General features: G+C 39.2%; 2 protein-coding genes across 2 annotated transcripts; one reads left to right on the top strand and one right to left on the bottom strand.

Annotated features, from left to right (window-relative positions):
- Positions 1-21,817: 21,817 nt before the first annotated feature.
- COL9A1 (collagen type IX alpha 1 chain) lies at positions 21,818-105,744 on the top strand (the record flags this gene model as incomplete). The annotated part of the gene is made up of 38 exons (XM_079716709.1): positions 21,818-21,831; positions 22,301-22,374; positions 23,589-23,666; positions 23,802-23,934; positions 29,604-30,000; positions 43,674-43,757; positions 44,465-44,485; positions 45,819-45,893; positions 46,154-46,189; positions 46,325-46,387; positions 52,457-52,510; positions 52,775-52,810; positions 55,143-55,166; positions 55,533-55,586; positions 56,906-56,959; positions 57,604-57,636; positions 58,396-58,452; positions 59,859-59,912; positions 64,237-64,290; positions 65,616-65,669; positions 68,263-68,316; positions 70,086-70,139; positions 70,260-70,313; positions 70,440-70,493; positions 71,300-71,353; positions 72,380-72,424; positions 73,495-73,548; positions 73,653-73,706; positions 82,074-82,127; positions 82,735-82,806; positions 83,315-83,350; positions 84,248-84,292; positions 85,820-85,852; positions 88,932-89,078; positions 89,292-89,346; positions 90,995-91,183; positions 97,131-97,208; positions 105,548-105,744. 38 exons carry the CDS (start codon positions 21,818-21,820, stop codon positions 105,742-105,744), a joined length of 2,778 nt encoding a protein of 925 aa, XP_079572835.1.
- Positions 105,745-114,931: 9,187 nt separating this feature from the next.
- COL19A1 (collagen type XIX alpha 1 chain) lies at positions 114,932-466,722 on the bottom strand (the record flags this gene model as incomplete). Its single annotated transcript, XM_079716663.1, has 50 exons — positions 114,932-115,059; positions 115,238-115,315; positions 123,530-123,658; positions 133,228-133,294; positions 134,988-135,158; positions 137,787-137,831; positions 137,967-138,002; positions 142,608-142,670; positions 142,774-142,818; positions 145,933-145,977; positions 151,061-151,114; positions 154,167-154,193; positions 154,653-154,697; positions 154,783-154,833; positions 157,796-157,840; positions 160,029-160,082; positions 161,475-161,528; positions 166,288-166,341; positions 166,589-166,642; positions 166,724-166,828; positions 170,667-170,708; positions 171,765-171,818; positions 171,919-171,972; positions 172,085-172,120; positions 173,687-173,764; positions 173,871-173,915; positions 174,686-174,775; positions 175,474-175,527; positions 180,517-180,570; positions 181,252-181,305; positions 181,402-181,437; positions 182,352-182,387; positions 187,217-187,279; positions 192,844-192,888; positions 205,408-205,461; positions 223,723-223,776; positions 270,301-270,354; positions 310,200-310,235; positions 312,197-312,250; positions 329,038-329,091; positions 380,883-380,927; positions 383,547-383,591; positions 412,807-412,869; positions 413,931-414,056; positions 417,761-417,841; positions 422,121-422,396; positions 424,663-424,786; positions 454,323-454,422; positions 455,270-455,344; positions 466,632-466,722. The coding sequence occupies 50 exons, from the start codon at positions 466,720-466,722 to the stop codon at positions 114,932-114,934; spliced, it is 3,423 nt and encodes a 1,140-aa protein (XP_079572789.1).
- Positions 466,723-542,593: the final 75,871 nt, after the last annotated feature.

A 542,593-nucleotide genomic window follows, 5' to 3' on the forward strand; every position in this document is an offset into this window, starting at 1 on the left:
TGCGCCACGGCTGGCCGGGAGGGAGTCCGGGAAAAGTCTGGAGCTGCCGAAGAGGCAAGAGACTTTTTCTTCCCTCTTGGTTTCCTGGTGCGGGAGGAGAGGGGATTAAGAGCGCTGCTTAAAGGGGCTCCAGAGACGGGCGTGGGCCGCGGCTAACAGCGCGGACCCCAGAGACGGGCACGAGATGCTAAGGCTGCTGCTGCTGCCACCAAGAAGCCTGTGTGCGAGCACAGGTCACTATCCCCACCCCGCTCCTGGGAGCCTGTGCAGCCTGCCACTGCCAGGGTCCCGGGAACCAGGGACAACTTCCCCGGGAGAACGCACGGTGCGCCTCGGGCTGGTGCAATGTCACGCCGGTCTCTGCGGCCGCACGCTCGCCCCGCCTCCGTGCCCCTCCCTCCCCCGCGGCCTGAGTGAGCCAGAGCCCCCGAATCAGCTGCTTCTTTAACCCCGTCCCGTCTGAGCGAAGAACAGACACCCTCAGGCGACCTACACGCAGAGGCGGGGCCAAATCCAAAGCTGAGCCCCAGGAGCTGTGAGAACAGAGAAGAGAAAGGGAAATCTCTCCCAGCTGCCTCAGAAGCAGCGGATTAATCTCCACAATCAACTAGATGTACCCTGCATGTGTGGAATACCTGAATAGACAACGAATCATCCCAAATTGAGGAGGTGGACTTTGGGAGCAAGGATATATATATATATATATATATATATATATATTTTTTTTTTTTTTCCTTTTTCTCTTTTTCCGTCTGGATGACAGGGTCTTGGTGCTCCAGCCGGGTGTCAGGCCTGAGCCTCTGAGGTGGGAGAGCCGAGTTCAGGACATCGGTCCACCAGAGACCTCCTAGCTACATGTAATGTCAAAGGGCAAGAGCTCTCCCAGAGATCCCCATCTCAATGCTAAGACCCAGCTCCACTCAATGACCAGCAAGCTACAGTGCAGGACACCCTATGCCAAACAGCTAGCAAGACAGGAACACAACCCCACCCATTAGCAGAGAGGCTGCCTAAAATCATAATAAGGCCACAGACACCCCAAAACACACCACCGGACACGGAACTGCCCACCAGAAAGACAAGATCCAGCCTCATCCACCAGAACACAGGCACTAGTCCCCTCCACCAGGAAGCCTAAACAACCCACTGAACCAACCTTAGCCAGTGGGGACAGACACCAAAAACAATGGGAACTACGAACCTGCAGCCTGTGAAAAGGAGACCACCAAACACAGTAAGATAAGCAAAATGAGAAGACAGAAATACACAGCAGATGAAGGAGCAAGGTAAAAACCCACCAGACCTAACAAATGAAGAGGAAATAGGCAGCTACCTGAAAAAGAATTCAGAATAATGACAGTAAAGATGATCCAAAATCTTGGAAATAGAATGGAGAAAAAACAAGAAAAGTTTAACAAGGACCCAGAAGAACTAAAGAGCAAACAAACAATGATGAACAACACAATAAATGAAATTAAAACTTCTCTGGAAGGAATCAATAGCAGAATAACTGAGGCAGAAGAACGGATAAGTGAACTGGAAGATAAAATACTGGAAACAACTACCTCAGAGGAGAATAAAAAAAAAAAGAATGAAAACAATTGAGGACAGTCTCAGAGACCTCTGGGACAACCTTAAATGCACAAACATTTGAATTATAGGGGTCACAGAGGAAGAAGAGAAAAAGAAAGGGACTGAGAAAATATTTGAAGAGATTTTAGTCGAAAAGTTCCCTAGTACGGGAAAGGAAATATTAATCAAGTCCAGGAAGCACAGAGTCCCATAGAGGATAAATCCAAGGAGAAACCTGCCAAGACACTTATTAATCAAATTATCAAAATTTAAATACAAAGAAAAAATAGTAAAAGCAGCAAGGGAAAAGCAACAAATAACATACAAGGGAATCCCCATAAGGTTAACAGCTGATCTTTCAGCAGAAACTCTGCAAGCCAGAAGGGAGTGGCAGGACATATTTAAAGTGATGAAAGGGAAAAACCTGCAACCAAGATTACTCTACCCAGCAAGGATTTCTTTCAGATTCGATGGAGAAATTAAAATCTTTACAGACAAGCAAAATGTAAGAGAATTCAGCACCACCAAACGAGCTTTACAACAAATGCTAAAGGAACTTGTCTAGGCAGGAAACACAAGAGAAGGAAAAGACCTAAAATAACAAACCAAAAACAATTAAGAAAATGGTAATAGGAACATACATATTGATAATTACCTTAAATGTAAATAGATTAAATGCTCCAACCAAAAGACATAGATTGGCTGAATGGATACAAAAACAAGACCCATATATATGCTGTCTACAAGAGACCCACTTCACACCTAGGGACACATACAGACTGAAAGCAAGGGAATGGAAAAAGAGATTCCATGCAAATGGAAATCAAAAGACAGCTGGTATAGCAATTCTAATATCAGACAAAATAGACTTTAAAACAAAGACTATTACAAGAGACAAAGAAGGACACTACATAATGATCAAGGGATCAATCCAAGAAGAAGATTGTAAATATTTATGCACCCAACATAGGAGCACCTCAATACATAAGGCAAATGATAACAGCCATAAAAGGGGAAACCAACAGTAACACAACCATCGTAGTGGACTTTAACACCCCACTTTCAACAATGGACAGATCATCCAAAATGAAAATAAATGAGGAAACACAAGTTTTAAATGACACATTAAACAAGGTGGACTTAATTAATATTTATAGGACACTCCATATAAAAACAACAGAATACACTTTCTTCTCAAGTGCTCATGGAACAATCTCCAGGATAGATCATATCTTGGGTCACAAATCAAGCCTTGGTAAATTTAAGAAAATTGAAATTGTATCAAGTATCTTTTCCGACCACAATGCTATGAGACTAGATATCAATTACAGGAAAAAAATCTGTAAAAATTACAAACACATGGAGGCTAAACAATACACTACTTAATAACCAAGAGATCACTGAAGAAATCAAAGAGGAAATAAAGAAATACCTAGAAGCAAATGACAATAAAAACAGGATGACCCAAAACCTGTGGGATGCAGCAAAAGCAGTTCTAAGAGGGAAGTTTATAGCAATACAATCCTACCTTAAGAAACAAGAAACATCTCAAATAAACAACCTAAGCTTGCACCTAAAGCAATTAGAGAAAGAAGAACAAAAAACCCCCCAAAGTTAGCAGAAGGAAAGAAATCATAAAAATCAGATCAGAAATAAATGAAAATGAAGAGAAGGAAACGAGAGCAAAGATCAATAAAACTAAAAGCTGGTTCTTTGAGAAGATAAACAAAATTGATAAATCATGAGCCAGACTCATCAAGAAAAAAAGAAAGGAGACTCATATCAATAGAATTAGTAATAAAAAGGAAGAAGTAACAACTGACACTGCAGAAATACAAAGGAGCATGTGAGATTACTATATGCCAGCAAAATGGACAACCTGGAAGAAATGGACACATTCTTAGAAAAGCACAACCTGCCGAGACTGAAACAGGAAGAAATAGAAAATATAAACAGACAAATCACAAGCACTGAAATGGAAACTTTGATTAAAAGTCTTCCAACAAACAGAGGCCCAGCATCAGATGGCTTCACAGGCGAATTCTATCAAACATTTAGAGAAGATCTAACACCGATCCTTCTCAAACGTTTCCAAAGTATAACAGAGAGAGGAACACTCCCGAACTCATTCAACGAGGCCACCACCACCCTGATACCAAAACCAGGCAAAGATGTCACAAAGAAAGAAAACTACAGGCCAATATCACTGATGAACATAGATGCAAAAATCCTCAACAAAATACTAGCAAACAGAATCCAACAGCACATTAAAAGGATCATACACCATGATCAAGTGGGGTTTATTCCAGGAATGCAAGGATTCTTCAATATACGCAAATCAATCAATGTGATACACCATATTAACAAATTGAAGGAGAAAAACCATATGATCATCTCAATAGATGCAGAGAAAGCTTTGACAAAATACAACACCAATTTATGATTAAAAACCCTCCAGAAAGTAGGCATAGAGGAATCTTACCTCAATATGATAAAGGCCATATACGACAAGCCCACAGCCAACGTCATCCTCAATGGTGAAAAACTGAAACCATTTCCACTAGGATCAGGAACAAGACAAGTTTGCCCACTCTCACCACTAATATTCAACATTGTTTTGGAAGTTTTAGCCACGGCAGTTAGAGAAGAAAAAGAAATAAAAGGAATCCACATGGGAAAAGAAGAAGTAAAGCTGTCACTGTTTGCAGATGACATGATACTATACATAGAGAATTCTAAAGTTGCTACCAGAAGACTACTAGAGTAATCAGTGAATTTGGTTAAGTAGCAGGATACAAAATTAATGCACAGAAATCTCTTGCATTCCTATACACTAATGATGAAAAATCTGAAAGAGAAATTAAGGAAACACTCCCATTTACCATTGCAACAAAAGGAATAAAATACCTAGGAATAAACCTACGTAAGGAGACAAACAAGCTGTATGCAGAAAACTATGAGACATTGATGAAAGAAATTAAAGATGATACAAACAGATGGAGAGAAATACCATGCTCTTGGGTCGGAAGAATCAACATTGTGAAAATGACTCTACTACCCAAAGCAATCTACAGATTCAATGCAATCCCTATCAAACTACCACTGGCATTTTTCACAGAACTAGAACAAAAAATTTCACAATTTGTTTGGAAACACAAAAGACCCTGAATAGCCAGAGCAATCTTGAGAAAGAAAAACGGAGCTGTAGGAATCAGGCTCCTGGACTTCAGACTATAGTACAAAGGTACAGTAATTAAGACAGTATGGTACTGGCACAAAAACAGAAATATTGATCAATGGAACAGGGTAGAAAGCCCAGAGATCAACCCAGACACATATGGTCACCTTATCTTTGATAAAGGAGACAAGAATATACAGTGGAGAAAGGACAGCCTCTTCAATAAGTGGTGCTGGGAAAACTGGACAGCTACATGTAAAAGAATGAAATTAGAACACTCCCTAACACCATATACAATAGTAAACTGAAAATGGATTAAAGAGCTAACTGTAAGGCCAGAAACTATCAAACTCTTAGAGGAAAACATATGGCAGAACACTCTATGACATGAATCACAGCAAGATCCTTTTTGACCCACCTCCTACAGAAATGGAAATACAAACAAAAATAAACAAATGGGACCTAATGAAACTTCAAAGCTTTTGCACAGCAAAGGAAACCATAAACAAGATGAAAAGACAGCCCCCAGAATGGGAGAAAATATTTGCAAATGAAGCAACTGACAAAGGATTAATCTCCAAAATTTACAAGCAGCTCATGCAGCTCAATATCAAAAAAACAAACAACCCAATCCAAAAATGGGCAGAAGACCTAAATAGACATTTCTCCAAAGAAGATATACAGGTTGCCAACAAACACATGAAAGAATGCTCAACATCATTAATCATTAGAGAAATGCAAATCAAAACTACAATGAGATATGGTCTCACACCAGTCAAAATGGCCATCATCAAAAAATCTACAAACAATAAATGCTGGAGAGGGTGTGGAGAAAAGGGAACCCTCTTGCACTGTTGGTGGGAATGTGAATTGGTACAGCCACTATGGAGAACAGTATGGAGGTTCCTTAAAAAACTAAAATAGAACTACCATACAACCCAGCAGTCCCACTCCTGGGCATATACCCTGAGAAAAGCATAATTCAAAAAGATTCATGTACCACAATGTTCATTGCAGCTCTATTTACAATAGCCAGGATGTGGAAGCAACCTACGAGTCCATTGACAGATGAATGGATAAAGAAGATGTGGCACATGTATACAATGGAATATTGCTCAGCCATAAAAACAAACGAAATTGAGTTATTTGTAGCGAGGTGGACGAACCTAGAGTCTGTCCTACAGAATGAAGTAAGTCAGAAAGAGAAAAACAAATACCATATGCTAACACATATATATATGGAATCTAAAAAATATATATGACGAACCTAGGGGCAGGACAGCAATAAAGACGCAGACCTACTAGAGAATGGACTTGAGGACACATTGAGGGGAAAGGGTAAGTTGGAACAATGTGAGAGAGTGGCATGGACATATATACACTACCAAATGTAGAATAGATAGCTAGTGGGAAGTAGCCGCATAGCACAGGGAGATCAGCTCTGTTTTTTGTGACCACCTAGAGGTGTGGGATAGGGAGGGTGGGAGGGAGGGATACGCAAGAGGGAAGAGATATGGGGATATATGTACATGTATAGCAGATTCACTTTTTTATAAAGCAGAAACTAACACACCATTGTAAAGCAATTATACTCCAATAAAGATTTTTAAAAAAAAGATAAGAATACAAAACCCTCAAAAAAAAATATAAAAGAATGCAGAACACCTGGCTTGAGATCCAGGGTGGGAGGAGCTTTGTGGAGGAGTTGGGGCTTGCAGAGAAGGGCTGGGAAGGGTGTCGTAGAAGGGCGCTCAGAGGAAGGCTATAGTCCCCGAAGGGAAAAGTCTTGTATTAAGATTCCTTTCACTATTTCTCATTTGAGAAAACAGTGGTACTTAGGCTTGGCAGGAAACATTTATTTTTAAAGGAAACGCATGCATGGCAAGTATACAAGTTACAGCTGAATTTGTTGCCAGTGTGACTCTGGACACAGAACGATAGAAATGAGTATGGTGGGCTTTGTGGGCAACACAGCAAAACCCTGAGGCTTTTTATATCTTTCAACTTCTTTAAAAAAAAAACCCCTCTTTTTACGGTTATTTATAGTCCAGTGAGGGTCACCTAACTTCATGGATTTTCTTTTAAAATAACGTCTCACAGTAACACACCAAGGATCTATCATTTAGCCTCTGGATATAACAATAAAGTTATTTATTTCTTGCCATCTATGTTTATAGTGTGTATTTATGGACAACTTTATTATGGTACAAATCTGTAGCCAAATGACGTTTCCCAGTATTGTACCAAGAGACAGATTCCTGTGATTCTTGAATAATGTTTTACACGTTCTTCTGGCTTTCAACAGTATCCTGTCAGATGACAAAGCTTATAAGAGCATCTACAGTGAAGAAAGCCTGGTGGGGCTGCAGTTTCTCCATATCTGCTCCTGAAACCAATGCTCTGTAGCAAATTCTGCTTGGAGAGGCCAATAATTCTGGGTCATTTATTCTTTTGTTGCTTCTTTACTATTTTGTTCTACTTGACTGAATAGGTTTTAGGAAATCCGCCATGGGCATGCTGATTTCCATTTGGGTTGCTCTGGCTGCACTCTGCCTTTTCCCCGTCTCCCGTTTGAGCTTCACTCCAGAGCTTATTTCATCATTCAGAGCAACTTCAATTTCAGATCTTTTCCCTGCACACAGCACATCTCCCGTTCTTGGCTGTGTGCCTTCACTCTTGCAGGCTGAAACCATCGCTTAGTATGTACCCAGGATTCTCTTGGACTGTTATTTTTTAAAGTAATGTAGATCTTTATTTACTGATTTGCTTTCCCCCAAGGAAATGAAAGCATTGCAAACTGGTTATGCCATCCACCCTTCCTAGCCCCTGACTTAAGGCAGGCTTCATAGCCTAATACTGATAGTAAAGGGAAAAAATAAGTTGTAATTTAAGTGGTAGCAAATAAGTTGTGTGTCCTAGTGAAGACATCGTCCCTCCTTTACCCTTGCTCCTGGCATCAGGCACCTGATATGCCTTTTGTCTTGATGAAATTCTCAAACTGAGAAGCCTTTGCAGACAACACAAAGTTTCTTCTGGAACGGTGCCACCCTACCATTGAAACTCTTACTTCTACTTTTCCATGACAGCATATAGATTGCTGATTTGTTTTCCAGTGACAAAATAGGAGTGTGATAGGCAGCTTAACAGAAGACAGTAATAAACATTGTTAGAGCCCTTATTCATTTATTTATTTACCAAGTGTGGTTTAATGACTAGTTTTCTCAACCCCTGGGTTCATAATGACACACAAATAATATTTTCAAAAAGTGAAGTCATGCCTTTGACATAATTAAATACATGCCTCACATCGTGATGCCTCTGAGGTTTTGTTCTCCTTATTCCAATTGCCTTGTCACCCTTTCTGCCCGTAAAATCTGATTCGTTCCTCAAGGTCATGTTAAAATGTCACTTCCTCTGTGAAATGCTCTTGAATCTTTCTAGAAAGTATCAGTTAGTTTTACCTTTCTGTCTCCAGAACACTTTGTGGTTCTACTTATTTTCATTCAGGGGTCCTTTTAGGCCAAAGCGTGCTTCACAGCTTTGGGGGGTGTGTGTGTGTGTGTGTGTGTGTGTGTGTGTGTGTGTGTGTGTCCTTCTTCCTCGAGGGCAGATAAAGTGTTATTTGGCTCTGAAAATTTCCTTAGTACCCAGCACTGTGCTTTAAATATGCTGTTGCTTGAAGTTCTGAGTGCTGAAGTATATACGAACGCTGGCTGCTGTAGGTCATAAAGGAAGAGAGATTATAAATAATCGAGGTCCCTAACCTGTAAGAGTTTAAAATTTGAGACAAATTTTGATATGAATAGAACCACATGAAAATATAGAAAAGACCTTTACTACTACTTTTTGTAGTTTTTAGCAAAGCACCAGTGATGTAAACCTTTGGACGCAGGTCACTCAATTAGGGCACCAAGTTGTTGACCTGTACAAGGGCAAATTGTATCAGCTCTTGAAGGAGTTCTTAGCTTGGGGTTTATTTATTCATTTTTAAAATTTCCAGTATAGAGTATATTTCTACTTTTTAAGATGTGGACAAATGAGGGAAACAGGGAAATAATTATACTACCCTGTAAACTTGGGGGTTTATGAAGAAAGGAAAATAATCGTGAAGGATTAGATGCACAGTGAGATGGAAAAGGTACTTAAGCTTACTGTGCATGTGTGTGAGTGTGTGTGTGTGTGTGTGTGTGTGTGTGTGTGTGTGGACTCAGAAACAACAAATTATAGGAAGAACATTGACTTTGGTGTCAGATAAACCAAACAACTTAGGTTTGGCATGCCATCTGTGTCCCTTAGCAAGTTTTCTAACATCTTTGAGCCTCACTCACCTCCCTTATAAAATGGCAGTGAGTCGTGTAGATTGAAGGGGATGACGTCTTTTTAAAGCATGAAGCAGTTCCTGGCATGGTAGAGGGATCCCTTCTCCAATATCCTCCTTATTTTGCACTTCTAGAAAAAGCCCCGGAAGCCTGGGAGAAGCCCTTGGTCCAGACAGACTGGGATGACACCAGTGGCTCCGATCCTGAACCGCTGTCAGCATCTCTGTACTCCCTGCCCACCTGTCCACTCCTGCTGGTCCATTCTGGACAGACGGCTGCCTGGAATCACTGTGCTAATGCTAGAGCCCTTTCAGCTTGCGGGGGCTCTGAGGTCAGCCCTTAAGGACAAAGACTCTTTATCACCTGCCCATGTGTCAGTTGCCATTGCTATTCCTGGCATCAGTCATGGCTTCAGGAATATTTGAAATGCAGGAATGCCAGGACGCATGGCTCCCCTGCGGTGGCCCAGCTGCCTCTGGAATGCCAGCCACACCTCTGCTGCTTTGTGGTTAGTCAGTTGGTTGTGAGTTTATGGTCCCACATGGCTTTGGGTGAGAAAAGGAATGTCTTTCAAAAATCATGAGCTGCTGGAAGAATCTGCCCCAGTTACTCAATGGTCCTTTCTGTACAGTTGTTCTTTAGAGGTTACAGCAGTTAGAATTAAAAGGTGTAATCTTGACTTCAGGGCTAAGTTCTTACACCCGGACTTTGCTTTCTATTCTGTACATACCACATCATTGCATTTAAATTTGGGGAAAGAAAATGCTATGCTCTTCGTGACGTGTATTTACAGAGGTTGTGGAACTATGTAGAATATGATCACGACTTGCGCATAGAAAAGGAACTGGAAAAAATATCCTAAAATGGTAATAGCGAGTTGTCTCACTGAGTGATTTTTTTCTTTTTTCTTTCTCTATGTCTATATTTTCTACTTTTCTATAATGGTTACACTATGACTTCTAAAATGAAGAAACCGATTATATACAGATATAGATATATATGTATATAGTAAGCAACAGTTTCATTGTTGTATCTGTTCCAGATTCAGCCAATAGACTTGGGTAACTCTGTTGTCACCATGAACTTAGGCAGCTGTCTTCCATCTTCACCAGGAAAACAGGATGGTCACATCTATCTTGTTGGCTTGTTGTGAGATACAAAGGAGATTATGATGATAGATGTTCTTGAAGAACCACACAGCATTATGAAAGAGAAGGTTTTATTGATGCTGAACTGAGTTTACAGGGCTTAGTAAGGGCAGTTTTGTAGGAGGAAGAATCATAGAAGTGTAGCAAAGAGCCAATGACGTGAGTATGGCAGGGAGGAGGGGGCTTCCGATTGGTTTACCTTGATAGCTGTAGGTGGGTTTTCCAGTATTTGTATATTGCCTGGGAGTTTTCAGCTTCTAGCACAACTGTACAACCCACACAGGGAAAGCTTTTCTAAGGAGATTTCAATTAGCCACCACTTGCCCCAGCAGAGTGGGACTGAGTGGGAGAATTATGTTTAGGAGAGTGAGTTACAGTAACAAAAACATTTGTAGCTGAAATTTATTGAGTTCCAGGCACCATGTTAAACTCCGGTTTAACCCTTAAAATATGCCTCTAAGGTGGATGCTTTTATTATTCATATCGACACATGAGGAAACTGAGTCACAGGGAGATTAGCGAGCTCTTCGGGGTTTCCCAGCTAGAAGGGGGTAGTGCTGAGTTGAACCTAGCTAGTTTGGTTTCAGAGCCCATACTCTTAACCTTGGGGATGGCCTGCTTAGTTGTAAGGCTCAGTTTGATGGTGGTGAGGGGGACAGAGTGGATGGCTCACCTCTTGGGGCAGAGTTAGATTTAATTGTTCATTTAATGTCTTTCTCCTTCAAAAGACTTTCTGAACAATCAGAGTGCATTGTATTTGCACATTTATTCTGAGGGCAGCCCCAAAATGGAATCAATTATAATAATCCAATATATACATATGGAGAATAACCATGAATGGAATATTTGCATAAAATCAAAGTTGTCTACTTAAAGACTGGAAGTCAGATTGTAGTCCAATGCCTTAGCTTAGGTTTCAAATTTCAGGATTACACTGCCATCTAGTGCAGACAAAACATTTTCCCAGAGTGTGGAAGCTAGTGAATCCATATAAAGTTTCTTGGGAGGCAACATTAAACAATGTTTATTTAAGGCTTCTTTCATAAAAGAGAAAGAACAATTCAGAATCAAGGATCTTTCTATATATATTGATAAAGGGTAACATGGAATTCAGGAATGCACTTTCTAGTTTTTGGTTGATAGTTGATAATAGTACAGAAGGGAAGGCTTGGTTTCCTGTACTTCATTTAATTTCAAGTACATTTCTTTAATACATATCCAGTAAGGAAGTTAGTACAGTTGTTGGTTTTTTTTTTTCATGATCATGAAAGTACCTGTAGGTCTTATGAGTTCAACTGATAATTATTTTAAAAATTTATCCTGAAAACACTTATTAAATGCTACAGTCAATATCAGCTATAAAAAGGAGGGGTAGCTTAATGGAGCTGAAACCATTACTTTTACGAGCAGCCTTTCTTGACCAGTAGAACCAATGGCACCGTGGAACTTGCTAGAAATGTAAATTCTCAGGCCCACCTGAAATCTTCTGAATCAGAAACTCTGGTGGGTGGAGCCCTTGATGTGTTTTTAACAAGCCATCCAGGTGGTTCTGGTGTAGCTTTGGGAACAACTGTTAGAAAAGGAGAGTACAGTATGTGGAAAAACATGCTGAGGTACCAGAATGTGAAGTTTCTTGGAAGTAGAAAAAGAGGCTCAGGACATGTATCAGCTGCTACAAACTGAAGATCCACGAGGCAGCAGATGTAGCAATATGTGTTGGAAGCCCACATGTGGTGGAGGAGAATTGATTTTTCTCTTTCTTGGGGAAAGGGAAATTCTCATGCTTTAGAGGAAACAAAAGTAACACACTGAAAGGCTTGGGGTAGGGATGGGGTTTATGTTAAATAGCACATTGTTGTATTAATGGTCTATGGCAAGGACATATTTATCTGTGAGTGATTTCAGAGAGAAATGGCTGTCATCATGGGGCTCTATTTGCTTGCTATATGTGATTAGGCTACAATTACAAGTATAGAACCAAAATAAGCAGATTCAAAATAGAGCTTTGATTCTGGTGAAATTTCTTTACAGTAAAAACTGAACCCAATGCAAAACTGTGGGAGTCCTAGTTTTAGCAACTCTCTGATTGTTAATCAGCCTCTCAGCCAGATTTCTATAATAAATTTCAGGCCCTTGCTGTATCTGATTTGTGGCGTCCTCTCACAACTGACATGTGCCCTTAGGCATTTTGGGTCTTTTGTTTTTAAAGACAAGAGAGACGGAAGAAAACTTAAGCCTAGATACTATTAGGAAGCTAGTTTTTAAAGTGCCTCTTCTTTGTTTTACTCTATAATGTAATTAATAATGGGAGTCGTGGCATCTTTAATTAATGCTATAAGTTAACGGGAACTTCAAAAGAATACTTTCTAAAAAATATAGTCGTGTTAAAAGCAAGGAACTTGTTCTACCATTCATGAATTTTATGGGGCATCCCAACTATTGTGCCCTCTACTGGGAAATAAGAAGAAAGCTACCTCTTGGCATTTCTAGTGCAGCTATATTCTAACCCAATGTTTTTCAAACCACGGGTTGCAATGCATTAGGTGGTCCTGAAATCAATTTACTGAGTTGATCATATCACTAAAAAATGTAATAGAATAAAACAGAAAATAGAGTGCACCATACTTAAATGGGTAAGTACTATTTTCTGAAACTTTTGTTTCAGTTGTATGTATGCATATTTATCAAATTCATTCAATCCATCTTTCCAGAAATGCCAGAACCATCTTTCTGAAGACACATCTGAAAAGTCATTCTTGGCCTCAAACTCTTCACTCATTTTCTTAACAGCCAGAATGAAGTCCAAACTCTTTCAAAGATTTTCAAGATCCCCTACTCATCTCCTCCCTCATGGTCCTTCTAACTGTCATTTTAAAAGAATCACCATCTACTCAGCTACTCAAACTTCTACTTCCCCACCCAGTCCTTTTCTAATGTTCCACCCAGCAGTCTTACCTCCTCATTCTCATCTTGTCTGAGTTAAAATTTACCATCTCAGATAAGCCTTCTCTGACAGCTCAGGCTAGATCAGCCTCTAAACCCACCCTTCCCTTCCTCTAGCACACTTTACCCTTTTTTGTATTTTTTAAAAATAATAGTTCCAACTGAAATTATCCTGTTTCTTCTTATAAACTTATATAGTATCTGTCTCCCCAGAAGCATGTAAGTTCCATGGGGCAGGGACCTGGTCTTGCTCTGCCATATTTATGAGCTGAGATCCATTCAGGGCTCATGGTAGAAAAGTCACTGATAAGTATTTACCAAGTGAAAGAGTTCCAGAACTAAACTTATGGTTCCTGAAGTATACTCCTCTACCTTTTTGTCATGGTATCTGTTGTTTCTTCTGCCCCAAATGCACTGTACCTGTTTTTTCTCTTGGTAGGCATCTATTCATCCTTTAAGATTTCACCTCCTTGAGAGTTCCTGGTTCAAGATGGTGGCGTAGGGAGATCCTGAGTTCACCTCGTCCATTGGACACAACAAATCAACAACTATACGTGGAATAGTTTCCCCTGAAAAAGACCTGAAGACTGGATGAACAGAACCTCCACTATAAGGGATAAAAGGGCAGCATTGAGAAGGGTAGGAGGATCAGAGACACAGTCTCTCACACACACAAAACGCCACTCCAGGAACAGTGATCCCAAATTGAGAGGTATTTAAGAAAACGTGGACTTTTCCAATAAGGAGTGAGGGCTTTGTGTTCCACATCAGGAACCCCAACCCTTAGGTCCTGTACAGGAGAGATGAAGCGCCCAAATGCCTGGGTTTGAAGAACAATGGGGATTATGTCCAGGAAAACCATAGTATTGTAGGGGAAGAAGAATCCACTCTTTTTTTTTTTTTTTTTTTTTTTTTTTGCGGTACGCGGGCCTCTCACTGTTGTGGCCTCTCCCGTTGCGGAGCACAGGCTCCGGACACGCAGCCTCAGCGGCCATGGCTCACAGGCCCAGCCGCTCCGCGGCATGTGGGATCTTCCCGGACCAGGGCACGAACCCGTGTCCCCTGCATCGGCAGGCAGACTCTCAACCACAGCGCCACCAGGGAAGCCCAGAAGAATCCACTCTTAAAGGGCTCCTGCGCAGACTCAGTCATCCTGGGTTCCAGAGCAGAAAACACCAGTTTGAAAACTGCCTGGACCATATGTGAGGGAGACCCACTTACTAATCTTAAGGTATGAGCTGGAGAGGCAGGGACCTGCTGGGACTCTTCCTGGGGCAGACACACAGGTGAGTACCATTCTGTGATCTTATTCTACTTTACTAACGCCAATGCTGGTGGGAGCCACTTTGTAACTCTCCCTCTAATGTGCTAGTGCTGGGAGGTGCACCCTGCTGAGAGCCCCACCCATCCCCATGACACAGCTGCATGTCACAGCTGAGCTAGATGACAGCACCCCCCCATACCCATGCCACAGTAAGTGGGCATGCCCAGAACACACTGGCAATGCCCCTTGAGCACCCAGCTCTGGTGGCCAGGGGAGACTGTGCTTCTGGGTCCCATGGGACATCTCCTACCCAGGCCCACTCCTTCAAGATTGGGAGAAGTAGCTGATTTGCCGAATACATAAAAACAAGCACAGAGAGTCAGGCAAAATGAGGAGACAGAGGAATAATTTTTGAATGAAAGAACAAGACAAAACCTCAGAAAAAGATCTTAATAACATGGAGATCAGCAATCCACCTGATAAAGAGTTCAAAGTATTGGTCATAGGGATACTCACTGAACTTGGGAGAAGAATCGATGATCATAGTGAGAATTTCAACAAAGAGACAGAAAATATAAGAAAGTACCAAACAGCAGTTACAGAACAGAAGAATACAAAAACTGAACTGAAAAATACACTAGAGGGATTCAATAACAGACTGAATAAAGCAGAAGAATGGACCAGTGAGCTGTAAGACAAAGTAATGGAACTCATTTAGAGCAGCAAAAAGAAAAAAAGAATTTTAAAAAGTAAAGATACCTTAAGGGAACTTTGGGACAACATCAAACAGAAATAGCATTCACATTTTAGTGGTCCCAAATGGGAAAGAGAAAGAGGGCCATAAAACTTCCTTCAAGAAAAAATGGCTGAAAACCTCCCTAATCTTGGGAAGGAACCAGACATCAAGGTCCAGGAACCCCAGAGACTTTCAAACAAGTTGAACCCACAGAGATCCACACTAGACACATTATAATGAAAATGATATAAGTTAAATAGAGAATCTTAAAAGCAGCAAAAGAAAAATACCTTGTTATGTACAAGGGACACCCCATAAGACTATTAACAGCAGATTTTCAGCAGAAATTTTGAAGGCCAAAATGGAGTGGCATGACATATTCAAAGTGTCCAAAGGAAAAAAAACCTTTAACCAAGAATTCTCTACCTGGCAAGTTATCATTCAGAATTAAAGGAGAGATTAAAAGTTTTCCAGATAAGCAAAAGCTAAAGAAGTTCATCACCACTAAACCGGTCTTACGAAAAATGTTAAAGAGACTTCTTTGAACTAAAAAGAAATGGCACTAATTAATAACAAAGAAACATACCAAAGTAAAAGTTTCACTAGAAAAAGTAATTATACAGTAAAGGTAATGGATCAATCACTTATAAAACAAGTATGAAGGTTAAGAGGCAAAAGTAGTAAAATAAACTGAAACTACAATACTTAGCTAAGGATGCATTAAATGAAAACATATAAAAGGTGATGTCAAAAATATAAAACGTGGTGAGGGAAGTAAAAACATAAAGTTATGGAATGTGTTCAAATTTAAGTTGTTATCAACTTAAAACCATTATATGCATAGAATATTATAGATGAACCCCACGGTAACAACAAATCAAAAAGGTATAGTAAATACACACACAAAAAATGAGAAAGGAACCTAAACATTACACTAAAAAAGTCATCAAACCCCAAGGGAAGAAAGAAAAAGAAGAAAAGAACAGAGAAGAACTACAAAAATGGCCAGAAAAAATTAACAAGATGGCAGTAAATACATACCTATCAATAATTACTTAAAATGTAAATGGACTAAATTCTCCAATCAAAAAACATAAAGTGGCTAAATGGATAAAAACCCAAGGCTCATTTATATGTTGCCTATGACAGACTCACTTCAAAAGTAAGGACACACTCAACTGAAAGTGAAGAGATGGACAAAGATATTCCATGACAATGGAAAGGAAAAAAAAGCTGACATAGATATATTCATATCAGACAAAATAGACTTTAAAACAAAGACTGTAATAAAAGACAAAGAAGGGCATTACATATTGATAAAGGGGCAATTCAGCAAGAAGATATAACATTTGTACATATATATGCACCCAACATAGGAACACCAAAATATATAAAATGAAAATTAATGAACCTAAAGGAAGAAATTGAAAGCACTACAAAAATATTAGGGGACTTTAACACCCCACTTACATCAATGAATAGAGATCATCTAGATGGAAAATCAATGAGGAAACTTTTGCCTTAAACAACACATTAAACCAGATGGACTTAATAGATATACGCAGAACATTCCATCCCAAAGCAGCAGAATACACATTCTTCTCAAGTACATATGGACCATTTTCCAGGACGGATCACAAGTTAGGTCACAAAAGAAGTCTCAAGAAATTCAAGAAAATTGATCAAGCATCTCTTCTGACCACTATGGTATAAAACTAGAAATCAATTACAAGAAGAAAACTGGGGGAAAAATGTGGAGATTAAACATGTTACTGAATAACCAATGGGTCATTGAAGAAATCAAAGGAGAAATTAAAAAATACATAGAGGAAAATGAAAACAGAAATATGACATACCAAAATCTATTGGATGCAGCGTAAGTGGTTCTAAGAGGGAAGTTCATAGCAATGCAGGTTTATCTCAGGAAACAAGAAAAGATCCCATATAAACAATCTAACCTTACACTTAAAGCATCTAGAAAAAGAACAAATGAAGCCCAAAGTTAGTGGAAGGAAGGAAATAATAAAGATCACAGCAGAAGTACATGAAATAGAGACTAAAAAGACAGTAGAAAAGGTCAATAAAGCTAAAAGCTGGTTCTTTGAGATGATAAACAAAATTGGTAAACCTTTAGCTAGACAAATTAATAAAAAAGAGAGACTCCTCAAATAAAATCAGAAGTGAAAGATGAGAAGTTACAACTGATACCACAGAAATAGAAAGGAACATAAGAGACTACTATAAACAATTATAAGGCAAAAAATTGGACAATCTAGAAGAAATGGATAAATTCCTAGAAATATATAATCTGTCAAGATTTCATCATGAAGAAAAAGAAATTGGAATAAACTTATTACTAAGTAAGTACATTGAATCAGTAATCAAAAATCTTCCAGTAAACCAAAGTCCAGGACCGAATGTCTTCACTGGTGAATTCTACCAAACATTCAAAGAAGACTTGATCCCTATCCTTCTCAAATTCTTCCAAAAAATTGAAGAGGAGAGAATGCTTCCAAACTCATTTTATGAGGTCAGCATTACCCTGATACCAAAACCAGACAAGGGTACCACAAAAAAAGAAAATTACAGGCTAATATCCTTGATGAATATAGATGCACATATTGTCGACAAAATATTAGCAAGTCAAATTCAACAATACACAAAAAGGATCACACATGATGATCAAGTGGCATGCAAAGATGGTCCAACATTTGCAAATCAGTCAACATGACATACCATATTAACAAAGCAAGGGATAAAAATCATACTATCATCTCAGTAGATGCAAAAAAAACATTTGTCATAATCGCAGTGGTTGAGAGTCCGCCTGCCGATGCAGGGGACACGGGTTCGTGCCCCGGTCCGGGAAGATCCCACATGCCGCGGAGCGGCTGGGCCCGTGAGCCATGGCCGCTGAGCCTGCGCGTCCGGAGACTGTGCTCCGCAACAGGAGGGGCCACAGCAGTGAGAGGCCAAAGTACCACAAAAAAACCAAAACAAAACAAACAAAAATGTATATATATATATATATATATATATATATATATACCCCTATGTTTGTTGCAGCATTATTTACAATAGTCAAGATATGAAGATAACCCATGTCCATCAATGGATGTATGGATAAAGAAGATGTGATACATATATTCCATTGTGTATATATATATATATATATATACACACACACACACACACACACACACACACACAGAAGGAAAAAGACAAATACTGTACAATTTCACTCATGTGTAGAATCTAAAACAAACAAAGAAACAAACAAGTGAACAAAGAAAACAGAACAAAAACGAACTCGTTGATCCAGAGACCAAATTAGTGGTTACCAATGGGGTAGGGGGTTCGGGGGTCAGCCAAGTGGGTGAAGGATCAATTGTGTGGTGATGGACGGTAACTAGACCTTCAGTGTTGATCATTTTGTAGTGTATACAGATGCCAAATTATAAAGCTGTGCACCTGAAACTTCTATGATGTTACATGCCAATTTTACTTCAATTAAAAAAAAAAGGGTTTTTTAAATGAAAAATTTCCCAGTGCTCCTGGACTGAGTTCATACTTGTTTTCAGTGATGCTGCAGCCTCTTTCACTCGCTATTTTGCTGTCATTTTTGTATTGGATTCCCCACTGGGCCATGGGCTTCCTCAGGGCAGGGTTGTGTTTATTCATCCTTTTGTCTCTTCAACTCCTAGCCCTCGGTAGCAGTGGCGTATGCTCAGGATACATAGTGATTCAAGAAGTGTTTGTTGAATGACTGAGTAAACTGAGTAAAAGAAAGCAGATGATCGAGGCAGATGATTATTTGTGATGATGTTCCCTGATTTAAACTGTAAATAAATAAAATTCTGGGTTTATAGAAAGGAAAATAGTAGTGCATATGTATGTTGTGTAGAGGACAGTGTGTCTGGGTGGGGAGGGAGTAAAGAAGGGTAAAAACACAGTTATTCTGTATCAAATACTCTTATTTACAAAATGGATCATTTAAAATATCAAGCTGTCAATGCATTTACAGTCTGATATGACTGACCAGATTTCATTTCCACATGGTTTTTCAGGATCAGAACTGTTAAGTAAGGTGAGGGAACAGAGTTAATGATAAAAAATCTTGTGTGCCTATGATTTTAGGATGCAACCTGACCCAGACAGGAATAGCTTGGGGTTGGCACTGTTCCCTGTGAGACTCTAATGTCATAATGGGAAATATGATTAAGAGAAAATGGGGGTGGGAGGAGCAGAAAAACTGTCCTAAATATGTGTGTGAGATGAAAATATCTTGTCTTCTCTGGATTTACATTCTTCCTTAATAGGGTTGTTGCTTGCTCTTCACCATCTTAAATAAAACTGCCAAGCTGGAAAGGAGCCAAACTACTTATAAACAAACCCATTTTCTTCTCTATTCTTTTATTTTTTATTTTTATTTTATTTTTTTGCAGTACGCGGGCCTCTCACTGTTGTGGCCTCTCCCGTTGCGGAGCACAGGTTACGGACGCGCAGGCCCAGCGGCCATGGCTCACGGGCCCAGCCGCTCCGCGGCATGTGGGATCTTCCCGGACCGGGGCACGAACCCGTGTCCCCTGCATCGGCAGGCGGACTCTCAACCACTGCGCCACCAGGGAAGCCCTATTCTTTTATCTTTTATTAAAGTCTCCCCCTCACTTGTCTTCAGATCCTAGCTGTAGAGGATTCTTCAAAGTGTGGGGGGGAGGCAAAAGCAGAGGTGAGATCTCTAAAACACTTAACAAAAGGATTTCTCGAACACCTAACTCCATAGGGAAATCTGCTCTTCTTTCCCAGAGTAATAATATTAGAGGATCTGTATTGCAAATAGAGAACTTCAGTGCAGAGCGTCCCTTTGGAAAAGGCCCTTTCCCCCGTGGAGCTAGGGCTGGCTTACGCTGTGTGATTTCAGGATGTCAGGAGGTCCCCAGCTGCACAATTTCTCCTCTGATGTCCTACAAGTAGGGGGTCAGTTCTTTGGGCTAATAAACTGCTCCATTTATGTAAGATAAGCCCTGGCTGACTTATAAGAATAAGCAAAGACCCTCTGTAATTCTGTGACTCAGCCAAAACGGCTGCCCTAGGAAGCTGCAACTTTGATAGATGGAAGAAGAATGACATGGCCGTGTGGAAAGCTCCAGACCACGTGAGGAAATGGATGTCCCAACGCTGGGGGGAGACAGGAGTCCAACAGATAGGTCATGAGTAGAAAAGTGATAGGGGGGCAAATGGACAGTGGAGTTTGCCTAGCTCTCAAGTTGTCAGGCAAAACCCTCCAGCGAGCTGAGAGAGGCAGAAGAGGAAAGGACTTTTTTTGGGGGCGGGGGACCAAACAAAACATAAGAAGCAACACTGCTTATTTTGCAGTGAGGTAGAAAGTTTAATTACTTTAAAAATTAAACAAATGTCAAGGAAGCAAAACAACTTCATGCTAGATACCATGGACTTATTAGGATCATTGGATCCTCCGACCCTGAAAGTCCTTGATTTTGGGCTGGACCATCCTGAGTGGGTGGCATGGGGACTTGCTCTCAAGCTGCTCAGGTTCTGGGAGAGGGTGGGTATGAGGGACACGGGGCTGATACAACCCTCTTTCTCCAGGTCTGTGCTCCTTGTAACTGGAACTCAGCTTGTTTTTAGAGCATAATATGTTGCTGATTTCCAAGGATATTCTGCTCAGCTCTGCTGCTGTAACTATAGAGTTTAAGAAGAAATAAGACCTGGGCTTGATGTTACATTTTATCAAGATTTCCAGCCATCAAGTACAGAGGGCTTGCGTGTATTGAGTAAATTAGCTGTGCAACTTTGAAGTTACAAGTTACTTCATTTTCTGTGCCCCAGTTGCCTCATTTCTAGAATAGAGATAATTTTAGTTTTACCTTACAGTGAAATGAGAATTAAATGTTATCAGGCATCAAGTATTTTCAATAGAGGGGCACACATGGTGAAGTGTTAGCTACAACGACAATGATTACGGGGAATAATGTTGGTTTTCAAAAGCCAAGTGTGAGGCTCTGCTATTTTGTTTAATTCTTTAACAATTGTTTGGGGTAACTGTTCAACTTGTATTGCAGTTAAGGCAACTAAGTTACAGACAGATGAACTACTTTGCCTGAGGACAACAACTGAAGAGCTTCAGAACAAACCGGGATTCAAACCTAGGTTGGCTGGGCACCAGGGCCCCTGTGAATTCCCACATCCCTGCCTTCCAGGGAGCCCCTCTTTACCCCAGTCCTCCAAAAGCTTGCAGTGTATTCCTAGAGCAGTTCTCAAAGCTTCCACTGTATTCCTATAGCAGCTTGCCTGGATTTTTTCTGGTGAATTTCTCCACATCCTGATTTTTTTTTTTCTTTTCAGCAAACGTTCCCTTTGCTAGTCCCTCCTTCAGTGTAACCTTGTTAGCTTTGGGGACACACCCCTGGCTAGGCCTGGCCTTACAGGGCGGCCTCTTCCCACCCCTTCCCTCTGCTTTGGCTTAAAGTGTCACCAGATGCCTCTGGTTCACTCCCTTTGCTTTAAGCCCTCACAGGGGCAGGAGGGACCAAGGCTGGCCTGGGGTGGCACTGAAGGGGTCTTGGGGGAGCACTGACTCCCCACAACCCCTCCTTCATTGGGACTGTTGGCAACAAAGGAAAACCAGTTGGGAAAATGAAGAACTTCTGGTAAGACCTTGACGCAGAAAAGAGTGGTGGGGAGACTGGGCTGGGGACCCTTGGAACCCAAGGTGTGTGTTTTTGCAGTGGTGGTAGGAGGGGAGGGGGGAGAGCAGAGAGACAGAGAGATAGATGACGGAGTGAGACAGAAAAGAGCAAAAACGAGAGACAGGAGAGAGACAGAGAAAGAGGGGGAGAGAGAGCCACCCAAATGGAGACGCAGAAAAAGGAAGATAATCGAAGACAGAGACAAGAATATGGGTGTAGAAGTAGTGAGACAGGGAGGTATGGAGACAGTGAGACCGAAGTGTGAGAGCTCATTCAATCTCTTAATCGGATTTAATAAGGAAAATGGAAAAAGTAAACTAGACTGAGGGCCGGTCACCTGCATTCATCAGGTGTGCCATATTTAAAATAGTGAAGTAGTCCCCATATGCAGGGGCTCTTGTTTGAGTCATTTTTCTTCTCTTCTCTTCAGGAAAATCCCAGTTCTCTTCTTTGTATGCAGCTTTGTGGGACCTTGGGCATCCGCGACTGTCAAGCGTCGCCCAAGTAAGGGCCACAGTTTCTAGATTTCAAAATGTTACTCGTTCTGGAAAGGATCAAGCAGGGTTGTGGCTGAGTGAGGCATCCAGGGCCCTTCACACTCTCCTTCGTCAACCTGCCTTGGCCGTGGGTGTGTTCTGTAGCTTGTTTTCCGTGTTCAGTGTTGCATATGGAAAAGTCCTGGCTGTGATCACAGCTGGGCAGGAAACCTAATCTGTGTGCTCCAGTGCCTCACCCAGCGCCTACCTGGTTCAGATGGTGATTGGTAATGATGGATGGATAGATGGATGGAAGCCAATAATCTGGGGTCAGGGGACATATAAAGAGGATGTCTGATGTACTGAAATGGCCAGGCCAAAGCTGTGTAACTGGAAAATGCTTTTTCTGAAATCTAGGACGTGTCTGTCACCAGGTGAGGCTCAGCAGGGCACCGGGGTTGGACAGTTACAAGAAGCTTCTGTGTTGTTGAAAAAACTGTCCCCCCCCACAACATTTCACTTGTGTAAGGAGCACCCAATTTCATTCCAGGATTTCTCATCCTTCTTGTGATTGAGGGTTTAATTCTCACAATTCTTTTCTTCTTGTTACTCTTCCTTATTCTAAGATGCTGGTAATAGTCTAGTTGGAATGCTTATTTGATCTCTTAGAATAAATTTATGAAATTAAGTGCATCCTCTATATTTTGTTTAGGGTTAATGAATCCTAAGACATCCTCAACTCCTTTCTCAACTTGACAAAGATTCTTAAGAACTTCACTTTTCAAAAAAAAAATAGAACTTCACTTTTCAGAAGTCCCATTGAACTGGCTCTGGATTCTCTTAGGATTTCTAAAATTTGTGGTGTTAAAGGAATATCTTCTAGCCCAAACCACCAGAAGTTTTCCAAACAGTTTTCTGACACTGTGCCATTCGGAACATCATGCAGTTCTGGTTCCAAAAAGAACAAAATCTGAACTTCCCCAAAGGGAACATGTTCCCAACACAAATTATTAAAACAACTTTGTGCCTTGCCTCACTTCCAGGAGGGGTTGAAGATGAATAAATTATAATCATAGAGTCATAGAGTTAAACCCAAATATACTACTTGTAAGTAAATATAGCATAGTTTAGTATGTTTAGTATAACTTTGTACTTTAAACAGTTGCTCAGCTCATTATTATTGATACATCTCCATGATCCCTGTAGGGGTTGAGGTAGGATGACATGTTATCTCTTTTGCAGGGTTCCCTGTTAATTCAAATTCTAATGGTGAAAATGAACTCTGTCCAAAGGTCAGGATTGGACAAGATGATTTACCAGGTGAGTATCAGTGTATCATATTGACAATGCACGTTTTCTATAAACCTACCTGATACATCTTTTATTTGGGAAAGTTGTGGAAAGGAATGAAACCAATCTAATTTTACACTTTTATTTTGTGTTCTCTTTCTGTAGGGTTTGACTTGATTTCTCAGTTCCAGATAGATAAAGCAGCATCCAGAAGAGCTATCCAGAGGGTAGCGGGATCAACTGCATTACAAGTGGCTTACAAACTGGGAAATAAGGTAGACTTCAAGATTCCAACCAGGTAATGTAAAAAAAAATACTTGATCTAATTACCTGCCTCAAGCACAACTTAAAAAATGAAAATCTAATCAGTGTTGAGAGTCTTCTCCTGCTCAGTGTTTCTTGGATCACGATTTTATTTAAAGATGAAGGAATTTATTTACCTACCTACCTTTAGTACCTGAATATGTGAATGCCCTTCATGTTTTCAGTGTGTAATTTACTTTCCATTCCAGGAAAAAAGGATCACTGAGACTATTATACATTGATTCAGGACATGTTCTTATTACTTTGCTCTCTGTTTTTCTAAAAATTGTCTGGTTTTGCCTGAAATGACTCTCTGTGAAAAGTGCCAGAGGTTAAGCATAAATTTTTTTAACATCGTTATTGGAGTATAATTGCCTTAGAATGGTGTGTTAGTTTCTGCTTTATAACAAAGTGAATCAGCTATACATATACATATATCCCCATATCTCCTCGCTCTTGCAGCTCCCCATAAATTTAACTAGAAACCGCTGAGCAGTTAGAAGGCTCACGATGGCGCTGTTCAAGCATCCTGGTGCTGAAATAGATCCACACATCTAGTGCTTGGCTCCTGGCAGGAACCAAACAAAAGCAAAACTAGAATAATGATAACAGAAACAATGGTAGCGATAATACTTTAAAAATCCTGCATCTCCTTCTCTGGAACTAAGCCTTTTCTTCTTTAAATTATTATAACTGAGGTGGTTTAGTGCATGTCTAAGTTTTGAATCATGCCATTTTTAGGAATGAGCTTCAGGGTTTTCAGTTTTATATCACCTAAAAACCTTAAACGTGATGATGATGATGATGATTGAATGTTTTAGGGCACTGTAAAAAATGTAATTAAGATTCCTTTGGTATATGAATGAGAAAATTAGGGCTTTGATAGAAATTAAGATGTAAAGGTAAAGAATGATTTATAAGAGCAGTAAAAGGATATTATGAAATTCTAAATGTTTATAATAATGAAAATTTTGTTAAAATTAGAATATTCTGATATAGTGCCAGATTGCAGATAGAAATTCATGTTTTGAACATACTATATTTTATAAAACAACATAGTGTACTGTATAAGCTCTTTTTATAGATTTACTAATTAACATCTTCATTACAATTTTGTGGTGGGGAAATTATTATCCACATTTCATGGAGGAGAAAACTGAGGCCAGAAAGTTTGTTACTTGCATAAGGCCACAGGGTTAGGAGGTGCTGTGCTGGGAGGATTGAAACCCAGGCAGAATCATTTCAGAAGCTGTGCTTCTAACCACTATCCCATACTGACCCTGGAAACCAGTCACATTTGGAAAGATTAAAGACATGATAGCAGCCATTGACTTTTTTCTTATATTTTCTTTTCATGTGCTAGATGTGTTCTTAAATAAGCTTGAGAATACTTTGGTTTTTCTTTCTTCAATAAAATAATTAAACATGACACAAGACCCTCAATGTTGACCTTTCTTATCTATAATTTAAGGTACAATCTGGACTGTCATTAACTCTAAGTTCAGAGGTTGATAAACTTGAGGCCATGAAGCCTTCCTACCTCCTGCTCACCTTTGTTGTTGTTTTTCTCTAAGCGCCTAGAGTGATCACGAAATATTTTTCACAGGTAAAAATGTCACAGGACATTTTCACCAATGTCCCATATTTTCTGTCTCCTTGACTCCTTGCTCCCACAAAGACTAAAGGCTCTTGTTTTACTGGCAAGGCTTATTAAGATATGAAGAAAGAAGGAGGAAGGAATATAAGAAGAGAGTAGCAGAAAGAAATAAAAAGGGAAGAAGGAGAGCCAGAGGGCCGAGATAGGTGGAGTTCCTTGGGCAAGTTGCTTAGACTGTCTTTGATTCTGTTCCCTCAGTTTAAAACTAGGAATAATAATAATGATGCCATTGGGTTTCCATGAAGAGAAAATGTTAATACACGGAGATGATGAATAGAACCTGGTACATGGGTATTGGTGAAATGTTTATTGTAAGTGGTGGAGAGCACTAGAAGAGAGAGGTGCAGATGGGGGTGTTTTCACCTTAGTGGATTCTTTCTTTTCGAGCTGCCCTCCAAGTCCTATTCACTCAAGAAAGGCAGGGACCAGAACTACTCTCAAACCATGCATGCAGTAGACTGTCTTGGTTTTTAAGGGAATCTGTGCAGGATAATATAGACTCCGAAGGAGTGAAAGAAACTATTAGCAGGATCTTTTTGGGAGGGAGAGTATGGCATATGGAGTTAATGTGAAAGAGTCATGATTCATCCTTAGTTATGTTTTCAATTTTTTAAAAATATTAGGAGCCACATAATTTTGGTGCTTTTTCTTCTTTTTTTGTTTTAGGCATAAGAGTGTCACAATCTCAACTTGTACTTCAAATATATTATGTTTGTTTGCAGTAACAATCCTTAGCTTTTCTTTGGGTTAGGTCATAAACAAATGTTCCAAGGTTCAAAGATTTCTTATCTTTTATTCAAACCCTATGGTTCTCCTTTTAAGGTATTCTGTGCAGATTGTAACATAATGAAATAAATCATTTATAGATTCAGCTTCTTTTAAATTATGTATCCTGTCAAGTTTACTTATCGATGTGTAGAGCATAGTTGCCAGAAAAGAATCTCAGTTGTTCAAAAAAGAAAATAGGACTGACTGTTCTATAACTTAAACTTATGAGGACTTTTAAATGGCCTTAGGTGTACACAGATAAACACACACACACACACACATATATATTTTATTAACTTGAACACTAAAAGGAATTTTCTCTTTTCACCATGTTTTTCCTCTTACCATTCTCCTCTTCCCTCTTACTGCATTAACCTAGTTCGAAAGATTAATAGCATGATAATCCTGATGACATTTGTGTAGACACACAAACACACATATTATACTCGTATATATGGAGAAAGAGAGATGGGTGCTCTTGACTTAGCCACATGTTTATTATGAATTATTCTTCCAGGAACCTCAACCACCTCCCATTTTAAAAAAGTTTTTGGCATTACGTGACCAAATCAGAAGTAAATGAAGACGTTTTGTCATATCCTACCTTCAACACAATCACTTTGTTCACTTAGCAGGAGAGATTGGATGAAGCAGAGAGAGATCCCTCTGTTAACCTCATAATGTCTTTGCAAAGGAGTCATGAGAAGTTACTGTGACTTCTAGGATCAAAACACCTAGACTTGTTTTTCCTAGAGACTGATGAAATTCTACAGCCTTGCTCAGTACATCTTTAAACAAATATATAGGTGACACAGATAAGTTTTTTATTTTTTTATATTTATTATTATTATTATTTTTTACACAGATAAGTTTTTAAAGGCCTAGAAAATTAATGCTTTAAGGAAGAGAAGATAAAATATTAGGATTATCTTCCTTCTTGGAAAAACTCACACCTCAACAATAACTATCTTGGGCTCCCCCTAAAACTCTTTAAGTAGCTAGTTAAATTCAGGTCATTGATTGGAAAGAATAATAAAAAAAATTTATAATTTAAATGGACACTTGCCAAATTTCACCATTGAATAAGACTTTTAAGTTATCTCCTAGCTCCAAATTAATCAAGGTTGGTTAAATGAGATGTATAAACTTCCATAGGCTTTACAATTACACAGTAGGCAATATCTTTTTTCACTGTTTACAATTACTATTTTATTGAACATTTACATTATTTCCAATTTTTTGTTATTACAAATGATGCAATACATGTTTTGTACATAAAACTGTTTCACCATTTTGTGATTACTTTCTTAAGTTTCCAAAATGAAAAGTATTGGATCAAAGGGCATGAATATTTTAAGGATATGTGTATGGATCTAGTATTATCAATATTAACATATCAATATTAATTTAAAGTAGGCAATGTCTTATACTGTCATTAGTGAACCTTAGTTTCTTCTCTAGAAGATTCTGGAATAGGTGTAATCTGAGAAATCTAAAGTCAAAGGAAATATGACAAACAGAATCTATATTAAAAACAAATATCAAAATAGATATGTTAGACATCCTTTTTCTGGAAAAATAGGATAGTAAATAGTTCTTGCATACGTTTTTTTCTTCTTTAGTTCCAAACTGAATCTTCTAAAATGTACATATTTAAACCTCCTGTGCACTTGACAGACATAAAATATATTTAGCAAATTGAAAGCTTTGCAATAAGAATAATAAACATCACCAGTAATCAATTAAAATATGAACTGAAAATTGAATTCACCCAGTGTTATAAATAAAAACTAAAGTCATATTAGAAAATAATGGCTAAAGAAGTACTTGGATGATAAAAGAATACTCAGATGAAGCTTTCACATTTTTGTTATTTTTATAAAACTAACAAAGCAATGATATCTGTTGACATAGTTGACAGCTAACTATGACAGCTAAACATTTGGGACTGAGGAAAATTTTGGTTTAGAACTTTTTGACCCCAACAATATATTTTAATGTAACGGGCACAGTGCAAATGCTAATACAATGAATTTTTATGTTATTCATATTAGTTTGTAACAAATTAAACCAGTATCCACTTAGTTGTTTCTTCTTGCCTTTTCTTCTTTACACAAGAAGAGGACTGTAAAACAGGAGTTTGACCTGAAGGAAGGTTATTTGGGACTTTGGATCCTGGTCCATAACTGTTCAAACAAAATTAATTGGCATCTAGTTTTCCTAGGATTTCTCCTTTGCTTAGGAATTTTTCTATGCTTATAAGGAGGAAGGTAGAAGGAAACAACCTTCAAGCCCTTGAAGGTAAAGATATAACGGTGATGTTTACATTTACTATGTCCTGATTTTTTAAAGTTCAGTCTTCAGCTTTTAGCCGCTTGGCTTCAACAGAAGACCCAGGTAGCTGGTGCAGCTCCAGATGGCTACCTCCACAGGGATGGGGGATGCAGGAGGGACAATGAAATCTTATGCAGCCATTTAGAGCAGTAAAGGAAGTTGCCATGATACAGATTTAACTGGCAGATTGGGGAACAACTGGGTTGGAGTAGAGAATTAATAACTGGTCACCTTTCCCTTGTCACATGTCCAGTGACAAGCAACCAGCTGCTACTTTAACACACTCTGAAGTCCTTGGAAAAGACAGACACACTCAGTGTGAAGGGGCTTCTCATGTCTGCAAGTGACCGATTCTCAAAATACTTATGAGTCTAGGTTATACTTGGGGAGGGGAAAGTCCAAGCAATTATGGAAATAACAAAAAATCCTAACATATTACGTTAAAATAAAATGTCAAGAACCCGCTTTAATGAAAGGGTGTCCTAAACTGGTAGAGCTGCTTTGGATTCCAAATGATCTCTTCTCTCATTTGTGGAAGAATGTTGCCCAGAACTTTGCAAGAATGTGTTTTTGGCGGAATGTGTTTTTTGAGGTGGAATTGCTGAATAGTAGCTCTTTAGGTAGCATAAATAGTAATACTGTTGGGATTATGTAACATTTGGGAACACTCCTTAGCTATGAGGGAGGGTTTTTTTAATGTGTATTTTAAGATGAAACGTTAATGTACACGAATGAACTTCAGTGAAGGTCTTTATGAACAGTCATGAAAGAACAACTTGTACATGGTTTCTCACACTGGAGCCTTTTGTAGGTCTAGAATCTAAAACAGCATAATTAGGAAATATGGTAATATGCTTGGGTACAGAAAACAAGGTTTATATTTGCTGTCTTAAAATTTTACTCAGGCAATTATATCCCAGTGGGCTGCCTGAAGAATACTCCTTTCTAACCACTTTTCGGATGACTGGAAGCACACTTGAAAAGAACTGGAGCATCTGGCAGATTCAGGATTCCTCAGGGAAGGAGCAAGTTGGCATGAAGATTAATGGTGGAACAAAATCTGTTGCGTTTTCATACAAGGGACTGGACGGAAGTCTCCAAACTGTGACCTTTTCGAATTTGCCCTCCTTGTTTGATTCCCATTGGCATAAGATCATGATTGGCGTGGAAAGGAGCAGTGCGACTCTTTTTGTTGACTGCAACAGGATCGAGTCCTTACCTATAAAGCCAAGAGGCCAAATCGATGTCGATGGCTTTGCTGTACTGGGAAAACTTGTGGATAATCCTCAAGTTTCTGTTCCGGTAAGTATACAACCGTACACTGTGGGAGATGAAAACAAACCCAGATTGGTGAAAATGAATACCTCAGACATCTTTAAAAATCATCCGAATATCTTAAACAATGGACAGTTATTCATCTTTAAAAGTCATTCAAGCAGTTTTGCAAAATGCCTTCAGTGCCTCTTTTGAGCAGAACACTTGCCAGATGGAATGGGGAATCAGAGCAAGTTGAGTAGATGTTTCCTCATCCTGAGGAGCTTGAGGTCTACTTGGGAGATGCTACATGCCCACCTGGAGCACCCAGAATCCTTTGAGGCAACTTGAAAGAAACCCATACCTGTGTGGTACATATTGCTTATAAATAACCAATGAGCATATTCAAAGCAAGGTTAAGATGAGTGGCAGATCCAGTTAGTCAAGAATCCCATGCTTCTCAGAAGCAATGAAACCTTGAAATGGAAGGATTTGAATTGGTAAAAAGAGGAGAAAGTATATTCTAGCTGAGAGAAAAGGAAAAAGGAAAGGAAAAAGAAGTAAGAGAGTAAGTAGGCACATTCAAAGATCTGGAGCCTGGCTGGTTTGGATGAAATGTATATGTGAAAATGTGAGTGAGTGTGTGTGAAGGGGGGTGGTGAGGGCAGGTGAGAGGCAAGGTTAGGAGGCTGTATGGTATCTGACCCACAAGAATGAAAATCATGTAGACGGCACAATATTTCTTTATTTAGAAGTAGGTCTCTCATGACATATTATGAAAGTAAAGGATTTTAGGGCTCTGCTTGCGATTTTGCTGTAGAGACCCATGGATATAAAGGTAAGGAATTGTATGATGACACAATAATTGTGCCAACTAGTACCATATAGTTCTATCATTTTGAATCGTTAAGCTTTCACTGATCTATCCTTTAAAAGGATATTTCATAATATTGTTACGGAAATTTAAAAACTATATCTTACAGGGCAAGTGATCTGTTGGAAAAAACAAAAGAATTTAGAGCTCAATAAATAAACTATTGATTCCCTCCCCCACTTCTGTCTCTCATACAGAGCTGTTAAATTGTAGTCACAGAACTCATATCATGGAGTGTAGCAGAGGTGACACAATGATTGTGAATGGTTCCCGTGCACTTGTCCAAAGAAAGAAAAGTTATCGGGCATCTCAGTAATGGAATTGTTCAAATAACTTATTTTCAAGGGAAGAATTGTGATTAGTGTGAAAGATAGTGTGAAATTTCTATATTCTGTGATGGACAGGAAGCAATTTTTAGCTGCCACATTACTGCTCTGACTCGTAGACACTTGAGAAACTATTGCTCCAAATAAAGAGTTATCACACCTCAAGTGGCTGGGTTGGAAAGCCAATGGGACCATCATTGTGCCATCTTGAAATTTTGTGCAGCAAGATCTTTGCAATGGCACTGGGGTGGCTTTCAGACAACACAACCTCTGCCATGTCTGTGTCACTTCTGGACCATAGGTGAGGGAAGGAGACCTTAGGGTATGTCCTCACTGGGATGGATATCAGTCAAGTACTTGTATAATTGATTTACTAATTCATTGCTCCTGAAAAATATTTCAAGTCATTATAATTCTGAAGTCTGCATGCTAGGATGCTATTAAGTTGACTGATGGCCAGAACAGTAAAGTCTCAGTATTACTTTGTTATATTATAGTCTAGCCAATCATGTTACAGCTGACTGTAGGTTGTCTGCCAAGTGTAGTCTCACATCACAGTGGAGACCAGTTGGGACCAGTTATCTTCGATTTTATTCTGCCATGTGCAGGAATGCAACTAAGATGCTGGCAGCTGGTGATACATTTCACTTTTGTTCCACCAAGGAGCTTTTCAAAATCAGCACACTGTCCATATTAAAAGTATTTGGAACAGGCGTGAACGATTTTTTTGTTTTGTACTGAATTCTGACTCTACCACAAGGAAACACAAAAGAGACTTGAGTCTAACGTGTCATTAAAGTTCTGTATTTGATGATGTGGTTGGTGGTGGTAACAATAACTAAAATGGATCAAGGTTATAGGTCCAAAAATATCCTACTTACGTCCAAGGACAGACTGTGACAATGTCAAACTCAAACTTGTCACCAAAACATATTCCTCAATTTTTACCCTGTATAAGACAAAGAAGTAGAAAACTCTATGTAATTAAATCCCATTTATGCTTTTTTAACATCTTAATACCCCTAATATACCAGTGTAAAAGTTTAAAAAATACTTTTATTCCCATTAACTTACTTTATCCTTTCAACAATTTCATAAGAGAGCAAACACAGATTGGATTCTCTCTATTTTTCAGTTGAAGACATGGCTTCATGTAGGTTTCTTGGCTTGTAAGAAACAGTGTTAGGCATAAAATTTCTAATCTACCTTATTTTGTCTATGCCAACTAACTTTCCTTTGAGAAAAATAGAAACATGTAATAACCACATATCTTTTCTTATAAAGGATCTCATCATTCTCATTTTGGAAGGTATTTGTGATTTGCGTAGATTTTTCAGAATTTACTTTGCAGGACAAAATAAAATAATTTTTTTTAAAAGAAGGAAAACTGTGCAGTATAAAACATGTCCTCAGACATTGATCCTACTTGTTATTCATTTAGTGAGCTTTTGTTTTTGTTTTTTATTTACTTTTTGGCTGCACCGCAGGGCATGTGAGATCTTAGTTCCCCAGCCAGGGATCAAACCCATGCCCCCTGCATTGGGAGGGCAGAGTCTTAACTACCAGACCGCCAGGGAAGTCCCTAGTGAGCTTTCAGTTTTTGCCTCTATACTGGGTCTACAGAATTAAACAAGTCACAGGTCTTGTTCTCCCAGTTCCTGGGAGGGTGAGTGGTTGAGATAAGTAAACAACGACAATATAACAGATAAGGACCAGGAAAGTGGAGGGAGGCACAGGGAAAAGGCTCCTCACTCAGACAGGGGCAGGGAGGGAAGGGAGTGAAGCCCAAGGAGGTTTCTTGTGAGAGGTGGCCTTTGAGAGGAATCCTAGAGGGAGAGGAGGGTTACCCAGGAGAAGATAAAGTCCAGTGTTCTAGGAAAATGAACTCTCATGTGGGAATTCCCATGTCTGTGAATTCTTCCCTTTTCTAGCTTTGTTTTCTGACACTGCTCCTTACTTTCCTAGACTAAGAATAGTCAAGTACTCATACAAGTCCCCAGACAAACCCAAGTGTCCATGAGTTGTCCCTACGCCCTTGTTTTTATTTTGTGGCCTATGATCTCACTTTGGCTGAAATCTCAATTTGCCATCAACTACTGAAGTGACTGTCTCTTGGAAGACTTACAGAGTGGTGAACAGTGGAATCTGTGTATTCTGAGTGGTAGAAGACGTATACTGATAGGTCACTTTTCTCTTGATTTGGAGACAGCAAGTATTCAGTATTACTTGTGAGAAAATTTAGATTAAAATGAAATGTGCTGCTAGCATGAAAGCAATAAGTAACAGTGTATTTTTCTATTTTTCTTCATGAAATCAGATTCATTCTAATCTTTGACACTCTACATTAATTAAATGCTTTTTTCAGGATCAGCCCTTGCTTTCCTTTAGTAAAGCAAACACCCCTTTTAAAGGTATTAGCAGATGTCAAAAGGTAACCCTAGGAACTGCATAATAAAAATGCAGTGAAAAAAAACATTTGATGGAGCACTAACACTAAGAGACTCATTTATATTGTGCTTGTTTGTGATTTCTCCCGATCTAGCCCATCTTTTATCTCTTTCCTTTTTCTAAATTGGAAAAGGAAACCAATTTCAAGAGGTTTACATAAGACTTGCAGAACAGCTGCTCCCATGCTGTACAATTCAAACACCTTCGCATCATTCGTGGTTATTTAGTGGGCTCAGAGTATTTATATTTCCCCCAAAGTACTGCTATAATACATAGTTTGACTTCAAAGCAATAAATTCCATATTTTCTATTTGCCTTTGTGCCCATATTTTAGGCTGGTGCCATTTATTCCACGGCAAACCTCAGTTTCTTGGCAGTATACCATAAAAATGTTATTTTATGGCAGGTTCTTTATTGTTTGTTGGCAACGTGGTTGCCCAGGAGAGTTATTTGGTACAGCTCCAATAGAAAACAAAGTTAGGCTTTCTACCTTTTCAGGGATGTACATTAGGGGTTTGGGCTTGTTTGAGGGAGGATGAAAGCATATATGGCTTTACAAATACATGATTCAAACCCTTTATCTTTTTTTTTTACATTTGAATTTTATTTTATTTTATTTTTTTATACAGCATGTTCTTATTAGTTATCCATTTTATGCGTATTAGTGTATACATGTCAATCCCAATCTCCCAATTCATCCCACTACCACCACCCCCGCTTTCCCCCCTTGGTGTCCATATGTTTGTTCTTTACATCTGTGTCTCTATTTCTGCCTTGCAAACTGGTTCATCTGTACCATTTTTCTAGATTCTACATATATGCGTTAATATACGATATTTGTTTTTCTCTTTCTGACTTACTTCACTCTGTATGACAGTCTCTAGGTCCATCCATGTCTCTACAAATGAAACAATTTTGTTCCTCTTTATGGCTAGTAATATTCCATTGTATATAGGTACCACATCTTTTTTATCCATTTGTCTGTCGATTAGCATTTAGTTTGCTTCCATGTCCTGGCTATTATAAACAGTGCTGCAACGAACATTGGGGTGCATGTGCCTTTTGAATTATGGTTTTCTCTGGGTATATGCCCAGTAGTGGGATTGCTGGGTCATACAGTAATTCTATTTTTAGTTTTCTAAGGGACCTCCATACTGTTCTCCACAGTGGCTGTATCAATTTACATTCCCACCAACAGTGCAAGAGGAAAACCCTTTATCTTTTTACCTATGCATATTCTGAATAAACCAAGGCAGAACATGATTAATCAGACAGATATAATGCTTTTAAAAATTATATTTCAACTGTGTTGCTCTATGTTATTTTTGTTAAATTCAGAGAAAATATGAGAGCAAATATTATAGAAAGAACCAGCAAAACCCAGGACGGAGAAGCTATGTCTTTCTCTCTATCCCACAGAATTAAGTCATACTAACTTCCCAGTGTACAAAGAAAGTTTCATGAATGATAACATGGGAAAGATAAATTATGAGGTTGTGATTAATATTATTTCTGGTATTTGAGAAATATTATAGGAAAGTTATGTTTTCAGTGATTTAAGGAATGCATATCTACTGTGCAAAATATCTAAACTATTGTTTGCTTATTACGTTGCTTATGACAAGTGCTTTTTACAAATACTCTTTCACTTGGAAGTATTAAATAAATATGAAAGAAATGGTAGTGTTATCTGTACATATCCATAGAAAATACTTTTTATAATACTTTGGTGTGATTTCATCAGGTTATTTTTGAATGTTGACTGTCAGGCTTTCAAAGATAAAACCTAGCTTGCTACATCCGCTGGATCTTGCACTAGGTGGCAATAAAACAAGAAGAGCACAGAAAATAGAGCTGCTATCACAGGAGGAGCCATGATGGGGGAAGGTGCTAAGGACAACCAGAGTGAAAACTAAATGATGGTGAAACTTGCTTTTAATGGAAAATAGAAAGTACGACAACTTTTATTGGTCTCAGCTGTGCCCAGACTGTTGCAATGAAAAAAAAAATCATTGTTATTAATATTCTATTTTTCTAAAATGCATACAGACTAAGATCATAAAGAATCTTTGTTATGTAGACTGGGTGACTAGAAAGCAAGAGATTCATTCAATGACATTTTTCCTTCTCTTCACGTTAATTTCTGTATGGTTAGTTTCTTTGGTTACAACATGGTGTCCATAGAATCATGGGCTTTCAGAGCTATAGGAAACTAAGTCTATGTAGTTCCAACCTCTCAGTTTATACATGAAGAAATTAAAACCCAGACAGGGGAAGGGGCTTGCCCTAAGTTGTAATCAAACAAGAAGGCAAATACTATCAATACTTTCTTCATTATATTTCTTATCCATTTCTAGTATTCATTTGTTAACACTCAGTAGCTATTTACTAAACATCTGCTAAGTTATAGACAGAAATTAAAGCTGCAATCGGGCTTACATTCCTTCTAGGGAGAGGCGATGAACACAGATGAGTAAATGAATATGTTTATAGTATGCCAGGTGGTCATAACTGCTGTAGAGAAAAAAGAAGACAGTTGGAGTGCCTGGAGAGAGAGCCTCCTTGAGAAAAAGAAAAACAAAAAACATGAAGGAGTCGGGGGAATTAGCACATATATACTATCTGAGGGAGGAGGATTCCACAAAGAGAGAGTGAGTTAAAGAGACTGCGTTAGTGTTGTCGGCTGTCTTTGAGGAAAGCATGGAGACCAGTGTAGCTGGGATGAGATGGAGAGAAGCAGGCTCTGAGGCTGGAGACGGACCATGATGTGAAGGTGAGAGACACTGTCAGCACCCTGGCTTTCCTGCCATGTGTGAGATAGAAAGCTCTCAGATAGTTGGGCTAGATAAACAACATGTTCTCTTCTTTTTAAAGCATCTCTTTGGCTGAGTTTTGACAGTATATTGAAGAGGGAGATAAGGACAGAGCATTTAGGAGCATCTTAAGAGGAGATATCTTTTTTTTTTTGAAGTATAGTTGATTTGCAATATTGCATTAATTTCAGGTGTACAGCATAATGATGATTCAGTCTTTTTTCAGATTATATTCCATTATAGGTTATTGTAAGATATTGGGTATAGTTCCCTGTGCTATACAGTAAATCCTTGTTGCTTATCTATTTTATGTATAGTAGTTTGTATCTGTTAATCCCATACTCCTAATTTGTGCCTCCTTTCCTCCTTCTCCCCTTTGGTAATCATAAGTTTGTTTTCTATGTCTTTGAGTCTGTTTCTATTTTGTATATAGCTTCATTTGTATTATTTTTTAGATTCCACAGAAGAGTTGTGCCATATAATATATATTTGTCTGTCTCTGTCTGGCTAACTTCAGTTAGTATGACAATCTCTAGGTCCATCCATGTTGCTGCATATGGCAAAATTTCATTTTTTTAAAGACTGAGTGATATTCCATTGTATATATGTACCATATCTTCTTTGTCTAGTCATCTGTTGATGGGCATTTAGGTTGCTTCCATGTCTTGGCTATTGTAAATAGTGCTGCTAGGAACATTGAGGTGCATGTGTTTTTTCAAATTAGGGTTTTCATTTTTTTCTGGATATATACCCAGGAGTGGGATTGCTGGATCATTCTGTAGGTTTTATTTTTGTTTTTTAAAGGAACCTCCATACTGTTTTCCTTAGTGGCTGCATCGGTTTACATTCCCACCAACAGTGTAGGAGGGTTCCCTTTTCTCCACACCTCTCCAGCATATATTACTTGTAGACTTTTTGATGGTAGCCATTCTGATCACTGTGAGGTGATAGCTCATTGTAGTTTTGATTTGCATTTCCTCTAATAATTAGTGATATTGAGCTTCTTTTCATGTGCTTATTGGCCATCTGTATGTCTTCTTTGTAAAAATGCCTATTTAGGTCTTCTGCCCATTTTTCAATTGCATTGTTTGTTTTTCCATACTGTATTAAGTTGTATGAACTGTTTGTTTTGGATATTTTGGATATCAATCCCTTGTCAGTTGCATTCTTTGACAATGTTCTTTCCCATTCTGTAGGTTGTCTTTTCGTTTTGTTGAGGGTTTCCTTTGTTGTGCAAAAGGTTTTAAGTTTGATTAGGTCCCATTTGTTTACTTTTGCTTTTATTTCTTTTGCCTTGGGAGACTGTTCTAAGAAAATACTGTTATGATTTATGTCAAAGAATGCTTTGCCTATGTTCTCTTCTAGGAGCTTCATGGTATCATGCCTTATATTTAGGTCTTTAAGCCATTCTGAGTCTATTTTTGTGTATGGTGTGAGGGTGTGTTCTAATTTCACTGATTTACATGTAGCTGTCCAGCTTCCCCAGCACCACTTGTTGAAGAGACTGTCTTTTCTCCACTGTATATTCTTGCTTTCCTTGTCATAGATTAATTGACCATTAATTGGTTTATTTCTGGGCTCTCTATTCTGTTCCATTGATCTATGTGTCTGTTTTTGTGCTGATACTGTACCACACTGTTTTGATTACTGTAGCTTTGTAAGATAGTCTGAAGTCTGGAAGGGTTATATCTCCAACTTTGTTCTTTTTTCTCAAGACTGACTTGGCAATTCTGTGTCTTTTATGGTTCCATATAAATTTTAGGATTATTTGTTTTAGTGCTGGGAAAAATGTGATGGGTATTTTGATAGGGATTGCATTAAATATGTAGATTGCTTTGGGTATTATGGCCATCTTAACAATATTAATTCTCCCAATCCAAGAGCATGGGATGTCTTTCCATTTCTTTGTATCATCTTCAATTTCCTTCATCGATGTTTTATAGTTTTCAGAGTATAGATCTTTCACCTTCTTGGTTAAGTTTATTCTTAGGTATTTTATTATTTTGATGCAATTTTAAACAGGATTTTTTTTCTCTTTCTGATATTTCATTATTAGTGTAAAGAAACACAACAGATTTCTGTATATTAACCTTGTATCCTGCTACATTGCTGAATTCATTAGTTCTAATAGTTTTGTGTAGAGACTTTACGGTTCCCTATACAGAGTATCATGTCCTCCGCAAATAGTGACAGTTTTACCTCTTCCCTTCCAAATTAGATACGCTTTCTTTCTTTTTCTTGTTTGATTGCTGTGGCTAGGGCTTACAATACTATGTTGAATAAAAGTGGTGAGAGTGGACATCCTTGTCTTGCTCCTGAATTTAGCAGGAAGGCTTTCAGCTTTTCACTGTTGAGTACTATGTTGGCTGTGGTTTGTCATAAATGGCCTTTATTATGTTGAGATATGGTCCCTCTATACCCAGCTTGGTGAGCATTTTTATCATGAATGGCTGCTGAATTTTGTCAAATGCTTTTTCTGCGTCTGTTGAGATGATCATGTGATTTTTATCCTTTGTTTTCTTAATGTAGTGTATCACATTGATTGATTTGTGTATGTTGAACCATCCTTGTGGCCCTGGAATGACTCCAACTTTATCATGGTGTCTGATTCTTTCTATGTATTATTGGATTTGGTTTGTTAATATTTTGTTGAGGATTTTTGCATCTATATTCATCAAAGATATTGGCCTGTAATTTTCTTTTTTCGTAGTGTCTTTGTCTGGTTTTGGTATCAGGGTGATGGTGGCCTCATAGAATGAATTTGAGAGTGTTCCCTCCTCTTCAATTTTTGGGAATAGTTTGAGAAAGATAGGTATAAGTTCTTCTTTGTATGTTTGGTAGAATTCCCCAGTGAAGACATCAGGTCCTGGACTTTTGTTTGTAAGGAATTTTTAAAAAAATGACAGATTCTATTTCACTTCTAGTGATTGGTTTGTTCTAATTATCTGTTTCTTCTTGACCTGGTCTTGTCAGTCTGTATGTTTCTGGAAACTTGTCCATTTATTCTAGGTTCAATTTGTTGGTGTTATTGTCACCTCCTCTCTTCAGAACTCTATCCTTCAACCTCCCCATCTCTGCTTATGAAAACCTTAAATGCCTTCAGGTCCCTCCTTATGTATTCCATGTTATATGATCCCCTTATTGATGACCTTAGCCAGAAATATATCTTTCTCATCCCAACTGCTGTCGTATTTATTTTCAAAAACATTTTTCAGCTTAGATATTGTCCTACACACTAAACATTTTTGTGTCTCCCCTACTATCTTTCTTGAAGCACATGAATGTGCTATATAAAGATACGCTGACTTAAAAAATGAGTCAAAGACTAGTTGCCAGTCTGCTAACTCCAAGTCCACTGCTTTCCCCTTTCGCCATTCTGCCTCTGCCTTTGGTGTGATTTGGATGAGTGTTGCCCACTCATATTTAACCACATTCTTAGCACTAAGTCTGGAACTGCACAGCCTAGTCTACACAGAGTTAGGGGAATTTCTGATTTTGTCGCAGCTCAGAGCCTCATGCTCAGCAACCAGGAAGCTTCACCTAGAGGAGGCCCCTTATGATGGTAGAAAACAACATATCATCATAAACTGAAAAGAAGCATGAGATCTGTGAATTCAAGTATTTCTTTAAATCTTTGTTGCTACTGACTAGACAAAAAGCATAAAGAATCACCTCTCCTATTAAAGAATTTATCTTTGAAGGGCTAGTTTTTAGGCAATGTATATAAAATTTAATCATAATTCAGTTTTCAAAAAATTAAGCCTTGTGCCATTCTGCTTAATATAGAGTCAAGTTCCATAGTTTGTCACTAAAATTCTCTCTCGGAGGAAAAGGTAGTTGTCTGCTATTAGTTTTTATTTAGTTCTTCTGAATGGCTTAAGTACCTTATTAATATCTGTCAATAACCTAGCAAAGTAAGTAGAAATCTCTAGCCCTATTAAAAGAGTAGAGAGTTGGGGCCAAAATTCCTTGGTTTAATGTGTTGTCACCTGGACCCTACTCTAGCTTAGCAGATAGAATTATACCTCAGAGTCCTACTGAAAAGAATTGGATAATGATGAATCTAGGCAGATGTAAGACACCTTACACTCACACAACTCAGTTTGCCTTGAAACAATGCAGAGGTATTTTATGTTGAGAAATATGGATTGTCCTAGGGCCTTTCATGTTCTGCTTAACAGACTAAAAGAAACTTTTTACTTTTTATTTCTCTACTTGTATTTTTTTTTTTCGTGTCACATACTGTAAGCCCACTATGGGGAGGAGAATATCTGGTTCCTGTAGAATATTTCCTTAGTGCTTGGCTTATACTGGGACTTGAAAAATGTTTGCTGATGGACTAAATTAAAACATTAGTCACATATGTTTTGTCCATGGGTATTCAAAGTGAAGAATGATTCCAGGTATGAAAATGAGAGATGTGTGGAAATCAGCATTTTAGATGTATAATGAGAGTGACTTTTACCAGGGAACTCTGCCAATCTTCCTTCAAAATAATTAGCATGGAAATTGGAATTCATATTGTATGCCCCCAAACGGGTGTTGTATAGATGATTATTAGTGCATAGGTGGTGTTTATGTGGAAGTACAGATGTGTTCAGAAACCTCTGATCTGGGTGACACTCTGTCACAACCCAGCCTGTATTCACAGGTGAATTCCATTCCATTCCCCCTTATCCTGCACCACAACTGCATCGCGCGTACTTACACAGGTGTACCCATTTATCCAGACAGAATTACAGTTTTGAGAAAACAGCTTAATGAATTACTTTGCATTTGCAATAAGTAACTTTAATGAACTATCTAAACAAAGGATATAGGTTTTCTGGTTAGCCATATAATTAAAACTTCTCAAGGCGGTTAAGGTATGAATTATTTTTGAGAATCAAAGAATCACCCACATACAATGCATGCCTAGTTTGATACCAATTCACAAAGGACTTAGTGAATAACATTGTATGAGTGGTCTCTTTTATTTTGAGAGTCAGGGAGGGGGAGACACCTTTTCTTATTCTGGTGAAACTTTTATCTGGTCATTGAGGAAAAAAATCACATTTCCTATGTGATATTTTGTCATACACATGAATATGTAACTGCATATAGAAAAGGCTGCCAGTTTTAGGAGGAACAGTAGAAATTTTGCTTCTGGATCTGTTTCTGTAACATTCATGCAAGTAGGGTAAGTTTTGAATTCTTATGAAAATTTATTAGTCTAGTTCTGAAGTTTTCTAGTACATGTAGGGAATAAGTTTATGCAGTTTTAATTTCTAGGTCTGTCTTCTTTTCTATTCATCTTTAATACAAATGTTCAATCACCACATGCGTGGGTTACCTACTTAGAAAATCATGATTCGTTCTGGAGAGATGTTGCATTCTCCAAGGAGGCTGACTGGGATAGCAGAGAAAGTCCTTATTTTAGAGTCAGGAACATATGGAATGCCAGCTCTGACGTTTACGAGCTGTGTGACCTGGCAAATGATTTAACCCCTCTGAGCCCCTTTACCCATGTGCGACTGGCCTCCAAGAGATGTTGGGGGCAGGCCAGGTATTTAGTAGTCCTGAAGGAAAAGGTTGTTCCATTCTTTCATCTTCCTTTTACAGTTTCCTCTGCAGGTTGGAACAGAACCAAGATAAAATCCCTCCCAAGCAAACAAGACTATTCTGATGAAAAACAAAGTGTTTGATTAAAGTGATTTCCTTAGCTGCAAGCTATTGTGTGGTTTGGAAAGCAGTTCTTTTGTAGGATGTCAATATGCAATTGTTAAATAATTCACACCAAGAACACACAGGTCAGCATAGTTTTCATACAATTTGTAGATAACTTTCCATCCTAAAATATGTCTTGATCTAGCTGCTCATTTTCTTTTCATCTCACTTAATTTGTTTATCCAGTGTCCACACTTTCTGGAGAAAAGGCATAGTAAGGTTGAGGGAAACAAGAAAAATGGAGGAAGAGGAGAATTCCAGGGCAGTTAGCATCATGTGAGATGGGGCACCAATGCAGCAATGTCAAGGCTTGATGTCTTATTTTCACCCCTTTATAAAATTTTGGTTAACTTTCCCTTCCTCTGTGGGGACAAGGAAAGGACTTCATCTTTCATTCCTTCCAACTCTGATCTTCCATCCAGTTACTTCAACTCTGGATGCTTCTGTAACAATGGGAAAAATGTGTCTAACTTAATTCTAGATCCAGTAGATGGAGTCATTTTGGCAGGAGGGATGGAGTGCAAATCACCATTGGATGAAAGAAAAGAGATGACCTTACATTAAGTTACTTTACATTTAGATGACATTATGTTTAGATTTGGGAACTGGACATTTTCAGAATGCCAGGAGAATCAACTGACCAAGAAACATGGATCCAAATAGAAATGCCTGACAAGGAACTTCCTCATTGAAGAGGGTCCAGAGTGGCACGTGGTGTCAGGCTTCTTGTGTGGTACATCTTTTTTTTTTTTTTACCTTCTCACCTGAGGCTTCAGATTCAGACCTGGCCACTCTTCCTTTGTTCTGTTTCTCTCCTGTTCTGTCCTTCTTTCTCCCTTAACACCTGCTAAAAGGTAAGAAGTTGTCAAGACACACCTGACTTTCAATTGTCTAGGAATTTTATATCTCTTCAACCAATGAATTAGTTAAACTGAAGTCTTTTTTATTATCTTGTTTTTTCCTGAGTCCTGAATTTCTCTCATCCCCTCCACTCCCAGACCTTCCCATTTCCATTTTAAGCTGTGACACTCCGTGGCAAATGTCTAGCACGCATATTCTCCCAGGACCCAATTTTCCTTTCTCTACTTTATTCCTGGTGCCGCCTCTGTTTCTAATCTTTTCCCGTGTGAAGTGTTAGTGCATATGTCCTCTGGGATCCCATCCAGACTCTGACACTTATTGGCTTGTGCCTAGGACAGTTTCCTGTTCTCTCTGAGACTCATTTTAACCCAATCTACCTCTTGGACGTTGCGGTGAGGACAGAAATAGAAAGTCAGTGCCAGTGGTGGGTTTCCTGCCTAGGGCTGTGCTCGGGCAATGCAGAGCTAAAGTCATCTACATCCAATGACAGGAGAAAAGTGGGAAGGGTTTGCAGCCCATTTCCATTGGAAAAATGGTATTCAGGAACAAGAGTCCTGGTCCGCTGAGATGAACCAGTTAAGTTGGTGATCAGACACTTAACAATTGGGCCACACTTACAAACTCACCTCCTTTTTAAACGACCTGCTTCTGTGCTCCAAAAAGACCCGAACTGACTGGCTGCTCTTTCCCCAGTTTGAACTTCAGTGGATGCTGATCCATTGTGACCCACTGCGACCCAGGAGAGAAACTTGCCACGAGCTGCCAACCAGGGTAACAGTGAGTCCCTGGACCACCTGCAAAGACCACTTCCACCCAGCGTAGCTCTCGCCACCTCCTCAAAATCCCCCCTCCCCACTCTCTTTCTCTAAAGAATCCAGGCTTTGCAGCACAGACCAGATAGACTGTAAGGAAGCACCGGTCCCACCCACAGCTGGGCGGGTAGAAACCACCTTGGGGCGGGGGGTGTCTGTTTCTACCTTGCGTGGCTTACGACCCTCCCTCCTCCCCTCGCAAACATCTCCGCAAGAACACTGCCGGTCGCAGCCCTCAGTGGCACGCAGGCCATCGCCTTGGCTCCTAGGACGGCGGGACGCTGCCCTGGGGCGGGAGGGGCGCGGGCGGAACCGGCCTGAGCGGCCGCGGGGAAGGGGTTAAAAGGGACTGTTGTCATTCTATCCGTCCTCCCGGCCCCGCGAGCTCTCCTCCAATCCCCAGGACCCTCTCGGGGGCCACTCACAAACAGGAGGAACTCAGGCCTCCCTGTCTGGGGGCGCTCTTTGTGGGGACAAGCGCCACTGTGCGCGCGTGGAGGGCGGGCCCGGGGACTGGCGACGCGCGGCGGGGATGGCCTGGACGGCGCGGGACCGCGGGGCCCTCGGGCTGGGACTGCTGCTGTCGGGGCTCTGCCTGTGCGCGGCTCAAGTAAGTTGCGCGCGGCTTTAGGGGGACGCCTTCCCACTGTCTCTCCATCTTTTCTTCTCCAGCCCAGCCAGACCACCGACCTGGTAAGCCAGGGGGCGCAGCCGTCGGGGGAGCCGCGGGGAAGGTGCCGAGCATCCCGTGGGCTGCCGGGCCCCGCGCATCCTGCGGCGAGCACGGTGGGAGGCGGGGGCCCTAGGTGACCCCTACGGTCCCGGAAAGGGCGCCCCCTCGCCAACCGGGCCCCCGTACTGCAGGCTCAGGCCGTGGAGGCCGGCGGAGGCTGGAGGCCGGGGTTTAATTTTCAGCCTGACTGCTCCTCCCCCTCCCCCTCCCCCTCCCCTCCCCTCCCCCCCTCCCCTCCCCCTCCTGCCGCGGTCCAGAGCAGCCCGGCGGGAGTGGGCGGGGCTCCAGCGAACTCTGCATCCCGCCCGCTGTGCCCGCCGGTCGGTGGGGGTGGACCCGAGGCCCCGACTCGCCTCGAAATTTCAGCAGCTTCCCGAAGGCTGGGCGTCTCCTCCCTCCGCCCAGGACAGGACCCGGCGGGGCAGGGGCGCCAGCGCCGTTTGAGGTTTCACTTACAAAGACCCCATTGTAACCTGTCTGGTCCCCGGAGTTTAGAAAAACCAAGTTTTCCTTGATGAAAGAAGCTTTTTTCTTTCTTTCTTTCTTTCAATTTAGAAGAGAGAGAGAGAGAAAGAAAAATCTCACATTCCTAAGCAACGTGTGCAAACTATTTCAGAGGCCAGCTTCCCCTCTAACACCATCAAAGCTGAGCTGTTTGCAGCCGATAAAAGGGGTCACACCCTAGGGTCAGCCTGAAATTTGGGGTGTTTTTGAAGCGAGGTGCCCAGACCTCCTGCAAGAGAATCGCTGCAGGCGGATCTGAAAGGAGGCCAGGCGCTCGCTGGGTTTCACCGCTTCCCCACCCCATCCTCCCTTGTCTTTCCCTGAGAGGATTCCCCCAGCTTTCTCCTGAGCACAGGAAGGTCTACAGAATATGACACCGTAGTTGATCTGGGCTGGAGCGCCTCCGCTTTGGCCAAAACACTGACCCGCAGTCACCGATTAAATCGAGGTGTTCAGCGACCACCATCTTCAAGGTCGAATCCCCTGAGGCAGAGGCCTCCTCTCCCTCACAAGCCCCCTTCGGTTGAATGCTCTGTAGACGTGAGGCCTCCACCCTGGGGGCCTGGATTGTGCTCTAACCTCACTGTCAGCCTCATTGAGAACCTTGAGGAAGGGAAGAAGTTCCCTTGGAAGTTCGATCCCCGCGTGTTATGTTGGGTTCAAACCCCGGCCTCTGCAGGGCAGTGTCTTTACTGGGACGCGCGGCGGGGGGCGGGCCTCGGGCCCTGGTGCCCAGTTCCGCGTCGTTGCCCCACGTGCTCCACTAACCCGTGTGCGCTCTCTTGTCAGAGGGGCCCCCCGGGTGAGCAGGGTCCTCCGGGGCCGCCGGGCCCCCCTGGAGTCCCGGGCATCGACGGCATCGACGTAAGTGTCACCTTCCCCCAGCGGCTCGGGTGGGTTCTTGGAGAGCGCCCGGAGCCCCCACCCAAAGGCGGGATGGGACGTGGGTGAGCCTGGAAGCCTGGGAATTTCGGAGGGAGGAGGTCACGTGTCCTCTGGCCCCGGTTGGTCATGGACCAGCACCCTTTAGCCCGTCCCCGTCCCCGATTTGTGAGGGATTCTCCCGGAGGGGTCCCCAGCGCCCCCCTCTCACGGACTGCTCTCCCTTTCCTCCTGTCCTCCAGGGTGACCGAGGTCCGAAGGGTCCCCCGGGCCCCCCGGTAAGTGGATCAGCGCCTTGGCCCTCCACTTCCTTCCTTCCGACGTGGTCTGTAGCCACGTGCGTCAGAAGAGTCTCAACTTTGCCCCCTTTTCTCTCCTTTTTTCTCTCCCTGCCTCGCGGCTTCCCTGCCCAGGGCCCCGCGGGAGAGCCGGGAAAGCCGGGAGCTCCGGGGAAGCCTGGAACGCCGGGAGCAGACGTGAGTTGTGGGAACTGGGGGCGGGCAGCCGGGCCCAAGGCGTGTGTGCGTGCGTGCGTGCGTGCGTGTGTGCGTGCGTGCGTGTAGAGAGGCGCAGGCTGCAGGCATGGGGCTGACCGTGGTCCCAGCTTAAGCAGGCCTGTGGCCCTGAACTTGGCCTTGCGCGCGGGCGTGGCATGGACGTGGCCGTTTTTGCGCATGGGTCTGCGAGGGTGGAGGCTCCGCGCAGCTCCCTGGGGAGAGCACGCAGCGCTGGAGTTTCCTGCTCTCGGAAAACATAGGTGGGTACCGGTTCCTGCCTCTAACCGTCCACTGCCCTGCTCACCCGGTGCCAGGGAGGAGGGATCCGACTGGCCTCTGCAGGGGGCTTCCCAGCAAGCCGTCTCTGCCCTTGCCTTCCGGCACCGCCTAAATGCATTTAGAAAAAAGAACCTGCAGGGGAAGGTTCTTGGGGTTCTCCTAAATCCCAAGGAAAAGAGAAGAGAAAGATGCTCTTGAGGGGAGGGTCTGAAGTGAGTGCGGGTGGGTGGGAGCAGCCCTGGGGCAGGGAACTGGTCAGTACGCGTGGAAGAGGAAATTCAAAACTAGTCTTCTCTCTTTCCACGGGTGTTTTCTTGGCTGACATCACTGACAGAAATAAGCTGACTAGGGTTGCCTGAAGACCGGGAGGCAGCAGCCTCTCCCCAGCCTACCCACCAGCACACCTGCCTCCCCCCCATCGGAGGGACGCTCAGATGCTGAGCTGTGTGATAAACCTAACACTAAGTAACATTTCTTCAGAGTAAAAGGACTTCAGGCCTCTCGGCTTCTCTGTCCGTACACTGGACTAATATTTATTGAGGCCTCACTGCAGGCCACTCCTTGACTTTGCTGCTGGATACGAAGTGAAGTAAGATCTGGCACCTGCTCTCAGAGAACAGACAAGGCTGGGTCCATCAAGTTATCCTTCAAGTTACCATTTCATGTGGTTTCCCCGAACTAAGGACTTTTCTAAATCAAAGAAAGCACCCGAAAACCTATGATTATAGACTCCGAGAAGTTTTGACTGGAGTTTAAGACAGAGCCTTCATTTTGAGAAAAAGAAAAACCACACAGCTAGATGTTAGTGGTTATTAAGATGTGTTTCTTTATCAAGATTAGCATAATGAAAATATTTGTGCTATTCATTGCCTTAGGAGATATTGACTTTGTTTTATGCTTCAAAGGCCCTAGTTTGAACTTTCTATGTATGCAAAGTGGCAGTGCATGAGGTTCCCAGAGACTAATATTTGTATAATACGAAGTGAATATTAGCCTGATATTAGTATAATACAAACGGAAATTATATAACTTGTTGGCTATCAAGCTTTTCTTGGAAACTCCGTGAATACTTATGACACATTATAACAAAAAAAGTCTGATAAATACGAGGCCACTAAGTAAACCAGTAGCCCAATATAGGTTGGATTTATTTCTGCATTCCTTTGAAATGTGGACCTTGTTTTATGTGAAAAGAAAATTGATGATTAAATGACTATCATTATTACTGATTTTTGTGGTGGTTGAAGCATAAAACAATGGCCTGAAGTCTTGTCTCACTACTGAGTTGCCATAATTTCAGACAGAGGAATTATCTGTGTCCTAATTTCGTGGTGCTTTTGTAGCAGGCACAACAAATTCTTCTTTACCTATAAAGAAGAATAAAGACAATGCCTTGTTTTGCTTTATAAAGTAATTTCCACACTTAAACAGAAACTTGGGATAAATAACTGAAAGGTCTTCAAAATCTTTAGAAGTACAATGTAAATAACACTTACAAATTGTTTTTTTTTTCTTTGTCTATAGTTGCAGTACCACAGTGCAGATTTCCAAATCAGATTTCCAAAGTTAAAAAGTGTAAAATAGTAAGGTTTCTTATATCATAGAACTTTGACCCTGGAAGGTCCTCAGGGAGACACTGATGAGGGCATTGAATCAATCTTCTGGGACTGCAAAGGAAAGCAAGAGAAAAAGAAAAAGAGAAAGGAAGGAGAGATAAAGCAAGAGCTTCGTGTATGTGCCAGTATTTTGGGCATTTTAGAACTGAGCAAAAAATTAACCATACTAATTTGCATTTGAGTAGAACTTTTTTTTCAAATGCAGTCACAAACATTATTTCCTTTAACTTTACAATAAGCTGGAAAGTAGGTTTGGCTAATATTATTCTTCACAGATAAGGACACTGAACAATTATGAGGACAAGTAGTTCCCCCAGGGGCCCAGAGTTATTCAGTGGCTAAGATGGTGAAAGAAACCAGATTTCTTGATTTTTAGAGTCACTTTCTTTCCAGATAGCTTTGCCTCATGCAGATATGAATGAGGTTCTTAAATAGATGAATATTTGGAGAAAATAGGGAGAAAAAGAATGATAGTGAATTCTTGTTATCTGAATTACCAACCAAGAAATATTATATTAAAAATTCAATGGATAATACAAATATTTTAATTGATATTTTATAATTACTTGTAAATATTGGTATAAATTTCATGTTCACCGAATTTTGAAATGGAGCCCCATGCAACTTACAAGATCCTGACCTGAAAAGTTTTTTTATTCCACTCTTTGACACATTTGACATTTTAAATAGACCTTTTACCCTAAATTGAGAAAAGACCTTGAGACTAACGAAATACCAGAAACCGGATCAGAGTTTGCTGTTTGTCTCTGGGCTTGAGAGCTAAGTAAGTGGGAAAGCGTAAGTTATCTTTCTTGGTAGGTGAACCTAAGTGTAGTGGGGGGACCTGCACCCTCCAACCTTGGTTCATTGCAAAGTTGTATTTTTTGGTAATGTTAGCAAATGGTTAATCAGATGGTGTTTAGAAGAATCTGAAAGGAACATGGCTTAAAGGTAATTATCCTGAATCAAGTGGATTTTTGAAAGAAAATGTAAACGAGTCATGGCAGCTAGTCTTGTAGGATTATGTGTTGGGTCTCTTGAGCGGAGTGGTTGGAATGTTGGAAGGAAATGATTGTTGATGGCTGGTGTGCTCTGCCAGCAGCAGCAGGAAATTTCAGAACACAGTTGCCTTTAATATCCTCCCATATAGAACTTTATCTTCATTAGCATTCATATGAAAGCAATTCTTTCTGCCACTGGCAATATTTTCCTCTAGTCATTTCTTGGACAAATAAGAATGATTGCAAATTGGAGTTGTATGCATGCATCTGTAAATGTAAATTGTAGGAGATTTATGTACATACATATAAAATCCCTCCTTTCCTGCTAAGACTTTAGCAAGTTGATTCTTCTCCCTTATAGACATGAAATATTAAAGAGGTCAGAGCTTGGTTGTAAACTCTGCTCCCAAAGGACAGCTGTGCTGTTATGATTCATAACTTCTATTCTTATAGGCACTTTTGCTGTGGCATGCTTAGTGAGCTCTGTAAAGTAGTATTTTTTTTTCATTCGTATAGCATCCATCTCAGATACACAGAAGAGGAATTAGAATGGAATTAGGAATTATAGTTAAGTCATGCTACTTTTTACAGGAAAGAGGTTAGAACATCCTCTAAATGTATACAACTATCATCCCTGATAGATGTTATATGATTAGGATAGTGAGTAATAAAGAAACTACTCTGAAAGGTCAGTGTAAGTGGAAATAGTCAGGCAGCAAAAAAAAAAAAAAAAAAAAAAAAAAATGTGAGGGGGGGCTGTGAAGCACAGTGCCCGTGGTTCATACCTAGATGTTTTTGCTTGTTTATTTGCAGAACTCCTTCTGAATGAGGTTTTAAGCTCCCAGAGGGCCGGAAACATCACTTCATGTGAACTCTTCATCAGCATCTAGTGTAGTCTGACCACACAATAATGATGATAATAAGAACAGCTAACGTTAACTCAGTGTCCGCTCTGCCAGGCACTGTTGTAAACACTCTGTGTGTAATATCCCAATGAATGTTCAAAATCACCATGTGAGGTAGATATAAACATTATATCTATTTTACAGATTAGGAAACTGAAGCTACATACAGTTGAGCAACTTGCCCATGGTTGCACAGGAATTAAGTGCCAGAGTTGGGATTTGAACCAAAAGTAAAGATGATGTGGAAGGACAGGTGTGAAATCCCTCCACCCACAGGCTAACCCAAATTAATTTATTCAGTAGTCGTGTACTGAGTGGGTGTTAGATGTCAGGACAATGCGCTAGGATTGTAATGGATGCAGTCCTGTCCTCATGGGGCTTATGCTTTTCTACATGGCTATTTCATGAAAGAGTTCACTGGATCATCAGACACCAGGATATATTTTCATTAACTCAAAGAGCCTCCTAGTGATTAGACATAGTTTATCATGTCTTAAGGAAGACAGTATAAATAAGAAGTGACTGGAAGCAGCCTCCAGGGTATCCAGCCATTCTGATTCCTTATTATGGAGCTGAAGGTCTACCATATACAGTAGCTACTGTCCTCCAACCTTGTCAGTTATTTCAATCACTGAGTGAAGATGGTTAGCTGGCTGTGTGTGTGGGAATTGACCAGGATTGGTCTTGGAGGGTATATGCATAGAGTGGACAGTAGACGTCCCATTCGTCAGACATGCCCTGAGGTTTATAAAACCCATGTGCCCTATGTGTTACCAGAGTGCCCCTGAAGGAATGGTTTGTTTGCTGAAATACAAAAGCCAACGTTCCATGACCATAGGTGCTCAGCAACTAAGATGCTGGGACCTGTTCCCAAGTTACAGCGTTACAGTTATACTGGGGAGATTGAAAATCTCAGTCTGTCAAAAACTCTTCTGTGTGTGTTTAATAACTTTATTCTTTGGTAAATTTCCAGTAATTAACATTTTCAACTCATTCTTTTCTACTTCCTTTGATTCACTCTTTGGAGTCATGAGGGAAATTAATTGATGTAGAGAAACGTAAAAGTGGTGATCAGTGAAATAGTTTTCTATATAAGCTACATGAATGCATTTTATTGATATTTATGCAGACTATGACAGATTAAATATGGATTTTGGTGATTATTTTTAAGTAGGGCTTTCATATTTTCAAGGAATCCATCCCTCAATTAATATCATTTTAGTCTTTTTCAAAATCTTGATAATGTATAGGTTTTATAAGGTATTTATATTGTATATGCATGCATATATGTATATGTACATATATGTATATATATATATCTATAGATACACATACACATATTTGTCTTTAGCAAGGTGTTCCCTTCAAGATTACATGATAAATGACAACATATAAAAGTAAAGAAAAAATTAAAAAGATAAAAATGCACCTTTACCTGATGTGGAAATTTGGATGTACATGTAGTGTTATCATGCTTTGATATCTAATAAGTCAATTACTGTGAAACACATTTATAACCATCATATGTAAAGCTAAAGCAGTTATTAAAGCATCACTTCCAAACATTGTCATTTTCCCTACTAATTTTCAGTAACTGACTTAAATTCTACATACTGAGTGGCACACATGAAAATGTATACTTAATAATAGCTGTTTTACTAAGGGAGATAACCTAGAAACATACATGCTCTCAAGTGATTCAAATTGAAAAGTTAATGTATTCCATAAGCAGTCGTCATTGCTAAGATGACTAGAGAGCTTTAGATGGCTCTAAGGCAATAATGAGATTGATTAGTTTTAATTACTATTGAAGGAACATTTTAACTCTCAAGACGTTATTCAAAAGCTACAGAGACATACAGTATTTTTGTTTTATAAACGAAGTAAAGGAGGTACATAAATGTGGCTAAATGGCAGAGCCAAGACCTGTTGTCCTATCAGACTTACCTATTAGAACACTGTAACTATTATTTTGCATATTTCAAAGCAGAGACAAAAATGCTAAATTATTGAACCCTGTGATAAACAATGCATTTAGCAGGAAGTTAGGAATAGGATAGAATTTATCAACAGAAAGTAACTAACAGGCAGATCATAAGCATTAGCTTTGAGAAAGAATATGCAAAGGTATTTCTTTACAAATATTTGTAACCATCCTGTATATAATTAACAAATTAAGTAAAATTATCCACTTAGTGGTTTGCCTAAGGATGCTGTATTGGTTCTAACATCACCTTGCTTTATCAGGGATTAACGGGACCTAATGGATCTCCTGGCTCTGTTGGACCGAGAGGACAGAAAGTAAGTTAGCCACCTGGTATTAATTGCTGGTATTAATTAAGTGTGGAAGCATAATTTCATTGTGGTGTTTCCAAATCAACTAACAGATTAGTTGTGAAGTAGCTGAAATACACTTGTTCAACTAAAATCGTGTTTCAGTTGAATTAAATTACATCCAAAACACCAGGATGGAGTGTTGTAATGATCTCAATATTTACGCAGTTCGCCTACTTACATATTCATTCTACTGAAAGCTAAGTACAATGGAGCTATTTTTATTTTTAGGGAGAACCTGGCGTGCCGGGACCTCGTGGATTTCCAGTAAGTAAATGTAAAGTGATGTGGTTGATAATCTCCTATCTTTAGGTAAAATTCTGCCACTGTGAAATTTTTCAATGTAGTTTGCTACATAATACACATCACAAAGGAGTTTATGACTTATCTGCTGTGATAAGCATTCTGACTATGAGTAGAGAAATTTTAGAGCAATTTGAATGTATGGTGTAAAATACATACATCTGTTTGCAGGTGGAGTTTCCCAATAGACATCCCCCTCTCTGTCCCCACTGATGGAAAATGTTTCTTGCATTACAACAGCAAATCTAAGTATTCAGTGTTTAGATCTGGGCATCACACCACTTTCTTCACAACTGGTTTTATCTCTAATGAAATATTGGCTGTCAGATATGTCAGATATTATCAGCCACCTGGTTCCCTGGCAAGTCTTTTTCTACATTGCACAATCTGGCAGACTTGTGTTATTTCAGTCTACAAGAGAACTGGGTTCTCAGCCTGCTATCTTTTTTTCTGTTTTGCTCTTCATTCCTCTTTTTTTCTTGTCATGAATCTGTATTTTTCCTCCTTGTTTTCTATTCTCACTGTTTTCTTTGCCTTATTTCAGTGTCTGTCAACTTTTCCATTATAAGTCTATTTGCAGAAGTGAATATCTTGCTGGCTTTTCTCCCATATTTTCAGCTAAGAGCTCAACATCTTATAGAGATGCCTTTTTTTTTTTTTTAGATTTAGTGAAATTTATCAAAGCTCTAGGTCTCTGATAATGAAATAACTTATTGATTACTTTGGTATTGCCAAGCAGAACATTTATTGCCTAAATTGATCCACATATTAAAATGTTCAAATAGAATTAATTTTTCAAAGAATGGCTTAAAAAATTCTCACTTATCATTAAAACACACTGCTCATGTGAAATTCATGCTTGTTGTGGCTGCCTAAATAATTAGAAATAATAATATCATTATCAGAGGATGTACACTGATTCCACTGGGTGTTTCATATAAGGATATTTTAGAAAAGGAAGTCTGGAGGTATAAGCTATCAGGAATATGGTATCAGAGACAGTTATGAATACAAGGGATTCAAGCCAACAGAGGAGAGGAAACCCAAGGCTGGGAGACTGACCCTGGAAAGCACAGAGAGAATAGGGGCTCTAGGTAGCTGATGCTCAGTTTTATTAAGTTCAACAAGTGTAAAATTAGAGCTTCTTATGTACTAGGCCCTGTGCTTGGAATTGAGGCTGCGAGGCTGCGGAAGGCGTGGTTTCAACCCTTGATTACACGCAGTTCAGTGTTGCTCAAGAGATAGAAAATGTAAAGGAGTGTGAGTTGGGGTGACCAGCTCTAAAATAAAATTCAGCATACTAAATTAGGATCCATTGGAGGTTATTTCATGAGTGACACCATTTCATTTTCAGTATCTACTGGATTTGGTGTCTGGACATATAGCCCTACCTGTCGAAGGGTGTGTTTCTAAACCCTTTTCTTCTCCCCCGCCTCTCTGTGCTAAAGGGAGAGAACTTTAGGAAGTTCTCTCCTAAACTAGGGAGAGGAAGTTTGGGGAACTTCCAAATATCACATGATAAACTTTAAAGCAGTATTGTATTGCTTTTAATGTAGGTTTCTTATAAAACATGACAAGTGATATCACTTATATGCAGAATTTAAAACATGATACAAGTGAACTCATTTACAAAACAGAAATAGGCCCACAGACATAGAAAACAAACTTATGGTTACTAAAGGGGGAAGTGGGGGAGGGATAAATTAGGAGTTTGGGATTAGCAGATACAAACTACTACATACAAAATAGAAAACCAACAAGGACCTACTGTATAGCACAGGGAACTATATGCAGCATCTTGTAATAACCTACAATGAAAAAAAATATGAAAAAGTCTGGTTGTGCCTGTTTGTGAGTAATGGTATTTTGGTTTTCTTTAAACAGAAAGTTTGGAAAAAATATTACTGGTTAGCTTAGACATCAAAAGAATATTTGAGGAACTGAAGCAAATTTCTTCCTTTAGAAGTGGAGCCGTGTTTGCTTTTCTTTACCCAGTCCTTTCTGTAGAATGAACATCTTATGTTTATTTATTGATAAACTTTATTGTTTATTTATTTATTTATTTATTTTTGCTGCCTTGGGTCTTAGTTGCAGCACATGGGCTCTTCGTTGCGGCACTCAGGCTTCTCTAGTTGTGGCATGCGGGCTCTCTAATTGTGGCGCGTGGGCTTAGTTGCCCTGTGGCATGCGGGATCTTAGTTCCCTATTGTTTATTTTTGAGCTGAGTTATTTCTGTGTCTGTATTTACACTAAGTATGGGTCACGTACCGTAACAACTTTTATTTTAATGTTTTAGGGCCGTGGTATTCCTGGACCTCCTGTAAGTATTATCTCTTGGTTTGTTTTACATAGTCTACAAAAATGGCCCATTTCTCAGATCCCAACCCTACTCTCCAACTAACACTGTACCCAGTGGCGTTTATAGTGTCCTACCTGAATGATCTTAGGGGGCTACTATGACAGCACCCCTATTCTGCTAAAAGTATTTTATTAATTTAAGGAATTTCTGTTAATTTAATTAATTTCTATATAAGTAATTAAAATTTGGTCAAATGAGTCATCTCATTGGAAACCAAAGCTAGCACAGATACGTAATTTGAAGTCAGTTTATCGTATTTGATATCACTTGTCATAGATTGTAAAAACATCCGTAAATCACCGTGTCCCTTTAATTTGTTGACTGCAGGGTCCTCCTGGGGGAGCAGGACTCCCCGGAGAGCTTGGCCGTGTTGGACCAATTGTGAGTACACACACAGTGCATTGATAGACATTTGCTGATTTAACTGAAGATGTTACTAGGGAAGGCACATTGCCCTAACTGTATGCTTCCCCCTGCAAATCCAAGAAATGGCAGATGAATTTCATTCCAGTTTATGAGATTGATGAGGACCAGGGTAATAATAATGCTCCCTCGTTTTTGTAGAGTGATTTAAATTTTTTCCCCGAAGTTTTCAGCTAAACTTTTCTTCCCAACTTCTAGAATTAGTGATCAAGTAGAGAAGTGTCACCTTCGTTGTACAGACTCTCAGCCAGGATTGGGGTCCAGTGTCTTTTTTATTAGTCTCTCTGCAGGAAATGAAGTGAATAGTCTAAAATTACTACCATGTACACTTATGTTAGGATCATGAAATCATAATCGAACTGGCAGAACTTAACTTTAGTCAGTAAAGAGCTGAACTTCATGGAAGAAATCGCTGGTAATGTGTTTGATGCTAATATTCAATAAATATTCCAAAAAAGTTGAATCATTGACGTTCTCTGAACGATAGATAATAGTAAATCCACTGAGAGTCTGTAGGTGCTACTGTTTGACAAATTTATTTAGTGAATGATGAATGAATATGAAATGATTGTAAAATTGATCGTCAGATGCTTTTGACTTCTTATGATAGAACATTAGGAAGGAAAAGATGTGCCAGCAGTGAACTCTGGATATCAAGTCTAACCGGACTCCATTTTCATCTGAATGGCTTATTTGAACTTAGCCATCTTGATCTTCTGTCGCAATTGCAAGAGCGTGCAGTGACAGACCGAGTGATAGCTTCTGGGTGAAGAGCCCCAGGGGTGGCTGGTCCTGCAGAGGTGACGACCTTCCCTGCTGCAGCTTCAGGCAGGCACAAGCCTTCCTTGCTGCTGTTAGCTGGACAGCACTAACAGTATTGGCTGTTCTGGTCCCCCTGAAAATCAACTAGAGAAATATGTAGTGTTTCCAGTTTGTTGGCTGTTCTGGTTCCCCTGAAAATCAACTAGAAAAATACGTAGTGTTTCCAGTTTGTTTGCAGAGTAGATAAAGTGGTCATCCCATAGAGAAGAACTGGCTTTTTCCCCCAAGTCTCCCTCTGCCTTGTCTTATTACTTTGGTGAGACCGGAACTCCTTTATTCTTCTGGTTTTGTGGAGGTAGTTGGATTGTGGGTCCCCCATCGATTTTGGTGGCAGGTCCATGCAGGCTGAGCTCTGCAGGGTTTCTAGGAATGTTAGTTTCTCATGCCTCACCAGTTTTATGCACTATGTTTTGACATGTGTATAACCACTGTGTCACAATTTTCAAATAACTTAGGGTGACCCTGGGAGAAGAGGACCACCGGGCCCCCCTGGTCCCCCGGGACCCAGCGTAAGTTATTTGCAGCTTGAATTTCTCTGCGTCTGAGAGTTGGGATTAAAGAAACCTAAGAACCAAAAATGGAAGTACCTTTAAATAAAGTCATTGTCCTAAAATTCCAGAATGGTTATGATTTTTTCACTCATTCAGAGCATGGTCTTTTTAGGCCAGAATAGTAGAGAAATCACAATAATTTAAAAGATGGTTTTCACAGGGAATGGTTTACTCATTGTATTTGAAGTGCTTTGCGGCTCGTGATTTCTCAAATGTTCAAAACTTGGACATATAAAGGGAACATTTTCAAAGGAACTAGTTTTTACAAAGGATTTACACAGTTAAGTACTTTTAAAAATGCAGTTAATTAGGAGATTATCCTTATTTTTAATTTACGATTTAGAGTTCTCCATATTTTCTGTTCTCTCATTTTATTTCCCTTCAATCCCCTGAAAGAAATAATCTACTGCAATTTAGTTTTCTCCAAACAGAATAGGCCAAGTCAAGTTTTTAGAATGTTAGCCTATTATATGCTATTTATTCCGTATAGGTTATTGAACAAATACATTGATTGTATTTTTGTCCAATGAACTTTCTGTTATTAGTAGTTTGAATTAAAATATTTCACTATATTCTTAACTTTAGTATTTTCTTTACTTTAGGGAACAATTGGCTTTCATGATGGAGATCCATTGGTAAGATGTTTTCCTTTGAACAAAGTACAGTTTAGGTCAAAGACCAGGAATTCTGTTTAAAAGGTGAATTCTCTTTAAAATGACCTCACTGGAATATGTTGTATTTCTGTCTTTTACTTTACTCAGATAGCAGAGCAGTCGGCTGGACTGGTGAACTGGTCACTTGTGTACACTCAGAAAAACCGTTTTTCATTATAGAAATATCTTTTTTTCCATAATCTTTTTACTTTATGACTAAGACATGCTTTTTCACCAGAGCACCCCAATGTTAGAAGATAGAAGTCAAACAATCCCCTCTGAGACTTGTTTTACTTATAGACTAATATTCAAATGATGTAGGAAAACTGCATTAAATGCAATTTTGGTCCATTTGTTGGGAGGACGTGACCCTCAGGACAGAGCAGTTTGGAGTGGGGGGCAGATGGGAGGGGACAAAGGTCAGGTCCTGGGACAGTGGCCTGTCTGCAATCATTTTATTTCTTTAGCAAGTTAAATCTGAAGTAAATATGGCAAAATAGTAACATTCATTAAATCCGGGTGGCGGATACGTGGGGAAAGGGTTTGTTATGTTCTCAGTACTTTTGTGTAAGCTAGGAATATTTCCGAGTTTGAAAATAAAAGAAGAAAAAGGAAAGGCGGTAGTCAGAGTTATTTAATGAATATAATTGAATTGGGGTTCTGTAGCTGGAATCCTAAAGGATGTACCATTTTGTCATAAAGTAGAAGCTCTGGTTTACTGTCTTTCTGTCTCTCTGGCAGTGTCCCAATTCCTGTCCACCGGGTCGCTCTGGATATCCAGGCCTGCCAGGCATGAGGGTAAGAGAATAATTTCCATGCTGTATTCGGTTTTCTGTTTTCAAGAGTATTATCCACAGGGAAAGTAGAGCCTTTCCTTGAAGCACTGGTCTTTCTGGTGCAGAGTGCCCACTTTGATGGATTAGGCAAGTCTGTGTCGCTTATTCTGTGGTTCTTATACAGTCCTGGAGGTTCCCGCTGGTACCCTGACAGACACAGATGCTTGATTATTCAGTGCTGTTCAGGGAAGAAATACCAGTGAAATGTTTTGGATGGAGGGACCCTCCAACACCAAATGAAGGTTCAGAAGTTTGCTCCAGTGATGAGAGATGCGGGCCAGGGATGGTACACATGATGTATGTGAAACTGTTTTAGTTAAAAAGAATTGGAAAAACTGTGCAAACTAGAGAAGAAAGGAGACTTTCCAGAAGTGTTTTTCTCTCACTCTGCCATCATAACTACTTCAAAATTGCCCATAAAAATAAGAGAATAAATACCAAAAGCTGGGGTTAAATGGCTTTCTCTCTCTAGTCCAGACCAGGGAAGTTCTGCCAAAGATCTGAAAGGCTCCGAGGCCCTGGGTTTCCCACTGTGATTTTCGTGGAGGTTAGCTTTGGTGGGTTCCCATAACTGCAGAAGACTTGGGCCTGGCTCGCTGTCTTGTTTTTCACAGAGACTTGCACCTTTGGTACAAGAAAGGTTCTGAGGAAGGAAGCTCTGACAGACTTAATTTCAGAATGTTTATTTCACATTTGCCCCATGTCCCTGACCCGAAGCACACATATGCTTAGAACAGGTGGCTTGACAGTGAAAGATGAGGATTTCTGCTCATGCTCTGCAACCTTCATGGGCTGCTGCTTATAGCTTGTCACCTGCACTTAAACTGTGTACAAGAAGAGGCAGAAAGTCGTGTGTCTGGGGAAGCCCTTCTGCTTCCAGGAAGGAGACGGGCACAGAGGAAGCAGAGGGTTTTCAGGGGAGCCTCCAGACAGCAGGGAGTAGCCCGTTGGGTGGGTCAGCCATCACCTCTGGAGAGTGAGTTACTGATGCTGGAGAAGACTCCATGCCCTTCGCCCAACTGTGGGAGGGAGCTGAGGGGGGAGGGTTAGGGACCAGCGGGCAGTGAGTCATTGCCCAGTGGCTGAACTAGGTAACGGGGTGTTTGCTATTCTCGAACAGAGTTTGCCTATTAACTGAAACTGATATTTATTATATACTGTGGTCATGTAGCCCACATGGTGTTATTAAGGTCTTCTAAGGCTGTCATTTCTCTGAAGTAACCTTTCTCTTAGCAGCATATGGACATAGATTTGGGGGCAGCAAGGTCACTTTATGAGCCTTCTGACCACTTTCTGTGCCAAACTCAACACGTTTGTTTGCTTGTCTATTTATTTATTTCTGTACTTACGTACTTTTGCATTTGTTAGGGTCATAAAGGGGCTAAAGGAGAGATCGGTGAACCTGGAAGACAAGGTCACAAGGTAAGGACAATGAATATTTAGTGGGAAAATTGTGATTAGGAGGTCGTGATCACTTTCATTATAAAGAATTATAAGGGGGCTTCCCTGGTGGCGCAGTGGTTGAGAGTCTGCCTGCCGATGCAGGGGACACGGGTTCGTGCCCCGGTCCGGGAAGATCCCACATGCTGCGGAGCGGCTGGGCCCGTGAGCCATGGCCGCTGAGCCTGCACGTCCGGAGCCTGTGCTCCGCAACGGGAGAGGCCACAACAGTGAGGGGCCCGCGTACTGCGGAAAAAAAAAAAAAAAAAAAAGAATGATAAGGGATAATAAAAGCATACTATTTTACACTTCCTTTTCCAGTGATGATTAACAAGTTCTCAGTAGATGCATCAACATTCTGATGAAGCATCATATTCTAACATTGTTCAGTTACAAAAAAAAGAACAAAGAAAGCACCATACCCTTTCATTCTTTCCCGTATTGCTACCCCTTGCTTTCCTTTTCAAGTCAGTCACGCTCAGCTCTTTTCCTCGATGGTTTTGATAGTCAAATGTTATTCTAGCTGCTTGTTCCACTCCACTAAACAAAATTTTATGACAGGAGTATAATTTTATGACAAGTGTTGCTGAGACTAGCAAACAGGGAAGTTGGTAATTGGCTCATAGCTTCTCATCTTAAGTTCTGAAATAATTTATCTGTTTGTTTCTGACCTAATTTCAGTGTAACTTAGATTTTGAGTAATCTGGAAGTTAGCATTTGGCACTTATATTATATCCTGGGTAGAAACTGAAATCCACAGCACAACTTGCATTGGGGCTGGCATGTCCTGCAGAAAATCCAAGGCTGAAATTTAAAGCAAGGTGACCTATTTGCCTTTTCTTTTCATCCACTAGGATGAAATCGCTTCAGAGTAACTCAGAATTTGACTTCTTGTACGGTAGAATTTTAGTTCTGGTTAATTCCATAATATTTTACAAAGTCAAACTGTTCTTATCAATGCGGGTCTTCCAGACTTTGTTCAATATGTCCTTCTACACCTTTATTGGGTGGCAGAAGTCTTTTTCTTTAGAAGTTAAGAGCTTCAGAGGCAATTTATTAGTACCTTCAGGCAGGCATTAATATTCCTTTTTTTTGGCCGTGCCGCAGGGCTTGCAGGATCTTATTGCCCCGGGCAGGGATCGAACCTGGGCCCTCGGCAGTGAAAGCATGGAGTCCTAACCACTGGACCGCCAGGGAGTTCCCAGGCATTAATATTCTTGAACTCCTTAGGTAAAGCTGTTGAACAATCTCAGATAATGAGGATAAATAAGCCAATTTCCTGTACCTTATTACAGTATGAACATTCATTTAAAAAGTCTTTTATTACTTAGGCTCTGAATAGTGAAGGCATTTTATTTATCTGGCATATAACAGCTGGGTTCTTGATGTCAAATTGGAGAAAATAGAAAAAAAAAATCAAGTACTTTGAATTTCTCTGTGTGCTCATTCCTCCATTGAATTTTTCAATTTGTAATTTAAAAAAACCAACAAATATTTATTACGTACCCACTATGTGCCAGGGTTTATTCTAAGCGCTAAGGGCGCAGAAATGAAAAAATGTCCAATATGGCTAAATTAAGTATGATATATCCATATAATAGAATATCATCTAACCTCAAAAACAAGTGTGTAGGAATATTAAATCACACCAAATATTCAGGAGGTAATATGTATAATAAAGCAGATTTAGTAGACTTCTGCTATTTTTGATGCCCTGCATCCCTTTCTCTTTTTTTGGGTGACCTCTTTTCTTTGGGGAACTTCCACTTCCCCATCCCATGGGATTTGGGAATGGACCTGTCAGTCAGGGTATCTCTCCACTCTCCCATGAAACTAGCATTTTTGAGACCTATACAAGTTAGTTATCTGGACTTTCAAATTTGGTTTGGTCTTCATTGGGGAACCCACAATTTTTTTGGTGTGTTAGGTAACTGGCCAAAATTTTCATTAAAATTGTTGAAAATTCCTTTAATTTATTTCACATGTTTATGTCACTTAAAACTTTCAGTGGTGTCTTTGAAAATCGGCCTATGAAGATAAGATAGCTCCTTGAACAATGAAACTTGAAAGGGCTAATAGATGCTTTTAACTGTAAACTGAAAGCAGAAAGATGAAGAATTATGAGACTATGGGCCTGAAGTTTGCTTTCAGATTCACAGTTCTGCCTTGAGTTTAATCTACAAATTAATGAAGATTTTAAAAATTGTTTATAAAGATAATGAGTAGTCAAAAATCTTTCAGTAAAATGGTAATAAATTGCTATTCCTAAATTTGTTATTTAGCTTTGTGGTTATTGATTAGTTTTTGTGTGCTATTCATCTGCTGGTGAAAAATTTCAGTCAAATACATTACTCCAAGGTTTATCAAGAATCTATGGGAAAATACTCCAAAAATCTGCTAATGAAAAATTACAATCACTGTTGATTATCCGCTCCATAAACTAGCTTATTCACTGGCTTTCCGATTAGGACCATCTCCCTCCACTGTCAATCTTATGTTCTGATGGAATGTAATCTGAATATAATTATGAGACAAAGATCCACTATGTAAGACTCTCAGAGTTCATTCAAAAATCAAGTGTAAATTATTTAGGTATAGCCTAGTTCTTTGCATTAGATGCCCAAATGTTCTATATTAACACTGCTACTAAATTTTTTGTATTTCTTTGTGTATGTGTGTGTATGTGTGTGTTTGTGTGCAAAAATCTCTATGTATAAAGTATAGCATGTGGAGTAAGAAAATGGGTGAATTGAAACGTAATAAACAATAGAACTGGATTTTAATCTACCATTATGAACAGATATCAAAAACTAAGAATGTTTCTCATGATGAACTTCACAATTTAAGTTATTCATTACCATAGAAAATGTAGAACAGTATATCTAATTGTGAAGAGTAAAACCTTTGTCAGAGAGAAAATAACTTTTTTCCCAGAGTCCATAAAGTAATCTTTCTGTAAGAAACAGTAGTTGGATTTCTGTTTAGAATATCCTAACATTTTAAAGTATATCAGAGATTATAAAATTAGTATCAAAAAGTTAAACCAATAATTAGTTAAAAAACATAATGGAAGAAGATTCCATTGGCAATAACCACCAGGTAGTCAAAATACTTTAGAACAAACTTAAGGAGTATTCAACAAAATGAAAAGAACAAAACTTTATTGGTGGAAAGAAAAAGAAAACGTTTTGACTAACTATGAAGATACACTGAGTTCCAAGATGGAAAGACTCAGTATTGTGAAGATTCTAACTCTCTCTATATAATCTATTAATTTAATGAAGTCCTAATACAAAGCAAGCAGTGTTTTTGTGAAGATCCGCCCAACAATTCCAAAGCTCATGTGGAAGGGTAAACATTTAAGAAAATCTGAAAATAAGAGTAACTAGAAATGAAAAATAAAGGTAAAGGAATTCTCCCAACCTGAGATTAAAGTGTATTATAGAATTTCAATAATTAAAATGTTGTGGTATTGACACCATTATACAGCAGACCAGTACAGCTGAATAGGAAGGAAGTCCAGAAACAAGTATATTTATCAATTTAACATACATTAAAGATGAATTTTTCAGCCTGGGTGGAGAGAATCTATTATTCAATAAATGATATTGGATAGAGTGCCAGTCATCAGGGAAAAAAAAGATTTCTACTGTATATTTACATAAAAATATATTACTGATAATTAAAAATTTCTATGTAAGAAATTAACTATAAAGTTACTAGAAGAAAAATATAGATGAATATTTATATATTTGGGGGGTGTCAGAGAAGGCTTTTCTGAGCACCATCAAAGGTAGAAGCCATGGCAGGAAAGACAGATTTAGATTTAAGTACAATTTAAAAAAAACTACATGGTACAAAAACTATAATGAAAAAGTTAAAATGAAATTCATAATTTAAAATATTATAGTTTAAGGAAAAGTTTGCATAGTGTGATCACACTTTCTTAATAATACACCCACAACACACATACTTAGAACATGAATGCATACACTCCCTCTCTCTCTCTCCCCCTCTTCCTCTTTCCCTCCCCTCCTCTCTCTCTCTTTAGAAAAGCTTTGAAAGGATGTTACTGGTGTTTATAGTGGAAAGGTGGGATTTGGGTGACTTTATTTTTATACATCTGTGTATTTTCTGAATGTTCTGCAATTAATATGGACTACTCATATAAAATAATTTAAGAAAGTATAGTAGACTAATTTAGGAGATGCCAGATGAACTTACCACGTGCCAAGTTAGACCGAGCCCATTTCAGTGTCCATTTGCTGGATTAACATTTGGTGCCCTTCTCTCTGTGGTTTTTCAGGGTGAAGAAGGAGAGCAGGGTGGACTAGGACAGGTTGGAGCTCAAGGACCTCCGGTGAAGTATTTTTAGAAACATATTTAACTATGTTGCCGGACCCTGGTTGTCTTTGGAGGATATCATTACTGCTTGCTGAGCTTCTGGGGTTTGGGAGAAGATATGCCAAAATATTTCTGTAAAATTCACAGTTTTTCATTTTTTAAATATACAGCATCTGTCAAAGAATGCAGGATTTGTAAAAAGTATGCTTTTTGGAACACTTATGCACGAGCTCGGGAGACAACACATGTCATTCTCACGTCTCTGCTATTGACCCAAATATTTCTGGAATTCTTTTTGAATTACCTTCAGAGTCAGAAAATAAGCCTCACAAGAATGAGCAGCTTTATTCTGATTTGGCCAGATCTCACTTTGTGTCCTGAGCTGGATCACCCTGTCCATGTGTATTTCAGGCCATTCCTAACTGATCTACAGAGAACTGGGACTGACCTGGATGTAAAACAAACAGTTGGCCATGGAGATGCCCCCTTTTCTCCAGTGAGGGCACAGGGAAATGACTGGCCTAGAGCTACTTTATCCTAAGCCATTGTGGACAGTTAGCAAGTTGCCCGGAAGTGGCTACCCTGCTTTCCTGATGGGGCGTCTGCCTGCTGCTTCTCCCCAGGGAGCATCTCTCCAGCATCTGTTTCTGGAGCCCTGCTGCTGTGGGTCCAGACAGTCAAGAATGACAACATTCAGTGTTGAAGGGGACCCCAGGATCGACACCCTGCACCCTCATTTTGAGGATTACCCACTCCTGTGCCCGAGAAGGGCGGAGATGGGTTCCTCCTGCCCCCAATTGGAATTCAGAACGCCTTTTATCGTAGAAACGGTGTAACGTAGAGTGATGTTAAGTGAATGATGGAGACCCAGCTCCACCTATAGGAAGAAGCTTCTGTGGGCTGCCTGGGGACCCGTTGCCTTGGACGGCACACGCTGGTGGGGAAAAATTAGTCCAAGGTTTAAAATCACGATCATGTGACCCGTAACCAAGTTACAAACCATGAAGGAGGCAAAAGTGGCCGTGTATTCTGTGTGAGCTAAAAGGCAAATGCTTTGTCATGATTCTTTGACGCTAATGATACTTACTTTTTGCCACCAGTCATTGTTTCGATTCCAGATTTGTGTAAGTCTTCAGAATTTTTAAAAAGGGTTTTACCATCAGAAGAATTCCTTTTGGATTTTTCTTCTAAACCAGGAAAGTTTGTCTGCAATATAATGTCACTTTTTCTCAGTGTTACCTTTGGTTATGATAACATCCTTCTCTGGATCAGCTTTTGTGATGACCTCAAAGAATGTGTGCTTCAGCTCAAAGAATTTCCTTCTCTTTTTTACATTTCCAGGGAGCTCAAGGTTTGAGAGGCATCACTGGCATAACTGGGGCCAAAGGAGAAAAAGTAAGATGATGACGGTGATGATACACTACCAAAATGCATAAATGCTTAAGTTTGGGGCCATTTCAAATATCTTCTTATCTTTAACAACATCAATTTTTATTTCTTATTTGGTGCTTTGTAGATGTTTGGTTGGGTTCTTACTTTCTGTTATCAACGTAGATGATAGAAATGAGTTATACACAGGCTACTTGTTATTATTATATATTTTAAATTATTTTGGGTAAATAGGAGTAAGCAGGGCTGTTCTGTTTAATCTCTTTTCTTTACCAGTAGTTGATACTGATAACACTGACACAGTACCTGGAGTGCCTGGCAAAAGCAGAGGAGGATGGAGAGCTGGAGCAGGAGGATGAGGCGTTGCCCTTGGTGGGGAGGGCAGGGCAGGGATCGCTTGTCTGAGTGAATAGAAGAAGCAATAACAGCGCAAGCTTGAACGTTCATGATGAGCTCAGAAATATTTGTCTTGCTGTGTGCGTGCGTGTGTGTGTGTGTGTGTTTATGTGTATGTATGAGTGGAGGGGGCGTGTCTAGCTTCTCTCAGATGTTAAGGAAATGGTCAGCACTTTGTAGAAAGTTTGTTAGGAAAGCCCATTTGTAGGCTCCAGAAAATTAAAAGCGGGGCTCTTTGCCCACTAGCCCTCCTGACCCTCACCTCACCCTCTGCAGAACCTCTGAGGCTAATTCATGTTGTTCTGCACAGAAGCACAGAGTAGTTCATTAGCAACCAGACAGGGATAACGGGCACATTGTAGGTGCTCAGTAAATGAGATTCAACCTTTTTAAAAAAGAGGTGCACATTTTTGTGGATCGAAGGAATCGCTTCATGAATAATTCCATCAATTTCATTTTTTCAGCCGCTCTCTCTGTCTCTCTAGGTTTTCTCATTGTGCCTGTCTCCTTCTTCTGTTTCCTATAGAATGCTGTTTCTTTTCTAAAAACACTGTATTTTTAAAAACATATTTTGCCTTTCTGTATTCATGTTTCCTTAAGTAACATTCTGTGTGTACTCTTCTGTTATTAAAAAATAAATCCCATTTATTTTGAAGTTGCTGATACCCAGGCCTTTGCTTTTTCTGGGTTTAAATCACTTCCTAAAATATGTGACCCTCACTTTGAAACCAATTACTGTTCTTGATGTGCTCTTTATTTGAGGTATTTTGCTACTTGGTAGTTTTCAAAATTTCTCATTTCCTCTGATTTTTGTCAAATTGCTTTCAATAAAAAGAAAAAAGCTCTTCTGGTGAATTCAGACCTGCGGAGTGGTTATCTAGTAACAGCAGTTTGGGTCTGAGCTGGTGCTAAACAGCAATGAGAGAGAGAGAGAGAGAGGGAGAGAGAGAAAGGGAGAGAGACGGGCAGCATCCAAGCCATTTCTGTAACTCGAAGGCTGGCTCTGCTTCCACCAGGCAACGTGAGTGAGGAATTCAGGGGCTTTTTCATGTCTCCCAAACCTCTTTTTCACTGGTGGATGGAGAATGCCTTCTGCTGTATTCTAGTTTTAGGGATCAGAGACTTTCAAGGCTCTGTGGTGCCTCTGCTTCTTTCTTTGATTCTACCCACGTCTGAACCTTCTAGCAAAGGTTTTCTAATTTTTAATTCTTACTGCAGACACCGTCCACCTGGTTTTCTTGGCCTGACATCTACCCAATACCCTTTTGACTGTTTTCCATTTCTTGTATCATCTCCTCCTCTCAAGCCTGTTCGTTAGGAGACGGCTTGTTCACTTCAGGTGCCCATCTGCCTTCTCGTTCCCCCGGTAGATGAGAAAAAGTTTTAAACAGGGGGGTGTGTCTTGTTATGCAGCATATGTAGAGAGCACGAAAAACCCCATATTTTTGTTTTCAAATCACATTTTGATTCTTATAATGAAAATAGGGAGGCGGTATGTACAACAGATAACAAAGACAGAGATAGTTTCATGATGATTCGATTTATAAAGCTCTGTAGTTCTTAGCCATCATCACTCAGCAGGGTAAATCTGTTGTGGAGAAAATAGATCAATTACTTTACACATACTGAACCTACCATCTATCCAGGATGGAAGAGGGGATGCTTAAATCCTTATTACAATTCGTTCCTCTGAATCACATAGCTGGACTCCTGATTCTAGGTCTGGGTGGGGATCTCGAGTCCCAGAAATCCCTTCCACTGGTGTGGTGGCTGCAGAGTCCACAGCAGCTACTATTTGGGTGGCCCCTTTGTCTTCACCATCAATGCATTCCTGTAGGGATCCTGAGAACCCCGGAGTGTGATGACCAAACCTTTTCCACTAGGCTTGCCAAGTTCTCTAAACAGGTAGCTCATATCAGCAATCAGGAATGGACACAGTGTTTGTTAACTTAAAATATTCAGGGTGGTATCAAAGATTGGGTGTAGGTACTTCTGGTGGGATGAGAGAATGTAAACCAGTGTTTTATTTAGCATCTGAGGTTTCTGATTAAATACTCCTCGGGGTCACTGATGAATAGAGTATATATTACAAAACACAAAATCTCCTTTTTATCTGGCTATTAAAGTTCTTCAGCAAGACTGGTGTGCCCTTTAGCGTACATGGCTGATCTCAAGTTCATTTCTTTGTCTCGTTTATTTCCAGGGCGCTCGGGGCTTAGATGGAGAACTGGGACCACAAGGTCTCCCTGGTGCACCTGTGAGTAGTTTTCCTTTGATGGGATCCACTGATAGATTTTTTAGCAATGATCAATGATAGATTTTTTGGCTATATGTATGTGTGTGTGTGCAAGTGTCTTTACATGTGAGTAAGGAGGAAGAATGGGCAATTGTTTCTATATTTATTTAAAAATTTAAAATTAAGACAAGCATCTCTTTTTTGTACAGAGAAATGTTCTTCTGACTTGATATGGGTTTTGTTTTTCTCATAAGTACAGTCATATTGTTAAGTTTTTATGCTTGCTGTGTTTTCCTATTGCTTCAGTTGCTAGGATGCTTGAGTCACAGAGACTCTCTCACTTTAAGTTCTTGGGTAGTTCTGTCCTTTTTCTCCCCTGTGATTTCTGATCTCGTTATTTGATGTTCTGACGGCCGTGTGCACACGTGTCCTTATTGTGGACTGCCTCACACCTGTCTTGGAAGTAAAGAAACCAAAAAGCTGTTCATTAATATCTCTCATACCACATTGAAAAGAAGAAAAGGTATAAGTAAAGTAGAATTTCCAACTATCAAGGTTCTGTGGGAAGCATAAGATTTTAAGATCAAGCTCCAGAACATGTGGTGGAGGTAAAGCACCAAGCGGGCCTGAGAGGAAGGAGGGCCTGCAAAGCCGTGCTGGGGGGGGAAGGGGAGGGAGCACAGGCGGGGAAGGCAGCGAGTACATGGGGGGAGGGCAGGGAGCACAGGACGGGGGGGCAGTGAGCACAGGACGGGAGGGCAGGGAGCACAGGACGGGGGGGCAGTGAGCACAGGACGGGAGGGCAGGGAGCACAGGCGGGGAGGGCAGGGAGCACAGGCGGGGAGGGCAGTGAACACGGTGGGGGGAGGGCAGGGGGCACAGGCGGGGAGGGCAGTGAACACAGGCGGGGAGGGCAGGGAACACAGCGGGGGAGTGCAGGGGGCACAGGCGGGAGGGCAGGGAGCACGGTGGGGGGAGGGCAGCGAGCATGGGTGGGGAGGGCAGGGAGCACGGGGGGGGAGGGCAGGGAGCACAGTGGGGGAGGGCCGGGAGCACAGGAGGGGAGGACAGCGAACACAGGCAGGGAGAAGCCCTGTTGGGGTGATGGGGGTGTGTACTGCCTTAGGGCTGGCACAGGCTGGGTGGAGAGCTCCTTTTGAGAAGATGAACTTGAATAGATAAGGTAGAAGCACATGATGGAGAGTGTTTAATGCCAATCCGGGCAATCCGAAGTGATCCAGTAGCAACAGGAAGCCATTTGAGGTTCCAGAGCAGTTAAGCAATTCAACAAAAGCTATATTTTAGGAAGACACCTCTTCTCATCTATCACTGCCTGTACCATATACCAACCTTAGCTGGGTAATTGTGACAGAAAGCATTATTACTGACTGGGGGAGTAAGTAATATGGAGAAAAGGTTGGCAACTCGTCCAAACCTCAACCCACCACGATAGTCAATGAGGCTAGAGGATGTGTACATATAGTTACTGATGTCAAGGTTACCTGCAGTGTGGACCTTAATTTTATTACACTTATTCATCCAAAGAGCACAGAAGCATTATGCCTTTACAATGAAATCAATAGACATGGAAGCCTCAATTATCTTTATGGTAATATCAATTTTTAGGACAATATAATTTTTATAAAAATATTTCTTGAGGCATCCACGATAGAGCAAAGCCATGGGGATGAAAGAGCAATAGTAAGGTAACATAGATGGTGTTTTATAATTTCAAAAGTCTATCAAAAAGTTACTTTTGCTTACTTAAACGCAATTTTATTTTCATACAGGGTGATCAAGGACGGCGAGGACCTCTAGGAGAAACAGGTCCCAAGGGAGACAGAGTGAGTTCGAATTCACGTTCATCGCTGAGAGCATGGAGGTTGTTCTGATCTCTTTGATGTGACCTAAGTACACGTGGTAATTGATTGTGTCTTGTCTGTCTTCTCCCTTCTACCCTGCAGGGGGCTCAAGGTTCTCGAGGAATTCCTGGTCTCCCTGGGCCCAAGGGCGACACGGTAAGTCCTGAGCTGTAGTCATCAAGCCCATTTTTCAAAGTGATTATTTTAATAAAACTTTGGAAAGTGATGAAGGGAAGAAGAATGTGTTTCTAAGAGACAGTGTGTTTCTTTGTGCGTCTTTAGGGCTTGCCAGGTGTGGATGGCCGGGACGGGATACCTGGAATGCCGGGAGCAAAGGTAGCTGTGTGATTTAGTCTACAGGTGGTGGAGTCGTCCCTGCCAGGGGCCCGCCAGGCACAGGGTTTCCATTACTACGTCACTGGGACTTTTATTGAGCTGGTTTTGGCTTTTATCCTCCTTCTAATTTTTTAATCAAGTGTCAGTTCAAGATACTTATTAGAAGTCAGAAAGAGAAAGACAAATACCATATGATATCAATTACAAGTGGAGTCCAAAACATGGCACAAATGAAACTATCTGCAAAACACAAAACAGACTCACAGACATAGAGAACAGACTTGTGGTTGCCAAGGGGAAGGAGTTTGGGGAGGGACGGACTGGGAGGTTGGGATTAGCAAATGCAAACTAGTATATATAGGATGGATAAACAACAAGGTCCTACTGTATAGCACAGGGAACTATATCCAGTGTCCTGGGATAAACCATAATGGAAAAGAATAATGAAAAGAATGTATCTATGTGTATAACTGAGTCACTTTGCTGTACAGCAGAAATTAACACAACATTCTAAATCAACCACACTTCAATAAAAAAAAATTATTAGAATAGAATGTTTGTTTGCTTGGTTTCAGAAAGTCAGTAAAATTGCCCCATTGATGAAAGAAGGCAGAAGGAAATTACGTATTTTGATTGCATTTCTGTCCTAAGTCCTATCCCATCTCCCCGCCCTGAACTGGGTCATGCTATAAAAGTGCACGTAAGGTCAGCTGTGTGGTTAGTCCTTTTACTTAGAAGGTCTTGGTCTTTCCTTTTCTTAAAAGAAGGACAGCAGTTCATAAAGATTCAACAAAAATGTTTTTCAGGGTGAACTAGGGAAACCTGGACCTCCTGGTGAAGCAGGGTTGCAGGGGTTACCTGTAAGTATTTGAGTATTTAAATGTTGATTGGTTTATATACATATTTTGAAGATATGCACTTGGGGGAGAAACATGTTACGTATGTAATTTGATAAGTTCTGGAGAAGAAATGATGCTTTAATTTTATATTTTTACAGTTTTACATTTACATTTTTGTACTTTTTCTCTGAATAACTAGTTATTTCTCTGGTAACCACACTAAGCTTTAACTTTATATTTTGCATCCCTCCTCTCTCTTTATTTCAGGAAACCTTCCTTATATCGTTTCACTAACCCTGAGCTGTGGTCCAGGCTTTATACTTCCTCCTACTTTCAACCAGTTCTGAAGCTCTTATACCAGGGTTGAGCCATAAGAGGTTGAGAGTATGTTCAGGGAACAATGTGAGATAATAAGATTTCATTTTTTGATCGTGTGCTATTTTGAATTATTCAAATTGGTGTTTTCCTGCATTAATGTGGCTGGGAGTTCATGTGGGTTATACCACGTGTATTCTTGGCTCTTTGGAGGCAATTATTTCAAGTTAAAAGGGACACTTGGTAATGATGAGGACTGCCCTCGGTTTATTATGATATCTGACACTTTAAAAGAATCAGAGAAATCAGGCCTCCCAGGAGCACCAAGTCTTAGACCCAGCATTCTTCTGCCATTCTCTTGTTCTATTTAAGGCTTAGAGTTTTTGATAGGTCCTTGCTTTGTATTCCACACATGAAATCATGCCAGGAAGAGCTCCTGTTGATCTGAAAATAGGATTCTAATTTGGAAGTTCATCCTTGAAAAGTAACTTTAGTTTAGAGCTAGAATTTGCTGTAAGGGTATTCAGACATAACAAGCCAGTTACAGTAAAGTTGCCTTTTACACTGTGGGTAGGTCTATAACTGTTCAACTGGGGAACTAGGAAGAATCTCCCTCTAAAGCTTTGAGGTTGTCACGATGCCCCCAGCCCCTCGGCAGTATGCAGTGGGCTTGGCATCTCACGGACTCTCAGAGGAGGTGATTAAACCTAAGTTCTGTGTGCACTCTTTCAGGGTATACCTGGAATTCCTGGTGCAAAGGGTGTTGCCGGTGAAAAGGTAAAAGATGAAAACTCTGTAATTAATATTTTCTCTATTTCTTTATTCTTTTACTAATATTTTTTATTTATCATTTTATATATTTCCAACCTGCCTTTTATTTTATGTTTGACCTTAAGGAGAAATCAAAAAGGCCTTAAGGCTTCAGAAGCTAATCTCTTTCCCAGCTGCAGAAATAGTACTTTGACAAAGAGTTGCTGATCAGAGTACCTTCTTGAAAGAGTCATCCTTTGCCAGTGTAAAACAGAGAAAGTTTTATTGCTCTTTATGATTTACTATGAGGATGATATTAAGCCATAGAAATTGTCAGTGCATATTATTAAGATGGTTTATCTTAAACTAAAAGATATTAAGCATTTTGTTCACATAATGATCAGTTTTACGTGCTTATATTCTAGCACTTAAGAACAACAGTTGAAAGAAAAAGTTAAAGGGATAAAATATAGCTTCACTTTAAATAAAATAGTTAAACTGTGAATAACGTAGAAATTGATTACTATTGGATTCCATGGCTCCAGCCCTCCCATCTTAGTGGCTCATGGAGTCTTGAGCAGAGATGTGCCCTAGTAAGTGGACCATGAGCAACTGATGGTGGGGTGGGATCCCAGACACCTGCTTTCCCTGGAGCTTGCTGGCACATCCCTTATTTCCTCACGTTGGCATGATCTTTTACAATTTTAATGGTGTCAATGTCAGGTATGAAGAAAAAGGCTCCAAGAACTGTATTAGAGGTGGAAATGATGAAGAAAGACATATATAATTAATATTGTAAAGAAAGAAAAATCCTCTCTTATTCTTGTCTGTCTAAAGACCTTCATTTTTTGACATCTGACCTTTGCTTTTAAACATTTTTGACATCTTTATTATGCCTTTGGAAGTGACAAAACAGTATTCTAACCTAAATCTAAAAAACTTTGATGTACCCACCAAGAAAGAGAGTTTACATCTCAATGTAAAATCAGGAAAGTAATGCTATTTAAGTGTAATAAATACCCAGTCTGGGTAAGACAGGTTGATTATTATGCTTATTTACTGCCTGAATTACTCTAAATATTGTATTTTACCTTCAGGGTAACACAGGTGCTCCAGGGAAGCCTGGTCAACTGGGGAATTCAGGCAAACCGGTAGGTGGCCATAGGTTACCTTTTCATACCTTGTAACCTGTTGTAATCACTAAGCAAAGGATTAGGGAGTTTAACTTTTTCTTTACCCGCCTTCCTCATAACAGGGCCGCCAGGGACCACCAGGAGAGGTGGGACCCCGAGGACCTCGGGGCCTCCCTGTGAGTATTCCTTTTCTGTAGACCCCTCCCAGAGTGCCTTCCCCGGGCTTTGCTGGGTCTTCCTTCCCTCCTCTCCCTCCCTCCCTCCCTCCCTCCCTCCCTTCCTTCCTTTATTCATTCATCCATTAACTCATCCAGGAATGCCTTCTGACATTTTAACATGTGATAATCCAGATCAACAATGGAACAGGAATGCTACTTAGATATACAATATTCTTTTTTTCCCCTAGAAAGTAGAAACAAAAATGAAGTATTTAAAAAAAACCATGCTTACCCTTTCTGCTCTCATCCTATGATGAAGGAAATATTTTAGTGTGATTAAAAAAAACAATTTTATTGAGGTATATTTCACATACTATACAATTCACCCATTTAAAGTATACAATCCACTAGTTTTAGTCCATTTGCAGAATTGTGCAGCCATCACCACAGTCCACTTTAAAACATTTTCATCACCTCAAAAAGAAACTCTAGATCAACTTGCAATTCAACATTTCCTGCCCCCCAGTCCTCTCAAACCTAGGAAACCACTCATCCACTTTCTATAGATATGCCCATTCTGGAAATTTCATATAAATGGAGTCCTGCAGTATGTGGGTTTTTTAACGATTGGCTTCTCTCACTTAGCATAATGTTTCAAGGTTCTTCTATGCTGTACCATGTATCAGTACTTCATTGCTTTTTATTGCCAAATGGTATTCAATTGTATGGACGTACCACATTTTATTCATCCATTCATGCATCGATGGGCATGGGGGTTTCCACTTTTTGGCCATTATGATTAACGCTGCTGTGGACATTTTTCTACAAGTTTTTGTGTTGACTTGTTTCATTTCTCTTGAGTACATACCTACAAGGGGAATTGCTGGGTCATGTGATAACTCTATTTTAATCTTTTAAGAACCTGCCAGACTTCTTCTGGTGTGAATTTGTAAATGTGTCTATTTTGCAGCAAATATAGCTATGTATATTTTCTCACTAGATACATTTTAACCCTTAGAGAGAAACTGATTTGGAAATGAAACATGATGCACTCAAATTTAACTTTAAAAAATTCTCCCTGGTCTTGATTTTAAGTTCTTATCTTCAAAGCCCGCTGGGTAACACAAAGAACTCCAAGTGAGAACACAGAAACGTTCCCCAATCTCATTGTTACTTTTTAAAGAGCATCTCTTGCGTATGTTGAGTGAGGATTTTCACGCTTCAGAAAAGTGAAATATCCCAGGTGTCTTGCGATATGAGAGTGGAGTTTTCCCACTTCTCACCGCTGTTCGTCAGCTGACCTGTACCAGGCCGTGTCCAGACGTTTCTCTGCAGCCAGTGAAACTAGCTGCTGCTCATGCCTCATTTATCCTTTTCTCCTCTCTGGCTGGGGGTCTGTGAATTTCTCATTAAAATTCTTTCCCTTGATTGACTGTCAGAGCAGTGAGGTCATAGCTGGATCATATTTCTAAAGCAACAGAAAGACTGAACGGTGTGGAGGAAGGGTGCTGGAGCTTTGAGAAAATTGACTATTTCATCTCTCGTGCTCACGTTATAGAGCAGAAAGCAGTACAGTTGTAGGTCCCCCTGCTGATGGCGGGACCAGGCACGGAGCGCAAGCCGCACGGGTGCAGTGGGCTCGGCCCATCCCCAGCTCAGGACTCGAGGCCGGCCTTCGGAAGCGATGGCGTGTGGTGGAGGCGGTGTTGACTTCGCTCACGGGAGGGCGGCGGATCCGAGGAAGTTATGCCTGCGCAGGGTTTTGAGCCTGCTTCTGGTCTTGCTTGTTCAGTTTCTCTAAGCGTCCGCATTCTTCCCACTGCTGCTGTCACCGAGGCTCAAAGCCTTGGTGTCCCTCGTCCTGCAGGTCCAGGAGGACCTGCTCATCCTACCACCTCCTCTTTAAAGCCTCTTGTCTGACTCTTCTTTCTAAGCCCACTTCCACCCCCTGGCTCAGGTGGTTCACTGCTGCTTGATTGTTGCAGTCATGTCCTGATTTGCCTTCCCTGCTCCCATCTTTCCTTCTACTGCGGCTCGCAACAGGGTACTTCTGGTATTCTGGCTGGGACAGCTCTCCGTTCTCCAGGACTCTTGCACATCGCAGGGTGTCTTGCATCTAGAACTCCAGCCGTGTCCCCGCAGTCCTGGTGACAAACGTGAATGCCTGGGGAACGGTAGGGCTCCAAGTCTGCACGTGCCTCCATGTTGGTCTTTGCAAAGTACAGCATCCAGCATCATTTCTCTTCTTCATTTAAAAATCTTCAGTGGATTTCCACTGACAATAAAGGAAAGCCTGAAATCCTAAACTGTCTGTTTATTCCCTAGCTTTACTTCCCATTTCTGCCTTGCTCAGAGCCTGTGGTCCAGCCAAGCTAGACTTCATGCTACTTCCCAAACACTCCCTGCACTTCTCAGCCTGCCTGTTTTCTTTGTGATGCCCTGCAACTGAGATGGCTTTTTCCTCTATTTCTCTGACTGGACATCCCATGTGCCCTCCTAGATACAATTGAAGAGTTAATTCTGCAATGGAACCATCTCTGAGGACGCCCTACCCCCCAGATAGAAGTGATCTCTCCTTATTCTGAACCTGTAACCCTTGGTCCCTTTCTGCCCTGTGGTGTGGAAACTGCAGGAAGTCAGGAACATGTCTGATTCACATCTGTGTCCCCTACATCTCTTTCCTCGGGGCCTGCCGTAAGGTCGTGCTCAATAAATACTCCTTGAAATGCATTGGGTGGGAGGTACAGTAAATCTTGCTGTGCTGCTTTTGTTCATAATTGACTTCTCACTTACTGCCGTAAGGTCGTGCTCAATAAATATTCCTTGAAATGCATTGGGTGGGAGGTACAGTAAATCTTGCTATGCTGCTTCTGTTCATAATTGACTTCTCACCTACTATAAATTTTTCAGAAAGAGTATCATGTGTGGTTATAAATATTATAGTTCTGGGTCAGAGTTTTTACACCAAAGGTACTTACTGAAAGATACATTTGTTCTTCCATTTTACATCATTAAATTCATTTTCTTGGTAAATTCACACATTGACGCCTATTCCCCACAAGTTTGATCGGTTCTTCCTGCAAATCTTAAATTGAGAAGCTGAGTAGAAGGAATGGAACCTATTTCTGATGTGTCCTGTGAAAGAATCAAGGTTAACTGTAGCCTGTCTTTGAAATTAAACTGTTCTTCTCCCCTTTCCTCACCATTGTTGCATCAACGTTCGCCAGTGCCACGGCAAAAAATATTGGACTTTTGGCATCTCTAGAGGTTACGTATGCGCACGTATCTTCACCACTTGGCTTGTGCTTCCAGCTTTCTCTGTCACATTCCCGTGTTTACACATGCGTCTGGGTGACTCCTGGTTTAGAGCCAGCAGGTGGCTGGGGCCTCTGATTTGGTCCTATCGTGTAGTCGTTTCGGTCTGTCTTCCTCTTCCAGGCCTCCCAGAACTTGCCAGGGCTTTTGTTGAGTGGGTTGTGTTTGCTCCGCTCTCGTGATTTCGACTGGGATGAGTGCCACACCGATCTACCCCCAGTTTTCTGAAGACTCTACACTCGTGGAATGTGGAAGCCTGTCTCCTCTCTCTTAACGTCTTCTACCCTGACCCCCTCACCAACAGCTTCACCACAGAGGTCCCATATGATGTGCTGTTGAGTGACCTAAGCTGCCTTCCTACCCCATCAGACTCTGGAATATTCTCCCAGTCAACACTTCGTGAAGCAGCTGTGATGGTTATAGTGTAAACAGATTGTCATCTGCTTCTGTGTGAGGGGATATTTAAACCTACACTGGAGAGAAATACAAAATACACAATGTGGTAAAATTGAATAAATCTTAAAAAATATTTCCGTGGGGTTTCCTGGTGGTGCAGTGGTTGAGAGTCCGCCTGCCGATGCAGGGGACATGGGTTCGTGCCCCGATCCGGGAAGACCCCACGTGCCGCGGAGCGGCTAGGCCCGTGAGCCATGGCCGCTGAGCCTGCGCGTCCGGAGCCTGTGCTCCGCAATGGGAGAGGCTGCAACAGTGAGAGGCCCGCGTACCCCATAAAAAAAAAAAATTTCTGTGGCAAGCCTAAAAATTATCCCTGTAGTAGGACTGACATGATCTGCCAATGTTAATATGAAAACGGGTTTGTAAAAGCAACAATCCTTAGCAGTCATAACTCATCTTCTGGGTTGAGCATCCTTTTTTCCAGAAAGAGGCGTTTAGTGTATACTGCAGACTGAGTGTAGTGATTTATCATTTCCCAGCTCTGAAACTGGCAAGGTACTAAGGGTAATGTTTGTTCTTCAGCTACTTAGCATTTTGGGTTATCAGGCAAATACAACAACCATCACAATCTAGAGCACAGTGGAGTAAAATTCATTTTTTTGGTAAAATAATTATGACAACCCACGTATAATAAAATGCATTTTTCGGTGGTATTTTAGAAGTCTAATAGTTCCATTTTTTTTTTGCGGTATGCGGGCCTCTCACCGCTGTGGCCTCTCCCATAGCACAGGCTCCGGACGCGCAGGCTCAGCGGCCATGGCTTATGGGCCCAGCCACTCCGTGGCATGTGGGATCTTCCCAGACCAGGGCTCGAACCCATGTCCCCTGCATCGGCAGGCGGACTCTCAACCACTGCACCACCAGGGAAGCCCTAATAGTTCCATTTTGAAAGGGAGACTTCCATATTGAAGTATTTGTATTTATTAAAATGAGTTTTACAAAATAGCTCCTAGAATTTGTTTATAAAAAAGGCGCCTTCTTAGTGATCTGACAGAAACTTGAGAAATGAGGACTAGAGATTTGGTTTTTCCAAGCATAACTCATGCTTTTAAAGAAATTTGGAAGATTTGAAGCGAAAATAACATTTAATGGAACATTTGATTGAAAACCATCATTTTGACTGATGTCTTTATTCCTTGGATAAACATAATAACTAACATGTCTGCCATGCTTACTATGAGCTGGACATTGTTCTAAGTACTTCATGTATCTATTCAATCCTCCCGAAAGCCCATTTTACAGATGAGGAGACCGAGGCACAGAGGGGTTGAGTTGCCTGCCTGGAGTCAGCTGGTGCATGGCAGAGCCGAACTTCAGACCTGGCCTTGGGGCTCAGTGTCCAGGTCCCCATCTCCACCCTCTAATGCCTCCAAAGTCAAGGTTCTGCTGGATGTTTTTATTTGAAGTTAGCTTGGCAAATTCTAACGGCACAAAACACATTTAGCAAATTTTAGTACTTATGGAGCTTTCGCAGTGAGCATTTAACAAGAATCTAACTAAAGCTGGTGAAGACAAACGAACAGAACATAAGCCCCAGCAATTTCCTGGGTCTTACCCCAGACCTACAGAATCAGGACCTGGGGGAGAGGGGTGGAATGCGGAGGGGAAACGGGAGGTGGGTTGGTGAAGACACCAGTGAAATATATTTCTAGAACCTCCTCAGGGGATTCTGATGCACAGCCAGGGTTCGGAATCATTGGTAGAGGGTCTGCATCTTTTTTTTCTTTAAGCCTTGATTGGCTTCTTAGATAGGGATGAATTGGAAGATGCGTCTTAACATGTTAGAGATAAATATGGTGGCACAGTGCACCCAAGAGAAAAAATGGAGCATTTTCTTATGGTCTTCACATTTTCAGTGGTAGGATGTTGCCTTTTTACCTGGTTCCTTCCAATTCTCTTGTTAAAACCCATAACTTTTGTCAAGAAGTTTGTAAATATCAGCCATGGGACAGAAGAGCCATTTCCCCACCAGCCTCCCTGGCCCACATCTGAGAATGTGGTTTCACCATAGCTGTTGAAACAGAAGAGATTTATCATTTTTTTAGCACTCTTATTGTTACCAGTTTAGGGTGAATTGCTCCCTGCAGGATGTATTTAGTTTAACCTGTGTTTTTTTAGAGATTACTATTTATATCTCAATTGCTCATGTTCATCTTAGTTACAGGTGAAATTAAAGAACTTAGAGGAAGAATATGCATGTTTTTAGAACACATAGAAATCATAAGAATGGCCATGAGAAAATCTTGCCCTAACTTTTTTTTTTTTTTTTTTGGTAGCTGTTTGGTCATTGTGAAAGTAAACATTACCTTTTTGCACAGTGGGATGATTTCTATAGAAATACCTAAGTTCAGAATAGCCAAGGATTTATAAGCTAGACATGAAATGAAAACGAGGAACCACACGCTGTCTATTTGTGCAGGAACAGAAAAGTGAATGCCCGTAATTTCACCCATCCCTCCCCTGGTCCTACGTGTGTTGCCCTGTCATGGCTATAGGTCAGCAGAGCAGGCTGCCTAGACTGGGTTCTGAGCCGTTCGTAGGTATTACCAAGGGCTGCCGGGGCTTGGAAAAGACTTCTGAACTGAATAATAAGAGCTCATGAAAGACAGAGAAAATAAGATTCTAGCAGAGAAAATCTTTGTCTTTGACTGAAAAGCTAATTAATCTCTCCAAAAGTAAATGAAAAATTATACAGTCCTTTATTTTCATTTAGCCTTTTGGTTTGTGGAAGAGGAAAAGAGCATTTTTTTTTTTTTTTTTTTTTGTGGTATGTGGGCCTCGCGCTGTTGTGGCCTCTCCCGTTGCGGAGCACAGGCTCTGGATGCGCAGGCTCAACGGCCATGGCTCACGGGCCCAGCCGCTCTGTGGCATGTGGGATCTTCCCGGACCAGGGCACGAACCCGTGTCCCCTGCATCGGCAGGCGGGCTCCCAACCACTGTGCCACCAGGGAAGCCCGGAAAAGAGCATATTAATCATCTTTGTTTTGGATAAGATGGCATCATGGTTCATTTATTTAGAAATGAATGCTTGAGGTTGTATCGAGAACTTTGCTTTCCCTTTCTGGCACGATTAATTATGTTTCCCACCAATGACTGTTAATCGTTCTGTGAATTAAAGTCATTTTATCTCAGTGACATTTAGGATCTCAGTCAGGATGCAGTTCAGAAATAATTTGAAAATGCCAGCAGAGCGGATGTACTGAAGAAAATCTATCTTGAGCTTTGAAGTACTGGGTCATATTAATGTAGTGAAACCCAATCTTTATGTGTAGAGACACATAGAAGAATCTATCTTAAGGGCTGGTTTTCACCTGACTTATCAATATATCCTTCTAACATCCATCCACATGGGGCACTGCTTCTGGCTTCCAAGCTACTCACAAGGGTTACGTACCAATGTATTATTCAAACTCATGCATTAGACAGAACATTTATATAAAAGTGTTTGAAAATCATTTAAGAGTATTTTGTTTAAATCACCTGGAAGTCATATGAAACAACCACCATGAAATTATAGCTAGAGACTTGTAATTTGGCATACATTTCTCAGTCCTCTAGAGCAACTGAAAATGCAGGTTTATAGATCTTGATATTTTGTTCTTTTTATAGATGAATGAATAACATATGGGTCAGATCAGCATAGTCTTATCAGAAGCACTTATAAATATTAAACATTAATATGAAGTTGTCATGTCATTTTAAAGAAAAACAAACTCAAAAGACTACCTTCATTTTGTGTACACCATCCAGGAAATGTGATTATTTATCCAGCAACCTCAGTGTTCAGCTTAGTTGAACTTGCATTAGAAATGAAACAAGCTTTTGTCAGACTGCATAAAAGTGTATGAAGTTCTCAGAGAAAGAAACTGAAGAGTTCATGGTGTTACCTTTTCTCAAAGGGCTTAGAGTTTCCAATAAATTGATACTGGCTCACAACATGAAATGAGTGTGTTGCTTTTGGTGTATCTGCATTATAAATTGTACTTTCCAAAGTCTATTTAACCTTTTAAGACATGTTTAGAAGGAGTAGAACAAAGAATCTTACAGAAACTTTATACATTTCTACTATTTATGTCTTTTTGAAGTTACAGTAGTAATTTGAAGGTGAACATCTCCGTCCTGTGTCTTTTTCACCCTTTCGAGGTTCAAGATCATTTGCCAGATACTGCTTTAAAATGTACTGTAGACCTGAAATTTACTCTGTGTTTTACACATTTATGTGGAATTCAAAATTTTACTCTACCTATACCTCAAGAACATGTAGTCTAAACGAGAGGATAAAGCATGTACACAAATCACCATAATCTAACTTGGATGGTGAAGTAGAGGCTGAACATTCCTAATTGCCATTTCTTGTAGACGTATCAGGTGTGATGTCCATTGAACAGTCTGCATTCAAAACGAACAGCATTAGGACTGTTAGAGCTCAGGATGAACACCGACGAGGCTGCAGGCATTTCATATAAAGGTCTCTGCCTTCAGTTGAAGATGGGGAGAATACTTTGGTGACCTTTAAACAAAAACCTAGGTAGCATGTTACTTCGTTGAAATAGTGATTAAACATTTGCGTTTCGGCAAACTGTCTGGTTGACCACCATGTTTGTGTGTTTCTAGGGCAGTAGAGGTGAAGAAGGGCCAGTAGGAGCCCCAGGACTACCAGGTAAACTGGTAAGTAAGAGTTCTAGTCCCTGGCAGTTTATTTGCTTCATACGAAACACAATACATTTTTTAAGAGAAGCAAGGAGAGAAAAATAATTTACAAGGGGTAATTGCATCATCCTTACTTGATTTCTATTCCTATGTGAATGTGTGAAAATGTAAATGAGGAATTTCAAATTAAATCTAGGAGACCCTTAAAGGGTATTTTAATCAGTGTGGTTTGGAGCATTTATTTGAAAACGGGGAGAGATACAAAGTGCTACATTTAGCTCCTGCTTGTTCTTGGACTTGGAAAGCAAGTGTGGGAATGCTGCCGTTTACTTCTCCAGCCGTGCTTGTTTACACAGCCAGCGAGGCGGGGACTCAGCTCAAACAGGCCACTGTTGGGAAGGGGTGCTAGCCCTGGAACTGGGGACCTCAGAGGTGGGATGGAGTGGGGGGGGAGCTGGCTCTCTTCTCCTGGGAGTTGGGAGAGTGACAAATTTTAGAAGCAGAGTTGAACCAACACAGCACATTTATTCTAGACAGGACTCCACACACCCAAGGTTGCGTCTGGCTTATGTGCTTTCAATGTTGCGGTAGCAGTGGTTCTGGGGACTCTGTGTTTGTCTTTCAGGGTTCTCTCGGCAGCCCTGGCCTCCCTGGCTTGCCTGGCCCCCCTGGATTTCCTGGAATGAAAGGTGACAGGGTAAGATACCTAGCTGTCCAGAAAGTTCCTTATTTGGAAGGGTGATTTCTACTATGTTGAGAAACCAAGGTCGCTTTTGGCCCAATGGAGAATTTTTCTAGAAATTACCATAGAGAGCTATCAAGAAAGATATCTTAAATTACTGAGAGTTGAGATTAAGAAACAAAAAAAATCTATTAATATAGTAATTTATCAGAAGGGAAAAATAAAAGCTGAGTAAAGTAAAAATTTCAGCTGTAATCACACATCCTATTCAGTTCTAAACTTCCAGTCCTACTAGTTACATTTCACACGGATGTGCTCAGGGGACACTTCGGGTTGCCAGTCACTTTTCTGGACAACTGTCAGTTTCTCCAGGTCTGACCTGACTCTTGCTAGGTGGTGGTGAGGCGATGGGGATTATTCATACTTGTTCCTATTCACCAGCCCAATAAGGGGAGTTGGTTCGTTTGAAATTATATAGTTAAAAACCTCAAAACACTGAAAAAGTATATTTTATTCATTGCAGGGTGTAGTTGGTGAACCTGGTCCAAAGGGTGAACAGGTAGGTGCCATGTGTGGAATGCAGCGCTTAACATGCATTAATGTGCTTTACCAGCAGGGGGCGCTGGCTGATCTGCGGTGTGGGTAAAATGTGGAGGCTCAATGTACTTCTTAGTGAGTGAAACGCAGGGTTTAATTTGGTCTGTAGCCTTATCTACCTTTTTTTTTTTTTTTTGGCGGTACGCGGGCCTCTCACTGCTATGGCCTCTCCCGTTGCGGAGCACAGACTCCGGATGCGCAGGCTCAGCGGCCACGGCTCACGGGCCCAGCCGCTCCGCGGCATGTGGGATCTTCCCGGATCGGGGCACGAACCCGCGTCCCCTACATCGGCAGGTGGACTCTCAACCACTGCGCCACCAGGGAAGCCCCTTATCTACCATTTTAATAAGCCGGAGCGCATGATGGCTCTGCCTTCAAGAACACACATTGTCCTTCCTTTGAAAAGAGTGGCCCTGTCTCTCTTACTCAACAGATTGGTTTACTCCAGTCTGATGAGGCCTTCCATAGGCGCATCATAACGTTTTGTTTTTTCTTTACCAAGACCTTATCAAATAAACAATGCATGTGAATTAGAGTTAGTCCTTGTCCTGGTGTTTTTTTTTTTTTTTTCTTCAACTGTAAGAGCCCTTTTAAAGTATTACCTAATTATAAAATTGCTAGATATAGTCATTAATCCTTACCTTTAGCAGTAACTCAACTTCACCTTCTGGCTTTTCTCTGGGCTGTTTTCTGGGTTGGACAAGCCCCTGACAGCTAGATAGGAAAACCACTGAGATCATTTCATATTTCTGCATGATCTTGGGGGCACTGCAGGGACTTTTGAATGCTTCTCAACGTTGACTGGTTAAAATTGAGCCAAGGAACTAAGAATTTTTAAAAAGTGACTTTTAATGTTTAGGGTGCCTCTGGTGAAGAGGGAGAACTGGGAGAAAGGGGTGAACTGGTAAGACACTTTTTTTTTCTGGTTATTGATGGAGATTCACTGATGTTGAACTGTATTAGAAACATGCGTACTTTTTCTTTTCTCTGACCTTGCTATCCTTGCTGACTTCTTTAAAGGTAATATGTTTCTACGTAAGCTAAAAAACAACCCCTGAGAATCGCACCCAAGATCAAGTAAAGTGGAGGGGAAACATGCCAACATTGATAGACGTGGCCTTAACTGTTGGGAGGACAAAACGTTCCCTTTGGAGGGCATGTTTTCTGTGGTTTTCCATGTAGACATTCAAGGTGATTCTTATATGGCTGTAGACAAGTCTATGAATAGTGTCCATCATGGAAACAAAATTAAAGCTTTATTATAGTTTGTATTATAGATTATTGTAGTTAGAGAGTTGAGGCTCCCAAGTTTGACCGTGGGTACTCTCCACGGCCTTTTGGAGTCTAAGACCCTCCAAAGAAGTGATTCCAGGTCCAGGGGCGCCTTCTGCTAAATCCCCAGGAAGGTGGGGAGGAGAGCAAGTCATCACCTCCACAGCACTGCTAGGTCTGCTGGCGCATCCTTTATGGTTATGACACAATCTAACAGGACCTCGTGTGGAAACATATGCTTGGTCCTTTGGGGTGTGTGTGTGTGACAGAATTCTCAGAAAATAGTTTCAGAGAGCTTTTAGGACAGGAGAAAATGCTGATAGTGTTTTATTCAGAGTTTTAGGATTTCAGTTAACATCTGAATGAGGCAAAGCTTCCTAACTATTAAGTAAATTAGAAAAAGGGTGATTTCAATTTTATTTTCTGTTGAAACTGTTCATTTTATTAGCTAAGAGGATGTTTTATTCTTTAATTTATTTATTTAAAAATTTTTGTTTATTTATTTTTGGCTGCACTGTGCAGCCTCTGGGATCTTAGCTCCCCTACAAGGGATCGAACCCGTGCCCCCTGCATTGGAAGCGTGGAGTCTTAACCACTGGACCTCCAGGGAGGTCCTTAAGGGGATGTTTTAAGTCATCTTGTTTTGTAGTGGACATGCTGCTAAGATGAGCTGAATTCATACCTAGAACTAGTGGTGGGAGATAGTCAAGGGTTTTTTTTTAAGCATAAGAGCATGCATATTTGGTTTGATACACTTTTGGGGATGAGTTTAAAAATATTGTTAGAGTTTCAGAAATGAAGTCATCTGGTTTAAATGTCTATTATGTTTTATAACAGCATGCTAGCTTAATGTCTTTTGACTTGCACATTTCAGTTCTCCACACCTAGCCTTTTAAATCTGAATGCAGCCTTGGAGAGCTGTGATTCAACCCTATTATTTAACAGACAAGTTAGCCAAAGGCTGGGAGGTTGCAAAGTTTACACTGGGTCCTGAAGTAAGTAGCAGAGCTGGGACCAGAATCCAAATTGTGAATCTAATTTTTTTCTGTGGTGTCATGGTTCTTCTGTTCATGGTTTTTTGTTGAGTTTGGCAGCATGATAACCTTTTTAGAGTTTTTAGTAAACATTGTTCTAATATAATTTTGTTTTATTGATTTAGGGAGATATAGGATTACCTGGCCCAAAGGGATCTGTAAGTATAATGAACAGTAACGGTATAAAAAATAAAAATATGAATAAAGCTATAGAAAATGCAATGCTGTGCTTTCTGAAATCATTCTAGAAAATTCAATTCTAAAAGGACTTACCTTTAAGGAAATTAACACCTAAATTTATTCTCTAAGTAGTGGGTTAGTCCAAAGAAAAAACCTCACAACAGTGTAAGTGGATCTGCCTTTTGACCTAATTACTCTAAAGGAAGTTTTTTTTTTTTCATATTAAAGTGGCTCACTGAATATACATCGTAATTTCTTCCACAAATGGTTTATTTTATAAGAACCAACCTGTGCTTTGCAGTGACAAGAACATAAGTGAATTTCATTGTCAGTCATAGCATTGCAAATATTTCAGCAATTTTCTTAATCTTCTGTGTGTTCTCGTTGGGGAAGTAAGATATAGGTACGATACCTAAGAAAATACAGATAATTATTAGAGCGAGAAAATAACCATCTCATTTAATTTATCATTTTACAGAAACTAAACTGATGTCCTTAGAGATTAGATGTATTCAGAATTATAGAATCAATTAATAGCAAATCTAGAATGGCTTGCTAATTTGAAAGGAACGCACATCTAATAAAATAAGAAATTTAAGATAATACAAGCAGAAAGCAGGAAGCTCAGACTTCAATCTCAAGTGCATCTATCACCAGTTTCCATTAATCTCCAAGTCTTCTTGTTTCTGGAACCCCGCCCCCGACTTCTCTCTGTCCTGGTCCAACGTGTCATCCTCGTGACAGCCAGTGTCATCTAGATGAAAAGATAAAGCCCACTATCTATTCCTCCTCTGCTTAAAACCCTTTAAGAATAACATTTTATAGAATAATTCAGACTCTTAGCAAATGTATACAAAGCCTTCAGTGAAGTGGTCTGAGCCTCACCAGCCTCACCTCCGACCTCTCTGGAACGCCATCTGTCTATGGTTCTTTTTACTTGGCACATGCTGTTCAATGCCTTGTGCTCTTCTTCTAGTCCAGGACACTCTTTCTCTTTCCTTAGAATAGTACCTCCTACCTAAGCTTTTAGCCGCATCCTCAGCTCAGCTTTCTCCGGGAGGACCCGCCCAGGCTTGGTTACAGTGCCCTGCCCTGGGCTCTTCACACAGCCCTGAGATGGAAATGATTACATTATATTATCTTACCTGTTTACATACTGCCTCTAAACCCCATGTGACAGTCTCAAGCTTCAAATAACATCTTTATGCCTAAGAATCTTTGACAGAAATCGTTTAGGATTGAGAACAATGTGAAGAGTAAACCTTGATAGAATTTGGTAATGGAAATCCTCCTTCACTGCCTAGAAATAATCAGTAATGTTCAAAGGTGAGAATTCAAGTTATAAAGGAAAAAAGTGGATGAACAAAGCATGTGTGAAAATGAGTTAATTTCATTTCAATTTGGATGTAATACTAGGAATTAGCTCTTGATTCATCACCTCCCTTCCTACCCCTGTCTTTCCTGACATGACCCAAGTAATACAGATGAAAGTGAAGTGCACCGTCCCAGAATCAGGGCAAAGAGTTACTAACAGAAAAGCTTTTCCTTTTCTCAGTGATTTCAGCAAGACAAAGCTGGTAAGTGGGTGTGAGGTCTGCACGCTGGTTTCTACATCAGCATATCCCTCCTCAAGTGAGGAATTCTTTCCCAAAGACCCAGGGCCCTTGTGACGTCCTGGTCATGTTGGCCCTTGATCTCTTCATCAAAAATGCCCTGCTGCTTGTTCTAGCAAAATTTCAGATGTTGCCAGCAAGGTAATACACTCTGAGTTGGCCTCCTTTGTTTTCCACCAGCTCTTTAGCGCATTCTGAATTCATTCTGGCTTCTCCTCCGGGTTTTTCTAGAAGTTGCTATGGTATTGCATACCAGTCACCCGACAGTTCCCCAGGCTTCGTTCCATAACACATGCTTAGCTTTCCCCCTTGACCCTGACTCTGGAAATCGTTTAAGCCATAATTTCTTCATAGAGGCAATTTTGACAGGTTGACTAAGATGAATATCAATTTTTTTTTTGTATAAAGCACACTCCGTGAGCTTTCTTTAGATGTGCCTAGTGAAAGCCTTGCTTCATCACCTTTATTTCTTCAGTTTAAAACATTTGAGCTTTTGAACAAGTTGGCTTTTCCTAGATAAATGTTGCATATGAAAAAGAAGCAGGATTGAGCTGCTTTATGAACATTCAGATCTTGAGCAGTGTTGTTCCCTCAATGTCTCCTGCGCTTTTATCTTCTCGTTTTTATTCTGAAAACTACAGTCCACTGAAACTACTTTGCCACAAATTCCACCAGAGGTAGTTTAAGAAAAAAATGAATTAATTTAGTCTCTCTTTAAAGCAGTTTTTGTAGATGAGGACTTTAAAGATGCTTTTAGTGGTCTGCTTTCAGAAGAAAAATTTAATTGGTATATGCTTTTGTGCCAAGAAAATAATTGGTTTATTTTTAACATCTTTAATGTTTAGATTTTTAACTTCCTCAATACTTAGATAAACTATGGACTCACTCTTTTTGTTCTGGCATTTTAAATGCATTGATTTAGTTTTATGTTAGTATTTGATAATTCCTGGATACATCTGGCTTCTTCAAATTCTTCTCCAAAGAATGTTATAAAGGCTAAATAACTTATGTTCTTGGAAATATCTTTATTTTATGCTTTCTATATTGGTGATATAGAATGTGACATGTCTTGTGAACTCAGTGGCCTTTCTGTGGCCAGAAAAAGTTAACACGTTTTATTAAAAATTAACGTGCTCTTAGAAGTGACTTAAAGTGTGAAGAATGTGGTTTTAAAATATATTCTTCCCATTAACATTTTGAAATAATAACTATACCCCAAAGAAAGACCTTTAAAACGTTTACTTGAGCTGGAATTCTAAGAGATTGGAGAGCTGCTGTGTGGCATTACGTGTGTTTACCTTGAGGGTTTGTAAGCTCTGAGCAAATGCGGCTTGGGAGACAGAGTGTAAGTAAACCCACAATTTCATGGCAGCGCTTGTATTAACATGAAGCAGACACATTCCTTGTGTCTAGCCTGGACTTACAGTGTGCCCTTGTGTTCCAGGCAGGTAGCCCCGGGGAGCCTGGCTTGAGGGGACCGGAAGGAAGCCGGGGGCTTCCTGGGGAGGAAGGACCACAGGGACCCCCTGGCCCGCGAGGCGTGCAGGGAGAACAGGGCGCCACCGGCCTGCCTGGGATCCAGGGCCCTCCGGTGAGTGCTGGGCAGCCCCTGGGGTTTCCCTGTGGGGACTCCATGCCCCGGCAGGGAGCGCGGGGGTAGGACCAGACCTCGCTCCTCAGCAGCATGGGGCCAGCTCTTCTGGTTCCAGCCACCTGGTTCCTTGCCCAGCCTGTCGGTTTACCATTAAACAATGTCCTCTTTGTGGTTCCGTATACAAACTGGCTTTTGTCTTTTCTGTCCCAGGGCAGAGCACCGACCGACCAGCATATTAAGCAGGTTTGCATGAGAGTCATACGAGGTAATAAATCGTCACCGCTTGGCTTTTTGTGTGCTTTAAAGGCGGGGGATTTTGAATAAGAGTAATTTCACGTCTGTTCCATACAATTTGTCGCCATGTGCAATAGCTTATAGCCTCAAGGAAAAATATTACCTTTCTGGGCTCGCCAGGATTTTTTTTTTTTTTTTTTTTTTTTACCAATGGGGTTAATTTACAAGAAAGCATGCACACACACACACACACACACAGATACAGACATTTTTTTTTTTTTGCGGTACGCAGGCCTCTCACTGTTGTGGCCTCTCCCGTTGCGGAGCACAGGCTCTGGATGCGCAGGCTCAGCGGCCATGGCTCACGGGCCCAGCCGCTCCGCGGCACGTGGGATCTTCCCGGACCGGGGCACGAACCCGTGTCCCCTGCATCGGCAGGTGGACTCCCAACCACTGCGCCATCAGGGAAGCCCGATACAGACACTTTTTCCCCGCCTTTGGAACACAAATTCTCAGGCTCTTTCCCCTCTTAATATTCTACCACTTGGTGTGTACCTGGCACTGACCTAGGCTCTCTCTATAGATTATATGAGAAGTAACTGGCAGAATTCTGCCCATAAGAAGCCTATGGAGATTGCTATTTATTATTTGATTCTGGTTGGAACCAATTCTTTCATGAAGAAACACTCATCTTTTGTGTGTTCAGGAGATAGTATAATTTGTCTAGTAGAATCATAGAGTTTTTCAGAATGAAATGGTCCCCTCTATATTTGAAAACCAGTATCGCAGACATCTTATCTTGAAAGGGTATTTCCAGTTTAAACATTAAGTGTTGAGAAAATTATGACTTTATGTTAACTCTTACTTAAATAAGGCCAACTTAGAATACCTGCATTTGAACAATTTAAAAATCTTGTTGAGAAATGTGTTTCCAATTCATTTTCTCCTTCACACCCTAAATTAAAAAAAAATTACACTAAAATATTTCCCCTATTTTAATGGGAAAATGTTCTTGTTCTCCATGGTTTTAGTGGATGTTTCTTAATCTATTTAATGCTTCCTGAAAGAACCTACACAGTTATGAAGTTTTAAGACAGGCAGTGACCATTCCTAAGAAGCAGGCTTTCTTTAATGTCTGGTGTCTCTTCCAAGCATGAAAAAACTTTTGAGAAGGAGAATTAATAGAAAGTCATGAATCCTCAGGGTATTTCATATAACTTAATATCTTCAAGCTAAAAACGTGAGCCTAGGTCTCAAATGGTATCTCAGTACTAATTCTGGACAATGTCCTTGCATCTGAGAAGCTTCTGGATGTCCACTTCTTCCTGTGTTGAGAAGCTCCCTTTCTTTTCGTCCTGGGTTTTCAGGTAACCAGCCAGGTTCAGGTGACACACTCCTCTCTTTGGACACCGCTCAGCCCTGAAGTTTAAGGTCTTTTATCCCCTTGTCTCAGAGCAGCAGGACCAGATCCATCCAGGGAGGGCTGAACAAAGCAGCACCAGTGAAACTTCCTGGCACAAAGCCCGTGGAAAATGACCCAGCTTTATTCAGGCCTCACCAGCAGTTCTGAAGCTCTGGTGACACATTTAGAAAAAAGGCACTTGAAATAGTTCTTTTTTCCGTTCGAATCCCTTTCATATTTCTGACTTCCCTGGACTGTTTTGTTTATTATCTTTTAGAGCATTTTGCTGAAATGGCTGCAAGTCTCAAGCGTCCAGACTCTGGAGCCTCGGGCCTCCCCGGGCGGCCTGGCCCCCCTGGTCCCCCAGGCCCCCCTGGAGAGAACGGTTTCCCAGGCCAGATGGGACTTCGAGGCCTCCCGGGCATGAAGGGCCCCCCCGGGGCTCTTGGTTTGAGGGGAGCGAAAGGTAAGGTGTTTTGTCCACGTGGAACCAGGAACACGCACTGGCTTTTTTCAGACGAATTCACTTGTCCTAAACTGCCAGGTGTCTATGAGACAAGAAGATGGATTGTTCTCTTTTGCTGTGGTGATGGTAAAGATTAGAAAACTATCGTTTGATATTTTCTTGACCTTGGCGTGTGACGACAGTAGACCCAATACCGGAATTAAGGTCCCTTGACTTCTGGTACTGATTTTTTACAGTTACACTGCTTTAATCATAGTTCCAGATAAACTTTACAGGATCTGGTAAAGGATCTTTGAAGTTTTGGGTTTTTTTTTTTTTTTTTTGAGACCTTAATATCATTGTAGAACTCTTCTAAGATGGCAACTGGCCCTTGAATGTTATCTGTTACTTCAAGCAACAAAATTTGTCAGCAGGACATCAGAAAAATCATAGCACGAGTCAAAGCCGCCTCCCTCTCCTTTTAAAGAGTGACATCGGATATCAGTTTTGCTGGTTTTTTTTTTTTTCTGGCTCTGAGGTACAACTTTATTCCTTATTTAACATGTGAGAGGGTGTGAGGGAGTTTGTTTCTTCTCCTTTTATTTAAAGCAAGTTAAGCCCTGGAAACCAGTATTTTGTAGGAAAGCAGGATTGTGAGCGTGTTAGGTATTCTGCAGGATTTGCAGAAGGACTGGCTGCCTCTGACGGTGTTTGCTAGGTGAGGTGAGTATGTCAGCACGGGGGCCGGTGGGCCTGGGATAATCGACAGAAGGGACTAAAAGTGCAGAGTTTCTGCATTGTGTTGAGTGACTGACAGCTCTCTGCGGGAACTTCAGAAAAACGTGGCGTCAAAAACAAGAGAGGGACTTCTGTTTTTTAGGCAGTGGTGCTCCAATTAGGGATAAATATTATGGTGTTAATGGTCAGAGGTCAAGCAAGATGCCTTTCGGGATCTGTAGATGAATGGCTGATGTGTTTGGCTCAGGACACCCTCAGCTGGAACAGTGTTGTTAATTATGTGTGTTTTTTTTTTTTTTTTTTTTTTTTGGCATGTGCAGAGCTGCGTGTTAAAAAAAAAAAAAAAAAAAAGAGCCCTAATTGGGGCCTCCTGTAAACCTGGCACAATTTCCATGTTTTTGGAGGCTGGACAAAATCATATGGAGAGAGCTCCGAGTTCACCTTAAAGAGGACTGGGCCTCTTCTCTGAAAGAACCCCTTAGCCATTCATTCATCTTGGCCCTGCTTTGAGCTTGCGTTCAGGAATCCATAGTGGAGGTGCTCTCCCTGTGGTCGGGCCCCGTTCACTCTGTAAACCATTCTAGGGAAATGAATGCTGTGGGCGGACTGCAGGCTGAGCTCATCCTGTTGTGCCCCAGCCCACGGATGACTCCTCTGCCTTGGGGAGTTCACTAAAGTGAACTAAAGTACAACGGTTCCGAAAAGGTGGTCCCTGCAGCATCAGCATCACCAGCGACCCCCTGAATCAGCAACTCTGGAGAGGGGCTCGCAGTGGAAATGCACAAGTGTAGGGTGGTCCTTACCCTACAGGCAAGGTCTCGCCTTCCCAGGGAAGGACCACCTTGTAGGGCTAAGAGGATCTCAGCCCTGTTTTCTCTGGCCAAAAGGAAGTCTCCATATTTGGGGCCGATCTTAACTTTGAGTTAGTAAGAGCCGGCTCCTGAAGTCCCATCTGATTTCCTAAGACAGGAAAGTGTCTGTGTACTTGCTCCCCCAGGAGAGCCTGCCGAGGGCTGCCTTCTCCAGCCTGGGCTCCACGCGGGACTGACCCACGGAGCTTTAAACACTGCTCATGTCTGGGTCCCGTGCCCAGAGATTTTGATTGACTTGGTCTAGGCCCCAGGCTTTGAAAATATTCCCCAGGTTATCTGAACGAGCAATCAGGGCTGAGAAGCTCTGGAAACAAAGGTGACATGATCTGGACACTTTCCGGGAAGCTGGGAATCGCAGTGTGGAATTGTGTCTGGGTTGCACCGGGTTGACTCCAGCAGTGAACCTTAGTTTGAAAGGAAGAAAAATATATTTCTATATTTGGAACCTGGGAAATGTCTCTGGCACTAAGTTCATTCATCAAGCAGAGTTCGATGTTATAAGGGACTTCCTCCTATTTTTACTGTGGTGTTTATGACATAGCCTATAATCTAGAAGTGAGATAGTTCTCTTCTTTTTTCTAAAGAGCTTTCTCGCCCTGCCCTCCTCCATACTTTTCTTGGCATTGGGTTCCTTTAAAGCAGCATCTCCTCTGAATTCTACTTCTTAAGATTTGGGGTGAGGGCAGAAAGGAATAATCAGATTTTCTATTTCAGTTGATGCTGTCATACATTTGGAGATGTATGGTTTTAGGTAATTGGACTTGACCTTTCTTGTCCACCACATAGATTAGCAGTCCTACTTAGTAGAAAGCACACAGTGTTCTACTACCCAAAGGTAGTAAAACAAATTTTCCTTGAGAATAAATACTCCACTGTTTGAAACTTAACTGTTCCACCAATCAGAGAAGAGACGTGTTTCATTGTCACCTGTTGCTTTTTTGTTTTCGTGATTAACAAAGAAGGGATGGTGGAAGTCTTGGTTTGCCATAGAGTTGCTTTGAGGGTCTTTTTCCAGAGAAATTCCTATGTAGATAAGTTTTATTAAAACAAATAAGTTTTACTAAAGCTTTTAACAGTTCAGGCTATGTCTTAATCAAATCACTGTTTTCTTCCTAAAAAGTTACTTTGAAAAACACAGTGGAACATTTTTAACAGGAGCTAGTAGAAAAAAGCCTCAGGCCATACTGAAAGCTTCCATCATGTTTGTGTATTTTTTGGTTTTCACCGACATGTTTTGCATACTTTTACACAAATGCATTAGAGCTGTGTGTTCATTTCATGTGATGCTTGAGCAGAAACACGAAAGGCACCTGACTGGCCCTGGGTCCGCTTTACTTAGGATTAAGTCAGTCTTTCATGTCATAAATACTCTTTTTAAATGTTCATGGTTTGTTAATTTTAAGTCCCTTTGAGGAAGGCTGTGTGTATTTTTAGATCTTCTAGTGGGGGTCAAGCAGACGTGTCCCTGTGTTAACGAAGGCTGGGGAAAGTACACCGGACGTATCTGAGACTCACCTTTTCCAGTACTAATCTGCTCACCTGGAGGTAGAGCATCAATTATAGCTTCCAAGTAGATGAAATCGAGAGCATTTTGGAGCAATGAGAATTTCTCTAGTTTCCCCAACTCTGTTTGTAAAGAACTATTTGTTGATTCAAACTGCCTATTCCCGTCATACCTTATCCAAAGCTTATTTTACAAGCTTTTTATATGTCTTTTCTGACAGTAGGCTAACAAAGGTGGACTTTGGTTCCCTGAGCCAGGTTTCCTATGTCTTGAAGGAAGACGTGACCAGTGTTTGAAGAAGTAGGTTAACCCTGGGGGTGGCAGAGCTGACACACGACGGCTGCTGCAGGTTGCAGTGTGGCTCTGTCCCGGGGCTCGTGGAAAATGTGTTTTCCCGTGACTGATCACCAAACACCAGTTTCAAAGCTAAGACGGGGTCTTTTTTTTTTTAATTTGGAGAAAATGTTATTTTGTATATCATACAGTGCTATTTATTATTGTCACCATGCTGTCTGTATTCCTTTTATTCTGTAGTATCCAAATATGCTGGCCATCCCATCCAATGAATTTTTACTTTCAGATCTTGTATTTTTCAGTTCTAGAATTACCATTTTTTTCCTTAAGAGTTTTCATATCTCTCCGGAAATTTCACATCACTTCGCCCATTATTTCCACCTTTTCCTATAAGTTTGCTAACATATATTGATATATAAAATAGTCCTTTTAAAGAGACCTTGGTCTTATTCCTTGCAAACAACATTTTGAAGTTGGTGTGGCTTCATGCTAGAGCATGCTGAACTGTCACTATCGCTGTGAAAGTTGCATTTTAATTTATAATCTTCACCTCGTGTCTTCAGAAAATGTTGCACATTCTCACTGCCAGCCTCAAAAATTATGAGGTGACATATTTAAATTTCTAAGTTAACAAGAGCGCTTAAGCTGTTAGTTTTAAAAATGCTAATTGTCATATCTTCCTAATACAGTAAGGCCATATTGACGATGAGTGTAAGAAGCAACTAGTTTATGTATGAGTTCAAGCTGAGCTGTACATCCTTTCACAGTATTTATAAAATTTAAATTGTTTTCAAAATGTAGTTGATTCACCATAAAAATGTTCACACAAGGACATTCACAGCTAAAGTTAAAGTATGGTAACTTTTAAACATTCAAGTCACAATTAGAGATTTTTGACTATTTGACAAATGCACAGATGGTTGTACAGATATTCTTCCTATTTTTGTTGTGCACTTGTGACTTTGTTTTGTAAATTGTAACAAACCTGTCGATCGATATTCAATGAGGTTGGGCGAATATTTGGAAAAAGTGATTATGTATAGAATTTGTTGCAAAATGCTATTGCATCTTGTAACAATGTAGTAAAATAATAATATACTACTGTACTAATGGGATAGTAGAACTGGTCTTGTACCAGGAGCAGCATACGTCATTTAGGACCAGTTAACTAAGGTATTAGGTCATCGTGTTAATGAGGCCAAGTTTCTAAGTTTGGTCTCTGCAGGGCCAGGATAATTCAGGTAACTTTGTTCTGTGGCTGCCGAATCCTCGAATTCAATCAACTGTCTTGCAAACACACATGGTTGGTTGCAATCCAAAGTACATTCCCTATAAATAATGAGAAGTGAAGTGGAGGCACTGATGACAATACACTTTAAATTTTGAGACTTCATTAATTTATTTTTGGTGATACTAAATTTACATCGTTCAAGAAATTAAAAAGTCTAAAAAGATATTTAGTGAAGAGTGTCTCTCCCACCCCTGTCTCCCATCTGTCTGGTTTCCTTTATCCTTCTCATTAGGGAATCGCTACTATTAGTTTCCTACATACCCTTACCAGTGATGCTATAAAGGATCTATGAATATATTTATTTTCCCTACATCCTTTTAACAACAAATCATGCTGTCCTTTAGTAAGTGATCTGGGCCTTGCTTTTTTCACTTACCAATGTTTTGGGGATCATTTCAAAAACCTTTCTGGGTCTTCTTCACCTGTGCATAGTATTCTGCTCTGTGGAAGTACCATGGTGTATTTAACCCTTTAATGGATATTTAGATTGTTTTCAATCTTCTGTTCAATTTTTTTTCATGTTGGATTTGCATATTTCTGATTAAACTTATTCCTAGTTATTTAGTAAGTTAGTTGCTATTACAAATGGGATCTGTTTTCATGTTGGATCTGCATATTTCTGATTAAACTCATTTTCCTAGTTATTTGATAATTTAGTTGCTATTACAAGTGGGATCTTTGTTCACTACATCTTACCACTGACTGTTGTTTGTATATATGAAAATGATTGATTTCCATGTATTTTGTACCTTGCTACTTTACTGAATTCTCTGACTGCTTTTAGTAGATTTTGAGTTGATTTTCTAGGGTTTAAGATAAGCAGTCATATCATCTGAAACTAGGGATGGCTCAAACCAAATAATAAATAATAATGATCAAGTGGGCATCTTTGTAATGTTCTGGCTATAATGAAGCTGCTCTTTCTGTTTCTCATTAAGCATTATGCCAGCTTCAGGGCTGAGATAGATATACTTTATCATGTTAAGGAAATAGTCTGAGTCTTATTTTATTGACTGTTGTATCAGGGATGCATGTTTAATTGTCAAATATCTTTCCAGCATCTACAGATATGATCATTTGATTTTTTCCCCCTTAGATCTCTTAATATAATTAACTTGATTTTTGCCTTGCTACATACTTACTACGACCTACATTGTGGCAACTTCCTACTTTTTGGTTTCTGAATGTAGGCTTTGCTTTAAGTTTAAAAATATGGAACTTTATTTTTATAGACATATAGAAAAATAACATTTCTCTTATGAAACGCAGGTGACATGGGGGAAAGAGGTGAACGTGGCCCCCCAGGAAGAGGTCCCAAAGGTTTGCCCGGGACTTCAGGTCTCCCAGGTAAGAATAAACAGGATGAGGGGGGAACTTGGTAGCCAGTGGGTGGTCTGAATCGGATCACATTTTAAAGAACGGCTTTGTTTACCTCTGCTTATCATGTGTTGTGCAATAATGGCTGGCATGGATCTTTCAGGACCAACTTTAGTGAAGATTTAAATAGTCGGTAAATCACGTCTGTATTCTTTGAGAGAAAATACATGTCAGGGCTTGAAATATTACTTTCTTTCTTTTTTTTTCTTACATCTTTATTGGAGTATAATTGCTTTACAATGGTGTGTTAGTTTGTGCTTTATAACAAAGTGAATCAGTTATACTTATACATATGTTCCCATATCTCTTCCCTCTTGCATCTCCCTCCCTGAAATATTACTTTCTTGAATATATACTTTAAAAAATAGTGTCAAGGTCCAACCACAATGCACTCGTTATAAAATTCTGAATGAATGGGGTCCTGTCCACTTCTAGCCCAGTTGAGAGTTCCCTCTTCTTTTCTTTTAAACCAAAAAGTCAGAGCAGCAGGAAAACGAGTCCACGCCTTCAGCTATTCGTGACGCATGGGGAGTAACTGACATCTTATTCGAAAAGCTTCTCCTTCAAACATCCAGACCCTCCAGAGGCCCACATCCCAAAATAAATAAACCTGAAACATTCCTACTCACGGAAGTCATGCCCAAGGACGCATGCCAGCTGGGTCGACCAAGGTGACAAAGTGGCCTCTGTGTGAGAGCCCGGGTCCTCTCACTGGCCGTCTGTTCTCTTTACACACTGGTTACTCTGTGGCCGGAGTCCAGGCTGCTGCACGTTGGGAATGACTGCCAGGTCCAACCACAGAAGCAGCCTCGTGGGCTGAAAGCCAGTTCAGTTGAAGAGCATGAATGGCCTGCAGTCTCCCAGCAAACGCTGTGATCACTGCTGGGCCAGGGCTCAGGAAGGGCCCCAAAGCTCTGGGGAGACCAGTCCGGGGAGGGGGGCTTGTGCAGAGGGGTGCCCCACACTCCCACAGTGGATTTGGAAAACTTGGTTGAGGGAAATGTAGCAAAAGAAATGATCGTTTTCTAATTCTGCTGGAGGCTTACATAGCCGATTGTGGCTATCATTGCAGCCTGAAGCATCATTGCTTTCTAATTATCCATTGCATTGCTCCTGGGTTTGGCTTTCTCATTTAAAAGAATTTTTAAAAAATACGAATACATTTGGAGATAGCTCAAACACTGCCTTTCTAAAACGGTGATTCGCGGGCTGTTTTGTGATTGGAAAAGGAGAGAAAACCTGGTGGAGTTGAATGGGACCCAGACAAGAAGATTTTAGTAAACAAAGTCTGGATTCATTGATGGATGTTTAGAAGAGAGAAGAGGAAAATAGAATTTACCGAGTTCTCTTCTCCTTTATCAACGGTAGGAATAGGAGGTTTGAAAGCTGATAAAATATCATCTTTGCCATTTACTTAGTTATCTATGTATTTACAGGAGAGACTGACGATTTCTCCTTTGCGCATTTGGTTGACAAATAACAGTTCTTGGATCAGCAACTTGCGCTATTAGCACGATTTTCCTTTAACAAAAATACATGATCATTTCTGGTGACTCTTATTTTAAAAAAATCTGTTGATAAACCCCATTTTGAGTTTAAAAAATGGGAAGATCGAGAAAGACCAGCTTGGATTTGTGCAGTGTCCCGGGCTGCCACGAGGGGGCGCATTATGCCTCACCTCGGGCTTGCCTGGTGCTCCTGGGCCCTTGCTCTGCCCCAGGGGGCTCCACGGGTTTGCTTTTTAGCACACCTGTCATCTGTGCGGGCGAGTGGTAAGGTAGGGCAAGGCACCTCTGGCATCTCTGCCTGGCCCTATTGCATTTCCCTTATGACAATGGTTCAATTTGTTGCAGCTGGTCTTGGAATTAAGACTTAAATCTGATTTCTTAAAAAGCTTCGTGGGCTCCCCAGTTCAGGACCCTGAAACCTGCCCTTTTCCGTTTCCTTTCTGCCGTTTGCCAGCCCTTGCCCCTCCCTTCCTGGTACCACTTGGAAATCTGGTCTTCCTTTTTCTGTGCTTTTGTTACATTTTCATTGAGAGGATATTTGACATTATTTAGTGAAAAATCGGAGTTACAGATTATTCTTGAAGAAATCAAGGCTAGCTTTCTGAAGCGTGCAGTTTCCTCAGTGCTTTACCACACAGGCTCAAAGGGTCCATATTTATCAGCCTCCTTGAGGCACCAGCTGAGCTGGGGCTTTGGTTCGGGGTCAGCTCACATGCCCTTGTCTACACCTAAATGTACTCAGATGACAGTTTCCCAAATCCATCAAGTCCCTGAACAAGAGCTTTTAGGGCCATTCCGCCTCTAAAGGGAGTCCTCTGAAAGTGGACCCTTGGGAGTGTGGATCCCATAAATCAGACATCTGGGCTCAGATCCTCACTGTCACTTACTAGCTTTATGACATCGCGCAAGTTCTTGACTGCCCAGCGCCTGTTTCCCCACTTACAAAAGAGTGATAATACTCAATAATCACATCTCCCGGAGAGGCTAATCCTGAGAATTAAAGAAAAATCAATCCATGTAGAGTGCTTAGGACAGGTTCTGGCTATAGTGGGTGCTCAAGAAATGTTAGTTATTGGTACTATTATTAACGTACCAAATGCACTTTTGCGTTTTGAGGTAGATGAAGGTGAGAGGTGGACCCTAGTTCAGTCCCTGTGGCTTTCCCCCTGGCTCTCAGGAAGAAGATGCTACTCGTCTGTCAGCCGGCACCACCTCTGACATCTCAGACCTTCCCTCCGTGAAATCTACTTCAACTCCAAATCACAAATGCAAAGTGCCGGGTCACAGTAAATCATGTCATTAGTTCATTATCCACTGAGAGGCTGGGCCATTTTTCATTTCCCCCGTAGAGCTTGGAATGTGATTAGGAATATGATTTCTGGTCTCTCACAAACATGACCTTACGAGGACTTCAGGACCTGGGGGGGACCTTCACCAGGGCTGTGTTCAGGAACTTGTCTGAAACCTTCTAGGTAAATATACGTCTTATGTAAAGGAAGGAGCCTGCAGAGCAGGATATTCTGTGACCCCCTTTGTTGTCCCGATTGTTGGATTTGGGACTCGAATCGTCCTGAGTGGAAAGAAAATCCTTTGGTCATTTATCCTTGGAAAAAGGTAACTAATACCTTCATGATCTGTCAGTTGTCAGGCCTGCTTTATTCTTTCTGGACTGTTTCAGTTCTTGGTCTCCCGTCCTTCTCTCAGCTTGTTCAGTGTTAAGTATCACGTGCCCTTTGGGTTTGTGATGGTACATCGCCTAATATGGACCACGGGTTATTATTATGACCATGACATGGACTGTCATTTGGGCTGTAGTGATCTGTTGTCTAAACGTAGACCTAAATCATCTCGCTTGCTTCTCGCCTGCAGCCGGAAGCCGGCAGGGCAGATGCGTAAGAAGGATGGGCTCCGTAATGAGGCTGCCCTGGGGTAGCTTCTGCCGTGTCACTCATTCTCAGCTCCGCCACCTCTGTGTACTCAGCTCCTCCCCCGCACATTGGGGGGTTATACCCCTACCTGCCCTGCGGACTCATCTAGGAGGGTCTGTGGATGTGTTAATACATGGAAAGCACTTAGGTTAGTGCCTGGCTTATGGCAAACATTCTGCAATTTTAGCTCATTACCATTATTATTATTTTTCTTCCTTTTGTATCTGAAGAAATACAGAGTTACAAAGGTCACAGGCCCTGACAAAGGTCTCCCAGGTAGTAAGTGACAGAGGCCAGTGTTCACACGTCCAGGTTCACGTCGTGGACAAAATGATGGCCTGGTGGTCTGGACGTATGCTGAGTCTATCTCGCCGTCCTGGCATCTGACTTCAGCATGACCCCCTTTTTGCCTCTCTCGTGGAGCTGTGGGGACCACATCGAGCAAGGCCCCTGGGACCTTAGACCCCATCCCTGCCCCTACCTCCTGTCTCCTACAAGAGGCCTTCGGTGGGTTGTTTGATGGCTGTCTCATCACCAGGAACTGTTTGCCTGCCTGGTCCACTGGGGACTAGTTCCTTGGCACCCTGGGGATTTGAAGGAAAAATATTTGAGGGTGGGTCTTGACTTCCTCTTTGCGCATCTAAACGCACTGGGGGAAGGAGAAAGTTAAATGACGGTCGTGTGTGAATGTGACCGGGACGTTAGAGCTGACTTGTGCTCATCGTGCCAGGTTTCTTGTGCAAGATTTGCAGATAGGTGAGATTCACTTGTGAACACTGGGTGGAAAAAGTCCCCAAGCGCAAGGGGCACACCCGTTTTAGGCGTATGTATAGCAGTAGTCATTTGTCCTCTGTTTCTACTGCTGTCCTGTTTCCACTATTTTATTCGGTCGTGGGCATCTTATGTAAACAGGCCACTTTATACACCACATCCTTAAACATATGTGCCTTGTCAAGCACCACGAGAGTTAGCTCGGTACAAGGTGAGAAATGTAAGAAATTCCCTATTTAATGCTGAAAATTATTTCCAGGTTTTGTTTTGTTTTTAAAGCCTGCCATGTACAGCCCCTTTTACTTCGTAGCAGGTATTATTTATTAGCTCCCAAAGAATGTTCCGGCCAGGATTCACCTCTGTCGGTGTAACTCGACTGCCCTCTCCTGTCAGCTCAGAGAATGGCACAGACATTCATTAAAAAAAAAAAATCATGAAAAGTTTGGCAATAACATTTTACAGGTCCTTGAAATTTCAGAAAACTGTGTAATCATGAGGCAGTTAGTGTAGCTAACACACCCATGAGGTAGGCAAAGCATAGTGAGAACAGTTCAGATCCGTGCTTTCTCTTCCTCATAAGGGTTGAAAAGTGGTTTATAAGGGCTTCCCTGGTGGCGCAGTGGTTGAGAGTCCGCCTGCCGATGCAGGGGACACGGGTTCGTGCCCCGGTCCGGAAGGATCCCACATGCCGCAGAGCGGCTGGGCCCGTGAGCCATGGCCGCTGAGCCTGTGCGTCCGGAGCCTGTGCTCCGCAACGGGAGAGGCCACAACAGTGAGAGGCCCGCGGACCGCAAAAAAAAAAAAACAAAAAAAAGAAAAGTGGTTTATAAATATTTGCTAATGCGGCTGCTGGACTTCCTGAAGGACTTGGTGTCACCCCCAAATTTGGCTCCCACATAATATTCTTAGAGTGCCTTGGAGGGTAAATGCCCAGGGTTAGGGCTCACCAGAAACTCATAAGCTGTTATGGGAAGGCTGGTTTTTTTCTCTGGCTATTTTTACAGGGTGAAACCTCAGAAAAATACCTTTAGTCACTTGTGATAGTTAGAGTTGCAGAAGGATCGTTAGTAATGCTTGGCTACCGTGTCTCTTTCTGCCTCTCAGTCAATCCAGGCTCAATGAATGAAACCACACACACACACACACACACACACACACACGCACGCACTCATGGATGCACCTTGTCAGAGTTAGCAAATCAGTAGGTGTGGAGGCACAGTTCAGATGGAGTGGGGGTCCAGGGCCCTCATTTCTAACTCCAGCGCTTTCTAGCCATGTGACTGTGTGACTCTGGACAGTGATGTCACCTTCATGCTCTCAGTTTACACACCAGGAAAGTGGGATCGCCAGTGAGTGGCACAGGGTAGAGAGAATGCTGGTGGGACGATGATGACTTACCCAGCGCTCCAAAGAGCAACTTGCTGTGTTTGCCAGAGGAAGACTTGGACTCGCTGTGCTTTTCTTAGAATAAGTCCAGGGGAGACAGGACGGTTTCATCAACTCTCCTTGGAGGATAAGCAGGAATCTGGAATAAACTGTCATTGAAAACACCCTCTCCTGGATTGTGTTAAAATGGGGGAGCTCAACTTGAAAAAAAAGTTTTCCTCCTGCTTTTTCATATTGCTTGTGTAGTAGAAAATAAACTCCCTGAAATTTTAGGTCTTAGGCAGGAGGCTGGCGTTACACATGTTAAAAAAGTAAATTAGTGGCTAAAGACGGAGAGCTATTTATTTAAAAACTCAGCTTCTGAGTTGCCCTTGAAACGACCAGAGGTCTGGCAGCCCTGGCCCGTGTTCGCCATGGAATCGGGGACATGCTGGCATCCACTCTCCAGGTCACCGCATGCCTCAGCCCCTCCTGCTGTCTCCATAACCCTGATGTGTTACAGCTTCCATTACGTCTGTGGTCTCCCGTGAAGACAGAGGGCGAATTTCTTAATCCAGGGCAGTTTCTTCACTACATCAGGAGTCAGTGAACTTTTTGGGTAAAGGACCATATTCTTTGAGCTCTGCAGGCCAGGTGGCTTCTGTTGCCGCCCACACCTGTGCCCTTGTAGTGCCAAAGCAGCTGGGGCAACATGGAAACTAATGGTCATGCTGTGTTCTGATGACACTGGTTACAACACAGGAGCTGCCCATCCCAACCTACACTCCCTGCCCCTGTGGTCACTGCGTGTGCCACCTCGCCTTTGGGCATTTTCTCCCCCTAATCTTGATTTGATTTTTGTTAAGGCACCCTGGTATATCTCAGCAGGAGCTCTGCTGATAGGGTGCATGAAAATCAGCTTTTAAATGCATTTATATCTGACCTATCTTTTTAATCCTTAAAAGATCAACTTAACCTTCAACCGTCCCGGTGCCAGGAGATCTGAACAGGCTCTGCTAAAGGCACGGTTCTGCTGAAGCCTTGTTGATGGGTGCTGTGGATTAGAGAGACTTTCTCAGGTGCCTTGTCTTGAGAGGGAAACACAGAATCATCTGCTTCATCGCAACTTATTATAGTAAAATGAAAGCTCATGGGATAAATGAAGGGAAATTACTTACATCTGCTTGTCTACAGCCTTGAGATGTATAGAATCAAAGATAATTATTCTCTGAAAACTTAGTACTGTTTTGTCCTGTAATGTTGCTTTGTGTGGATCTAATTGTAAATAAAGCAGGAAAAATGAGGGGTTATATCTAAAGCAGGATCTCTAACCTAGTTCCCTTCTAAAAGTATGTGGGCTGTGTAATAAGACAGCTTAATCAGACCAGATCACTGTAATGAGACCAACAAAAAACACATGTAATAAGACCACTAACATAGGAAAAGAAAACTAAAAACCATCAAGAAAGAAGGAAAGGAAGTCAACCTAAGTAAATATATAGTTGAACATAATAGATTTGGTTTTCAACTTTTTGGTTGAACAGCCAAGTTAAAACAGTTGACACGAATGAGGATGTGTGCAAGACTGTATTATCCTGGCACAGACGATTCCTTTTACACGGCTGTCTTATTGCCACCTTTGCAGTAATAGTATGACAGCGCTGCTGGTGAGATGAAGTAAACGTTCACAGAAATGTCTCTCGGTTACGGGAGCCGTGCCACCGTGCCTCACTGGTTCGTGGGTGAACCAAACCACCTCTGGACTTGACAAAAGAAAGGGACGCCCCCAAGAAACCTGGGACACCGTGTAGTTCCAGTTGGGGTAAAGCCCCTGATGAGAGGAATTTCCGGCAGCTTTGCAGGGTGCATTGCACAGTCTTCTAAGAGACGTGAATCAGTAGCATTCTAATAGTCATTTATCGGGTGCATTCAGGCTTGGAATTTAATGATCAGGCAGGCATCATCCGTCCTGTAGAGGAAGAGACGGGGAGGTGAGTGCCTTGCTGATGTCACCTGACTCATAAATGGCAGAGCTAGAACTTCCAGCCACCTGTCTGCATCTTCCCACCACCGAGCTGTACATCTCCCTGCCCGGAAATTGAGGACCCACTAGAAATAAGGGCAGATGCTAGCAGAGTGCTATTCAAAGAAACCCAACATGAGCCACATGAGTTGAGTGTATAATTTTAAATCTGCTAGTAGCCACGTTAGAAAAGTCCAAAGAATCAGGTGAAATTCATTTTAATAATATTTAATATGTATATTTATAGTATGATTTAATAATTATTTAACCCAGTGTCCAAAATATTATAATTTCATCATGTAATAAGTACCAAAGTTATTAATGATTTATTAAAAAATCGAAGCCCAGATGTGTTTATCACTTACGGTTCACCCCCGATTTGACATGGCCACGTTCCCAGGCTTGATAGGTGTCTGTGTAGAGAGGCTACCATACCGTGCAGTTCAGCTCCTCTGATGGAAGGAGGGGTGAGAGATGTGAGGTCTCCTAACACTTTTAATTTTGAAGCAACACAACTTCAATGAAGGAATTTTATTATATCATTATCTTTATCATCATCATCTGCTTTAATCATCCTCTGTCATTTCTAAAAGCATTTGTTAAGGGGCTCTGTACACGCTGTCGGGCAGTGGGCAGGGTGGAGGGTCTAGTGCCTTCTGCGTCTCTAGCCATGAGGGGACTCCTGCTCACATGTGCATCTTCTGTGTCTTTCAGGTGACCCAGGTCCTGCCAGCTACGGGAGGAATGGCCGGGATGGTGACCGAGGCCCCCCAGGGGTGGCAGGCATCCCTGGTGTACCCGGTCCCCCGGGACCTCCTGGCCCTCCTGGTTTCTGCGAGCCAGCCTCCTGCACCTTACAGGCTGGGCAGCGGGCATTTAATAGCAAAGGTCCAGATCAATCAAAGGCTTAGTGCAGCACGGCTGTCTGCACAAACCATGCCTGGCGAAGGGGTTGGAGGAGAAACACCCGCAGAAGCCAGGGCACAGGTGATGGTGCATTACCTTCAATGTTATTCTATTGATAGAAGCCCCACCTGACCATCAGATTTAGAACAATGGTGCTATTCAATAAATCCTCTTTCCTTTTCACTTGGAGAGGAGCCACAGAGTCATCAATCAAACAAACAAAACCTTCCCTTGAAGTGAACTGATAGTCCTGTCCCCAGGATCTTGAACTTCCGTGTGCTATCTGTGTGTGTCATGTCGTGGGCCACTGAGCCAATAAACAAAAACAGCTGTTTGGTTTACCTCAGTTGCAGCAGTTATTTTCATTTTTTATTGAGGGCTTGTTCTCAGATGATAGTTTCAACTCTGTGATTACCAGACTGGTTATGAAGAAGCCCCACCACTGTCAATAGAACTGGTGCTCAAAACGCCCATCACTGTGCTCTCGGGAGGGCCAGGGATGCTGTGCCGCTTGCAGCGGTTTACATGCTGCATGTGTGGGTTCTCGGCATCAGCTTGAATTTTTGTTGAACTGTACTGTATCCCAAACCCGCTAATATTTTGGGCTCTTCTGTGTGAAAGCAAAGAAGGAATTTTAATATCCTGCCATTCGTAAGTTTTATTGATGAGGTTATTTATTTTAAAGGTTTGAGGTAACGTCTCTGGTTGTACCAAAGAAGCAATAAATACGGTTTCTTGATCTCTTGCCATGTTTTCTTATAGTCATGTTCAATGAAAAAAAGTCACTGAGATTATTTAGATACTTAAAACTTTCCTCATTTCTGTAGGCTTATGTTTATAATGTTAGTGATTTATTCTACAGAGAAATTCAAACGCACTTACTGTTCCCCAGAGGGTGTTGTTTTGTGACACAGTTCTTGGTATGTATGTGTTTGTGGGGGGACTGGGGGGAGATGGGGAGGCTTCATGGACCTTTCTGAAATGAAATGAAAACTATGAACCCATACCCCAGAAGAATGCACAAATGCATGTACGCAAATCTGCTTGCATGCTATGTCAGAGATTTCACGGGGCCCCTAAGCTTAACCGTGCTTGGTTTCTAGGAGTGGAACCACTGACTTCATTTCAATGGTGCATTAGCGCCCTCCTATTTAGAACTTCACCGATGCAAAAATGATTTGTGTTTTGCCGTTTTTCTTATAAAGGCAGCTCAGCTGAAGCACTGTATTCTTATCAATAAGATAGGTATTGCCTGACCACTCAAGCACTTTATTACTACTTACATAATCACATTGGCCTGCTGTTTTATCAACAACATCTATGTTAACTATCGTTCAGACTTAATATATTCACTTTATGTCACAGTGCATACGACTGACTTGTCCCAGGCCATAGCACTGCGCTCCAAACAGCCAACATCTTTTTAGTTTATGGCACTCAATTCTCTCACGTCAAGGGGAGTGAGCCTCAATAGGATCTTTGATGCCATGTTTTTTCCTCAGGTGTACTTTCTCTACATTTAAAAACTTTAGCCTGATTCGTTTGGTGAAATCAATCATTATATAGTCTGTACTTGGGATTCTTTAAAACTGCTCACGGCATCTAGTTCTGTGCTTCTGGTATGGATTGTGTTTAAGGGAAATAATTCCAACTTGGCTGCAATAGATTAGGGCCATTTACACTCTGGGAAGGATGGTCTTCCTGCTTGGGGAAGAGAGAATCTTGGGAAGCAGAGACATCTGTCATAACTACTTAAAATTGTCTTCATATGAATGGCAAACCTTTTCAGGTACTGTGGCATAGAGTCAAATAAATGCAAAGAAATTGCCTTGTCTTTTCACCAAGGTGGTTTTATTTTAACTGGAGTAACATAGTCAAATACAACAAAAGAAAAATTAGATAACCAAATAAATATGTTTCTCAGTTCTATACTTTCAGATTCATAAGAAAATTAAAAAAAATAAAATTTCAAAGAAAAGTTGAATCAACTGTTTTCCAAACTTGATATACAAAAGGCAGTACAGCAAGCTTCACAGATACAGCAAGACTGGAAACAACCACTTACAGAAAGATTGGGCAAAATGAGCACATTCCAATAGTGGGAACAAATTCCAAATAGTGGGAACAATCCCCTGTAAATCCAGTTCGGTCAAATAGTTTACAGAAGCATACTTGACTGAGAAATTGCAAAGAAAAGCATCTCACAGATCCTCTCCATGAAAGAGAGTTGATGAATACTGAATTAGACCAAATCTCTCTCTCTAGCAAAACAGAAATCTTCAAAACCTTTGGGATATTTTTCGAAGTTGGATGAAGTGTCAGAGTTGCTGAGAAGAGTGTGTGAATAATTACAGGTGGTTAGAAACGGGCATGTCACTTGCCCAAGGGCAAATGATTTACTTCCTGTCAGTGCTTCTATGGCATCGTGATCTGATTTTCATCCCAAAGATCTGACAGGTTGGTTAAAAACTATGGACATCACTTCCCAGGGTGACTGAGCACATCAGTTGCCTGGCATAGTTTGAGATAATTGACTTTGTCAGGCCGAAGCGTATGAATGAGTAGTCACATCAGTTTCATGACTGATTTGATTATTCATGGACACTTAATGCTTCAAGCTGACTAAACGAATATTGCTATTCTTAAACATCATAAATAAAATCTGATTTACTTGCAGCCTGAAATAAGCTGAATGTAAATCCCTGTTTTAGAAGATCACCTCTGATTGTAGGGTTTAATTTTTTGGCTATTACAGTCTCTCTGATATCCAACATCTCTGGGTTTAAAAATAGACCAATATAGGGGGAAGATCACTAGAAATACATAAAATCACACCAAATATCAAGAAAATTGCTTTTAAACATTTTCTGGGAGCCCTGGCAAAAGCTGTGAAAAAGCAATATTAAGAAAAAAAATACTAGCCAACTAGGAATCCTGCTGTTTACAAACAGGGAATGGACATAAATTATTTAAAATATCTTTTCAGAAGAAGAAGATTTGTGTTCAATAAATATAGGTCAAGTCTCTCTGTTTTTTTCCTAGAGTAAAATAGATACTTTTCAGTGGTGTACTGAGTCTTTGTTAGTGAGCTTGTGATCTAGGACATGGCAGTATTAATGCATATGGCTCGGTAAATATTAAATCAAAATTGGTTTACCATAAGAATATGTGACTATAAATACACATGCCCAAATGCTCTTTAAATGATTAACTAGAGGAACTGTAATGTATTTGTTAGATCTGGTTATCAGAAAGAGGATGCTGACTGATCCTATTTTTAATCATAATAAGTGGGAATCCATGCTAACTTTCCCCTTAGCAATGCCTTCACATCTTGCTCTTGATGCCAAGTTTTCTAAGAATACCTAGAGAAAGAACAAATGATGGAAACTGGCTCCAAGAAACTAACTTTTTTAAAGATTTATTTGAAATTTTCTCTGACCTCTAAGTTGAAAATTCTTGTATGAAAAGATTTGAAAGTATCTTAGAGATATCTTAGAGACCACATGGTCAATTTATATACTATGTCATAAGGGGACCTGAGGGTGAGGACAGTTAAGAACTACAAAAATCGTTTCCCAGTCTAAGCGGACATCTAAATCCACTGGGATGTTTTCATGTGATTCATCTCAGTTAAGGAAACATGCTGTGTATTTAACCTTTCGTCGCCTATTGGCCTGTCACTCATGATGGAAGAGCTTATGTTTATGAGAAAAGTTAACTGTGACATTTCTTGTCTTGCTCAAGCCCACGTGATTTAGTGAGGAGACCACTTTGTGGGACAAAAGTCACAAAGGCCTTGCTACTCTCTGACCTTTATTTCTGCTTTTAATTCTCATCTGACATCATTAGACCAAGCTTTTTATGAGCTGCCCTGGAGATGGGCTATAAACTTATTATGACCTAAGCATTGATTCATGTGACAAACATAAGTGTAATTACCAGCAGAGCCAAACCCTGCAACAGGCCCATTTGCTGGTTCCTCGGGTATCCGTGTGGCTCACGCGGGGCATGTGAGTGCTTCTGCAGCTGCCCTGTGGTTGAGACCCATCAGAATGACGGAAATGTGAGCCTTCAGCCAAAGAAGAGATGCTGTTAACAATGGCACCTCGGAATTCCCCGATTTAGGGTCAAATCCTTTATTGCTGAGATAAGGGACAAGCTCATTATGCATCATGAACATACAGGAATCTAGGCCTCAAAGCATTATATCCACGTGGGATCTAGCAAAAAACTAGTGCCATTCCACTTCACATCAGTATGTTGAGTTAAAGAGCTTGATGAGGTAAGATAGAGAACAAACAAAATGGGCAAAAAATGCATCCTAAATCTTATCTTAAAAATAAATAGTTATAAAATATGCCATAAAACAATCTGAATTTAAATACATTAATACACCAAAAAATATTTTTCCCTAAAATGTACTTTAAATAATAAAGCCAGACAAAAAGTTGTCATGTAATTAGCATCTTTATACCCATATGCTTATAATCGTCAAGCGACACACCCTTCTGATAAACTCAGAGCTTATTGAACTACCCCCAAGTTTAGTGAAATCTCCTACTTTATTAGTATTCTCTTTTGACAAATTCATGAAGCAAGTAGGTAACTCTTTTAGTTGTAACCTGTATCACTCACTGCTGGCTCTGAACACGACATTTTTTCCATTTAGATTTTCTTAGACTTAGCTTGGTTTTTTAAGCCTGCCTTATCTTCGAGGTAAATTTTTGCTATTCTGGGTCTGCTTCTCTGGATGAGTTCTCTGTGCTCATCTGGTTCTTCAATTCAATATAACGAGCTTGACCAGTTACCCTGGCATGATTTTGCTGAGTGAAATGTTTGGGTTACAGCTCCAGCTATACCGCACAATAAAACTGAAGCTATCAATTTGTCTTGTTTCCTGAGACAATGTCATTAATGCTACCTTTACCAGGCAACTAATGAATGAATACAATTCAATGGACTAAGTTGCTTTGAAGTAATAGGCATAAAATACCCAAATTCAATTCTGTCTGCACCTCCCCCTCTTGGAAGGCCGTGTAACCTGTGAGAGAGAGAGGGGTATAAAAAGGGGTCTGATCCTCCACACTAGAGTATTGGGAAAGAACACGGGAAGCAGTGACAATAAACACTTGTGTGTCTTAAGAATGTGGACACGGACAAATGTGAAAAATAATTTAAAAACGAGAGCAATGAACAAACCCGCAAAACTGTTCTGAGACTTCATTGGAAAAAACTTAAGCATATAACTTAACCTGGAGGTTCTCAGTATCAGGATATTATTACCAGTGTTAGGAAAATTTAAATGGTATTTTGAAAAATAGTGTTCCTTATCTTACTTTTGTAAATAGTGATACATTTCTAGAAAAATATAATTATACAAATCTAATTGTAAAATTTTAAGTACTTTGAACAATATGGAGATTTGGACATTGTCTAATTCTGTAAATGGTCTACTTCTTGTGATAAGCCAAGTTCTTTTTATTTGCCAAAAGAGACTTTCTATTCTGTTTAGAAGGTAAGATGGTTCCTCAAGGGTTTTCATGTTAATCACTGAAATATGAGGGTAGCGTACAAACTAAAGTTACAAATAGTAAATTTGCAAGTTAACTAGGCATATAACTCCCCTGATGAAATAAAATTGAAACAGCCAACAAATCAAGGGTTATTGTGCCTGCTTCATAAAGATACTTAAAATGAAGAAAAATATAAATTAACAAAACAAGATAACAAAACATAAATTAACAAGAAATTATTTACAAAAGTAAAAAAGTGTAAGTGCAAAAGCAAAGGTTCTGATTGAGTTGTTGTCCACTAAACTGTTTCTAGGTTTGTATTTCTGCAAGTCTGTTCAGTTCTTCTGATACAAACTGCTTTAAACACCATCTTGTGGACAAAAGGAGGTATATCACAGGTTCTCAACAGATGAGAAAGACTGCAGAAAAGCTAAATCTTATTTAACTCCTAAAACATACTCATAAAAAATTATTTTATAACCCCAAATCAAATGGCATCTTTTACAGATAACACACCTTAAGATAATTACTGAAGTTCTATAATAAAAATGACTACAATTTTAAAGTTTCAACAATGTCATGAAACATAGAAATAAGCATATGGGATTATCAATACTTTAAAGTCATTAATTAAATTACTTTGATCATGAGGTGAAAAATTTCAAAGGTTAAGACTGGCTGTGTTTCTGTTATGGTTATGAAAAAATGGCTAATGTCTTCAGTAGGAAAGAACAATGAACAAACTCATGAATTATTCTTCCTTTTTCCTGTAGGCTCCAAAGGCCATAAATATTAATTGACGTCATATCTTGTTCTTTGCATAGAAGGATTTCTATCTGACAGTGTTAACTGATCTTGGTATAAAATGTTAGACTGGAAATCAAACATACTTATATAGGGTAAACACAATTTTAATTTTTAATAGCCATCATGGCCAAAATTATTTTGTATTTGAACACTTATGTTGTCTGGAGTCCAAACAAGAGATAATTCAGGAAATGTGGTCATTCTTCTTCCCTGCTGTGGACATTACTGACGTCTGTGTGAAAGTAAACAAAGGTTTTGGAATGGAAAAAACAAAAACAATACAAGAGAATTGGCAACCACCAAGCCAGTTAGGGGAAATTTTCACACCCGACTTTGGGGCCTTAATTATCCGCTTTCTTTTTGTTAAAATAATAAGGCAACTGCCAACTCTCTGCTTTATTTGGTGTTGTGTTAGCTGGACTCAGGCTTTCTTGCTGCTTTTGGCCGCATCTTGTGTACAGAGATGAGACGGTGGACACACAGGCGGCTGAGCAGAGGCTCGCTCCACATGACACAGCCTGTCCCCCTGGTTACGCCCCAAGTAGATTGAGTCACGTGTGTCGGGTGTTAAAAAACAGCCTGTGTCATTGTGACAGCTCTACTTTGTAATATTCAAACCAGCTGAATAAATCCAGATTCTTGAAACAGGAATAAACCAGCCCAGCCTTAATGGAATTTAGAACAAGAAAGGTTCCTAAATATACCATTTGTAAGAAAGGATACATGACATATTCTCTGGAATTAAAATAAGCAGAATTTATAAAACAAGAAAGTGAACTGAGTCTTCTTATGCCTGTGAAGGGATCGACTCAAAGAAAACAAGAATACATCGATCACCATTAGCAAAAAAGTTCTTGAAAACAGTAAAATGCTAAAATAAATCCTTCCGGATTAGCAAAGAGGCAAAAGGATAACCAAGCTATTAACTAATTTGAAAAAATAACCTTTGAAAACATATAAAATGTTGAGCTTTATGACAAGTTCAAGTAAATTAATGAGTGGCAGAGGAGTTGTAAAGCTTTCAGAAAATTCAACAAATTAAAGTTCCACAAATTAAAACTCAAGATATACACATAGCACCAGATTTTAGATCTCTGTACATTTTTTTGGGGGGGATAAATGATCATTTTACTAAGAAAATGTGTTTGTATATTCTGATTGTGTTACGTCGAAAACACAGCACCATTGTAGGTATTGCACAAGAAAGCAAATGAAGAAGAAAATCAATTTAAAGTTAACAACACTTGAAATAAATAAAATGACCTTGGAAAAGAAAATAAATAAACTTGGAAGTGAAATATACAGCATCATTCAACATGAAATAATGAAAAGGTTGCAGGTATGCACAGCCATGTAGACAGTACCTGACCAGCAGTTCATCCGTCTACAGTGAAACCCAGTTCAAACCCTGGGTGCATCTGAACAAAGCCGCCTTCATGTAGCAACGCTCCCCACAAGACCCTGCTCACAGCTTTCCCCAACTTGCCCCGACGGCCTTGGGATGGGATGTCTGCAGCGGGAGGGCTCCGGGTGCCCCCTCTCAGCATCCCTGGGACCCACCACTTATGCTCAGTGTCCTAGGAAATCCATTGTTTTCAACCAACAGTTTCTCAAAATAATGTAGAGCCAGGCAATAGAAGAATGGTTTAGCCATGTGGTTGGCAATCACATATTTTTGCTCCTGGCCAGAGGATGTGGTCTGGGCAGTGCCTGTTTCCCTGAAGTGCTTGGACTCTTTGGTCTCGGTGCTGGTTGCATGTTGGGTCTCGTGGCTTTCCTTCTCTGCCCTGCACCTCTCGCTGCAGCTTCTGAGAAACATCATTCTCCATCAGAGCTTCTGGGCTTGGCAGTATGCATCTGCTGACACCACACATTCATCTTCTAGGTCAAGGGGGTTTCTTTTCCAGTTGCTACAAGTCCCATCCTTTGTTCTGATGGCTGGTTCTTAAACTCTGAGAGTGATGAGGTCAGAAGGATAATGGATACAGGGGCCCAAAGACCTTGCGAGGCCCTTTAAGCTTCGAAAGTACCAAAGACAGCTTGGTGCCTTCACCACCAGATACCTCCTAGGGAAAACAGCTTTCTGTTTCCCAAATGAGAAACTCAGTGAAGGGGCCACAGTGCTGGGCTTTGACTTCTTTCCTCCCTTCTTATGCAGGACAAACTCATGCCGGTGGGACTGCTTTGAATGGAGCTCATTACACAGAATCGACAAAATCATTTCAGCAGTTGGCTATGGTAGGGTTTTGGGCTCCCTGATAAAACAGCCGCCTGGGTTTTTTTCCAAAATATAAGTTATGAAGTGAAGGCCTTATTGCCTATCTAGTTCTCTGAATAAGTAGAATGGATACAGGATGTTATAAGACTTCTTAAGCTATAAAAAGTAGTCAAAAAACATTCAGCAGGAACAATGCACTATATCAAAAAAGGTGATGAGATTTTTAGCAATGCTAGTAAATTTAAACACCAAGAAAACTTTCAGGTAAGTCTGAAACTGTAAAACTCAGAAATCAAAGGCCAAATACAAGTTGATGAGATTACAAAACGTACATCACCATCAGTCTGCTAAATCATAAGGTGTCACTTCCTCTTGAAGAAGAACTAATGATATGATTTGCTTGCATATTTCATAGAAAACTCTGAATAAAAATCATAATAATGGTGAAACAAGACATATGGAATGAATTTGGAAAAATTCTAAAAAGGCTGATATCACCATTACTATAGGAATAGGATTCCAATTTTTGCTTTTAATGTCTGGCCTACATCAAAAAAAAAAGTCACCCATGGATCATGAGGGTCGGACAGTACTAAGAAAGCTCCAATAGCAAGGAGGGACGGCTGGGAATCAAGTCTTCCTCAGGTATGGTTATTTCCCACCTGTCTGCTGACGGGCGTGAGAGACGGGATACAGGCAGTCTCCTGGGTTACATCTTCCACTGGGTCCTGGGGGGCCCTGAGGCCCTGGGGCACCTGGTGAGCCTGGCAGGCCCAGAGCTAATGAAATAAAAGACCCCATCAGAATGCAGGTCAACATATGGCTTTTCCTCCCTCCCTCCAACCAACGTGGGGTCATTCAGTGTCACCTGCAGCGATACCTAAGGGCCATCGGGGAGCAGGCATGGCTCCTATTTTGGGAGGTTTGCTCATGTTGTAAAGATAATATCACTATTACCTGAGGTCCCAGGAAGCCCTGGGCTCCCTGGAAGCCCCATTCCCGGTTCCCCTCTTTCTCCCTTCTGTCCTCGGTAGCCTAAATGAGGGATATACAAAAAGAGAGACAAAAAAGTAAGCGTGTTCTCTGGCAACAGACTGATATACACTCAGGAAATATTCTGAGGTGTATATTGAAAATCCACCCAGTGGAATATCTTCACACATTTATATCTGAAAACTATGTTACAGAGATTCAGTACAATCCTAGATCCTAGAGAGAACAGTGGAGTGAACACTAAATAGATACATATTCAAGTTTAAAATATCACCAGGATTTCTTTTATATAAGTGACCTTCATTTAACACACGTGAACAGTAAGGAGAAATGTTTGGACTTAGGGTCATTTGAAAGCACGCTTCCAAATCTATATTTAAACATTTCTGCAGTAAAATAACATTTACCACCTGAGGTATATTTAATAGTTCAACCCAGCTCCTGCTATTACAGACACCTCGTTAAGGGGGCTCTCAAGTCATCTCAGTGAGGGCTTAAGATCATAGGCTAAAAAAATGAGGAAGAAAGAAAAATAAGTGAAGATACATGAGCAAGAGGGTTAACAACACTGAACACAATTCCAAATGAACAACGTAGGTGCTAAAAGCTACATATTTAAACTCAGTTCTCAGATTTCAATATAATGCAAAATATATGATTCCATATGGATTTCAGTGCATATGATATCACAAAACAAGAAACAATAATTTGTGTATTTGTATAATAAGGTAACATTTACACATCTCCTGTCAAATGTAACAACTTGTATGTACAAATCTCTCACATCATTAGGTTAATATGGACCCACTATTAACAGATAAAGATGTTGAACTGCACAAAGCACGTGAGAACTTTCTACTCTTAACTTTCCTAATAAGGTCCCAAGCTCATTCCTTACGAAGGCTCCCCAAAGCCTTAGGGTCTTATTTATTATTTATTTATTTATTTATTTATTTATTTTTGGCTGTGTTGGGTCTTTGTTGCTGCACGCAGGAAATGTGGAAAATGTTGCTTTCTCTAGTTGCGGCAAGCAGGGTCTACCCTTCGTTGCGGTGTGCGGGCTTCTCATTGTGGTGGCTTCTCTTGTTGTGGAGCATGGGCTCTAGGCACGCGGGCTTCAGTAGTTGCAGCGCATGCGCTTAGCTGCTCCGTGGCATGTGGGATCTTCCTGCACCAGAGATCAAACCCGTGTCCCCTGCACTGGCAGGTGGATTCTTTACCACTGCGCCACCAGGGAAGTCCAGGGTCTTATTATTATTATTTTTAACATCTTTATTGGAATATAATTGCTTTACAATGGTGTGTTAGTTTCTGCTTTATAACAAAGTGAATCAGCTCTACATAATTTTTTCACAACACTTCAGATAAGAATGCTAATAAGGTCAATAACAACATCCCCATTTTCTAGAATTAAGCTTTTCACCCTTTAGGGTAGGCCTCTCTTGAAATTTGGAAAAGACTAAAAGGCTGGTCTATCTGCAAACAGACATGTGTTTTCTCGGCCCCTAGGTGCAGGATGAGAGTTTCATATCAGTGTAGCTTATGTAGGAAAAAATATAAAACAACAGCAGTACCCTAATCCAAAGCATCTAGAGATTCTCATCATTGAAGAACTGTGCTTGCTGGAGTTTTTAAGGTGTTAGACTTTATTTCCATTTCAACACAAGGGATTTACTTCTAAAGTTGTAAATCAGTGCCTTTACATGCATGCTGGAAAAAAGAGGTCAGAAAAAGAGCATTACTGGCATTTGGGAGGAGGACTCTTCCTGTGGGACCTTACAAGCTGTCTGCAAGCCTTCCACATTGTCTGGCCTGCTTGTTCTGGCCCGCTAATTGGCCACTGAACCCGTCACCATACTGACACACATATGCCTCCCATTTCTTAAGGCCCCTACTGCTAACAGATCTGAAGGGTCAAATCTATATATCAGTCACGTCAACTACTCTATGGGCCACTGGCTTATACATAACAGGTGGTTTCTTTCATTACAACCCAATAACAGCTGAACTTCAGAAGTTCAAAAGTAAGAACCATCATTCCCAATACCACCCCTCCAAAATTGACGTGGGATAGAACGGCTGGATCCGTTTTCTCCTAGTAACCCCACATCCACTTGGGGTGCAGGGTTCTTTCTAAAATGGATAAAGCTTTCAAGTATGGTACCTATTCTTGAGGATTTTCACAGAGGTGGAAAATCAGCATGTGTTTGGAAGAAGTTTAAATCAAGTTCTTTCAAGGTTCCTGATCAAGGTGAACTAGAAAACCCTGAGCTCACCTCTTCCCACGGACACATCAGAACTACAACTACAAATGAAACAACTATCTCTGAGAATGACCTGAAGATAGCAGAACAGATTTTCCACAATGGAACATATAAAGAAAAGGCTACATCAAGATGGGTAGGAGGGGCAGAGAAGTGGTCTAGTTAGAACCTACTCCCCTGCCATGCTGACCCACAGGGGGAGGGATATCACAACTGTGCAGGTCCCCCCGAGGAGCGAGGGGTCCAAGAGAGCCCATGTCAGGCTCACCAGCCTGGGGGACCTGCACTGGGAAGACAAGTCCCCATACATCTGGCTTTGAAAACCAGCAGGACTTACATCCAGGAGAGCCAGAGGGCTGTGGGAAACCAAGACCCCACTCTTGAGGGGCTCACATGCAAACTCACTTGCATTGAGTCCCAGCACAGAGGCAGCATCTTGAAAAGCACCTGGGTTGTCTGAGAAAAGTGATTCATTGACTAATTTTAGAGCATGTGCCAGAGGGGCAGGATCTAGCGGAAACTTCTCCGAGCACAGAAGTGCTGGTGGATGCCATTTTTTCTCTCCTTTCACCTACTTGGCCAGGTGCTCATGGGCAGCATTCTGTCACTGTCCATCCATTTAGCTAACACGGTGCACCCCACCCCAGCATGCCTCTGGGGAATTGCCCTGTCCAACCTGCCTACCCTGGCCAGCACCTCCAGAGTTGCTCCTGTCCCACCCAGTGGGCAGCCCTGGATGGTGCTGGTGTCCCCCAAAGCAACTCCCACTCTTGGGGGCTGGGGATGAAGGACACCAAGGAAAGCACTCCTCCCACAGCACAGTGGGAAGGCAATAATCAGAAACCCAAAGGATGGTTAAAATCTAAAACTGTTTGGAAATGTTTTTGAATTTAAAAAAAGGCATCAACCATTGCCCTTTGGGGAATTTAGGAAAAACGCAAACGAGGTGACCCAACTCAGAATCATACTGGCATCTATTCTCCCTGCAAGAAGATCAGGTGCTGAAAGAGGGTCCACATGTTTCATCATCAGAATCTTGGTAGGCGCAGTACCTCCCCTTTTCAAGTTGGATTGTTAACTTCTAATATAGGCATACCTGGTTTCATTGCACTTCACAGATACTGGATTTTTTTTTACAAATTGAAGGTTTGTAGCAACCCTGTGTCAGGCAAGTCTATTGGTGCCATATTTCAAATTTTTTCATGATTATTATATTTGTTAGGGTTCTACGAATGGAACAACAAAGGCTGCATGACAGCACATCTGTTTACAACATGGTTTACTGAACATTTCAAGCCCACTGCTGAGATCTATTGCGCAGGAAAAAAGATTCCTTCCAAACTATTACTGCTCATTGACAATGTACCTAGTCCCCCAAGAGATCTGACAGAAATGTTCAATAAGACTCATGTTGTTTTCATGCCTGCTAACACTACATCCATTCTGCAGCCCATGGATCAAGGAGTCATTTTGACTTTCAAGTCTTATTATTTAGAAGATACATTCTGTAAGACTATAGCAGCACTAGGTAGTGATTCATCTGCTGGATCTAGGAAGAGTCTACTGAAAACCTTCCAGAAAGGATTCACTATGCTAGATGCCAATAAGAACATTCATGATTCATGGGAAGAGGTCAAAATATCAACATTAACAGGAGTTTGGAAGAAGTTGATTCCAACCCTCATGGATGACTTGGAGGGGTTCAGACTTCAGTGGAGGAAAGTTTTTCCCCATGTGGTGGAAACAGCAGGAGAACTAGAACTCGAAGTGGAGGCTAAAGATGTGACTGAACTGCTGCAATCTCATGATAAAACTTTTAACAGATGAGGAGTTGCTTCTTATGGCTGAGCAGGGAAAGTGGTTTCTGGAGATGGAATCCACTCCTGGGGAAGATGCTGTGAAGATTGTTGAAATGACAACAGAGGATTTAGAATATGACATAAACTTAGATTAAAAAGCAGCAGCAGGATTTGAGAGGACTGACTCCAACTTTGAAAGAAATTCTACTATGGGTAAAAAGCTATCGAACAGCATTGAGTGCTACAGAGAAACTGTTTGTGAAAGGAAGAGTCAGTCGGTGCAGCAAACTTCTTTGTTGTCTTATTTTAAGAAATTGCTACAGGCACCCAGCCTTCAGTAGCCACCACCCTGATGAGTCAGCAGCCCTCAGCATGGAGGCAAGACCTGCAAAAATATCACGACACACTGAAGGCTCAGACGATGGTTAGCAGTTTTCAGTGATGAAGTCATTCTTAATTACATTGTTCTTTTTAGACATAAAACTATTGCATGCTTAACAGACTACAGAACAGCGTAGGCATAACTTTCATATGCACTGAGAAACCAGAAAATTCTCCTGACTCGCTTTACTGCCATGTTTGCTTCATGGCGGTGGCCTGGGACCAACCCCGCAATATCTCCGAGGTGTGCCTGTAGTCTCACGTCAATTTCTCATTGCTCTCTACATGTCTCCTGCTTCCCAGGTAGGCGTAGGAATCTTTATGAAACCCCTTTAAACTTGTGTCCTTTCCTAAAGATACTAAGATAATAAAGGGCTCATTCCATAGTGCATGTTTCAAACCAAACCACTTCATTTCAAATGAAAATGGATTTCTTTCCTGAAAAACACTGGAAAAAAAAAGTCCCTTTTAGAAATTTCTGAAGGGCCACCATCAAACAGAATTTGTGAGTGGCCAGAACACACGGCATTAAGTTCAGGGCCCACATTCCGTTTCCCTTTCTGTGCTGGGCTTCTCACTGCAGGCTTTCCTCGAACTCAGTCACGCTGTGTCAGGTAGAGGACTAATTCAGCCGACAGCACCTAAGGTTTCATGGTCACTAGGGTAGCAGCATGTTTTTAATCATCCCTCATGGAAAGGGTAACAGTTTTATATGCATATCTTTTCCTTTTTGAGAAAACTTTTAAATCGAGCAGAGCAAAGTTTTGAAGTTACATGCATAACTGCATCTTCTGAGCACTTCATATCTGTCTGTCTACCAGAGGAAAACCTTTCAGTTCCTGTCAACTGCTAGCGAGGCACCAAAAATCGACCAGCAGGCCTTTTCTTTTCTACAGTAAGATTTCCTGGTGTCTTTAGACAGGACTGTCAATACAGCATGACTACAGGCAAATATTTCTTAAAAGCAAATCCCATATTTCACGAGTTTTATTTTTTGGCTGCATTTCTGGCATGTAACAAATCCTGAAAAGGAGATATGCAAACGTTGAGGAGACACCTGAGTTATAATCAAGATATGTCTGTTGTCAGAACCCTCTGGTGGGACAAGAGTTTTGTTAATTTTACTAAACGTTCTTTTTAAAAACGTTGGAGGGCTTCCCTGGTGGCGCAGTGGTTGAGAGTCCGCCTGCCGATGCAGGGGACACGGGTTCGTGCCCCGGTCCGGGAAGATCCCACATGCCGCAGAGTGGCTGGGCCCGTGAGCCATGGCTGCTGAGCCTGCACGTCCGGAGCCTGTGCTCCACGATGGGAGAGGCCACAACAGTGAAAGGCCCGCGTACCGCAAAAAAAAAAAAAACCCAAAAAACGTTGGAAATCATATGGGGAAGTCTTTCAAATTATATATACAATGGAATGTTACTCAGCCATGGAAAAGAATGAAATAATGCCATTTGCAGCAACATGGTTAGACCTAGAGATTATCATACTAAGTGAAGTAAGTGAGACAGAGAAAGACAAATACCATATGATACCACTTATTTGTGGAATCTAAAAAAAATGATACAAATGAACTTATTTACAAAACAGAAATAGACTCACAGACATAGAAAACAAACCTATGGTTACCAAAGGGGAAAGGCTGGGGGAGGGATAAATCAGGAGCTTGGGATGAACAAACACACACTACTACATACAAGATAGATGACCATCAAGGTCCTACTGTACAGCACAGGGAACTCTACTCAATATTCTGTGATAACCTATATGAGAAGGTTTGCTGTGTACTCACTTTGTACACTCAGGTGTACTTACTTTGCTGTACACCTGAAACTAACACAACATTGTAAATCAACTATACTTCAACGTAAAAGAAGAGAGAAAAAAACCCTTAAAAAAAGAACTGGATCCGAAGCCCCATCAGGAGTGGAAACAGTAGATAAGGTCTCCTCGCAGCACAGCAGATAAAACCCATAGAAATCTTTTGCGGAAGTGAAGGTCAATGAGTGGTGAACAGAGGTCTTGTTTCCAAAAGCTGCACGAACACTGCTGACCTGGCACAGCCTCTGCCCAAGAGCCTTCCAGGTGGTCCTTCCCTGCATGGGAGGGAGCCCGAGACAGGGGTTTGTGTGGACAGGTGACTCTAGCTCCAGAAGGGTTTTCCTTGCTATCCTGACCATGCATTGCTCTTGTCCCCTTAGATGTCCACTGTGTGAAGCATCTGTCCAAGATCTTTCTCCTATTGGTGTTAACAGTCCTGGTTCTTTACATGGTTTGAGGCAGCAAACATCTTCAGATGGGCTATCAAGGTCTTCCTGTCTCCTATACTCTGAATTCACAACAGACCCAACTAGCAGAAGATGGTAATTAACCACCCTTTACACAATGGTACACACACAAGGCTACATCTGATTCTACACTTGCTTCCAATTCCCTGCCAAAACTCTCTGTGACCTAAGAGAAACCAGGTAGAAAAGACAGTTCAGGTAAACTAGAGTGATTCACTGCCGTTGTTTTACACTGTGCTAGCTAAACCAGAAGGCTTGTCAGTCTCAGTGGGAAGTTAGGATCCTAACAAACCCCACGACCGGGGAAAGCTGTGCCTCTTTCAGGGGAGGGAGGACATGGCGATCACCTTCGGGCCCTTCTTACAGAAAATAGAGAAGCTGTAGGAAGGAAAGTGAACTAGTGAAAGGGAAATAACTCTCCGCATATATAGTATTTTGAGCTGTATTCCTAGGTGATATTGGTGTTAACTTTCTCTTTTCTCCTTTATCCATTCATCTGTTGATGGGCACTTAGGTTGCTTTCATGTCTTGGCTACTGTAAATAGAGCTGCAGTGAACACTGGGGTGCACGTATCTTTCCAAATTAGCATCTTTGTCTTTCTCCTTTACACAAGCTTTTGATTATTCCAAGGACAGCCCTTGAGTTCCTCTATAATAACACATGAAAAGCAGTGTCTCTGGCCTTACCTCTCAAAGTACGTACTCATTGGATCTAATGCTTCCTTGTCAGAACTGTGAATCTTCTAAATCAGGGTCCCCTTGGCCCCTCTGCTGGTTGCCAATCACATTTCTAGAAAATGCTCTTGCCAGCTGAATTTAGCCAAGCTACATTTAAGATCATGTCTCTTGTCAAGTTATCATCAGTGGAGCAAATTTTTTTTTGCCAATTTAAGTCTTGCTTTGAAAAATTTAGAAACAGCATGAGAAATTTTTTTCTTTTTTTTAATTCAGAAGTTACCATCCACAACTTTTGCAGAAGAAAAAGGATTCTAAAATTTCTCAAAAATATATTTCAGACCCAAACCACTAGTTATAGTAGCAGGTCTTAAGACTTTTTCCTCAGTTTCCTTAAGATACTAAGATACTAAGATTCTTGTTGTCTACTTACATTAACAGCGAGGCATAAACAACTAGAAATTTGCAGATAATAATGATAAATAAACACATTATTGCTGTCATTATCATAATAAGTATTGTTATTAAATACATTTAGATTAGCAGATAATTATCAGTCAGGTTTAAACTGGAATGAATAATAGTTAAAATTTTATTTCTAGAATATCAAATATTAACAAGATATCCTATATTAAATCATTATATATGCATATGTATATATAAATTTATAAAATACATACAAGTATATATACTACATATTATATATAATCTAATATACATACTTTTAATGTATATTAATATATATTTGTAATGTATATTAATATATATAATTTTTGCCTTAACTGTGATTAGCATGTTATAAATACTGAGAGTTAAATAGTTGGTAAACAAATATTGTCCTCAAAGACGTACCTTGGGGCCCAGGGTCTCCTGGTGGCCCAGGTAACCCATCCTTTCCTGGTGGACCAGGCCTCCCATGAGCCTGAGCAGCCAGCATTGCTGCTGGTAGCTTGAGCTGGGACAGGAACACAGCCATTCTCTCTTCATTAATGAAAGGGAAAATAATATGCATGTTATGGAAATACTTTTTATGTCAAAAGTTTTCAAATATTTTTACATAAAATTCAACAAAAAGTTACTTGGTTTTCAATTTAAGCACATCTAATTTACCAACTGGTCTGATCGTGGAGAGATTTTTTTGATTGTTCAAGTAAAATAGATTGTACAAAGTTGTTTGAATATGGATGCAGGTGAGTTGTGTTGATCAGAGGATTGAGAACCTTCAGTGTTTCAGAGATGTCGCCAATCTAGCAGACAATACCCTAGAGCAGGGGTCCATGGCCCGTTAGGAACCGGGCACACAGCAGGAGGTGAGCGGCAGACAAGCGGACCGAAGCTGTGTCTGTATTTACAGCCGCTCCCCATCGCTCGCATTACCGCCTGAGCTCCGCCTCTTGTCAGATCAGTGGCGGCATGAGATTCTCATAGGAGCACAAACCCTACTGTGAACTGTGCATGTGAGGGATCTAGGTTGCATGGTCCTTATGAGAATCTAATGCCTGATGATCTGAGGTGGAGCTGAGGCGGTGATGATAGCACTGGGGAGTGGCTGCAAATACAGATTATCCTTAGCAGAGGTTTGACTGCACACAGACCATAATAAATCAATTGCTTGCAGACTCATATCAAAACCCTATCAGTGAGTGGCAAGTGACAATTAAGCTGCATCTTACGGAGTAGACTGGACATAAGCAACACACGTCGGGTGTCACTATCTTCCATCACCCCCAGATGGGACCATCTAGTTGCAGGAAAACAAGCTCAGGGCTCCCACTGATTCTGCATTATGGTGAGTTGTATAATTATTTCATTATGTATTACAGTGTAATACTAATAGAAATAAAGTGCACAATAGATGTAATGTGCTTGAATCATCCCCAAACCACCCCCGTCCCTGGTCTGTGGAAAAACTGTCTTCCACGAAACCGGTCCCTGGTGCCAAAAAGGTTGGGGACCACTGTCCTAGAGCCTAATTAACCTCTGGTAATAACTTGTGGAGAGAATTCAGGTTCATATTAAAAAATGGTTGTTAGAATACATTTAAGCCACTTTCCAGCAGTGTTGTGAATGTGCGTGTGGTGGTTTAAAATATGGTGACAAGGTCTTTGACACTCCCTTCCAAATGGAATTAGGTGGAGCCTAATCCCCCTATTCTGGAGCGTGGGCGGAACTTCCTTTCACTTCTAATGAATAGAAAAAAGGCAAGTGGGGACACTAAGTCATAAAAGCCTCGTGGCTTCCTGGTTGCTTTCTCTCTTAGATTCTCATTCTGGGGGAAGCCAGCTGCCACGTCGTGAGGGCATGAAGAGCTCACCCACATGGGGTGAGCTGAAGCCACCTGCCAACAGCCACGTGAGTGAGCCCGGAGGTGGATCTTCCCGCCCCAGCTGAGCCCTCAGAGGACGTCAGCTCTGGCTGACACCCTGAGAGCAACTTCATGACAGACGCCGAGACAGAACCACACAAATAAGGGACCCTTTAAGTCCCTGACCCACAGAAAACGCACGATAATAAACACTGTTGTTTTAAGCCACTAAAGTTTTGAGATATTTTCTTATGCAGCAAGAGATAACTCATATGGTATGTGACACTTTATATCCTTGAACAAAACTGCATTATTGATAGAGAGGTTTATTTATTGAAAAGATGGGTCACTAGCTTCATATTCATTATGATTTCATGGCACTGTTTAATTTCTATACTGGGCTAATACTTTACTTTGTCAATAACTTATGCTTTTTAAAGAAAATGTTCTATTATACACCCTCAATATTATTCTTTTTTTCTTTCTTTTTTTTTTTTTTTTTGGTTTGAGTTCCAGTTAGTTCCATCATTCAGCCAAGGTTTTAGTAGGAAGGATGTCTCATTTGGCCAAAGGGACAAACGCAGCATTGCTGCCGAGGAGCACGCACCCAGGGAATGCCAACTGCAGACCGCGTGAAAGCAGCAAAGTCTCTGTACATTTCTGTGAACCTCAAGAAAACGCTGAAACTAAGAACACACAAGTTACAGGAAGTTGACAAACTATCCAGAACATTTAAAAATCTTTTGTCAGTGTTGAGTGATGTGACCTTTATGAACTGAATGCGTCCTAAATCTTCTCAAGGACACATCACTGTCATCTGTCCTTTGTTCATCCACCAGGCTGCCTGGAGCCCAACCCTGTTCATCTGGGTCCTAAAGAGAAAGTCCAGGGAGGGGAGGCAGGACTGTGTAAGAGTGCTACCTCCGGTGAGCTCTGCTGTCTGGCCGTGAGCGTGTCCTACAGGGTACATCAAATGTCAGTGCTTAGGGTCAACAAAAAAGTGACTCTACATTGTAGGACGTTGGTGCATTAATAACTCATAACATTTAAAGGGTCTGGAAAATGAACACCAAAAAATGTAAATATGAAAATATAAATAAAAATTTTCACACTAAAATTCCTAAACAAGTCATATTATTAACTAAATTAAACATTCTCTATAAGCAGGGATTTGCTTTGGGCCTTTAACATTTTCTGCATTAAGTGCTCTTGTTCAGAAATCATGGAGAATTACTCAGCCAAAAAAGAAACAAAATTGAGTTATTTGTAGTGAGGTGGATGGACCTAGAGTCTGTCATACAGAGTGAAGTAAGTCAGAAAGAGAAAAACAAATACCGTATGCTAACACATATATATGGAATCTAAAAAAAAAAATGGTTCTGGAGAACCTAGGGGCAGGACAAGAATAAAGAGGCAGATGTAGAGAATGGACTTGAGGACAGGGGGAAGGGGAAAGGTAAGCTGGGACGAAGTGAGAGAGTGGCATGGACTTATATATACTACCAAATGTAAAGCAGATAGCTAGTGGGAAGCAGCCGCATAGCACAGGGAGATCAGCTCGGTGCTTTGTGTCCACCTAGAGGGGTGGGATAAGGAGGGTGGGAGGGAGATGCAAGAGGGAGGGGATATGGGGATATATGTATACGTATAGCTGATTCACTTCGTTATAAAGCAGAAACTAACACACCACTGTAGAGCAATTATACTCCAATAAAGATGTTAAAAAAAAAAAAAAAGAAATCACGGAGAGAGCAGAGAGAGATGATCATTTGAATATTCAATAAGAACTATTATCCATGTTTTTATAAGTGCCGTGCACTATAAAGATTAACTGCCAATAAGCTTTATTTTATGACTAGAAATCTGTTATATAATTATTCTCAGAATTACTTTTTTGAATAATCAAATCCGCAGTTACACTAGAATTCTTGGTTATTAATCCCACATAGACTATTGTTCAGTTAAATTTCATCTCAAAAGCATTTTCAATATTTTGCCACTATATGGATAATTTTGGTAGTCATTAATGCAAATTCACCCAAAGTCCATGATAAATACAATGTATCATTGGATTCTGTATTTAAACTTGCTTGTTTTGTTTATATTTTACATAGCTCATATTTAACAAATCTAATATATACGTAACTAGATTTAAAATAGAAAACTGGAGGAAGGCATATCCTTGCCATGACAAAAAAAAGTAACCATATTTTTTTCTTTTCACATATTTTCTTTAAAAAGCAAATTCAAATGGTTTCACTTGTGAAACTAACAATTTTTCAAAGATATAGCTAGTAAGTAGTAAGAAATGACCCTTTCATGTGAAAAATTCAGCATAGGTTTGGTGCAGACAAATCTTCTAGAAAAATGTTTTACTGATTAAATTAGTGTCTATTCTGCAACTAAGAACCAAATGACAGTAACATATTAGCATCTATAGCTGCCAGTTAGAAAAAACAAGGGCCAAATCATATAGACCTTGTAAAGAATTACCTCAATTTTCTCCAGTCTCTTCGCTCAGTTTCATTCATTTAGTACAACTTTTTTTTTTTTTTTTTTTTTTTTTTGCGGTACGCCAATGCAGGGGACACGGGTTCGTGCCCCGGTCCGGGAGGATCCCACATGCCGCGGAGCGGCTGGGCCCGTGAGCCATGGCCGCTGAGCCTGCGTGTCCGGAACCCGTGCTCCGCCACAGGAGAGGTCGCAACAGTGAGAGGCCCGTGTACCGCAAAAAAAAAAAAAAAAAAAAAAAAAAGATAGATATTTCAGTACAATTTTTCTTAATTTGAAACATACCTCTTTGAATATCTTTAATGCCTAAACACAAATATTCATAGCACTAGTTTTTCCTCTTTAATGTAGGAATTGAATTTGTAAGTAACTTGCTTTGGGTGCTTTTAAATATTTTTAGCAAAACAGAGAGTTCTTTTAAATAATTACTTCTAGCTGTAAATTATCTAGCTTTAAGATACACTCAAAAACAGTTATTTAGCACAGGGTAATTACCTCCTCTGAACCATACTCCAATGCTCTATAATTTTAAATAATATGTTTCTGAGCTGGTAAATAAATTGTAAAGACTTGTATTCTTAATTGCGTTTCCTTTGTTTTCAGGGATCTTTGGTCAATTAAACTGTTTTTGGCTATGCTTTCTAATGAGGCAGGAAACTGAAGAGTTTGGATAGGAGCTTGCATAAACCAAACTCACACAGGCCATCTGCCAAGGCAAACCCATAGCAGTCATTCTAACAAATGACACCAATGGCTGGCCTTGGAGAATGGGCTTGTTAATATCATGCAGACATTAATATTAATGTGATAATAAAGTACATTATATGGAGAAGGAAGGATGTCATCTGGCCCACGTCTACCTTCTATTTCACAGAATTTGTAAATATTTTCAAAGAGAGAAATTCACTTTTTTCTCCTTATGCCCATTCAAATGTTTAATTGCCCATTTTCTTGTTTCTTATTTCCTTTTGTTACCCCCTTATGGAAAACAGAGAGTAGTTAATAAGTATTTCCCTTGGGAAATCAGTCATCTACTTGATAATATTGTTACCTCTTAGCCTTGAGGTTAAATAACTTTTACTCATAGGCTTGGTAATCTGTTCTGTAAATCACTTTTTGGTTCCAATGTTCTGGGGTTTTTCCATACATCTCTTAAATGTGGGAGCAAAAATTAGATACAGTTATCTCTTAATGGGCAAAAATATCAGAAGAGTAATTTCCTTTCATGTCTTGAGAATGATTTTCTAGTTTCATTCTAACTGTTAATTCAACAGCATCTTTGGTGGCTTCATATTCATTTTGTGGCCCATCACGGTCCAAGGGTTGTTATTGCTACATTTAACTCTGGCTCAATTCTTTGTCACCTTTGTTGCTTTGAAATGTTATTATGAGTAAAGATGGTAGACTGAACACACGCATCTGCTTTAACTCTTTCCTGAATCACTGCAAAACAATGGTAAGTTACCTTTAAAGGCATAAAACCACAAGAATGGGAGGATGTGAAAGGAGACAACATTAACTTTGGAAGCTGAGAACCAGATGGCGGCGTGAGGATGACTCAGCAGCCTCAAGAGAACCAAACCTTTACACCAGGAGCTGAGAAGCAGCCCGTGTTAAATCACAAAATCCTTAAAACGTTCGGGAGTTACATCTGGAAGTGGGGCTAAAGGAGGGGAACTAAAATGAGGGGGACTGGATGAAAGCCCGTTTAAGAAATGATCTTAGAAATCCCTTTCTCTGCTCTGCGCAGCTGGCTATTCGCCCCTTCCTAATCCCGGCAAAAGGCGGCAGGTTTATCATCTGAAAAGTGTAAATAGACCATCTCTGCACTGGGGACCCCAGACTGTGTTGAGACTCAGGCTTCCCTACTGAAAACAAGGAGAAGAAAGGGGCATTGCCTTCTTGGAGCTGAGGCCACCACTGCCCTAGCCTCCTACCTTGCTCCCCAAATGCTGGCAACCCGGCAGGAAATGCAAGTGTTTCCTTTGGGGAACCTGACCAGAATACAAGGAAAGACTTCAAGACAGTGAAGTTGAGGGTCCCTTAATTAAAAAAAAAAACAAACAAAAAACACCAAAAAACCAGCCAGATTACCCTACAGTAAAGCTCGTGGTTGACAAGGCCACCATTCACTCCTAACTTTCCAGCAGTTTTTTAGAACCCATGCTTTTGTCTGAGCACATGGCCAAGGACGACTGGCACTGAGGAAACCCTCTAAGCTGAATGATCGACCCAAACAAACAGAAAGAAGCAGATTGGAAGAGACAGAGACTATGATGTGGAAACTATTTTTAAAAACGATCTATGTCTCCAATTATGTGCATCTAAGAGAAGACTGTACATATACAAATATGTGTATACAAATACATATATAAATTAATACCTTCATTGTAGAGATGTTTCAGCCTGGAAACAAGAGGACAGGATAATACATATTCATACATGTTCACACATATGTGGATGAAATTATGTATGAAAAATGGAGAAAACATAGGTGAGGGGCTTTCCCGGCCCTGGCAATCTAGAGGCAGAAGCATTGCTCAGGGACACAGCCCCAACCCTCCTGTCCTCCCACAGATGTGGGTATGGCCTTGTCACTTCCAAGTTTGTCTCGAGAACCCAGAGGGCCAGACGTTTGTCCACATGCCTGCCCAGGTTGGTAAATCCTGCCTGCAGGGTGATATAAATCCCCAAATATAATAGGGTGGTGGGTGTCATAGCAAGAATTAAGCTTCTCAGATCTGGCAAGACCCTCATTTGTAAGGGCAGCTCCAGTGGCAGCTGCAGAGCCCTCATAAAACAAAAAGGGGCTAAGCTGGGACACACAGCTTCTGTCCCCTTTCTGTGTGGCCACCTTGCGTGCACAAGGATTTGAGCTCCTGGCCAATCAAATCAAGAATCTAACACAACTTTAGATTGGGTGTATGTCTGTGCATTGTATCTGCCAGAAACCCAGACCTGGGATGGGTGGAGAACCATCTTTCTTCCACCATGCTGGGTTTGGGACGGGGCATCAGGATGTTGAAAGAGGGCTCGGTGGCCTGGGAGACAGTCCAAAGTGTGAGATCTGTAGGAGTGCTATGTCAGCGGGGTCACCTGTGAATCCCCAAAGGGGTTGGAAACCTCCATGAGGAGAGCCTGAGAGTTGGGGCCTGGTCTAGGGCTTTGCTATGGTCTGGATGATGACGCGGGAGAGCGGGACTCCCCTGGGCCCCGCAGATGACCCATGGCTGCTGAGCAGAGAGAATCTCTCTCGAGGCTGAGCACTTGCAGGGGTGAGTGGAGCAGAGGTGATCGGCTGCCACGGACACAGCTCTCTGTGAAGTGGTTCAGCCAGAGAGAGGCAGACAGGGGCTGCTGCACTGGAGCCCTCAACTGTTTTAACATGGGAGAATTCATCTTGGCTTTTACGGAGAAAGCTTTCTGAAAAGGAGAACTGTGACCTTGGAGCTCTAAGATTTGTGAAAATGGAGGATTTTGTGTTTCTCTTTTATAAATGGTGTTCAGAGGCAATGGAAAAGGTGACTTTGAAGTGGAAGATGACATGGACTGAACTGAAATAATCTTGGGACAACTGAACTAAAGTGCCAAATAACTAAATTCTGGGTTCCAGGTACAACTTTGTTTGGGAGAAGACAGTTGTGTAGGGCTGGGGCCAACAGAGATAAAAAGAGAGTGGGGACTCCATTTGGAGCCTCAGAGTCTGGAAGTCTCAGGAAAAAATGTGCTTTGGGGCCACTTGAGAATATTGTCTTGACGCCAAGACATCTGGGGCCTCTGCGGGGGGCACTGACCACTCTACTGGGCCTCACCAGGCTGGGAGAGACTGGGAGAGACTGGGAGAGGGTGTGGGACAGATGGGTGGCGAGTGGCCCAGCTTCCGTGACCTCCGTCCTCAGGAGGCCGACAGCCCTTCCTGGGAGGACCCTCCCGTTGGCCTGAGAGGGCTGTGTGGAGCCTCCCCTGCAGAGGTGGCCACATCTCCTCCCCTGCTGGGCAGGCCCCCAGGGCTCTGACTTTATCCAGTGTCCCCGGGACTTGCAACATGGACACCTCCTGTATCTCCGCATGTCACGTTTTTCTGAGAGTGCTTGGCTATATTTTCTGACCTCCTTAACCAGCCTTTAAAAACTTAGACTAATTAACTAAGGAACTATTTACTCTGTGTTTTTATGTAAAGTATTTTAAGAAATTGAAGCTCTATGTTAAAGCTGCCTGAGATAAGAGATCAGGGACGTAGAAAAGGAGATTCTAAAATGTAAGGGCAAAATTAAAATTACAAAGAGAAAACTGGTAGCTCAAAAAAAAAAAAAAAGAGCAGACAGTTGTATTAATAAACTATCACATCAGAGCAAGGAAAAGATACTTTGCAGAGATCAATGTGAAGTGAAATCCACAGCATGAATTCATGACCTTTGAAAAAACATTTTTTTCTATTTTGTCACTGAAGCTACCAAAAGTCCCTGGGCTAATCTGTTCTCTCTCTAGTGCTCACGTGAAATAAGATAATGTGCCCTCAAGCACCGAGAGATTTTGGTCTCTAAATCTAACTACTGCTTAAAATATTCAGGGCTTCCTGGAGAGAGGCTAACTCCATGTTGGCAGTGAAAGATTTAAGAGGAAATTAGGGCATCTTGTAATCTTACTGTTTGCAGAATTCAACAACGCATTTTTAGCTTAGCCAAGGAAATATGCTTTGCAAAAGAAGCGGGAACCACGAGCCAATGTAGATTTATTTTGTCAAGACAAATATTTCCCACCTTATAACCTCACAGTTGAGGGACGTGATCTTGAGTTTAGCAAATCATCTGATTAAATCATGTAATATCCTTGTGACTAAATAAAGAAATGTAGAGTGGATTTTAAGACAACTATATGGATTCAGAACTCGCTAATACCATAGATTAATAGATGATTCACGAATGAGCAGGAGGAATGCAATGGCATTTAGACCTAACCCTCCTTAGTCAACATTTCTAGCAACAATTAGAATGATGACGTGCCTAGGAAATTTAGACATGACACAAAGTTATGAGGGTCAGCCAACCTGCCCTATGAGACAAGATTACAAAAGATATTTTCAAGTGAGAATGAGGTTTGAACACCAATCACTTGAAATTGAATAAGAAGAAACATAAAACCACACACTTAACGTTGTAAAAATGAACGCAGCGCATAATGAGAAACCCCTGATTTTTAAAAGTTCGTATAAGGAACATAGAGGGTTGTTAGTTAATTGAAAACTCAAAATGAATCAACAGTGTGATATGGAGACTTTTTTTTTTAAGGAATGCTATCTTAGGCTGCATTATTAAAGTATCTACATCAGGCGTCAGAAAACTTTCTCTGCGAAGGGTCACATAGTACATATTTAAGGATTTACATGCTATACGGTCCCTGTCACATACTCAATCCTCCTGTCTAGCATGAAAGTAACCAGAGAAAATACATAAAGAAAGGAGTAGGACTGCACTCCAACGAAACTTTATTTGTGGACACGGATTTGAATTTCTGATCATTTCACGTCAGGCAATATTATTTTGATTTTAAAAAACCATTTAGAAATGTATCCTCTCCCCCACACCTTGCCCCCACCCCCCAAAAGGAAAAATGATTCTTAGCTTGCTGCAGCTGCACTGCCATCTTTGGAGAACGTTGCTGGTGGGACTCCCTACAGCTGAGGGGAGGGGGAAGGGGGGGAAGACTTCAGAAATGTGTATGAAGCAAATCTCACCTTCAAAAATCCTCAGAACCTCTTGATTAATATACTTCTTTATTTCTTCAAATGAAACCACATCAGCCTAAAGAGGGAAAAAAGGTCTGTTAATGCAGAACCTAGCACAAGTGAATAAAGAACAGAAATGTTGGGTTGGCGTGCATGCTTGAAACATCTGCAGAGATCCATCAATCAAGCAAAATACTTTTGGCAATTGACCCCATTAGGCAATAAATATCTTTTGTTTTGAGCAAATGCTGGGAAGAAGTGCATAACTATAGTGCTTTAAAAGCTGTGAGCCGGCACCATAACCACCGATATGAACATACTTCCTATTAGATTTCACACGATTAGGAAAGACATTTCCTATTACTTCATTTTCTGAAGTAATTTGAACCAGTGTTATGATGGGACCATCCCAGGCACATTTTTAACCTGTAACGAATCCTTGGACACTGGTAAAGTCAATATCTAACTGATTTTATTATGTGTCTTCAAAGGAAGAGAACTCCAAGTACACTGAATGATTCTTTAACATGTTTTGTTCATGGGATAAAACTTACTAAGTTTTACCCATTTCATGGTTAAGTTTATTTGTAATCTGCGCATTGTAAGCATACTTGTAGTAAGCAATTTTCTTTCCTTAATAGAAAATGCTGCAGGATCTGGTAAAGCGTAGTAGGTAAATGACACCAGTTGAATTTTTAACCTCTTGACAAATAAATCTACACGAATTCGACAAAGAACCTAACATTTATAATGGTATCTCACATTTATAACAGTAACGCTTTACTATAATACCTCGACATTTTGAAAAGGGAGCTATTATTTTTCATGATGGTTAGGGTTTCACAGTATGTTGTTACTCTTCTTTGTATTCGGTGGTTACTATCCAGGGGTATATGTGTAGCATTAAAGACAATATCATGGGCTCATAAAGTGATGACTTCTGTGGGGCAGAACACTTCCAATTTCAATATTTTATTTTCACTGTTTATGGGGCAAATGATCTTGAATGAATGCATCTAATACCACGTACTGACACAGCACTGAGAGTTCATTGTATAGGCTTTATTCAAGCAGAGTGTTGGAAGAGTGGGTAAACTAAAGAATATGGTGGGAATGCCCCATTCGGCCCAATCTCTGGAATTGGCTGATTACCTGAGGACAGCATGTCCTTAACCCCCGGGCCTCACGCTAGGACTCCCCTTTCTTCCTGATGTGGATATTTTCAGATTCAGTTCTCTGTGGAATGGCCATCCACCAGCCCCCTGAGGATGCTCATAAAGACATGGGCTTCCTTAGCCAAATACTCTTTCTTGGCCTAACAGGTTTCCACTTCAAAGCACCATACAGGGTGGATTTGTTGTTCTGATAGTCAACGAAATGGAGTGTTAACACGAAGCAGACGTATGTTTTCTGTGTAGTGTAAGGGGACCTATGGATAATATTGAAGAGTGTGGGCTTGGAGTCGGTCAGGCCTGGGTCTGACCCACTAGATAACTGTGACGTTGGACAGGTCGGCACTCGGCTTCTGCATTCGTCAAGGTGGATGGACAGGTCACCTGTCCTCCCAGGTTAGTTGTGAGGATCTAAGGACGGATGTTTAGTGAGTACTAAGGGGGGAGCCCACACATAACTGGAAATACATGACAGCTATTGCCACCCTTGCAGAAGCCAGCTTAGGTTCATTATATTAATCTTGAAAGGTTTATGACCGCTCTTGTTGTAAAAGGGACACGTGGTCAGTCCCAGTCAAGAGTTCCTCACCCACTTACCGGGGAGCCGGGGAGGCCTGGGTGGCCTGGAAGGCCTTGGTGCCCCGGGGATCCCGGGGAGCCCTTATTTCCTGGGGGCCCCATAGGACCTATGGCCCCCTTTATGCCTGGAAGGCCTGGTTTTCCACGTTCACCTTGTGGGCCTCGGTCTCCTGGAATTCCCTGATCACCCTGTGAAGGAAAAAAATGAATAAGAATGATCTCTTCTAGAACCACGGTAGCTGTGGTTCAAAGCAGAGGTTCTGGATTCATACTGGCACGTACTAGCTGTGAGGCCTGAGGTAAGTGAATCGAACTCGCTCCAACCCTGCTTCCTCTCCCTAAAGTGGGGTTATTAAGAGTATTCGCTGAATAGGCGATGCTGAGAAGTGAGTTAACTCAGGTAGAGTGCCTAGAACAAGCCGACACGTGGAAAAAGCACTCAGTACAAAGTTAGTGACGATGTTACTTGTACCCGGGTGCCAGTCTAGAACGATGACACTTTTGAAAGTCAACAGCGGCTGTCACTTCAGGTTTGGGTCTCCTTTTCAATAAGGAAGGAAGATAGTTAAGAAGATTTCATCACTGAAAGTTTTCACTTAGAAAAGCTTCAGGACACTCAAAATCTCTCCTAAATCATGTGTTTTTCCTTTTTTCTGCTTTTTCCCGTATGCTTGGTCTTTTATAGTTTCCATGGGTTGGTTTCTGTGCTCGTGTTTTACATGCACACACGTATATGTGTGTGTGTGAATGTGTGCGTGTGTCTTAAAGGCTCAGGAAGGTGATAAAGGGAGCCTTTGGGAAGGTTCAAAGTAGGTGACTGGTGTGGAGAGTCATCACTGAGGTCATTCATTCAATAATGTAAATAAACTATAAGAGAATTCACTGATTAAGATGCCATAATAAATTAGATGTGCCTGAATCTGAGAAGTTTCTTTAATGTAGAGTTTGATCCTGCAAGGTATCTACTACTGTATGTGTTTGTGCATGAGAGTATGAAAGAGGGAGGGGGTGAGAGAGAGAGAGAGAGAGAGAGAGAGAGAGAGAGAGGGAGAATATGAGTGAAAGAATACGTGTGTGTGACTTAGCAGGTGTTTCAGTACCATATTTCAATATTCAGTTCCACAGTTCCAGGAGGTGATGATCACACTGAATATGAAACAATGGTGCATTCACCTGCCCGGTGTTTCACTGTATTATTCTTTTATTTGTGACTCTTCTGCAGAAGTACAAATTCTATTTCTCCTGATTTAAAAAATAATAAAAATGAATGAACAATTACAAAGATCTATTTGATCATAAATGAAGAGATATAGGAAGAAGCCATATAGAAAGAAGAAAAACAGTTGGACCTAATTTCAATTCTACTGTCTTGGTTATAAAAATATGTCTCATACAAGTATATCAACCCAGCTTGCATTTGGAGAAATATCGGAGATGACTAAGATTAAAAAAAAAAGAAATAAAAGAACTACTATCACACTTTGAGCATGCACAAAATAAACACGATTAAAATTATTTATAGTTTAGGCACACGGATGTTCATTATAGTAAGGTTTTTATCATGAAAATTAGAAAGAACCTAAATACCCAGGAAAAGGGGGCAGGGTATTTTCCAAATACCTTGGAAAAGGTATATCCAAACAGTGGAATAACATATAGCCACTAAAATGTCCATGTGGATCTAGATTTACTGACATGGAAAGATGGTCGTCATATATTAGGTGAAAGAATTCACTTACGAAACAGTATGAACCGATTTTTTGAAAAGTATATATTCACTTGCACTGATGCATTAAGCAAACGTGTATATGATGTATAACAGTGAGATGGAAATATGTCCAAAATATCAATAGTGCTTATCTCTGTGTAGTGCTTATCTTTGTGTAGGCTTCTTTTACTTTTTTCTTTATATTATCTCTATTTTTGTGTTTCCTTCAGTTAGCATGGATTATTTGGGTAATAATAAGTAAACTAGACACCAGTACACAAGAACGTGTGTGCACGTGTGTGTGCACACACACACACACGCAAGCCCTCGCTAGGACCCCTCTGAATAACAATGCTCAAGGAGCCTGTTGCCACGGAATGAATCCATTTCTAGCAGAAAATGCTAAGGTTCCTTAGAGAACAGAATGGGACGCTGCAACAACGACATCAACAACAAAAACAATGAACATAAAAGCGAACGCCGTAACTGGCATTACTAGTAGCTCTATATGCTCATTTCCCCTTTGTCTTTCTCTTCCTCCTCACCAGCCCCCCTTACTCAGCCTAGTATTATTCCCCCAGCTCAGGGGGTCTTGACAACTCCTCTGTTCCCAGGGAGGCATTTGGAGTTGCAAGGAGACATTTTTGGAGGGAGGTGGGTTGTACAGTGTCTAGTGGGTAGAGGCCAGGGATGCTGCTAAACATCCTACAAAGCACAGGACAGGCACCTGTGACAAAGAATTATCTGCCCCAGATAGTAACAGTGCTGAGGTGGAGAAACTCTGCTTCAGGTAAAGAACACACGGGTGATAGTTACAGTAGGGACATGTGTCTGAGACAGGAGGCTGATAGAAGCCTTCCAAACTGGAACAGCAAGCCAGACTTAGTTGTGAATAAAGGCAAACCAGGTAGGGGTATCTGCCGTACGCCCTGCTGCTGTTTCCCTGAATGGTCCCATTTTATGCCTGGCAGAGACCTTGGATCACATACACCCTAGCCTTTTCATATGCGGAGATTTCGAGGGGGTCTACGACCATAACTGTGTAACTCAAACGTGGGGGCAGTTGTGGAGACAGACTTAAATAACAATCACAGTAGGAATGTACATACCCGTTCTCCTTTGGGACCTCTCTCTCCAGGCTTACCCATGATGCCCTGAAAAACAAATGTCAGCACTAAAAATCACTGTGTGCCAAGATTTCTCATCAAGCTGCTGGGTCAGGAACTCTGGCAGGTAATCTGGATGTAGTTTTGCATTAGAACATTTATTTTCAATAGTATTTTCCATACCTGCACACCTGGTAATCCATCTTTCCCATTTATTCCCTGTAAAGACAAAAAATGATCAATATTTCTCATTCTGCATTAACAGACATAATGAAATGCAACAAAAGGGTAAAGTTTCAAGGACTTTATCGTATTTCTACTGAGATTTTGGTGAGGCAGTGTGGTGAAATGGAAAACAAAATCGATAGAGTCAGCCCCAAGTTTAAATTCTGACTCTGTCACTTGCAAGTTCCATTTACTTCAGGCAATTTACTTAACCTTAACAGCGTCAGCTTCTCCACTTATAAAGTCAGGATAAAATAATGGCCTTAAAACTAAGGATTTAAGGAAATAACAGAAAATGCCTAGCTCACTGTAAATAGTCAACAGGGTTACTTTCCTTACTTATTCCATTAGGTACATTCTGAGAAATAAAAAGGTTCCCCATGGCACTGATTGGCTGGTGTATGGCATTTATTGTTCCCTTCTAACAATTTTCCTAGCAAAGGGAGTCATTCTCAGTAAATGGTCTCCATTGCTGCTTGAGAAATCTCATAACATGGCCAGAGCCAGATGCCACTATGAAATAAACTGTCAGCTAGAGAACGATTGTTATTTTTCAGTTAGAAAATATGAAAGGACAGTGAGAAATCTGTAATCATGTTTTCTGAGAGTATTAAATAGTGGCTTTTGCTTAGTAAACCGGAAGTTTCCCAAACTTTACATGGCAGTTCTGGAGGTGGTAATAAAGCCCAGTCCTCATTGCAGATTTATAAGCTTGGGAGAACCACTGACTGGGAGGTGTTAAGAAGGGAAAGCACCTGGGGTCACATCAAATACTGAGAGTGAGACAGCAGGTACGTTTCTGAGATTTGATTTGAAGAGGGAGATCAAGGTGAGGAAATGATTTCTTGGCCAGCAGGCAGGTGCATGGACTTTCTCCTCTGAAAAGCCTGGGAGACTCTGATTGTGCTGGAGTGCAGTCTGCCAGGATGCACCTGCAGAAAAGTCTGTGTTTTCACTGCTGTAAATCACACTAACACCTGCCACAGTTGGGAACCCAACCAGAGTCCCTCGGCCTTCCTGAGCAGCCTGGGAATTACCAAGAGCACTTTAACTAAGACCACGTTGCCCAAAGCATCAGGTTCAAAGGATTTATGTCATCCAGAAACCCAAGCAAAAAAGGATAAAGCTGATGAAGGAGAGGATGTGAAAGACACAACTGTGTTAATTGAATGAAAGAAGATAAATCTGGTATAAAAATATAATTCATGTTTTTGGTAACAATACAAGAGAATGAATAAACCTATATATAATTTTTTGCCTCTTGTAATTCATCAGTGACTCTCATGTGTGTTCTCTTTTCTGTGAAGGTGTTACTAACTTGTCCTCCATGGCGCGGGGGTGAGTTCTGCTTTCAGAAATTTTTACAAAAACCTCAGTGGAGGGCTTCCCTGGTGGCGCAGTGGTTGATAGTCCGCCTGCCGATGCAGGGGACGCGGGTTTGTGCCCCGGTCCGGGAAGATCCCACATGCCGCGGAGCGGCTGGGCCTGTGAGCCATGGCCGCTGAGCCGGCGCGTCCGGAGCCTGTGCTCCACAACGGGAGAGGCCGCAGCAGTGAGAGGCCCGCGTACCACACACACACACAAAAACAAAAAACAAAAAAACAAAAGCCTCAGTGGATTTACCTCTATCCCCCTCGTCTCACTTACCTGCAAGAACCCTATTCTTTTTTCTAACTCAGAAAGTATAACCAGCTTTCCCTCCGCTGCACACCTGCGTCTGAGCAGCTGACTGTGGGTGAAGAAGAAGGGTTACCCTCGCTCAGGTGTTCTGATCTACACGTATGGCAGCAGCTCCCAGGCAGCCCCTCTGCATCACCAGCCATCCTTCTGCATTTCCTGCCTTGACTCCTTTCCAGAAGTACTTGCACATATTTTCCTGTCTCACGAAACCTCCAGCATCACCACCCCACTCCTCACGGTCAACTGATGACTTCCGTCCTTCACTGAGAAAATGACAGCAGAGGACCCGCTCACATCCCCGCAACCAGAGCCACGCACCTGTGCGCATGTGTACTCGGACTTCCGCCCGCCCCCTCCCCGTGAGAAGGAGGCTCTGCCCTGTTCCTTGTAAACACCAGTTTCCACTTGGGAGTCTTCTCTCCTTACTCTTAAGGCCACTCTTTTGTATCTTCAAATGTCCCCTCTCAACGGGGTCATTCTTATCAAGATCCTACCGTGCTGTACTCTCCCCAGAATGAGGTGCACATTTCCAAACGTGGGGGAGAACCGTCAGCTCCTTTGTTACTTTTCTGTATGTTTTCCTCTCGTTTCTCTTAAACACTTACCTCCCTCCACATCCAGGAAACCGCCTTCGCCTGGTTTTCTTCACATCGCACTGCCTGCACCTTCTCAGTCTTTCTGCCATTTCCTCTCCTAACAGCCCTGTTCGCTTCCCAATCCGCAGTGACCCCACCTCATCCAGGCTCAGGTTGAAATACCCAAATCAGTCTCTCCAGTCCTGGCCTCTCCATTAATCGCAGATGCACATATACACTGCTTACTTGACTAGAAATCCACTTGGATGCCTACTAGTGCTTCAACATGAAGTTTTACAACAGAGAACTCAGTTTTTCCTGCCAAACCCACCCATCTCACCAAACATACCACCCTGACCCGGTTGCTCAGACCCCACACCACAGCTTGGACGGGTCTCTTCCTCACACTCTGCCTCTGTCTGATCCATCAGCAAGTGTTGCTGGCTCTGCCTTCAGAGCACATCCTAAATCTCCTCTTCCCACCATCTGTGTTTCTCACGGGGATTATGGCGATGCTTCAGAGTTCTGTTCCCTACGGTCTGCCCTCCGCACAGAACTCAGAGTACTCCTTGAAATGCAGTCCAGTCATTTTCCTTCCCTGCTACAGATGCTCCAGTGGGCCTCCATCAGACTTCACGTGAAACCCACCCTCCATTCCTGGCTTGGAAGTCCCTCGTGGTCCGCCACTGGCTGCCTCTCCCTCCGTATCTTTGCCACTCTCTCCTTTAGCTCAGCTCACGCTTGCCTTCAGGGCTTCTTCCCTTCCTTCAACACAGCGGGCTTTACTAGCCATTCCTTTTTCTTGGAACAAGGTCCCCCTGCCCCCCCGCCCTCCTGACCTCCCCATGGCTTAGGCTCTCCCATCATGCAGGGTTTGCTCAAGTGGTGGGCCTTTACTGACTGCCCTGTTTAAATCCTACTCTAGGGCTTCACCCTGCTCAGATCATCTTCTCCCTGAAATTGTGTGTGTCTATTTGTTTGTTGTCTGTGTCCCTGTACTAGAACGTAAATCCGATGAGCTGAGACCTCCCAGTGCTTGGCATGTAGCAGGCGCTCAAGAAGTATTTGCTGAGTGAACAGATTCCTTTTTGCATAATCCCCTGGGAACTGGATGGCAAGCATTTGTGAGTGGCTTATGGGGACTGGGGTGGGGAGCTGGTAAAAAGGAGGGAGGGGAGGGAGGGAATGAGACTAATATTAATGGGGCGTCTCCCACGGCAGGCATTGGACGTCTTACCATATGTCACGTTGCTTAAGTGACTCACAAACCCTTTGAGTCATAACTCAAACCCAGCTCTTCCTGACTCTAAATTGCACACACTTTCCGTGCGCTCATGTTGCCTTCTCTGGGGAGGCTGTGGCGCAGTGGTTGAGAGTCCGCCTGCCGATGCAGGGGACACGGGTTCGTGCCCCGGTCCGGGAGGATCCCACATGCTGTGGAGCGGCTGGGCCTGTGAGCCATGGCCGCTGGACATGTGCGTCCGGAGCCTGTGCTCCGCAGCGGGAGAGGCCACAACAGTGAGAGGCCCGCGTACCGCAAAAAACAAAACAAAACAAAACAAAACAAAAAAAATGCCCTACCCTGTGGTCTCACAGATTCTGAGCAGCCTCCTGAACTCTGCGCTGCATGGTCACCTTCAGCCCCCCTTCTCCTAACAGCATCCCCTTCCCACCCACCCCACGGCGCAGAAGCAAGCAAAGGGAGCAGGGACTTCTACAAAAAGTGCACCCGAGAGTGAGGTATGTCTATTCCGCTTTATATCCCCTCCCCCGGGGCCCAGCACATCCTTAGCAAACGGCAGGGATGAGCTGACAATATGTGGAATTGAGTCGAATTAGTAGGAATGGTTGTTACAATGTCACATCGATATTACATATCAGTAGCCAAGAGCTCTTTTAGGACAGGAGGGGATGATGTATTTGACAGCAGTGATTTATGAACGTGTAAGACCAAGGCCCACAGGTAATGGAGGGAATCTGATACAAGAGCTTCTTTCCTCTCTAGCTTAACACACAGGTGTTACATCTGCGAGTCTTCATATTTCAGGACATGGCAGGCCATTTCATGTTTTAGCTCTGCTGAGGACATTAGACCTGAGAGATAATGAGTCTAATTTCCTGACATTTAAAACAAAAGACCTCACTGTTCTCACTGTGGTTTAAGACATAGAGATACAGGGAACTGGGCACTCAGTGAGAACCACACCCCCCAAAAGCCATTTGCAGACCCGCTCTTACTAACTTGGAAACTACTTATTCCAATCTCAGACTTTCTGAAGAGAGAGGTAAAGAGGCAATGCTTAGAACATTTCTTAAACTGGCAAATAATAGATAAAGGACTTACGGGCTTTCCTGAGGGTCCTTCTGGTCCAGGGAAACCTATGTCTCCAACAGGCCCTCTCTCACCCTGTAGACGTGACCACAGACAAACATTAGCTGCCAAGAAGGGCTTTAAAAGTGCATGCGGTACAACACAGGGACAACGGCTAAGTCAGGAATTGGCAACTGACCGGTTCTCCTGGAACTCCTGGAGGGCCTGGGGCTCCTGGTTTCCCCTGGGAAATGAAGCCAAGGGGAAATGTTAGGAGCCAAGTTACTGAGTAAGGCCATGCGCTTCCCTCCCCCACCTGTGCGTTTACCACCTGTGCTGCAGGTGTGGCTCTACACGGACCTGGCATCCCTACCAGCCAGAGTCCCGGGAACTACACTACACTGGGCAGACGGCAGGGCAGTCCCTCAGTGCACATATGGGTGTGTGGTACGGGAGGAAGGATAAGCACTTTGAAAATATGAAGCCAGTGTATCCTCATTTCTGGAAACCCCTCTTGACGGGCAGATCTTTACTTTAGGAGGAAGGAGGGCACAGTGGGTCAAAGAAGTCTTTCCTAGATTTTGATTTTCACAAGACGCTTTTTCAGTTCATAGTGAGATAGCCTGGAAAGAAACATGGTTGATTTGAAAGGCCGCTTTGTTGAAAGGAGAGGACCCAGCCTACCACAGCCTGGAAAACTGAGGACGGAGAAACCGTGGGCTAGAGAGACCACAGGAGGGATGAGAGAGGAAGACAGGCCAGCAGAGATGGCAGCGGACACGAGCCCAAGCGTCCAGGCCAGGCCTAAGGATCCTGCCTTTGAGAAGGAGCCGCCGCCTGCACCTTGAACCTCATGTGGTTGGAGATGCAGGTGTGGGACGGAGACCATGGCAATCCCAGTAGGTTGCAAGGGAATGGAGAGGGAGGCCCTTTTCTGCACTTGCTGTATGGAACTCTGGGAGCACACCGCCTGGCAGGTCAGCTACAGCTGAGTACCGAAGCGAGGCAGACACAAGGCCCGAGATGGCGTCTGGGCTCCCATCACCCGCCTGCAGCAGGAGCGCCTGGAATCCCACGGACCTGAGTTGGGGGATGTGTTAGGGCTGAAAAAGCCAGGGTCTCAAAGGGTCTTGGCATGGACTCAGGGGTGCAGGGTGCTTGGGCCTGGAGCTCTAGATGAAGATCCCAAAGGCCGGGTAGTGCTGGCAGGGACCTCGGAGGCCCTGGGGAGGGCATGCTGCCCCCTCTGCCCACACGCCGTCCTGGGAGGGAGGGGAGGAAGAGCCCTGGGGAGGGCCGTGGAGGGCCTGAGTACACTAGGAGGAAACAGACAGCTCTGTTCCAGGAAGAGCAGGACCGGGCCGCTTGGCTCTCAGCAGAGGGCTGTGATGTGCTGAGCAGGTAGACACATCCCTGCTTCAACCAGAACCATCACCTTAAAAGTCTTTTATTGTGGTGAAATATACATAACATGAAATCTACCATTTTAACCATTTTATGTGTACAATTCAGTGGTATTAAGTACATTCACACTGTTGTGTAACTGTCACTATTTCCAGAATCTTTGAACTATTTCATTTTCCGAGCCACAGTAAGGTCCAGTTATGAGAGTTGCACTTTTAACTGCCCAGTTGTATGTTTGCAGCGTGCGAAATTCTTACCCTTCCCCATTTCTGTCATTGTCAGTTAATCTTCTTAATGGTGAGATAGGAAAGCTGCATTTTAGGTAAATGTATTACATCTTAGACATCCCAACAAGTGGCAGGCTAGCCTCTAATTTCAATCATGCTGCATCCTTCAAAATATCCGTGGAATTCTTCATTTGGATCGTCTTTCGATCCTGTCACTTATTTTTTCAATACTTTCAATGGTTGCTAGTATGTTTTCTTTGAAGGTAGACTCAGTTTAGGGTAACAGCTGAGAGTAATTTATAGTCCCACCTGAGTGAGCGCTGTGGAGCATTACACTTCATTATACCAGGTGGAAACAAAAACAGGCTGTGAAGGCACCCTGAGAGGCGGGTTGTAGGGGACTCAGGGCAATTCCACAAACAGCTGCGAATATGTTGCTAGGAGTGGTAGTGAGCAGGGGAAGGCATGGAGGAGGGGGATAGTGTGAGCCAGTTGTCGAGAATAATGCTTTCGGGGCTTCCCTGGTGGCCCAGTGGTTGGGAGTCCGCCTGCCGATGCAGGGGACACGGGTTCGTGCCCCGGTCCGGGAGGATCCCACATGCCGCAGAGCGGCTGGGCCCGTGAGCCATGGCCGCTGAACCTGCGCGTCCGTGAGCCTGTGCTCTGCAACGGGAGAGGCCACAACAGTGAGAGGCCCGTGTACCACACACACAAAAAAAAAGAATAATGATTTCGTGTACCAAAAATTCTGCAGTGCTTGCTAAAGAAAATATTTTCATGTTACTTTTACAATCACACTAATACTTCACTTGGTCTAAAGCAGCTAAGTAAGGGGATGTTATCCTTCATATAGGATGCTTTGCTACGGAGTGTGGATGGGTTTTTATTTTTTTGTCGTTAGATTTAGCAACTAAGTAAAGTAGAGTGGCTACCCTCCTTTTGAAGGATGGGGGTGCTGGGGGGGTGGTAGGAGGGTCTGGATGGTGCTGGGTGGAGATGGTAGGGCCCTTTCTTATCTTCCTCATGTTCCTGTGACTGAAGCACATGGTTTCCGTTGACTTTCCTACCCTGGCCCACCCTGCAGGGGCACCTATTCATCAAGCCTGACCACAAAGTTTTAGTTAGAGCCTCATGAATGAAGATCAGAATGATCCCTAGGGCTCAGAGAAATGATTTTAAACTTTCCTGGAGCACTTCCTATTCATCTGGAAAGACCTTGATGAGATTAAAACATTGGACACATTAAACCATTGGACACAGAGAGCAACAAAAATGATTGAGAGGCTGGAAGGGCTAGTTTACGAGGAAACATTAGCAGCAGTAAAGCTCTGCTAATAACACCTGGCTGAGGGAAAACTCAGGCAGATGGCAGCTTAATAAGAAGATCCTGAAGCACATGCCTGAGGATGAGAACTTTGCCTTTTGAGGATCAAGAAACCTTGAACTATGACAGGAATAGAGAAACCCAACAAGTTTCTCAGAGCTGTGCTATCTTAATGCATTGACACAGGTAACTGGGCTTCCCCTTCCCATGTGAAAGTGAGTTGGGGAGAAAACAAAAAACAAAGAAAAAATTTTAAAGATGAAAATAAAGAAAGGAGCATTCTTGAGGTGGGAGAGGGACGGATGTTTCTGCTTTTTAAACCGGAGGTTTAAGGAGTCACCGCGTGCTCCCAGCCCTTCTGACAGTCGGGGCCCGTGAAACCAACGTGAGAATCTGGACTCACCGAGATTCCTGCCACTCCAGGGGGACCTGCCGGGCCTCGATCTCCCTGGAAAAAATGTACTATTTATAATGATATCTATAAAATCTCCACCGATGAAATTAATGCTCAAATAATAATTTGGATTTGGCAAAGCTTCTCTTTGGAACTTATAAATGTTATCTGTATCAGCTGGGTGAAGCTAGAGGCCAGATGGGAAAAGAACAAAATGAAAACTGTAGCCAATGGAACCTACTAAAGTTATCTCTTTCTCTTTTTTTCCCCCATAAAACCAAAGCAAATAATAATCTTAATGAAAACGAGCATTCATGGTATCATTTCTGTGACCTATTCTTTTAAACAGAACCCCATACATACTTACAGGTAGAATCAGTCAACAGTTTTATTCCACATATTCAAAAGTAATTCATTACTAATACTTAAAAGCTAAGCACACTGAATGTCTTCTAAAAAGCTTTTGCTGTACTTGTCTCATTGGATGTAGATTAGAATAAATGTGTTTAGAACTGGGGATTTTGTAGCTTCTCCTCTTCAGGACAATAAGAAGAGCCCTGGAATTGCTCTGAACAGTGGACTGGCTCAACCCTTTTTCCAAAGGCAATGTGGTATTTTAGATAAAGCCGACAAGGCTAAAAATACTTCTGATTATATATGGGGTAATAAAATGGCAATTTTTGTTGAGCAGAATCTACATTAAAAACTTCCTAAGTTCCCTAAGGGACGTAAAAGAAGACTTGATTAAATGGAGAGAGATGTTTTGTTCTTGGAGGGCATGACAGTGCTATAAAGGTGTCATTGCCACCCAGACTAATTTATAAATTAATGCAGTTTTTACAAATTGCGGCTTGATTAAATGATATTAAAGTTCACTTGGGATAATAAATATATTCGAGGATAAGAGAAAAATAAAAGAAGAATAATAAAGAGGTTAGCAATATCGTATTTCAACATACAATAAAGCTATAATAATTGAAATAATGGAATACTGGCCCAAGATTAAGCAGTATATCAATGCAATATAACAGAAACCTCAGAAACAAACCAACATTTATAATAACATTTTAGTAAAGAAAGAGCTGTATTATTCAACAAATAGTGCTAATAACTGAATAATTTCTTTGAAAAAATCTGATTCCCTTCTTTGCATTATACTCCATTAAATTCCACGTAAGGTATATAAAAATAAAATGAATTAATAAGAACTAGAAGAAAATCAAGTCATATTATCTGATTTTGCTTGAGAATGAGAACGAAAGTCATTTAGTGCATAAAGGCAAAATAAGAAATCATAAAGGAAAACAGTTTTACATTTGACCACATAAAAGTTATATTTACATATAGAATAAGATTAAACATAAAAATGAGAGGCAAGGACCAACCAGGATAAAGCCTCTACCATATAAGATAGAAGTAGTATCTTTAATATATAAAGCATAGCTACAGTCAAAAAAAACAACTAGTAGAAAAATGGGTGAAGGATGTAAACAGGGAATCCTTGTCAGTTCCACTGTGCACTTTTTAAAGTACAGGATTTTTACCCTGGAAATGAATATACTGGAGCTTTTCATTCAATGGAAGCATTTGCATATCGGATAAAGGTGAATGTTAAGAGGGCTCGTCTCTTATAAGATGGTTCTTCCAACAATCGGGTCTCACACTTTGAACCACTCTCCCCTAATGGTGTGGCCTCTTATTTCCATAGTTATACCGGAGACCTTGTCAAAAACAATAACCATATCCCTCCATAACCTCCACTGCATGCATTCCAACCTTGGACCACCATCTTCCATCATTCTACATCACCCCCTTGAGTACCTTGAGCCCCCAAAACTTTTGATGTCACCAAGATCTCTAATCCATCTATGATACAAATTTTTCATTATCCTTCATTGCCTAGATGGCCCCTCCTCCTGATTTATCTAGTTTAAATTCCACAGTCACTTGTTATAATCCCTCCCTTGTGTATACTGTTGGCTTCCTGGCCCATTCTTGCTTCTTGCACTCACTTGTCAAAACCGGAGCCTTGTTTACAGCCAGCTCCCCTCCTGGTCTGTGCCTTTGCCTGAGCGGATGTACGTGGTACAGCATCTCACTTCAGTTCATGACCATGAACCTCTAGGGCAACGGTCCCCAGCCTTTTTGGCACCTGGGACCGGTTTTGTGGAAGACAATTTTTCCACAGACTGGGGTGGTGGAGGGGGGACGGTTTTGGGATGATTTGAGCGCATTACATTTATTGTGCACTTTATTTTTATGATTATTACATTGTAATATATAGTGAAATAATTAGACAGCTCACCCTAATGCAGACAGGAGGCGGAGCTCAGGCGGAGCGGCTGTAAATACAGACGAAGCTTTGCTCGTTCGCCTGCCTGCCGCTCACCTCCTGCTGTGCGGCCGGGTTACTAACAGGCCACGGACAAGCCGAGGCCCGGGGGTTGGAGACCCCTGCTCTAGGGGGTTCTGCTCAGCCATCATACTCTGTGGTCCCTGGATTTTCCCTCTCTCTGAGAAGACCTTCTCCTTAAATCTCCAACCTCTTCTCCCTACCACACTCTCAGATGATGAGCTGGACTCCTCCATCTCTGAGAATACTGAAGCAATCAGAAAAGAACCTCTACAGATGCCAACCAATTCATGTGCCCACATACCAGCATCTGTACCCCTGTTCTCTGATTTCCCAATGGTTACCACAGATGAACTATCCATGTTTCTCTCTGAAGCCAAACCCTGCATTTATGCTCTAGGTCCCCTTTCCTCTTCCCTATTTAAGGATGTCATTCCAGCAATTCTCCCGTCTCCTCCTATCTCATCATCCCCCTCCCCTTTCTTCAGCACAGTAACAGTCTGCTACTTCTGTGGTCTTAAAGTTCATTTTAGCAAACCTTGCCCTATCTCCTCCAGCAGCTGCCAGCCCATTTCTTTACTTCCCTTTGCAGCAAAACTCCTTAAGCACTGTTTAAACTGTATTTGCTGTCTCTAAATCTTTTTTTGTCATTCTCTCTTACACCCATTCAAGTCCAGCAATTGGTCCCACCAACACAGTGAAACGGTAATCATTCCTCTGGTGCTACGTGACCTCTATATTGCTGAATCCAGTGTCAGTACTTCGCCGTCCTATGCGACCCCATCCTACTTGACCTATCTGTAGGACTTGAGGCAGATTTTCACTCTCTCTTCTTGCTACGTGATCTTTGCTTGATTTCCAGGAAGCCAACATTTTCTCCTACTTTCCTGGTCAATCCTCCTCAGTCTCCCTTGCTCGTTCCCCCTTTTCTTCCTGATCTTAATGTTGGAGGGCCTCGGGGCTCAGTCCTTGACCCTCTTCCATTTTTTTGAGTGAATAAACAACATTCTTTATGTTTTTAATTTTTTGTCTTTTAAATTAATTTTTATTGGAGTATAGTTGACTGATCCTCTTCTCTTTTAAAAAAATCTACTGTCATTCTCTTGGTGATCTTATCCAGCCTTCTGACTTTCAGACAGTATCTGTATGCTTAGACAAGCAATCTGTATCTCCACGTAGACTCTTTATTATTATTATTATTTTTTATTTTTTGGCTGCACCACGCAGCATGTGGGATTTTAGTTCCCCGACCAGGGATCGAACCCATGCCCTCTGCAGTGGAAGTGTGGATTCTTAACCACTGGACTGCCAGGGAATTCCCTTAGACTCTTTTTTAAACTCCATACCTTTATATTGTACTGCCTACTCAATACCCCCACTTTGCTATCTAATAGATACTTCCGAACTCAGTCCCATGTCCAAAATTCTACTCTGGATCATTGTCTATCTGTAGCTTTCCTCATTTCTGTTGATGACGCCCTGCCATGCCAGTTGCTCAGGTCAACACCATGGAGCCGTCCTTGACTCTTCTCTCAGACCCACATCCCATCGATCCTGTCACTCTGCCTTCACAGCACGTCCATAACCTATCTGCTCCTCAGGACCGCCACCGTTTCTGCTCTTATCTGAGCCGACATCACTCCCCCGTCTACAGGAACAGTGTCTTCCCTGCCCCATCCTCACTCTCCAGCTGTGGGCCCGATCACTCTACTACACAGAAACCACCGCTGGCTCTGTATTCCCTCAGAGTGAAGGATAAAGTCCTTACAATGGCTGGTGAGCCTCTTTATTAATTAGTGCTTCTCAAACTACCTGTGGTGAAGGAGCAGTTTACTTACTTATTTTCTAATGCATCATGATCCAAGGTGAGTCTACTGGTCACATGTTTGGATATCATGGCAACGTCAAAAGTCAAGTTGCCAGACAAGTTGCTTAAATGCTTTCTCTCCATCTCTGTACTCACCTTGCCCCAGAATCCATAACAAGTCTGCAGACTGGCACTGGCCCTGCACTGGTCAGTGAGTAGCACTGACCGCAACATGGCGGGGCTGCTCCTAACTGCCACCCCACCTCTCTGACCTCATCTCCTACCATACCCCCTCGCTCACTCCCCAGGTCTCCTTGGATGCACCAGGAATGCTCTGTCTCAGGGCATTTAGACCTGCTGTCTTTTCTTCTTTAAAAAAATTTTTTTAGTTGTATATATTTAAGGTGTACAACATGATGATTTGATATACGTATACATTGTGAGATGATCACCACAATCAAACTAATTCACATCCCCATCACCTCACACAGGTCACTGTGTGTGTGTGTGCATGTGTGTGTGGTGAAAACGCTTAGCAGGTTTCAAGCGTACAGTTTAGCACGGTTACCTAGTGTCACCTTGTTATACACTACATCTCTAGAACTTACTCATCTTGCCTGGAACATTCTTCATTCTGGCTTGAGGGGGCTTGGCTAACTGCCCCCTACCTCTTCCAAGTCTTTGCTCTGTTTTTGCTTTCTCAGACCACCCGATTTAAAATGATACCCTTTCCTTCCGCACTCCTGATGCCCTTAACCTGCCTCTACTTTTTCTTTCCACAGCACTTACCAACAATATTATTTAGTTATTTGTGTTTATTCTTTTAGTTTCTGTATCCCCTTCTTAGAACATAATTTTTGTCTCTTTTGTTCCCTTATACATCCCCAAACCTAAAACAGTTCCTGGTCCAGCAGTAGGTGCTCCATAAACATTTTTGAATGTTGAATCAGTGATCACACATCTAACCCTGCACTTACCTTTATACCAGGAAATCCTTCTAATCCTGGCAACCCCATCGCACCAGGTTCTCCCTGTTAGATATGAACATAAGAACACAGAAGCAATGGTCAAAAGATTTTTTAAGCATTGATTTCAAAAGCAAAGATAGTTTTTGCCTAAAAAATACTCCCTCAAACATCAATTGGTAATTTAGCAAGTAAATAGTATGCTCTATTTTCAAGCATCTGTATTCTTGCACTTGATATTTGGAAACAGTTTGAAAATAATGCTATTCCCTGGAGAAGTATGAGTATCTTTTCTAATTAATTGTTTTTATCCTGATGAAGAATCTGCTCTGAATAAATCCCTCTAGTCAGTGCTAACTCCAATTTCAATAAGAATTAGAAGGAAAGACTGGGCTTTAATAAACTTTGCCAATTTCTAAGGTACCTAAGCCTTCTAGATTATCAGAAAACAGGACTAAAGTCTTTAAGAGTGGATGAAGATGGAGCTCTCAAAGTTTATCATCCCTCAATATTTCCTGGAGCTGGACATGAATTGTGGATGCTTCAGAGGACAGCCCAGGAGCAGTTATTTATGATGGCTGACTGAGAGGAGACAGGTAAGCATTTCTGCTAAAAAAAAAAAAAAAAAAATCTGTTACATATGCTGGTGTCTGGTCCCAGATGACTGGAACCTGTAGGTCCTCAAGGAACCCATTTAGAAAGGTCAGGGTGAAGGAAGCTGCCAACTTTGAACAATAAACATTAGGGGTTTTAAATTAAGAGAGATAAAGTGGATAGTTTGATACCTCCTTGTTAATGAATTAATGTTAACTGCAAATATTTTCTTAAGACACTGGATGTTTTCAACATAATCACATAGAAAAGGTAGCTTCCCAAGGCCATTCTCTGTAAATGTATTTTTGCATGCCTAATTCTAATCTGCTTCAAAAATATTACCAACACTCTAACTTCCATTATGATTTATGATATTGTCCTTATCACGGGATGCTTAATGAGGAAGCATATCATTTGATCCTTTCTTTGCTTCAAAAGCCTTTTTAAACAACTACCAATATGTAACCTGTCAATCAGAAAAAAAAGATGTTCAGATTCTATTCTGCATGAAGCTGTGTAATAGATGCTCTGGGTTATTGATAAAGGAAATAAGCTCTTTGATTTTCTTTGCTTATATTCTCAATTATCCTTAGGACAGAGGAATTGGTTGGACAGTGCTCAACCAATCAAGCAATGTTTGTTTGAAAGTAGCTAATAATAAATATTTAATTGAAAGCCAATTATAAATTGAATACCAAGGGAATGAAATGGAGTGCCTCAGAAGATAATAAATTCAATTAAGGGTAATTTTTATCTGTAAAGGTTCACTGAGAAGATTAGAAACAGTGGTACAGATCTGGTGTCCTGGGATTTGAAGGTTGCTGGAAGAGTATATCTCCCCACACTTACCCCAATGGGACTCTTCCATTTTCTGCTCTGTGACTTGTGACTCCACCATTCCTGGCTTATCTATCTCTATGCTATGAGGTAGTCTTTCTCTATTCGGGGCAACTGGTCGGAAATGAGTTGCCCGGTGGTGATGACATGGAGTCCAAAGGAATATTCTAAAGTTTTATCTAAGATAAACCTGAAGGTTTACTCGGTAGTTAATTTCATGATTCCACATTTCTGTTTTTGTGCTTCACCCACTTAATTCACATCTCTAAAAGCAAGGAACGTCGTCCACTTAGTTTTTATTCTTTATTCTTTGTTGCAGCTAAAAAATTTTGAAGCCTAATCTCTTCAAATTCTACTCCACGCTGTCTACATTTTTGTTGCCACGCACTTTCGAATCCAAGTGAATTATAATTTATCCTTTATTATAATACTTTTTAAAAAGGTTTCTCACCTTAATCTACAGTTACTAATTTAAAAACTTGGGTGTTCCAGAAAAGTCAGCGAGAAGCCTACGTGTCCCTGGATGATTCAGAGGGGATGCTTGTGTGTGTGAGTATGAGAAGGAAAGACCAGGAGGAAATTTTTATCAATAAGATGAAAGAAGATTCAAATTGGAATGAAGGATATGCGGGGGGAGGTGAAAGCATTAAAAAACGTTACAGATGAAGAAAGCACAGCATGAGTAATGAAACAACGGAAACTTCTAAATGACATATTTGGGGTTTGGAAAATGCTACAAACTGGGCATTTCATAGGGGAAAACAAATTGGCTTTTAATATATATTGCCCAATAACAAAAAATAAGCTCTTTCATGCATCTCCTTTGAAAATCTATTTAGATGTAAAAAGATTGCTTTTTATGGCTCTTCTTTTGCTTGTTTAAAATTTATTCATCTAGTTTTACCAAACTCCACTGCAATGAAAGGGCCTGCAATTTCTTCCCACGGCAATGGAAAGTGGTTTGAAAGTTTATTTCAGTTTCAGATACATCTGAGTTTCAAGTATATACCCAAAGGTTAAAGGACATAGAAATGAAATATGAAGGACAGGACACATGCCTGAAAAGGACATGACAGGAAAATCTGCCAAGGAATAAAGGGAATCGAATTGCATTTGGCAGAACTTTTACAGTGCCACTCCATGGCTGAGAAGGATGCTTAACAATCATTATCCTTCGGAAGGCTGGAGCACAGGATCTCTTCCCAGGTGGAGGGGTGACCTGAAACATCGCTCCTAATAAGCAGGATTCTGACAGCGCACCACATCACCTCCAGAACAACTGCCTAAGACAGTCAAAGCAAATGAACAGTCCCTGTCTTGTTGTAGTGTCAGTGGGGGAGATTACAGACCTATTAAGCAATTTCTTTCCAATAAATAGTTTTCTCCCATGATCTACTTAACATGGAATCAATCATCAAAATAGTCCTATCAGAAGACAGTGTCCTATTTCTCAGGAGCTTTATATGCATCTTCCTCCAGCCCAGGGTGATTTTCAAAATCACACTGATGGAAGAGCGTCAAGGGCAGGGACACATCAGGACCGAGGCATCCTGAAACGAGGAGGTGCCCGCTTCCTCCATGTAACCAAAGGACATCTCAGAAGGCAGGCATCTCTCCTGAAGGTCTTCTTTCAAACTCGAATAAAGATTTATTTTCTAAATGACACAAAACATGGGAATAAACATACCACTGGGCCAGGATCACCTTTGGGGCCCTATAAGAAAAATATGAGAAGTTATCTTGAAAATAAGGACCGAAGCAAACTTACAAACTATGAAGAATTTTTATCCAATTTGCTTTAATACACATAAAAATATCTGCAAGTTTTGTTTTGCTATGGTTTGGATTTGAAGCATAATAAGATGAGGAAATATAACTTGATGGAACTCCCATGACGGTGATTGCTTGGACATTGATTTAGTTCTCAGATTTCCAAAAAGTGGCACCACTACGCAGAAGGCTGTTTTCCTTTATTTTGACTGTGTACATTTTCCCAATGTTATTATAATTGGATTCATTTATTTCCTCCTGCAGAAAATTTTCTTTATATTTGTAACACATACTTTTCAGTGAACTTAGGAGGTCTTTGTGTGTGTGTGTGTGTGTGTGTGTGTGTGTGTGTGTGTGAGGCTGCTCAGCTAAAATATTCTTGGTGATAAACAACTGTACTCACAGGGGGGCCAGGTGGCCCTGGAAAACTGGGAGCATTCACACCTCCCTTCAAAAGAAAAAGACAAAGGTGAGAAGAATTTGTAGTAACCCATAGCCGGAACGTGATTTTATGTAATTAGAAAAGTAAATACCTGGATTTTATATAAACTGCTCATTCCATTTCCTTCATTGAATGGTACACCCTTAGAAGAGAAATGAAACATGGAGTTATCCTTTGAAGCTAATAGTGAGCATCTCTACCTTTTGTTGTTTCACCAAATGATATTTTTCCTACTCTATTTTAGAAACTGAGTTTAATGTTATCGGTAAAAATTATAATGCTCCCATTTTTGGTTCTTCTAAAGCAAATGTAGAAGAAAAAACCAGAAGGCATGTGAACTCCACCTGGAGCACGCGCACACACTTTGGGTGGAGCTGTGATGAACGTGCCGGCTTGACAGATGAGACACTAATGCATTCAGAGGAAAATATTTGCTCATTAAAATTCAGTTTCTGAATTGCAATTTATGCTAACTGTTTACAGCCTGCTGACCTGCAGGCCCTAACACAGGAGTGCTGATGAAGATGTGAATAGGGAACAATTTGGCTACTGAAAGGTAATTTTTTTCCACACTCTCTTCATACTAAATAGAAAATTAAGGGAAATGGGGGAGATGATGTTACTCACAACCCTGCATGGATGTTTCTACAAAAACATATTCTTTAGAACAATAGGGAACAGGAACTTCCTAATAAATTGACCTGTGAAGGCAAAGTCCCAGAGTAACTAACACTTAAAGAGAACGAATCTGAGAGGCTTTCAAAATCATACATTTTGGCATTCAGGAAACATTTTCATATGAAAATTTTAGCTAGGATCTTCTAGCCTTCTTTTTAAAAATTCCCACAGAATCATAACCTGCGTTTTCCTTTGCTGTGATTTCCACGCTTCAGCTGCAAAACTGAAGAGCCATCATTGCCGTTTTGGGACCATGGTGGTCAGTGGTGCTCAGGGCGCATGATTTGCATGCATCTTCCAAACACTCGTGAAGGAAGGAAAAATGCTCTGTTCATTTATTCCTTCAGTATTTCACTCGTTCATTGGACAACTGCTGAATGTCTACTGTATTTAGTCCTGGAGGGGGAAGGATACTTTTGTCTGAGATTTCCAGGGCCGCAGGGGGGTGGTTCACAGAAAAGACAACATTTAATTTGTTTTGAAGAATAGTTTCGGAGAATCGGGGTGGGGGGCTAGGGAGATTTCTTAAGTCCATCGTAAAATAGAGGTCCCTTTTGGGAGCTCATGTTGTATTTTGCTGTTCTGTCCACAGGGGAGGGAGGGTATTTTAGTGTTTGAGCCTCAAATGCTGCCTGCCTTGCTTCCTTGTCAAGGGAGAAGGTAAGTCAAACAAAAATGAAGAGCATGTTTAGGGAAACAGAGCGCCAGTGTATTCACTGACGTGCGCAAACGTGCGATTGCATGCAGACTAGCGATGTATCTTTGTTGTCTTCAGCATCTCAAGAAACTCTTATCAGTGGAGAAAGCTGAGACGTGAAACTGCACGGCAGCCATACCCTTCCTGTCTCTTGTTTTTAGATGAGGATGGTACTTAAGGTGAGGACTTGGGCCATTTCAGGGCGTTACTCAGTTTTCCTGGATGTCTCCCTTGCATATAGGAAGCACACATGTTATTAAACTTCTGATTTTTTTTCTCCAAAAAAAAAACAAAGTCATGGATGAATTTTGCCCCTTCTGGGGGAGTCTGGCTTCTTCACCTCTCCCTCTGAGGCAGGTGGGAAAGAACGCTTGGCCGGACGGACGCTGTGATGCTGTTTGAGCGAGACCCCACTTGAGGGCAGACTTGCTCCGGAGAGAGGCCCCTGTCCTCCCCAGCCTCCCGACAATGTGCACGTCTGTCTCAATCCCTAGCACGAAAGCAACGGTGGCCCTTGTACATTTCATTCACTAGGCGCCATATAAATAGAATCTCCTTGCATCTCGGGCATCATGGATGGTAATGAACACACACAGCACACCACAATTTTTCTACCAACTCACACTGCCGGAAGGGATGTCTTTTTACAGCCCCTGTCTTTTCTGTGAATGAGGCTCGTTGAGGTTAAATGACTTTCCCAGGGTCCCCCAGGCAGGAAGTGGAGAGTAGGGGTGCACAGTCACTTGAACTGAGTCCACAGCAGGGAGGCCCCCAGCCTGCAAATCCGAGCAGTGTGCCTCAGGGCTGAGCTAATGCGGGAATCAGGGCTCCCCTAAGCCACCCTGGCTGTCATTCACATTTATACATAAAACTCAGATGACTTTTATCCTTGAGAATATCTAAATGTAGTCTGACCTCTGAGTCCTAAAAGCCTTTTTTTGATTTCAACTATAGGACATTCTGAAAAAGGCAGAAGTATAGAGATAGTAAAAAGACCAACAGTTTCTAGCGGCTTGACGGACAGGGAGGTGAGCAATGAACAAGTGTAGCACAGGACGTTTTCAGGGCAGTGAAACTGTTCTGTCTGGTACTGTAACGGTGGATACATGAGATTATGCACTTATCAAAACTAATGGACCATACAACCGAAAAAGTAAACCCCGAGGTCAACTATAGAGTTTAGTTAATACTAATGTATCAGTATCAGTTCCTCAACTGTAAAAAATTCTACTCTAAGAAAGAAATTATATTACCTGGATAGTTAATGTGACAAATAATATTTCTCAACATATAATTCATAATAATAATTTTGTTATACACGCCACTGAAAAATCATTATATCAGAGTTAGAAGGATCTTTATACATATGTTTTTGGTTTTTAAGCCGAGGTAAAATTCACATACCATAAAGTTTATACTTTTAAAGAGTACAATTCCACACGAATGTAAGATATTAATGATAAGGGAAACTGCGTGTGTGTGGCAGGACCATATGGGAACTCTTTGTATTTTCTGTGAAATTTTCCTGCAAACATAAACAATCATCCCCCAAAAAAAAGTCTATTTAAAAAAACAACAAAAAAAGTAAAATCCTTTTTTTTTTTCTTTTCCATTATGGTTTATTACAGGATATGGAATATAATTCCCTGTGCTATACAATAGGACCTTGTTGTTTATATAAGCCTGAAGTAGATGCATGAATTTATGTTTTAAACCTGAAACAACTCACAGGTGGTCCAGGTGGTCCGGGTCTCCCAGGGGGTCCCTCGCTGCCCTGCAAGGGGGTACACAGACCAACATCAACGGCTTAGACATTTCTACTCCAGGTTTATGAACCCGACTGTGCTTGCTCAGAGAGCCACATTCTGAAGTCAATATGACTTGTCATTTTGTTCACCCTTGCAAAGTCTTATTCAGCGGGGCTTTTCCCTTCACCTGGAGAATTAACATTACTAGACCACGGGAAAGGTAAATGCCTTTTCCCACAGGCATTCGGATCCTCACGGTGTGAGCGCCAGGGATGAAGCTTATTTTTAGATGGAGCCAGACAAGCAGGTGACCAGGTCTTGGACTTCGAGTGCAGCTGGGGGAACTCTCCCCACATGGGGGGGTGGGCAGAGCACACTTCCTGAAGGCTGGGGCAGCTCAGGGACACGGCTCTTTGGGTCAGACCCTTGCTCCTAGCCTCACCTCCACCACCTTCATCTTTTGGGAACCAGAGAGGGCATCCACATGCTTTGACTGAAGTGGAAAATCACAACCTGTGTGTGTGTGCAGGAGGAAAACCTTCTTTCACATCCTAAGTGAATATCAGGCATGTCCCACTGAGCAGAAGTGACCATGGTACAACGCTGTATAAGGGAAATGTTCTTTACAATGTAAACAGCCTCAGACATTCTGCTTCCAGGCAAAGCAGACTGAAAATGAAATGTGTGAGAAATGCATTCAAGTTGAAACTTGAGAAATGGGATTTCATCTATATTTTGATAAAACATAGGATGCTTATTGGTCCATGATAAACAGAGGTATGATACTCCTTTTGGTGCCTTTAACTAGTTTTTCCTGTAACTGCTTTTTTTTTTGGAATAATAGCCTCATAAAATCTTTTGAGTCCCTCAATATCAGGGGCGATGGCAAGAAATGGTTAATTAAAAAAGAATCCAGAGAGAGTAAAATTCCTACTTTAAAATGCCCAAGAATTCTGAGGGATTTTAGTCTATTTTCATAAATTTGATGAAAGATTTCATTCCAATCTCCCCATTTTTTCAGTAACCAAAGAATCCTAGAAACCTTTTGATTGTACCTTTATCAAGAAAAACCAACTGTAAAGTTTTTCCTGCAATGCATCTGCCTGAGAAGGAGTGACCATGAGTATACTGTATCTTTTCCCAAACTGCTCTGATGGAGGCTCTCTCTCTAAGACACATGGGGCTCTGCTGGCAGTGTCTTTCAGAGAATCATGTCACGGTTCTCATGAACTGTGAGAGGACAACAAACAAGGAAAATATGCGCCTATTGAAAGGACTTCTTTTTCCCGGCACAATTAATAGTCATATGTTCATTCTGTGCCCCAAAGCTCATCTCAGTGTGGAATTCTCATTAACTTCAGAAGGCAAATCTCTGACTGAATAATTTCCATCAAGAACAGATCAAAAAGGCTGGTGGAGGTGAGCAGGCTCCCTGGGATGCTATCAGAGAAACTGTGCTGAGGCTGTCCAGAAGAAGCACGTTGTTGCCTTTCAGTCTGGGGGGATTCCTTTGCTCCTTGATGCCATTATGCCCTACTGTGGTCATTTTGGGGTAGAAGCCACTTGAGTGGCTCACATGGGCTCCGGATTCTTAAATTTCTCTCATCCAAAGAGTTAGTCTGTGTGACTCATGTGCTGGCTCTATCACACTGTGGGTGACACTTTAGATCCTAAATTGGGTAACTGTGTGATCTTCCTGCTGACCACAGCAACCCATCTGTCCTGTCAACCGGACTCCCCAGGAAGCAAGTTGTGTGGGTTCTTTTGCGGATCTCCCCTACGACCCTCTAAGGACAGAACTTGTAGATTTTCTCAGCAAGCACATCATTTACTGGAATCCTGGTTCTGAGAGCTAGCCTCCTGTCGGGAGCCTTGGCCCCTGCGGCTGGACTTCCAGATACAAACTACCTTCCTGCGCCTCATCAGGAGGCGGCCCTCACCCCATCCTTCCCCACGGTGGATACCCAGGACACTGAGTCCAGCTTGGACGTTTGCTGTGTGGCACCTATGTGCTATTCATCCTCTTCCCTGGGAACATATCTCTTGTCTTCAGACCAATTTTGGGACCTATGTCTTTCCAAGCCCACTGCCCTGACATCACTCCTATAGTACCTTGAGGCTTTGCTTGATTTTATGGATTTCTCTGTAAGTAGGCTCACCTTGCCTCCATCCCAAGCCCCAATTTGGACAGTAAGTGAGGCTTTCCCTCTGTACCTTGTCACCCTTTGTTCCCGAGGGGCCAGGATGTCCCGTTCTTCCCAACAAGCCCTGTAAAACACAAAACTAAGTTTGTTACAGAAACAACAACTAAATGGCCAAGGGTATTGGAAGTTGGTTGCTCAAACTGATACATTTTGAAGGTCATTTGATCCTAATTAAATTAGTCCTATAAGCTTATATTTCTTCAGGCTGATACAGCAGCTGTATCCTGCTGATAAGCCCTTGGAAGGATAAAATTTGTATTTGTGGTTGCTTTTTCACCTTTGCCAACCACATTTAATGACCTTAATTGGAATTTTTTAAAACATTTAAGAATTTAGCCTTGCTGTTTAAATGGCAATTTACATAGCATTATGCCTTCCTAAATGAGCTATAATTTTGGTGGTGATCAACATTTTAAGTACTTCACAGAGCAGAATTAACAAGGTGAGTTATGCGATCTGCATTTTATCAATGGAAAATAAAATTGTTTAAATTCTTCTTTGAGAATAGAGTTAGCTATCATTTCCATGGCTCCTTTCACAACTCTTTCTCTTAACTTTTAATTTTAGTGTACAATTTAGAGCCAGGTTTGTTCTATATAACTGTGGTGAAAGCATAAAAGGTAAAATTTTCATTATGGCAAACCCATGTTTCAAAACTTGAAAGAACATGATTACATGCTTACATACCATTTGCCTAGTCACTCTAAGAAGGAAAGAGTTGGAAAAATTGAGGCTTGAGTAGGGTTGCTAGAGTTAGCAAATAAAAATACAATATTTGGGACAAACATGCTATGAAAGTATTTATTTACATGAAATTCAAATTGTACCTCGTGTCCTGTATTTTAACTGGCAACCCTAGATTTGAGCTCTGCTTTAATGATAGACTGGGTTTAGCAGGTGGGAAAGGAAAAAAGATTGTTTTAAGCAAACAGGGTAACTGAAGACAAAAAGGCCCTGATGCTGTGTTTGAGAGAGACAGCGGAAAAAAGTGCCAACTAAAGTAGAGCGTATTTTAAGTCAGAAACAGGAATAAAAGTAAATTGAATCTGATAATCCTTGACCCATTTTTTTTCTGTCTAGAGAATAAATTCTTAGTTTATGGCGCTTAAAAATGTAAGGGTGTAACCATCTGAATATCTGTCCCTAAGGTTGATGCCAGAAAAATTATAGCTAAAAAAGATAACGCTCCTCTACATCCAACGTCTATTCAAATAGACTTGCATCATTACAGTCTGCTTTCTGGTCTGGTAGAATTTTCATGACAAGTCTCCACAATCCCGAGCAGCCTTAAGGAATACTAACAAAAATCTGAGATGTTGGATGCTACTTTCCCCAGCAATAGCTGCATAATCCACACAGAGGAACAGAGAATAAAAAGCAATAAAGAATGTTAGTTCACTTTGCATCATACCAGCAGATATGGACTGTGAGTGAAACCATTTTAGCAAATACTTACAGGGGGTCCAGTTGGGCCAGGAGCACCTGGAAGGCCCGGAACGCCTTGAAGACCCTAAAAGAGATAGTTCCTACCATAAAATCTGTTATATCATTGGAAACAAAGCATTTTAGTTCATCAAATATATATATATATTTTTACGGTACGCAGGCCTCTCACTGTTGTGGCCTCTCCCATTGCAGAGCACAGGCTCTGGATGCGCAGGCTCAGCGGCCATGGCTCACGGGCCCAGCCGCTCCGCGGCATGTGGGATCTTCCCAGACCAGGGCACGAACCCGAGTCTCCTGCATCGGCAGGCGGACTCTCAACCACTGTGCCACCGGGGAAGCCCTAGTTCATCAAATATTTTGACGATTGAAAACTACCCATCTTTGTTGGCTAATCAAGAAACATTTGTCATCTGCAAGCACCTGTTTTCTAAGAGTAAGGATGGCGAGCTAAAATTCCACGACATGGAATTTGTTACAAACATAATTTAATGTGTTGGTGATTCATAGAACATTTCTGATCTCCCAGAGCCCCTCCATTGACAATAGCATCTTTGAGAAACCGGCACTGCTGAAGCATGAAAATACAAATTTCAAACGAGCAGAATGCCATCAAAGAAATACATGGTTACACTATGCTTTTTTCAGCTGATGGAACAACAGACTCTGTTTTATGATACAGTATTTAGTTTAGCCGGCCAGTTCATTATAAGAAATACAGCTCATCGGCGAATTTAAATTTAGAACCCTTTAATGGCTTAAGGGTAAAAGTGAAGAGATAGCTTCTTAGGCCCTGCCTAAGATTTGCAGCATCATGCTAATTATACTGGATACATTTATATATTCAAGGAAGAATTGGTAAGATTAACTGATAACTCGTGTAATTAATTTGTTCCTTTACCAAGTAAGTCAACAAAAGAATATTAGTTAAATAAGTTACATAAAATCCGTAATATGAAATGCTTTGCAACTGTTAAAATCATGTTTCAAAAGCTATTGAATAACAAAGAAAAGGAAACGTTATAAAGCGTTACATAGAGTAAGGTCCAAATTATTAAAAAATTAGAAATGCACTTCATAAAATATGAGACTGATAGAGGCTCATAATGCCTTATCTGGAAACTTTAGTGTCAGGTGTGTTTCAGGGTTCTGAATTTTCAGAGTTGTTTCAAAGGAAACACAGTGCTCATACTGGATATTACATAACACTCCCATGGCACCTGAGGCAGCACCTGCTAATAAACACACAAATATTTCTATAGCAAAACATATGATAGTCTCACCAAGTGGGATAAACAGACTAGCTCCATATGGCTTCAGGTCAGATTTTGCTGCCAAATAAATTCGCTGTAAACTTGGGAAAAATTTCCTGGGTTTTCAGAGGCATTTGAACTTTGGAATTGTGGATGAGGGGTTGTGGACAATAATATGACTTTTACCAACAGTCGGAGAAGTACAAATAGGAATAAGTTTTGTCTTTTTAGTGCTTTTGTGTATTTCTTGAATTTTCTATAAGGAACTCAGATGACTTCTACAATGGGAAAAATATACTTTTAAATACCCTTTATTATTTCAGATAACCATATGACGTGTCAATTTCTATTTTGAACGGTTCCACTTTTTCAGGATTGAATTTTCTTTACTGAGTAATCCTAAAAGGATTCATTCATTGTTATAATAAATTCCTTTACCCTTTACTGTGATGAAATATGCATTTCATACATATTATAAATACCAGGTGAAGTGACCATGGTAAAATTGCTACATAGTTATATATGGGAGCTCTAGAGGAACAAAGTTCTACAGGATCAAGGTTCTTTGCATCAATGGGATTAAGGACCAAGCTCTGCCAGGTCTGTCCATCTAATGCCTAATGGGATCATATATTCCTTCAGGTTTTTCCACGTAATGGGAGGTGAAGAAATGCTGGAAAGGCTCTCCTTGAACGTGCTGAAATTCCCCATGTAACGAGAGTCTTGGGTAAAATGTTATGTATACTTGTGTTAATGTGGACATATACTTTCTTCAAGATGGTATCATCCTCACTGGTAACGCTCAGTGTGTGTGTGTGTGTGTGTGCGCGCACACGCACGCATGTGCACGCATGTGCCCATGTGCATTTGTGGGCGGTACACATTGGCATGTTGTATTGACTCTTTTCATTCCCCCACCATTAACTTGTATATGGGGTTATAAGTGGAAAGGAAACAAATTTCCTTTGGGAATAGGTCTCTAAATGTCTGGAGATTATAAATGCTATGCCACAAATTGCTTTATCTCAAAACACCCACATTTCCATAAAATTCTCTCTGTATGTACGTGTATAAGATATGTGTGTTCATATGTATTCTTTTTTTTTTTTTTTGCTACTTTTAGTCTCAACACTGAATCAGTCTAGAGATGCTGAGTGAGTCTTTAGGTAGTCCAGTTTATAAGCTTGGAACTCACTAACCTTTGATGACCACATTAAACTTTAAAGTAAACCTCAGTCCATAAATAAAAAAAAAATCATTCTCAGCCATCTTTCTCTGAACAAGCTGAAATTCTGTAGTAAGGGTAAAAGTTACTATGGATGTATAAAGGGCAAGCGGGTAATTTTACAAGACAAGAAAGGTCATTAAAGAAGACAAATACCTATTAAAGAGTAGGACAGTCAATTTAGCATATTGTACCAAACTAAAATACAAATTAAAATTTACTGCATAGTCAAGGATCATTAGAGCTAAGTTCTTTCCCTATTCTGATATTTTGATTTTGCAAGCCCTACCTCAGTTGCTACCAAGAATATTTATTTTTCCATTGCTACAACTTATGGCTGACAATATTCTTCATGTCCTATCTATCAATTATTATTCTAAAATATTGTAGAAAGACCTGGATTCCAAGCAAGAGTTCCCTCTGACTATGAGAGGTAAGTCTGTGTTCTATCAGCATCGCTAATTTGCTACCTTGCATTGTGAAACAACATCTGTAAAAACCGTTGAGGGTAATGTCACTTTTGTAAGAGCAATAAACCGAAAGGCAATTCCTCTCTTTAAGTTCCCAAATGGGTTAAATCGACCATTGGATAATTATTAAATAATAATTGGGAATTCCTCAAAGAGACAGGGTGTCCTTCTGTATCTTTTCCACTAAGGGTAGAAAAGACATCTTAGATTTTGTATGATTAGATATTATATGCATATTAAAATAGTATAGTTTATTGGCCAGCTGGAAATACATATGTTCTTGGGCAAAGTTTCATTCACTTAAATAAATCAACAAATTAAAATTTCAGGGAGTATCTGAGTCCAAGTAGAAGATAAGATAATATTCAATATTTCCCACCTGCCTGAGAGGGACAAGCTGCATTGCCCCATTACCCCCCAAAGGCCCAACTGAGCTAGTATGTTACTTCAGGTTTATTCATACTATTCATGTGATGTGAAGAAACAGTGAAGGATCTCCTCCTGAACTAGCTGGAATTGTCTATCTAAGTGCCTTGTGCAAAGTCTGTGTATGCTGTGTTAAAGAGTCAACAAGCTGTACTTAAGGAAAAGCAGACTAAAATAGTGAAGGAATTAGGGAGGGATTTCAGTTCACCAGCAGTTCTAAGGATTCTGAAGAATCAATAAAAGTTAACTTCTAATAAATTTAATTTAGAGTCACTTATGAAAAAACCTGAATTCCAATTATTTCCTGATCCTTTTGTTATTACATTCTCAATTGCCTTTAAAGCCTACTTCTTGAGTCTAGGCAGTTAAAAGCTGTTAGACTATTAAAATCAGACACTGTGCTTGTACTTTAGTGCAACTTTCTGTGGAGCATGAAGATGCAAAAGCTCAATAACTCTTCCTTATTTAGAAAATAAAATGCCTTTACTGTTCTATTTACAGATGAAAATAAATGTTGTATTTCTTTGCTCTTCAATTTTTAACTTGGAAAAAAAACAAGCCAATCCTCACAGTTTTCTTGAATAGAATCCATGTTAAATTAAAAACAATAACAATGATGATAATTTATAATGTGAAATATATAACTCCAACTCAAAAAAAAGATCTACTTTATATCATTTTGATCTTCTGCACTAACATTAAGGTTACTATATGCCAGATGGCTTACTTACTTTCATTAAGAATTATTAGTATCAAAACTGTTTAACAATAATTCATCATCCTAATTGGTTTTTCTAAGAGTTAATGTGAATTATGCAGGAAAGAATGCTATCCTGAGCATCAGTGTGGCTGAGAGTCAGAAAATTATGCCACCATCTCAAGAGCACATTTGACTTTGAACCTTAGTGGGAGGGTGGGCAGCTGATTTAAACCAGTCCAAGCAGACCCATTTGATAGTTTTTTTTTCTTCCTCCCAAGAGCTTGAAAGTTGAGCAGAGATACAAACAAACCAAGGTCATTGAAACTGAGTCACGTTACAGCAGCGGCCCAGGGAAGTTCTGCTGAGTTCTGGAGCTGCCCTATCCCTAGGCTGGTTGCTAACTATCCCTTCAATTCTATGAGCTACTTTGGGATTCTTTTCAGTAAATCTCCTTTTCCTCTTTCTTCTTGCTTTTATCTTGAGAGAGCTGGAAGTGTTACCTGCTATGAGAAAACAGAAACGTAGTAACTGATATGTTAACTTTGTGTTTGAATTCCCTTGTCTCAAAAACTGGATCACTGAGAATAAGCATCAACGTATTATTTAAAATGTGTTAACATTTGGAAAAAAACCTTTCTTTGTTTCTATTTGTTTAGCATCAAACATGAGGTATAGGAAAATTGATGTCCTTTTGTTGTGTCACATGGAAAGAATCAACAGTAGGGCTGCATGATCAGAGAAGAGCCTTTTACCTCATTGCCTTTCTCCCCACGTATCCCGGGGTAGCCTCGCTCTCCTTTGCTCCCCTAGAGACACAATACATTTAGTTAGTACACTCAGTCATTTTGTCATCTTTTGGGAAAATGAACATATCTCTTCTCAGGACACTTGGGGCATGTCATTTGGACAGAATCAGGGAAAAAAGTAAATGACATCTGTAAATGGCTTTTACACCACTTTTCCAAAATATTTTTAGAAAAAGGACTGTATTTTAAACTGTATTTCTTTTTTTTACCTGGAATTAAAGGTTGCACAGAGGAGAGACTTCCTTACCTTTGGTCCCTCTCTGCCTGGGACTCCTGGAGGACCTCGTGGTCCTACATCGCCCTAGAGGACAGAGCAGTCACAGCTGAGAGAAGGCACCATGTGTCACCTCAAGGGTCCACCAACACTTAGCCCCCTTCTTACCTTCTGGGCTACAGAATCAAACTGTCCAGGCTCACCAGTGCCTGTTTCTTCTCCTTTGTTGCTTTTCAGCCCAGGGACACTGGCTTGGCAGTTGCCACAGAAGTTCTAATGAAGATAGAGATAAGGTCACTGGAGATTCATTATTCATTGATTGGATTTGAACTTTTGTGAGAGTTGAGTGATAGCCTTTGCTATGTCACTCTACTTTCAGAAACTTAATTTATTCAATTTGAAAGACTAGTTTTGGGGAGGCAAAAACTATTTTAAAAGATAAACTCATAAGTCAAGAACACAGAGTTTCAATTGCTTGGCCGCATGTTTAAAAAGGGAGGTGGGAATAAAGTTTGGAATAACCAGCAAGATTACAGAGCTCATAAAGCCAATAGCATAAATCATAAGTAAGAAAGAAAGAAAGAAAGAAAGAAAGAAAGGAAGGAAGAAAGAAAGAAAGAAAGAAAGAAAGAAAGAAAGAAAGAAAGAAAGAATGAAAGCTGTGAAGAAAGGATTTCCCCTTTTGAGAGCCCAATCAGTTGGAGAACCCTCAACACAGCTTACAAATCTTTTATTTGTTAGGGGAAACACTCATGTGGGAAACAATTATTTGAGTTACTGGGACTTGACTTCTAAGTTAAATCCAAGTGCAGATAGGAAATAAAGTGGAGTCACCTTTCCATCGCCTTCTCTGTAATCTTTAGCTGATATGCAAAGGCTTCAATTTAGGTATCTGAGCCCACAAGATAAACTTCTTATCACATAAAGCCTACAGAGGCTTATTTTAAAATAAACTATTATAAAAATATGATCAGGAAAGGCATAAAATAGGGACTACTGAGTGGGGGAGACAGCTTAAATTTAACAATTGACCAAAGGTAGGACAATCTAAGCTTCAATTCTTCCATCCTTTTAACCAAAGGGCAGAATCCTTAAACATGAAGAGGGAACGGAAGCTTGCCATTGAAGCTGGCAAGAAAGCTCATGAAGTTCAATATTTTTGACCCAGTGTATATCAGCACAAGTTTGATTTCCAAACATATGCTCCATGGAAGATGAATTTTGTATGATATTGAAAAGGTTCTGAGGCAATTTGCCTAAAAAATGCTGGGTCAGAACAATTCTCTTTATGGTTGTCCTTCTTAGAGCTGGAATACATGAGAAGGATTGGAATGTGCAAAGTTTCCCAAACTAATTTTACCACTAGGATCATTTCACTGAGCTAATGTACTGGTACAGGAGTTAAGAAACGCATACATAATTGTAGAACCACCCCTACTAAATCTGAAAAACTGTGAAGGTAGAGACGCTTGAGGACTTCAGAGAACCAAAAAGCTTTCCATATTTCAAAAAGTATAAAGAATGTCTACTGTATCTGTAGACATTATAACATGGCATATCAATATATAGTAACATTTTAGAATGGATTATTCAACTGATTTTTTTTTATTGAAGTATAGTTGACTCACAATGTTGTGTTAATTTCAGGTAAATGGCAAAGTGATTCAGTTATACATACATATATATCTTTTTTTTCAGATTCTTTTCCCTTATAGGTTATTGCAAAATATTGAGCATAGTTCCCTGTGCTACAGTAGGTCTTTGTTGGTTATCTATTGCACACAGCAGTGTTCATATGTTAATCCCAAACTCCTAATTTATCCCTTCCCCCGTTTCCCCTTTTGTAACCATAAGTTTGTTTTCCATGTCTATGGGTCTATTTCTACTTTGTATATAAGTAACATTTTAGGGTGGATTATTCAATTGATTTTTATTGAAGTATAGTTGATTTACAATGTTGTGGTGGTTTCATGATTGTTTTAATAAAACATAAAAAATGGAAATAATTACAAGTCAACTGGATTTTCTAGAGTCATTTCAAACTGACCTCATCTTCTTTAGGGTAGGGTTACTAGAATGGTAAATGAAGGAAAAGTGGATTTCATTAAGGTTCTTGAAAAATACCTTTTAAGATTTTTCTCACAGAGAGGATAAAGATGTATCAGTTATTAGCTAATGCACAAGCTCGTTCAAAGAAGGACTGATACACAGATTAACCTGGAGGAAGGTCTTTGAAGGTATACATCATTTGGGCTGGGAAATACGTCAGTGCTTTTCAACACTTGATCCAAACACAGTTTTTGAAAACAGAAAGCAGGACGATCAAGTCCACTAAAGGCTTTAAGACAGAGTGGGACAGTTAATGTATTGGGTGACAGGATTAGGATTAAAATTCCCATATGCTTTGGGGAACTACATGCTTCTCTTCTACTGAATACAGCTTGCTGGGACTGTCAGTCAAGGGTCCTGCCCACCTCTTGCCAACTGGCTCCCATGAGACTCAGAACCTCCATGAGGTGATGCTGGGTCTGGACTCCGGCAAGGGCATTTCTTAAGGGGATGCTGCCCTGGTGAAACTGTTGACTACTTCCATGTCTGAGGCCATCGGAGCCCTGGTTCTTTTCCCTGTCAGAGCCTGTTTGCAGTCTTTTTGTCTGTAGTGGGAGCTGCCCCACATCCTTTCAGGATAGTCAAGAATTTTTTTGATCCTTAAAGAACCCTAACTGTTCCGGAATGATGTAACTCCTACAATCCTGCCATTTCCAACATCACTGCCCTTGTAAAGAACATGAGACTGACTGTCTGAGGACCTGCACTCCTGTGTTAATGTCGCACTTACTGGCTATGTGATTCTGAGCAAGGTACTTAAATGAACTCCTCAGAATTTAGTTCTCTCGTATACAGAATGGGAAACTCCACAGCCTGAACTCATAGGATTCTTGTGCAGATTAAGTGAGATGATATAAGTAAGGCAGTGTGTTGCCTGGCATGTAATCATAACTCAACGAACACAAGATCCTCCTGTAGCCCCATAAATACTATTTTCTGACTTATGAGAAAATGTTGGCTTTTGAAAGTCTTAAACCCCCCCCCATATATTTATATTTATATCTACATTTACATTTGTATTCATATACTATTCTCAAAACCTTTATCACCTGACAAATATATTTACTAGAATTCTAGTCTTGTGAATTCAATTCAACAAATATTCCTGCCTGCCTACTACTGAGTAAGTCGTTGCAGGAACCATTGGGCTAAATGCTGGGAATACAAAATAGATCCCATATACACACACATAGCTCATGTGTGTGTGTGTACAAATATACTGTCCATTCATACATTGACAGATATGACACATGAGGTTTGAGTTGAATATAAAGGGACAGACTTTCATTTGGGTTCAGTCTTAGCATTCCACAAAGAAACATGCAAATACACAACCTCCAGGTGCCCCATGATCAACCTCCCCCCATCTGTTTTACAAATAAAATAGAGGAAAGTATCAGAGAAAAAAAATGGTAACAAGATTAATTCCCTGTGAGGTGGATGATAGGTAGAGATCATTTTTATTTAACAGAGTCACAGGTGTTAGGGCAATTGTCAGCTATGGAATTTTGTAACTCACTTTGTAAAATCCCATGACATAAAAACTCAGCCTTGCAAGCTAGCTGTTTATTGAGCAGCATTGCTTTCCATCCTGGACTGGCCAGGGCAGAGACCGTGAGAAGGACTGGGTTTCACAGTGATGAGCCTGGGTGGGTAAACACCGTTAAGAGAAGGCTATTGCTGCAGAGAGAGAACATCCACTCAAGGGTGCTAATGACACCGTTCCTCTCCTGAAGCTCATCTCAGAACTACCACCTCCTCCCCTGCCCCCCTGCTCCTCCACACCCAAAATGAGAGGCTGGTAAAGAAGAGAGTGGGGAATTGGTATCAGTGCCACTAGACACATACAGATACGTGTTCCTTTTTCTATCTGAAAGATGTCCTGCCATTAAGAAACTGAATTTTAATTCAGGCTAAGCAATCAACTCAAATTCTCGTAAAGATTTCCTTTCTGATTTTTCCCCGAAATTAACACATAATTTCTTACATAGCCACAGAGTACCTTGAACAAGGCCCCAATGTCTCCCAAGAGAGGAAGTGCAATCTGTGGATAAGGAGAAAAAAACCCCAAATACATGTAATTATACATATACAGGCCCACGATACAATACAAACATAATGAATGTAGATATTTTCCCTCAAAACACCAGGCCAGCTGAGATTTGTCACCATGGTGACAAATGGTAGGGCTTAGAAGAGTCTCACCATCAGGATGGTTGGCCAACATGATGTTTCCCATCCAGAAACAGACACAGGACTCGGGCAGTGCTTTGGCCTCGTGTCTTAAAGCGTCCTTTCAGAGAGACACCGTAAACCCCAGGAATGATTTAAAGGTTCCCAGTCAATGCACATACACACATGATTCACTCAGCGAGGGAGTTAAAGGCCACGATACGCCTCTGCATGTAACTTATAATGGCACGTGAGGCTCAAACGGTGTAGGAGGATTTGTGAGACAGAAACGAGAGGCCAGATTTGGGTTTTATTGTACAAAACTCTTAATACAATGTCATATACCATATGGCTTCGTAAATTATAACTGCCAATTTGGAGGCTATTTAAAGGGATTTCACTGTCACTCAAAGCAAGGTTTAACCTAAAATAAAACTTTGGAACACCCATTTAGTGCCTAAACCTGTTCTGAAAAGCCTACTCAAGCCAGTTTTGTAATTTAACCATTTCAGCATTCTTAAACCCACCGAATCAATAGATATGTACCATATTGTGGGAAACTTACTTGCAAACTTTCATTTAGAAAAATGAAATTCATTTAGTCACTAGCATTAGAAAGAATAGAACCTGTGGCTATGTATTTTAACTCAATTTTCCATGGGATTGAGACATTATACACCAGGGTTCAGCTTGGGGCAAAAACTGTACAGCTGAATTATACCCTCAGGAAATAAGTATTCGTCACACACACAAAAATGCTGAAGTAGCTTGAATTTTTCTCCCCTCTACAAAAAAAATGGGGATAAACAAAATCACTAAGCAGTCACTGAGCATTCTAATTAGTTTGGACAGCAAAACTTGCTTGGTAGGCTGTTTGGCTTCTGGGTGCATTAAAGATACATAAATCAGGCACAGTCTGTCAACATACCGGGTCACCTGGGGGGCCTGGCAGACCTGGCTTTCCATCCCTCCCAGGAGCTCCCTGAAAACAGAAGCAGCATGTTCAAATCTTTGCACCTCGGCACAGGTTCAGATTAAAACAGGTGTGGGGGAGAGGGAAAGTAGGTAAAAACTGTCCTTACATCATTCCCTGGGGTCCCTGGAGCTCCTGGCAACCCAGGGAGACCTCGAGGACCCTGGAAAAGGGGGAAAATAGTTACTTATAAGGATAGTCTTTTAGTAATTGCCCCCCCACCCCAGTCAGCAAGATGGATTTGCTGTGCCAGATCACTTGGTTAAGTAGCTTACCTGAATCCCTGGCTCTCCAGCTGGGCCTTGGGAGCCCTGAATAGAAGGAGATTCAGTGATGAGAATTCTGCCGGGAATGTCCATAGATTACCCAAGTGGGATAAAGGGCCAAGTACTGTAATTTACATAGTGGACAACAGGGCTTGCCACCCTGCACACTCTGAAAACTCACTGCAAAGCTGGCCAAGAGTTCTGGGTGGCAGGTGAACACCTGACCAGATGAAGTGCTGGAAGCACCACCGTAACTGGTTCAGATGCCTGGGCTGCCCCCGAGCCCGCCATTGGTCCCTGCCCACTCATGGGCGCACAAACAACATGCCCAAGCTCTGTCTGCTAGACACTGGCCGGCCACAGGGTAACTGGCTTGGGGCTTCCTTTCCTTCCTGCTTTTTACTGGGAGTCATTTCTCTGAAGAAATTGCCAGAACCAGTGTTCAGTGACGGGAACTGGAAATAAAACTTCAGTTATTCTTTTCTATGTTAGAAAACTGGAATTTGGGGTAACTAAAATGAGGCTGGGAGATTATCAGTGAACCTAATGATGACAGATCCATCCCCATCTCATGACCATGGACCCCTGGATGAGGAACTGACTGATCACTTGGGTGAGTAAAGAGCTGGGATCTCAGCACCTGACTTCACTACCTGCTCATTGCCTTTTCCCTTCTTACTTTTAAATAAATATTCATATTGTCAAAGCTACCTTTTGCTCCCTTTCTATTTATACTGTGTGCTTAAGTTATTTTTCGTTTGTTGGTTTATTTTTTGCTTCAACCTCCTTCACTCCCCTAATAATTTCCTGACCTACTTTTTTACTTTGTTTAATCTCCCATCTCCAGTGGTCTTTATATTCTCACCCTGGAAAATCAAACACCAGCCACACACAATATAAGCATTCACTATTTACATCTTCTTTTACCTCTCACGATAATTTCATTTCAAGGCCAATCCCCAAATTAATGTCTTTAGGATAACCATCTATTTCACTTTTCTTGTCCCAAAATCTTTTATCTTTTTTCATAGTAAATAAAAAGTTTTATCTCTTACTGCTATTTAGTCCACAAGTATGCATACAATGGTCATTATTATCATTATTACCCTTATAGCTAAAACACATCAAAAAACTTTCTATTATTTGTCTTAACTATCAAAAACTATCTCTATTCTCTCTTCTCTAAGATATTACATAGAGATTTTTTATATCATCTCATTTATAGGCACTCCATTCACTTTAAAAGTAACTTTTCATTTTATTCTAATTAAAAACAAACAGTAATATATAATAACCTAATATTGGGCATTCTCATAATCTTACACTCATTTGTACTTTTAAATATATAGAAGGGAGGAATAAAGTGTTAAATAACTTCCTCTAATTCAAAATCAGTGTATGTGTGATTAGCATCTGTAAGTCAATAAACAGTGGGTACCTTCTGTGCTTAGGATATAACCACAATGCCCATTAATTCTTGCTCTCTGACTAGGATTTTTTGTATATCCTCTGACCATTTCACTCTTTTCTCCATATGCAAATTTGTTGCTGGATTTTATTTCACAACATTGGGTCAACATGGTTTCAAAAACTTGATTGAATTTCACTTACAGTTCGGCCAGGAATTCCTATCCCTGGGGGGCCTATGTCACCTGGGGAGCCGTGGATACCTGGCAGTCCTCTTTCTCCCTGTGCAATTAGATGCTTCTGTTAGTGTGAGGCTCAAGGGACATGGATTTTCCAGTTATATTTCATTAATTATTAATTCTTTAAAAATTATCTATGATATTTTTACCTTTGGCCCTCGTGGACCAGGTGCTCCAGGATTTCCATCTAATCCCTAAAAGAAAAAGAAGAGAAAAGGAAGTGAATACATTTATTTTCCTAAAAAGTTTAATTACATCTTAGAAGTCATAACTCAAAAATATTTCATTGCTCTTCATCTTTTTTGAATAAACCTTTTCTGTAAAATAGTAAAGAAGAGGGAACACAAATTTCACTAGGCTACAGATTTTGTATAGTTACTTTAAAATATAAGATGTTTTCATCTTTAAAATGAGGCATCTGATATTGGGAAGTATTTATTACTATTGATATAAAAGGTCAAAGGGGATGAGAAAAAAAGGCAGATGAAACAGGCATATGGGTTGGATTCTCCAGCTATCCAGTTTTCTATGTCCTGGGATTAGCCCAGGACACATGGACATTTTTTAAAGATGACCACCTATGGCTATATATGCAGAGCCTCTAGAAGGGAAATTTCAGGCAGTTCTTCTGTTTTAAGATATTGTCCAAGGAAGATTTATGGTTTAAAACTAGCATAACTTACTAGGCTTCACAGGTTCCTAAATAGTCCCTGCAGAAGCTTCAGGGGCGCCTATGAATCTCCCAAAATTGTATGAAAAATGGTGCATGTATGTGCATTTTCTTCAGATGAGAGCCCTTTGCTTGCATCAAATTTCCAAAAAGATTAGACCTCTGATCTAAAGAATGAATACTTCTTTTTCTGCAGACCTAAACATTCCTATGCCTGTGATCTGGAACTGGGAACACACAAACAGTAATTAATCAAGTTTCAAAGGAAATGTTAGTAAAAGGATTGGTACTTACTGGTTCCCCTGGCAGGCTTTTTCCTGGAGGACCAGCCTCACCTTTTGGACCTGGAAGTCCAGGAGGGCCTATAATCCCACCTGGGTCTCCCTGAGGAAACAAGGTAAGATTCTCACTTCATCACTCAGGTTCATGTTGGGACGTGTAGAGGCAGCAGTTTCCACAGTATTAAGTTGTCATCATAGCCAGTCACACTGCATTCTCTCACCCATTCACTCACTCATTCCACTGTATGTACTGAGTGTCCAATCCACGCGGACACTGTTCTGTTATCTTAAGTGCACCTAGATCTTGTGGTGAGCTATGTTACAGTAGGTTTATAGTGTCATGAAATGTATGTATGTGTATAAATAGATATGCAAAAAATATAAAAATCTATTCATACAGTTCTTTAGATGACCTTTATGTTTTCTTTAAGTTATTCCCAAGTAATAGTTCAGTACTAAAATACTATTTACATGTAGACATCAAGAAACAGGTCCTGAGAGATTGAGACTTCTTAGGTCTATACCTGAGTTGTTAGCTGAGCCTGAAACAGGTTTTTTGAGTCCTGAGATCTTCAACTCTAAGGCCGTTCATTTTGTCACATTGCATTTTCAGTGCCAGAACCCGGGCTGCCACAGTGTCCAGGGATGACACTCACGCCATAGTTTATGCTAACATCTATCTCCTGCACAATCCCAGCTGCCCTCTCCTGTCCTTTCACTCCCTCAGTGTGCTTATGACCCTCTGTCTCTTCCTCCTACCCAGCTCCTTAATACATAAAGTGAGTGAAACGGAAGCTATACCTTTTCTCCCTTAATGCCTTGTTTTCCTGGGATACCGTGCTCTCCTGGCAATCCCTAGAAAATTCAGAATAAAAGGGAGAGAGCAATTAGAAAATCTCTTATTGTAATAACATTTCTATCTGTGAGTCTCTGTCAGGAGAACAGAATTTTAACATGTAAACTACATGGGAATGTGTTGATTTTGGTCTGCTGCAGAGATAAAAACCTTAATGAAAATATGTGGCTTGTTGTTTCAAGTGAGATAACCTGAATGTAATGAGAAAAAAACTAAATAAAGGAGACCTGAACTAAATGCCCTATCCATATTACTGCCAAAAGGCATGGAAGAATGGCTGTTGGTGGCATCACACTATGACTCAGAAAGACAATGGAGTAAATAGAAAGTATGCTTTTACTATGATTTGGCAAGAAAGTATCTTTTATTTTAGTCTCTATTTTAGCTTTAGCCACTATCACTTAACGTCATTTCTTGGGCATCTTGTGGCTCCACCTGTGCCATCAGCATTTTGTTTCTTTTTGTAAGATGTCTCCATTAGGTACACCTGCAATGGTTCACTAAATGGCTTGGGGGTGCAGCAAAAAGATTTGCTTCATGAAGTGAATGTTCAAAGTACCAAGTGACCAAATGTGCTGAAAGATGAACCCCTGGAGGCTCAGTCAGGGAGCATGGAGAACAGAGCAAGATGTCATGGGGCTGCTCCCAAGGTGAAGGGAAAAGGAGAGATTCTAACACTTGCATGGAGGGTACTCAAATCATGGCCAGATAGAGATCAGTGTCAAGAAGTGATGGTCAAGCATTTTTCTCGTTTTGCTCAAGTGAGGATTGATAGTGAGGTTTTGGCTCCCAAGATATCAGAAGGCTAGAGAGATTGTCCAAGGGACACAAAGCTGACATGGGGGAATGGATAGGAAAGTGCATTTATTCAATCAAAAAACAGAAGAATACACATTCTTTTCAAGTGCACATGGAACGTTCTCCAGGATAGATCACATGCTAGGCCACAAAACAAGTCTCAACAAATATAAGAGAACAGAAATTATATTAAGCATTTTTTCCAACCAAAATAGTATGAAACTAGAAATCAATTACAGGAAATAAAATGGGATAAACACAAAATTGTGGAGACTAAACAACATGTTACTAAAAAACCAATGTGTAAATGAAGAAATCAAGAGGAAATCAGAAAACACCTCAAGACAAATGAAAATGGAAACACAACTTTCCAAAATCTATGGGATACAGCAAAAGCAGTTCTAAGTTTATGGTGGTATAGGCCTAACTCAACAAACAAGAAAAAATCTCAAATAAACAACCTAACTTCCCACATAAAGGAATTAGAAAAAGAAGAACAAACAAAACTGAAAGTTTGAAGAAGGAAGGAAATGACAAAGATCAGAGAGGAAATATTAACTAAAATAAAGATCCCAAAACCCCCAAACAATAGATAAGATCAATGAAACAAAGAGCTATGTTTTTTGAAAAGATAAACAAAATTGATAAGCCTTTAGTGAGAGCTCATCAAGAAAAAAAGAGAGGACACACATAAGCCAAATAAGAAACGAAAGAGGAAAAATGACAACCATTACCAAAGAGATGCAAAAAATCATAAAAGAATACTAGTTATATGCCAAAAAATTGGACAACATAGAAGAAGTGGACAAATTTCTAGAAGCATAAAACCTTCCAACATTGAATTAGAAAGTAATAGACAATCTGAACAGGCTGGTCACTAGTAGTGAAATTGAATTTGCAATAAAAAAAAAAAACCCTACAGCAAGCATAAGTCCAGGACTGGAGAGCTTCACAGGTAAATTCTACCAAACATATAGTGAAGAGCTAATGCCTTTCCTCCTCAAACTATTCCAAAAAGTTGAAGAGGAGGGAACACTCCCAAATTCATTCTATAGGACCACTATTACTCTGATACCAAAACCAGACAAAAACATTACAAAAAAAGAAAATTACAAGCCTATATGAATATAGATGCAAAAATCCTCAACAAAATGTTAGCAAACTGAATTCAAGAATCCTCAACAAAATGTTAGCAAACTGAATTCAAGAGTTTATAAAAGGGATCATACACCATAATCAAGTGGTATTTATTCCAGGGATGTAAGGATGGTTCAATACCTGCAAATCAATCTATGTGATGCACCACATTTACAAAAGGAAGGGTAAAAATTATGATAATCTCAAAACATGCAGAAAAAGCAATTCACAAACTTAAACATCCACTCATGATAAATGCTCAACCAAGTTGGTACAGAGGGAACATATCTCAACATTATAAACACCATTTATGACAAACTCAAAGCTAACATCATACTCAGTGGTAAAAAGCTGAAAGCCTTTCCTCTAAAATCAGGAAGAAAACGTGTATGCCCACTCTCACCAGTTCTATTTAACATAGTATTGGAAGTCCTAGCCACAGCAACCAGACAAGAGAAGGAAATAAAAGGCATCCAAATTGGAAGGAAAGCAGTAAAACTGTCACTATTTGCAGATGCCATGATACTATACATAGAAAGCTGTAAAGTCTCCACCAAAAAACTATTAGATGTAACAAATGAATTCAGTAAAGTTGCAGGGTATGAGATTAATATATAGAAATCTGTTGCTTTTCTATACACTAATAATGAAACTATCCAAAAGAGAAAGCAAGAAAATAATCCCATACAAAATCGAATGAAAAAGAATAAAATACCTAGGAGTAAACTTAACCAATGAGGTGAAAAATCTATAGTCTAAAAACTATATAAAACACTGATGAAGGAAATTGAAGAAGATATAAAGAAATGGAAAGACCCTGTGCTCATGGATTGAAAGGATTAATACTGTTAAAATGTCATTACAACCCAAAGCAATCTACAGATTTAATGCATTGCCCAATGCATTTTTCACAGAACTAGGATAAATAATCCTAAAATTTATATGGGACCACAAAAGACATCACATTGCCAAAGCAATCTTGAGAAAGAAGAACAAAGCTGGAGATATGACACTCTCGGACTTCAGAGTATATTACAAAGCTACAGTAATCAAAACAGTATGGTACTGGCACAAAAACAGACACATAGCTCAATGGAACCATAGATAGCTCAGAAATAAACCAATTATTGGTCAATTAACCTATGGCAAAGAAAGCAAGAATATACAGTGGAGAAAAGACAATCTCTTCAATAAGTGGTGCTGGGAAAACTAGACAGCTACATGTAAAACAATAAGTTAGAACATTTTCTCACACCATATACAAAAATAAACTCAAACTGAATTAAAGACCTAAAGGTAAGACCTGAAACCATAAAACTCCTAAAAGAAAAAATAGGCAGAACACTCTTTGACATAAATTGTAGCAATATATTTGGATCTGTTTCCTAAGGCAAAGGGAACAAAAGCAAAAATAAACAAATGGGGCCTAACTAAACTTAAAAGCTTTTGCACAGCAAGGGAAACCATTGACAAAATGAAAAGACAATCTACTGAATAGGAGGAAATATTTGCAAATGATATGACTGATAAAGAATTAATATCAAAAACATATAAACAGCTCATAAAACTCAATATTAAGAAAAACAAACAACCTGATTTAAGAAATGGACAGAAGACCTGAAGAGACATTTTTCCAAAGAAGACATACAGATGGCCAACAAGCACATGAAAAGATGCTCAACATTGTTAATCATCAGGGAAATGCAAATCGAAACCACAATGAGGTATCACCTCACACCTGTCAGAATGGCTACTATCAAAAATTCTACAAATAACAAGTGTTGGAAAGGATGTGGCAAAAAAGGAACCCTAGCGCACTATTGGTGGGAATGTAAACCGGTGCAGCCACTAGAGAAATCATTATGGAGGTTCCTCAAAAAACTAAAAATAGAGTTACCTAGTGATCCAGCAATCCCATGCTTGGTTATATATTCGAAGGAAATGAAAACAGTAATTCAAAAAGATACATGCACCCCAATGTTCTTAGCAGCATTATTTATAGTTGCCAAGATATGGAAGCAACCTAAGTGTCCATCAATAGATTAATGGATAAAGAAGATGTCATATATATACACAATGGAATGCTACTCAGCCATAAGAAAGAATGAAATTCTGCCATTTGCAACAGTGTGGCTGGACCTAGAGGGTACTGTGCTTTATGAAATATGTCAGATGGAGAAAGACAAATATTGTATGTTATCACATATATGTGGAATCTAAAAAATAAAACAAATGATTGAACATAACAATATATAACAGACACACAGAAATAGAGAACAAACTAGTGGTTACCAGTGGGGGAAAGGGAAGGGGGAAGGAGATAGGGGTAAGGGAATTAAGAGGTGCAAACTACTGTGTATAGAATAAATAAGCAAGTAGGATACATTGTACAACACAGGAAAAATAGCCATTATTTTGTAATAACTTTAAATGGTATATAATCTATAAAAATATTGAATTACCATAATGTACACCTGAAACTAATATAATATTGTAAATCAACTACTTCAATTAAAAAAAGAAAAAAAGTACATTTAAATGGTGTGAGGGTGTGTATGTGTTTGTGTGTGTGTGTGTGTGTGAGAGAGAGAGAGAGAGAGAAACAGAATTGTGAGCCCAGTAAAGCTAGGTTTAATGCAACCGGAGGACCTTTCTCCAGGTGCATTATATAAGTATTTTCAGCCAAAAGACTTGCCCTTTTTGGAGAATGTTGCAAGAAGACAACAACAGAAGCTTTGGAAGTATCTTACTTGGATGGAGAATTGAACCAAAAGCCATGTATAATGATGTATAATGGAAATGCTAACTTGGGTTTCAAAGACTGATTTGTTAGGCTAATATTCAAAAGGACCTCGTATGACTATATGAAGATACTAATGTTCTCAGTAGCCTCTGACATTAGGTGTGCTCAGTTTTATTGGTAGAGATAACCCATGCCTTTGGAAAATGTAGTATAACTCAGTCACATGAACAGATGTTGATGTTCTTTAAAACATGCTTTAGTCTCAATTCAATTTCCAAATATCAAAGATACATGCATCTACTATACATACAGTATCTCCTGGTGGTCCTCTGGGTCCCATAGGGCCTGCGGGTCCTTGTGGACCCTAAATAGAAGGTGATATGTACTTTAATTTGATAAAAATTAGATTGTACCTGAATATATGTAAAACATGGTGTGACCTTTATCTATAGAAAGATCGACTTTCCACCATCCAGCCTCCTCTATATAACACTGAAATGTGCTTTGGGCCTACAAAGATATTTTCAAGATGTTGTCATTTAAATGAGTCTGTTCTCACCAGTAGGTGAGGCCTGGATAACTTGCCTTACCCACTGGTGGGGGCATAACACACGAATCTCTCCAGCACCTCCCAACAGCTGGTCTTCTTTGGGACGCTCCTGTAGAGTCCTGCATGGGCAACTCAAACACTTCTGGGCTGCATAATTTTGGCTTAGGAAATTGAATCCTGAATCCTGTTCTCTTTGAGAATACAGCTCAGGGTCATAGATATGGCTCACACTGTTTACTCTTAAAGCTTTTAGGATGCTATTGTGAATATGGTCTAAAAAGAGCTTAAAAATCCCATTGTGATCCATAAGGCACAGTTACCATGTATGTAATAAATGCGGCCAATGTGGGGATGGGGAGATCACCATGGAAACATGATAAAGTCTCTGAGAACATTTGTGACGAAAATGAGTGGTCCATCAGAGTTCCTTGTTTTACAGAAATGGCTATAACTTCAAAATAATATCCTCATTCATCTCAGTTATTTCTTATGTACCTTTAGTCCTGAGCTTCCTATTACACCAGGGGGACTAGGATCTCCAGGCTCGCCCTAAACATATGGGTGGGAAGGAAAGTGAAATGGTTACTTTAACTTTTCACAATCTCATTATGTTGGAGATGCAAGAGAAGGGTGTCAGGGGATTACCTTTATTCCCTGTGATCCTTTTATTCCAGGTTCTCCCTGTAAATGAAATAAGGACCATACATGTAATGTTTAAATATGGATGGAGAAAAGCATCTCTAATGCTGCAATTCATCTACTTCCCCACTAGCTGACATACAATAAAGGGGAAAATTATGGAAGACATGATGAAGTCAAGGAGGGTTCATTCTAAAATATGATTTAAAATAATTATTGCTAATACATAAACAATAATTTCCTATTTTTCTTTCTCCTCTGTAACAGTTTTTTTCCCCAATGTCACTTTTGACACTTTAACCATCATGGCCCATTAGTGGTCACTGAGTTTCCTATTTAGCTGACATTGTTATAATTTGCCACCAGTTCATCTTGTATCTCAAGAGAACTAAAACTGCAGATGAGGGCGAAAAAGAAAGAGTAGAGTTTAAATTGATATGTCATGGAGATTCTACTTTCAGGTGTACGTATTTAATGGAACAAAAAAACACACAAAATTAAGGTTACACAAAAGAGGACAATATTGGCTATAATGAGTTTGCTTTTCTTATATTCCATGACTTATCATTGATCCTTTCTTGTTTGAGAAATCCAATTTGTATCATTAACAAAATTTTTGAAAAAAATCTGTATCTTACATATTAATTTTGTATTTTAAATATCCTTAGTGTATACCTTTCATCACGTTCATGTCCAGTCACAAATAGTAATGGGTTAAAGAAAATATACACTACCCAAAGCCAATGTTGAAGTGTCATCACATGATAACACTTAACAAGGTTTAAAATTTCTCATTTATCAAAATAAAAGAGTCAAAATTCACAGAGGAAAAAGTAAAATGCTCAGGGAGCTGACCTTATCAAATGTATTAGACTCCAAAGTAAACGTACTAGAAATCAGAGAGAAAGAAATCAATGGAGCAGAAAACCCAAGACAGTGATAAAACATCTACTTACTCTATCTCCCTTTTCGCCTTTTGTAAAGGGTTCCCCCTAGGAAAATGGGTGGAAAACAGAATCATTTATAAACACTTTTAGAAATAATCTCTCCAAACCCGGATGTGGGTAAATCCTGCAGGCCAAACTCAGACTCCATTGCAAACACGCAGTGATCCAGAATGTCACATTGTCTGCCTATGCAGCTTAGAAGGACCATATGAAAATGAATTTAAAAACCTTTTCATATTTCCAAATGAACAGTAAGTTAATCATTTCAATGTTATTTTGAGAATCCTGAGTGGTTGACAAATTACAATGCTGTCCAAGGCCAAAGCTTCCTCTTGCATGGTTCACATAGAAGATGGTCACACACACAGACACACAGACACACACACACACATCCAATCAGAGGCAGAATGAATGTGAAGTTGCCAGAGTGATCAGTGGAAGGACATTCATTTGAATTTTCCCAGTTACTTAAGCTGGTGCTTAAAAATACAGAGTTTAAATTAGTGTTTAAAAATGTAAAATCATTATTTTAAAAATACTTTACTAATTTTCATTTTTCTTTTAATGAAAATGGCTTGAAGCAGTTAATTACTGGGTGAATAACAGTACAAGTCCGTGGAACTGATACTAGTTCTTTTTTTTTTGCGGTACGCAGGCCTCTCACTGTTGTGGCCTCTCCCTTTGAGGAGCACAGGTTCTGGACGCGCAGGCTCAGCGGCCATGGCTCACGGGCCCAGCCGCTCCGTGGCATGTGGTATCCTCCCGGACCGGGGCACGAACCCGTGTCCCCTGCATCAGCAGGCGGACTCTCAACCACTGTGCCACCAGGGAAGCCCGATACTAGTTCTTGTTGGGTCTAGGTATGAAGGTTCTGGGGAGAGACAGAAGCTTTGAAGGAATGTCCCTTATTAAGTAACACTCTCCCTGTTGTCACTGTGTTACTAACACCACAACCCATCCTTAACACACACACACACACACACACACACACACACACACACACACACACGGGGAGGCTTCCCCTTATTAACTTCTGTTCTTGAAGGTATGTATCATGATGTCATTTAACCTTCACTACAGGGCTGTGAGGGAGATATTGACCCATTTCAGGAATGAGGAAAGAGACTCAGAAAGTTTCTAACTGAGTTACTTCCCCTACAACAGCATTCATCCACTGTATGTTCCCTTGTTTATCTCGCCTATAAACTTTGTGAATGTAGAGACATAATTCATCTTGACTATCATAGCATCTCTGGGGTACACTACTGGTGTTGAACAAAAGTTTATTAAATTAGGGAATTTAAAGTTTTACAGATATAACAATAATAGCTGACATTTATTGAATAAAACACTCACACCTGTTTTAATCACTTTCTATACACTAACACAGCTAACCTCTTGTGTCAACAGGGTAGGTATGATGAGTACACTCATTTACAGAGGGAGAATCTGAGGCCCAGAGAAGTTAAGTCATTTCCTCAAGGTCACATAATCAGTAAGAGGTCATTGATGATTTAAACCCAGGCAGCCTGGCTTCAATCCCAGGCTTTGCTTGCTCAGTCTGTTTGATTTGATTTGAAATGTAATTGATTTATTATTTGAATGGAGTGAATGGACAATAAGATGGATACCACACATTTTTAGTAATTTAGTAATTTTAGTGATTTTCTTTTGCATCTGAAAGTCAAAGGCAAGTGTGAGAACCACTATGGCAGGTAGTGCTGCTCTCAAAGGTCCTCTTAGGGGCTTGACCTTCAGGTCACTATCGGGAGGGGCGTGGTTACTGAACAAGCCTCGTGTCCCATGACCTGGGGACTGTGGGCCCCCATCTTCTCCTTGACGTTTCCAAGCTCCCTGCAGTTATGTGAGGACAGGCAGCTAGTTCTGACCCTGAAATGTGTGCAGAAGTGATGCGTGCCGCTTGAAGGAGCCCATTCATCATCCTCCAGTCCTGCTTCCCTGGCAGTGGCAGCTGAGAAGCTTGCACCTATTGGATGGCGTAGCTCCTGGGTGCTAATCAGCCTGGTGACTGGTCACTAAGGGTCGTGTGCAGCAGGACACCCACTCCTCCCGACCACGCTGGGCAGGTAGCACGAGCAAGAGAAAACCTTTCTTGGGCTAAAACCATAGATATTTCAGGGCTAATTTGTTACTAGGCATAACCTACCTACTCTGACTACTATGACCCATATCTATCCAACATCATTACATCTCTTATTATTGGATACTTTCTATATATTAGATTAGGGCTTTATATTTTTGCTTTTCAGTCTTAATTCTAAAAATCGATTTGATTTTTAAGATAGGAGACAAAGTTAATTAGATGTGAGCAATGGGCAACATTGCTTTTGTAACTGCTTGTTTCTGACTATAGCACATTGCTTATCTAGAACCTCTGTCCAGCCACACTGACTAAAGCAACTGCTTGTAAAAGAGAAAAGAACCAGAATCAGGAGCCTGGTTATCTAGAGACCTGATATTTTGTCCTAGTTCCAAAGGCTACCATCTGGGGCAAGTCATTTACATTTTAGAGCCTCTTTTTCCTTATCTATAAAATCCTGGGGTTCAACTAGATGATATTTTAGCTCTGATGTCTAACCTAGTCATGTTCTAAATTTCCTGTAACGGGGAACAAACTGCCATTTTAAAGTACCATTCAGGCTCCAAATTCAGATTTGGATGAAGACTGTTCTTCTGTTTGGGCCTTCTGATTATTCTGTAAAGTTAAGTCCAGATCCTGTTCTGTATTAAAGAGGTTGAGATCACAAAGAACTAAACTGCTCTGCTCATAATGTAAAATTTGTTTTTTCCTGTGGGGGGGTGAGGAGAAAGGCAGGCAAAGATGTGTAAGGGGTGTGGGATAATTCAGGGGTTAAGAGGGAACTGACAAGGAGAAGAACTGAGAGGAAAAGAAGCTGGTTTCTCCTGGGTAAGGTAGATGGGGCTAAAGGTAGTCTCAGGGGGTTGGGTCTTGGTGGCAGGATGGAGAACCACAGGGAAAACCTTAGGAACTGTGACATCCTCCAGTGCTTGCTACTCAAAGCATGGTCTAGGGACCCACAGCAGGAGCATGGCCTGGGACTTTGAGAAATACAGCCACTCAGGCTGAAAGCAGCTCTTTTGTCCCTTTCCTCTTTGCCCATTTCTGTTCCCTTCTAAACTTAAAAGAACCTAAATATAAAAATGAGATCACTAAGCAATTGAAACTAACTCCTGACTTGTGCTCTCCTGAATGCACCCCATGCCTTGTCTAACCTGTTGATTCTTTTCCTAGATGAAAAGAAGAATGAAGAATTAAGCAGTTAAAAAATGACTAACTCTCCTGCAGGCAGATCACGCAGGCAAGAAAACATCTGAAGAAAGAGTCAGCCAGTCTGCATGCAATGGAGAAAGGTGCAGAACCCAACCTCCTGCCTCAATGATTCACTGAGATTCTTCCCCCATTTTTCCCTCTAAAAACTGTCATGGCTGAGCAGAATCTTTGGAGTTGGTCTCTCGACACAAGTCCACCATCTTCCCAGATGGCTGGCTTTTCTGATTAAAGCATCTTTCCTTTCTACTGACATTTGCCTCTCGAATTATTGGCTTATGAGCTGTCAGCAGCTGAACGTGGGTTCAGTAAAAAGCCCCAGCCAGACCTGCTGAACTAGGATCAGCATTTCAAAATGATCTTCAGGTAATTTAAGTTCACACTTAGTATGAGAAGCCCTGCTCTAACCCATTCAGATTTCTCTCTTCTGCTCTACAAGTCCCAGCTATCCCAGAAGAACTGTAGTAAATCTTAGGGACTGGTCTGTTACGGGTCACGTGGAAATTAGGAGAAGGTGAGTGTCAGTGTTCCAGCGTGGAGGGGAGACAGTGGGGACCCAGAGAGGTAGGTAAGAGGTGGGAGACGTGCCCACAAGTGTGGAGTATCAGGAGTGAGCAGGCAGATGGACGGGGCAGCAGACACCGGGCTGGATTCGTGGGACACGTGAGATTTCCCATAGAGTCCCAGGAAGGGCTGTTACTGGCCTGGATGGAATACGAAGTGCAAGCATGATTCCTGAAGTAGGAGAACTTCGGGGTATCTGAGTGACAGCACTGATTCTAAAGCTGCCTGAAAAATGACTGTCATTGCCAAAGATGCTTCATTTTTAAAAAAATTAATTTATTTTTGGCTGCCATTCGGTCTTCGTTGCTGCACGCGGGCTTCCTCTAGTTGTGGCGAGCGCGGGCTACTCTTCGTTGCGGTGCACGGGCCTCTCATTGCAGTGGCCTCTCCTGTTGCGGAGCACGGGCTCTAGGCACACGAGCTCAGTAGTTGTGGCATGGGGGCTTCAGTAGTTGTGGTTCACGGGCTCTAGAGTGCAGGCTCAGTAGTTGTGGCTCATGGGCTTAGTTGCTCCGCGGCATGTGGGATCTTCCTGGACCAGGGCTCGAGCCCGTGTCCCCTGCATTGGCAGGTGGATTCTTAACCACTGTGCCACCGGGGAAGCCCAAAGGTGCTTTTATTATTCATTTTAGCTATTATGTTTAGTTATAGCATGGCAGCTTAATGATTTTTAAACCCTGGGTTCTGGAATCTGCCTACCTAGGAGTGATTCATGGTTTCAATACTTCCTAGCTGTGTGAACTTACAGAAGTTACTTAGCCTCTCTGTGCCTCAGTTTCCTCATCTGAAGAATGGGGGTGATTTTTAAAAAAATGAACTAAGTGAGGTAATACATGTAAAAAACTTAGTACCTTGACTAGAGTACATGCTCAAATATCTGATCTATTGTTCCCTATGGCAGGGGCAACCAAGGTGCATGGAACTGGGGCTGATTAAGAAATACATTTTTAATTCTATCTTTTGGATATTCTTCCTCTGCTCTCAAAGCTAAAATACTTACAGATTCTCCTTTTTCACCTTTAGGGCCAATAGAGCCTGGAAATCCTGGTGGTCCAATTTCACCCTTTCAAGAAAAAGCAGAAGAAAGTTTTTGCAGGAGGCCAGGTGACTCCTGTTGTGACTGTCAGGGTCAGAGCATTGTCTGTGCCCTTTCTAACCACGGAAATTATCTATTATCCCCCAAGAGGCAATGTGAAGTTCTGAATCCAGTTAGGCTATTCGCATAATAATGTATTTGTCAGTGCTCCATGATGCCTTTAGGTCTTTTAGAAATCCATAATATTCATTAGGATCTTTAAAATTAATGTGAAACAAAAGTCAATTATTTTTCAAGGAAAGAACATTTAGAGGGAAAAATTTATAATTTCGCTCTGCTGTATTTTGTTTTTGCAAAAAAAAAAAAGAATTTTTGTGGTTTTAAAGACATGAGATAATTTAACTGACACAATAATCCAGACCCATTTTATTTCAGACACTTCTTTCTTTTTTCAGGTTGGGGGAGGTGGAGGGGTGAGGAGTCAGAGGAAGAAAAACACATCTCTCCACTGTTTCCAGCACTTAAATGTTCGGCTGTGGACAAAGAAGGCATTCTTGTTGATGTGGGGACAGTAGCAACTTAGAAATGCCTAAGAGGTTCTGGTCAAAAATCTTGAGAAGGGATTTGTATGTGACATATAAAGGGAATTTTGAGAAAATAAAATTTTAGAAATAATACCTGTGGCAAGGAAATGTATTGTTAATTAGACTTCAGGGATGTCCCAGCATTGTGCTTCCCTTTAAGTGTTAACCAACATTCCCGAATACCAGACAGTTGTTAAATTAAATGCAGCCACTAGAAGTTATGTATTGTTGGTTATTTTCCAATCTCAGGAGCATTTTTGCAAAACAGTGCTCACCATTGTACTTCCAAGTATATGTTTTTTTGCCCATCTTGTCTTTTTTTTTTATTTTGAAAAAAATACAAAACACATAAAGTTGAATATGTCAAACCTCCATGGACCACACACCCAAGATGGAAGAAAGAAAAAAAATTTATAATCGAAGAAGTTTCAAATTCTCTCTCTTTTCCTGTCCCAGAGAGAGCTACTGTCATGAATTTAGTACTTATGTTTTCAGTTTACATTTTTGCACTTTTACTGCATATATGGAAACATAAATAATGTTATTTTGGGTATTTAAAACAAATTCTATAGAAGCCATTGTTTGATCTTGTATATAATATTCTGTGACTTTTTTCCCCACTCAATGTGGTTTTTAATATCCATCCTCTATTAATAGATATATTTAGATCTAGCTCATTCATTGAACCCTCAGATAGCGTTCTATTGTGTTAATGTATCGGGGTTCATCATGATGGGTATTTGGTTGCCTCTAGCTTTTCTCTGTTATAAACCAGGCTGCAATGAACATCTTTACACCTGCCCTCTGTGTGGATATGTTTATGTGTTTACTTTTTTTTTTTTTTCTTTTGCGGTACGCGGGCCTCTCACTGCTGTGGCCTCTCCCGTTGCAGAGCACAGGTTCCGGACACGCAGGCTCAGCAGTCATGGCTCATGGGCCCAGCCGCTCCACGGCATGTGGGATCTTCCCAGAACGGGGCACGAACCCGTGTCCCCTGCATCGGCTGGTGGACTCTCAACCACTGCGTCACCAGGGAAGCCCTATGTGTTTATTTTGAATCCTCAAACAACAATCTACCCAAAGTATTTCAAGTACTAGTTTATTACAGCCCTAAAACATTGTTTTATTTCTATATTTCTATCCTAATCAGTATCTTGTGATTTTAGACTAGAGGAAGAGGGAGACTGTCATATATAATGGACAGACAAAGCCATGTTTTTATTAAGGCGGTGTCTAGATTTGTGGAATATATTTTGTAAATGTAATCTTGATTTTATTAATACAAGTATTTTCCTTTATAGTGTACCATCCAAACATATAATGTACCATCAGTTTTGCACTTACCATATTGTAGGAGAAGCCATTTTTTTTTCTACAGATATTGAATTCTATCCATAGTACAAAGAGTAAGAAATTGGTGGAGACATTTAAGGGGCTGACTGCTGTTGGTTTGAAAGAATAAATAAACAATTGGCCTTGTACAAGTGTCAGGCTGTACAGAGTGACCTTCCTACTACCCATTTGATAGGTGCTAAAAGCCCCAGTGCATAGGTGTGATAGAAAAACTTATGCCTAGTAAGTTGCATAAAGTAAATGTAGAAATCAAGGAAAGGGTCTAGAAATTACTATAAAAGTCACATCTGCTCAATACCAAAGGTAAGGGGAATATACTTGGAGGAAGAGTAACTATGTTCACAGCTGCTACGTATTTGAAGCAATGTATACAGGTCTCCACTGAAATGCAGAGGAAGGACCCAACAGAGGCTTTGGTCCATCTCTGATTGGTACAAAGGGGTGTCCGGGCTTGGAGGAAATCTTAGGGTTCTGTTCCCTTATATAAAACTCTACAAACAAAAGCATTTCACACCTGAAGCACAGACACGTATGCTGTTTTTCATAGTTAGAATGGCTGTTCAGTGATTTATCACTGTGGCTATGAGGTGAAAGACAAGTGATGAATTTACTTAGCTTCAGGAAAGGCTGTCATTTAATTTGACACCTTGGATGCTATCTGAAAGGTCTGGTGGTGTTGAGCCTCCATCTTTTCCCTCTGACAACTGCCCTAAAAGACACCACTAATTTCTCAGGAGTCCTTAGATATCCTGTCACCTATTCCACCATCTCTATAAAGGAGCAGTTCTCCCCGACTGACCTGCAAACACAGCATCATCCCCTCACCAGATCCCTTCAGTCTCAGGTCGTCATTTCAGTCCTGGTAGACTGGTTACTTGGATATCATGGTCTCCATCACCATTTACCATTAAAAGCCGGTAGTGTTCCTTGGTGTTTCTTCCTGTATCCCAGTGTTCTGATACAGGATTTGGCTGCTAACCTAGGAGTGATTTGTGTGTTCATCCTACTGCCGTTTGCATCTGTCCTGGTGCTTCACTGGAAGGCTGGGTTCCAAATGGTAGGCTGGTTTTGTGATTCTACTCTGCCAGCCAGTGCATTGAGAAGTGATGTGTGATACAGCAGTAAGTCACTTATGGGTTGAAATTGTACTTCTGGTTCAATCTTTTATTCTACAAGATAAACTGAGCCTCAACATTATGGCGGGAGAAGCAAATGAGTAGACTGGGTGTTAAGGAGGGTAACAACTAACTATTAATATCAAACAGAGATAGACGATACCTTATGAGAAGGAAGAAAGTTTGGAGTGGATGGATAGGAAGGAGTGAAGCATTAGTGAGGGCTTCATATGTGCCAGGTATTGTGCTTTGGGCAAGTTCATCTCATCCCATTTGATTTCAATCCTGTCATCAATTCTCTGTGTAGATGTGATTGTGTCCATTTCACAAATGAGGAAACTGACTCTCAGAGAAATGAAGTGTCTTTCCCAAGGAGACAGAGTTGTTAATGGCACAATCAACTTTTGATACCAAAGCCCAGGATCTTTTTAGCACTCAATGGTTCTCCATCCTGGCTGCGAGGTAGAATCACCTGAAGCTCTTTTAAATAATAGCAATATGGACCACCCCCCACCCCAACTCTGCTGCCACCCCAGGTCAACCATATACATGGGCTCTGCCTCACATCAGAGTCTCTGGAGATGGAACCTGAGCACGGGTACTTTCTAAAAGCCCTCAGGGGATTCCAACGTGCAGTTGGAGTACTGAACCACCAGAGTCCACCACAGGTTCAAGCAAAGATCTGAAAGAGCAGCTCGAAGGAGCTTTAAATTCTCACTACAGTGACCCATGAGCAGCTTTATAATTTTAAGAACAAAAGTATAGATTCAGCCCAGGTACTAAGTGAGTGTGTATAGGTAGAAGTGATTCTACTCTTCTAGCAGATGTGATGTTTATGTTTTTGAGTTTATCCTATGCATTATTTACTGGCAGAGTCTTTCTCCTTTTAATTAGAATTCTTACAAATCATTTCATACGGGCATTTATAACAGGTTCTCTGTAGACTCTTCTGGGTTATTTCTTTGGACAGGAAGAGGGAACAGTCATGCCACTGGCTTTTTCTAATTCCACTTAAGATTCTGAAGCAATTAGAAAAGATTTTGAGCCATAGAAAGGGTCCTTAGAGTTTGAAATACACCTGTTTGACAGAATCAAATTTCTCATCATTGAGGTCTTAAGAATTCCTAAGTAACATATGTTTCCTAATGAACATAGCAAAACTGGGGCCAGCTGTTTTGTTTCAAGAAATGAATCATCATTTAAATACTTTAAAAGTGCCACAACTCTCTTGCTCAGCTGTCCTAAGTGACAAGCTTTGTGGCCTTCTTTTTTTTTTTTCTCCTAAGTCTGCATGCGTCCAGCAGTAATTGCTTAAAATATAATGTGTTCCTTATGGTGGTGTAGGAATTCCGTAAGCTATTTGGTTACAGGAAATAATGCTAATGTACTAGCAGTACAATCCAAGACACATAAATGACCTTATTGCTGTATAATCAATTTCTGGGATGCCTTTTTAAGAATGTCAAGGTTTTATTTGTTTACTTATTTGCAGGAAATTTCATTTTCAATGGTCAATCTATAAGAAGCCCCTACTTTCTGTTAAGACTATCTTTTAGCAGTTTTTTTCTGGTGACGGAGGTATGATCTTGTGAATAGATTGGCTGCACTGATTTATAAGGCATAGAAGTCATATTTTCTTGGATTCAGGTCGAAATATCCTGCCCTCAATCATGAGAATTTTTACTGGGTGAATGAATGAAGAGAGAACCCCCAGGCCATGTTCCCACAGAGTATTTCCAACCTACTTGCCTCTGTCTATGGATTTAATGTGCATTTCCCCCCCCCCCCTTTTTAAATTGAAGTATAGCTGATTTACAATGTTGTGTTAGTTTCAGGTGTACAGCAAAGTGATTCCATTTTACATACATATATATCTATTTTTTTCCGATTCTTTTCCCTTATAGGTTATTACAAAACTGAGTATCGTTCCTGCATTTTTGTTTTCTTGACAATGGCACATTCCCACTGAATCCAAGGTCATCCCAACTGCAGGATCGAACAGGAGTGAAACATCTTTTTGACCAGGCAAGGGCGTTTGTCATCTTCACAGCTAATATAATTAAACCTGTGAATGATGATGATGAGAAGGCAGTGCGAATTCATCAGTATTTTAATTGTAAAGCTGTTTTGAAATAATTATTTGGCTAAACCGAGACTGTACATGATAAAACCCCACCCAAAAATGCTCCCATGACAGCTTATGTTTGGACACTTAAGAAAACACAAAAATAGCGAGCCTCAGGCATCGTGTCAAAGGGCCTTTCAGATTGTTTTTGTCGTCTACATGGATCCATGAAACATCTAATTAAAAACCGAAACGTGTGTCCTAATTTCATTTACCTGTGACAGCTATTTCCCCTCGATGTGGATGTGTTTGTTCCCTTCCTGCAGTCAGCTACTCAGGGCCTTCTTGGAGGCCAGGGAGGCTCGTGCCCACTGCAGGCTGACTTGGAGCCTGCGGGGCAGCGGGATTGCCCTGACGTGTGAATGGGTGTGAGTTGGTGTAAGATGTTTTTACTCACTTTGCAAACTTGATTACCTTCTCTCCTTTTGGGCCACCAGCTCCATGCTCACCAAGGTTTCCCTAGGTAAACATAAAACAAATAAAAAGACAAAAATCCATTTATTTTTAATACATTCAGTCCCTAATTAAACATAGAAATAGTGAGATAACAGCGCAGTAACAGCTTTTTATAGATATCATTTTAATCCCGTTTGCCTCTCTCATGTTCTGTCAAATATTCCTGAAAAGCTCTAACTATTGAGACCCTACCTATCCTTGCTGTGACATCCCCCCAGGAGGTGACACTGGAGAAATATACGACTCCAGGGGTGAATTAGCAATACTTCAAATTAACGCCCGGCAGCCTCACTCGGTGCCCATCCACTCCACTGATAGGACTGTCTAACGCTAGTAGTGATATCCTTGTTGCTCAGTGTAATGGACATTCCATTCACTGCCCTCTTGGCTGCACTTGGCATGTCGTGACTTGTATCCCACATGTTCTCCTGCTTCCTCCTGTCTCTCTGACCTCTCCTCTCACACCATCTCCTAACTGGTCAAAGTTGGACCTCCTCAGGACTGGGTCCAGCTCTCTTGTTGTGACTCAACATTTGGTCCCAGATACTCTTATCTACCCCACAGCTTAGGCATCATCTACACCAAGAAAGACAAATTTGTAAACCCAGCACACGTCTCCCTTCCGGGTTTTGACCCCTATATCTAATTTTCTACTTGACCTATCACTCATAAATTCTAGAAGAGCTTTATATTTGATAAGTTCAAAACTGAATTAAAAAACACAACAAATACAGGCAATATAAGTGAGAAAGATGAGAATATCACATTGTTAACATTTGTTAGTCCAGAAGGGGGAGAATGATAATTAACTTCCTAATATATCTCTGCAGTCTGACTTGTTAAAATGAGTGGTAACTTCATTTTATAATTGAAAAAAAATCAAGGAAAGAAAGTCTGAATTCATCCTCTCCCGTCTGTAGAGTTCTTTCTTCTTCCATCTGGGTGTGGTTATTAACTCTGCCCTCCTCCGTTCCTCGAGGACAATGTCATCCGGTCTGGTTGCCTCTGTCCCCAAATCTCCTCTCCATTCTAATCGCCTTCACTGGGAAGGCCACCATCACATCTCGCCAGGATCATTGCAATGGCTCCCTCATTGGCCCTATAATCCACTCTTGCTCCCCTCCCCACCACACATTCTCTATAGAAGGTCAGAGAGGGATCTTTAGACGACATTCTGACCTCCTTCCTCCAAAACCTTAGCAGAGTCGTATTAAGGTCTTCTCTCAGCTCTTCAAATGGACTGAGATCCTTCCCATCCCTCCCTGTAGTTCCCACCCTGTCCTCACCTCTTTGTCTGGTTAGCAACCTCTCAACCCTCAGGGCTCAACTATTGAGATAAAATGCTTCCTGTGGGTCTCCAGACGGGTTCCTCTCACAGGTTCCCATTGGACATGGTGTTTCTCCTTCATAATACTTCATTGAAAATGTTGTGTTTGTTTAAAAAATTCTTGCACCTCTTGCATTGGAATGGAAGGTCCGTGATGGCCTGGAACTGAATGGCCGCCCCATGCCTAGTGCCCTACCTAATGTATAGGAAGCATTCAGAAAGTATTTGTTGAATACATATGCCAATGATTCTGACTTACATGTTTTTTTCCCCATTAACGTTTTTTTTCTAAATTAAAAATACATATACTGGTAGAGAAAATTCAAAGTACAGAAATGTTTAAACAACAAAAATACACAGAGGCACTGGTTCAGATCACTGTTGCTACAGTTTAACGTTTTAAATGTGCCTCCATGTTACTCATGCTACTCAAATGAAAAATAGATAGTTTATAACTGCTGTTATTACTGGTCTTGTGATAATCTCTCATTTTTCCTACTTAACTTTGATCCGAGATGTCTAAATTGAAAATAAAAATGGTCGTCTCAAAATCCTGAGCTATACATTATTACAGGGACATATTTGAAAATGAGGTATAACACGCCAAGACTGCTCATTGCAAGAATGAGCAGTTAGAAAATGGTAGGTTGTTTGAAAGCAATCTGCACAGAAACACAGGAACTCTAGGAATTTCCTGAAAATACTACCACTGGGGCCTGGAGCCAATGACTATGCACAACCCATCAGAGCCTCTGCCTAGCTCTGCTTATGCTGTGACATGTGGGGAAGGTGGAACATGCCTGGTCTAAGACACAAGTTTTCCAGAGGTGGTCTTTGGATTGGGAGGCCCCATGCTCTTGGCTTGCAGAGCAGAAGAGCACCCAAAGTACATTTGCTGAGAGCATCTCGCAGTGTAGCACCTTGGTTTAGGTTCCCCTCCTCCTCTGAACCCCGGCAACCTAAAGGGCATCGGAGATGCTTCAGGGATGAAGAAATGCCTCTGCAGCACCAAGTCATATTATTCTATCCATACGCTGTATTGTTCTAAAATCTTGACTTTTCTGGAGGCTTTCCTATCCAGAGAAACAACATGGTATTTACTGCCTAGCAGAGTGCCATATGTTTGCTTCACTCCATAGCTAGGTCAGGAAACTCATCTAATCAAGGGCCCACAGTGGCCACAGTGGGCCTCTGGCCCACTCTTGGGCTAACAGCACTCAAGGCAGAGGCAAACTGGAACTTCAGTTGCATTTATTTGTTGACAAGTGAGATTCTCCTCTCCGCTTTCTCCAAGTTAATTGTACCAGATAATTACTTGGCTCTACAGAAATAATGAGACATCATCCTTGTGTTTCTGGAACCCACAGTTCTGCCTCAGATGTTATTCTAATTTTACGGGGTCATATTGTGCCTTGCTGCCATGTTATTTGAATGGTTCTCATAAACCTTTTGAGTAGCTATAATAGCTGTACCCTCTTGAGTGTGTTTGTTGAAAAGTTTCTATGGTGCAGTGGTGAAGGTTGTTGTGTGTGCTACTCAGCCTGCACATTTCAGGAATTCTGGGGAGATCAAGGTGGCAAAGTAGGAGGATGCTGAGCTCACCTCCCCCCACGAACACACTGGTAATACATCCACATGTGGAGCAACTCTCACTGAAAACAAACTGGAGACTGACAGAGAGACTCTTATACAATCGAGACTGTAAGAAGGATCCACACAAAATCTGGTAGGACGGGAAGAGAAGTGATCAGGTTGGGACTTGCGCCCATAGTGGGGGACACAGAAGAGAAGGGGGATCACATGGCCTCAGAGATCCTCCCTGGGAAGCAAGTGGTTTGAACCACATTTTGGGTGCTCCAGCCCTGGGGTCCGACATCAGGAGGATGAGTCCCCTTAGCTGGTTTGCAAACCAGTGGCCCTGACAGCGGGGCTGTAAGAAACCTAGAGTCTGCTTGTGAAGCATGTGCGCACACTCGCTTACTCCCAAAACAAGGCGGAGGAAGCAGATGAAAACTACCCAGGACTCTGGCTGGTTACCTGCGGCCATGCCTGCAGGCTCCCCAGCCCAAGTTGAGCACCTGGACCAGCCCGCTGGCTCTGTGGTGCAGCTCCACACTACAGCAAGGACTGCCACGGCCAAGGGGGGTGCGCAGTTGTGGGGTGATGGAGCTGCCTTAGACCTGGCACAACATCTGAGTGGGGGGACAGTGGTCATTGCTGTCACCCCTGGGGGCAGCAGATTGGGGGCTTCCCAGAACTCTAACAGTGCCAGGAACATCACAGCCTGCACCTTGACCCACACTGAGCAACCACTCCAGGCCCTGTTGCTCCAACACTGCTCCCCTCTGGGGCAAGGGTGGTGGTGGTGGGAGAGGGGAAAGCACACTCTTAGAGGGAACAGAGCCATCTCAGACCTGACCCTCGTGGCTTCTACTCCAGCAACCAGGAAACTGCCCCCACTCCCCAGTGGGGCAGTGATGGTCACTCAGCAGAGGAGAAGCCCCGAATCACACCTGACTCCAGCTCTAGCACCTCCATCTCCAGCCCCACTTCCTACCAAGGTGAGAGCGGCCAGCACAGCCTGGAGGAAGACGTGCCTCAGGCTCAGGTTGGATCCAGCTCTCCCCGCAGAGCCACTGGGCACATGCAGACTGCAGAGGGAAGCTCCCACAAAAGGACACCCCTTCAAGACCATATATGTAACTGGTCCACCTAACAATGAAAGTTAGCAAAATGAGAAGACAGAGGAATTTGGTTCAAATGAAACAAAAGAAAACCCCTGAAAAGACAAGTAATTAAATAGAAATAAGTAATTTATCAGATAAAGAGTTCAAAGCATTAGTAATAAGAATAATAACTGAATTAGAGAAAAGAATAGATGAACACAGTGAGAATTTTAACAAGGAACTAGAAAATATAAAAAAGAATGAGTCAGAACTGAAGAATACAATAAATGAGTAAAAAAGAAACACACTAGAAAGAATGAACAGCAGACTAGGTGAAACAGAACAACATATAAGTAATCTGGAAGATAGACTATGAAAATCATCTAATCAGAGCAGCAAAAAGAAAAATAAATTCTAAAAAGTGAGAACAGTTTAAGGGACCTCTGAGACAACATTAAGCATACCAACATTCATATTATAGGGAACACAGAAGGAGAAGAGAGAGAGAAAGTAGTAAAAAAATGTATTTGATGAAATTATGGCTGAAAAATTCCCAAACCTGAAGAAGGAAAAAATATCCAGATACAGGAAGCATAGAGGGTCCCAAACAGGATGAACCCAAATAGACACACACCAAGACATATCATAATTAAAATGGCAAAAGTTAAAGAGAGAATTCTAAAGGTAGCAAGAGAAAAACAAAGAATCATATACAAGGCAATCCCCATAAGGCTATCAACTGATTTTACTGCAGAAACTTTGCAGGCCAAAAGGGAAAGTGCTGAAAGTGAAAAACCTATAATCTAGAATAATCTACCCAGCAAGCTTATAATTTAGAATTGAAGGAGAGATAAAGAACTTCTCAGACAAGAAAAAAACTAAAAAAGTTCATCAATACTAAACTTACCCTAAAAGAAGTGTTAAAGGGTCATCTCTAGGTGGAAAAGAAAAGGCTACAGTAAGAAGGAAGAATCTACAGGAAAGGAAAAATCCCACCAGTAAAGGTAAATATATAGTAATGGCTGTGAATCAACAACTTAAATAAGCTAGTACAAAGATTAAAAGAAAAGAATTGTAAAATCAACTACAATAAACGTGAAAGGATCAACATGAAGATGGAAAATATGACCTTAAAAACACAAAATGTGGGGGGAGAATAAAAAATCTAGATCTTTTAGAATGTGATTGAACTTAAATGACTATCAGTTTAAAACAAGTAGAAATAGTTATAGGTCAACATATATGTAACAACAAATCAAAAACCTAAAATAGATACACAAAAAAACTAGAGAGAAAGGAACACAAGCATACCACTAAAGAAAATCATCAAACCACAAGGGAAGAAACTACAATAACAAAAGAACAGAGAAGAATTACAAAAACAACCAGAAAACAAGTAACAAAACAGCAGTAAGCACATACCTGTTAGTTCACTTTAAATGTCAATGGACTAAATGTTCCAGTAAGAAGAAACAGGGTGGCTGATTGGATAAACAAAACAAGACCCATCTATATGATGCTTACAAGAGACTCACTTCAAACTGAAAGTGAGGGGATGGAAAAAGATATTTCATGCAAATAGAAGTGACAAGAAAGTGGGGGTAGCAGTACTCATACTAGACAAAATAGACTTTAAAACAAAGACAAAAGACAAAGAAGGGCATTATATAATGATGAATGGATCAATGCAAGAAGAGGATACTATACTCGTTAACATATATGCACCCAATACAGAAGCACCTAAATATATAAAGCAAATATTAACAGATAGGAAGGGAGAAATTGACAGTACAGTAAGTCCCCTACATATGAACGAGTTCTGTTCCAAGAGCATATTGGTAAATCCAGTTTGTTCGTAAGTCCGACAAAGTTAGCCTAGGTACCCAGCTAGCACAATTGGCTATATACCGCTGCTTTTACACTTGCTTCCGGACATGCTGGGCTTGAAATAAAGATACTGTACTATTGTACCCTATACAGTACTGAACAGTAAAGTACACAAAAGCTCAACCACTCGTAGAGGATGCATGCACATGACAACGTATGCCAGACAAGTGAACTAACTTACCTGATCGGACATGCAAAGGCACGTTTGCATCTTTGAAAGTGCACAACTTGAAGGTTCGTATATAGGGGACTTGCTGTACAATAATAGCAGGGAACTTTAACACCCCACTTACTTTAATGGACAGATCATCCAGAAAGGAAATCAATAAGAAAACAGTAGTCTTAAATGACACACTAGACTAGTTGGACTTAATAGATATCTATAAGACATTCCATCCAAAAAGAGCAAAAGAAACATTCTTTTCAAGTGCACATGGAATGTTCTTTGGGATAGATCACATGCTAGGCTACAAAACAAGTCTGAATAAATTTAACAGGATAGAAAATATATCAAGCATTTATTCCAACCACAATGGTATGAGACTAGAAATCAATTACAGGAAGAAAAATGGGAAAAACACACACACGTGGAGACTAAACAACATGCTACTAAAAATCAATGCATCAATGCCAAAATCACAGAGGAAATCAGAAAATTCCTTGAGACAAAAAATAAATAAAATAAAAACACAACTTTCCAAAATCTATAGGATGTAGTAAAAGCAGTCCTAAGAGGGAAGTTCATAGTGATACAAGCCTACCTCAAGAAATAAACAAACAAAAAACCTTCAAATAAAAAACCTAACTTCTCATCTAAAGGAATAATTAAAAGAAAAACAGCAGAAGGGAGGAAATAATAAATATCATAGAGGAAATAAATAAAATAGAGACAAAAAATAGAAAAGATCAATGAAACCAAGAGCTGGTTGTTTTAAAAGATAAACAAAGTTGATAGGCCTTTAGTGAGGCTCATCAAGAAAAAAAGAGAGAGGACCCAAATAAAATAAGAAATGAAAGAGAAGAAATAAAAACTGATACCACAGAGATACAAAACATTTTAAGATAATACTACAAACAGTTATAGGCCAACAAATTGGACAACCTAGAAGAGATGGACAAATTTCTAGTAAAATACAATCTTCCAAGGCTGAATAAGGAAGAAATAAACTAACTGAACAGATCAATCACTAGTAGCAAAATTAAATTTGTAATTAAAAAAAAAAGCTCCAAGCAAACAAAGTCCAGGACCAGATAGATTCACAGAGGAATTCTACCAAACATATTAAGAAGAGCTAATACCTATCTTTCTCAAACTATTCCAAAAATTTGAAGAGGAGGGGACACTCCCAAATTCATTCTACAAGGCCACCATTACTCTGATGCCAAAACCAGATGAAGAAACTACAAAGAAAGAAAATATCTCTGATGGATATAGATGCAAAAATCCTTAACAAAATATTAGTAAACTGAATTCAACAATATATAAAAGGGATCACACACTATGATCAAGTGGGATTTATTCCAGGGATGTAAGGATGGTTCAATACCCACAAATCAACCAATGTGATACACCACATTAACAAAGGGAAGGATAAAAATCACAGGGTAATCTCAACAGACACAGAAAAAGCATTTATCAAAATTCAACATCCATTCATGATAAAAATTCTCGTCAAAGTTGGTGTAGAGGAAACATATCTTGACATAATAAATGACATTTATGACAAAACTATAGCTAACATCTTAGTCATCTGTGAAAACCTGAAAGCCTTTCCTCTAAAATCAGGAAGAAAACATGCATGCCCGTTTTTGCACTTCTATTTAATATAGTATTGGAAGTCCTAGCCACAGTAATCAGACATGAAAAAAGAAATAAAAGGCACCCAAGTGGGAAGGAAAGAAATAAAACTGTCACTTTTGGCAGATGACTTGATACTATATATAGAAAACCTCAAAGTCTCCATCAAAAAACTATTAGAACTAATAAACAAATTCAGTAAAGTTGCAGGATGTGAGATAAACATACAAAAATCTGTTGCTTTTCTATACACTAATAATGACCTAGCTGAAAGAGAAAGCAAGAAAAAAAATCCCATTTAAAATCAAATCAAAAAGAATAAAATACCTAGGTATAAACTTAACTGAGAAGGTGAAAATGCTCTGAAAACTCTAAAACAATATTCAGTAAATGAAGATGATACAAAGAAATGGAAAGATATCCCATATTCATGGACTGGAAGAATTAATATTGTTAAAATGGCCATATGACCCAAAGCAATCTACAGATTTAATGCAATCTTTATCAAAATATCGATTACAGTTTTTCACAGAACTAGAACAGGTAATCCTAAAATTTATATGGAACCATAAAAGACTCTGAATAGCCAAAGTCATTTTGAGAAAGAAGAACAAAGCTGGAGGTACGACAAGCCAAGGAGCCACCAGGAGCTGGGAGTGAGGCCTGAAACACACCTCTCCTGGAAGCTCCAGAGACAGCGTGGCCCTGTCAACACCTCTGGAGCTGTGAGATAACACATTTCTGGGGGTTAAGCCACTCAATTTGCTTCATTACAGTAGCCCTAGTAAGTTAAGTAGAACATGTGGCCTAAGAGGGCTGTGCTCACTTGGAAAGAAGGCCCAAGGCTGGCACCAAGTCCAGCTTCTCAGGTGCTCACAGGAACGCATTTCACCAGCTCCGAGTGTGGTGGGCCACACAGGGGAGGGGCCGGGCCCAGGTGAGTTTCAGGTTTCTCTGTAATACTGCTAAAATCCAAAAATCCATATGTCTGTGCCTAAATCCATGATGTTTTCCAAAGCTAGTGGATCCTGGGGCACTGGGAGGGGAAGACAGGAAGTTAGGACTTAAATTTTATTTCTAAATCTTCCAGGCCCAGAAGGGTTGCCTCCAGTGCTTCCAAGGAGGCCTTCACTTTCTGTGCTATCTTTGGGTTTAACTCACCGCTTGGAAAGACCTTGAGTATTTGATTCTGGAGAAATGTTTTCTGTCCTTTCTAGTCTGTGCATATGAAAATGAAGCTGTGGTTTGATACTTGAAAGGAAAAAGGATTATTTTGCTAGCAAATTGGTCTTTTTGGATCAACAATTTGGAGAAGTGAACACTGGAACTTGTTGCAGGGAGACACAGCATCAATCTCCAACAGATGAGACTGATTCTCTGCAAATTGCACTGAGGGTGGTGATGTTAAGATAACCAACTACACATTTTCCATGTGGATCTTTAAAAACCAATATGGAATGTAAAACCTGCAAGTACCTGGCCTCCACAGAGAATGCTTTTTTTTTTTTTTTCCTTTCCCATCTAGATTGGTGTAAGGAGCTCTGGATCTGATGGCTTTAGCAGTTGACAGAACCTATCAAATTTTTATTAAAATCCCCAGAGCTGGAGACAATGCAGAGCAGTTTGCTGGATTGTGAGCAGATTTTCCTTGAGGGGAAGAATATGCTCAGCATTGTTGCTTCTTTGCAACCAGTCTTGCAGAATGGGAGCAGCTGTTCTGAAAATTATTTTTGTGATGGAGAGGGGAATCTACCTTTCATTCTTTGCATCCTCAAGTGGGCATGCAAAATACATAGAAACATACTTATATAACTGTCTTGACCTCCCTCCTTAGTCTCTCTTTTCCTCACTTCCTTTTTTGTCTTCCCCAATTCTCTTTTTGATTTGTGCTGTGAGAGGAGAGGGCTTCTTATGCCTGAGCTTCTTCCTCTGATGACAAGGAAAAGTGTAGGGGAAAATGATCAACTCTTGTACAGGGGCCAAAGGCAATTCCTTTGCTTTGAGGATTCCTGGGATGAGGGAATGAGCCAGGAGCTCCTTCAGGAGAGGAAGGGGAGGGGAGGTGTATGAGGGGTCTGCCACTCATTCTCCCAGGGGCAGCTGCTTCCACAGAATCCAGGCTGCAGGACGGCTGAGCTGCTGCGAGCTGAGGTGCCGAGGCCCAGGACTCAAGTGCAGACATTGCATAAATCAATGCCAATTTAAACGGGAAGATTATTTTAACCTTGGAATGTCACTTTATATGTTTCAATACATGGTCCATTATTTACTCTCCAGGAAAGTTTCACTCAGGGCCCCCCTTCTCTCTGTGCTTATTTGCAACAGCCAGACCATCAGGCATGCGATGAACTGCAAATTGAAACAAGCTCAGCATCCCAAACCGGTGGGGGTGACCTGCTGGGGACACGGCCAAGTGAAAACAGGCATCTCATTCACCATGGCACACTTGGCCCTTTCTTTTGTGAAGCCGAGGGTGAAGAGGTGGCGGTTACAACCCAGAAAGGTGCTCAGTGTAGGTGCTGAGAAGGTGGGCCCTACCCCCTCCATCCATCCTGGTGAGACCTCCATGGAACAGCCCTAACTATTCTCAGAAGGAAACAGAGTCAAGTATTTGGAAAGTTACCTTCCATTAATTCCCAGGTGGGTCTAAAGCCTTCTGATGTTATCTGGCAACGGTGTTTCATTGGGGGAAGAGAAGCTATGGTCTCCCCTCTTTACCCAGCTGTGCTCCAATTCTGAGGTCACCTTCTGAGCACAGGTGGACTAAACACCTGTGAGCCTCAATCCTGCGGTAACAATGGTAGTAACAATAGCTGGAGTTCTTTTAGGTGAGTCAACAGCTAAATTCAGAGAACTGGTTCACTGTTAGCAAGACTCTCCACTCACCTTCTCCGGTCAGCCTCATTTTGGGGGAAACATAACCTTAAAGTAAAAATTTATGTTCTCAACTTGAGATTCTAAAATATAAATGCACTATATATCTTCATTTAAGGGAAAACTGACTCCTTGGCAAGATAAACTATATAAAGAAGTAATGTTGAGAGACTTGTAAAGAGATGAGCATTAAAAGTTTTGCAAAGGATGGCAAATATCTAAGTAGCTGAGTAGCAACTTGGTAAATTTTATACCAAGGGTGGTAGTAATATGCAATAGTCTTTAAGTTTTTCTTAGCTGACACTGTTATATCAGAGCCCACTCATTCTCATTATTTTGAAGCATTTATAGTAAATCCTATTTTATACCAGTAGATGTCATTACAGAAATGCAGTGTATTGTAATTGAGTAATTTTAGATATGCTTCTCTTACTTTTTTTTATGTGGGCCAAGCCTTATGGTTGTGAAAAAGCTAGTACAGAGAGATCTCTACAGAAAATGTTTACTAAAGGATCATAAAATATACCTCATACATTCCTCCTAATACAATATTCCCTGGAAAATCTATGGAAATGAGAAAAGTTAAGATAGGATCATGCAGGAAGTGGAAGAGACTTTCCACACTTTTGATTTTAAATTTATCAGCCACAAACGATCCATGTCTTCATGTTGAACTTAATCTGATGGAAGAATTGGGATTTTGAACTAATTAGCTTGTCATTTTCTGTGCACCTGCTGCCTTCCAGGCCTCTGCTGGCACAGAGTGCTTCTTTGGGTTTTTAAACAGAGGAACAACAGTAGCCAGAGGAATCTAAAGAAAGGGAGAACAAGAACACAGGACAGACATAAAGGGGAGTTTCTCCAAGTTTGCAGCTTATCAGTGATAAACTATGACGTAATAAGGGATCCGAGTCAGCGGCCAGAATGCCTCCCACAAAGCGATCAGACCCCAAACATGTGCTGAATGGTGAGCAAACCAATGGTCTCACTTAGGACCCTGAGTCACACTCAGGTCCCTGAGTCACACTCGGTTGCCCACACCCATTCTTCTCCATCTGCTGTGCTTCCTTGTAGAATTGGGGGCAAAACTGTCTTGCCTTTTGGCCGTCAGATCCTTTCATGTCATATTCCATCCAAACCAATGGTAATTAAAAATCTTGGTGAAGTTAAAGTGGCTCCTTCCTGAGAGGTGGGAGACTTCAGTCTTGACCCAGAGTATGTAAACCTTTGCTTGAGATTTTAGTGTAGCATCTGTTAGTTTGGTAAGAAATCTATCACCTGTTGCACTATCCAGAGCTCTAAGGTAGCAAATCATCTCTTTCTGCCCTCAGGGAAACCACAGATATGACGCTATCAATGGTGAAACGTTTTTTACATTAATTTTTTGTATGAGATTTTGCAAACTTTGAAATAAACTTATTAAAAGTAAAGATAGGGACTTCCCTGGTGGCTCAGTGCTTAAGCATCCACCTGCCAATGCAGGGGACATGGGTTCGAGCCGTGGTCCGGGAGGATCCCACATGCCATGGAGCAACTAAGCCCGTGCACCACAACTACTGAAGTCTGCATGCCTGGAGCCCGTGAACCACAACTACTGAAGCCTGCACGGGCCTAGAGCCCGTGCTCCGCCACAAGAGAAGCCACCACAATGAGAAGCCTGCGCACCTCAAAGAAGAGAAGGCCCTGCTTGCCGCAGCTAGAGAAAGCCTGTGCGCAGCAACGAAGACCCAACCCAGACAAAAATAAATAAATTAATAAAAAATAAATAACTAAATAAAGGTAAAATCCTGGTTTTGTAAAAAGATGCTGATCAAAATACTTTTTCGGAAACATTTTCATTATGGAAAGACGTTAAGTATATGTGATTATGTTTCAAAGTCTGAGCAGTTAGAAATTAAGTTTATTTTATTTTTCAAAAATACCATCACATAAAATCTCTGTATACATGATGTGAGTGAAAGAAGCCATACCTTGTGATTATATGCATCAAGAGTCTGTTGCATTCCCTGTATTCCAGGAGGTCCCTGTATTAGAAACAAATCAAAGACATACGTAAACATTTACCAAAACAATGTGTATTTAAATAATGTATCTAAGAACTCTTAAAATCTCACAGGTAAGAAGAAGGAAGTGTCTGTTCAGTCAAGTATTCTAATTAATAGAGAATCACATGGACATTAGCTTATCTGGTTCTTAAACATATTTCTAGGTTAAATCCTGCGTGAATCCAAAGAAAGGTCCTAACTGGGAACATGTAACATTTTACTAAAAGGTCAGCCATCAGCATATTCCTTATTAAAAGGAATCTTACCCATAAAACTCCTCAAGGGAAGAGGCTGAAGAGCTTCAGTTTATGTTTGACACTTCTTATAGGGCTTTTATCAATGAATTATGGAAGTGTATGCCCACGTGTTATTACCTTAAAAAATAAGGGAAAAATATTTTTTTGCTATTGCTTTACTTATTCGAATTAGTTGGGTGAAAATGGGCTTCCCACGGACTTTCAGGCCAGAAAAAGATATCTGCTATATAACCTTGGGCTTAAGACATTTAAATACATGTAGTTTTCAGATGATGTGGAAATATTCAGGAAGCACTGTGCTGAGCTTTGGGTGGATAGGAAGGAAGTAAAGACATTTGTCTGTCCCTAAAACTTCCAGGAAGAGAGGAAGAGAAGTGTTCTCTGAGTTTTTCAGGGATTAAATTTTGGGGAAAGGGGTGTAAGAAAATGCAAAGATTAACATGATTTTAATTTAGGTAGTTCAGCCAAAATAGATTCAGCTATCTCAGAAAAGAGACTGCATATTTCATCTACACCTCAAAAGCTCCTAGGAAGAGAGAAAATGTTACAGAAGCAAAGTTCTCAGAAGATAAGACACCAAAAGATCATGATTCAGCCAACCAAAGTCACTATTATACAAAGATTATTATTTTAAAAAGGGAACGAAAGATTTGGAAAGTGAAGAAACATTTTAAGGAACATCTGCTAGCTGCACTCACTGATATAGGTAACACCTTAGGTTATCTTGAAAAGATTAATGTTGGTCAACATTTATGACAGGTGTTTCTCAGGAACGGCCTGTGACAGAAGATTTAACATGAAGGCTTTACTTTGTGCCATTAAATGTTGAGGACAGCAAGACGCAGTGATGGATGATAGAAGGAGGCTGATAGAACTCGTGAGAAAATAATAGGCCTTGAGAGGAACGGAGCTGACTGTGGTTGGAAAGACAAACGACGCTGTTACCTTGCTGGAATCAAAACAGAGCTAATGTCAGAAAAGAATTCTCAAGGCGCTATGTACTTTTCAGGTTCTTTTTCCATCAGCCAGCTTTGTGTGACATATTCCAGGTCAGGAAGTTGAAGCGAAGAGGAAAGCAATTACTAAGTTGGGGGTTGTTTCACAAAGTTTCCGGCCAAGAAGGTACAAGTTAGGAACTTATTCTTGAAACTCAGGAGACATGAGACTCCATACACATTGACCCTTCTGCAACTAATTTTAACAAGGCAAGGAGAAATCTTAGATACCGTATGTAGTAGCATCAAAGGTAGCTTAGGGGTTATCTGCATAGCAGGCATTGGGTGAATGGTGAATGTGTATTGATCATATGGTCAATTAGATCAAAGACTAGTGATGTGGTAGGTGCATTTAGCTTCAGACACATTCGTCTTAGCTAAAAGGGAAAGGCTTAACAAGTGGGCTCCTGAATACAGCAGATCAATTAATAACGTCTGTCAACTAGAGCAGAAGAACCTATCAAATAATAATGGCACACATTTACGTAGTGTGTATTGTGCGCCAGACATTACACCAAGGGTTTCAAATAGACTAACTCATTTCATCTCTACAATGACACCATGAGGTATGTACCATCATTATTTCCAATTCAAAGATACAGAAAAATGAGCGTTTGAAATAGTTAACTGGCCCAAGGTCACACCCCTGGTACATGGCAGGGCTAATATTTAATGGAGGCAGCCTGGCCCCAAACTCACTTCTTAGTTGCTCAACTCTTGTAACTTAAAAGCAGATTCTCAGGCTAAAATAATTTTTGCAGGAATTTTTAAATTATGCTTATGGAAAGGAAAACTGTCCCAGTATCCTGCTCCTGTAGTGACCTGCAGCAGCCATACAGATATCACGGCTTTGCTCTATTTGTGTTGGGCTGGGAGACACAGGACGCCCGAGTTAATCGGATAAGTAGACAATTACACAACAGCTTTAAAATGCTCATGAGCTCTGGGGAGACACACCTGTTCATAACCCAACTGTGCTTGCGTGTAATTACCGGAGCGGTCCATCAGCCTGGTGTGGGGAGAGACCCTGATGTTGTTTCCTACTGCAAAGAACCATGCCTGGTGTGATGAAGAGAATTAAAGAGACATTCAACTTGGGAACATATATGCTCGGTAATAGTTTAAAGCATTTAAAAAGGGTTTTTTTTTTGTTGTTGTTGTTGGGTTTCTTTTTGGCTAAAATCTTGCTAGAGGTGGAAGACAGAGAAATATCCTGTCTGCCACCAGCGTCATCAGATGCTAGAGTGAAAATGATCAACTGTTTGCATTATCAGCTCCTTAGATTTCAGTTTGGGTTACAGATTCTGGACGTTTAAAGGATGGGAAGAGTTCCGTGTTAAGGCTTCTTCGGTCCTGGTCTTGGCCGCACTTTCACTTTCCAGCCAGTTCATGCACTATGCCGAGCTCGAAGAACCCACTTTTGCCTTTTTTCCCTTCCCTGGTCTTTGCTGCGAGCTCCCTGACCCCATCAAGGCTGGGCCTTTGGGTCAGCTTTAGCGCATCCTGATGTTCTGAATCAAGGTCTCCGTGGCCCCTCAGCCACTCTGCTCCCTCTCTGGCCCTCCCTCCTGAACTGTCTTCCTGCCTCCCTCTTCTCTGAAAGCATCCTTCAGCTCACCATAACTGCTGACTGAACCTCCGTGCGCCATCTGGGTACCACTCATCTCCACGCACCAGCTCTCTTCATTAGGAGCTCTCTCATTAGGGGCTCCTTTCAGGATTCACAAATACATATTTTCAGGTTGTACACAACTGCCTTCTGGCCCCGTGGGTTTCCAATTAACTTTGCTAACAACCTTTGAAATACCAAAAACCTCTATGTAGAAAGTTGCATTAATCAACTTTTTTCAAAGCATGCTAAAAAGCAGCTTTGCTATAAGAAGAGATAGAAAGTTTGTTATTGAAAAGTCATTTGGGCTAATTTTCAAGAAATATTTCTAACTTTCTAATGGCTAGTAGAAAAGGCAAAGACCAGTAATTATTTTTCTTATATTAAAAAAATTATTAGGAAGCCTAACCTCATTCATAGGAATGGTAAGATGAGGCATGTTTCAATAATACAGTAATTGCTGGGAAGGTTACTGTCAGAATGATTTTTTCTCTTATATATATATTCCATCTATAACATTATATATAACTTAGTGAAGCACATTTATACTGCTTTATGGTGGTTTTTTTTTTTTTTTTGTGGTACGCGGACCTCTCACTGTTGTGGCCTCTCCCGTTGCGGAGCACAGGCTCCGGATGCGGAGGCTCAGTGGCCATGGCTCACGGGCCCAGTTGCTCCGCGGCATGTGGGATCTTCCTGGACTGGGGCACGAACCCGTGTCCCCTGCATCGGCAGGCAAACTCTCAACCACTGCGCCACCAGAGAAGCCCTGATTTATGGTGGTTTAAGTACATGTCTATCTTTCCAGTTGGAATGAAAACTCCTTGAAGACAGGAGTGTCAATTTTTTTGATCTTATCATAACATATAGTACCCCTATCCCAGTATTTGCTGAATTTTTCAATAGAATCTTTTGCAAGAAAAATTTTGAGGGTATAGCCAATTTCTTGCTTGTTCATTTTGATTTCAGTTAGGAATGGCAGCAAACTGAGCAGGGGTCTTGCTGCTTCCAAACTCACAGAATACAGGGCCAACAGATGCAGATTAATCTAAGAATCTGGCTAAATAACTGAAAACAAAGCTGCAGTGAGCTCCAGTTAGTAGAAAAGAGCTTATGGATGGATTTTTGACCAGAATTACAACATGGAAAGTTGTCTCCAATTCTGAGAGAAAAACCAATATTAGTCTTTAGAAAATATTTGGGAAACCAATTTCTTTTTCTTTTAAACACAGATCCTTTTATTTATCTTAAATATTTGTTCTAAATGAGTTTTTTCATTGTCTCTTGGGATTTAATTAGCTTAAACAGTTGTAATTTTAGAATAGATTGTTTTTCAGAGAATGTTTCTGCTACAAAGTTTTAGTGGCTAAGGAGACACCAGCACTCCAACCCCTCCCCCCCAAAATTGCTGAAAACTCTCAAATTGCAAAATATGATTTCTGAAGCAAGGAGGGGATTCACTGAGTGTTTATACTATGGTTATATTTCAACACAGAGACCTCAAGTTCTCCTTTACGGGATTACAGTGGGGATGTGGGCCAGAGAGCACGTATTAGGTGAAACTTAAGGCTCCTGGGAAGGGGCACTTATCTCTGAAAATGTCTCACCCACCTTCTGGTGTGTGCCTGCCTAAAACTTCATAAAGAAAGACTGGTTTATTTGGTGTTGGGTTTTATCACCAGCTCGAATGCAAGTGTTCTTGGGAGATGTAATACTAATGTTTCATATTCATACAGCTCAGCATAATTCTAAATATATTTTCACGTATATTTTCTTAGATGGCAGGGTAATGTGACTGCAAAAACACATCATCTTATTTGATTCTCATAAAGACAGGGAAAAACTGATAGATTTACCTCCAAATCATGCAATAAACAAATGGTAGAAGCAAGGATAAGAGTTGTTCCACTTGAATATATTCTTATGGATCATTCAGTAAGTATTTCCTGAGAGCAAGTTGGATGGGACAAAAAAGGAAGGGGTAACGGGATGCTATGTGGCAGGTGGGACAGGAGAAGACAGCACCGAGGGAGGAGAGCGTACAGAAAAGGGGGGGGTGCGGGTCCTGAAGACTGAGGCTTCGCAGCCCCCCAGGCCTTTGGCACTCACTTTCTGGCATGAGGCTCTGAGAAATGTAGTTAAGTCTTAAGACGAATTTTGATTGTGAAAAGTGGGACTCCGAGGAAAAAGCTAGAGGAGGAGGATAATCAAAGAACTTGGAAAGGTATCAACACTTTTGCTTTAGAAATGGGAGGTCCTGGATTAAATCCTGGGAAAGAAAGTAAAACATAATGAGCAGATAGAAGAGAATGATAAAATGGGATAATGATAAGAATATTAATAAATAACAATAGTAACCCTTGGAAAGTAATAACTGTGTGGCAGGTACCTATGCTATTGCATTTTACTTTTACAGCAATCCAATGAGGTAGGCATTATCCTTATTTTACTTATAACAAGAAGTTTACTATCTTACCCAAGGTCATACAACTAGCAGACAACAGCTAGATTTCAACCCAAGTTGGCCTGATGCTATATCTTTGATATTTTAACTCTTTGCTTTATCTGCCTCCCAGTGAGAGGGATGACAGATAGAGAAAAAAAAAATCAATCATCTTAAAGCTGGTTAAAAACATCACGTAGGGAATTCAAGGGTAAAAGATTGCAGATCTATTAATGAGAGACAGAATCTACAAGGGCCAAGCACAGGGAGCTCTGGGATGCATTGTAGATGTACCTTTTCAAAGACTGGACAAGAAGAGATCAAGAGGAAAGTGACCAGAATGGGAGGAAGGTGAGGATAAGAGAGAGGAACCACAGGCAGATACAAGAAATGGTAAAATCAAGGAGGGCTTGGATTAGAGAGAGGTGAGAGGGAGACTTCTGAGAGGGAAAAGGAAAGAAGTTGGCAATCTTGATCAGCATCTTAAGTAACTTTAGAGGTTCAAACGATACCAAATGAGGGGTAGACTCTTGGCATTTATGAGATGGTAGAAGAAAAACAAACACACAAATGGTCAGAGTTGGTGGGAAAAAGACTAGAAACAAGAGAGTAAGATTGCTTAGGGATCATTTTGATAGGCTGGAATTCCTATGAGCATGAAATTGCAGTGGATGCACAGTCATGGGAAAGTAGTCACACTTAGTAAGAAGATGAAATACCCTTCAAACAAAACTACAATTGTGCCATTGTGTTCTTGTGGAAGAGAGATTTGTGTACTGTCATGTGGGATCTGAAGTATTTAAGTGATACAGCAATACACTGGTTCAAGCATTGGTCAAGGGCATCTTCTGGGGACTTCCCCTAAAAAAGGTAAGAGCAGTTTTTGTTAGAAGCCAGCAGCCAATGTTTATTCTTGGTGAAGCTCTGGAAATTCTGAGCAGCAGTGATCATCCCTTGTCTCAGCCAGGTCCTCCTTGCCCCACCCCAGTGGCATACACCTGCACTCTACTTTGAAAGCTCAGTAGCTCCTAAGTATCTCCGTATGAGATATTGCCAGCAATCCTGGTTCAGAAGTTCAGAAGCAGCGCAATTAACAGGTGAAGGATTGCCGCGAAGACAGCTTCTGGGTCTTGAATGAGAAGTTCACATCTGCCACTTTGGACATTTTTCAAACGCATCCCTCTGTGTATTCCAGAAGTGCTCACTTGAGCTGGGTTTGTCTCTTCTGGCCTGCACACTGAGCTGTGTAATTGAGGGAACTCAAGCAGAGGCAGTTTATGGTTGTATGGATAAGCAAAATACTCAATATGTGACCTGATTGTTTTCCAAAATTACACAGCCGCTGGTTTCACTTGTCATTTTGGAACAGGAGTGGGAGGATGAAGCTGTGACAGTGAATGCATTCAATGGGTGTAATTAATCCATTTCATAAAAGCAGATTTTCTGCATTATGCTGTGAGGCTCAGAAGTTTTTAACACTTTACTTTAAAAAAATCATTTTTTAAAGGAGTTTATTTTCCCTGATACCATGAAACAAATCCATCTAATTGGTTATAAAGCCCGTTGCATTCTTGATAGAGTGCCTTGCTGGGACATTGATGACTGATTTCCATGGCATGACAGTTAGAGGAAAATGATTCCTCCCCTAATGCTGCGATTTTGCTTATCCATCCATAAAATGTTTCATACTCATTTCCCTTCAGTATTTCCTGCAAAAGCAAAAACATTACGTGTCAGCTTCCTGTAATATAAGGGGCAGCAGCAGTCTCAAGAGGGGCCTTGCCCCCCCACCGAAGCCACATCACTGACCCTGCATGAGGTGATTAAAGCCACCGGGGCATGAGAACTAGTAAGGATGGAGATTGCGAAACAAATGAGCTGTATCCAGTGGCATCGCCTAAAGTTCACCATCAACAGAAACCATACCTGGGGAACAGCTGAGCTTGCACTCCCCTGTCTGACCTCAGGAATCTCTCAATACACCTCTCAAATCTGAAGGGAGGTTGGCTTACAAAGCCTGCACCTATCAGTGCTTTGAGATTCCACTTATGTAACTGATAATATTCACTCTCTTTAAAAGTGTTGGTACATGTCAATCCCAAACTCCCTAACTATCCCTTCCCCTCACCATTTCCGCCGCCCACCCCTGTAACCGTAAGTTCTTCTCTATGCCGTGCTCAATAGTATGTAACAACCTAAATGGGAAAAGAATCTGAAAAAGAATAGATGCATGTATATGTATAACTGAATCACTTTGCTGTACACCTGAAACTAACACAACATTGTTAATCAACTATGCTCCAGTATAAAATAAAAAAGTTTAGAAAAACAAGTGTTGGTAGGATGACAGTGCTTCTTAGGCAGAGAAAACGTGATTCCCAGGCGAACCACATAGACTTGAGATAGCCAGGCTGATGGCACTGGCTTACATGCTGCCAAGTTACGTAGAGGCCAAGGGCATGTACACAACTCAAATGGTTGGGGACATTCTGGACAGAAGCAAAGTGAGGTTTTACTTTGTGGTGATTGGAGCCTCCACTTTCAACTCAAATGTCTGACATCAAGGTTTCTTTCTGATCTGTAGGTCATACTCATGATAAATATGCAAATGACATGTCTTGACTCAACTGAACCGCACGGTTCCAGAGGGTACACTCAGGGAAGTTCTAGGAAAAAATACTGAATGATTTCATTTTTAAAACACTTTGCCCCATTCTACAAAGGATTTCAGGCAAAAGAGAAGATACTGACACTCTAGGCCAGTGAAGAAGTAATTAGTGATATTAACCTCAGTCCATCCCACAGTATGCTTTTCCTGTTTTGTCAAAGAAATTTGGAATATTTCAAGCATGTTGAAAAGTATAGAATATAATATGATAAATCCCCATGAATCCACAATCCAATGTTGTCAGGTCCTAACCATCTGCCATATTTACTTTAGATCTCTTTACCTTTTAATGAAATTACAGATATAACTGAAGCTCCTTCCAGGCTTACTTTCTACAGAATTTCCTCTCATGTTTCACGTCCCCTGGATAATGCTGAAAACTTGTTGCTTCTCTACTCACATAACTTCTTTTAGTCTCTCCTTTGATGGAAACAATTTCCTACCAGGTTGTAGCTGCTGTGAAGAGAAAACTGACTGAATAGATTTAGCTAAGCCCCTTACTTCTGGAGGCCCAGACTTTTCTTACTGTTAAAATGGAGATAATCTTTTCTTGCCTGTTTCACAGAGTTATACAGCAGTAAAAATTAAATGCTGTATGGAGATACTTTTGTAAACTATATCAGCAAATACAAATTGTAAGATTATTTAGGAAACAAGTCTCCCTTTTTGAATATTTCTCAAAGGCCAATCAGATTTATTAAAACCTTACTGTTAGGGGCTTCCCTGGTGGCGCAGTGGTTGAGAGTCCGCCTGCCGATGCAGGGGACACGGGTTCGTGCCCCGGTCCAGGAGGATCCCACATGCCACGGAGCGGCTGGGCCCGTGAGCCATGGCCGCTGAGCCTGCGCGTCCGGAGCCTATGCTCCGCAACGGGAAAGGCCACAACCGTGAGAGGCCCGCGTACCGCAAAAACAAAAACAAAAACAAAAAAAACCTTACTGTTTACCTCCTACAAAGAAACAGTATTTGATCTATGCACTGGCCCCATAACAAGTTTGGTGACCAGGTATCAAGGATTTCAAATATTCTGTCCCATCATTGCTATACACAACGTCTGTCATTCAGAAGTCTTAATAGTTGGTTTCAATAACATGACCCAAAGTGAAGAAAAGGAGTCAGTGGCTGTAAGAACATAAAATCCTTTTCTTCTCAAGTGTATCTATAATTAGTAAAAAACTCAGGCAGTCAGAAAGTGGCTAATAATGTCTCACTGCTGCTGCTCTTGGGAGAAAAAAAGAGAAGTAATTAGGGAGTGGAACCCAAGTGGTGGTTTTCACATTCCCCACCTGAGACCCCAGCTGCCTCACATGCATGTCTATGGATTCTGTGGCCACACAAGGTGACACTGGAATGTTAATAATGTTGGCAGCAGCTGTTTTGTCTGGGACCATGGCCCCAGTGGGGGACAAGGGGCAATAAAAATGATTAACTGGCCATGCCTCCATTTTATAGGTCTTAGGTATCTTTATTTTTAACTCTGAGGAAGTCATCTTATTTTTATTATGAATAAAATTACTATTCCCATTGACACAGATAAAATGGTTAGGTTCTTCTCCTCCGAAGATATCAGTACAGTACATGGCCTTTATCCGTTAATAGACCAAAGAGACTAAAGTACTTTGCTGAAAGGAAAACTGAGAAACAGAAAATCCTGATCAGTTCAAGGCTTGTAGATGGATGTTCAGACTATGAACTGGATTCCCACTGAGACATGATGGCCCTCAAAATGCATATAGTCACACAGTATTTTAGCAAGAAGTCAAATGTTTTAATCGGACATTTTTGTCATCCACTTTATTGAGCAGTCCAAAATGTGCCCTGGGGACTAACTTCCCTTAGGGGTGGGCCTTGCTAACGTTAACTTTGCACTGTGGGTCCTCAGTGCACAGGAAATAAGGCTGGAGATGAAGACGGAAAAGGTGGGGATAATAAAGGATAACGGGGCACAGATGCGGGAAAGCATTAGTTCCACGGTGTTTCCAGAGCATAGACTTTCATAGTTATAACTGCTCATCTCAACCTGCAGCCCATCAGAAAGGAAGCCTCAGGTGTAGCTGTGGGGAAGAGAGAATGAGACTTGTATGTGATGAGATTCTCTATCTCCAAGGAAAAACATGGTGTCCCCTGGATTCAGGCTGGGCTGAAGTGAAATGGGCAACTGTCAAAGCTTTGTCTGTTTCCTTGTTTTCTCAGCAAACAAGTCTGTTCCCGGTCCATGCAAAGACTAAAAACGATATGCTACAATGATGTTGCCTTTAGAATTATCATTAGGAATAATAATTTCATCACATCAAAATAAAAATCTAACCACCTGAGATAAAAACACAAAGACCTAGAAAAGGGAGATGTGACCAGTTGATTACTTTCCTTGCCACTTATTCGCCCCCCGACCCCACTCCCCGATTCCACTCTCATAAGGCTAAACCACTTAGCTCCAAAGCCTCCTCTGGCACTGTTCTTCACCTAGCTCCTTTCTGTTTACTGAATCCAGCAACCTCTCTCCCACCTCAGGCCCTTTGCACTTCCTGATCTTTGTGGTTGGAAAGTTCTTGTTCTGGGCCTCACACGGCTGGCTCCTTCTCAAGTAATGTCACCGAGATGCTCAGAGATGCCACCTGGACCACCTTAACTAGGGCAACAACTCTTCCTCCCAAACCACTCCCAAGCTACCCAGTTTATTCCCCTGCGGCTTCGCATATTGAGCTGAAATTGTTTTGTCTACCTACGGAATTGCCTCTTCACCATCGGTCCCTCACCCCCACACACACACATGATAGAGTGTAAGTTACTGAAGGTAGAGACCTTAGCTTTATTATTATTTATTTATTTATTTATTTATTTTATGGTACGCGGGCCTCTCACTGTTGTGGCCTCTCCCGTTGCGGAGCACAGGCTCCGGACGCGCAGGCTCAGCAGCCATGGCTCACGGGCCTAGCCGCTCCACGGCATGTGGGATCTTCCCGGACCAGGGCGCGAACCTGTGTCCCCTGCATCGGCAGGTGGACTCTCAATCACTGCACCACCAGGGAAGCCCGAGACCTTAGCTTTAATTTGTCTGTTTGTTGTGTTTTTTTTTTTTTATAAACCACTGTATACTCAAGGTTTGTAACAGTCATTAACACATGCTAGGTGATCGAGGTAAGTATGTGTTGGATAAGTGAATTCAGTTTCACATCCTAAATTCACTCTTTTAACCATGTACCCTGCTCTGTAACCATAGCCTTCAGGACTGAGCAATGACTCATGCATTAAAGGTGAAAGAAGTTCTACACTGAAATTTAAATGAAAATGGAAACAACACGGTTGTATATGTTTTCAATCTTATGGTTCCTTTAGAAAAGAAGCGTAAATTCCATGCATCAGCTCCCACAAAAACTCACGCTGTAGAGTTTTATCAGCGTGTTACAATAAGTCAGCATTTTAGAGAAAGCTAAGGGCTTTCACTTCTAGAGGGCATCCAGTTGACATTGAAAATGACTGTTGATGAGCTAGCATTTGTATTTAAAATACAGGATAAGCATAATATGCAACAAAGTCCTGGAAATAAACTTTGAAAATCATGTAGATTTATAATTAAGCCTCGAACACTGAACAATCTCCAGACCCTGGACAGCCTCCCGAGGGCTCAACAGTGTCATTCTTCTAAAGCTTTTCCAGTGGAAACAGTAGAGGGCGCTCCTGGTCCACATTACAAATTATGTGAATTGCTGTGACACACGTGAGCCCCACTGCTCAATTCTCTTACTGCAATAATGAAACAATGCACAAAAACAATGCCAGAGGAAAAAAAAGAAAGGAAATCAAGGGCCCTGCCTGCAACAGAAAGGAATAATAACACATTTTCCAATTAATGTGGTTTTTAATAAACACGTTTACAGGGATGATGAATGAGAAGTGATGGAAGTGTCAAACGGGTGGGCTAAGACATGCCGCCTTTAATGGCTCATTAGTTAAACTCTTCTGTTCCGCCTCATTGCCAGCTGGTCTGCTCTCCCTTCTAAAGGAATGAAAACCTGGAATACTCTGAAATGAACTGAGGCATTTCAAGTCTCGAGAGGCTCGAAGCCTCATCATCCTAACACGAGGCCACTATTTTCCATTCCTTTATGCTACTCTGATAACTGCAAGGCTTGAAAGACAAAGACATTTTTACTGGAGAGTGAGTGAGAGAATAAAGGTGGGTTTAGCGGTCCATTCCTGGGTCTCAAGTCTACAACCCCTACTTATACTTGTGTGATCCTGGGCAAGTAACTCGATGTTTCTAAGCATCCTTTACCCCATTATAAAATGAGCATCATTTCTACTTCTCGTGATAGTTGTGAGGATTACACAATGTGCTGGCAGTGGAGCACCGAACACAGAGCTAGTGCTGTAATCATCTCTCCCGGTCCATTTCTCTCTCTTTGGTGGAATATGTTTCCTCAGGAGTTACTGCTATTTCCTTCCCCAGGGAGAGGCTTAATGCTCTCGTGCTTCCTCTCTGAAAACTGCTCTCAATCATAATCTTAGGGGCTTCCCTGGTGGCGCAGTGGTTAAGAATCCGCCTGCCACTGCAGGGGACACAGGTTTGAGCCCTGCTCCGGGAAGAGCCCACATGCCGCGGAGCAACTAGCCCGTGTGCCGCAACTACTGAGCCTGCGCTCTAGAGACCACGAGCCACAACTGCTGAGCCCACGCGCCTAGAGCCCATGCTCCGCAACAAGAGAAGCCATTGAAATGAGAAGCCCACGCACCACAACGAAGAGGAGCCCCCACTCGCCACAACTAGAGAAAGCCCGTGCGTAGCAACAAAGACCCAATGCAGCCAAAAATAAATAAATAATTAAAAAAATCATAATCTTAGTGTATTTGCAGGTATCATCAGTCCAAGACATTGCTACTTAATGGTTTTCCTTCAATGAAGAATATTCATTAAAAACAAGATGACAGAAGTTACTTGGGGGAATTTGGGAGCTTTTCCCTTTGTATAGGTAAGATCAGCTCTGCTTATTAACAGGAAATTGGACCAATACTTTATAAAAAGTGCGTTCATCATGAAGGGTTGTGGCCAGCTCTGTGAACCAGTTAGTTGCCCCTCAATTACCAGCATCTCAATAAGAATAATTTTATGTATGCAGATTACATGTGTCTAAGTTTCAACTAAACCTTCCTCAAAGAGAGGAAAAATTGCTATTAAATATGGGAAGCTAAATTGGAGTAACATATATGACTTTGATGAAACAATAATTCATAAAGAAAATCTAATAACATTCGTTCAAAGATCTACTTTTAGTAAATATTCCTTTATTAGATTCTTTCCCCTAGAGAATGTACTCTCTCAGGGTGAAAAAGATTGTCCTTCCACAGATACAAAGTTGTGGGAAATTATTCTTTGTAAACAACTAATCTTTTTGGTACCAATGTTTCTTAAGAAAGTGTGAAAATACAAATTTGGCTTCAGAACAATCACAAATAGAATGGTTGGTTAAAATGTTTTAATTATTTGAGTTGCTTCAGGCCATTAGAGATTTCTTTCTTCTATTTTTTTAAAATCTTCGTTGACACTCCCCAGAATAACAACACTACCTTTGATGTAGGGAACATCTCTAAAGTCCTGGAGGGGAGAACATTTTCTTGAAGAAATTGAGCCAAGTATGCTGTTATCAAAGGATCCATGCCTCCTAAAAATTCCTATTCCTTGGTTGTTTTCAGACAATCCCACTGGTCAGAGTAAATCAATAAAAAATTTTCCCTTAACTTTTCTGAAGGCTAATTGCTCAAACATATATAGAAAAATTATATACTATACTATTCACTCATTTAAGGGACATCATGAATTATTTGATTATTGCTTGATAAGAGAGAATATTCATATTTTTTTATAGTTCACATTGTCATAAGACATTCTAACACATGCTTTAGGAATCTCAGATGCCAGTCCTTAGGGTGAGTCAGACACCATCTCCCCATCTCAGTCGGAAGGATCTTGGTGCCTACCAACATTTCCTTCTTTCTCTTGTTACCTTCCTTCCTGTTGTGAAGTGGGGAGGGCTCATCTCACATAAGGTACAAAGTGGAAGAAGAGAAATAAATGAAAAACAGCAACATTTTGATCTAAAGATGCCCACAAGTAAAGGGGGACGTCTCTTAAGCTCTATGTCAGTTGTAATAAAATACAAATGACTAGTAAATACTATGACAGCTGCAATGGATCCCACTCTCTCTCAGCAATCCAACTACTGTGCCACTAGAGAGACCCATCAGGAAATCTGGCCCTGGGAATCTCCACTCAGAGCTCTTCACAGATTGTCCTGGCTTCTCGGGACATGTGGAGCTCACAGCAGTTCTGCCAGGACGCTGCCTGGGCTGGACCCGACCTGTCAGGGCTGTGGTCAGAGCTGCCTGGCTGCTGCCTGCCCCACTCCCTGGGGCTCAGCACTCGTGCTTTTGTTCAGGCTGCTTTCCTCTGTCAGCAGCTCCTAGTTTGCTCTCTCCTTCCCCTCTATTTGCTTTACTGGACAGACCTTCTCAACTTTTATAGAAACAGCTTTATTGAGGTATAAGTGAGACAGAAAGAATTGCACATATTTAATGTGTACAATGTGATGAGTTTGGACAGATGCAAACACCTGTGATCTCATCACCAAGGTAACTGACATACCCAGCACCTCCCAGACTTCCCTTGTGTCCCTTAGTGTGTGCGTGTGTGTGGTAAGAACACCTAACATGAAATCTATCCTCTTAACAAGTTTTGAAATGCACAATACTGCATGGCTACCTATAGGCACTGTGTCGTAGGGCAGATCTCTGGGATGTAATCATCCTGCATAACTGAAACTTTATACCTGTTGAATAACACTCCCCAGTACTCCCGCCCCTATGTGTGCTCTGCTTCCATAAGTGTGACTATTTTAGAAATCTCAAAAAGTGGAGCCATGCAGTCTTTGTCTTTCCGTGAACTGGCTTATTTCACTCAGCATAACGTCCTCTGGGCTCATCCATGTGTCATGATGAACAGGAATTCCTCCTTGTTTTTAAGGCTCAAGCTTTATGCTTCAGTTGTCAATTCCAGAAGAAAACCACCCTGGCATTATCTTTTCTAAGTTTTCTTCCTCTATTCACATTTCTGTGAGTTAAACTTAAATACTTGAAGGGTAAGGACCACATCGTATTCATTTTTGCAAGCCTAGCTCCCAACAGTGTTAGGCACATAGTAGGTCTTAAATAAATGCTTAATAGTTTGTGAAACTATTAAATGATGTGATGTGTATTAAATGAATTAGGTTGATTTTTATATAAGCTCATTTTCTTAAAATGTTAGTTAATATATCTTGAAAGGACTGATTTTGAAGAACTCTGTTCATTCCTAACCATTTGGGAAATACCAGTCCTCTTGCTAAAGTACATTATGTTTAGGGAAATTAAACATGAAGGTGGCGTAGAAGAATGTGGGGAGCCAGGTATTTCACCTTTCTTTTCAATGCTTCCCTTAACTAATTCCTGTAAGAATGACAGGGTGCTTCATAGGACTTTTTGCAGTATGGTGGTATGCATGTCATCTATTATGTGAATAACTTAAAAAAATACAAAAGCTGATGAAAAATGTACCCCAAAATAGAGTTTTGATAATACTTGTATCAGACAAAGGACATTTAATCCACTAGAGGAGTTATCCCACAATCAAAAAGACAAAGAGTTTCCATAAACCACAATTCTTATACAAAAATGAGCTGATGATATAGTCTAATAATTCTTTTTAAACAAGAGCTGATCTATGAATAAAAACCTTTTCTTTTTTGCATAGAATTTCTCCCTTTTCTTGGTAGCCTAATGAATTGGTATTTTATTATATTACAAAAGATAATAAACCACTTTTCTTTTAAATACCGTGTACTCAGGATTTAATGAACACTGTGTGTCAGACCCATAGCTGAGTTTAAATTCTAAATCTAATACTTGAAATAAAATAAGTACCTCTCTCTCCCAAACACTCTGGCAATCAGAATCTGTGGAATTGAATATTATAAACTCTTTCATACGGTCGCATATTTCTTAATCTTCTAAATTCTTCAGTAAACTCATTTGATCTACAGCTGAGGACTCATTCCAGGATGTGGTGTAATCCTCTTCTCTCCTAGACATTTGGCAAGCCTGTCATAAAGGCCTTCATCGTTCAAATTCCTCCTCTGAGACAACAATTATCTTGTCTTGAAAGCAGCATCATGCATTTAGAAAACTATGGGAAAGTCTAATCTTGCCTGTTAGCTTGTACCAGCTTTTCTTGTTTATAGCATGAAACAATTACTGAAAATCCTACAATGAGTTCTCTCTTTTGCCAGAAAATTTGGGATAAAAATCAACAGAGCTGATTCCTTTAAAGACTGGATTCCAGGATGCCCAATTTATGCCATTTTCCCCCCAGTTGTTTCATAACCAGTATCAACTGACACCAGTATATTTCTAAGAGAACAATTTACTTGAACGGCTAAATGGATGAAATGAAATCATTGACAGAGCAGCAATCTTGTTCACCTTTGGCATGTGGTCACACCCTAAGTGACTCCTAAGGAGCTCAGTCTAGAGTCCTCTAGTGGTGGTGCAGGTGGTTCTAGCCTTTAAAAAGTCACTTATTTTCCCGTCTTCATTTTCTCATCTATGAAGTATATTCATTTGTTGACTCATTCATTAAATAATTAATAATTACATGCTACATGCCAGAAACTGTGCTAGACAATGATGATAAAATAGAGGTTCAAAAAATATTCACAGGGCAGTGGTCAGAAAGACAAGGAAAATAGGAGTCACAAAACAACGTGCTCTGTCTGCAGGAGGCATAAGCTCATAGGATTGCGGAGGATGATACCTCTCGTGCTGTGCTGAGAGCACTGGCGAGGCTTCATGGGAGAGCTGGGGTCTGAGCTGAGTCCTGCAGGTGGGGAGGCTCACCTGGGCCCTGGGGAGAACATTTGCAACGTGCAGCATATTGAGATCATAAAGGAAGATGACACTACGGGATGCAAAAGAAGAAAGGGCACAGAGGAGGACAGACAAAGATAGGAAAAGGACAAACTTTGAAGGGACTAGAATGGCTGTAGAAGATATGGAATCCACCTGGAAGGAAAGGGAAGTTATTAAAGAGTTTTCAGCCAAAGAGCTACGTGATCAGAGTTATGATTTAGAAATATTACCCCACTTGTAGAAGGTAGAGGCAATGAGACAGCTGGGAGAAGGCTACAAAAATATAGATACAAATTGACAAGGGCCTAAATAAGGCAGTGGCATGAGGAATGAGAGCTAATGGGAAGTAGGATTGACATGATTTAGGAACTATTTGGATGTGGAGGATGAGAGAGAGAAAAAAAATCTAGGGTCATTTTTAGAGTTTAGTTTTGGACAGGTTATGTTTGTAGTACACAGGAGACCTCCAAGTGGAGATACTGAGCAGGCCATGGGGTGTAGGAGCCTGGAACTCAGGAGGAATGTCTGGGTGGACATAGAAGACTGGGATTCTTTAAACCCTACAACATATAAATAAGGGAAGGGGGAACAGCTTTACGGAAGGAGACAAAAAGGATGGCCTCAAAGGTAGGAGAAAACGATCAGCGCCAATGAACCAAGAGAATAGAGAGTTTCAAGGACAGAACCGTCAACAGCGTCAGTTCCTATACAGCAGTGAAATAAGGTGAAGCCTGAAAGGCACTCAGGGAATCTTGTGACCGAGAGATATTGGTGATCATGGAGAATGCAGGGCCAGCGGAGTAGCTTGGACATAAACCAGACTCTAGTGGGTTGAAGAGTTAGCAGAACCACCAGAAATGGCACACTTCCTCTAGAAGCTTGGGATAAAGGATGAGATCAGCTAATTGGCTACACGATCTTTATGGCTCTCTTTAGCAACAATATTCTATGAAATTCTACTAGCAAAATAGCTGTGTCAAGAAAAGTAGGCACGCTTCCCCAGATGTCTGACTGGCCACCAGCCTGGATGTTAAGAAATTGAGGAGATGGGGCTCAGGTGGGTTCAGCACAGGACTTGTTGACCTGGAACTCAGCTTGGGGCACCCATGCAGGCAGTACACTTGCTACTGGCCAGGAATGAAGTGGGCAGGAGGGGCGGCCGGCCACCAGCCTCCCTGATCTCTTGGTTGGTGGTGGTGGGAGGTGTAGGGAGCACAACCATGTTAGACAGTGGAAAGATGGAAATTATTATCTACAGGGGATTAAGGTAACCTTTAGATGAACACACAGCAGTACAGAGGGACTCATGAAATACCCTACTGTTTACTCACAGGTGGTCCTGGAGGCCCTGGTTTTCCTGGAGGACCTGGTTTTCCTCGTCTTCCCTAGAAACCAGAGAAACAGACAATAGCAACTGTGATTCCATTTTATTTTAAGATGAGACAATATTAAATGGAAATTTTAAAGACTAAAAATTAACTAAAAGTTAAAAAAACAATTCCAAGTCCACATGACCTTTAAAGACCTGTGAAATCTAAAAGCTATGAGACAATTTTTAACAGCCAAGATGAGAAAAACAGTGCCTGGAATGAATAAACTGTGACTCTTATTAGCAGCCCTTTAAAGGCTGTCTACTTTGGTACTCTAACAAAGTAATATAAAGTATCTGAAAGATGGGCTAAGATGGGCATTTTATCTGATAATTCAGTGGGTTCAGGTGCAATAATAAATGCATTTATCATCTTAAATTGGTATTTCTCAAAGAGTGATCTGAATTCCAGTTTTATAGGAGTTTCCTGAGAGTGCTTTCAGGTATTAAAAATACATTTTTCTGGGCTCCATCCTGGACTTACTGGTTTAGAATCTCTGGGGAAGGGATCCATGAGTATGCATTTAAAAAACCCCTTCAGGTAATACTCATACTCACTAAAGTTTGAAAAGCACTTCCGTAAGCCATATTATAATTATATATGTTGTGAAAAGCACATTAACTAGCTCTTTTCTTCCCTTTGGATGATTAAGCTGTCTTATAAGTGAAATAAAATGTTCACTCCTTGTTTATTAATCTTCATTATTGTAAGTGAATGTTAACTCCCCAAGTTCACAACTAGCTAAATTCCAATTGCAAGAGCCAGAATGACATTTCTAAGTACCTGTGTATCTATATCATTTAAAAGACATTTATTTATTATACATTTATTTTCTTAATTATTATTTTTTCCTTTATCATAGAAGGAAGCAAGCCTAGGTATGGATAGCACACATTTTGAATGAGAAGCATTTCTGAGCAGGTTTTCTAATTCTATTTCATTGTTACTAATAACTTTATTTTATTACCATATTGGTAGTATGTTAATACATATTAAGGCTTGTTGTTACTTAAAAGGTAAACGTATTAGGCTGATCTTTCAACTCTTTTTGGGGAGAATTGTAAGCATAAACATGGAAAGGCCCATTTCACTGACGGATTTTCTTGCTCTGAAAGAGTCAGGCAATTTTCGCTTGATCTTTCTGGCCTTCATCTAGGCTTGGAGTGGGGTAGGAAATGCAATACTCACTGAAGCAGCAGAGTAAGGTTTGGAAGGTAGGTAAGCAAATGCGACACTGTGATTGGGTGGTAAATGCTTCCATTAATTGCTGAAGGCAAGTTAAGTACCTACTGTCAAGGACCCTATATAAAAATAGTAGCTGTATTCATAAAAAATCCTGGCTAACAACTACAGAACAGATTTTTTAAAAATTTCATTAAAACCAGAAATATAATGAGTAGTTATTTTCATGTACCTTCTGTTTTAGAGATCTGAACCTTGGATTTCCTTTGGGGGGTTGTACGATTGGAATGAATATATAATTTAATATTCTGTATACTGAATAAAAGTTACACACATGGACATAATTTTCTTGTTTTGCAGTTTACACATTCTGAAAATCAATATATTGGGTCTTTTAGTAAATGCAAGTAAATCAGCCCCTGAGGATTAATCAATGATAAAACGTTTGCTTGGAAAGTGGAAGCACCGTAATTTATTCATTTACAAGAGCACAAAAAAACAAAATCAGTGACATTGGAGTAGGTGATTGGTTCTTTCTTTTAGGTTGAGGTAAGTTAAAACCATAGGATAAACTTTGTGTGCAGTCTCCTTTCCTTAAAGGAGACATATATATTGATTTGGGTAGGAAGTGGAGAAAATGAGGTTATTGATCAACTTTTATCACAGAGTTAATGTTTAAGATAAACCAAGTCTCAGATATTGTAACATAACATTATCATGTCTTAACATGAGGAGTAGAAGCATTCATGATTCAGTATGGTACGGGCAAGCTTCCAAACTCTTGCACATCACTGCTGATTTACATCATCGTTCAAAGCCTTGCGACTGTCAAGAGTGTGTGGATGTGCCTCTGGAAGAGCACAGGGGAACGCTGATTGTCTTTATGCCTCCTTGCTAACAGTAGACATGCAGGTAAGATGTTTTTGAGTATCGTCAAATTATTGGAACATACTGTACACAGATAACTTCAGCCAGCACGTATTTTCAGTTTAAATGTGGTTTCTAGGCTTGAATTTCTAGTAACATCCTGAAGCAGATCTGAATACTTTTTTCTTTTTCAGCTTTATTGAGATATAATTGGCATGGAACATTGTGTAAGTTTCATGTGTACAAGTGATACCTTCATACACTTATATGTTAGGAATAAAGTTAGTGAATACCTCTGTCAGCCTACATAATTACCATTTGTGTGTGTGTGTTGAGAACATTTAAACTCTACTCTCTCAGCAACTTTCAAGTATAAACACAATATTGTTAACTATAGTCACCATGCTGTACATTAGATCCCCAAACTTATTCATCTTCTAACTGGAAGTCTGGGCACTTTGACTGGCATCTCCTCATTTCCCCCTTCCTCAGCCTTTGGCAGCCAACATTGTCTCTGCTTCGATGAATTAGGCTTTTTTAGATTCCATACTCTGGGGCTAGGGCTGTGCCTGGGAGGGCCAGGGAATACCCTCCTGACGTCGATAGAGGAACTGTTTTTGCGTGTTTGTTTCCACTTCTGTCGCCTCTTATCTCAGGCCCTTCATTCTAGACCCACTGTAAAGTGAGACAAAAAGTGGGCACTCGGATGTGGGTTGGGATGAAAATCCCAGCAAATAACAGATAAATGCTGAGCTGGGTGCGGCCTTCCTGGCTAGGATGCCTGGTCCCAGGTGGCCATTTGTTCAGAAGCAATTGATCAGTTGGAGTGTGGTTCAATCTCCAAATGGATGGTTTCAGCAGCATTACAATTGGGCTAATCCAATACTTTTCTGAAAATTGGGAGTATGAAGCATAAAATGCAGATTTACCATATCAGGTTGCCCTGGAAACCTCAAAGTGCTCAACATGTACGTTTCCTGTTTGGCAACAGTGTAAAGGTTATCAGACAGCAGTTTAAGTATTTGTCTAATGATTTAAGCCCAGTGGTGCTCTAACCCAATCACACATCAGCATCCTCGGGAGACCTAGCTGAAACAGATTGCTCTCCCCACTTCCAGAGTTTCTGACTCAGCGGGTCTGGGGTGGGACCTGAGAACTCACATTTATAACAAGTTCCCAGTAGTACTGATGCTACTGGCCTTGAGACCACACAGTGAGAACTCCTGTTCTAAACCTCAACCTCTTACTTCATATTTAAAGTCAGGCAAACTTGTATAGCCCTTAATCTTGTAAACCTTATAGCTCAGAACAAAAGAGCTGGGTTGGTTTTGTGACTGCGTGGAACTTTAAGAATAAAAACCCCATTGTCAACTTCAGGACCACCTGGATTGTAATCCCAGCCTTTTCTTTTATGGAAGGTTCTTGTGTCAAGATGTCCTTGCTGTAAAATTGGCACTTACACATTGAAGCCTGTTGGTTAAGAATTAAAAAAGAGATAATGTGTAAAATTCCTACCACGCACACACCCATTAGGATGGCTAGTTTCAAAAAACAAAATAAGCGTTGGTGAGGGTCTGGAGAAACTGGAATGCTTGCACACTGCTGGCGAGAATGTAAAATGGAGCAACTGCTATGGAGAACACTGCGCAGATTTTTAAAATAATGAAAAGTAGAATGACCAAGTGATCCAGAAATCCCACTTCTGGGTCTATATCCAAAGGAATTGAAAACAGGGTCTTGAAGAAATATCTGCACACCTATGTTCGTAAGCAGCACTATTCAGAATAGCCAAGAGGTAGAACCAATCCAAACGTCCACTAACAGATGAGTGGATAAACAAAATGTGGTACATACAATGGAACATTATTCAATTTTGAAAAGGAAGGACATTCTGATACATGCTACAACATGGATAAACCTCGATGACATCATGCTAGTTGAAATAGGCACAGTGAAATAAGTCAGTAGAAGACAAATACCATATGATTTCACTTATATGAGGTACTTAGAGTAGCCAAATTTATAGAAGCGGAAGGTAGAATGGTGGTGGCCAGGGGCTGGGGGTCGGAGGATAGGGGAAGTTATTTAATGGGAGCAGAGTTTTAGTTTTACAAGGTGAAAAAGTTCTGGAGACCTTTTCACAACAATGCGACTATCCTTTTCACAACAATGCGACTATACTTAACACTAATGAACTGTACACTTGAAAATGGTTAAGATGGTAAATTTTATGCTATGTGTTTTTCTCCACAATTAACAACAACAACAACAACAACACTCCTACTATAATATCTGACACAGTGGGAATAATAAATGTTAGTTCCTTTTCTCCCTGCCCTTCTACCATCCTTTATCCAATTATCCATTTTTTTTTCCATTTAAAAATGTTGATAATATATCAAGAAAACCTTCTAAAATCTGTGCTGTGCATCAGTTAAAAAACGTAACCAACTGTCAACCTTGCATAGGGGATTTTTTTCATCTAAAAGAACAATCAAGATGCCCATTAAGAGTAGAAATAGAAAAAGTAAATTGTAGATTATTCATACAGTGGAATACTATATAACAATGGAAATGAATGGAATACAACTATATGCAACAATATGGTTAAATTGTGTAAGCACAATGTTGATCAATTTATATAAGGAATACAAGCAGGCAATACTAAGCTAAGCTGTTAGAAGTTGCAATACGTCACCGATGTGGGAGTGGGGAGTGACTGAGATCATCAGACTAAGATATTGATGTTCTGTTTCTTGAACTGTGTGCAGGTTACAAGCGTGTTCTTGATTTGTGAAAAATCAACAAGTGGTCTCCTTAGGATACATACATTTTTCTGAATGTTTGTTATACTTCAATAAAAATTTTTTTAAAAAATGAAACCAGGAGATTTCCACGATGGAATGATTTTATTTGAATTATCAAATGACTTCATCCATCTGCATTTGCTGTGTACATGACCACAGAGGGTCAATACTGTCAGGAAGGAAAAAAGAAACCCAGGCCTATTTAAATAAATGACATCTACAAATTTTCAACAGTAAATATAACCTGATGCTTCCAGGATGACTTGCAGTATGAGAGCACATGTATCTTAAATTAGCCACTTGATTTATAAACACTTGACCATCCAGGAGCATTAAGAAGGGAAGAATGCAAATAATGGACGACTGGTACTTATCTGACAGATGGTTTTTGTTGCTGATGAGGATGATGAGGAGGAGGACAAGTTACAGTGGTAATCGTACTGAAATAAAGGGTGGTATGCAGACCTCAAGCCCACAGAGGAGACACGTGTGTAAGTAATCTCTCTAAATTGTCAGGTCTTCTAATGCAGCTGGCTCCTCTCCAGAATTCCCCTGTTCTCATGTGTGTATTTAGCACAGTCACAGGCATCAACTCAGCCTGAACAAGGTACCAAGGAAATGTCGAGGAACAGGAGACAGGGCCTTGACTGGCACCCACAACTGTGAAGTAGGTGTTAATTACACAGGAAAACATTACAGACCATCTGGGAAGTTTAGTTTTCTTTTTTTACAATGTGAACGGAAATAAGATTAATGACTGATGTAAAAAGTTAGCACATTTTGAAATCAACGATATGTGAAAAAATGTGAACGGAATACTTACATGAGGAATGCATAACGTCTTAAGTGAATTTTATTTCTTAACATCTTTAAAAATACATCTAAGACAGCAATGAGGCTAGTCATAATGGTCTCCTTATTTCAGGGATCAGACAAGTGGCTCTTGTAAGGACACAGGAAGAGGATGTAATTCAGCATGAACAAAGAATCTGAAATAGTTTAGAGCTAAGGAAAGATGAATCCATATTGTGATGCTTTCCCGATATTGCTTTTCTCATTTAGGTTGGGATCTTAAAATTTCTAAATCATGTCAAAATTTCCCCATCTCTCTGTTCCCTTCCTTTTTTTTTTTTTTTTGTGGTACGCGGGCTTCTCACTGTTGTAGCCTCTCCCGTTGTGGAGCACAGGCTCCGGACGCGCAGGCTCAGCGGCCACGGCGCACAGGCCCAGCCACTCCGCGGCATGTGGGATCTTCCCAGACTGGGGCACGAACCCGTGTCCCCTGCATCGGCAGGCGGACTCTCAACCACTGCGCCACCAGGGAAGCCCTGTTCCCTTCCTTTTTTTCCCTTTGGATGGACTCTACCAGTAACTAATGTGGCTTTTCAAAACAAGTTAGAAATGTGACAATATTAACTAAACCCCCTCAGCTATAACTGAATAAATGATAATCTGAATAAACGATAACATTTCATCGAAACATTGGACTGGGCCAAATGGTCTGGTCTGTGGTCAGCATGGTCTACAGTCACTGTTTAGCATTCCTATGAAGTTATCATGGTGGTACCAATTTGGTCATGAAGATAAGTATAATTAAGGTCTGACCTCTTAAGTCCCTTCTGACTGGATGAACCCCAAATCAACTTTTCCTTGTGTGCCCCAAGCTGTGAATATAAAAGTCTAAGACAAATGATTATTAAAATGGTTACCATTGATCAAATGCTTGCCATGGGCCAAGCACTGAGTGCTAAGCATGGACTTAACACTATTTCATTTAATCTGCTCAAAACTACTGTGGGTGAGTGATACATTTTACAGAGAACGAAAGATTAAACATCTAGCTCCAAATCACTCTGCTCTTAATTGGTGGGGCTAAAATTTAACCCCAAGTGTGTCTGATCTTAAAACCCGTAATCCTCAGGATTAAGGTGTCCTTGCCGGGGGGCATATCCTGGTCATTCACGATTTCAGTTACTTTGCTGCTCTAATTGTTGAGTTTCTCTTGTTTTCTCACCACCAAGCCAGATTTTTAAATGTCCCATCGTCTTACGACTTTGCCCTTGGGAATTCAGGTCTTCCTAGTTCTCACCTGCTCCCCTGATGGCTGCTTGCCTTTGCCTTGTGCCAGTAGGACAACCACAACCTTCCACTTAGACTGGACTCCCGACTGTCTTGCCAAACCACCAACTCTCTCTGTCCCAATCGCGGGCTCTGTTTTCTATGCCTGCCATTGCCGATCTCAGCCGATGCACTTGGTTCATCTCGGCTCATGGGTGGGGCACGGTAGGGCATGGCTTAGCTGCTTCCTCACCATCTGTGATACATTTTAACATCTTTGTGAGGCAGTGAGAGGGTGGATGCTCCCTCCGTATTTGGAAGTTCGCAGGGGGATGCTTGCAGGCTGGAGGAGGAGAATCGGGCTTGGACTCTGCCTTCCTTGTCCGAGAACTATGCCCATGCCCTGGGGTCCCCATCTCCAAGCACTCATAAGGCCTCAAGCATCTTTCATTTTTATTAAGGAAACTGTTACATTTTTAGACTTAGAGAGTAGATGAAATCAACACGTAGAGGGAAAAATAATGCACATAAACTGCTAGTGTCTTATTTAAAAGAAATGTTAACATGAAAACAATGTGATGAGGTTCCTCAACAAATTTCAGACGGGTCAGAGCTTGAGCCAGTGTATAAGAAAGAATTCAGCCTTACCAGTCAGCACTGGAACAAAGAAATCATTAATGACATTTTATATCTTGATTTCAATGAAGGTAAATTTATAGAAGTGCATTTTCAGTATTTTTGAGTCATGTACTTTAACATATGAAATGTACCCTCAGGGGGTGGAATTTTAGAACTGCAGTTTCAATGAGAAGGACTGAATTGAGCAGCACTAAATAAATTCATAGGAATACATTTTGCAGCTATTCAATAACAGCCCGTAAACAGAGAGAATTCCCAAGGATCCGTAAGATGCAAGTATGAAGGTCACCCAATTTTGATACAGAAGAATTTTCAGTGCATAACTCTCAATCCATCAACTTAAATTTAATGGATTAAATTGCATTTGGATATTTAAATGCCCACTTCAATCTCACTATCAAAAAAATGAGTAAATTTATTCAGCAGAAATGTACTGTCTGTGCTTTACATACTGTTCTAGGGGAAAATATATGAATGACTAAGGCCTGGATCTTGCTTTCAGGGTAGAAGAGGAGGGACGGCTCTTCACAACAGCTATTTGGAGAGTGTTGCTCATTTGGCTGTAGGTATACTCAGGAGTTCCGGGGAGGGAAGGTGAGAATTAAGTTGCTTCCCAAACCTTTCAGTAACTCTCTCAGCCTTTCGTTTGACAGGGGAAGTGGCGGAGAGTTGGTCACCGGGATGGGATGGGAGGGAAATGCGGGTGGAGGGAGCCATCTGCGCCCCCTTGGCAATGAGATGGGGTGCTAGACCCTGAAGAGTCCCCTCAAACAAGGACAGCCTCCCTGGACACTTGTGCCCCCATACAGATGTGTGTCCTCTTTGGTCCTTTTGTCCTCTGGTACTTATTGCCAACCTTTCAAGCAACTGGGCTTGGAAGGCATTTCCCAGCCCGCCACTCCTTGTGCTTTCATGATGGACTTAAGTATTGGGACTCTGTATTGATGACCTTCAAAAACTGAATGCTTGTGGACATGCCATTATGTAAATACTGGGTATGTTTTTTCTTGACTTGAATACTCTTTTCATTTCCTTAAACCTGACACCCAAGGTCACTTGCCAGTGTGACTGGGTAAGAGGAACCCTGAGTCTGACCTCTGCCAGCTGCTTTCCCACAGTCTCTTTCTCCTTCAGCTCCGACCTTTTCCCAGAATAAGGTTAGGGTGTCTTGGGAAAGCTGGTACCTCAGCTGGCCCTGCCAGCCCCAGCTGTGGGTCATTTGCTGGATTCTTTTTATGTTCTCCTTTGACTTCTCAGTCCCCTTTAGAGAAGTATCCTTCAGGCAGAAACCGCAGCTACATCTTATCCCTAGTGTCCTGCTACACAGGACGTACATCCATCCATCCCTATACAGACATCCATAAAGCCTAACCAACACCTACTCACAGGACTGACCTTCCTACGTACTTGTCCCAGGCCTCAGCGAGTGACTGTCCTTGTCAAAGGGGTGGTGAGGGGCCTGTGTCCCTCTGCTGGTTTCCCTGGTAACCGATGAGCCCACCTGACGTCAACTCCCCTATAACTGGCAATCGCTCCAGGACCTTGCTTCAGACGTGTAAGCGCCCCCATCCGTGAAACCACTGATGTCTCTGTTGCTGACTCTGGGCTCTTTCTTTGGTCTTAAAGCTGGGCAAATGCAGGCCTTCTAGGCCTGCAGCCCAACAACCTACTACCTTTTCACTGTGTTTTTCTAGAACATATTTCCCATTCTCAGCGGCATGTGCCCACATTCCTTCATTAATTCAATCAACAAACATTTAATGAGTCCTTACTGTGGGCCAGATCCTTCTCTGTGCTCTGGAAATACCTTGAATCCATTCTGTCCTCACAGAGCTTATATTCTAGTGAGGACAATGATAGTAATAGATAGCACCTGGTCCTTTCTCTCTGCCAGACACCGTTCAAAGCAATTTATATCTACGTGTTCATTATATCTTCAAACTCCTCCTAATATCTTTGAGGCATCTCTGTTTTACAGATGAGGCAACTGAGTGATGGAGCAGCTTGCCTGAGGTCACACGTCCAGTTAAGCAGCAGAGCTGGGACTTGAATTCAGGTAACCTGGCTGTGTCATCCCTGATCATCCCCACCCTGTTATACTGACTGCGTATCTGATAACGACACGAGTAGAGATATAAGTTCTGGATAGCAACAAGAATCATAAAAAGTAAAGCAGGGTAAAGGGATACAGAGTTAGATAGGGTGGTGTGCCGTTTCAGATAGAAAAATCAGGGCAGGGCTCAGCAGACACCTGGACCAAGCGAGTCCGTGGGCCGTGCAAGGGCTGAGAAATGGCATCCAGTGAGGGAACAGTGAGAACAAAGCCCTGGGTGGCTGGAGAAGAGCAAGCCGTGGATGGGTGGCAGGCAGGGCACATTAGCTGAGCCTTGAAGAGACTGTGGTGAGGGCTTTGTGTTTTCTTCCTTTGATTGTGTTGGGAAACCACTGGGAGTTGTCGTAACGGGGCCACATCATGAGGTTGACCTAAACACTTGCCTGGGTAGATTAACAGCCACTAGGGTAAAACTGCTACAGACCGATCATGTAATTCACAGGCTCAACAGAACTGACTGTAGCTTATCTGATTTAGGTCACTTGCGGGAACATTTCCTTCCATTTGTGCAGATAATCAGGAGTTGATTATCTGTATAGCATTTTGTGATGGTTAAGTTTATGTGGTGCCCAGATAATTGGCCAAACATTTTTCTGAATGTTTCTGTAAAGGTGGTTTTTGCATGAGATTAGCATTTAGATGGTGCACTCTGAGCAAAGCAGGCTGCCCTCCATAAGGTGTGTAGGTCTCACCAATTGGTCCAAGGCCTGAATGGAACAAAGACTGACCTCCCCAAGGCAAAAAGGAACTCTGCCAGCAGACGGCCTTTGGACTTGAACTGCAACTCGTCACTGGGTCTCCAGCCTGCCAGATTACTCTACAGATTTTGGATTTACCAAGACTCTACAACTGTGTGAGCCAATTCTCTCTGTCTCTGTCTCTCTGTATACACATCCTGATGCTTTCATTTCATTTTTCTGGAGAACCCTGACTAATACCCATTTCCATTTATAAGTACGAAGTATTTTTTTACCTTCCTTTAACATCTTACGTTACTGAACATAATATCTATTATTCTCTGATATTTACCCAGTCCATTGTTTTTGACTGAAGAAAAGATATAAGGAAATGAGATCTATTTTATCCTTCAGTGTGAACAACGGTTTTCAAATAGAGAACGCTGCATTGTTTAAGTAATCCTGCAAGACTTATATAAAGATATTAATAATTTAATGAACTTGTACTCAAGGGAAAAATATGTTCTTGAAACATGTCAGGATGAATTTTCAAGGGAAAGACCTAATTAGCAGTGTCTGAAGTGTATATCCTCACATTTAGAAAACAAGGACTAGTCCCTGTAGACAGAATGGTGAGTTAGACTTTAAAGCTTTAACTACTCCTGTTAATATGTATGATTAATGAGCAGTCTGTCAGTTGGTTGGCCTCACTAAAGCAAAAGACCTTGCAGGGGGAAAAAAAGGATGTTTAAATTAATGTACACAGAAATATGCTAATGCAGTTTATAATCTTTTTTATATTATGATTAATTAATAACTTTAGAGTCTTTACTGCGAAAGGATGCCATAGCTTGAACATCTTTTAAAATATAGAATCAAAGCTCTAAAGATGTCTGAAAGTAACAGATGGCCACAGGTCCCAGTGACTTTACAAATGAGAACTCTGGGAAGCTAATGAAAGCAAAAAAACTCTCAATGTTAGATCATGGCTGAGAAATCAAAAGCTGGGGAAAAAAGTATAAATCGAAGTAGTTATGCCATTATCTTTTCCTTACATATAATAAAGTATTTTTACCTGATGATTATTTGGAGAAAATCATATTGAAGAAACAAGAGTTAAGTCCATTTAAAGGAGAGAACATAGGAGGTGGGGTTTATTTGATGTCAAGATCTTCAGAGGCAAAGAGAAAATCCAAACATGTGTGTAAATGATTCTAAACATAAAATTATTTGGTAACAGTTGCACGTTCATTTGTATGTTTGGGTTTCTGAAGACAGAACCTTAATTTAAATCCTTCAGAAACACTGATAACTAAAATTACAAGAGCTAATGTTGAAAGCAATCAAAATTACAGATCTGTTTGGTACCAAAATGAGAAATCGACTTCCAGAAGAACATAAATGAGTGGGAAATTCAGTAAACAGATAACCTTGCGTCAATGATAAGCATTGCTGCATTTATTAAGTGCTTACTATATGAATGTTGGAGATTAAAGAGAAAATTAGACACAGATCCTACCTTTGAAGGTTTGGGGGGCTTTTAGTCTAGTATTAATTTCTCTTCTTTCCTGACTGCCAGATTTTCTCCACACAAAAAATTAAGGCTGCTTAAAGACATTCAAGAAAAGAGAACAGTAGCTCATAACTATTTTCAAGAGCTGGAGGTTGCATTAAACTTGGCCAAAACTGATATTTCTATTTTGGCGTACTTTAATTATGTGGTGCACTTGCCCATGGTCATGCTTTTCCTATACAAAGGTAGAGGTGAATATAGATTTTAACATATATTTATGACAAAATAATTTATCATTGATTAACAATAAAAACAGAATGGAAAAGTGCGCTGTACTAAGAAGGGAGAGACCTGGCCATTAGTACCGTCTCTTGTATTTATCAGCTAAGCAAACCTGAGCCAGTTATATCATCTCTCACACTTAACTGTTTATTTATTTATTTATTTAAAAAAAGGACTAAAAACATACCTGCCTAAAAACAATGGGCTGGAATATATGAGCACCTGAGAAATATTTACTTTAAGAGAAATACCAAAGTGTGAAAAGAGCTTTCTATAATCTTTCCCCATAAACTTTCTTGAAGGCAGAGGGATGGTGCCTGGCATCAAGCAAGTTCTCCATCGATGCCCACCCATCCTTCTGGACAGAAGGTTCCAAGCTTTCCGGGAGAGGTTACACTGTATGGGGACACGGGGAAGGTGGTCCAGCACATTCAGATATAGAGCTAGTGGATCAATTACATTTTTGGCAAATACCAAGGAAAAATATATCCCAAATACTCATTTTGAAATTTAGTACTTTGAGGCTACCCTCCTGGCCTAAACCACAACTTTACGTAGAATGTGCTGTCTGACACTAGTATTTCAGCCTGGCTGACTCATGGGTAAGATATGTCTGCAGAAATGTCTTTCAAATAGTAATAATATTCAGCCATCAGCTAGCCTGTTCTCTTCTCTGGACACTGGTCAGAATTGGCAGGATGGCCAGTAGGGTTAGAACTGAAAATTTCAAATGTCAATAATATTTTGCCTAAAAATGTGGTATCCATAACTTTGGCCTCAGTCTTGGAATGAAATTAATATTCTAGATTTTACAAAGGACAAACTAGGCCCCTTACTAAGAGCAGAAGCCCAGCTCCTCGCCATGGCCTGCAGGGCTCTGCTCTGCATCCGCTGCCCTCACACCCATCCAGCCACACAGCTTCCTGCAGCTCCTTGAACTTTCCACCTCAGGCCTTGGCACTGTCTGTTTCCCCCAGGTTTCCACAGAGCTGGTCCCTCACCTCTTAGATCTTTGCTCCCAGGTCATCCTTGCAACATGGCTTTCTCTGACCTCCTCACAACACTCCCTAACCCCTTCCCCTGCTTTCTTATTCTCAGTTGCATGTATCACCACCAACCATTCTAAGACATTTATTTTGTTACTGTCTGTCTTTGTAATAGATTGCAAGCTCCATGAGGGTAGAGATTTCTGTCTATTGCAGGGGTTGGCCAAGTTTTCCTGTAAAGGGTAAGAGAGTAAATATTTCAGTCTGGCACAGTACTCTGTTGTTGTAGAATAGTCACAGACAATATGTAAGCAAATGAGCATGGATGTGTTCCAATAAAACTTTATTTACAAAAACACATGGACCAGATTTGGCCTAAGGGCCATCGTTTGCTGAGTCCCAGTCTATTGTTTTCATTGGCTATCTCCAGTGGCTACAATAATGCCTGGCAAATCGTAGGTGCTCAAGAAATATTTGTTCTAATTTTTGGCCTGAGCTAACAATTAAAATGGAATTAAGTGTAATGCTTTGAAAAGGTACCAGGCAAATGAAGAGCCTGTACTAATGAGGAAAACAGTGTGATCTCATTCATTACTGTATTTTTAGACAAGGATCAACACCCAAACTGTGGGATTAATTATGTCTCAAAAGTTCTTTAGGATCTGGTGATTTTTTTTTTTGTGTGTGTGTGTGTGGTATGCAGGCCTCTCACTGTTGTGGCCTCTCCTGTTGCGGAGCACAGGCTCCGGACGTGCAGGCTCAGTGGCCATGGCTCACGGGCCAAGCCGCTCCGCGGCATGTGGGATCTTCCCAGACCGGGGCACAAACCCATGTCCCCTGCATTGGCAGGCGGACTCTCAAACACTGCGCCACCAGGGAAGCCCTGGTGATGTTTTTAATCATTAGTTTTGTTAGTGTTGTTGTAGAGAACACAAGAAAAAAATTTCATTAGTACTTTGAAATTATTTTGCTGAAAAATTTTTTAAAATGCAGGTCTATAAAAAGAGTAACATAACAAATGATTATTTTCCCACAGTGCAGAATTAACAACTGGTAGTATTTTGCAATATTTTCTTCAAGTCTTTTTTAAAATAAATAAAATGTTACAGATTAAATGGGAGTCCTTTCTTGTAGTCTTGTTTCCCTCACTCCTCCTGAAGTGTAACTACTCTCACGAATTGGATGTCACCCTTCTGGTTCATGTACTCAATAAACACACACACACACACACATACACATACACATATATACATATATATTTATATATATGAATAACTAAGTAGTGCCCAGTATTTTGAAAGTTGTAAAAATTATTTTTTGTATGTATCCTTTAACAAATTTTTTTGTACTCAATATTATGTTTTTAAGATCTATCCTTGTCGGGAATGTTTGAGAGAGAGAGAGAGAGAGAGAGCGTGTGTGTGTGTGTGTGTAGATAACATTCCCAAATAAAAATATTTCCAAAGTAGCAAAATACAGAAGTACAAAAAATGTAATGCTATTTATTTTATTATAAGGCACTCTCCATTGCTTTTCTCAGGTTTTCTGTATTGGAGTTTAGTGTTGCTCAAGTCTTTCACCCAAGAAAAGAACCAATGGCCCAAGGAATCCAGGAATTTAGCACCATTTCATTTTTCTCTCGTGGAAAACCTTTATCCTCTAAAATGTCAATTCAGTTATTAACATATGATCAGTGTTTCAAGAGCATAACTCACTTCCAGTATTTCAATTTATGCAGCTAAATTTTAAAACACCTAGTTGGGGATAAAAGACTTCCGGTTACACAAAACACTAGTGGTCTCTGTAACAGCACGATAATGAAAAATATTTTTAAATGGAGTTTAAAATGTAAACTGAGCAAGCCGAAATTAAATCTGGGTCTACTGACCCCAAGTATCAGTTTCTTAGAGCTTTGAAATAGAGTATCCATTTTCAATAAGCTAGATATATGGTGGCCTTAAAAAAGCCTTCTGTCATATTTCATAACATCAAGGAATGGGAGGATAAAGAATGAAGAATCCTTTTGAAACATCTGCAGTCCATAAAACACTTCAAAAACTACTCTGTTGACCTATGTTATAAATAGTTTAGCTCTGATGTGCTGCTTGATAGTATGGCGTCTGTATAACAAAGAACCTCTCACAACTGTTCTAGAATACCAAATATCTGGGGGGACCCATTACAGTGAAAATATATTCATCTAGCACTTTATTAACTGGAAAAGTCCATTGAATGGCACTTCTAGCTCCTACACACTAGTGCTGACTTTGATGACCCAGAAGATGGGCCATCAGTGGCGGATCCAGTGCTTTGGTGAAAATGAGAAAAAGGCACCCTTCCTCCTGGTGGCTGCAGCCCTACACTGGACACACAGTTGGTTAGTGGGTCACAGGCTGGATTTCAGCCCCTGAACACCTGGTGACTGGCTCCTTTCTTCAGGGCAAAACTATGCTAGGTGACAAATCCACAAAAGTCTCTGGGATTCTAAAAGAACCACTAAATGGTTTCCGTGGCTTTAGTGCTAGTGGATTTTGTTATGCTCAAAGACTTGGAAATTACTTTTGTAAGTATGATATCATAAATAGTGGTCATTGAGCCCTTGTTGTGTGATAGGCCTGGAACTGGTTGTTTACACATATATTTTTCTAATCATCCTTTTGGGATAGGCATCATTAGCATCATTTCCATTGTATAACTGAAGAGACAGAGGCTCAGAGAAGGTGGGGAGCATTGCCTGGGTCACAGAGCCAGGGTTTACCCAGGAATCTGCATCACTCCAGAACTTGTGACCTCCAAGGGTTTTCACTGAGGAGGTGATGCAGAGTTTAACATTTTATTAATACAAAGTTCAAGGAACCAGATTCCCATATGAGACATTATTAACCAATCAAATGATAAATGGCCCTCCTTCCACTGGCTGTGTTTGTGGGTGGCCTTGACTACCACCACCCAGGCCACTCTACAGCAGGAGAAGCATCTCCCCAACCAGATAACATTCACGTGCACGAGTTGTAGTCAGGGAGAACAGGAAAGGTGAAGGGTTTGGGAGGGAGTGAATCAAGGCAGCCGCAGACTGAGGAGGGCTGGGTGGAGAAAACAGGCAGAATAGCTTCTGACACCACCCATTTTCCTCAAGATTGGTTAAACTGTTTTGTATATTCTGTGGTATTTGTCTAATTCTTAAAAAAAAAAACTGATTGTGATCCATTAAGCCAATTTCTGACCTGCTAATGGATCATGACACAAAGTCTGAAAAACGGCTATTGTGGGACCAGGGTTTGGCAACAGACTTCTGTTAGAACCTGACTCTAAAAATTTCTTGCTCTGTGATCCTGAACAAATCATTTTAACTTCTTTAAGCCTTACGTCCTCATCTGAAAAGTAGAGAGAATAATCCTTGTACAGGAGGATGTTGTGAGTAAACAGGGTAATACATAATTACCATACATATTATTTTTATTGCTACAATAGTGCATATATTATTGTTATCACTATAATATAGCACCAACAATTGATGAGATGGTCCCAAATCTGGCAGTTTTGTGATCAAGTCAGCTTTAGCCATGTCAAAATTAGTCATCATCTTACCCAAAGAAAGCTGGTCAGCATGAGTCTAAGCTGGGCATGAAAGTTAGTTCTCTTCACAGACCCTTACTGGGCTACCTTCAACTGTATCTTGCCTATCTATACACCTATATCCATCATATTGTGTAAAATGGATGTTCAGATCTTAAAAAGGTAAGTCAGACTATTGGTCACACTTTACCCATTAACTTCCATTTTATCTTCTTCCTGGGGAGAAAACCAAGAGTGACAGAGGAAGGCACTTTCCTCTTAGAATGGTTTCTCAGAGACTCCGTTTACAAAAAGACTCCATTTACAAAGTCACTTTTAGCCCCACTAGTTGTCTTGACCTGCACAGAGATTCCAGGAGAACTAATTTAGGCATCAGGAATAAAGCAGAGCAGGCGGTAAAACACATTACCCTTCCGTACTTTATATACAATACAGCTGCTAGCATAACTGCATAGCTGAGAACTCATTGCATATTTTCATAGTTAATTCCAAGAGTTGACCTGGCTAAATGCACATTTCTCGCAATTATTACAAGGCTAAACTATTTTTACAAGCTTAATTAGCATTACTTAAATAAAATAAATTCTCTCTGCTGGTAATAAAGTGTTTGTTATTATAGTTTTTGCCTGTAGTCAATGAAACTCACTAAGTCAGTGGTTCTCTAACTCCGTGCTGGAGGACTGGTTTTTAAATTTTCAATTTGTTGTAGACTGGTACTTTTATAAACTACAATAAAACTGAATTACTAGGAAAAAAGAGATAAGAACATACAGAGTATAAGTCCTAATGTTTACTATTGAATTCAATAGACATAAAATTACACTTTAATAAATATCAAACTAACAATGGAGGGGAAAAGGAACAAAGTACAAAACTGTACAAACTGTTGAAAGTGAGTATATATGCTGATAAAAAAAAGATTCACTGTTATGCTTGGAACTTTTTGTTGTTTTGCAGTTATAATAAAACAAAAAGTTATGAGCGAAATAGTGATTCCTCATATTAAATGTCTATATACACTCTCTGAACAAATAAACACTATTATATCAGTATTTAAAGTTTTTAATGTAAAGAAATGAGCTTGCATCTTGTTTGTTAACATATCTAACCTAGGTTGAATTGACAGCAATGCTACTTATGTAAATAACCCCTTTTCCCACAGGATCTTTGACATTGAGGAATTGTAATAGGGAAGGGCAAATCTGACTCCATATTGGCTTTGTCTCTTTTTCTTTAACCTTTGTATTCTATTGCTTTTGCTACAAATTAAGAATGTTGCCTATAGCCTGAAATGTACAGGAGAACCCATTCTCAAGGCTCTGACCTTTAAAGGTTGCAGATCAGAGAGTAACATTTGCCTTGTTGGAGGTTTATGGGAATACTATGACCAGACTTATGTGGACAGCTACAAGAACAAAGAATTCTTGCACCAAGAAGTTTACAGCAACCAACCATACCTCTCCACCCCTTTTGTTATGAAAAAAAGCCTGAATTCTAACTTGGGGAAGATGGTTCTTTGGGACATTAGTCCACCATCCTCTCGGTCTGCTGGCTTTCCAAATAAAGTTGCTATTCTTTGCTCCAACAACTAGTCTCTCGATTTACTGGCCTGTTGTGTGGCGAGCAGTGTGGGCTTGGGCTCAGTAACACTTTTAGTGCACAACTTTATCTACACTGCTTCATTTTTTGTTTGAATAACCTTCAGTATAGAAATCAGTTTAACACAGGTATGTCAAAAGGAATGGACTAAGACCTTTCAATCTGGCTTCAGCAAACTCAGAAGAAAATCAAAATCATAACTTCTTTGGTAATTGTTGTGAAACTATGGGAATATATTGTAACAATCTGTAGAAACTTCAGTTTTTACTCTTCAAATTGTTTTGGCCATTGGAAAACAAATTGCATTCTTTCTTTACATGGAAGTATTGATATTATTAAAAATACTGAAGATATGAGACAAAAAGCACATCTGTATGTCAAATTGTCCAAATTACATTTTTAAAAATGTGAGAAGAAACTGGTTTCTTTTTGTTTTTTTTCTTCTCCCAATTTCCCCCATCTCACAGTCCCTGGTAATCACCATTCTAGTCTCTGTTTCTATGAGTGTGGCTGTTTTAAATTCCACATATAAGTGATATATGGCATTTGTCTTTTTCTCCCTGACTTATTTCACTTATCACAATGCCCTTAAGCCCAACCATGTTGTCCCAAACAGCAGAATTTCCTTCTTTCTCAAGGCTGAATAATATTCCATTGTATGTGTGATATATCTATATCTATAAAATATCTTCTTTATGCATTAATTCATTGAAGGACACTTGGATTATTACCACATCTTGGCTATTGTGAATAGTGCTGCAGTGAACATGGGGTGCTTATATCTCTTTGAGATCCTGTTTTCATTTCCTTTGGATATATACCCAGAAGTGGAATTGCTGGATCATAGGGCACTTTTACTTTTAATTCTTTTTGAGGAACCTCCATTCTGTTCTCCGTAGCGGCTGCACCACTTTACATTCCTGCCACAAGTGAACCAGGGTTTCCATTTCTCCACATCCCCTTCAACACTTGTTATCCCTTGTCTTTTGATAATAGCCATTCTAACAGGTGTGATGTGATATATCATTTCGGTTTTAGTTTTGATTTGCATTTCTCTGGTAACTAGTGATTAGTTTTTTTTTTTTTTTTTTTTTTTTTTTTTGCGGTACGTGGTCCTCTCACTGTTGTGGCCTCTCCCGTTGTGGAGCACAGGCTCTGGACGCGCAGGCTCAGCGGCCATGGCTCACAGGCCTAGCCGCTCCGCGGCATGTGGGATCTTCCCGGACTGGGGCACAAACCCGACACAGGTGTCCCCTGCATCGTCAGGCAGACTCTCAACCACTGCGCCACCAGGGAAGCCCTAGTTTCTTAACTTGCAGAAACAGTGATTTGATTCCCTAATTTTAACATTCCTAAGTTTTTTGCCTTGATAACCATCAAAGTACCTCACTATGCAATAATCGTTGTTTTGACCGTTTTCCACATTATCTCAAAAATTTTAAATCTCACATTTGGCATATTAATCTTTACAAATTCACAATTTTTACCATGTCCTTAAGCCTATTGTGTAGTTCAGCTGACATTCCTTTGCTAGCAAGACTTTCTCAGTGAAGGAAGCAGAGTGCTGGTTTACATTCTGGTGTAAGCTCCCTAATCTGGAAAACTGCTCCAGAATAGTTCCCTACCATTGCAGCTTCACCATCAGAACATATTCCTGTACAAAAATTGAACTCCAAACCATGTTTGTTGATAATGTTTTTGCATAGTTCAATGACTATGTTCATAGGTTTTTTTTTTTTTTTTTTTTTTTTTTTTTAAACAGCTCACAGTTAGCTATATTTGTGGGCAAAGAAGCAGAAGAAAAAAATTCTTCCTAATATTACTATCATCTATAATTGCACATTTACCAAAACAATTGCAACATGGGCATTACCTGTGCATTTGTCAAGATGCAGCAAAAATGTTTTGCTAGTTTTGTTTGCTCTCTGAGTTGGTATTAGCTTGTTTTTTAAAATATGTTAAGCAATGGAATCATTGTCACATATTCATTCAATATTTCTAAGCAAGTATCTTTGATGTCATCTTTCACTAGTGCCTTCACAATTGCATGTTTATTTTCTAGCCTCAGAAATCTGAAGTACTACTTTAAAAGACATCTCCAAAACATTAAGGTTTAAATATGAGTTACTGAACTTTGCTTCCATTGTCTTTTAAGTCAGTGTTCATGCTTTCAAAATTGTTTTGGTTTTGAATTTATTTTTGTTTCCTGTGTAAATGTTGCTTAGGTCTTGATGATTTCACTGCTTCATTAGCCAGTCCACTTCTGCACAGAACATGCAATGATTTAATACTTCACCTTCAATTAGCTGAACTCAGTATATGAGTGATCATACTTCCTAGTAAAACTATTATCAATAATTTTGGTCTTCGTTTATTTGCAATCACTTCCATGGACATCAGGTAGTTTGTTTCTACTGAAGACATATGTCCAAAAAAACCCATGAAGCTTGTTTTGCCATTAGTTCATTAGGGTTAAAAATGAATAATATAAATTTTAGTTCCCTAACTTAATTTAAAGTTAAAATAATAAAAACTTATAATAGAAAGTAAATGATTTGGGTTTCTCAGATTTTTGTGGATTATAATTGACGAGCTAACCTTAAAACGCCTCGTGTTGTAGTGTGACCCTACTGTTCATGACTTGTAGGCAGCTAGCACCCTTATGACTCTGTGTGTTTGTTCAACACACCAACTCATCCATAGCCTGCTCTACTGGATAAGTCCAACAATCACATGCTTGTTAAGTTGTTATAAAAGTTTCTAAACATATATTTTCAATTTCTGTGCTTATCATGGTCCAGTAACACTTTGAGCACCACATTTGAGTAGCATCGTATTACACAGCATCCATGGTTTATTAATGCTTATCTCTTTTATAAGGACAAGTTTTTCAATTCTTCTCCTTTCTTTTAGGTCCTTTTAACTAGGTGGACAGTAGTGTATGCTTTAAAAGAAAGCAAACAGAAGGCCAGTTTTGAGGAAAATACAGATAAGGTAGGGTCTATTTTATCTAACTTTGTCTCCTTTCCTCTTTCTCTATCACACAGGTCTCCCAGGGATGCTGTAGGCACATGGTCCATGACAGTCTTTGTTTTATTGGCTGACTCTTCCCCACCTAATTAATCACCTGTCTTAGTGTTGGTTTAGCTCATTACAAAGTCTCTAGAAAGTGATAATGCTGACATTTTTGTAACAGAATCAAATTGAGGTTGATTAAGTAAAACAATTCTAAGTCACAGAATATTTTCTAAGAGTGTTCTAATTTGGTTTTTCAGGGGAAGACTTTCAAAATCTGAACATGAATGGTAATAAGATCTGAGAAAGTTTCATAGATTTGTTCAACTTTGTAATTATGTTATTCCTAGAAAATGTGTCTAATTGTTGGAAATGATGTGGCAGAAAAAGAAAGCAAATAAATTGTTTTTGAGAAAACTCATTATAGGTAATTAGATTTACAATTGAATAGCAAGATATAAAGAAGGAGTATGGAGGTGGAGCATAAGGCAGATAATTAGGAATGCTGTAAGTCTTAAGAAGAAAATATTTAAAATAAAGCCTCATCCCACTAAATACTGTGGGGGAATTCACCTTTTTCATTTTTTTTTTTGTTTGTTTTAGTTTTTCATATATAGACATTATCTAATAAAAGTATATTAGACACACTCCTGTCATGCGATTTTGACAAAATAAAAGAGAAAGGGAGTAGGGCACCATTTTCAATATTAAATTAGAAGCATACCTTCTTTTGAATTAGTAATTTTTATGCCATCTCTTGTTTTACCTTGGAGACGTTTTATCGCTATGGCAACAACTGCAGAGAAATACACCATATTCATTTCCATCAGCTCCCGATGAAAAAGATTTTAAGCCCATAGAAGGTTAGCAGGATAGTCTACAAAAATTTATAGGTATAACCACAAGGATTTATTGATAAAAAGGCACAGGCAGAGCTACTTATATGGTAAACCATACCCTTGACATTTCGTAGATTGGGAATTATACTTAATTAGCATGCTTCAGAAATTTTATATCATTTGCAAAAAAAAAAAAAATGACAGTTTCCAGGATGTGTACAGAGATATAAAAAGTGAAAATTGCCAAAAGCAATAAAAATAAGAACAATTTAATTTTGGCGATATTTTACTCTGACATCATTTACCTTATATCAATAAAACAAAGTTTTCCAAGAAGTTAGGATTGTATTCTAGCAAAATGGATTTATAAAACAAAATAAATGAATTCAGACAAATGGCTGATAACAGAAATGTTCTCTTAAGATACCACTGGTAATTTACAAAGGAAAAGAGGCATGGATAGGAGTAAAACGAGGTGCCTGCATTTCACCAGCTGCTTGAGGAATCCTGCAAAACTCTGAAATTACAATAGACCTTTTTTCTCCTAATGCCCTGCCCACCTGACATCTATTTTAGTTCGGCTTCCTCTAACTTCTATATTTCTCTCTGCTTTTACTTGATTGAATTGGGCTTGCTGTTCGTGGAAGAAGGAAGTAGTAGGTGTAAATCTCTGTGGCCTGAAAACAATGAACAGTCTAGAGACCCTTGGCTCTTATACACAGCAGAAGTCTCATGAAATTATATCTACACTGGAAAATCCTTTCTGTAAGAGACACATAATGCCTTGATTCCTACTTGTCCCACAAAGTGAGTGTCCACGCCCCTCCTCTCTTCCCATATGTTCTCATCTTGTGTCTTATCTTTCAACCTCCTCTAGTACTTCTGGATTGCTTACTACTATATGTAATAATCTATGTTGCTTGCAACTTCAGTTTCCCCCTATTTATTGACTTCCTTGCCTAAGTTTGCAAATGTATTCAATTAAAAAAAATCTTTTTTTGACCTCTCCAAATGTGATCTTACGCCATCTCTCTTTACAGCTCACCTTCTGAAAAGAATAGTCCGTAATCCTGTGGACAAAGAATGTCATCTCTATTGCAATAAACAACAAATGTTGCCCTCCATCAAGCCATCAGCCACTATAGCCCTGAGGGGAATTCAGGATAGAGAAAAACAGGAAATATTCTGTATTGGATACTGGCCGTAGGTAGTTACGATGCATACCTTAGGAGTAATTTCAATGAGCCCAGATTTTTGCATCTTCCCATAAACAGAAAAGCTCTAAAATCATTAGCTTGAGATGTCTGTTTTTTGTAATTAGCAGTAATCTTTTGATGTTGGACTACATTATTTTTTTCAGCAAAAACTCCTATATATCTTGATTCCTCCCTTACCTCTTTGGAGCAGTTCCTCAGAGCTATCTGAGAGGCTGTCTCCCAGGCTGTAGTCCTTAGTAAGGTCACCCCAAAAAACATAACTTGCAAGTTTTAGGTTGTGAGTTTATTTTCAGTCGACACCTCCCCACGCTGACTTTCTCAATACCTACTACACTCCCAAGACCTATGAAAAGTCATGCTTGTGTCTTCACAGCACAGCCAGTCTTAGAAACCAGCCTCATCCAAGGGCATCAATGGCTTTTCCTCAGCCCTCATCCGCCCTGATGCATTGGAAGCACTTCCCATCAGGTGATCATCTCGTCTCCTTCAAAACTTTCCTCTAGTTCTATCTCTCTTATACTTTTGACTCTCTCATTCACCTAACCACCCGTTCTTACATATAGGCTCACCCTAATTTCAAAGTCTACCTTCAGTTCTTTCCTCCCTACAGTCCCCCCCTTGGTCTTCCTACCCACTCTGATGGCTTCATTTATCACCCACACATTGAGGACTTTCTAACAGTAAACTCTGTCCTTTTTCTTATGATCTTGATTCAAGTTTTAAGAGGCTGGTGCATTTCCATTTTCAGAGCCTTTCCACAGCTCTAATGCTTTAGGCTTCAAACTGACTCATCTCCAAAAGAATGTTTTCCTCCAGCGTTTTCTACTTTGGTCTACCACCATTTCAGATTTGGTATTTCAGTAAACACTGATGCATAAATCCATTGCCTTGTTTCTGCTCATTCTCTCTCCTTGATGTCTGTCCCACCTGGTCATATCACTTGTTTTCACAAGCATGATCTGAGTTTAGCTTTTTATTACTTATTGATTAGACTAAAAGAATAGTTCTATCCTCTTCTCAGAATTGCTGGTTTTGATATTATGTTTATGTGCAGATGATTTCCTACCTATATTTTATGTTTGCTTTTACTGGTGAGCTTTTCCATTTGTAATTTTCTTGTTTCTAGTAGTGGCCTTTTCTTTTCTTTTCTTTCCATAAAGGAACTTAGAGAAGTTCCTTTAGCATTTGCTGCAAAGCTGGTCTGGTGGTGCTGAATTCTCTTAGTTTTTGCTTGTCTGAAAAGCTTTGGATTTCTCCATCAAATCTGAATGAGAGCCTTGCTGGGTAGAGTATTCTTGGTTGTAGGTTCTTCCCTTTCACCACTTTAAATATATCATGCCACTCCCTTCTGGCCTGCAGTTTCTGCTGAGAAATCAGCTGATAATCTTATGGGAGTTCCCTTGTATGTTAGAGTTAAATTTAGGGTTAGGGCTAGGGCTAGGGTTAGGGTTAGGGTTGTTACTTTTCCCTTGTTGCTTTTAGTAATTTTTGTCTTTAATTTTTGTCAGTTTAATTACTATGTGTCTCGGCATGTTCCTCCTTGGGTTTATCCTGCCTAGGACTCTCAGTGCTTTCTGGACTTGGGTGACGGTATCCTTTCCCATGTTAGGTAAGTTTTCAGCTACTACCTCTTCAAATATTTTCTCAAATATTTTCCTTTCTCTCTCTCTTCTCCTTCTGGGACCCCTATAATGCAAATGTTGTTGTTTAATGTTGTCCCAGAGGTCTCTTAGACTGTCTTCATTTCTTTTCATTCTTTTTTTCTTTATTTGGTTCCACAGCAGTGATTTCCACCATTCTGTCTTCCAGGTCACTTATCCGTTCTTCTGCTTAGTGACTCTGCTATTGATTCCTTCTAGTGTATTTTTTATTTCAGCTATTGTATTGTTCATCTCTGTTCATTTGATCTTTAGTTCTTCTAGGTCTTTGCTAAACATTTCTTGCATCTTCTTGATCTGTGCCTCCATTCTTTTTCTGAGATCTTGGATCATCTTCACTATCATTATTCTGAATTCTTTTTCAGGTAGGTTGCCTATCTCCACTTCACTTAGTTGTTCTTCTGGGGTTTTATCTTGTTCCTTCATTTGGAACACATTCCTCTGCCGTCTCATTTTGTCTAACTTTCTGTGATTGCAGTTTTCATTCCGCAGGCTGCAGGATTGTAGTTCTTGCTTCTGCTGTCTGCCCTCTGGTGGGTGAGGCTATCTAAGAGGCTTGTGCAGGCTTCCTGGTTGGAGGGATGTGTTCCTGCACACTGGTGGGTGGAGCTGGGTATTGTCGCTGTGGTGGGCAGGGCCATGCTCAGGAAGACTTTAAGTAGCCTGTCTGCTGGTGGGTGGGCTGTGTTTCTGTCCTGTTGGTTGTCTGGCCCGAGGCATCCCAGCACTGGAACCTACAGGCTGTAGGGTGGGGCCACATCTTGTGGAGGAAATGGTGGCCTCCAGGAGGGCTCATGCCAATGAGTGCTCCCCAGAATTACCACCACGTGTCTTTGTCCCCACAGTGAGCCACAGCCACCCCTGTCTCTGCAGGAGACCCTCCAATACTAAGTCTGGCCTGGTCTCTTATAAGGTCACTGCTCTTTTCGCTGGGTCCTGGTACACACAGGACCTTGTGTGCACCCTCCAAGAGTAGAGTTTCTTTTTCCCCCATCCTGTGGAATTCCTGCAATCAAACCCAGCTGGCCTTCAAAGCCAGATTCTCTGGGGGCTCCTCCTCCCATTGCTAGACTCCCAGGCTGGGAAGCCTGACGTGGGACTCAGAACTTTCACTCCTGTGGGAGAACTTCTGTGGTATAATTATTTTCCAGTTTGTGGGTTGCCCACTGGCGGGTATGGGATTTTATTTTATCGTGGGTGTGCCCCTCCTACTGTCTCACTGTGGCTTCTTCTTTGTCTTTAGATGCAGGGTATCTTTTTTGGTTGGTTCCAGTGTGGGGTTTTTTTGCTGATGGTTGTTCAGAGGTTAGTTGTGATTTTGGTGTTTTTGTAAGAAGGGGTGAGCTCATATCCTTCTACTCTGCCATCTTGCTAGCCAATCCCAAGACAGTTCTTTATGAAACATTAGGCATGTCCTTTTTTGCCCCTTTTCCTTCGTGCTTCAACTAGTTTCATTTGCTCTTAAGGTGTAGCCTAGAGGCCTTGCACCTGGTGCTTCAGACCAGAGTTCCTAGTGCAAAATGGTGGTGCCTGGCACCTCAGCTCAGCCTAAAGGAATAGTTCTATCATCTGTTTCAACATAAAACACACACTCTCTCTCTGTCTCCAGGTCTCTGTCTCTCTCACTCTCATGGCGAGGTCACTATTATCAAAGTTTTCATCATGTCTTCATTTCTGCTCGAAAGCCCTTGAGGATTCTGCACTTGTGATGAGTATGGTCTTTTATTTCACCTCTGGTGCAGGTGCTGTTGGTGCCAGGCTTGGTGTCCAGCTGCCATGGGTGTCAGCTGCTAATGGCTTCTGCCTGTGCCTTTCCTAGAGGTTTGCTTCACTCTATAGGAGCTGACTTGCCTGAAGATACCTGAGAAGTTATTGCACATTTCCCCACCTTGTGTGGTTGGTGGGTACCAAAACGTGGCCCCTAACCCCAGCATAGGACAGATTCTGTGGTGCTCCAGAGTGCCTCATGAGATAATGCTGAGACTAGACTTGTGAAACCACATTTTTGCCTGCACTCTTCCTTTTCCTGCTTTCCTCACTCTCTTATAGATTTCTCCTGAAAATCACATGCACAGGAATCCCATCTTAGATGCTGCTTTTGGGGAAACCTGATCTAAGCCACCTTCCATGGTACCTCAACACAAAACAGGTGCTCATTTCTTGAATAAATAAATAGACTCTCAGATCTCTCAGGTTTTTGTTCAAATGTAGTTGCTTCCCTCAATATAGGTCTTTCCCCTTATTTTCATCTTTTTCCTAGTTTTTATTAATTATCTCTTGTCTTCTCCTCTTAGTGTACAGATTTTGGTTTGATTTGATTTATAAGACCCTCAAATTCTTCTGAAGATAATCTATGAACACAATTGAATAAATGCACAGTTGAAATGTTTAATTTAAATTTAAACACAATTTAAATGTATGTTATTGAAACGTTTCTGTGAAAAATTTGGAACATTGTAGAAACACATGGCCAATGGAGAGTTGAAGTGACAGCCTTCAGCATGGCAGAAAAGTGTAAATGTTTCCTTCAATGGTATTTAGCTCTTTTCATTATATTTCTAGGGTTAATTTTATTAAGACATTATTACTATTGAATAAAAATATATTATCATTATTATTGAATGTGTATAAATTATATGTGTTTACAATATCAAATTGTATATACAATCAAGGCACTAAATATATTTTTAGATATTCTTTTTCATTATCTCATAGACACACTGTAAACATCTCTGATGATACAAATACAAATAACAATCCTTGTTCAAGGTGTGCACTGCTTAGTGATTTTAGAACCACAAGTCACAAAGAACACAGTATAGTGGTCCCAGCATATGTTGTATGTAGTTATGAATTTGAAAAGTACAATGATAACACCTACATAGATATATACACATACATGTATGTATATGTTTGTGCTGAACATATTAAAAGTGTCAAATGTATCTATAACAATTCATGAAAAAATCCAATCAAAAGTTTACTGCTTTTAAAGGAAAATGAGGAAAAGTAGGGTCTAAGCTATTTCTGCAGAGTTCAAGAGGTACTCTGAATACAACTGTTTCAAGAAATTTAGAAATGAGTACTGTGTGGTATACTTACATCCCATAAAAGAGAAATTTCCAACTTTTCTTAGGACTGTTACACCACATTTATTTTGCTATATCTCTGCTCTCCCCTGAGAATTGAAATATAACATATTGAAAAAAACTAAAGTGCCATAAAGTTAAAGTTACTTTGAGAATTCCGTACTATCATCTAAGGTAATTGAAAATACTATGGAATTTTACAAAGATGAGGTCTTGTATTATTTATTAGGAACATAATTTGCTGACTTTCAAGTCATTAGGCCATAAAAATGTTTCATGTTCCAAATGTTTTGCATTTTTGAAAACGTGTAAGTTTGTATTTCCCAAATTGATTAATAACTTGTGATTAATTCTTGGTTTTGGCCGCCACCACATATATATTCACTGTGTCTCAAATGGATAATTTGCTTTGTACTTGACATTTCCAATGGTAAACGTACCAAATAGCTGCTAAGGGGTTCAGTGTGATGTTCTGAAGAAAGATACTGATGCGGGAGCATTAGCATGTCGCCACCCTGGCAGAAAGTGCTTCCTCCTTTTCCATTCTCTTTGAGTGTTTCTGTGGCTGAGCAGGTAATACTTATAAGACTCTTTCAGAGAACACTGGTTGCCAGAGTCCACTCAAAGTGCTTCTGGCTTAATCCCATAATATAACTGAGGGCTAAATTGTGATGAAACAGATTAGAATCTTGAGTGATTTGCCTGCAGTCACAAATTAATCTGACCCTGCAGCTGGATAAGAGCAGCTCTGACTTCACTGACCAGGCAGTGCAGGTTCCCCATTCCTGCTGCAAGATAATCAGGACTCAGGGCCAGAATGTGCAGGTTTTACAACGTGTGGAGACCACGAAAGGACCAACTATACCTATCTACATTTGTCCCTCATTATGTGTGGCCTTAATTAGAGAACTAAAGTGGCTTTGGTTAAATTCTCAACATGCAAATCTGGATTTTGGCATGAGGCCACCAAACAGACAGTGGGCGCTTCTTACACAGAATAGTTGAAGAGGATAATAGCCGTCCAGACTTGGAGAACTGCTAAATATTTCTGACCCTCAGTTTCCTTAATTGGTGGACTGGAATGACACAACAGCTTCCTTTCGGCTCTAAAATGTGACAATTTGATGTCCCTGAAATGGGCCCGCCCCCCAGACCCATTCATCTGAAGTGGCTCCCAGTCTCTCTGGGACTCAGTTTCTGAGTGCCTCCAGTTTGGAGAAGTCCCCATGAGATGGTGATCTTCTTCCACAGCAGAGACCAGCTCTTGGGTGTAATCGTATAAATAAATAAGCCTTTTAGAGCAGGATCCTATTTGGAACATATAAAACATTTCCTCTTTACTAATCCAAATAACAGAGATAGCTTATAAAGCCGTGTTGCTACAATACAAATAGTGTCATTTGACCCTTCATTTAAATGAATAAGAACCTCAGCTCGTTGTGGTTTAATGATCTATGTATGTATTACTGGAACAAAACCACTGGTTACAATCTCGTTCTTGCTGCAGGCTCCCCAGGGCACTCTGTGTCTTCTGCTTCAAGGGCACTGCAGAGACTCCCTAAATAGAGTGAAGTTCACCACAGTGGACCACAGGTTCACTGTCATTAACCAGCTGTGATATTTAACTTTATCTAAGGGGTGGCCTGGTCTCACTAAGACAGGGTTACATCTCTACTGTGTCTCTTTTTTACCTGATTCTAATTAGACTGAGCTACAAGTTGTCTCCCAACAGCTTGTTCCGCTGATTTATCTTTTCTACCAGTCCTAGTGTGAGGCAAAAGTGGGGGATTCTTTTCCTGGCCACACAACTATTCCCTTGGAGACATCTGTTTGACATTAATATATATTAGCCTCCTTTCCTTCTTCCTGCCTACTCCATTGCTGCAGCAACTGTATTTGAGGCAGTTTTGGAGACACCCAGCTAGAGTGGGCAGGAGTACCTGGGTGGCAGGATACTAGGAGAAAACAGTGAAGTACAAATTTTCAGATAAAACAGGCCAATGTCATTCTTAAAAGCTTTTTCAAAGTTCTCTGAAATTCTGATGCTGTATCTTGAAGAACATCTAACAGACAAGAACTCCAAAATGTTATTAAGAAATCTCACAAATGTTAAGTCACACCTTATTATGTGAAGGAGTTGATGGTGAAGTCATGTGCTTAATAAGAAATCACATGCTCTTTGGGGCCTCATCAGTTACGACAAGCACAAGAAGTTAATATGCAAAGTATTGAATGATATACTATTGCTCTGAGAAATGTATCACATGACAAAGGGATGAAGACTATGCAATTTTTACATTCTATGCTGATTTCTCACTTAATCTCTGAAATAGGGACTAATGTGATGGAAGACATAAATGACTTTATATTTACTTATTTATACACATATACAACATATAGTACCTGGAGCACATAAAAAAAGAACTGAATAAAGTCAGATGACAAATGCACGTAATTCAAATATGTGATATATAATATCACATACACTTAACAATGTTTGAAAGCTTTATATTCCTAGTAGAAATGGTACCTAATATGACGAGAGTAAGAATGCAAAATAAACTGTCACTGGGGAGGAGATCAAGATGGCAGAGTAGGAAGACATGGAACTCACTTCCCCCGACAGACACATCAAAAATACATCTACATGCGGAATAATTCTCTCTGAAAACTAACTGGAAACTGGCAGAAAGACTCTCGTACAACCAAGGCTGTGAGAAAGAGCCACACAGAATTGGTTAGGAATGGAAGAGAAGTGATCAGGTCGGGATCTGTGCCCAGAGGGGTGACACAGAAGAGGACGGGGATTACACAGATGGAGACCCTCCCTGGGGAATGAGTGGCGAGAGCTGTAGACCGACTGCCTCAGTCTTGGTGTCCCACGAAGGGGAGACAAGTCCCCTTGGCTGGCTGGAGGGCCAGTGGGACTGAAAGGAGGGCAGTGGGAAGCCTGGACTCTGCTCAGGAGGAGTGCGTACATGCTTGCTTGCTCCCGAAGCAGGGTGCAGAGGGTGAATTGAAAATGCATGGGTGGCTGCCCAGTTTCCTATGACTGCCCAGCTTGCATGCCCAGACGGAGCCAAGTGAAAGCTCCAGCCCCGCGTGCTTCATGACACAGATCCACACTGGTGTGAGGGCTTGGCTGTGAGGCACAGAAGTGGCTCAGACCCGAAGCGACCTCTGAGCGGGACAGAGGTCACCATCATCAGCACCTGCACCAGTAGGGCATCAGGAGTAGTCTGGGTCTCTGACCACAGGGGGACCACCACGGACCCCACCGCAACCCATGCTGAGTGCCCACCCCAGGCCCTCTTGCTCCAACACAACAGCTCCCCTCTGGGGTGGGGATGCCAGTGCAGGGGCGGGAGAGCACACGCTTGAAGGGAACAGAGCCAACTCACACCCAAACCTCAGGGCTTCTGCTCCAGCAACTTGAGACCAGACCAGCCCCTGTTGGGCAGTGATGGCCACTGAGCAGAGTGGAAGCACAGGCTCAAACCTGGTTCTGGCTCCAGTCCCTCCAGCTCTAGTGCCTCCTCCTACCAATCTGATGGCTGTCAGCAGGCCCTCAGGAAAGATGTGACTTCTGTTCACATCAATCCAGCAATCCCACCAAAGCCACAAAGTACATGCAGACTGTGTAGGGACACTCCCACATAAGGGCATCCCTTCAAGACCACCATAGGTAACTGTTTCATCTAATTTCATAGAGACAGACAAAGTTAAGCAAAATGAGAAGATGGAGGAATTTGTCTCAATTGAACGAGGAAGAGAAGACCCCTAAAAAAAAAGAAATAACAAAACAGAAATAAAAAACTTACCAGATAAAGAATTCAAAGAATTAGTAGCAAAAATGCTAACTGAATTAGAGAAAATAAGGGGTGAACACAGTTAAAATTTTAACAAGGAACTAGAAAATATAATAAAGAATCAGACAGAAGCAAATCATTCAATAACTGAAATGAAAAACACACTAGAAGGAATGAATAGCAGATTAGGTGATATGGATGAGCACATAAGTGACCTAGAAGACAGAATAACAAACATCACCCAAATAGAAGAGCAAAAAGAAACAAGAATTTTAAAAAGAACAGTTTAAGAGAGCTATGGGACAATATCAAGCATACTAATATTCACATTATAGGGGTCCCAGAAGAAGAGAGAGAGAAAAGGGGGTCAAAAATATATTTGCTGACATGATAGCTGAAAACTTCCCAAAGCTGAAGAAGGAAAGAGATTTTTAGGCACGGGAAGCACAGAGAGGCCCTAACAAGATGAATCCAGAGACCCACACCAAGCCATATAATTAAAATGGCAAAAGTTAAAGATACAGAGAATTTTAAAGGCAGCAAGAAAGAAACAAAGAGTCACAGGGAACAACCATAAGGCTATCAGTTGATTTTTCTGCAGAAACTTTTCAGACAAGAAGGGAGTTTCATGATATATTTAAAGTTCTGAAACAGAAAAACCTACAAACTAGGATACCCTACCCGGCAAGGTTATTATTCAGAATTAAATGAGAGATAAAGAACTTCTCAGATGTGCAAAAAAACTAAAAAAGTTCATCAATACTAAACTGACCCTACAAGAAATGTTAAAGGGTCTGCTCTAAGTGGAAAAGAAAAGACTACAACAAAAAGTGAGAATTTAGAAGAAAGGAAAAATCTCACTAGTAAAGACAAATATATGGTAAAGGCTATGGATCAACCACTTAAATAAACAAGTATGAAGACTGAAAGACAAAAATTGTAAAATCAATTGTAGCTAACAAACAGTTAAGGGATAGACACTAAGATGTAAAATATGACATAGAAAACACAAAACATGGGAAAGAGGAGTAAAAAATGTAAAACATGGGAAAGAGGAGTAAAAAATGTCATTAGAATGTGTTTAAACTTAAATGTGTATCAGTTTAAAATAAGTAGATTCAGTTATAGGTCAACATATGTGAACCACATGGTGACAACAAATCAAGAACCTACAACATATAATTTCAAGATATTCTATGGAATTATATAGTATAGGCAATACTTAAAAATACTTGAAATAGTAATTAGGGTAATTTTTGTAAAATGAACCTTTAGCAGTTTATTGCACAACTATATGCATGCAAATTGTCAGAATCAGAAGTGTGTCTACAGTCTTATCATTAAATTTTTTTCATGCCTCCAATAGTCCATTTTGTAAGCGTGTTAATACTGGGTATGTTGTGGCGTATGTTAAATAATGTTGATATATAAATTAATAAAGGAAAAAGCTTATAATTAAAAAAAAAAAGAACCTACAACAGACCCATGCCCTGAGCCCTGCACCCTGTGTCCTGTGCCAGGCCCAAGCCCCCCACCTGCCACCATTTCTTTGTACCCACTGCAGCTCTGGGGAGGCAAACCCCAGATTCCCAGAGAACCTGCCGTCCCACCCTCATATCCTAACAAGGACTGGGATGGGGAGGAAGGTGCAAGGGAAACCCTCGTCATCTCTACCCTGGGTGAGAAATCCTTTGAAACCAGCTAGGAGGAGCTGCCCACAGCTAAGTTAAGTTAAGGGAGCATCCTCTCTGCCCTCCTTGATCTCCAGCCCTCCAGGGAAGACCCAGGGTGAGGAAGCCCTGGGGAAAACACTGAAAGGCGCTGCCTACAGCAACTGAACTTTGGGAAGGACCATCTCTACTCTCCCTTTTCCTCCAGGGAAAGACTGAGGGTTAAAAATCCCATGAAACAAACAAACAAACAAAGGGACCTACAATAGATACACAAAAACTAGAAAGAAAGGAATGCAAGCATACCACTAAAGAAAATTATCAAACTACAAGAGAAAAAACTAAAAGAAGAAGAAAAGAACAGAGAGAACTACAAAAACAATGAGAAAATAAATAGCAGAATGGCAATAAGTACATACCTATCAATAGGCACTTTAAATGTCAACGCACTAAATGATCCAGTAAAGTCATAGGGTGGCTGGTTAGATGAAAAACAAGACCCATCTATATGGTGCTTACAAGAGACTTACTTCAGAGCTAAGAACATACAGACTGAAAATGAGGGGATGGAAAAAGATATTTCATGAAAATGGAAATGACAAGAAAGTGAGGATAGCAATACTCATATCAGATAAAATAGACTTTAAAGTGAAGTCTATAATAAAAGACAACAAGGATATTATATAATGATAAAGGGATCAATACAAGAAGAGGATATCACACTTGTTAATGTATAGGCAACCAAAATAGGAGCACTTAAATATATAAAGCAAATATTAACTGACATAAAGGGAGACATTGACAAAAATACGATAATAATAGAGGACTTTAATACCCTACTTATATCAATGGACAGATCATCCAGACAGAAAGTCAATAAGGCAGCCATGGTCCACAACAGACCAAATGGATTTACAGATATCTAGAGGACATTCTGTCCAAAAGCAGAAGAGTACACATTCTTCTCAAGTGCACATGAAACTTCTCTAGGATAGATCACATGCTAGCCTACAAAACAAACCTAAATACATTTAAAGGACAGAAATTATAACAAGCATATTTTTGTGAACACAATGGTATGAAACTAGAAATCAATTACAGGAAGAAAAATTGGAGAAACACAAACAAGTGGAGACTAAACAACATGCTACTAAGAAAAACCAGTGGGTCAATGAAGAAATCAAAAAGGAAATCAGAAAATACCTCAAGGCAAATGAAAATGGAAACAGAACACTCCAAAATCTATGGGATGAAATACAGGCCTACCTCAAGAAATAAGAAAAGTCTCAAATGAACAACCTAATCCACCATCTAAAGGAATTAGAAAAAGAAGAACACACTTCTTCCCAAAGTCAGAAGAAGGATGGAAATAATAAAGGTCAAACAGGAAATAAATAAAATAGAGACCAACAATCAATAGAAAAGATCTAAGAGACAAGAGCTGCTTTTCTTCTTTTAAATAATCAAAATTAATAAAACTTTAACCAGACTCATCAAAAAGAAAGAGAGAAGACTCAAATAAATGAAATAAGAAATAAAAGAAGAGAAATAACAACTGATATCATAGAGACACAAAACATCTTGAGAATACTACAAATAGTTATGTGCCAACAAACTGGACAACCTAGAAGAAATGGACAAACTTCTAGAAACATACAACCTTCAAAGACTGAATAAGGAAGAAATAGACAATATGAACAGACTGATCACTAGTAGTGAGATTGAATTTGTAATAATAAAATCTCCCAGCAAACAAAAGTCCAGGACTGGATGGCTTCACATGGGAATTCTACCAAACATACAAAGAAGAGCTAATACCTATCTTTCTCCAACTATTGCAAAAAACTGAAGAGGAGGGAACACTCCCATATTCATTCTATGAGCCCACCATTACTCTGATATCAAAACCAGACAAAGACACTACAAAAAAAGAAAATAACACGCCAATATCTGTGATGACTATAGATGCAAAAATCTTGAACAAAATATTAGCAAACCAATTCCACAATATATAAAAAGAATCACTATGAATACTATACACTATGCTCAAGTGTGATTTATTCCAAGGGAGCAAGGATAGTTCAATACCCACAAATCAATGTGATACACCATATTAACAAACTGAAGAATAAAAATCACATGTTGGTTTCAATAGATGCAGAAAAAGATACCAAGAAATGGAAAGATATTCCATGTTCTTTAACTGGAACAATTAATATTGTTTAAATGTCCATACTACCCAAAACAATCTACAGATTTAATGTAATCCCTATCAAAATATCTGTGACATTTTTCACAGAATTAGAACAAATAATCCTAAAATTTATATGGACCCACAAAAGACCCCTAATTGACAAAGCAATTTTGAGGAAAAAGAACAAAGCTGGAGGTACCACACTCCCTGACTTCACATCCTACTATAAAGCTACAGTCATCAAAACAGTATGGTACTGGCACAAAAACAAACACATAGATCAATGGAACAGAATAGAGAGCCCAGAAATAAACCCACACACTTATGGTCAATTAATCAATGACTATGGAGGCAAGACTATGCAATGGATAAAAGACTGTCTTTCCAATAAGTGTTGCTGGGAAAACTGGACAGCTAAACGTAAAAGAATGACATCAGAACATTTTCTCATACCATACACAAAATTAAGCTCAAAATGTATTAAAGACCTAAATGTAAGCCTGGAGACCATAAAACTTCTGGAAGAGAACAGCAGAATACTCTTTTGACATAAATTATAGCAATATTTTTTGGATCTATCTCCTAAGGCAAAGGAAACAAAAGCAAAAATAAACAAATTGGACCTAATTAAACTTAAAAGCTTTTGCACATCAAATAAAACCATCGACAAAACAAAAAGACAACCTACTGAAGGGGAGAAAATATTTGCAAATGATATGACTGATAAGGGGTTAATATCCAAAATATAAATACAGCTCATACAACTAAATATCAAAAAAGTCCAAACAACTCAATTAAAAAATGGGCAGAAGACCTGAATAGATATTTTTCTAAACAAGGCATATGGATGGCCAACAGGCACATGAAAAGATGCTCAACATTATAGTCACTGGAGAAATGCAAATCAAATAAATATCATCTCACACCTGTGAGAATAGCTATCATCTAGAAGATCACAAATAAATGTTGGTGAGGATGTGGAGAAAAGGGAGCCCTTGTACACTGTTGGTGGAAATTTAAATTGGTGCAGCCACTGTGGAAAACAGTATGGTAGTTCCTCAAAAAACCAAAAATAGAACTACCATATGATCCTACAATTCCATCTGGGTATACATCCAAAGAAAATAAAAACACTAATTTGAAGAGATACATGCACCCCAATGTTCATAGCAGCATTATCTACAATAACCAAGATATGGAAGCAACCTAAGTGTCCATCAACACTAAGTGTCATCAACAAGATGAACAGATAAAGAAGGTGTGTTATATATATACATTGGAATTACCAAGGAATAAAAATGAATGAAATTCTGCCATTTGCAGCAACATAGATGGGCCTAGAGATTATTATGCTTAGTGAAATAAGTCGGACAGAGAAAGACAAATATTGTATGTTACCACTCATATGTGGAATCTAAAAAATAAAACAAACGAATGAATATAACAAAACAGAAATAGACTCACAGGTATAGAGAACAAACTAGTGGTTACCAGTGGGGAGAGGGATGGGGGGACCACAAGATTGGGGTAGGGGATTAAGTGGTACAAACTATAATGTATAAAATAATAAGCAACAAGGATATGTTGTACAGCACAGGGGAATATAGCCATATTTTGTAATAACTTAAATGGAGTACAATCTATAAAAATATCAAATCACTATATCGTACACCTGAAACTGATATAATATTGTGAATCAACTACACTTCAATAAAAAAATAAACCAACATATGATTATATCATAGAAATTATACCACAGTATACTTTTCTCACTAAGTGGTTAATTTAACTCAGTATTTTCTCAATTATGTAATATTGACATTTTATAAGTGTTATTTTTAATAGTCTTATAGATAAACTGTGAATAACTAGATAATCCTAAATGATAAGTGAGTTTTTAGAAAGAAAGCCAAATAAAGGCAAAGCTGGCAATATCAGGTACTGAAATAATAGTAACAGTTCCCCAAAGTCAGGTACAGAACTCTGCATACAGGAGTCAGGTATGGAGATTTAATGATTTCTGTCCTCTGAGTCTCATGTTGGTTTTGCACATTCATGAAAGGAGTTGTGGGAAAGCAGCATAGCTCTCTGGACCTGAACAGGGTACACACTTTCCGAGTTCCCCATCTAAATGGCAGATGGCGTCAAAGATGGATGGTATCTCTCCGAAACTCTCTAATCCTTAAGAAGAAATCCTCAGGAAATATCACAGGAAGTAAGTGGAAAAAGATGTCATCTGAATGCCAGGGAGTTTAAGACGTGCAATAAACACAAACCACTAGTTATAGGACGCAAAACCTCTAAGTTGCTATTTACAACATGTGTGTTTACATATTTATACATGGATCCCAAGCAAAAAAGATGCTTTCCCTCCATATTTATGTTCTACATGGGACCAGGGTTAAAAGTATTATTTAAAATAATGTGCTGACTTTTTTCCCTTAGCAATACTAATCCTTGGTACAAGGATACCAGGCACTGATTTGGGGACTGAGCAGAATTATTGGACACACTCAATATGCATTCTAAAGGGCACTGTTGGTTTCAACACATAAAGATAAGAAGACAGTCTTATATTCTCCCTCACCTTAACGTGCAACTAACCAAATTACTTCCTGAAACTGAAAGTTCATCACTATCCATTCTTTATAAGTCTCCTCTTCCATGTTCAAGCACATGTAAAACAGTGGAATTACAACTGCAGAAAATCAGAGTGGTTTCTACCAGGCCCTGAACTCACTTCATTGAAACTCTCAGGTCTTTCTACAGCTCTGAAGTCAGCACCCTCCTAAGTAAGAAGAGATGCTTGTGTTTACCACACTGCGAGACAGTTCTGACCTGCTTTACTGGCTTTGTGTGTGTTCTGTTTAAGCTGCCACTGGTCATGGCGAGGCCACAATGGCATAATTTCACTTGAAAAATACGTCAAGCTCCATAAAAACAATTCAGCTTAAGGAACATTTTACTTGGATGAGTCCTGTGGTGTGCGTCGATTTCACAGAAGCAGTGATTTTGACGTCCTTTTCCTAAGGAGATGGATATAACTAATTATGAGAACATAATTATGGTACTTGTGTTGCCTTAGGTAATGCATGTAAGCCAGCTCAGAAACAAACAAGCCGAAAGAAGAACAAGTTGTTTTTCCATGAATGCCTTAGTGAATTTATACATGATCAGCACAAATTTGTTCACAAAACAAACATTAAGGTCTCAGCTACTCCACAATGAGGACACTCATCTCTGCTTCTTCAAGGAAAACGACTTAATCTACTCGACATTTCCAAACTTGTTAATATACTTAAGTTTATTGTGAAACCGGATAAAAACTGGGCTTCATAAAGCTTCTGGGGCATTAGAACATGAGCATGGACAACCAGATAAAGTAAGAATTCAAGTAATTAAATAAAATGAGTTCAACAGAGTGGTAGTTAAAGCAGTCATTTTACTTTCAGTAGTTTTTCTTGACCAATTAGACATTCTCATTAATCAAGTCCTAATACTCTGAGTTCACATACTTCCTTTCCCGTCTGCACACAGCTTCAGATTAGCAGGCCGCAGGTGAGAATCGCAACAATAGCTAACCCCTACCTGGCACACTCCTTTCAACAACTCTGCCAGGTAGGTAGGAGTTATTAGAATCTCCATCTTCTAAGTGAGGAAATGGAGGGGCAGAGAGGCTGAGGAACTTGCCCAAGATCACAAAGCTAAGAGGTGGTGAGGCTGGGGTTTAAATCCAGGTGATCTGAATTGCCTCCATATAATCCCCTATGTTGCTTACACACTAAGAAGCCAGCAGACACATGGCCTGCCCTGTCCTCTGTGGCTTTGCGTGACTGACCATCAGACTCCCCGCTTGTGAAGGAAATATGACTCAGTTCCTTTGCCATCAAGTCTGGGCTGGTGCAGAAGGACACACCCTGATGGGACACACCTTAAGTAGGGTGAGTTCTCCATGCTGTTTAGGACACAAGGAACCCTGACCCCAGACGCAGGGTTCAGGGTGGCTTGGAGCAAGCACGTCAAGGGAGAGTAAAAAAGTAGAATCTGCACAAAAATGTCAAAAGGAGGCAATTAAATGGATGGCTGCATGGAAGGAATAAAAGTGAAAAAAAAAAAAAAAAAGGACAAGCACAGGTAGAGAAGCTAAACTGACATGGCAGCACTATTTACAATAGCCAGTACATGGAAGCCACCTAAATATTCATCAACAGAGGAATGGATGAAGAAGATGTGGCACATATATACAATGGAATATTACTCAACCATTAAAAGGAATGAAATTGCGTCATTTGTAGAGACGTGGATGGACCTAGAGAGTGTCATACAGAGTGAAGTAAGTCAGAAAAAGAAAGACAAGTATTGTATTTAAAGGCATATATGTGGTATCTAGAAAAATGGTATACATGACCTTATTTGCAAAGCAGAAATAAAGACACAGACATAGAGAAAAAATGTACGGATACCAATGGGGAGGTGGGAGGAATTGGGATTGACACATATACACTATTGATACTATGTATAAAATAGATAACTAATGAAAACATACTGTATAGCACAGGGAACTCTACTTAACACACTGTGGTGACCTAAAGGGGAAGGAAATCCAAAAAGGAGGGGATATATGTATATGAATAACTGATTCACTTTGCTGTACAGTAGAAACTAACACAACATTGTAAAGCAACTATACTCCAATAAAAAATAATTAAAATAAAAGACGCAGGGTGGCTTGTAAGGCATTTAAAACATAAAATTTCTATTCAGGATCAAAATTAGGATCTAGCAACAAAGAATGCAAGAGTGTGGTGTCATCTTGGTCCAGCCGAACAAACTTCTGGTCAGGGCAGTCGCTAGCTGATTCACTAATAAATGTTCTTTCAGAGACCCAGAGGGACTTTAACAAAAGGTCCGGAGATTGTTCAGACATGCACTTTAATGTGACTATAAAGGAGAAATCCAAGGTTACCTTAAAATGATACTTATTTTTTATGTTTTGGGTATTAGGAATATTAGGAAAACCTATAAGGAATCTACATCTTAGAGGGGATTTTTATAAATGCCAATTCTTTTGAGATGTCTCATGTAAACTTCCACGAACAGGCTCAGCCGTCCGAAATATTCCACTTTTCATCAAGACATCTTCTTGGGCTCACATCCAATTCCCGTCCTTCTCTTTCTCCCAGATTCCCCATTGCTGCCTCTCCTTCCTCGCAATTCACCCCCTAATTCCCTCACATCTTTTCTTGCCATTTTTGTTTCTAATGCTCTCCTATTTATTTATTCAACTAAAACTTCTCTTTCAGCTGGTACCAATTCCAGCCACCTCTCCTTTTTTTTTTTTTTTTTTTTTCAGTATGTGGGCCTTTCACTGTCGTGGCCTCTCCCATTGCAGAGCACAGGCTCCTTACGCACAGGCTCAGCGGCCATGGCTCACGGGCCCAGCTGCTCCGCGGCATGTGGGATCTTCCCAGACCGGGGCACGAACCCGTGTCCTCTGCATCGGCAGGTGGACTCTCAACCACTGCGTCATCAGGGAAGCCCCCACCTCTCTTTTTATACAGTATCTCTCCCCCAAATTTATTCCAAATTTTAATGCTGTTGAACCCTCCATGCATCTTGAAAGGCTCTTCTGTTGACTTCCTGGCCCTGCAGTATCCCAGTCCCCCTGCTGGTCTTTCTCTGCCACCATGGGCTGGACATCCCCTTGGTGTCCAGGCAGGTGGTCCCCATGCTGCTTTCCCTTACTGCTCCCTGAGACACTCTCACATGCGGCTCAGGGTCAATATTCAACATTAGCTGAATTTTTTAAATTGTGTTAATCTGTAAAGGTTGTGAGATCCCAAAATATGCCAGCCAAATGTTTCACTTGTAGGACTTCAAAAAGGTAACAAATGGAAAAAACAATGGCATATAAGAGATTCAAATAAGAAATAAGGAGGTTAAAAAAAAAAAAAGGCCACAAATCTCAGATATATATCCCCACCCAACACTGTTATGGTTACCAGCAGCTTTTAAGTACAAGAAGCATACTATGTTTTAATAAGTGAACACTTATCTAAAATTTAGTAGCTTACAAGACAATAAAGAGAATAAACTCAACTAGTGAAAATTTCAAACAGAATTTTGGTGTGATACTTGGGAAAAAATAATGTTCTTATCGTGCTTATAGAAAACTCTACACAAAGGGTTAAAGAGAAAAATTTTTCTATTTATCATATTTATTTAAGCCTTAATAAAATAACAGTGGTATTATTAGTAGTATTATTAACATTTTCTATAATGTTTGGTATGTTTACATGTGACAATTATGTTTGAAACTCTCCATAATTGAGAGATATTAGTAGAATACAGGTTAGTCTCTGTTTAATCATTGAGGAAAACCAACAAATCAATGATTTCTTCTACTTTCCTTAAAGACATTATGCCTAGGAGTAAGGTGCATAAACTTGCACATATTTTATATATCATTTCAATAAACAGTGATAGTCAATTCATTCCTGGTCAAACACATGTAATCAAAATATGAGTTTTCTTGACAATGGGTCAATAGAAAAGAATTTTAAATTCCTAGATTTTTCTGTTGTTTTCTATTGCAAAGTTCAGTGAAGTGAAAAATGACAGGTCTTAGCTTTCAGTGTGTGTGTGTCTCTCTGTGTGTATGCACACACATATATGCGTATGCATGTACATTTGCATGTCCAAAAGAGGTGAGTGCTGCTTAACTCTTGAGCACAGAAGAAATGGTGGCACTAACATGGGTCTAAATGTAAATATGTAAGAACACTTTTTTCTTTAATCTGCTTCACTTTTAAGTAGCTGAAAAAGCAGAATAAAGCCCTGAGTACATTTGGAAATAATCATTTGTAAATGTGTATAACATCAATAACACCTGATCTAAATGCTTTCTTCTATAAATATGGCATTTTTGAAAGAGCAGTAATAATGATAAACCTTGCCTAACATTATCTACAAAATTCTATTACATTCCTTAGTTTCTGACACTGTTACTCGTTGATAAGTTAGAATAAAAGTAATATAAAATTCTCTGAACTATACATATTTATAAATGGAGTAAATTTGCATAATATAGTGGTTGAACTTTACAATTTGAATACGTTCCTCCAAAATTGTCATGAAGACTACATAAATCTAAGTTATTCTTTAACTCACCTTCTTCTGAAATGTAAGCTTCGCTAGGGTAAAATTTCAATTTGAAGCATTATTATTTTCAAAGAGCCTCATCTGAATATTTTTCATTTCAGCTAGTCTGACAAAGACTCTCATAATTATCTTACAAGCCAAATTAAGAAATGTGGGTTGGAAGGAGGGAGAGTCCGAATGTATTTGTACATGACTTGTATCATGTCACACGAATATCAATGGTAGACAAGATGGCAGCCTTGCTGGTGTTAGAGTTTTCAGGCCCTGTTCTGCTCAGGATTTATTAGTGATATGAATGAAGACTCAATGGGTAGGCTTATCAAAATTTAAGGTGATGTAAATCTGGGAGCTATTTCACTGGAAAAAAACACAATAGAATGGTATTAGAAACTAAAATCCAGAAGACGAAATTTAACAATCACAAGGGTCAACTCCTACTCTGTGATAAAGAAAGGCAACTGCACAATCGCAGGATGGATGAAGATCTGACTGGAGGGCTTCCCTGGTGGCGCAGTGGTTGAGAGTCCGCCTGCCGATGCAGGGGACATGGGTTCGTGCCCCTGTCTGGGGCACATGCCGCGGAGCGGCTGGGCCCGTGAGCCATGGCCACTGAGCCTGCGCATCTGGAGCGTGTGCTCCACAACGGCAGAGGCCACAACAGTGAGAGGCCCGTGTACCACACACACACAAAAAAGATCTGACTGGGAAGAAGTTTTCATTGAAATAAAGGAGGAGGTACCTTGAATTGACCACATGTCAGTACAAGTCAGAAGTACAATTTCCTTGTATGCTTAAAATTCGTTAAGAGAGATGATCTCATGTTAAATGTCCTTACCACACAAAATTAAAAAAAAAAAAAAAGCTCTGCCACAGGGGGAAGAATTCAGACATACTGCCTAGCTTCACCCACCTCACTCCATAATTTCCATCTCAAACCACCTAGGGTTTTTTTTGGAGTTGAAATTAAAAACCTATTTATCATTGTACTTTACTGAGTTATTGTTGACAATTAAAATTTTATATATTTAAGGTATACAACTTGATCTGATATATTTATGCATTTTGAAAGTCACCACAATCAAGCTAATTAACATATCCATCCCCTCACAAATAGTTACCTTTTTTTGTGGTGAAAACACTTAAGATCTATCCTTTTAGCCAATTTCAAATATACAACACAATATTAACTACAGTCTCATTGTTGTACATTAAGTCCCCAGAACTTATCCATCTTGTATAACTAAAAATCGTATCCCTTGACAGACATCTTCTCTTACCCCCTTCTCCCCCCAGCCTCCACCACCAGTCTACTCTCTGTTTCTATGGATTTTACATTCTCAGATTCCACATGCAAAGGCATATTTGTGTTTCTGTGTCTGGCTTCTTTCATGTAGCATAAAGTCCTCCAGTTTCCTCCATGTTATTGCAAGTGGCAAGATCTCCTTCTTTATTAAGGCTGAATAATATTCCACTGTGTGTGTGTGTGTGTGTGTGTGTGTAATCACATTTTCTTTATCCATTCATCTGTCAATAGACCTTTAGGTTGTTTCCATATCATGGGAGTATGCATATCTCTTCGAAATACTGATTTCCTCCCTTTAGATATACACCCAGAAGTGGGAGTGCTGGGTCATAAGGTAGTTCTATTTTTACTTTTTTGGAGGAACCTCCATACTCTTTTCCACACTGGCTGTACCAGTTTACATTCCCACCAACAGTGCACGAGGGTTCCCTATTCCCCACACCCTGGCCAATGCTTCTTATCTCTTATCTTTCTGATACTAGCTATTCTAGCTGGTGTGAGGTGATAGCTCACTGTCATTTTGATTTGCATTTCCTTGATGATTAGCTACCTTTTCATATACCTGTTGTCCATGTGTATGTCTTCTTTTGAGAAGTGTCTATTCTGGTCCTTTGCCCACTTTTAAATGGGGTTATTGGGTTTTTTTGCTATTGAGTTGCATGAGTTCCTTATGAATTTTGGATATAAACTAGGGAGTATAATTTATCACTCAGTTTCCAGGAAGGGGTAGTTACTAGAAGGAAAATGTTCCCTGGATGCTGCAGACAGAAATTAATTCAGAAACATGGTCCTAGGTACAACAGACATCTTGGCCATTACTGTGAGAAAATAGAATAAGAAGCTTGGAAATTAACTTCACATGATCATTTCATCTAGTCCTCTGCCTCCAGTGGGTGAAAACGCTTAAGGCAGCCTCAAGAACATAGATCTAGGGAAGTAATCGTCTATGCTTCCCCAAGGCTATTTAAAACATTGATCACGTGGATTAATGAACTCTTGGATAGAGAGGGGCTGGAGAGCTAAAAGGGGATACTGTAATTGTACACATAGGTGTTGAGACTAGAACCCAAATGTGACTACTTTGTAAATAATTTTAAAATATCAGCATAGTCCACTTACTAGCAAAGTGTTCAAACTCAGTTTTCTCTGTGAGGGCTACAGTAGAACTTACCTCACAGAGCTATTGTGAGAAATAAATGAAATATGAATGATTTAGCACATTGTAGGTAGCTGATAAATGTTAGCTATTATTCACAACATTTTCCCTTTTATTTTCTTAGCCATCAAAACTTATTAAGCCCTTTTTTGTTCACTGAAATAGCCACTGGCAATAAAAACTGGACATAGAAATGTTCTAACTGAGAAAACTTAGACATCATCTAGTCCAGTGGGCAGAACTGGGAATAATAAATTTAAATGACTGAAAAGAGATTTGGGGTTAATAGACTGAGACAGTACAAGAGAACATGGTATCCAAAGCCAGAAGCCCCAAATTCAAGTCCTGGCTCGACTTTTTAGTAGTTCTGTGAGTTTAGGCAAGTCATCTACACTCTGTGAGTTACACAACTCTCATCCATAAGGTAACAAAAGTTCAAAATACTACTCCTATAAGAAAGCACACATAAAATGTTTGGAGACTTTAACATGATTTGAAAACAGTTAATAACCATTAGTGACAAGAATGGGGTGCCCCCTTGTATAAAGTGTTCATGCAGAGCTGACCAATTATTTGTCAATGCAGGGGTTCCTTTTAGGGGGAGCCAGTAAGCCTAACTGCCCTGGAAGGTGATTGTTATACTCCCACGGCAAGTACGATGTATCCACATACTACATACTTTATCTCAAAGGCAGGAAAGTAACTACAAAGAGTCACTAATGTCAAGAATTTAATGTGGCTAAAAAATGCAGTTAATATCCACAGTCTTTACAGAATTCATGAACAGGCTAGAACTCCACAAATATAACCCATCAAACTTAACTCTGCAAAGATGAGCTTAACTCAAAAACCCCAAAATAGGACCAACGTGCTCCAGATCAAATTATGGTTAATTTATTTCACCCAAATTATATTTCCACATTTGTGCTGCCAATCTGGAAAATATATAGAATTTTCTGGATTGTAAAAGTGCTGTCAAAATCTCAAATCTCAAATTTCGGCTTTCAGGTAGTTGATATTTTTCCTCAAGCCCATCTGCTTGCTGTATTTTGATTTTCTTTTTATAAGTGTTCAGAAATAAGTAACCCCTGAGTTAGTAATGCCTGCCAGTTGCTCTGTGTTTACTTACCCTCTGACCCTCTTTTCCAGGTGGACCTTGGGGGCCTTGGATTCCCAGGGAGCCCTAGGAGGAAAAACAACACATATTAATAGATTGTTTCAAGTATACCTGCCTTGCAAAGAATGTTGTGAAAATTAATACCTATTTTATTGATTATAGAACACTTTTAAAGTGATTAGAACTCTTCCAAGCCTAGGCTACCTAATACATTAATAATGATGAATTGTCCTTTGACTGGTTTATCTTTGGAGTTAACACCAGAAAAGAAAAAAAAAGGTGATTCCTAACCACGTGTGAGGCGCAGTGTTCACCCCCAGTGGCGACTCCCATATGATTGGAACCATGTTTTATCAAACTGCCATCAATAAATGGTAACAGTATTTGCAGGCAGAAAAAAATGCTGCTTCATACATTTAAACTCTATAAATGCAATGGCATTTTTGGTTGAGAGTGGCTCTGTGACTATCCGCCAAGAGAACACCTAGTTATGACGTTGGCTTCAGCATTCATCTACTCCTAACGTTTAATTTTTAGCATCATAGACATTATTTAATACTTTCTGATAACATTGTCAAGTGGTAGAAAAAATAACTATTTTTTTTCAGTTATAAAAAAGGCCCAGGAAATCCCAGGTGCATGAATCCCAAAGTCAATACCCTGGATCTCACAGACAGTTACTATTACACAGGAATTCTCACTCATCATGAAAAGCAAAATGATGGCACTGCTGATTTTAAAGTCTCTGGCATTGATTGCTGACTGTTACCTCTCCGAAAGCTTCTTAGTCTCCCCTGCTGCTTCCTCCTTCCCTATTCAACCTTTCAGTGTGAGGGTTTAGGTCCGTTTTCTTCCCAGTCTACACTCTCCCACCATGGTCTCATATATCATGGGCTTTGGATTCTCCAGGCTAATGATGCCAAGATTTATAACTCACTTTATCTCTGAGTTGCAGGTCCACACATCCAACTGCCTGCCGGACGTGCCCACTCCGCTCTCTCACCAGCATTTGAATTTAGCACAGTGACACTACATCTAGGACCCTCCCACCAAAACTGTGTCCTCGTCCAGCATCCCCCAACTCTGTAAACCCACGCACCATCCTGCTAGGGCTCCTTCCAGGAATCTATAACTTGTCCTCCATACCTGCCTCTCTCATTTCTCTTTCACATCCAGTCACCAAGTCCAATTGCTGTAGCTCCACAAGAGATTTGGATCCAGCTATTATCTCCCTTCAACCTTCTGTTCCATCACCCTTCTTGCTTGCTCATCTATGAGAGCTTCCTGGGTGACACTAGACATGGACCCCCCCATCCTACACAGCACAGCCAAACCCGAAAACCCAGCCTGACCTCCTCTGGTTGTCCACATGAAGACATGAATGCCTTGTTTCATCAGTCGTAGGGTGTCTTGTACTTGTTCTTTAAAGTACTTATCATAAGTCTATTTAAAAGATTATTCAGGTAATGATTCACCAGGCTCTAAGGATAACAGGTAGAATCAGTGTCTTACTCAACACTAGGTGCCTGTTAATGTCTGAGTGAAAAAAAAATCATAATGGGAAATCAATTCACTGTTAAAAAAAAAAAAAGCTTTTTGGTAAAGCCGGTACTGTTCAAAGGGTTTTAAAAATATGTATCGTTCAAGATGGCGGAAGAGTAAGACATGGAGATCACCTTTCTCCCCATAAATACGTCAGAAATTCATCTACACGTGGAACAACTCCTACAGAATACCTACTGAACGCTGACAGAAGACCTCAGACCCCCCAAAAGGCAAGAAACGCCCCACATACCTGGGTAGGGCAAAAGAAAAAAGAATGAACAGAGACAAAAGGATAGGGCCGGGACCTGCACCAGTGGGAGGGAGCCGTGAAGGAGGAAAGGTTTCCACACACTAGGAGTCCCTTCGTGGGCGGAGACTGCGGGTGGTGGAGGGGGAAAGCTTCGGAGTAGCAGAGGAGAGCACAGCAACAGGGGTGCGGAGGGCAAAGCGGAGAGATTCCCGCACAGAGGATCGGTGCCGACCGGCACTCACTGGCCTGAGAGGCTTTGCTCACCTGCCGGGGAGGGCGGGGCTGGGAGCTGAGGCTCGGGCTTCGGTTGGAGTGCAGGGAGAGGACTGGGGTTGGCAGCGTGAACACAGCCTGAAGGGGGCTAGTGCGCCACGGCTGGCTGGGAGGGAGTCCGGGAAAAAGTCTGGAGCTGCCGAAGAGGCAAGAGACTTTTTCTTCTCTCTTTGTTTCCTGGTGCATGAGGAGAGGGGATTCAGAGCGCTGCTTAAAGGAGCTCCAGAGATGGGCACGAGCCGCGGCTGACAGCGCGGACCCCAGAGACGGGCATGAGACACAAAGGCCGCTACTGCTGCCACCAAGAAGCCTGTGTGCGAGCACAGGTCACTGTCCACACCTCCTCTCCCGGGGAGCCTGTGCAGCCCGCCACTGCCAGGGTCCCGGGATCCAGGGATGGCTTCCCTGGGAGAAAGCATGGTGCGCCTCGGGCTGGTGCAACATCACGCTGGCCTCTGCCGCCGCAGGCTTGACCCGCACTCCGTACCCCTCCCTCCCCCCGGCCTGAGTGAGCCAGAGCCCCCGAATCACTTGCTCCTTTAACCCCGTCCTATCTGAGTGAAGAACAGATGCCCTCCGGCGACCTACATGCAGAGGCGGGGCCAAATCCAAAGCTGAGCCCCGGGAGCTCAAAGAACAAAGAAGAGAAAGGGAAATCTCTCCCAGCAGCCTCAGGAGCAGTGGATTAAAGCTCCACAATCAACTTGATGTACCCTGCATCTGTGGAATACCTGAATAGACAATGAATCACCCCAAATTAAGGAGGTGGACATTGGGAGCAACAATATATATATATTTTTTCCCTTTTCTCTTTTTGTGAGTGTGTATGTGTGTGATTTTGTCTGTATACCTTTTCTTTTACCATTTGTCCTAGGGTTCTGTCTGTCCTTTTTTTTTCTTCTCTCTTTTTTTAGTATAGTTTTCAGTGCTTGTTATCATTGGTGGATTTGTTTCTTGGTTTGGTTGCACTCTTCTATCTTTCTTTTTTTTAATTACTTAAAAATTTTTTTAATAATTATTTTTTATTTTAATAACTTTATTTTATTTTATATTCTTCTTTCTCTCTTTCTTTTTTTTCTCCCTTTTATTCTGAGCCGTGTGGATGACAGGCTCTTGGTACTCCAGCCAGGTGTCAGGCCTGTGCCTCTGAGGTCAGACAGCCAACTTCAGGACACTGGTCGACAAGAGACCTCCCAGCTCCATGTAATATCAAATGGCGAAAATCTCCCAGAGATCTCTATCTCAACACCAAGACCCAGCTCCACTCAACGACCAGTAAGCTACAGTGCTGGACACCCTATGTCAAACAACTAACAAGACAGGAACACAACCCCACCCACTAGCAGAGAGGCTGCCTAAAATCATAATAAGGCCACAGACACCCCAAAACACACCAGCAGACGTGGACCTGCCCACAAGAAGACAAGATCCAGCCTCACCCACCAGAACACAGGCACCAGTCCCCTCCACCAGGAAGCCTACACAACCCACTGAACCAACCTTAGCCAGTGGGGACAGACACCAAAAACAACAGGAACTACGAACCTGCAGCCTGTGAAAAAGAGACCCCAAACACAGTAAGTTAGGCAAAATGAGAAGACAGAGAAACACACAGCAGATGAAGAAGCAAGGTAAAAACCCACCAGACCTAACAAATGAAGAAATAGCCAGTCTACCTGAAAAAGAATTCAGAATAATGATAGTAAAGATGATGCAAAATTTTGGAAATAGAACGGACAAAATACAAGAAACGTTTAACAAGGACCTAGAAGAACGAAAGACCACACAAACAGTGATGAACAACAAAATAAATGAAATTAAAAATTCTCTAGAAAGGGTCAATAGCAGAATAACTGAGGCAGAAGAACGGATAAGTGACCTGGAAGACAAAATAGTGGAAATAACTACCGCAGAGCAGAATAAAGAAAAAAGAATGAAAAGAATTGAGGACAGTCTCAGAGAAATCTGGGACAATATTAAACGCACTAAAATTCGAATTATAGGGGTCCAGAAGAAGAAGAGAAAAATTAGGGGACTGAGAAAATATTTGAAGAGATTATAGTTGAAAACTTCCTTAATATCGGAAAGGAAATAGTTAGTCAAGTTCAGGAAGCACAGATACTCCCATATAGGATAAATCCAAGGAAAAACACACCAAGACACATATTAATCAAACTATCAACAATTAAATACAAAGAAAAAATATTAAAAGCAGCAAGGGAAAAACAACAAATAACATACAAGGGAATCCCCATAAGCTTAGCAGCTGATCTTTCAGCAGAAACTCTGCAAGCCAGAAGGGAGTGGCAGGAAATATTTAAAGTGATGAAGGGGAAAAACCTATAACCAAGATTACTCTACCCAGCAAGGATCGCATTCAGATTTGATGGAGAAATTAAAACCTTTACAGACAGCAAAAGCTAAGAGAATTCAGCATCACCAAACCAGCTTTAAAAGAAATGCTAAAGGAACTTCTCTAGGCAGGAAACACAAGAGAAGGAAAAGACCTACAATAACAAACTCAAAACAATTAAGAAAATGGTAATGGGAACATACATACCGATAACTACCTAAAATGTAAATGGATTAAATGCTCCAACCAAAAGACATAGACTGGCTGAGTTGATACAAAAACAAGACCTTTATATATGCTGTCTACAAGAGACCCACTTCAGACCTAGGGACACATACAGACTGAAAGTGAGGGGATGGAAAAAGATATTCCATGTAAATGGAAATCAAAAGAAAGCTGGAATAGCAATTCTCATATCAGACAAAATAAACTTTAAAAGAAAGCCTATTACAAGAGACAAAGAAGGACACTACATAATGATCAAGGGATCCATCCAAGAAGAAGATATAACAATTGTAAATATTTATGCACCCAACACAGGAGCAGCTCAGTACATAAGGCAAATACTAGCAGCCATAAAAGGGGAAATTGACAGTAATACAATCATAGTAGGGGACTTTAAAACCCCACTTTCACCAATGGACAGATAATCCAAAATGAAAATAAATAAGGAAACACAAGCTTTAAATGACACATTAAACAAGATGGACTTGATATTTATAGGACAGTCCTTCCAAAAACAACAGAATTGTCTTCCTTCTCAAGTGCTCATGGAACATTCTCCAGGATAGATCATATCTTGTGCCACAAATCAAGCCTTGGAAAATTTAACAAAATTGAAATCATATCAAGTATCTTTTCCAATCACAATGCTATGAGACTAGATATCAATTACAGAAAAAAATTTGTAAAAAATACAAACACATGGAAGCTAAACAATGAACTACTTACTCACCAAGAGATCATTGAAAAAATCAAAGAGGAAATCAAAAAATACCTAGAAACAAATGACAATGAAAACACGACAATACAAAACGTACAGGATGCAACAAAAGCAGTTCTAAGAGGGAAGTTTATAGCAATACAATCCTACCTTAAGAAACAAGAAATATGTCAAATAAACAACCTAACCTTACCCTTAAAGCTATTAGAGAAAGAAGAACAAAAAAATCCCAAAGTTAGCAGAAGGAAAGAAATCATAAAGATCAGATCAGAAATAAATGAAAAAGAAATGAAGGAAACTATAACAAAGATCAATAAAAATAAAGGCTGTTTCTTTGAGAAGATAAACAAAATTGATAAACCATCAGCCAGACTCATCAAGAAAAAAAGAGAAAGACTCAAATCAATAGAATTAGAAATGAAAAAGGAGAAGTAACAACTGACACTGCAGAAATACAAAAGATCATGAGAGATTACTACAAGCAACTATATGCCAATAAAATGGATAACCTGTAAGAAACGGACAAATTCTTAGAAATGTACAACCTTTTGTGACTGAATCAGGAAGAGATAGAAAATATGAACAGACCAATCACAAGCACTGAAATTGAAACTGTGATTAAAAATCTTCCAACAAACAAAAGCCCAGGACAAGGTGGCTTCACAGGCGAATTCTATCAAACATTTAGAGAAGACCTAACACCTATCCTTCTCAAACTCTGCCAAAATATAGCAGAGGGAGGAACACTCCCAAAATCATTCTACAAGGCCACCATCACCCTGATACCAAAACCAGACAAAGAAAACTACAGGCCAATATCACTGATGAAAAATTCTCAAGAAAATATTAGCAAACAGAATCCAACAGCACATTAAAAGGATTATACACCATGATCAAGTAGGGTTTATCCCAGGAGTGCAGGGATTCTTCAATATACACAAATCAATCAATGTGATACACTGTATTAATAAATTGAAGGAGAAAAACCATACAGTCATCTCAATAGATGCAAAGAGAGCTTTCGACAAAATTCAACACCCATTTATGATAAAAACCCTCCAGAAAGTAGGCATAGAGGGAACTTATGTCAACATAATAACGGTCATATATGACAAACCCACAGCCAACATCATCCTCAGTGGTGAAAAAATGAAACCATTTCCTCTAAGATAAGGAACAAGACAAGGTTGTCCACTCTCACCACTATTATTCAACATAGTTTTGGAAGTTTTAGCCACAGCAATCAGAGAAGAAAAAGAAATAAAAGGAATCCAAATTGGAAAACAAGAAGTAAAGCTGTCCCTGTTTGCAGATGACATGATACTATATAGAGAGAATCCTAAAGATGCTCCCAGAAAACTACTAGAGCTAATCAATGAATTTGGTAAAGTAGCAGGATACAAAATTAATGCACAGAAATCTCTTGCATACATTAATGATGAAAAATCTGAAAGTGAAATCAAGAAAACACTCCCATTTACCATTGCAAGAAAAAGAATAACATATCTAGGAATAAACCTACCTAAGGAGACAAAAAGACCTGTATGCAGAAAATTATGACACTGAAGAAAGAAATTAAAGATGATACAAATAGATGGAGAGATATACCATGTTCTTGGATTGGAAGAATCAACACTGTGAAAATGATTATACTACCCAAAGCAATCTACAGATTCAATGCAATCCCTATCAAACTACCAATGGCATTTTTCACAGAACTAGAACAAAAAATTTCAAATTTGTATGGAAACACAAAAGACCCTGAATAGCCAAAGCAATCTTGAGAAAGAAAAACGGAGCTGGAGGAATCAGGCTCCTGGACTTCAGACTATACTACAAAGCTACAGTAATCAAGACAGTATGGTACTGGCATAAAAACAGAAATATAGATCAATGGAACAGGATAGAAAGCCCAGAGATAAACCCACGCACATATGGTCACCTTATATTTGATAAAGGAGACAAGAATATACAGTGGAGAAAAGACAGCCTCTTCGATAAGTGGTGCTGGGAAAACTGGACAGCTACATGTAAAAGAATGAAAATTGAACACATCCTAACCCCATACACAAAAATAAACTCAAAATGGATTAAAGACCTAAATGTAAGGCTAGACACTATTAAACTCTTAGAGGAAAATATAGGCAGAACACTCCATGACACAAATCACAGCAAGATCCTTTTTAACCCACCTCCTAGATGAATGGAAATAAAAACAAAAATAAACAAATGGGACCTAATAAAACTTAAAAGCTTTTTCACAGCAAAGGAATCCATAAACAAGATGAAAAGACAACCCTCAGAATGGGAGAAAATATTTGCAAATGAAGCAACTGGCAAAGGATTAATCTCCAAAATTTACAAACAGCTCATGCAGCTCAATATCAAAAAAACAAACAACCCAGTCCAAACGTGGGCAGAAGACCTACATAAACATTCCTCCAAAGAAGATATACAGATTGCCAACATACACATGAAAGAATGCTCAACATCATTAATCATAAGAGAAATGCAAATCAAAACTACAATGAGATATCATCTCACACCAGTCAGAATGGTCATCATCAAAAAATCTACGAACAATAAATGCTGGAGAGGGTGTGGAGAAAAGGGAACCCTCTTGCACTGTCGGTGGGAATGTAAATTGATACAGCCACTATGGAGAACAGTATGGAGGTTCCTTAAAAAACTACAAATAGAACTACCATATGACCCAGCAATCCCACTTCTGGGCATATACTCTGAGAAAACCATAATTTAAAAAGAGTCATGTACCACAATGTTCATTGCAGCTCTATTGACAATAGCCAGGACATGGAAGCAACCTAAGTGTCCATCGACAGATGAATGGATAAAGAAGATGTGGCACATATATACAGTGGAATATCACTCAGCCATAAAAAGAAACAAAATTGAGTTATTTGTAGTGAGGTCGATGGAGCTAGAGTCTGTCATACAGAGTGAAGTAAGTCAGAAAGAGAAAAACAAATACCATATGCTAACACATATATATATGGAATAAAAAAAAAAGTCATGAAGAACCTAGGGGCAAGATGGGAATAAAGATGCAGACCTACTAGAGAATGGACTTGAGGATATGGGGAGGGGGAAGGGGAAGCTGGGATGAAGTGAGAGAGTGGCATGGATATATATACACTACCAAATGTAAAATAGATAGCTGGTGGGAAGCAGCCGCATAGCACTGGGAGATCAGCTCGGTGCTTTGTGATCACCTAGAGGGGTAGGATAGGGAGGGTGGGAGGGAGGGAGATGCAAGAGGGAAGAGATATGGGCATATATGTATATGTAAAGCAGATTCACTTTGTTATAAAGCAGAAACTAACACAGCATTGTAAAGCAATTATACTCCAATAAATATGTTGAAAAAAATATGTATGGGGGGCTTCCCTGGTGGCGCAGTGGTTGAGAGTCTGCCTGCTGATAGAGGGAACACGGCTTCATGTCCCCGTCTGGGAAGATCCCACATGCCGCGGAGCGGCTGGGTCCGTGAGCCATGGCCGCTGAGCCTGCACGTCTGGAGCCTGTGCTCCGCAACGGGAGAGGCCACAACAGTGAGAGGCCCGTGTACTGCAAAAAAAAAAAAAAAATATATATATATATATATATATATATATATATATATATATATATATAGTCAACCTCTTATATATTAAATGTCTTAAATGCTTTGGAATATGAGAAATCTATTCAAACATATCTGAATTCACCTTCATTCCAGGAGAAACATTCTTTTATTATCTAATTTTAGAAAATTAGGATTCTTTTTTATACTGTTGACTGTTTCCTTTAAAAGTCATGACTACCTTTAAACTGAAACATCAGGTGTGTTTGTGATGACCTATAATTATTTATTATGTATACATTTTTTTTGGTTTTTCATAGAAACTAAACTTTCATAAATGTCATAACATTAAGTTCACCATCTAATTTTATTTAGAATAGATAAAAAGGTTATAGATATACTTTAATTTTTCACTCAGATAGCTTTCCTTTGATGAAAATTGTCAGAATTTAGTGTAAATTACTCTAAGTAATTTTGAAAAAGCATTAGTACAAAAAATCCTGGATGTATCACCCATCCTCAGTGTTCCCCAAATCTTTCTGAGTCTTTTTCCACAAAATATTCATAAAATATATGTATTTATTAATTTCTTTTACCTATTTTTGGAACACTTTAATGTTATAGGGGCATGTAGAACATATGTTTTATTGATTTAAGCAGGAATAAAAATGAGGGAATGAAAAAGGTGATCAGTTCTGTTTGTTTTTACCAAAAAGACCTGCCAAATGGTATATAACCAGGGAAAGTTGGCTAATTAGGCCAACTTTAGGATGGTAAATTCCTAACGTGTATAAGAAAAACAAATTTTGAAATCTAAATGTACCAAATATTAATTACAAGCTAATTACAGGGAGTTGTGCCATTTATAATAAGATTGACACAATCTTGGCTCCAGATTAAACTCTTCCCCTTTGCCCTTAGGAAACTATTTTCATTACATGAATAGTCAAACTTATACATAACATTTTTGATATCCATCCAAATGTTGACAGCTTTTTCAGTGTTTTTAAACATGAGCTACTAAAACATACACACACCAAACATTCATCAAGGGAGTACAATTAATTCTGAGCCACATGTAATCAAAATTCCATTCTCTTCACTAGTTGGTGAAATTATATAGCAAAAGCATACATAAGACGAAAATATTAAACTTGATTTGGAATGTATTTGATGGATTCAAAAAAAATTTATGAGAACCTTTTCTATGAAAAGTCCAAAAGTAAGATATGATACACTCACACACATAAACCCACTAATATGCCTCCTGTACGGTCATGATTCTGAATAATCCTCCCCCACCCCTTACCTTTGCTAAGTCTGGGACCCAGAAAGGAATTTGATGAAAAAGTGGGATTATTCTTAATCTCCAGTGGATTATTCACTATTTGAATTATCCATGACCAGGTTTTAATCCTAGCTATATTACATTAATATTCAGAATATTTTTGACCTGACTTTATTGAATATTACTAGTTGACATTTACAAAGAAAAATGATATCAATATTGTCATTAGTAAAACACAGGTCAACCAACTGTGGAAAAATCATATTTTTTCCCAGAAATAAGTAATTAAAATTTGGGGATGATACATTATTAACAATTCTCCAGCTAACTACTCCTTGCATTTAGTAAAGTCAAACAATGGATTAACCTACTACTTAGCATAAAAATTGTAGATATACCTAGGCTGATGCTCCTCAAATTAAACTTGGGTGGAGCCCAGCATTTGTGTCAGAACCCTTCCTGTAATTCCTTCCTACTCTGACCTTGTAAATGCCGTATGTGTGTGCTTTACTCATCCTCTCAGTTGATTATGAGTTCTAGAGAACAAAGAATCATTTTTTTCTATCCTTTACCACACTTACAGAAGAGACTCAATAAGTACTTACAAAGTTGGATCATAAGGAACTAAACAGAGATAGAATAACACTGAGCGGTGGTAGTGGTAGGAAAAGGTTTCTGGTCTACAATGTAATTATATTTATTTTCAAAACTTGGCCTTGGACTTAAATACCCCATTGGTGGACTTTCAATTTTGTCTGTATTTCTCATCTGAAGTGATCATTCCACTCTCTGATGTCTAAGAGTAAAATTGCCTTACAGTTCATTGAAGAATTAATCATCTACTCTTATTGTAATACAGAATCGAAAAACCAGGACAGTTTGTTCTGATTCTTGATCTGGATTTTGGTATCATGGTTGTGTTCAATTGCTCTGATTCTTGATCTATACGTTGGTAAAGTGGATATATTCAATTTCTAAAAACTCCTTTGAATTACAATTTGTGATACATACTTTTCTGTATATATGTTATATTTCAATAAAGAAAAAAATCCTAAAGCCTGTGAAAGCTCAAATTAAAAACAATTAATCATCTACCATTTTTGACATCATCTCCATTATGGAACTTATTTAAATCTTTGATCACTATTTGATGTTTTACAGGTTTATACCATTTTTTCTAGTTAGAGAGTCAAATTTAAGTATCTTTGTGCACATGACATCTTTGCATAATCTGTGCATTATTTTCTTCTTCAGTTTAATGTGGTGAAGAATAATGCCTAATCATTTTTTTCTTCTTTTTCCATCTACTTAGGCTGCTATGAAAATAACTCTAAATTGTTTTCTTCATAAAATTTCAAAAACATGAATATTTATTGCTTTTCTGAAAGAGAAGCTTAAGAATGTATTTAGGATATTCACGATGTAAACATCTGCATACGTCTATACAAGCATTCATTTTTTAAAAAAGAACTCTGGACATTAAAAACGTCGACAAGGAAAGGAATTCCTAAGGCTGTTACCCCTTTTAGCTAGGATAAAAATATGCAAAAAATAGTCCCAGCCAGCTAAACCATTTTAAGTCCCAGTGGATCGCTATTACAGTGTGTTACACTGCACACAGCTCTCTCTGGACAATCTGCTGATTGTTTAAGACAGACGAGAGCTTATCATCATGGAAGCCCATGTAAATATTTAACTGAGAAATTACTTCGAATTAACTGGTTCAGAGCAAAGTTTTGAAGTGTCTAACAAATACAGCAGATGTTTATTAGAGTTAATAGGGTAGATTAATTGCATTTGAACACATTTTCATTTGTGAAATGAAGGCAAGGTATATTCATAACTTCTCAGTCAAAGAAAGGAGCTGAAGTAAAAGATGGAAGTTTCATTTTAAAGTATCCTTTGTACTCCCTTGCCAGGAATGTTGCAGAATATATGATCCCTAAAACCCACTTCAGCAAAAATGTTATGCAAGTAAGTGTATTTTAAGTGTTATGATTATTGCTTTACAATATGCTTCATAGGCTTGAAACATAAGATTAAGTAGAATCTGCATAAATTCGTAGAATACCACTAGGGCGTTTTCTGTGTTTCAAATAGCATGTAGAAAATTAAGACGGAAAACAGAGTTTATCTGTCTTTATAGAAAATTTCATGCCTTTAACATGAGAACAATTCGAACAAATTTTATAAGGTAGAGGTATCAGAACAAAACAAATAAGTAAAAAATATAACAGACATATAGTCCACAGTCATGGGAAGTGATTTTCATGTTAGTTCTGAGAAGTGGCATTTAAGAATATTTATGATGAGAAATTAAAGGAGTGACCAATTTTATGCTATTTCACAGAATTGTCAGGATGCAAGAAATAATTTCACTTAGGGGGCGTAAGTAGTTGGAAAAGAAACTCTATGTTATACATAAAAAGCCTATCATTTTATCATAAGCAGTTGTCATCACACACTAAGAAATGGATGTTTTTGAAATAAAAAACAATAGAATCTCATCTATACACTAAAAAAAGCCCTTGCAAACCTTTGCAGTAACACTGACAAGAGAAGGATAAGAAGAGCTGTCACCAGAAAGAAAAGTCTATGAAATATTTGTGCGGACAGGAATGTTTCAATCATTCTCAGTTACAGTAAACAAGTTCCATAATTGGATGGACAATTTTATCTTACTTTCAACAATTTAAAAAATAGAGGCCATTCGTAGTGTTTTCAAAACAACAATTTCATTCAAAAGCTCTGGCAGTATTTTGGACATGAGACATAATGAATTATGATTGTTCCTTGCGGTTGCAGGGAAAAATTTTAATACTAATCTTTTTCTATGTTTTCTGAACTCAGAAATCACATTTCTTTTTGTTATATAGATTCTGAAATAGCGTGTTCTCAGTCACCATTGATTTAACCAATAAAACTAGAAATATTATAAATTAAATAACAGAACACAGTCTGTGACTCTAGAATGCTGTGGGACATCCGTAAGTCCCGGAGTTTCCTCTAACAATGATCTTTCCTCCTATGATGAGGCATTCCACGTCACAAATTATATATATCCTCAGTTTCATTGCCCTTTGCATCTTATCTAGAAAAATGGACTGCATTTAGTAGGTGCTGAATGGACGAATGGCTGCTAAGATTCTGATTCTTTACACTTCTCCTGGTACTTCTGCTGTAGTGAGAATATTAATTGCCGTAGCTACAGAAATTCCAGTTTAGAAACCTATATTCTTCATCCACAAATCCCACTTGATACCAAAATAATCCAAGTTATTTAAAATTCTTATGTGGTAGCACTGCAGAATAGATGCTACACTTCTATCTGGAGGAGTTTGCCCTTCATCAGAAGAAGAAATATAAGCTTCTGTCTTTAACTTATCTCACACTGATGAGGATTAAGTACTTACTTTTTAAAAAACAACATAAACTGCAGTGAGTAAAGTATCTACGTAAACCATTAATTACAAAGAAATAGATCCAATCAAATTATTTAAAATGCTTATATCACCTAAAATAATGTAGTTTCCTATTTGGCAATTGACTCATTTTCATTTATTTCTCATAAGTAATTTCATATTTGTAATTATTCTTGACTATGAAAATCTTTACGTAGATTTGCTTTATATCGGCCCTAACTTAATAAATGAAATAGTTTGATTTCAGTTAACTCAAAGCTCTGTTGACAAGTAAAAAATCTTTGGGCCACGGTCTGTCAAATCCATTTGTATCATCTGTCTTAATGACCTATGTGAGGGAGAATATGATTGTTTCAGTTTTAATGATTAGTATGATCATCATAACAATCTGTATTTTGGATTGGCTTTGCCATAGGTCAGTGGAACATGGTTCCACTGCAGAAAGAGGGATAATCTATACATAGGTTGTCTTTATAGCTCTTCCATTGTCTTCTGAAGAATGGACAACCTGATGGAGATGTAATTCCAAATGTAACAGCATTAATAATGTTTGTATTTGGGCTATGCAACATAAATAACCAGACTGAAGGAAACAAGCTAGTAAACTTAGGATTAAAATGTAAATCAGAACAGAGATATTCACACACCACATGAGAGACCTAGGTATTTAATCAGATAACTGAAGATGGTTTATACAATATCAGGTTAAGTGAGTGGCAATTGAGTAAGGTGGTGAAAGCCAAACTTCCAAGGGGGCAAATGCTCCATATGGTAATAAAGAAATTTTTTAAAATGTTAAAAATATATATTGAAGACTTTTCACTTTTTAACCTCTTTCTACTGCCTCTTTCTACCTGTCAGAGGTATCCATTTTCCTCAGGAAGATTAAGATAATAATAGCAAAAGTGTAAAGACAATGGAAGAGTCAACACAGACACAGACAGGGGGCTGGAATATAGGCTCTGTTAACAGAAGAGTGTTTCTAAATGTCAAATACCTTATCACCGTATATCGGGAGATGTTCCCATAGATCACAAAGTTTAACTATGAATCACATGGCACAGAGGAAGGAGCAAATGCAAGGGTAATTCTAACTCAACCGGAAAGGGAATGGAAAAAATGCAGCTCCCTTCTGTTTCCCTGAATGAAGAATTTCGGGAGAAGAATGGTGAATTAATCAGATACTAGAATCCTTGCTTTCTCTAGAACTCATAAGGCATTAGATTTCTCAGGAGCAACACTGATGCTAAAAGACAATGAGGCAAAACCATTATAATTCTGATGGAAAGAGTTTTGAACCTAGAATTCTATAACAAGACAAGCCACCAATCAAGTGTAAGAGTAGAATAGAAACATTTTTATATTTATTTATTTTTTATTTTTTTGGTGGAAAGGAAACCTTGCTTTGTTTTGGATGCTGGCAACCAGGGATGGGGGTGGAGGCGGCAGATGCCTGTACAAAGGGCAACTCCCCCCCAACCCCGTCCCACTCCTGTGACAATCCAGGGATAAGAGCTTTTATACATGAAGGGAGGGGGCTACATGCAGTACAGCACAGTCAGCTCTGACAGTCACCTTGAAATTGGTCATCAGCGGTATGACTAGTGTCATCCTGATTGTTATAAGTACAATTAATCTTCAGTTCCAGGGTTGGTGTCTTTCTATTTCTTTTTTCTTTTTTTTTGAATTTTTGAATTTTATTTAATTTTTATACAGCAGGTTCTTATTAGTTATCTATTTTATACTTATTAGTTATCTATTTTATACATATTAGTATATACATGTCAATCCCAATCTCCCAGTTCATCCCAACAACAACATCCCACTCCCCGCCACTTTCCCCACTTGGTGTCCATACATTTGTTCTCTACATCTGTGTCTCTATTTCTGCCCTGCAAACCGGTTCATCTGTACCATTTTTCTAGGTTCCACATATATGTGTTAATATGCGATATTTGTTTTTCTCTGTCTTACTTCACTCTATGACAGTCTCTAGATCCATCCATATCTCTACAAATGACCCAATTCCGTTCCTTTTTATGGCTGAGTAATATTCCATTGTATATATGTACCACATCTTCTTTATCCATTCATCTGTTGATGGGCATTTAGGTTGCTTCCATGACCTGGCTATTGTAAATACTGCTGCAATGGACATTGAGGTGCATGTGTCTTTTTAAATTATGGTTTTCCCTGGGTATATGCCCAGTAGTGGGATTGCTGAGTCATATGGTAGTTCTATTTTTAGTTTTTCAAGGAACCTCCATACTGTTCTCCATAGTGGCTGTATCCATTTACATTCCCACCAACAGTGCAAGAGGGTTCCCTTCTCTCCACACCCTCTCCAACATTTGTTGTTTGTAGATTTTCTGATGATGCCCATTCTAACTGGTGTGAGGCGATACCTCATTGTATTTTGATTTGCATTTCTCTAATAATTAGTGATGTTGAGCAGCTTTTCATGTGCTTCTTGGCCATCTGTAGGTCTTCTGTGGAGAAATGTCTATTAAGTTCTTCTGCCCATTTTTGGATTGGGTGGTTTGTTTTTTTAACATTGAGCTGTATGAGCTGTTTATATATTTTGGAGATTAATCCTTTGTCCATTGATTCGTCTGCAAATATTTTCTCCCATTCTGAGGGTTGTCTTTTTGTCTTGTTTGTAGTTTCCTTTGCTTTGCAAAACATTTTAAGTTTCATTAGGTCCCATTTGTTTCTTTTTGTTTTTATTTCCATTACTCTAGGGGTGGATCAAAAAAAATCTTGCTGGGATTTATGTCGAAGAGTGTTCTTCCTATGTTTTCCTCTAAGAGTTTTATAGTGTCTGGGCTTACATTTAGGTCTTTAAGCCATTTTGAGTTTACTTTTGTGTATGGTGTTGGAGAGTGTTCTAATTTCATTGTTTTACATGTAGCTGTCCAGTTTTCCCAGCACCACTTATTGAAGAGACTGTTTTTTCTCCATTGTGTGTCCTTGCCTTAGTTGACCATAGGTGCATGGGTTTATCTCTGGGCTTCCTATTCTGTTCCATTGATCTATATTTCTGTTTTTGTGCCAGTACCATATCGTCTTGATTACTGTACCTTTGTAGTATAGTCTGAAGTCAGGGAGTCTGATTCCTCCAGCTCTGTTTTTTTCCCTCAAGACTGCTTTGGCTATACAGGGTCTTTTGTGCCTCCATACAAATTTTAAGATTTTTTGTTCTAGTTCTGTAAAAAATGCCACTAGTAATTTAATAGGGATTGCATTGAATCTGTAGATTGCTTTGGGTAGTAGAGTCATTTTCACAATATTGATTCTTCCAATCCAAGAATATGGTATATCTCTCCATCTGTTAGTGTCATCTTTTATTTCTGTCATCAGTGTCTTATACTTTTCTGAGTACAGGTCTTTTACCTCCTTAGGTAGGTATATTCCTAGGTATTTTATTCTTTTTGTTGCAATGGTGAATGGCATTGCTTCCTTAACTTCTTTTTCTGATCATTCGTTGTTAGTGTATAGGATTGCAAGAGATTTCTGTGCATTCATTTTGTATCCAGAAACTTTACCAAATTCATTGATTAGCTCTAGTAGTTTTCTGGTGGCATCTTTAGGATTCTCTATGTATTGTATCATGTCATCTGCAAACAGTGACAGTTTTACTTCTTCTTTTCCAATTTGTAGTCCTTTTATTTCTTTTTCTTCTCTGATTGCTGTGGCTAGGACTTCCAAAACTATGTTGAATAATAGTGGTGAGAGTGGACATCCTTGTCTTGTTCCTGATCTTAGAGGAAATGCTATAAGTTTTTCACCATTGAGAATGATGTTTGCTGTGGGTTTGTTGTATATGGCCTTTATTATGTTGAAGTGGTTCCCTCTATGCCCACTTTCTGGAGAGTTTTTATCACACATGGGTGTTGAATTTTGTCAAAAGCTTTTTCTGCATCTATTGAGATGATCATATGGTTTTTATTCTTCAGTTTAATATGGTTTATCACATTGATTGATTTGCATATAATGAAGAATCCTTGCATCCCTGGGATAAATCCCACCTGATCATGGTGTATGAGCCTTTTAATGTGTTGTTGGAGTCTGTTTGCTAGTATTTTGTTGAGGATTTTTGCATCTATATTCATCAGTGAAATTGGTCTGTGATTTTCTTTTAAGTAGTATCTTTGTCTGGTTTTGGTAACAGGGTGATGGTGGCCTCAAGGAATGAGTTTGGGAGTGTTCCTTCCTCTGCAATTTTTTGGAAGAGTTTGAGAAGAATGGGTGTTAGCTCTTCTCTAAGTGTTTGATAGAATTCACCTGTGAAGCCATCTGGTCCTGGACTGTTGTTTGTTGGAAGATTTTTAATCACAGTGTCAATTTCATTACTTGTGATTGGTCAGTTCATATTTTCTATTTCTTCCTGGTTCAGTCTTGGAAGGTTATACCTTTCTAAGAATTTGCCCATTTCTTCCAGGTTGTCCATTTTATTGGCATAGAGCTGCTTGCAGTAGTCTCTTAGGATGCTTTGTATTTCTGCGGTGTCCACTGTATCTTCTCCTTTTTCATTTCTAGTTTTATTGATTTGAGTCCTCTCCCTATTTTTCTTGATGAGTCTGGCTAACGGTTTATCAGTTTTGTTTATCTTCTCAGAGAACCAGCTTTTAGTTTTACTGTTCTTTCCTATTCTTTTCTTTGTTTCTATTTCATTTATTTCTGCTCTGATCTTTATGATTTCCTTCCTTCTACTAACTTTGGGTTTTGTTTGTTCTACTTTCTCTAGTCCCTTTAGGTTTAAGATTAGATTGTTTGAGATTTTTATTGTTTCTTGAGGTAGGCTTGTAGTGCTATGAACTTCCCTCTTAGAACTGCTTTCTTGCATCCCATAGGTTTTGGATCATCATGTTTTGATTGGAATTTGTGTCTAGGTATTTTGTGATTTCATCATTGATTTCTTCAGTGATATCTTGGCTATTTAATAACGTATTGTTTAGCCTCCACGTGTTTGTGATTTTTACGTTTTTTCCCCTGTAATTGATTTCTAATCTCGCAGTGTTGTGGTTGGAAAAAATGCTTGATATGATTTCAATTTTCTTAAATTTACTGAGGTTTGATTTGTGATCCAGGATGTGATCTATCCTGGGGAATGTTCTGTGTGCACTTGAGAAGAAAGTGTAATCTGCTGTTTTTGGATGGAATGTCCTATAAATATCAGGTAAATTTATCTGGTCTATCGTGTCATTTAAAGCTTGTGTTTTCTTATTAATTTTCTGTCTGGATGTTCTGTCCATTGGTGTAAGTGAGGTGTTAATGTCCCCCACTATTATTGTGTTATTGTTGCTTTCCTCTTTTAGAGCTGTTAGAAGTTGCCTTATGTATTGAGGTGCTCCTATGTTGGGTATGCAGATATTTATAATTGTTATATCTTCTTCTTGGATTGATTCCTTGATCATTATGTAGTGTCCTTCCTTGTCTCTTGTAACATTCTTTATTTTAAAGTCTATTTTATCTGATATGAGTATTGCTACTCCAGCTTTCTTTTCATTTCCATTTGCATGGAATATCTTTTTCCATCCCCTCACTCTCAGTCTGTATGTGTCCCTAGGTCTGAAGTGGGTCTCTTGTAGACAGCATATATATGGGTCTTGTTTTTGTATCCATTCAGCGAGTTGTGTGTTTTGGCTGGAGCATTCAGTACATTCACGTTTAAGGTAATTATCAATATGTATGTTCCTATTACCATTTTCTTAATTGTTATGGTTTTGTTTTTGTAGTTCCTTTTCTTCTCTTGTGTTTCCCACTTACAGAAGTTCCTTTAGTGCTTGTTGTAGAGCTGGTTTGGTGGTGCTGAATTCTTTTAGCTTTTGCTTGGCTGTAAAGCTTTTGATTTCTCTGTCGAATCTGAATGAGATCCTTGCTGGGTAGAGTAATCTTGGTTGTAGGTTCTTCCCTTTCATCACTTTGAATATATTGTGCCACGCCCTTCTGGTTTGCAGAGTTTCTGCTGAGAAATCAGCTGTTAGCCTTATGGGTGTTCCCTTGTATATTATTTGTCATTTTTTCCTTGTTTCTTTCAATAATTTTTCTTTGTCTTTAATTTTTGTCAATTTGATTACTATGTGTCTCGGCGTGTTTCTCCTTGGGCTTATCCTGCTTGGGACTGTCTGTGCTTCCTGGACATGGGTGGCTATTTCCTTTCCCATGTTAGGGAATATTTCAACTATAATGTCTTCAAATATTTTCTCGAGTCCTTTCTCTCTCTCTTCTCTTTCTGGGAGCCCTATAATCTGAATGTTGTTGCGTTTAATGTTGTCCCAGAGGTCTCTTAGGCTGTCTTCATTTCTTTTCCTTCTTTTCTCTTTATTCTGTTCTGTGGCAGTGAATTCCACCATTCTGTCTTCCAGGTCACTTATCCGTTCTTCTGCCTCAGTTACTCTGCTATTGATTCCTTCTAGTGTATTTTTCATTTTAGTTACTGTACTGTTCATCTCTGTTTGTTTGTTCTTTAATTCATCTAGGTGTTTGTTCTTTAATTCTTCTAGGTCTTTGTTAAACATTTCTTGCAACTTCTCGATCTTTGCCCCCATTCTTTTCCCGAGGTCCTGGATCATCTTCACTATCATTATTCTGAGTTCTTTTTCTGGAAGATTACCTATCTCCATTTCATTTAGTTGTTTTTCTGGGGTTTTATCTTGTTCCTTCATCTGATACAAAGTCCTCTGCCTTTTCATTTTGTCTATCTTTCTGTGAATGTGGTTTTCCTTCCACAGGCTGCAGGATTGTAATTCTTCTTGCTTCTGCTGTCTGCCCTCTGGTGGATGAGGCTATCTAAGAGGCTTGTGTCAGAAACATTTTTAGATATGTACAATCTCGGAAAATTTACCTCCTTTTCAAATTTTCTTAATAATTTGCTTGAGGATGTGTTCACATAGAAGAAAGAATAAAACGAAGAAAGGAGATGACAAAGAAAAGAAGCACTGGAATCAACCCAGGACAAAAAATAAAGGGAGTCACAGAATGAGAAATTTGTTGTTGGCTTAGAAAGCTTTTATTAAAGGATGGAGTAAGAGGTATGAAAAGTACTCCCCCAGCATAAGGGAAACAGTGAGAGAATTTGAAAAACATGGAAGATAACTGCAGGAAAACAGAAAGACAACTAGAAACACCATAATACAAAGCAAAACAACAATAACAACAAACCTATTCAATAAAGGAAAGTACACCACTTGGATCTGCAAACAGTAATATTTACGCAGTCATAAAATAGTGAACATTTTCTATTTTTAAAATAAGAATAATACTATAACTCCATTCATCATTCACCTGCACTTGGCACTGAGATTGTTTCCATTCTTTTACTATTTCAAACAATGCTGAAATTTTCGCCTTGTATGTGCATAATTTCATAAACGAGTGACAATATCTCTAGCTATATTTTCTGGTTCAAAGAAAATTTGAAATATTGATAGACTGTATCAAATTATCCTCCACAGAGATTGTATCTAGGCATTCTTCCCTCAGAATGTATGAGTGTGTTTCTCTACATTTTTGCCCATGTACTATACTGTCAAACTTATAGACTTTTGCCTATCTATTTTTCTTATTGTGGTAAGAATTTTTAACATGAGGTCTACCCTCTTAACAAATTTTTAATTGCACAATATAGTATTGTTAACTGTAAGCATAAAGTTTTCCAACAGACCTTTAGACCTTATTAATCCTGTATAACAGAAACTTTATAGTTTTTACAGCAGCTCCATAATTTCCCCTACCCCCAGCTCCTGGCAATCACTATTCTACTTTCTGTTTCTATAAGCTTGATTATTTTAGATACAAGTGGAACCATGCAGTATTTTTCCTTTCGTGACTGGCTTATCTCACTTAGTTAATGTCCTTCAGGTTCATTCATGTTGTTGCATAGGGCAGGGTTTCCTTCTGTTTTTAAGGATGAATAATATTCCATTTTATAAATACACCATATATTTTATCCATGTATCCATCAATGGACATTTAGGTTGTTTCCATATATTGGTAATTTTGTCACAGACATATGAAAAGATCTTTAACATCATCAATCATCACGGAAATGCAGGCCAGAAACCACAATGAGATATCACCTCATACCTGTTAGAACGACTACTGTTTTAAAAAAATAACAAGTGTTAGCAAAAATGTAGAAAAATTGGAACCCTTGTACACTGTTGGAGGGAATGTAAAATGGTGCAGCTGCTATGAAAAACAGTATAAAGGTTACTAGAAAAATTAGAAATAGAATTATCATACAATCCAGAAATCCTACTTCTGAGTATATATCCAAAAGAATTGAGAGCATTGCCAATCTTGCAAGTGAAAAGTAGTATCTCAGAGCCATTTTAGTTTACATTTATTATAAGTGAATTTAGATGTCTTTTAATATGTTTAAGAGTGATCTTATTCTTTCTTTTCTATGAAGTCTGTTCACATCCTTTCTTTAATCATCACTTTGTCTTTAGATTCAACTTTGTACTTACTGATGGCAAAACAATGGAGTGGCCTTTACAGATTAAACAAGCCTTACTATTTCTGCAGAACACTTGAAAAATACCAGGGTGGTTGCTTTAATATTGAATGGTTAATTCTTAATTCACAAAATCAGTGAGAACTCCCTGGGAATTAAGAATTAACTCTATGGTGCATTTTAGTAATTTTTGCACTAATGGGTAAAGTAGTTGCATTGTCTGTTTATTAGTTTTTTGTGAATGTTAAGTGAGAAAATGTGTGCTAGCAGTTTTTATATTGACAAAAAAGACTTATCCTTGAAAAATATTAGAATCCTGAGACTTATTTAACTACATTTGAGAGCTAACTGTTTCTGTGGAAATTATGCTGCAATTCAATGGATGAATCAGTCTGTATATAAATACTATTTAAAACACAACCTTTTAGAAATGGGGTCAAACACTTACCTTACCTAATCACATTTATATTATAGCCTGAATTAATTAAGGCTGTGTCAATGTAACTCCAATTCAGTGCAAGCAACATCGAGATTAGTTGTGATGTGTCACATAAACCCCCCAGGAAGTTGTTCCCGTGCCACTTTTTAATCTTCTGGGTTAGTAATATGATGTATCTTCTAAATAACCAGACTGTGATACTATCAAAGCCAGGAACAAACCCCTTAATTTTCAAGCTACCAATCAAACACTAGAAAGTTGGCATGAAAGTTAATTATAATTAATGTTTTCTTAATATTTCAATGAAATGGAGCATGCAAAAAGTTATTTTCAAGCTTCTGATAAAGAGTAACTAGTGTATCAAGTGAACAAATGAAGATAATTTGAGAGTCAATGTACTAATATAAAGCTGTAACAAGCAAACAATAGTAAGTAAAAGGACAAGGTGAACAGGATAGAAAAAGACTCTCCTGTTTGCACAGAACCAAAAGGCAGATGCGCTAGTGCAACATTTCAGCATCATTTCAACAAACGCTTTGATGACCTCCACACACTCACAATCATAAATTAGGAAGAGTACCTGCTCTTGCATCAGTAATTCCACTAGCCACTTTAAGTGCTTTTATTTAATTCTAACAACCCTAAGAAATATAATTTTGCCCTTTTATAGATGAGAAAAACAAACTTCCTAGAGATAACACTGCAAATAAGTGAGGGACCTGAGCTCTAAACTTAAGTATGTCTGATCCCAAAACCCTATTCTACTTCGAATATATTCTACTTCTACTTCCAAAGAATTATTTGGAGCATAAGATTTATTTAAATACACATAATCTTAATCCATAAATTGTGTTTCAGGTCAATCGTATCATATTTAAGACCCGCAACATTTTTGATATATGAAGATATTAAACTTTCCAGAATATATTATACTGGGAAACTGAGAGTGGTTGTGAAACGGGATTGCACTCTATTAAAAAACGGAATGAAAAGCTAACAGCATAGACTGAAGGGAAGTTAAGAACAGCAAAGCCCCAAAAGGCATCTGAGGATTAGAACTGGTCAGAAGCTGGAGGAGGCAGCTGTACAGTTAGCAGTGCTATGGTAAATAAAAGAGCAATCATCTGCCAGGACTTGCCTAAAAAAAGATGCAATACACCAGGGCTGGTTGTTGGAGAAAACTCTCCATGAAGCTTGTGCATTTCTGCTTGTGTTGTGAGTGAGGTGCTAAGCGTTCTATGCTCTGAACTACCTTTTCACCCTTCAGGTCGTGGCCTAACCAGAAGGCGACCTAGAGAATTCAGATTTAATTCTGGCTCAGCCACCTAGATGCTCTTGCTGGCTTGATGTGGTTCTAGATCAGAAAGATAATGGCCACTTGGTTTAGGACACTGATCACTCAGCACCCTTATGACAGCCCGCCCAGCTAAAGTGACACACACAATGGGTCTCTGTAAGTTTTATTAAAAATGTGTGTGCCCTGCCTGATGTACCTGGATTAATTCCTCAAGTCAAGGGGAAAGGTCAGTTCAGAAACTTGGGAAAATCATCTGGTCTCTTAAGATAGACTTGGATGCTACAGGGGATTTGCTTAGCTGGTTGGGTGTGGGATTCTGGGGAACATGGTTGAGATCAACACTACAGGTTGGCCTCATCTACTTGCTTGGAGTCCTGTTAATAGTAGCCCTTATTAAATGCTATCTGAGACAGATTGAAAGTTTGGTCCCAGCCTCTTTTGGTCAGGCCAATCCGAGAGGCTGAATGAGTGGCACACTCATAGGAAAATTTGCCAGAAGCTCAGACAGTAGAGCAAGAGGAGTGGCTGTTTCGGGCAGACTATGGGTCTTCCCATGGGTCTTGCATGTTTCTGTGTATCTTGTGAGGAAAGTACTAGTTGCCCTTCCATTCTGAACTATCTTTTTAAGGATGTTTATATAGGAAAGCCCTTCCTCTGGGGCAAAGGGCCAGTTTCCTTGCAGTCCATTACAGAGGATCTGGATTCCCTAAGCTTGAGTTCTTCCATTGTGACACAAACCCGCTGCATATGCAGCACCTACTCCTGAAGCCTGGCTGCAAGGACAACCCACGCAAACACGAAGCTCATGCTGCCTGATGCCATGAGCGGTAATACCTTTGTCTCTGACCCAGGAGTCTCATTTCTACTGCCAGGACCCATGAAACTGTTACCTTGCAAGTAGGGTAAAATTTCATACCTTTCATAGTTCTTGAGACTGGCAAGTCAAACCCTTTCTCCACACAGAGGATATATCTGACTTAACTAAACTACTCTTCATATTTAGTCTGTATCCTTTTAAAATAATGTGACAAAATAGGATTTAAAGAAAAACATTATTGAAGGGATAGATCGTAGATCATATGTAGCTAAACAAATGAGAATCCCTTAGGACATGTAAAAGAGGACATAATAGAATTCTGGAGTGGGAAATGACCTTTAAAAGCCCTAAATATTAGTAAGTGACATGCCCAAGGTAAAATAAACAAACAAGTAAATAATTAAACAAAAACAGTTGCACCTTTCAGGATAGATTAGGGTTTCTAGGCTCCACATCCAGTGTTTCTGTATTTCTCAAAAGCTGACTTTAATAGAATATATAAAGCTTCTGTTCATGTCTGCAGTATAGTGAACAGAAGGTAGAATTCTTCAACTAAGGCGATAATTCCAGTTGCCCACAAACAACATGTTTCTCAAACTGAATTAAAAAAAAATCAGGGACAATAAGTGATATCAGAACCGCCATTCTGAAATTGAAAAATTTCAACATGGGAGAAGGAGAATCCCTGCCTTAAAGTAATTAGCTTTGGCTGGAAAGAGAGACTCTACTCTTCATTATGATGTTCAAGTTGGTGATTTTATATTTTCCTATAGATATTTTAACTGTAGGATTTGGTGATATTTTGTTTTAATAATATGTCTGTCAATGAAAAATACTTGTTTCCTCTGCCTATGAAGAGGAAATATTTATTGGGTCCCTACACTGACCAAGTACTTTTAGTCTCTGGGGCTACAGCTGTATATAAGTTAGACAAGGCTCTGTCCTCATGGAGGTTTTACTAGAGGTAAAAAAGAAAATAGTTCATTTTAGTTTACATTTACTAGTTTTCTCAAGATGAAAGAATTCTACTCATAAAGACGACTATACAAAAGTTCTCTTTGAACGTTTCTCAGAAGGTACTTCATAAAGGCCTCATTCCCATTGATGTTCATTCCTATTGATATTTTTGCCACTGAATAGTAATATAATAGTGATAAGAATGCCTGCTAAAAGTTAAATAGTACTTACTAAGAGCCAGTTATTATTCAAAAGATTTTACATGTACCATTTAATCTAATCATCACTACAACAGTACGCAACAAGAAATATTATCTCATTTTCAGAGGATGAAACTAGGGCACAGAAAATTCAAGTAACATGGTGGGGTTCAAAGCCACTGTCTGGATCCAGGGTCTGCATAACTCTTAAGCTATAATGCATGGATTTTTGGTTTGCTAAAAACAATGGAATGCTTAATTGTAATGAATATAATTCAAATACTTTTAGAGAACAATCATTTTAAAATACCACTTTATAGATTAATCTAAGGTTTCTACCAAATTTTTTTTAATGTTTAAACAGAGTAGAATTGAATTAAACTAATTTCTGTGTAGATTTATGACTTAAGTACAGGTTTTTCTGCATATAATTTTTCAAAAGTCTTATCCATTTTATAATTTTCTAATGGCATTTGAGATACATTTTAAGGTATTTTTCTAGGTTGCTGAGCATCTCAACTTGAAATAAAATAGCTCCTTCATAACAGTCCTAAATTGCCAGTGTATAGCACTTTTAGGAAAGAAAGTTTTACTGTTGAGTTTTAAAATGCATAATTTAGAATTTTGGTGAAAACAATTTGAAATGTCTTTTGAAACAGAAGCAAACTATAAACAGAAGGGCAGAAGGAGCTATTCTCAAACCATTCATCTAATGAAAAATACATAAATCACCTCCTTGTCAAATGAGCTGATGGTAGGTTTTTCCAAAACATAAATCTTCTCTGAGGCTAAACATAAATCTTCCTAGGGCCTTAAGCATCAACTCCCCTACATTACGGAACAGAGTCAATATAAATAGATTTATAGTATAGACACACCCTCTATTTTACTCAACTAATTTATTTATGTAAGCCTTTTGCCCACAAATTTTAAAAAGCATTAATTAAAAAAAAATTCAACTGCCTTCTTTCTACTGATCCACTAGTACCCTAAAAATCCCAATATTGGCCTGGATCACCAGTTTCAGAAAGTTAACAAGAATTAACTATGAATTATGTAACTTTACTAGATTAATATTATTAATTCAAATTCAGGCAATCCATGGAAAGACCATATAAATAACAGATTTTGAAATGTAAGGAACTCAAAATAATCTTAAATTGAATTGCCTGTCAATTACTATGCTATAGTACATATTTTAATAGGTAAATATAAATATGTATACTTCATAAATGCTATAGAACATTTATTCTGATAAGAACAGAAAGAGAAATTATGTTCTATGGGCATTTAACAAGAATTTTTCTACTTCATTCACCTAAAAAGAAATAGTTATAGTTCCATCATTTAGTAGTTGAGGCTGTGATTTAAATGTATTCAAAGTAAATAACTGTTTAAATTACAGCATGACAATTCTAGTAAAAAAAATGATTTTCTCTGAAATAATGTTTTTGTATAGGGCCAACAAAACTACTGTTCTTTTGTGTATCAATACTTGTACACTATTTGTATATTAATTGCAAACGATCAGTTTATAAAATGATCAGCTTTAACCATCTGGTTGCTTTTTCTTAAACCAAATAGGTCCCAAGAAGGCAGTGACAATGAGTATTTCTGTGTCCCCAGATATCTAGCGTCTGATACATAATTAGCATTCGAATAAGTAAAAGTAGGTAAAAGGGAAGGAGAAGCTAGGGAAGGGACCAGGTCATCTACTGAACTGATTCTGTATCTTGTACGCACTAATTTAGAAAAAAGCCTTATTTCAAGGCTCCCCTTAGGTGAACACTATATGATCTCTTGTGCATTAGGGCCATCTGTTAATTTGTGTCATTTGATCTATAAATGACCAGCTGAGATTGTCTCTCAGTTACTTTTGGTATTTAAGGTAGTTTTTATAGGGTGAAGTCTGTGCCCCTCCCCATGCCTATAACTCACATAAGCTGGATTTATCTGGGCCCCAGGACTGCATTTAAAGTATCATTTAGTGAGCATGCCTAAGACACTTCTGCTGTTGATTGACTTAACCTTTGGCTTCTGTGTAAACATTTGGTGCCATCTGGGTGAGAATTTAATGACTCCCCAAAGGGACATTGCCAGAGCCACACAGGCATTTTCCTGGGAACTAAAATAAGTGGATACATTGAAGTAGCACTGCTGCACCTTCCTTCACCTGTCGCTTCTGACATGAGGTGCAAAGGCCAGAAGAGACAAGAAGGAAGGAGACAGAGGTGTCAGCCGACTGCCTTATTTCAGTAACAGTCGCTGCCTTGCTTCTGGAGCTTCAGCAAAACTTTACTGAAAAAACAGTAGTATATTATCTAGTGGAGGAGAAGTTGGTAATAGTAAGAATATAAAACACACACAACAATTTTTTAAAGTTATATATAAAGACGTACTACATTTACACAAAATTAAGATTTTAGCAACAAATGACGAAGAATAAAGAAAATGTACTTATCATACCTGCATATTTAAATGTAAGGGTTTATATCTAATATTTAAATGTAAAGAAAAAGTTAAGGTAAAATGTCGTAATTTAAATAACGTGAATAAACCATAAAATACCTACCTTTAATAGAGGATTATTAGGTCAAAATATTGGTGATTTCAGAATAATTTATCAGAATCTATTTTTAATATAAATTTGCATTATGCTCTTAGAATAAACTGTATTTTGATCAAACAAGTTTGGATGTTATTATAATAAGTTTTCCTTATTCAGTGTTGGTTTTAACTCACATAAATACATATCTTCTTTGTAAGTTATAAATACCAACAGAAGAGACATTTCAAATTCACCAGTAACTCACTTTTTCCCCCGGATTTATTGGGATATAATTGACATATCACACTGTGTAAGTTTAAGGTGCACAACGTGATGATTTGAGATGTGTATCTATAGTGAAATGATTACCACACTAAGGTTAGTTAATAGCTCCATCACCTCACATAGACACCCTTCTCTTGCACGTGTGGTGATAACATTTAAGATCTAGTCTTTTACCCACTTGCAGGTATATAATACAGCATTGTTAACTAGAGTCACCATGCTGTATATTAGATCTCCAGAACTTATTCATCGTAAAACTAGAAGTTTGTACATTTTGACCAACATTTCCCTATTTCCCCCACCCTCCACCCCTCCCAACCACTATTCTACTATCTGTTTCTATGAATTCAGCTTTTTTATCTTCTGCATACAAGTGGGAACATATAGTATTTGTCCTTCTGACTTATTTCATTTAGTATAATGACCTGAAGGACCATCCATACTGTCACAAGTGACAGGATTTCTTTTTTTTTATGGCTGAATAATTTTGTAAGTGTGTGTATGTGTGTGTGTGTGTGTGTGTGTGTGTGTATCTCCATGTTCTTTATCCATTCATCCCTTGATGGACACTTGTTAGGTTGTTTCCATGTCCTGGCTATTGTGAATATTGCTGCAATGAGCATGGAAATGCAGATATTCCTTTGAAATACAGTTGACCCTTTAACAACACAGGGGTTAGGAGTGCAGTCAATCATCAGTGTATAACTTTACAGCCGACCCTCAGTATCCATGGTTCCATATCCTTGGATTCTACCAACCATGGCTTGTATAGTAAATTCACATATAAATGGGAATTCATGCAATTCAAACCTGGGTTGTTCAAGGGTCAACTGTACTGACTGCATTTCTTTGGGATATATACTCAGGATTCGGATTGCTAAATCATATGGTAGTCTTATTTTTTACTTTTTTTAAGGATCCTCCATACTGTTTTCCACAGAGGCTGCACCAATTTATATTCCCACCAATGGGGTACAGGGCTCCCTTTTCTCCACATCCTCACCAACACTTGTTATCTCTTGTCTTTTTGATAATAGTCCTACTGACAGGGGTGAGGTGATATCTCATTGTGGTTTTGATTTGCATTTCCCTGATGACTGGCAATGTTGAACATCTTTTCATGTACCTGTTGGCCAAATGAATGTCTTCTTTGGGAAAATATCTATTCAGGTCCTTTGCTCATTTTAAAATGTGATTAATTTGGGCTTTTTGCTGTTGAGTTAAATGAGTTCCTAATATATTTTGTATATTAACCCTTTGTAAGATATACGGTTGTAAATATTTCTCCCATTCCATAGTTGCCTTTTCATTTTGTCGACTGTTTCTTTTTCTGTACAGAAACTTTTGAGTTTGATGTAGCCCACATTTTTATTTTTGCTTTTGTTGCTGTACTTATGGAGTTATAGCCAAAAATTCATTGCCAAGACCAATGTCAAGTAGATTTTCCTTATGTTTTCTTCTAGGAGTTTTATAGTTTCAGCTCTTACATTTAAGTCTTTAAATCATTTCAAGTTAATTTTTGTGAGTGGTGTAAGATAGGGGTCCAATTCAGTCTTTGGCATGTGTTATCCAGTTTTCCCCCAAATCATTTATTGAAGAGACTGTATTTTCTCCAATGAGTGTTGTTGGCTCCCTCATCAAATATTAGTTGACTGTATATTCATGGATTTATTTCTGGGCTCCCAGTTATGTTCCAGTGGTGTATGTGTCTATTTTTGTGACAGTACCATACTGTTTTGATTAATACAACTTTGTAATATAGTTAGAGGTCAAGAAGTGTGATGCCTCCAGCTTTGTTCTTCCTTATCAGGATTGCTTTGGCTCTTTAGGGTCTTTCATGATTTCATTAAGAATGTTAGGATTTTTTTTCTATTTCTATTAAAAAATGCCATTAGAATTTTGATAGGGATTGCACTGAATCTATAGAGGGCTTTGGGTAGTATGAACATTTTAACAATATTATTTCTTCCAATCCATGAACACAGCATATGTTTCTATTTGTTTGTGTTTTCTTCCATGTCTTTCACCAAAGTCTTGTAGTTTTCACTGCACATATCTTCTTCCTTCCTTGGTTAAACTTATTCCTAAAATGTTATTGTTGTTGACGCTACTGTGAACGGGATTGATTCTGTATTTCTTTTTCAGATATTTTGTTAGTGTATAGAAATGAAACTGATTTCTGTGTGTTGATTTTGTATCCTGCAGCTTTACTGAGTTTGTTGATTATTCCTAACAGTTTTTTGGTGGAGTCTTTAAAATTTTCTATATGTGAGATCTTGACATCTGCAAATAAAGACAATTTTACTTTTTCCTTTCTGATTTGAATGCATTTTATTTCTTTTTTCTTCCCTAATTTCTCTGGCTAAGACTTTCAGTACTAGGTTGAATAAGAGTGGGCACACTTGTCTTGTGTCTGATCTTAGAGGAAAAGCTTTCAACCTTCCACTGCTGGGTATGATGTTTGCTCTGGGCTTGTCATACATGCCCTTTATTATGTTGAGGTATGTTCCTTCTATAGCCAATTTGTTGAGAGTTTTTATCATGAAACGTTGTTGAATTGTATCAAATGCTTTTTCTGTATCTATTGAGATGATCATATGATTTTCATCTTTCATTTTATTAATGCGGTATATCACACTATTTGATTTTTGTATGTTGAAACATCCTTGCATTTCAGGGATCACAGTGTATAATCCCTTTAATATGATGTTGAATTTGATTTGCTAGTATTTTTTTGAAAATTTTTGCATTTATAATCATCCAGGATATTGGTCTGGAGTTTTCTTATAGTGTCCCTATCTGTCTTTGGTATCAGGGTAATGCTTGCTTCATGTTATGAGTTTGGAAGTGTTTCCTCATCTTAAATTTTCTGGAACAGTTTGAGAAAGAGTGGCATTAATTCTTTAAATGTCTGGTGTAATTCACCAGTGAAATATCTGGTCCTGGACTTTTCTTTATTGAGAGGTTTTTTATTACTGATACAATTTTTTTGCTCATTATTAGTCCATTCAAATTTTCTATTTCTTCATGATTCAGTCTTGGTAGGAATTTATCCATTTCTTCTAGACTGCCTGATTTGCTGGTGTATAATTATTCTTAGTACTCTCTTATGATCCTTTGTATTTCTATTGTATTATTTGTAATGTCTCCTCTTTTATTTCTGATTTTATTTATTTAGTCTTTTCTCTTTTTTCTTAGTTAGTCTAGCTAAAAGTTTGTCAAAAACCAGCTCTTAGTTTAATTGATCTTTTCTATTGTTTTTCTGGTCTCCATTTCATTTATCCCAGCTCTGATCATTGTTATTTTTTTGATCCTGCTAACTTTGGACCTTGTTTGTTCTTCCTTTCCTAGTACATTTAGGTGTAAAGTTAGGTTGTTTACTTGAGACCTTTCTTTTTTCTTAATGTAGGCATTTATAGCTATAAACATCTCCCTTAGAATTGCCTTTGCTGCATCCCATAAGTTTTGGTATGTTTTGTTTCCATTTTCATTTGTTTTAAGATATTTTTATATTTCCCTTTTGATTTAATTTTTGACCCATTGGCTGTTCAGGAGTGTGTTGCTTAATTTCCACAATTTTTAAAATTTTTCACCCTTTCTATTTGTATTGATTTTCGTTTCAGACTGTCTTTTCTCAATTGTATATTCTTGCCTCCTTTGTTGTAGATTGACTGTAGGTGTGTGGTTTTATTTCTGGGTTCTTTATTCTGTTCCATTTGCCTATATGTCTGCTTTTGTGCCAATACCACGATGTTTTGGCTACTGAAGCTTTGTAGTATTATCTGAAGTCTGGGAGGCTTATACTTCCAGTTTTATTATTTTTCCTCAGGATTACTTTGGCAATTCTGGGTCTTTTGTGGCTCCATATAAATTTTAGGATTATTTGTTTTAGTTCTGTGAAAAATGTCATGGGTAATTTGATAGGGATTGCATTAAATTCGTATATTGCTTTGGGTAGTATGGCCGTCTTAACAATACTAATTCTTTCAATCCAAGAGAAATGGATATCTTTCCATTTCTTTGAATCATCTTCAATTTCCTTTATCAATGCCTTATAGCTTTCACTGTATAGGTCTTTTACCTCCTTAGTTAGGTTTATATCTAAGTATTTTATTTTATTTATTTTTGATGTGATTTTAAATGGGATTTTTGGGGTATTTTTACTTTCTCTTTCTGGTATTTCATTGTTAGTGTAAAGAAATGCAATATATTTCTGTATATTAATCTTGTATCCTGCAAACTTGCTGAATTCTTTTATTAATTCTAATAGTTTTTGTGTGAAGTCTTTAGGGTTTTCTATATAGAGTATCATGTCATCTGCATATAATGACAATTTAATCTCTTCCCTTCCAAATTGGGTACTTTTATTTTTTTTCTTGTCTGACTGCTGTGGCTAAGCCTTCCAATTCTATGTTGAATAGAAGTAGTAAGAGTGGGCATCCTTGCTTGTTCCAGAAATTAACAGGAAGGGTTTCAGCTTTCACCAATAAGTTATAAGTTGGCTATGGGTTTGTCATAGATGGCTCTTATTATGTGGAGATATGTTCCCTCTATACCCACTTTGGTGAGTTTTTATCATGAATGAACGTTGAATTTTATCAAATGCTTTTTCTGTGTCTATTGAGATGATCATGTGGTTTTTGCCTTCTCTTTTGTTGATGTGATGTAATGCACTGGTTGATTTGAGTATGTTGAACCATCCTTGTGACCCTGAATGAATCTAACTTGAAAATGGTGCATAATCCTTTTCATGTACTGTTAGATTCAGTTTGCTAATATTCTGTTGAGGATTTTTGCATCTATATTCATCAAGGATATTCCTCTATAATTTTCTTTTTTTGCAGTGTCTTTCTCTAATTTTGGTTTCAGGGTAATAATGGCTTCATAGAATGACTTTGGAAGTGGTCCCTCATTTCATTCTTTTGGAATAGTTTATGAAGGATAGATATAAATTCTTATTTGTATATTTGGTAGAATTTCCCAGTGAGTCTTCCCAGTGGGCTTTTGTTTACAGGGAGTTTTTTTTTAATTACAAATTTTATTTCACTTCTAGTAATCAGTCTGTTCAAATAATCTGCTTCTTCTTGACTCAGTTTTGGCAGGCTATATGTTTCTAGAAACTTGTTCATTTCTTCCAGTTGTCCAATCTGTTGGCATATAACTGTTCATAGTATTCTCTTATGATGTTCTGTATTTCTGTGGTATTGGTAGTTATCTCTCCTCTTTCATTTCTCATTTTGTTTACTTGGGTCCTCTCTCTTTCCTTCTTGGTGAACCTGGCTAGAGGTCTGTCAATTTTATTTAATCTTTCAAAAAACCAGCCCATAGTTTTATTGATCTTTTTTATTGTTTTTATCTCAATTTTATTTATTTCCCCTCTGATCTTTATTATTTCCTTCCTTCTGCTGATTTTGGGTTTTGTTTGTTCTTCTTTTTCTAATTCTTTTAGGTGATAGTTTAGGTTGTTTATTTGATGTTTCTCTTGTTTCTTGAAGAGGGACTGTATCACTATGAACTTCCCTATTAGAAATGCCTTTGCTGCATCCCATAGATTTTTTTAACATCTTTATTGTAGTATAATTGCTTTACAATGGTGTTAGTTTCTGCTTTATAACAAAGTGAATCAGTTACACATATACATTTGTCCCCATTCCATAGATTTTTCTAAGGCTATGTTTTCATTGTTGTTTGTCTCAAAGTATTTTCTGATTTCCTCTTTGATTTTATCATTGACCCACTGTTTTTTTAATAGCATGATTGATTAGTCTCCATGTAATGTTTTTTTTTCCTGTTTTTCTTTCTGTGGTTGATTTCTAGTTTCTTACCATTGTGATGAGAAAAGATGCTTGAAATAACTTCTATCCTCTTAAATGTGTTGATGCTTGTTTTGTGTCTTAGTATGTGGTCTATCCTAGAGAATGTTCCACGCACGTTTGAAAAGAATGTGTATTCTGGGGTTTTTGGATGTAGTTTCCTGTAGATATCAATTAAGTCCAACTGTTCTATTGTGTCATTTAGGATCTCTGTTGCCTTACTGATTTCCTATATGGAAGACTGGTCCATTGATGTCAGTGTGGTGTTTAAGTATGCCACTATTACTGTATTCCTGTCAGTTTCTCCTTTTATGTCTGTTAGTATTTGTTATATACATTTAGATGCTCCTATATTGGGTGCATATGTGTTAATGAGTATAATATCTTCTTCTTGTATTGACCCCCTTATCAATATCTAATGCCATTCTTTGTCCTTTGTTATAGACTTTGTTTTAAAGTCTATTTTGTCTGATATGAGTATTGCTACCCCTGCTTTTTTGTTGTTTTCATTTGCATGAAATATCTTTTTCCACCCCCTTGCTTTCAATCTATGTGTGCCATTCACCCTAAAGTGAGTCTTTTGTAGCAGCATATTATAGATTCTTGTGTTTTTTTATCCAATCTGCCACTCAACGTCTTTTAATTGGAGCATTTAGTCCTTTGACATTTAAAGTAATTATTGATAAGACGTATTTATTACTATTTTAATCCTTATTTTCCAGCTGATTTTGTAGTTCTTTGTTCCTTTCTTTTTGGTTTTCCTTTTGTGGTTTGATGGTTTTCTTTTGTATTATGCTTGAGTTCCTTTCTTTTTGGTTTTTGTGAATCTGTTGTATGTTTTTGATTTATGGTTACTCTGGTTTTCAAGTATGTTAACCCAGAACTATATCTACTTGCTTTAGACTGATAGTCATGTAAGTTCAGACACATTCTAAAAATATATATATATATATATATATATATATATATATATATATATATATATATATATATATTTTACTCCCCTCTTCTGCATTTTGTGATTTTGATGTCCTATTTTACATCTTCATATTTATCTTTTTGCTGTTAATTATAGTTAGAATTGCTTTAACATTTTTTATTGTTTTTTAATCTTTGCACTGGCTTATTTAAGTGATGTTTAATCATTTTATATATTGGCCTTTCCTATTGTGTTTTTCCCTTTCCTATAGATTCTTGCTTCTTTTCTATTTAGAGAAGATCTTTAAATATTTCTTTTAGGATAGCTTTACTATTGCTGTATTCTTTTAGTTTCTGTCAGAGAAATTATTTGTTTCTCCTTCTTTTTTAAATGACAATATTGCTGGGTAGAGTATCCTAGGTTGCAGGATTTCCCCTTTCAGGACTTTGAATATATATTGCCACTCCCTCTGGACTGCAAAGTTTCTGTAGAGAAATCAGCCTATGAGGGTTCCCTTGTAACTGACTCTGTTTTTCTCTTGCTAACTTTAAAATCCTCTCTTTAACTTTTGCCATTTTAATAATGATATGTCTTGATGTGGGTCTGTTTGGGTTCATCTTGTTCAGAACCCTCTGTGCTCCCTACCTGAACATCTCTTTCTTTATTTAGGTTTGGGAAGTGTTTAGCCATAATTTCTTCAAATACATTTTTGATCCTTTTTTTTTTTCCTTCTGGAACTCTTATTATGTGTAGGTTAGCACACTTTATATAATCCCATAGAGCTCATATGTTTCTTTCATTTTAAAAAAAATTATTTATTTTATTTATTTATTTTTGGATGTGTTGGGTATTCACTGCTGTGCGTGGGCTTTCTCTAGTTGTGGCAAGTGGGGGCTACTCTTCATTGTGGTGTGCAGACTTCTCATTGCAGTGGCTTCTCTTGTTGTGGAGCACAGGCTCTAGGCATGCGGGTATCAGTGGCTGTGGCACGTGGGCTCAGCAGTTGTGCCTTGTGGGCTCTAGAGCACAGGCTCAGTAGTTGTGGCACAGGGGCTTAGTTGCTCCGTGGCATGTGGGATCTTCCTGGACCAGGGCTCGAGCCCACGTCCCCTGCATTGGCAGGTAGATTCTTAACCACTGCGCCACCAGGGAAGCCCTCATTTGTTTTTTCATTTGTCTTTCTGTCTGCTGTTCTGATTGGGTGATTTCCATTATTCTCTCTTCCAAATCACTAATTTGTTCTTCTGCATTATTCAGTCTGCTTTTAGCTCATATTTTATCTCAGCAATTGAGTTGTCTAATTTTGACATTAGGTATGTTTCATTAATTGTTTTTTAGGGGATTTCACTTGTTCTTTTTATTGAGAGTAGTTCCTTTGTTTCTTCATTTTACTTATATTTCTCTGACTCTGTGAAGTTAGGAGAAACAGTTATCTACTGTGGTCTTGGAGGGCTGCTTTTATGTCGGAGTATCCCTTTGTAGATTATGTAAGTCTAATATTTTTGTTGTGAGAGCTGTTTTCATAATGGATGCCTGCCACATCTTTCCTCAGAGTGTGCTGGCTCTTACCCCCTTGATAGAGGGTATGACTTGTGTCGTGGTGTCCAATTCCTGCCCTGCATGTTGGGTGGGGCCTCCTCTTTGCTCCGTGGCTGTTACAACCCTGTTGGGGGCAGGGTCTGCTCCCCAGTTGTTTCAGTAGAAGCCCTGAAGGTTGGGTTTGATAAGGCTCTGTTGCCCTTAAGTGTGTGCTCTGTCCCAAGGAGGTGAGTGCTGAAGCAAGAGAGGCCCATGTGGTCACAGTGAACCTATGCACCACCTATTCAGGCATCCACGGTTCTGCACAGAAGCAGCCCAAGGTCACATCCCTTTCTCTGTTGTGTTTGTCCCAGACCTAGAGTAAGGCTGGCCCTGGGGATCAGGGCATTGTAGCTGCAGGAATTGAAGTGGTGTGCTGCCACCTGAGACCTAGGCCTCCTCTGTGGTAGGGCTCTCCCAGAGCCTCTCCCCCAAGATTCCAGCTCCAAGCTTTGTGTGAGGTGGGTGGAACTGGAGCACTCCTGCTGGGAAAGGAACCTCTGCACACTTCTTGCCAGGGCCTGTCCACTGGAGATGTGCGATTCTGTGGACAGTGCCCCCCACTGGTGTGCACACCAATGAAATCTGCTGCTGCAGGGCCCACCTCCCACCTGCCCCCACTGTGGGAGTGCTGATTATGGGCTCAGGTGTCAGCCCCTGCCCCAGACTGCATGTACACACAAAGCCCGCCAATGGAGCAGTGCCCCGCATGGGCAGGCTAATAGTGGGGGGTCCCTATGGTGCACCCACACTCTGCCATGTGTGCACTAAAATCAGGCTCTGAGGTTAGGCCTGGACTACACTCCTGGCCCTGGGGGCTGTCTACGCACAGCTAGACCGAGTCCTCTCCCAGGGTTTGTCCACAGAAGCTCAAGTTTCAGCTCCTACCTCCTCTGTGTACTGGCAGCTCCACCCAAAGTGCATGTCAGGCTGGGAAGTGGGTAAGGTGGCAGCCATCACTGCCAGTCTCTCTGTGCCCTGACTGCTAAGAAGCCAGCACACACAGACTCCTCGTGGGCAGAGTCCAGGCCCCCTCCGGCTCCTCTATCTGTCCCGATGGACCTCCCAGCTAGTGAAGGGTTTCCAAAGGCATGGGGCTGCCCATGCGGGCCTTTCCTCTTTCACAGCTCCCTCCCAGGGGCACCGGTCCTGTCCCAATGCCTTTTTTTTTTTTTTTTTTTTTGTCCTACCCAGTTATGCGGGAATCTTTCTTCCAGCTTTGGCTGTAGAAGAGATCTTCTGTTAGCTTTCAGTTGGTTTTCTGTGAGAATTGTTCCATATGTAGATGTATTTTTGATGTGTTTGTGGGGGGAGGTGAGCTCCACGTCCTCCTAATCTGTCACCTTGACCTCCTACTTTAGCGTCTCTCTCATATCTTTAGATAAGTGTAAAAATCAGCTTGTACGCCTTTGGTGTCTGCCAGCTGAATAGTGCAAAGAGACATCTACAAGGTGCTACCTGGCAGAAAGATGTCAGCTGTCACTAAAAATCCAGATATAGTCCAATATAATATTCTGGCTGAGGGGTCAAATTTGCTTATCGGGTGAAATGATACAGATAGAGATTGCATTTTGGTCTTCAAACACAAGTTGAAAACAACTAGGTAATCAGAGAACTACGTGGAATGATTGAGCACATAACTCAGTTGAAGAAAAGCAAGCATGTGATTTAAATAAAATGAGCAGGCTTAACTCGAAATCACTGTCAAATAATGTAAGAAATAAACTCCACAAATTATAAGAAATTGAATAATATGCATTTAAAGTCTCCTCTCAAATAAATAGTTTTTATTTCCGTCTTGAAAATCAAAGCTTCAAGCAGAGAATTCCACTGTGACTTGAACTTGGAGAGTCCTAAGAAAGTCATTTGTTTGGTTCCTTAGATTTTCCATTTATGAAGAAATATTTGCCCTTCAAGTGAGCATTGCAAAGATGATCTGTGTAAGACATTATTAAGATAGTGTTCATAATGACATTTTCAAGTACAAAGATAAATAGGAATGTTATCAAAGTCACACAGCCTTTGCGAGTCCTGTGCTGCTCCACTGGAAGACCCCCATCCAGATGCTAGAAGACTTCTTTACACCTAACATTCTATGATCACGAACTGTCTCGGAAAACTGATGATTTAAATTCTTAATTTATGTCATTAGATGATAGCGACATAAAATTCAAGAGACCTCAGGCTACACATGATCTTATTTAAAAGCCTTTCCTCTTTTCCATTAGGCTTAGTGTCATTCTCAGACCAAATCTTTAAGTTAAATGAGAAACCCGAATGGACGACGAAGAAAATCAGTAACAGCAAATTGTATCCAAATATAAAGAATTACATACTTATGATTAAATGTTTAATAAATGATGAACCATTTAATTGAGAACAATCCCATTATGCGCACATTATAAACTTTTCTCATAAATCTGTTTCTGAAATGCTGCCATTTTATCATGTGCAAATCTTAGAAGCAACTCACATAGGAAAAAAAAAAACAGTCTTGAACAGGTTTTGGAGAATGTAACAGTTTAAATACGTAGCTATATTTATACATTGCGTGATTATAGTTTATTTTGTGCTTTTACAGTTTTTAGAGTAAATAGAACTGTCTCTGCTTCCATTAACTTTAAATGTCATGGTAAGGATGTATAAACAAACTTTTAAGGGGCAAAATTATGGACCACATGGAGGGTGGAGAAAATTGTTTAGGTTAGGTACTACTTCCAGGCTTTTCTAGAACTACCTGCATGACCTCGGGTTAAGCCCTTCAGTGTTGTGGGCAGATGCCCCATCTTTAATATCTGGAGGTTTGCCTAGATCTACTCAAGTCACTTTCAGTTCTCAAAATATCCAGTGGCTTAAATTCTGGTTTAATCATGATCTAATGTGAATAATAAACAGGTTTAACGTATTTCAGTTTTGAATTTTGACTTCAAGAATACTTACAGTTAAGGCTGGTGGTCCTGGAGGTCCCAGATCTCCCTAAAATAGATGAAAGAAAAGCTGCAATTACCAATAGTCCCTTTTTGCTCATGTTATTTATAAATTTTCTGAATGGATCGAAGCAATATCTAGATAAATCTGGAAGAAAAGAAAAGTAGAATTTTACCTTGATAAAGGTCTCTGCACAATGAAAAATTGATCATGTGCTTTTAGCTCTCATGATATAAATAATCGCCTTGTGCATCCCCATGCTTTCTGCAGCGGCAGAACTTGTTTTGAAAAGCTAAAATAATCTAGTTTCCATTCTTTTGTCTACTAACCCAAAATTAGAAAGAATATCTCTTCAAATATGGTTACTTGCCAATGGAGCAGCTGGGAATTGTCACAACGACAGATTATGTTTCTGACAAAGTTAGCATGGGGATCAGCAGAAATAATAAGTGGGTCTCCCCACTTCATGCCTTCCAGCTGCAATAAGCAGTCCCACTGCCTCTTTTAAAGCTTTGCTGAACTGGCCTTGCACTTGCCAACAATTGTATGAGGCTTTGCCTATATTCATGTATTTTTAAATAGTAACGTTGCTTTGCTGACCTATGTGAATACAAATTACCAGGTGGATATATTGACAAACTATTCAAAATCTAAAAAATATGGTTAATCTAAAAGTTTATCATTTTCCAATTTATAAATATGTCACCTATATGCTTTATTGTATCAGCATCCCTATTTATTTCATGAGAATTCTTACTCATTAAGATCAAGCATCACTGGGAAAGGAAAGATAGGGGTAAAGGATTAAGAAGTACAAACTACTATGCATGAAATAAATAAGCTACAAGGCTATACTGTTCAGCACAGGGAATATAGCCAATATTTTACAATAACTTTAAATGGAGTATAATCTATAAAAATTTTGAATCACTATGCTGTACAACTGAAATTAATATAATATTGTAAATTAACTATACCTCAATAAAAGAAATTAAGTTTTTTTAAAAGGTAAATCTTAGAATGTTAAATTTGACAGACTCTAGGGACCCTCCATCTCATCAAAACCCCTCATTTTGCAGACAAACTGAATTCCAGAGTGCCTAAAAAAAGTCAAGCATCACTGCCATAATCCCCCTTCAAATGGACATTGTGGAACCAACATCATGTGGCATGGGGCACTGGCACGCTGTATTCTCGTGTTGGGAGTATCTCTATGACGATCTCTTTTTTCATCTAACATAATCACCTCAAAAGTGAGGACTTAGCCCTGTGTAATCATTATTTTGGGAACAACTGAATAAAAATAACCGATAGCTGTTAAAGAACTTTGATGTAGCTTGAATCAGTCATTGGGGACCAATTTGCAAAGTCAATTTTAATGTAGAGGTAAATATTGACGATAGACAAAGATTTCTAAATGTGCTGAGAATGGAGAACAAAATGCAGTGCAAAACGTCTATACGTACAATTGTCATCAAACTAGTATCATCCAAGGACCTTATTCAAAACAACTTTTGCTTTTACTATCTCGTAATTCTCTTTTCAAGGTCCCTACCAATAGGCCACTATAAAATGACATATGAGAAAAGGTGTTAGGAAATGGGGCATTTAGATTAAGACTGAGATGCACAGTTAGCCTCCTTCCCGCCAAAGGCCGCCTGCTTCACCATCACGGTAGCAGCTCAGTGCTATTGGCAAAGGTCCCCAGTAGAGGACATGGCTGCTAATTTGGTGATGCAATACTTAATGCTGTTAAGCAAGGGAGAGAAAAGGGAAATCTTATAAACACAAATTAATGTCGACTACCAATTGTGCATTTAATCTCCTCAAACTAATTAAATGAACCAAAAGGCTTTTCTTCTTGTTCAGATGCTTTTAACATAACAGCCTTTGGCTAATTTTAACAAAGTTAACTTTTGGCAGTTAAACAGTATCCATGAAAAGTCACTTCATAGGTTCTTAGGGTTTTCTTAAGAAAAGATAGGCACTTTCCTGGGTGAATACGGTACCTTTTCTCCTTTTGGGCCAGGTGGACCATGAGGACCCACGTCACCTTTCAAACCCTGTGCAAAGAACACAGCTAATGTGATTTCTATATACAGTTCACAGAAAGCTTCAATTTCTAACAAGTCATTAGTCACAAAATAAATCATAATTTACTGAACTCCCAAATCCCATCTTCAGTGTGTAGTATAGAAAAACTGGCTCTAAAATGATATACAACATCTGTGCTGTGGTGGGTACAGATACATTAAATCAGTGTGAGGCTGCAATACTGCATATTTGTGCAACTTTGCTTCCTGCTAAAATTACATTAATTCACCATCTGGGAGAACATCATTTAGATCTATATGAGATTCTAAGTATCCACTTTGGCTTAAATTTGTAGATGTTGTAAATACCTCTGATTTAGCATTGATTTGGCCTTTATAAAGCTTGCCCCCAAAATTCAAGATTTAAATCAAAAACATTTTTTTGTCTCTATCGAGAAATCTAATTGTGGGGGGGAAGGGATGAAGGATGTATTCTCTTCCCATCCCTCACAAAGCTGGAGCTAAAATGCAATCTCTCTCCTGTTTTAAAGTCTGGTTTAGTTCTCTAACTCCTCTTTCTTTTTTTTACCTGGATTTATAAAGCTATCAAATAAAACTATATAAAACATAGACAGCATATCAGATAAATATATTCATGAGTCTTCTGGACTCTTTGGTGTTTTAGTAGGTATTTGGATGATCCGATTCAGAAATGACAGCTGTCAGGAACACCACAATAGATTTCACTGGAGGAGATCAGTGCTACAGTTGAATGTATTCACAGTGTAAACAGAAAGAAAATTAGATAGACACGTCCCGACTGTATGGTAAATAGGAAAAAATATCTTTTCTCATATTTAATTTAACACATTGGGTGAGGGAAGAACAATAATGGAAAAAAGAAATATTCTGAAGCCACAGAAGGCACAGTAAATCCAAGCATCTTACTGTTCCTAGCTGAGGCATCCAGCTGTTACTGCTCTGACATTTTGTAGTGAATAAACAATGCCAAATGCCATCACTTGTAGCTACTCGATGTAGAAGCTGAGGACGAATTTAAAGGAACAAAAGTAAACGAGATATTTAAAATAATCTTGTTACAAAGAATGTGTGAAAACTGTAGCCTTATACTTTAAGAAAAAAAATTAATGGGTGAAAACATCTATTCAATCATTGGTTAAAACAAACACTTTTGTGGTGCATAAACAACTTTGTGGATAAAATTAATAGCTATGTTCCTTCCATCATTACCTCCAGGTATATATAGAACAAGGATGAGTGAAAAATTAAATTATATTTGAGATGTGATATTCTCTTTATTATTTGAAATACCCATTCTTTCCCAAATCAAGCAACACATACTCTATTTATACATGCCTCTGGAGTAAAACTTGGCATCAACATATTCTGAACACTTGTGGAAAGAAAACGGCTATTTCTGTGATTACGGTTTATTCTTAGTTCGCTCATGCATTTATTCAGTAGATATTTACTGGATACCCTCTGTGCAGTCACCCCTACAGTTGTCAGATCTGTACTGCCCGATAGGTAGCCCTGGGCCTCATGTAGCTTTTCACCCTTGAAACGTGGCTAGTCTGAATGGAAATGTGCCGTGAGTGTGCAATACCATCGGGTTTTCGATATTTGGTACAAAAAAGAATGTACAGTAGCTCATTAATAATTTTTCTGTTGATTATGTATTGAAAAGATAACATTGTGGATATGGGATTAAATAAGATATATTATTAAAATTAGTTGCACCTGTTTCTTTTTACTTTTTAAAATGTGGCTATAAGAAAGTATAGTATATTTACCTTTGTCTTGAAATTGTAATATTAGATTTTAAAATATAATATATAATATATTATACTTTATTTGTATTAGAGAGTGTTATTGAGAGACACAAAAAAGAGAACAGGAAGTTGACAAAGGCTCCCTCCTTAACGAAACTTGAGCCAGGCCTCAACTTCGGCCCCATCCTGTCTGTCCTTGGCTTGCTTGGCCCAGTTTTAGCAAGAATCTTGTTAAGTCAGTTTAGAAAGAATTCCCCAGCCTTGATATCTGATCAAGTCCCTCATCCCCCTCTTTGATGCATAAGTCTTTGGTGTGCCTTTAGCAAGAATCCCGTTAAGGCAGTTTAGAGAAAATCCCCCAGCACTGATGTCTGCTCTCAGTAATATTCCATTCGCTGACTACATCGCTCTGCTCCTTTGCTATAAATTCCCACTCATCCTTGTTGTATTCAGAGTGGAGCCCAATCTCTCTTCCCTATTGTAATACTCATATTGCAATAATCTTGAATAAAAAATCTTCTTTACCATTTTAACAAGTATCATAATAATTTTTTCGATAACAAAGTCAGGATTCCTGCCCCAATGGAATTCACATTATAGAGGAGGGTGACTGACAATGAACAGATCCACGGGCTGAATGTGAGGAATGCGGGGCAGAGACTGCTATTTCAGTGAGGGTAGTGGTTGGAAACAGCCTCTGGGTGGAGGGGATGTTTGTTTCACAGGATCCAGTCATGCAGTGATCCTGGAAAAAAGTGTTGGGGCAAGCAGAGGGAAGGGTGGGTGAGGTGACAGCAAGCACAGAAGCCCTCTAGGTGGAAGGAGTATCATGAGCAGGTACGGAGGTAAAGAGCAGGAGATGAAGTCAAGGTTAGTCAAGGGTCACAGCAGAGAGACCTGTAGGCCATGGAGAGAAGGATGGGTTTTGTTCTAAGTGCAAGGGGAAGCCACTTAGGGTTTTAGCCTAGAAATGGCATGATGTGACTGTGTTTCCAAAAAAAGATAGTTTTGGCTACAACATGAAACTAGATTGTACAACAGCAAGAGCAGAAGCAGAAAAGGGGGTCTCACAGCTTTGCAGGCAAGAGAGCAAGATGGCTGAGGGTGGGGATGGACATGCAGAAATGCTGGAGGTAGGGCCAGGGAAAGGGAGGTACCAAGGCTGATATGTACTTGGCTTAAGTGACTGGCTATTCCACTCACTGACCACATCTCCCTATTCCTTGGCCATAAATTCCCACTCATCCTTGTATTCAGAGTTGAGACCAATCTCTCTTCACTACTGCAATACTCACATTATGATAATCTTCAATTAAAAGCCTTCTTTACCATTTTAACAAACCCTCAGAACAGGAGAAAGTATTTGCAAGTGAAGCAACTGACAAAGAATTAACCTCCAAAATTTACAGGCAGCTCATGCAGCTCAATATCAAAAAAACAAACAACCCAATCCAAAAATGGGCAGAAGACCTAAATAGACATTTCTCCAAAGAAGATATACAGATTGCTAACAAAAACATGAAAGGATGCTCAACATCACTAATTATTAGAAAAATGCAAATCAAAACTACAGTGAGGTATCACCTCACACCAGTCAAAATGGCCATAATCAAAAAATCTACAAACAATAAATGCTGCAGAGGATGTGGAGAAAAGGGAACCCTCTTGCACTGTTGGTGGGAATGTAAATTGATATAGCCATTATGGAGAACAGTATGGAGGTTCCTTAAAAAACTAAAAATAGAGCTAGCATATGATCCAGCAATCCCAGTCCTGGGCATATACCCTGAGAAAACCATAATTCAAAAAGAGTCATGTACCACAATGTTCACTGCAGCTCTACTGACAGTAGCCAGGACATGGAAGCAACCTAAGTGTCCATCAACAGATGAATGGATAAAAAATATGTGGCACATATATACAATGGAATATTACTCAGCCATAAAAAGAAACGAAACTGAGTTATTTGTAGTGAGGTGGATGGACCTAGAGTCTGTCACACAGAGTGAAGTAAGTCAGAAAGAGAAAAACAAATACTGTATGCTAACATATATATATGGAATCTAAAAAAAAAAAAAAGGTTCTGAAGAACGTAGGGGCAGGACAGGAATAAAGATGCAGATGTAGAGAATGGAATTCAGGACATGGGGAGGGGGAAGGGTAAGCTGGGTCCTAAGTGAGAGAGTGGCATGGACATATATACACTACCAAATGTAGAACAGATAGCTAGTGGGAAGCAGCCACATAGCACAGGGAGATCAGCTCTGTGCTTTGTGACCACTTAGAGGGATGGGATAGGGAGGGTGGGAGGGAGATACAAGAGGGAGGAGATATGGGGATATATGTATATGTATAGCGGATTCACTTTGTTATAAAGCAGAAACTAACACAACATTGTAAAGCAATTATACTCCAATAAAGATGTTAAAAACAGAAAGCCTTCTTTAGCATTTTAACAACTGTTAGAGTGCCATTTACTGCTGAGAAATTTACTAAAAAGAGGTATTCTCTCTTCTTGCTGGTAGAACATCATCCAGAGAAAAAACAAACATGAAGAAAGAAAGGGCGGAGAAAGACACCAACTTTCTATTTACGCAACAAATATTATGGAACATCTACACACATGCAAGACTGAACCCGGTACTCCTATGAACAGACAAGTAGGAAGTCATTGTTTTATTTATTTATTTATTTACTTTATGAATTTTTGAATTTTATTTTTTTATACAGCAGGTCCCTATCGTCATCCATTTTATACACATCAGTGTATACATGTCAATCCCAGTCTCGCAATTCATCCTACCACCAGCCGCCCACCCCCCACACTTCCCCCCTTGGTGTCCATACGTTTGTTCTCTACATCTGTGTCTCTATTTCTGCCCTACAAACCGGTTCATCTGTACCAGTTTTCTAGGTTCCACATATATGCGTTAATATACAATATTTGTTTTTCTCTTTCTGACTTACTTCACTCTGTATGACAGTCTCTAGATCCATCCACATCTCAACAAATGACCCAATTTCATTCCTTTTTATGGCTGAGTAATATTCCATTGTATATATGTACCACATCTTCTTTATCCATTCGTCTGTGGATGGGCATTTAGGTTGCTTCCATGACCTGGCTACTGTAAATAGTGCTGCAATGAACATTGGGGTTCATGCATCTTTTTGAATTATGGTTTTCTCTGGGTATATGCCCAGCAGTGGGATTGCTGGATCATATGATAATTTTATTTTTAGTTTTATAACGAACCTCCATACTGTTCTCCATAGTAGCTGTATCAATTTACATTGCCACCAACAGTGCAAGAGGGGTCCCTTTGCTCCATACCCTCTCCAGCATTTGTTGTTTGTAGATTTTCTGATGATGCCCATTCTAACTGGTGTGAGGTGATACCTCATTGTAGTTTTGATTTGCATTTCTCTAATAATTAGTGATGTTGAGCAGCTTTTCATGTGCTTCTTGGCCATCTGTATGTCTTCTTTGGAGAAATGTCTATTTAGGCCTTCTGCCCATTTTTTTTTTTTTTTTTTTTTGCGGTACGCGGGCCTCTCACTGTTGTGGCCTCTCCCGTTGAGGAGCACAGGCTCTGAACGCGCAGGCTCAGCGGCCATGGCTCACAGGCCCAGCCGCTCCGCGGCATGTGGGATCTTCCCGGCCCGGGGCACGAACCCGTGACCCCTGCATTGGCAGGCGGACTCCCAACCACTGCGCCACCAGGGAAGCCCTTCTGCCCATTTTTTGATTGGGTTGTTTGTTTTTTTTAATATTGAGTTGCATATATATTTTGGAGATTAATCCTTTGTCCATTGATTTGTTTGCAAATATTTTCTTGCATTCTGAGGGTTGTCTTTTCATCTTGTTTATGGTTTACTTTGCCATGCAAAAGCTTTGAAGTTGCATTAGGTCCCATTTGTTTATATTTGTTTTTATTTCCATTACTCTAGGAGGTGGATCAAAAAAGATCTTGCTCTGATTTATGTCAAAGAGTGTTCTTCCTATGTTTTCCTCTAAGAGCTTTATACTGTCCAGTTTTACATGTAGGTCTCTAATCCATTTTGAGTTTATTTTTGTGTATGGTGTTAGGGAGTGTTCTAATTTCATTCTTTTACATGTAGCTGTCCAGTTTACCCAGCACCACTTATTGAAGAGACTCTCTTTTCTCCATTGTATATTAGGTTCCCTCTATGCCCACTTTCTGGAGAGTTTTTATCATAAATGGGTGTTGAATTTTGTCAAAAGCTTTTTCTGCATCTATTGAGATGACCATATGGTTTTTCTCCTTCAATTTGTTAACACGGTGTATCACATTGATTGATTGGCATATATTGAAGAATCCTTGCATCCCTGGGATAATTCCCACTCGATCATGGTGTATGATCCTTTTAATGTCTGCTTGCATTCTGTTTGCTAGTATTTTGTTAAGGATTTTTGCATCTATATTCATGAGTGATATTGGTCTGTAATTTTCTTTTTTTGTAGTATCTTTGTCTGGTTTTGGTATCAGGGTGATGGTGGCCTCATAGAATGAGTTTGGGAGTGTTCCTTCCTCCACAATTTTTTGGAAGAGTTTGAGAAGCATGGGTGTTAGCTCTTCTCTAAATGTTTGATAGAATACACCTGTGTAGACATCTGGTCCTGGACTTTTGTTTGTTGGAAGATTTTTAATCACAGTTTCAATTTCATTACTTGTGATTGGTCTATACATATTTTCTATTTCTTCCTGGCTCAGTCTTGGAAAGTTATACCTTTCTAAGAATTTGTCCATTTCTTCCACGTTGTCCATTTTTTTGGCATAGAGTTGCTTGTAGTAGTCTCTTAGGATGCTTTGCATTTCTGCGGTGTCTGTTGTAACTTCTCCTTTTTCATTTCTAATTTTATTGATTTGAGTCCTCTCCCTCTTTTTCTTGGTGAGTCTAGCTAATGGTTTATCAATATTATCTTCTCAAAGAGTCAGCTTTTAGTTTTATTGATCTTTGCTGTTGTCTTCTTTGTTTCTATTTCATTTATTTCTGCTCTGATCTTTATGATTTCTTTCCTTCTGCTAACTTTGGGTTTGTTTGTTCTACTTTCTCTAGTTCCTTTAGGTGTAAGGTTAGATTGTTTATTTGAGATTTTTCTTGTTTCTTGAGGTAGGCTTGTATAGCTATAAACTTCCCTCTTAGAACTGCTTTTGCTGCATCCCATAGATTTTGGATCATCGTGTTTTCATTGTCAATCATCCCTAGGTATTTTTCATTTCCTCTTTGATTTCTTCAGTGATCTCTTGGTTATTTAATAACATGCTGTTTAGCCTCCATGTGTTTGTGTTTTTTATGTTTTTTTCCCTGTAATTGATTTCTAATCTCATAGTGTTGTGGTCGGAAAAGATGCATGATATGATTTCAATTTTCTTAAATTTACTGCAGGTTGATTTGTGATCCAAGATGTGATCTGTCCTGGAGAATGTTTCGTGCGCACTTGAGTGTAAAGTGTAATCTGCTGTTTTGGATGGAATGTCCTATAAAAGTCAATTAAATCTATCTGGTCTATTGTGTCATTTAAAGCTTGTGATTCCTTATTTATTTTCATTTTGGATGATCTGTCCATTGGTGTAAGTGCGGTTTAAAGTCCCCCCTATTATTGTGTTACTGTCGATTTCTTCTTTTAGAGCTGTTAGCAGTTGCCTTATGTATTGAGGTGCTCCTATGTTGCGTGCATATATATTTATAATTGTTATATCTTCTTCTTGGATTGATCCCTTGATCGTTATGTAGTGTCCCTCCTTGCCTCTTGTAACATTCTTTATTTTAATGTCTATTTTATCTGATATGACTATCACTACTCCAGCTTTCTTTTGATTTCCATTTGCATGGAATGTCTTTTTCCATCCTTCATTTTCAGTCTGTACGTGTCCCTAGGTCTGAAGTGGGTCTCTTGTAGACAGCATATATATGGGTCTTGTTTGTGTATGCATTCAGCAAGCCTGTGTCTTTTGGTTTGAGCATTTAATCCATTCACGTTTAAGGTAATTATCGATATGTATGCTTCTATGACCATTTTCTTAATTGTTTTGGGTTTCTTTCTGTAGGTTCTTTTCTTCTCTTGTGTTTCCTACTTAGAGAAGTTCCTTTAGCATTTGTTGTAGAGTTGGTTTGGTGGTGCTGAATTCTCTTTGCTTTTGCTTGTCTGTAAAGCTTTTGATTTCTCCATCGAATCTGAATGAGATCCTTGCCAGGTAGAGTAATCTTGGTTGTAGGTTCTTCCCTTTCATCACTTTAAGTATATCATGCCACTCCTTTCTGGCTTGTAGAGTTTCTGCTGAGAAAACAGCTGTTACCCTTATGGGAGTTCCCATGTATGTTATTTGTCATTTTTCCCTTGCTGCTTTCAATAATTATTATTTGTCTTTAATTTTTGCCAATTTGACTACTATGTGTTTCGGCATGTTTCTCCTTGGGTTTATCATGTATGTGACTCTCTATGCTTCCTGGACTTGGGTGGCTATGTCCTTTCCCGTGTTAGGGAAGTTTTCAACTATAACCTCTTCAAATATTTTCTCGGGTCCTTTCTCTCTCTCTTCTCCTTCTGGGACCCCTATAATGCGAATGTTGTTGCTTTTAATGTTGTCCCAGAGGTCTCTTATGCTGTCTTCATTTCTTTTCATTCTTTTTTCTTTATTCTGTTTAGCAGCAGTGAATTCCACCATTCTGTCTTCCAGGTCACTTATCTGTTCTTCTGCCTCAGTTATTCTGCTATTGATTCCTTCTAGTGTAGTTTTCATTTTAGTTATTGTATTGTTCATCTTTGTTTGTTTTTTCTTTAATTCTTCTTTGTTAAAAATTTCTTGCATCTTCTCGATCTTTGCCTCCATTCTTTTTCCAAGGTCCTGGATCATCTTCACTATTATTATTCTGAATTTTTTTCTGGAACATTCCCTAGCTTCACTTCATTTAGTTGTTTTTCCGGGGTTTTATCTTGTTCCTTTATCTGGTACATAGCCCTCTGCCTTTTCATTTTGTCTGTCTTTCTGTGAATGTGGTTTTTTCTTCCACAGGCTGAAGGATTGTAGTTCTTCTTACTTCTGTCTGCCCTCTGGTGGATGAGGCTATCTAAGAGGCTTCTGCAAGTTTCCTGATAGGAGGGACTGGTGGTGGGTAGAGCTGGCTGTTGCTCTGGTGGGTAGAGCTCAGCAAAACTTTAATCCGCTTGACTGCTGATGGGTGGGGCTGGGTTCCCTCCCTGTTGGTTGTGTGGCCTGAGGCAACCCAACCCTGGAGCCTACCTGGGCTCTTTGGTGGTGCTAATGGCAGACTCTGGGAGGGCTCACGCCAAGGAGTACTTCCTAGAACTTCTGCTGCCAGTGTCCTTGTCCCCATGGTGAGCCACAGCCACCCCCCACCTCTGAAGGAGCCCCTCCAACACTAGCAGCTAGGCCTGGTTCAGTCTCCCCTAGGGTCTCTGCTCCTTTCCTTGGGTCCTGATGTGCACACTACTTTGTGTTTGCCCTCCAAGAGTGGAGTCCCTGTTTCCCCCAGTTCTGTCAGAGTCCTGCAATCAAATTGCACTATCCTTCAAAGTCTGATTCTCTAGGAATTCCTCCTCCCGTTGCTGGACCCCCAGGTTGGGAAGCCCGACGTGGGGCTCAGAACCTGCACTCCAGTGGGTGGACTTCTTGGTATAAGTATTCTGCAGTTTGTGAGTCACCCACCCAGCAGTTATGGGATTTGATTTTATTGTGATTGCGCCCCTCCTACCATCTCATTGTGGCTTTGAATGTGGGGTATCTTTTTTGGTGAGTTCCAGTGTCTTCCTGTCAATGACTGTTCAGCATTTAGTTGTGATTCTGGTGTTCTCAGAAGAGGGAGTGAGAGCACGTCCTTCTACTTCACCATCTTGGTTCCGGCTCAATAATCGGAAGTCATTGTTTTTAATAATGGCAGGGAACATGAAACACAACATTTGGGAAAATGGTTAACTCTACAGTGGGCATGGCATTAGGTTGAGCTCTGGGTAGATCAGTGTTCCAGTTACTTCTATAATTCATATATGTGACATGCCACAAAAATATTATTTGAAGCATAGAATAATACATTAAAACTTTAACATCCCTGCCTCACAAAATAACCCTAATTGCACCTTCTGGAGGAGGGACTTACTTGCTGATGTGTCAGCTATCTATCCCTGGTTTAATCAACTGTTCGGGGAGGAGGTGAGGTAATAAAGCAACCAGCTGCAGGTGGACGTGAGCAGTGAGGACTATGATATACATGGGCATAGCAGGCATGATGGGAGCAGGTCTCGGAGATGCCTCATTCTCCTGGAGGTGCTCAGGACTTCAGACACGTGGAGTTCACGACAGTCAGGAAAGGACTCGTGCATTATCATGGGTGCGTTATTTAAGCCTCCCTATACAATAGGTGTAAATAATAGTTGTCTTCATGGAAACAACCTAAATGTCCATTGACAGAGGAATGGATAAAGAAGATGTGGTACATGTATACAATGGAATATTACTCAGCCATAAAAAAGAATGAAATAATGCCATCTGCAGCTACATGGATGGACCTAGAGATTATCATACTAGGTGAAGTAAACCAGACAAAGACAAACATCATATGATAGTGCTCCTATGTGGAATCTAAAATATGATGCAAATGAACCTATCTATGAAATAGAATCACGGACACAGAGAACAGACTGGTGGTTGTCAATGGGGAGGGGTTTGGGGGAAGGAGGGAATGGGAGGTTGGCGTTAGCAGGTGTAAGTTTCTATATATAGAATGGATAAAAAACAAGGTCCTACTGTATAGCACAGGGAACTATATTCAATATCCTGTGATAAACCATATGGAAAAGAATATATATAAAAAAAGATTGTGTGTATATATATATATATACATATAACTGAATCAATTTGTTATATAGCAATAATTATCACAACACTGTAAATCAACTATACTTCAACAAAAAAAGAAAAAAGTAATAGTTGTCTTGAAGAGTTGTTCTGAGACTCATATGTTGTAAAATTACTTAGCACAGCGTAGACACTTAATAAATGTTGCTTTTACTTTTCAAGCCCAGGTCTAAGGGATAGTTAATTGTTCTGTCCAGTTCTGTACTCAGTTTGATAGATATGTAACATCTGTGCTTTAACTCACATAGAATAAAATGCAATTGGGAAGTACTGCACTCATCGAGCTTCTATTTTTATTGGCCATTGACTTGGGACAATGGAGCTCATGTCCTCCTGTGATCTAGTACTATGTTGTTCAGGCCATGGCATCATAATAGGCTCTGAGAAGTAGATCAGTAATGCTTTCCTCAAGTGTAATTTTTCTCCTCGTGTGACATTAGTGTTGCTATCAATGGATATTGAGTACTGGGGAGAAAAAGACACAGCACTCATCACAAGTGAGTGAGAATAGAATGGAACAGACTCTGAATTTAATATTGAATAAGATGGCATCTATTATCAAGGTTCTTAATAAAATTTGTGTATATAAAGATGCTCAAAAGCACAGTAGTGGGCTCTGTATGTTATGAGAGACAGGCACTCTTATCTAAATGCTATTTACAAACTAGAAACAGACTCACAGACATAAAAAAACAAGTTACGGTTACCAAAGGGGAAGGGGGGAAGTGATAAATTAGAAGTTTGGGATTAAAATATACCACCACTAAATATTAACTAGATAGCCAACAAGGACCTATACTGTATAGCACAGGAAACTATACTCAATATCTTGTAATAACCTGTAATGGAAATGAATCTAGAAAAAAAATATATATGGCTCACTTTGCTGTACACCTAAAACTAACACAACATTGTAAATCAACTATATCTCAATAAAAATTTTTTAAATGCAAGCTGAAAGCTGAAGGACAGTATCACAACTAAAATTATAAAACCAGGTAGACCATGAATTAATTTTTATTGGATGACCTACTTACTGGTGGCATGTAGCATCTTTAAATATCATTTGATACAAGGTAATGTTATTTGTTAAAAGTTTTAACCTATCTATTCATTATTTTCCCCATCTTCCACCCACTGCATCTTGTTCCCTAGCAATGGCACCAGCTGTCGCCAGCCGATATTGCAGCTTTGTGATTCTAGTATTTTTGTATTCAGTATACAGATTGCATTGGTGTAGGGAGATTAAAGTGACCATTTTAGAAACATCAGATGCTGTAATTCTGATAAGAGTTGTTTGAAAGACAATAACAAAGATGCAAAGGAGAAGACTAAACTAAATAATTGAAATCTACTTTTCCAATATTACATAACCCCACAAAAAATAAAAAGATCTATCTACCTATATCTATATTAGAGAAAATGTGCTTTATTTAAGTTTCTAATAATAGCAAATGTTTATATAGCTCTTACTGTATGCAAGGCACTGACCTAAATGCTTTATGTATGATGACCCCTTTAATCATAAAAAAAAAAGACTATGAGTTAGTGCTATTAATATTATCATCCTATTGTGCAGATGAAGAAACAGGCACGGAGACAATAAATAATGTACTAATTAGTACGCCAGCTGGGCAGTGGTAGAGCTAGGATTTGAGCCCAGGTAGTCTGGCTTCAAACATCATGTTAACAACTTTCTAAGATTCCCCCTCACATCTGTTTTAAGGTGTCACTTTTGAATGCATCTCATAGTAAGTCACAGTCAAAATCACTTAATTATAAACTAGAATATGTGAAGCTGAGGTCTTATATTTTGAAGGCTAAATTCTAGTAACTCAAAGTTTTGACAATTTCAATGTATATTTGGTATGCATTATTTAAACTATAAGGGAAATATGAGCATGTATAGTCCAATACCTTTAGTCCAATACCCCAGTACCTTGAAGATCAATCAAAGTTTACACACACACACACACACACACACACACACGGATGCTTTTAGAAAGATATCAGAACATTTTTTTTTTTTTGGTCCTAATGACTAAGAGCTGCTACTGGTGATTAGTTGGTGAGCCTCAAGGACACTATGCATTCTGCTCTTGCAAGATAGTCCCACGTGGCAAAGAACCATCATGACCAAAATGCCAAGAGTGTCCCATTAAGAAAGCTGAACTGGCATACTTCCCTTTAAAGGAGGTTTACATTGTCTGAAGTGAGCTTGTCCACTTTGTGGGAAAGCTGGCACAGATGAAATTATTAAAAGATACATTTACATCAAGATATATTTAATATATAAGAATAAAGACTATAAAAAGGCTTTGAATCTGTTTCACAGGAATATTAAATTCTTCCAATTTTCTCTGACTTGGAAAGCAGCTGCCATGACCTGGCCCACTGAGGTTATTCACTCTGCATTCCAATAGAATGTTCCTGAAGTTAAAGTGCCCATCATGGCTTGACTTCAATGCAAACTGAGACAGCTATTACAATGCCCTTCATTCCCTAAGACTGTGTACCTGCTCTTATTGAAAGGGAGAGCAAACTGTCATAAATGCTGAATGATTTTGGTTCGTGGAGTCAGTTTATTTTACCATTGAAAAACAGACAATGAGAAATGCGGCATGACTTAGTGGGAAAATTAAGAGACTTTTCGGTCAAACACGGGATAAAGGCTGATTTTACCATTTTCTAAAAGAAAATTTCTTAATTTCATAAGCTCATATTCCTTGCCTCTAAAAATGGGGATGCTATCACCCCTTGCACCTTCTACCCCATAAAGTTGGGGTAAAGACTGAATTTCAAATTCTTCATGAAAACAGTTTTTTGGACTACGGCACAATATTAAAACCACCACTGATGGAATAAATAACAGAGCATGTGATTCTTTACCCCTAGTAAGAGTAGAGGGGTAAAAAGAGAACTTTCATTACCTTTTCTTATTTCTCCTTAGTCATGACCTCTGAATACCTTTGGCAAAATTAAGGGAAGGAATATTAATTAAGTAACCAAGTGAGAAAACTTAATGAGCTTTGTCACGCTTTATAATGTACCTAATGAGCTATATGAGACAGTTATGGTGCTAAAGGAATAACACACCCGTGGGTGGGGGGTGTGTGAAGGACTCTTCCCAGGCCCTTGTCAAAGAGGAAAGGTCACACTACCCACTAGGCTGGGGGATCTCTCAGCAAGACGGTCTTTAGATCTGGGCAAGTAGAAGGCACTCATATCTATGTGTGTACAAACTGATTAATTCTAAAAAGCCAAATCACCTTACTTTCAGACACCATAAGAAAAGTTTCCAAATCTCTAAGTTAATGTGACTATATTTCAGGCTCCAACCCCTCAAATCTTCCAGTTTTACTCAAGTGTTTGGATAAATCCTTTCTTTATTTCAATTCTAACACTATCTTAATGAACTTCTAAAAATTCTTGTTTCGGGAATTCCCTGGTGGTCCAGTGGTTGAGAATCCGTGCTTCCACTGCAGGGGCACGGGTTTGATCCCTGGTTGGGGAACTAGGGTTCCGCATGCCACGAGGCGCGGCCAATAAAATAAAATAAAATAAAATAAAATAAAATAAAAATCCCTGTTTTGCTCCTGTATCTTGGGGAGTGGCATACATGCAGCTTGGTTATCTTTTGCAACACTGTAGTTAATCTCTCTCAACACTCTTACATTTATCATGAGATAATATCCTTCCTGTAAATGAATGGTCAAAACCTTGGGCTATTTTTGAGTTTTCACTGCAATCAAGCACCAAGTTGCATGTATTTTACCTCTGCAATATCACTGTACACTCCCTTTCACCTCTGTTTGCCTAGTTTAGGTTCTAATCACTTATCTTTTAGACTATTATAATAATCTCTCAAGTTTTTTTTTTGTTTTTTGTTTTTGCGGTACTCGGGCCTCTCACTGTTGTGGCCTCTCCCGATGCGGAGCACAGGCTCTGGACGCGCAGGCTCAGCGGCCATGGCTCACGGGCCCAGCCGCTCCACGGCATGTGGGACCTTCCCGGACCGGGGCATGAACCCGTGTCCCCTGCATCAGCAGGCGGACTCTCAACCACTGTGCCACAAGGGAAGCCCAATTTCTCAAGTTTTAACATGAAAATTTAGCAACTAATTATTGAGAACTTACTGCAAACATCTACTAAGCACTAGCGACTCCAAGAAATGGTCTTTGCTCTCATAAAGAGTATGATAGAAAGAACCAAAGCACAGGCAAAGCCCTCAATTCTGTGCATTTTGTAGAACACGCTGTGAAAGGAGTCTTCCTTTAAACACAATGCGAACCACATCACCCCACGCCCCCAGCCGGAGGAGGAAAGGCGAACACGCTCACAGAGCACTGCCCACGCCTGGGCTCTGGCTGGGCTCCCATCGTGTTTTCCCTGCATTGTCTTACATGCAGCTGGCAGTCCAAACACCTGAATGAATGCTTCAGGTTTCATCATGTTTTTCAAGACTGTAATCCTAATTAATCTTAGTAATCTCTTTGTATTAAATGATAGGGCACTGCAGTGATGGGGACTTCAGGATCTATTCTAAGGCTATCACCCTACAGACTCTGAGAAGTGATTTTCTCAACTAGTGACAGAACTGGGACATACACGAGGCTCTGACTTCTCACTGTAGATCTCTTCCCACAACACCAGGATCTCCCGTGACAGGGTCGGGGGGTGGGGGGGAAATTAGTTGCTCTATTAAGTGTACGGGCCAATGGTCAGGACGTGCAGCATCCTGATGTGCTGTAAGGAGGCAGAGAAAACGCAAGACTCCCTTAGCTCCAACCATTGGTGCAGCTCCCAGTCTCTGGTGGAGAAAAATCCCTTCGAAGAAGACAGAGACAAGAAGGATGTCATATTAAAGATGTGAATGGGGCTTCTTAGGAAGTAGGAGAGTAAAGCTGTGGGGGGCTAGAGCCTCAAGCCAACGGTAGTTAGTAGAGCTAACTCCTGGGATGTTTCTCTCCCGCTCCCAGAATCCCTCTTACTTTGTCCACAGGCCCCAGGGACTACAATGGTCAGCCTCCCTTCCCACTGTGTGCAACCATCCACTGCAGACCAGATGGATTTCATAGCACCTCTAGGGCATTAGGGAACTGGATCTAGCTTCCTTATTCTTTTATCCAGACAGTAAGTAGTACGGTCCTTCAGAACCTTTCTGAAACACTTTTATGCAAATGAATAAGGGAAACTGTAAGAAAAAAAAAAGTTCATTGTGGATACCTGCCTTAGTGAAGTTAGTATATCTACAGTAAATGGTACATCTGATGTCCTGAAGGGGGAGTAATCTACACTTAGAGGAAAGCCCAGATTTGGTCAATCCTCTGAACTCCATCATAAGAACCCAAGTGAAGCTCCGGGGGGACAGCTGTCCTGGGCGGGGGTCGGGGGTTGGGTGCAGGGGAGGACTCAAGGATGTTCCCTGGGACAGGGACAGGAGCCCTGAGGTTGGGGAATAGGTGCAATGGAGAGGGAGCGACACAGATACACATGGTTCCCTCCCTTCTGCCCTTTCTTCTCATCACTGAGATCGACCTCTGCAGACCCCTCAGTAGATGGAGATTGGGGGTAAGATGAAAAGTAACTTGGGTAAGAACACAGGTCACAGCAGAATACAGGCAAGAAGAAAAAAGAAAGAGAAAGGAAGATAGAAGAAATGCAAGCCAGAAATAGCAAGGAAGAAAGGGCTGTGAAGGATGAGTACACATACGAGGCGTCTAAAGCCAGGGAACTACCTGGTCGTTACGAAACTAAAAATACTGGTGCTGCATGTGTCCTTCAGCCGTTTCCTAAGAAGGTCCTCATTAGTTTTCTTTAGCACCAGAAGCTGGCCGAGGACCACATAGCTCCCCCTACCCGGTCTGTTTCATGCTCTTTGGCCCTCTTTTGGGCAGGATTGTCACTGTCTCTGTAAAGTTTTTTAAATAAATAAAGTCAGTGGCCTTTAAAAAAAAATACTGTGGCTCCACTGAGCCACGTAAAAAACGACCTTGATTCTTGACTTCGCAATGACTGTGGCTAGTTCTTCCAAGCATAGTCAAGTCTCAATAGCATTAGATAGTTAGCATATTTCAGCGGCAAAATGTTAACACAATGTTAGAGAAAAGAAAGTTAGGCTTACATCTTGCCCATTAACTCCGGCCAAACCTGGATCTCCTTTTTCTCCTTGTGCACCCTAGAAAAAAACAATTTATACAATGAAAAATGTTACATCTGAAAACCTTTACTAAGAAAAAGCAAGGGAGTTGCTGTTGTTAGTCTATTTATAGCAACATGATTACTTTGCTAATCCCTTGAAAGAAACATTTATTAAAAAACAATTCTGAGTCCTAAAACCAAAGAGAAGTTTAAAGGTTCAAAAAAAGCTGCATAAAAATGATTAAAGAGTATAAATAGAACAAGGATTATTTATTTTTTTCTATAAGCAACAAAGAATTTCCTGGAGGGCAATTTGGCAATATATATCAAGGGTCTTAAATCTGCTCATGTCATTGGGCCCAGTGATTTTGCTTCTAAGAATGTATCCTAAGGAAATAATCAGAGATGAAAAGTTTTAGGCAGTAAGATGTAGAGTGCAATGCTATTTATAGTAGTAAAAAGAGAAACATACTAAATGTCCAGTAATAGGGAACTGGGTAGATAAATTATGGTATATAGATACAATGGAATAAGCTGCAACCATTAAAATCATGTTTATGAATTTTATTTTATACTATAGGAAAGCTCTCACAATATAAAAAAGTAAGATACAAGTATTTGATTACCAAATTTAGTGAATAAATGTTAATCAATATCTATTTTTATTACTGTAAAGTTACAAATGTTCAAAATGGCCACTAATACCATTGTTGATGACACATCTCATAGCTGCATATATTTTTGTCTGATTACTATCTGAAAGGTATATACTTTTATTGGTATACCCTGCATAGCTATAGTATAATTCAAAAAATTTAAAAAAAATGCTTGTCTACCTGAACATCCACCTACCTACCTGTGTATAAATCTACCTATGTGTCTTAGAAACGCTTGGAAGAAAACAAATCAGAAAAATAAAAATAAATAATCTATGCATGCTGTGACTATGGACGATTTTATTTCCTTCAGTATACTCTTCAGTGTTTTTCAATTTTTAAACAATAAACATGTATTATTTGTATAATTTGTAAAGTGTTTAAAAATAAAAGAATATATTATGTGTAGAAAAAACTCATTCAAGTTCCAAGTGGATCACACATCACTCTGTGTGTGTATAGTAGTAACAGTAGTAGTAGTAGTTATCTCTGCTTTGTGCCACTAGGGTGATTTTATTCCCTTCTTTATATATTCCTTTGCTCTTCATTTTTTTAAGGCAATAAACATTATTATTTTTATTTGCAAAAAAGAAAAGCAAGCACCTCCTGGGCCAAGATGGTGGAGTAGAAACCTGAGCTCACCTCCTCTCCTGGGTACAACAAATTTACAACTATTTGTAGAGCACCTACTAATGAAGACTAGCAGAAGGGATCTTCTACAACTAAAGATATAAAGAGGGAACCACAACAAGACAGATAGAAGGGGTGGAGACCCAGACCCATACCCCTGGGTAAGTGACCCACAAACAGGAGAATAATTACAATTGCAGAGATTCTCCCCAAGGAGCAAGGGGTCTGAGCTCCATGTTGGGCTCCCCAGCCTGGTGGGCCTGCACTGGGAAGATGAGCCCCAGAACCTTTGGCTTTGAAGGCCACTGGGGATCACGTTGGGGAGAGCCATGGGGGCTGTGGGAAATAGAGACTCCACTCTTAAAGGGTGCACACAAAATCTCACATGATCTGGGACCCAGGACAGAAGCAGTAACTTGAAAGGACCCTGGGTCAGACCCACATGCTGATCTTGAAGAGTCTCCCAGAGGAGAAGGAGGCAAGTGGAGCTCACCCTGGGGACACAGACACCGGCAGCAGCCATCTGGGGGAGCTCATTCCACCATGTTGACACTGGCACTGGGAAGCACAATTGTGGAATCCTCCTTCTAGCTTATTAGCCCCAGGACCCAGACCCACACTGGCTCAACAGCCTGTAGGTGCCAGTGCTGGGACGTCTCAGGACAAGCAACTAACTGGGTGGGGGCAAAGCTCACCAGCAAGCAGGCTGCCTTAAGACCCCCTGAGCCCACAGCTGCCCCTGGACACATCCCTGCCCACCAGAGGGCTGAAGATCCAGCTCCACACACCAGTGTGCAGGCACTAGACCTGGGACTCCCAGGGCCCTGCAGCCAGAGACCTGGGGCCTGGCCCCACCTACCAGCCAGCCTGCTCTAGCTTCAGGACCAGCCTCACCCACCAGTGGGGAGACACCAGTTACAGGACACCCTGGGATCCAACCCCACTCACCAGCAGGCCAACACCAGCTGTGAGACACCATGGGCCACTCAGCCAGCTGCCCCAGGATCTGACCCCACTCACCAGCAGGCTGAAACAAGCTTCAGAACACCCCAGACCCTAAAGCCAGCTGTGCCAGGAATTGGCCCACTCTGGGATGCCTGGGCTCTGCACCTAGAGACCCCAAACCTGGCTCTGCCTGCCAGTGGTCAAGACAAGGGTATGGGATTAAGAGATACAAACTACTATGGGTAAAATAGAAAAGCAACAAGAATATAGTGTACAGTACAGGGAAATATAGCTATTGTTTTGTAATAACTTTAAGGAGAATATAATCTGTAAAAACACTGAATCACTATGTTGTACACATGAATCTAATATAATATTGTAAATCAACTATACTTCAATTAACAAAAAGGAAAGCTGGGGTGGCAATAATTTTTCAGACAAAATAGACTTTAAAGCTGTAAACAAGAGACAAAGAAGGACATTACTTAATGATCAAGGGATCAATCAAAGAAGAAGATATAACAATTGTAAATATATATGAACTCAACATAGGAACACCTATATACATAAAACAAATATTAACAGACATAAAGGGAGAATTGTAACTAACACAATAATAGTAGGGGACATTAACACTCACTTACATCCATGGGCAGATCACCCAGACAGAAAATCAATGAGGAAACACTGGCCTTAAATGACACATTAGATCAGATGAACTAAACAGATATATACAGGACATTCCATTCACCAAAAAAAGGAATACACATTATTTTCAAGTGCACATAGAACATTCTCCAGGATAAATCACATTCTAGGCCACAAAACAAGTCTCAATAATTTTAAGAAGATTGAAATTATATCAAGCATCTTTTCTGACTACAATAGTCTGAGACTAGAAATTAACTACAAGAAAAAAATACAAAGAAAACACAAACACGTAGAAGTGAAACAATATGCTATTAAACAACCAATGAATCACTGAAGAAATCAAAGAAGAAATGAAAAGATACATGGTGACAAATGAAAATGAAAACACAATTATCCAAAAATCTATGGGATGCAGCAAAAGCAGTTCTAATGGGGAAGTTTATAGTGATACAAGCCTACCTCAAGAAATAAGAAAAAGCTTAAATAAACAAACTAACCTTATACCTAAAGGAACTGGGAAAAGAAAAATGACCAAAATCCAAAATTAGTAGGAAATAAATAATAAGATTAGAGGAGAAATAAAAGAAATAGAGACTAGAAAACAATAGAAAATATCAATGAAATAAGAGCTGGTTCTTTGAAAAGATAAACAAAATTGATAAACCTTTGGCCAGACTCATAAAAAAAAAAAAAAAGAGGGAGGGTCTAAATCAATAAAATCAGAAATGGAAAAGGAGAAGTTACAATCAACACCACAGAAATATAAAAAGGATCGTAAAAAATTACTATGAACAACTATATGCCAATAAAATGGAAAACCTAGAAGAAATGGACAAATTCCAAGAAATGTATAATCTCCCAAGACTGAACCTGGAAGAAATAGAAAATATGAACAGACCAATTACCGGTAATGAAATTGAATCAGTAACAAAACAAAACAAAACTCAAGTCCAGGACCAAATGTCTTCACAGGTGAATGCTACCAAGCATTTAGAGAAGAGTTAACATCTATCATTCTCAAACTATTCCAAAAACTTGTAGAGGAAGGAATGCTTCCAAGCTCATGCTATAAAGCTAGCATCACCAGATAAAGATATCACAAAAAAGAAAGAAAACTACAGGCAAGTATCACTGATGCAAAAATCCTCAACAAAATATTAGCAAACTGAATCCAACCATAGATCAAAAGGATCATACATCATGATCAAGTGAGATTTATCGCAGATGCAAGGATGGTTCAGTATTTGCAAATCAGTGTGACACACCATATTAACAAATTGAAGAATAGAAATCATATAATCATCTCAATAGATGCAGAAAAAGTTTTTCAAATTCAACATCCACTTATGACAAAAACTCTCCACAAAGTGGGAATAGAGGGAACATACCTCAACATAATGAAGGCCATATATAATAGGCCCACAGCTCAAATCATACTCAACAGTGAAAAGCTGAAAACATTTCCTCTAAGATAAGGAAAAAGCCAAGGATGTCTTCTATCACGACTTTTATTCAAGTAGTATCGGAAGTCCTACCCACAGCAATCAGACAGAAAAAGAAATAAAATTATCTGAATTGGAAAGGAAGAAGTAAAACTGTCACTGTTTGCACATGACCTGATACTATATGTAGAAAACCCTAAAGGCACCACCAAAAAACTACTAGATCTCATCAATGAATTCAGTAAAATTTCAGGATACAAAATTAATACACAGAAATCTGTTGCATTTCTATACACTAACAACAAACTATCAGAAAAAGAAATTAAGGAAACAATCTCATTTACAGTTGCATCAGAAAGACTAGAATACCTAGGAATAAATATAACTAAGGAGGTAAAAGACCTGTACTCTGAAAACTGTAAGACACTGATGAAAGAAATTGAAGATGACACAAAGAGATGGAAAGGTATACCATGTTCATGGATTGGTAAAGTTAATATTGTTAAAATGACCATACTACCCAAGACAATCTACAGATTCAATGCAATCCCTATCAAAATACCCAAGATATTTTTCACAGAACTAGAACACCTAACCCTCAAATTTATATGGAATTAGAAAAGACCCCATATTGCCAAAGAAAGCTTCCAAAAAAAAAAAAAAGCTACACATATCACATTCCCTGACTTCAGACTATACTACAAAGCTACAGTAATCAAAACAGCATGGCACAAAAACAGACACACAGATCAATGGAACAGGACAAAAAGCCCAGAAACAAACCCACCAACCAATAGTCAATTAATCTATGACAAAGGAGGCAGGAATATACAATGGAGAAAAGACAGTCTTTTCAATAAGTGATGCTGGGAAACCTGGACAGCTATTGTATATGTAAAAGAATAAAGTTAGAACATTTTCTCACACCGTTTAGAAAAATAAACTCAAAATGGATTAAAGACCTTAATGTAACTCTGGAAACCATAAAACTCCTAGAAGAAAACACAGGCAGATCACTGACATAAATAATAGCAATATCTGTATGGATCTGTCTCCTAAGGCAAAGGAAACAAAAGCAAGAGTAAACTAATTGGAACTAATTAAACTGAAAAACTTTTGCACAGCAACAAAAACAAAAAAAAAAACAACATAATGAATGGGAGAAAATATTTGCAGATGATATGACTGATAAGGAGCTAATATCCAAAATACATAAACAGTTCATATAACTCAATATCAAATAAAAAAACAACCCAATTAAAAAATGGACAGAAGACCTGAATGGACATTTTTCCAAAGAAGACATACAGATGGCTGACAGGCAATGAAAAGATGTTCATCTTTCAATGAAAAGATGTTAGAGAAATGTAAATCAAAACTACAATGAGATATCACCTCACATCTGTGAGAAGAGCTATCATCTGAAAGACCACAAATAATAAATATTGGCAAGGATGTGGAGAAAAGGGAGCCCTTGTACACTGTTGGTGGGAATGTAAATTGGTGCAGTCACTGTGAAAAACAGTGACTGTATGGAGGTTCCTCAAAAAACTAAAAATAGAACTACCATATGAGCCAGCAATTCCACTCCTGGGCATATGTCTAAAGAAAACAAGAACACTAATTTGAAAAGATGCATGCACCCCAATGTTCACAGCATTATTTGCAATAGCCCAGATATGGAAGCAACCTAAGTGTCCATGAACAGATGAACAGATATAGAAGATGTGGTGTACACACACACACACACACACACACACACACACACTAGAATACTACTCAGCCGTAGAAAAGAATGACATTTTGCCACTTGCAGCAATATGGAGAGGTCTGGAGGGCATTATACTTAGTTAAATAAGTCAGATGAAAGAAAAATACTCTATGTTATCACCTATATGTGGAATCTAAGAAAATAAAATGAATGAATATAACAAAACAGAACTAGAAAACAAACTAATGGTTATTAGTGGAGAGAGAGAGGAAGTAAGGGCACCACAGGGCTATGGGATTAAGAGGTACCAACTACTATGTATAGAACAAATTAACTACAAAGATATATTATACAGCACAGGGATATATAGCCATTATTTTGTAATAACTTTAAATGGAGTATAATCCATAAAAATATTGAATCACTATGCTGTACACCTGAAACTAACATAATACTATAAATCAATTATACTTCAATAAAAAAAAGAAAAAGAAAAGTACCTGATTTTAAGAGATAATATTTTAAATATTTTACAAGTAGAAATACACATGTACAGTCCCAATTAAGTGCCAGCAGCACAAACCACCCCAAAATGTGCCACTTTGGCATGCGGACTGCATTGAGCTAAAGGCAATTAAGCCCCATAAGACTCCGGAACAGCTTTTTTCCCTCTCCCTTAATGGCCTAAAAGAATTTAATAGGGGGCTTGGCCCAGGAACAGAACTATTACCAGAGATAACTTTGTATCTGAAGAACTGTCTACATGACAGGCAAACATCTGATCACCACACACATGCCCTTCTCGTCCTTCTGTGAGTTGTCTTCCTCCCCTTCCAAGCCTGGTCCATCCCACTCCTTAGGTCTGATGGCAGATAAGCCTCAACTGCCTGACTGCCTTTGGGCGTCATATTTTTATGGGGCTCTGGTACTAAAACTTTCTTTTTCTCCTGTTAGTCTATCATATGTCCATTTAATTATTAGACCAGTCAAAGAACCTAGAAGGGAAGAAGGGAAAAGTTTTCTATCCCTATGCAATCATCTAAGACTATGCATTATTACCATATTGAAAACACAGGAAATGAAGTAAAACTAATTTGATTACTTGCAATACAAGAAATACATATAATATATAGGACAAACAAAAGGCCACACAAACATATTCAGTGAAATACATTCAAGATATAATGAAACTGAAGATGTTAAACTGGAAATGGAGGGTAAGGAGATGCTGTAGAGCTGGGCTCTCCAGGCTCATAGCTGCTGGTCACACATGGCTATTTAATAAAGTTTAAAATTCAGTTTTTCAGTTTCCCTAGCCACATTTCAAGTGCTCAGTAGTGCCGACTATATTGGATTGTGCAGGATAGAATATTTACATCACCACAGAAAATTCCACTGGACTGTACTAATCCAGAGAGTGGCATATATGACAGAAAGCAAAATAGAACTTAGAGGTTGAGAAATACCCAGAAGAAAATATCTAGTAAGGGGATCCAAAACAACACAGTGTCTAGATATCGATATAAAATGTATTCTGCACAAGTTAACAGAATAAACTGAATGCTTTGACACAAGAAGACAAATATAATTCCATAGATATCATCATTGATTTTCAGAACGTAACTAAAAATGAATACAGTCTTTATTCAAAATTAATTGTTCTCATAGACAGAAAGCATAAGCAACTCTAAATATTAAAGAGAAATGTGCCTACAAGGAAACCTGCAACTTGTCAGTTATAAAAGTTAAATAATAATAACAATAATAATATAGAGAACAGAGCTGATAGTCTGATGGGGTTTATGCGGCATGGCAAGGGCACAAGAAATGTGGCAGATGGCTAAAGAAGAAACATGCCGCTTCAAATTGATCAGTGGCAAAAATTTGCAATCAATTTTAAAAAGTATTACTTTTAATATAAGAAGTAGGGGGGCTTCCCTGGTGGCGCAGTGGTTGAGAGTCCGCCTGCCGATGCAGGGGACACGGGTTCGTGTCCCGGTCCGGGAAGATCCCACATGCCGCGGAGCAGCTGGGCCCGTGAGCCATGGCCGCTGAGCCTGCGTGTCCAGAGCCTGTGCTCTGCAACGGGAGAGGCCACAATGGTGAGAGGCCCGCACACCGAAAAAAAAAAAAAAAGAAGAAGTAGGGGCCAGGGTGATCAAATAAGGTTCATTAAAAAAAAGTCATTTACTTTATTATTATCACTGTCACCAACCCTTCTATAATGTTTACTATGTGTCGGGCACTGTTTTAAGCATCCTGCAATTCTATGACAATCTGGGGTAAACATACGATTATTACCCTCATTTTACAGATAAGGGAACTGAAGACAGGGAGGTTAAGTAACTTGCCCAATGTCACACAACTTAAAAGGGGCAGGATCCTGATTCAACCCAGGCACTATGGCTCCACAATCTGCACTCTAAAACTATTAAGCTCATTTGTTTTTAAAACAGACTGGGGATAAGCAAAAATACAATGTAGAAGTCTGGTTTTCTGCAAAGCAGGAGGCAAAGTCTCTGACAATGCCCCTCAGGGTAAGAAACAAATATCGGCCAGGAACTATCGCTATTGATGAGCTTGTAACTGGCAGAGGACCTCCCAATCAATCTCTCTCTCTCTCTCTCTCTCTCCTCTCTCCTATCAAGATCTCTTACTCTTGGCATCATTGACAATTCTTCCTTGCGAGGGCTCTCCTGTACATTATAGGATGTTTAGCATCATCCTGGCCTCTATTCACTAAGGGCCAGTAGCCAGCCTCTCCTGCACGCTACCTACCTTCAGTCTTAACAAATAAAATATCTCCAGATATTAAAATATCTCCAGATATTGCCAAATTTCCCATAGAGGGCAAAATTGTCTTCAGCTGAGAACCACTGATATACATTATGAACATTTCATTTCATATTCATGACATGAAATGTTAGACTGAAAGAATATGCTATATAAACACCATGGACCTTATTAGGAGTAAGTGCAATCTTGCATTAAAGTGAATTCTGGGTGGGTTAGATAGCCCACTTGAAAGTAAAAATGTTAAAGGAGCAGAAGAAAATGTAAGTGAAACATAGCTTAGAACTCATGGTGAGTAAGGTGTCTCTAAGTATAGAAACAAAAAAAAAAAGAAATTCATAAAAAATAATACTTTTGACAAAATACTAATTATAAACTTGTAAGGCAAAAATATAAACTAAACTAAAGGGCAAGTGACAAAATGGGGAAAAAAGCATCATATGGTGGCTTAATGGTTAACATCATTAATACACAGAGTTTTTATCATTCGTAAGAAAAAGAATAATATACCAACTGGTAACTGAGCAAAGGACACATCAGGCAATTACCCACGAGGAATACAAAAGAAATGCTAGATGACAATTACTAATATTTTAACTGATATTAATTCATCAGGTTATATACTGGGGCTAGGTGAGCTCTAAAGCTTCGTTACTGTAAATTCTATCATTCTTTGAAAGCAGTGGGAGTTCTATATCCATACAGAAAAAAAAAAAGGTATTCAAGCACTGCATACTTAAATACCAAACAAAGTTGACAATAGTAACCAGCTGTTCTTTTTTTGTCCATTGAGAAAAAAATGATTGAAAACAAAACTACAGCATTGGGGCTTCCCTGGTGGCGCAGTGGTTGGGAGTCCGCCTGCCGATTCAGGGGACACAGGTTCGTGCCCCAGTCCAGGAGGATCCCACAGGCTGCGGAGCGGCTGGGCCCATGAGCCATTGGCTGCTGAGCCTGTGCTCCGCAACGGGAGAGGCCACAACAGTGAGAGGCCCGCGTACAGCAAAAAACAAAAACAAAAACAAAACAATAACCAAAAAAACTACAGCATTAATAAGCCAGAATTAAAGAAAATTTGACATCAGAAGTTGTTAGAGAGTAGTTGCATTTAGATTGTTTCTCAGTGTTTGGATAAATTCAAATGCAGAAGATTCAAAATCAAAACCAGGGCTTCCCTGGTGGTGCAGTGGTTGAGAGTCCGCCTGCCAATGCAGGAGACACGGGTTCGTGCCCCGGTCTGGGAGGGTCCCACATGCCACGGAACGGCTGGCCCCATGAGCCATGGCCGCTGGGCCTGCATGTCTGGAGCCTGTGCTCCGCAACGGGAGAGGCCACAACAGTGAGAGGCCTGCGTACCACAAAAAAAAAAAAAAAACACCAGTAGAACATATTTGGAGATTTCTTTGAAAATACAATTATTCTAGTCTGACAAAACTTAAATGCAATCCCAACCAAAGGAAAGAGGATACATGGAAATCAGATTACATTTAAGATTTTTCCCATACCCATTCTTTGATGAAACTATACCAAAATTTATGAAATAATGCCATTTGCAGCAACATGGATGGACCTAGATTATCATATTAAGTGAAGTAAGTCAGACAGAGAAAGACAAATATCATATGATATCACTTATATGTGGAATTTTAAAAAATGATGCAAATGAACTTATTTATAAAACAGAAACAGACTCACAGACATAGAAAACAAACTTACAGTTACCAGAGGGGATAGCAGGGGTGGGTACCAGGAGTAGATAAATTAGGAGTTTGGGATTAACATGTACACACTATTATGCATAAAACATAAACAACAGGGACCTACTGTACAGCACAGGGAACTATATTCAATGTCTCGTAATAACCTATGATGGAAAAGAATCTGAAAAAGAATGTATATGTAACTGAATCACTTTACTGGATACCTGAAGCTAACACAATACTGTAAATTAACTATACTTCATTAAAAAATGGTTTAAAAAAACTATACCAAAATTTAATATCCTTCAAAACAAAATCACAATGTCCTGATATGCAAAATATTGTGTTCAGGTAGTGAAACTCTTTTACAGAGTTTGGATTAATCTATTGTTATCCACAATGCAGGTAGTTATTAACATTACTGATATTTCAATAGATAGTAGAAATAATACACTGGCTTCTATTCTGTGTGCTTTACTATATGCCAGGCTCTGTGCCGCGCACTTTACATAGAAAGGGCTCGTGATACTTGTAGCAGTAACTCTGCAAGGTGCATGTTCTCATTCCCTTTTACTGATGATAAATCAGTAGCTCAGAGGACATATGTAACTTTCACACACCCAAAGAACTCCTCCTACTATCCCAAGTTATTTGCTGTTACTCTGACCTCATAGGGACTTTCCTTCACTTGGTGTAATTTACCTTGTACCACATGCCCTAGGCTCAACTCTCAGCTGAAGCTGTGTTCAGTTCCTATGGACTCTTAGATACTGTCAACATCTAAAGGGGTGGGGGGAATTCAAGAGCCCTGAAGCAATCTTCCACCAAAGGGTAACTGGAGTCGATGGATTAATGTGTCAGCTTCCTGTCCTATAGAGAGACAACTGTAAAGCACATTCTACAGGGTTCCTCAGGGATCCCCAGCACGTCTCAGCCTCAGTTGCCTACAATGATAAGCGGCTAAAAATGTGCCTTTTTTTATTAGCTTTTCCCCATCCCTTTACTCCTGCTTCTTGAGACCCCTGTTAAATAAACTACCTGCTTCTAAGTCAGGAGAACCCAAGTGAAAACAGTGTCCATCAGACCCCAGTGTCTTCATTTTTGTCTGCATTCTTACTTCATCCACTCTTCTACCACTACTCTGAACACACGTGTTCTGTCTCTCTGACGGAGCCAACCTCGAGTCCAACTGTCCACCTTCTCTCTTGTTCCTCAGCTGCTGACCAATCCTAGAGAAAGTTACACAACTGGGCCGATAATGCCATGATAAAATCATGATCACTAACCTCATCCTAGGTCCTTACACTACTCCGTTTCCTTCAAACCCTCGGTGTTAAGACTCCTGCTCTTAACCTCGGGTGAGCATGGGTCCCACGGAGAAAACAGATGCTGTCACACAAATCGTCCCTTAATGCCTTGAAATCTACGAGTTCACTTACATCGATACCGTCCTCTCCTCTATTCTAAAGCACGGAAGAATCGTTTCACCCTCTGTTCCATCCCCCTGCTCCCACTGAAAGAGGCTGTTGAACCTTCTATGAAAACAAAACCTCTCACTTCCCTCTCCTGTTGGTCTCTGCTTCATCTGCTCCTTCTATTTTCAGATAAGCTTTGGAAACAGGCTCTGATACTTCTTGTCTGCATTCTGTTACTTCTCACTCACTTTGCAGGCCACTCCAGATTGACTTGGACCCTCCCTGTTACTCAAAAACCGCTCATGCCAAGGTCTCAGGTGGCCACCAGATACCGTAGTCTTTTTCTCCTTTGACCCATCGGTAGCATTTGATATCTTTTTGACCAAACCCTCCTAGAAATAACTGCTTGCTGAGACACTATATTTGTCTGTTTTTTATTCTACTTCAGTAGCCGCATTTCCTCATTTTCTTTTTTTGCTGCATCGTCTAAATGTTGTTCTTCCACAGGGATCTGCAGAAAACAGCTTCTTCTGTTTTCCTTTTCAGCAGACTTTCCCGGTATCATCTCTACTTTTATAGCTAGAGTCACCATCTATATGCTGATGAGCCCCAAATTTCTACTTCCAGCCTAAATATCTTTTTAACAGGTTTATTAAGGTATAATTTATACACCATAATATTGACATGTTCAGTTCACTGAATTTTAGTAGATTTATATAGTTGTTCCGTCACCACCACAATTCAGGATTAAAATACCCTCACCCGGAAAAGTTCCCTTGTACCCATTTGTAGTCAGTTGCCCATCACAGCTGCAGCCCAGACAACCACTGATGTGCTTTTTGCCTATATTTTTGCTTTTTTTCTAGAAATTTCATATAAATAGCACAATACAATATGGAGGTTTTTTATTTTTCGGTCTGGCTTCTTTGACACAGCATAATTCTGTTGCTACATGGATGAGTAATTCATTTCTTATTTCTGAGTAGTGTTCTTTGTATGCATATATCACATTTTGTTTATCCACTCACCAGTTTCCCATTTTTAGCTATTCTAAATAATTCTGCTATGGACAATGGCATAAACATCTTTGTGTGGACATGGTTTTTATTTCTCTTGGGTAAATACCTAAAAGTATAATAGCCAGGTCACATGGTTAAGTGTATGTGTAACTTTTTGGGAAACTTCCAAACCAATTTCCAAAGTGCCTGTATCATTTGCCATTCCCATCCTCACTGTAAAGGTGTCAAATTACTACCACTCCTCACCAGTAGTTGGTATTGTCAGTCTTTTTAATTACAGCCATTCTAGTCAGTGCATACAGTTATCTCATGTGGTTTTCACTTGCATTTTCTTAATAATTAATGATGTTTTAAGTGCTAATTAGCCATTCACATATCTTCTTCAATGAAGTATCCATTCAAGTATTTTGCCCATTTATAATGTCTGCCTGTCTTATTACTGCATTTTAAAAGTTCTTTGAATGTTACATATGCAAGTCATTGATCAGATACAATTTGCAAATATTTGCTCCCAGGATGTGGTTTGGCTTTTTATTTTTGTCAAGGTATTTTTAAATTAAAAAATTTTTAACATATTTATTGAGGTATAATTAACATATTGCACATATTTCATGTGTGCAATTTGATAAGTTTTGACGTATGTATACAGCCATGAAACCATCACAACAATTAAAATAACAAACATTTGTGTGGTCTTTTAAAATTTGTTTTTTGCATTTCGTTAGTGACTATATTGAGCGTTTTTTCATGTGTTTATTTGTGATCTTTATTTCTTGAGTGTTCTATTCAAATAATTTATTCATTTTAAAATTTGGATTGTTTAGTGTTATTTATAGATTTTGAATAAAAGCCCTTTATCTTATATGTAATTTGCAAAGATTTTCTCCAGTGTGTGGCTTGTCTTTTCATTCTCTGAGCAGAGTCTAAGAGACAGTTTTAATTTTGATAAACTCTAATGTAAGAACTTTATCTCTTATGGATTGGACTTTTAGTGTCATATCCAAGAATTTATAAATAAACTCATTTATAAATAAGTGGATAAATGTAATAGATAACATGGAAGATATGAACTGAAATTCTTCCTTTTTGACATGAATATCTAATTGTTCCAAAGGTTTTGTTGAAAAAATTATCCATTATCTGCTGAATTATTTTTGTACCTGTATTGAAAATAAGTTGTACATATATTTTTGGATTCTATACTTTGCCATTGGTCTATTTGTCGGTCATTACACTAACACTACACTTTCTTAATTACTTTATCATAAATGTTGAAACCAGGTAGTTTTAGTCATTCAGTTGTTTTTTTTCCCATTGGCTATACCAGGTCATTTGTATTTCTGTATGACTTTTAGATCATGTTTAATATAATTATCAATAATTACATCCTTCTACCTTATAGATGTATTTTATGTTTCATATAACATAACATTGAACAGCACAGGTTTGAACTGCCTGGGTCCACTTACACGCAAATTTTTTTCAATTGTAAATATGTACAATACTACAAAATCTGTGGTTGGTTGAATCTGTGACTGAGGAACTGCAGCTACAGAAGGCTGATTATAAATTTATACCAGAATTTTCAACTGCACAGAGAGTTGGTACCCTTAACCCCTAGAGTTGTTCAAGGGTCAACTGCGTGTGTGTGTGCATCAGTGTAAACCTTTAACAAAATAAATTTAATATGGGGACTCTCTGATTTGTGTTATTATCTGGTCTATTGAAATGGAGACAAATCTACTCAATACAGGAGATCAGAAACAATTAAAACACACTTCTTTTGTGAATTGTTAAGGCTCAAAGGTTTCAAATAAATTTTCAATATAATTAATTTTTCAGTTATTTAAACCGTTAAAATATCTTGTTTTCCATTCACTATTAAGAATCAATAAGTTAAGAAATATCGTTTTAAGCAAAACCCCTTTGCCTAAATGTTGTAAATTTGAAAATTAAAAGAATACACCTGCAGCATTCACTTGACTCTTGAACAACAAGGGGGTTAGGGGCACCGATCCTCTGAGCAGTGGGAAATCCACATATAACTTCGAGTTGGCTCCCCATATCTGCTGTTCCTCCATATCTGAGTTTCCGCCTCCGTGGATTCAACCCTCCACAGATGGCATAGTACTGTACTATTTACTGTTGAAAAACTCCGCAAGCAGACCCACACCGTTCAAGGGTCAACTGCACTACTAACTCACACATATATATAGATTACTTAATGAAAGGCAGTTACAAAAAAGAACTTTTCTTTTCCAAATAAGAAATTCTTTTCTAACTTAAAGTTATCTGTGACTTATCATATTAATATAGCTTACAATCAGTACTAATTAATGAGGATGATAAAGATGTGACTGATTATGTCTCTAGCAGCTAAATATATACTGAGAGATGTGATAGATTCTTAGAAACTGCCAAGCCAGAGCTTAATGTTCCAGTTGTGATCTAGTGAAGTGAGTCTGGTGCTAGGAAACAGGAGGCCTGAGTCTAATTACAGGTGTCTCTACAGCTGTGTAAACTCTTTACCATTATTGGCTTTTGGATTTTTAACTAGGAAAAGCAAATAACTTGTAAACCTACCTGAATACTACTGTTGCAATGCTGAGATGGAAGAATGTATATGTAAAGTGTTACATTTTGAATTACATTCCCAAGATTCTTTTAAAATAATGGCTTCCTGAGGCTCTAAGAATGAATAGAGATAAAGGCCGAGACAACTTCGCATTCAGAGACAAGTGCCCCTGCTTTTCAAAGTCTCAGAAAGAGTCTGTCTTGATAAACTTATTTGTACATCACAGATGGTTCAAAATTCTTTTATCTAAATGGATAGGAGCCAAGATTACTCACCTAACTGCATTTGTCACATAAACCTAATTATGTTATCTCTCCAAGGAGGAGAAAGAACTTAATCTAACAAAATAACTTTTATAAAATCAGCTTATATCAATTTCCTTTAATAACTAAAAATGCAGATCTATTGATAATTATATTGTAAATTTAATTTGGTTCATATTTCATATAAGAAGAGCAGATCCTCTTTCAAGAAACACTCTCACTGATGTATCACAAGCCATTTCCAAGGTCTAGTTGACGGTCCACTATTTTAAATAATTTTAAACACAAAATGTTAATATAATTAAAGAATCTAGATGGTCCTTGGAGTTCAAAATAGCAAGAAGTGGTTTATGCTTTGATTTACTAACAAAACTATGGCATAATTCTGGTTAAACAAACACATGGTTTTACACAAGCTTAAGTCATCCATTATTAAGTTGCCTTAGCCGTGGCTGCCCAGTTAACTGGCTAATTGCTAGGCTAGGAAAGCCACCCAACTGACATTTGTATGAGGTCTAAATTCAAGACTCTCTTCTTGAAAGCTAAATCTTCGGAAAATCCACTACTAGACAGTAGTGTTTTATGTTTGCTAATGTAGCCTCTGAATTTCCAAGTTTCTTAGAAACTGATTCTGTGGTACAGGGACAAAGGAAATATTCAAAGAACTGTTGTCATGACTTCTACAGATACTAACATATGACAGTAAACTAAAGCATCTGTAGAAATGGTCCCAGTGTACCATGATGACAAGATGGTATGTCACAGCCCACCCTTCCCACTGTGCCTAAAATTGTGGTGACTACATTAGGAATGACCATTAAGAAGACACAAGTTATTCTCATATTGACTGATGGGGGTGGAGGGGGAGGGGGAGGGGGGAATATGAATGAATTTGATTATAAAGAGGAGGGAGGCACCACAGCAGGAATAATCCTGGGTAACGTGACATACCAAGAGGTGCATCCTTGGGGAAGCCAGGCATGAGGTGATGTGTGAGCAGGTGGACAGAGCATGAGCAGAACATGAGGATGGGTGGGATGGGAGACGGGCCCAAGCTGAACGGCCTTGTCTCAGATGCCCATGGGTGGAGGCACAAAGTGGGTCTCCCACAAATGTCTCCCAAATGAAGTATCATCAGGAATAATTCTGAGTAAAATAATGGCATTTTAAATGACAATCTCTAAAACTGATTTGGAATTCAAGTAGAATGAATTCTCAAAACTGCCACATCATCTGTGTGTTAGCATGAAAATTTCCAAATTACAGCAATGTCTGCAATAATATTACAGGCCTTTTCAAAATTCTACATTTCATTTCATTTTGCTGATGAGGAAAAGAGCTGAAACTTTATACTCATCTGGGAGAGACAGCTCAGTCCATTGCAGCTGCTTCCTGGGAATCCAGTGAGAATGACAGATCTACAAGGAAACCCTCTACGGTCATCACAGGCAAATCTCAACCAGACCAATGAATCACTGCTCCCATGGCTGTCTCTAACCTGCTCTTGGTCTGACTAGGACGCAACCCTTCTTTGCTTGTTTTGAAAGTAGATCTTCTATAAACTTTTCTAGGAAGTCTCACTTAACTGGAGTTAGCAAGACATAAAGAGCAAATAACTAAACATCAGTAAAATTATAACCTTTCTGAGCTTGTTTCCTTATCAACAAACAGCCTAATAGTATCTCTTGGCATGATGCTGAGCTGCTGCCTGCAAAAGGTGCTTACAAACTGCCAGTAAATGTTACTTAGTTTTCTTAAAATCTAAACATGTAATAAATTAATGTAAACTTATGAAACTGTTACTTGTACTGTGGTTATATAAGAGAATATCCCTATTCTTAGAAACTACACTATCAAATATTTAGAGTTAAGAGGCCATGATTTAAGTAACTTATTCTCAAATCATATGAAAAAAGTTATATGTAAATATTATTATATAATATAAACATGTATAATATACAAATATGTATAAATATATAAAACACATAATTGATTACCTATATATTATATGTAATGTATTATGTATATTATGTAATATAATATATGATATTAAATATGATGTTATATATATTTTATAGAGATATATATTATATGTATATTTTATAGATAGGTAGGTAGGTAGATAGATACGAAGAGAGAGAGAGAGAGAGAGAGAGAGAGAGAGGGGCTGCAGGGCTTCAGTGGTGAGGTGAGTACTGTAAGCCGATGTGGGCAGGAAGCCTTCAGGTTGGAGGTAAAAACTAAGGCCCTGCAGCATGGTTAGGACTTAAATCATACGCAGGAGCATGGAACATGTTATCCATGGAAGCTGTCCAAGATGCCTGCTTCACGTCAGAGGGATTAGGAGGCTCACTGGAGAGGTTCCTACTGACCACAAAGAGGACCGTTTGAGAATCAATAAGGGCAACTACAATGGAAGAAAAGCAGGCTCACAAAACTGAAACAAAACAGACAAAATAAAACATAAGTGGTAACCACTGTAAGATACTAGAGAATCAACTCATTATTTTGAAAAATGATATATAAATGGAAAGAATCAAGCATTTAGTAGGACTTTCCTATGTGAACCATACCACTGAGTAATCAGAGAGCAGATGAGGGGAGGTTCTTCCCTATAGAAATATTCCAGCCAATAAATGTAGAGGGAATGAGGAAATTAAAATAGTACCATTTTGCAACCCTAAGTGAATTAATGGGTTTAGGTATTGATGATCAATGGCTGCTATCCTCACAAAAAGAGAGATTTCTGGACATTAGGTCCCTTCTGATAGAAGAATACCACACCACTTATGCAGTGATCGTGCCCAGAACAGCATACCTAAGGCTTATCTAACTCCCCATTTAAAGGGAGCACAGAGGAGAGAGGAACATATTAAATTACACCATGGAGATGTAATCAAATCCACACTGGCAAACCCTTCGGTACAAACAGCCCTGCTTCCTTAACAAATAACATAATGAAAACAAAATAACAGAGAGATAAGAGGGGAAATTACAGATTAACACACCTAAAAGCACAGCAACCAACTGGAATGTGTGAGCCTTTATTTGGATCCTGACTAAAGCAAAATGTTAAAAAAAAAAGTTACGATTTTTATACCATTCTTGAAATCTGAACACCGTATGATTACCTAATGATGTTAAGAAGTTATTGTTTAAAATTTTAAGTGTGAAATTGGTATAGTGGTTATGTTTTTTAAAAGTTCTTCTTATTTGGAGACATGTACTGAACTGTTCATAGATGAAGAACAGGGATCACTCCCACAGGAACACGGATGGGGTCGAGCGGAGACAAGATTGGCCGGGAGTCGAAGCCAGCTCTGCACACGTAGGTATTCACAAGCCTCCTGTATTGACTTTCGTGTTTGTTTGAAATTGTCCTTAATAATTTCTTTAATATGCCTGAGCACTAGTTCTTTATTTTACCTGAAGGTAAGTGAAGGTAAGTGAAGTGTATAATGCCCACAATTATAGAGATAAGTTATATACACATATTCATTATTAAACTTTCTGATACCTATATAAGAATTTGCTTAAAGGGTAAAGCCCTAGAAATGAAGAAAAGAGTTACTCATTCACAATTGGTGTCTAGCATTTATATAAGATCTTACATGCATGAGACACTATTCTCAGAGCCTTAACTTCAAGTAAATAAACTTCACCACAGCACCATGCATTAGATACTATGTTTTCCCCATTTTCTAGATGAGGAAACTGAGGTAGAGAAAGAGTATCTTGGCACACCAATAAGTGGGAGGGCCAGGGTTTGAACCCCAGCAGTTTCATTCTAGGGCTCAGGCTCTTCAACTTTAGTCTGTATTTAACTCTGTCCCTAATTCTTGGGCAAGTTCTCATGTTCTAGGCACAGTCTAGATCAAAAGAAACGAGGGGAGGCTATTCCAGAACAAGGAAAAGGTAGAAGTAAAGGCACTAATCTGAAGCACCAGCACGTTACTTGGTTTCAGTGAAGCACAGGATTCTGCACAAGAGCAATGCTATGAAAAGAAGTCGGCCGACAGGGAGGATTAATTGTGAAGGACCGGGATGGGTAAGTCAGGGAGCGAGGACGTCCTCGTGTAGCCATGGCGGAGGCACTGGCTCCTTTTGAGCAGAAGATGGGCACTGTACTTTTTGGAGATGAGCGGAGCGAGGCCTGTAGGACACATTTTGGGGAGGGGAGAGGTTAGAGGTAGGGTTCAGTTAGGAGGCTATACCAGCAGTCTAGCAAGAGCGAGGAGGGCTGGAACTTGGGATAACGGCACGGGAATGAAAAAGCAGGGCAGCTACGAGAACTGAGATGCAACCAAAGAAAGCAAAATAAGAGTTAACAAAAACTACAGGTTTCGGGGCTTCCCTGGTGGCACAGTGGTTGAGAGTCCACCTGCCGATGCAGGGGACGCGGGTTCGTGCCCCGGTCCAGGAGGATCCCACATGCCGCGGAGCGGCTGGGCCCGTGAGCCATGGCCACTGAGCCTGCGCGTTCGGAGCTTGTGCTCCGCAACGGGAGAGGCCACAACAGTGAGAGGCCCGTGTACCGCAAAAAAAAAAAAATTAGAAAAAAGAATGTTAGGTGAGAAATAAAGAGCCTTTTAAATAAGCCAGGCACCTGTGTCTTTTTTTCCCCTGGTAACTGTGACCTTGCCCCTTTCTTACAGACATCCTTGTAAGGGCTTTAAGTGCTGTCTCATTTTATCATCCCAACAACTCTATAAAAGATAGACTTTTTACCATGCCCATTTTACAGAAGAAGAAATTGAAACCTAGGGCTAAGTGATTTACCAAAAGCCATACAGCCAGTAAATGGTGGTGCTAGCGTGTGAACACAGGTTCTATTATTTCAGGGCCATGCTTTTAACCACCAAGTAAATGATAATGTATCCAAATTAGGGCTTTTGTATTTAAAAAAATAGTACATATTCTAGCTCTCCAGCAAATTTATGGTCTTGTTCTTTAGCCCTTACATCTTCAGATGTAAGGATGACTCAGGGCTGATCAACTCTTCTATAGGAAAATTCAATTCAGTTTACTTAATTTTGTGTATAATTTGATCCTTACGTTTGGCAGAAAACTGGTCTCCCAAAGATGGCCAACTCCGAATTCCTGGAACTTGTGATTATGTTAGGCTATATGACAAAGGGGAATAAAGTTCACAGATGGAATTAAGGTTGCTCATCAGCTAACATTAAGATAGGGAGATTATTTTGAATTATCCAGGTGAGCTTAAAGTAATCACAAGGGTCCTTACAAGTGAAAGAAGGAGGCAGAAGAGAAGGTCAGATTGATGTGACGTGACAACACGTCCCTCTATTGTTGGCTTTGAAGATGGAGGAAAGTGGCCACAAGCCAAGGAATGCAAGTGACGTCTAGAAGCTAGAAAAGGCAAAGAAACAGGATTTCTCCTGGAGCCAACAGAAGGAGCTTTGCCAACACCTTCATTTCAGCCCAGTGAAACATCTCAGACTTCTGACCTCCAGAACTGTAAGAAAATAAATTTGTGTTGTTTTAAGCCACCAAGTTTCTGATAATATGTTACACAGCAATTGTAAACTAACACAATCCTGAAAACAAATGGGCAAACAAAAATCCCTGAGGTATGTTCATTTATGGAATTGGTGTAAAAGAATTTACCAAGGTCTTCCCTGGTGGTGCAGTGGTTGAGAGTCCGCCTGCCGATGCAGGGGACGTGGGTTCATGCCCCTGTCCGGGAAGATCCCACATGCTGTGGAGCGGCTGGGCCCGTGAGCCACGGCCGCTGAGCTTGCGCATCCGGAGCCTGTGCTCCGCAATGGGAAAGGCCACAAGAGAGGCCCGCGTACCGCAAAACAAACAAACAAAAACTACAGGTTTGGGCCTACACAAAGCTCGGGAGGATGGTGAGGTCATCACCACAGGCAGAAAAGAGCAAGTGCAGGAAGAGGGGCAGACGGCAGAGCAAAGAGGGGAGGGGATGGGTTTCGTTTGAGTCACTGACATCCAGGAGGACAGGTCTCGGGTAGTTTGGAAAGGGAAGCAAACTCCAGGAGAGAACTCAGGTGCAGGACGCAGGTTTGGGAATCATCCTCACGAGGGGTGATGGTTGAACTGACAACAAATCGAGTCTGCCAAGGGGGACAGGAGGTAGGCTTGGTTTGAGTCTCCAGCAGCGTTGTGAGTCTCTTAACACATGGGTCTTTTTCCTTCAGTTGTTTTTATTGAATGAGTCTTTAAATTATATAGTTTCTACAATTTTCAAAAGTTTCACATACATGATTTCATATAATTCCATAATAATAATGTTTCCTACCCCTATCGTGCCCCTCCACCCTTCCCTCTCCCCACTGGTAACCTCTAGTTTGTTCTCTACATCTGTGAGTCTGCTTCTTTTTTGTTTTCTTCACTAGTTTGTTGTATTTTTTAGATTCCATATCAGTGAAATCATACAGTATTTGTCTTTCTCTGTCTGATAACACCCTCCAAGTCCATCCATGTTGCTGCAAATGGCAAAGTTTCATTGTTTTTTATGGCTGAAACCATTCCATTGTGTGTGTGTGTGTGTGTGTGTGTGTGTATTAATTACATCTTCTTTATCCATTCATCTATTGATAGACACTGAGACTGTCTCCATAACACATGTATTTTAAAAAATTTCCTCCAAATCATCTAGCACAGAACTAAGCAAACTCTCTTGTCTGATTCATGAGGAGATATAAGAGGTGCTAGGAGTCTTCTCATAATCAGAGTTCTGATCTCCCAAATGATCCCAGTACAGCATTTATTTATTGGTAGTGAGGATGTTTTTTTCCTTACTGTCTCATCTGGGAACAAACTAATAGGGAAAGGCCAAATCCCAAAAGCAAACTTGTAGTGGAGGACTAGGAATTCAGACACACAACTCTGCTCTAGACTGAGGATCTAGATCTTCATCTTCCGGCCTTTATTACTCAAAAACCGTTCATGTCAGGATTCACTATTGAATTGTTAGTCAAGTCCAGCCAGTGGGAAAAGTAGATGAAACGATGTACGTTTTCACCTGTCTCTAATGTGACAAATCACTCACAAATAAGACTGCATTTAGTTGAGAACAAAACTACAGGAATGAGAGAAAACTGTAAGAATTCTATACTTTTGCACATTTAAATCATTTCTAATTTAAGTTTAAAAACATTAAAAACTAAAATAAAGTTGTTTCTAACAGCAAGGCCAACAGTATATCACTTCTGAGTGTTTCCCGGAAACTATATGAGCCAGATAATTTAGCTTAAAGCTTTAAAGATCCAAATAATTATCCTTTTTTTTCCACTTATTCAGTTGAATAAACGGAAGAATATTCCCATGTCAGAACTTGATGCTCATACTTAATTTCAAACTTTTCACATTTTCCATTTACTGCAACCTTGGGCTAAGAAAGCCCTGACTTCACAAGATTTTATAGGGCACTTTTATGGTATTCATAACTATATTCCGGTAGGGGTTCTCTACAGGGGAACGAAGAGTATTAGTCAGAGGGCTCCTAAGTAAGCACAGCTGGGAATTCTTCTCCACAATCAAGAACCAACCCCCCCCACCCACCCCCCAAGGTCACTAAGCACAGCCAGGAGGCATTTTGTTCTATCCAAGTCCTCGAAGCCTATGAACTGAAGAGCTTTGAAACCAATGGTGGTGCTTACGACTCTAACTTTTAGAAAACTTCTCAAGCACGTAAGCTCCTCTAGATGATTCTATGTGTTACAACCACTTTGCTGTGAGTGAAATCAGTAACCAGGCAATCCTTTTAAGGACTTTAAGCCATTAGTGTGAGATTCATTTCGAATTTATTTCAACCATCAGAGTTGATACTTCTCGGTAGCAAATGAAAAATTTTCCTTCAATGTAGCCTTGTAGCTGCGCCAGAGATAAATGCAATTTTCACTGGCTCGAGAGGCTATTGTTTGCACTTCTAAAAGAAGAGAAAATAGTGAAAAAATTTAGAGATAGGGTTATTCGTTATTAATATAGTTCCGTTTTTGAGGAAGACAACAATGGGACAACACGACAGAGGGTTTTGTTTTGTTGTGTTTTTGGTGTTGGTGGGTCCAGTGTTGTGCTGTAGGTGAGGGTCGGTTACCATCACTGACCATCCCTAGGCCCTGAGCGGGTGATGCCTTTAGATTCTGAGCAGTCAACATGATACGTATTCCTTGAAGAACGTTTAAGGAGTTATAGCATACACTGCACGGTCCGTGTGTACACCCAGGCAGCAGGGCTCAGTCTAGATAGGACTCCAGGATTCGATTACGTTATAGGTTTATAGATGAAAATTACTACTGCTCTCAAATTTTTCTTGGTGTGCAAGAATCCGTGAGGGAGCTGATTAAAATGCAAAAACCTGGGCTTCCCTGGTGGCGCAGTGGTTGAGAGTCTGCCTGCCGATGCAGGGGACACGGGTTTATGCCCCGGTTCAGGAAGATCCCACATGCCACGGAGCGGCTGGGCCCGTGAGCCATGGCCGCTGAGCCTGCGCGTCTGGAGCCTGTGCTCCGCAATGGGAGAGGCCACAACAGTGAGAGGCCCGCGTACCGCAAAAAAAATAATAATAATAAATAAAATAAAATGCAAAAACCTAGGGTGGGACTCAGAAGCAGGCATTTTAAGCACCTAGGAGATTCTGATGTAGATGGTTTGCAGACCACATTCTGAAAAACACTGGATATAATTTACACTCAGTTCTTTTCATTAAATATATCTGTTGATAACTAAAAATTAATAACCTCAGCTTAACCAGAAACACATATACCTTCACATCTCTGACACAAAAAGGAAGATTTTTTTTTTTTTTTTTTTGCAGTACTTGGGCCTCTCCCGTTGCGGAGCACAGGCTCCGGACGCGCAGGCTCAGCGGCCATGGCTCACAGGCCCAGCCGCTCTGCGGCATGTGGAATCTTCCCAGACCAGGGCACGAACCCATGTCCCCTGCATCAGCAGGCGGACTCTCAACCACCGCGCCACCACGGAAGCCTGGAAGATTTTTTTATACACAGTAATTTGTAAGTCATTAAAAACTTCTACTGGCAGCTATTATTCTTAACTGACACTTTTCTCTGTATGTGATTTGAAACTAAAAACAATTCAATTAATTGCAAAATTTGCTTTCTTCCTGACTTAGTAGACTGTCTCACTGAAAAAAACTTACTTTTCGATTTTTATTTTTAATTAAGCAAGACAAACACATTCAAGCTCTAGGTCACTAAAGCAAATTCCCTAAGTAGAATATGACACCAAGAGAATATATGTTTTAACAAGACCCTGAACTATATTTTCCAAAGACCCTAATGGTCCCACTGTAGTTGTTACAATCTATTAAATTCAATTTATGTAAGTGGAAGCTCCTTAAATATGCATTTTACCATAATATGCGTTTTAAGACGTCCCCTGATATATATTATACACACTGCTAGACCATAATGGCTATTAACTCAGTAAAATTAATAATATGCATTTTTAAATAGGCTGAACTTTCAAAGACTCCCAGAAGAGACTTTTTTGAGCGAAGTTTTTGAAATAAGGTAAATTTTTACAATTTTGTGGACAAAGAAACGTTTCAGGAACTTTTGAAGATGTTCCGTGATGGTGAAGGGAACGCAGGCTCCAGGGCCCCTGTCTCCACTCTCCACTGTCTGCACTCACTTACCAGTGGTCCAGGTTTTTCCGATTAAGCTCTCTTTCCAAGCGACCTAACTGCAAAGTCTCTGCGTCTCCTCTCATCCTCCTCTTCTTTTCTAATGGTGCTGAACTTACACTGGACCATGGAACCATGGGTATCTGGAAGGGTGTTTCTACTCAGAGGAAGGAGTAAAGCAGTGATTGTCATGCCTCTGTATTTGGCTTTAGTCCTTCCCCACTGATTCACCTGGAGGCTCTTCCACTGAAAGCTAGAACCTGGCTACAAGTGGAATCAGTAAGCTAAAGATTCCAAGACCATCCCACACAGCAAAACTCAGGTTAAATGTATCTTTTAACCTTGTACTATCAAACTTTTAATAGTGAGGAGTTCTTTTTCAAGTATTATAATGCCCAGGGAAAAAAATATCTTCCCTAAAAGACATGTCTAGAGGTATACTTTAAGTTCTGACCCCAAAGGGAGACTTTTTGTACTTAGCCGAATTAAGTCTAAAAAAATCAATTTCCCTCAAATGCTACCAGCTCTTAAATGAAGCCCTTAAATTACACATTTGATTATTGTATTTGCATTAACTCCTTCTTTAAAGTGAAGAAAATTATCAATCTCCTACAAAAGGTTTTAGGCTGGTCACACATAACTCCACGGCAGCATTCAAAATTCATTGTTAGTAGCAATGGCTAAAATGTCCCCCAAGGAAACAAAGAGTGTCCCAAGAACTATAAACCCAACTAAACTGTCATTAAAGTATAAAGTAAAAGAAAATTTGTGGTGATTGCCACATACTCCATATGTTTTTTCTCATAAACTTTTTGAGAAGGAACTACTAGAAGACAGACATCACCCAACCGAAAGAATACAGAAGCTGTAGGCAAAGGACTAACAATGAACACAGATTCCATTTAGCTGCAGGATTGAAATAAAAAAGAAAAATTATGAATTGTGATTAAAGAACAACATGTAATTACTATAAATGCATGTTGAAAAATGTTGAAATTGTACGTCTAACAAAAATTAGAAGAAGAGAGATAGAAAGAGAATGGTAACGTGGGTGTAATAATTCCTTTACCTTTTGTGATGAGGTATTAAAAATTGTCTCTAAAGCTAAAAAATAACAGAGATAAGCAAATCAATAATACCAATGTAAAAACTAAGAAAAATAATAATTCATTGAAGTCAGACAGTGGCAGGGATGGAAGTGGAAATATATTAATTCTGTCATTCCAGAGAAGGAAATCAATAGATACTGAGTGGAAAAATAGATATCATAGTTTATGAATATAACCACTGGAACAAAAGTTTTCCAAATTTTGAGGAGACATGAAAAACAAAGCAATTAAGTAATACAAAATAACTAAACCCATAAATTAAAATATTTCACAAAGAAACCTCCAGATCCTGTTGGCTTTTCTGGTGAATTCTTAGAAACATTTAGGAAGAATTAACACAAATAGTATACATACTCCTTCAGAGAACAGAAATAGAGGTCACAATTTTCATCTCATTTTATGAACCCAGCATAAATCTAATACCAAAATGTGACAGGGAAATTACAAGGAAAAACCGCGTAAGTTTTCATAAACACTGCTTCAAAAATCCTAAAAAAAGATATTAGTTAATTGAATCCAGTGATATACAAAAAGGGATAATATATCATGAACAAATTAGTTTTATTCTAGTAATCCAAATCTGGCTTAACATTTAAAAATCAATCAGTGTAGAAAAGAAGGAAAATCATAGTATCATCTCACCAGCTGCTGAAAAAACATTCTAAAAATTAACTATCTGAATGAGTATTCAGGAATAAGCTCAGAAAACTATATTCTCGATATCCTTATTATGATGAAGGGTCTCTACAAAAACCTAAAGCATACTTAATGATAAAGTATTGAATTCTTTCCCCATGCATTCAGAAAAAAAGACAAGGATGTCCACTATAACCACTTCTATTCAATAGTGTACTAAAAGTCCTAGCCAGTACCATATGACAAGAAAAAGAAATCCAAGTGATAAGAACTGGAATGGAAGAAATAGAACTATTTATTCACATACAATATAATAATCTACAAACTAATATAATTTAAATTAGTTAATTAAGCAAGGTTGCTGGATACAAGGTCAATAAACAAAGCTCAGTGTATTTCAATATTCTAGCAAATATCAGTTGGAAATTAAAAATCTAAAATTACCAAAAATAGTATTAAAAACATCAAATACCTAGTGATAACAAAAATTATGTAAGAAGCCTACAGTGAAAATTAATTACTACAAGACGATTTGAAAAACCTAACTAAACAGATATACTATAGATTTGATGACTCTATTATTAAAAGGTAAACTCCTCCCAAACAATCTGTAGATTGAAAGAAAACTAAGTCAAAACCTCAGCAGGTTGTATGTATGTGAGTGTGGAAATTGACATGTCGATTTACAAATTAATATGAAGATTCCAAAGTCCTAGGTTACACAAGACAATCTTTTTATTTTTAACATCTTTATTGGAGTATAACTGCTTTACAATGTTGTGTTAGTTTCTGCTGTATAACAAAGTGAATCAACTATACATATACATATATCCCCATATCTCTTCCCTCTTGCGTCTCCCTCCAACCCTCCCTATCCCACCCCTCTAGGTGGACACAAAGCACCGAGCTGATCTCCCTGTGCTATGTGTCTGCTTCCCACTAGCTATCTATTTTACATGTGGTAGTGTATATATGTCCATGCCACTCTCTCACTTCGATCCCAGTTTACCCTTACCCCTCCCTGTGGCCTCAAGTCCATTCTCTATGTCGGCACCCAAGACAATCTTTTTTTTTCCTTATTTTTTTTTATTTTTTATTTTTTTCGGTACGCGGGCCTCTCACTGTTGTGGCCTCTCCCATTGCGGAGCACGGGCTCCGGACGCGCAGGCTCAGCGGCCATGGCTCACGGGCCCAGCTGCTCCGCGGCATGTGGGATCTTCCCAGACCGGGGCACGAACCCGTGTCCCCTGCATCGGCAGGCGGACTCTCAAGCACTGAGCCACCAGGGAAGCCCCCAAGACAATCTTAATAAGCAAGTTGAAGAACTCACACTACTGATGCTTTCAGTGCAATACTTACTATAAAATGTCAGTAATTTAGGCAGTGTTGTACTGGTACAGGGGTAGACAAACAGACCAACGGATGAGAAGAGAATCCCTCCTCCCTTCCCCCACTCTTCTTTCTTCGTGTATTTTCATTTTTATTCTAGTTAAATTGCCCCTGTTCTGCCTGATCCTGCCATTACCATTATCATAATCCTAGTTCAATCTCATTTATGTATTATTGTAGCAGTTAGCTAGATGTTTTTCATTCTTCAACCCATCTCTCTTGTACTTGTTTTTTAAAATTAAAAAATCACCTAAAACGTACAGAAATTTTACATAAACTCCTAAACATGATCACATAAAATATATATTTTAGTAGATTTTTAAATGTTGTCTTATAAAACATTTAATAAATTCTCAAGAATATATGTATATGTGGATGTATATAGTATATGAATATATTTACACATGTATCTTACGAATGTAAAATTTATGAATATGATATATTAAATTCATAAATATAAACTATTTCATAGATAGAAAAAATTTTAATATAAATATATATAATGTAAGTAATGAAGCATAACAATAAATCATACTCTTCTTCCCATACTTTTTTATTTGTTTTTACCCCTTCTCTGAATGCCAGACCTTTGTTATCAACTTTGTAGGTATCCTTCCAATTTTTTTCTCCAAATTCATATAATCATCGCTGGATACACACACACACACACACACACACACAGACACACACACACAGAGTCACACACACACTATGGATTTCATTTTGTTTTTTTTTTTTTTTGCTTTAATAATTGGTTATATTATAGTCTGAAGTCAGGGAGCCTGATTCCTCCAGCTCCGTTTTTCTTTCTCAAGATTGCTTTGACTATTCGGGGTCTTTTGTATTTCCATACAAATTATGAAATTTTTTGTTCTAGCTCTGTGAAAAATGCCAGTGGTAGTTTGACAGGGATTGCATTGAATCTGTAGATTGCTTTGGGTAGTATAGTCATTTTCACAATACTGATTCTTCCAATCCAAGAACATGGTATATCGCTCCATCTATTTGTATCATCTGTAATTTCTTTCATCAGTGTCTTATAATTTTCTTCATACAGGTCTTTTGTCTCCTTAGGTAGGTTTACTCCTAGATATTTTATTCTTTTTGTTGCAATGGTAAATGATAGTGTTTTCTTAATTTCACTTTCAGATTTTTCATCATTAGTGTATAGGAACACAAGAGATTTCTGTGCATTAATTTTGTATCCTGCTACTTTACCAAATTCATTGATGAGCTCTAGTAGTTTTCTGGTAGCATCTTTAGGATTCTCTATGTATAGTATCATGTCATCTGCAAACAGTGACAGCTTTACTTCTTCTTTTCCAATTTGGATTCCTTTTATTTCTTTTCCTTCTCTGATTGCTATGGCTAAAACTTCCAAAACTATGTTGAATAATAGTGGTGAGAGTGGGCAACCTTGTGTTGTTCCTTATCTTAGTGGAAATGGTTTCAGTTTTTCACCATTTAGGATGATGTTGGCTGCTACAGTAATAAAGACAGTATGGTACTGGCACAAAAACAGAAATATAGATCAGTGGAACAGGATAGAAAGCCCAGAGATAAACGCACGCACATATGGTCACCTTATCTTTGATAAAGGAGGCAAGAATATACAGTGGAGAAAAGACAGCCTCTTCAATAACTGGTGCTGGGAAAACTGGACAGCTACATGTAAAAGAATGAAATTAGAACACTCCCTAACACCATACACAAAAATAAACTCAAAATGGATTAAAGACCTAAATGTAAGGCCAGACACCATCAAACTCTTAGAGGAAAACATAGGCAGAACACTCTATGACATAAATCACAGCAAGATCCTTTTTGACCCACGTCCTAGAGAAATGGAAAAACAAAAGTAAACAAATGGGACCTAATGAAACTTCAAAGCTTTTGCACAGCAAAGGAAACCATAAACAAGACCAAAAGACAACCCTCAGAAAGGGAGAAAATATTTGCAAATGAAGCAACTGACAAAGGATTAATCTCCAAAACATACAAGCAACTCATGCAGCTCAATATCAAAAAAAAAACAAACAACCCAATCCAAAAATGTGCAGACCTAAATAAACATTTCTCCAAAGAAGATATACAAATTGCCAACAAACACATGAAAGAATGCTCAACATCATTAATCATTAGACAAATGCAAATCAAAACTACAATGAGATATCATCTCACACCGGTCAGAATGGCCATCATCAAAAAATCTACAAACAATAAATGCTGGAGCGGGTGTGGAGAAAAGGGAAGCCTCTTGCACTGTCGGTGGGAATGTAAATTGATATAGCCACTATGGAGAACAGTATGGAGGTTCCTTAAAAAACTACAAATAGAACTACCATATGACCCAGCAATCCTACTACTGGGCATATACCCTGAGAAAACCATAATTCAAAAAGAGTCATGTACCAAAATGTTCATTACAGCTCTATTTACAATAGCCAGGACATGGAAGCAACCTAAGTGTCCATCAACAGATGAATGGATAAAGAATATGTGGCACATATATACAATGGAATATTACTCAGCCATAGAAAGAAACGAAACTGAATTATCTGTAGTGAGGTGGATAGACCTAGAGACTGTCATACAGAGTGAAGTAAGTCAGAAAGAGAAAAACAAATACTGTATGGTAACACATATATATGGAATCTAAAAAAAAAAAAAGAAAAAAAGAAAAAAAAAATGGTCAGAAGAACCTAGGGGCAAGACGGGAATAAAGTTGCAGACCTACTAGAGAATGGACTTGAGGATACGGGGAGGAGGAAGGGGAAGCTGGGACAAAGTGAGAGAGTGGCATGGACATATATACATTACCAAATGTAAAATAGATAGCTAGTGGGAAGCGGCCGCATAGCACAGGGAGATCAGCTCGGTGCTTTGTGATCACCTAGAGGGGTGGTATAGGGAGGGTGGTAGGGAGGGAGATGCAAAAGGGAAGAGATATGGGGGCATATTTATATGTATAACTGATTCACTTTGTTATAAAGCAGAAACTAACACACCATTGTAAAGCAATTATACTCCAATAAAGATGTTAAAAAATAAAATAAAATAAAATAAAATAAAAGGATGTTACAAAGTAAAAAAAAAATTGGTTATATTATATACATTTTTCTGCATTTTTATTTTCTCCCCCCAACATTACTTTCCATAAACCAATTTAGATTACCCAGTGTAGTCCTAATTTATTCTCTTCAGTAGTTCTATAATATTCTATAGCATAGATGTACTATAATTTGTTCAAGTGTTTTCTGTTAATGACTATTCTGTTTCCACTTTTCTACAAATTATGCTGCAATAAACATCATGCATGCAATCTACTTTACATAGATCAGAGTCTTAAGATTATGTATTAAATATTTTTTAATAGATGTTGCCAGATTGCTTTCCACAAGATTCTGTAGCTCTAAACAGCCCACCAGCAATGTATGGAAATGCTTTGTCTTTGAATCACATAGAGCAACAGGTGTCTGGCTGATGGTGTAAAGTCATAATTCATAATAGCTTTAAATTACATATCACTGCCTCCTGGTGAATCTGAGCCTTTTATATGTTTGTTAGTATTTTGAGTTTTCTCTTTACTAAACAACCGGTTCATACACTTTGTTCACTTTTAAAAATTAAACTGTTCATCCTTTCTTGTCCATTTTTAAAAACTCTCTGAAAAGTACAAATGTTAACTGGCTGCCTGTTAATTACATTATAATATTACCAGAACCATCATTTTCTAATTGATTTTGACTATAGTCCTTCACCATTGAAATGTTTAATCTTTATGTCTAATATATTTGCCTTTTACTTTATAGTTTCTGGGTTTAAAATCTTGGTTAGATAAACCCTTGTCCCTAGGTTGTACAAATACAAAATCTATATTGTTTTGTTTTGATTTTTACATAAATCCTTTGTCCATCTGGGATTTATTTTTTTATAGGGTATAGGGTATTTTTCATATGTATAGAGTCAGTGGTACCAGAACGTCTATGGAATAATCCATCCATTTCCACTGAATCGAAATATAATATTTATTAAATTCTCATAAATTCAGGGGTCAATTTCTAGATTCTGAGTTTTGTTCTACCTATCTTTATACTACATGTTATAACATTTATATTATTATGGTTACTTTAGAGGATGGTATAATGTCTGGCAAAGCAAGTCAACCCTTATTATTGTTCTTGAAACATTTTTGACTCTTTTCAGGTATTTATTTGGCCCTATAAATTTTAAGCAATCTTATCCAACTCCAAAACCTATTTTAAAACAGCTCGGCATTTTTATTTGTATTGCATTAAACTTACATATTGATTTTGAATTACTGAACTTTTAATATTGAAGCTTTTAAGGAAATGGCTTTTATATTCATTTAGATCTTCTTCATATGCTTTTTCTTTGTATACACCATATTCCTTTCTTATTCAAAATTTCCCCAATTGTTATTGCTTTTATAACTTACATTCAATATTAATAGAATATTTCCTATTTACCTTTCTAGATGTTTATGGCTAAGATAAAGAAAATCTATTGTTCAATACATCTCTGATATCTAACCCAATTCCTCAAATCTCTTAGAAATTGAAAATTTTTTCCTACCAAATTCTCTTAGGCTTTCTACATATGCAATCCAATAAAAAGGTATAGGTTTACCTCTTTTTTCCAATTCATACAAGTTATTTAATTTTCTTGTGATGCAATGGTGATGGCAATTTTACCTCCTTAAGTCTTAATTTTGCTTATTTAACAATTTCTAACATAGTTTTACCTTTTTTAAGAATAATATTTGTGGTTGGATTTTAGTAAAAATATGCCATCAATTCCTGTTTTCCTTGGAGATTTGATTATGAATGATCATTGCATTATCGTGTATTATCAAAAGCTTCTGCAGCTATCTATATGATCACAAAAATTTTACACTTCACATGGTTGATATCATGTAGTATGCTGATAAAATCCCTTAACTTGAATCATCCTTGACTTCCTAGTATTGAACTTCCTTTTGCTGAACTGTTGAATTCTATTTGCTAATATTTTATTTTTTAAATATATCTATATTCATAAACAAAATTCGGTTACAGTTTTCTTTTTGTTTTTTATTAGACTTGGCATTAAAGTTGTGCTGACATCTTAGAAGCTGTCCATCTTTTCTTTGGTGTAAAACACTTTAAACAACATGAGCTAGGTAAACCTTGCTGAGAAACCACTTAGTCCTTGTCCTTTATTCAGTGGTAGACCTTGAATCATCTCTTCAATTTCTTCCACATAATTAGTGAAGTCATATTTTCCAATGATTCTTTGTCTATTTTTTACATTTTTGGGAGGAAATCATCCATCTTTCTAGGTCATCAAAATCCTTTCTTTAGAATCACACATAGTAGTCTCTCGGAATCTTTTAGCCCACACACTATCTGTGGTCAAATTTATGTTTATAAATTTCTTTCTTCTTTCCAATTTGTCTCATTTCTAATTTTTATTTTCTGTTTCCTTAACTGAATTTTATTTATTTTATTGGCCATTTTATTAAACCAGATTTTGGATTTGTTTATCCTCTTAACAATTTTAAAAAAAATTCTGTTGGAATGAAATTCTGCCATTTGCAGCAGTGGGGATGGTCCTAGAGGATATTATACTTAGTGAAATAAGTCAGAGAAAGACAGATACTTTATGGTATCACTTATATGTGGAATCTAAAATATAATATAAATGAATGTATACAGCAAAACAGAAGACTAACAGACATAGAGAGCAAACTAGTGGTTACCAGTGGGGAGAGGGCAGGGGGGAGGGGCCAGTTAGGGGTATGAGATTAAGAGATAAAAATTACTATGTATAAGTTAGATAAGCAACAATGATATATTATATAGCACAGGGAATTATAGCCACTGTCCTGTAATAACTTTTAATGGCATATAACCTGTAAAAATACTGAACCAATAGGCTGTACACCTGAAACTAATGTAATATTGTAAGTCAACTATACATCAATAAAAAGATTCTGTTAAACAATTTTAGTGATTATACTTATTAATTCTCTTCTACTATTTTATTTTGGTTTATTTGTTGCTCCATTATTGTATGAGATAAAAACTTATTCCCTTTCTTTTTTATTTTCTCCTTTATACTTAAACATGTTTTGCACTGTATATTTTCACTCACAGTATAGCTTTTTCATGTTCCATTTATTTTGATATAAAGTATTTTCTTGTTCATTAATTTCTATGAATTCCCCTTTTATTTACTCTTTGGCTCAAGCGTTATATTTAGGAGTATTTTTCTTCAATTCTTGATTTCTTTATTATTGTTTATATCCAGGAATGTGTCTTGCAAAAGGTCTGTTTTTTAAACTTATTTTTTTCCCAAGGAATCATAATTTTTTCTAAATATTCTATGCACATACAAAATAACTGTCTATTGGATAACTGATTCTCCCCCTCTGTCTCTGTCTGTCTGTCTCTGTCTCTCGCTCTCTCTTTATAGATATATAGATACCAGCAATCAACCTAAGTGAATGGAGATACAGCAAAACCTGCAGGTGCCAGCTCAAATTAGACCTGAAATTTCTTCCTCTTCTTCTCAAGAACCAAAAGAGGGAATGGCAGCAGCAAGGCCTACTGCTGACACACACACTGATCAGAGGTAACACACACAGAATACCTGAGGATTCTTGTGACAACTTGAGGAGGGAGATTACAAGAAAAGACTCAACATCTTGCTAGTAATTACTGGAATTCAGATCAGTAAATTGGGTTCTTCTATAAATATGACCATGGCTATTTATTACCACATAAAGCCAGGAATTCACCCCTTAGACTTTATGATCAAATTCTAAATCTCATTTGACTCATAAAAGAGGTGGATATATCTCATGCTCTTTTCTTTCTTTAATTGAATAAAGGATAAACTAATTTAGATTAAGTAGCCTTAGGACAGCAACTAGCAGAATAAACCAAGACTACAGCTCAAATCCATTTTCCCTCTTAGGCTAAAATTTTCAGTTTCTATAAACTGCAAGAATAAAGAAAATAGAGAGCTTAAGAAATTCCTAGTAAACGCCAAGCAAAAGGCTGAACTAAAGTCTTATTTAAGCCAGCCTGAGTCTTTCATAGGAACACTGGCCTTCAGATGGGTTTTCTTGTGGGATGATTCTTCCAGAATATCAAGGTTCTCCACCTTACTGACTGCTTGCTTGGGGGTCAGGTGGTGCCCATACCAGGGGAGAGCGAGCTGAACTGGCTGCTCAGAGGGAACCTCTTGATATTCCTTCCTGGCAATTTTCCTGAAGGGTGCTCTGCCTGAAGCTGTACTTTAGTCAGTTTCTTGAAAGTTCTTTCCTTCTTTTTCCCTCTGGTGGTCCCTGCTTTTTTTTTTTTTTTTTTTTTTGCAGTACGCGGGCTTCTCACTGTTGTGGCCTCTCCTGTTGTGGAGCACAGGCTCCGGATGCGCAGGCTCAGCGGTCATGGCTCATGGGCCCAGCCGCTCTGCAGCATGTGGGATCTTCCCGGACTGGGGCACGAACCCGTGTCCCCTGCATCGGCAGGCAGACTCTCAACCACTGCACCACCAGGGAAGCTCCACCTTTCTTTTTTTGGTCCCTGCTTTTCATTTTGTTGTACAATACACTCCGTCTGGTTCCCCGTACAGCTCGTACTTGTCCCATTGTGTGCCTTTATAAGTGGACTATTCAATTTGCCTCTCCCTTGTTCTGGAGAACTCCTACCTATGCTTCAAGACTCACTAAGGAGCCCTTTCCCAGCTCACTTCCCTCTGCCAGGCAGAGTTTTCACTCCCTCCTCTTCCTTCCCACAGCATTCTTTACAAACCATCCAACACCTCACACATGCTGTCTGAAAGAATGTTTTCTCTTTCATCTCTGTTACACTAGTGCTGCACAGTGTCTGGTACAGAGTAGCCAGTAAATGATCAAGTAAATGGATGCTTGAACAAGCGTGTTCTAAAACCTAGCATGTGTTCAGAAGGAAACTTCAGTATCAAGCTGGGTTCTAGTTGCCATCAAACTGCTTTGAAAATAAATTCAAGGCTTTTTAATTCATTGATTCTAGTTAACTACCCTTGAGACAAAGACAGACATTAAGATAGGAGAGGACAGATTAAGCAGAGATAACTAAGAGCTCATGGAAATTAGCCACTAACATGAATTTCTGAGAATCTCGGAGAAGAAAAGGCCTAGATCCAACAGTGTTTCCTCATTTAAAGAATACACATGAGTAATGAGTAAGCTGAATATTGATCCTTGGCAAAATTCTACAATTAGTTATTAAGCAAATTGCTTTTATGCTCTTTGTAAAGAATAAGATGATTATCAAGAAGGTACATCATGTTCAAAAAACAAAGATCATTCAAATGTTATGAGATTGGTTTATTTCATTCAGTAAGACATTTAACAAAATTTCTTAGCATGTGTTAGACAAATGTGCGTTAAACTGCAGTGAAGTAAGTGGTTAAATATGCTAATTTTATATCCATTTATGTTTAGTTGTCATAGAAAGATTTCTCCAAGGGTGTGCCACAGAGCTGTGCCCTAGGCCTTGTCTTATTCAATATTTATATCAGTTACTCAAAGACTCAGAATTTATGTATACAAAATTTGTGGCTGTTAGAAAGCCAAAAAGTGACTGTTGTAATAGATGTCAGAATCAAGGGTTAAAGTTTCCAAGTAGAAACACTAGGGGAAAACCCCACAATAAAAGTTGGCACATATAAATGTCAATGCTTACATTTTGATTCAAGGAAACAACTGCCTGACAATAGTACAGACCTTTGATATTTTGAGATTCATTCTAGCTCTGAACATTTGTGCTTCCAGAGGTAATCTAGCCTTGCCCTCTCCTTTTACAGAAGGAGATTCTGAAACAGTCATGCAGTCAGCTAAGCTGGAGCCAGGATTAGGGCTCAGCCCCACTAAACTCCCCTTCACTCTATTTTATCGCCTGCATTATCCACTCCTCAAACACACCAGAAGATCTTGTCCACTTGTGAGCATCCCACTAACAGCACCCTGATAAGCTAGAGCATCACAAGATGAAGTCTGTGAGGACCAGGAGGGGCTTCTGCATCCATGAGGCACAACAGAGAAACCTGAGATCCTAGCGTGCAAATGTTTAGGAGAAGACATCTGCCATTGTCAACTCTCCAAAAGCGTGCCAGTCACTTGAAGAAGGAACAAGCCAAGAATGTATTCTTCCCAAGGGGATAAACTGGTCAAACTGGGATAAACTGGTCAAAATAACAGGGAATAGATTTTGACTTAAAATGAAGCACTTAGAATTGTCTGTTATTGGCATTAGTGAGCAGAGCCTGGAAGCGGTCAAAATCCAAATAACGGATGAGGGTCAACGGAGATGAGCTCCTGAGTTCCCTCTAAAAGGAAGAGGCCTTGGTTTGACCTCTGTCTCCTGGGTGCTCCTGTGTGACTCAGCCCTTGATTTTCACCAGGACATCAACGCCATGAATCATCTGTACACACAAGTAAACCTTAAGTGGGAGGAAGGACCACTGCCAGTAAGCCCTGGAACACAGACAGCAGGTGACGCCATCTGCATCACCATGCTCCACCCCAGGGCTGGACAAGTGCGGGGACTTAAAATAACATTCCACAAAATGTTTGCCCAAAGCGTTTGTGTTTTACCATTTTGTCATTATTTTTGATCTCATGGTATGATGATCTCATGATCAGCAGGACACGGGGAACATCAAGGAAGAATGCAGAAAAGACAAAGCCAATATTAATTGCTTTCTGTGTCTTGCCTCATTCATCCTCTGTTGCTATTAGAACAGGTGATGGCAGTTACTTTTATGGCTTAAAGAAGATTGTGAAGATTAGCAAGCAAAATAAGACCCCAAAGTAAATTCTTTAAGATATTAAACTAAGAAGCAATAGATGATCCTAAGTCCAGACAATAACTTGTCACACAGGCGTTTTTTTGTACAATGTTCACTAGGACAGCAGCTGCATCACACCTCTGCTTTCTGAGCAGTGGAATTTTGCTATGTAAGTCTGGCGGGACACTTGTTCAGCAATGACTATACAGTGAATTGCTTTTACATTGACTGTGAAGGAAGCTCACATGCCACTGGGCTCTAAATAAAAATGATGCACCTGTCATCTAATATATGGTGACCATGAATTAATGATTTCCCTACCATCTGGAATCACCTCCAACAAAGAGATGCGGTTATGTGAGGTATATTTATTAACTGAGATCTAGTGAATACAGTGAGATATAATGAATATTTGATGATTATATGAAGCAGAAGCAACTGCCAGATAAATTTTTAAGTCCATTTCTTTTTTTAATTTTTAAAAACCACATCTTTTTCATACACTAAAATCTCTGTCACCAAATGTGAGGGTTGCCTTTACCTTCCTCTTAATTTAAAACCCAGTCTGATTCAGGAATGCTCTCATGTGAGAGGGGAACTGCATAACAGACCTCTTCCTTGTTACTGAGTTCACAAAATACTCAAGTCACCTGTTCAGGAATTTTTATGTTTATATTAAAATTTATCTTTCCTCCTCAGAGCTACCTGAAATAAAAATGGAAGGAAAGTAACTCGAAAAGGGAACTAGTTGGATGGGATGAAAGCAAAATAGCTGGGAAAGAAAGCCGGAGGGGCGGCAGGAGTACCAAGAGGCTGTGGAAAAAGGAGCCCAGGGAAAGTGGAGGAGACTAAGTCTATAGCAGAGGGTGACCCTGAGCAAGGCGGAGGGGACTAAACCACAGGAGTGGGCACCCGAGACAGCGCCTGAGCCTGGAATGAAGAAATAGGGTAACTGGAATAGAGGTCAAAATAAGAGCAAAATTCAGACAAGCTGTAAACCACCCTTTGAGAATACTCAGCCCCTACTAAAGAGAAAAACTATCCAAAGTCAAGTTGTCTTAATAATCCTGTGAATGAGGATCATAACTTTTCTACTTATCTCTCATTATGTGCCCCAAATTTCCATATTTCTTTGTCCTTAAATTACATAAAATAGTTACTGAATAAATTTCCATGCAAAACCAACCTAAGGTTACTGCTGTTAATAGTTCCAAAAATTCCACTGTAATTGCAACTAAAAATTATGACACAAGACTCAGTAGACGACCCTTAACACTACCACAAAGTTAAAAAGACACTGTGTAATATCTGGTATTAAAAGAACTGTATTATTTTATTTTTTAGAGTAAGGAACTGAATAATGGCTTGCCAAAGGCAGGGTCCTTCACAAGTAATGAGAAATGGATCTATGTTAACCGATTACTTCTCTGCACATTTTAGTATACTATTAAATACAGTTTACTGTTAAATATATGTTTTATATATTGTCTTTTTCTGAAACAAAATTTATTTTTTAAAATTTATTTTATTGAAGTAGAGTTGATTTACAATGTTGTGTTAGCTTCTGGTGTACAGCAAACTGATTCAGTTATATATATATATACACACACATTCTTTTTCATATTCTTTTCCCTTATGGTTTATCACAGGATATTGACTACAGTTCTCTGTGCTATACAGTAGGAGCTTGTTGTTTATCCATTCTATATATTATAGTTTGCATCTGCTAATCCCAAACTCCCAATCTATACCTCCCCCTACCCCCCACCTTGGCAACCACAAGTCTGTTCTCTACATCTGTGAGTCTGTTCCTATTTCATAGATAAGTTCATTTGTGTCATATTTTAGATTCCACATATAAGTGATATCTTTTAAAGACAAATACCATATGAAACAGAATTTCAAGGATCATACATGTGAAACTAATTTTGATCTCTCACTCCACCTCACAAATTCAATAGCTGGAATCTGAAAAAACAGGGTTGATACTGAGTTGAATAAATCAAAATAACAATTATCGAATACTTCAGAAGGTTGAAAAGAAACACTAAGCCTGTCTACTAATCTTCAGCACTGAATTAACCAATTGAATTCTTCTATGTGCTTGGCATTATGTTGGTTGTCTGAGATAAAGACGTAAACAGACACGGTCCCTGCTCTTATGAAGCTACTGTTCTACTGGGGGAAATAGAAAAAAAAAAAAACCCATGTCAGTAAATTTATAATTATAAATTGTGATAACTGGTATAAAGGTGAAGTGTAGTATTAAAGGTACAATGAGAAATTAAACAAAAGGAACTGAATTTGATTGGAGTATCAAGAAAGCCTCCCCTGAGAAAACGACTTTGAAGATGTAAATAGAGGTTAACCGACGGAAGGGAAAGAGTGTTCCAAACAGAACCAACGGACAGTTCTGAGGCAGAAGACAGGCTGGCGAGCTCAGGGAACTGCGGCAGGAGCGGAAGCACAGAAGGGGAGTGAATGAGAGATGAGACGCAACTACGGGGACTGGGGATTTTCACTTAATGGGAAGCAACTAAATGTTTCAAGCACAAAGATCCATCTCTATAATTGGTGGATGGATGAGAGAAGAGAGAGAGTGAAACCAGGAAGATGAGTCAGGAGTTGATAATAAGTGATTACAGCCTGGTGGTACTGGGGGCTATGGAGAGAAACAGATAGATGCAAACTATAATTTGGAAGTAAAATTGACACTGGCCGGAAATTTCAGAACACTGTTAAAAAATAATGGTGATACCTTTGTCTTGTTCTTGATTTTAATGGGAATTTCTTAAATATTACATTAGCATTGGCATAAGTCTGACATTCCTTATGAAATGTTAGACATTTGCAGCTCTCTGTGTAAGTCAGCTTGGTCTGTACTGTTCTTTGGGGTTCTATCTTAATCAAGAAGATTCTGCTCTCAAGGCCTCAAGCTTGCTTTGGATGTTGGTGCATTAAAGTTTCTTCTTCTACAATCACACCCTCGGCTACTGCTGTGCCCCCTCACCCCTCACAGATGGTCCTTGAGAGGGTTATCTGCACGCTCTCTTTGCTTGTCCGCCACTCTTCAACATACTGCACTTGATGTCTACCCTTATTATTCCACCAAAATGACCTTTGCCAAAGTCACCAGTGACCCATAGCAACAGTTTTACTTGCTCATCTAGGGAGGCAGTGAGTTAGGGCTCTGGTGTTCCTTCTTCATTTTTCACCTTCTGCTCCTGTTTCCTCATCTACAGAGTGGGGATAATAACAGCAGAGAGTTGCTGGGAGGATTAAATGAGGTAATTCATATGAAGCTCATAGAAGAAAAATGGCTGAGCATAGTAAACGTTCAACAAATATTAGCTCCTGATATTGTGATCTCATTTGACTGCTAAGCACATTTTGAACTTTGAAACATTCCCTTTCTTCTACTTGGCAACGCATTGTACTGATTTTCCCTGCACTCCTCCAGATGTTCTTCTTCTTCCTCTACTCAACTTCTGAATGTTTAAGTTCCTCAGTTCACAAGCACAGGCCGTCTCCTACTTCCAACCCCTCTCCTTATGCAGTCTCGCCCACTCCCATTGCTATGTGCCGACCACCCCTCACTTATAACTGGAGTACAGACTTCTTTTTCTGAACTCCAGGCTCAGACCTCATTAGATGCCTCACACACACCTCAAACTCATGGTATAAACCCCTACCCAAATTTGTTCCTCTTCCAATGTACAATGGCCAGAATGTGACAGTTATCTCTTATCACCACCTCCTCTCTTACACCTACATCACTAAATTCAGTTGGTGCTATCTCCAAGTTATATCTGAAATCTATCCACTTCTCTCCACCTCCAGGAAAATTACAAGCTGCAATCATTTCTTGCTTGACTACTGCAGAGCCTCCAAGTAGGCACCCTACAGCAAGACGTGACACATGAAGGGAGCTAAAGCAATTGGAACGAAGAAGCCAGAATGCACATTTCCTATGACACTGTCACATACAGCCCATTGCTTTCAATGGAAAAACTAGCAGAATTAATAAAATTAGGAACTAGGTTCAAGAAAAGAATTGGGTAAAGTGACTAGACACTAAATAGAGTTACAAAAATCAAGAGCTTTCCCATATATCAGCAATACTCACAGACTTACGGCTGTTTTTTTTTTTCTCACCCCCATACCCCTTCTCATAAATCCCATGCACTCTCTGTAAGTCAGCTGAGTTGGCTGCAGGGCTTTCCAGACTCAGGTGATGGAGCCAGAGGTGAGTCAACTAGATTCTCTATACTCGGAAAGTGGGTATGACACCTGGTGATGGCAGTGTGTTACTGGCATTATAATTGGGATTATGAAGGTGTGCAAGCTGGGGACAAGGCTGCCACTCTGGTGTGGCCATCTAATACTAAGTTTACCAATGAGCAAGCAGAGTCAAGATGTAACACAAGAGAGCAGAGTGGTTTCACAGAAAAGAGAGATCATGTAGCCAGAGAAGAAAAGAGAGGATGCACAGGCGTCCTAGTTCCTGAGTCCACTCCTCTGAGGCTCAGCCACACTCTGCTCTATCCCAAAGCAATGTGTAGAGTTAACATAAAACCAATTGGTAGTTATACCAGCAGTAATATTGATATTTTGGAACTAGGATAACTAAACTAAATTCATAAAGAAGACAAAAATAAAAGCAAACAGGGCTTCCCTGGTGGTGCAGTGGTTGGGAGTCTGCCTGCCAATGCGGGGACGCGGGTTCGTGCCCCGGTCTGGGAAGATCCCACATGCCGCGGAGTGGCTGGGCCCGTGAGCCATAGCCGCTGAGCCTGCGCGTCCGGAGCCTGTGCTCCGCAACGGGAGAGGCCACAGCAGTGAGAGGCCCGTGTACCGCAAAAAAAATAAATTAATTAAAAAATAAAAGCAAACAGTTTTTCAACACCTTACTCTATGCCAGGCACTGGTTTGGATTCTTTGATGACAACATCATTTAAGTTTGACACAAACCCAATAAAATCAGTATCATTATTCTCAGTGGAAGGATGAGGAAATCAAAGAGTGGGTAACCATCCAAATTTAAACATGTAGCAAGTAGCACTATAAGTGGGTAAAAGTATGTAAGAAAACATTTTAAAAGAAGAGTAATGAAACTGTGTTTCCAGTGCTAGATGTTAAAATGTATTATAAGAGCTAAAATATTTAAAATAATGTGGCAGCAATACAGTAATCAATAGACAGAATACATACCCCTAAAATAATCTTAGTATATAAGAATTAGTATATGATAAAGAAAGCATCATGAACAAACGTGTAAGGAAATTATTATCAGACACGGTTTTGAAGGAAAAGTCAAGTTTCATCCTCATCTCGTAACAGTCATCAAAATACATTTAGGTGGAAGAAAGGGTTACAATGTGTAAAAGCAAAACTAGAAGAAAATGTGAGTGAATATTTAACTGATTTCTTAAAAGCACAGGATATCAAAATACAGAAGGAATTAAGGAAATCATTAAAGAAACACCAATTGTCAACAGAGAAATTTAGAATTTCTGTATATCAATTCACAGTAAACATTAAAGACAAACCTTAAGATGAAAACAATATTTATAATATATATGACAGAATTGTGTGTATAAATGTTTAATGTGATGTAGTTAAAGAAATACAAGAAATAAAGAAATAAAATTTTAAAGGGAAATAATGTTTATTGATTAAAAATTGTAAACATTTGAAAAACTTAATACTTAAAGCTAGTGAGGGTGGAATAAGGATGCAACCACTACTTATGAATGTGTAAACTGATTGAAAACAATCTTTGGAGAAAGTAATTTGAGTATAGGTATCAAGAATCTTAAAACTTTCAATACTCATCAATCCAATAATTCTACTTTCAGAAATCTAGTTTAAAGGAAGAACAAGAGATATATTTAAAGATGCTTATCAAAGTATGCTGAGTCTGCATTTCATGTACTAGCTAAAACATTAAAAAAAAACAGAAACAAAAACAAATAAGAAGGACTTAAATTTCCAACAAGGGAATGGTCAAATAAAATATTATATATCCATACAGTGAAATATTAAGCAATTATTAAAAATAATACTTTAAAAGACTAATATTCATGAAATAGTACAGCCCTTGATGGTTACTCTCCTCTTTTTCATGCCTCTTTTTTTGACATTTCACTTTTTCTATAACCACTTTTAAAAGATGTTGCAACATATTTGACATAACTTAGAGTTATTCACTGGCCCCGTAAAGAATGAAAAAAATGACACACAATCAGTGAAGACTAACATTAAGCCTCCAGCTTGGCTGTGGGATTACCATTACACTTCCCCACTGCCTGCTACCATGGCTAATTGAAAGTTGGCATGGTTGCTCCCATACCAATTGGCATTGGCCACAGATAAATTGCTGTGTATTTTGAAATCATGGTTATTATTCTACTCCATCTGTTCTCTTCATTTTTCAAGTCAACTGTCAAATTAAACAAGTAAGCCCTTCCTAAAAGTTGCAGAAGTGTTATATGTTACCAGGGTAAATGAAACAATTGTCCAACATGCTGATGTTCAGCAAATACTACAAGGGGAACCGAGAGAGAATTCACAGGAAGTGAGGTGACATGTCAACAGTTGTTTTAAAGTGATGATGGGAAAGTGCTATATTTATAATAACAGTATTTAACATTCTTGCATTCATTCTGAATGCTAAGCATAATTGCCAAGAAAGCTTTAATAGTGAAATCCTAAAAATACATTTCAACTCTGACCTGCTTCTCCCAGTTGTTCTGGTCTCAGTATTACTTTAGCTAAAATTAATAAGCATATGGGACTATGTAGAAGTACTAAGTCATTCCTTGGTTTAGCTATTTGACACCTTGTATCTCTCCTTTCCCATTCTAATTGAGAATTTCATCTTTCTATAATATTTTCCTACTACACATAAAGCATCTCTACCATTTAAGATCTGGAAATATCTTTTGACCCAGTCTCTGAGTCCCACTATGTAAATATAACTTTAATGATTACTATGCAAGTCATGGGAGAAGGAGAAGGGGAATGAAGTTGCTAAATCTATTCACCCTTTTTGCTCTGAAGTAGAGTTCAACTGTTATACTAAAATAAGGAAATTTTATCTCATTTGTATTCAATTTATTTAAAAAATGGCCCCATTTTTCACCCCTCTATGTAGCCATACCCCTTGCAATGCGACTCTGTCACTATCAAGAGGTGGCATCTGTTTTCCCACCCCTTGAATCAGGGCTGGGTTTGGGACTTGCTTTGGCCAACACAATGTGGCAGAGTTAATGGCATGCTGGCTCTGAACCAGGGGCCTCAAGAGGCCTTATGTGCTTCTGCCTTCTCTCTTTGGCCCCCTGCCATTACCTTGAGAACAGGACCAGGATAATCGTTGGAGGATGGGAGACCATCTGAGTAGACATGCTGTCCATCAGAGCCCGACCTAGACCAGCTACCTTCAGCCAACCCACCAGCTGAGCACAGATACACAGCAAACCTAGACAAGACCAGCTGGGAGCAAAGTCACTGAGCTAATAAGCCCAGTCTCAACTGCTAAAACACAGGAGAACAAGCTAGACAAATGAATGTGTTAAGCCACTGAAGTTTAGGGTGATTTGTTACACGCCAGTAGCTAACTAATATATCCTCTCATCTTTTGCTTACTTATTTAGAAGTAAAATTAGGAAGTAATACTAGGCAAATAAAAAATTAGACATAGTAATTATATCAAATCTATTTTCCTCAAAATATCAATATTTACATTTTGGCTGTTGGGGATATTAACATTTACTGAACACCTTTTAGTTACTAGGCACTTGTTTTACTCCTACAAAAATCCCATAAGTATGAATTATCTTTATCTTATAGAAAAGGAGACTAAGGTAAAGACAGCAAGGAACATGTCCAGGTTCACACAGCTGGCATGGCAGAGCTGGATTAGAACACGGGACACAGGAATGTGAATCCATTTATCCTACGATAGGTCACCATCAGTTCCACAATGAACTGCTAAGTCTAGGCTCTCCCTGGAGTAGTTCTCCAGAAACTAGGAATGTGTGTTCCCTGCCAAATGACCAAGATGCTACCCCAGAAGGTTCTGAAGAATAATTTATGCATATTATATAGGCATACTCACTTAGGCTTTTTCTCATTCTCCAACAAAATTTTAAATGGCAAAAATACCACAGCTATGCCTTCAAATTCTCATCTCAAGTTCTATGTGCAATTACCATAACAACAATTGGATGGAAAATTGATTAACGAAAAGTGAAAATATCTTCCAGTGTAAAAGGTCTTGATTTATTTGAAGCCATAATTGTTGTTTCTAGTAGCAAATGATTACTATTGATTGCCTTATTGACTATAATCTCATGATATTTAATGCTAGAAGGCAAAAGGCTGCATATCATTCATAAAATCAACACTAAGCCTAAATGTATATTTTATTCTAGGATGGCCAATGAAAATTTGAGTTATGTCATCTGAAAATTAAGAAATACAAATGGTCAGATGCATGCCTTAATTATAAATAACCGAGATAGTTTTGGATTAGTAAAGCGTAATTGTACATAACCATACATTACAATAGACATTTTAATAATTTTATTCACTTGAATATCACATTTTCTACAAAATTATATTACAGATTATACTACCTTATATTGAGTAATACAATACAATAATACGTGGTTAAATAAATCAACTAAATAGGCATCAGTTAGATGTTTTTCCAGTGGATTCTGTCAGGTAAAGTATTTGCAACAGCTATAAAACCAGAGTAATAAATATTTAAATATAATTTTATGATTTAAATAAATATATGGCATTTCAGGACATAGACAACACTCTGGTAAGAAGACAATAAAAATCACAAGTCACTGGAAATTTATAGCAACCAGTTTTCCAAAGTTTTCAGAGATAAATTAAAGCAGGAATCATATGCATTTGTTAGTGTTATGGTTATGGTTATTGTTATTAGTTTAACTCAGGGTGAAAGAAAAGATCATTGATCAAGATGATGAAAGTAGGTAATGCCCGTAAGTCAGAAACTGTTGAACCATGAACACTCTAGACTATAGAACACGTGAACTGTTGAACACTGTCCACAACTCCTGGAGCCACATGGTTCATGACAGAAAGCAATTTGCTTGTTCTCTTTTCTTTTCATTAAACTTAAGAGATCTTGAAGAGACCAGATAATCTCAATGTCAAATGGAAAAGTTTCACAGTTGCTGAAACATCTTAGATCCCTGTAAAGATTTGCTGCCATGTGTTCCCATATTATCTTAAATGTCACTCTTGAATGAACCAAAATCGACAACGTTTTCGCTAGAAAATGTCAGGAACACTGTGGCGAGAGTAACAGTTGCCACTGGATGCTTCTCTCTCACAACTAAATGATATGTTAACAGTAAAGCACAGCAGAATCAAGTTTAATGCTGAAGAAATTAGTTTTTAAACTTTAAGTCAGTTAGGGTTTGATTGACATACAAGAATGAGAATTTTAAAAGCAAACTAAATTACATGATCTGAAGCAATTACTTAAAATATTGAATTCTATTATGAAGCAGATGTTTACATTTGCTTTTCTATTTGCTCCTTTTCATAAATGCAACCGATTAATACTCCTATTTTCACAAAGATCTAAAGTAAAGATCTGGGCTCAGCGTTTAGGAATGATGATCACTTCATTGACCCCCTGCCAGATGGCCTTTTTCTAAAGTGATATTCAGAGCCTAGCTCTTGCATCTACCTTGGTTGTATAACAAGAGTTGGTTTGGCTATGTCATTACGAGGAAGGCTGACAGTGGGAATAACTGTCATCAAGAGTGGACTCTTCACCACCTCACACCAGTCAGAATGGCCATCATCACAAAATCTACAAATAATAAATGCTGAAGAGGGTGTGGAGAAAAGGGAACCCTCCTACACTGTTGGTGGGAATGTAAATTGGTGCAGCCACTAGGGAAAACATAATGGAGGTTCCTCGAAAAATTAAACATAGAACTATCCTATGATCCAGCAATCCCACTCCTGGGCATATATCTGGACGAAACTATAATTCTAAAAGATACATGCACCCCTATGTTCACTGCAGCACTACTGACAATAGCCAGGACATGGAAGCAACGTAAATGTCCATTGACAGATGAATGGATAAAGGAGATGTAGTACATATATACAGTGGAATACTACTCATCCATAAAAAAGAATGAAATAATGCCATTTGCAGCAACATGGATGGACCTAGAGATTATCATACTAAGTGAAGTAAGTCAGAGAAAGACAAATATCATATATCACTTATATGTGGGATCTAAAATATGACAGAAATGAACTTATCTACAAAACAGAAACAGACTCACAAACATAGAGAAGAGACTTGTGGTTGCCAAGGTTGGGGAGAGGGATGGTGTGGGAGTTTGGGGTTAGCAAATGCAAACTATTATATATAGGATGGATAAGCAACAAGGTCCTACTGTAGAGCGCAGAGAACTATATTCAACATCCTGTAATAAACCATAATGGAAAAGAATATGAAAAAGATTGTATATATGTATAATTCAATCACTTTGCTATACAGCAAAAACTAACACAACATTGTAAATCGACTATACTTCCATAAAATAAATTTTTAAAAAAAGAAGAGTGAACTCTTCATTTTGTTTACTGCTAGTAGTAGCCATATAACATCTACAGTAATACTGAAGGAACCTAAGGAAAATCCCCCAAAGAAGGGATGTTTAAGCTCACTCCTATAGAAACAGAGAAGTCAGAATGTAGACCTCAGCTGGGGGTCTATTCCTCAGCCAGGATATAGACCTCCCCTCTCCTGCCTCACGGGCTATGCTGTCAGGGATCCAGGGATCCTTGAATGATGCTCCAGCCAGTAACAGTCAGTGGGGAGAGGTCGTTCCTAAGATAAACCAGAACGTGGCAAACCTGAAGAGAGCTGTCCTCTGGGAGAGTCTTGCCAGCATCAGAAACTAATCTTGGAGAGAAAGAACTACCCCTTCAAATAATTTTTACTTTAGGACTGACTTGGCTGAACTGTGTTTGCTTAGGTAATGAGGCGTGAGTTTCTGCCCTGTTATAAGTTGCTGTAGACAGACTCAGGAATATGCTTTCAAATGAGTTCCTCTACACTTGCTCAAGTTCCATGGCTTCTTTTCTGGACTGAGGGCAGCATCTTCAATACACTGAGGAACCCCGTGATAGTCCAGCTTGGGATAAGCTGGCCTGAAAGCCAGCTTCTCTACGTGGTTTATACTGGATTATAGAAATATCACCTGAAAACCATCATATGGTATTTTCTCTTTGACAGTTGATAAACTTCCTTTTTTGGTCAGTAGCCATGTGGCTTTGGTAGATATGATATCTCTGAACAACAGCAATAATCCTGAATTATTTCATTTTGCAACTCGTGAATTTTGTCATTTATAACAGTCAAATTTTAAACACAGTAGAGGCCACATTAAGGTAATTGAAGAAGAAAGGTGAGCCTTATTTTCACTATCTATTCAGTTTTCCACAAAGAATTGAAATTCAAATGAGATTGTCTTCATTCAGAAAACAAATTGTGCTGCAAGCAGTCCAAGAATCTCATTCTGGTGTCACACAGAAATGAGTGCCTCACATACTTTTCTTGTTTAATCTAGAAACAAAAAGTTTCTAATCTAGAAATGAATACTTGGATATCAACTATTTATCTTCTGGAAAAATATGTGTGGTCATGTATCATAATACATAGCATGTAACACTGAAGAAACTCAAACATCCCATATATGGTAAATAAAAATCAAAGCAGAACATATTTTTAACATAAGTGTTGTTATGTGAATCTTACATTTGACTATAAACCATTTAAGTTGTAATTCTCATTCAAGACACTGTCTTTTCTACTTGGTGCTTTATTTCTTCCTGATAACTCAATCATATTCTCCATAAATATTTTCACCTCTTGGTGATAGGGACTATTTGAAGGCAACAGTTAACAGATATGAGGAATTAGAAGGGAAATCTTTGAAGCCAGATGTATTGAATGTTTTTCAATACCTCATAGCCTGTGAGAATCTATTTATTACTAAGCAATACCAACCATATATCTAAAATATCAAAATAGGCCACTAAGATTTTAGTGAGATGGTGACTTTAAATTACAGAGAATATATCTGTTTTCCTTGCTTATTCTTACTTGTCCCTACAGGTAAATTCCCATTAATAAAACAGGAATATGTAAAGCATTTATTTAAAGCCATGGTCTTGCAATGACGGTTATTCTAAAGGAAAAATATTCAAAAGATTCCTAAGAAGGAGGATCCACTTAAAAAATAGTCATCACTCAATGGACTTCTCTTCATTTATATGATAATTATATGGCTATCCTTCCTTCCCCCTCACTGTTCTGTGAGGAAAAGTAATTAGCAAGTAGCTTACAACATGTGTAATTTGTCTTATAATTATAATAGACGCTCATTCTGTCTATAAATACTTACTGAAGAAGCAAATAACTGATAACTGCTCAGAAAACTCAACACAGGCCACACAGTCTAATTTGAGATTATCTCTTCCCCTTTCCAGCCTCCCTTCTGGCTGTCCAATTACATGGCAGTTTGTGAAACAAAGGAATGGTGCTGTTTTTGTTCTATTTGAAAATAAAACTAGACATATGAAATGCAGAAGAATGCAAATGATTGTGTGAAGGGAAATTTTGGATGACTAAGACACTTCTACCCTCTACGCTTTGAGTACAAAGCTGTGAATGTGTGAAACGATTGCTTGAATGGAGGGGTTAACAGCTTCTCTCAGCTGCAACCTGCAGCCCTCTCCACATGGCTTTCTTTACCTCTGAGTCTGGTAACCAGTAACCTGGCAGGGTTTAAGGAGTTCCCTATAACCCAGTCTGGAATATTGCACAATCCTTACGGTTTTCCTAAATGTTGCCCCTGCCTTTTAAACATTCCCTTTATTCAACTCTTCCACACTATTCTATTTTGAATGTGCCATCCTTTTTCTGTTGGACCTTGACTATTACAATTAGTTCTACTTATTTACTTCCTTAGGAAAAAATCCACTGATAAACTAGGTGTACATATAAACAAAGCATTTATTTAGACTTGGACATTTCATGAGCACATCAATGATGTTACAGCACAAAAATATAATGCTTAATAAATGTTTGAATTATTTATGTATCAATGGAATGATTTAACTAGAAATATGTAGAAATAACTACCACCTAAACAAGTGTAGAAAGATTTATGACAGTCATCGATATGGTAAGTCTACCTTAAGTGAAGCATATATTTTAAATTATTTCTATAAAATCATGGAATTGCTTTTATGGAAAGCACAAAAACAAGTTAAATATTCTAGTTCAAAATATTTTCAAGAACACAACTTATTTTTACAAATGAGTATGAAAAGTGATCTTTACCTTTCCACCAATTTCTCCTTTGCTACCTTCAAAACCTTGCTCTCCCTGTAGAAGAGGAATGTGATGTGTATAATAACAGGCACACTACTTTTAACACACGTAATAATAATAGTAATAGTTTCTAATATTGAAAAATCAATAATTGTATATATTAAAACCATTTCTAAAATGTAAGCTCGAAGCCAATATTAACTTATACAAAATTTAAACACTGAAGGAGTAATTTTCTAGGGTAAAACCTATAGCTTCACTACTTGCAACGCAACTTAATCTCCATAAACCGGAATTTCTGCAACCAAAGTACCTTTCTCATAGGTGTTCGGAGAACTGAATGCATCAAATAGCGTGCCTGGTGCAGACTCATTTAGCCATTACTGTTGTTATTACTACCACTATTTATTCCACCAGATGCAGTAGAAACATCCTTCTCAAGCTGACTTCCACGGAAGACCGTCCCAGAGAGAGGTGTGAGATTAACGAGGCCAGGGCTCAGGCTCGGGCTCTGACACCGGCGCCAGGCTGTTTCCCACCCAGATGGCCCGCCTCTCCAGCACAGAACAGGTGTGGGCTCTCACTCAGCACGTTGATTCTGAGAGGTATAAACCCCCTGTTCTTCGAGTAAAACCTCTCTGATCTGACAAGCTTATTTTCCCACTTAACTCTGCACAGATATTTAGAGTACTGATGTTTCATTCATATGATCAACAAATATTCATTGAATGGCAAATATACATCAGGCACTCACAACAGCGTAGCTGGCAAGGGAATGCTGGGGTTGGGTCATACCCACCCCTCCACCCACAGGAAGCACTCAGTTAAACCGAGACGAGAGATGGAGGGTTTCTTATCTCCAGTTTTTATCTGCAGTGCTTCAAACAAGGTGACACTTAATGTAATTAAAATTTGTATGTAAGAAAAGGAATGCCTGCTTTTTACTATGTGTGTATTATACATATACTCATACAGCCGATGACACATACACACACACCAGATTAAATCATTACTTCTGGGGCTTCTGGTGGCGCAGGGGTTACGAATCCACCTGCCAATGCAGGGGACACGGGTTCGAGCCCTGGCCAGGGAAGATCCCACATGCTGCGGAGCAACTAAGCCTATGCACCACAACTACTGAGCCTGCGCTCCAGAGCCTGTGCTCCAGAGCCTGTGCTCCGCAACAAGAGAAGTCACTGCAATGAGAAGCCCCTGCACCGCAATGAAGAGTAGCCCCCGCTCGCTGCAGCTAGAGAAAGCCCACGCGCAGCAACGAAGACCCAACGCAGCCAAAAATAAATAAATAAAATTTAAAATAATAATAATAATAATAATAATAATAATAACTTCTGCTTTATCTACCTTCAAAAAAGGTACAGGAAAGAAAGTAAGTTAGTATTTGGGTATATTTGCCACTGAATGTGTGCTCTATCTTTTTCCTACCATTTTTCCTAAAATATAGACTTTCACTTGATCTGTTAATTCAAGCTGACACAAAGCTGCTGAACACCGCAGTACATCGGCCACAATGCCAGCATGACGCAGCCACCATAAACAGCTGCTGGAAGGTCCAAAACTGTTTCCCAGAAGATAAATCTACACATCCCTTGGCTGGCAAGTCGACTCACAGATGCAGCACCCGCTGTATCAATGGGTTTTGTCTAGAACTGCTGTGAAGAAATGCAGAAGCTTGCCATTTCATCACTGCCAGTTCAATCTTAGTATCTTCATCAAGCAAGTAAAGGAAGATTTTTCAAAAGCTGTAACTATAAATACGTGCATATCTTTTTAATGGTAATTTTTAGCTACAGAGCAAAACCTAGATGTGATAGTAACTTCCGACTTCCTGTTGCTAAGATCTGTAAAACTTCTCCAGTGCATAGAAATGATATACTTGGCTTTGGTGGGCAGCTAATATTGCACCAATAATGCTCTCCCCTGTGGTGGGATTATCTGGGTTGTATCATGACAGCTGGCGCCACCTGAAGGGGCTCCCCATCCCTTCAGGAAACTGGAATAAACCAGTCTCTGTGTTTCCAATAATGCTGGTCACCTACAATCATATTTCTTCCCAGGAGGAAAAATCAGCCCATGGACAATAAAGGGGTGAAATGAAGTTTACCTTGGTAAGGAGAAAGATTCTAGGCCCAGAAAGAAGCACCCTGGCCAGTGCAAACATCCCTACTGATTATGAATTTATCATTCTGAAAGAATTTTTTGAAGAGATTAGTTGTGGCATCTTTGTAATATTTAATGTTTTATATCACTGTAACCATCACGTTTAGCTCAATCTGGGAAATACAAAAAGGAAAAGAAGTAACCACACACTGTCAAAGGTAGTAAAGCCTGTTCCAGTCTTCATTTTAGACTCAACAGTGCAAACAGTCCCAGAGCAGCTGTGCTCACTCCCCGGGCCCCCATGAAGCATGATTGCCCACTTCTCCGGAGAAGCATGTGACTAAACCTCTCTGATAAAGCTGCCTCCTAAAGCAGGTCCTTTGAGAAGGGATTGCTTCCATGGGTTCCCTTTGGAAAGGAAGTTCAAGTGCTGGTTGACTCAGGGAATTCAATTTCATCAAACACATTTTCTAAATCTTCACTATATTATGTGCACATTCAACTTTCAAGACGTTAAAGTTCTTAACTAATATGAAACATTAAAAATCTCTTTACCTTTTGACCAGGTAAGCCTGGAGCTCCATGTAAACCATTTTCGCCCTAAAAGAAATACACAGAATAAATTTTGTTAGCCACAAAAAACAAGTGAATAAAGAAATTTTTGTGTTTTTTAACAACTTGTTCTAGGCTGGGAGGAAAGGCAGCCTAATGCTGAACGTGTATCAAGTACAGGGGGCTTCGAACCCATCCCTCATCTCCCAACTCCAGGACTAGTACTTGCATTCAGAAAATAAGAAAATAGAGACCCTGAGCGGTTCGGTAGCATGCTCAAGGTCACCAGCTAGGAGCATCACCTAAGATTTGAATGGAGATCTCTCAGCCTGCACAGCCCATGCTTTCCCATGTGCTACTTAGTGCCCTTTATTTTATTTTCTCTCTTTTAAACCTCTGGGCATAATATTAAAGTCTGACACAGGCTGTCTATGGGCCAGGCACTGTTCTCACAACAAATCTATCAGGTAGATACAACTATTATGACCATCTTCTTACAGATGATTACACAATCAGGATATACACCTGGAATTCAAGTTCACCTACTTCATCTCTGCGCACCTAATCACCCACCTGCACTGTTTCATGGAAAAGATTTCATTCTGGCTTGTAAGTAACCTCTTATCTAAAAACTAAATATATATATATATATATATATATATTTATTTAAAATATTTTTATCTATATAAAGCATATCTACTTTCTTTCTCATTCCCGTTGATTGCCTTTAGATCAGTTTTGAAGACGTGCCCAATGCCGTTCTACGTGAAACAGTTACTTGGGAGAATTTTGAGTTCTTTCCATCCACCTGGTTCCTGTGTTGGGTACAAAGGTTTTCAGCAGATGCCTATCAGTTTCTGTTACTGGAATTCATGGGCCATCTCTTTGACAAGTCTGGTTTGCAAATGGCACACAAGCTAGAACAAGATACTCCTGGGAGGATGTGCACATTTCCAGTGGAGCCTCAGGAATTCTGCTGCTTCAAGGATGTGACTTGGGCTCCCAAATTTCCAGGTTTAGAAAGCTCAAAATAAACTAACAATTCTACTGACCTGCTTTATTCCTAGCAAACATCTATGAAACAACAGTTTGTTTTTAAAGTATTATCTAAAATGAAGTTAGATACCACTTCTTAGAGTTTTTAAAATAAAATTCAAATATATGAAGAAAAAATCGTATCTTCAAATTTTAAAATAGCAATAATATGTTCTGTTTAAGCCTAAAGAGATCGTTATCGTTTCATCAATTAATACATTTTTGGAAAGGCTTAGTCATTCTTGCCAGCAGTGTACTGCTATATACACAACATATTTTAAAGACTAAGGCTTCTCTTTAACTAGATTAAATTATCTGTGCTACACAGTGTAACTGCTACCATCACAGAATATACTAAACACTAAAAGCAAACCTTTGTGGCCAAGTGTTGAGGCATCAATAAAATACAATGTACTTATCTATGTAATAAATATATTTCTATCATTTAAAAAGTTGTTATAGTTCTAGACCTGAGGCATCCCACAAATATATTAGAAACTTCCCATTTCACTTAATAAAGGGATAGTCAAAGCACATGAAGTTTTTGACACCAGGGAACACTCTACGGAAACTGAGCTGTTACTCGTCACAGAAGCATGTCCACTTGTCCATCAGGAGCAGAATCATTTTCATTGGTTGGTCCAGTATAATGTTTTACATCATATTACAAGTTACACACGATAATAAGATATGGTTTGTAATCCGGTAAGGTACATTGACACAGTCTACACTGCCAAAAATACTTTTTGGAAAAAAGAAAGCAATGTCAGTAGCTCCTTCCCTTTTTCTTTGCTCACAGCTCACTCCTATGTGTCATGTGCTCCAAAGACTGGCACCTAAAGGGCCACCTCTGGCACATGTCAGGTTAGGGTCACACCCAGATGCACTGTCAACTGGGTACCATTATTCCTTGACAGGAAGAATGTTCCTCTCTTTAACAGACACTGGTTTTACAATTGTTGCAATTAAAATGTTTTCCTATAGCCAGTGTTAATTGGTCTCTGCTCTTTCCTGACCCAAAATTTGTTTTGTAAACATAATTCTAAGCTCCATGATAGCCCAATGGACACCACTGATTACTCTTCCAGGAAATGAGTTGGCTTCACGTGACACAACAACATATGAAAGATTTTGAGATACTGAGAAACTTTTGAAGCTTAAAGTCTGTAACTTTGGTATTCAGAAACCAATTTATTTTCATCTCACAGATTTTCTCAAAGTTACCAGAGATGTCTGACATAGAAACTTATAATCATGTAAAGTCATTTGTCATTTTTCCAGTCCCTGAGGGATAACTTAGTATATTCGTTTCTGACTATATCTCAAACAAAACAAAACAAAACAAAACAAACTACTAAGTAGCATAACGACTAGCGAAGAAAATAGGCTTAAAGAGCAAAATTTTGATTAACAGACTATGCTTCTCCCGTCAAGACTTTATCTAAAACCTAATTTATGTCAACAGAATGAGCCCTTCTTTACTCTGAATCACAGTTTCAAAGCTCTGGTGCCCATGCAGCTTGGGGTCAAATTGAATTCTATCCAACAAATAAATGCCTGCCTAAAATTACTGGATGAGTAGACATTAGGTGTTTTTTTTTCTAAACTCTTGCTGTCCCTCGGTGCTCCCGGTCTCAGCACAGGAGGAAATAAGAAGCTTCTTTTCTGGCTTCCCATCAATACTTTAGCCCATTACTGAAAGAAAATTATAACCAATGTTTCCTGTATCTACTATAACTTTCAAAATTTGTTTCTCTGGCATATACTTTCTATTACAGGTTTTTCCATCAAAGGGCCTGCGTCCCTTTCGTATTTCAAATTCAGGCTCCAGATGGGCAATGTGTGAATACGTCTAATATAAAGCAGGGCAAAATCTAACATTGCTGCTGATAGCATCGATGCCCTGTTATTAGTGTAATACAGAGCGTGTCTTCAAATTCACAGAGAAACTCTAAAAAATCCTTTCCAGAATTCAAAGTAACCTCTTTAGAAAGCTTTTGGAAAAAAACTTAGGTGTGATTTAGGAGCAGCTGGGGGCTTTCTGAAATGCTGATCAAAGGATTTCATTTTACCTCCTTTTTATCACTGCTCATTTCCCGGAAGTAAACACAGCTAGGCATACAAGATAAATTATTAGTTTTCCTGATTTCTTTGACACTGGAATCAATGTCTTTTCTTATGCAGGAAATACATGCTGTCTGAAAGACATTTAATAAAGAATCACACTCCCTAAGGCTGTAGTTTGCAAACCTAGTACCAATGAGACCAAGCAAAGAAAGGCAGATTAAGCAGGTAAACGAAAATTCCCTTATAACTAGACCTAAGCCTGGAAAATAGAAAGTTATATACTATGTTTTGGTGATATTTTTCTTTAAAAAGTTAGGCATTCAGACTTTGATTAAAAAGTCTGAGATCCTGCAGATGTAGAGAATGGACTTGAGGACATGGGGAAGGGGAAGGGGAAGCTGGGACGAAGTGAGAGAGTGGCATGGACATATACACACTACCAAATGTAAAATAGATAGCTAGTGGGAAGCAGCCACATAGCACAGGGAGATCAGCTCGGTGCTTTGTGACCACCTAGATGGGTGGGATAGGGAGGGTGGGAGGGAGATGCAAAAGGGAGGAGATATGGGGATATGTGTATATGCATAGCTGATTCACTGTGTTATACAGCAGAAACTGACACACCACTGTAAAACAATTATACTCCAATAAAGATGTTTAAAAAAAGTCTGAGATCCTATTTATAATACTGTTTCCATATTTAAAAATGCGATTTGACCTATCATTTTACTTAGAGCAAGTTTCCCAGGAACACAATCTTCTGTTTGAATTTACTGTACACTTGGAAGTATATCAATATTTTCCCACTAATTAATTCATATTCATTAAGAGTAAATTTACTTAAATTGAGTTTTGAGTGAAATAGCTGGAACAAATATCTGAAGTGGAATGCCAGAATCCTAGCATGAAAACCAATAAAGGAAGCAGCCAAAAGTAAATCTGATTATGATTTTGTGTTTCACTAACTTGACCTCTATAATTCCGACAACAGTCATGCTGTCCTCAGGCCATAATCTTTCGGGATTTAATTTTTCTATGGTTCTAAATTCCTGCCACTCAACTAACTATTTCAGGAAATAAAACGTATACCGCCTATATTTTTTCCGATATCCCGTCCACTCAGAGTCCTTTTATTTCAGGGAAGAGTATGTTTTCCTTCTATATTCTGGGACTTCATTCCAAGAAATAAATTGTTAAGTAGAAAAGCTAGGTACTTCATAGGGTTTAAAACTTCAAACTTTTTGAATTCTTTGTATTTGTTGGATCCTTCATGCAGCTAACACATGGGGATATATTATCACATGAATGCTCAGAATAAGGCAAATTTAAAACATTCTTAAACAAAAACGAATGAGACCCTATTACTGCTTATTCTTATGGTCATTTCAAAGAAGAGAAAGCCAGCCCACCATCGGTAATACATGGTCAATATATGTTTTAATCATAGTAATATAAATGTGGGGAGTTAGTAGCAGCTGAACCCAACATCTGCTTTCTCAAAAACTATTAACCTGAGTGTATCTGTGTGCACACAAGTACACGCAAAGGCACACACCTAGAAAACAACCGGGGTGGGTATTCTTAAATACAGGGACAGGTGCAAATTTATACATTTGTGTCCACCAGTTCCGTCAAAGAATCTGCTAAGGCACTGACCCTATTGAACGCTTCTTAAAGTCAGGCTAGTTTGCTGTTTAATTTGCATTGTGGAGAGCAAAACAAAACAATTTGATATATGGATATTGAAACAATGCCTTCTGAATCCAAGTTAACCTTTCCCAAATTTCTGCCCATTGGTCTTATTTCACACAGGACAAACATCATATGGGACTTATACATGACATCCCTTTGTGTCACCATCAAGCCTATTCAGTAATCCAATCATTTTTCAAATGATAGTTTGGAGTCCCTTAATATTACAGTAACTGTTCCGTGGGCACACACTGTCCTTTAAAATGTGGCACTGAGAATTCAGCGCATCACTCCAGATATGGTCTCAACCACACAGAGATGAGGACTGGCATACACACACATACACACACACACCTTGTGCTGGATACTATACAATACCTGCATTACTACAACTTGCTTTTTTAAAGCTAAATTGCTTGTGCATACACTGAACTTGTAGTCAACTAAAACCATTAAGTTTTCCTTTCAAAGAGGATATTTTTACAATCCTTTTTCAAATTACTGGAGTGAAAATTATTGAGTTATTCAAATAAAAAACAAGTAATTTTGAAATGGTTTGGGGACAGTAAACGTTTCTTTCCACTTACAGCAAAGTTAGGGAATTGAGCCTTGGCCAATGTTGTAAGACCCCATTACAAAATCTACGCTCCTATGTCATCAGTACGGTTTTCTTCAAGTGGATCTGTTAAGAATGAGTGTGTGGGCTCTTCATTTTCTTGTGAGACTAGTTGGAAGGCAGTCTTTAAGTAAACTTGAAGCTTCACAAAAGTACCAGGGAAACAGAAGACATTTAGTGTAAATCATCCACTGAATTATCTAGAGTGGAGTAAATGACATCTGAATCAAGTATTCTAACATGAGATAATTGAAGATATAAAGAGGAGGACAGTGTCATCAGTAAGCTCCTACTTGGAGACAGTGAGACACCAGTAACTGCAAACTATTTCTGGTCCGAAGTAGACCTCCTGCTGAGTAATTTAGAGCTCTACTCTGTATCAATTACTTCTACTGGAGCTTCAATGCACTGAAGGCATTGGTTACTTATCTTTAGACCTGAGATAAGTGGCTGTGAAGGTCTGGAGGAAGAACATGCCTTAGCAACATTGTAAGAAAGTCAGGAGATTTCCAAACCTAGTACGGAGGACAAGGCAGCAAAATCACCTAGAGATTTATGCTGGAGAGAGGAGGGAGAGCATGTTGTCTCCAAGGGAAATGGGAAGCCAGTTCTGGGGCTGCACACTCTTCCCTCTATTTCTGCGTCACCCCCGGAAGCACCCCTGTCAGCTTCACCAGACACGGGAGAGTCTCTGGCCCTCCTATTCCCTGAAGTGAGCTTCTGCAGACAGTACAGGAGATTTGGACCAAAGCCTCGCGGCTTTGGGGGCCTTTCCAATCCTCCCTCGGCATGGTTTTCTAACAGCTCAACAAACATTATGCAGAACCAAGGAGGTGCCACGCGCTGGGACAGGTACTGGGGTGACAGGTGTGAGAGGGATCCCCAGCCCTTGTTCTCCAGGAGGTCACAGTGGGGAGCAGGACACACAGACTATGTGGGTAATGTAAACAAAGTGCTACACGAGCAGAGTGCAGGGCTGCTAAGTCTGCCTGGTGGCCAAGGAGAGTTCATGAAATAGATGCAATTTTTCTTCAGCTGTGAAGTTAGTGATCTGTGAAAATGCAGTGATGGTGGGAGGAAAGAAAGATACTGACTGTGGTCATCCTCTCAAATCTTCTTCTCTTACCCAACAAGTTCATGCATGACCTTCCACAGGCTATGACAACCCTGACTAGGCTGCAAAAAGCTCCTTTGGACACAGCCACATTAAGAAAATTCTATTATCTGAACTTGTAGACGTCTATATAAAATAACAATTACACTTCTAAATTCCCTATTGAGTATCTCAGTAATCTATACCAGAAATAAAATAATTAGGACAAAACTATAATTAGAAAAGATACACGCACCCATATTTTCATAGCAGCACTATTCACAATAGCGCCAAGGCATGGAAGCAACCTAGATGTGCATCAACAGATGAATGGATAAAGAAGATGTGGTATGTGTGTGTTTGTATACACACACACACACACACTGGAATATTACTTAGCTGTAAAAGAGAATGAAATAATGCCATTTGCAGCAACATGGATGGACCTAGAGATTATCATACTAAGTGAAGTAAGTCATAAAGAGAAAGATAAATATCATATAATATCACTTATATGTGGAATCTAAAAAAATGATACCAATGAATTTATATACAAAACAGACATAGATCCACAGACATAGAAAACAGACTTGTGGTTGCCAAGGGGGAGGGAGGGGGAGGGAGGGAAGGATTAGGAGGTTGGGATTAGCAGATGCAAGCTATTATATATAGTATGGATAAACAACAAGGTCCTACTGTAGAGCACAGGGAACTATACTCAATATCCTGTGATAAACCATAATGGAAGAGAATATGAAAAAGAATGTATATATATGTATAATTGAATCACTTTGCTGTACAGCAGAAATTAACACAACAGTGTAAATCAACTCTACTGCAATAAAAATTTTTTTAAAAGATTAAAATAATTAGCCACTAAACTATGCAGAGATACAGAGACTGTGTGATCTTTTTTATGGCAATATTTTAATATTTGTGTGCTAGATTCTCACAGTGCATTAAACCAAATAGGAACATTAGCAGACCAGCTTCTTAAAATCTGGCTAACTGTTTAGCAAATAAAAGTCGAGTGCCGGGGTGCCAGATCCACTGCATGTGTTGAGCCTGTCATCCATCTGTTGTGTTCTCTGCCAACTGCTCCACTTGGGGTGCAAGTGGAAGGCATCAGGAGGGAATAAGAAACCATTAAGAAATAAAATCAACTGCAGAGTGAGCACGTCTCTTTTTCTTTTTCCTATCCTTCTATTACCTCTGTCCTTCTTGGGTTTCTGCTTATTTTAGTGCTATCTTGTATCAATATACTGCCCACAGATAAGACAATTAAATGAGACTTGCTCCAGGTAAAGGCAGTCATTTTTCACTGATAATTCAAGTATCATTCTTGTAACTTTAGTAAGTGAGGTCAAGAAGCAGGCTGACAAAACTGTTTTCCCTGTGGTCATTTTAACCATGAATAGAAGTTGGTTATGATAAAATGTTCAATCCTACATCCAGATTTGACTATAACTTTATTCACTGCAGGATTTTCTGAAATATAGGAGTATGTGTGTGATTCTCTGTTTAAGAGGTATTTTCTCCTAACATGGAGCTCATACTTGTTTTATAAACCTTGACCATTTCACAGAAAGGAAATATCCCATTTTTAGAATAAAGCTGTGTTGTACTTTTTTCCTCCTCATTTAGTGTTGCGATTTGGACAATAAATTGTCACATACCAATAGATATTTTAACTTTTTTGATCTTGGGAAGAACTCTTAAATTAATCTTAATTCTGAATTTCACTGGCAAACTGGATGAAACTAGATAATGCAGGGAGAAAGCCAAATGACAAAAAAAAAAAATTCTTTAGCTTTCTCAACAAATGCTGTAAGTTTCGGAGTATCTGAGGCATTAATACTACATCTGGACCAGGGCTGTTGCAGAGTTCATTATAATTCACAACAGCTACCGGCCTTGTCTGCGCTTTCATAAACTGTAACAGCATCTGCCTTTATTTCCTGAAGCTGCAGTCTTCTCATAAAATGTCTTTTTAAGGGAAAACCAAGATTCAAAGATGACAGTCATTTCATTTTCCAACAGAAAAGAAATATAAAGACAGTTAGGGAACAATGGATCTGTCCAGTTTGGTCTCCCCCTCCTGTAAAGAGCTGGGGCTTCAGAGTTGATGGTGAAAAGACCCGGTACACAAAGCAGCTCCTAATGAGGACAGTTAGCCCAGCTATTTTTAAGACATGCAACTTGGCAACTCTCTCACCACACTATCAGATACACTTCTTAAGCGCCTTAATGCATGTGGCTTTTTACCTCTAGAAGTTTGATTTTTTTTTTAAAGAACATCACGGTACTAGGTGAAACACTTGTATTTTTGATCAAGTAAATATACAATGTATAGATATATTTGATCAAATGAATATAAAATTTACACACACACACACACACACACACATATATATATATATATATATAAAATATCAAAAGCATATTTGGAGAAGAGCATAAATAGAGAAGCTTCTAGATTAGACACTGAGGTAAGGTTTATCTGGACAGTGTGGCCATGATGGGCCTGCCTGGAGGTCAGACAGGATCTCCAGAGAGTCAAGTTTGGGAAGTTTGGAAGCATATTTTAAATATAATTTGGAATTTGGAAACCAGACAAAATAAAACGGCATTGTTTTCATAATACTTATTTCAGAAAGTAAAGCTAGACACAATCCTTTCATTTGGTGAAAAACATATGATGATGATTTTCAAGAGATGGACACAATTTTCTGAGGCTGGGAGAATTATCTCTAAGGATAGGCAGACTTTAAAAGGGTCCATAGATTTCAAGACAAGGGACACAGCCCTCCCTGGAGCAGGAAGGAAGGGAGTCCCCTGTGCAGTTCCCTCTCTAGCCTGCAGATAAATGAATTTAAGATCTAATTCAGAACTGTCTGTAAAGGAAATGTGAGCACTTGAGAGACGCTTCAGACGAGGTAATACGGTAAAGGTGCCAGAGCCATGGATTCACGTGGGTAGCGATTCAAATCCTGACTTCACTAGTAGTTAGCGATGAAACTTTGGGGAAATTTCTCCATCTGTGAAACAGTGATGATAAATCGTACCTCACAGAGATACCGTGGGGAATGAATGAAATAATGTAATGAAGTCTTTTGATAGTATTTAGCACATAATAATTATAAAGTAAATGGTCACTATTATTATTATTGTAAAAGTTTGTACTCATATTTTTTGGTTAGGTTGAAAATTCATTAGATTCCTAATATCCAGTTTGTTTTAAGAAGTCAAAGTTTTCTAAGATATGTGACTTTTATTTTAACTTTTCCATTCAATATATTTTGAGTAAATAATATAAATTCCCCCAAATGAGTTCTAGTTTAGTCTCTTAGTAAGCCAGAGTTTAGAATAATAGAATCATTAAACTGTTTTCTTTTAAAATTATATCTATTGTTTACCAAATATTTATTTATCAGGCACTGAGCTGGCAATCTCATGAATTATTTCATCTAATCTTTAAGACAAAACTAGAAGTAGGTACAATATAATTCCCATTTCATAAAAAGAAAACTTAGAAACTGTAAGAGACATGTCCCAAATTACACAGAGCAAGGATTTGAGCTGGGATTCAAACCCAAGATGTTTATAACTCTGGGTATTTAATAATTGAATGACAGAACAATGAGGACTATCACTTACTGCACACCTACCCCACGAAAAGTGAAATAAATTTATCAAAAGTCTTCCCACTACGGGCTTCCCCGGTGGCACAGTGGTTGAGAGTCCGCCTGCCGATGCAGGGGACACGGTTCGTGCCCCGGTCTGGGAAGATCCCACATGCTGCAGAGCGGCTGGGCCCGTGAGCCATGGCTGCTGAGCCTGCGCATCCGAAGCCTGTGCTCCACAACGGGAGAGGCCACAACAGTGAGAGGCCCACGTACCGCAAAAAAAATAAAAAATAAAAAATAAAAAAATTTTCCCACTAAAATAAACACTTTAGGACAAATTCTAGGTAATTCAGCAGATCGAAAATTGGTTTTAGCATAAATTAGGCTCTATTTTATTTAATTTTTTACTATCACATTATTAGGATTAAGATGATTGGAAGATAATTATTCCTATTTTAAAAAACTATCCCTACTTCTCAAAAAACATATCTGATATGTGACATACACAAGTGAAATAGGGAGTGAGGCCATTTTTTATTTGCAATATTCAAGCAGCAAATGCAAGCATGCTTTGAGTGTGAAGTCTGGAGGTAGGGCAGTGGGCAGGATTTGCTCCAGTGGCCCAGTCTCATTTTCCCACTGCATATCATGAGGATGTGAGTTGTGAGCACCTGTGTGCGTGTGTGACATGTGTGTGTATGCCCTTGTGTGATCTCATGCATTAAGCCACTCAGTTCTCTTGGAAACTTAACCATCCAATTTACTTGTTTTGACTGACAGTGGCTTCTGTCCAACCAAGCTGACCAGAAGTCACCAGTGACTAATATCTAAGAACCCTTGCTACATAGAGTAGATTTTCTTATTTGAATCCAGAACAGAAAACTTACCAAATATCTTAGGCAAAATCCTAGCTGTGCTGAGTAAATGTAAAGGAGACAGTTATTTTTCTGTGGTGTGTTGGCAGTAAGGCTATGTATCTATCAGGTTAGAAGGCCTCTGCAAGTCTGTACAAGGCAATGCGTATTATAATTACAAAAGAGCATAATTAAATGCTACAGCTCTTCACCTTCAAAGTCTCCATGATTCCATCTTACATAAAGTCTCCTGGGCCTCAGAAGAAAAATGCCACCTCAAGAAACTAATACTTTGTTCAGGGCCTTGACTTAAAAAAATTTACTGCTATCACCTCGCCCAACTTCAGTGTAGGTTTATTTTAGGATAATGGGATTTATATGCAAATCACTTAATTTATTACTGTACCCATTGTATGTAAGTATAAAGTGCAGTTAATATACAAATTCTACTCTACTCTGCTGAGAATAGGCTTCCCTCCATTCATATAAATCAGTTTTCTAGTTTAAATATTAAACCTTAAAAAAAACCCTTCACTTTGAGAATATGATACCTGAGATATAGGTTCTATAGCACTTTGCATATGTTCTTGCACCAAGTGAGCAAATTCATCTTTTTTTATTTTGTCTTTTAACAGAACTCTTAAGCACTTCTAATTCTAAGAAAAGAACCCCAAAGAATCACAACTGTTGAGAAGCAGAATCCAGGCCAAGCTCGGGGACGCTGTATGCATACTCTGGGAGATGCATTAAGACCCTGTGGGAGACATGGCTCTGAGGATACATAACACTTTAATTTTTCTTTGGAAACTTAGAAAAATCAATCAAGTTATTTTCATCATAAAATAACAGAAGTACTGTACCCCAAACATAAGTGCCCATCTTTACAACTATAATTTTAAATTTCTGAAATTTAAAAAATAAACAAATTGATGTATCTTCATTGGAGTCAAATATTTAAAATTTATAAAGCATGCCATCAGAGAACATAGTAGCTTTCTTGTTATTTTCATTTTGTGTATATTCATTAGAGATATTTTAAATAAACGGTAACCTGTGGATTATAGAAGTGAGAAAAACGCTCTTGAGGTGACATTTCTTCACTGATGAGTGTTATATACCTTTAAGAGCTAAATGAAGTGACAAGTTAGAAGTAGACCTGGCACCACCAGTGACTGTGCCCTTGAAGTGAGGATACAGTCAAAGACTTGGTGATTCTACAGATATTGGGAAGGTCCCTGAAGATGCCTGAGACCAGGACCCAAGAGCTAAGTGCAGCCTGATACCATGGTGAGCACCACAGGAAGCTGAACAAATTCTCTGATTGTCTGTGAGGGTCCCTGAGAGCAACTCAAGTAAATTAAACTTGTGGAGACTGCTTGGAGAAACATGAGAGAGAGTTTGCTAGGACAGTGTGCATTGGTTTTAGAGTACCATGGATACAGACAGCCTCTCCTTCACCACGTTAGCTTTTTTTTTTTAACATCTTTATTGGAGTATAATTGCTTTACAATGGTGTGTTAGTTTCTGCTTTATAACAAAGTGAATCAGCTATACGTATACATATATCCCTATATACCCTCCCTCTTGCGTCTCCCTCCCACCCTCCTTATCCTACCCCTCTAGGTGGTCACACAGCACCAAGCTGATCTCCCTGTGCTATGCGGCTGCTTCCCACTAGCTACCTATTTTACATTTGGTAGTGTATCTATGTCCATACCACTCTCTCATTTTGTCCCAGCTTACCCTTCCCCCTCCCATGTCCTCAAGTCCATTCTCTACATCTGTGACTTTATTTCTGTACTGCCCCATTTTCATCAGAACCTTTTTTTTTTACATTCCATATATGTGTTAGCATATAGTATTTGTTTTTCTCTTTCTGACTTACTTCACTCTGTATGACAGACTCTAGGTCCATCCACCTCACTACAAATAACTCAATTTCATTTCTTTTTATGGCTGAGTAATAGTCCATTGAATATATGTGCCACATCTTCTTTATCCATTGATCTGTCAATGGACACTTCAGCTTTTAAGTTCCCTGAAGACAGCATCTTCACACAGATCTTGTGAGACTCACTCTTGTCACCAGTTTGACCAAATGGGCCCAAAGGGCTGAGGCTTTCCATTCCCAGAATTACTATGTCCAAATGATTCACTGCTAGCTAGTATATTCACTTATATCTACTGCAGTTTTACTTTAAGTCGAGTGTTGGATGAATCATCTCATGAAATTCTTTCTACAGATCTGGGCTTCTAGGAAAAGCAACAGCATCTTTAATTCTGAGTTGTGTTTGCCTGGAACACCACATCTTGCTCCAGCTCCTTCACTCAGCCCAAAATGCCCTTGCTTTTCAAAGAAACTCTACTTTTTTCTGGAGAATTTCTTGGCTTGCATGTTTAACTTCCCAGGCTGCTGCTTTCTTACTCTCACGGCCCTTGATGAAGATTGATTTGATCAACGTCTGCAGCGGTTGAGCCTCTTGATTACTCTCTAGCTCCTGTATGGAGTCCCGCCTGCTGAGAACTCCTTTTCGGAGCTAAAAGCCTCCTCCACAGTCAGTCAGTAGCACCTTATGCCTGGTTTCCGCAAATAGGATCCAAGAGATGTCACCTTGTTGCACCAAATTCAAGTAACAGTATTTTTATTTAGACTTATTTAATTAATTAATTAATTTATTTTTTGGCTACGTTGGGTCTTCATTGCTGCACCGGGCTTTCTCTAGTTGTAGCGAGCGGGGGCTACTCTTCCTTGTGGTGCTCCAGCTTCTCATTACAGTGGTTTCTGTTATTGCAGAGCAGGGGCTCTAGGTGCCCGGGCTTCAGTAGTTGTGGCACGCAGGCTCAGTAGTTGTGGAACATGGGCTTAGTTGTTCTGCAGCACGTGGGAGCAACTTACTGGACCAGGGCTCGAACCCATGTCTCCTGCATTGGCAGGTGGATTCTTAACCACTTCACCACCAGAGAAGCCCCAATTAACAGTATTTTATACCAATCTTAGTAAATTCTGTTTTAAAACATAGAGGGGAATTTTATCCACTTTCCCTTTATAAATTGTGTAAACCCAATTAAATCTTATTTTACACCCCACAATAAAGAAGTCTAGACCAGAGGGCAGACAGCAGAAGCAAGAAGAACTACAATCCTGCAGCCTGTGGAACAAAAACGACATTCACAGAAAGACAGACAAGATGAAAAGGCACAGGGTTATGTGCCAGATGAAGGAACAATATAAAACCCCAGAAAAACAACTAAATGAAGTGGAGATAGGCAACCTTCCAGAAAAAGAATTCAGAATAATGATAGTGAAGACAATCCAGGACCTCGGAAAAAGAATGGAGGCAAAGATTGAGAAGATGTAAGAAATGTTTATCAAAGACCTAGAAGAATTAAAGAAAAAACAAACAGAGATGAACAATACAATAACTGTAATGAAAACTACACTAGAAGGAATCAATAGCAGAATAACTAAGGCAGAAGAACAGATAAGTGACCTGGAAGACAGAATGGTGGAATTCACTGCTGCGGAACAGAATAGAGAAAAAAGAATGAAAAGAACTGAAGATAGCCTAAGACACCTCTGGGATAACATAAAAAGCAACAACATTTGCATTATAGGGGTTCCAGAAGGAGAAGAGAAAGAGAAAGGACCAGAGAAAATATTTGAAGAGATTATAGTAGAAAACTTCCCTAACATGGGAAAGGAAATAGCCATCCAAGTCCACAAAGCGCAGTGAGTCCCATACAGGATAAACCCAAGGAGAAACACGCCGAGACACATAGTAATCAAACTGGCAAAAATTAAAGACAAAGAAAAGTTATCAAAAGCAGCAAGGGAAAAACGGCAAATAACATACAAGGGCATTCCCATAAGGGTGACAGCTGATTTCTCAGCAGAAACTCTACAAGTCAGAAGGGACTGGCATGATACACTTAAAGTAATGAAAGGAAAGAACCTACAACCAAGATTACTCTACCAGGCAAGGATCTCATTCAGATGCGACAGAGAAATCAAAAGCTTTACAGACAAGCAAAAGCTAAGAGAATTCAGCACCACCAGACCAGCTCTACAACAAAGGCTAAAGGAATTTCTCTAAGTGGGAAACACAAGGGAAGAAAAGGACCTACAAAAACAAACCCAAAATTATTAACAAAATGGTCGTAGAAACATACATATCGATAATTACCTAAACATGAATGTATTAAATGCTCCAACCAAAAGACAAAGGCTTGCTGAATGGACACAAAAACAAGACCCATATATATGCTGTCTACAAGAGACCCACTTCAGACCCAGGGACACATACAGACTGAAAGTGAGCGGATGGAAAAAGATATTCCATGCAAATAGAAATCAAAAGAAAGCTGGAGTAGAAATACTCATATTAGAAAAAAATAGACTTAAAAATAAAGACTATTACAAGAGACAAGGAAGGACACTACATGATGATCAAGGGATCAATCCAAGAAGAAGATATAACAATTATAAATATATATGCACCCAACATCAGAGCACCTCAATACATAAGGCAACTGCTAACAGATATAAAAGAGGAAATCGACAATGACACAGTAATAGTGGGGTACTTTAACATCTCACTTGCACCAATGGACAGATCATCCAAAATGAAAATAAATAAGTAAACAAAAGCTTTAAATGACACAACAGGCCAGATAGATTTAATTGATATTTATAGGACATTCTATCCAAAAACAGTAGATTACACTTTCTTCTCAAGTGTGCACAGAACATTCTCCAGGATAGATCACATCTTGGGTCACAAATGAAGCCACAGTAAATTTAAGAAAACTGAAATCATATAAAGCATCTTTTCTGACCAAAATGCTATGAGGTCAGAAATCAATTACAGGGAAAAAAATGTAAAAAACACAAACACATGGAGGCTAAACAGTACGTTATTAAATAACCAAGAGATCACTGAAGAAATCAAAGATGAAATCAGAAAACACCTTGAGACAAATGACAATGAAAACACGACGAGCCAAAACCTATGGGATGCAGCAAAAGCAGTTCTAAGAGGGAAGTTTATAGCAATACATTCCTACCTCAAGAAACAACAAACATCTCAAATAAACAATCTAACCTTACACCTAAAGGAACCAGAGAAAGAAGAAAAAAACAAAACCCAAAGTTAGCAGAAGGAAAGAAATTATAAAGATCCGAGCAGAAATAAATGAAATAGAAACAAAGAAAACAGTAGCAAAGATCAATAAAACTAAAACCTGGTTCTTTGAAAAGAGAAACAAAATTGATAAACCATTAGCCAGACTCATCAAGAAAAAGAGGGAGAGGACTCAAATCAATAAAATTCGAAATGAAAAAGAAGTTACAACAGACACCACAGAAATACAAAGCATCCTAAGAGACTACTACAAGCAACTCTATGCCAAAAAAAAGGCAACCTGGAAGAAATGGACAAGTTCTTAGAAAGGTATAACCTTCCAAGACTGACCCAGGAAGAAATAGAAAATATGCACAGACCAATCACAAGTAATGAAATTGAAACTGTGATTAAAAATCTTCCAACAAACAAAAGTCCAGGACCAGATGGCTTCACAGGTGAATTCTATCAAACATTTAGAGAAGAGCTAGCACCCATCCTTCTCAAACTCTTCCAAAAAATTGCAGAGGAAGGAACACTCCCAAACTCATTCTATGAGGCCACCATCACCCTGATACCAAAACCAGACAAAGATACTACAAAAAAATGAAAATTTCAGACCAATATCACTCATGAATATAGATGCAAAAATCCTCAACAAAATACAAGCAAAAGAATCCAACAACACATTAAAAGGATCATACACCATGATCAAGTGGAATGTATCCCAGGGATGCAAGGATTCTTCAGTATACGCAAATCAATCAATGTGACACATCATATTAACAACATGAAGGAGAAAAACCATATGATCATCTCAATAGATGTAGAAAAAGCCTTTGACAAAATTCAACACCCATTTATGATAAAAACTCTCCAGAAAGTGGGCACAGAGGGAGCCTACCTCAACATAATAAAGGCCATATATAACAAACCCACAGCAAACATCATTCTCAATGGAGAAAAACTGAAAGCATTTCCTCTAAGATCAGGAACAAGACAAGGATGTCCACTCTCACCACTATTATTCAACATAGTTTTGGAAGTCCTAGCCACAGTAATTAGAGAAGAAAAAGAAATAAAAGGACTACAAATTGGAAAAGAAGAAGTAAAACTGTCACTGTTTGCAGATGACATGATATGATACATAGACAATCCTAAAGATGTCACCAGAAAACTACTAGAGCTCATCAATGAATTTGGTAAAGTAGCAGGATACAAAATGAATGCACAGAAATCTGTTGCATTCATATACACTAATGATGAAAAATCTGAATGAGAGATTAAGGAAACACTCCCATTTACTACTGCAACAAAAAGAATAAAATACCTAGGAATAAACCTACCTAGGGAGACAAAACACCTGTATGCAGAAAATTATAAGACACTGATGAAAGAAATTAAAGATGACACCAACAGATGGAGAGATATACTATGTTCTTGGATTGGAAGAATCAATATTGTGAAAATGATTCCACTACCCAAAGCAATCTACAGATTCAATACAATCCCTATCAAATTACCAATGGCATTTTTTATGGAAGTAGAACAAAAAATCTTAAAATTTGTATGGAGACAAAAAAGACCCCAAATAGCCAAAGCAGTCTTGAGGGAAAAGAAACAGAGCTGGAGGAATCAGACTCCCTGACTTCAAACTATTTTACAAAGCTACAGTAATCAAGACAATATGGTACTGGCACAAAAAGAGAAATATAGATCAATGGAACAAGATAGAAAGCCCAGAGATAAAGCCACGCACCTATGGTCAACTAATCTATGACAAAGGAGGCAAGGATATACAATGGAGAAAAGACAGTCTCTTCAATAAGTGGTGCTGGGAAAACTGGACAGCTACATGTAAAAGAATGAAATTAGAACACTCCCTAACACCATACACAAAAATAAACTCAAAATGGATTAGAGACCTAAATGTAAGACTGGACACTATAAAACTCTTAGAGGAAAACATAGGAAGAACACTCATTGACATAAATCACAGCAAGATCTTTTTTGATCCACCTCCTAGAGTAATGGAAATAAAAACAAAAATAAACAAATGGGACCTATGAAACTTCAAAGCTTTTGCATGGTGAAGGAAACCATAAACAAGATGAAAAGACGACCCTCAGAATGGGAGAAAATATTTGCAAATGAATCAACAGACAAAGGATTAATCTCCAAAATATATAAACAGCTCATGAGTTCAATATTAAAAAAACAAACAATCCAATCCAAAAATGGACAGAAGACCTAAATAGACATTTCTCCAAAGAAGACATACAGATGGCCAAGGAGCACATGAAAATGTGCTCAACGTCACTAATTATTAGAGAAATGCAAATCAAAACTACAATGAGGTATCACCAGTCAGAATGGGCATCATCAGAAAATCTACAAACAACAAATGATGGAGGGGGTGTGGAGAAAAGGGAACCCTCTTGCACTGTTGGTGGGAATGTAAATTGATATAGCTACTATGGAGAACAGTATGGAGGTTCCTTAAAATACTAAAAATAGAATTACCATATGATCCAGCAATCCCACTACTGGGCATATACCCAGAGAAAACCATAATTCAAAAAGAGTCATGTACCAATGTTCATTGCAGCACTATTTACAATAGCCAGGTCATGGAAGCAACCTAAATGCCCATCGACAGACGAATGGATAAAGAAGGTGTGGTACATGTATAATAAAATTATTTAAAAAATGGAATATTACTCAGCCATAAAAAGGAACGCAATTGCATAATTTGTAGAGACGTGGATGCATCTACAGACTGTCATACAGAGTGAAGTAAGTCAGAAAGAGAAAAACAAATATTGTATATTAACGCATATATGTGGAACCTAGAAAAATGGTACAGATGAACTGGTTTTCAGGGCAGAAATTGAGACACAGATGTAGGGAGCAAACGTATGGACACCAAAGGGGGAAAGCGGCAGGGGGTGGTGGTGGTGGTGTGATGAATTGGGCGATTGGGATTGACATGTATACACTGATGTGTATAAAATGGATGACTAATAAGAACCTGCTGTATAAAAAAAAAAAAAGATTTGTTCATATGGTGGTATAAGTAATCCCTCTCTTGTATGTACGTTGTAATTATCTTTTCTCAATTTGTCTTTTCTATTTTGCCTGGCATTTTACTGTTTCTATAATCATATGTATGATTTGATTTTTAAAAAGTAGCATTACTCAGCTCTAAGATATATGAAAAAAAAAAGTCTAATGATCTATTTTATAGTCCAAGTTCTCCAGTGATTCTGTACTTGGCAAAAAAAAAAAAAAAAGTTCCCATATTCAAGTATTTTTTAAAATCCCAATGATCTGAAATCTAAACAATCTGAACAATATATTTTAGGAAGAGATTGGTGAAATGGGTATATAAAGCAAATTTGGACTGGGCAACCTTTCAAGAGTTAGGTGATTAAGTAGTATTCTCTTGGAGAAATGGCATTTTGAAGGATTCAGACCTTTAAACAAGTGTCTGAAGGAACTTTTACTTACTGAAGTGTCTTTGTTTAATGTCATCAGAAAGATTAAGCAAGAGGACAGCAGCCCAAATAATCGTTAGCTTGCAGCAAGGTATCATTATTTACAAAGTTTGTTGGGTTTTACTGAGTCTAACATTTACAGGAGTAAAGAATTTGCATATTAGGCTGAATAATTTCTAAAAGAAACAGAGCAACATCAGTGAAGCAGTTAGATATCAGAGACACATTTAAGAAGGACTCAGAAAATAAGTTCTGAACCTCCTACCACTTCAGCTTCAGTTCCCCTCGTGCCAGTGATAGCTTCATAACCACAGGGGTCATGACCCTCTAGATAATGAGGTAAAATGGACTCACTTGATAATTAGTACAGCTAGAACAGCTACGGAAATTTATGTTAAATTTATTTTAGTGAACAAGAGAATCTTCTTAGCATCAACATATAAAACTCTAATAATTCAGCAATTTAAGTGAAAAATAAGACAAGATAATTGCAATCTAATTTACAAATATAACAATTTTTTAAAGTTTCCTGAATAAGTATGCTAACCTCTTGTGAGTGGATTCATTATTTAGAATCATCTTTACAGTATTAGAGAAGACAATGTGAAAATCATTTTATTGATGGATTGAAATATATTTCTTGTATTTTTATTTATCATATTTCATGCGGTACTTTATTTATTTTTATTTATTTATTTATTTTTTTTGTGGTATGCGGGCCTCTCACTGTTGTGGCCTCTCCCGTTGTGGAGCACAGGCTCCGGATGCGCAGGCTCAGCAGCCATGGCTCACGGGCCCAGCCGCTCCGCGGCATATGGGATCCTCCCAGACCGGGGCACGAACCCGTATCCCCTGCATCGGCAGGCGGACTCTCAACCACTGCGCCACCAGGGAGGCCCAAGTACTTTATTTTTAAATGTTTATTTATGTCTGCAGTGAAATACATATTAAAAGATCCTATATCATATGGTCACTTATTTGTGGAATCTTAAAAAATGATACAAATGAACTTATCTACAAAAACAGAAACAGACTCACAGACATAGAAACCAGACTTACGGTTACCAAAGGGAAAAGTGGGGGAGTGATAAATTAGGAGCTTGGGATTAACAGATACACACTGCTATAAATAAAAGAGGTAAACAACAAGGGCCTACTGTGTAACACAGGGAACTATATTCAATATCTTGTAATAAACTATAAAGGAAAAGAATCTGAGAAAGAATAGATTTATATATATATATATATATATATATATATATATATATATATATATATATATGTATAGCTGAATCACTTTGCTGTACACCTGAAACTAACACAACCTTGTAAATCAACTAGACTTCAATTTAAAAAGAAAGAGAGAAAAGACAAAACATATCAATAAGTAACCCTCCCCCGCAAGAAAGATACTATACCAAACATAAAACAGTGAAATTAAGAAGCCTTGGGTCTCTTAGAATAATGACTAATGTTCTGAAGCAAGTGTTTTCTGCAAAGGGCCAGACAGTAAATGTTTTAGAATCTCTGCCACAATTACCAGACACTGCTGTGTAGCACAAAAGCAGTCTTAGCCATTATGAAGACCCATGAGCATGGCTGTGTTCCAGTAAAACCTGATTTACTAAATCATACAGCAGGAATTTTTAACAGCCCTCCTGCAGGGCCACAGTTTGCTGACTGCCCCCCCACACCCCGAAATACCAGACTTGTTCTGTGTATTTTCCCTTCCTCTCTGATACAACTTGGTAAAATAGCTACAAAGCTTAATCAAGGATCAGATCCACATACCTTTTCCCCAGGAATTCCAGGAGCACCTAATTCACCTTGAAGACCAACTGCACCCTGAAATATAGAAATTCTCATTAGGAGTTTTTTCAAAGGTGTATTAATTGCTAAGGTTGTCATAGATGAGTTGCTTTTGCTCGCACCGAAGTGTGTGCCATTAAGTTCTTTTTTCCTATTATTCACAAGTCATTAACTATACTTTTGACAATTAATAAACTATCAGAAAGTTAATAATAAATATCAGAGTGCTAATCAAAACTCAAACTATACATTCTCCACACAGACATATGCAGTACAGCTTTCTTATTTCTTCTATATTTATCAAAGGTTAAGGAATGATTCTATTGCTGTTACTTCAACTAGTACCTGGTACTTTCAATTCAAATAAGTCATGAAATTTCAGACTCCAAGGTACCCATATTTTTATATTTAGTGTGCCTGACCTTCCATTACATCCTCCAGGAAAACACTCCGAAGCTGGGTCAATCCTTTTGTCAGTTTCCTTGCTCATCCACGTTAACTGAAAAAATCTGCTCAGTGAAGCTGATGGGCTACCTTTATCTGCCTTTATGGCTCTTTCACAAATTCAGTCTAGTAAATTTATCCTTGAGACAGTGGACAATAATGTAAACTTTCTGAATGAATTTCTCTATTACTAATGCTTGGTAGAGATTAATAAACCCATTAGAATTCTATAAGTATATAATACCATTATTACCCTGATGTTACATGTTAATTTCAGATTTAAGGCATACAAATAAATGTCAACTTCAAGTTCCTATAGATTAGATGAGATTATATCAGATGGAGTAAAATTACAAAAACAAAAAAGAACCTGTCAATTAATCCAACATGCTCAATATTGTATTAGAAAGGATGAAGAAATATTCTTTATTTCTCATATCGACATAGACAAAAATTCAAAACCATAAATATTAAATCTTGCTTCTTTGAGGTTATTACTAAGGGAAAAATATTCCTTCTTTTAAAAAATTATGAATATATTTTGATTCAATTATTTTTTTATTGGTGTGGTGTGTCTTCAGAATGGGCACATGAGTAATGTCACATTGGAAACAAAATAAAGGGAAATTCACTAGTAACCTCTGGGTTAACACACTAGACCACTCAAAATGGAAACTTCCATACAGTGAGATTAGAGAGTAGGCATAGTAGAATACTGAAGTTTTTGACTATACAGTCAAGTAAGTTAACATTTCATCTTAAATTATTTTGATTTTCTCTAAAAGTATACCTACAAAGCAATCATTTCATAAAGCCTACACTTTTTGGGAAATTAACTTGATATGGAAGGTAATAATACAAAACTAAATTGGAAAATTGTTCCCCAAATAGACCTCAGATCATACTCCTCCTTAGGTTCAGGAACATTGAAATTGAGCTGCTATTTTATAAAACTGAGGGAATTTCAACTCTGAAGTGGGTGAAGGTATTAGCAAGGGTATTAAAGAACTGAGAAAGTAATGTAGTTGCTAAGTAATTAGGCTGCTAACCACATCTGCTAAGAAAAGGGAATTAAAAGATTCAGAAAATTACAATAATTGAGTCTAAATGAAAGAAAAGTATTAATTACTATTTCTAATAATGTCATCCATAGTTTAGTCTTGGACAGAGGGCATGGTTAGGATGCTCTGATTGGGTGGCCTGATACAGAATGCTCATCACAGCTATGTGTTTACAAGCAGTGGCTGAATCTCAAACTACCTTTCTCCATGAGAGGGGGTCATAAGCTTTATGAAGAAAAAAGCAGTAAATCAGACTAATGAAGCATCACAGTGTGGATGAGAAAATAGGCAAATAAACACTAAGTCATGCCCAAACTTGTGGCTTTTCTCCAAATATTTCTGATTCATCATTAACTAGTGGGTAACATCAAGCTAAAACTAATCAGGTCACTATGTAAATTTTTTTAAATGCTTTTGTTTATAAAGGAAAAAGTGTAGTAGAACATTAGTGAATAATATAACAGTTCTTAACGATTTAGCTTATCTAGCTCCTTCTCTGCAAACTGACTCTTCGCCCTGCTTGGCAAGGTCCACCGGGCAACTGGGGCAGAGAATTCACAGGTTCTAGAAACAGCTGAGTTGATGACTTAGACTTTCCTTGTGGTAGAATGTTCATTCATTCAACGTATTTTTAGCTCCTATTATGTGCTGTTCTATGTATGGTGCTCACTGAACTCATATTCTAATGGGGGAATAAATAGAGGTATAATGATAACAAGTCAAGTGACAATAAAAGTGCTAAGAAAAGAAAGAAGATAGAGGTGGAATGAAGGGATGCTTTTTACAGAGAGATGTCAGAAGAGGCCTTTCTATTTTTTATTTATTTATTTATTTATTTATTTGGCTGTGTTGGGTCTTCATTTCTGTGCGAGGGCTTTCTCCAGTTGCAGCGAGCGGGGGCCACTCTTCATCGCGGTGCGCGGGCCTCTCACTGTCGCAGCCTCTCCCGTTGCGGAGCACAGGATCCAGATGCGCAGGCTCAGCAGTTGTGGCTCACAGGCCTAGGTGCTCCGCGGCATGTGGGATCTTCCCAGACCAGGGCTCGAACCCATGTCCCCTGCATTGGCAGGCAGATTCTTAACCACTGTGCCACCAGGGAAGCCTCTAGGCCTTTCTATTTTAAAGTGATTTATGAGAGAGAGCCTAAATGATGTGAAGGAAAGAGAAATGTGAATATCTAGAAGAACATTCCAGGTATATGTAGCCTGGTGCAAAGACCTTGGAACAGACATGAACAAGGGGAGAGTGTAGAAGCCACTATAGGTAGGGGTACTGGGGTAGGGAGAGCTCTACACATTATGGGAAGCCTTGTGGCCCGTGGTTAGAGCTTCAGTGTTATCTTGAGGGAAATAGGAAGCCATTGGTGGGTTTTGATCCAGGTGGGACAAGATTTACTTACAGGATTATTCAGAACAGCTGTCTAACTCATAGTGTACAGGCATAAATAAAGTAAAGTTTGCTCTTTATAAAGCTGCCACAGATGACAGTAAGGATTCTCAAAACGTAAGACCTTCAGAAATATTGTAATGAGTAATACATAATTTGCAAAGAGATTTGGGAAATGTATTCTCAAAACTTTTCTCATTTTATCTCATTGGGCCAAAAGTAAAATGAGAAAAATGAGAATGAGAAAAATTAAATTCAAAAACTAGCACACTATATCTAAAAAAAGTCTTGTCAAATAAGATTGGGAACAAAAGACACAGATTTGAATGAAATACTTAAACCACTGAGTGATCTTTTGAAGAAATCACTATCATTAAATTATTAATATTTACTCTAAGTGGCATATAACAACTCAAGGTTTTTATAACCTAAAACATTCAATCAATTGAAAATTCTAAGGAATTATTTCACAAAATGAAGATGTGTGTGGTTTTAATCAAACCACATATGAAACTAAACTCAGTCTAAAAGGATTACCTCTACCTCTCCTTCAACACATGAACAATTACACTGTGGATAGAAAAGTAGAGGAAACATACATTTGCTAAGTAGCTACTATGTGCCAGTTCCTGGTACTAAGTATCCCTTCTTCACAATAAGCTGTTGACTCAGTGTTATTAAGCATCATTTTCAAAGCAAGTAAGAGGTGGACAGGATTCAATCCCAAGTGATTCAGGCTCCAGAGTGGTACTCCTTCTAATATACTGTCCTACAGCCCCTAAATATACTCTTTTGGTCTTACACACCAGAAGAGAAACCTTGAGAACAACATCTGGTTGCCTTAGTAACACTGCACGGCTGATCATTTCACAAAATCAACTATTCAATATGCCTTAGAGAAAAGATGACTTTTGATCTTCAAACTATGCAGGCACTATTTTGTGCACCTGCTCTAATAATGAAACTTATATACAAGACTCACACAGATGGAAATCCATCTTTATTTACTGCCCATTAAAGTTGCAGGATCACGTAGCACAATAAGAACAGAAATGTACTCATCAACTCCTCAAAAGGAAAAATACATCCATGTTTATTAAAATAAGCTGATCACATTCATGGCCATGGTCATCTGAAGTCGTATTTGCACATCAAGGAGTATGCTCGTTTAAGTAAATGCTGGTGCATGTACTGAAACAATAAAGGAAGTATAGTGATTATTTGCCTTCTTTTGTAGATTATCAATTTATTTTATCCCAGCTGTCATTGCCTTGCCACTAAAAACTCTTGTCATTATGAATTTTGTGTAGTCTGGAAGTTAAAACAAATGTTATTATTTTTTAAATGTATCATAAATGGGAAATGATGTAATACATTATAACTCTAAGATACATTTTGTATATTTTATAGATTTGGCATACAATAAATTTTCTAATAATTATGATCTTTTTTATTTCTGTGGTATCAGTTGTACCATGCCTTCTTTCATTTTTTATCGTTTATTTGAGTCCTCTCTTTTTTTCTTGGTGAGTCTAGCTAGTTATACGCTTTTCAATTTGTTTCTCTCTTCAGAAAACCAGCTCTTTGTTTCATTGATCTTCCCATTGTATTTTTAGTCTCTATGTCATTTATTTCTGCTTTAATTTTTATTTCCTTCCTTCTACTAACTTTGGACTTCATTTATTCTTCTTTTGCTAGTTCGTTAAGGTGTAAAGTTAGGTTGTTTATTCGAGCCTCTGATTGTTTCTTGAGATGGGCACTTATCTCTATGAACTCCTCTCTTAGAACTGCTTTTGTTGCATACCACAAATTTTGGTATGTTATATTTCCATTTTCATTTGTCTCAAGGTAATTTTTAATTTCTGTTTTGATTTCTTCTTTCACGCACTGGTTGCCCAGTAGCATGTTGTTTAATCTCTACATTTGTGAATGTTCCAGTTTCCTTCATGTAATTAATTTCTAGTTTCATACCACTGTGGTCAGAAAAATATGCTTGATATAATTTCAATCCTTTTAAATTCATTAAGACTTGTTTCATGGCCTAAAATACGATCTGTTCTAGAAAATGTTCCATATATATTTGAGAAGAATATATTCTATTGCTTTCAGAGGGAATGTTCTGTATATATCTCTTAAGTTCATCTGGTTCATCTGTCATTTAAGGCTAGTGTTTCCTTATTGATTTTCTGTCTGGATGATGTATCCATTGATGTAGTGGGGTATTAAAGTTTCCTACTATTATTGTATTACTGACTACTTCTCCCTTTAGGAGTGTTAATATTTGCTTTATATATTTAGGCACTTCTGGGTTAAGTGCATAAATACTTACAAATGTTACATCCTCTTGTTGGAGTGACCCCTTTATCATTATATAAAATTCACCTTTGGCTCTTATTACATTCCTTGTTCAAAGTCTATTTTGTCTGATGTAAGTATAGCTACTCAGCTTTCTTTTGATTTCCATTTGCAAAATATTGGAATATCTTTTCCAATCCCTTCACTTTCAGTTTGTGTGTGTCCTTACATATAAAGTGAGTATTTTATAGGTAGCATATAGATGGATCTTTTTTCCAAACTATATTATAAATTTATAGTAATTAAAACAGTGTGGTATAGGCATAAAAACAGACACATATATCAGTGGAACAGAACAGAGAGCCCCAAAATAAACCCACACATATATAGTCAATTAATTTATGACAAAGGAGTCACAAATATACAGTGGGGAAAGGATAGCCTCTTCAATAAATAGTGTTGGCTATTTACAATAGCCAAGACATGGAAGCAACCTAAATGTCCATCGACAGATGAATGGGTAAAGAAGATGTGGTACATATATAGAATGGAATAATACCCATAAAAAAGAATGAAATAATGCCATTTGAAGCAACACGGATGGACCTAGAGATTATCATACTAAATGAAGTAAGCCCTACAGAGAATGACAAATATCATATGATATTGCTTATACATGGAATCTAAAAAAGAATGATACAAATGAACTTATATGCAAAACAGAAATAGACCCACAGACATAGAAAACAAACTTATGTTACCAAAGAGGAAAGGAGGGAGTGATAAATTAAGAGTTTGGGATTAATATGTACACCCTACTATATATAAAACAGATAACCAACAAGGACCTACTGTATAGCATGTGGAACTACACTCAATATTTTGTAATAATCTATAAGGGAAAAGAATCTGAAAAAGAATATATATAGATAACTGAATCACTTTGCTGTACACCTGAAACTGACACAACACTGTAAATCAACTATACTTCAATACAAAGTAAATAAAATTTTTTAAATAAATAAATAGTGAGTGCTGAGAAAACTGCAGAGCCACATGCAAAGAAGAATGAAACTTGACCACTATCTTATACCATACAAAAAAATTAACCCAAAGTGGATTAAAGACTTGAACGTAAGATCTGAAACCATAGAACTCCTAGAAGAAAACATAGGCAGTAATCCCCTCAACATACACCTTAGTGATAATTTTTTTTGAATATGTCTACAAAAGCAAAAGTAATAAAAGCAAAAATAAACAAGTGTGATCTCAAGGGCAAAAATAAATGCCCATCCCAAACCCAAACATTTCTTCTCAAGCACTTGCTTAGGTGCCAGAAGTTCCCATGGAAGGTACAGTGGTGAACCCTCCTTTGGGAGTCAAAAGACCAAGGATGGCTTGGCTGAAGCTTGCTGTGCAGCTTTGAGGGATCAGTCATTTCACAAACTTCAGTCTCTTACCTTTTAAAATAAGGAGTCCATGTAGATTATATAAATAATTTAGAACCATGGACGTCCAAGGTAAGGCATGAAAAGAATTTAAATCTGTTCTACCTTGGAAAGATAGTAAGAACATAATCAACTCCTAACCTTCGCAGGAATTAATCTACCTAGTTAGCTAACAAAAGACGTGACTCATAGAAAACAAACTTATGGTTACCAGAGGGAGATGGAGGGGGAGACAAATTAGGAGTTTGGGATTAACATATACACCCTACTACATATAAAACAGATAGCCAACAAGGACCTACTGTATAGCACAGGGAACTATACTCAATGTCTTGTAATAATCTATAATTGAAAAGAATCTGAAAAAGAATATACTTATATATATAGATTCAGTTTTATATATATATATATATATATATATATATATATATATATATATATTGCTGAATAACTTTGCTGTACTCCTGAAGCTAACACAACATTGTAAATTAACTATACTTCAATTTAAAAAATGGTTAATAAAAAGACATGACTCAAAGAGTGGGGAACAGACAGTTCCGTTTTGAGAAGGACAGGGAGAAAGGAAAAGCATGGATCCTGGCTAGACTCAGATCTGCACAGGTCCAGCTCACCCACCATCTTCTCCAGCAAACTCTCTCCCCAGTCTCCCCAAGACTGTTACCTCAGGGCCCCTGCAACCCTCCTACAGCACCTAACTGGTGTGGCCTTGTAAGGTCTTCTATCTCCTTCCAGATGTAAAATCCCGGAACATAGCCTATTCCTTCTATCCGCTCTAACACCCAGCACTAGGCCTTACGCAGAGCAGGTGCTCAACAAAGGTAAGCTGTATGAATAAAGGGTGGGGAAGAACCTTCAGTGGAGACCTATCAGCAGACAGAGAAACAGGAGTTCGTCATGTATCTGGAGAAGAAAATGCTAAAGAAGGCTAGAGCCCAACTAAAAGACACTTTCTTGCTTCACAATTTTGCTTGTGGTTTATAGGTACACTTTAGGCCAGCCTTCCAGTCGGAATGCAAAAGCAGACTTACATGCCAATATAGTCTTCCTTATTTCAGTGATCAGCACTTAAATACAGCCCTCAATAGCCTTTCACAGAAATGTGCATTTGTATGGGACACAGAAAAATGAGGTGGACACAATTGTGAAGTCACTTTTGGACAAATCCTCTTTTGTCCCGATAGCCTTGGCTGGTGTCTTACCTGCTCTCCTTTGTCCCCCTTCTGTCCAGGTAAGCCTGGAACTCCCAGTAATCCTGCTTCTCCCTGAGCAGAAATGAATTTTGTGTTATCAAATATTCTGTCACATTGAACTAAAAACACATAGTCTATAAATAAGAAGCTGACAACAGTAAGACAAAGCTTTGCTCTCCTGGGAGCTGACGCAGGTCCCTCCACTGGGAGGCCCTTCTCCCCTCATCATAAGGCTCACTACCCCCTATTCCAAATGCCTGCCAGCATCATCTCCTCCCTGAGACCTTCCATGGGCTGGAACACGTGCTCTCCTCCACGCACCCTGCACATCGTACTTGCCTTTCGCACGGAGCTTCCTGTGCAGGGCTATTCACTTGAGGAAGTGTAAGCTTCCTCTAAACTCCCACCTCACCCTCCTCCCCGCTACTCCAGTCAGGAAGGGAAGTGGCGCAGGATGCTCTAAGCCTAAGCATGCATCAGGTCATGGTGCCGGGGACCTTCTGCTCTAGAAGCTGGGGCAAGTTTCCCCTCCCTTTGTACTGGTGTAGAGGAAAGCCGTCCAGAGATCACTCAGGCCTCTGAGTGCCATTAACATCCACAAAAGACGCTTGTGTAGCCCAACGGGCCCAGGCTTCCTCACCAGGAAGGGGCAAGCAAAACAAATTCTTTGGGTGATAACAGAGCTCCTCTGCACTTCCTGTACAACTCACTGCAGAAAGGAGAGCCGGTGGATATTGGGGACACTGGACAGACACGGTCTCCACACTATGTAGAGTATCTTTGGGTATGCGTCGAAGGGCAGGCACTGCGTTTCCTTCATCTGTGAATTCGCAGAATTGAAGCCTATTCCTGGCATGTGTTATGCCCTTGTACTTAGCTGTTGTACAGGTGGTTCCTCCCTTTATTTTCTTCTACTTCCTACCCAGGAAAGAAGGTCAGATGGCCTCAGAACTCTCCAGATTGAAATCCAGGAGATCCTATCCCCAACCCCCTTCTCTTAACCCACCCAGCGACTGCGAGGCCCAGGCCCCTGATTCAACCAGCACTAAAGGGCAAGACCAGGGCCACACCCGCAGGGCCTGGCTCACTGTGTGGCGTGGCTTTTCCATGGGCACAGGTGAAAGGGAGCATACCTTGTTTGGAATGCACTGGCACTGGTCTGTAAGTTCCTGCTTTGCTGGCAGAAATGCAGACATTCTACTGGCATGAGCGGGTACCAATGATGCTGCAGTACTTCCAAAGCCATGCTGCTCTGGGCACTAAAATCCAGAAAGAGGCTTTAGGATATGGGGTCAGTTCCAAACATGGTGACATTCCCAGCACTGACTCTCACCAAACCAGACATGACTGGAGTTTCTTGCAAGAACTTCCTTCTAATAAGCAAAGGTTGACACCAACCTGTGAAAGTCCATAATGACTTTGCCCTTTCACTAGACCCCTACGTTTTTATTACACTGACAACACACTAGAAATGCATTAAATTGTTGGTTTTGGTGAGAAATTCTAAAGCTATTATAGGTGACTTTATGACAAGTACAGTAATATCAAACGTTTACAAGAATTACAATTGTTACAATAAAATACTTTATACAAATAACATTGGTATATGTGTTTTGGGAACAAATTTTAAAATAAAAGAATATAATTTGAACTTTTAAAACATCGTTTATTTCAAGAAGATGATTATAAAGGCATGTAAAAGTAGAAAATAAACGCTTTTTATGCTCTAAGGTAGTATGTATTTAATCAAAGTATGTATATCTTATTCCAGTCCATTGCTCTTTATTCAAAAGTCTCCACTGTAACAGACAAGTGATGACTTTTATAACTTATCCAGTGTGTTCAGAACATGTGGGGATGGCCACATGAAGTGAAATTTGGTTACAAAGCAATGAACTTTTTTTCTGTCAAAAAATAAATCCAGATGGCTGTCTGAAGAAGATAAACGCATCCTTTCCTCTCAATATCATTTACCAGAGTCCTTACCACGGTTTGTAACTCTGAATTTGCAGTTTCATGAATTTGCAATTTCATATCTCTATATTTGCATTTTAGGGGGAAGTGTTCACACATTACTTTATATACTACAAATTATATATGACTGGAAAAATATTGTCAGGATACAAAATTAAAATATTGTCTGTGGTTATTTATTGTGATGAGATCATGGTTGATATTTATTTTCTTCTATGCAGTTGGCTGTATTTTCCAAATTTTATAAAGTAAACATATGTAACTTGTCAAACAAAATAATATTTTGAAAAAGTGTGTAGCATTCTAATGCTTGTGAGCACAGTAAACACAGTAAGAAAAATAGTTCCCAGAAAAACTGGGACTAGTTTCCCATCTTTACCACTAGTTCTATCACATTTACTCTCTGCAGATTTAATGATTGGCTGTCTAGTTATCGTCATAAGTTTCCAAGTCCACAGGTCTAAAAATTACATTAGAATGAAACATACAAGATTATCACCAAAACGATCCATTTATCTCATATGATTTGATATGATTTTACAGCCAGTTCCTGCCCCGTGCCCCATGGTTTCAGTTAGATAATCAAGAACTATTCCGAGCTCACACTTTTGCTCTGGATAACTGATTCACTACTTTAAGACTTTAAAAGCATGTCTCAGGTTTCACTATAAAACTTCTCACACTTTCCAAAAAGTGCCTACAGAGAACATAAGATGTACAAGTAAGGAGCCCCTGCTTCATAAACCTCTGGCTTTGATATGACACATATTTAGTTAATTAGCCCTCAAAATTTTAATCATCTTTCTCCTTTATTTTCAACAAATGTTGCTGATTTTCTCTTCTCTTCCTGTTTATTCTTCATTCTGTCTAGGTCTGTAGTCATGAAATATGACTGCTTCAGAAAGAGAAACCCTAATTAATAGCAGCAAAGAAATATATTTATAGATTATCCTGAATAAATTTCACTTTTGAAATATGCTATAAAATATTATTAACAGAAAGGATGTCTGATTTGAAATTACAGGACAAAATCAGATTTTTAAGCAAGTACATTAAAATTTGCTGAGTTCAAATATTTTTCAAAAAATATAGTTGATGCCAAAATTATAGCAGATGCATTTAAGTATCTTTTATATAACTATTTACCTTCCAAAATATATATTTCCGTTAAATGTAAATATAGCATATATCCATTTCCTGTTAACGATTAACAGAATGGTGATGTCCGCCCCCAAATACTTATCAGCTGGAAAATAAGCGGTCTTTTGTTATGTTTTTTCAAGGTTGGAGATGATGTCCTACCTTATTTTCTACTCTTTAAAACCAAATCTTTTTCAAACATGATTTAAAAGTTTTTTTTCATGACGTGTGGGGTCATGTCACCGCTTTTAATTATCAAGCCACTCCATCGAATCCATCACCTATTTCCTTAAACAGTTTTCTCATAATTCAAGTTGGAGTGACTATTGGTCAAGAGTATAATATTTAGGTACCTCAAAACATCATGTTGTTACTTTTCAATCAGGGAAAATATGTATTTTAAAAGCTCTCACATAAAAGAAGCATAATTAATTAAAGAAAAACTTCTGGAGAATTCACATCTTCAAGATTTAAATGTGTGCCTCCAGGAAGTCTAGGTATTTCAAGTCTGTAGATTGGCATTCTAAATTACCTTTTCAGATATTTATAGAAAGATATTTGGCTGGCTTTCCTTGCAATGAGAGCCATAAACTGGGTTGGAGATATGCTTTATAAAACCAAGTTACGTTAGCAAAACATATAATTTTTACAGACTTAGCTATGCTTTGAGTCAGTTGATCACATTATTATTCTACTACCCAAAGTGAGGAATAGAAGTTAAAAATATTTTTGAACTACTAAACTATGGATACATCTTCTTACAATTTTCAATGGTAAGTTTAGAACTTCTGGGAAATCTGACCCAATGAATAACATTTTCACTTTTTAATTTTACTTTTCCTATGTTCTTTCTGTAAGACTTCAGAATTAATCCCAGTCAACAAGTCAAGAAACAATGTTTTGACATCTTTTACAAACAAAGCACTAATCATAAAAGAAGGGTACAAAAGTATAATTCCCCTCAATGAGTTTAAAAGGTAGTTGAATAAATTAAAAACAAATACAACTATATCTAATAATATAAGACACACACGACCATTGCAATAAAAGATACAGAAAGTACTGAATTTAGTGGGGTTTTTTAAATAGAAGGTTGGTACAAGAAAGTAATAGTTGTAGAGTTAGGTTGAGAATATTAAGAATGAGAGACTAAGAAACTGAAGTTCTAATTTGTTGCAAACAGGGAGTAACCAAAGGCTTTGAGGTGAGATGAGCAGAGGACCGGGAATGTGTCTTATTCACGTCAGCCAGCCTTGTTCCTTAGCACAACATCTAGAAGATCAGCGTTTCTGAATAACAGATGTTTAGTGGAAGAAGGTAAATGAACCTACAAAGCAGTGATGCAGAGACTTACTCTGGCTATGTAGGGACAGGGAAGGTGGATGACACAATAATGCGACGATCCAGGCATGAGGTAAAGGTGGACCAGGGCGGTAAGAGGAGAGGGGAAGATGCAGGTGAAAAATCTCTCACAAAGGAATACTGGCCAGGAAGGGTGATGGCTAGGAGAGGGAAGTGAGTGAGAATAATGTATGATCACAGACATAAAATCCCTGTAACTGGAAAATGCTGATGTTACCGTCAGAGCGTGATTTAGCGAGAAAGGCATAAATTCTCTTTTACTCATGTGGAGTCCAAAGTGTGGCCATATCTTTCCTGAAGTTTAAGTTGAAGCACTGGGATTAAAATTGTGAGAAGAGATGATGGGACAGCCCCATGAGGGGTCTCTTGCTTGGAACTGTTTGCTCGTCTGGCTTCAAGAGAAGACGTTCAGTGCTGCCCTACATGTGACTCTACAGCCCAGGCAACTGGCCTTCTACAGTCTTCACACACCAAAAACTGAGCTTACCTTAGGGTCTGATATCTCACAACACGTTTCTTGAGCTATGAAGTTCGAGTTACAGTAGATTTGAAGTTGGTGAATTTCAACCTATTAAAAAATTAGTAATAAGATATATCATTAGTATTTCTCTTTTTGAAAATCACATTTAGGCATTTGAGAACGATGGTAATTTAACTGGAAAGAAAAAAAGAAGCTAATATTTATACAAATAAATCACTGGCAGATATTTTGGGTTTTATTTAATTTAGGATTCATGATTTTATGGACCATTTGAGAAACAGATATGGATTTGGCTGTTGAGATAAATCTATATGTAAAGGAAATCAAGTAATAGAGCAATTGCAGATCTTTGCTCCTTGTTTCAAACCATCAAAAAGAAGTATTTAATTAAAGAAAGGTAATGCACTACGATAAGAAGAAAAAAAGGTATTTAGTTTTTATCTATTTTTCATGGATACTGTCTAATACCTATGGATTTTATGTTACATGGCATACTCCTGAGCAAGACTCACAGTAGTTTTACAAAAATAATTGATTCTTCTATTTGCTCAGCAAATCCACATTTGTTGGCATTTGGACATGAAATTAAAAGTAGTTTAAGGAAAGTACAATCATGTCTTCAAGTGCAAGATCAAACAACCACATCAGAGAAAGTAAATGGTACAGACTATTGACAAAATTTCAGTATGACAGATGCACAGAGAGGCTGCTTCAAATTAGTTTGTGGTTGTAAATTTAATAATTTAATTAATAATCTTATGATGACCTGACATATAACATAGGTCAGGAACAACCTCTTTCCTTCCCCTTCTCCTCCCCACCTTTCTCTCTCTTTCTCTCTCTCTCCTCTTTCCCCATCTTTCTGTGTCTCCTAATGTAACAGAGCTAGATTATGTATTTTTTTGAGGTCAGTAAGTACTTTCTATAGTAAGGCCCAACTATAATAATATAATAATCCTATGATAATAGAAAGCAGATATCTGAGGTTAGCTCTGAATCTCTAACCCAACACCAAAAAAGCAAGAAAGGAGGGGAAAAGCTGTAACTATTACTCTACACTGAGATGAACAAAATCAATTCAGCTCATAGAAAGCATTAAGAATTCCAGACATCTTTTGGATTCATGAGCAGCCTAAGATTTGCAGCCAATGCAAAATTCTGAGATGAAATGAAACTTAATGATTTCTCTTCTATAACTTTTCGCAAGGTTATTGAAGTAAACTTTTATTTATAAAGTTTAAATACACTGTCTTACATAGTCTAATGAAACACCAGGCAGTAACATACCCATTATGGAGAATGAAGAATGTAGAGACTCCAATTAAATTTCTCCTTAACTAAAACTAATTTATCATCAACACTGTTATCTAAATAGTCAATAAATACTGAAATTCTATTATGTATCATCCACTGTGCTAGGGCCTTCATATGAATTATTTTACTTAACTGAAGATGATCAATTTTTCATGGATTAGAACCTAATAAAGTACCCATGACACTGAAACTACAATCAGCCTAGCTTAATTATGCTTTTTCAATTCATTAGTTGCTTTAGAATCCTTCACTGACAGAGTGCTTTAGAATGAGAATGCACTGACCCTGTCACACAGAATTTTTCTGTTAAAAAAAAAAAATCCTTTTATCAGTTTAGTCACCTTTCTCTGCACGAAAGCACACGGGTACTATATGTAAAATAAAACCTAATCATTAGAAGGTTTTTTTGATAACTCATGTTCTGAATAAAAAAAACATTTTCACATTACAACAGATATTATAAATCACAGAGCTTGTATGGAGATGATAAAAAATTAGTTTACTTAGAGTTTTAGTAGGACCAAGAATCTTTAAAAAATAAAATATATATGTTATTTGTTTGTTTAAACAGTGACTCTCTCCTCTAAAAGCTCCATCATCGTGACACGGCTTTAATATTATTTCTTTTTTTTTTTTTTTTTTTTGCGGTACGCGGGCCTCTCACTGTTGTGGCCTCTCCCGTTGCGGAGCTCAGGCTCCAGATGCGCAGGCTCAGCGGCCATGGCTCACGGGCCCAGCCGCTCCGCGGCATGTGGGATCTTCCCGGACCGGGGCACGAACCCATGTCCCCTGCATCGGCAGGCGGACTCTCCACCACTGCGCCAACAGGGAAGCCCTAATATTATTTCTTAAGTGAACTAAGATTCCACATTAAACTATGAAAGTGTTGTAAGACTATAATTTTCCCATTGTGGCTTTTCATCAGGACTCACAATGATATTCTTCAGCCTCAGGTTGTTCCCTTGAGTAAAATGTTAATTAGACACAGGACACAACACTCAACCTTCAGACAGGAGCTTGGAGTCAGGACCCCACTCGTGGAATAACCTGCTCCTCTCTCACTGTCATCTCTCCCTCAAAGGTTATGAATTTATATCTTAATCCTCATGTTCTTTGGTTCTTGCCATTCCCCACTTTGCCCTCGCTAGTCCTGCAGGAGATCAGATTCCAGTCAACACCCGTGCTCCAGCAAGGGCTACCGCCACCCCTACTACTGTTACTAGAATTCCCTGAAGATCACCTCCCGTCTACCTACACTCCACCCACTGCTGGAAGTCACACCTCTGAGGTTTAGCTGCTGGACTCCACTTCCTCCCTTGACTCTGAAAAGACCTTTCTGAAAGGTCTGTCTAGGACTGTTGTCATTACAATTAATACTGTGATTATTATTGGCAGCCACCATTTACTGACACAGACTTGATCCATCTTTCTGACACAGACTGAGCCTTTAAGATCTTTGAGAGAGGAGCAGACTTTGTTGTTGTTGTTTTCCACTCTTTTATGCCAGGGTTGAATGGCATGTCTGGCCCTAAATAAATAAATGAATACACAGAAAACTGACCACATACTATGCACTATGGCACATATGCTATGCAATTATAACTAGTAAGTCTACCCATATTATTTTATAATTTAGGATACCGAGACTCAGATAAATTAAGAGTGAGCAAGATAAATTAGCAGATAATAAAAGTTAAGTGGATGAGCTAGGATTTACAGTCACATCTGTCTGATCCCCAACCAAGCTCACTCTCCCTGATGCCATGATGTCTTATGTCCAGAATTGGCTTCTCCTGCTCTGGGGTATTTTGATAATCATCACTGAACCCTAGTTATGACATTCTCACTGATTTGTTCATTGTGTCTAAGAGAAGACAGTTTAAAAATAATATTTTATTGGAGATATATATAGATATATAGATATATAGATATACTCACACACACACACACATATGTAATACCTATCTACCCATCTGTCATCTATCACTGATGCCTTCCACAGGGGCCTTTAGAAATAATATGCTGGCCAAACATGTATGTGCATAAAACCGTACGTTTGAAACAAAATTGAACTGTTAAGGGCTTTGCGTTAACAATTCCTATTGGTGTCCTGCATTCAGATTATTTTTATGGGTTTTCCCATCATTCCACCCATAAGAAAATGTGAAGTCATCAAATTTAGATATATCCCCCTTTTTAAAGATTATAGGCCTTTGGGAAATTAATAATAAATCTGTACCATGTGAGCATCAAATATAATTTTTAAAGAAACTTTTCATCTGAAAGGGTTTTACTAGACAATTGTTCTCATCCAAATGACCTACTGTTGTGTTTCAGTCCAACAGAACTCTAAAAAAGCATTATAAGCTAATGAAAAATAGTCTGCAATACAAACACTTGTGATTCTGAGGATGAATAAATAGCCTATTGTTCTTGAATGAAAACACCAGATAATCTGGAACCATTTAACTTAAATTTCATCTTTTTCCAGTCCTTTCTATTCAAGACATAGGAACTTAGACCAAGCTTACTTTTGTATAATATTTTCAATTTTTACTAACATTTAATTTTAATAACCTTATTTTTCAAGGCATAACCTAGTTCTTTTAAATTCACAGGCTAGAGAAAAATGGGTGAAAATAGATAGAAAATAATATGTGTAAAAATATAGTTGGAGGGCTTCCCTGGTGGCGCAGTGGTTGAGAGTCCACCTACCGATGCAGGGGACACGGGTTCGTGCCCCGGTCTGGGAAGATCCCACATGCCGCGGAGCAGCTGGGCCCATGAGCCATGGCCACTGAGCCTGCGCGTCCGGAGCCTGTGCTCCGCAACGGGAGAGGCCACAGCAGTGAGAGGCCCGCGTATCACACACACACACACAAAATATATATATATATATATAGTTGGAAATACATAGCTATGCTTCACACATCTGATAGCAAATTAATTTAAACAGTGTTGAGAAGGGAATAACTTATACAGTTATTAAAGGAAAAAGGTTTTAATAAGATTTTTTATTTTAATTTATAAATGTTACTAGTTCACAACTCACGTCTACAGGCCTGCCATCTGAAGCTCGGGTCGCAATAACAGTCCTTCCGTGGAAGTCCACAGTGCCCTTTCCATCCATATGCCGGCTTGCAACTAAGTTACAGTCCATATAGACCAAAATGGCCCGAGATTGTATACTGAAGCCAAGTTTATGCCACTGACGATCAAACAAAGGATGGAGTTCTCGATTTTTAAAAATGTAGTTCAACACATCTCCCTCCACAGCTCGGAACATAAATTCCACCATCTTCTTTCCACCATCAACTACTACAGAAACCTGCAAAAATGCAAATGATCTTTAAATGTTTGAAATTCAGTTTTTAAAATTATTAAAGCACACAAATCAAAAATCAAGGTGCTACCATATGACCCAGCAATCCCACTACAGGGCATATACCCTGAGAAAAGCATAATTCAAAAAGAGTCATGTACCCCAGTGTTCACTGCAGCACTATTTACAATAGCCAGGACATGGAAGCAACCTAAGTGCCCATCGACAGATGAATGGATAAAGAAGATGTGGTACATATATGCAATGGAATATTACTCATCTATAAAAAGGAACAAAATTGGGTCATTTGTAGTGATGTGGATGAACCTAAAGTCTGTCATATAGAGTGAAGTAAGTCAGAAAGAGAAAAACAAATATTGAATATTAATGCATATATATGGAATCTAGAAAAATGGTACAGATGAACCTATTTGCAGGGCAGGAAAAGATATGCAGACGTAGAGAATGAACTTGTGGACACAGTGGGGAAGTGGAGGGTGGGATGAACTGAGAGAGTAGCATTGACATATATACACTACCATGTGTAAAATAGATAGCTAGTGGGAAGCAGGTGCATAGCATAGGGAGCTCAGCTCGGTGCTTTGTGACCACCTAGAGGGGTGGGATAGGGAAGGTAGGAGGGAGGCTCAAGAGGGAGGGGTTATAGGGATATATGTATACATATAGCTGATTCACTTTGTTGTACAGCAGAAACTAACACAACACTGTAAAGCAATTATACTCCAATAAGAAATAAAATAATTGAAAAAAAACTCAAGCAGCATGTTAGTAGAACTGAGGCACTCAGTAAAATATTTTAGATGATACTTGTGTCCGTTGGATTTGTTAATATATAAGAACAGCAAACAACCAGCTACAAAAATGGTTTAAATATGGGATATCTGGTGAATGTAATATGCTCCTTTCTTGAGAGGACATCTAGGAGTGTGTGTGTGTGCGTGTGTGTGTGTGTGTGTGTATCTAAGTATATATATAATTCTGAATGAGTGATTCAAGAATTAAATGTTACTAATTTAAAAACAATAAGAAATAATTACTTCTCTTAGCATGGAAACTGAGATCAACTTCTTTAACCTGTGATGATTTGCATGGTGCAAAGAATATACATTTTCATAGAGAACATGCTCTTTCTGTTCAAGTCATATTTCCACCTTAATACTGTGACTATATAATAACATATTAAAAGACCAGTGAAATGAAAAACATTTCAATGGATAGGTACGGAAATAAACACAGATGGATGGTGCCCATGAGTAATTGTGATGTTTACCTCCCCTCCCTGGAGCACCTGCGTCCCCTCCTTTCTGCCCAAATGCCACATCTCTCACAAGTATTCCTCGTGTCCCATCTGGGGGAGCCGTCTTTTCCATGCTCGCACCGTCCCCACCCAACTCCGAGCTGTCCTCGGCCACCACACTTGTCACCTTGTGCTCGTGCTCCAATAGGCTGTTCTCATACATGGCATCCCCAGACCCATGTGCTCCCTGAGAAAAGCAATCACGCTTTGCCAGTCTCTTATCTTTGTCACTAACTAGCATCTAGCATGTGTTCAATTATTTTTATTGGTGGAATCAATATTTGTATCTCATCTCTTAATTCACTAAGGATTTTCAGAGGAAACAATGAACAGCTTTAAAATGATGTATAATATCAGAAATAATAGGAAATGAAGAAGTCGTCAGTGAGTGGTCTTGGTTGGTGTCAATGAAGCAGTTGTAAAGGAAGGGTAGTTAGAGTGTCTTCAGACAAAATTAGGAATCTAGGGCTTCCCTGGTGGTGCAATGGTTGAGAGTCCACCTGCCGATGAAGGGGACACGGGTTCGTGCCCCGGTCCGGGAAGATCCCACATGCCGCAGAGCGGCTTGGCCCGTGAGCCATGGCCACTGAGCCTGCGCATCCGGAGCCTGTGCTCCGCAATGGGAGAGGCCACAACAGTGAGAGGCCCATGCCCGGGCACCGCAAAAAAAAAAAAAAAAAAAAAAAAGGAATCTAGTAGAAAAAAACAAACAGAAAAACAAAACAAAAACAGAAAACAAACTAATCTTGCCTCACCCACCAGGCTCTCCCATTACAAATCTCAGCAAGATCCTTCTAACTCTGAGAATACTTGCATTTCCCTGTGGATGATTCCTCTAAAAGACAGAATAGTCGTGCATGAGGCCTGCTCCCAAATTTATGCCCACAGTTCCAAGATTCACCTGGCCTAATCCCACCAGAGGACACAGATCAGTACATCTCTCCGGTTCCTTACCTGTGGCATATTCTGCTGGTTTAAAACCTGCCACAGAAACCACCGTTCCTTTTTGGTGCTTCTTCGTACCCGAAACACGGCTGTTATGGCGAACTCCTCAGGAAGGCCTTTGGGAAACACCTTACTGTGGGAGAACAACAAAGAACCATCGTGAAAAAACTGAAGGCAAGGACAGAAAATCTCGGTATGAAGGTCTCTGCAACACATCTTAGTCACATTTTCTCAATGAATTTAGAATTAATTATGCATGTTTCCAGCATTCTACCAAATGCAGACATGGACGCATCCACGTCTACTTTTACCTATGGAATTTGTATCCTTGTTCTTTCCCTTTTAAAAAATTTCCCGGGAAGGTGTTGTTAAAGCTTGAGGTGTGTAAAAGTGAGTGACTAGACTATAGTACTATGGGGTGATATTCATTTACTGAACAAGATGTTCCAACAGAATCTCAGAATTCACTGCGGTCTGGCAAACAGTAGACATTTATAAAGGAAATAAATAGTACCCCTAGGCTTTATCGGTAGACAGAAGTACAGAGCATTTCAAAGAACACTGCTAGCAGTTAAATGTATACTTCCAAAGAACTTTTGTCATATTAAACCCTTGCAAAATAAACTCCTAATTCTGATTTCCTAGTACGTATCAATTTAGGACTGAAACTAAATATAATAAAGACATTTTAGCTTATTTTTTATTCTTACAGAAAATAAGTAAATTATTTCTAGGTAGCAGAGAGAAGCCTAAAGACAGTCAAAATATGCTTCTGCCTCAACCTTGTTTCAAATACTGCTCTCACTGGATCCATGAAGAAACTTGGGGAAAAAAATTCACCATGGACATAAATCATATTTAGACTTTCATTGGAAAACATGGAGAGATACATTCCTCCAAGTTGACTTTTAAAGTTATCTGCATTGTATGTAAAAACTCTGCAAGGTAGGAATCTTGCTTTTCTTTTAAAAAATCATGAGGAATAGGAGGTAAGAATTCTCTTAAGGACTAACATAGCCAGAAGTTGTTTATATAAATAAAACATCATACATTGAGAGGGTAACTACTCACTGGGAATATCACACCAAGGTCCACTGAAACTGACAGCCAAACTCATGGAGAATTCTGAAACTTTGGTTTTACACTTTGTGTTAAGAGAAAAAGTCACAAGTGGTAGGGAAATCAGGAACAAATATGAAAAAAAAAAAAAGCTATGCTGGCCTACAGTTCTTAGTTGGTTAAATTCACGTGCGCATGTGCGCACGCACACACACACACACACACACTTACGTATATAGTGTATACATGTAGGTATATGTACATAAGCATACCTCAGGGATATTGCAGGTTTGGGGCCAGCTCACTGGAATAAAGTGAATATCACAATAAAGTGAGTCACACGAATTTTTTGTTTTTCTAGTGTGTGTAAAAGTTGTGTTTACACTATGCTGTACTGTATTCCATGTGTAACAGCATTATATCTAAAAACGTACATACCTTAATTTTTAAAATGCTTTACTGCTAAAAAGAAATATGCTAACCATCACCTGACAACCCAGGGTTGCCACAAACCTTCAATTTGTAAAAAATCCAGTATCTATGAAGTGCAATAAAGTGAAACACAATAAAAGGAGGTCTGCCTCTAAATATATATAAACTCTAGTTTTACCTTCTTCAGTAACCTGCTTACCCCCTTTCCGGAGGCTTTCTGGCTCTCAGCTCTTGTCTGGCTGGCTGAAGAAAGAGGAGGCAACCTGGGGCCTCATTTTCATCACACACACACACACACACCCCTCTCCAGCCTCCACAGAGGCTGGCTGGTGCCTCCCCGGGATGAGCCTCTCCCGTGCCCAGGGAGGTACCCCCAGCCCACGGTGCCAGCAGCACCCCGCCCATCGGTTCTGAGGTTCTAACTTCCTCGTCTCTGCTGCCTGTGACCCCACTGTTTCCCGTCTTCTAAGAATATATTATGTCTGTCTCTGTGGCTTCATCTCCCACTGTACAGTCATTTTTGCACTTTAGAGGATAAAACTCCATTTCCATCTCCCATGTCTCCCTCACCAACGCCCCTCTTATCTCGGTTTACAAATGTATGCATATCTTCACCCTCTCCCCTGCTGTAAAACAGACAAAACTCCCACCATCCTCGCCACAGCATTATATTACCCTTCCAGGTATCCATCAAGTTTCTTAAATGAAGACTCTGAACGTCACACTGTCACAGCCCTCGGCCCTGAGCCGTCCTGCATTCTAAAAGCAATCCCGTGGGCTCTCGCGAGGATGCTCACGGTGCGGCCCTCTTCCCCAGGCGGGCGGTCACGTGAGCGGTCTCACCCAATCGGCGAGGGGGCCTGGAGCCCCGGTTCCCGCCAAAAGGAGCGCGCTGCTGCGGGCGGGAGGGGGAACCGCATCGGCCGCCCGAGGGGAGCTCGAGGCGCCACAGGGCAATGTCGGAGGAGCCCGGGCAGCGCCCACAGCCACGATGGCAAATACAGCCTAGCTTACCCAGTCAAGAAGTTAATACAAGAACCGGATGGGCTTATCTCCAAATGGGATTTCCACCCATAATGAGCAACTGCGGGATTTGTACTGGGGATGATGAGCAGATCAGAAAATGTGTCCTTCGGAATTCAGGCAATATCTCTGCTGTGGAAGCTTGTCAGTTTTTTTGGCTTTTGCTTTTCATTAGGATGTTGGGAAATAAAGGAACAATGAAACGATAACCCCTTTTTAAACTTCAGGAATTCCCCCCCCACCCCCCCCGCCAAGCACTGCAAGGTCCATCATTTCTGGAGCATCCGGAATGTTGACGTACTGACCGTCACTCTTCACCCTCGCCCTAAAAAGACGGCCTCCCTGTCTTTCGGTTTCCGCCCTTCACGTGCCTGAGTCTCGTCCCGAGGGAGAAAACCCACGACACTAGGGGCTCTCAGAGCACGCCTGCGCCGAGACAAGTCCCCGAGTTCGGAACCCCTTTGGACCACTTGGAGGAAAACTGTCATATGGGTTCCAACGCAGAGTTTAGGCCGAAACTTGGTGACGGGAAGGACCCCTTGGGTACCTCTTGAAGAAGGCGAGTGGAAACCACTATGGGCCAGGCCGTGGTCATCATCGCCTGGACGGAGGGCTCGAGTGACTCACCAGGCGGCACGGTGGCTACAGTGAACTGAATTCTGCAGGAGGTTGTAACCGGGTCACAGAAGAGGCCGGAGGAGACGGGGCAGCTGGAGGCCGGTCCGGAGGCCGAGCTGGTGAGTCTTGGGGAGGCCCTTTCAGACGCTCTGCGCCGAACGAGGAGGGGGGCTGCCTGGGCTGACGGGGGCAAAGACTGCGCTCACAGGGTACAGGCCTCAGCGGGGCCGGCATCCTGTCCAAGGGACGGTGCCCGCGGTTGCCCTGCAGGATCTCCTGGGGCCAAACCCAGCCCCGTCTCCTCCCACCACACCTCCGGGCCAGGCGGGCCATCCGCGAGTGGGACACAAGGTCCAGCCCCTGAAGACTGTGTCCCAGGCCACTCGTCCCCGGCGTCCAGCCCCAGAGGACTGTGTCCCAGGCCACTGTCCCCGGAGTCCAGCCCAGAGGGCTGTGCCCCGAGACACTGTCCCCGGAGTCCAGCCCCAGAGGACTGTGTCCCGGGCCACTGTCCCCGGAGTCCAGCCCCAGAGGGCTGTGTCCTGAGCCACTGTCCCCGAGCTCGTCCTCCCCAACCTGTGCTCCCGCACGGCCCCTCCCGCCTCCATGCCATCCCAGGGGGAGTATCTCCCCAGAACCGGTGCTGCTGGAATCCAGAGGCCTCTGCATCCGGCCCTTCACTGCTCACCCAGGGACACCATCACCCAGATGGCTAATGGCGAGTGAGGGGCTGCGGGCCAGGTCCTGTGACTTCCGATGCAGAATTCTTTCCAATATGGAAAGCCATTAGGGGTATTCAGTCCCTGTGATTTGCTGGTGGTTCCGTGAAGTTCCAGTGTGTCACTGCCGCCCTGGTAGCCTTGTTCACGCCTACTTAACAGTGCTGGTCACCTCTGCCACGTAGTGACTATTGGGTGTCAGTGGGCGGCTGGAACCCTTGGGTCAGCCTCAGCTCCCTGCCCACCTCCTATTCCAACAGACACTCCAGGGACGTCACTGGTAAGCAGTAAGTTTGGTGAAGAGACCCCCAGACAGGGGGAAGAATAAAAGGGGGCACTCTGTAGGGTCAGCTCTGGTCAGCATGGCCGCCAGACTTAAAAACCTCACCCAGAGTGAGGAGGACAGGAGAGACCTGGCACCATGTTTAAGAACCCAGAAGGGTGACTTTGGAAATGGCTGTTTTTATTGGCTTCTGATCAGCACAATGACAGATGTCTCTGTGCTCATCTGTTATTAAGGTCCTGTGGGTAAAACTGATAAGAGCAGTCAAAATAAAATAAAGTAAAATGAAATGAAATCATATAAACTGTAAAGTAAACTAAACTAAACTAAAAGTATTCCCAATCACCTAATCCCCTGGCCTCTTCTAAATCCCCACTCCCCTTGGTCCTTCTGAAGGTTTTAACACTGAAGACATCCTGTCTTCATTGATACAAACCAAGAGTCACAACCACATGGCTCTAGGGCCCAGCCAGGAAACTGGAATGTAAGCTTCCTAAGGTTCTTTGTCTATCCTATTCACCAGCATCTAGAGCAGTGCCTGCACAAGGTCGGCACTCAATAAATATTATTAAAGGAAACAATTAATGAGCTGAATTCGTATGTAAGGAGTCTGTAAACCAAAAGAAAAATAACATATGGCCCCCTCTAAGTCTAGCTTTAGTTTTTCTGTCTTGGATAGAAATGTGCATGTAAGAAATTTTCATTTTCCTCTTAAGAATTCTTTAGTAAAAACAAATAGAGCAAGTGAGTTAATAACAGCACTGTTACCCATTCTCATGTAGAGGACACACACGTAGACTAAGGGAAATGCAGAGCCCAGCCCATCTACAGGGGCAGCTGCTAATTAGCTCCAGCCAACTCTTACCATATGGGGAAGTGGGTCCAGGGTTGCCAGTTCATCCCATTTTTCAAGACAAGCCAAATACCCAGATTTTTATCTGAAAAGTTTAGAGTTTTAATTTTGGCAACTATTTCAGATTTTTCATAAACACTGTCCAGACCAACATTGTGCTAAAGCAAACAAATCAGTAACTGCTAGTTAGCAAAGCTGGATCTACACAAATGTTTGCTGAATACCCAGAGAGGCTTACAAAGATGGAAAAAGGAAGATTCCTGTCCTAATCAGTTCTTAAAATCAGTTAGGAGGGGAAAATTAGAACTCAAGGTTATGAACAGAAAACCTAGTATTAGGAATGGGACTGCTTTTAAAATCCTATAACAGCAGGAAAGTTTCAGTCCTTTTAAATTTGTTGAGACTTGCTTTATGACATAACATATGGCCTACCCTGCAGAATGTTCCACATGCAGTTGAGAAGAATGTGTATTCTGCTGTTGTTAGGTGGAACGTTCTATAGTCTGTTAGGTCTAAATAGCTTGTAGATTTGTGCGAATCTTCTATTTCCTTACTGATCTTCTGTCTAATGTTCTATCTATTTTGAAAATGGGGTATTGAAGTCTCCAACTATTACTGTTGAATTGTCTACTTCTCCCTTCAATTCTGTGAGTTTTTGCTTCATGAATTTGGGGGCTTTGTTTTGGGGTACATGTTTGTGATTGCTCTATTGTCTTGATGTATTGACACTCTTTTTAAATTTTTTTAATTGAAGTATAGTTGATGTACAATATTATATGTTACAGGTGTACAATATAGTGATTCACAATTTTTAAAAGTTATACTTCTTTTATAGTTATTATAAAGTATTGGTTATATTCCCCATGTTGTGCTTAGCCTTGTAACATTTTTTCCATTGCCAACTTTATTTTTTTAATTTTATTGAAATATACTTGATTTACAATGTGTTAATTTCTTCTGTACAGCAAAGTTATTCAGTTATACATATATGTGTGTGTGTGTGTGTGTGTATATGTATATATTCTTTTTCATAGTCTTTTCCATTATTTGTCACAGGATATTGAATGTAGTTCCCTGTGCTATACAATAGGACCTTGTTGTTTATCCATCCTATATATAATAGTTTGCATCTGCTAGTCCCAGTCTCCCAATCCTTCCCTCCCCTACCACCCATTCCCCTTGGCAACCACAAATCTGTTCTCTATATCTGTGAGTCTATTTATATTTCATAGATATATTGATTTGTGTCATATTTTAGATTCCATATATAAGTGATATCATATGGTATTTGTCTTTCTCTTTCTGACTTCAATTAGTGTGATAATCTCTAGGTCCATCCATGTTGCTGTAAATGGCATTATTTCATTCTGTTTGATGGCTCAGTAATATTCCATTGTACATATATATACCACATCTTCTTTATCCATTCATCTGTTGATGAACATTTAGGTTGTTTCTATGTCTTGGCTATTGTAAATAGTACTGCTATGAACATAGGGATGCATGTATCCTTTTGAATTATAGTTTTGTCTGGGTGGGATTGTTGGATTATATTGCAACTCTATTTTTAGTTTTTTGGGGAACCTCCATACTGTTTTCCATAGTGGATGCATCAATTTATAAGCCCACCAATAGTGTAAGAGGGTTCCCTTTTCTCCACCCCCTCTCCAGCATTTGTTACTTGTAGACTTTTAATGATGGCCATTCTGCCTGGTGTGGGGTGGTACCTCGTTGTAGTTTTGATTTGCAATTCTCTAATTATTAGCTATGTTGAGCATCTTTTCATGTGCCTATTGGCCATCTGTATATCTTCTTTGGATAAATCTCTGTTTAGGTCTTCTGCCCATTTTTTGATTGGGTTGTTTGCTTTTTTGTTATTGAGTTGTATGAGCTGTTTGTATATTTTATAAATTAAGCCCTTGACAGTTGCATCATTTGCAAATAATTTCTCCCAGTCTGTAGGTTGTCTTTGCATTTTGTTTATGGTTTCCTTTGCTGTGCAAAAGGTTATAAGTTTGATTAGGTCCCATTTGTTTATTTCTGCTTTTATTTCCATTGCCTTGGGAGACTGACCTAAGAAAACATTGGTATAATTTATGTCAGAGAATGTTTTGCCTATGTTCTTTTCTAGGAGTTTTATGGTGTCTTGTCTTATATTTAGGCCTTTAAGCCATTTTGAGTGTATTTTTGTGTATAGTGTGAGGGTGTGTCCTAACTTCATTGATTTACATGTGGCTCTCCAGCTTTCCCAACACCACTTGCTAAAGAGACTTTCTTTTCTTCATTGTATATTTGTGCCTCCTTTGTTGAAGATTAATTGACGGTAGGTGTGTGGGTTTATTTCTGGACTCTCTATTCGGTCCCGTTGATCCATATGTCTGTTTTTGTGCCTGTTCCATGCTGTTTTGATTACTGTAGCCTTGTAGTATTGTCTGAAGTCTGGGAAGGTTATGCCTCCTGCTTTGTTCTTTTCCTTCAGGATTGCTTTGGTAATTCTGGATCTTTTATGGTTCCATATAAATTTTAGGATACTTTTTCTATTTCTGTGAAACATGTCATGGGTAATTTAATAGGGATCGCACTAAATCTGTAGATTGCTTTGGATAGTATGGCCATTTTAACAATATTAATTCTTCCAATCCAAGAGCATGGGATATCTTTCCATTTCTTTGAGTCATCTGTAATTTCCTTTATTAATGTTTTGTAGCTCTCAGCATATAAGTCTTTCACCTCCTTGGTGAGGTTTATTTCTAAGTATTTTATTTTGGAGGGTGTGATTTTAAAAGGTAATGCTTTTTTACTTTCCCTTTCTTATATTTCATTGTTAGTGTAAAGAAATGCAACCAAATTCTGTATGTTAGTCTTGTATCTTGCTAACTTGCTGAATTCATTTATCAGTTCTAATAGTTTTTGTGTGGAGTCTTTAGGGTTTTCTATATATATTATTATATAATCTGCATATAATGACAATTTTACCTCTTCCCTACCAATTTGAATACCTTTTATTTCTTTTTCTTGTCTGATTGCTGTGGCTAGGACTTCCAATACTATGCTGAAGAGAAGTAGTGATAGTGGGCATCCTTGTCTTGTTCCAGATTTTATCAGGAAGGCTTTCAGCTTTTCACCATTGAGTATTATATTGGCTGTGGGTTTATTGTAAATAGCTTTTATTATGCTGAGATGTTACCTCTATACTCACTTTCATAGCGATTTTTATCATGAATGGATGTTGAATTTTATCAAATGCTTTTTCTGCATCTATTGAGATGATCTTGTGGTTTTCATCCTCTCATTTGTTGATGTGGTTGACTGTGTTGTGTTGACTGATGTGTTGACTGATTTGCGTATGTTGAACCATCCTTGTGACCCTTGGGTGAATCCAACTTGGTCACGGTGTATGAACTTCTTTATGTGTTGTTGGATTCAGTTTGCTAATATTTTGTTGAGAATTTTTCAGTCTATAATCATCAAAGATATTGGCCTGTAATTTTCTTCTTTGGTAGTGTTTTTGTCTGGTTTTGGTATCAGGGTGATGGTGGCTTCATAGAATGTCTTTGGGAGTGTTCCTTCCTCTTCAGTCTTTCAGAAGAGTTTGAGAAGGATCAGTATAAGTTATCCTTTGTATGTTTGGTAGAATTCCCCAGTGAAACCATCGGGTGCTGGACTTCTGTTTGTAGGGAGTTTTTTTTATTACAGATACTATTTCATTTTTAGTGATCTGTCTGTTCAAGTTATCTATTTCTTCTTGATTCAGTTTTGGTGGGCTGTATGTTTCTAGAAAGTTTTCCATTTCTTCTAGGTTGTCAAATTTGTTGGCATAGCATTGTTCATAGTATTCCCTTATGGATTTTTGTATTTCCGCGGTATCAGTTGTGATTTCTCCTCTTTCATTTCTTACTTTGTTTATTTGGGTCTTGTCTCTTTTTTCTTGGTGAGCCTGGCCAGAGATCTGTCAATTTTACTTACGCTTTCAAAGAACAAGCTCTTGGTTTTATTGACTTTTCCTAATTTTTAAATCTCTACTTTATTTATTTCCTTTCTGATCTTTATTACCTCCTTCCTTCTGCAGACTTTAGGTTTTGTTTGTTTTTCTTTTTCTGATTTTTTTAAGTGGTAGTTTAGGTTATTTATTTGAGATTTTTCTTGTTTCTTAAAGAAGGCCTATATCACTATGAAATTCCCTCTAAGAACTGCTTTTGCTGCATGCCATAGAATTTGTATGGTTGTGTTTTCATTGTCATTTGCCTTAAGGTGTATTTTAATTTCTTCTTTGATTTCATCACTGACCCATTGGTTTTTTAATAGCATGTTGTTTAGTCTCCATGTAATTGTTTTTTTCTTGTTTCTCTTTCTGTGGTTGATTTCTTGTCATGCCATTGCGGTCAGAAAAGATGCTTGAAATAATTTCTATACTCTTAAATTTGTTCAGGCTTGTTTTGTGCCCTAGTATATGGTCAATCCTAGAGAATGTTTCATGTGTACTTGAAAAGAATGTGTATTCTGCTTCTTTTTGGATGTAATGTCCTGAAGATATCAATTAAGTCTAAATATTCTATTGTATCATTTAGGATCTTTGTTGCCTTATTGATTTTCTGTCTTGAAGATCTGTCCATTGATGTGAGAGTGGTGTTAAAGTCTTCTACTGTTATTGTGTTCCTGTCAATTTCTCCCTTTATGTCTTAGTATTTGTTTTATGCATCTGGGTGCTCCTATATTGGGTGCATATATGTTGACAAGTGTAATATCCTCTCCTTGTATTGATCCTTTTAGCAGTATACAATGTTCTTCTTTATCTTTCTGTATAGCCTTTGTTTTAAAGTCTGTTTTGCCTGCTATGAGTATTGCAACCGCCATTTCTCGTCATTTCCACTTGTGTGAAATATCTTTTTCCATCCCCTCACTTTTAACCTATATGTGTCCTTTGCCCTAAAGTGGGTCTCTTGTAGGCAGCATGTGTAGGCTCTTGTTTTTTTTATCCAATCTGCCACTCTGTGTCTTTTGATTGGAGCATTTAGTCCATTGACATTTAAGGTAATTATTGATAGATATGCATTTATTTCCATTTTAAACCTTGTTTTGCCATTGATTTTATATTTCTTCTTTGTACTTTTCCTTTTCTTTTTGTTTTTCCTTTTCTGGTTTGATAATTTTCTTTTGTATTATGCTTATGTTCTCTTATTTTTGTTTTTTGTGACTCTATTGTATGTTTTTGATTTGCAGTTGCCCTGTTTTTCACATATGTCAACCCCTTCCTATATCTACTTGCTTTAGAGTGGTAGTCGTATAGGCTCAAACATATTCTAGGAAAAAAATCTACATTGTTTTACTTTCCTCCCCCACATTTTATGATTTTGATATCCTCTTTTGCATCTACATGTTCACCTTTTTTGCTGTTCACTGTAGTTATCATCACTTTTCCATAAATTTTTGTTTTTCTTTTAATCTGTATACTGGCTTATTTAAGTGATTTAGTTTCCAATTGTGATTTTTTCTCTTTCCTATAGATTCTTACTTCTTTTCTATTTAGAGAAGACCTTTCAATATTTCCTTTAGGATAGGTTTAGTATTGCTGTATTCTTTTAGTTTTTGCTTTTCTGAGAAATTCTTTATCTCTCCTTCTATTCTAAATGATAATCTTGCTGGGTAGTATCCTAGGTTGCAGATTTTTCCCTTTCAGGACTTTGAATATATCTTGCCACTCCCTTCTGGCCTGCATCATTTTTGTAGATAAATCACCTGATAGCCTTATGAGGGGTTCCCCTGTAATTAACTCTTTGCTTTTCTCTTGCTGCCTTTAGAATCTTCTCTTTAACTTTTGCCATTTTTATTATAATATGTCTTGGTGAAAGTCTGTTTGGATTTATCTTGTTTGGGATCCTTTGTGTTTTCTGTATCTGAATATCTGTTTCCCTTTTTAGCTTTGGGAAGTTTTCAGCCATAATTTCTTCAAATACATTTTCTTTTTTTTTTAACATCTTTATTGGAGTATAATTGCTTTACAATGGTGTGTTGGTTTCTGCTTTATAACAAAGTGAATCAGTTATACATATACATATGTTCCCATATCTTTTCCCTCTTGCATCTCCCTCCCTCCCACCCTCCCTATCCCAGCCCTCTAGGTGGTCACAAACCACCTAGCTGATCTCCCTGTGCTATGCAGTTGCTTCCCACTAGCTATCTATTTTATGTTTGGTAGTGTATATATGTCCATGCCACTCTCTCACTTTGTCACAGCTTACCCTTCCCCCTCCCCATATCCTCAAGTCCATTCTCTAGTAGGTCTGTGTCTTTATTCCCGTCTTGCCCCTATGTTCTTCTGACCATTTTCTTTTTTTTTTGAATTCCATATATATATGTGTTAACATAGGATATTTGTTTTTCTCTTTCTGACTTACTTCACTCTGTATGACAGTCTATAGATCCATCCACCTCACTACAAATAACTCAATTTCGTTTCTCTTATGGCTGAGTAATATTCCATTGTATATATGTGCCACATCTTCTTTATCCATTCATCTGTCGATGGACACTTAAGTTGCTTCCATGTCCTGGCTATTGTAAATAGAGCTGCAATGAACATTGTGGTACATGACTCTTTTTGAATTATGGTTTTCTCATGGTATATGCCCAGTAGTGGGATTGCTGGGTCGTATGGTAGTTCTACTTTTAGTTTCTTAAGGAACCCCCATACCGTTCTCCATAGTGGCTCTATCAATTTACATTCCCATCAACAGTGCAGGAGGGTTCCCTTTTCTCCACACCCTCTCCAGCATTTATTGTTTGTTAGATTTTTTGATGATGTCCATTCTGACCAGTGTGAGGTGATACCTCATTGTAGTTTTGATTGCATTCCTCTAATGATTAGTGATGTTGAGCATCCTTTCATGTGTTTGTTGGCAATCAAACTGGACAGCTACATGTAAAAGAATGAAATTAGAACACTCCTTAACACCATACACAAAAATAAACTCAAAATGTATTAAAGACCTAAATGTAAGGCCAGGCACTATAAAACCCTTAGAGGAAAACATAGGCAGAACACTCTATGACATAAATCACAGCAAGATCCTTTCTGACCCATCTCCTAGAGAAATGGAAAGAAAAACAAAAATAAACAAATGGGACCTAATGAAACTTAAAAGCTTTTGCACAGCAAAGGAAACCATAAACAAGACGAAAAGACACCCCTCAGAATTGGAGAAAATATTTGCAAACGAAGCAAGTGACAAAGGATTAATCTCCAAAATATACAAGCAGCTCATGCAGCTCAATATCAAAAAAAAACAAACAACCCCATCCAAAAATGGGCAGAAGACCTAAACAGACATTTCTTCAAAGAAGATATACAGATGGCCATTTGTTTATTTTTATTTTTGTTCTTCTTTCCTGAAGAAACGCAACCATAAAGTTATTGCTAAGACCAATGGCAAAGAACATACTGCCTGTGTTTTCTTCCAGAAATTTTATGGTTTCAGGTCTCATATTCAAGTCTTTAATCCACTTTCAGTTGATTTTTGTGTATGTAGTGAGGTAGTGGTCATTTCACTCTTTGGCACATGGCTGACCAGTTTTCTCAACACTATTTATTGAAGGGATTATCCTTCTCCATCGTATATCCTTTGCTCCTTTAGGTGAGACTCCATTTTTATAATTTCCTTTAGTTCATTAGACAGCTTCCTTTTGTTATTTGAACATAATTTAAATAGCTGATTTATAGCTGATTTAAAGTCTTGACCTAGTAAGTCCAATAACTAGATTTCCTCAGTAGCAGTTTCTATTTTCTGCTCTTTTCTCTGTGTGTGGGCCACACTTTGTTTCTTTGCATATCTTGTAATTTTTTGATTGAAAAGCAGAAATTTTAGATAATATAATGTGGCAACTCTGGGAATCAGATTATTCTCCATCCATCAGTGGTTTGCTGTTGTTGCTGTTTGTTATTTTTATCACAATTGTTGCTGCCGTTGTTTGTTTTCTTAGTCACTTTCCTGAACTAATTTTGTAAAGTGTGCTTTCTTTGTCATGTGTGACCACTGGAGTCTCTGCTCAGTTAGTATAGTGGTCAGCTAATGATTGAACAGTTAAGTGCCTTTGGCCTATAAGCATCCAAACCTCTGCTGAGACACTATGTGCATGTTGGAGAATGGCTTCAATGCTCAGGCAGGCAGTTTACAACTCTCCTTAGCCTTCTCTTTTTGCTTGTGCAGAGTTTCAAAGTTGGCCAGGGCAATGAGCATAGGGCCTTTTTGGAGGTTTCCTGGGTTTCCACAAATGCCTGTGCCTACACATAGGTGTAGATCGCACAAATATGCTGGAGGTTTCTAATGCTTTCTATGGACATCTCCTCTCCCAACTTTTCCTTTTAAGTGTTTTTGGTCATCTTCTCATTTGTCCCAATTGTAATTGCTGTCTTGGGTAGCTGCAATGTTAAACAATTACTACTGATTATTTTCAACAAATGTCAGGGAGAAAAGGCTGTACTTATTGAGTGAGCTGAGTCAGGCCAAATAAAGACAAGCCCTGTGAGTTGGGGTTTCCAAGGAAGTACCAGTCAGGTAAAATAATGACAACTTTCTAGAAATAGGGTTTTTGTTGACCTCTAAACCCATTCTCCTCCCTTCAATGGCTGCTAGGCTGCTAGTTTGCACTTGTGATTATAGAGCTGTTGGTTTTCAAGTCAACCATTGTGGGAGAGAGAGGGATGTGAATAGGACAAGTTTAAAATGCCACAAAGCTAGCTATTCTCACCAAGAGTCAGTCTTTTTCTTGAATAAACACCCATTAATTGTTGCAAGCCCTTGGTTAATTTCCAGAGCTCTGAAATATTGATTTTGACCATTTATCCTGTGTTCTTACTGTTTTTATGGATGGGTACATTTTCTGGGCTTCTTACTTTGCCATTCCTTCTGACATCATCAGTAATATCTTCTTGGATCTTCCAGTTCAGTCTGACTGCAAGCTTAATGCAGCTCAGTGACCTGAGTGAGCATCTCATGAAGCAGAACCATGTGGATAAATCCTGTGCCTTTTTCTAACTCAGAAAATCATGAGAAATAATAAATTGTTGTTTTAAGCCACTAAGTTTTGCAGTGGTTTGTTACAAAGCAAAAAATAATGAAAACACCTTTTTCCTCACTTTCTACTTAGGATTATAGTCATATAGGTACCTGTCACATTTCATCATGAGATTTCAAGCTCTTTGAAGGCAAAGACAACATTTAATCTATCTTTGTACCACCCACAAAGCCTAAGTACAGTGCCAACAGGGCAGTCTATAACTATTTGTTAAATGAGTGGAATGAGAGATCCAGCAAATGAAACATTTTGATATGATTCTTTAATACTTTGTAAATAAAACTAAATATAATTATTTTTAAAAATTAAAAATGTAACTCAAATATTGAAAATATTTGATATTCCATGAAAGGTTTCTTCTGTGACAAAAATAATAAAACAAAATAATGTTATTAATATTAATAACGTTTATAATAAACATATTCTTAAAATAATACATTGAAATAAATTTAGTTATGTTTAAAGAAAAATTATTTTTTCTTAGTCTAAGTTTATAATGGATGAAAATCCTTATAATTACTATATTTCCCTTTCAGAAATTGATATTCTGCTTTCAAGGCCAAAAATGATTTTGCTTGCCTAGACTGTAATTTTTGAAGAAAAAATTTTGTATTTTAAAAATAATACAAAAATATATCTACTCTTACAGACTATGTTTTTTGTTTATATCACACAAGCACAAACACTTAACGTGACACAGAATAATTTCTCTGCATCTTGCCAAAGTTTCTATTATAAAAGACACCATATTGGATTACTGGTCTGTTACCAGAGAGATAAAATGACAGCTTGCAGTGTCTAAGATATCCATGCTCGAATATTTTTGAATGGAGTGTAATTTCCTATAAGAAATTCTATCCTTTGCTTATTCAGTGATACTCCCATTAAGAAAAATACTGTTGAGATTTACTTGCCTAAGTCATTCATAGGTATATTGGGCTAGAAATTCTCAATGGGATATTTCCTACCTTCCCTCCATTTTATGCACATTGTACCTAGTTCAAGACTGTAAGTGAGAAGCTCATCCACAGAAATTAATATTAACCTACATTTGAAGAGCTCAAAGTTTAGTGAAATATAAGTATAGTTAATCCTTTATTTCCCATTGTCTACTTTTCTTCACATTAATGAAAGTCACCTAAATATTCATGGAAGGTGAGAGCAGAGGTATGCCAAATTAACAAAATGTTCAATCTAAAAACAATTTTTACAAAATATGACTAAGTAAAAGTCATAGAGAGCCAAAATAAAGTTATTCCAAATTACCCACAGGAGCCCAGGAAACTTACTGCCTCTAGAGTCCTCCTTACACTAGCCCACTGAAAGTTCTAGATATAATCTGGAGTGTCTCTGAAGCCTTATAATTCACATATTTTAGACTCTTTTGAACCTGTAATTTATTTCAATGTTAAGGAAAGTCTAAAATTTAGTTTTCAACAGCTGTCTGATATTCTCTATGTATAGCAGCCCTCAGTTCAATCGTAAAGTAGAAGGAAATGCTATAAAACTATAGAGGAAGTGGTGGAGGGTCAAAAGTGGGGCTCCTTATAATGACCAGCTATGGAAGAATGACCAGATCTGAGACTTTGACCTCAATACAAAATTTCATAAAGATCTTTACATTACAGTGCTTCCCTCTCGGTATTAAAATTGAGAGGTTTTTATGCAATCAACATAAATTGTAGGAGTGATTTTTTTTTTGAAAGCACTACTATTTTCAGTTTAGGAAAAAATAATCCTAAACTTTAAAACAACCTATAAATTAACCTTATATTCTTAAAGGACAGAGATGAGGGAGAATTAACACAAAAACATTATTTTTGCTACTATGGGAGGTTAAAAATAAGTCATAAAATCTATAAGTCCCAGCCTATAGCCTTCATAATAAGTCACTGAGCTATTAAGAGAAGGTGAGAAACTTCAAATGAAAATACACTTTTTCCAATACTTTCTCCACATGCTTCAAACAGAATATTTAATTACAAAGTACTAGTAACTATATTTGTGGAGTCAGATAAAAATTAACATCTTATTAACCATAAGGGATTTACTGTATAGGAATCTAAGAATGGATTGTATTTGTCTAAATAGCATAATAACTACATTCTCTAGATCTTTTTTCCCACTTGACTAATGAAAAATACTTTCCTGGTCAGAATTTATTTAAAAATCATTAGAAAATACAAGGATTTCCCTGGTGGTCCAGTGGTTAAGAATCCACACTTCCACTGCAGGGGGCATGGGTTCAATCCCTGGTCAAGGAACTAAGATCCCACATGCCACATGGTACAGCCAAAAATAAATAAATAAATAAAAGCAATAGAAAATACAAATAAAATGATGATGTCTATAAGGCATCTATATCACAGGAAAGATCTTGGCCTAAGATGAAGTATTTAATCACTCTGTGTGTGTATACTTGTTATTAAATATTCAATGGAACTCTGCATCTACTGTCTTTTGTATATGTGGTATGGACTCAGAGATACTCACGTTCTCCCTAACTATGAAGTACTTTCACTGACAAAACAAAACACTTAATACTCTACTATGAGAGAGCTTTCTTCCTCTCTGGAAAATGCATTTTATAACCACAGGCTATGTTACCATTAAAATATTCCCTAGAAACCAGTCACGTATTACTTAACAACTTGTCTAATAATTAATTCTCTCCTTAGAAAGCAAAGAACAGGGAATCTATGTGGATTGCTGTAAAGCATGGAAGTTTAAATGGGGAAGGCACAGGGAAGGAGGAATAAGTCCAGAGCAGGAAGCACCCCTAAGTCAGGCGGACCAAGATGAGATACCACTGTTGTGAGCCCTTGGCAGCAAACGTGTCCCATGAAGGCACTGGGAGTTTGGGAGGAGAGTTCCAAAAAGAAGGAGGTGAAAAGGAGAGAGGCAACCAAGATAAACCTTGACTATTCCCCTTACCGGTACTGTGGACTCACACACCTAAATTCCTACTTGTCCTCTCTACTTGGATGTTAAAGCCATGTCTAAATAAATAACTGAAATTGAATTTTTTGCTTCCTACCAAACACATCCTTTTACAAGGATTCCACATCTCAGTAAAAGACATGACCATTCACCCAGGTGCTCCAGCGAAATACCTAAAAGTCATACCTGATTCTTGCCTTTCCTTTATGAACTCCAATCCCATCCAACTCATTGGCAAGTCTTACTGTTTCTATCACCAAATGGATCCCAACTCTGTCCACTTCTCTCCAGCTCCACCTTCACTCCCCATCCCAAGCTGCCACGTCTCGCCCCAGACTCTTGTTACACATCCTGATCGCTCTCCCTCTTTTCCCTCCCTTGAAGTACAGCCTGCACACAGCGGTTAGAATGAGCTTTTTAAGTGAAAATCAGACCAGGTCCCTCCCTTACTTATCACCTTTCTACAGGGCCCTGCGGCTCCTAGAATGGAACGCACATCACTGATCATGGCTCACAAGGCCTAGTGCTCTGACCCCTGCCTTAGTCTGCCACATCGTGTCCTATTCCAGTCTCTGTGTGACACCCACGCTCCAGTGGCAGTGACCTGAATTTTGTTCCTTGAACACCTCATTCTGTTGAGGTCTTGGGCCTTTGTACTTCCTGATTCCTTCCTGAGAAGGTTGTTCCCAGGAGTCGTCACATGGACGCTTCTCCTCACTATTCAGGTCTCAGCTCTAATGTCCCTTCTCTGAAAGGTCTATAGTAATACAACACTTGCTCTGCTTTATTTCCTTCATAGGTTTATAAAAGCCCAACTTTTTTAAAAAATGTACTAGTTTACACATGTATTGCCTGTTCCGAACCACTAGGATGTGATTTCCGTGACAACAGGGGCTCTGCCAGACTTGTTGCTCTAAATCAAGCATCTAGTCCAGTCCCTGGCATATAGGAGGTGCTCATAAAAATGTATTCCATTCATGGAAAATCCATGATGATGCCTATGACCGGTCCTGGTATATATCAAACACTTGTATTCAGTATGAAGTCTGTGTCACCCTGCACAATGCCTTAAAAGTCAAGGCCTTATGAGACTGGGCTACATCACATTCATCATGAAAAAAGCAGAAGGAAAAACCAAGCCCTATGCAAGTCTAAAGCAGATTAATGAAAACATTTGACACAAAACAATTCCAGGAACAAACATAAGCAGCATTCTTACTTTCAAAAAGACTGTAGCAAAATAGAATCTCTGCTCCAAGATTTCTCCAAAAGTGTCTTTGAGCAGAAGTCTCCCCATCCTTGGAAATGTTTCCGTTATAAAGTAACCACACTTGACAATTTCCTGTAGTCCTACACTCCTAAAGCTGAAAGGGACCTTAACAGTGATTTAGAGCAACCATCTCCCTGGATAAATGAGAAATTAAAGCCACAGAAGTTAAATAACTGCCTCTGTTAAATAACAAAGGTCAGAATGGGACTTGAACTCGGGACTCTTAGTTCCGAGGTCAGATTTTTCCAGTATATCAAGTTGCTTGTGTCCTCTGGGCTAAAGATAAAGTTTCCCTCATCGTTACTGACCTGACTTAAAAGTAATGTTTTGGGACTATAAGGGAGAGAAAACTATTTTCTGAGTACTGGGTGGGGCAGGGTCGGTGTAAATAAATATAAAATATTAACATCAAGAAATGAAAAAATAATTAAAATGTTTAACATCATACTATAATATTAACAACAACAGTAAATCACATTTTGGGCTCCGAGCAAAGGATTCATGATGACATTTGCACATCCTAGGTGACCAGTAGCCCTGAGGGGTAGATTATTACAGTTCCTTCTTCTAATGATATTTTGAGCACAGATCAGGAAGTATCACAAACCACATAGTAATATCTTTAAAATGGGTATAGTGTCTGTTGGGTTTTAGGAAAGAAATGTATGCTATAGAAGGTGATAACCAATCAGGAATATTTGGCCTGTATTCCTTAGAGATCACTTATTAGAGAAAAAAAAATAGGATTTTTCACCAAGCATTTTCTTTAAAATGAGTACAATTTGGGGGATGTAGTGAAAAATATGAGAACAGTGTATATACTAATAACTATGTAATGTGAAGAAAAGTATGAAGTGTTCTGATAAAAACTGCCTCCATTTTTATCCTACTGGTGAGAAGTTATATGTTGGGATTTTAATGCCTAAGGAAGAACATCAATAGAATGGTTACCTAACTAAAAAGACAGGTAATTCCCTGAGATGTGAAAATAATGATCATAAATGTGACTTTTTCAAGTGATTATGGAAAGAAAGAGAACCCTTAGCACTGACCCTGGCCCAGGGGTCAGTGGAAGCTTCCATCCCATTCACCCCCTGAGCTGTGGAATCCATGACTAACATAGCTATACACAAAGTTACCTTAATGAAGGGGAGGTGTCTAGTCTCTCGGGGACAGAACAATGTCAGCTGAACAAATAATGGGCGTTCCTGGCTGTCCAATTAATGAGAAACCAATAAGCACTGCCTTAAGAGGATAAACTCTGCTTTTCCACACTCCCTTCCAGATAGGGAGCACTGCAAGCATGGAAAAGCCAGGGAAAATCATAAAACTTAAAAATAATGCACTCTTGGACTTCCCTGGTGGCTCAGTGGTTAAGAATCCACCTGCCAATGCAGGGGACACGGGTTCGAACCCTGGTCTAGGAAGATCCCATATACCATGAAGCAACTAAGACCATGCGCCACAACCACTGAGCCTGAAAGCCACAACTATTGAGCCCACGCGCCACAACTACTGAAGCCGCGTGCCTGGAGCACGTGCTCCACAACAAGAGAAGCCACTGCAATAAGAAGCCTGCACACAGCAACAAAGACCCAATGCAGCCAAAAAAATTAATTAATTAATTTTCAAAAATAATAGTAATGCACTTTTTTAAAGTAAGTACATGCAAGTATTTATTGATAAAGTTGTTTTATGGGGAGATGGAATTAGGGAGTGGATCTCATTTTTTCCCCACTATGCCCTAGTAGTGTGTCAAGAAAAATAAAGACCATAATGAAGCTCATAAATTTGTTTACTCCTTAGTATATTAAGCAATTGGCAATTTCATTGTACAACAAGTTCAATTTGATGTATCTGTTCCGTGTTCCTAAAAGAACCTTAGTTTGTCATGTGGCAAGTAATATCTCTGTTTCATGTATAGAAAAGTAAAGAACAAAACCAAACTACAGAATAAGAGAGCATTAGAAAGAAAAACCCATGACTACCAGTTTCTTTTCTGTTCTTTTACCTAACTAAATAATAAGGAATGTGAGGCAGGGAGGGCAATGTAAAAAGGAAAAAAACAAAGATGAACAAACTTTCACTATTACAGTCCTTAGAGACTGAAAAACAAAATGACACAATTAGTCTGGAGAAATTTCCTTTTGTAAGTGGTGTTCCAAAAACCAAGTGTGATATACACTTAGGGAACAAAATGTTTAAAAAGTTTAGTTACTAATTACAATGATTCCAGGGCTAATTCCACCAGCTCATAGCACAAGCCTTGAAGCGAAGCCCTTTTTTTTAAAAGTCTATTTTGGTAGAGCCAAAGTGAGTTTTCCAGATCATATTTAGCAAGACCAACCTTTATTTTTCTGCTTTAAAAACGAAACGGCTAAATGGAAAAAAATCTATTTTTAAATATCAAGAACTGTCTTCCAAATTAATTCTTCCATTCTAAATAAGCGTGAGGCAGGCTTTATGAAGAACTTCCGTATTTACAAGTATCAGTGGGGCCTCTGACTTGCTGAATATCTTCCAGGAAGAGAAATCTGATACAAGTTACATTTCCTGAGAGTGAAGTGAGAGATGCTTGGAGTTTATAGTAAGTCATTTCTTGCCCAGCTGACATTCACCATCACCTGTCGCGTTACAAGCAGTTTGGCTCGCAGGGCCTGAAGGGTTTGTCTGAAATGTCTTCACCCCGCCGCGGGGGGCTGGGGGGATGATGTCTGAGTTCCACAGTCACAGAGACTCTGAAATCTTAGCCTTTCTGTGTTTGTCGGGGGATTCAGCCACATAGATTGCTAACGGGAAAATAAAGCTTGGATGGTTCTCTAATAATCTTATGCTTGTTACGATTAGCATTTGTTCATTATGACGTTGTAAATGACTTCCCCTTGAAAATGAGCCCTCCTACTAGATGGCATTCTGATAACAAAAACCGAGGACGGACCAGAGAAGCTGCTCTTCAGAAAGGTGTTTTCACTGTCCCCCACCCCCCCAAAAAAGATAAAACACATCCTGGGTCAAACCCCGCTCCACCCCCAAGAAGTCCTCTGAATTGTGAAGTGTCCTTCTGAGTCTGGGGGCTTGGCTTCTGCTTCAGGGTCAGCCTGGGAGTCCCGGGTCGCTACCCAAAGCTGTGATTTTCCCAACGGCATATACTCAGCTTTTTTTTTTTTTTTTTTTTTGTCTAGAATAGAACGTTATTGCTCCCACACCTTCACACTTTTGAACATGGCTTTCTTGTGGTATAACTGATACACTCGGGTTTCTCTTCAGAGCCCAGAAATCTTTCACCTTTTACTTTCCTTTTTTATATGAATAAAGTTCTAACCCCTTAACCTGGCACGTAAGGCCTTTCAGAACAGCACCTCAGCTGCCCCTCCAGCTTCCTTCACCACCAGTCTCTCCCCTCTGTTTACTAACCACACGGGATTTCTCACCAGTCTGTAAATTACGTTGACCTTGAAAACCACCATGATGCCCCCTCCAACTACCACCTGGCAAATTTGTGCTTATCCTTCAAGCCTTTTTTCACATCCCCTATGAAGCTTTTCCTGGTTCCTGGAAGGGTTCGTCCGTTCTTCCAGAGTTCATCAGACCTCATATCTAAAGATTTCTACAAACTCCATAATTCCCAGACAGAAATAACTAGGACGCTGTCTTTATTTATTCTTAAACCCTCAGTGCCTGGCACATAGTGAGTATTCAATGTCATTTGGGAATTGAGTGAAATACTTTGTTAGAATTTCTTCTTTCACTGGCATCAAAGCTGAACTTAGAAATAACGGTGACTATATCATGAAATATTTTTTCCTACATAGCTCTCCTAAGCAAAGGGAATTTTATTTTCTTATCATGGGTAAATTAAAAGAGAGCTACTGCCTGTGGAGATAGCAGAGAGGATTGCCTATATCCGTATCGACGAGCTTTAGAGCCCCACAGAGGAAGGAGTGCCAAGAGTTAGTTGTTAAATACACTGTGAGAGGGAATTCCCTGGCGGTCCAGTGGTTAGGACTCAGCACTTTCACTGCCGTGGCCCGGGTTCAATCCCTAGTCGGGAAACTAAGATCTTGCAAGCCGCATGGTGCGGTCAAAAAAAAAAAAAAAATTACACTGTGAGGCTCTGTACCCAAGCAGCACTACTTTGGAATCCCCGGGATAGTTAGAGGGTCACTGAACCCATGCCACCACCCTCCAAAGCACACACACACAGAGCAACTTTGCCCTTGAAGGTTGAGGGTAAGCAGCCTTGAGCAGAGGTTGGCTGGGTCCCAGGAAGAAGCGTTTTCATGGAGGGGACCCACAGCAAAGGCCGGGGTGACATGCACTGACAAGGAGATTAGGACACAAGGGCAGAAGCATACTAAAGTGAAATGGGCCAGACACAGAAGGACAAGTATTGTACGATTCCACTTACACGAGGTCCCTAGAAGAGTCAAATCACATAGACAGAAGGCAGAGGGGCAGTTGTCAGGGGCTGGTTGTAGAGCTGACCAAAATGAGGCAATGAACGAGGCACTACCAAGCTGATGTGAGTCACATACAATAAACATAAGCAGCTTTATGGCTACCATGCTTATTTTCTGATTAGCCTTGATGGCTAAGTTGAAAGAATTGAAATGATAATAAATTAATGATTTATTAGCTGACACTATTCTTCTTGGATTCATGGACATTTCAAAGTTTGTCAGTGAAATCATAATTGCATCTTCCTATTTGATTCTGTGTCTGAGAATGAGGATTAGACTATCCAATGCTATTTTATGAAACATGGAGTCCTGTCAATCCACAAGAAAATCTGTAGAGCTGTTATAAAGCTATTCTTAAGCACGAGTATAACGAAACATCGTATATTACTACAGTCGATGCTCTGGTTAATTCATAAATTTAAGGTCATGCTTAAATTTGGGTTTACAACCATTATAAAAGCAGCACATTTACCACCACTGAAGGTTAATAGCTAATTAATCCTCATAGCATTTTTATGGGGCAAATAAGATTAAAGATGACTGAAGTATGTGTTTCCATGCTTTCTTTCTTGTGTATATCCTGCAAACCTGCAGTGCACATTCCACAGATACATACATATAACCCGCACCCAAGCAAAACCTCTTCTGTCTCTTATAAAATTTGATTCTTAGGATAAAAAGACAAGTGAAGAGAGAAAAAATGTAATATATAATCCAACCATAGAAGTAGATTAATTAATGCCTGTCAAGCTGGCCTGAGTAATTACCAAAATAGGACGCCTTAATTTTATTACTTTATGATGACATCTGCATTATTATGACTCCTAAGTAGTAGACTTAACTGGTACTTCACTTCTCTCAAGGTAAATGGCATCAGGACATTTTAAGATAAGATAATTTGCATGTAATTAGCCATAATAAAAAAGAGATCTGCTATATAACATTGCACTTATACTCAGCAATGACATATTACTCACTTAAACATTTGTTAAGATGGTAGATATGTTGAGTGATGTTTCCAAAAGAAAATAAAACAAAATAACATAGATATGAATGTTGTAGAATCTATATACATAAGATCAATTACTGATACTTTTTACTTCTCCCTCCAAAATACTGAATTATATGAAATCTGAAGGAGGAAAATCACAACTTATTTAAATTGTTAATATTAAATGTTTCCAAAGCTGTTAAATGAAACTACTGAACTGAAAATATTTCATATTATGTTACATTTTAGAAGTATTGGAGGAAGTCATTGAGAGGATTTGCCCACCAGTTGACCTGCGAGCTGGACCCGGGCAACCAGAGGTTCCAAACCTCCTCCCCTGTCCTTGGGATGTACTTTCTGCCCACCATTCCCACGTTAGGAGTTGTTTCAAGGATGCAGCCTTGAGAGAGTAATGTGTAGCTGAGACCATCTGGACAGTGTACATGACTGACCCCCATTAAGGCCTCTACATAAACTTCTATGATTACGGCGGGTGGGTGCAGAGATTTACTGCTCTTGCCGTGCCCAAGACAAGCCTTGTATGTACGTTCCCTTGCTCAGTAAACCTGCCACCTACCAATCTGGGGGGCTCTGTCTCTTTCTTCGATCTCTCCTTGCCCTCTGTGCACAGGGGCCAATTTCAGGTTTCACCAGGGGAACTCCCATGGTTATGAACAAACAAGTAGCCATTTCAACCTACATATTGGAACATTTTAACATCTCTTAATTTTCTAGAAAAATATAAAAGAGGTTCTTGTGATAGAGAAGTAAATATTTCTGTGCATTCTTAAAACTGTATAATACTCTTAAAATTCTTTTCTATCTAATATATAAAATTTGGCTAAATTGAATAAAAAAGAATGAAATGATACCATTTGCAGCAACATGGATGGACCTAGAGATTATCATACTAAGTGAAGTCAGAAATAGAAAGACAAATACCATATGATATCGCTTATATGTGGAATCTAAAATATGACACAAATGAACATGTCTACAAAACAGAAACAGACTCACAGACATAGAGAACAGACTTGTGATTGCCAAGGAGAAGGGGGTGAGGGAGGAATGGGTTGGGAGTTTGGGGTGAGCAGATACAAACTATTATATGTAGAATAGATAAACAACAAGGTCCGACTGTATAGCACAGGGAACGATATTCAATATCCTGTGATAAGCCATAATGGAAAAGGATATGAAAAAGAATGTATATATGTATAATTGAATCACTCTGCTGTACAGCAGAAGTTAACACAACATTGTAAATCAACTATACTTCAATAAAATAAATGTTAAAAAATAAAAATAAAATAAAACTTGGCTAAATTGTATGATTTTAAAATTGTAGGGCTTCCCTGGTGGTGCAGTGGTTAAGAATCCGCCTGCCAATGCAGGAGACATGGGTTCAAGCCCTGGTCCGGGAAGATCCCACGTGCCACAGAGCAACTAAGCCCGTGTGCCACAACTACTGAGCCTCAGCTCTAGAACCCGTGAGCCACTACTGAGCCCACATGCTCAGAAAGTGTAGCTTTTATGAGAGGAGCTGTGGGCTTTGAGTCTGCAGCCTATGCTCGAATGACAGGAGGGACACAGCTCAGTTTCTTCTTGGGTCAAGGCAAGAGCAAAGTGTAGCTTTCCCTTGCACTGTGTATCTCTCCAGCAGGCTTCAGGAAGGCAAGATGAGACCCACACTTCTCCACCAGTGCAATCTCAGAGCTTAATAAAGAGTTCAGTCCATAGTAAGCTCAGTAAATGTTGAATAGAAGGGTGAGCTCTGGACTAGAGTGAATTCATTTCAGTGGCTTATTGAAAGCTACCTCTTATTCACCCTAAGCGGAACAGAAAATTCCGGGAACCCCTAAAATACTTATATAGTAAGCCACAGTTTTTATTTGTAATTGTTACAAGTTTTCAGTTAAAAACACAAAACTTAATAACAAAATTTTTAAGTATAATATCCAATGTTACTAAAGAAATTGGGTAATATGCAGAAGAGATGGATAAAACAATGATGGAACATAATTAGATGTATATTACCAAGACCTCTAAAAATGAACTTGTAACTCTACTTTGAAAAAATCAATCTTATGAATTTTTTTGGCTCAACAAATGTTTACTGAATGAACGGACACGTGAAAAATAAACAAAGGAACTGATGAGTAAGTGGTGAGTCTTAACTGGTCTCTCTAGCCAGAAAAACAGAGGGAACAACTTTCCTGTATGTTGTAGTGTTATTTATAATAATAAAAAGCTGAAGGTAGTGTGAAGGTCCATGTAGAAAAGACATGCCCAAGGGGTGAATCATTCAACAGGAGCAAAGACCAGGGCTGATGATGCTGTGATACACATAACAGCTTTCCCCATATTTAGGAATATTTCCAAGGGAACTGTTAAGGTCCAGAGAACTTTAAAATCTCCTAAAAAACGCTATTCATCTTCTAAATATTAAGAAGGATTGCTGAGGATTATTATGTATTACAAAACACAAATGAAAAGGGCTTCTACTAGCTCTTTTCTTCCATGTAAAGCCATGAAACTAAAGAGCCCTTTACTTCCAGAAAGCAACCACCAATTTAATGAAAGGGACAGAGAGAGGACTCCTCTTCACTGGAGATTTATTTGTTTGTAACAAAAGCAAAGAGGACCATATCTATCAGCTATGCCACTGTTTCTAGCTACACTATCCAAGCTCATAAAATCTTAGTAATCTGTGTTGATTATTTTTTCACACATAGTCTCATTTCCCCCCATTCTTGGGAACTGCTTCAGCTGCAAAAGCCACCCGGTCACAGGTGTCATCCTAAATCAGAGAGGCTACAGACTAGACTACAGACTACAGCCCTCCCTTCCCCCCTCTTTTCGCGAATGGGCCATAGCACTCCAATCTGCTGAACTCAACAGGGCCTCAGAATCCTTCTCAACACAGTATTCTAGATAGACATAGAACCTGAGAGATAAGGCTCTTTACCATCCTTGAATTCAATAATAAATCAGGAATTCACTTTTCTGTGACATTTTAAATTTATTTATTCAACTACTAACACATTTTTATTTAAAAACATGTTTATATACAAGCAACCAGTGAAACATAAGAATTATGTTATACCAAGAAAATAAGGCGCTCCATACCATATGCATGTTCTGTATATGTTTTCTCTCAAAACTTCACCACTTTGCCCTGATAATTGCCAAAAGACAATTTAAAGATAATCAGAGTATGATCATCTGGGATATTGCTCTCAATCTGTAGAGAAATAATTATTTCTCTCACATAACCAGAGATACTTGTAGATACAAGAAGCTGAGAAAATTTCCTCTAAAAAGATGCTAGAAAATTCTAGAAAACTGGGTAGCACGCCACCCAGAATCTTTTAAAGCACCCAAATACTTACCACTTGCTATCCTAAGGAATACTAAAGAATGGACATGAAGAGAAAAGAAAACCAAACATAGAAACATTGTCAGATGTTCCCTGAGCCTGTGCCACCTTTTTGGGTACAACAGTGTTTATCTGAAGGATCCTTGCAAGAGCTGCCTTTGGGTCCTCACATTAACCCAGGCTCAAGGCACTAAGTGTGCCCAGTGGGTACCTGATCAACAACTCATGAGATCTCTCCCCTCATAAACCTCACCTGGAAGATGGCAGAATAATAAAAACAAGCTCAGGCACAGAAAGAGTCCCAATTTCCATATAAACTAGCATCTGCCTTTTCCCATGCTGATTCTGCAAGATGGCTCATTTACAAATATATAAATAGCTGCAACTTTACTCCAGTCTCATTGAAAAATCAGAACGGCATCATGTGAGAGAAGCATCCTAGCATCCTTGGCTCACGGAGCAAAATGTAAGTGGAGCTGGGCCAAGCTACTTGACACTCGCTAGTCAGCTTAACCAGATGCCCTCCAGTTTCCTGCAGTGGAGGGACTGGGTTCTGCTGGCAGAGCCTGAGACTTCATGTACATCAATTGCCCGGCAGTCGCACCATGATTTGCAGCCAGAGGTTGGAAAATAAATTTCAAGTAGTACCTAATATTTATTATCACATGTATTCAAAAGAGAATGACAATGTCTAAATGTGGCAGGAAGTTTTCCAATGTAGCTACTTAAAATTCACTACATCTTCTTAAACACAGGCTCAAAGATTGTCTCTCCAATACTCTGGCCACCTGGCCAGACTTAGAGGGGTTTAAATCATCAGGAAAAGGGCAAGAGAGAAAATGCATTTTAATTTTTGGAAGGGAATTTATTGCCTTGCTTAAATTCATGAATTAAAGTTATCTACTGGTAGTTAAGAAACATCTAAACCAATATATATGAAATATAGATGAGATACATATTGACTTTTCTTTGCTGCATATGAATACCCAAATAGGAAGCTGTCAAGCCCTGAGGGTTTAATGCCTGCATGTGAAGCCACCTTCAGGCTTAAGACGCCCACAATAGCATAGGTCTGTACAGTGACATCTGCTGAAGTTCTCCACCAGACAAATCGCCCATTACATCCCCTGGTATCAAATTACCCTCTTCCTTAGCCCTCTGATTTCTTACCAATTAATGAGCAGTTTACTTTTTTTTTTTTTTTTTTTTGCGGTACGCGGGCCTCTCACTGTTGTGGCCTCTCCCGTTGCGGAGCACAGGCTCTGGACGCACAGGCTCAGCAGCCATGGCTCATGGGCCTAGCCACTCCGCGGCATGTGGGATCTTCCCAGATCGGGGCACGAACCCGTGTCCCCTGCATCGGCAGGAGGACTCTCAACCACTGCGCCACCAGGGAAGCCCCCAAACAGAATTTGATCCTTTATTCATTGCAGTGTATTCACACCCTGAAATGTTCATCTTGGACTCAAAGGCTGAATATCAGGACCATATATGCTATATTTGCCTTCCTGATGACTCAAGCTTTCTGAAATACTATTGATCCATCCTCCAATTACATATAGCCAACCATATGGGGAATTATTATTGCTTTGTATAATTGCTGACTAATTGTCAATATTTAAATGGCAAGTCATTCTTTTTAATTTCATTTATCAGAAGAAAAAGTATAGTAAAGATAACAAACCAACAATAAAAAAAACCCTTCAGTAAATTCATTTTGAGATGAAATGAGTAACAAGACCAAAACAACGGCTTTTCTTTACTATATACTCTACACAATATATAAAATGAATATACAGTAAGGGCTAAGTTCTTTTATTTTAATTTACCATGGAGCTTATCTATATGCATGCAGCATGTGGAAATAAATATAATAAATATCACTCTTTTGTCTCTAAGCCTACATTGTGTCCTATGTTTAAAATTCACATTTTAAAATCTAATTTTGGTTATGTCTATTTAAACATAAATAATATTTCTTCAAAAACAAATTTACTTACTATTCTCTAAAGATTATGCTGCTATCTATACATGTAAATTTATGCTATAGAACAAGATCAGTTTGTAAAGATTACTAAAAACCACAAGTAATCAAACAACACATTTACCATAGCATTCAAGTGATTGTGTTACTGTCGACAGACTTTTTATTTTTAAACAAATTATTTGGAATCTCTTTAGAAAGTTTATGTTGTATTATTAAAATGTAAAGAAAGGGCTTCCCTGGTGGTGCAGTGGTTAAGAATCCACCTGCCAATGCAGGGGACATGGGTTTGATCCCTGGCCCAGGAAGATCTCACGTGCCGCGGAGCAACTAAGCCCGTGTGCCACAACTACTGAGCCCGCGAGCCACAACTACTGAAGCTTGCGCACCTAGAGCCCGTGCTCCGCAACAAGAGAAGCCACCACAGTGAGAAGCCCGTGCACTGCAATGAGGAGTAGCCCCCACTCACCGCAACTACAGAAAGCCCGCACCCAGCAACGAAGACCCAACACAGCCAAAAATAAATAAATTAAATAAAAATAAATAAATTTTTAAAAATGTAAAGAAAACTTAATATTTTACTTACATGGTGTCTCTAATAAGAAGTGAACTTCCCAATTTGATACAAGTTTTATCACCTTCACAAAACACACGTCTCAGAGAAAAGCGCTCTCCTAGGTCAAAACCTGTGAAATGTGACAAATGATTTAATCCAGCAGTTTTATTAAATTTAGTAAATTCACAGAGATACTGACTTTTAAATAGGATTTTTTGTAGTCCTTATCTGTAGTCTGACTTATTTCAAATTAAATCTGCTCTTTACGGGATCAGCAAAATTTCTTGATTTCTTTTTCCTCTGTTTAGGATATAGGAGGGTGAAATATATGTCAAAAGATTCAAGTATTAATTTTCTTTGACCTAGGAATTATTCTAAATAAGTAATCAAGAGTAGTTTATTGTAACAGCTCTGATAGCTAAAGACAGAAAGTTAGTTAAGTAAAAAATACTACAGCCATTCAATTGAAATCTAAGCAGCCTTTTAAAAGAAATCATGGTTTAGGAAAATATATGTTGATGTGGGGAAATGCTTGGATTTCAAATGCAGTATCTGTATTATGATTACGTGTGCATATGTGGGTGGGGGAAGGGTGGAGAGAGAAAACGGAAGATGAAGGGGAAAAAAGAGAAAGATAAGAATGTGACAAAAAGGGAATCATGACTGTATTTGGGTAGTGAGATCTTCTTTCTCATACATTTTCTTTTCTCTTTTTCAAATTTTCTACAATGGATACAACTTTTAAAATTTTAAATAACTTTTGTTCTCCGAGAGGTTGAGTTGTTGGTGGTCCTAGGTTAAATGATGTAGAATTCTGCGCTCAGAAATTTTTGTACATCATTTGACTTCTTTGCTTTTAATTTTTTAGTATTGATGTTATCTTAAATTACAATGTGAAGGAGTCACCTACAATGCACTACGTGTTCGGTGATAATTTTACACAAAAGTGTTTCTTTGTGAAGAACTGTAATGCTTACCTGAAACTTCAACTTTATCTCTGTAGTCTGCTGTAAACAGGTGTCCCTCTTTCCTAAGTATAGGACATTGTTTCTCTGTTAAAAAAAAAGAAAAGGTATTGAGAATTTTCACTACATTGTCTATCATTTTTCCAAATAAATTTGAATCATACAATACAATCAGAAATGTAAGATAAAATGGAAAAAAATTAAACTGCTTTATTAAATTCCTTTTAAATAAGAATAAGAGTATCACCTACTTCACAGTGTGTTCGTGAGGAATACATGTGGTTATGTATGTGAAGTCCCTGGTACACAGGGAACGCTTGTCAGTGTTAGCTACTGTTTGCTCTAATGTTATAATTGTCGCTCTATACTTGACATTAGGAAATTAGCTAGCTTTAATGTCATTAAATTTTCATATTCAAAGTGTATTCTAATGTTAGAAGAAGTGACCTAATACTATTTTCACACACCTTGGATTCAGGTTTAGGTATTAGTGATATTAAACTTTAGAACAGGAGGAGACTGCACAGGACTAAATGTACTCCTCCCTAAATTCATATCAGGGATTTTTATAACGTGATTTGGTGCACATATAAATAGATTAATTGGACAGAAAGTCCAAACACAGACCTGTGCACATGTGGTCTCCTTATTTATCACAAAAGGGCCACTGCAATTCGATGGGAAAAGAAGGGTCTTTTCAGTCAGTGATTTTGGATCAACTGAATGTCCATGTAGAAAAACACTGGACTGTAACCCTTACCTCAAACCATGCAAAGAAATTAATTAGAGATGATCTTAGACCTAAACATGAAAGGTAAAACAATAATGAACTACAGAAAAACATAAAATCTTCACGAACTGAGGGTAGCAAATATTTCTTGATAGGGACACAGAAAACATGAAAGGTTGATAAACTGGACTTCATTAAAATCTTAATAATCACAAGACAACATTAAAAGAGTGAAAAGGCTAGCCACAGACTATTACAATACGTATATCCAATAAAGCATCATATCCAGAACATACAAAGAATTCTCACAAATCAATGGGGAAAAGATTGAAAACCGTATTTTGAAAATGTGCCAAAAAACCAAGCACTTCACAAAAGAGAATATCCAAAGTGCCCACCCGCATATGAAATAGCGCTTAACATCATTAGTGATCAGGGAAATGCAAAGTAAAACCACAATGATATACCACTAAATGGCTAAAAATTAAAGAACTGACAGCATCAAATACTGATGAGGATGTGGAGCAAAAGGAAGCCTCGTCTACGTTGCTCGTGGGAGTGACCATCAGTACAACCACTTTAGAAAAGTGTTTGGCAGCATTTCCTAAAGCTAAATATTCGTGAACTCTATGACCTAGAAATTCAATGACCCAAGAGAAATGAGTACAAAAATGGTGTAAATGGCTCTTTCAGAAGAGAATATTCCTTGCAGCATAACTCATAATAATCTAAAACTGGAAACAACCCAAATGTCCATTGACAAGAGGATAAATGAACAAATTGTGGTAAATACAATAAAAAAGTATAGAAAAAAGAATGAACTACTGCTACATGCAATGACCTGGATGAATCTCAGAGATACAATGGTAAGTGGAAAAAAATATCATTCCCCAAAGAACACAAACTGCAGAATTCCATTTATGTGAAGTTCAAGAGATTGCATGACTGATCTATGTTAGAGTACTGATTAGCTTGGTGGGGGGTCAACTAGGATAGTTACAGGAAAGCCTTCTGGGATCATGGAAAGTTCTATATTTGGATCTAAGTGGCAGTTTCACAGATGTGTAAATACATATGCAAACATTCATTACACTGTGCACCTAAGATTTGTGGACCCCGGTGTGTGTCATACAAAACAGCATGTCTGTGAGAAAACACTTTAAGCTAAAAATAATTTTTGCAAAACAAAACACCAAAATTCTGATCAAATTTTTACAATGACTTTGAATAACTATATGACTGTAGAAAATGAGGTTAACTTTAAATTCTTCACAACATATATAGGGAAACCCCAATAGATGATTGGCAAAGCAAATATCCAGACTGTGGAAGGAACTTCTACTGTAACACTTCGGTAATGAGTGGAAGCTATGTTAGCTTATTGCCAAGTTGGAAACAGTATATATCTTATTTAAATTCTTCTGAGGATCTAATAAATATATGATGATGTCAAAGTAATAAACCTGTCACTTTGAAGTGAAGAAAATTGAACATTTCCAGCAATATTTATGAAAGTATTTCTTCACTAAAGTCTTTAGTTTATGAAAATCAAATACAGCTTTATATCTCTAGAATATGTGCTCTGTTATGAAAAGCTGAACAAAACAAATGAAAACTAAATGTTAATTTAAGTGAAGTAAGTCAGACAAAGACAAATATGATATCACTTTATATGTGGAATCTAAAAAATGATACAAATGAACTTATTTACAAAACAGAAATAGACTCACAGACATAGAAAACGAACTTATGGTTACCAACGGGGAAACGGGAAGAGAGATAAATTAGAAGTTTGAGATTAACATATACACACTACTATATATATAATAGGTAAACAACAAGGACCTACTATATAGCACAGGGAGCTATACTCAATATCTTGTAATAACCTATAATGGAAAAGAATCTGAAAAATAATATATATATATATTCAATTTTAACTCAATTTTATTCAACTTCAATTTAAAGTTTAAATAAACAACTAAATGTTAATTCTTTGGGGGAAGACTCAAGGCACAATAAGCTGAATGCATGAGTCTCATGGTCCATTGCATAAAAATGGCAACACAGTAGAAGTGGCTATTAAAAGTTGGATATGTTAATTTCTTTAAGCATGGACACTTGCATTTTAATATAAAGTAAAGCATACTTTTTGTGTAAATGTGCATGTTATCTTGAAGAACTACTGATAAGACCCAAATATCCAAGCATCCTGTCAGGTAGTCAGGAGAATCCCGGCAGCAGTGTCATTTCAAAGGCTCTTGGGAACCTTTCAAAAGTAATTACTAAAATTTCACCACAAAAGATGCACTATTTAGGGGCCCTTAATCAACAGACCTTTCGAAACATAAATGCAGAAGTTTTTGACAAATTCATGCTAAGATGCTGTCAGTGATTTTCAGACCCATTTTCCTCCTGACTTAGCTTGAAGGATCTGGGTAGCTTATAGGGTTGGAAGGATATTGAAAGGGGGTAAAAGAACCAGAAAAGAAGACAACCAGGTCAGATTTGGGGAAGATTATCTAGATTTTATCTAGATTATCTACAAAAAATTACATACATTTTCCTAATGTGTGTAATTACATACATTTTACCCTTCTCTCCCTCTAAAAATTAGAAACCTGGGGACCTAAGAACAAATCATTCAAGAGAACTTATGTGATTTTCCCCCAGATCACAGAGTAACTCAATGGCAAAGCTGAAATAAAACTCGTTTCCTATAGTCCAGCTTTTTCCTCCATACTGAACATCCTTCTCAAAAACATGTTCTAGGGCTTCCCTGGTGGCGCAGTGGTTGAGAGTATGCCTGCCGATGCGGGGGACACAGGTTCGTGCCCCGGTCCGGGAAGATCCCACATGCCACGGAGCGGCTGGGCCCGTGAGCCATGGCCGCTGAGCCTGCGCGTCCGGAGCCTGGGCTTCGCAACGGGAGAGGTCACGACAGTGAGAGGCCCGCGTACCGCAAAAAAAAACCAAACAAACAAAAAACATGTTCTAAACAAAATAATAGAGTACCTATGATACTCTGTTCATTCTTTAGTGGAAGTATACTTTGTCCCCACTCTTAGTTTGAAACACGTGCTTTTAAAAAATCACTTGTTCCCTTAACCTCTAAATCCTTATGCTTGTTTTCACCTGCTGACTGGGCCTCCTATTATATTGTTAAGCATTCTAGTCTGGAGATTAGATCACATGTCTTTTAAAACATATTTTTCCTATCATTGTTCTGGTCTTTCTATACCCACTCATATATGAACATCTTCAGTTTAATCATGGAAGTCATGTTCAATTCCTTCTTTCTCCTCTCAAATAGCTAAAAAGCCCAGAACAGTTAAATCCATTCTTATAAATTTCCATTTTTTCCCTGCTGATTGAATACCTAAAAGATGTGTGTATTTTGCTGATGCTCATACAGAAAACGGACCAGTCACTCTCTGTGGCCCCAGAGGCCTCTGGCCTTAGGAAAAACCAGGAATGAAGTCATTCCTTGCGCACCACAAAGACAAGAGGAAAAGTCAAAATTAGAGGCATCCTGAAAAATAAATGTATACATGTTCTATTACACCTTTACAATTTGTAGAGGGTTCTTAGCATTACTTAAGCTATTAATATACCACTTTACTGATTGCAAAGAAAGGAAATATATCATTTGTCTAGTGGATATATAATTTATATTTTAACTTTGCTAAGTGTACATGTTTCCACACATTTGTACTTAAATGTATCATGAATAACCGTATTACAATATTAAACTACCTGTGAATTAAGGCTTGTTGAGAGGTCTTTAGGGAAGATGTGTGACTGAAGGATATAAATTCAGAAGCCTACCCATTGGTAGTCCTAGAGGGCAAGGTTTTAGCATCTCCCAAGAGGTCTCACAGGGCAGTGTCTACTGCTCTGATGAATTTTACCAGAGACCAAGGTCTAGCCTTTGAGCTTGCAGGCTCAGAAATCAGATGCTGACAACACATAAAGCACAGATGGATTTCTGAGGAGCACGTGCCCCCTCTCCTCCTCCTCATTCACTGGACTCCAGTCTCCCACTCTTTCTCGTTTCTCCTACACGCTGAGCACGCCCCTGCCTCAGGGCCTTGGCATGTGCTGCTTTCCAGGTGATCACGTGCCTCTCTCTCTCACGACCTTCCTGTCTCTGCTTAACTGCCCCCCCCATGAGGTCAGCCTTCCCTGACCACCGTGTAAATAATGAAACCACCTCTCCTCCCTTCATACCATATAGGATTGCCAAATACAGCGAATAAAAACACAGGTGCCCAATGAAATCTGAATGTCAGATAAAGAACAAAAATATTTTTAGTATACGTATTTCTGATGCAATATATGGAGCATACTTATACTAAAATGTTTTCATTATTTGTCCCACTTCAAACTTAACTGGGTGGCGGTATTTCATCTGGCAACCTCACCCACATGCTCATACTCTTGGAGGCCAGATAGGGTGGTAACTTAAAGAGGTGACACTGAAGATGGACAAGGGGGAAGGAACTGAGACACAAGAATGAACAGGATGGGGACTTTGCTGGTGGTGCAGTGGTTAAGAATCCGCCTGCCAATGCAGGGGACATGGGTTTGATCCCTGGTCCGGGAAGATCCCACGTGCCACGGAGCAACTAAGCCCATGCACCACAACTACTGAGCCTGCACTCTACAGTCGGTGAGCCACAACTACAGAGCCCATGCGCCACAACTACTGAAGCTCACACGCCTAGAGTCTGTGCTGCACAACAAGAGAAGCCACCGCAGTGAGAAGCCCGCGCACCGCAATGAAGAGCAGCCCCCGCTCGCTGCAACTAGAGAAAGCCCGCACCCAGTAACAAAGACCCAATGCCACCAAAAATAAATAAATAAAATAAGTTTAAAAAATTTTTCTTGTAAAAAAATAAAGAATCAACAGGATGTGATAACAGACTGAACGTAGGGAGGAGGGAGAGCTGCCTTGCTCAGCTGGGTAACAGGTGAGTTTACTAAAATGAATCCCACTAGAGGAAGAAAAGGAGATTTGATGAGGAGTGAATTCAGCTGCAGTGGAAAAGAGACGGAGTTAGAAATGTCAAGTTCAAGGTGCCATTAGGAAATATGGGTATGGAATGCAAAAGAGGGGCAGGCTGTGAGGTAAATTCGGGAGTGATTGACATACAAACCATACTTAAAGCCACAGGGCTGGATGGCATTACACAGGAGGTAAGGCCAGAAGGGAGTAAGGGCAACAGCTATCTCCTGAGGAATTGCAATATTTCTCTCTCTTGTCCATTTCACCTGCTTTATTTTTTCTATTTCTTCATATCCTCTGGAGTCTACATAACATATTATGGAATTATTATTACCTGTAAAATCACAGTTAAATCTGCCCAGTTTCACAGACGTTCTATTTATCACTCTTTTTTTTATTGAGGTATATTTGATGTACAATATTATATGTTTCAGGTGTACAACATAGTGATTCAAAAATTTTAAAGGTTATACTCCATTTATAGTTATTATAAAATATTGGCTGTATTCCCTGTATTGTACAGTATATCCTTGTGGTTTATTTATTTTATACATAATAATTTGTATCTCTTAATCCCCTACCCCTATCCTGCCCCTCCTTCCCTCTCCCCATTGGTAACCACTAGTTTGTTCTCTACATCTGTGAGTCTGTTTCTTTTTTGTTATATTCACTAGCTCATTTTATTTTTTAGTTCCACATATAAGTGATAACCTACAGTATTTTTCTTTCTCTGACTTATTTCACTAAGCATAACTCCCTCCAAGTCTGTCCATGTTGCTGCAAATGGCAAAATTTCGCTCCTTTTTATGGCTGAGTAATTTTCCATTGTATATATACACATCTTTGTCCATTCATCTGTTGGTGGACACTGAGGTTGTTTCCATATCTTGGCTATTGTAAATAGTGCTACTGTGAACACTGGGGTGCATGTATCTTTTCAGATTAGTGTTTTTGTTTCTTTCTGGATATATATCCAGGAGTGGGATTGCTGGGTCATGTAGTAGTTCTAGTTTTAGGGTTTTTTTTGTTTTTTTTTTTTTTTTTTTTTTGCGGTACGCGGGCCTCTCACTGTTGTGGCCTCTCCTGTTGTGGAGCACAGGCTCCGGACACTCAGGCTCAGCAGCCATGGCTCATGAGCCCAGCTGCTCCGCGGCATGTGGGATCCTCCCGGGCCGGGGCAGGAACCCGTGTCCCCTGCATCGGCAGGCGGACTCTCAACCACTGCGCCACCAGGGAAGCCCTAGTTTTAGTTTTTTGAGGAACTTCCATACAGTGCTCCACAGTAACTGCACCACCAACAGTGGTTTACATTCCCACCAACAGTGCATGAGGTTCCCTTTTCTCCACATCCTCTCCAGCATTTGTTATTGGTGGGTTTTTTGATGATGGCCACTCTGACAGGTATCACTCTTGTTTTCTAACATGCATTAGGAAAATTGTTTTCTTTACCTTTAGTGACAAAACTCATGACACAGCATTTGTCTCAAGATCAGGGTTGGGGACGTTGAAGAGCAGTAATTTACCACAGACATAGAACTAGTTTGTTTTTTTTTCATAAATGGATCAAAATAACAGCCTTTAGGTGTTTTGCTTTTTTTTTTTAAGGCTTTTTTCCCATTGACAGAGGCCTTTCATTTAATTGTTACTAGTTGCCCTGGGGACTCCTGTACACTTCATACTTTGCTAATACGTCTGATGAAGGATTACAGAGTATCCTAGGTTGGGAGAAAAACAATGGTTAACAATAAGAGGTTAGCACCTTGGATCAGAATATAACAAAAAAATATGGAAAAGTGACCAATTGAGAAAAAAATGGGAACACGGCTATCTTAACAAAGAGGTAACGAGGGGTCACAGAACCTTCACTGCTAATTTTTTATCCAAAACCATTCCCCCAGAGGAGTATACCAGGTTAGGAGCTATAATCTTTATTTAATAATTGTGAAGCTTTCCTGTACTTTAAAAATTTAGGAGTTACAAAGTACATTTGTCAGCAGTAGGATTCTTACCCGGTACCATACTGAACATGAGGAATTCTTCAAAACACAAAATAAAATTCTCTATATAATAGCATACTTCTACTCTGAGTTTAAGGGTGCAGCGTGTGTCGATTAGTAAAAGCCAAATTTGAGAAGAATAGTTTTTCCTTATAATCAATAGAAAACTAGTTTAAAAGGGTGTATGTGTATAGTTTGAGGCCTAACTTTATAATCAATTCCATCAAGACACTTAACCTGAAATTTTGGATCCTCCCGGACCAGGGCAGGAACCCGCGTCCCCTGCATCGGCAGGCGGACTCTCAGCCACTGCGCCACCAGGGAAGCCCCTATTTTCTGTTTTTATTACTTTTGATGATAACTCAGTACTTTTGCCTTAGAACAGATTAAGGGAAATGCATGAGAAAGAGGAACTATTATGAGACATAAGCTTCTATCATAGAGAAAAGTCTTAAGAAAGTAATTAAAGCAAGTTTTGAGATGATCTCTGTGATGTATATTTATTAATACAACTCTCTTCCCCACCCTCTTTTGACAACTAAACTGAAACGGGCACATTCAAATTGTTTATCTGCAGTGTGAAAATATGCAAACATGCCTTATGTCATAATCTCGACATAATAGTAAAACTGATGAAAGAATATGGAATAGCTAATTCTGAGTAGCTTCAAGATTTTAATATTAAAGGTGTTACCGAATACCTCCATATTACTCTTGAATTCCATCCCAACTGGCCCAATATTGCAAGCAATCGTTAGGCACACCATTGAGTTAAGTAAAGCAATTAAAAGACTCGATTCACCCTTCATATATTTAAGTGTAACAGCAGATTGTTGACAGCTTCACAGACTCCAGCGCTGAAACCCTAGCCTCTCCCTCAGATTTGTTATATTTTATTTTTAGGCTGTAATCACTTCCCTCCGGTAAATGGTTAGTGACCACAGGCACAGGTCTGCACATGAGGAAACTAAAACGGGAACTTCATACCGTGAATCAGACACACAAGACATGAGAAGAGCCCCTGTCAGGCCAGGCCCAAAATGTTATACTCTTCAATAATACTTATGACAGGGCTGCGCTGATGTTCTCAATGAAAGCAAACGATACTTGCAGTTAAGCAATTTCCATGGCACGTTTAGTGTGGGCTGTTTCACAAGCATCTCCTACCAAATGCCCCAATAAAAAACAACTCTTCATTTTTTTATTCTTTAGGAATTTCCCTTAGTGCTTTGGGTTATGTGAATCTTACTAGAGTTCCAATTAATTTGGAATTCACACTCTTAGGAAAATCTTTCAGAAAGATTAATTTGGTAGGGTAAATTGGGCCAGAATTATATGCATTTCAGTCTTCCTACATACAATATAACCTGATTAAAGAATTGAGATAGCCAAGCTACAAGAGCAAAACATTCAGGGGAATCCCAAGATGGAGGCGTTTCAGTTACGCAAGATGATCAGTACTGTTCTCAAGATCTATAGCAAACAGTACTGTATTATACACCTAGAAATGTGTTACCGGAGAGGAGCTCAGGGTCAGTGCTCTTACCCCTCCCAAAAGAGTTATTAAAGTCTGGGCTTCCCTGGTGGCGCAGTGGTTCAGGGTCCGTCGCCGATGCAGGGGATGCGGGTTCGTGCCCCGGTCCGGGAAGATCCCACATGCCGCAGAGGGACTGGGCCCGTGAGCCATGGCCGCTGGGCCTGCACATCCGGAGCCTGTGCTCCACAACGGGAGAGGCCACAACAGTGAGAGGCCCGCGTACCGCAAAAAAAAAAAAAAAGTTATTAAAGTCTAAATAAATAAATAAAGGCAACCTGGTAGTGTAAGGTGCAAGACAACCAGCTAAGAAAAAGATGATAATAATAAAAAGAAATAGTTAGTCATCCCAAAGGTGAGTGTTCCTCTGTTTTCCGCAAACATACGGCATTAGATTCACCTGGGGAGCTGGTTAAAGATGTAAATTACTGAATCGCACCCCAGGCTGTCCCGCATCATAGGAATCTCTGGGAGTGGGACTCCAGAATCAGTATCCCAGATGATTCTTGCTCACGCTAAAACTGGAAAACCATTTATGTAGATCCTTCAAATCATCATCATCAGGAACATTTATTTATTACACACTAGCACGTGCCTAGAAACTGTTTCATTCTCCTTTCAAACCAAAAAAGTCCTATCCCCTCTGATTAAGTAGCAAATTGCATTTCCTGCTACGTCTCTTAAAAGGAAGAGATGTAAAAAAGATTCAGAAGAGGGACTTCCCTGGTGGTCCAGTGGGTAAGACTCTGTGCTCCCAATACAGGGGGCCTGGGGCTCTATCCTTGGTCAGGGAACTAGATCCCTCATGCATGCTGCAACTAAGAAGTCTGCGTGCCGCAACAAAGAGCACGCATGCTGCAACTAAGACCTGGCGCAGCCAAAATAAATAAATATATATTTTTTTTAATTCAGAAGAGTAGCAACATTATCAGAATAAACTCCCTGCCCTAGGGACTTCTTTTTGCCATGAGTCATGCCCGATTTTTCTGAAAAAAAGAGTTTCCCCCCCAAAAAAAGTATGATAGCCACAGGATGTCATTTGTACAGTGTTAGAATATTCAAACTTTCATGTAGATTATTTTATGAAATGTACCTCCTGCCAACTTAGTAAAAAATCATAAAGACTTACAAAACACTCTGAGAGACTCAGATATGTTATATCTTTATAAGAGATTGTTTTTATTTTATGAGTGCTCAAAAGTCTCTACTAGGGTATGTTTATACCTGTTTAGCAAAAATTCTGAAAGAAACATTCAAAAGAATAAGCACAATAAGACTCATAGTCTCAGGGCACATCATCATATGTGACCATGGTCAGAATATATCATATGTGATCCTTTGCATACAAGGTGAGTTGAAGTTTCTCTTTGCTCAGCAAATGGCTTTTCAATGTGTCTAGTTCAACTTTGTAATGCGAAGTACATTGAGGTCAGTAACTTACGCATACTCAATGTTCAAGAAAAGCCTTTCAAATTAGCCACCAGATGATTTTGAAAAATCAGAGGTGGAAGTGAATGTTTCAAATTGCCTTCAAGTCCTTTGGAAATATTTATGAGGTTGATAACTGAACAGTTGCAAATAAATAATATCTATTTAGTTCAAAAAGTGCTCTCACAACTGTTAATCTTTTGTTTGCCTTATCTGAGATACTACAAAATTGATATATAATTAAACTACATTTCCTTTTCTATTTCTTGTTCTGTTTTTCACTTTTCCATAATTAACATTAGCTGTGTCCTTGGTTTATCCTAACTGGGGATGGGTTTCCGTACTTACAATTTGAATAACTTGAAAAACTTCATTTAAAGGGGAAAGGGAAAAATAGACACACACAGAGATGTACGTACATATTTATGTTTGTAAATATCAGTGAGAGAAAGAAAAGGCTATTTAGACTAATGTAATACGCATGTAAAAAATGTAATTTTAGACATTCTCAGTGTGCAATGTGAAGGTCAATGGGGAAAACAATAAATTATTATCTATTTTGTGCTAGTAGATTGAATCTATGGTCTCTTCAACCCTAATAAGATTTATTTTAATATTTTTAAAAAATAAAGACTATAAATAACATTTGGAGACTGGACAAGAGGTGGCCTGGATACCTGGCTTGTCCCTGCTCCCCGCGGAAGCGGAAGCAGGAAGCAGGAGTGTCGCTGCCCAGAACCAAAGCTTCCAAGAGCCAACGGGTCTCATGGCGCCTCAAAACCATGGGATCCAGTGGCCACAGACCTGCAACAGAACAAAATATCTGAATTGAGCTTATTGCATACAGTTCCCTTCATCATTATCTCCAGGAAATCCTCGTCACCAAAGAGAACACAATAGATTTTTACAATATATATAATTATATAATTGGATATCTTCTTATACATGTAATTAGACAGTATATATTAATATATACCTTATTATGCATGAAAGCCTCTGAAAATATTTTCAGATTAGTTCCTAATTAGTTATCAATGTCCATACAGCCTCATATAACTTAAATTTCTCTTCTAAATTTTTTTAAAGCCACGCTACTTACGATGATTTGTATATATCTTTATTTTTAATCCTGGTAAAATACACATAACAAGGTTTACCATCTTAACCATTTTTAAGTGTACAGTTCAGTGGCATTCAGTACCTTCATGCTGTATAATCACCACCACCACCTGTCACTTTTCATCCTGCAAAACTGAAACTCTGTATCTATTAAACAGTAACTCCCCATTTCTCCCACCCCAGCCCCTGGCAACAACCATTCTGTTTTCTGTCTCTACAAATTTGACTGCTCTAGGTCACATGCACGTGGAATCACGCTGTATTTATCCTCTTGTGACTTTATTCACCTGGCATATTGTCCTCGAGTTTCAACCATCTTGTAGCACGTGTCAGTATTTTCTTTCATTTTTTCTTTTGCGGTACACAGGCCTCTCACTGTTATGGCCTCTCCCATTGCGGAGCACAGGCTCCAGACGCGCAGGCTCAGTGGCCATGGCTCACAGGCCCAGCCGCTCCGCGGCATGTGGGATCTTCCCAGACCGGGGCACAAACCCGTGTCCCCTGCATCGGCAGGCGGACTCTCAACCACTATGCCACCAGGGAAGCCCTATTCTTTCTTTTTAAAACTGAATAACATTCCACTGTACATACATACCACATTTTGTTCATCCATTCCTCCTCCATTGATGGACACTGGGTGCTCCCACCTTTTGGCTATTGTGAATAATGATGCTATGAACATGAATGTACAAAAATCCGTTCAAGTCCCTGCTTTCAATGCTTTCCAGAACTGGAATTGGTGGGTCATATGCTAATTCTACTTTTAATTTTCTGAGGAACCGCCATACTGTTTTCCATAGCAGATGCAACATTTTACATTCCCACCAACAATGCACCATGGTTCCAGTTTCTCCAATCCTTGTCAAGATTCTTTATTCTGATTTTTTGTTTCATTTCATTTTGTTTTGTTTTGTTTTTTAACAGCAGCCATCCTAATGGATGTAAGATGGTATCTCATTGTGGTTTTGATTTTTATTTCCCTAAGGATTAGTGATGTTGAGCATCTTTTATTAACTATTTGTATATCTTCTTTGGACAAATGTCTATCAAAATCCTTTGCCCATTTTTTTTTGGCCTCACGGCATGTGGGATCTTAGCTCCCTGACCAGGGATCAAACCTGTGCCCCCTGCATTGGCAGCACGGAGTCTTAACCACTGGACCACCAGAGAAGTCCACTCTTTTTGCCCATTTTTTTTAAGCTGGTTGTTTGTTTTGTTTTTGTTGCACTGTAGGAATTCTTTATATATTTTGGATATTAACCCCTTATCAGACATAATGATTTGCAAACTTTTTTTTTCATGTTGTGGGTTGTTTTTTCACTCTGTTAATTGTTTCCTTTGCTACACCGAAGTTTTTTATTTTTATGTAGTTTAATTTATCTGTTTTTTTTTCTTTTGTTGCCCGTTCTTTTGGTCATATAAAATGATTTGTGTTTTTAGAATAGAATTATATTATTCACAATTCTATTTTCTCTTCTGAATATTAGTGTTACATATTTTGGCTTAACTTATTACATTTTCCATAAGTCTAACTATGTTTGTTACTGGATTGAATAGTCACTGCTACTGGAGTGATTACTGCACACGTGAAAAGTAATCTTTCTTTCTATTTAAAGAAAAAAAGGGATATATGCAATGACTACCTCATCTGAGCCTGCCATTGGCATCATTTTTAACTTTAGTTTGTTACCTCCCACAATTATTTGTCTTTCTGAATGTAGATTACTACTTTGCAGGTATTACAATAAAAGACTTATTAAAAAGAATCCCTGTAATGGAAAACTTAAACATTACTTAAATTCATTTTTTATGTTGAAGTAACTAACATGGAAACAAACTGCAAGTAAACATATAATGGCCCTCTCAGTGTATTTAACAATTGCAGTATTATTATAATAGCTATTGTAAGAGTATTAAATATACAAGTAATATGGGCTTCCCTGGTGGCGCAGTGGTTGAGAGTCCACCTGCTGATGCAGGGAACACGGGTTCGTGCCCTGGTCCGGGAAGATCCCACATACCGTGGAGCGGCTAGGCCCGTGAGCCATGGCCGCTGAGCCTGCGTGTCCGGAGCCTGTGCTCCGCAATGGGAGAGGCCACAACAGTGAGAGGCCTGTGTACCGCAAAAAAAAAAAATATATATATATATATATATATATATATATATATATACAAGTAATATTATATTATTTTTTGCCATACTTCAAAGTCAAATATGAAAGACTGCATCACACCAAAGCCTAGATGTTGTCAATAGACACTCTTTAGAAAAAAACTAAAGCCACCATCTTTGATATTCTGTATGTGCCAAATACCCTAAGATCAGCATTTTTTAATTAATTCAAGATTTAGATATTTCTGGATGAATAGCTAGAAGCAGAAATTGCAATATTAAAACCACATGTGTGGTTCTAAAAATCAGACAGCTGGTTTTATGCCTTATTTCTTTTGAACTCTCTCATCCAGCTATGGTCGTAATCCTCATATGACTTTGGAAACTTATCCTAGCTATTATTTCAAGGCCGTTGGTAACTGTTCAAGTAATTAATTCTATTTCAAATAAATGAACTCACAAATATGGATCTAACTTTCAGAGAGATCCTTGATTGTTTGCATTTTTAACCAAACTGACTTTTATGAGTTAATAAGTTAGCAGTATAGCACAGTGGTTAAAACTTCATGCCTAGGTTCCACCACTTATGAATGAGTTACATGATTTCACCAAGACTTCATTTATTCATCTGAAAACTGGGAATAATACTAGCAATAAATTGTTTAATACCTGGAAAGAGTATAGCACAGGGCACTGAATACAGTAAGTGTTCAAAAAAAGTATCTGCTATTATAATTGTTTGCTCCACATATTCATAAAAAATAATTAGTAAAAATTTAGTTATATTTATCTATTCATCCTGAGATTGATAGTTATGTTTGAACAATGGAGAAATGCCAAAGCATCCTAAAAATTTATGTTCATTGAAGCTTTGGTCCCTGTTTCAGCAACAAAGAACCAGAGAGCTATATAGCCATAAGCATATGAATTCAAACTTGAGGTTTCCCAACTATTTCTTTGAGTCACTTAGAGGGTAAGAGTACTTAACTTCACACTCATTTCCTCAAAATGTTTGAAGAATTGATGTTATGGTTAGTTGACTAAATGTTCTAGTTACAAAAGAATTGCCATTCCACCACCCTACTGAAATGTCTCCAGCCAAGTTCAGCAAAACTTGAAAGAAGGATCCTTTTCTCTTTGCATCTAATTCAACTCTCCGTGGCATTCCCAACAGCTGATCACTCCCTCCTTCTTGAAACCCTCACTCTCATTGACCCCCCTGTCCTCACACTCTCAGGTATTTCCTTCTAATTCCCCTTCTTAGATCTTCTTTCTACCTGATTTCTTAATGGTGGGGTCTATGGGTCCTCCTCTCCTCTCTCTTTATAATATCTCTTAGGTAATCTTACCAATCCTCTCGGCTTTAAGCAGTATCTGTCAGATGATGGGTCTAAAATTTACCTCTCCAGTCTAATCCTGGTCTCCGAACTTTAGACTTTGCATCCAGCGGCCTATTCACTATTCCCTCTCAGACATCACAGAGACATCTATAACTTCATACAAATCGAATGCTTGGTTCTTAACCACACCTTGCTCCTGTCGCATTCTTCCCAGTCTCCATGATTAGCCCCCATCAGAGCGCTCCAACTAGACACCCAAGCATCACATGGATTCTTCCACCTTCTATACCACCATCTCACACATCCCCATCAACAGGTCGCATCAGTGTTACCCCAAACACGTCTCAAACCCACTAACCATTGCTCTCCTCTCTTCTTCCACTGGCCTAGCTCAGGTTGCCCTGGTGTAGACTCCTCCAAAACTTCCTAACTGATTCCCCATCCACGATGGGCTCCTGACTGAGTTCACTCTCTACATAGCACTAGACAGCTTTCCTTAAAGTCAAGGTTGGATCACGTCACCCCCTATTTCTAACCCTTCAATGGTTTCCCACTGAACTTCGAATATAATCCAAAAAGCTTTCTATGGTCTAGAAGCCCTGAGTAAACTGGCTCCTATCCACCTCTCCTGCTGATGTCCTATTCCTCAAATTCCCTGACTCCTTCCAGCCTCAGGGCTTTTGCACATGCTGTTTCCTCATCCAGGAACATGCTGGGTCCTGTTCATCCTGCATCTTTCCATGTAAATGTTACTATGTGGAAGAGCCCTTCCCTGACCAATAGACGCCCTGGCCCCGCTCTTCTCTAGCTCAGACTCTTCTGTCTGTACACATGTTTATGGCCTTCACTCAACTCTAAGCTCCTGAGGGCAGGGACTGTGTGTCTTGTTCATCACTGTATCCTGGTGTCTGGCATAGTACCTGGAAAAGCAGGACTCAGTAAATATTCTTTGAATTGAAAGGGAGGAAACTGCCAATTTTTAAATCTTGAGACACAGTGAAGTATACTTACGTATGAATCTGTAGTGACAATAGTTTAATCTTTCAGAATTCTTAAGTCATTTCAGAATCTTATAATATTTTAAGGGTCATTGTAATGTACATCCTTTCTTTTTGTATGTTTCAAAAAAGTGTTTGCTATTGGAGGTTTCTGTTGTTTCAATCCTGATTAGACATGTACGCAGCTATGAACATCTGAAAAAACTTTTTACAGGGTCTCAAAATGAAGCCTTGCTTGTGTTTAAAAAAAAAAAAAGACACCTTTCCCAGATATTTTCCCTCTGCTGCAGGCAATTTCAGGGTTGACCCCAACAAAAGTGTCAAGGGCAACACTTCCCTTGAGGTCTTCCTGGACCTCTCTCCCAGATCCTTCCCACAGTCCCCAGATACCTGCTGTCTTCAGGCTGCTTCTAGCTGTTCTCCACCCACCTCTGGTGCCCTCCCTGGATTTCTCAATCCTGGGCTTTGTCCACCATCCGAAAATCTCCTTCCTCATTGAAACTTGCCTGTTTTCTCTCCTGTCCGCTCAGATCCCAGTTCGTGACTATCAAGATCGTTTTACAAATGAATCCAAGCCAGTGTTATCACAGTGTAATGTGTTGTTCTTTCCAGGTGAGATTTAAACTTTAACCTTCAATACTTTACCAACTGAGTGACTGATGTAGAACCTCAGGATAATATATGTAGATGCTGAGGTTTCTTAGGGCCCCCACATCACTTTTTTCCAGACTTATATAAAGATGGCTCTTGATGCATTTTAAGAAGGATATGGAGATTACTGGCAACATACTTGGTCTCATTTTCTGAAGCAGAATTTCCTTTATATATGATATTTTATTTAATATTCATAATACGTTGAGAGGCAGGCATGCCTGCTCCGAACATTAGCAGGGTACAGGGCAAGAGATCCGCATTCCATATGTCTAAATATTTAAAAGTTAAAAATAAAGCTAATAAAACTGATAAGAAGTATATATTTTCTCCTTTCATCTTGACAAATAAACTTTCACAAAGACCTAAAAGCCAAGGTCACGTTCAAAATTAAACAGAGAAAGCCTACAAGGGATGCAGTGGCCTCTGGCCTAGACAAAGCCCCTCCCTTACTGTTTCCCACTCCTGGTTCCATCTGCACCCCGAGGGGCCTCACTCACACTTGTGGGAACGTTCCAGTCAGCCCAAGCTTTGTCCACAGCACCTGCAAACATGTCTCCTTGACCACCCCTTGGGCTTAGGATTGTTCACACCAGTGGCTTGGTCTGTCCCTGGGAAGATGGACCCAAGGAAGAGGTGTCCAGATCCTGCAAGATGACTAAAGGTCATTTGGTCAGGGAATGTCAGGATCTTGGATTCCCACAGCCTAGTTTAGGAGCTCTGGCTTTGGATGGGCAGGTCCCCTTACCTCTGTGGACTCTTACCACTGAGAGCAGGTGCATAGACAGAGCAAGACCTTCTAAACTGTAGAGCCCAGAGCAGGGACCTTCTTGCCTGGTACAGACATGAAACATTAAAGCTCACAGAGAGGATCCCAGAGCCTGGGGTTCAAGTTTAGGTCCGCTTGACTAAAAATCCTCTGCTGTTACCCCATGAGTTTCCTATCAGGGTGTGGGACAGACCTATCACATCCCTGTAAGCTTCCTTTTCAAATTTCAGCTAATCTCCATCAAGATTCAAGCCAGACCCTCCACAGTTCCTTCCCAGTACGAAAGTCACCGTCGTGAGTGTGCCCAGCACTGGCTGTCTTGAGCAGACAACACTCCTGGAGACCAGGAACCCTCTAAGGTCATCCAGACATCCCTGCCTGCAGCTGGTTTCTCATTGTCTTAACAGCAAAGAGAAGTCGGCTGCCTGAAGGCTGGCCTCTGACCTCTACCAAAACCCATTATTCTCACCATCCTTTGCCAACCAGAATATCTGTGGAGACTGGTTGGGCTTAGGGAATTTTAAAGAGCCAGTGTCCTTTAAACTTCTTTAATCCAGTTCTTGAAATCTTAGATGGCAACTATAAAAACTGAGAATATTTGAATTAGGACATAGATTTTTAAAATTTTCTTATTAATGTATATTTGCGTACAGAGACCACAAAGAGGACAGAAAGGAATATTGGGAAATCTTCATCTTTCATCCCATTGACAGGATGCGGTCCTACTATGTACACTGTGGACACCAAAGCAGTGAGCCAAACAGTCCCTGGGTCACTCTGGTCAGGGAGATGGCAAACAAACAGACACATATGTCATCTTTTAGAGTCAGATACTAGGAAGCAAAGGAACGCAGAATCAGGAGACAGAATGACGGAATGGGGGCTGCCTAGATAAGATGGCCGGGGGCCATCTCAAAGGAAACCAAGCCAAATCTGCCTACAGAACATGAATAATTTTACTCTATGCCATCAAATAGTTAATAATGCTCATTGTGCATCTCTGAAATCTGGTCTTAGGTAAAGGGGCAGAGCATTAGATCTAATACCAAGTAGAAAATAACATGCAAAGGATAAGTGAGAGGAGGAAATAGAAAGGCAACATTGACTCGCTTTACGTAAGCTATTAAATGAGCAACACATGTCGACTTTAAAAAATAGGCTTGAGTTGTTAAATGGCTGAAAGAACCCATGTTTTCAGAACATTCATTATAAAAAGAAATGCCGTGTAAGTGGGTAGAGGGTTGATTTTTAAATCAAACCTTCTTGACTACCCTCCAATGTGCCTGTACACAACTCCACCAAGGAAATCTGGCCATACTGTTATGAAGTGACACATCTTGTAAATAAGCAAAAGCAACAGGTGTTACACATCTGTTCTTTTACCAATCTTTAGAATCTATCTTTAGTGAAGCTATAGTAGAGTCTATAAACTATTGTAAAAAATTGGCTGGAAAGTCATGCCTGTGCAGTTACAAATCCAAGCCCACACCAGGAACAAAAAATCCTCAAGAGCTTAGGACTCCATCCAGCATTATTTCATAATTTTGCTATTGACCGTAGTCATGAAATTGAAGTTATTCCGCAAGGTCTTTTGCAGCTTCTGCAATGTTTCTGCCCTTGTTATATTCTACAGAAACCTCTTGATTTTTATCTTTTAATTACAGGCATCATCTTTAACTTAGGAATCCAGGCTAGAAATTTCAAAATCATCTTGAATTCATTCTTCATCCCCCATATAAAATCTCTTTCAAAATCTGTCAAATCTACTTTTGAAACGGTTTTTGAATCCATACCAACTTCCCCATCCTCACAAAAGCTGCCTTAGTTCACTTCCCTACAATTTTGAATCTGGAAAAGTGCGATTGACTCCAATCATCTCCTCTCCCCCAGGACTGTTCCCTGGAGTTCCATCTCCCTACTGCCCAGGAATTCTGTTTCTAAAGCAAAGACCCGGCTTTTGTGTTCTGCCTTCTCAAAGCCTCCTGGTGCTTTCCATGCCCACTCCTTAGGGCAGCAGGCACTCAAGGCTGTGTTACATCAGGGCCTCCACTCATCTGACCAGGCTCATGTCCAAACAAACTACTCCACCAAACTATTCCCAAGTCCCAAAATGTGCCAGGCTTCTGCACATGCTGGAATGTTCTTCTAACTCTCTTCCGTCTAATCTGCCCTCCACATGTAGTTCACATGCTGTGTCCTCTGTGAAGTCTGCAAGCCCCATCTCAGAAGTCATTACTCACTGCCGTGTGATCCACCAGCTCTCAGGATCCAGCCCTGCTTCAGCTTGGTCTACACTGCATTGTAGTAACTTGTGTGCATTCTGTGTCCTTTCTATACTGAATATCTTGGCGAAAACAGGTTGTATCTGATAGTTGCATTTTGTTTCAACTTGGCATTTAATAGATCCTCATTTGATCAATTTGTAGGATGAATATAGTCTAAGGCAATCCTATTTGGACTAAAATTAAGCAAATGAAAGGTTGAAACCAAGTAATATATTCAGATAGGGACTTAACAATTACAAAAATTATAGATGAAGTGAAGAGTTATAGAGAAATAGAGGAAAAACTACTAAACGAAGGCTCAGGGAACATAATTTCAGTTATTTAGTGAGACCAAAAGAATACTATTGAACTTTTCTTCTTTTACTGAAAACATACTTCCTGGTTCTTAATGTTTATAGTTCTCTAAAACTGATCAACTCTATCACATTTCCTCAAAGTTCTGTTATTTCTACTGTCACTTCAAAACTAGCATCGACTTCCCAGGGGGTCACCAGGCTTAGGTTCCCCTTGAGCAGGTTTAACCAACTCTCTCCACCCTCAACAACCTGTTTCTTTTATTGACCCACTTCTCTAAAAGACAGCTGTCACCATCAACTTTCTTTCTGGATACTATTCTCAGTTTCAACCACCATGACCGACCTATATTTTGTCAGATTTTAATTCTCTAGCTCAGCCTCCACAGGTATTTCTATATCAATGACCCAATGCCGCTTCAAATTTTAAGTAAATATTGTATCTTTTTGCCTCATCTATCGACTTTTCCTGATGTTCCCATTTGGAAGCCTCTACTAATGTTGTGATCAAATAACCTTGCAATCTCAGGATTATCTTTGCTTTCTCTCCGAGAGGAATCAGAGGTGCTTTGGGCCTCACAACCTCTGCATGGATAAGAGAGGCCTATAGTTCCACTCTTTTTTTTTTTTTTTTTTGGTACTGTGCTTGCATTTCCCATCTTTCTATCATTTCCAAATTCGATGTGCAACTTCCTCACCTGGTTATCTCACTCGTGCCCTGCAGAATCACACCCTATCGAGCCCCTGGCCCTTCAGCTCTCCTCTCCAATCTTTCCTGGGCAGGTGCTATCTGATCTCCTCATCTCTGGTTTCACCCCAGCTTGGATTCTCCAACTTACCAGGCACATGACGGCTCACGCCCACCTCTAAGCCTCCACACGTGCCTCTCCTTCTGGCTTGAAGGTCCTCTCTCCTGCTCTGTTCTGCTAAGCCTCCTTATTCTCTGCCTGTTTAAGATATACTCCTCAACGTGGCCCACCTCAAATATTTTTTCCAGCATCCTCTCCAGGTTATATATTGCATCTCTCTAGCTCTGCTAGTTCATATTCCCGCTAATTTTTCATTCTTCACTTGAATTTGTATTTATGATGCCAATTGGCCAGACAACCATGGTCTCTATCTGCGTATCTTCTCCTGCCTTTAAACCATCCATTCTGTGTACCCATCGGGCATTCCTGTCTGCTGGGGAAAAAAATGAACTAAAATTGCAGCCGGAGAGATTAAACTGGAGGACCAGAAAGTAGATGGGAACTTTCTATTTCTGGAGAATACCACGGGTTTCCATCTGTTTTAGGTGGTTTCCTTGGATGATGATGATTCAGGCACAGAGATCACGTCCCAGCTGTGAGAATGAATAATCACACTTGGTTTTCTGTCATCTTTTTGCTCTTTCTCTGGCCTTTTTTTTAAATCAGGTTCAGGCTCTCTCCCCTGCTCTATCGCCCACCTTCTCCCTCCTTTCTCAGGAAACCCCACTTAGATTCCTGACCAGTTCTAGAGATCAGGCTGGACAACACCTCATAGAAGCACCTGCCTGTAACTTTCTCCATTTTCTGACACCCGGGGAGAGAATGAACTTTCCACCCTGGGCATCACCATCCTCTTTTCCATCCTGAAGAGCTATTCCTCAGGAAGGGGTTTTAGGGACATGTTGCACCGTCTGAAGACCTAAACATCTCGGCTCCTCTTCTGCAGGCACACGTCAAAGATCTCTACTTAGAGAGGGTCCCACCATTTTTTCCCCACGGACCAGAAGGAGATGCCGAAAGACTGTCACTCAGTTGAAGAGTTTATTAAATCCCTTAAAGAATGACAGTGGCACTTGTTTTGGGGCAGAAGAAGCACCATTGCTCTCTCCCTCTCTTTTTTTTTTTGTTGTCGGGATGGGTGGGAAGGGGGCTGTTGGAGAAGTTTTATCTCCTCCGCTCCATTATCAGGCAGATATAAAACCCTTTTGCGCGTCCGGACCATCCTCCCATCTGGTTTCTCCCCGGCCTCCTCCTCCAAGCAGAAGATGGAACCGAGTAGTCTTGGAACCGGGGATAGGGGGAGGCAGCTCAATGGTTTCCTTTAAGCTCCCATTTCCCAGCCTCCAGCTGTGGCTCAGGTCACCCAGCTGCTACAGGTCCTGGATGGTTCGATTAAAACGATGCATTTGCGGGAATCGGGGTCCTCCTCTTTTTACCCCCAGCCTGCTGTCCCCTGAGGCTGGTGACCCTGCGTTCTGGACCTCTGCTTCTCCCCACCCTCTGCCAATCCGCGTCTCTGCGCCTCTAGGCTGCTGCAGCCCTGCCGGTCCACCGGCTCGTCTGCCCACCGACTCGCCTCGCTTTTCTCCCCCTCCCTCCGTAACCGACTTGAGGCAGCTTTCGCTGCCACGCCGCGCGCCCCGGAGGAGCTGGAGAGCCCGCGGCCGCGGCAGGCTTGATTCCGGGCCAACAAACTTCTCCGGGACCCTGCAGTGCCCGCCTCCTCCCCGCGGCCGCGGCGGATCTGGCGGCGGCAGGGGACGACGGGGACCCCGACGCTCGGCCCGGCCTCGCGGCGCCGGCTGCAGGACAATCAGGGCGCAGGGCCGAGCGCGCCGGGACGAGCGGGGCCGGGGAGGCCGAGTCCCGGGACCCCCGCCCGCGCCGCACCCCCGGGAGCCGCGCTCGGAGAAGCAGGCTTGGGTCAGAACGGGTAGGAGAGGAGGCGCCGCAACCCCGCGTCTCCCAATTTATGGCCCGTAAGTGTCTCCTCGCTTCTAGACAGAGACCAAAAAATAAGCTCTAGCGGCTTGAATTTCTATTGAGTGGGTTTGTTTCGCGCATTCCACCCCGGAGATCCTTGTCTCCTCTGTGTTCGGTGCCTGTTCTCACCGCATCAGCAGGGGTCCTGGTTCCGCTCTACAAACACACAGAGCCGGCAGAACCACCTAGAACTAAAGTATACAGCCCGCAGCCTGCATTATGGGAACACAGGAACACGACCTAAGGTCTACGCAGCGTGCACCAGTGGCCGGATCGTGCCACGCGTTGCCGGTCCCCGGGTTCAGCTACCTATGGGAATGCGCAGTTGCAGGTGTGCGTTATTTAACCGCCCAAGCCCACCTACGAGGGTAGCGCCGTTTTCCGATTTTCTGGAAAAGCGGATGCACGCGAAGGAGCCCGAACGCGAGCGGCGACCCGGAGCCGCGTGCGTGCGAGGGAGCGGGCGGCGGGCAGGGTCGCGGCGCCGCGCACTTACCTTGACCGCGCGCGGGGCCCTCGGAGGCGCAGCGGAGACCGCGCGCGGCTGCAGCACCGCGAGCACTGAGCGCCCTGCGAGTGGGGACGGGGGACGCCTCGCTGCCCTTATTAGTCTCTCCCCGTGTGACCCTCCCACTCGGCGAGGACCGAGGACTCCGCCAACTCAGGCCCAGGTTTTCCTGCATTACAGCCACGTCGCCCCAGAGCCGGGAGTTATGCCTTTCGGGTTTCTGTTTTATTCGCTGGTTCCCAGATAGAAGGACGGGTGGACGCAAAGCCTTCAGAGTTTCTCACTCCTGATTGCGGAGTGTCGTCAAAGTATTGCATGCGGCGAGCACGTACAGGTAGATAATTGGCTTTTTAACAGTTGAGCTAAAGAAGGACATCATTTACGTTTCAGTTTGTGCTTTTGCGTCAGTTCAGATGAATTTGGTCCGCAGAGCCCGCCAGCCTTCTAATCAGGCTCATGTGTACAGGCTTGCGTGACACGATTTTGTCTCAGAGTCCACAAAACTATTTTGTGATTTTAAATATTATATCTTTCTATGGATTGGTACTGCAGATCCTGGGTTTTGAACGCTTTGGGATCCCTTAGAACCTGTGAAGGTGACATTTTTCTGCAGATCAGTGTGTGGGGACGTGTGTGTAGAGAGAGTATATATAGACGGTATGTATGTATACTTGTAGGTATATATACATATTGCATAGACATATATACATATATTTTTTTTGAAAGAAAAGTAGAACCATTATAGAATTCGGAAAAGTAAGTCAGGCATTAGAAAACAGATAACTTGGTTTAATGTTCAGTATTGCCACAGTTGGCGAAATAGGATAAATTATACTATTGATCCATACTGGTGAAAATCATTAAGCTTAAAAGTTATCTTAAACCATAGCAATAGGCTTCACAAATGTCTGCGCTCACAAATCAGGAAATAAAATACGGCTGGCAAAATATTTTAAGTGTTTAAAAAAATTGTTAGCAGACAGCTCATTTCCACCTCATTGAAGTGAAACTGTGAAAGAGTCGACTGGTAGTTTTTAAACCTGTCTTTCATCCTGATCAAAATCCCTGTAGTTTTAGAGGCTTGCATCCATAGTGATGCAAACCGTGTTTACATGTCAGGACTTAAAACCTGCTGATGTGTTTTCTTCTCCTGTGATTTTCATCCCTGGTTGTTGGTTGACTGTGGAAAGAGGCCAAGGAGAGAGGATGTTACATGAGTCACGCTGCTCACATGGCCATCCGATCCCATACCTGCATCAGACGTGTGGTGACCTTTCTCTAATTTTTTAAATAGTATTACCCCTCTTTGAATATATTTTCCTCTCAAAGCAACTGTACTTTACCTTTTAATTGAAATGAAAGCATCCAGGTTTTATTTCTCCCATAGACAATTAACTTTACATTGACATTTAATTAGTACTATTTAAAATAAGCCTTTAAAACTACCTAACAGAAAGCCTGAAGTTTTGCTTCTAATTTGTGCTTTAATACAAGTAAATCATCTTCATGTTAGCATTATTTTCATAAATATTTTAATAATTTCATAGTCTTTCAGAGGTTTTGGAACTAGCCAAACACTGTAATATTTTTGTTTCTCTTGAATTCCTCATTTTCCTGCTCAAAGTATTGAGCTAGATAAGAGTTTGGAAGAAAGTGAAAAATAAAGAAATACAATTAAAAATTATTATCTACTGCTTCCTTTGTCCCTAGATATGCCAGCATCTCCAGATCAGTAAATCCTCCTGTGTTTTGCTTTCAGGAAAGTGTTCGAATGTGGGCTGGCTTCATGATCATAAACTATCAGATCCCTGGGATTTGGTCCTTTATCCAGTTCCTTTCACTGTATTTTAAAGTGACTTCAAGTAGAGAGATCTCCTAACCAAGCACATTTTATTTATTTAACCCCAATACTGTTATAAACTACGCATTTTCCCACTTGCTTCTGAAGCTACCGCTGGTGAAGGAACATCTGAAAATTACAGGGGAATGTGACAGGACTTTGAATTCTGGCAAACAGCTTGGAGGGCTTCTAACACCCAGTTTAGCTGTACACATGTGTGACAAAAGAAAAGTTTTAAGATTTCAAAAACAAACAGTTTTCAACATTTATGGCCCATGGGAGACAAGTTTAACTAGTATTTTTTATGCCTTAAGAGGGCTAAATTCCATTTGAAATTCATTTAAAAAAAATGTTCCATATTTTTAATGCCCCACCTACATAATTTAAACATTTAAATTAACACTGAACCGTATTTTGATAATTGCCCCATAATAAATTGAAAGAATGCGTGTTTTCTAAGCCTCACTTCTCAGTCGCTTCTGTTTTAACATGGCAATTTCTTTTTCCTTTTCTTCGTTTTTGTGTACTTCTGTACTCCCAGCCATGTTGCTTTACTTTTTCCCTTTTGTAATTTCTTTCACTTTTTCCCCCTTCACAGTTTCCATTTTCCAAGAAGAAAGAATTTCAGCATTGCCCCCAGCTAACTTCTTAGTTAACAAGCCATAAGAGTGCTCATTCTCTATTGAATGGAGGGGCACAGGCATACATGACTCCCATACAGACCCCATGGAAATTCTTCAATGCATCCATAGAGGAGGAACAGACGTCACTGTCAGCTGTAATTACCAACTCTGACTTGTCATCGAGAGCACGTACTTCCCTTTCTATTCCTTTTTAGGCCGGTACAGTGTCTCATATTTGTATCATACAAGTAAGGGTAAAAAGAAAGTAGTCCTATTAGTAATTGGCAAAAGTAAGTTAGGGCATTTAAAATTTTTAAATGCTATTTTTACCATTGTTTCAAAAAATAATTGTCCTCATAGAGAAAATAATATTCCACTGGTGGTTGCTATGTTTGCTTCCGTTCCTGGAAGACATTGAGCTCCTGACATTGACTCAGCTTAGAAATGAGAGGAAGAGGTGATCCTGGATCTGACTTTCACTTAGTTTATTAGACCCTTTTCCTAGGGATCAGTGACGCTGAAAGGAAATATGTTAAAAGACAAACACCTGACTGGAGAAAATGTTTATTACTACACACCCCGCTCTCAAAAATCATTTTTTAAAAAAGGAGATATGTATCCCAATAAAAAAAATAGGCAAAAATGTAAAGAGGCAATTTACAAAGGAAATACAAATGGTCAGTGAACACATGAAAAAATATTCAACTAAATTACTATGCAAAGAAATGCAAATTGATAAAAGGGTGATTTTTCCTCCACCCATTTTGACAGGATTAATATTCTTGACATCAGAAGAAGGGGCACCAAATAGATGCCCTTTGAAAAGAGCAAATTAGCCAAGTGTATTAAACACTTTAAAAAATGCATGTTGAATCACTAATCATTAGAGAAATGCAAATCAAAATCACAGTGAGGCATCACCTCACACCAGTCAGAATAGCCATCATTAAAAAAATCTACAAACAATAAATGCTAGAAAGGGTGTGGAGAAAAGGGAAGACTCTTGCCCTGTTGGTGGAAATGTAAATTGATACTGCCACTGTGGAGAACAGTATGGAGGTTCCTTAAAAAACTAAAGATAGAACTACCATATGACCCAGCAATCCCACTACTGGGCATATACCCTGAGAAAACTGTAATTCAAAAAGAGTCATGTACCACAGTGTTCATTGCAGCTCTATTTACAATAACCAGGACATGGAAGCAACCTAAGTGTCCATTGACAGATGAATGGATAAAGAAGATGTGGCACATATATACAATGGAATATTACTCAGCGATAAAAAGAAACGAAATTGAGTTATTTGTAGTGAGGTGGATGGTCCTAGAGACGGTCATACAGAGTGAAGTAAGTCAGAAAGAGAAAAATAAATACCATATGCTAACACATATATATGGAATCTAAAAAAAAAAAAAAAGGTTCTGAAGAACCTAGGGGCAGGACAGGAATAAAGACACAGATGTAGAGAATGGACTTGAGGACGTGGGGAGGGGGAAGGGTAAGCTGGGACGAAGTGAGAGAGTGGCATGGACATATATACACTACCAAATGTAAAATAGATAGCTAGTGGGAAGCAGCTGCATAGCACAGGGAGATCAGCTCGGTGCTTTGTGACCACCTAGAGGGAGGGTGGGAGGGAGATGCAAGAGGGAGGAGATATGGGGATATATGTATATGTATAGCTGATTCACTTTGTTATAAAGCAGAAACTAACACACCATTGTAAAGCAATTATACTCCAATGAAGATGTTAAAAAAAAAACCAAAAAAACAAAACAAAACAAAACAATACATGTTGAGTCCACTTCATAAACTCCTCTGAAACGGTAGCTGAGCTGTGGTTACTTCTGAGTTAGGATATGGGAGATTCTGATTTCTTCCTTTTGCTTGTCTGTAATATATAAATTTTCTACAGTGAACATGTATTGCTGTTGTAATAAAAAGTACAACAAACATGGACAAGTGTGGTGTTTTATATATCGCCAACAAATTAACAAAGCAGTGGGTTTAAGAGAACTGAGAAATTGGCCTTTCAGGTACCCCTTTCAATGATTACCAGCAGGAATCTTCCAGGTAAAAATTAGGATGCAACTTAAAACACTTGAACTTAGCCTAGCGATTTCACTAGGAAGCAAATACTAATTAAACTGTTTATTTATTTGATATGGATTTTTGAACACTTCTTAAACTAAGCACTGTAGGGTATACACAGATAGGTTAGACATGGGCCCCACCTCCTGCGGTTTAACATTTGGTAAGAAAGAGATGTATATGTGTATAATGATGATCTGAAATAAAAATACGGAATGTAATAAGCAAAGTAGATATAAAATGCTGGGAGAGTTCAAAAGAGGGGGAAACTATTCATACATGAAAGCGTCAGGATCAAAAGATTTCAGTGAACAAACTTCAGTTGACCCTTGAACAGCGTGGCTTTGAACTGTGTAGGTCCAATTTTACGTGGATTTTTTCCCACTAAATACGTACTAGAGTACTATAAAATCCCATAGTTGGTGAATGCATGGTTGCAGAACCACAGACAGCTGACTGTAAAGTTATACTCTGATTTTCCACAGCATAGAGGTTCAGCGCCCCTAGGTCCCTCACATCCCAACACACACATGGTTCAAGGGTCCATTTTTTGTCGTCTCAATAAATATATTTACAAATCATCAGAGCATCCTAGTGGGCACTTTCACTAAATAATTACATGTGAAATGATGAGTTTACTATTTTTTTTTTTTTTTTTTTTTTGCGGTACGCGGGCCTCTCACTGTTGTGGCCTCTCCCATTGCGGAGCACAGGCTCCGGACGCGCAGGCTCAGCAGCCATGGCTCACGGGCCCAGCTGCTCCATGGCATGTGGGATCCTCCTGGACCAGGGCACAAACCCGTGTCCCCTGAATCGGCAGGCAGACTCTCAACCACTGCAGCACCAGGGAAGCCCGAGTTTACTATTTCTGTAATAAAGATTTGTTGAAAGAATCAACAGGGAACAAGCTCACTTCTCCCCTCATTCAGAAAAGGAAAGTGAATTGATTCCTACTGAACTAAATCCTTTCCCTGGAATTCGAGGCCCTAAACCATGTAACGTCCACCCCCTCACCTCAGTTCCCTTAGATGCACATGACGCCATAACCAGGTTAATGACCTGTGACCACAGAACGAACAACCAATGCTTTCTCACACTCTCTTGTTGTAGCCGCCAACTGAAATGCCAGGTGGCTCTTGAACTCCTGCTTATTTGATGTGTTTTCTATTACACAGTTCCTTCCCTGGCCTCTTCCCACCTAACAGACCCTCCCTGCCTCTGTACAGGGGAGCGCAATTTGCACTTTTTAATGATAGTCTACTTGACACCTTGTTTCACACACATTTCTGTATTTGGCCCTGACTTGATTGTAAACTCCTCGAGGGCTGGAACTGTGTCTTTTCTTTTTTTAAGGATACCCAGAACATCTAAGACAATAAATTATTTTTCCTTAGTATAATCTTCAAGTATTTGTTGAAATGAGGCCTTGGGGGGTTAAGTAACTAAGGACATACAATTTTCTAATGACATCGTATAAACTGAATCTCAGAATTGGTACGGAAAAGCAGTAGGCTCGTTCGGTATTTACATCTAAGGGAATTAAATTACCATATTGCCAAAATAGTCACAGGATAACTTGCTCTCATCTGTAAAAGACCCCAGTGCAGAGGCTCTGAGGACAGCAACACATCAAGACAACAGATTCTTACTAGTTGAAAATGTCCTCATCCTATGTCCTCTTCCCTCCTTCTCCAAACCTAAGGGAAATTTCCATTATTGAAAATGAGAACACAACTCTGTTTAATCTCTTATTATTCTTAGAACAAGAATCTCTAATTATCTTCTAATTAAACTTCGTACTAACTCCTGAATGTTTTTAAAGAACCAATCTTATATACATCTAAAAAAAAAAAACAAATTCAGTGCTGACACATCATAAATGATAGGTTGCCTAGAACATTATGTCAGATTTATGTCTATAAAATTGTGATTCTTTTCATTGTAACCTCTTTCTAGAATATTTATTTTCAATTTAGAATTTACTTAGCTTATGATTCTCAGGGAATCACTTTAAAAAATCACCATGTGGGCTTCCCTGGTGGTGCAGTGCTTAAGAATCTGCCTGCCAATGAAGGGGACATGGGTTCGATCCCTGGTCTGGGAAGATCCCACATGCCACGGAGCAACTAAGCCCGTGTGCCACAACTACTGAGCCTGCGCTCTAGAGCCTGCGAGCCACAACTACTGAGTAAGTGCACCACAACTACTGAAGCCCATGCGCCTAGAGCCTGTGCTCCACAACAAGAGAAGCCACCACAATGAGAAGACTGCGCAGCACAACGAAGAGTAGCCCCCGCTCACCACAGCTAGAGAAAGCCCACGCACAGGGCTTCCCTGGTGGCGCAGTGGTTGAGAGTCTGCCTGCCGATGCAGGGGACACGGGTTCATGCCCCGGTCCGGGAAGATCCCACATGCCGCGGAGCGGCTGGGCCCGTGAGCCATGGCCGCTGAGCCAGCACGTCTGGAGCCTGTGCTCCACAGCGGGAGAGGCCACAACAGTGAGAGACCCGTGTACCGCAAAAAAAAAAAAAAAAGAAAGAAAGAAAGCCCGCGCACAGCAACAAAGACCCAACACACCCCAAAATAAAATAAATTTTAAAAAATCACCATGGGTGGGACTTCCCTGGTGGTCTAGTGGGTAAGACTCCACGCTCCCAATGCAGGGGACCCAGGTTCAATCCCTGATCAGGGAACTAGGTCCCACATGCGTGACGCAACTAAGAGTTCACATGCCACAAATAAGAAGTCCACATGCTGCAACTAAGAAGCCCGCATGCCTCAGTGAAGATCCTGTGAGCCACAATTAAGACACAACACAGCAAAAATTAATTAGTTAATTAATTTTAAAAATCATCATGTGCTAGGAAGGGTACTAAGTGCTTTATATGTTTCATCTTTTTAAAATCATTCAACAGCCTTATTGCCCTATTTTTACAGCTTAGGACTAAGGCTCTGAACCAATCCCTGACAGAGCCAGTATTTGCACCCAAATACTGTCTCATTACACAGCCCAGGCTCTCAACCACTCTGCTCTGGCAACTTTTCTTCTGCAAAGACCTGTTTGCAGCCCTACATCACCTAATAGACAGGCTAAAGGGGAACTCAAGACAAAGCAGGGTCCTCAAAGGTACATGGTGACAACATAGTCCCCTTACAAGACAATGTGAAATAAACCTACAAGTCTCTGTTGTAAGACCAGAATCAATTTTAATTAAGAGAAAACCATGAACTGAATTGTTTGGTCTTAAAACTACATTAGTTATTCAGATGCTGTGTTGCAACACGCTTTAGTCTATGCTGACTTAAAAAGAAATTCCAAGGTAGTGAACTAGGCAAAGTAATAGTCAACTAAGACAAGGTAAGATGAATTTGACTAGTTTCTGTTTTCTATCAAAGGTGACAGATTTACCTGCTTTTCTGATACTCAAGAACATTCTTGCTGTCAAATTATTTTACCATAAACCCATTTTTATCCATCTTTTTTTTAAACATCTTTATTGGAGTATAATTTTTATCCATCTTAAATGTAAACTCTTATGTTTATAAAGCCCCTTTCAAGTAATTATGAGAAGTCATAAAACATAGCTAGTGAAGGAAATAATGATAGTTCATAAATCTACACTTATTTTCAAGCACGTCAGGTGTTAACCAAACTCTACAGAATATTTTTTTTCTTTTCCTATACAGAACAGTTCTTTATTTTTATAAAAACCTCACAATAACTTTTAATGTTTTGATAGTCATATTAAAACCCACTACCTTGTATCTAAAGACTCGCTTGCATGGGCTGCCAGACAGATGCTTTGTGCTGATCCTCTCCCCAACCGAGGTCACTGCTCAGCTGGTTCTGCTGTGGTGCTACCACCCAGTTTTGGCCCCAGCCTGGGGATGCTCGTTCCGTCAGGAGACAGGGACTATCTGAAGCCAAGGAAGGGTCTGTTTTCTCCATCAAGGTCAGTCTCATGTCAGTGGTTTCTGTCAGAATGACAATCTCACAGTAGGTGACACAAATGGTCACGGGCAGCATTCAGCTTCTTCACTCCACGTATCTTTAGCTATAATAATGGATCCCAAAACTCAGTAGCTGGAAGCATAACCAGTTGTCATTGCTCACGGGTCTGCTGAGTGAAGTTCATTTGTCTGGGCTTGGTGTGACTGCTCTCAGCTGGGCTCTCCCCTGGGTCTGTCATCAGCCGGCGGGTCGGAGGAAGGTTGGCTGGTAGTAGGTGTTTCAGCTGAGACAGGTCATCTCTCCTCTATGTGCACCCTCCAACAGGCTGGCCTGATCCAGGAGGTCACAGGGGTTCGGGACCAAGTGGAAGCTGCAAGACCTCTTGAGCTTAAACCCAGAACTGGCCTCCATCACTTCTACCATATTCTATTGGCCAAAGCAAGTCACAAAGCCAGATAAGAGTCAAGGTTCCATCCCATGATGAGAGAAGCTTCCAAGTCACATTTCCAAGAGCACCGCCATAAGAGGGTGAAGCACGTGAGTCACCGGTAATTTTCTGTGGTTAGGAGGACGCACAAAGGGCATCTTCGCTCACTCAGCCCCACCAGGGCAACATCCCACATCCTCCCCTGGATCTCTGTTGCCTCTAGAACTGCCGCTAACCAGCTACCCGTGCAGCTCTGCTGGCCCTGTCCCTCACCCAGCAAACCCAGCCCCTCTCACTTGGGATCTTCTTCAGAAAGTCTCACCACACCTCCAGGGAGATTGACCCAGCACCCAATAAGGTGAGGGGGAACAATTTGGTAGCTCTTTGTTCTCTTTCTTGCAGAGGAAGCCCTCTTTCTTCTGTAGCTCCCATGGCTTTGCTGGTGACACACTGTCAACTCAGGTGAGCCTTCTTCAAACTGAGAAGGACCTCAGAAGCTAAGGGACTAGGGACTTTCTCCTTTTGCGCCTGGCCTTGGGAATTGGGCATCTTTTTTTTTTTAACTGTTTGCTCTCTCTATAATAATGTGGAGGTGATGTGATAAAAAAAATTACTAGGCGAGAGTGCAAAAGACAAATATAGGTGGCATAGCCCTAGAAAGCATCTCTAAGGGGTGATATTAGAGCTGAGACATGAATGCCAGCTCCACAAAGATCAGAGACAGGAACAGCCAGTGCAGAGGCTCTGAGAGGGCAGAGCTGGGCCTGTTCATGAACTTAAAAAGGCCTTCTTGCCTGGAACGGGTGGCAAAGGAGGGTGTGGTCAGAGATGTTGGGGTCCAGGGCCAAGTCCTGCAGGACCTCTGAGGCCCCAGTAAAAAGGGTTTGAGCATGGGAATGATATGAACTGATTTTTGTTTTGCAAAGATCACTCTGGCCTCCCCGTGGAGAATGGGAGAGTAGAAATGAAGACATCAGTTCTGAGGCTGTGGTATCCAGGCAAAGGATGACAGTGGCTATGATGAGGATGGTGGTTGTAAAAGGAAAGAAGTAAGCAAATTCAAGGCACGTTTTAGAGGTGAACTTGACAAGACTTGCTGAAGGGTTGGATGTAGGGGCTAAGGTAAACAGAGAAACAGAGAACAAGCCTGTATTTCAGGAACACAAGAGACCTTAAACATCGCTTGGACCAATCATGTTTCTATACTCATTTTAATCAATACAATTAAATGCGAAGTTGCTTTGTTTTCAAAAGCTCATCCTTTAGGCAAAAGGGGGAAAGGGAGAACTACATAATAAATGACAGACAAGCCCTGTGTGTGGCAATTTATGTTTGAGTGCGGAGGAGGGGCATATGCCCTCCTAAGCGATCCCCTGTCACACTGCTAGGGAGAAGGGGGCCAGGGGTGGGAGGAGGTGACCGAGAATCACGTGAGCTTCTCCAAGATTCAACAGATTGCAGCAGCAGGTTCTGCACATGAAGCCAGATTTTCCTCACAGAAGGTAGTACATTAGTACCTGTTTTGGTCCTTGAACCTGGACGGGAGTTGCTATAGACCTGGATGACTCCTGTCCAACCACCTTGGCGAAATTGAGGGAAAAAGGAGAGAAAGAGGCAGTGGGGAAGAGGAGGGGGTACCGGAGAGAGAGAGAGCCCAGAAACAGGCTGCTTTCTTTTCATGAACCCTAATTATCATTGTGCAGCAGAGACACTTGCAGATATGCAGAAGTGAAAGGGAAAATTAAACAGTGTATTTTATGGACTTGGTGAAATAAACCAAACTTAAAAATTCTGTGTTGAGCTAGTGTTTAGGTTTCCTTGCATAAGACTTGGCAAAACACTATTTTAATAATCCAGTGATTTAAATCTTGGATCTGTTTTTTTAGCTATGTAAATGACCACGTGCACTCACATAATTCCCTAATGAAGCGGGGAAATTAAGTATGTGAGTGGCTGAGGGCAGGCTACTGCTCAACACAGCACCCTTGGCCATCTTAGAAGGACAGGAACCCCTACCATGTCATGTTGTGGTCAGTGGGAAAAAAATAGTAAGATGTGATTTCCTAACATTTCCCCCTTTATTTAATAATCCTTCAATATTTTGGAGGATTTATTTTGGGAAAAAAGAAGGAAACAATAACCCTGTTATGAAAAACTGGTATTCATGTAATTTTCTTTTAATATTGGAGTCCCATTAGGTTCATATAAGCAAGATCGAATTTAAAGTAAAAATTATTCATATTTTAATATAATTTATATATGCACATGAAAACATAATTTTGAAATTATTGACAAACAGCAAGATGTATTCTTTAAATGGTCAAAAGTAAATCAATTCTTAGGCTTTTCTGTTCCTTTCATCTTAATGAATCTCTTCAAGGGTATGGTCTGCAAAGAAGACTCTGGATAGATACTGCCTATGACAAGGAATCTTTTCACTTTACACAGATGGGTTTGAATAGGATGACCAGATCATTTCTTTCCAAGCAGGCACATTTTCAAGAGTGAAAGAAGGCTCTATGACTATTATAACAGGACAATGGGTATAAATGCCTGTGAGACAGCCCCATATTTAACGATTTGTCGATAGAAGGACAGGACTTTACATATAGATCCTTTATATTTAGGATTGATTTCTAGGAATCAGACTGGGACCGATGTAACTATGGCCCAGTGAAAGCCCCAATCACTGTGGCAACACTGTAAGCTTTCCTAAGAGCAGTGTTAATTGGCCACCTTATCTTCAGGGCCTGGGCTCCCTCAGTGTCTGAGCTGTGTATCTACTTATTCTAAAATAACTCTCGGGATGCTTGTAGGAGTTAATGTGCTTCTCTAAGCACCTTTAACCAGAGCGTGACTTGTGCTGTGTTCTAAGCAAAACTGAGTCTCCTGTTTCAACATCTGTTTGTTACATATTTAAGGTAAGGTTATAGTTCCTAGTCCTGTTGTCCAATTTCTTCATGGTTTTATACTGGTCCCCATATAAATGAATTAATTAGTATCACAGGTATCTTTTCATAAATAAAATAGAAAACTTCAATCATATAATATGTAGCCTCATGCTGTGTAAACATAATGGAATTTTAAAATGAATACGTGTGTGTGTGTGTGCGTGTGCATGTGTGTGAGCTTCAGAGAATGTTGAAAGCATTGTTGGGCCTTAGGAGTCCTCATAAAGATAGATTTAAAAATGGATGTATGACCTAGAGAGATCAAATGCTATATAACACTAAGGAGAACACATGCCCAAATTGACTTCTTATAAAAAGGGACATTTGTAAGTTGCAGCTGGCTTCAGTTAATACCTTGGTAATTTACAAGGTTTGAGCATTTGGCTTTGTGTTTTATTTGAAGATGCAAGAGAAAATAGAATCTTTCTTCATCAAATAATCAAGAGATTCTGAAGACCTAGAGCTTTATACACTGTAAGATAATACATAATATATATGTATAAAAACACATACATATATATTCTAATAAATATATTTTTTAATGCAAGAAATATTTATTGAGCCCCTCACACTGTTTTTACTTCTTGGGAAACAACCATTAACAAGACAGGTAAGGTTACATGTTCCTTACATGAATTGTGATGGAAAAGTTAATTGAGATGGAGATAGCTCCAAATATTTCCATCAATACTTCTGGTTTAACCAGTTGCAGATATGTTTAAGGATTCTTCTAGATGAGATGAGATGAATGCATAGCAATTTTTCATGTGCCAATGCTATGTTCTAACTGGAAGATTAGATTTAATTTCTGTGAATAATTATCTCCTTATGGCTTAGCTGGATTGAAAACCTTCTGAAAATTCTTCACAAAGTATTGTGTATTCAATATTCATTGATTCAACAAATACTTACAGAGTGCTACCATGTCTGAGGCACTGTCGAGATACAAGTGAACAAAATGAATTCTCTTCTGTCATAGGATTTATATCCCAAGGGAAGTGATGGATAGTTACTTCAGAAATTAGCGACTAATATATGTCAGATGGTGACATATGGGATGGAAGAAAATAAAGCTAGGAAGGAGATATTGCCAGGGTGGGTGCTGAGGGTAAGGCAGGGAATATGTTACTCTTTTATAAAGAGAGGTCAGAGGCCTCACTGGAAAGGTGACATTTGAACAGAAACCTGAAAGAAGGAAGGGAGTGAATTATGGAGACACAGCAGGTAGACTGGAGACATTCAGGCAGAAGGAAAAGTTTGTGCAAGAGTGCTGAGTTAGGAACATGCTTAATGTATTCAAGAAAATCACAATTGCCAGAGATGCTAGGGATGAGGAGGGAGGTGGGGGATGGAGTCTGAGAGCTGGGCTGCCTCTAATTGCTGCGTGTAGCCAACCTAGACAGGAGACGCTGGCAATAGAAAGGTGCTCATTTGAAGAACAGTGGACACGTTAGAAGCAACTGCTCGACTCTCTTTTAGTCTGTTTATCCTATTAAATTCTTTCTAGGCTTTTCCTTTCTCATCCTTGTGATAAAAATATGTCAGCGTGGGCTTCCCTGGTGGCACAGTGGTTGAGAGTCTGCCTGTTAATGCAGGGGACACAGGTTCGAGCCCTGGTCTGGGAAGATCCCACATGCCACGGAGCAACTAGGCCCCCGTGAGCCACGACTACTGAGCCTGCATCTGGAGCCTGTGCTCCGCAACAAGAGAGGCAGTGACAGTGAGAGGCCCACGCACCATGATGAAGAGTGACCCCCACTTGCCATAACTAGAGAAAGTCCTCACACAGAAACGAAGACCCAACACAGCCAAAAATAAATTAAAAAAAAAAAAAGTCAGCTTCAGGGCTACGGCCATAAAATGAGATTTCTGAAATAACTTTGCTCTCCTGAGGGCATTTTTTGGGCAAACAATACAGCATCCACTCACTGAAGTGTCATTCAAAAAATAATTTATGAAAAATAAAGCAAGAATATTTATTCCCAATTCTGGAAATCAATGGTCTGTTAAGTTACTAGACAAATGAAAGATTTTCTGGCCCATCTTCTGTATGTGTAGCTGTGTATATGTAATATGTATATTTGTATTTTTAAAAATCTATTTCTAGTACATGAAGAACCTAGCCCTAACTTAAATTGTATAAAATTTTTAAACACTCTCATTGGCAGGTGGGTTATGGATTAGTGGGGAAGATATTGGATACTTTCTTACAAGTTTAGGAAAAGTATCAATACCAAAGAAGAGGAAAAAAAGAAAACCTCCAGAAGCAAGGAATAGTTCTCACTTTTAGGTATGTTAAAATATATCTTCATCTATCTATCTATGTGTATATAACTAGGTTCATATATTTTTAATTGCCTATGGAAAGACATTTTTTCTGTCCTTATGCTTTTTATGTCCTTATGATGCTTGGGCATCATAGTGTAATGATTAAAGGCTTTGGGGTCAGACATACCTGAGTCTGGATTCCATCTTTGCCATGTTCAGGTAGGGAATCTAATCTCACTCTAAACGCCTGCCTCACAGAGAAACTGTACGTGTTATCTGACATAATATGTATGGAACGTTCAGAACAGTATCTAACATGCAGAAATTGCTCAATTGAGTGTAGGGATTCTCACTTCTTAACTCCTCCCTCTTCTTTCGGTTCCTATGTTCAGTCAATCACCATTTTTCACCCTTCAAGAGGAAGGCTGAGTTTTATCACTTTATCTGTATTTCTTTTTTTAAATTAAAAAAAAATATTTATTGAAGTATAGTTGACTTACAATGTTGTGTTAAGTTCTGCTGTACAGCGAAGTGACTCAGTGAACATATAAATATTCGTTTTCATATTCTTTTCCATTATGGTTTATCACAGGATACTGAATATAGTCCCCTGTGTTATACAGTAGGACTTTGTTGTTTATCCATCCTATATATGAGTTTGCATCTGCTAATCCCAACCTCCCAATCCATCCCTCCCCTACCCCCCTCCCCGTTGGCAAGCACAAGTCTGTTCTCTATGTCTGTGAGTCTGTTTCTGTTTCATAGATAGGTTCACTTGTTTCATACTTTAGATTCCACATATGTATTTTGTCTGTATTTCTAATACAATTAACTCAATCACTCATTTAGTCATCCAACCAGTACTTACTGAGTGCTCCAGGCACTGTACTGGGAAACAAAGAGAGCACTGAAAAAGACAGAGAATTGTCATAAGCCTTTCAGTCTAAATAGTACTACCTTGAGTACTAAATTCAGATCAAATATCCCCTCAGTATCTAGCACAGTGCCAAACATGAGAGCATTCCAAAATAACCCTAGACTTAGTCTTGCAGAATTAGAAAAGTACCTAGAGATAATCCTGTATAAACCCCTTACTTTTAAATAAAGGTTTGTGGCTTAGCACAGCTTAATATTGTAAGGTGACGCTTCGAGGAGTATGAACAAAGTAGTTTTGTTTATCACATTAACAGACCTCTTTATTTGGTAGATGAGGAACAGTGACATTAGGACTTCATATTTTCAATGCTAGAAACATTGTTAGAATCAGAGGTGGGACTGACAGACATTGTTAAACACATGAACTTTAACTATGAATAACATGGCCAAGAAATTAAATGAAAAGATGGAAAATTTTTAACAAAAACTTAATTTAATGAAAAAGAATCAAGTGGAAATTATAGCTGTTAAAAAAAACACACAATAATTTAAGTAAATAAATAGGTTTAACAGTAAATTGGACACAGTAGAAGAAAAGGTTGGTGAAACTGGAACAAAAGTCAGTAGAAATAACTAGCTGGAAGTATGAAGACCAATGAGTAGAAAATAGCCAGAATATCATCTGGACAAAGTGAAATATCTACATATGTGTAATTAGAGTCCCTGAAGGAGAGGATGTAGACAATAGGTTGACAGTACATTTGAAGAGATAATGGCCAATATTTTCCCCAAGATTGATGAAAGACATGAAGCTACAAATTCAAGAAGTGCTATAAATCTAAATGGGATAAATGCAAAGAAAACAACATCTATGAACATAATACTAACGCTGCAGAAAATTAGTAGCATTTGGAGAAAAAAAGAGACATTTTCAAAGGAGCAGCATAAGATTTACATCTTAATTCTCAAAAGAAATAATGCAAGACAGAGGCAGTGAAATGAAGCCTTTAAAGTATTAAAAAGAAATAACTGCCAATCTAAAATTTCAGACCCCAAAATTATCTTTAAAGCAAAGAGAAAATAAAAGCATATCCAGATAACAAAAGTAAGCTATTTCATCACCAACACATCCTAAAAGAAAACACTAAATGTAGTTTTTCAGACAAAAGTAAAATAATTCTAAATGTTGGCACAAAATTTCAAGAAAAAAGGGAAATCAAAGGAAAGAATAAACAAATGGATAAAGCTAAACAGATTTTGACTGACAAAACCAAATATAATGAATTTTTGAATTTAAATTATATGTACAACTACATATTTATCATGGAAATAAATGCTTGATTAATCTGAAGAAGGCAAGAATAAAGGACATAAGGTTTAGAAAGAAAAAGTAGAACTCTCATTTTTCATAGATAATGTGTTGAATAATAGAAAATTAAAAAGAATTTTAATGCTACTAGAATTAATAAGAGAATTCAGCAATGTTATAGATCAGTATATAAATATTATTTATATTTCTTTACTAGCAATGTTTAATTAGAAAATGAAATTTTCTTTTTTAAAAAACCATTTACAACAGCAATAAAAACAAAATAAAAGGAATAATTTTAATAAGGTTGTGTGACTTCTACACAGAAAAGTATAAAACATTATAGAGGTCATTTTAAATAAATAAATAAGTGGAGGCATTTACTATGTTTGTGATTTGGTAAATTTGCTATTGTAAAGGTACCAGTTTCCCACAGATTAATCCATTTCAATGCTATACCAATCAAAATATCAGAAGTTATTTTTAAAGTATCAATCAACAAGTAGATTCCAAAATTTTTCAATTTATTTTCAATAATGCAAAGGTGCATGTCCTACATGACACCATATTTTTTAAAAAACTCAATTCCAACTGGATTACTGATGTAAAAGTAAACATAAAAGCACAACTTTGCAATATAATATAGCAAAATATACTCATTAACTGATGATAAAAAACATTTTAATATAGAACCCCAAAAATATGCTAATCATAAAATGAGTGAATTTGTTTTATAGTTAATGTAACTTTTCATTAAAAATTTTTTCTCTCTAATTAGTTTCTCTATATTTTTTACTACACAGTGCTTTGCACAAAATATATATTGTTGAAAATCTTGTTGAGTGTTGATTATTTAATCTTATGCTTTTGTTTAGTGACTCTTTTTTCTATAACTTTTCCATAACTCATGAAATATTTTAAGCATGTAAAAACTTTTAAAATGCATTATTTATATTCTTTTTTATAAGCTCCCCTGCTGGATAGTAATGCTCCATTTCCATATCATAATGGCAACAATAGTTTGAAAGAAATCTGAAACTATCTTTTTATGCTCATTATTTATAAGCTGTAGATCACAGAATTTTAGAGTTTGAAAGACTGGAATAAATGGATTGTATTGGATAATGTCTGCAGTGAAGAAGACTAGAGTCCAGAGATGTTCAAATCCATTCAGCAACACAATTACTGTCACAGTCAAGAGAGTAGGCAGGGTTTTTCTCACCCAGAATGATGCTTTCTTTCTTTATATGTTTTAGCCATTAATTAAAATTCCTAACTACATAGTGGGTATTTGGAAAACAGAAAAATAATTCCTGAAACTCCTACTATTCTGACATAAACATATTTTAGACATATACTTGTTATTAGATATAATAATAACATACCTAAAATCTTTAAGTGGATTTTATTCTTTAAACATGAAGACAAACATTTTGTTTTGGTTCTAATAACCTGTATTCACAATGCCTGCGTAATATTCAGGTGATTATGATTAGATGTAGTTAATCATTCTCCCACTTTGGAATGTTTAGGTGGTTTCATCTTTTTTAGGGCTAAAAACCATGATGAACATGTTTATGAATCTAGAGTTTTCTACATTTGAGGTTATGTATTTTCTTAGGTTATTGGCTCCCAAATTTCAACCTTCTTATGATTCTTGATATATACTGCAAAATTACTAAAAAGCTTACAAAATCACCAGCAATATATAACATGCTCTTTCAATAGCGAGAAAGTGTCCTTTTTTTATTTATACAAATCATTTATATGATTTGTCTTCACTGAAAATAAACATTTTCCACATATTTCTTTTTGTTTTTCCTTTTATGTAAATTTTCTGTCCCTATCCTTTTCCTTTGTAAATATGTACTTTAGTGTTTTTTGTGCCCCATGTATTACCTACCTATTGATGAATTGATCAATCAATCAATCTATCTTCTATAAATAGGATATTAATTCTGTATCTGTTATATTTGCTAAAATTTTTTTCTATTTTCTTCTTTAGCCTCTACTACTATTTCCATTTAAAATAATCAAGTTATTTAAAAAATTATAAGCCTTCCTAAATCTACTGAGAAGAAAGAGTAAATAATCACTCCTATGGCTAGTAGATTTTCCTTCTTTTTTTTGTTTTAGACAATGCTCTGAAGGTGTTTTTGAGTGCTCCTTTTCATTATGAAGGTATCATTCTTCAACTGGGTCATAGTAGGGTTGATGAGGCTCAAGTTTAGCCTTCTATGGCTTTAACATCACACAGAGATCCCTGGCAAATGTCCATGGGGAAATTAACTGGTCCTAAAGCTAATTCCTTTTTTTGTGCATCAGGATTGCAAATTTATATATTCCACAATTTGGATGTGCATATAAATGTAACTCCATGTCTCTGTAACTGATCTAATCTTCATGACCCTACCTACTCACTCACTAGGAAGAAGGATTGAAATACCAAATTTATCCCCATCTGACTCAAATATTAGGGCATCCAAGGATCTGGACAGGTTATTAGCATAATCCTGAGTAAACCTGCAACAATGCCTCATTCTCCATCCCCTGTTTCTCTTCAAGGTGGCATTTGGATGTGTAGGAGGGAAGTGTAAATCACTGCATGGCATTGGGGGAGAGGGAGGTCCAGTCTCACGCTGGTCCTGGGATATGCACTGATTGGCCAGCCACGAACATTTGATTGTCATTTATTGATTGTGATAGTAAAAACTTTTTAAAAACCAGCACAACAAGGACACCTAAGAAAACAGATGCTGGCTATAAACAACAAGTACAGTCATACTACGCATGCTGGATGAATCACAGCTCTGCACCTGCTGTGTCTGATGCTAATAAACCTCTTGTCTATCCCCTCTCAGCTCAGTCAGGATCCTTTGGCTTCTTCCAGCTGACTAGGTCTCTCCAGTCTGGTACTAGAGATCACTGTCCTGCCTTTGACTCCCCAGTTCCCCGCACAGCCCTGGACAAAGGGGCAGGCTTCCACTACATCCTAACCTCTTCCTTCCAGAGAAGGCCTCTCCCTTCCTCTATCTCTTTGCCTGGAACTATAATGGTGACCTTCATGTTGGGAGAGAAAACCAGCTTACCAATAAGGAAAAAACTCAGGAATTTGTTTTAAAAATAGGTTATACTTGTATCATATGCAATGACAAAATAAGAAAAGGGTTTTATAGAAATACTACAATAATAGAGCTTAAGGTATGCTTTAAAATAATGGATTAAGGTACTTCAAATCCTTGCTTCCTTCATGTTGACCCGAAGCAAGAGATAATTCCTTGTAAGCTTGCTTCCAGATGCTCTATCTGTCCTTCATTCTGATACCATAAAAATCAAGATGAACCCACATTCTTACGGCTGGTCATTTCAAACTCAAATCAAGTATCATATTAGCAAAAGACAATGAGTCAGCAGGAGTCATCAAGCAGTAAGTGGACCAAAATGCCCTACATTTGAGAGTAAGATAGACATTTATTGTTTTTTCCTATTTAGCATCGTTCTTCAGTAATACTGTATGGTTCTCCTCCTAGGAGCCACCTCTTGCTCATGGACAGTCTATATGGCTTGGTTGGAACTGACAGCTTTGTGACCTCCCTGGACACAGTGAGAGTATTTCTCCTCCCTTGCTTCAAGGATGTGTGCATGGTCCAAGTCACCCCAGGATACCTAGAGCTGGACTTTTATTGGAACTATTGAGGAGAGAACTCTAGTTTTAACAGTGAACCTAGAGCTTCTGGAGGCCACCTTATGTCGATGACTTGCTTGAAGATTATGACCAACACAAGGCAAATGATATCTGAGAAATGAGTGGGAGATCTCTTGAGCATCTGAATTTAGCAGTCCCCAAAGCAGAACCTAACCCTCAAGTTTTCCATGATGTTAGCCAATGAATTCCCTTTTCTGTTTTAGTCAGTTTGAATTTAAATTTATATTACTCATAAACAAACAAACAAAAAACCTGCTGGACTTCCCTGGTGGCGCAGTGGTTGAGAGTCCGCCTGCCAACGCAGGGGACACGGGTTCGTGCCCCAGTCCGGGAAGATCCCATATGCCGTGGAGCGGCTAGGCCCGTGAGCCATGGCCGCCGAGCCTGCGCGTCTGGAGCCTGTGCTCCGCAAGGGGAGAAGCCACAACAGGGAGAGGCCCGTGTACCGCAAAAAAAAAAAAAAAAAAAAAAACCTGCTGAATAATGTAGAACTGCAATGCTTCTACTTTATACCACACCATTGCCAAGAATTTATCTGCCTCTCTTATAGTTTAAGTTCTTTCCAGAGGACTAAATTTAGATTTAAAAGGAAATATTTTATATGCCATTGCTCCATGTAAGAGAAATAGAGTTTCTGGTTACTACCTCTCAAGAGATATCATTGTAATTTGGTAAAGAATAGTGCCTTGCAAACTGTGCATGTATAACAATTAAAAACAAATAAAGAAAAAAGCAAGCAGTAACAATTTGACCAGAAATTACATATTAACCTCTGCCACACATGTCATTTCAAGTGCCAAAAGGCAATTTTTCTGCTACTTCAAATGTAAATGAAAGTCTAGGGAGAGGAATTCCAACATTACCAGGAATAATTAACTACAATATTTTAAATATTATGGTAAAATGTAAATTATATCTAAAATATGTGATTGCAGACTGATGGATGACTTGAAAGCCTTTAGTAATATTTTGCTGACAAATTATTTTAAATATTATTCTAGAGCATTTTTATATATTCCTAGAAGACTATGGACCAAACTTATTAACTTTTAACAGCAGAAACAACTTTTAACTATTATAAAAACGGCCTTTGTCTATATTACAGTTTCTACAGATTCTGCCAAAGTCAAGATTTTCGTTTTCAATAATAGCATCATAAAAACATGTGGATCTTCCAGATCATAGACATAACTATGAGCAAAATGTTAGGGTTCTGGAATATCTCAGAAATAATAATGTTTATCTTAAAAATAGACCATGCTTTCTACCTTTGGAGTTTGTTTTTTGTCAGAGTGGGCTGGGGAGATAGTGTATCATTACCAAAATTTTTTTCTCATTCACCATGTAATTGTAACATGTACATTATGTATTGAACCACATAAACTCTGCTTTGAAAATTAGATATGCTTGACCTTTTCAAAGTCCGTGCAAAACAATTCTGAGTAGTCTCATTAGGAACAAAAAAGAGAAATTTTCATAGCTCCTTATTGCTATTTATATTATTGAAATTAACCAAAGAAATCAAAGTTTTAATAAAATGGAGACTGAGTATGCTATCATCAAAATTTTAATATGAGAAAGCTAGTAGCTTTATAAAAATAAACCAAGTCTGAAACTCAGTCTTTTATTATTTCAAGAAGTATATATATAAACTTGGACTAAACACTGAATGCCTGAATTCATTAAGAAAGAAACACACTGTTTTCTTTTTACCCCATGTAATTCAGTTGGCAATTTATGATCAACAATAGCCTTGTATCTTTCTTTAATAAAAATTAACTGTCAGAGTTGGAACTTTCTTTTCATGAATAATTGACATAAACCACTCTTTGTGATGTACAAGTTATATTCTATTGATGCAGCAAAATTAATACTACCTCAAATTTTAAGCTTTCTTTAAAAGGAAAAAATTTAGAAGACACAATAAAATATAGCATTTTTATTTGTATGGGGGTTTTGTGTGTGTGTTTTAAACACTATCCTGAAACTTTTAATAAAAATAAATCTATCCGATTGGTTTATATCCAAGTCAAAATGTTAAATGAAACAAAACATTTCAAACAAAACTTGTTTCTTTGGCTGCACTTTTAGCAGAAGTGTAAACTGAGAATCTTTATCTATCTGTCTAAGATGTTGTTGACAGCATTTTTTTTTTTTTTAGTCTACAGAAATTTTCCTGATGTCACCCAGACCTCTTTGACTTACAGGAAGCTCTCTATCAATGCATAAAGAGCAGGGATCTGGGAATTCCCCCCTCACTGACACGACTGCTCTCTTCCCTATGTACCCTCTTGGTATTATGTTTACTTTCTTTTGTAATGTTATCACATCCTTTTAATTTATTTTTTTAATTAATTTTTATTTTATATTGGGGTATACTTCATTTACAATGTTGTCCTAGTTTCAGGTGTACAGCAAAGTGATTCAGTTATACCTGTACACATATTCACTCTTTTTCAGATTCTTTTCCTTTATAGGTTATTACAGAATATTGAGTAGAGTTCCCTGTGCCATACAGTAGGAACTTGTTGATTATCTATTTTATATACAGTAGTGTGTACATGTCAATCCCAAACTACTAATTTATCCCTTCTTCCCATGTTTCCACTTTAATAACCATAAGTTTGTTTTCCAAGTCTGTGAGTCTGTTTCTCTTTTGTAAATAAGTTCATTTATATCATCTTTTTAGATTCCACATATAAGTTATATCATATGATATTTGGCTTTCTCTGGCTTACTTCAATTAGTATGATAATCTCTACATCCATCAATATTGCTGCATTTAGCATTATTTCATTCTTTTTTATGGTTGAGTAGTATTCCATTGTATATATGTAACACATCTTCTTTAACCATTCCTCTGTTGATGGACATTTAGGTTGTTCCATGTCTTGGCTATTGTAAATCGTGCTGCAATAAATATTGGGGTGCATATATCCTATCAAACCATGTTTTCCTCTGGATATATGCCCAGGACTGGGATCGCTGGATCGTATGCTAGCTCTATTTTTAGTTTTTTAAGGAACCTTCATACTGTTCTCCATAGTGGCTATACCAATTTACATTCCCACCAACAGTGCAAGAGGGTTCCCTTTTCTCCACACCCTCTCCAGCATTTACTGTTTGTAGATTTTTTTTTATTATGACCATTCTGACTAGTGTGAGGTGATACCTCATTATAGTTTTGATTTACATTTTGCTAATAATTAGTAATGTTGAGCATCTTTTCATGTGCCTGTTGGCCATCTGTATGTCTTCTTTGGAGAAATGTCAATTTAGGTCTTCTGCCCATTTTTTGAATAGGTTGCTTGTTTGTTTGATATTGAGCTGCATGAGCTGTTTGTATATTTTGGAGATTAATCTTTTGTCAGTTGCTTAGTTTGAAAATATTTTCTCCCATTCTGTGGGTTGTCTTTTTATTTTCTTTATGGTTTACTTTGCTGTGCAAAAGATTTTAAGTTTAATTAGGTATGATTTGCTTACTTTTGTTTTTATTTTCATTACTCAAGGAGGTGGATCCAAAAAGATATTGCTGCAGTTTATGTCACAGAGTGTTCTGCCTATGTTTTCCTCTAAGAGTTTTATAGTATCCGGTCTTACATTTAGGTTTTTAATCCATTTTGAGTTTATTTTTCTGTATGGTGTTAGAGAATGTTCTAATTTCATTCTTTTACATGTGGCTGTCCAGGTTTCCCAGAACTGTTTATTGAAGAGACTGTCTTTTCTCCATTGTATATTCTTGCCTCCTTTGTCGTAGATTAATTGACCATAGGTGTGTGGTTTTATTTCTGGGTTTCTGTACTGTTCCATTGATCTATATTTCTGTTTTTGTGCCAGTACCATATTGTCTTCATTACTGCAGCTTTTTAGTTTAGTTTGAAGTCAAGGAGACTATTTCCTCCAACTCTGTTTTTCTTTCTCAGGATTGTTTTGGCTCTTCAGGGTCTTTTGTGTCTCCATACAAAGTTAAAAATATTTTGCTCTTGTTCTGTGAAAAATGCCATTGGTAATTTGATAGGGATTGCATTGAATCTGTAGATTGCCTTGGGTAGTATAGTCATTTTGACAGTATTGATTCTTCCAATATAAGAACATGGCTTATCTTTCCATCTGTTTGTGTCATCTGTTATTTCTTTCATCAGCATCTTATAGTTTTCAGAGTACGGGTATTTTGCATCTTTAGCTGGTTTAACCCTAAGTATGTTATTTTTTTATTGCCATGGTCAATGGGAGTGTTTTCTTAATTTCCCTTTCTGATCTTTCATTGTTAGTGTATGGAAATGCAACAGATTTCTGTGTATTTATTTTTTATCCTACAACCTTACCAAATTCTTTAATGAGCTCTAGTAGTTTTCAGGTAGCATCTTTAGGATTTTCTATGTATAGTATCATGTCATCTGCAAACAGTGACAATTTTACTTCTTTTTTACCAACGTGGATTCCTTTTATTTTGTGTTCTTCTCTGATTGCTGTAGCTAGGACTTCCAAAACTATGTTGAATAAAAGTGGTGAGAGTAGACATCCTTGTCTTGTTCCTGATCTTAGAGGAAATGCTTTCAGCTCTTAACAGTTGAGTATGATGTTAGTTGTGGGTTTGTCATATACGACCTCCATTATGTTGAGGTAAGTTTCCTCCATGCCCACTTTCTGGAGAGTTTTTATGATAAATGAGTGTTGAATGCATCTATTGAGGAGATCATATGGTTTTTAACTTCAGTTTGTTAATGTAGTGTATCACACTGATTGATTTGCAGATATTGAAAAATCCTTGCATCCCTGGGATAAATCCCACTTGATCATGGTGTACGATCCTTGTAATGTATTGTTGGCTTTCATTTGTTAATATTTTCTTGAGGGTTTTTGCATCTATGTTCATCTGTGATATTGGCCTGTAATTTTCTCTTTTTGTGGTATCTTTGTCTGGCTTAGGTATCAGGGTGATGGTGACCTCATAGACTGAGTTTGGGAGTGTTCCTTCCTCTGTAGTTTTTTTGGAATAGTTTCAGAAGGATGGGTGTTAACTTTTCTATAAATGTTTGATAGAATTTACCTGTGAAGCCGTTTGGTCCTGGATTTTGTTTGCTGGAAGTTTTTTAATCACAGTTTTAATTTCAGTACTTGTGATTGGTCTGTTCATATTTGCTATTTCTTCCTGGTTCTGCCTTGGAAGATTGTAACTATCTAAGAATTTGTCCATTTCTTCTAGGTTGTCAATCTTATTTGCATATAGTTCCTTTTAGTAGTCTCTTATGATTCTTTGTATTTCTGTGGTGTCAGTTGTAACTTCTTTTTCATTTCTAATTTTATTGATTTGAGCTCTTTCACTTTTTTTCTTGATGAGTCTGAAAAACGTTTATCAATTTTGTTTATCTTTTCGAAAAACCAGCTTTTAATTTCATTGATCATTTCTATTTTCTTCATCTCTATTTCATTTATTTCTGCTCTGATCTTTATGATCTCTTTCATTCTACTAACTTTGGGTTTTGTTTGTTCTTCTTTCTCTAGTTGCTTTCAGTGTAAGGTTAGGTTTTTTATTTGAGATTTTTCTTGTTTCCTGTGTAAGATTGTAGTGCTGTAAACTTCCCTCTTAGAGCAGCTTTTACTGCATCCCAAAGGTTTTGGATCATCATGTTTTCATTTTCATTTGTCTCTAGGTATTTTTTTATTTCCTCTTTGATTTTCTCAATGATCCATTTGTTGATTGGTAGCATATTGTTTAGCCATCACTTATTTGTGTTTTTTACAGTTTCTTCCTTTTATTTCCAGTTTCTCTTGATTTCTAATCTCATAGTGTTTTGGTCAAAAAAGATGCTTGATATGATTTCAGTTTTCTTAAATTTACAGAGGTTTGCTTTGTGGCACAGCATGTGATCTATTCTGAAGAATGTTCCATATGCACTTGAGAAGAATGTGTATTCTGCTGCTTTCAGATAGAATGTTCTATAAATATCAATTAAATTCATCTGGTCTAGTGTGTCATCTAAGGCCTGTATTTCCTTATTGATTTTCTGTCTGGATGATCTGTCCATTGATGTAAGTGGAGTGTTAAAGTCCCTCACTATTATTGTGTTACTGTCAATTTCTCTTTTTATGGCTCTTAGCATTTGTAATATATTGAGGTGTTCTTATGTTGGGTGCACATATATTTACACTTGTTATATCTTTTCTTAGATTGATCCCTTGATCATTATATAGTGTCCTTCTTTGTCTCTTGTAACAGTCTTTATTTTAAAGTCTATTTTGTCTGATGTAAGTATTGCTACTCCAGCTTTCTTTTGATTTCCATTTGCATGGAGTACCTTTTTTCGTCCCCTCACTCTCAGTCTGTATGTGTACCTAGATCTGAAGTGGGTCTCTTGTAGACAACATATATATGGGTCTTGTTTTTGTATCCATTCAGCCAGTCTATGTCTTTTGGTTGGAGCATTTAATCTATTTACATTTAAGATAATTATTGATATGTATATTCTTATTGATAGTTTGTTAATTGTTTAGGATTTGTTTTTGTAGGTCTTTTTTCTTCCCTTCCCTTCCTTTTATTCTCTTCTCTTGTGATTTGATGACTATCTGTAGAGCTGTGTTTGAATTGCTTTTTCTTTTTGTGTGTGTGTATCTATTGTAGATTTTTGGTTTGCAGTTACCATGAGGTTTTGACATAGCAGTCTATATATATATAATATATATATAATATATATATAAATATTATATATATATATATATATATTATATATATATATGATTGTTTTAAGTTGCTGGTCTTTTAATTTCAAATGCATTTCCAATATCCTGCATTTGTACTCTCCTCTTCTCATGATTGCTGGTTTTGTTATCATATTTGTGGGTGGATGATTTCCTACCTTTACTGTATGTGCCTTTACTGGTGAGCTCTCCCATTTGTAAGTTTCTTGTTTCTAGTTGTGGCCTTTTCTTTTCTGCCTATAGAAGTTCCTTTAGAATTCATTGTAAAGCTGGTTTGGTGGTGCTGAATTCTCTTAGCTTTTGGTTTTCTCTAAATCTTTTGATTTCTCCATTGAATCTGAACAAGAACCTTGCTTGGTACAGTACTCTTGGTTGTAGGTTTTTCCCTTTCATGAGTTTAAGTATATTGTGTCATTCCCTTCTGGCCTGCAGAATTTCTGCTGAAAAATCAGCTGATAACCTTATGGGGATTCCCTTGTATATTATTTATTGCTTTTCCTTTGTTTCTTTTAATATTTTCTCTCTGTCTTTAATTTTTGTCAGTTTGATTACTATGTGTCTTTGCATGTTCCTCCTTGGGTTTATCCTGTATGGGACTCTCTTTGCTTCCTGCACTTGGGTAACTGTTTCCTTTCCCATGTTTGTTAGGGAAGTTTTCAGCTATAATCTCTTCAAATATTTTCTCAGTCTCTTTCTCTCTCTCTTCTCTTTTTGGACCACTATAATGCAAATATTTGTGTTTTAGTGTTGTCCCCAAAGCCTCTAAGACAGTCCTCATTTTTTTTTCAGTCATTTTTGTTTATTTTGTCCTGCAGCAGTGATTTCTACCAATCTGTGTTCCAGCTCACTTATTCATTCTTCTGCCTCATTTACTCTGCTATTGATTCCTTCTAGTGTATTTTTCATTTCAGTTATGGTATTGTTCATCTCTGTTTGCTTATTCTTCAAATTTCTAGCTCTTTATTAAACAATTCTTGTATCTTCTCAGTCTGTGCCTCCATTCTTTTTTCGAGATCTTGGATCACCTTTACTACCATTACTCTGAATTCTCTTTCATGCAGATTGCCTATGTCCACTTCACTTAGTTGTTCCTTTAGGATTGTTTCTTGTTCCTTCATCTGGAACATATTTCTCTATCATCTCATTTTGTCTAAATTTCTGTGTTTGTGGTTGTCATTTCTCAGGCTGTAGGTTTGTAGTTTCTCTTGCTTCTGGTGTCTGCCCCCTGGTGAGTGAAGTTGGCCCAGGGGCTGTGCAGGCTTCCTGGTGGGAGGAACTGGTGACTGCCCACTAGTGGGTGGGGCTGGGTCTTTTCTCTCCAGTGGGCAGGGCCATGTGTAAGGGGTGTGTTTAGAGGTGGCTGTGCACTCAGGATGACTTTATGCAGCCTGTCTGCTGATGAGTGGGGCTGTGTTCTCACCCTGTTGGTTGTTTGGGCTGAGGCATCCCAGCACTGGAGGCTGCAGGGTGTTGGGTAGGGCCAGGTCTTAATGCCAAAGTGGTGACCTCCAGGAGAGCTCACATCGATGAATATTCCCTGGGTCCTCCACCACCTGTGTCCTTGCCTGCACAGTGAACCACAGCTAACCCCTGCTTCCCCAGGAGACCCTCCACTATCCATAGGTAGGTCTGTCCCAGTGTCCTATGGAGTCACTGCTTTTCCCTGGCCCCAGTATGTGTGAAACCTTGTGTGTGCCCTCCAAGAGTGGAGTCTCTGTTTCCTCCAGTCCTGTTGAGCTCCTGCACTCAAGCTCCACTGGCTTTCAAAGCCACATGCTCTAGGGACTCCTCATCCTGATGACAGACCTCCAGGTTGGGGAGCCTAACATGGGGCTCAGAACTCTCACTCCTGTGGGAGAAACTCTGTGATATAATTAGTTTCCAGTTTGTGGGTCACCCAGCCAGAGGGCATGCAATTTGATTGTATCATGAATGTACCCCTCTTACCATTTCACTGTGGCGTCTTCTTAGTGTGTAGGTAGAATATCTTTGTTAGCAGCTTCCAGTCTTTTTTGGTTGTTCAGCAGTTAACTGTGATTTTAGTGTTTTCATTAGAGGAGGTGAGCTCAAGTCCTTCTATTCCACCATCGTCTCCCTCTCCAGATTTGTTTTAATTTCACAATTCAATATTAATTTTCAAATTGAACTGACTGGGCAGACATGCATGACACAGACTAAGGACAGAAGTGTCCTGTAAATGTCTGGAACTATGAACCCCAGAGGCAACATGTCCAGTCTCACAAACCACTTCTGAGCAGGCTTCTCCTGCCTCTTTCCCAGTTGGCCACCTCCACCCTTGCCTCTATCCCATCCTTTTTAGTTTGTTTCACAAGAACCAATTTGAGACAAAAAATAGTTTATTTACTATGCATTCCCAATATTTTGTATTCCCAGGTCTATTTTAATATTTGTAAAAGGAATGAATAGGTAACAAAGGTTAGAAGTAGAAATAGAATGATGAACAAAAATGTAGAGTCCAGGTTTACACTCTTCCCTCTGTCACTTACATGTCACCAACATTGGATAAAGCATTTCAGCTCTCTGGATCTCAGTTTCCTAAATGGTAAAGTGATAGAGTTGGACTAGATAATATCTGAGCTTTTCCTGACCTAAAAGTTCTATGAACCTCTGAGAGGGCTACTGTCTAGACACCTTTGGGACAAACATTCCTAAATGTATACCCTATTCTCATGTCTTATAGCTATAAGAAGATAAAACTCCCTGAACTTAATATCTTTTCTGTCCTGTTTAAAATCCATCAATATCCTCTTTATCTTTTTTCCACATCTATGTGATGCCAGTAATAAATAAATTTAACATCATTGTGAGCTCTGGAAAGGCAGATTTCATTCAGGTTTTTATATCTTCCTTAGTGATTGCAAATAATATGGATTCAACACCTGTTTATTGAGTAAGTTGTTAAAGAATGCTGATCTTTAAACTTTTTTCTTATTTTTTAATGTTTTAACCTTTTTCCATTTTCCCTTTTCCACTGATTCCAACTATACAAGGGTCCTGCATGCTGAATCTATATCGTTATCAGTAATATAAAATTTAAAAATTTTAATCCAGATAAATATTGACTCATGAACCTTGTAAATAATCATTATCTACTTTCCTAAATCAAGTATACCAACATAGGGTGAGTAATTATATTTTGGTACCTAATTCTTGCTTTAGCATAACTGAGCCTACCCACATCTTCTACTCACAGATGAAAATATAGAAAATGATTAAAAATAAGAGTGAGGAAATCAAGAAAAAACAATCTGAGAAGAAATTCAAGCAAGAGAATTAAGACAACATTAGCAGTTTTCTTTTAAGATTGAAAAGCATAAAAAGACACATATTGTAAAGAGAGAAAGATACTACAAGAAAAAATTGACTCTATGAGAAAGGATATGATAAAAATGTTTCTCAGGTCCAACCTTAGAAATCTAGGTAGATATTTCTATTGGAAATACTTGCATTAGTCCATTTTTTTCTACATTTCTTTTCATGTATCAAAGCAATCAGAGGATGTGAAAGTGTTTTGGATTAATTAGTAGCCAATGATTTTGAAATGCTTCTAAACACAGGTTCTTAATTAGAATGGAAAAAACGTACTAGGACGTCCTGTTAATGGAACTACTGACTAATTGAGAAAGAAAGTGAGCTAGAAGACTAAGACTAGGAGCTTTCAGGGTATATGGACAAGTTCAAAGTACATAAACTCAAAGTCAAGGATATGGAAGGATAAGAATGCTTTGGACATATTTAGAAACCTGAGATTGGAGAGGAGGTAGTTCTGTGAATAGCAGGTTGAATTATAAGTAATTCAAAGCCTGGCTGATGCAAGAGAGAGAGAGAAAGAGAGAGAACAACAGATTGGATGTGGCAGCCTGCTTACATTATGGAAATAGAACAAACACACAGAAGAAACAAGAAAGAATTCATCCGAGTTAAAAATAGGTGGTAACGTAATAGAGAGTTTTCAAGCACAGTATCACCAAAATGACCTTGTGGAAAGATCTTAGCTCTCATGGGAATTCAGAGGGCTTGGTTTTGAAGTCTCAGCCCCAAACCAAAATAGCTGAGTGACCACTGGCAAGGTATTTCTTATCTAGGATCATTCAGTGGTATACACTTCAGCTTGCATTGACTCAGTTCTGAGCCAGACACAGCCAGGCGTGGGAGGGGCACGTCTGTGAGTGAGGTCTGACTTTGCCCTCAGGGAGCTTAGATTCTAGAGGAATAGACAAACGTGATAAGGGCTTTCTGGTTCAGAAGAGAAAGATTGAGTGTTAACTAACACACTGTGAGTCTTGAGAAAAGAAACAATTAATTCTCCCTTTGGAGAGCAGAAGAGAAATGTTTAAAACTGGCTTAAAATACAGCATAAGCAAAGGCTGAACGTCATTTCAGGGCTCGTGAGCAGACTGATGTCAACTGGAGTGTGGGTTGTAGTACAGATGAGTCTGGAAAGTTGTTAGAGATTGGGCCTTGCAAGAAATGTCATGTTTTGATCTTTTGGCAACTGACTGCAGCTACAAATTTTTTTCAACATGCATAATCTGATCTAGCCATTAATCTCAAAAATATTTTTCAAAATTGGCTATTTCAACAGCTAAATGTGTGTCACTAGCTATTTCAAAGGCCATTTAAATAATTGTGTGGCCATTTGCAAACTGAAAGTTAATATAGCACATTGTTTAAGGACAAACTCCAGAGTTAGACACATCTCACATCTGCCACTTATTAGGTGTACGAATTGGACCTGTTACTTAATCCCTCTGTGTCTCAGTTTCTTCACCTATAAGATACATGTGCATGGCATATAGCAATCATTCCACAACCGTAGGCTGTGTGAAAGGAAAGACAATGACCATCACAATGATATGAAAGAGAGAAGGAAAAATGAAGGTCATGTGCAAGTGAAAAAACCCACTGGGATTAATCAATGAATTCTGTAGCGTTGCAGGATATAAAAATCAACATATAGAAATAAGTTGTGCTTCTATACACTAACAATGAAATATCTTAGAAGAAATTTTTAAAAATCTCATTCACAACAGCTTCAAAAATAATAAAATACTTAGGGACAATTTTAACAAAGGAAATGAAAGATTTGTACAATGAAAACTAGGGGACTTTAGTGAAAGAAATTGAAGAAGACATGAACAAATGGAAAGATATCCTATGTTCATGAACTGGAAAAAGTAATATTGTTAAAATTTGGTCTACCCAAAGCCATCGCTAGATTCAATGCAAACCCTATCAAAATTGAAATTATATTTTTCACAGAAATAGAAAAAAAATTCTAAAATTTATATGGAACCACAAAAGACTTTGAATAGCCAAAGCAATTCTGAGAAAGATGAGTAAAGTCAAGAGGCATCACTCTTGCTGATTTCAAAGTACAAATCTCTAGTAATTAAAACAGCATGATACTGGCAGAAAAACAGACACATAGACAAATGGAACAGAATAAAAGGCCCAGAAATAAACTCCTACATATATGGTGAACTAAAACTTGACAAGGGAGCCAAGGACACTCAATGGGGAAAGGATATTCTCTCTAACAAATGGCATTGGAAAAACTGGATAACCATATGCAGAAAAATGAAATTGGACCCCTTTCTTACACCACTCACAAAAATTAACTTGAAATGGATTAAAGACTTAAACGTAAGCCCTGATACTGTAAAACTTCTAGACAAAAATATAAAGGAGCAGCTGCTTGACATTGGTCTCGGCAGTGATTTTTTTGGATATGACACCAAAAGCACAAGCAACAAAAGCAAAAAATCTATAAATAGGACTACATCAAACTGAAAAGCTACAGCAAAATAAATAATCCATAAAATGAAAAGACAATGTACAGAATGGGAGAAAATATTTACAAATTGTATATCCAACAAGTGGTTAATATTCGAAATATATAAAAAACTCATACAACTCAATAGCAAAAACAAACAAGCAAACAAACATTTAAAATGGACAGAGGAACTGTACAGACATTTTTCCAAAGAAAAAGAACCACAGGTCCAAATGGCCCACAGGTACATGAAAAGATGGTCACTATCACTAATCACTGGGGAAGTGTGGATCAAAACCACAATGAGATATCATCATTAATTGTTTTTCTATAGCTTTTAGCATCTTGATTTCTCATCAAGAAAAGCAAAAATTCAGGAATTTAAATATATATTATTTGGATATATATATATATATTTTTTTTTTTGATCAAGAGCAAACAAGTAAATAAATAGCCCTTTTTGTATGTATGAAAGCAGTGATTCTTGACACGTGGTCCCCAAAGCAGCAGCAATAAAATCACCTGGGTCTTATTAGAGATGTAAGTAAGTTCTCTTGCCTCACCTCAGACTTACTGAATCAGAAGCTCTGGGGTGTGGGTCCAGCACTAGGTGGTTTAACAAGCTCGCTGGGTGATCCTGGTACACACTGGCATTTGAAAACCACTACAAGCTAAGGTTTTGCTCTAACTTGTAAAGAGCTTCTAGGGATACTCAGGGAGAGGAATCGTTTCCCCTTCACTGCAAAAGTTTATGCAACCTAAGTAACTGGAGTAGGCAGAACTTGCTAATTTGAGAACCCACCTTTTGTCCCAGGGAGGAGACACCATGCCAATTTGGTAGTTATGTCACGTATATTTGCATATCATCTTCCCTAGGAGATGGGGCAATTTTTCAAATGTGAATATACTTTTAATCATGTATGTTCTTTTTAAGTTCTCAGCTAAGTTCCTTATAGTGCCAAAGAGAACTTGAGATTTGTGCTGGGGATGAGAAAATGTTAATGCAAAATAAATCCATGAGGAAGATAAATAAACAAAAAGAAATATTAAACGACCACGATGCAAAAAAATTCTAAAAGTCAGCAAAAGCAAGCAACGTTAAAAATCTCTCTTGCCTTTTAAATCTTAAAACACAAGTGGAATTTACCAGCTAGAAGATACTGAAGCAAATAGTTTCGTGAGAGTGAAAAAATGATAACACATTTATTTAGCTAAGAATAGAAATAGCAGTTACAGTACCCTAGATAAAATTACAAGTACTGTAAATCTTTATCCTTTAGGGTATACTGCTGGGATTAGGAAGAAAATCTACTTATGATTTGTACTATTAATAGTTCTGAGATTTCTAAGGGTCTTTTCTTTTTACTCCTTATATCTGCTTTGCCTAACCTTCTACGGTATTTGGAGGATAATTTCTATAGTGCAAATACACTGTATAAGCATGATCTATGGTCAGTGTCTCAGTAACAACGACATCTTATTAATGCCTATTGTCAAGATACAGTGTCTTGTTGAAAAAGTTTTGAGTCCAAATTCTAAGTATTTCAGAGCAAATAGCATCAGGAAATGGAAGAAAATTCAGTCAGCTGTGAATTTGGACTGAAGGGTTTCACCAGCCTGGTGAGACTTTGTGGGCTCAGCTGGGAGTTCCTAAACACAATAGCCAAGCAACCTCTGTGTCCTCGGCTTATATACAGACAAAGCACTGCATAGGTATTCCAAGAATACAGTGAGAAAAAGGGATATTTTCTCTGAGACTATTAAGAGCCATGAAGCTCCATCCACAGAGAAACTCAGTGCTGAATAAAGACAAGGATCTGGATAGACTGAGCTATAACAGTTTAATTTTTTTAAGTTATTTTAGCCTTTATTATCTAGTTTGGTTGTTTATATTGATCAGATTCACCAGGTAATCACCCAGTTCCCCAGAGAGCTTTGAGTTATAAATGGACAGAAGCTGTTTACCCAGGGCAAAAATAAATGAGTTTTCCACTGTGGGATCCACCTAATAATTCATAATGGAGTTGATCAGAACTAAATATCCTAAAAAACTTGATGCAAAAGTATAGCCAAAAGTTGCAGTGACACACGAGTGTTTTGGGAGATGATGCGAAAAACATCTAACATAAAGAGAAAAATGAATCTCTTGGTGAAACTTTAAGATTTATGGAATTGAGTGGAAAAAAAGTTTTTTCTTTAAGTTTCACTATAAGCCTCTTGAATTTCCAAGTAGGCAACTTGTAAAGCCGATCTTGATGAGAAGGTGATAATTTAAAAACAAAGACAGGAGTAAAGTAGAATAAAAATGATATGGAATGGACCTATGACCTACAATTATTTATGTTTCCTGCTCTTAACTTTCTGATCTTGATTCCTTAACCACCTAGAGGAAATTCCAAATAGGAAGGTGGTAAATACAGGGAAAGCTACTGACGGCACATATTCTCTGTTGAATACATAGCCTTATACTCACACTTTTACCTAGCTGGGACATGCCTCACCAATACAATATACGCACACTTCCTTTCTGACCCTGAATTTCTCAGCTCTCCTGAGGAGAAGATAGCTTTGATTCCTTACAAAGAGCCATGATATATGTTATGCTATTAAATCCTAAAACCTCTGTGAGATGCCAAAGAGGTCATCAAACCCGTTGTGCTCTACAAAGAGAGTCAGCAGAGTTCAGCCCAAGTTTGTAGCCAGGTTCTGTCCCTTAGTAGCTGTGGGAATTTGAGAAGTCACTTACCCTCTCTGTGCCTCAGTTTATTCATCTGTGAAATGGGGACAAAAATAGTACCTCCCTCAAAGGGTTGTTGTGAGGTTAAAATTAGTTAATATTTACATGTAAAGTGCTTAGAGTCCCGCCTGGCACGTAATACGTGCTAAACACACATGAGTTATTTGTATTCTATTTAGAGTCAGGCCTAATTGTGAATCCCAGTTTCATGGGACCCACTGGCTGTGTACCCTGGGAAAAGTCCCTTTATTCATCTGATCCTTGATTTCCTCGTGGGTAGTTTGGAGGTTACAAACTAAAATAAAATCTCACCGAGGTGTTGTGAAGATTTAAGGGGATAAAATGTGTCACAGCTCTTTGTAATCTGTAAGACTAAAAACTGACCAGGACGGTTGAGGAGTTTTGGTGTCAGAAATCAAATGTCCACACGTGATGCTGACCTAAGTAGACAGCCTGTTTGCAGACTCTGACTTAGGGAATGCAGTCCAGACGGGGCTGGTAATACACAAATGTAAAATTGATCCCAATCCATCAGGCTATCAAAGCCACACCTACCATAGGAAATGAAAATAGTAAAAATTTCACCTCTTAAACAATGACCACAGCTTCTCATTTCAGTGTGAACATCATTCCCACTTACAAGACAAGTGTGTAATCAAACAATTTGTGTAATCAAATGTTGAGAAAAGCTAATGAAATACTACAAAATGTCAACTGTAAAATTAATTTCAGTGGGTCAAATTTGAGAATTAGAAAAGGGAGTTGGTTGGGAGTAAGGTCATCCTGATAATTAGCCATCAGAAAAAGTCTCACTGAGCATGACTGAGATCACATTGAGGTTAGCTGCTAAGCTTCTGAATTATCATGAATCAGAAAGTGAATAGTAATCAGAAATCAGTGGAGAAACTAAAGGCTTTCAGCTATGCAACATAAACAATAAAGGTTTACACTTTGACAATAAACACTTTCTTCAAGTCTCCAAAGACAAGGCAATCGTGACAAGCCAGGCAGAAGTGGGTGAAAGATTGAGGAGGGAAGGAACACAGCTTGACATCTGGTGAAGGGGCCATTTTAAGGGTCCCTATACAGATATGGGTTTCCTCTAAACCAGGCAGGAAATGAAAGTCTCATCCCAAGACCAATGGCATTTCTTCCACATGGTAAGTGATTTCCCCAGAATTGTGTCCAGACAAACACATCCATGACTGGTTGTGGTGGTACCTGGTGGGTCCTGTCCCGCAGTCCTCTTGGTCAGGGGCTCTGACCACCTGCAGTACTTATTTTGGTTGTAGCTGTCAGTAAATAAATGTGTAATGAATAAATCTTTATATATGTTTTACCCAGTAATTTATTAAGAACATAAAGGAAGGAATCATGTCTTCTATTTATATTCTTTATAGTGTATTTGGCATAATTAAACATAATTGTAGGCAATTGTTAAAATTTAATTGAAGACCAGCAAGGACCTACTGTAGAGCACAAGGAACTATACTCAGTATTTTATAATAAACTAAAAAGGAAAAGAATCTTAAAAAGAATATATATGTGTGTGTGTGTGTGTGTAACTGAATCACTCTTCTGTACACCTGAAATGGAAACTAACACAACATTGTAAATCAACTATACTTCAATTAAAACAAAGAAAAACAATTTAATGAAGAGTCCTATTTGTATTCTTAGGAAATTACTTTATGGCCATAAAAACGTTATTGATTGCTCATTGACTAGCAAAACTGTGAAACAAGATAGTTTATGGCAATTATATGAAATAAAGCAAACAGCAAAAATATATGAGTTGACCATTTTCATGTACTTAAGTTTTATGTTAAAACAGAAATGAATTATCAGAGGACTTATACTCTTATCTGGCATTGCCACTGACTGGCGATCTGAACTTGGAAATTTCACTTTCTATTCATAGTGCAACAGAGTTGGCTATTATATTAAATGAGATAATAGATAGGATTGTACATTGCACGGTATTGACCTGGAATTGTGGCATGCTCACTGTAGACAGAGTCTAGAAAAGAGACAATTACCAGTTTTCTTGGATGCCTTAATTACATTTGTAGAAAACCCCATTGATAATCCTTGATCTGCCATTTATTGACCCTGGGGAGTTGTTCACCCGAGTGCCAGATTCCCCAAACGTAAAGGAGAGATCATTCATTCACACCTCCTCTGATTGCTTCAAAAAATAAGGACGAAAACACATGTCAAGAGCTTAGCTCATTGCCTGGCACAAAGAATGTGCTTCTCTGCGAGCTTTTCATAGTCTTTCTCTCTTCCTCTTCCTTCAGCTGCTTCTACAACAGATCCTCAGGGTGGAGGACAGGGGACACTGAGGTTTTTCAGGAAGGGAGTCAAAACTACTGTGATGATGGAAGAAACAGCAACAACCGGGTCTCACCCTGACTTTTCTAACTCCTTCCCATAAACGAATTCGGTCTTCCTGCCCATACTTTCTCTTCTTGTTAGGGAGGTGACGAGTCTTGATACCGCAAAGGCAAGAACATTAATTCTAGCCAAGAGTTTGGCTAGCAGTGCAACACAGATTTTTCCCTTAAATATTACTGTAGGGCTTAATTTCTTTATCAATATGTCTGATGATCTTACAGGTGTTGAGTAAGGATTAAGAAGTGGGGCAAAGAATAACTAAGGCAATAAACAGAAGGAAAGCACGTCTCATACTCCCTAAAAAAGTCTATAGAGGGAACTATACTCAATATTTTGTAATAACCTATAAGGGAAAATAATCTGAAAAAAATTTGATGTATATGTATGTGTAACTGAATCACTTTACTGTACACCTGAAACTAACACCACATCGTAAATCAACTACACTTCAATAAAAAATTAAAAACAAAGTTTTAAAAGTCTATAGAAGAAGAATAGGAGATGGTCAAACCTGCAACTCATCCTTAAATAAGTCATAAAATACATCCTTAATTAAACCCTTGATTCCAATGACAGTAAACCTCTGAAAATTGACTTGAAGCACTGGTAATTGTAGAGCGCCATCTAGTTTTGGTTACTAGAACTGCAACTGAGTCTTCTGATTCCCTAAGGCATGTGAAATAAATTTTCTGAGGGGTGGGGACAGAGAAACATTTTCGTGTTTTGAATTTTTTAATTATTAAAATTCTAAATTACATCCATTGATTCCCTATCAGCTCAGAAAAATAAACATGCTTTGCAACAGCTGTTTGTTGACATACTAGAGTTTCTAAGGAAAAAATAACGATCCATAGGTAAATATGATACCAAACAGATCATAATATCAAAGATTTATGTATATTTTAGACAATGTCAGTGCTTCCAATATGAACTTTTTTCCCCACAGCTTATGCATCAGCTGCATAAATTTACAGTGAGTGTAATCTAGTGTATAATGAACTCAAGCATATTTTAGAAACAGTCAAATTTTTAATAAAATCAGTATTTTATAAAAAGAACAAGATTTCACTTAACTCAGCAGTTTTGGTTTCAAAAGTATATTTTAGTCTTGAATGAAAAATTGTTCTGGTTCTCTGAAAATATTTTAAAACAGAGAATGCTCTTGATGTCTTTGTTTTTCCTTCGCTTAGAGATTATATTATTCATTTTGGCTAATAATATCTATTACCCTTTAAGGTCAACTTAAACACTCCTCAATTGGTTTTTGTTTTTTTGAAGAAACAATTATTTTTATTGAAAAATGTGAAAGTGAAATATTATATTTATTGTATTTTTAAACATCTTTATTGGAGTATAATTGCTTTACAATGTTGTGTTAGTTTCTGCTGTATAACAAAGTGAATCAGCTATACGTATACATATATCCCCATATCCCCTCCCTCTTGCATCTCCCTCATTTGGGTTTATTGTGTATATGTAACTAGTTGGAAATAATTTAAAGAAATGGAGTGACATTTTTAAAATGTCATTTTAAAAGAAGGATTTTTAAAAGAAGGAATCCTTTTAAAAGAAGGATTTTTTTTAAAGAATCAGAATACAGGTTGATCTAACTAAGATGAATTCCATTTATAAAATATGCCCTTTGTATTGGCAACTCACCATGGCATTCATGTTATATTTCTACATAAGCTTTAAAAATATCCATTAGCTACAATGAGGTTAATCATCTATAGTCTGAAAAAAATCTTTCAAAAAGAAAGATTACTATAGGAAAAAATATGACAATCAGTGCTTCAAAACCATAATAGTTTGAATTTATATAGCATTGTGGTATCTTAAAACAATATTTAGGGGCTTCCCTGGTGGCACCAGTGATTAAGAATCTGCTTGACAATGCAGGGGACATGGGTTTGATCTCTGGTCCAGGAAGATCCCACATGCCGCAGAGCAACTAAGCCCGTGCGCCACAACGACTGAGCCTGCACTCTAGAGCCCGCAAGCCACAACTACTGAGCCAGTGCACCACAACTACGGAAGCCCATGTGCCTAGAGCCCGTGCTCCTCAGCAAGAGAAGCCACCGCAGTGAGAAACCCGTGCATCACAACGACGAAGAGTCGCCCCCGCTTGCTGCAATTAGAGAAAGCCTGCGTGCAGCAACGAAGACCCAATGCGGCCAAAAATAAAATAAATTTAAAAATAAATTAAGTAATTAAAATATTTAATAAATCACTCATCAAAGAGGAAGGATTGTTTCTCTGACAGAACAATATGCTTTATGTGAGAGACCACTTTAACCTTTATATTTTCTATTCTTCAGTTATTCTATATACAATTAATGAAACTTCTGGATGTCATTTTTTTGTTATTGGAGTTAAAAACGTGTTTGTTACTCCAGGAAAATATTTAACGACCTGGTGCTGGGCTTCAGTGGCTATTGGGAGAAGTGAGGTCCCAATGTTCAAGTTATACAGCTTTGAAGCTTCTCAGAAGCTGAAACAATCAGGTAAAACTGATCCTGATGAGAGGCAAAATGAATCTCCCTCAGTGTAGTAGCTTCTACATTCCTGATGAATTGGTTCCCCACCTCCTGATCCAAGCACGCAGTGCTCTAAAGAGGATTCAACACTTCGGTCAGTTTTTCTTAAATAATCACCTTTGTTTAAGGCCAACCCTTCATGATCATATCATATTTTTAGTTTCCATGGAAATCATATTTCCCATCTTCTCCCAAATATTGCTTAGGGTTCTAACCCAAAGCAAGTATTACCGAGTCAGTTTCAGGTAAAAAAAATTATACAAAACGATGATCAGGAAGTAAATTCAGGGGGACAGGTAAGAGGAAAATGGTCAAATTGCTGGCTTTCCAAATAGGAAAAAACTCTAGTTTTAGTAAGGGACAAACTGTGGAGTGATCAAGTTTGTCAAAATAAAATTGGAATGTTTTGGACCTCTGAATGAAATTTGCAGATATATTTACATTTTTATTTTCAAGTTAGTTTTTGTTACTCAAAGCAAACATTTGAAATGTCAAGGACTAAAAGTATTTGCAACCAATTTACAAGCATGAACATATATCTTACTTTTGCAAAGAACTGTCCAATTTTTGAAAATATAATTTAATTTGTAAATATTCTTCTCTCCAAAACAGAATTGCTCTATTCTTATGCTTTCCTGCAATTCAGGAACTGTCTTTGAACACATAACTGCCTAAAAATTATTACTTAAAATTTTTATTCATATAGATAGAAAATTCAAAAATGATACTTGGAGGGCTTCCCTGGTGGCACAGGGGTTGAGAGTCCGCCTGCCGATGCGGGGGACTCGGGTTTGTGCCCCGGTCCGAGAGGATCCCACGTGCTGCGGAGCGGCTGGGCCCGTGAGCCATGGCTGCTGAGGCTGCGCGTCCGGAGCCTGATGCTCCGCAGCGGGAGAGGCCACAGCAGTGAGAGGCCCGCGTACCGAAAAAAAAAAAAAAAAAAATGATACTTGGAGCTATACTAGAGTCCACCCGTGTAATAAGTGCTCCGAAAGAGTGTATTTCTCAGAATCAGTAGAAATGCAAAACTTTTTAAGTCTTCTCTAAGAAATTTGGGAAAAAATTCTCATCTTTATGGAAGGACTGCAGCAGCTGGCAATAAGACAAAAAAGATCCATCATTAGAACCAAATGCACAAAGGCACGGGCTTTGATCAGTTATCTAAGATTGATTCTCTTGGGATCACGACGAGTAAGCTTATGTCATCTCACCAGAAAGAATTCTAAAGCAAGTATTATGTTTTAGGAACTTCTTCCTCTTGCTTTGTAAGTTGGATCACGTCCCTGGTTATTGTTGTAGGGAGCTTTTCTCTAATCCAAAATTTCCCTGGGGATAGCAACATTCTATTAATAAAAATGTCAATTCATTGCCAATGGTATCTTGAAACTAAGCAGGTTCCGTGATAAATGTGTGAATTTTATAACAATATCCCCAGTCAAGTCTTCAGTTATATGGCATCTTGTCATTTAGTGTTGACTTGCTATCAGAAAGCGACCAGACAGCGGGAAGAGGAAGAGGTGAAATCGGGAAGGAAGAAATAGTTAGAGTTGTATGCGACACAGTGGCCAACCTGAGCAGCAGGGCAGGGCTGACAGAATGGGTAGAGTGCTGGCTTGGCAGGAGGTGACACGCCTCTCACATCTCTTGAGAAATACAACAGCCTCATAGTTGTAGTATCAGTTTCCCATTGGCTCTATTTTTTCCCTTCACCTAGAATAGAGATGGCTAAGAGGCACATGAAAATATGTTCAACATTGGTAGTTATTAGAGAAATGCAAATCAAAGCTACAATGAGATATCACCTCACACCAGTCAGAATGGCCATCCTCAAAAAATCTACAAACAATAAATGCTGGAGAGGGTGTGGAGAAAAGGAAACCCTCCTACACTGTTGGTGGGAATGTAAATTGATACAGCCACTATGGAGAACAGTATGGAGGCCTCTTTAAAAAACTAAAAATAGAGCTACCATATGATTCAACAATCCCACTCTTGGGCATATATATGGAGAAAAACTTGGTTCAAAAGTATACAGGCACCCCAATGTTCATAGCAGCATTCTTCACGATAACCAAGACATGGAAGTAACCTAAATGTCCATAAACAGAGGAATGGATAAAGAAGACGTGGTAGATATATACAATGGAATATTGCTCAGACATTAAAAAGAATGAAATAATGCCATTTGCGGCAACATGGATGGACCTAGAGATTATCATAATAAGTGAATTAAGTCAGACAGAGAAAGCCAAATATCATATGATATCACTTATATGCAGAATTTGTATCAAAGATACAAATGAACTTATCTAGAATAGAGCTGTAGTACTTGAGCAAACATTTTCCCTATTTTATTTATATTTGTCATGAAAATAAGTTCAATCAAACATAAAAAATAGTCCCAAAACCTTGACGTTAATGGAAAAAGTCAAATCTATCAAGTGAAATTTAATCCTTCCTTGATTTATATTCCTCTTGTAACGATTGGAATGTTCAGTTGTTCCAGAATTTAGGCTGACCTAACAATGATGGAAAGATTGATCAAATTGCCACATCATCTCTACGATATTTTTGATCCATTCCTCTGTTGTTTTAAAACTAGTTAGAGACCACATTTTTCATTTTGTTCTGTTATAAATTTATACAATGAATGGAGTTTTCCACTAATTATAAGATATAAATAATTCAAAATTAATATACATACTAATGTATACTCTTAAAGTCTGTAGACCTATTACAGTTTCTTTTGTCTGCCACAGTATAAGCTGAAGATAATGTTGTGGACATTTTTATTCTCTTTGGCCGTCCAACACGTGAATTCCTTTTCCATGTTTGGGGAATTCCCACCACACAAGGCTGAACTCCTCCCACTGTAAAAGCTGAAAATATGAGATAGTCTCTCTCCCAGCTAAGTGCACAGTGAAGGAAGCAGTGGTGTTTTCACCAGACTATTTCTGTGCTGTGATTTAGTCATCGTTCCTTGTCATATAGCCATGAAGAAGTTGGGTGAGTTACCCTGTATCTGTTTAACAAGACCATTTTCTGCTTCCATCAAGCTGAGTTAGTTCCATTTGCTGAACGATAGAGTGAATGAGGAGATATGGTTGCAGACCACGATCCATCATGGGAATAGGAGGGCCTGGAATTGAGAGCAGTGAAAATATAGCTTATATTAATTGATGGAGCCTCAGGAACTCAGAACATCAAATTATTTACTAGGTTATTGAGATGAAATACCCACTGAAGACAAGGCTTTGGGGAACTAAGTGGCCAGTCTTCTGGAGCAGAATGAAAGGCTTAAAGAATTAAAGGGCTACGGAAGGGACCGTTATTTCTAACAACACCATAACGTTTTTACATAAAGAGAATGACAAGGTCAAAGCAGATAGCCAAGGATAATTCTGCTCCTTATTTATGGAGCAAATTTACACATTTGCCTGACTTTGTTCCCTGGACATGTATTTCCTTCAAGGAAATTCACAGTGGGATGGGTACCTGATAAAGCACTAATATTGACTAAAGTCAACTCCTTTCACAAGATCTTTAACATGAATTTTGCATTATGTTTCCCTATATTGGAAAGTTAACTGATGCCATTAAATGATAATTAAATCAAACATAGGTGAGGAAGTAAGAACACATGTAACCTTTACCTGTGTTCAAATATCCAGGTCCAGATAAGTGAATTAAGTCATTTATTAGGCGGGTTAAGGTATAAGGCAGGTTCCAGTCCCTGAAAATGCAGGGTGGGACAGAACAGTTAGGAGGAAGGAGTGCGTAGGAAGCTGAATTTGAGTATCCAAGGTTTGAACAGTGGAGGAAGCCCACCTGACCACCAAGATTAGCCCCAGGGAGAGGAATAAGTGTTCAAAGTTGGCCCCGGCAAGGCTCCAGCCAGCGTTGACACAGAAGATGTAATTTCAGAGGCAGGGTAAAGTAGCAGGGGAATATGGTTAGTTGTCCAATTCAGAAGAAAGCAGAATCCCCACCCCCTTGACATTCCCTAGGGAAGGAGGGCTTACAGTAATTAGCTGTGTTCAAGCTGATGTCCCAATAGGCTGTATTAGCTAAGAAAACAAGAGAACTAAAATAACTAAGGGTTAATATACAAGATATGAAGGTGGGAACCCAGCCTGGTAATCCAGACCTGTACAGAAGCTGAGCGGGGAATATAAAGATTTAATATTACCACAGGTAACTGATTACACAGTCTCAGAACAGCACAGGAGTTATGGCAGTGCAATCAGATTCCTGATACAGAAAACAAGGCTATTTTCAAAGCCCCAAATGACAAAATTCCCTGCCTCGGCTGTAAAAATGGACTCTTCAGGAGGTAGATTGATACTTATTTTTAAAATTGTGTGGCATCAAGATGACTGAAGAAAACAAAACAAGACAAGTTTTGAAAAACTACCTCAGAGATAAAGCTTGGCGATTTTGTCAGTGTGTTTTAGAGATCACGGGAAATGGGAGTGCTGCAGAAGAACAGAGGTGAGTAAGTACAGCCTCAATTTCCAAAAAAGAAAAATAGATAAATCACTTAAAATTTTTTAAAGTAGATTTTAAAATAGAGGTATCAAGAGAATGAAAAGACAAGCCACATATTGGGAGAAAATATTTGTAAAAGACACATCCCATAAAGAACTGTAATTCAAAATACACAACTCTTTAAGTTTGACAATAAGAAGACAAACAGCCTAATTAAAAAATGGTCAAAGTCCTCAACAGACACCTCATCACAGAAGATATACAGAAGGCAAGTGAGCATATGGAAATATGCTTCACATCATATGTCACCAGGGAAATGCAAATTAAAACAACCGTGGAGGGCTTCCTTGGTGGTGCAGTGGTAGAGAGTCCGCCTGCTGATGCAGGGGACGCGGGTTTATGCCCCGGTCCGGGAAGATCCCACATGCCACGGAGTGGCTGGTCCCGTGAGCCATGGCCACTGAGCATGCGCGTCCGGAGCCTGTGTGTCCAGAGCCTGCACTCCGCAACCGTTGATACCACTACACACCTATTAGAATGACTGAAATTCAGAATACTGACAACACTAAGTGCTGACAAGGGTGTAGGGCAACAGGAACTCTCATTCATTGCTGGTAGGAGTGCAAAATGGTGCAGCCACTTTGAAAGACAGTTTGGCAGAGTCTTACAAAGCTAAATATACTCTTAAGATGTGCAATCCAGGAATTGTGTCCCTTGGAATTTACCCAAAGGAGCTGAAAATTTTGTCCACCCAAAAACCTGCTTTATTCATAATTGTCAAAATTTTATTCATAATTGTCAAAAGAAGATGTCCTTCGGAAGGTGAATGGATAAACTGTGGTCCATCTAGACAATGGAATAGTACCCAGATAGAAGGAAATGAGCTCTCAAGCCATGAAAAGACATGGAAGAACCTTAAATATATAGGACTAAGTGAAAGAAACCAATCTGAAAAGGATACATACTATATGATTCCAACTATCTGACATTTTGGAAAAGGCAAAAGTATACAGACAGTAAAAATATCAGGATTTGGGGGTTGGGGGAGGGATGAATAGGTAGACACAGAGGATTTTTAGGGCAGTGAACATTCTCTGTATGGTACCATAATGATGGGTACATGTCATTATAGCTTTGTCCAAATCTATAAGATGTACAACATCAAAAGTGAACTCTAATGTAAACTATGGACTTGGAGTGATAATGGTGTATCAGTATAGGTTCCTCATTGTAAAATTGTGAAATTGTACCGTCTGCTGGGAGATGTTGATAATGGGGGATGCTATACACATGGGGACAGGAAGTTTATGGGAAATCTCTGTACTTTCCCCTCAATTTTGCTGTGAACCTAAAACTCCAAAAAAAAAAAAGTTGTATTAAGAAAGATGTTTAAAGTGAATCTTGAAAAAAAAATAGAGGTAGACCTTGCTGCCTGGGAAAAAATGTTCATTTGGATCATTAAATAGAGGAATTATGAACTTTGGGAAAGTTGTGTAGTAAATACGAAATAAATCAGTGAGTCACTTAGATAAGATATGCCAAGAGAATATCACTTCCTTTAGAAAGAAATAGGGTTTCTAGACTGGTGGTAAATAAAGAACCAAATCTACAGTGTACCTTGAACTGAGATAAAGTATTTGATTTAAACCTTTCTTGATAGGCCCATAGAAAAGATGATGACATGTCAATTGAGTAATAGTGTAAATATATACAGTGTAACTTGTTTGGAAAGATGCTACACATTGGATATGAAGTTGAAACATTTTTTCTGACTATAAAGTGTCCTCAAATATTAAGGATATTAATTTTTAAATTTTTTATGGAAATATAATTTAGGTCAGAAGGCCTAAGTTGGAGTTAATGCAATGAATTTAAAAGTATATATAATCACCAAATAACTCCATATTTTCCCATTTTTTCATAATTTTCACATCTTCATCACAGTTAGTTCTGTCACGTAGGCTTTGATGGGGGAGAATCAGATGGAATTGAGGTTTTTATCTTGCCTTGGCCTGCATTTCATGGCACGCTGTGTTCTCCTTGTTAGATGCAATATAATGGATAACAGTTTTTCCAACATCATGAAATTCTTCCTCTGAAAACAGGACCACCTGGGATATCTGCTTTCTCTTTTTACAGGTTCTGATAAGAATGAACCTTGATGGCAACTTCTCTATTTCTGTAGATGGTTTGTGACCCAGTTGCTCCTCTTGCTTTGATGTGCGGACATTCATCTTGAGAAGTGAATCTGGAATACGGAATCTTTGGTGCATGGGGCTTTCTGAAACTTTTGTTACTCTTGCTTTCCAATCTCCTAAAAGGTGGGCCTGCCCCCAGGAACTGTCCTTTGGTCTCATTTTTCCTAATGGCCAACCCTCTGCTTTGATGGTCTTGTCTAATCTCCTGTTTCCTACCATCTCCTCTGTGAGAATGAATCTCAACTCCCTTTTCTAGCCTTGACCTCTCCTAATCTCCAGATCTACAGTGTGGATGCCTGGGTAGCTTTACAGAATATCCAACTTAACATTTCCAAAAATTATTCTTTACTCCCATACTTTCATTTCTCAGAAAATAAAATTTTTGCTTTTACAATGAAAAGAATGTTAGAAGTGCCATCACTAATACTATATTCCCATACATTAATCATGAAACCTCAGGTCTTTTTTTTTAACTTCCTTTTTGTAGACTATGTTGCCTACAATAATACATTTTACTTTAATAATTTTGTGTGTATATATATATATATATATATATATATATATATATATGCCTCCTCATGTTTATCCTGAAGCTACTCTAGTTCAGGTTCATTTTGCTTAGACTATTTCAATAGTTTTCCATTGGATTCTCACCTAGAAGGCATGCTATATATTATTGCAACACAGATTCTTGAAGCATAGGGATATGCAAATCAAAACTACAATGAGGTATCACCTCACACCAGTCAGAATGGCCATCATTAAAATAGCTACAAACAAAAAACGCTGGAGAGGGTGTGGAGAAAAGGGAATGCTCCTACACTGGTGGTGGGGATGTAAATTGGTGCAGCCACTATGGAGAACAGTATGGAAGTTCCTTAAAAAACTAAAAATAGGACTACCATATGACCCAGCAATCCAACTACTGGGCATATACCCAGAGAAAACCATAATTCAAACAGACACATGCACTCCAATGTTCATTGCAGCACAATTTACAATCGCCAGGACATGGAGGCAACCTAAATGTCCATCAACAGAGAAATGGATAAAGAAGATGTGGTACATATATACAATGGAATATTACCCAGCCATAAAAAGGAATGAAACTGGGACATTTGCAGAGACACAGATGGACATAGAGATTGGCATACAGAATAAAGTAAGTCAGAAAGAGAAAACCAAATATCGTATATTAACACATATATGTGGTATCTAGAAAAATGGTACAGATGAACCTATTTGCAAAGCAGAAATAGAGACATAGATGTAGAGAACAAACGTATGGACACCAAGGCGGGAAAGGGGGGTTGGAATGAATTGGGAGATGGGGATGGACATATATACACTATTGATTCTATGTATAAAATAGATAACTAATGAGAACCTACTGTATAGCACAGGGAACTCTACTCAGTGCTCTGTGGTGACCTAAATGGGAAGGAAATCCAAAAAAGAGGGGATATATGTGTAAGTATAGCTGATTCACTTTGATGTACAGCAGAAACTAATACAACATTGTAAAGCAACTATACTCCAATAAAAATGAATTTTAAAAAATCACAATATTAAAGATAAGGGGCTTCCCTGGTGGTGCAGTGAATCCACCTGTGAATGCAGGGGACACAGGTCGAGCCCTGGTCCGTGAAGATCCCACATGCCGCAGTGCAACTAAGCCTGTGCGCCACAACTACTGAGCCCACATGCCACAACTGAAGCAGAGCAACTGAAGCCCGCACGCCTAGAGCCTGTGCTGTGCAACAAGAGAAGCCACCGCAGTAAGAAACCTGCACACTGCAAAGAAGAGTAGCCCCCACTGGCCGCAGCTAGAGAAAGCCCACACACGGCAATGAAGACCCAAGGCAGCCAAAAATAAAAAAATAAAAAATAAAAAAATAAATAAATAAATAAATAAATTAAAGAAATAGCCTTAAAAAAAAAAGATAAGGAAGCTGAACAAATGTTCAGCTACTCTTCTTCACCTATTATAGTTGCCTCTGGTGCCTTCATCTGACACACCAAACCAAAAAATAAAAAATATTAAAAAATAAATTTAAAAAAAGCATAGGGATAATCATGTCACTTTCCTACTTATAACTCTGAATGTTTCCTCATAGTTTACAAATTCAACATAAAATCATCTGACATCTTGACAGCCCCCCTTATCCTACTTTTTAAAAAATTTCTTTTAAACTTTTTATACAAGTTTTAAAGGCTACTTTCCATTTACAGTTATTATAAAATATTAGCTGTATTTCCCATGTACAATATATCCTTGTAGCTTATTTTACACCTAATAGTTTGTACCTCTTACTCCCTTACCCCTATTTCACCCCTTTCCCCCATTCCCACTGGTAACCACTAGTTTGTTCTCTATATCTGTAAGTCTGCTCCTTTTTTGTTATATTCACTGGTTTGTTGTACTTTTTGGAATCCACATATAAGTGATATCATACAGTATTTGTCTTTCTCTGTCTGACTTATTTCACTTAGCATAATACTCTACAGGTCCATCTGTGTTGTTGCAAATGTCAAATTTCATTCTTTTTTCTGGCTGAGTAATATTCCCTTGTATATATGTACCACATCTTCTTTATCCATTTAGCTGTCAATAGACAGGTTGTTTCCATGTCTTGGCCATTGTAAATAGTGCTGCAATGAACACTGGGGTACGTGTATCTTTTCAAATGAGTGTTTTGGTTTTTTCGGGTCCCTTCATCCTGACTTTTGACTTCATCTTCCACCATTCAAACCAGAGATGAGTGACAATGTCTCTGTAGCACTTGCATTCAAATCCCTGGATGTTTTGTCAAAATTTGTATTGCTGGGGCCCAGTCTACTTACAGAAGCTAAATCTCTAGGAGCACAGGCCTGGAGTTTTCAGGTTTAAAAATCTTGTTACGGGCTTCCCTGGTGGCGCAGTGGTTGAGAGTCCGCCTGCCGATGTGGGAGACACGGGTTCGCGCCCCGGTCCGGGAAGATCCCACATGCCGCGGAGTGGCTGGGCCTGTGAGCCATGGCCGCTGAGCCTGCACGTCTGGAGCCTGTGCTCCACAACGGGAAAGGTCACAACAGTGAGGTGCCTGCGTACCGAAAAAAAAAAAAATCTTGTTACATATTCTAAAGTTTTAGAACCATTGTCCAAAATTCAGACTAAATTGACTCTTTGCATTGACTGCACAGTCGTGCCTCTTTCTCTTGTTCATGCTCCTCCCTCTTTCTGAATGCCCTCTTCCTTCCAAACTCTACCTGTTAAATCTTACCCATTCTTTGAGAAGTACGCATACCACACGCCAGGCTCAGGGTACGGGAGTAGGTCAATAGATATATTTACTATAGGTCAACAAATATATGAATTTCCTTCTTGGCAAGTTCCTCAACTTCTCTAAGTCACAATTGCTTCAGTGTCAAGAAGAATGTGTTTAACAAAATGACCCCTAAAGTAATGGTAACCCTCTAGATTATCGTTCCTATTCTTACATTTCTTTTGATGCTTATCATAATCTGTCTAATGTTATTTTTATATTTGTCTTTTCACCTTTATACTATACAGGTCTTAAGAATAAAAACTCCATCTGTTCCTATCCATGCCCTGCACTGCTTTGCAATATTCTTGCCACACAGGTGACATTCAAAAAATAACAGATTCATTGCATTGCATTGCAAGGAGGTAAATAGATATTTACACTTTTGCTATGCTTTTTTATCCTGGGTTTTCCTGCCTTGACTATAATAAGTTAGGCATATATACTTGATTTATAACAAGAATGAATCTGAATTCCTTCCAAAAATTAAATTATTTAGTATTTATTAAACATTACAGTGTTAATGGCATTTACTGCTGTATTAATATAAAAGACTATGAACTGAGACATGGAAATCAATATTCCATTAGAAGAAGTGACATTTTTAAGTTCCCTTCAGAAGCATTTTGATAGCTCTGTGTGTTTATGATTCTAGTGGTTCCTTAATATGCATAATAAATAAAGGGCAATGCAATGTTAGCAAAGAAAAGGCTTGATTTGAAAGAAGTTAACACATAAAACTTAATTACATTGAGTTCTGAAGTGCGAAAATGCCAAAAGAGATCATGTTTTATAGCAAAGTATTTTAAGAAATGTGTCTGAAGTTTAGCCTGCAGATAGGAGGCTGTCAAGGGATTTGACAGTTTCTGGAAATATGCAGATGTATGCAGATGCATCCTCTGCTAATGAATAAAGATTTCCACTGGAGTAATTCAAGAAAAAATTAAGTAAGCTTCAGCAGGAAGACTGAAGGTTAGCTATCAGGCAGAACTTGAGAGCATGATGAAGTCTATAAAGTCCTAGCAATAGTATTACCAAAAAGAAACATGGAGGCTCTCCATAGAAGATGAAAAGATCACTACCTTTTCAATCTGGTTTATGCAAAGCGGTCACAAACACACACCACCCAAGCCATGTGCACAGACATAAAATAGGGCTTATTAGGGGGAAATGTACCGATAAAGAAGTAGCAGAGAGCACACACCACTGAGCTCTGCTTTTTCCAAGGCCTGGGCTGGGTGCAGTTTGCAGGCACCAGGCCTAACAGTCCAGATGAGACTCTCCTGCTTGGCTTTGTGCATATTTAATAAGGTAGGAGTCAGGGGACCTCTCCGTGATCACGTAACCATGGAGGCTCCTGTTTGAACAAGTGGCCTTGGTAGAACGCGGTGACCTTGGAGCCCAGGGGTTGGTATCGGCTGCACTCACTCTCCCTGCAGAACCTGCTGTCTGATGCGCCACTGAAGGGGAAGGCGGTTAACCTCCAGGACCAGTCAGTGCTGCTCATACTCAGCCGATGCCTTGGCTCTCCGGGGCCATTCAGTCTGCACACCTCCCTCAGCTCCCGAAGGCTCTGGGTGTGGTGTTTGCACAGTGTCCTTGGGAGCGTGGGTTCTGTGGCACAGTCTGGAGAGAGGCATCATTTCGGACCCTGTGCCAGACACCAGTGCCGGCCAGATGGAGCAGCCGCCGCTGGCATCTCTCATGGATTAGAACCAGGCACTGGACAAAATATTACAGAAACTACCTGAATACTGAACGGCAAGCAGATTGGGGAAGAAAGACAAAATCTGAAGAATGGCTGGGAGAGTGAAGGTAAGTTTTCTGGTTTCCTTCCTCCTCCCTCCCTCCCTTCCTCTCTCTCTCTCTTTCTTTCTTTCCTCCTTTATCTCCTGGTGACGGGCAGAATCAAGTGGAAGCAAAATGAAAAACTTCAAGAGAAACCGTCCTTCTACCGTAAGGACCAGCAAAGTCTCCTGAGACCAGCGCTAGTTGCAGAACTGAATTGCCATTACTAAGGAATCGATGACAATGAAGAACTTCCTGTCACTGTGAAGTGACACGCCTGTGCTCATGGCGGGTACCACGCACCCTGAGAATCTGGATAGAGGAGCTGGGTGAAGGGCAGGAAAGCCACCTGTTGTACGAAGAATAGAGGGTGAACATCCTGGTTATTTTCCTTTCTCTGTTCCCTTGAAACCTCACACCAAGGATACACACAGATTGCACAACAGCATGGGGGACTAAAACTCTGAGAGAATCCAAATTTTTTGGCCGGTAAAACCAGGGATGTCTGGGAGCCAGAGAGCAAAGGACAAATTCCAGAGAGTAGCGAGCTAATGAATGTCATTTGCAGGTTCCCCCAAACTGAGCTTGTACAGAACACAGCCAAAGAAGAGTAACAAGAGCTTTAAGAACTAAATTACGAGCTGAGCCACCATTCACATCCCAGACTAGCCTCTGAGTGGCTCAGATGTGGGGCAGAGCTTTGCAACTGAACCTACATCGCATCCGTGTTGGTTCACAATGTCGGGAACCTCCTGGTGAAATCTGAAACTGGTCCCTGTACACAGAGGGCAAGGAGAGACCAAAGAAAGAGGCCGACCACCCCGGATGGGTAGGTGGCAGGTTTACTGAGCAAGGGAACTTACTTCCAAGGCTTGTCTTGGGCAGCTGTCAGACCAGTAGAACTCTGCACCCACCCGCCTGAATGGCAGAAGTTTATATAGAGGCCTGAGTGGGGTCAGTCACATATATCATCCAGGGAGTCTCAACACCACATTTCTGTCCCAAAGCTGCATCCTTGAAACGGCTCCTAATACGGGAATGGTGGGTGGAATGCACATCCTAAGGATGGGGGAGGGGTGAGGAGCCTCTGATCACCTGGGTCCAACTCAAGGGTCAACCACTGATCACACCCTCTCAGTGACCTCCTCCAACAATACAGAAGATGAGCTGGAACTTTGATCACCTGTGAAAACAACAAACAAACAAAACCAACATTCTTCAGAGAATTTTAAGAGGATCCAGAATTTCAAACTTAATGTTAAAAATGTCCAGGATAAAGTAAAAAATTACTTGACATACCAAAAATATGATGCATTTTCAAGGGAGAAGACAATCAACAGACAGAAACTCCAAGATGATCTAAATGTTGGAATCATCAGGCAAAACCTTGCAGTAGCAGTTAGGACCCTCTTCACTGAGGTAAAGCTGAACACCTCTTGAGATGAATGGAAAGTGATAAGTTCTCAGAAGACACAGTTTTGTGAATGTTCCCTATGTATTTAGAAAGAAACATATTTTGTGTTTGTTGGTCACCATGTTCTGTACGTGTCCATTTGCTCAAGTGTGTTTCCTACATTCTTTAAACTTCTGTATCCTTATTGATTTTCTGCCTGCATTTTATAAGAATTTCTTAGAGAGATTTGATGATTTATTTAGATACTATTTATAGCTTCTTGCAATTCTACCAATTTTGACTTATAAATTTTAAGCTCTATGAAGTGTATACAAATTTAACATTTGATATCTTGTTTAGATGTTAAACATTTACCATTGTGAAGTTACTCTCCTTATCCTCAGTAAATATTTTAGAATTAATGTCTATCTTTTATATTAATATACAATATTAATTATATTTAATATATATAAACATATATTTTACATATTAAATTTATAGTATTACTATCTCTCTTTCATTTAGATTGTGCCCGTTGATGGATTTTTTTCTTCATTTTTCACTTTAAACCTATCTGCACCTTTAGTTTTTATGTATGTCTGATGTAAAGAGCATATAATTAGAATTTTAAAAATACAATCTGGGAATTCCATGGTGGTCCAGTGATTAGGACTTGGCGCTTTCACAACTGTGGCCCCGGGTTCAATCTCTGGTGGGAGAACCAAGATCCCACAAAGTGCACAGCACACACACACACACACACACACGCACGCACACACACACACAAAATCCAATCTGACATTTGTCTTTTACTAAAGCATTTGGCCTATGTACAAAAAAGAATAGTTGGACTTTAATCCTCCATCTTATTTTCTGCTTTTTTTTGTAGCCTGGTCCATGTTTCTTTCCTCTTGTTCTTTTGAATTATTTTTAGCATTTCATTTTTTCTTGCTACTAGTTTGAAAATTATATACTCTGTTTTTTCCTTTTCAAGGTTATCCTAGAAATTACAATTATGTATTACTTCTCAAAGTGTTCATGAATATTTTTATTCTCTTCACAAATAATACAGGTAATACCAAGATTTACAACACTTTATATTTACCTGATATTTGACACTTTTTCTAACATAACTGGTATTGTTACTTATGTGTTCACATAGTTGTTTGTAAATATTACTTCAGTAGACACTATGTCTTTTTTAAACTATTAATATTATTTATAATTATGAAATATATCAGACATAGGTGAGTATGTGTATTGTCTAAGTATATTTTAAAGAATGATAGTAAAATGAGCACTCCAACATCCCTGAGCCTATGAAATAAAGCTTTGAAACTCTGTTGAAGCTTCCTGTGTGCCACCCCTCACAAAAGTTTTCTTTTTCCACAACAAAGGAAACCACTGTTTTTATATTTACCATACCTTGGCTTTCTTGGCAGCTTTACCACATTTATAACCCTAAAGAATATATTGCATAATTTTACCCATTTTAAAGTATTATAGTGACAGAATTATACTGTATGTATTCTCTGATAACTTGCTTTTTTGCCCAACATAAATTGAGATCTTTTCAAAGTGACGCATGACCGTAGTTTACTTTCATTACCACATGTATTATTTCATTGTGTAAATGCTCTACAACATATCTATGTGAGGGGAGAAAGATGGTTTTTTCCATCAAATGTTATTATTATTAATGTTGTTATTATTTTTTAAATGCTGCTAAAACATTCTGTAATGTGCCTTCTGTGAACACAGGCAGGAATGTCTCTCAGGTATAAATCTCAAAGTTACAGTGCTGGGTTGTATCATATGTGCATGTTTAACTTTACATAATAACGACATTTTATTTTCCAAGATGGTCATATTTCCCAAGATACGTCTAAAACAGCTTTCACTGTTTCATGTCCCTGCCACCACTTCACTTTTCAGCCTTTAAGATGCTTCCCACTGGGTGATGTGAATAGTTTCTCAATTGTTGGTTTAATTTGTATTTCCCTGATTACTAAACAGTCTGAGCATCCTTTCATATGTTACTGACCATATTTACTCTGTGGGTCTTCATATAATAAGGTCAAAAATAGGCAATATTAACCTGTGGTGACAGAGGTTAGATTAATAATGACCATAGTGATGAGGAGATGGGTGGTTGCTGATTGGTAGAGACCATGGAAGCTTTTTGAGGCACCATATACATTCTGCAGCATAATCTGGGTGGTGGTTACAAGGGGTCTTCTTAGGTAAAAAATCATCAACATATAAACTTAAAATTTGTGCACTGTACTATAGCAGTTATATAGCAATAAAAATGAAAAAATCTCTGATGAAAGGGGAAATGTACATGTAATTACAGAATTTCTAAAACAATAATGAAAGTATTACATAAAAGAATCTTTAAGGTACAATTAAAATAGCAGTTTGAGGCAAAAATTATAATCTTAAAGTATATGATAGAAAAATAAGAAAGATAAAAGCAGAAATTAATGAAATGGAAAAACAATGAAACAAATCAATCAAAATATTGGTTCTTTACATAGGCAGAACACTCTATGACATAAATCATAGCAAGATCCTTTTTGACCCACCTCCTAGAGAAATGGAAATAAAAACAAAAATAAACAAATGAGACCTCATGAAATTTAAAAGCTTTTGCACAGCAAAGGAAACCATAAACAAGATGAAAAGACAACCCTCAGAATGGGAGAAAATATTTGCAAATAAAGCAACTGATAAAGGAATAATCTCCAAAATATACAAGCATCTCATGCAGCTCAATATCAAAAAAACAAACAACCCAACCCCAAAATGTGCAGAAGACCTAAATAGACATTTCTGAAAGAAGATATACAGATTGCCAACAAACACATGAAAGAATGCTCAACATCACTAATCATTAGAGAAATCCAAATCAAAACTACAATGAGGTATCACCTCACACCAGTCAGAATGGCCATCATCAAAATATCTACAAACAAAAAACGCTGGAGAGGGTGTGGAGAAAAGGGAACCCTCTTGCACTGTTGGTGGGAATGTAAATTGATACAGCCTCTATGGAGAACAGTATGGAGTTTCCTTAAAAAACTAAAAATAGAACTACCATACAACCCAGCAATCCCACTACTGGGCATATACCCTGAGAAAACCATAATTCAAAAAGAGTCATGTACCACAATGTTCACTGCAGCACTATTTACAATAGCCAGAACATGGAAGCAACCTAAGTGTCCATCGACAGATGAATGGATAAAGAAGATGTGGTACATATATACAATGGAATATTACTCATCCATAGAAACAAATGAAATTGAGTTATTTGTAGTGAGGTAGATGGACATAGAGTCTGCCATACAGAATGAAGAAAGTGGGAAAGAGAAAAACAAATACCGTATGCTAACACATACAAATGGAATCTAAAAAAAAAAAAAAAGGTTCTGATGAAACTAGGTTCAGGACAGGAATAAAGATGCAGACATAGAGAATGGACCTGAGGACACAGGGAAGGGTAAGGGTAAGCTGGAACGGAGAGAGTGGCATGGACATATATACACTACCAAATGTAAAATCGATAGCTAGTGGGAAGCAGCCACATAGCACAGGGAGATCAGCTCGGTGCTTTGTGACCACCTAGAGGGGTGGGATAGGGAGGATGGGAGGGAGATGCAAGAGTGAGGAGATATAGGGATATATGTATACGTATAGCTGATTCACTTTGTTATACAGCAGAAACTAACACAACATTGTAAAACAATCATACTCCAATAAAGATGTTAAAAAAATAATAATATTCGTTCTTTAAAAATCAACAAAATAGGGAATTCCATGGAAGTCCAGTGGTTTGGACTTGGTGCTTTCACTGCTGGGGGCCCAGGTTACAAATATCGTGCAAGCTGAGCAGCGAGGCCAAAAAAAAAAAAAATCAGCAAATTAGACAAATATCAAGAACACAAAATAAAAATAGCTAGGAGAAAATAACCACTGAAAGAGAGGTATTTTGTTTTAAAATGAGACTACTTTGCAGATAACTTTGCAAATAATTTTTAAAATATGGATTAAGTGGATAATTTTCAAGGAAAATGCAAATGACCAGCATTGACAACAGTTTATATAGAAAGCTTTAACATGCTATTTTCCATGGCATAGAGAGGTTGTTTTAGCTGTCTCTAATAAAGGTAGACATAATGTACCATGAGATCAAGTTCTTGTTTAAAAAAAAACCCACAAAAGATATAGTGTTCTTTTCATAAGGCAATTCTACAAAATGTTTGAAGTTAATAATTGAGGGATATTTATTTGAGAACTTAGAAAAAATAGAGAAAACTTTCAAATTATTTTTAATGAAGCAAGTATAAAATTAAGAAATAGCCTTAAAATGCACACACAATAACCAGTTAGAATATACAATGTAAGAGAAAATCCAAATTATAATCAAGACAAAAAAGATAAAAATACTGAGATGTAAACTCAACAAGAAATATGAGAAACTTTAAACATTCCTAGAATACTGAGTAGACTTGAAAGCTGAACACACAGAAACGTTGTATATCTATATAATTACCAACAAGTTTTATTTTCTGAAATCAATTTTAAGTTCTCAATTTTAAAATTTATATAGAAAATTAAATATGCAAGAATATCTAGAATAATCCTGCCGAAGGAGGTCAATGAGGGCTGTATTTGTTTGCTAGGACTACTGTAACAAAGTACCACAAACTGGATGGCTTACAAAATAGAAATGTATTGTCTCAGGTCTGGAGGCTAGAAGTCCAAAATCAAGGTGTCAGCAGGGTGAGTTCTTTCTGATGGCTGCAAGGAAGGATCTGTCACAGGCTCTTTCCTTGGCTTGTAGATGACCGTCTTCTACTCATTGTCTTCCCCCTGTGCATGCCTCTGTGGCCAAATTTCTCGTTTCTATAAAGACATTAGTTATATTGGATTAGGACTGATGTTAATGAATTCATTTTTAACTTCATATCTTTGTAAAGTCCCTATATCTCTATAAGGTCATACTCTGAGGCCCTGGGGATTAGGACTTCAACATAAGAATCTTGGGAAGACACAGTTCAACCCATAACAAGTGGGAACTACCATTGCTGCTTTCATTACATGTTACACACATTACATATGATGCTGATTAGAATAGACTGACCTGTACAACAGAACAGTAAGTACAGAAATAGACCCAGGTATGCAAGAAAATTTAGTATATGATAAAAGGTGGCATCTCAAGTCACAAAGGAAACAATGATCTTTTTAATAATTGATATTGGACAGCTGATAGCCATGGAAAAAGGTAAAACTGAACTTATATCTCACACCATATACCAAAATAAACTACAAAGGGATCTGAGATGTAAATGTAAAAGCCAAAACTGTACCAATAATAGGGAAAAACATGGGGGGATTCTTTTATAACCAGAGTGTGCCAAAACTCTTTTAATTCTGACTTTCTTAAAAAAAAAAAAAGACTGATAATGCAACTCTATAATATTTTGTAAAATTTACTTGGCAAAAAAGCACAATAAGCAAGGTCAAAAAGAAAAAAAAACCCAACAGACCTGAAGAAGATAAAAGTATTACATATATTACAGTTTGGCCAGTATCCTAAATATCAAATCATTATGTTGTACTCCTAAAATTCATACAATTTTATATGTCAATTATATATCAATTTAAAAAATCAATGGAGATACAATGGAATATTACTCAGCCATTAAAAAGAATGAAATAATGCCATTTGCAGCAACGTGGATGGGCCTGGAGATTATCATCCTAAGTGAAGTAAGTCAGACAGAGAAAGACAAATATCATATGATATTGCTTATATGTGGAATCAAAAAAAAACACAAAGATACAAATGAACTTATTTACAAAACAGAAACAGCTTAGAGAATGAATTTATGGTTACCAGTGGGAAGGGTGGGGGAAGGGATAGATTGGGAGTTTGTGATTGTCACGTACACACTGCTATATTTAAAATAGTTAACCAACAAGGACCTACTGTATAGCACAGGGAACTCTGCTCAATATTCTGTAATAACCTAAATGGGAAAAGAATTTGAAAAAGAATAGATACATGTTTGCTATACACCTGAAAGTAACACAACATTGTTAATCAATTATACTCCAATGTAAAATAAAAAATTAGGGACTTCCCTAAATCAATTATACTCCAATGTAAAATAAAAATTTAGGGACTTCCCTGGCGGTCCAGTGGTTCAGACTCCATGCTTCCACTGCATAGGGTGAAGGTTCAGTCCCTGGTAGGATCTAAGATCCTGCATGTTGCATGGTGTAGCCAAAAAATATAAATAAACAAACAAACAAACAAATAAATAAAATAAAATAAAATAAAATAAAAATCAATGGGGAAAAATAACCAAAATCAATAGAAAATGGGTACCAATAAAAACAAAGCAAAACCCAAATAGATCTCAGAGAAATTATAATGGCTCTAAACATATAAAAAGAAGGCTCAATCTCAGTCGTACTAAGGGAAATGTTAATGAAAATTGTATTGATATATTTCTTACTTAGATTTGTAAGCATTCAAAGAAGCTTGACGACTCATTCTGTTGATAAAGCACTCTCATTGCTGGTGGGTGTGCAAAATGGTAAATTCCCTCTGGAGAGAAATTTGTTATTATTTAAGGAAAACTGCATATGGATGAGATGTAAACTCAAAAAGAAATATGAGAAACTTTAAACATTAAAGTTTTTCAAAAAGTAAATATATTTTTTTGACCCCAAAAGTTCCACTTCTGGAATTTACTGTGAAGATTAATTAACCCCTACAAATATATAACAACATATATGCAAGGTTATTCATCATAGCATTATTTGTGAATGAATGAATAGTAATGCCATTAACTCATTGAGAATATGGAGCAGATTTCTGAGAGAAGATGATGAGTTCAGATTCAAATTCAAATATGTAATCTTGAGATGGAGATGCTCCAAACAGAATATCCACAGTATATATCTTTTCTTATTTTTATTTTTGGCCACACTTTGCAGCATGTGCGATCTTAGTTCCCAGACCAGGAATCAAACCCGTGCCCCCTGCATTGGAAGGCGGAGTCTTAACCACTGGACTGCGGCGGAGGTCTCTCCACAGATTATGTCTAGAACATCATAGAAACTTTTGAGGAGACTGGCACCAGCTGCCACAGTGCTTGGTGCCTTGCACTGAACTTGAGAGTGTAAGAAATACAGCAGCTATTTCACTTCTGCCCTCCAAGTCTCATGCAATCTGTCTTCTGTGGCCGACACTAGCTGGAACTCTGAAGGTTAGGGGATTCTAGGAGGTGTAATTCCAGTCTAACGAAGGCAACACAGTCCAAGACCACAAATGGTAAACTGAGCCTCTGAAGGTTTTAGTTTTGTATGCAAGAGCCCGCTGCAAGTGGGCTGTATGCTGTTCGATTCCAAAGCTGGTGTTCTTTCTGGTATGTTATGCTCAAATTTTTACCCAGGGCTGGCTATACACAGGTGGGGGGAAAAAGACCTGTACATGGAGGCCCTTTCTTTGTGTATAATCATGCCTACACATAGTGGAATGCATACCTTGCTTGTGTGGGTAGACACATAGCAAAATTGATGAGATGTGATTGGAAATGCTGCCAATGTAGATGCTGGAGAGCCAGCTGCTCCTCTCATGGGAGACATACCTGTGCCATCTCTGCTTTTTGTTCCTGGAGCCACCATTAAGACATGAGGGTGCCCAGGCTGCTATAACAAATACCACTGACTGAGTGGCTTATAAATGATAAACATTTATTTCTTGAAGCTCCGAAGGCTGGACATCCTAGATCAGGGTGCTAGCATGGTCAGGGGAGTGTCCCCTTCTGGGTGGAAGACTTCTTGTTGTACCCTCACAGGGTGGAAGGGGCTAGGGGGCTCTGTGGGATCTCTTTTGTGTGTAAAGTCTTTTGATTTTTTTTCCCCCTTTTTGCTGAGAAATATTTCACATACATCACTGTGTAAGTTTAAAGCATACATTATGATGGTTTGACTTACATATCTTGTGAAATGATTATTGCAATAGGTTTAGCTGACATCCGTCATCTCATATAGACACAACAAAAAGAAAAGAAAGAGGAAAAGAAAAAAGAATACAAATCTTCTCCTTGAGATGAGAACTCTTAGGGTCTACTCCCTTCACAGCTTTCCTATATACCATACAGTACTGTTAACTACAGTCATCACGTTGTACATTAAAACCTTAGTACTTATTTACCTTATACCTGGAAATTTGTATCTTTTAACAAATCCCTTCAGTTCTCCCTCCCCCCACCCTTTGCCTCTGGTAATAAGACGTCTGATTGCTTTTTCTATTTGTTTTTAAGATTCTACATATAAGTGAGATTATACCATATTTGTCTTTTTCTGTCTTAACATAATGCCTTCAAGTTCCATCCATGTAGTCACAAATTGTAGGAATTCCTCATTTTTTATGGCTGAATAACAGTCCCTTATTCCATTTTGTGTGTGTGTATAATCCACACCTTCTTTACCCCTTCATCCACTGATGGACATTACCCCTTCATCCACTGATGGACATTTAGATTGCTTCCATGTCTTGGCTATTGTAAATAGTGCTGCTATGAACGTGGGGGTGCAGATACCTTTCTGAGTTACTGTTTTTGTTTCCTTTGGATATATTCCCAGAAGTGGAATTGCTGGATCATATGGGACTTCAATATTTATTTTTTTGGGAGGCATCCTCTGTACTGTTTTCCATTGAGGCTGCACCAATTTATAAACCCACCAATAGTGCACAAGGGTTCTTTCTGTGGTGTCTCTTTCATAAGGTCACTTATTCCATTCTTGAGAGCTCCACCATCATGACCTAACCACCTCCCAAAGGCAGCCACCTCCTAACACTACTGCACTGGGCATTGAGTTTCCAGTATGTGTATTGTGGGGGGACCGCCCTTCAGACCATAGCAGGTAGAAAGTGGAATGATCCCCAAACACTACTGGCAAAGGGAGGCCATTCATGGAGCTACCGACTTGTCCTTGGACTTGTGTTTGGATGGACAGGATTCCCAGAGGACAACAACGTATTTTATCTGATAATCTGCTCTGATAGAGAGAGACTTGTAACTTCTGCCAGGCGTATGAATGGACAAGCAAAATGCCGCTAAACGGTATAGTCAGGGTCAGCTTCATGGGAATGTAGTCATATGGACGACACCATGCTTAGCCTAATGACCTATTGTCAGTATTCTGCAATTATACTTACACTTTTAATTTGTTTGCAATTCGATTCAAAAATTGTATTTTTGAATTTTTAAAGTGATGTCCAATGGGGAAGTGGAGCATATGCTTTAGGAGAGGAGAGGAGTGGAAGAAACAAAAAAACTTTCTATTTTAGTGCCTTTAAAGGCACTTTTGTCCTGCTTTTAGAATAAAGAGCACCTCATTTTTTTTTTTTTTTTTTGTGGTACATGGACCTCTCACTGTTGTGGCCTCTCCCATTGCAGAGCACAGGCTCCGGACGCGCAGGCTCAGCGGCCATGGCTCACGGGCCCAGCTGCTCTGCAGCATGTGGGATCCTCCCGGATGAACCCTCATCCCCTGCATCAGCAGGCGGACTCTCAACCACTGCACCACCAGGGAAGCCCAAGATGGTTATTATTGTTAAAGAACTCTGGTCTGTAATGTAAGGCTTCCTAGGTTTAAGAACATCACTCAGGAGAGTGTGTTCAGTCCTCACTGGTCTGGTCATATGCTGAATGAATAGTACATCCCAACTGGGTGGAAGAATGGAAAGATGGGCTGATGTGCCCTTTTCTACCTGTTCAGGTATGTCACTTTCTCTTTTCACTTTCTCCCAATCTTCCTGATTCAAACCACTACTATCCTTGTAACTAGTCACTCTCTCATCAGCGACACAGGTTTACAAGGCTTTTCCAACTTGAAAGTCAAGCTACTGCCCAATGCTATACCAATACTTAGGTGTTCAGAGTGAGCAAAAGAGTGAACCCAGTTTATTAAATAAGGTATTGGGTTGGCCAAAAAGTGCCTTCGGTTTTTAAGTAAAAATAAAAGACACATTTTTCATTTTCACCAATAACTTTATTGAATAACATATTCACCCTTTTGTTCCACTACCATCTGCCATTTTTCATGCAACTTCGTAATTCCATCTTCCAAAAACTTTTTATCTTTTTGAGCAAAGAACTGTTCCAGGTGCCTTTTACAGTCTTCCAGGGAATTGAAAATTTTTCCATTAAGAGAATTTTGTAAAGACTGAGATAAATGGAAATCTGAAGGTGCAACGTCTGGTGAATATGGTGGATGAATCAAAACTTTCCAGACAAGCTGTAACAGTTTTTGCCTGGTCATCAAAGAAACATGTGGTCTTGTGTTATCCTGATGGAAGATTATATGTTTTCTGTTGACTAATTCTGGACGATTTTCGTCAAGTGCTGCTTTCAGTT

The sequence above is a fragment of the Hyperoodon ampullatus genome, assembly GCF_949752795.1.
Source record: "Hyperoodon ampullatus genome assembly, chromosome: 12".
Lineage (NCBI taxonomy): Eukaryota > Metazoa > Chordata > Mammalia > Artiodactyla > Ziphiidae > Hyperoodon > Hyperoodon ampullatus.